The sequence below is a fragment of the Lemur catta genome, chromosome 20 (assembly GCF_020740605.2).
Source record: "Lemur catta isolate mLemCat1 chromosome 20, mLemCat1.pri, whole genome shotgun sequence".
In the NCBI taxonomy this organism is placed as follows: Eukaryota; Metazoa; Chordata; class Mammalia; order Primates; family Lemuridae; genus Lemur; species Lemur catta.
The window spans coordinates 18,861,380-19,429,268 of record NC_059147.1 but is presented as its reverse complement, the minus strand read 5'-3'; the positions used below and the strand labels follow the sequence as shown (position 1 = coordinate 19,429,268).

Below are 567,889 nucleotides of genomic sequence, written 5' to 3'. Positions count from 1 at the left end.
GATGTGAGAAGGTGCAGAATAGAGGCTGAGGATGAAGCCAATATTGCAAAAGGTGGGGCAGAGAGACTGTAAGAAATCAGGTCATGGGGCACATTGTCGGAACCGCTGGATCAAGCTGAGCCTGAAATATCTTTACACTTTTCAGTTATACTAGTCAATATATACCCGTTAATGTTTAAGCTCATTTATGGAAGGTTTTGTTTCATTTGCAACCAAAAAAGGCCTAACTGATGATCCACAAAGAGGACAGTTGTCCTTGTGGGAGCTCGACCTGAGCAACCTTCAGAAGCCAAAGCTTCTCTCTCCCTCTTCCTCTTAGAGCACCGGGGTCACGCCTTCACAGATTCTGTCTCCACGTGCACGGCTCCTCCGTTTTCTTCCCTCCCACCCAGCAAGCATCCTTACAACCTTGCCTTTCACTGTCACCAGCCCCAGCTTGTCCTCAACACTCTCACCTTTCCATTTGCCCTAATGGCCGTGGCCTCCCTGTTTCCCTGTCCCAAATCCCCAAGGAAAGAATCTGATTGGTCTGGCTCATCTTTTTCAGCCACACTATTCAAATCATAGCCGTGCGAGGCCACCTAGGGTCGGGCACCCTTCCCTTGGTCCAGTCAGCTGTGGCTGGAGGGCAGGGGGGGTGAGCTGTGCTGAGAGAGGCCCGTTTCCCTTAGGAGCAGCTATGGGCACGGTGGCATTAATTGACACCTCTAGTATTGGGTGCTCAACACGGAAAACTCAAACAGGCAGTGGGACATGTCGGCTGTAAACTTGACCAATGGATCCAGATATAAAAGGGAGAGCCTGGTGTTGGGGTCATCTAAAACGTGGGTGGGCAAACTGTTTTTTGTAAAGGGCCGGATAGTCCATGATTTTGGCCTCGTAGGCTATAGGTTCTCTGTCCCAGCTATTCGCCTCTACTGTTTAGCACAAAAGCAGCCACAGATGATACTTCAACCAAGCAACATGACTCAGTTTCAGTAACGCCTCTTTTAAAAAAACATTTGGTGGGCTGGCTTTGACCTGTGCGGTATAGTTTACCAATCCTTGATCTAGTACATGAATTCTAGGTGCTGTCTAAATTCTTCAAGCTTTAGTTTCTTCTTCTGTCAGATGAGGACCCTCATAAGCACCTATGTAGAAGGATTGTTAGGATTCAATACAATGGTGATGGAAATGACTTAGCACAGTGGCTGGCACAGAGGAGATAGATGTTGGCCGCTTTTGTTCTCCTCATTATTGGGTGGGGTCTCAGAATGACTGGGTTCTAGATCCACCAATCTGCTTTGCAAATCTAGATCGGTCCCTTAGTCTCCTCTGAGCTGAGCTGGAAGCTGGTAATTTCTCTCTGTGAGCTGAGACGGGATCTCTAGAGAAAGGAGATGGAAGGAAAGAGAAAGACAAGACTCGGGCAAGGAGGACAAAAGGAATCATAGCGGCAAATGATTCCAAATCTACAGGGCGTCCGTATGAGGCGGGCTTGGCTCTGCTTGGGGACCTGGCAGGGAGCCCTGCCTGGGCTTGATTTGCAAACAATTTGCTCTATTTCCTGCCAGAACAGGACTTCCAGGTGGCCTGGAATTTGAATCCTTGTACCAAGGATGGGAAAAGTGTCCCTAGAGGGGCAGTGTCCCACTTCCAGGACTTCCCAGAATGTAGCGGGGATGTTGTAATGAGATGCTAAGAGACAAGGGCTGCATTTCATTTGCTCATGAATTCATTTAAGATTTTATTCATTCATGCTGTCCAAAAAAATACTGATTCACCATCTACTTTGTGCCAGGCACTGTACTAGGCCCTAGGGATTCAATGGTTAGCAAGAAAGAAATAGTTCCACCCTTCAGGAGTTTAAACTCCAGTGGAGGAGGCAGACATTGACCAAACCCCACACTTGAATGTGTAAGTGAAAACAGAGTGTACCCAGGGTCTGACCTTATCTGAGCGTGAATGAACTGGGAGAAGGGAGGAAGGGAGCATTCCTGGGATTTAAATGCCGTGTCACAAGGCCCCATGGTAGAGGAGCTGTAATTAAGCCAAGGGACCAGAGCACAGTGGGGGGCTGGGGGCGCGTGGTGGTGGGGACCCTGGAGAGGTAGGCAGGGTCAGACACTACAGCACTGGGCCCTGTCAAAGGGCTTTCTGTTGGGAACAAACATGACCAGGATTGCCTTTTTACAGTGTCCCCTGGGCTCCTGGGGTCGTGGTGGGTGACTAGAGGAGAGCCTTTGGGACACAGGGAGACCCAGCCACTCCCGCGGCTGTCCAGGACAGACGGGCACACCTGGGACTCCAGAAGGGGTGGTGGATGTGGAGAGAAGTGGCCAGGAATCATGTGTTAAGAGCAGCGTAGAGGATTTGGCGGTGAGTTGCATGTGGACAGCGAGGGAGAGGGAGATTCCCTCCTTGGTGTGGCCCCCGGGGGAAGAGTAGACGTTTACTGGACGGGGGATGCTCGTGGAGGGCAGATCTGGGAGGGATGCCCCCATGTGTGGTGGATGTGTTGAGTTGGAGTTATCGCTGAATCTATCTGCTATGGACTAAATATTTGTGTCCCTTCAAAATTCACGTGTTGCAGCGTAACCCCCAATGCAATGGCTTGTGGAGGTGGGGCCTTTGGGAGGTGATTAGGTCGTGAGGGTGGTGTCCTCAGGCGTAGGGCAATACCCTTGCCAAAAGGAGGAGACACAGGCGCTCTCTCCCCCTCCCTCTGCCGTGTGAGCACCACAAGAAGACGGCAATCTGCAAACCAAGACGTGGGTCCTCACCGGACACCAGATCTGCTGGCCCCTTAATCTTGGACTTGAATCGGGGGATAAATTTCTGTCGTATAAGCCACCCAGTCCACTGTATATGTTATAGAAGTCTGGCTGACTAACACACGGTCTAAGGGAAGGCGTGGACCAGGCAGGTGAATTTGTGGACCCAGAGCTTGGAAGAGAAGTCTGGGCTGGAGAGGTGAGTTTGGGAATCGCTGGGTGTCGAGACTGCACAGGGCTGGGCCTCCCACACTGGGCTGCTCTTTGCCGCTGGGACCCTCTGGGGCCATCTCCAAGCCCACCTCCCACTGCTTTCGTGCCCAGTGGCCACTCAGGACAGAGGTGGTGGCTCCAAGACTGAAGGCCTTGCGCTTCAAGTCCTGCATCGCTGGGCTCACCAAAAGCGAAAGTAGCTCCTCCTAAGATGGACATAATAGCAAGAGCCATAAATTGGCAAGTTTAAAGGGTTCCTCACCTCCAGCGCCCCTTCCCAGCAGGGTGGGGCACTGGAGGAAGATCAGATCAGTTACAGGAAAGCAGAAGAACTGCATTTTCCTTGCACACCTGAGTGACCCTGCTGTGCCCAGGTCTAGTTTATCTCCCCCCCACTAGAATGGAGGTGGGGACCGTGTCTATTTTGCTCATCGCTTTCCCTGCTCACAGTGCAGTCCGGCCTGTGTGCACTCTGAGAATGACTGTTGAATGAATCAAGGAATGAATGGAAGGCAGAAGAGTGGAAGAGGATGTGAATGTTTCTGCTTATGGAGTCAGGACCCCTCTGGAGGCTCTAGAAATGACCCCATGCACAGACCTGGCCGCTCAGCTCCTGGCAGTCAAGCGCTGGGCAACAAGCCCAGGTGGGCCGCCCTCCGGAGGCAGCTGCTGGCCCTGCTGGTGGCCGCGGCACCGTCTGGTGCGCAGGGGCTGCCTGGCTCCTAGCTGCTCCCCGCTCTGTCTTCCCGAGCGCGTCAGTGGGATTCCCCTCGCCGGCAGCCTCGGGAGGGGGGTCGGGCCGGCAGGCGGAGGCCGGAAGAGGCCAAACGGGACCCTTCCTGGAGTCTTCAGACCCATCTGTGATTGCTGGTGGTCTGACACAGAAGCCAGAAGCCTGGGCCTAGCGCATCCCAGCCCCACCAGGGCTGGAGGGTAACAGACGAGAAGGTGGGGGAGGGAAGGGAGTGTGACTTTGCAGGAGTTGCAGAGACAGGTAGTGATGTCCGGGCCTCCTGGGTCTCCTGCTCATGGCAGATGCCGATGCTGCTCTGTGCTGAGGTCCCCTCTAACAGCAGTGCGCCATTCCCCAGTGGCTCTGCGTGCTGGGTGCTAAGGCTCAAGGCTGCACCCTTCTCTGCAGAATTGTCACCTTGCCCAGAGACGCTCCCCCACCCCTATTCCATGGGACAACCAATGACTGACAGGTGGGGGTATAAAGGCCCAGCCCCGTGCCTCAGGTGAGAACATTCTGTAGTTCCATCTGTGCTCCAGAGCTCCTTGGGGGATTAGGCTGGGGCCAGACGTCAGCGGAACCCGCACCTTCGCTTGGCTTCCTCCCCTCCCCAGCCTTGTCCCCTGGCTCCTGGCAGGGCCTCTCGGGAGCCCTCCCGCACTAACCCGCCTGCACGAGACGCCCCTCCTCTGGCTCTGCTTTTAGATCTGACCTGAGACACACTCTCAGGCTAAAATTTGCCTCTCACCATTTGTTGGAGACCCAAACCTTCAGTGTGGGACCCCAGTTTCGGAAGCTTCTAGAAACGTGTGTGTTTTCGCATGAGGGCTGGGTGGCATCAGCATCTCTGCGTGTCAGTGGCGTGCCGGCGACGCGTGCTCCCACCACCCGCTAGCAGCTGTGAGTACTTGGACCAAGACTTCAGTCCTCAGGGTTTCTATTTCTGCATCCGAGGAAGGGGGACCCTAAAATAGTCTTACAGAGTGGCTGTGAGCTGGGGGCCCAGCGACAAAGAACCTAGCATTAGAGTGACACAGAGCTGCCCCGCTCTGTGACCTTGGGTGTAGGTATCTTCTCCAGCCTCTGCTTTCTCATCCAGAAAATGAAGGTAATAATATTAATAGTGCACATCAGCCGCAGGGAGTTTATATGGTGCCTGGCACAGGCTAAGTACGCAGTGAGAAGTCAGTATTGTTACTTTTATTGTTGGAAATGATCTGTCTAAAGACAGATGGTGATGAGAACAATAAATACCCTTGGTAACTCGGGAGAGGTGCCTAAGAGTGTCCCAGAAGTGTGGAGATGAACCCCACGGTGCCCGACACATCAGACGTGGGCCGGGAAGGGTGGGCAGATGGAACCCACCTGGGCTCGCTGCTCAGTCACCTGGCATGCACCCCAAGGCCACTGGTCTGCAGCACCCGCTGCAGGCGGCTTACCTGCACGTCTGCCCATTTGTCACCCTGTCATCGCCTCCACACTTGAAGGCAGGTCCCCAGGGATCGCTGACAGAGCACACAGAACAAGGAGGTGCACAGCAGAGAAAGACTAAGGGCTGGTCCTGGTGGAGCGCGTGTTCGGACAGGAAGGGAAGGGATCCGGGGTCAGCAAACTACAGCTCCCAGGCCCGTCCGGCCATGCCTGTGTTTGTGTGGTCTGCAAGCGAAGAACGGCTTTTATGTTTGTAAATGCTTGGAAACAATTAAAAGAGGAATGCTATTTTTGTGACAATTGTAAGACATTTAAATTTTCAGCGTCCACAAATGAAGTTTTATTGGAACACAGCCACAACACTCGTCTCTCTACTTACTGTCTGTGGCTGCTTTTGCGCCACGGTGGCAGAGCTGAGTGCTGGCGACAGAAGACTCGATGGCCCGCAAGGCTGAAAATATTTACTGTCTGCTCATTTTCACAGGAAGTTTGCTGACCTCCGACTAAGAGCACCAGGCTGACCAAGACTGGGTAGAAGGAAAGTTGCTTCCCTGTTGTTTACAGCCACTCCCCTTCCGAAATGCCAGCCCTCTCTGTAAGCTTTCCCTCCATGCTCCGTACTTTAACGCCTGCCTAATGCACAGGAAAGAATGTGATTAATGGGGTCACACAAAGGTGTTGGTGACATAATGTATTGCACCCTCCTTCTCCCGGGAGTTGGACTAAAGGAGCGAATCTGAGTGGTAGAATTTGAGGACCCGGGGAACGTGCCTGTGTGTGTCCATGTGTGCAGGGGTGTGGGGGTGGGGGAGAGAGAGGGAGGGAGAGATAATTGTAATTACAAACGGGAGCTGCAGCTGCAGGGCGCAGGACCAAAGGAAATAGATAAATAGATTCTTCAGGGGATGAACCACCTGGGAATGTGTAGCATGAGCTTCCTTAGTGGCTCCCAGAACCTTCCTGATGTGAACTCTGAACCTTGATGGTGTGAGGCTCCCTTGATAGCGCCAGGAGCACGGGGACTCTGTGACCAGGTCAGGACAGTGGGGACACTGCTCCCCCAAGGCAGTGCCCAGGAGGCCAGCCCCCTTGGCTCGGCCCAGAGGGCAGGTGACAGCTGGATTTGTGCCTCTGCTGCCCTCGATGCCGGCCCTGCAGGCCTCCAGTGCTCTGAGTACCCGCTGCTCGCCTTCAGCTAGCAGTGTGCCTTTGTCGTCCCCTTCTCTCTGCCACCTGGATCTGAAGGTCAGTCGCAGCGGAGAGCAGGGCCAGGTCAGCCGGGCTACCGCCGTTCAGCATCCCATAGACTGTGGCCTCAGTCGTCCTTATTTCACACCTTAATTGGCTGGACAGCTGCATGCAGGAGGCTTTCTACCCGGTGTGCTCTCTGTTCTCCAAGTTGCGCTCCCAACCAAAACCAGGAGAGCTTTCTGAAATGCCAGCCCACCCGCAGAGCTCCCGAGTAGCGTCCTCACCGGCTGTCCATCATCTGGGATCTGTTCCCTGTGCAGCCCTCCTTCCCTCTGGCCCCGTCTCCCCCTACCACTGCTCTTCCTGCACCCAACCTACACCAGACTCCTGGAGGTTGCCAGAATGTGACCTGTCGTCCCCATTGCCTTGCCTTTGTGCACACCATGTCCTGTGTTGGACAATCCCTTCCCCAACCCGGCCACTCCCATTCCTTCTTCCAGACTCTGCAGAGCCTCCTGCTCTGACCCCCCTGATAGGGACGCCAGTGAGGGCTCTGTTAGAAGTTCCCACAGTTACGTGCTGCATTCCCCAGTGATCCCTGTGTCCCCCAAACTCAGCACACGACCAATTTCAAGATGCATGTCCCTTCCTCTTAGTGTTTTTTACGAGGTCGGTGCTGGGCTGAGCACCTCACCTGCACGATCATGTAACTCTCAGCTGCAAGGTGGGCATCCTGCACTTCCCACCTCTCGACTGTGCCAAGGAGTAAACTTTGCACAGCATGCAGATGCTTAGCGCAGTGACTCCTGCTGTAAAAGCCTGAAAAATGGGACCAATTACTACCAGCCGAGGGAAACCCGCTCAGAGCTCTGCCCAGGCGTCCTCGACTCCCTGTTGCAGGTCGTGGCCACCCCTCTCAGCTTTTGTGGGCTTTGCCTCTCACAGCGTGCACCTGCTGCCTTGTTCAGGGCCCACCTGAGCCCCTTCACCTGCAAGGGACCGGAAGTTCTCCCACAGGAGCAGGCTGGGCTGGGACCTTGCCTGCCATCACACCCTCGCTTGGTCCCCTTTCCTCCGCTGTCCTGCCTCCCTCGCTCCCTTCCTGGTCTCTCCTGGCGGCATCTCCTTGCTAAGTGGCTTGCACCCAAATCCTCATCTCAAGTTCTGCTTCTGGGAGTCTCACCTTTTGCAAAGGGCCAGATACTAAATATTCCAGGCTTTGCAGGCCATGCAGTCTCCGTCACAACTACCCGCCTGCCTTTTTTGTAGCACAAAAGCAGCCACAGGCAGGATGTAAATGAAGGTGCGTGGCTGTGTTCCAATAAAAGTTTATTTGCAGAAACAGGAAGTGGGCTGGGTTTAGTCTGAGGGCGGAAGTTGGCTGACCTTTGGCAGCTGCCCAGGAAGGTTGGTGCTCCACTGTCTCCTGCACCAGGGGCTTAGTGGACTCGCTCAGGTGGGTGAGAGGCGCCAGGTGTCTCCCAGGGCAAAAGAAACAGTGGAGCAGGTGAGAAGGTTCTGGTTGTTTTAACTCCCCCGTCATCGCCAGAAGGAAGGGTGGCAACTGTATGGGGGGTGGGGAGGGGGAATGCATCGTCCCCTCAAGTCCTAGGACAAGTGATTTCCACTAAATTACTAATTGGTTCCTTTGCCTTCCTAAAGCACTGGGTGAAGGACTCCTGGAATCCTTTGTGAAACCGATGTGTTGGAAAGATTTTAAAAATAGCACCAGGCCCTTTGACAAGTCGACTGCTAATTACCCTGATGCTCCGGCACTCCTGCTGATGTGTCGCTGCAGTGCCCCCTCCAGTGCTGTGTCGTGAAGTCTGTTGAGAAGGGAGGTGAGGCTGCCAGTGTGCCCCGAATTTTCCAGTTCTGGCCAGGGAGCTGCCTCATTTTAGGGGTCTCCAACCTGACTCTAATGGTGACGTGCAGAGCCATGTTTTCTGCGCATGTCGGAGAGTACGGTGGTGGCCAGAGGAGCCCAGGTCCCGCATGCCCAGTGGCCAGCCAACCTGGGAACCTTTCTGGCCGGCTTTGTGTGCGTGTGTGTGCATACGTGCACATGCGCGTACAAACTTTTTCTTTTTTTTTTTTTTTTTGCAAAAATCATGTCTATTCATTGTATTAAGTGCGGCTAAGCAGAAAGAAAAAAAACAACCATCCACAACCCCAGACGTTGTGTTAGCCATTAACAATGTTTTGGTTTATTTCCTTCCAGTCTTTTGCTTCTGCATATATTTACACATTATTCGTTTATTACAAAATGAGGTCCTACTGTGCATATTGCTTAGTTTCAGTTACATATGTTGACCATCCTTCCATGTCATTGTGCACTCTCTTACAGTGTCTTTTTAAATAACCATGTGTGATCCATCCTTTGTGTTAAGTATTATAACCTCTGTATTTGCCAATTCCCTATTACTGGGGAGAAGGTATTGTTCCCCGTTATCTTGCTATTGTAAACAAAGGAGCTACATCCTCTTACAATTTTCAATGTGGAATTACTGGGGCTGGGGATGAACTTTGGGAAGGTTGGGATTTTATTAATCTATTCTAAGTTACCTGTAGCTCCTTGACAAGCAGACATTGTAAGGGAGCAATGAGAGGCATGTGTTTGAAGATTGAGTGGCTGGGTTTGAATCTCAGCTCTGCCTAGAAAAGGTTTGGGCATATTCCTCAACCTCAGTTTCTTCATCTGTATTGTGGAACAATAGTACCCCACTTTGCCATGTTCCTATGGCAACAATCTCAGTCCCTTCCACCTCTCTGAACTGGTCCCCTCCTGCTTGCACCCTTGCACCTGCCTCACAGCCTCACTGACAGAACACACAGTGGCATGTCAACCACAGGGCCTTTGCACTTGCCTTTCCCTCAGCACAACACATTCTTCTTCCAGATTTCCATGTGGTTCATTTCACTTCCCTCAGGTCTCAGCCCACATGACCTCCTTTCTAACCATCCCTTCTCTGCCATTCTCTGTCCCTTTACGGGGTTTTATATTTCTTAGCCTACTTATGACCTCCTGACATATTACATGTCTACTTGCTTTTGTCTATCTCCCCCCACCCTAAGAATTTACATTCCTTGAGAACAAAGAGTTTGTTATTTTTGTATCTCAATTATATTGCCCGTTGGGTAGAAGGGGCTCAAACATGATTTTTGAAATGAATGAATTTTGCACGTGAAGTACTGAGCACAGCGCCAAGCCCAGTTTGTTGTGCAAAAAATTGTGATTCACCCACCAGAAGCGCTGAATGAGGAGTTGCAATGGCATGTTCCAGTGGGTCTAAGCAGCAGTGACGCTCTGAGGACACAGGAAGTGGGAGGTGGCAGGGATGTCTCTTCGATGGCCCCTCTAGCTCATGGTGGAACAGACAATGGGGGGCTGTGGCCATGGGGGTCTCTCCTCTCCCCTTTCAGCTCTTCTCTTTGGGGACACTGCCCCACTTTCCTCCCTCTTAGCTAGGTCTCAACTCGTCTCTTCCTGGGCTCTTCTACTTTCAATTGAAGCCAGGCAGCAGAAGCCTGCAGAGAACCAAGGGTCTTTCCTCTACCTGTGCCCTTCTTCTAGAGCCACATTTCTCCTCACCTTCGCCCTCGTTCTCCATGAACCTGGCACTGAGCTGCTGAGGGGCCCAGGATGCTCTTCTCTGCTCTGGGCTTTTGCATGTGCCGTGCCCTTGCCTGGAGCACCTTCCTCTTCCTCTGCACTCCCTGCCCCGTCCCAGCTAATGCCTGCTCATCTTTCAAGACTCAGCTCGGGTTTCGCCTGGAAAATGCCATGACTTCCTGTCCAGTCCGGTGCTTCCCCAGCCCCCACGCTTCCACTCTTAGGGTTTTTATCACACTGCATTGTTTTCTTATTGGCTTCCCCAACCACGCTGCCTTGGTGACCACAGGAACTCAGCATTGCTCACCATTGATCTTCCGTGCCTTGCTCGGCAGAGAAGGTGCTGGATGTTCTCGAGAGTGAATTGATGATGAAATGGGCCATAAGAGCAGGCAGGGAACGTCTTCTGGGTGGGACACCAGCTGACGGTCACGTGGTGAACTGGTGTCAGGGCCTGGGTCCACCTCTCAGGCCAGGCGCTCCCCGTGGTTTCTGGATAAATCAGCCTTTGTGTCTGGGGCAGCGATATCCTCCACCCGGTGACCAGATCCCATCAGATTCAAATGTTTTCAGCCAGTTTCTATAAATGGGAACGTTTCAATTGGGCAGCAGCTGCCATGGTAACTGGCTGATTTTTAGAACTTGGGGACTGGGGATGGACCAGAGACCAGGTATCTTTTAAGAGGCTCTTTTTGAATTGTGCTGGTGTTTGGAAGTGGCCAGGGGACAGCAAGAATCAAATCTCCCTCTAGCCCCACCTCTGGGGGCTCCTGGGGACTTAGATGCATTTTGGGGAAGCGAGGTTGGGGGTCCTCGTTTTGGGCAAGATTTAGTGTCTGTTCTCGGTGCTACGAGAGATTAGAATAGAGATTAAGTTGTATTAAAGAAAAATAAGGTCATGTTCCTTATAGTCCTGAGCTTTGGTTACAAGATTTGTTCCCACAGCAACGAATTACTTTGAGATTCTCAGACAGAAGCCTGACTGGGTGTGACTGGCTTGTGCTAGTGGTTTATCCACCGGGCTGCCACTCGGGGTCACCTGGGGAGCTTTGCAAAGACACACTTGCTTGGGCCCCGCTTCAGACTTAGAGTCTCAGAATATCTCGGGGCGAGTTCCAACGCGTTGGCTAGATCAGTGCACACAAAGTAGTCGGTGGGAAATATCTCTGAATGTGCTATGAACTCTTGGAAAATTTCCTTCCTCTTTTCCTATTGCTTTATCCATGAAATGAGTAAATCACCTCTCTTTTTGTAAATGACCCTGAAAACTCAGAAATTATTGGAGGAAAGGTCTTAAAAGAAACATGTAGCAATGCTAGTCACTTAAAAGCATTTTGTGATTATTGTTTAAAAGGTGGAGTCTGTTTGCCATTTAGAAATGCATTGTTTTTATTTATATTCATTATATTTATATTTATTGATAGATAACATATATTTTTAAAAACTAGTTATCTGTAGGGGAGGGAAGGAATATGTAGAGGGCACAGGGACAGAGGCTAGACTTCTTGGAAGGTAACTTTTCTGGAGATTTGACTTCTGAGCAGTGTAAATGTCTTGCATGTTACAAAACATAATTAATTCAAAAATGAAAATAATCCCAGAACCCAGAGAGAAATGTGAAACAAGGAAACCTAATTGTGCATCAGGTTGGAAGCAGGCAAAGAGAAATTATTTCAAATGACTTTTAAAACACAGTAATTTAACTGGTCATCTAGAGTGGAATATATCCCGGGGACAAAGGGACTCCAATCAACTGTTGACAGTAAAAAGTCATTAAAAATAATATGAGTATTATTATTCCAAAACCATTTCACACACACACACACACACAGTAAAATAAAGCAAGGAAGTAACGATGTTATTAGGAACCAGGATTTTCAGCCTAACAGAAAAGAGATGCAAATATAAAATTAAAGAGTTCAAGAAAAAATTCTGTAATTTAAATTTTGAGTCAGAAATACCCATCTAAACTTACCATATATCTTCTGTGTTAAACACACACACACACACACACACACACACACACACACACACTGTGTTCCCCACATGTGCAAACCCCAAAAGGCCTAGAAGCAGTGACCAACTCCATAGTAACGAGAGACCCAGAATCCAGTGACATTTCAAAAAAATGCAACGTGTGATCCTCGTTTCAATCCTGATTTTAACAGAATAATGGGGAAAAATTGAAGACCAATTCAATAGTTGATGCAATTAAGGAATTATGATCATTTTGCTTTGGCTATGGTTTTAAAAAGATAGCCTACATTTTTAAGATACGTACTGAGGCATACACAGGTGACAAATGTTAGATTTGCTTCAAAATAATCCAGTAAGAATAAGGAAAAACTGGGTGAGGGTATGGAAGAGAAAAGATGGGGCATGTGTTGATTGTTGCTGAGGCTGGATGTTGGTTCCATGAGGGTTCAGTATACCATTCTCTCTACTTCAGTATATGTTTGAAAATTTCTATCCAAAAATTATTTTAAGTAGAAAGAAAAGAAGAAGAGGAGGACGAGGAGGAAAAGATGGAAGAGAAGAAGAAAGTGGGGGGTGCATTTCATCAATCTCCCAAGTGGAAGGACTCTTGGGTTGTCCAAAAGAAAGAAGGCCAGGCAGCTCCAGGGAGCACAGCCACTGTCCTCTGCCCCAGAGGTGGCATTGCCCACCCGGCAGTGAAACCTACGATTGGTGACCTAGGCAGTGATTTGGAAAACCTGGCAGTGAATTGGATAATCCAGTTAGAGGCAGCTGGCTGGGCTGGCCTGGTAGAAGGGCACGACACTGATAGGGCAGAGAGAACAGGGGAGGGGACCAGCCGTGGGCCCTCACCCCTTTTTTTTTCTGGCCATGGCTTTTAAAGGGAACAAATCCTAGTTTTTAAGGTAGTTCGGTCCTACTTTGAAGGTATCAACTGGGACGATGACAGGCTGAGGAAGCCCTTGTGTGGTTCTGGGTTTAAAATATTTTGCAACTAATGATCTTTTTTCAGATTATGAAAATAACATATTCTTTAAAGCATAACATTCCATGAAAGGAGCCAGACCCAACAGAATGCAGACTATATTATTCCATTTATATGAAATTCAAAAAGAGCAGGATCAAACGATGTCATTTGGAGATACATGATCAGGCGGTAATTTTAAAGACAGACAAGGGTGTGACAAGTTGACAGTGAGGAGGAGGGTTATCTTTACGTGGGAAGGACGGGGTGCTGACATGGGTGCTGGTTACATAGGTTTATTCGCCAGTATAACTAAGCCACAAATTTATGCTTTATGCCTGTCTTTCTAAATGTGCTCTATTTCACAACATAAATATAAAGATAATATACTTGTAGAAGATTAGGAAAAAGCATAAAGTTGTACAAAGTACAAAAAAAAAGTACAAACTAGAAAATAGTTCCACCTATAAGTAACCACTGTTGACATGTTGGTGTGAATCGTTTTGGAAGGAGTTGGTGAATAAGGTGGACTTTGGAATTAAACAGACCCGAGCAACGTTCAAATCCTGGCATTGCCTCTCACTAAATGTGAGAACGTGGGCAAGGGACTGCAGTTCTTGTCTGCGAAATAAGGATAATAGCAATACTTGTCTTAAAGGGTTGTCATGGGGATGAGATGAAATAATGCATGAATGCCCAGAATGCAATAAGTCTGCAATCAGTGTTGGCCAGTTTACCTCATTCTAGTCTTTTTAAAAAGCTTATGTGTACACATATATAATCTTCATATTATATATGTGTGCATATATTAAATATCTGTATATTATGCATAATCTGTATTTTTTTTATGAAATTGGGACTGCAGTTCTTAGCAGTTCTGACCTGAGACAATTTTAAACAAGGAATGATCCCTTACTGACCTTCTCAGAGGCACAATTCTATATAATAAAGCCTGAATAATCCAGTACAACATTCCAAGACTATATGTAACCTACTCTGCTCTATCATTCTTTGAAGATTAATTATCTACTCATGCTTCTGCTTGGCCTGGTGTCCCTTCCCCTTTTTGCTGGATGAAATTCTTTTTTTTTTTTTTTTAAAAAAAAAAAAAAACAACCCTTACTGAGATATAACTGACATGCAAAAAGTTGTACATATTTAATGTATACAACTTGACGAGTTTGGGGATAAGTACACACCCATGAAACCATCACTACATCAAGGCCATAAACCTATCCATCACCTCCAAAAGTTTCCTCTCACCCTACTTATTAATTATTACTATAATAACACTTCCTATAAGATCTACCCTCTTAGCAAATTTTTAAGTACAAAGTACAGTATTGTTAACTGTAGCCACTATACAGTAAGTCTCTAGGACCTACTCATCTTGCATAACTATCAGGTTATTAAGTATGGAATATCCAGTTTCCTTAAGTACTCAGTTTGACAGTTGATATCTCTGACATTTCACTTTGACACTTTCTTTTTTATTGTGAAGATACAGTCTCATTCTTTCAGATGCAAGTTTTGATTTGTGATTATCTTTCAAAAAAATTCTGATGGGCAGGGCAAAGGCAATATATGTAACCTAAACATTTTATTCTGAAATAAAAAAATATATATTAAAAAAATTCTTTAGAGCAATTTTTGTAAAACCATGGATAAGTCAAAAATTCATGTTATTTTCGAACATGAGTTCCATCGTGGAACCAGTGCAGTGCAGACAGCTCGAAATATCAATAAAGTGTTGGGGAAGGATGTGGCTGATAAATGCACAGTATGCCGATGGCTTGAGAAGTTCCATTCTGATGATTTTAATCTTGAAAATGAGCCATATGGGTGACCTGGGAACAAGGGGGATAAGAATGAGCTGAAAGCTACAGTGATGCTCAAATTTGCGTTGGTTATTTGGGGTCTTTTGTGGTTTCATATAAATTTTAGGATTTTTTTTTATTTCTATAAAAATGTCATTGGGATTTTGCTAGGGATTGCGTTGAATCTGTAAGCCTCTTTGGGTAGTGTGAACATTTTAACAATATTAATTCTTCCAATCCAGGAACACAGAAAGTCTTTCCATTTATTTGTGTCATCTTTTCTTTCTTTCATCAGTGTTTCATAGATTTTAGGGTACAAGTCTTTTACCTCCTTGGTTAAGTTTATTCCTAAGTATTTTATTCTTTTCGATGCTATTATAAATGGTTTTCTTAATTTCCTTTTTAGATAATTCGTTGTTAATATTTAGAAACACAACTGATTTTGTACATTATTTTGTATCCTGCCACTTTGTTAAATTTAATTCTAATAATTTTTTTGTGGAGTCTTTAGGGTTTTCAACATATAAGATCATGTAATCTGCAAACAGAAATAATTTACTTCTTTTTGATTTGGATGAATTTTATTTCTTTTCTTGCCTGATTGCTCTAACTAGGAAATCCAGGACTATGTGGAATAGAAGTGGTGATAGTGGACATCCCTGCCTTGTTCCAGATCTTAGAGGAAAAGCTTTCAGTCTTTTACCATTGAGTATGATGTTAGCGATGGGATTTTTATACATGGCCTTTATTGTGTTGGAGTAAGTTCCTTTTATACCTAACTTGTTGAGCATTTTTGCAGTGGGTGTTGAATTCTGTCAAAAGCTTTTTCTGTGTCTGTTGAGATGATCATGTGATTTTTTACCCTTCATGAGTTCATGTTGTGTATCACATTGATTTATTTGTGTATGTTGAGCCATCCTTGTATCTCAGGTATAAATCCAACTTAGTCACAGTGTATGATCCTTTTACAATGCTGTTGAATTTGGTTTGCTAATATTTTGTTGAAAATTTTTGCATCTGTGTTCATCAGGGATATTGGTCTGTAGTTTTCTTTTCCCATGGTGTCTTTGTCTGGCTTTGGTAGCAGCCAACACTGGCCTCATAAAAAGTTTGGAAGTGTGCTCTTGTTGACTGAAATTCTACTCTTTGTTTGGGACATAGCCCCCAGAATAAAACTCTCCCTGAAACCCTCCTTGCTTCTTCCAGTTGGAGCAGGAGAGAGAGAGGTAGAGACTCCTCTACCTGGGGATTTCTGTGTGATGGAAGCCTTAGTGGAGAAGCCAACAGCATCTCCTATCTCCAAGGCACAGGTAGAACCTTAGTCAACATTTACTAATAAGTATGATGATCAAGTCCCAAACTAGCTTCCTGCTGATGTGAAACCACTGATAATGAGCCTACTAGGCACTAGGCCCCTCAACAGAATTTTAAACAGTTGAAGTTAGTAGGACTTCTTCCCATCATCTAAAACTGGGGGAAAATGCAGACTTAAACATATAAGGGTTTATTCTCTCATGGAGAAAAAGTCCAGAGGTGGTTGGTCTGGGCCCGGTAATGGAGGCTCCACGGTGTCACCAGGGATGGCGCCCTCCCATCTCTGCATTGCTACCTCCAAGACACAACCATCCTTAAGTCACCTCGTAGTCCAAAATGGCTGCTGGTGTGCCAGACACCAGATATCCATGCCAGGTCACAGAGGGTGAACAAAAGGGAGGCATGCTTTCCTTTTGAAAGTCTTTTCAAGAGTCCCATACGACACTTCTATTTACATCTTTTTGGCCAGAACATAGTCATCTAGCCATAATTAGATTCGAAGGAGTCTGGGAACTGGTGCTGCCCCAGTGCAGCTGGCATCCTGTTCTAAAGGAGGAAGGTGGGGATGGCTGCTGGCATGAGCAACAAGCAGTCCTTGCCGTAGCCGGAAGGCTCTGCCAGTAGGTAGTGTTATGTGAACGGCTCGCACCTGTAAGGGCAGCTGGGCTGGTGTAGAACAAGCATTTCTGGGGGCGATAGTGGGGTAGGTGGGGAGCATCAATGTCACAGTCACATAGAAACCCCCCTGGAGCCCTGGAAAGTGGCCTGTCGTGCCCTGCAGGGGTCTCCTCGGGCCTCGTACATCTCGCTATGGAGTTCCCTTCTTTGGACCCTGCCTTGATGGAGACCTTCCCTAACTCCCCCTCCAAAATGCAGTAGACTGATTTCCAGAAACCTTCTGAGTTTTTTAGTCTTTTGTATTTTTCAAAGCGTTGGACACGCACTGTTCTGTTTTCTTCTTACCAAAGCCCCATTTCATAGTAATAGGTGGAGGGTGTTGATCTTGCTAGAAGCGTGTAAGGGCTGAGCACTTTTAGGTGCATCCTCTTGCTTTGTTCTCACAATGACCTTGAGCGGCCAGAACTGCTGGAAGTCCATTTTTCAGATGAAGAAAAGGAGGCTCAGAGAGGTCAAGTGCCTCGCCTGAGGTCACACAGGACATGGTTGGAATGTGAACCCACTTCTGTTTGATTCTGAAGCCCTGGTTCCTTAACCATAAGGCTAGAGAGGCTCTTATTTTCATTTCATAATCGAGAAAAAGAGACCCTCATAGAGTTTAAGAGACTTGTAAAGGGTTAAAATCAAGTGGGTGGTGACACTCACATTGGGACCCAGGCTCCCAGCCCTCTCACCACTGAGCCTCCTCGCCCAGGTGCTCTGATGCAGCCCAGATTCCCTTAAAGCCCTGCCCCTCCACACCGGCTCCAAGCCAGAGGCATCCAGGCTGATGGAGACCAAAAGAGGATTTGCGAGGTGTCTGGGGGAGGCTGCACACTTAGCAGGGGGGAGGGAGAAGCATCTTTTGATTTGTGAGCTGAACCCCTTTGATCTGAAAATCAATAGGAGTAAATTGGTTAGACCCAGGGAGGCCTCTCCCTGCCCTGCCCTGCCTGCTGCAGGAGTTCTTGAACTTGCCGCCTTCCAGCACTGCGACTCCCCCCAGGACGGCCCCTGCAGTGGCTCCTGTGGAAAAGCAGGCATGCGACGAAGTTATCATTCTGCTGGTGCCAGACAGGTGGTTTTTTTTTTTTTTTTTTTTGTCTGGGCGGGTTCCAGTCCATGGTGTGACTTCGATATCGCTTCTTTTTTGTCGGGCAGGAGCAGCTGTGCTGGAGTCCCAGCTGCAGGGAAAAGGTCTGGATTTAATAAGTGTTTGTAGAAAATGCCAACTGGACCTATCAAAGCTGCCTGCAGACCCCACAGGGAACACCACAGGGCTCTGTCAAGACTTCTCAGCCCCATCCAAGGGCTGAGCCCGGTGACTCGCCAGGCATTTGGGATGCACAAGCTGTCAGGCTGAGATGAAGCCCTGGAGCTTGTTGTCTTTCCTGCCAATCACTCTGAGCAGAGATTGCCAGGGGGGCACCAGGGGAAGCCTCCATTGGCCACCTGAGCAGTTTCAGGAGCACCCAGAATCACCAGACCCAAAGCTGGAAGGGGATGTTCCAAGGATCTTGTGCACTCCTACATCTCCTGGCAAAACCATGGCAAACCAGACCTACTGAGAATGTTTTCCAGTTGTCAATAATTCCAGGGTAGAGGGCCTTGTACCCTGCCTCTGTGCCTGGCAGACCCTAGGGACTCCATGAATATTCACTGATTGAATGAATACATGAATAAATTGCCTGTGTAACTAATGACTTTAGAGTCAGAAAGTTCTGCAGGGAACGCTGAGAACTCACATTCAATCATCAGCTGTACAGGAGTGGAGAAAAGTGTGAGCTAAAGAAACTAGCACCCAGGTGTTCCTAGCACTCTCCTTCCTGAGCACTGACCTCTTACTCAGCACAGGTGGGCTTCCTGGACTCTGGTGGCTGTAGCGTGATGGTTGAGACCACGAGCTTTAGGATCTGACAGATCTGGGTGCAAATCCAAGCTCTGCTACTTGTTAGCTGTTTGGCCTCAGACATACAGCTTCATCTTTTGCAGATTCACTTTTTCTCATCAGTGGAATAAGGCAACTGTTTTATCTAACTCTTGAGCTATTTACAGCATTGCCTGAGACAATGTATGTGAAGAGTGCCTGGCACCTCCTTAGGGAGTCAACAAGTAATGGTTACTGTGACATCACCATGACAGTAGTTCTCTGGGTCACTCTTTCCTGCCCACCCCCTAAATCCAGCCAGGAACTCCTGGCTTCAATATAGACCTCACCCTTTCCCATTTTTCCAAGGCCAGCATTTTTCTCGTGGAACTTCACTATGAAAAGAAGGGTTGATAAACTCTTTTAGTGACCCCTTAAAAAAATTAAGGAAAATAAATGTTTGCCTGCCATAAATTGGTTGGGCTGGCTTAGCTTACCTGATGTACAGTCCTAGAACACTTCTCTTTCATCATACTTGTGTGAGGATCCTTAATAATAATGATTTATTTTTCATGGATTGATTTATGATTTACTTGTTGTATGCCTTTGATGATCCAGGCTCAGGGGATGCAGTGCTGGATTGGACGGACAATAAACAGTTAAATGTTTGGAATGTCAGATGGTTGTCAATGCCCTATGGCCGAAGATCACCAGAAGTGCGCCTGTAATTGAGCAAAGCTGGGTTTATTGGCTATTGGCAATGAGAGAGAACGTACACTGGGGAGCCACAGGACTTCTCAGTAAGATGTTAGAAATAACTAATTGTAGGTTTTGGGGTTGTGTTCAGTGATTTGGGGGAGGATTCAAGAGAGTGGGCTTTGCTCCAGATTGGATGCCGCCGGGAAGTAGGAGTCATTCTGTACCTGCCAAGTGAGGAAGCGTTTTCAAGAAAGAGAGAGAGATCATCTGTGCCGATGGTCAAGTGCAATGAGAATTGAGAATTGATCAGTGGGTTTAGCTGTGGGGAGGTCCTTGGTGATCCTAACCAGGGCTCTTTTAGGGAAGTGGTGCAGGCAAAAGCCTGACAGCTTCAAACAAGAATAGGAAGAGAAGATCTGGTGACACCGAGTTTGGATAACTTTTTTTGGTGAATTTTTGCGCTAAAAGAAAGAAAAGAAATGAGGTGATAGCAGGAGAGGGCTGTGGATCAAGGAAGGATTTCTAATTTATCTTTTTTTTTTTTAAATGGGAGCTATTTCAGTGCATTTTATGCTTATGAGAATAATCCAGTGGAGAAGAAAAAAATGATAATTCAGTAAAAAGAGGAGACAAGAGCTACATTGTTTATTAAGATGTTACCATTTGCCCCCTCTCAGCTAAGTGCTTATACGAACCACCTCATTCAACGCCCACACAGCTCTACAAGGTTAGCATCATCCTCATTTTAAATATTAGGAAACTGAGGCCCAGAAAAGTAAAGGAGTTTAGCCAAGTTGAAACGATGAGTGAGTGGCAGATCCAAGATTCCAATCTATATTCTTCTGACATCCGAGTCTGTGGTCTTAGTGCTGTTTTTTAAAAAATATTTTGGGAATTCCCTCTTCTCTTTCTTTCATTTCCTTCTTTCTTCTTCAGGAGAAAGAATCTTTAGACAATGGATGTAGTGTGGGATGATAACCCTTTTGTTGGTTGGGCTTTGAAGCCCTTGTACTTCTCCAGAGCCATGAGAGGCTAAGTTCTTTTTATCTATCTCCGCCTCCTTCCCTCTCGCCCTCTGTCTCTCCCCCCATTCCAGAAATACATTGAGCACCTGATATGTGTTAGATGCTGGGGATACAATGGAAATAAAGTAGACACAGTGCATGCCTGCCCTCATGAAACTTACAGTCTCTTTCTTGAGTACCTTTGGATAGAGGTGGCCAATTCCATGACGGGAAGTGACAGTGACCTTTCTGGTCTTAGGCGGGTTATACACAGAAGGCAGAGGGATTGGGTATAGTATAATAGGGATGAGTGGGCAGTGTGGTTAACTGAAAGTGCATGACCCACCTAAAGGTGACAGTTACTTCTCAAATCAAGCTGAATGTGGTCTGAGCCCCAGTGTCATCAGATATTTGCATTTTGTCAAAAGAAGATGGAAATTAACACTTCTATATGAGAGCTCCTAATGTTAAGATCTGGGCAGTTTATTGTAATAAATCCTCCTCTGTCTGCCTTCCTACCTTCCCTTATCCCCCATCTATGACTCTGTTCTATGAGATGTTGATTTGCCATTTTTCTTTATAGCAATCCAGTTGATTAGGTGAGTGTGGCAATTCCCATTTAATATCTTTGTGCTCTTTGGTCTTTTAAAAAATTCAAGATTAGAACTTTAGTCCTGCAAGTATCATCCCTTAAAATTTATTTCTCTAAAGCTTGCCTTTTGGTTAGTAAGATTACCAAAGTGTCCCTCAAGAATGTATGCATAAACATACATTGAGCTATGTGGATGTTACTTTAATTTTTAAAGCCACCTTGTATAAGAAGAAAGCCAGAGAGAAATGTTTTACAGGGAGCTCTTCAGTCTTTTGGGGTTTCTATGAATATTAAGAGCAGAGGGACAAAGGACACAACTCAGAAACCTGGAACTGGGACACAGACATTCTTTCCTGTCTAGGTCACTGAATTGAATCCAGCCCAAGGCAAAACTGTCTAAAACGTGTAATCATCAACAGCTGCTTGGTGGACCATGTGCAAGTGACTCGGGACCTCAGTTTGCTATCATAGTTGAGTTTTCTATGCTACTGTGTGGCTGTGCTTAGGTGCCGCCCTTCATAAAAATTATGTGAATACTGCCAGCACTGACATTCCCTGTTTAGTGGATGTAGAGACAGAGGTGGAGGGCAGAAAGGATGCTATGTTTAGAGAGTCCAAAAGGAAGCCAAGATTCAAAGAATCTAAACTCAAGACAAAGATTTGAATCTTGGCTTCCTGAATTAATGGTAGTGAGATAAATTTTCCTTATGGAAGAAATGATTTAAGTGAAAATGTGGATCAGTTTTTTTAAATTATGGAAACGAGTACAGAGGGTACAAAGATGTGGCATGAGTCATTATGGAAGCACAGGAACACCTGACATTTAGGAACCACTGTAATACAAATGTCAGGTGTTCCTATGCTACCATTAATTCAAAACCAGTATTACTTGCCATAAACAGAAGGTAACAAAAAGATGTGATAATGTTATGTAACTATTACAGTTTTATCGATGTTTATCCATGTATTAATTGTGCTATCTTGCCTGCCATTCATGGAATATAGTAGACCTAATCCTTCTCCAAGGAAAGAAGAGGGTGGCTCGCTCTGGATTATCTGTAGATGGCAGGTCAGATTCACCGTTCTCCTGTATCTTTTTCTGGGATGCTGTTCATTCATTCATTGGCTTGACATTGATTAAATCTCTGTTCTGAGCCTCGTGAAGGTTCCTATCCCCATGAATCCTCATGAGTGAGGTTATTTCTGTTGGTCATGAATGCTGGGGTGTTTTGGCCTGGGTTTTTGTCGTGCTTCTTTGGCCACAAACTGGGCTGATCTTCAGCCAGGACACACCAGAACAGTCATACCAGATCTGTGGTTGACACCTGTTCTGATTGTTCAATGCATCTGGTTCAGATGGAATGGTCTTTACGTATTTTGAATAGCACCCTCAGTGGCAGGCAGCGGAAACCAATTCCAATTCATTTAAGCAAAAGGGAATTCAATAGAAGGAACTGAGAGCTCACAGACTTTTTTTTGAAGGCTGAAGAACCAGACTGGGAATGGGGCAGAACCAAGGCCAATCTAGAGTGTAACAGTGCAGGGGTCACCAGTGTGGTGAGGACCCAGATGCTGGTTAGGAACAAACCCTGCCAGGTTCAGTCTCTTTGGCTCTGTGCTCATGAATAAAATTCTAAGGAGGGAATGTCTGAATGCTGAAGGCTTTGATCACATGGACACACCTTGAGTGGCAAAGGGCAAGTCCTAAATTCTTGTATCCCAAAGAGAAGAGTTAAGTTTGCAAAAGAAAACAGGGGTGATTTTAGCAGAGGGAAGTGGGTGATAGGCAGTCAGGAGGCAACACATATCCAAACACATTGCTTTTACAGGTCTGGGGGAGAAAAACTTAGGTTCCTTGCTAATTAGTAGAATAATTGTGGGATGGAAGATGAGTTTTACCATGAATGGTCATTGGAAAATGCCAGCAATATTTATGCTCTAACCATTTATGATAAAGAACTGTCTTTTTCTCTCTCTCAGTGATTGCATGTCTCCATATTCTATGACTGTAAGCTTGTGTATTTAATGGGAAGGATCATTCTACCTGGAATGAACGATTCTTATTTTGCCTCTGTGTTCAATTCTGAGCTTAGCATAGGTGCAACATGCACACACACGCATGCAGATGTGAGATTTAATGAATAGGGCACTTGTCTTTGAGTCCCAGTTCCTTCACTGAGTAACTTGTGGGGTTTTTGGTGAGATGCATCTAAGGACCCTTTTCTGTGGTCTGAGGCCAAGACAAACTTTCCAGTGTCCCTCTCAGGTTGAGAGGGTGGTTACCCAGACTGATATTCTCATGCATAAGGCGATCCTGTAGAGGCCTCCTCAATTCATAATCAGTCCTCTTGATGCCCCAAAGGGAGCCACCTTTTAGATGAATCTTCTCAATTTATAAGTCTTATGGAGGAAAATATTTCAGTTGATTATTTAGCATCAAGCAGATCAAATTCCAGCTGTCTGACTGAATTTTTGACTCAGGTTTTTTGATATTTGGGTGCTTACCAGGAGAAATGGCATGTGCAACTGAAATCAGAGGGAGATGCCAATAGTCAGGCAAGCCAGAAATAGCCTGAGAATGGGTTTTTCTAGAGAAAAGTGATCCTAATGGACCAGTGGTTTTCCAACTTTTGGCCTGACTAGATACATGCATGCACACACACACACACACACACACACACACACAAATAACAAAAACCCAGACCAGAACAAAAGGTTCATAAAACAATACTTACCCTGATTATATGCAAATACACTATGCATTTTTATCCAATTGTTTTCTTCTTTATTTTATTTTATTTTTAAAAAGCTGGTCACAACCCTCTAGTATTGATTTTGTATAGACTCACAGTTTTAAAAACACTGATACAGGTGATCCAAGTTCAAAGCCAGCACCTTCTGCCCTTTTTGCTGTTTGGTGGAGCTGTCCACAGTGCTGATTTCTGCCCGCTCAATTGACTTGGTATATGAGAAAAAGCATCCTAAGGCTTCTTGAGTTAGCCACCAGAAGATGCACTTTCATGCTCATTTTTTTCCTCTTTCCCATCCTAAAATATACTCCCTGTCTATAGTGCCAGATGTACCAGTGCAGAATTGTGTGCAAGCAAAGCAGCCCTTGCTAGCAGTCAGCCACTGTCCTGAGCACTTTGCATATATTATCTCTTTTAACTTGCTCAAGACTGCACAGTTACACAGAGTGGAGTTGAGATTTAAATCCAGACCTCTTCTGGCTTCAACCATGTGTAGGTATGTGGCATGAATAAATTAGATCAATTCCCAGAGCATAGTATCTGCTTTTCACAGAAAGTCTTAGTTTTCTGTCTAAATAACAGTACTCACCCCAGGGCCCGGAGCTGCTGGTGGACTGTCAGAGTGCACAACTACACGTGATGCTCATTGTGGGTGACTGGCCAACACTGACGACTAAACCTTGCTCATGGCCAAAAACACATTCCTCTGAACTCCAATCACCCTGCCATCTGGAGAAATGCTTCCCTTATGTTTTGGGAGATTGCTAAACACAGCAGATCCTCCATAGCAGCAACCATACCTTCCACATGCCTATAGTTGGCTTAGAACAAATGTAGCCGAAGAGAACACAGCCAACTCAAGATAGCAGGGAGAGAGCACACATGTTCAAAGAGCACCTACATTTGCAATCTCCATAAATACACACTGTAGCTTAAACCAGAGTTTAATATGTTTACATAAATGGTCAATATTATAAGAGTACAAGTTTTCCCAAGGTCATTTGGGCATTGCAATAGTTTACAATACAGACAACTGACATGAACCAAATGGTCCCCTTCTTCTTTTATAATAATGTGTTTACTTCTTCTCATCCCCCACCTGACCTTTATGGAGTACCTCGTCAGATGAGCAAAGAAAAATAAGACAAGGTTCATCTGCCATTGAAGCTGATGCAATCTCCTCCCTTCCAGAATTATCTGTTATGGGGCTTTGTGAATTGCCTGAGGCTCTAGCTTTCTCTTTCTGTTCTTTTCTTCTCTTTCTGCAAACTCTTCCTTGCTCTCCCCAGGGATAAACACAAATTAATATGTGTATTGGAGACCAGCACGTGGTGATATCAGGATTTTAAGAAAGCCAGTGTTCCCTGTGTAGAAATGACAGGCTCAGTTCCACGTGGTTCCTCGTCTTCTAACCAAACATGCTAATTAGAACCCCATAAACAAGCCACGGCTCAGAAGAGGGTGGTTTCCAACAGGGTAAGTGCAGAAAGCTATTCTGAACTCTACTTATGTTGTGGGTTAATATTTCTTACCCTTGGTTTCTCTCATCAGCAAGTACTGTTCTGCTCTCTCAACCTGCATTTTCTTACCTACTATACAGGCTAATAATGTATAATTTTTTCCCCTGAGAATATTTTGCCATCATATTTGCCATAGTTGACAAACACATAATTTTGGTGTTTAATCAATTGCTCCTCCATAAGAATGGGTATTGATATTTCTTTTGTTTACTCTTTGACTATTCATGGTAGGTGCTGAATATATGTTTGTTGAATTAATCAATTAAAAACGATGTGGGCAACTATCCAAGTGATAGTCTTAGTGTCAAGATATTAAGTAAAACCCAGGTTCATCTAGAACACTTCAGTGTTCCTGGGGGGTATACCATGGAACATTCTCAAGAGAAAATACTATAAGAACTCTGAGAGTTGACAAAAATCTCTGGATTAGGGGCAAAGTTCACATCAACAAGTTGTCCACCATCATCTTTTCTGATAGTGCCTTCCTCCTTGTCATGGGATGTTATCATGGGGATGCAGAAGAGGTGAGAAAGCTAGACCTAAGAGAGAGTTGGGAAATGTTACAGTGAGAGAAGTTTTGGGGACATTTGGACAAAATGTATCCTTTTTTAGTTACAGGGAAGATGACTGCAGCATTGTTCCCATGACCTGGTAAATATTAATTATCAATAGCATGTTCTAGAATTTCACCTTTCAGTCATTTCTGTATTGGCTCAGGACCCCGAGATGCTTCAATCTTAGAATTTTAGAACTAGAAAGAAATTTTGACATTGCTGATCCCAAATTACTTTGTTTCATAAATGAGTCTTGGGCTAATTGAAGCTAATTGAATTCCTTCATTTACTCACTAATTCAACATTTATGTATTGAAGATCCACTACATGCCAGGCACTGAGCTCATGGTACCACAGTACCACGACTAAAAGTCCTCCTAACTACACCCTTTGGTCTTGTGTAGTTTGTATTCTGGTGGAAGGACACCGAAGAGAATCCAACCAGTCAATAAATAAATAAGATAGTTTCAGATAGTGGTGAATACTCTGAAGAAGATAAAACAGGGCGACGTGACAGTGACTGGGTGAGAGGGTGGACATGAGCATAAGGAAACACCTCCATGGGAATGATGTTTGAGTGGAGCTTGGAATGGCAAGAAAGAGCCAGCCTTGCAAAGTTCAAGGTGAAGAGTTTTCTGGCTCCTTCTTTGGAAAATATCACAAGATAGGGATAAGTTGTTAAATTCAAAAACAGAAAGAAGGCCAGTGTGACTGGATCACAGTGAGGGAGGAGAGCAACGCCCAGTGGGGGACATGGGCAGTGGCCATGTCACGTACAGCTTTGTAAGTCACAGCAAGGGTTTTGAATTTCATTCTCTGTGCAGTGGGAAACCACTGGACAGCTTTAAGTGGGGAAGTAAAGTGATATATTTATTTTTAAAGGACTTCTCTTGCTATTTAAGGAAAGTAGTCCATTGGGGGGTGGCAAGGGAGAAGCAGGGAGCACAGATAAGAGGATATACTATGATCCAAATAAGAGAAAATCCTCAATCACATGGTGAGTTAATGCCAGATCCAGCAGCAAAAATTCAGATTTTTTTCCAACAACAAGTGGTTTCAGGCCAGTTGAAAAAATATAAACATAAAAGAGTAGTTATCATTTATTAAGTGCTTAGGGTTTGCCAGGCCTTCTATAAGGGTCATTTTATTTAATTGATTGCTTTATAGGTATCATTTTATTTCATATCTGTCATAATTATCTGAGGTAGATTCTATTATTCTTCTTCCTGTTTTACAGATGAGGAAACTAAAGCTTCAGGAATTTAAGTCTGTTGTCCACTTTCACACAGATAGCAAGTGGCAGAGTGGCAGTGTGGGGAGTCAAACTTGAACTAGTCCAATGTACAGAGTTTAGAACGGTGCTTAGCACATAGTAAACATTGTGCAAATATTGTCACTATTATTTAGCCATGCCAGGTGACCGTGAGCCACATTGGACAGTATAATACAGAGAGGGCAGGCTCCTCTCTTAATAATCTTCTGTGTAGCTTCAGCCCAGAGCAGGGGCTCAAGAGAGGTTTGCTGGAAGTTATAGTTTACTTGAAGCCAGATGAACGTCTTAGTCATTCTGATTCCGAACGAGCTGGGAGGAAGTACCCAAGTGATCTGTCTCTGCACAGTTCCCAAGCCATAGGTCTGTCCTCTTTGGAAGTTCTGCTTTAGCCAGAGAGCAGCTGAGCATCTGCCACAGTTTTGTCCTCGGAGCATGTGCTGGGGCAAGGAGCCATGAGGGAGAAAGTGAGTCCTGTAAAATGGACTAAAAGTCAGGCCGTGGTCAGGGGAGTAGATTGGAAAGGTCCTTCCCCAGGAATAAAAGCAGAGGGAAAAATATTAAGGGGCTTTCACTTTCAGGTAACATTTCAGGGAAAGCCAGACACGGTAGACTAAGATCTAAGACTAAGATCCAATGACTTGACGAGACTCCAGAACTTTTGTAACGTGGTTGCAATTTTTGCTGTGTTACCTGCTCCTCCCCACTCCCCATTTCCCCGTCGTGATTAGTAATAAAATTCTGGAAAGAATCTTTGGGCTTTATCTTTGCAAAGAATGGGAAAGCTGGGAACCTGGGTCCCGTGTGACAGCCACAGGTGGTAGAATGCACATGGCAGCCGTGCCTGCCGGAAAGGAATAGCTCTGCGTCCCTGGGAAAACAGAAAAAGCGAAGGGGGCGGGGTTGGCCGAGCCAGGGCTAAGCAGTGGGCCTTGGGCCCAGTTAGGCGGAAACTCCGCGTAGGTTCCTGGTACAGGTGCGGCTTCGGAGAGCACCAGCCTCCTAACCCCGTCGCCGCCCCTGCTCGCCCCTGACACCCAAGTTCTTCCCTTCCCGGCTGTCGGCGTCTGTGCCCTTACACACCGCGGTCAGCAGGGGGCAGTGCAGCCACTGTGTTCCTGGGGAGTGAGGGGCCGTCTGCTTTTCGCTCGAGGGTCTGGGGAAGAGTTGACGCACCCTGGAACTGTAGAATCCTCCATCCTTCCCTTCCTCCCCTCCAGGATCCCGTTCTTCCCTCTCTCCTCGTGTCTCTTCTTCTATTCTGCCCCCTTGTTCCCTCCGCTCCGCCACGAACCCCGTGTCACCTTGTATCTTTGCACAGCATGCCCGCCCACTGCCGCCCTGGGTCCTCTTCTATGAGAGAGTCGGGTCAGGTTAAACATCTATCATTCTGCAGAAGAAGAAACAGAGGTCCAGAGAGGCTCCCGGTCCCTAGCACCTGTTCTTTCCTCCGATAAACTTACGGGACACGAAAGGTGACGGCCAGGGCTTGTGTTGTTGTTGCAGAGAAGGCTGTTCTACCACCAGGGCACCGCACGCCGTTGGAATTAGAGCCAGAGCTGCCAAAGCAATGAATTGAGAAGGGGCTTGTTCAGAGGCGCCGTCTCTGGGGTACTATCAGGCTCTCTGCTGAAAGGACGAGGTGTCAAAGGACTCAGCCCTTTGACTACATACTAGGGACCAGGTGGGAATAGATCTTTCCTTGTGCTTTTTAAGTAAAGAAGCCACCAGTGCTCCTGGCTCCGGGCCTAGGTGGCTGGACTGAGCCAGCGAACACTAAGACTATATCCCTTCTAGCATCCTCTCTAGATGCTCAGAACTTGGGACTGGAGCAAGTTTCTTCATCTCTTTGAACCTGGGTCCTCTCATATAAGCTGTGACTGTTGCAGTGTCTCTCTCGTAAAGGCGTGGAGTCCCCCACACACTCTGCATTGAAACAGTATTGCTACTGGAATCAAAATAGGAGACGTACCGTTTTCGTAGCTACTTGTGGTGAAAGATTGAGCACACTGGTGGCCCCAGCTGATGGCTCCTTGTAGCCACACCCTTTGCTATGAGAAGCCCTGTTCACTGCCCGCTCTGACTCTGGGCTGGCCTTGGGTCTTGCTTTGGCTGACAGAATGCCAGAGTGACTTTGGCCAGAATGATGCAGTGTTAGTTTCAAGCTGGGCCTCCAGTGGGCTTGAACTCTTATGCTCTTTCTCATTTGATCTTGAAACGCTACCATCACTACGTGGAAGAGCCCAGGCTTGCCTATTGGATAATGAGAATTATACGGTGCAGAGACCAGTTTCCTGAATGAGACCATCAGGCTAGGCTGAGCTAGTGATTCCCAGTCGTGTGGGAGAGCCCAGCTGAGCTGCCATCAGCAGAGCTGCCTACCTGACCCAGAGCTGACCCACAGACTCGGGAACAATCATAAACACTTATTGCTTAAAGTCTCTTTGTTTTGGGAGAGTCTGTTATTCAGCAATGGCTAACTGCTACATACTTTTTAGAGATGGCTAGAGTGCAGTGGCATGAGCATAGCTCACTGCAGCCTTGAACTCCTGGGCTCAAGCGATCCTCCCACCCTCAGCCTCCCAAGTAGCTGGGACTGCAAGCCTGTACCACCACATCAGGCTACCTTTTCTTATTTTTTGTAGAGACAGGGTCTTGATATGTTTGCCAGGCTTGTTTCAAACTCCTGGACTCAAGGGATCCTCCTGCTTCAGCCTCCCAAAGTGCTGGGATTACAGGCATGAGCCACCATACCTGGCCAAGGCAGTAGTGATATTTTTAAAATCTCAAGCTTAACAGTGAGTACATGGTGGTTCAGAGTAAACACCGGAATAAAGCAGACCTCTTTCCAAATCCCTGCTCCACCGTTGGCTAAATTTCCAAACCTCTCTATGCCTCAATTTCCTTTTCTGCAAAATGGGTATGATAATAGTTGATGGCAGGATTGCTGTGAGAATAAAATGGGAGAATCCACGCAGAGTGTTTAGTACATTGCCTGGCACATAGTGAGCACTCAATAAATATTAAGCATTTCTATTAATAATGTGAATTAAATCACCAAAGGACATCTCTATACACCAGCATGTGGCTGTTGCAGGTGCAGTTGGGAATCCAGGGCAAGATTTTGCAATTAATTCATCTAAAGCTTTGAAAAAAGAAGAATTACAATCACATATACATGTTCCTTTCTTTAATTAAAAAAGGAGCATATACTATATACCTTAATCTAAAATCTCTCCTAGAGCAAAATTGCTGATTTAAAAAAATTTGAATTGTGAGTTATGACTTCTAATTATGAATATCGAACTCTACTTCAGTGCGTTGAGATCAACCTTATCTTCTTAGGAAAGAAATGTGCACATTACGCTCTACGGTTAGATGGGGCATAAATCTCTTTTTGTTGTGAGTTATAATAATTTACTTCATATTTTGTTGAACAAGGAAGCAGAGCAATTATTCACAGTATCTAAGGTGAGAAAAAAATCATCTGACTTTGTAGCTTTCATGCAAAAGTTTAACTCATCAGTTGATCGCAAAAGGAAAGTAGATTTAGGTTTAATTCAAGTTCAAGGTGACACTTCAGGGGTCGATTCCTCAGCAGCTTTCAGATGCACCTGTTGGTGTTTATTCCCGGGGAGGAAATGAGGAGTCAGTGGAAAATCCCTCCCAGTTTAGAGAGGAAGGTTGTGTCAACTGCTTGTTCCTGAGGAGAATTATGCTGTAAGAGCATTTGTTGATTCTCAGTTGATTTAATTTAAAAAATAATAAAAGTAAACTTGACCCTTTCCCCAAACACTGGCTCTTGGGCCTTTTTGTTTTATCTTGGTCAAATCATTGGAGTATCAGGTGTCAGCTGCATACTCGTGAAGTGCCCATAAAACTCTGCATATATTGTCACGGGATCTATAGTCCCTGAAGCCCACCAAGGAGCTCCACGGACCCAGTTACAGGCTCTGTAAGTTTCCCAAATCCCGTTACCCAGATGTGGCTCTTTCTAGCTCCTTCTCACACGGGTCAGAGGGAGGCTGTTCATCCCAGTCTAGGGCATTGTGTGTTTTCTTCCAGGGATCACAGTGAATGAGCCGGAAAAGCACTGGACATTGTCACAAAAACCTCATCGGTGAGTTGTCTGCCAGAGATGCTGACACCCAGTGGGTTACAGAGGAAATCTGCAATCACACTGAGGTTTCCGTGTGAGGTGCCGCTGGGACAGCCACCCTGCTGATCTGAGGGTCTTAGGCCTGACCTTCCCCCAGCTTACCGCCCTAGGGCAGCATGTGGTCCAGGCCAGACTGCGGTGCACTTTGGGGTGGCAAACAGCTGGTGGGCACCCAGCGCCCCACGGTGGGGCCGCACCAGGTGTTTATGGTGCATTCCCTCTGGATTGGTTGGTGTTTGGGCCTTACTGGTTGTTAAATGTTAAGAATGTCACCCCTGGTTGCAAGTGACAGAAATCTCATTTTTATTGTTTCTCTCGAAACCCAGGGGAGGAACTATAGCCAATTTCTTTCTCTCTCTCTCTCTCTCTGTCTTGCTCCTATCTAGCCATCTCTATCTTTGAGCACAGCAGAAGATGGCTGCCCCGAAGCTCCTGATTACTATTATTTCATTTCAAGCCTCTAGCAGAAACCAACCAGGGTCTCTGAATTGCAATTCAGAATTCCTGGGGGAAAGAATCTAATTGGCCTACTTGGATCAGGTGTCCCTCCTTGGTCCAGTCAGCTATGGCTAGAGGGTCACAGTGACATAGCACAAGCCTGGCCCTGTGTGTGAGAGGTGTGAGTTATCTGAGAAGGGCACTGTGGCAGGTGCCTCTGCAATGGCTCCCAGTGATCCTACCTCCTGGTAGACACACCTCTATGCGGTCCCCTCCCCTTGAGTAAGGGCTGGACCTAATGACCCACTTCTACTCAATAGACTACGCGCAAAGTGATGAGATGTCACTTCCAAAATTAGGTCACAAAAGACCGTGACTTCCATCTTGCTCAAACTCTTTCTCTCTGGTTCTCCTTGTTTACTTGCTCTGAGAAAGCAAGCTGCTATGTGTGTCTTGTGGAGAGGTCTATGTGGCAAGGGCCAAGTGCCACCATGGGGCTAAAATCCCACCAATAACCACAGGAGAGAGCTTGGAAGTGGACCCTTCCCACTTGAACCTTGAGATGACTGCAGTGCAGGCTGTCACCTTACAGTAGCCTTGTGAGGGACCTTGAGGCACAGATTCCTGACCCACAGAAAACTGTGAGATAACAGATGTTAAGCCACTAAGTTTTACCCCATCATTCCAGAAGTCCTGGGGGTAATCTGTTATACAGCCATAGAGAACTAATGCAGGCATTTCATGACTGGAGAGGCTCTGAGGTCAGAGGTCTGTGTTTTGTCCTTGCCTTCCCGTGTACAGGCTGTGTGATTTTGTGCAAGTTATGGGCCTCCTCAAGCCATGTTCTCTTTTATAAAATTGGGATAATAATAATATAGTTGTTTTAAGGACTAAATGAGATAAGGTAAGCCCAGTGCCTGCTCTTAGTTTAGTTATATTAATATTAACTAATTAACAAATATTAATTAATATTAACAATATCAATAAAGCTTAGCTATTGTTACTGAGCTTTCACAACTCCGCTAACTCTATATGCTTGGGTCACTGGTGCCTCAGTTCTATCTTCAGAGAAGTCTGGGGAATTTTATGATCCTTACAGAAATGATATAGAAAGCATAAAATATCCCAAAATCTTGAAGCAAATGGCTATTGAACTACTAAATATAGAAAAAACTATTTTCATTTTGCTCATACAGAGAAGAGCAATTTCATATCATGGAGAAGTTGCAAACAAAACTAGTGCTCTTGGATTCAAAATATTAAAAAAAAATTGAGTTGATGGAACAGAATTTGTTCTTGCAGCTTCCTTCCACGGAAAAGCATCCAGTAACCTTCTGCAGCCAATTATTTTGTGCTCGGAAATGCCAGGGCACTCTGCAGGTGACAGTCCATCACAGAGACGGAGACTGAGGAGGAAGCGCACCAGGATTATCATTGGCTCTTAAAATGTTTCTGCCTTCTGAGGCCCAAGCCCACGATGTCAAGGAGTTGGGATTTGCTTATTAATTCCAAGCACAAACGCTGAGTTACTGTGCTTTCATTCCCCCTCGGGATGTTGTTTTTCTTCCACTGGGAGATGTGGACCTTGCGTGCTGGTGGGAGATGTTAGATCTTTCCACCTCTCCATCCCAAGGCCACTGCAGGATCCCGGATTTCCTGCCTGTCCTCACTGTGCCTTTGTTCCAGACACCAGGGGCTCAGCCCCTCTTCTCCATCCACTCACACTGCTGAGCTTCTTCCATCCTGAGCCTGGCTGCTGCAAGGGGTGGAGGTTGTGGGGGAACTTCCTGAGCTCCCCTACTATTGCTGCCCTGAAGTAAAGCAAAAACAGAAGCCCTTTCTGTGCGAAAAATGCCACTCCTCCTTGCTGAGAAAACAAAGGCAGCAGAAAGGGCAATGAGAAGTATGGAGGCCAAATGTGCTTCACAAAAAATACCAAGCTCCCTGAGTAGGGCTGCCACTGCTGTGGGGTCTGCTGGGGTCACCACATTTCATGTCCCCCACTCCATTTCTGTCTCCAAGAATGCCAGGAGGAAATTGCCAGTGTCCTTGTAATTAAAAAAAGAAAAAATATATATGTATATATATATTTGTTTTTGTTCCCAGAATTACCCTCCTCCAATCCTCAAGGAAATAAACGAAATTTTAAAAAATTACCAGTAACAACCAAACAAGGAAAGAGGCTGTCCTCATTCTATAAACTGAAAAGTATCCAAGAAGAAGAAAAACAGAAAATTTTAGTATGACTTCATGCAACTCCTACATCACTTCTTCCTCTAAAAGTGATACAAGGGAAGGAAGTGAGTCACAAAACCTTGAGAATTCTCACCGATACCTCCTGATCTGGATAGAAGCAACCCAAATTGGGAGTAGGGAACTTAGAAAAAAGTCAAGGAAATCTTTCCAAGAGCAGAGGTTCCTACCTATGATTTCAATATCATAATTGAGCCAGAAAAAGCCTGGAGCCAGAAAAAGCAAGGATTCTGTGCTGCATCCAGGCACTGATTGGGAGTCTTGAATACTACCCCCTCCAAGAGAAGAGAGGGTATTCCAAGGTCTTAGAAGAGAAGGTCAGGCCAGCTCTATACCAAAGGCTGCAGGAAGTTTGCTGAGCTAGTCTCAAGTTCCTGTCCTCAAGCTTAAGGGAAGTGGGTGGGATGTAACCCCCAGACATTAAATAGTATCTGAAAGGGGGAAAAAAAGTCCCAGATAAACTTGGGAAGGTGTCAATGAGAATTCATCTTCTTTCTGTCAGAGCAAAAAGAACTGGGCAGAGCTGTCCTCTTAAAACATGAGCAAGATGAAAAGAAGCAACACGGTAACTAAGCGAGCATTCTGCAGGGGAATAAAATGAAAGGGAAGACTTCAATGAATGTGGCAAGCATAAAACAGAGGAAAGTGGAAGGAAAAATACTCCAAGGAACCTAGGAAAACTTCCCTGCAATTACTTCAAGCTACAGAGGAAATTACTAAGAACATGAATTCAATAAAATAAGAACCAAAACCAACACACACACACACAAACCCCAAATACTTTAGAGATTAAAATTCAACAAACCAAAAGATGAAGAGGTCAAGGAAAGAAGAACTAATGCAACACTCATTCCCATGTGATCATGGAAAAACTACAGATTAATGAGGGAAGGAAAGTATAAATGTCCTTTGAGGATAAAGGCAACAGGAGACGTTTTTAAGCTTGCTGAAACCCAGCACCTATGAGCCCTCTTGAAAAAAAATAGTCTTTACACCATGGTTAAAAAGGCAGAAATGGAGCAGCTATAGTAAAAAGGACTCAAAATGAATCAACTTATATATGGTGGTGACAAGGTTTGGGCCTATACCACTGGGAAAGTGAATTACCACCTCCTTGGACATGTGGGAAGCTGTGGGTGGAAGAGGTGTTTACAACTGGAATTGAATTATCAGTTTGATTTGAGATGCTTGTGTGGTATCCTAGTGTAGATGTTGAGTAGGTAGTTACATGTAAAAGACTAGAGGTTGGAAGACAGCTCTGGGATGAAGACATACATTTGGAGGTCATAGGTGTATAGAAGATATTTAAGGCTTGAGATTGGATAGGGTCACTCGGGGAGTGAGTGTAGAGAAGACAGCCAAGGAATGAGCCTTGATTCACTCCAATGTTAGGAGGAATGAGTAAGGAGGACTGTGACGGAAAGTCCGTGGGGAAGGAGGAAAACCCGAAGAGGGTGGTATCTGGAAAGCCAAGTGGAGGGCAGGCATCAAGGGGAAGCAGGTGATCAGCTGTGTCAAAAGTGGCTCAAAGATCAAAGTGAGATGAGACCTGAGAATTGTCCACTGCCTTTAACGACATGGGAGCCATGGGCGACCTTGACGAGCTGTCTCAGTGGAGCTGTACAGTTGAAAGCCTGATTGGAGGGGCTTTGAGAGAGACAGTTGGAGGGGAAATGGAATGGCAAATGTGGGAGACTTTTTTCCAAGAAGTTTTGATGCACATGGGGCAAAGAAACAGGTGGTAGCTGGCTGGGTTGGTGGGGTCCAGATACTATTTTAAAGGATGGGACTGACTGGATGTGGTGAATGAAGGATAAGAGGGGTGATTTCTAATTCTATTAGGCAATTGGCCAGCTGGCTCCAGCCTCAAAAGTGAGCTCTGGGTGGAAGCAATAAATCTGAAGATCATCAGTGTATTAAAGATTGCTTAGAGATTAGATGAGATAGCCTAGGGAGCATGTAGACTCAGAGTACAGGGCCTAACAGAGAACTCCGAGGATGCAAATATTTAACAAATAGGTAGAGGTATCAAAGCCTACAAAGAAGCCTAAGGGAGAATGGCCATAGGAGGAAAATCAGGAGATCTGTTGTCACCAAAGTCTTGGGAAAATAATGCTTCAAGGAGGAAGTTCACAGGGGTGAATGGTGCCAGGGATTCAGTAAAGCAAAGAGTAAAGAATTCTAGGTTGGAGGTAGCACCAAAGGAGGTTATTTGGGGTCTTCAGTGAGAGAATTTCAGGGATATAACATAGAAGAAACAGATTTGTCATTGGTTGAGAAATTATTGGAAGATGATGAAGTGGAGACGGAGCACACAACTCTTTCAAGAACTTTGGCTGTGAAGGAGGTGGGGGCAGAGAGAGGGCAACAATCAGAGGAAGACGTGGGTCTGAGAGACTCACTTTCAAGATGGTAGAGACATGCATGTCTAACTGTTGATAGAAAGGTTCCAGGAGAGAGGAAAGAGAGGAGGAAAGAGAGTGAAGTAGTGGCCAAAGAGAGTGGCCAAATCCAGCCCAATACCTGTTTTTGTAATAAAGTTTTTTGTTGTAATACAGCCACACACCCACTTGTTTACATATTGTCTGTGGCTGCTTTCCAGCCACATCGAAGTTGACAAGTTGAGACAGAAATCTCTAGCCTGTAAAGCTGAAAATATTTATTAATACTACTGGCTTTTTACAGAAAATGTTTGACAATCCCTGTTTTACAGGAAAGATGGGAAAGTTTCAGAGGAAGGGTAACCTTGAGAAAATTCCAACTTCTGAGTCTGTTTCCTTTTCTGCAAAATAAGGACACCATTCATTAAACCAGTCTTTCATTTGACAAACATTTATCGATTGCTTACTGTGTGCCAGAAGCTGGGAGTGAAGAGATCAATAAGATCTAGCCTTGTCCTTTCAAAGCACGGAGTCTAGTAGCAGAGATAGATGGGGAAACAAATAATTGGGATACTTAGAGGAAAATGGCACATGCCACGTGGATGAAGGGGAGGTGTCACACCTGGCCTGGATGGGGCTGGGGAGGCATCATCAGCACGTGAGGTTGCTGTGGTTGAGAATTAAATCAGTCAGTGATCGTTGTGGAATGAGTAAAGATCAGAGAGCAGAAGGGAGAGAGGATTCTGGAAAGCACTAAGATAGAAGGGATAAGTGAGGGGAGATAGGGAAGAAGCTGTGAGAGAGGTAGAAGGGGACTCAGGAAAGTGTCAGGAATATCAATGGGACACTTAGGCTACCACTCCATCACCCTGCCCTCGACACCCCTCTCTAGCTGATCATTGCCCTTCCTGCTGGGACCAGAGGTGGCTTCACAGACTGTCTCAACAGAGCTTTCTGGGCAGCCGCCATCGATCAGTTGGAGTTCACCCCTGAGATATAACCTACTGGTTATCCTCTACCTTCATGTGCACACAAGCAATTTGTGAACCACAAAGCACTCCAAACATGTAATATGGTATCATTAATAAAAAAAAATAAAAGCCTCATAATGATATGATAATATGTGTAATTCAACCCAGATGTTTCAGAATGTGAAATACATTTTGGTAATATAAACATAACACGAATACAGAACATACTTTGATAGATTCATTATATTCTTTTCAAATGCAATGTGAGACACATACTCATTCCTGAAACATCATTTGCATATGTGACTTAACTGAGAAATAAGGAATTTCTAAAATATATGAGAGTTTGAATGGATTTAGGAATGGGGCAGATAGTCCTCTTTTTTTTTTTAACATTTTTAGGAGATATTTCAAATATTCAGTAAAGAGAAAAATATAACACACACACATGTATTCACTACCTCGATTTTAAAAGAACAGTCATCTCTCGGTGTCCTTGGGGGATTGGCTTCAGGACCCCCAGGGATACCAAAATCCGTGGATGCTCAAGTCCCTTATATAAAATGGGGTAGCATTTGCATATAACTGGTGCCCATACTCCTGTACACTTTAAATCGTATCTAGGTTACTTGTAGTACCTAATACAATGTAAATGCTGCTTAAATTGTTGCTATCCTGTATTGTTTAGGGAATAATAGCAGGAAATAAAAGTCTGTACATGTTCAGTACAGATACAACCATCCCTTTTTTTCCCCTGAGTATTTTTATCCATGGTTAGTTGAATCCACAGGTGCAGAAGCCACAGATATGGAGGGCTGACTGCACTAACATTTTGCCATTGCTTCAGAGCTTAAGAAAAAGAATAAAATCATTACAGATGCAGTTGATGTTCCTTCTGCGCTGCCTTCTCTTCCCTAACTCCCTCCGCCTTCCCAGAGGTTACTAGACTGCAGAGGTTGGTGTGTGTCTTCCTCTTCCATGTTTGGATGTTTTTACTGTGTTGTTATCCATAAATACTAAGCAGAATTGTTTCATGTGTTTTTAAACCTTACATAAAGGGCAAGGCGATGTAAAACTGTTCTGCAACCTGCCCTTATCATTCCACACTATGCTTTTGAAATGCACCCATGTTGATTCATGTGTTCATTCATTTTACAGCCTGTCTTCTTTCTACTCTTTGAAACCTGCCCAAATTGTTGCAGACGGAAAGCAGATACATCTGACAGCTTCTCAGTGGCAGATACGAAATCATTTGGCCTCAATTGTCTTTTTCCTCTTTCTTCTCCTTACTCTCCCTACCTCCTTTGCTCTCCTGCTCTATTAAAGATTTTGAATATAAAAAGAAACAGCAGAAGAGAGAAAACTCTGCATGGAGGGTCTGACGTTAGCGCCCTATCTTCCAAAAAAGAACAGACATTTTTTCAGGAGCAGCTAACATTTATCAGATACCCCAGGCATTTGGATGCCAGAGCTCGTATGCTTCATCCTTCAAAAACAGCAGCCGTATGGAAGCCAGATTTCCACAGTGTCAGGTGAACTATTGACAGGTGCCCCCAAGGTAGTGCTTGAACAACTTTGGGTATTGATTTCACTTCTAAATTAAGTATCATAATGATTGCTGATAATAAATAATAATGTGATCGAAACCACAAAGGAGTTTCAGCGTCGATCTAGTTACTCGCCACACAGAGATCCAATTATTGAGACACTGAGAATTGCCAGAGAAGAAAGGAATTTTGATGCGAAAGCAGTTGGGGAACGGGAGAAATAGTCTCAAATCCGTCTCTCTGACCAACAGAGATCAGGGGCTTTTTAAGGAGGGGCCACGTGCACTGGGGGAGGTCATGGGGTGTTGTGATCCTTGGCATCAGGAATCTCGCTGTGAGATCCTCAGAATCTCAACTCCTCTGTCTTGTAAAAATTCCGCCATTTCTAGGGAAGAACTCAGAAAGTTCAAGTAGTTAGTTAAGGGAAAAGATCATTAAAAAAACATATAGGGGTCGTTGAAATTTGTTCAGAGAGCCAGTTATAACTATAATAAAGCAGGTACTTGAAAATTCACAGGACTGATTGTTATTAATACTTCAGTTGAATTTTCTCACCTGAACTTTAGCTGCCCATTGCTTTCCAACTACCTCCCCGATATTTCCATTTTACTATTCCAGTATTGTCCCCAACTCTGTAAGAACTACACATAGTTATTTCTTTCCCTCTTGACCATTTCCTACTGCGGCAGACCTAGTGCCTCGGTCTTGGTCCTCAATACTCCCCCCTACCTGCTAAGGATGGAATTGTTCCCCCAACTCCTGTGTTAAAGCCCTAGTGCCCAATGTGATGGTGTTTGGAGATGGAGCCTTTGGGAGATCATTAGGTTTAGATTGAAGGAGCTCAGGGAATTTAACCCCAAAATATGACTTCTTAGTATAAAAAGTATTTTGAATTTAAGGCCCTTAGAGATCTACGGGTGTTGGAATAGGCTTTCTTTCTATTTGCATAAAACCAGATGGACCCATCAAAAAGAACAATTGCCTTTCCTTCCCCTCCTTGTTATTAACATCTCAATATATTACAGGAAAGAAGATCAAGCATACAATCAACCAGACCCGGTCCAACCCATTTTAAAGATAATACCCTTGTCTCAGGCTAATTTAATTTCCAAAGAGAATCATTTGCAAGTCTATCTGTACCCCCCCATCCATCCATTCTCCCAAATACCTATTCATCCTCCCTAGTAACCATTTATTACCCCTAAACAGAATTACACATGTTCCTCATCTTCCCCTCCCCTCTACAATGAGGATATACAAACTTCTAGATCCCATTGGGATATTGGGTAATCACTCTGTGATTCTCCCCATGCGCACAGTAAATAAATTTGTAATATCTTTCTCTTATGAATCTGCCTTATTGTGAACTTATCGTTCAGCGAAACTTCCAGGGGTGAAGGGGAAATTTTCCTTCTTCCCCACCAGATGAAATTAGGAGGGTGGGGTCTTCACAGTGGGATTAGTGGCCTCATAAGTAGAGACCAGGGAACTTGCTTTCTCTCTCTGCCTTGTGAAGACACAGCAAGAAGACAGCCCTAATGCCAGATTTCTCAGCCTCCTGAACTTGAGAAAATAAATTTCTGTTGTTTAAGCTACACTCTCCAGTATTTTGCTATAGCAGCCCAAGCTAAGACACTATCTATGTAGCATTTTAATCTTATTAGCTTTCCATCCCTTTTCTGCAATCTACATCACCTTTCCTCTTGCCTGTTTTTTCACCTGTGTTATTTTCCTGAGCTAGCCTCATGTGCCCCCCACCAAGTAACAGCTACCTTTTAAGACAAAAGTTAGTCTCTTTTTCCCTAGTCTTTTCCCTTACTTTCTACTAATTTCACCTTCTTTAGACTCCTAAAACATGTAATCTGTACCACACAATATAGCACTTACTTGTATAACATTATTTATTTTTAAATGTCTTGTGTCTGTCTGCAATGAAATGACAAATTCTTCAAGGGTGGGCCGCATCCTGTATTCTTCCACATGTCAATGTTTCCCAACATTTTTAAACTCCTGAGCCCATCTCATAGTAATACACATTCTCTATTAAACCCTGGTGATTTTTTTGAAAAGTCATTTTGGTCATTTTACATGGAAGAAAATAAAGAAGTGTACATTAGTCTGCTTGGGCTGTCATAACAAAATACCACAGACTGGGCAACTTAAACAACACAAATTTATTTTTTCACATTTCTAGAGGCTAGAAGTCCAAGATCAAGGTGCCAGCAGGGCTGGTTTCTAATGAGGCTTCTCTTCCTGCCTTGCAGACAGCTGTCTTCATGCTGTGTTCTCATGTGGCCTTTCCTCTGTGTGTGGGGAGAAAGAGAGAGATTTCTGGTGTCTCTTTCTCTTTTTATAAGGATACCAGTCCTATCACATTAGGGCTCCACTTTTATGACTTCCTTTGACCTTGATAACCTCCTTAAAGGCCCTGTCTCCAAATCCAGCCACACTGGGAATTAGAACTTCAACGTATGTATTGGGGGGGGGATACAGTTCAGTACATAACAAAGTTATGTTAAGTAAAAACCTATTTTAGGTCAGCATATTATTAATGACTATTATAAATCTTATTTTAAGGTTAATTTTAAACAACTTTTAATGATATTCATAACATATAAAACATACTTTGACTTTTCCCCACTTAGTGACTCACATTGTTTAGTTAACTTTAAATTAACTATGTAAGAAAAAACATGAGTTACTGAGAAATAAATTTTAAGGAAGATTGAGTTTTAGTCCTGAATATATATTAAAGTACAGAGTGAAGTTTAGGTATTAGAGCATCAAAAGTAGACAAAAACTTTTCATGAACTGATGCTTAGAATCCTTGCATTTATGCTTAAAAATTAATTGATTTGTTTTCATAATTTTTGCTTCTAAACAGTGAGAAAAAAGATTCAGGGTGTTCTTTGCAAGCACCTTCCCATAAATACCATGATGTTGATGTTCTACCCAGTACTATAGTAGCCAAACTGGTTTATATTTTTTTACTATATTTTCTCTTTTTAACATTGTGTTTTGACATTATAAGGTGCTGTGTGAAAATTTTGATCAGAATGGTATTTAAAGATCTAGTGAAGTGCTTGAGGGAAATTGGAATAATTACTAGGTTTAAATCCTTATCAAATTCTAGAATTTCAACATCCCTTAGGGACACTGTCTTTGCTGCCTTTAAACAATAGTCCATTCCATACAGTAAGAAGAGAGTAAGTGGAACAGTATGTGACAAAGAACAGGAACAATTTAAGACTGTATAATGGTCAAAACCCACACTATGTGGCGTGGCATTGAGTCAGACAAATAGATCAAATGAATGGACCTAGGAACATTCCCCTTGTCTCCACCAAGTCCAGCGCCGTTCACTCAAATCTCACTCAGAGCCTCTGTTTCCTGCATTAATGGAAAATATTAGATACATACAACAACATGGATAAATATTTTTAAAATTACACTAAATTGAAAGGGGCTGGAAACAAAAAGGTATGAACTGTAATGACTGAATGTATTTGACATTCTAGAATAGGTAGAACTAAACTATGATGGTAGGAAACAGATCAGTGGTTGCTTCTTGAGGGTAGGAGACTGGGAAGGAGCTTGTGGGAATGTTCTGGAATATTTAATAAGCTTTTGTTAAAAGTGGTTGAATAGGACACTTAAGATCTGAGCACTTTACTGCACAGATGTAAACCTTAAAAAATGAAATTAAAAAAGAAAGAAAAAACAAAAAGCAACCAACCAGTGAGTTTGGAAGATCATCATCTTCTGAACAGCTTTCCATTGGTTGCTCCTCATTCTCTACAACACTTATACTTTCAGTCTTTTTCATCTTAGCCAATCTGGTGGGTGTGTAATGGTGTCTTATTGTGGTTTTAGTTTGCATTCCCTGAAAGGCTAATGAAGTTGTATGCCTTTTCATATGTTTATTGTTCTTTTGGATATCATCTTTTTGAAGTATCTGTCCATTTTTCTATTGAGGTATCTTTTCCTTATTTATTTGTAGGAGTTACACATATTCAGAAATATATTTTATATATTTAATATCTTCTCCCACTCTGTAGGTTGACTTTTTATTCTCAATGATGTCTTTTGATGAATAGACATTCTTAATTTTAATGTAATTTAATTTATATATTTTTCCTTTATGATTGGTGTTTTTTGTGTCCTGTTATAAACCTTTTGCCTACTTCAAGGTTGTGAAGATGTTCTCTTATGTTTTCTTATTGTTTGACTTTTAAAAGTATAGGTTGGTAATACCAATGAAATGTATTTTTATGGTGTGATGAGAGAGTCCAAATAAAGCTTTTTTCCATATGGATAGCCAAATGACCTAGCATCATTTTTTTAATATAATTTTGTCTCCATTTTTCATGTCCTGGGAGACTTGTAAAAAATGTATTTTATATTTACAATATATCTATGTCTATATTTATATATTTATTTACATAAATGGTTCAAACTCTACAAGTTCTATATTCTCCCATTTTCATGCAGTACTATTGACATATGGTTGCATGTAGTGCATGCATAAATAATTTAATTAATTCCCTTAGACAATGTTAACATATTTGTTATTGTTGTTAAGATGCAGCAATGAACATTTTGTCCAAAGTGAGTGCCAGTTGTTTATTTCCTAAGGATAAATTGCTAGGAGTGGGAATTGCTGGGTTAAAGTGTGAGCCTATTTTAAGTTTGCCTTCTGTAAGGGTTATACTAATTTTTACTCCCGCCCACAGACATAAACCTGTTTCCCCATATTCTCACCAAGTGGCCACTATCAATCTTTTAAATCTTTGCTAAACCGGGTAAAAAGAAAACTTATTGTTTTCATCTTCAATTCTTTTTTATAATAGGTTAAATAACATTGTATATTCTCATTGGCTATTTGTTTCACGGGTTTTTTTTTTTGACTGCCTGTTGGAATCCTCGTCCATTTTCCTTCCTAGGTTGTCTTTTTCTTATTGGTTTATAAATATAAATATATGTATAAAATAACAATATTATCTCGCGGTTTCCCCCGTTTACCTTTTAACCTCATATTGTTTCTGAGCTCCATTTTTAACCCAGCGCTAACACATCTGCTCAACAGTGCCAGAAAGCTTTTGGGGCCAGAGGCCAGGTGGGCGGAGCCAGCATGTCCTGACAGGTATGCCCAGCCCCTCCCCACCCCCTCAGGGGCGGGGCTAAAGGACTTGAGGCCTGCGCGCGCAGCTTCCGTTGCCATAGCGTCTGGGGTGCGGGAGGCAGGTGTTTTCTCGCTCCGGTACCCCGCGGAGAAACGACGAAACCTTGGGAGGTGAAGCCTTGGCGCTGCGAGACCAGCCGGCGTGCGTAACGTTGACGCATGCGTCGCCAGTCCGGCCTACAGGGCGCGTGCGCAGTGTGACTGTCAGGGTTCCCGGGCTGCTGTCGGCCGGCGTTCGGCGGCGGCGGGACCCGGAGTTGGGCACCGGCTCCTGGTACTGCGAGGGCGGGTCCCGGCAAACTTCCCGGCCACCCGGCGCGCCACCTCCCGCCTCTGCGGCTGGGGGCGCCGCGGACCCAAAGGAGCGACCACCCCGGGAAGCAGCCCCGGGAGCGGAAGTGGAGAATGGCCCTCTGGAGTGGGGAGAGCGAGTGAAGCTCAGTCTCTCCCGGCAGTGGGGCCCCAGGTGGGCGTGAGCGAAGGTAATCCAGGCCTGGTTCCCAGCCCGGGTCCTCCTCGGCCTTTCCAGCGGGTGAGACAAGGGCTGGGCCTGAGTGTGCGCCAGGTCAGGGACCGGGTCACTCGAATGGGGCTTGGGGTCGCTTCCACTAGATGAAATGAGGTCTTGGGTGTCCCCGGCCCAAAGTAAGCCCTGGATACACACTAGCTGTTAGTGTCACAGTTGCTGGGCGAGGGAGCTGGCGGAAGCACTTAGAACTGCTTTGTAAGTGTTAATTGGAGAGGTGACAACTGTTGATGAGATCTTATGGTTTTTGTGTTAGGCTCACCAATTTTCCAAGTATTGCCTTTGTGGCTTTGGGCGGAGCCGCAAGACTTCTACTCGAGTCTGCAATATAAGAATGGTAATACCCACCTAGCAGAATTATGATCCCACAAAGCTCTATGGAGTGCTTAATGAAAGGGACACAGAGGATCATATACTGGAAAATTTTCCCACACACTCTCTAAACCACATGCTTTTTTTTATTATTTTTTGGTCGTGCATTGAAGTGTTGTAGTGAAGTTAAGATACATTATTATGACTCATGTTCAGAACGTGAACAGAAGTGCCTTTTGTGCTAAGTATGATATCCACTCATTTATTCAATAAAATATGTGGTGTTTACTGTGTACCAAGCATTGTTCTCACCTCTTGGGATGATATATGAATAAACAAAACAAAGATCCCTGCCCTATGGAGCTTACATTCTAGTTTGGGGAAGACAAACAGTAAACAGTAAACATAAATAAGTAAATTATAGGTTAGAAGGAAATGAGTGCGGGGGGGGGGGGGGGGGGGGGTGATGGGGAATACAGCAAGATAAGGGGCATTGGGAATGCAAGTTGCAGTTTTTTGGTTTTTTTTTTTTGAGACAGAGTCTTGCTGTGTTGCCCAGGCTAGAGTGAGTGCCGTGGCGTCAGCCTAGCTCACAGCAACCGCAAACTCCTGGGCTTAAGTGATCCTACTGCCTCAGCCTCCCCAGTAGCTGGGACTACAGGCATGCGCCACCATGCCCGGCTAATTTTTTCTATATATATATTTTAGTTGGCCAGATAATTTATTTCTATTTTTTTTAGTAGAGACGAGGTCTTGCTCTTGCTAAGGCTGGTCTCGAACTCCTGACCTCGAGCAATCCACCCGCCTCGGCCTCCCAGAGTGCTAGGATTACAGGCCTGAGCCACCGCGCCCGGCCAAGATGCTGTTTTAAATGAACATGTTAGGGAAGGCTTCACTGAGAAAATTACATTTGAGCAAATACTAGAAGGAGGTGAGAGAATTAGCTATGCTGATGTCTGGGGGAAGAGTATTCTGGGCTGAGGGACCTGCCGTTGCAAAGGCTTTCAGCTTGGAATGTGCATGGTGTCTTCAGTGAGGAAGGCCTGTGTGGCTGGAGCAGAATGAGTATGGGAGTAGTTAATAAAAATTAGGTGGCACCATAGCCTAAGTATAGTCAGGAAGAACAGTGGAGTGTTCAAGTCACTTCAGTTGTCTGCATGTGGAGGTAAATTACCTATTAGCTTAGGTAAGATTTCACAGCTCAATTACAGCTATTAATTAGCATGTGAAGTTAATAACCAAAATTAGACTTTATCCAAAATAGAATATAGTTGAGATCTAAACATGGTTGTAGTTTCCAGCATGCACAGTGTAAATAAAGACAGAGGAGCTTGTTGTAATAAACTTTTATTTGCCCTCGTTTAGGATTTTAGTGAATGTGGAAATGCCTCCATTTTGCCTTCCTCCAGAAATTTGTCTAAATAAAGCTTCCACCAGTAGAAAAAAATGATCTAAGGTAAGAAAAAGATGTTGATGGGTAACTGTGACTGTTAATCTCTATTAACATGTAACTTGTAAAGACACTGTGGCAAACAAATGACTTAGAAGATACCTGACCTTGACTGGTAGAATTGTGAGTAATTTAAGCATAAAATTAAAAAGGAAGAAAAAAGTATGCTAAAACAAGAATACAAAGTAAATGCTAAAAGTATGAAGTCATCTGGATATTCTTGTATTTATTATGGCAGTAGCTCCCTTTATTTCCCATTTTATCTTCAAATAACATTTGCTTTTCTGGGGTGGTGATTTAGTTGTCAATTATTTCACATTTAACAAATTTAGACTTTCTTTCTTTTTTTTTTTTTTTAGAGACAGGGTCTCCCCAACGCTGGAGTGTAGTGGTGGGCTCATAGCTTACTGCTGCCTCAAACTCCTGGGCTCGAGCAATCCTCCTGCTTCAGCTTCCCTAGTACCTGGGACCACAGGTGCGTGCCACCATGCCCATCTCAGCTATGTTGCTCAGGCTGGTTTCAAACTCCTGGTCTCAAGTGATCCTCCCATCTTGGCTGCCCAAAGATTATAGGCATAAGCCACTGAAACCAGCCTAGATTGTTTTTTTGAAAACCATTTGTAGAATGCATTATATGTGCTGAATAAGTGCAGAATTCTTGAACTCAAGCTCCTATCTATTAACATTGTACTAACAGGTACCGTATAATACTCATTGCTGCTATCTCCTGGGATTTATAACTTTTCCAACATTGTATTATTAAGCCGTGCTTCTTTCTCATGTGTTTCGTTTCTTTGTCAGTGTTAGTACAAAGAATGTAGATAGACTATTTGTAATTTGTATATTCAATATATCAAAGTGTGTTAAGAACTTTAGTGGCAGGAAGAAATAGTGATATTTTATAGTGTTAAGTGTGGAGCTGTCTGACCAAGTATATAAAAGGCAGGAATCTAGTTTAGAGGCATGCCAGCGTGAACTATTGTTTAGTTTTAGCATCAAGCAAAAGGAAGCTAACCACTTAAGTTTACAAGTTGTATGATGATGAACATTAGTTGGTGACCTACGTAGGTGATTGGTACCACCACAGTGCATGTCTTAGAGAATGAAATCTGGACAGAGGATGTATTCAATAATACTAATAGGGGGGTAAGTGGCTGGTGGCAGGACCAGTACTGGGTTCAGGTGCATGATCTTCTCCAGGAAGGAGGTGAGGTAGGGAGGGAACAAAAAAGCTAAAAGTCATTTGTTAGAGCTTGAACAAAGGTCATGTCCAGGGATGAATGTCTAAAGGTGTGTGTGTGTTGGAGGCCATGTGGGTGTTGTCAGAGCTGTGGGTAGAGGAGAACTTTGGGGAGGAGCTAGATGGGTTCCTAAGATATTAAGAGCTGTCATTCACTGATGGTTATTCTTTGATATAGGCTTTTTAGATGCTAGTATGTTTTATCCTCTTCTAAAAATAAAGATAAGCCAGTTTTTTTAAATAGGGAGAAACCAAATCCCAGAGCCATCAAGTAATTTGTCTAGGGCCATTTATGAAGCTGTATGTAGCTGAGTTGGAATTTGAACCCAGGTCTGTTGGATATCAAAGCCTTTACCCTTTCATTATTCCAGATTACCTTGTGATGTAACACAGTGCGCTGACATTAGCCTTCTCGTTTTATGGAGTTTGTCACATGTGTGATCAGATTTGCTGCTGATGGCAATTTCACTCACTAATAAATTTGATTCATTTAATTATGTGTTTTCTCTTTCTAGATTTTAATTTGATTTGAACATGAGTAAGTGCAGAAAGCCACCAGTTCAGCAGCTAGCAAGTCTTGAGACATTCAGCCCAGATGTTCTTGCTGACATTTTTGAACTCTTTGCCAAGAATTTTTCTTATGGCAAGCCACTTGATGATGAGTGGCAGTTACCAGATCCCAGTGAGATTTTCGCCTGTGACCACACAGAATTTAATGCCTTTCTTGATTTGAAGCACTCCCTAAATGAAGTAAAAAACCTACTGAGTGATAAGAAATTGGATGAGTGGCATGAGCACACTGCTTTCACTAATAAAGCAGGAAAAATCATTTCCCATGTTAGAAAATCTATGAATGCTGAACTTTGTACTCAAGCATGGTGTAAGTTCCATGAGATTTTGTGTAGCTTTCCACTGATTCCACAGGAAGCTTTTCAGAATGGAAAACTGAATTCGCTACACCTTTGTGAAGCTCCTGGAGCTTTTATAGCTAGTCTCAATCACTACTTAAAATCCCATAGGTTCCCTTGTGATTGGAGTTGGGTAGCTAATACTCTGAATCCCTACCATGAAGCCAATGACAATCTGACCATGATTATGGATGACCGGCTTATTGCAAATACCTTGCATTGCTGGTACTTTGGTCCAGATAACACCGGTGATATCATGACCCAGAAATACCTGAGTGGACTTCAGAATTTCGTAAGCAGCATAGCTACCATTCACTTGATCACTGCAGATGGGAGTTTTGATTGCCAAGGAAACCCAGGTGAACAAGAAGCTTTAGTCTCTTCTCTGCATTACTGTGAAGTTGTCACTGCTCTGACCACTCTTGGAAATGGTGGCTCTTTTGTTCTGAAGATGTTTACTTTGTTTGAACATTGTTCCATAAACCTGATGTACCTGCTAAACTGTTCCTTTGACCAAGTCCATGTTTTCAAACCTGCTACGAGCAAGGCGGGAAACTCAGAAGTCTATGTGATATGTCTTCACTATAAGGGAAGAGAGGCCATCCGGCCTCTGTTATCTAAGATGGTGCTGAATTTTGGGACTGAAATGACCAGGAAAGCCCTCTTTCCCCATCATGTGATTCCTGAATCTTTTCTTAAAAGACACGAAGAATGTTGTGCGTTCTTTCATAAATACCAGCTAGAGACTATTTCTGAGAACATTCGTTTGTTTCAGTGCATGGGGAAAGGGGAACAAACAAAGCTGAATAATTTGAGGGATTGTGCTGTACAATATTTCATGCAAAAATTTCAACTGAAGCCTCTTGCCAGAAATAATTGGCTAGTAAAAAAGTCAAATATTGGTTGTAGTACAAATACAAAATGGTTTGGGCAGAGGAACAGATATTTTAAAACCTATAATGAAAGGAAGATGCTGGAAACCCTTTCATGGAAAGATAAAGTAGCCAAAGGATACTTTAATGTTTGGGCTGAAGAGCATGGTGTATATCATCCTGGGCAAAGTTCTCTTTTAGAAGGGACAGCTTCCAATCTTGAGTGTCACTTATGGCATGTTTTAGAGGGAAAGAAACTGCCAAAGGTAAAGTGTTCTCCCTTCTGCGATGGTGAAATTTTAAAGACTCTTAATGAAGTCATTGAAAAGTCATTAGGAGGAGCTTTGAATTTGGATTCTAAGTATAGGCCAAAACAATATTATTGTTCTTGTCATGTTTTTTCTGAAGAACTGATATTTTCTGAGTTGTTTAGCCTTACCAAGTGCCTTCAGGATGAGCAGGGTGTAGAACCCGGCAACCCAATAAAGTGCCTCCTTGTGGGTTTGCCGACTCTCCATGATACCAAAATGCATGTACCATTGGAAGTTCAACTCCTGGAATCAGCTGAACTCCTGACTTTTAGCTGTTCATTGCTTCATGATGGAGACCCAACTTACCAGCATTTATTTTTAGACTGCCTTCTACGTTCATTGCAACAGCTTCATACAGGAGATGTTATGATTTTGCCTGTACTTTCTTGTTTCACAAGATTTATGGCTGGTTTGATCTTTGTTCTCCACAGTTGTTTTAGATTCATCACATTTTCTTGTCCCACATCCTCTGAGCCCCTGAGGACCTGTGCAGTCCTGATATGTGTGGGTTACAAGGACCTTCCAAATCCAGTTTTCCAGTATCTGCAGAATGTGAATGAACTTTTGAGCGCTTTGCTTAACTCTGACACACCCCAGCAGGTTTTGCAGTTTGTGCCGATGGAGGTGCTCCTTAATGGGGCACTACTGGACTTTTTGTGGGATTTGAATGCTGCCATTGCTAAAAGGCATTTGCATTTGATTATTCAGGGAGAGAGAGAAGAAATTGTCAGCAGCCTTCAGTTACGAAATTGAACATGTCCTTTCTGAGATTCAGCTTTATGACTTATCATTTATCCAGTATTATTGCATCCCATTGGCTCTATTAACTTAAAACCTTTTATTTTAGGGAAACGTCAGTGTTTGCATCATTCAAAGTCTCATTAATTCTGGAAAACCAGCAATTCTGATCTCTGTGATGTATACATCCATAAGCATAGAATTTGGCCATGTGGTGGAATCTATGCAGTGATGGTATTCAACCTCTGAATATGAGATGCGTGTATATGCTTGGGGTCAGTACGCCCATGCTGACATATGCAGCTTAGTTGGTCTTGTTTATCTGCTTGAGATTTGGACCTGTGTGCCTTCATTCAGCTGAGATAGTTTTTTCCAAGCTCATTTCCTCTCAGTGGCTAATGGTGTTCATTGATGAAAGGAGGTGAGCCATTTCTCAACACTGATTTCCTTTATTTACTTAGTTTTTTTTTTCTTTTGCAAGTGCATATCTTGGCAACACTGATTTCCTTTAACATCTAACATGTCAGTTATGGATTTCAGGGAATTCATATTGCCAGATTCTTGATATGTGTCATTCATTGCTCTTAGGCCATTGACCCAATTTTCTTTTATGGGTCAAATAAAATGAATGTGCTATTATATGAATATTTTACTAACCACAATCATCCAACTAAAAGACGACAGCCTTAAACCAAAGATCATGTTTAAAACAATGAAAAATTGTGTCTAATACTCTCATCATGGAAAGTTTCATTTAGCAGTGGTGTAGTTTTTAACTTCCAGGAAATCTGTGAATGAAAAGTTTTTTTAAAGTTTTAAGCTGGTGTTTGTAGTCTCATATTGGAGACATGAATGTGATGAACATAGTGAATATGAACAAAAAAATCTTAATATTTTTGAAGTGATAGCTCAGCACTTAAAAATTTTAATCTTTACTAATTTCTTTTTTCAGTATGAAAATGACACTTTACCAAAAGATTAGCCATGAGGTGGTTATTTTACCAGTTACATATGATTTCTTTTGTATGTATTTGATAGTGTAATGTATTTTTCTGGCAAACTATCAGGCAATTCTTCATTATCTTGAAGTTCCACCAAGTGGAGAATATTTGTATTCTCACATGTGAATTTTAGGCATTTTTGTTAGTTATATAAATAATAGATGTATTCTCTGATGTATTTGGTTGATAAATATTAATCTGAAAAATTTTCATGTTCTTTGCTATTTTGAGTTCCATTATAGACTCATGAATAAAGTCATTAGTAGAGAGATTTTGTGTTCATCTTTTTAAAAGAGAATCATGGGGGAAGTTAAAAATACAACTTGGAAACAGACCTTTTTTTAAAGGAAGGTTGGAATGGGAGTTAATGTCCTTTCATTTCCTCTGATTTGCATTCATTAAAATTTAGTCCTTAATATTGTAATATTTATGGAAGATCTACTTCAGGAAAGAAATTAAGTACTTAATGGGGGGGAGGGGAGCCTGGGGAGGCCTGGAGGTAGATTTTTGAAAGAAATCTTATTTCCTACTGGTGACTTCATGGAAGCTGTTCCAGTTGTATGATGATGGAAGTCTGATAGAAAACTGGTTACTGAGAGAGAGAGAAACCAGTCTTGAAAAACCATTTGCACTTAGTATTAATAGTCTTTATGCCTTTCCAGGTGTGGTTCAATATAATAGTGCAGTTTATTTTTACTTACATTAACCGTCTGATAAGAATGAAAGCCTGGGTCCAGATTCTAATATTAAAACTTTCTTTTAAGCCCTTCAAATAAGTATTGAATGCTTAGTTTTTTTTAACACAAATCTGTATTGGAATATATAACACTAGAGTATACTAGAATATATTTTGCTTTTTAACATGGCTTTTAGACTCAGTTGCTGCTCATCTGATTTATTGGATTCACATTGCTCTAGAGGTAAAATGAGACTTGAGTGGGATAAAGATGATTTATAGGAATCCAACAAATTCCTATAAATACCAATGATTTATAGGAATTTCTTTTTCAGAGAAAGGAGAGGAAACATGCTATCCAAAAAGATGAAAAAGTAGAGGACAGTAAGAGATGAGAGACGGTTTGTATCTTTCATCAAGGTAGTTACTGTTCTTTAAAAATACTTTTTTCCATGGGTTTTGAGATTTTTAATTTAATTGCCATGCTTTTTTGAAAAGTTTTTAACAGCTAGTAAAGTTAAACTTCACAAATGTGTTTCCCAAAAGCTTAGGTGAGAAAGAGGTCTTACAAATTTAATTTCTTCAATATTAATTTTTGTTCTCCCAAAGAAAAAAGTCCTTTTGTATTTTAGTGGGGGCTTTTGTTGTAATGTTTAAATATTTAAGTGCATTGAAAATATCTTTTTTGAAAGAAGTTTAAAATCCAAGTTTATGGACTTTACTTCCTTTTTAAAAATTATGTTTTTGTTTAAAGAGATTTATGTTAATTATTTTTTCTACTCCAAAAATCTTGGAATAGAATGGAAGAAGCAGGGTTAAAATATTAGAAGAGATGAAAGAAACATGTTTACCCATGCTTTTGTTATTTTACTTTGGTGAGAATACCAGGTCTTCAAAAATATTTAAACCTCTTTTTTTTTTTTTTTTTTTTTTTTTTAGACAGTGTCTTGCTCTATTGCCTGGGCTAGAGTGCAGTGGCAATCATAACTGCTCACTGCAACCTCCATCTCCTGGGCTCAAGGGATCCTCCTTCCTGAGCCTTCCAAGTAGCTGGAATTATAGCATATACCATCCGACCACACCTGGCTAATTTTTCTAATTTTTGTAGAGACAGGGTCTCGCTCTTGCTCAGGCTGGTCTCGAACTCCTGATCTCAAGCTATCCTCCCACCTTGGCCTTCCACAGTGCTAGGATTACAGGCGTGAGTCACCACACCCTGCCAAATCTCATCTTTTATTTCCAGATGAGATCATTAGTTTAATATTTTGAATTAGCTATAGTGCTATGGGTATAGGCACATGAAGTCAGTTAATCCCTCCCATTTCTGACAATGAAAATGTTGATTGTAAATCCAAACAAAATCTTATTTTCCATATTTAAATACTCTCCTTGTTGATTTAAAATAAGGATAACACTGTTGATGTATTTGCTTTCTAAGATGAAAGTAAGAAGTAGGACATTTTTAGTTTTATTTCAGTTTTTTAATTGTTTTAAACAATGGTTATCATTTTTGTAAAAATACATGCTTTTAAAGATTTTAAGCAAAGCATAAAAGGTTTTATGTTCACTTTTATGTTCTATTAATAAAAAATAAAGACATTAAGTATGCTGATATAATTAGGCCTTATTTAAATTTCCTTCATTTAATAATTAATATAATTTGAACAAAATGTAGACAATAATATCTATTGTGTACAATAATATCTATTAAAAGGATGACAAATTGTTATATCTAGATGGTACAGATACGTAAGACCTGGCTGAAAATTTGATTACTACTTTTTAAAAAACTGAATAAAACATTTCAGTCTTATCTTAGAAGCAAAACTAACTATAAAGCTAAATTTCAATATTGAAATGAAAGATGAATATTTCATACTTCAAATTCAATATTGAAATTAAAACGAATTTCTATTTGGATATTAAACATGTTTTAGTGTTGGCCTAATGGGCCAAGTAGCAAGTAAATGCAAAGCTTGATGCTACATATAGTACCTCATAGTATGTAGGTACGTTTTAGGACACGTAATTAAAATAATCCTCAATAAATGTAAAATGAGATGTTGCTTATTATTTTGAGCCTCTAGTTAATGCATTCTTTTGTTTATATAAAATTGTCCTTTTTGAATAAGGAGTTCCCCCCCATTCTCTTCTTATTAAAACTCTTCAATATTTGCTTTTTCTTTTTGTTGGCCAATACAGAAAATGAAGATAACTTATCTCTGGATAAGTAAAAGTTTAACTGGAATGATTTGGGAAGAGGTGAAACTTTATGACCACAGATATAGGAAAGTGTCTGCTGTTCTAATTACTGAAAAGATTTACAGATTATCTGTCACTAAGCGTAGGTTAGGATTTAGTTTCACTCAACTGAAAATTTTATTTAAAAGTCCTGTCTGCTTGTGTTCGAATATAGGTTTCATACGCATTGGCAAATTGTACCCATGATAACGTTTCTATAATTTTCTTGAGCTCTTGATCTTTGTGTCTTTTCAGAGTGTCTTAATCAACTAGGTATAATCATTCTATGTTCATTTAAACCAAGTACAGCAGAACAATTTAGCTTGTTATTGGACATTTAATATTAATATTGCTGCCATATTTTTTTACTAATGGCTTAAATTTTGGTGTGATTTAAGGAAAACAATTGTAGAGATTGTTCTTTTTCTCTGAACTATTTGTGTTCATTATATTGCAAGAATATTTTTATTAAAAAGGATTCCACAGATCTTTGTGAATAAACCTGTATTTTATGTGTTTCTGCATCTTTTTACTATTTAAGATTGTTTGTACTTAAATACCAAATTATTTTACTGGGTGAGACAGATGTGCTTTTACTGTCTATACTGTTGAGAGTTTCTGTTCTGTTTCCAGAGAATTCCAGGACTGAAAAGTCAGACTAGTTCAGAATATTCAAAACAAGCATAAATATTTTCCAGTGGATATCTTTTTTTATTAGGGTAAACATCATTCCTGCAACTATCTGGTAACTCCAGTAATGTTAATCTCTTTCTGGAGCTATTGCACTTGCTGCTTGCATTGTTCAATTTGAACATTATTTTAAGTGATTTTACATTGTTCTTTCTTTTTCTTTTTTTTTCATTCTTTCATTTTCTTGCCAGGATTATAAACTCTTCACATGACATATACTTATTTTGCATGCCATATCATCAATACAGCTGTCTACAGAATGCTATTTGATTGGTTCTTACTATAGAAAACTTTCAGATATGCACAAAATTGAAATGATACAACAACCCCTATATACCCTCACCCAGGTTCCATAACTGGTTATCAGCATTTTGCTGAACTTGTTTTACCCTCCTACACTTTTTTTTTGTTGGAGTATTTAAAATTCATGAAATACATACCTACATATCTCTAACAGATGAACACTTTTATAAGACCTAACAAAATTATTATCAACCAATACCCAGTCCGTGTTCAAATTTTTCTTTTCTCAGAAGTGCCTCTATAGTTGGTTTCTTCAAATAAGGATCCCAATAAGCTTTACACAGTCCATTTACTTAATGTGTCTGTTAAATCTCTCTTAATTGAGTCCCTCTCCCTACCCGGTAGCCCTGACAATTTCTTTTCTATGCCATTTTAACTGCTGAAGAACTGGTTATTTGTTTTGTAGCCTTTTTCACATTCTGAATTCAGCTGATTATTTACTTGTGATTACTTTTTAATTGAATCTCTATGCCACAGATTTCCTGTAAATTGGTAGGTAAGCCTAGAGGATTGATGACTCTTGGCAAGAATACTTCATAAGTGGTGTTGTGTACTTCCTTTTCATCACTCCAGGAAGCACAGAATGGCTAGTTGCCCCTCAGTGACATTAAGGTTAATCGATTTAGATGTTGTCAGTCTGATCCAATTATTGTTTTCTATCAATTTTTCACTTAATAGGTTTATCAGCCATTGAATATTGATACTTGCTCTATTAGGGGCTGCCAAGTAGTATTTAACCATATTTCTTCTGTATTATGATGTACTCAAAGTCATCAACTATTTGTTTTTTCCTGAAATAGTTCAGGAAAAGCTGTACAAATGCTTATTTTTTAAAACCCTTTATCAATTTTCATAAAAATAAGTTAGGTATCTTAGCAACCTCAAAGGTGACAATGAGATATTTTTGTTTGGTTGTTTTTAAACTATATTTAGGAACTCATGGGTGGTAACATATTTGATGTATTTTAATTAATTGCAACTATTCTCACTTGATGTTCAAATTATTCAATTTTGGCTTGGGTAGGTAGGAGAAGGGCTCCTTCATATTGATGCCCATGTCTTTTTTTTTTTTTTATGTAATTCAGCAGTCATTGATAGCTTCCATACATTCTGGTACAGTATGTGCCAGTTTCATCATGTATATTTTCTGCCCGGAGTTGACATCATCCTGACTTTAATGCCAATGTCTATAGTGCAGTGGATCTCAAACTTTTTGGTCTCAAAATTTACTCTCTCAAAAATTATTGAGGAACCCGAAGATGTATTGTTTAAGGGAGTTATATCTATTGATATTATTCATATTAGGAATTAATTGAGAAAAATTTTAAATTTTTACTGATTTAAAAATAATAAGACCATTACATGTTATAAATAACATGTTTTTATTAAAAATTTTCAAAACAAAATTTAGTGAGAAATGTGGCATGGTTTACGTTTTGCAAATCATTTTTTATATCTTTTATAATAGGGGACAGCTGGATTCTCATCTGATTCTACATTCAATCTGTTGCAATACATTGTTTTGGTTAAACTATTATACTTAAGAAAATCTGGCCTCATATAGATATCTAATTGGAAAAGGGAGGAGTATTTTAATAATCTGTTTAGGTAATTATCGATATTTTTTGGTGCTACAGGTGATAGTTTCTTAAAAGTTGGTTGCAATGAAGGATCTTAAGCCATATTAATGACTTTTTTGTGTTCTGTACACTAAGATTCATTGGTCTGTTTTGTACTTTGAATGGATCATTTGCCCAAATGTGATTTTTTTTAACACCATGAATTTGTCATTTGGAAAATATTGGTTCACTGAGTCATGCAGATCTTGCAAATGTTGACACAATTGATTATACAGTATCCAAAAAATCATGTTTTAAAACATCACCACTGATCTCATCAAGAAATCTAAGTATTGGGAAGCTGTCAAGCTCAGAGTGGTGAATACAAGTTTTCTAAAATTCTAATTTTCACTTGAATGCTCAAATTTTATCATGGCAACAAATACTGACAGTTATTTTCCTTGAAGTGGCAGCTCACTTTATTCATTTTTGGGAAAATGTCTGCCAGATACTCAAGTCTCAATAACTATAGTTTGTCTGCCAGTTTTTCTTTCAAGTGAAATTGGTGTTCCATGAAAAGTGCGCAATTTGAGTTTGCAACTCAATTGCACAAACAGTTTTTCTGGAGACAGCCATTCTACTTTGGTGTGCAGAAAGCTTTATGTGTACAGTACTTTCCATTTCTGCACCAAGAATATTAAAGACGTGTACTCTAAGGTCAAGACTTAATGAAATTAATAATTTTTACTACTTCATCAAGCACATTCATAAGTAAAAATGGCCACTATGAGTATATGTGATAAGACTACAATGTCAGGGCTGGTTGCGGTGGCTCACACTTGTAGTCATAGCACTTTAGAAAGCTGAGGCTAGAGGATTGCTTGAGGCCAGGAGTTTGAGATCACCCTGGGCAATAGGAAAAACTAGCCAGGTGTGGTGGTATGTACTTGTAGTCCAAGCTACTCAGGAGGCTGAGGCAGGAGGATCTCTTAAGCCCAGGAGTTTAGTTTGAGGTTGCAGTGAGCTATGAGGACGCCACTGCACTCCAGCCTGGGCAAAAGAGAGAGACCCCGTCTCAAAACAAAACATAACAAAACAAACAAACAAAAGAATACAGTGCCTACTGGTATAGTGTGGTGGCACTGCCCTGATTTGTGCTAAGGCACTAGCAGTTTTGCCCACCACTGCTTTTGCACCAGCAATGGGTCTATTAACTTTGTGAAAAGGGGAAATAATAATGATGTCTTAGTTTTACCATGAAAATAGTTTCGATCTCAGATCCTTGAAAGGGTCCATGGTCCATACTTTGAGAACTGCTGCTTTGGTGTTTTCTCCATTATATTAGTTACTGATTTTTTTGTTTACTATTTTTATTAAAGAGATATTAATTCCCATTTTTTGAAATTTTTAAAAACCAAATGGGTGTTTAAATTTTTTCACTTTTTAAATCTGTGGAGATGAACCTATTTTTCCCTTTAGTTCTATTAATATGATTAATTATTTTAATTACCTAATATTAAATCACTCATGGTTCTGGAGTAAGTACTACTTGACCATGGTGGATTGTTGGATTCTGTTTGCTAACATTGTATTTATAATCTTTGCATCAATATTTACATTAACAAATGAGATTTGTCTATAGTGTGTGTGTATACACAATCTTTGGTTTTGGAATCAATGTTAAATTTGCTTTATAAAAGTGATTTGGACTATTTTTTCTGTGCTTTGAAATAGTTTAAGTAGTATTTGCATCATCTGACCTTTAAAGGCCTGGTAGAATTTTTTTTTGGAAAACAGTGCGTGGTGTCTTTTGGGCAGGGAAACTCTTTTATGACTTCCTATTTTTTTTTTTTTCCAAAATTCATCTGTGTAGAGCTTTTGTCTTTTTTAGTGTCACTATTGGTATATTTTATATTATCCCACCCCACTTTATTCCCTACCATTTGATTGGGCCAAGTTGAGTCAGCTATCTGGGCTTTAGTGTGTGTAAAAAAAAGATGACTGAGTTGATCAGAGTCTTTAGCAATGGGAGAATTTAAAGAGAAGCAGTGAGGAGTGAGCCCCGAAGCTGTAAGTTTAGGAGCTGGAAACAGATTGAAAAATCCTGGATAGAGCATAACATACAAATTCATGAAGCATATATTTTATTTCTTTTCATGGTTGGCTCTGATCACCTAATCCCTAGCTCCATTCACCTACCCTCGCCATCACCATTCTGTAACACAGAATCCTGTTTTGCTTTTGTTCACAGTTTGAATTGTTTATTTGTGCACTTACTTACTGTCTCCTTCCAACTTAGTGAAGGGAGGGGTCTTTGTTCTTATTCACCAAATGTCCCCAGGGTCAATTAGAACCTGGTATGTAGCTGATGCTCTGTAAATATTTTCTTAATGAGATTCATAAGCAAGCCAAAGTATTGGGAGCAGCAATGATCTCTCAAGCTGGAAAATAAAAAAAAAAAGAAAAAACCAGAATGAAGAAAAACAGATTATTCATAGAGTGTATTAGACATTCCATGAAAAAGACATACAAGTTCTGTGAGAGGAACAAGCTGCCTTGCTTTCAGTTCCCACAAGACCTGACTCTAATGTGATTTCCAAAAATCAAAAGAACATAAGAAATTGCCAGTAAAACTTCACAGTAAAATGGAAAATGCAATGACAGTACATTTTTACATAGGAATATTTTATATGAGAAAAATAAAATAAAAATTAACTCTTAAAATATGGTTTTGTACAGAATTATCATCTCCTGATAAATAAGAGTCACTTGTTACATTGTTTGCTGTCTGAAGCACATAGGAACCAATACAGCATTGGTTGTTGAGAAAAGAAAAAGCTTTATTGCAAGGTTGATCATCAAGAAGACAGGAGGCAATAATCAAGTCTGTCTCCCTGAGCTGGGGGCTGGGGGGCAGTTTTTGTAGGAAGAAAGTGTCTATGAAGGAGGTAGGAAAATGCTAGTAGGCATAATTTGATTGGGTTATGTAGATGGGTGGCGCTGGGTCCCTGGCTCTTAATTTTGTGTTGCAACAAAATAGGGCTCTTCTTGCTTCTTAATTGGGTCTGCATTCTGTAGTCCAGGTACTTAGACCGTTGAGATTTTTGATTCAGATTATGTTGAATCTATAGACAGATTGGGGAGAAGTGACATCTTAATTATACTGAATCTTCCAAACTATCAGGTTCTGTAAGTGCGTGACTTTTTCATTCCCGCCAGCTCCTGAGCTGCTAAGCAGGCATGCTTGGTTCATCTTTGCATGCTTGTGACTTGCAGCCTGAGTGTCCCTTGTGGCTGAAAAACAAGACAACATTCTATTGTTGACAAAGTCGAACCAGCTTGAACTGGTTCTGTGGTTACAAAACCACAATGGGCCAAACCTATCATTTATTTTGTGTCTGATTAAGGTGCTAAAGAAATGGGGGACTGATTGTCCTTGGAGCCAATCCCTGAATTTGAAGCTATTCCAGAAGTTCCTAATTTTCCTTAGTCAATCAAACCAAAAATATCTGAGTAATTTCCAATGCCTAAGAGTTTTCCATTCCCTTGTTTATTCTTCATGTACCTTATTTTTGATTTAAATAAGATTTATAAGGCTCTCATGGAATCTGAAAATGAGAAGCAACATTTATATCACATTCTAAAAATGTCACAACAATAGGAATGGAGAACGTATTAGTGATTGCCAAGGGTTGAAGGTGGGTGGAAGGATTGGAACATGTGATTGGCAAATATTTTCCATCAGTCTGTGGCAGGCTAATTTGATTCTTTTCACAGTGGCTTTGCAGAGCAAATGTTTTTAATTTTGATGAAGTCCAATGTATCAATTTTTTCTTATCTGGTACACGTTATATCTAAGAACTTTGTCAACCTAAGGTAATAAACATTTTATGTTCTGTTTTCCTAGACATTTTAGAGTTTTATATTTTAGATTTAGGTGTATGACCCATTTTGAGATAATTTTGGCATAAAGTGTGAGATGATGGTCAAGGTTCATTTATTTTTTGCATATGGAAATTGCTATGTATAAAAAACACCATTTGTTGAAAGACTACTCTTTCTCCACTGAATTGCCTTGACAACTTTTAAATAGTTGGCTATATTTGTATGAGTCTATTTCGGGACCCTCTTTTGTGTTGCTCCACATCTATCATTTGTTCAGTAACCACCCTATCATCATTACTGTGGCTTTATAGCCAGTCTTGAAATCAGTTAGTGTTAAGTCCTGCAACTATTTTTCTGAAATTATTTTGGCTATTCTGAATCCTTTGTTTTTCCATATAAATTCTAGAAACAGCCTGTGAATATCTACAAAAAAGTCCTGTTGAGATTTGAATTGGGGTTATGTTGAATCTATAGATCAGACTGGGGAGAATTGACACCTTAATCATATTGAATCTTCCAAACCATGAACACAGTGTATCTCCCCATTTATTTAGGTTAGGTTGTCTTTGGTTTCTTTCACTGACATTTTGTGGTTTGGGGTATACATATTTTGCACAGATTATATTTAAATGTATATAGTTCATCGTTAGTGTATCGAAACACTATTAGTTTTTCTGTATTGACCTTGTGTCCTCTGACTTTGGTAAGATCTTTTTTAGTTTTAGGAGCTGTTTTGTGAATTCGTTGGGACTATCCATAGGGTCAATCAGGTTGTATTGAAATACAGAGAGTTTTATTTCTTCCATTCCAGTCTCTGCTTTTTATTGCTTTTTCTTACCTTTTTGCTCAGGCTAGGCCTTTGACTAAGATGTTGGGTAGGAGTGGTAAGAAAGTGCTTTCTTGCCTCCTTCCTGATTTTAGGGAGAAATGGTGTTTCATCATTAATTCTGGTGTTAGATGTAGGGTTGTTTTTTTTTTTTTTTTAATGTAAAAGTCCTTCATCTTGTTAAGGAAGTTTCCTTCTATTCCTAGTTTTTGAGATTTTTTTTTTTTTAAACCATGAATGGATGTTGAATTTTATCAAATGCCTTTTCTATATCAGTTGAGGCAAACATATGGTTTTTCTTCTTTAGACTGTTAATATGATGAATTACGTTGGCTGATTTTTGAATGTTGAAATCTGCCTTGTATTCTTGGGATAAACTCCACATGTTATCCCTTTGATATATTTATGGATTTGATTTGATAAATTTCTTTGAGAATTTTGATCTCTATGTTCATAAGAAATATTGGTTTGCAGTTTTCTTGTAATGTCTGATTTTGGCATCAGGGAAATGCTGGCCTCATAAAGTGAGTTAGGAAATGTTCTCTTTTCTTCTATTTTCTGGAAGAGATTCTTAGAATTGATATTTCTTTCTTAAATGTTTGTTATAATTCTCTAGTGAAACCATCTGGGACTGGAGTTTCTGTTTATTGGAAGGTTTTTAACTACAAATTCTATTTCTTTAGTAGTTACATAACTATCCTGGTGGTTTTGTTGAGTGAGTTTTGGTAGTTCATTGTTTCAAGGAGTTAGTCCATATCATCTAAATTTTAAAGTTTATAGGTATTGAGTCTTTCACAGTATTCTCTTATTGTCTTATTAATATCTGAGGCATCTGTAGTGACGTACTGCTAGTTTTTTTTTAATCAACTTTATTGATCTCTTCAAAAAACCAGCTTTTGTAGGAGCTTAGATTAGTGATTTGAGATAAGCATTTTATGCAATGAATTTCCTTTTATACATTGTTTTAGCTACATCTCACAGATTTTGGTATGTTGTATTTTCATTTTCAAAATATTTAGAGTGGGTTTCTTGTAGACAGCATATAGCTGCATTTTTATCCACCCTGAGAATCTCTTGCCTTTTAATTGGTAAGTTTCAACTGCTTTCATTTAATGTGATTATTGATATTGGATTAGAATCTATCTTGCTACCTGTTTTCTGTGAGTTACTTTTCAACTTTTTTCTGCCTTCTTTTGGGTTAATTAAGCATTTTTTATTATTATATTTATTTATATTATTGACTTACTATTTATACCTCTTAAAATTTTTTTTAATAGTTACACTATAACTCTTTAATCAGAGTCTACACTCAAGTAGTAGTATACTCCTGCATGTACTGCAAGGACCTTGCAATCATGTTTCCAATCTGTTCCTCTCATCCTTTGGGCTATTTTTGTTTCATATGTTACTTCTACATATGCTATAATGTATAATGTATTGCTGCCTTTTTTCCCCTTTATACTGTTACCATTCAGAGCAATTAAAAGCAATAAAACCCAAATTGTTGTCTTTTCTTTATTCCATTTCTAGCATTCTTTATTTCTTCATCTAAATCTATGTTTCTGTCTGATATCCAGTTTCTCTGTTCTGAAGAACATCCTTTAAAATTTTTATGGTATGGTCCTGAGGGCAATTAATTTTCTTAGTTTTTGTTTTTCTGAGAAAGTCTTTTTTATCCTTTATTTTTGAAAGATATTTTTACCATGTAGAGAATTCTGTGTCGACACCATTTTTTTTTTCTTTTTTTCCTTTAAAAATGTTACTCTATTGTCTTCTGGCTTACTTGTTTTCTAACAAGATGATTGTTATAATTCTTGTGTTTATTTCTCTTTGGTAATATGTCTTCCCCCATCCCACTCTGGTCTCCTTCAAGATTTTGTTTTGTGTTTTCATAAGTTGAATATGATATGTCTATGTCTAGCTTGGGTATTTATTTTGGTTGGTAGTTTGGATCTGTAGTTTGATATATGCCACTAATTTTGGATATTCTCAGCCATTATCCCTTTTAATATTTATTCTACCCCATTTCTCTTTCTCTTTTGTTTCTTCTTCTGGAATTCTAGCTATACATCTGTCAGGTTGTTATTATAGAACTATTGTTCTACAGTTCCTGGATGCTTATGTTCTGTTTTTGTTTTTTACTCTTTTTTCTCTTTCAAAAGGTTTGGATGATTTCAAGTCCACCAATTCTTTCCTTAGCTCTGTCAAGTCTACTGATGAGCCTGTCAATGACAATCTTGATCGCCATTACTGTGTTTTTCATGTCACTTGATTTTTTTCTTACAGTTCTCATCTCTCTGCTGAAATTACCCATCTGTCAATGAATATTGGCCAATTCTTTCATTGGAGACTTCAACATATTTTGCATAGCTATTTAAAATTCCCCATCTGATAGTTCCGACATCTGTGTCTCATATGAGCCTGGGCCGGATGCAGTGGCTCACACCTGTAATCTTAGCACTTTGGGAGGCTAAGGTGGGAGGATTGTTAGAGACCAGGAGTTTGAGACCAGCCTGAGCAACATAGCAAGAACCCATCTCTACAAAAGAGTAAAAAAAAAAAAAAAATTAGCCAGGCATGGTGGTGCATCTGTAGTTCCAGCAACTTGGAAAGTTAAAGCAGGAGGACTGCTGGAGCCCAGGAGTTTGAGATTGCAGTGAGCTATGATGATGCCACTGCACCCTAGCCCGGGCAACAGAGTGAGACCCTGTCTCTAAATAAGTAATAAAAATAAAATGAGTCTGGTTCTGTTGATTGCTTTGTCTCTTGGCATTGTGCTTTTTTGTTCTTTTTAGTTTTGGGTTTTTTTTTTGTTTGTTTTTTGTTTTGTACATCAGATACTTTTTTGTTGAAAGCTGGACATCTTGTTTAAGACAGCATAGATTTATGCCTACAAATGGCACATGTTTTGTTTTTCTAGACTTACAGTATGGGATGTGAATCAACCTGGACAGGAGTTGAGGTGGGTTTGGGGTTTGCTATTCCCAGGGCTCTCCCCAGTGTGCTAGAGGCTTCTAATTCCTCTAGCAAAATGCTGTGTTTAGGATGAGGGCAGGTTTACCCATGGAGAGGGCTTTTCTCAGTGCCCGACCTACCCTAAGCTTTACTCCTCCCCCTTATGCAATGACTCCTAGGGGAGTTTCTCTCCCTGCCCTTGCTTCTCACCGGGCCCTCTCAGCAGTAATCCACTGCTGTTATGTGACGCTTCACATGATGGTGACAGGTGAAGGAAGTGTTCTCTGTTGTTCTGACTAAGCCTCAGTGTTCAGAAGGCACTGTGTTCCTGGGTCTCAGGGGTGTGACTTTCTCGTGCTCCTGTCCTACTCGGTGACAGTTCTGGGCTCAGCATATATTCCTGCTCCTCCCTGAGATGTGAAGGGTTTTTCCTATTTCCTTCTCTAAGCTGCAGCGGGTGTTCAGCAGTACCCTACAGGTGACAGTGATTGTTGCCCTACCTCCCCACCCCAGGTGAGGTCTTTTTTTAAATACGGGATACAGGGAAGAAGGATCTGGGTGGGGCTCCATGCCCTGGCAGCAGCAGCTGCTCTTCCCTCCCCCAGGGATATTTTCTCAGGACTGGTGCCATCATCGTTTGTGGGTGCCCACTGGGAGTGCGGAGAGAAGCCCGTGAGTGTGTGAACTCCCCTTGTCTCGTGGCACCTGCCGGTACTCAGCCTCCACAATTTGTTAACAGTTCTAGGTGAGTCCTTGCGGGCGTTCAACTGCCCCAAGTAAACAACTGCTTGCATTTGTGTCTTCCTGCAGGTACTTCTCTCTCTCCAGATTTCAGGCTAGTTGGCGTGTTTTTTTGACTAGTTGTTTCTTCACCTTCAACTCTTTAATGGATCCAAGAGAAGTTGTTAACTTGCAGTTTGTTCAACTTTTTTTTTTTTTTTAACTGTAAGGGTGGGAGGAGCATTCTTTCTAGCTCTTTCCCAGCTCTCCAACTCACAAGTGGAAACACCTGATCCTCATTTTTACCCTAATAGCTTCTGCTGGTAGGGTGACTACTTGTGCTGGTTTACAGCAGTATAATTACGAACAGGACCCCCTCTGGCTCAGTTTCTCCATTTGAATGATAACTTGTATGATCACTGTCTCCATTGATAGTTTGTCCTTGAAAATATTACATAATGAGGTTTCACCAGTAGCATACCTTAGGTTTGGAGATATTCCTTATCCTGGATAAAAATCAAATATTGAAGATCATTTTGGTCATATTCAAAAGGACATGGAGAGAAAAGTCACAAGTAAAAGATACATCAGCCAAATCTAATGTCTAGACTTTGTTTAGATACTGTTTCAATCTAAAAGGATATATATACATGTATATATATTTTTAGAGAATCAGTATCATCACTTTTCTCTCTCCCTTTATCTCTTTGTTTTTGAATATTTTAAAACAAATATCTGCTATCATGCTATTTCACCCCAAAACTCATCAGAATGTATCTCTAGCCTATATCTTTAAAAAAAAATAAGGTTATTATCCAAACATTTAAACTGGTTAGGTGACTTTTTCTCCTGGCAGATAGAGGCCAGGCAGCCATGCTTCCAAAGTTCATTTGAATACTTCTTGCTTCAGCAGTTATTCAGCAAACCAGATTGATCTGTGATAAGATAGGTACAAAGAGAGAAAAAGAGAAGAGGTGAAATGCCATAGTTTTGGTGCAATTCAGTCTTGCACACTCAAACCGGAGCAGGATCGGGGAATGAGCCTTGTAGTTGTCTTATCAAACGTGACTCAGCTTAGTTTCTGTTTTGTGCAAACTTACCTTAGGAGGGAGACGTTGTGCTTTTCTTCCCTTTTATCCAGTTCTCACTGTCTCTTTATTCTCCCCTGCTCATAATATGGAGAGACAAATGCTTTGGGAAGGGAAATAACAAGGCTGTAACCTCATGGAAGCAGGGTCTGTTCATTGTTTTGAACAGTGAATGGTATACCTAGTACCATTACTGGCGCATAAAGACATTAAGTAAATATTGTATTGAAGGAAGGAATGAATACATTCACATTTGCTGCTTGCCACACAGAAGAAACCTAATAAATACTGTCTTTATTGAATTGCATTGTGACAAAATAGAAAAAACAGTTTTAGAGTTTATGTCCATTTAATGTTGGACCTCTTCAAAGTCTTTGGAAGACTTGAACAAAGTCTTGTTCCAAATGAACAAAATCAGCCAATGTGATGTTTGACTGAGCAAGGGAAGCCAAAATGAAGCGCAGCTTTATTTAAAACTGATAGAACAATATACAGTTACATGTACCTTTCTTTCGAATGTATCCATAGAAGTGATTAGTCCTCTAAAAGTCCTCACTGTACAGTTCTGCAAAGAAATCAGGAGACTTTGTATTATCTTGTCTACAGAAAGTTGGAATGACAAGCACACTTAAATAAACAGGAGTAATTAATCATGGTGCTGGTTGTTTTGATGAGCATGCAAGAGTGACAAGTTAATAATAAATCAACAGATCATACAGGGAAGGTGGCTAAGGAGGTGCTGTGGTTTAATTTACATCTTTGGAAAACAACAAAGATTTAATAATCTCCCTGCCTCATACATCAAACTAATATCCCTGAGGCAGAAAAGCAAAACATTTTTAACGGTTAATCTGAAAAGCAATAAAATCCTGTCTCAGGTTACAAATACATTGAGCTCCTGGTGGTCTCGATGGACTCCTAGTATGTGTGATTTATTCAGATTCCAAAGCCATTCAGGACCACGTGGGGCCTTGGCTGCAAAACTGGGCGAGCCAGGAACACTGGGAATTGCCAATCTAATCAGAAGTTCTAGAGCAGGGGCAGTGACTGATCTTAGCTTGAATCTATCCAATAATTTACTTTCCAGGTCAACTACAAATAATGACTACCAACATATGAATTTAAGGTTTAGTTCTGTTTTTAGTTGCAGTTGTAACCATCTTTCTGTGTATGTATAATAGTACTTGCTCTTAAAAGATCAGAAGCAAATTTGAAATTTCTCCAGAAAAAGTTTACAGGATTTTAAGTGGCTAGAGAAACTAGGATACAGACAGGGGAACTAACCCCCCATAGCACAATGAGCCATTTGTGAAACCTAAACAATTTGCAGATTTCCAGCTCTTCATTTCTTAAGCAGCAAAGCTTTGGGGTGTATTGACTTTATTGATTTGGAAAAGTTTCCCTTTATTAATATTGATGTAGAAAATATCATCTTCCTTGTTTCAAGAACAAGCCACGATGGTCTCAGAGAAGGGGGCAGGTCAAGTTGTGTGCGATTGCAGAGTGTATACGTATACTGCTCCAATTCATCGTGAAATACTTTTATGAAGGAATTCAATTGTAAAATATGATCTTCACTCATCTTTTTACTAATGCTGCTTATAATTTTAACTGGATCATTTCAGATTCTTAATGCACTGCTGCAGGGAATGGAAGAGAGATCCTAAGTTGTTGATATAAAAATAGCCACTTTCCCTCCTCCTCCTACCTCCCTCCACCCCCATGGCTCTCAATCACAGCTGTAAATTAGAGTCATATTTTGTCATGTCTTCCAGGGAGCGCCGACTGGCACAGAATAAGCTTCAGACTATAATTAGTTCATCCATTCAACTTAGCAGTAAGGAAACCCCATCCCCACGCCCCCCCCAAATATGCCTGGTCTGCTCCTGCCTGTGTCTCTTGAGGGAGGCTAGATTCCTTCGGTCAGGGGTTCAGATTGGGACAGGCAAGAGAGCCTTAGAGGCAAATCTCCTCCTTCAGCAATTCACTTAGCAAACATCCCCTGAGTGCTCTGTGTGCCAGGCACTGCCATAGGTCCTGGGGTATATGGACCATAGAAGGATAGTGGCTTGAAACAACACAAATTTATCATCTTACTGTTCTGAAGTCCAGAAATCAGTATCAAGGTGTTGGCAGGGCTGTCCCTGTTCCTCTCCGGAGGCCGTGGGGGAGAATCTGTTCCCTTGTCTTTTCCAGCCTCTAGAGGCCATCTCCATTCCTTGGCTCGGGGACCTGTCATCAGCTCACTGCCACTCTTGCTTCTTTTGTCACATCTCCTCCTACTCAGTTTGACCTCCTGCCTCCCTCTTAGAAGGACCTGTGTGATCACATCGAGCCTGCCAGTATAATCCAGGATAATCTCCCCATCTCAAATATCCTTAATTTAATCACACCCACAAAGTTCCATTTTCCCTGTGAGGTTCCAGGAAGGAGGCTGTGGATGCCTCTGGGGGCCCTTATTCACGGAGGTGGGCATTGGACTGCTCTGCCCTCTCCAAATCAACGTGACTCTTATGTAAATTTCTTAACCTTTCTACAAAATGGAATAAATAATGCTCATCTCATAGGGTTGTGTGCAGATTAAATGCCTGAAAGCAATTAGCACTGTCTCATGTATGACAAGTTCAACGAATGGGAAGTACATGAATTATCGTCCTTATAATTCAGCAATAAAAGGGTACAGTCTCGCCTCTCTGAGGACTTCCAAGTCGAGTGGAGAAGACGGACAAGTAAACAAATAACTCTAAGTCAGTGGGAGGCAGTGTGATAAGGGACATATTCATCTCTGGCTACAAGGGTCCCCCTTGCCTGACTTCAGTCCTTTGTAGATGATCACCTAACACTTGAGTTTTGAGGTGAAGGAATGTGAAACATAAAAGGTTGTCTAAAGCAATGGGTGATATAAATGCCAGGTCCCAGAAGCTTGTGTATTTTAATTTTGATGAGGTCATATTTTCTCTAAGAAAAAACTATTTCCTGGTCTTGAGATACTACATGAACTCACCTGGGCTTAGGGCAGATGCCATTTAAAAAGTTAGGGCCTTGGAGGGCTCAGGCTCTATTGGATGGTAAAAGGAAAGATGAGATTGTCAGTGTAGAAGAGAAAGTTTCAAGTTCACCCTGTTCCTCTTTCCTCTTCAGCCACCTACAGGACATCTCCACTTGGATGTTTGGTAGATTATCTCCAACCTACTTTGCCCAAAACCGAGCTCTCGAGCAACTTCCTCAAAACCTGCTTCTCTCATATTCTTCACTATGTCAGTTGATGGAACCTCCATGCTTTAAGTTGCTGAGGCCAAAACTCTAAGGATTACCTTTGACTTCTCTCTCCCTCTCTCTCTCTCTCTCTCTTTCTCTCTCTCTCACATCTATATCTAGTCCTTCAGCAAATCCTGTTGGCTCTACTTTTAAAAGATGTTGATAATGTGACAACTTGTCATCTCCCTCGCTGTTATCACCTGTCTGAGCAGCCGTCATCTCCCGTGGACCATGACAACAGCTTCCTAACTGGTCTCTGCGTCTGTCTTCCTCCCCTCCATTCTGTAATCCTCCTCTAGCCAGAGCAATCTGGTTAAAATATAAGTTGGGTAAATTCATTTCTCTGTCTAAAAACCAGAGGAGATTTTCCATGGCATTCAGAGTCAGAGCCCACGCCCTTAAAATGGCCTACAAGGCTCTAGGTGCACTATCCCCCCAACCCTTGCCTTTTGTCTTTGACCTTCTCTCTTCACCTTGCTCATTCCACCCAGCCACAGTTAGCCTCCTTATGACTTCACAAATATTCAAAGCATGTTCGCACCTCAAGATCTTCACCCAAGCTGTTTCCTCTGCCCGGAAATCTCTCCCACCAGAAAACCACAGGACTTACTCACCTCCTCCAAGTGTTTGTTCACATGTCACCTTTTCAGTGGGGCCTATCCTGAAACCCTTTATTTAAGACTGTATGTCCTAAATTCCCCTTTCCTACTCTGTTTTTCTCGTGCTTTATAATTTACTGATTGATCTTGCTATGGTCTGTTTCTTCCCTTTAGAAAGTACATTCCACAAAGATAGGAGTTTCTTCCTGGTTGCTGTGAACTGCTGTGTCCTCAGTACCAACAACAGTATTTGGCCCAAAGTGGGTTCTCAATTCCATGAGTGCATGAATGGTTGCATGAATTCTCCCTAGCACTGGCGAGTGGTTTTTGGATTAGCCTTCCTTGCGTCAAAGGGATTAAGATCAAACTTGAACATGGGGAGGCTGGATTGAATAATACAAGATTGGCCAGCTCTAGTTTTAGGATAAGCGGCTTCTGAAAATTGATCTGCTTATTACTTGTAAATATCTTTACTAGAGAAATAAAACAAAGAAGTAAACTCACAGATCTCTCAATGCCTAGAATGAGAAAAGTAACACAATTAAACCATCGTCTATCTTATTTATTTATTTATTTATTTATTTATTTATTTATTTATTTATTTATTTGGAGACTGGGTCTCACTATATTGCTCAGGTTGTTCTTGAACTCCTGGGCTCAAGCGATCCTCCCACCTCAGCCTCCCGAGCAGCTGGGACTACATGCATGTGCCACCATACCTGGCTATTTTTTTTTAAAGGAATTAAGTTAGTTTGGAAGGGATGGGCTTCTCCTCTGAGTTTTTCAAGGTTTAAAAATTGATTGCATGATTGGGTCAGAAAATATAAATGATGAACTTGGAAACTCTTATTATATACAGGAAGAAGGGAAACTTGCCTATCAAGAGTTGTGGCAAATGGACACAGGAACAATTGTGAGAACCAGAAAGAATAATCACTCCAAATAATTGAAGCATAGCAACTATAAAACTGAGTTCAGACTAATACTTTAAAGAATTGCCATCATTGGAAATTTCTATGGCACCAACTCATTACTCTGAAAACCAATAAGGGTTCAGAATCAAGAAGTTATTCTGTTTTTCTGGGGAAAATAGCTGATGAGGAGAGTTATTTCCATTGCATTTTCTTTCCTTATTTTGAAATAATCTCAAACTTACAGAAAATGTCAGAGTGCAAGAAACTATTTCTTTTTCCCCCTGAGCCATTTAGCAACTTGATGCCTCATCATTCCTGAATACTTTAGTGTATATTTCCTACAAATAAGGACTGTTTCTTAGATAACCACAGTACAGTCCACAAATTTAGGAAATTTAACATTGATAAGCCAATTGTCCTAATAACATTTTTTTAATAGCAAAAGAATCCTGTTTGGAATCACATGTTGCATTTAGTTGTTGAGTTGATTTAGTCCTTTTCATTCCACGGGACTTCTTCAATCTCTGACTTTCGTGACCTTGACACTTTTGATGATTACAGGTCAGTTATTTTGTAAAGTGTCCTTCAATCTGGATTTGTTTGATGTTTCCTTATGATTAGATTCAGGTCATGCATTTTTAGAAGGGATATCACAGGATTGAGGCTGTGTTCTTCCTTCCACATCTTACTGTCAAGTGGGATATCATGTTGATATGTCCCATTGTCAATGATGTTCTCTTTGAGCACTTGATTAAGGAGGTGTCTGTCAGCCTTCTTCACTATGCACTTACTCTTTTTTCCTTGTGATTAACAAGTATTTCATGAGGAGGTACTTTGAAAATACTGAAATATCTGTCCTCATCAAACATTCATTTTATTTATTTATTTATACCAGTCAAACTCAAGAATTCTCATTCAGTGAGTTATATATAATTTGTTACTCTCATTATTTATTTTGATGCTCAGATTTCTCTGATTAGAAATGTGGGTACCTCATCAATCTGGTTTCAGTGTCCGTTTGGCATATACCATCTGTCTTTGGGCATATCCTTGCTTTCTTGCTCAATATGCTCCAAGTACATCTGGTACTTTCCTTGCCCCAACCCTTGAATCAGCCATTTCTCCAAGGCCCTTGGTCCCTCTTGGTGAAGAATAGTATTTCGAAACCAAGATCAGGTGTTATTGCCATGGGCGTGTCACTTCTCCCAGCCCCCTTACCCTCCCAGTGGATAGAGCTAGGAAAAATATGTATGTATGTGTGTAATGCAATGTGTAGACCTTATTTGTATTCTGGTCCGAATGAACCAATTATAAAAAGATGTTTTCAGACAATTGGGGAAATTTTATATGAACTGAGAATTAGATGATATCAAGGAATTGTTCATTTTGTTACATGTGATAAAGATATTATAGTTATGTTTTAAAAAATCCTTATCCAAGAGAGGCAACTGACATACTTACAAGTGAACTCTACCTTCAAGGAGGGTTAAGTGAGATATAGGTGGAATATAGGTGGAAAGGACTATGTAATTTACTATTCCATATGTAGACACATACACACATACATTTTTTCTCATATAAACACATTTATATATATGATTTGCAATTAAGCTTGAGCTTAGTATATAAATAGCCGCAATCTCACCTCTCTAAATGCAATATTTAGAGCTCATTTAACCCCAGAGCTCCCTGTTAAAATAAACTGGTATCACAAGTCCAATTTTATAAGATCCAGAAAGGTTTTGACCCTGTCTGGAGTAGAAGACTTTTCTTCTGACCTTTTGTTTGGTGCATGGTATCCCAAAGATAGAACAGATGATTTGGGATGTCATAATGTATTCTTGTCCTTGGCTCAGTTTATGTGACATTAAAAGGTTACTTAGGACCAAATGCAAAACCTGTCCTTTGTAACCTTGGCTGTGAACTGTTGCGATATGAGCAGACAGGTCGAACTAGACATAGGACTTGTGTCCCTCACCGGGCAGGGGAGCTGGCCTCCAGCCTCTACAGCTGTTCCCTGCTGGGGCAGCCCGAGTTCAGTGCCGCTCATTAACATCATAAGCAGCTGTGCCGGCAGGCAATTTAGGGCAAAATAACCATCAATTAATCTCTTTGCTGTTGTACCTTTCAGATGTTGGTTTGTGCCTTGGTTAAGGCTGTAAAAGGGTTGGGAAGTGGTGGGACTCTAGATGGGTCCAGGCCTCTCTTTGCTTTGTGGTTGACCTGCCCACCCTACCAGTGCCCCGCGGGAAGCCCCAGAGCCCAGAGAAGAATGACTTGTCAGGAGGCGGCAAGACAAATAGTCTGCGGGTTATACACAACTCCCTCAGCCCTGACGGTGACTTCTTCTCCCACCCCAGGAAGTCTATCAGAATGTCAGCGAGGAGAGGGCGAACCTCGGCTTCACTTTAGTCATAAAAAAAAAAAAGTAAATTATTTGAAAACTTCAATAGATGGAAAAATTCTAACTAGTGTCAGGATATCATGGTTCAGAGCTGCTGTTCTAAGGGCATACTTTTAATGAAGAAAAGAAATGAAAAACAACGTCTACACACTTCCGCAGAATCCTCCAGAGGCCTGACTCTTGCCAAAGCTGAAAAATCCCTTGGAAATCTTCAGCTTCGCACTTAATTACCACCTCCTCTGGCTGTCTGTCTTTTACTCATTTTCTCTCCTCCCCTGTGGTTCCCTTCTTGTTGCTAAACACACTCTCTCTTGCAGACACCATCTGCTTTCAGAATACGTTCCCGTTTGCTTTTTCCTTTCCAAAGTAGCCCTACTCTGGGGCCTGTGATTTCCGCTTTCTGGACTGCTGCTTCTGTGTTACCACGTGGGTTAGTGGGAAGCACAGCTGTGGCTTCCAGAATTGAAATATAGCTGCGGACACAACAGAGACTTTTTTTCTGCACCGGAAGGAGGCATTATGTTCTTGGTGCACCTACCCGCTTAAGAACCTCGGGGCTCAGGGTTTGGTTTGTCATATGTCTTCAAAATATCTTTTGTTTGTTATGAAACCTCAAGGAATCCCAAAGTATAAAAGGAGAAAGTGAAAGGCATTTTCCTCAATGACAGTCCTGTCCCTCAGAGGTAAACGAACTCCTCAGCGACACACGAGCCTCCTGACTACCCTCAACAGCGTCATGCATGGCCTCAGGTCTTTTTGGTATGCACATATCAAAACGTATAATGTGAACATACAAGAATTTGAAACAGAAATTGGACCATATTATACACACTGTCTGCAACTTGCTTATTATTACTTTAAATAAACAACCTGGGCATCTGTTTATGTCAGTATACATAAATTTTATCATTATATTTAACAACTGGTATTCCACAGTTTCAATACATCATGGCTTACTTACCCAATCCTTTTCTGATATATATTGTTTCCAGTTTCTTGTTATTATGGCCAATGGCTAGCACATTTATCTTTATAAGTGTGCAACTGTATCTGTAGGAGAGTTAGAATTGCTGCATCAAAGAGCATGGTGCATGCATTTTAAATGTATCTAATCACTAATATAGAATTTTCTCACTGAAATTATCGGGGATTATAATGGGATACATGATAATGATGTGTCAAGTGTAAAGTATTTTACAAAGCATTTTTCATCAACTTATTGAGTACACACTCACAGATATTCTGTAAGAAAGTGTTATGGCCTGAATGTTTGTGTCCCACCCAAGTTCATATGTTGAGGTAGGTCCTCAGCCCTAATATGATGGTATTAGGAGGTAGGACTTTTGGGAGGTGACTGGGTCATGAGGGTAGAACATTCATGAATGGGATTAATGCCCTTATAAAAGACTCCAGAAAGCTCCCTCGTCCCTTTGGCCATATGAGGACACAGCAAGAAGATGGATATCTATGAACCAGGAAGTGGGCGTCCACCATACTCGTCTAGGACTTCCCAGCCTCTAGACTATGAGAAATACGTGTTTGTTGTTTAAACTACCCAGACCATTTTATTTTGTTGTAACAGCCCAAATGAGTAACCAAAGATAGGGAGGTAATGTTGTCTCCAATTTATAGGTAAAGAAATTGAAGCTCACTGAGATTAAGTGATTTGCCCACAGTAACATAGTTACTTTGTTACTAACTGTGGCAAATCCAAGCCTCAGTCCATCTTCTATCTCCAAACCTGAAATTGTTTGTCCTGCAGCTACTGCCTCCTCACAAAGGAGCACAAAGCCTTCTGCTGCGGTAGACCGATTGAACATAGGTGGGGAGAGGGGAGTAGGAGGGAGTATTGGCCAGACAACTTCATCCTAGGGTTGTGCACCCATGATGGCACAGACATTTCTCTCTCTGCTGTCACTTCCTTGGTGATCTCATCTTGTCACAGCTTTAAATGGTATCTATATGTCAGTGACTCCCAAATTTATACTTCCAGCCTAGAACTCTCACTTTAGCATATCCTATCCTGAACTCTCTTGATCTTTCTCCCTAAATCTGCTGTACCTACGACCTTAGCCGTCTCGGTTGGTCTCTACCTCATCTTTTTAGTTCTTCAGGCCCCCATGCTCAATTCTCCTCTCTCATTCCGCTCATTCACAGGGAACGTGCCCAAGGCCACATGCTAGTTCCTGCCCAGGGAGGAATTAAAATCCAGGCACGTCTTGCTGTAAAACACACCTAAATTATACTGCCTTATTCTAAGCCCCTTAGCCTGAAAATATAATTCTGACCTGACCCCTGGAATGTGTCTTCCAATGTAGGAGTCCATGGACTGAGTGTATGTTTAGAGATGAGATCACATTGTTAATAAATTTATTTCACCCAGTTTCTAAGACTATAAAAATTAAAAGTCTAGATTCAAATTATTGAAGACATAATATAATTTTAGCTGAAATCAGTGGCTCCAGACTCTTGGAAACATACAAGTCTTCCCTGCTTCAGTTCTTCCAAGCTTTGTGCAAATTGAGGGGGTTGGAAAGCAATGGAGGGTGTCTGGGGGGAATCCTCTTGCTCTCTGCTACTTACTCTTTCCCTGTCAAAAGACCAGCATCAGAGCGCATGTCTTCCTGCAGAAAGGCCGCTGAGTTCAGGGGCTTCGACAGGAGCTGGCAAAGCGGCGGCTCTTCCCCAGTGCACAAAACTCTCAAGTAAACTGTGGTGGAAACTGAAATTCTCAATCAGGGGGAGGATTTCACTCGTCAGGATGCACTTAGCATTTTGGCATATACTTTCAGTATTTGCATGTCTGTATATATGTTGATGTGTAGGAAGTTGTCACATTCAGAATCCAAAAGTTAAACATTATATGTGCTACTTTAATTACAGTTCAGTTGTCAACTGGGCCTCCCTGGTCCTAGGAAATTTAGGTAAGCAAAACCCAAACCCTCAATTGTACAGCCCAGCTAGGGTTTGCCTGGGACAGAGGGGCTTCCTGAGATGCTAGACATTCAAGGCTAACATTGAAAAAGTGCTGGACAAGCTGTGACAAGTTGGGTCACTCTGAGCTTTTCTGAGTCTGGGGCCCTGACCATAATTTTTGCTAATTCCAAACAACTTAAGTTTTTTTCCTGTCGCCTCCTTTGTAGCTTCTGTGTTCTGGCTTTCTTAATTCCACCCCTGGAGAACCTACATGCAAAGCTTAGTTCCTTCAAGGATTTCTGCAAAGGATTCACTCTCACGATGCATTTAATGTTGTAAGTAGCTTTCCAGCACCCCTCTTTTTTTTTTCTCCTCCCTTCAATCTCTGTTGCAATCAGCAGATTTGTTCTATTGTCCTATCCAGCATGTTTCTGCCCCTCAAGGTCACTGGTGGCAGAGGTCTCACATTTTATTATATTTCACGTGGGTACACCAAGAAACTTTCCCATCAAAGGTGGGGCTCGTCTAAAAGGAATTCTTAACCTAGTGACTTAGGGATAAAATTATGTCTATTACATTACATAATGAGGACTATTTTACATAAACATGGAAAAAAAACTTCTGATTTGGACTAGGAATTATTAAGCTGCCTTCCTTTCCTCTCTTTCCCAAGGCTCTGTAAGTCGTAGTTCCACCCCTAATTATACAATTCCGATTTTTTTCCTTTTTTCCTGGAGCTCACATTTTTTTTTGTTTTTTTTCACTTTAGGGGCTTAACGGAGGGAAGCGCTTAAGTGTCTTCTTGTTTTGGGGACATCATGGAATTTTCCTCAGAGCTCTGTGGCCTGATGCATTAACAAACCCCTCAGGATACTGGCTGTGCAAGGGAAATTGTGTGTGCATCTTAAAAATCAAGTGATGCATCTTTCCTAACAGAAGGCATTAAAGATTCAAGTCAGACTTGGACCAGAGGCCGTAATAATGAGAAAGTTGTCAAAGCCATTCATCAGGAAGAAGCTAGAAGGAGTGGGGTCAGATAGATGAGATTCCGGGGGATCTAGAGCCTCCAGGAAAGGATCCTTTCTGTTTCTCTTAGAAGTGACGCATCTGAGCAGAGGTGGGACCCTGTGTGGGGTAGAAGTCAGAAGTCTCACCTGCCTTTCAGTTCCAATAATGCAGCATGTCTGGACTCCAGCAGGGGTGAGGAGCGTTAGTTACAGGGAAGTTAGCCAGGAGAAGAGGGGGACATGGGAAAGGCATACGTGGATGATAAAAGGTAGGCCAAGAGAGTTTAACACTTTAAAAGCTTCCAGAAGTCTCTGCCCATGTCCCCACCTGAAAAAGATGTGTTTCAGTGACCACAGAACAATAATAATAATGATAATGGCTAGCATTTATTGCATGCTTACTACATACCAGACACTGTGTTTAGTACACACTTCAAAAGGTTTTCAACTCCATTAGTCACCAGGGAAATGCAAATTGGTACTCCAAGTAATAGTGCTACCAACCCACGAGAATGGCTAAAATGAAAATACCAAGTGTTGGAGCAGCTGAATTCTCATACACTGCTAATAGGGATTTAAATGGGAACAACCACTTTGGAAAACTTTTTGGCAGCATCTACCAAAGCTGGTACTTCTGGCCCAGAAATTCCATCTGACCTCCAAATTGTAAGCATATACTCACCAAAAAATAAGTATAAGAGTTCTCATAGCAGTACTATTTGTAATAGCCCCAAACTGGAAACAACCCAAATCTCCATCACCAGAATGGATAAATAAATCACAGTATATTCACAACATGGACTATTATGTAGCAATGGGAGTGAATGAACTCTAACTACTTGTGACACTGTGGATGAACCTCATTTACTTCTTATAGTAACCCTATGAGTTAGTTCCTGGTGTCACTCCCATTTTACAGATGAGGAAACTGAGCACAAAGAGGATAAATTACTTGCGTAAGACCACAAAACCAGGAAGTGCAGTAGCTGGGATTCGAACCTGGCAGTTGAGTTCCAACCCTTAACCACGTATGCCAAAGTTCCCCACCCCAGCCTTTAGTCATATAAGCCCCAAGCATTTGGGCTGTGGGCTGCTTTGGTGTTAACACACCCAGAGGTGCAAGATGGAGCTGGTTCTGGCCTGCACTGCAAAAGGCATCTACTGGCTGACTTTGATTAGCACGTGCTAGGCGCTGTAGCTTAGCGTTACCTAGAGTGTGATGTTTAACCCTCACAGCAGCCCTTTGCCATGGGTCTATCATTATGCCCATTTTCATAAATGGAGAAACAGATGCAGAGAGGTAAAGTAAGTTGCCCAACGTACAACTACTAGTATATGATGGAGCCAGGATTCAAAGCCAAGTCTCTGTGCGCTGGAGTCTGTGTCCTTCACCATCCCACCACATGCCTCTTCTCAGCACCCACCAGGGCAGACAACAGGGCAGCAAAGCCATGGGGCCTAAGTGCTATTATAACAGGAACCATTGCTCCTGGTCACAGAGCTTGAGTTCCTTGCACTATATCCATTAACAACAATAATGAGAATTTGAGACCAAACTCCTGGGGTTTCATGTGGCCAACTGGCTTTTGGGAAAAGTCTCTGCTATAGATTGTCTTCACCGTTTTTAAGGGAAGAGGAAGCCTGCGTGCACATGGCCTTGTCCACGTCTACCTGGAAACAAAAAAACGTTGCTAATCAGTAATCTCTGCAGCTTCTCAGCCTCAGCGTTGGAAGCTGTGCAAAGTGCTCCCATGCAGGCTCGGAGCGTGGCCCCCTTCAAACAGCCAGAGCTGAGAGGATTGTGCTGGGGAGAAAGAGAGAGCTACCTAGCAGATGGTGCATGTGCTCGGAAACAGGCATGAGACCGGACCGCAGGGCTCTCGAATGGGAGGAAACCTGGGCACTGCCAACCTCTGGCTTCTGTTGCTCAAGAAGCAGATGCTAGACCTTCCTGCATTGCCAAAAGCAGAGGCCCTGGGGGACTCAAGTTTCTTTGGCTCGAATGTTTTGCTGGAGGAATGAAAGGGCAGGAGAGTCAGGGCATATTTTTATATTCCCGCATGATTGTAGAGTTCCATCATCTCCAGCTGCATCATTATAATAACCTCCTACCTGGTCTTTCTAACTCCAGCCTTTCTCCTCCCTAATCTACCTTTCTCCCAGCTCCCAGGTTGTTGCTCTCTCTCACTGCCTTACTAGGTAGAATTCATCATTCCCTCCTTGGTGCTCCTAAAACCCTTTTTTTCTTTTTAACACATAACAGCCTGGCTCTAACCATGCACTGTAATGAGTTGCCCTCCTGTCTCTTGAGTGACTGTGAGCTCCTTACGGGCAGGGGCTGTGCCATGTTCATCCTCACGTCCCTCATGTCTAACAGTCCCCACCTGGTCAAGGTGGGGAGTAAATGTTTGTTGGATGACATCCAAAAGCACAGAGTTTTGAGAGATGAGCTCATAGTGCCTTTGTACCCCCAACCCAGCCATTGAAAAAAACCCCTGTTCTTCTGAGGCTGGCCGTCCCCTCTGTTGCCACATGACTCTCTCACCCATATATGCCCCTTCTGGCCATGTCAGTGTCAGTACTAGAAGCTCTAGGCAATGAGTCATTTTCCTCCATCTCAGCTTTCTCTTTCCAGTAGGTGATGGAAAGGTGGTAGAATCATCAGTGACGTGGTCCCATATGGAATGCGGTTGTTGTGGGTGAGGAATGAGAGCTTTATTTGTTCTCTCTGTCCCCCAGCTCCCATGACAGGTTAGCAGATATCAAAAGCTTTAACAAACAAACTTTTAAAAAGTAGTGTTTATGTTTTAGAGCAGTTTTGGGTTGATAGAACAATTGAGCAGGTGGTATAGAGGGTTCCCCTGGGTTCTCCCACCCCTACCTTCTACAGTTTGTCCTGTTACTAACATCTTCCATTACTGTGGTATATTTGTTACAATTAATGAACCAATACTGATGCATTATTATTCAAAAAAGTTTATGATTGATTCAGATTTTCTCAGTTTTTACCTAACATTTGACCTTTTCTGTTCTAGGAGCCCACGGTACATTTAGTCATCATGTCTCCCTGGGCTTCTCTCTGCTGTGACAGTTTCCCAGACTTTGTTGACTTTGACAGTTTTGAGAAGTGTTGGTCAAGTATATCATAGGATGCCCCTCTGCTGGAATTTGTCTGATGTTTTTCTCATGATTAGACTGGAGTTATGGGTTTTGGGCGGGGAAGATCGCAGAGGTGAAGTGCCATTTTCACCACATCATATCAAGGGAATAAGCAAACTTTTAAAATGTGAGAATATAATCATTGTTCTTCCTTCCTGGAATCTGTGTTCCCTCCTGTATTTCCTGTCTCCATTAATGGCATCATCACACACTGTCATGAAGGCTGGAAATTGCATCTGCTCTTTCTTGTCCATGCCCCACCCAAATAGTCTTCAATTTCTAAGATGCTATTTAGCTTTTGCATTTCCTCCTCTTCTCATCCGCACGGTCGCTGGTTAACCCTATGGTATTGTTTCCATAAACTAGTACCATAGTCCCCCACTGGTCTCCCTAATTTCACTCTCTTACCTCTCCATTTTATTCTTAATATTCTCAGTTGACTGTTGGTTTAACATCAACTCTGTCTTCAGGAATCTTAGAATGGTTCACTGGCACATAGAGAATAATGCTCAAATTTCTTAGTGTGGAATTCAAGGATCTTCTGGTGCTAGCTCCAAATGACACCATTCACCATGGTAAATATCAGTTCCCTTATTTAATCTTTCATGGTTTATGGGCATTTATTTACCTTGAAAAGAAATTGGCTTTTTCTTAAAGATTTTTTTTCTCCAGAAGAGTTAATGGAACTATGTGTCTATGTGCGGCAGGGGAGGTGGATCATACATGCACATGCATGTGTGTGGCATGCAGACTTCATTGGGGATATACAGGTCTCTCCAGGTCATGGCTTGAGTGGGAAAAAGAGCTCCCCATGGCCTAAAGTATGGTGAACAGACCCTGTGCGTTGGCTTCATGGCTTGTATCAAGTTAGAATAGATGAGAGTATGAAGGCCAGGAGAAAATGTCCTTGCCCAGAAGTGTGTGTGGATGTTCAACAAGACCTCCTGTCATTTCTCTTTTTAGTGGCTTAAAACAAGAGCACCTTTCATCCCACTGTTCCTGTGGGCCAGGATTCCTGGCACTGCTTAGGTGGCTCCTCTAGCTGCTGGCTGCTCACAAATCTTCCCATCAAGGTGTGGCTTCTCCATTCATTCTTGCACTTTGATCACAAATGCTTTTGCAGATTCACCAGCTAAACCTCAACTTCTTCAAACTGGAATAACGTGGGCAGTCTCTGTCACACTCTGGGACTGACATTTCAGTGCAAATTGAATTCCTCCTTTCATGGGCCAGCCAGTTGTCTGTGTCACAGGATGGAAAAAAGTCCACTGTGCTCGATTGTATAATATGGCTGTCCTAAATTTTAATGAACAAAATTAATTGCCTTTCAAATTCCATCTGCCACTTGTTCATGTAAGTCCTCAAGCCTCATTATGAAAGTTTAAAAGTGCCTGAGGAATCCGTGAAATTCTCATAGGCAGCCTGCTGAGGAAGGCAGGACCCCTTTTTGTTATAGGCTGTTCAACGCCAGTCACCAGTCGGAGAGAAGGGCTGACCGAGGAGGGGAGAGCAGAAACTGTGGGTCTACGAGGGCTCACAGGTGACAGTTTAGATAAGTCACTGGATTAATTAACCAGGAAGATTAATGCTATCTTTGCATATTTATGAACATTGAGCTGTTAGCAGCTCAATGAAGCTGTGTGATGGGAAAAGGCAGAGACTGTGCAGAAATAGTCACCACTGATTTGGAAACTGTTTCATTTCCTGAGCTGCTAAATAACAAAACTATTTTCCGAGAGAGCAACAGGAACTGTTGTTCAGGGATGGGAAACATCTACAGATCATCTGATAAGAGCAGCAGCTATAAGCAAATCACTGATGTTGTCACACTCTTTGGAAGTCCCATTTATCCACCATATAGAATGTTTCAATCTTACATGGCTCTTGGTACCTCTGGCAGTTAGAGGAGCCTGCAGCTTAAGTAAAGACAGTTTATGAAGGGTTTAGTGGCCAGGTGCAGACGTTGATAGACCAAGACAGTTGGTCAGAAACAGGAAGAACAGAGACGAAACACATCATGCAATTCTACTTTACCCGCGTGGATTTAGGTTTATGTCCTCATTTTCATCCTGGCTGTCAAGAAACATGCATACATGTGGCCACATGTGCACACCACCCCCCACACGCGCGCGCACACACACACTGCAGTATCCACCCATCTATGTGGCAGTGACTATGTTCCTCCACCTAGGCTTCCAATTTTGCCCTGATTAATGGAGCAGCTAAGAATATTTTGAAACATTCCTTTTGCATATATTATATATGTCAGGACTACCTTTACGAGTGCAGGTAGGCTCTATTTGACTTAATGAACAGTCTGCAGTGTTGCTCTTCCTCTATTTTAATTTTTATTTCTCCTTTTTGTTCTGTTCCTATAAATGGGAGTTATTTTTCCTTAAATCCGTACATACTTTTAGATTTTACTTGTCGTTCATTCCCCACCAAAAGTCAGTCCTTCGGTTTTCAAAGTCATAATCATCTCTAGAGGGTCAGCACCTAGCACCAAATCGGATCAGGGTCATTGTGGGCTGCCATTAACCCCTCTGATGTGTCCATCTGCTTTTCTAATGAGGTCAGGGGCCTGAGGGCTCTGCAAAGCCTCGGGGTTGGTCTAACGGGAAGGTGAAGGTAATGGGGTGGTTTGAGTTTGACTTTGTTTCCTCCTAATATCCAGCCCCGCCAGCTTATGAGGCTCCGTGTCTGCCTCAGTTTCTGGCCCCTTCCTCTTATAGACTTGGCTCCTGCTACACAGTTGTCCCCACATCCAGAAAATGAATCTGTGGACAGCCGTGCACCGCTCAGAGTTGGCACAGGGCCGGATTCCAGGTGAGAACTTTGCAGTTTACAAAGTACTTTTGTGCCCATGACCTCCCTTGAACTCACAAAAATTTTGGAATAGGAAAGGCAGATATTATTAGACTATGTTATAGACATCAGAACGGATGCTCAGAGGGGGCAAGTGACTTGCCCAGAATGACTTGGTAGCAAGTAGCAGAGCAGGGCTTGAAGGTCTAGGACTCTTTCCATTACATTGTGGCTCTTGGGGCAGGGCGTGTCTCTCATCACCTTTTGTATTCTCAGCGCCTCTTCTGGCACCTGGCACTCAGAAATATTCAAATAACGTTGGTTGGAAGAATGAATGAGTGAATGAATGAACGAGATGTCTGACAGCCCAGGGCTTCCCCATTATGGTGCCTAGGAAAACCTTAAACCTATCAAAATGTAATTTTGTAAACCATAAAGCACCACAGAAAGGGAATTATGTATTATGAGTCTTCCTCCTTTTCCTCCGGGCTGGAGGGAGGCCAGGACCCAGGGAGCCTCTGCTTGTGCAGGAGGCGCCCTCCCCATGCAGGGTCATCTTTGCCCCATCAGGCAGGTTTGGTCCCTTTAACTCAGTTGTGGGGAGTGGCTCAGAAAACGAATCTTCCTCTAGAGTGCTCTGTTTCTCTTTTCGTCTCAGTCCTTGATGACTCTCTCCCTAGTGACTTTTCTTGACTATGTTATTCATTTTTTTCTGTTAATGAGGGAAGGCCACAATTCTTGGGACTTCCATTAAGTTCCACTTAAAAGACAGACCTGGTGCTCGGCAGCAGCTGGGTCAGGGCCGTGTTCTGTAAGTCCAAAGCAGCTACGTTATTCATCAGGCTGCAAGAGTCCTTGTGGCCTCGAGGACTTCCTGGACATGAAGTGTCATTTAAAGATATGAAAACATGGAGGAGGCTGGACCCGTGGTCTGTAATTTCCACTCTGAGTGCCCTTGCTAACTAATGCCGAGGTTTGGCCAAGTCCTTGACCTTCACCTTCTCCACCTTTAAACTGGAACTCCGCTCGCTTGTTCTGCCTTACTTCTCAAGGGAGTAACAAGGATGACTTAATTTGTCATGAAAGCTACACATAGGATGGAAATAGGATGAATTATTCGAGAACAGTGGCCATGTCGCCGTTACAGAGACTGGACCTCTTTGCATTTAGTCTAGCTGGAAAATACACAACGGAGGATTTTCCTCTCTGTCCCTGCGCAGGTATGTGGCATAGACGCTACAGACTGCAATGCCCAGTGTCTGATAGACATGAAGGAACGGATGTGCTCTTACGTATTCTTCTCCATTTCTGCAATAGGATATTGTAATTATCAGAGCAAATTTTTATATGGACTCAAATTGAACCTTTCCTTCTTCTCTTCTAGGTCATTTGGTCTGGGCGTTTCATGAATCCGTCCTCATTTTTCCAGAAAGAGAAAAGAGAATCTGAGATTTGTCACACCCCCTTCCCTCTAAGCTCAAAGGTGTAGCCCATAGTCATTTCCTCTTTTATGCAGTTCTCCGTTTTGTTGCTCTCTGGTCTTTTATTCCCAAGTCTCTAAGATTAAATTTTATCTCAGAGATTGTCATCTTCACCTGTGTAAACCCTGATGAGATACTTACCGAGATGTTGCATCTGCCCCCTGCCCTCAATCTGGGGGAGGGGACCTGCATTTTCCTCTGCTCTCGGGAGCTCTAGCTTGTTCACAGTGGTACCCCCAGTGCTTGGCAAGGAGCAAGCACTACTAAATAGCTGTTGAGTATGTTAAATAAAGAAATGAAGGGGCCAAGGGCTTTCAGTGGCCTCACAGTTGTTGGCATGATCTGTTCTAGGGTAAGGATTGAATACAATATTTGATGAATCAGTCAGAAAACATATTAGTAAGTGAATCAAAATTTTGATGCTCCTTCAATGGCCACTTCAAGTTCAACCTCTCTTGAAACCTTCCTGGCAATTCTAGCCAATCAGCTCCTTTCCTTCTTAACCAACCTTGTGTTTATTGAATGTTTTTTATAGGTTATCAGAGAACACGGAATTTATGCTTCAATGTATTTTCTATTAATATTTGCATGTCTGTGTGCCTCACCTCCCCCTGATGTAAGCTCCATCCAGGGGCTAATTCAGATTTTGTAGGGTTCAAAGCTCGTACAGTTCTGGGGAAAGAAAGGCTAGTGCATCTATAATTGTATATACTACGTTATCAAGTATTTTCCTAACAGGAGACAACGTTGCATTTGCCTGGATGTTGACAAGAACCAAATCCTCTTGCTACAATTATCCACACCTGATGGTTGATTGGAAGAATTTTTCAAAGACTAGCCTCTGGCTCCACCCCCTTTGAACTTGAGGTCTTCTCAGCCACATGCTTCTAGTCCCAGAGCTGCATGACACTTTCACAGCACTAATCAATCCCTGCGCCTGGGTGTTCGTGTCTACTGCCCTTTAAATTTTGTCTCATGGCTATCAGACACCGCAAGTGTCTGGTGTCTCCTTTTGACAAGCATTTCTCTGTGGCTCTTCTCTTGACAGTTAATCACTGGCAGTATAGTCTTATTGGCAGTCCCTGGATTTGCATTTTTAGGAAGTTCAAAACAGAATGAAATCTGCTTTTAAATTTTCTTCCCAACCCAGACATAATCCATATTGGCTAATCCTTGGGACATAAAAGAAGATATATATTCCCCCTGCAGGCAAGACAGTGAGTAATTAAACATGATCCCCACAGCTTTTGTTCCTAGCTCTTGTAAGAACTTTATAATTAGTCTTTTCATAGTTGACTTGAGTCTGATGTTCTAGCAGAAGTCCAGTTCTATAAACTGAATGACTATAAACCATTGGTAGCAGAGGGCAGGTGTAAAAGATGAAGTACTGAAAGGAACTCGATGGTATTGGGGAAAGCTGGAGGTTGTGTCATCTTGGTTAAGGTCTTAAATGCAAGTCAGAGCTGAGTCCTGACACATACCACTTGGATGATTTGGGGCAAGTCACTTTTGCTTTCTGAGCCTCAGTTTCTCATTTGTGAAGCGAAGAGAGCAACCTCAAGTGGTTGTGAGGTTTTATGTGTGTAAAGCTCTTAATAGATAGCAGAACTGAGTCTCCAACCTCGGTTTCCTGAGTCTCGTGGTTTTTATTCTAAGTTTTCTAAGTATTACTAAGTATTCTAAGTGGTTTTGATTTGCTTTGGTTCTGTTTAACTTTCCAGTTCCTGGTACTAGTCTCCCAGGAAGCCCACTTGCCTTTAGGTTCCACCGTTTACTGGAATCCTTTAGTAAATTCCTCCATTTGCTAGTTTGAATGGGATTCTATAACTTACAACACTTTAACTAAGACAAGCTAGAACAGCTGATAGAGTAGGGAAGTTAAATTCAATTTTGGCAAATCTTCATTCTTCTTGAGACTGTGATTTATGCTGCACAGGTATCAACAGAAAATTCTGATGGTGGCTATTCAGAAAATGAGGCTGATTAGAAAAAACTCTTTTTTAAAAAACATAAAACAGGAGGAAGTTGTTTATTTCCCCAACACTCTCAGAACATGAAGAATTAACACTTTTCTTTCTGACAATAATCCCACCCTAAACAGTACTTGGAGCACTTGAAAGAACAGTATTTTGTTGTGAGCAACGATGAAGAAGGACATTGGCCAGCTGCAGTTTGTGCAGTGAATCATGTCTGGGATATAAAGTAACTAAAAATCATATCACATAAGAAACTGCTGAAGATACTCAGGATGTTTAATCTGAAAAATGAAGGACTTGGAGGGCCATGATGGATGGTTTTTGAACTTGAAGGATTGCTTTGTAAAAAGGGGAATTCAACGTCTTATTGGAAATCACATTGGGGCTAATTTAGGAAGAAGTTCCCAAAAATTTTAGCTGTTCAAAAATGGAGCAGCCTAATGCCTGGTCTGAGGTTTGGGAAAGTGTGAGAAGTAAGCATCCTAAAGAAATACTACGAGTCCCTTGAGGGCAGGGACTGTGAGTTGTTTATCTTGGTATTCACCATGCCTAACATGGGGTCTGGTGCTTAGCAAGCAGGTTCTCAGTTAAAGCTCAAGAAATGGAAGAATGAACAGCAAAGACTTAAACAGAGGCTGGGTGACTATTTGGGGTGATGTTGAAGAGCCAGAAGACTGAACAGAAGGAAGAGGTGATATAAATATTAATAATAGCTTTCATTTATTAAGCCCTTGGTTTATGTTATCATCTTATTTAATCTTCAACAATGCTATGTGGCAGTTGTCTGTATTTTACAGAAGTGGGCACTGCAGCACAGAGAGGTTTGTAACAAACTACACAGGTATGAAGTGGGAGAACTTAAGTCATCTCCTAGTAGGGAAAAAAAAATCATCACTTGTGCATTGAGCAACTACTATGTAATAAGAGTTTTATACACATTGATCTCTAAGGTGGTTTACACTGACAGGTCCGTGATTTCTGGGTCTCTGCTTCCCAGCTTCTTGCGCAGGGCCCTTCCTTGCTTGGGTAGGTTTGCCTGGGGTGTTCAGGGTAACTGGCCTCCTTAACCTCTCTGAAGTCTGAAGAAGCTCAGCCTTCACTGCTCATGACTGCATCGTCTGCGCATACATTAGAAAGGATGAAACCTTGGCCTCTTCTCTCCGACCTAACCAAAGTATGAGTTTCCTTAGGAGTCAGGCAACTCTGATTAAGAATGAAGTCTTCATCCTTTCAGTTAGCCTCTTTACATTTAGGGGAAATATCAAAAATAATTCCCAAATTTGATCTACTTTTTAATAATATAATCAGCCATCAGTGGGATATCCATTTGCAGCTGAGTGGCTTTTTTTTTGTTTTTGTGTTGTTTGCTCTGGAAAGGCAGCTTGCCTGCCTGCCTGCCTATCTGGCACGAAGAACTTTCCAGCCTTCCATCATTGTGTAGCAGCTGCAGATGGCCTCAGAGGAGCAGCCCATATGCCACTGGCTACAGCTCCCAGCAGCCCCAGCAAGTCCTCTGGGGATGGGGGATTAGATGCTAGTTTTAGGTCTGAGACTGATATATTATGTGACTTTAGATAAGCCATTTTTCTCCGTGTAACAATATGCACGTATCTTTACACATCTTCTTCTGTTCTGTACACTTTGAGATAAACACACATTTCTGCCGATGTTTATAGCCTATTTCACATTTCTTAGGCAACTGTTAAGTCAAAGAAGCACGACTTATGAACTACAGTCAAAAGCAATGCAATTTTTTGTTATCTAGTCAGTCTCTCTTTGACTTTTCTCTGTGGGGCCAATTATTTCCCTGCCCATGGGTAAACTCAGTCAGATGCCAAGACTTTTATGGACCCTCTTAGGTGTCAAAATAGTCTTTTCTTTTTTTTTTTTTTTGAGACAGACTCTCACTTTGTTGCCCGGGCTAGAGTGAGTGCTGTGGCGTCAGCCTAGCTCACAGCAACCTCAAACTCCTGGGCTCAAGTGATCCTCCTGCCTCAGCCTCCCGAGTAGCTGGGACTACAGGCATGCGCCACCATGCCCAGCTAATTTTTTATATATATATATTTTTAGTTGGCCAGATAATTTCTTTCTATTTTTAGGAGAGACGGTGTTTCTTTCTATTTTTAGTAGAGACGGGGTCTCACTCAGGCTGGTCTCGAACTCCTGACCTCAAGGGATCCACCCGCCTCGGCCTCCCAGGGGGCTAGGATTGCAGGCGTGAGCCACCGCGCCCGGCCTAAGGAACCAGGACAGGTGCCAGGTGAAGGGTGGCTTGGGGAGAGGTGGTCCTAAGAACCCCTGGAAACCAAATTCTCTCCCACCACGCAGCGCGGCCGGGCGGTTGCTATGGACGCTTGCCTTCTCCAATCATCGCGCGGCTTGCTAGGCCGTGCGGCGCTCCGTGGTTGCTGTGGCAACGGACTGCAACAGCTCCGGGATCCCGGCGGCGCAGGAGGAGAGCCGGCGTCTGGAAGCCGGGTAGGGAGCCCCTTGGCGGCGGCGTCTGTGGGTGGGACGCGGGGTCTCGGCCAGGAGCCGGATGTGGAGTTGATGTGGGACCCGGGGACACCGGGCTCGGAGGTCCTGGCAGACACCGTGGGGTCAGAGTGCGGGGGGCACGGGGACTGGCCAGGGCGGCCCCTCTTCTCATTCTTCCCTGCGTCTCAGGGGCTCCCCAGACTTTCCAGACCCCTCCCCTCCTCATCCTCCTTTGGGGCCTTCTCACCCCATTAAAATTACGGGACCTCACATTCGGCCAGACAGGTGGCAAGGGGCGGGTGTCGGCCTGAAGGACAGAAGCCTGGGTGTTATCTTGCTTCCAACCTGGAATTGGCCGTGAGGCCTTGGACGAGTCATTTCCCGTCCTTCCTCACCAGGAGAATGGGGTGCCACGCCCCTCCTCTTCCTTCAGCTCCCTCCCGGCTCCCTTCCCGGGAAGACTGTGAGGATCAGATGCATGACCAAATACATGTGCTTTGCCTGTATGGTCTCACGGCATGGCCGAAGGGTCCTGTGAAGTGGCTGAAATGATTAACCCGCTTTTACTGTTGAGCAATTTGGGCTCAGAAAGTGCCCGTTGGTGAGACTAGTGAGTGGCCATTTTTGTGACTCTTAGCCTGTGCTGGCTGCAGTGTCCTGTCCTCTGTGTACTTACCTGTTTATATTGGGTTTCTTGCTCCCCGCCTCTACTGGGTCTTTTCAGAATACTCTACCAGGAAGTTTTTAAGATAATTCTTTCCCATTCTCCTTAACTTTACTGCTTAAAGTAATTGAGGTCCTACTTCATGGCTAGTACTAACCTTAGGTATTTTTCAGGGAAAAAATATTGTAAATCAGGATCTGTGCTTTCGATGAGCTTATACAATGGGGTATGGGTTTTACTCTCTCTGTTAGGTTTAGGAGTCAGTGTTTAATTAAGGTCAGAGTTGAACACAATCAACAAATAATTCTCAGAATCCCTTAAGTCATCCAGGAGCAACCCAATTCAGACACTGAGCCATTGAAAGCTTTAGTTCTGGGATGAAGTAAATTTCATAACTTCTAATTTATAGACTTTCCCCATTTATCACCATAAATTAATAGAAGGATAAATCGATCAGTTCCAGTATGTCTTTGTTCTTCTAAATTTTGCCATGGTCTTCATTTCGTACTTCATTTTCTTCCTTGAAAATGTTGAGGGGGATGTCACCATTTCTGTGGCTACCTGGACGTTACTCTTTTCTGGCTGGGTGGGTAAGTCCTTAGAATCATTGGCACATACCTCCCACGGTTTCCCCATCTGCACGGACTGATTGTTTCAGCCCTGATGAAATTCACCTGGGCATTCGGAACCACCTAACCTCATTCGGTAGCACAGGCCGGTGACTAGAATGCCAGAGACAATCACTCGACTATTTAAAAGCTAATTTTTTTTCCCCGCTAAGTATGAACATAGTTGAAATTTCATCATCCCCATTGCTGCAGCTCTTTTGGGGTCTTATTGTAGAGACTGCACTTGCCTTGCGTCCCCATCAACACTTGATATTATCAGTCTTAAAATTTTGATCTTTCTGATGGGAAAATAATGGTTATCACTTTGTTATAATTTACATTTCCTTGGTAGCTAGTGAGGTTGACCAGTTTAAGATTATTAACTATTGATAATTGCTCTTCTGTGAATTGCCTGTCTTTGCCTGATTTTAAATTTGGCTGGCCTTTTTGTATTGATTTATAGAAGTATTGTCCATACCCCAGATATTAATATTTTATATGTTATGTGGAGACATAATTAAAATTAATATTTTTTCGAGTACGTTCTTAGCTATTTTTTAAAGTCAGGTTTATTGAGGTGTAATTTACATACAGTAAAATTCACCCCTTTTAGGCATATGGTTTTGTGAGTTTTGAAAATATAAAGTCATATAACCACCATAATAAGTATATAGAATGGTCCCTTTAGCTCAAAAAGTTCTCTTGTACCTCATTGTAGTCAATCCCCTTGCCCCACCTCCAGCCCATGGCAACCAATGACCTATGTTTTCTGAGTTTTTGTTTTCCAGGATGTCATATAAATGGAATCATAAAATATGTAGCACTTTTTGTCTGGCTTGTTTTATTTGGCATATTGCTTTTGAGATTTAACCATGTTGTTGAATGTAACAGAGGTTGATTTCTATTTTATTGCTGAGTACTATTTCATTGAATGGATGTACCACCAGGTGATAGACATTGGGTTGCTTCCAGTATTTGGTAATTATGGATAAATAAAACTGTTATTCATGTGCAGGTCTTTTTATGGACATATTAATTGTTTTGATAAATACCTAGAAGTAGTATTGCCAGGTTATATGGTAAGTGTTTGTTTAATTTTACAAGGAACTGCCAAACTGTCTTCCAAAGTAATCATACCATTTTGCATTTCTACTAGCATAGCATGAGAGTTTCACTTCCTTCAGAATTTTGCTAGCAGGTGATAATTTTGTTAATTTTAGCTATTCTTATAGGTGTTAGTGATACCTCATTCTGCTTTTAATTTGCATTTTCCTAATGACTAATGGTATTGAACAATATGTGCTTATTTGTTAATGTATCTTTGGTGAAGAAGTTTGGTAAACTTCTTTGGCAAAGTTTCTGTTAATAATTTTGCCCATGTCTTACTGAGTTGGAAGAAGATAATTTTATACATATAGATAGAATTTTTTGCCCCACCCCTGGTTCTTTTAGGGCTTTTCTTTGGTCTTCAGTGTCTCACTATGATGTGTCTATATGTGTATTTCTCTTTATATATTATGCTTGGCATCTATTACTTTTTCTTGAATCTGTGCATTGTTGCCCTACATCAGATCTGGAAAATATAATGCTATTATCTCTTTAGTATAAGCATTTTAATGCTGTATCTTTTCCTCTAAGCACTGCTTTAGCTGCACCCCACAAATTTTAATAAATTGTGCTTTTATATTCCATCAGTTCAATGTATTTTCTAATTTTCCCTATAACATCCTCTTTTACTAATGAGTTATTTAGAAGTGTGTTTTTAAATTTCCAAATATTTTTTTTTTTTTTTTATTTCAGCTCATCATGGGGGTACATAAGTTCAGGTCATATACATTGTCCATGTCCTGCCCATCCCCCCGAGTCAGAGTCCCAAGCGCGTCCGTTCTCATTCTCCAGACAGTGCGCCTGGCACTCATCATGTAGACATACCTCCATCCCCTCCCCCCCCACCTCCCCTCTTTGATAACTAGTTTAATTCCATTATGGTCAGCAAAGATACCTTGTATGATTTTAGTTCTCTTAAACTTAAGGTTTGTTTTACAGTTTAAGATATGGTCAGCAATTTTTTTAAACCTAAAGAACTCCCTTTAGGTTCTTAGTATTTCTTGTTGTGTGGGTCTGCTGGTAACAAATTCTTTCAGCTTGTGTTTGTTTGAGAAACTCTTAACGTTGCTTTCATTTTTGAAGGGTATTTTCACTAGTTATAGAAACCTAAGCTGCCTTTCACCCCGTTTCTGAATTTTGAAGATTTTGTAGTTTATGTTGAAAGTCAGTTATCAGTCTTAGGGAAAGAAATGTGTTTTTTTCTCTGGCTGATTTTAGGATTTTATTTTATTTTTTGATTTTCAGCAGTTTTACTAGATGTAACTACGTATACCCTGTTTAGAATTCTTGGAGCTTCTTGAATCTCGTATTTATGCTGTTTTGTCCCCTTTATTAAATTTATTTACATCTAAGTTATGTAATTCTTTTAGCAGTTATTCTGACCTTGCATTTGATGTCTCATTATTTTTGGAAAACTCTTAGCCATTAATTTTCAAATACTGCTTCTGTCTTATTCTATCATTCTTTTCTTTCCGGAATGCCAATTACATGTATGTTAGACCATTGTGCTGTATCTCACATCTCTCTTAAGCATCATTCTTTTATTTCCATTCTTTTTTTCCCTCTGTGCCTTAGGTTTAACATTTTCTATTGACTTGTCTTTGAGTTTACTAATTCTGTCTTCCGTGTTTTGTCTATAGTTAACCCATCCAATGTGTCCTTAGTTTCAAGTAGTGTATTTTTCAGCTCTAGAATGTTTTGGTTTTTCATAGATTTCATATTTCTTTTGAAATTCTTCATGTTTTCATTTTGTTCATCTTTTTCTGTTATCATATTTAAAATAGTAATTTTAATGGCCTGCCTCCAGCAGCGGCATCATCTGTCTGTCCCCTTTTCCTTATCAGTCACATTTTCTTCCTTTGTTCATCTCATAAGTTTGACTTTATGCCAGACATTCTGTTTAAAAGAACCAAGTAGACGGATGGGTAGCTGGGCCTACAGCCTTGCACCACCACATCTGACTAATTTTCTTTTTTATTTCAAAATATTAAGGGGGTACAAATGTTTTAGGTTACATAGATCACTTTTGTAATGCTTGGGTCTTGGCTAAAGGTGTGCTCATCACCCAAATAGTATTCTTAATACCAGTTAGATAGATTTTTGCCCCTCCCCTCCTCCTCTTACACCCTGGTTAATTTCCATTGAGTTTTATTTCCCTCTATGCACATGTATACTCATTGGTTAGTTCCAGTTTAATAGTATATGTGGTGTTTGTTTTCCCTTTTTTTTTTTTTTTTTTGAGACAGGGTCTCACTCTGTTGCCTGGGCTAGAGTGCAGTGGCGTGATCATAGCTCACTGCAACCTCACAGTCCCAGGCTCAAGCCATCCTCCTGCCTCAGCCTTCCAAGTAGCTGGGACTCTAGGTGCACACCACTTAGCCTGGCTGATTTTTCTATTTTTTGTAGAGACGGGGTCTCACTCCTTGCTCAGGCTGGTCTCGAACTCCTGACCTCAAGTGATCCTCCCCACTCAGCTTCCCAGAGTGCCTGTATACAGATATGAACCACTGTGCTTGCCCTGTTTTTCCATTTTTGAGACATGTTACTTAGGAGAATGGTCTCCAGTTCCATCCAGATACTTTCTTGTAGAGACAAGGTCTCTCTATGTTACCCCTGCTGATCTAGAACTCCTGGCCTCAAATGATCCTCCCACCTTGGCCTTTCAAAGCACTGGGATTACTGGTGTGAGCCACTCTGCCTGGCCCTTCTTGGGCTTTTGACTACAAGCTTTGTAAGTCTTTGTCTCCCCAGGCCTTAAACATTGCTGGAAATTTGGTTCTTTCTTCAGAGTTTTGAGCTTATTTCTTTAGCTTCCTCCCCATGCTGCTAGAGACTTGGCCCCTTTCTCTAGCAGGACTTTGTTTCCTAAGCATGCAAAATTAATAGCCATTTCACCTGCTTCCAGACCAGCTCCTTCCTTTGGTATAGCTCTGCAAGGCCTTTGATTGAGAGTTTTATGTGCCTCTGTCTCCTCAGGCTTGAAAGTTCTGCCCTTTGACGTCTTAAGGTTATGTGTTTGGCTTCACACCCACTCAATGTTGAACTCTTTCAAATGTCTTGAGTGGGGAGAACTGTGTTATGTTTGTTGCAAAACCCTTCTTCTATCTGGACCTTGGGTTCTAAGCACCAAGAGATTATAGCAGATTTCACTTTGTGTTTCATCTGCCAAACCTGAGGCTGGATTCACCCCAAAAGCAACAGCAGGGGATTTCCCACGCGGCAGTGCCCCAAACCGTCCCAACATAGGGCCAGTTGGGATTCCCAAAAAAGGAAATAAGCACCAGACACTAGAGGGATCAGTTGAAAACATTTATTAGAGGAACTGACTTACAGAGTGCTGCAGCAGTCCTACAGATGGAGAGCAAAAGAAAAGGGGTGTTCTACCTAGGTATGACGGCAGTGAGTGGGTCAGCGTATGGAGTTTGTATGAGGGCTTAAGGAATTTGGCTCAGAGCTGGGACTAGTTTCTTTCAGTATTTTGGGTAAGAATCCAGATACCTTTATCAGTGCCTGGGAATGTTCAAGGCCCCAGTCTGGATTCAAGCCTGTTGGGAAAAACCTGCAGCTGGCTGGTCACAGAGTGGTCAAGGCTCTGTGATTTTTGGTCAGGACACAGAAAGAAAGTAGGGTGAACTGGAGAATCCTCCACTCTCTTTTTTTCATTCAATTCCAGAGCTCTGATTCTGCCCTGCCTCTCAGCAAATCACCCACACAGCAACCTGGCTGTGAGTTTCTAGATACCTATCAGTCTTGCCACATTATACAACCACCAACTATTCTGTTGATTTCTCTCTTATCTTAAGAATTCCTCTGCCTATGCCAAGATAGATCCTCTGTCTGTGTCTAGAATTAGTAAATATCCTCAGAGAAAAAAGTGACAAGTGATCGTGACTCACTGAGGATGGGCTATTTCCCTTCTGGAATTTCAGTTCTTCTAGTCCATGTTTCTTCTATAGCTCTCTAATGTCTTTAAAAATATGACTTTTATAATTTTTTTTTATAGTTGTTGTTGAAGTAGTTGTGAGAGCCCACAGCTATCACATACATTGTTCTTAGGATGAGCAGTTGTATTCATTGAGTTTTACTTTTAATTATTTTAATTTTCATTTCTTGAATTACTTTTCCTACAGTATGTTTTTGCTGGTTCTTGTTCAGGGTGCTTTGTTCACTCTCTTAGTGTGCTTGGTGTTTATGTTGACTGTGAGCTGCTTATCTTCCTTGGAAAATGATTTGTGGGAAGTTCTTTGATGACTAAGATGAAGGAGGACCCCGCCAGAGAGGATTTGCGTTTGCCTCTCTCAGGTACCTTGGGGAACTACCTGTCCAGGCTCACTTTAAAGTACAATCACACCTCGAGGCTTTTGGGGCTCAGAGGTGATATAAATTTAGGCTGCACGTCTATAAGAAAGTTGGCCTGTGATTCCAACCTCTCAGGTATTTTTTGTTTTTTATCTCCCTTCTCTGTTTAGTGTCAAGGAAACTTTCCTTGAATTTAACTGGGGATGGTGGCACAGGAAGGGTTTATTTTAGGTCCAATTTTACCTTGAAGGTATAGGCCTTTGGAGTGGAGTTTCATATCAGTTTTCCTACCTTGGGTGGACCCTGGACATAGACACATTTCCTCCAAGCCTTGCAAGGCAGCCACAAGCAGAGCTCAACGTGTGCTTGTCTAGAGTGTGAGCTCATAGCAAAATCCTTTTCAGTGCTTCACTTACCTGTCTTGGTTTCTGTTTTCAGGCTGGCTAATTCCTTATGATCTTGTTAGCTCTCTGATACTTTTGAGAAGATTAAAAAATATTTTTAAGCAGTATTTTGAGTTGTTTTCAGCAGGAGGGGTGGTTCAAATAAGCCAGTATACCCTATATTAGAAAACCATGTATTACTTTTTAATCTTAATTTTTAGCACAATAGCTTACATACTCCTTGTAAAAATTTAAAATCCTTAGAAATGTGAACTTGAAAGTCTCCTCATTACTCCCCTCTCTTTCCCAATTCCAGTCCACAGAGATAATCACTCTTAATAATTTGTTTATTGCATTATTTATGGAGAGCATCAGAGTAAATCTTATATGTAATTTGGGTGTATTGATTGTATACATGTGTGACAAAGATGGAAAAATTCAAGTTTAGCAAGTACCAACTGAAGAATGTATACATTCAGACTAGGGAGTTAAATATTTTCTTTTTATATGAAATGGGTATAATAGTTTTATTCTACATTACATTTAGAGATGTGAAAATAAATGCATGTCTGAAAAGCTCTTCAGAAAATAATACTTGTAAGGTGCCGTTTTATTTCATGTCTTGTATATGAGGCATAGTTAGAATTATTTGCGGGAAGGCATAACAATACCTCTGGCTTGTGAGTGAAAACAATTCATGCCAGCACAAAGTAGAAGGGAGTTATTATCCCTTATTAGTAATATATTTCATAGGCTTCAGGAATAGTTTTGAGAATGTTTCTCCACACTAGTGGCAAAAACATTTAGAACATGAAAACTGTCATCGAGTTGAAAAGAAACCCACACAGCCTGTTAGTGCTGAAACCATGTTTTAATTGGTACACATTTGGGATCTGTGTAATAGAGACCCTTGACCCTGTGTGGGTGGGCCTTCAGATTTTATGTTTATGTTCTTCTGGGGGATAGTGTTCGTAGCCTTCATCAGTGTCCCAGTGGGACTTGGACCACGAAGGTTAAAGATCACTGATTTAGGATGAGCACATTTTCAGAACTCAGTGGACCAGAATAAGCTCGACCACAGTTACCATCATTAAAAGTGAAGAAGCAGCCCTTTCCTGAGGGCAAACTTTTCTTCTCAAATGGTTTCTTCCAAGATCTGTTTCCTCATTAACACTGCAGAAGCACTTAGCCACTTAGCATTTGGCTCATCTTCATATAAAATGTCTTTTGAGGGTGATGAGAATTTGAAATAGGCAAAAATAATTGTAAGATGGTGGTCGAAAGGATTTCAGGGTGGGCAGAGAAGGAAAAGTGAGGAATTGACGTATTGCAAAATGCCTCCAATGCAATTTAATTTGAAAACCTGTGCAGTCAGTGTTTTCAATTCTTTGAGGATGGATTTAAAGTGTTTTTGTTCTCTGATTTTTTTTAAAAGAGTCTTATTTATCCCTTGAGGGTGGTGGGAAGGAAAAGTGGACTTTTAAAAAATGTTCTGTGCTTGATTGAAAAGCTTATTAGAAAGTGTATGATATTCTTAAAGTGATGATCTTCATCTTAAAATGAATACTAAAAGCTCAACTTCATTGACTTTAAAGAAGAATTAGTGGGAAATGACTAAAAAAGAAATCTCTTGTAATTTTACTGGCAGTTCATGCATCTCCATATTTTACTATAAATGGCATCTTCTTGCTTTAATAAGCTATTTAAAATGTCCTGAATATCAGGTTTCCCTAATAACATTATGATCTGACTGCATCTGGGTCTGTTTTTATTTCTTTAAACTGCTACTGTGAGCCCAACTTAAGCAACTGTGCTTAATTCTATGTTCTGCACAACTATGTTGTTGATGCTTGTTTTTATTATAAACAATCCACCCAACTTTGTAGCAGAGGATTTGAAAATCCCTAATTAAAATAAATTTCAAGGTTAAGCTATTTTTATTGATGCCTGAAAACAATTACCAATAGTCATGGCTTTTAAAATAATAACAGTGTGGTAAGCATATTTCAGAACCAGGAAGGCAGAATTTTGTGTTTATGAAAGACAAAAATTAATCTTGTAATACTTTGGAATGTGGCTGGTAATTAATTATAGGTGATGTGTATCTTATGAAATCCCAAAGATTTTGTTGGGAGGTGGAAAAAAAGGGGCCTGTGTATTTCATTTCTTATATAATCCCTTTCATTCTCAGAGAGAATTAAGGTTTAATAAAAAGGAATAACAGGGGGGATGTAATCTAAGAATACTAATTAATAACTGTAGATCTACCAGAATGAGATTCTGTAAAAAATGGTAGGTTGTCAGTTGCTAAATCATGAAATATTGCAGAGAGCGAAAAGGCAACATACTCTTTCACAATATGGCTTGTTATATTAGCACTGTTAGCGGTAGGGAATTTTGTACTTGTTAATCATTTGTGTTTTTACATCGCTGTTTGTAATTACAATTAAACAGATGGTTCTGAAAAAGATAGTGTGTTCTTAGCAATTAAAACCATGGCAAGCAGATTTTCCTCCTCCCCGATATACAATTAAACTGAATAGAATCACATAACCCAGTGGGTTCTTCAGAAGAAGGTTCTGTGTGGATTCGAGTAGATTAGTATTCTGTTCCCTGGCCTTGTCGTCTCGACCCCTTGCCCAGCTGAGAGCTCTGCAGCTGGCGGAGGACTTCCAAACATGAGTGTAATGGAGTAGTTACCCCTTTTCTGCTTTCTCCCCATATCCTATTCTTGCCATGCAGGAATTAATAGAATATGTTTTACAATGGATCTTTGGAACAGTCTTTAACCAGCACTGGGTGTGTTGTACCTAATACAGCTTGCTAAATTCTGGGAGCTCAGGGCGTGAAATTCCTCAAGGGTACAGAAAAATAAATCTTTTTTTTTTTTTCCTTACTCAGAAAACTAATGTTGACATATTTGCTTGAGAAAAAATTTCTTTTATTTCAGGGTTCTTATCAAAAGAATATAGAATTTACTTTGGATTCAAGGGAAACCAAAGTCTCACTTTATTTACTGGTTATATTACAACAAGTTAACTTTAGGAGATTTTTCAACAAGGATTCAGCACCCCAAGAAATATTTCATCATTTGAAATGTGGCTTTGTGGCCAGTCGTCCCTCCCTTGAACCAGACCTCTGCAGCATAAATGACTCTCCCCCAACGCTGTGGGGTTGGAGCTGGCTGTGGTCTGTTCACAGATGAAATCTTGGAAATGTGTTTTGTTTGCATGAGCATAAATAGGCCCCAGTATACTTTCAATGATTTTAGGTACAGGCTTTTGTGCCCACAAGTAAGCAGTTATTTGCTGGTGCAATTAACCATCTGCACCTTATTGTGAGGGTGCAGCTGGCTAATTATGCTCGCCACCATAGGGCAGGTTCAACTTCTCATCTGCATAGGAACTGTATTTGCAGCAAAGGACAGTGACCTTTAAAAATGAGTCCTTAAATTTAACCAGTTCATTTTGAGGTCAATACTCATGGATTTTTATTTTGTTTTGTTTGGAAGTGAAATTCTTATATAGGTGCTGGTATTTCTACTTGGGTCAGGTAATTAATACAGAACTGTAGGACAGACATGATTATGAGTCAGGGACAAATAAGATCTCTGCTTAATTTGAATTATTTTGGCTAATTAATTTTTGGTGAGTGGTACATCAATATGGATGTACACGTATTTATGAACTTGTGTGAATGACAACTTGGAACATCATTGAGACTTAAATGGGAGTAAATTTGTGTATCAAACCAGTTCAAAATAATTTTCAGCAATAGTTGTACATTATTTTTGTGATTTAGTGGATGGCTTGTTTGAGAGAAAAATGGCAGAAAACTGGAGAGGAGAATCTTATTAATAAATTTTAGTGTAGGTCAAATTAATAGTCAATGCTAGTTTACTAGGTATTAAGCATCATTTAATTGGAGATTTACTAGAACCTGTCCAGTAGGTACCTACTGCTATCATTTCATGCGTGAGGTCCTCGAGCCTGCTGACTGTAACTCCTTCTAGGACAAGAGTTGAGACAAAAGGCAAGGGATGTCCTGTCCTTACTGACCTATTCAAGAAGACACAAAAAATCCCAAACTTGATAAACGCGGGGAAAAATCCATACGCAGACTCAGAGAGAGTGAATAAAACGAAAAATAAAGAGAAAAATCATTTAAGGGGATGGGCGGGACATGGGCAATATATATAACCTGAGCTTTTGTACCCCCATAATAAGCTGAAATAAAAAAAAAATAAAAAGCGAGTAAAAAAGACAGATTATCTCCAAATGAGCCACGGTTAGATTGAGAGCTAACTTCTCAATATAAATAATGGAAGCCAGAAGATGGTAGAATGATACATTGAAATGTACTAAAAGAGAAAATACTGTCATCTTTAAATTATATAACCAGAAAAAATATCTTTCATGAGTAAGAGCAAATTAAAGACAAACAAACCTGAGAAGGCTGACCTGAGCAAACTCTCACTAAAGAAAAATCTAAATGACACAATTTTAAGCAGAAGGAAAGTGATCCCAAGTGGAAAAAAATCCAAGATGCAATAAGAAATGGGGGGCGGGGGAAGTGTTCAATATGTGAAGCAATTCTGAATGAACATGGTGCTGTCATAAAAAAATGCCCTAGCTGAGTTGCAACTCCATGGGAGGTTAAGACATTTGTCCTGGGAGTAGTCTGTGGTAGACTAAGAACCAGCCCACTGCTTCCCAACCTCCCGCCCAAGGCTCTCTCCACTAGATATATTGGTCTTTTTTAATATTTCAAAATATATTTACCCATACACAGGATATCTAAATTCAGTTACTTTATCTTTCATTGTTAGATGTTCTATTTGGATCTTTTTCAATTCTGCTATACAACTTACCCCTACATACTTTGTGCTCTTTAATTAGAATCACTAGTTGTTTACATTCTACCACATTGCCTTGATCCTCTCTCTCTCTCCGTCTCTCTTTCTTTTTTCTTGAACCATTTGAAAGTAAGTTCAGGACTTATGTAAGGAAAACATCATTACACTTCTCTTTCACATACATTAGAGGCATTCTCTTATATAACCACAATACCATTATCGTAGTCCATAAACTTAAAATGGATACAGTATTATCTAATGTACAGTCCATATTTATAGTTTCCCAAATTTTCAATAATATCTTCTATAGTGTTTTTAAAGAAATATCAAGGATCCAGTCAAGGATCATGTGTTGCATTGAGTTGTTAAGCTTTTAAAGTCTCCTCTAGTGTAAAACAGTTCCCCTTCCACTTTTTGCAGGTGGTTGTTGGTTTTTGTTTTTGAGGACATTTACATTTTTGAAGAGTCCAGTTTCAGAATTGCTGTATCATTTTTTTCATAGATTCCTGTGCCTGCAGATACCTTCAAGTTTGTATCTTAGTACTTCAAACATAGTAAACAGTTGTTTTATAGTCTACATCTAATAAGTTGCCTATATAAAGCCTTGATGGTATTTCTGCTATCTTAAGTTTCTGCTAATTTTTGCTCTTGGTATCTTTCTTCTTATGTTTGCTTATTTCTGATTGGGTGTTCCTCATTGACCTTGAAATATTATTTGTACATATTTTTTGAGATCTGAGATGATGATGCCTTCCTCCAGAAGGGATTTCTATTTGCTTCCATCAGACATCTTAGGATCTTTCAGTCTGGGACTACCCTAAACCTAGTTCATGGCTTGAAATTTTCTGGACAAGTTAAGTAGTATAGACCTGGAGTGCAAATTTGAGTCAGAAGGAACCTCAACTTTCTGGACATTTTTCCCTTCTTTTCCTTTTTATTCTGTTTTGTTGCTCAGCACCATGACAGGTTTTATTATGCCTTGCTGGAGATGACGATGGAGTGGACAGCTTTGATTTTGTGTCCCAGACTAAGATGATGGTCTCATTATACTTCCAATCTTGAGCACGCTCTAATCATTGACTTCTGTTTCACTGCCCAGCAAGGCCACCAAAACCAAAGCCCACATTTTTCTGAATCAGCAAAAGTGGCTATGGTATTCTAGTGCTTTGCTTACTTCTCTGGTGCTTGATTTCCTTTAGGGTTTGGTCTGGTAATTGCTTACTATCTTGACAGCTCTTTAATGCTTTAAAGGAGATTAAAATATTTTTTTTACATAGAGCTTTTAGTTGTGTTAAAATGGATGGTTGGTTTCAACTATTATTTGCCATTACTGGAAATGGAAGTCCTCTTTAATTTCAGAAGAGTGTCTTATAGTTGGTCCTTATTAGAGATGTAGGCTGGATACAGATATTTTTCATGCTTTTAATAGGAATCGATCTGGCCAAACCTTGTGAAAGCAACACACTAAGAATTTCCTAAACAATATTTACCAATGTGATAACTGAAAGAAGAAAAATAGCCCTGTTATGTGCCAGACAGCTCAAGTACAGTGTAACTATGTAACTAATCTCTGTTGCTGGTTTCATTACTAAATTCTGTTATGATAGCCATTCAATATGAATTAAAAGAATTACATTTGACATTTTAATGAAAGTAGACATGCAGCATTTAACAAGTAGCTGCTAGTGAGGATGTGCAAGCCAGTGATCAATGTTGAAAGCACTCATTTGAGAAGGGTAAAACTAGCTTGCTGTTCACTTGCTTCCAGAAATTTCCACATCCCTAATGGCTGGTGGAGATTGATGGAAGCACTGGTCTCTTTCTTCACTGATGTCAGCTGGAGTCTTGGAAGGGTCAAAAAGTAAATCCAAGTTTGCTCTTATGTGTATAGCTGGCTTTATTAAAGGTATTCTCGGCATATTCTATGAAAGGAAATCTGACACCCAGGTGTTACTTTTTGTCAGAAGGATTTGGTTAACAAATAAGATCAATTTTAATAATGTTTGCAAATAACTCCAAGTTTTTAGTATTTGGAAAAAATGCAAGTAAAAATGTATCAGTTTTCTGATCTTTAGAATCTGATAATGAAATATTTCCTGTTTTCTGTTCTGGACTCATACATTCTGAGTGACCAGAAATCACTGGATACATGTGAGCTTCTGCAAAGACACTGGTATGTGCTTGTCATATTTAAAGTGGGATTTGTAAGAGCAGGATGTTTTGTGTATGGAATTACCTGTCCTGGGTTTCCTCATCTAGTTATCTGGTGATTTTTTTCATAATTTCCAGATTTCCAGGCATTCTAAAACATACTTGTCATTCTTGATACAGATTGATCTATATGTTATATATAGATACAAAAGATAAGCTTATTCTCTCCTATTATAACAGAAATAAGGCATCTTCAGCTTGCTTGGAAATAGCAACTCACACCATTGTATGGAGGTTATTTGCAGATATTCCTAATAAACTCCAGGAATAAATTTCAGGTAAATGTATCATGCCTACAAATAAAACAGTTATCATAGAGATTGTTAGATTTCAAATGACAGAAGCTTACTTTTAATACAGCTTAATCAAAACAAGGAATTTACTAGTCCATTTAGTTAGAACACTAGAATCACTCAGGGGATCAAAAGATGAGCCACAGACACGAGGGTATTGGAGTGTACAACAGCTCTTGATGTGTACTGTGATTCACTCATATTCTTCCCTCCTTCAATCCATCCATGCATCCGTCTATCCTGCTCATGTTTCTGCTTTTATCTGCTTGGCTTTGTTCAATAGAAGGACTTCTCCACATGGAGGAGAAGATGGTTTCCAATAGTTTTAAATTCATATTCAGCCTAGCATGTCCAAAGAAAGAAATTCTCTTTCCCAGTGTACAGCTATATCATTCAAGGGAAGGATTCTGATTGGCTTTGTTAGGGTCACATGCTTACCCCCAAGACCAATTAGGGCAGACCACAATGGGATACTCTGATTGGGCACATCTACCTACCCCTCTGGACAGGGCAGGGGGTTTGTACCAGAAGAAGGAGACTGGGGGAGGGGAGGAAATTACATTGGATAGCCAAAAGACATACTTTAGAAGAGTAGATTGTTAAAATGAGATATAAAAGCTGTTAAAAAGTGTTTCTAATTGAAACCACAGCCTTGAATCCAAGCAGGATAAATAAGTTTGAGAGAATGATCTACTAAACTCATTATAGGCATATGAGAAGATATTTTCTCATGTTAGCAAATTCCATAGATTGGAAGAATTGATACAACTACTGGATGAAAGGACAATTGAATTACAGATTGTTGCAAGTGTTAGGAAAAGAAATTAATATGCCTAAGACTTCCTTTGCTTAGATTTATTTCACAAAGAAATGGTAGACTGCAGCTTATTTATTGTTAAACCACCCAAAGGGGGGCCATTACATCTACTGTTTCCATTAAAATATGAATAAGCCTTCATTGATTTGATGATCGAATCCAAAGTAAGGAATTTTAGTTATCAATAAATGGTAATTTCAATAGGTCTTCTTCATTGCAACAATTTGGTAAAATGAGAATGATATGTATTGCCTCACATTTGTAAGAAGCTTATAAAATAGATTACCTTGAGTGGTGTGTGTGTGTGTGTGTGTGTGTGTGTGTACGTACACGCATGCATGTGCATTCATGCATGTGTCTGTGTAAATTGAAACAAATTCTCCAAATGAGCATTCATCACATGTAATTGCTGTAGAAGCCAAAAGCATTCTCACTTTGTGTTTCTGAAAGCCTACTAGTGTTTAAGACTGTGCTGGTGACAGAATCAATGGCATATAAAATAGAATTTATATTAGTAAGGCAAACATGGCTTTAAAATAGCTTGTCTGCCATGTTTAAATTAATATATTTGACAAATTGAACAAGACCATCAAAAACTGCTTTTGCAAGTTATTATCTGGATGACTATACAAGTTATTCATGCTGTGGTAATGCATTAAAAATAATAGATGGGCTGCAATTATTTATAAGGAATTCACTTTGTCAAGAGACAATGATCACAGCATACAGTTCAGATGATTCTTGTGTCAAGAATATTGATTGGGACAGATGACTCAAAAATTCCTGTCTGGATCTAAGGATTGAAATGATGCCTAAGAACTCAGTCTCTTGGTACTGCTTTCATTTGTGTGGCTTCATTCTTAGCCAGCATCTCCCCTCCTAGGGGCAAGTTGGCTCTAGTAGCTTCAGGATTGTATCCCACTTTTAGCACCTCCGTGGAAAGAAAGCATGCCTCTTTTGCAGCAGTTCCAATAAAATCAGAATTAAGCCTTATTGGCTTTGATTGGCTTGACTTGTGTCATGTGTTTTTCCCTGAACCAATCACTGTAGCCAGGGAGGTGTAATACTGGGATAGGCTATTTCTGAATCAGAGTAAGGAGTGGGGTGTTTCCTTAAGGGAAATCACAGTATTTTTCCCAGAAAAGCGGTGTGGGGGGGAAATGGATGCAAGGTAGTATTAATAAAAACCAATAAATATATGCCAAATGATTATTTTTGTTAATGAAGATATCTTTAATTACAATGAATGGTTCAGTGATTCAGCTACCAATCCAATCATTCAACAAATATTTATTGACTCCATGCCAATCACTATGCTAGGTATGTATACCAGCGAGGAACAAAATGGTCGAGGTCTCTGACCTCATGGAGCTTGCTCTCTGGTGGGGAACCATAAAAATCTGGTTATATATTCATTAAACATGTGAAAAGGCACTGCTGTGAGAACATATAATAAGGGGACTTCAGGGAGGTCAGGGAAGGCTTTCTAGATTAAGTGATGTTTCAGCTAAGTTCTGTGGGATGAGTCTGAGTTAGCATGAAACAGAGGGTAGGATGGAAGAAGAAAGTTCCAGGCATTTTACCCCTAAATAACCTTGTACTTTGATCAAGACTTTCTTAAAGATTGGTAGCCCAGGCTTAACCTAGATGAAGTTCAGAGAACATCAATTTTAGTATACATTTTTTAAAAACTTAGTTGTTCTTTTAGCTTCTTCAAGTCAGAAGGGACTGGAAAATATGCCCTTCCTTGCTTGGTAGAAAGTGTTTACTTTTGGCCATTGTAATCCTGTAAGTAGCTATTCAGTGTTAATATACTAAGTGTCCATCTCAGGTAACTAATTGTATCTCAACCTGCTACCGAAAATGGAGCAATCAAGATATCAAGACATCACCTCTACAAGTCTTGGATTAGGTGGCATGAATGTATTATCCAGGTTAATTTCAGACACCTGAACAGTGCTCGCAGTAGACTTCTACTAGTCCTGAGCATTATTTGTATTATTCTTAATTTTTGCCATTGTTCTCTTTAAATTAAAAAAAAATCCTTTTCTGCATTGGAAAGTTCTTTAGGCATGGATTAGAATTTCTCTCTTTATACTATCTTCACTTTATTTTATAAATAGGGGATTTCTGCTTCTGATAATGGTAGACTAGGTAATTCAGGCCCACCTTCTTGCTGAGGGGCAACTAGAAAGGCTGGATAGATTATAAATAAAAGCTTGCTTCAAGGCATTCAAAGGCAGAAGATGGTGAAGAATTACCAGGCCAAGTCTAGGGGAGGGCAGAGCCCCAAGGAGGTGAACTCCAGACTTTGAGCTCCTTCTGTCTCCGAGAGAACATGCAAATTTCAAGGAAGAGCTGAGAGACTAAGGGAATGGCAGCCTTTGTGGGCTAGGGCAGCAGGGATTGGTGAACAGGGCCTGCTGAGGATAGAAGGAGCTTGGGGAACCTCGACTCTTTGGGTTTGGATTTCAAAGGGCTGCCTCATAGGAGTACAGATAAACTGGAAATACACCCACGAAGCCACTGGAAATGCAAAAACAAGCCATAGAGTAGACAAAGATATTTCTAAAAACATACAATTGACAAAGGGCTTCTATCCAGAATATTTAAAGGACTTCCACAAACTAGTAAGAAAAACGCAACCCAATAGAAAAACGTCAAAGAGTTGAACACTTCACAAGGCATTTCACAAAAGGAAGCATCCAAATGGACAAGAAACATGAAAAGATACTCAGTGTCATTAGTAACTGGAGAAATGGCTTATTATTATAAAGCCATAATAAGCTATCGTGACACATCCACCCGATAGGTAAAGTTAAGATTGCCAATAGCAAATGTTTGCAGTTTACTAGGCAGCCAGATCTCTCATACACTGCTGGTGGGAGTTTAAATATGTACAGTCACTTAGGAAAACTGTTTAGCATTATCTACGATCGTTTAAGATACGGATATTGTGAAGCAGTTTCACTGTGTACTGGTTGCCAACCTGTTTGAGTCTGGTGAGACAAAATACTCACAAGTTACATGAAGTAGGTTTATTATTTACAGATAGGCAGCAAGGGACAACAGAAACCTAGGATTCATTGTAAGACAGTCCCCCAAGGCTCTTGAAAGCTGCCCAGAGCATATGGAGTCTCATCTTGTACTGCAGCTGAGGAACCGCAGAAAGCAGCACTCTGGATTTTATACCTCCAGGGTCACATGAATCACTGGGCTAAAGCACTGAAGGACATTCTGTTCTAAGGGGGTACTGGAACAGAGCCCAGGCTGTTCCAGCCAATCCCTTTATGTCTCAGGATGTTGCATTCCCAGCACATTCTGCAATTATTCTTGAGAACTATAAGCAAGAAAGGGGAGAGGACTGAGTCACTCCAAGGCCACCTGGAGAATTGCCCTGCACATACCCTATGTTCTAGCAGTTCGTTCCCTGGATACATACTCTGTTTGCCTTTATACATGCAGAGACAGTTGCAAAAATGTTCATAGCATCATTATTCACAATAGCTGCAAGTTGGAAACAACCGAAATGATAATCAATGGTAGAATGGATAAATAAATTACAGTAAATTCAAGCAGTAGACTATTATAAATGAATTAGAAAAGACTACAGCTGTATGCAACAAAATAGAGTAAAAGAAGCTAAACACAAAAGACTACATACTATGTGATTCCCTTCATCTAAATATTAAAAACCAGGCAAAACTATAATGATAAGGGATCCATGCTTAGGTTATAAAAGAGGATCAAGGAAGTGATTTCTACAAGAAGTGAGGTTAATGGTTACCTCTAGTGTGGAGAGAGGGCCTAGTGTTGACCGGAGTCATGAGAAGCCTTTTGGACCATTGGCAGTGTTCTGTTTCTTAACCCAGGCAATCACTCCATGGATGTTCACGTTGTGATATTCATTGAGCTATACATTTGCGAGGCACTTTTCTGTATGCCTGTTGTATTTCACAATAAAATCTTATAAAAGCTGGTGGTACACTTTGAAGGCCTAAAAACTAGAGAGCCAGTGGTGTGGATTCCTGTTTGCTTCTGAAGGCCTGAGAATCATGAGCACTGAAGGCAGGAGAAGATTGAGTCTCACTCAGCTCAAGCAGTCAGACCGAGAGAGGGTGAATCCTCCCTTTGTCCACCTTTTTGTTCTATTCAGCACCTCCGTGGGTTGAATGCTGCTCACCCACACGGGGGAAGGCAGTGTGCTTTATACAGTCCACTGATTCGAATGCTACTCTCTTCCAGAAACACCCTCACAGACCTGCCCAGAAATAACGTTTAACCAGATATCCGGGCATCCTACAATCCAGTCAAGTTGACACATAAAATTAACTCTCACATCTACTATTTATTAAATAAAAAGATAATTGAATTTTCATGTGAGAAAAACAATCTATTTTGGAACTATATTACTTGTAGATTCTTGGTGTAAGTCATGAAAATGATGCGAATTGTGGCTCACCAGTAATACGCACTTTTTGCAACTATAGCTCTCTCTATTTCTGTTGTTACCTTCTTCCCATATGGCCTTAGGTTGGCTGTTTGACTTTTTCTCTGCCTGTGTTTGGCCTGGAAGCTTTTACATTTTGAACAAGTTTCTAGCACCTGATATTTTCCTACAGAGAAGCAATTCTTTTTTGTAATTTGAGGCCTTGGAAAAATTACTTTTCACTGTACATCTGCGTTTTCCTTTTCTTCAACATGAGTCAAATAAGAGGAGTCTTTCTGGAATTTCTCTCTCTTTTATCTCCCTCAGATAGAAGAAGTCACATATCCTGCAGAGACAAATTATTTTCAAGAAGTATTTCAAGGGAAAGAGAGCAGAGGCCAATGTGAAACCTATAAAATCTGAAATAATCCAATTTAAGAGAGATCAAACAAATAAAAAGCTGAGGAGCATAACAGTTTTAGAGACAGTAGAAACTAGAAGATGAAGCAGGAATAAAAAATGAAAATTAATCCTTTTACTCAGTGAATGCCTGGAGAACTCCCCACTGCCAACAAAAGTCATGTTGCATTTTCATGAGTATTTTCCTTATTTTTAGTTTGATATTTACCTGCTAAAATGGTGGTTTGGGGTAAAGAAATATTTATCAACATCTCAGAGTAAAATAGCCCCAGCCTTCATTGTAGCAGAAGTTAAAGACGTGTGAACAGTTTCATACACTCACTCTTACTTCCAGCAAGCAAGGTTAATTGAATAGAATTTCCTTCTCTCTAGTTTTTTTTTTTTTTTTAACTGAACTTTCTGCTAATAATATACCAGGTACTGTGCAAAGCGAACTATTTTAGAAACATTATCTCATTTAATCTTCATGAGAAACATACGAGATGGATGTGGTAGACGGCTTCTAAAAAGGCTGCCAGTTATCCTCACTTTCTGGTATTTACATCCTTGTGGCCTACCTCATATTGAATAGGGCTGATCTGTGTGACCAATAGGTGTTGCATAAATGACAGTGTGTGACTTCTGGGTCAAAAATGACCCTGTAGCTTCTCCCATGGTCTCTTGGGTTGCTTGCTGTGGAGGCAGCCAGTCACCACACTTTGAAGACAACTCAGGCAGCCCTGTAGATGGGCTCATGAGGGCAAGTACTGGGGCTTCCCACCAACAGCCGGGACCAACTTGCTGGTCATGTGAGGAAGCCATCTTGGAAGTGGATTTTCCAACCTTAGTCAAACCTTCAGATGACTGCAGGCATGGCTGTCATCTTTGACTACAACCTGGTAGGAGACTCCAAGCTGGTATCACCTCGCCAGGCTTCTTCCAAATTCTTGAATCACCAAAACTGATAAATAAGTAACATTTATTGTTGTTTTTAGCCACTAAATTTTGGGACAATTTGTTACATGGCAATAGATAATTGTTACTATAGGCTCACTATTGTTATTGTATCTCCAGTATTCAGATGAGGAAACTGAGGTTTGGTAGGATTAAAACCTAGCTCTGATGACTCTAAAACCTTTGGTCTTAATGGAAATAAAATACTTTCACAGAGTTTTGGTTTGTTACTGCTGACAGTTCTTTCTGAGAGGAAAAGAATTTTTTTTAAACTGGGGGAAAATCTTTTTATCAATTAATGCTTATATTTATTTAAACATGTTAAAGGATGTGGGCTACCAAAATGCATAGGTAAATAGGAATACAGTGTTTAAAGATCTTTGAGATTTGTTTACATCTTACATGTTGCTTACTGGATAGAAAGGATTTTAACTTGTTCTGAGATTTAACTGGGAGCAAATATGTCAATTTTTTGCTTGGCTTTTCTGCAAAGAAGGAGGGGCTTGGGAATGGAAGAGGGCAGAAAAAATACTAGGAAATAAGTTTTTTGAGACAGTTAGGATAAAGGGAAAACAAAGAGAGACGGACAGCAGTGAGGGATGGGGGTATGATTATGGTGGTCATGATAGTTATTAATGTGGCATATACACATCCCTGCAGCATCTGGAGGCATTCACTAATTTAATAATATACATCATGAAATTCTGCTTCACCAGGCTTCGATCCACTCTAGATTTGAACTCTTTTAGACTCAGCTCCCTTATGAGTTCGTAGAGGTGAACAGATCTCAATTCCCCACAGAAAGTGAATTTTGTGCTTGAGTACCTACTCTAAAACCTTTTTTTGAAGAATCCAGTGGTGCAAATCTATAAAGGCAGAGCTTTAATGGCAAACCCCATTCTACCTGGTTCCCCTTCCTGAGAGTCGAGAGCTGAGAGTACATTTTCCTGTCTTGTCAATATTCTCTAAAAGAAGACATTATGTCACAGATACTAAACATTTACTTAACCTGGATTCTGTTAAGTAAAAACACTGGAAGAAGCCAAAGGTTGGCATTTAAATTAAGAAAAACAAAACAAAAGAGGGAAATAGTTCCTCTCAGAAATGTTTTGACCTAGTGAAAATTTTGTGTGAATAAGTGCAATTTAGTATTCATTCAATTCACCAATTATTTACAGAGACCCTTTTATGTCCCAATTGCACATGATCCCTACAGCCAAAAAGCTTATATTCTGCAGATGGGGACAGGCTTGTAAGAAAATAATTGCAATACAGTATATTCAGTGCATTCAGTAATAGAGACATTGGCACTCCTTGAGTGCGTTAGAGAAAGCCTTGCTTCTGCAAACTCTTGAGATGGGTTTTGTAGGATGAACAGAAGTTTGCTGGGCAGATGGGGAGAGGGATATGAGAAGAAAGAACGATCCTGTACAAAGACATAGAGGTATGAAATAGCGTGGCACATTTGGGGACCATGAAAAGTCATTTTTATGGATTGAATAATAATTAAACACACTTATTAAATAAGCATGTATGAGGCCCTGTACTGGGCGCTTGGCAGTACAGTGATGCAAAAGACAAAGTCCCTGTCCTCTAGGAACTCACAGTCCAGTGGGAAAGGGAGATGGATCAGTACCCATGGTGGGAGTGAGCACGAAGATCTGTGAGACCATAAAGAAGTGGCAGCCTTGGGGAGTCAGGGAAGGCTTTCTGAAGGAGGTCACAGCTGAGTCCAGAAAGATAAATGGGAATTAGCTGTGGCAGGGTGGGGACAAGAAAGGCATTCCTAGTGTTATGTGTGGGTCTGATGGTGTGTGAGCATGGGGTACATTCTGAACTGCAAGTTGAGCGCAAAGGTGCCAGGCTGAATAGCACACTGAGGAGTGGAGAGTATTCTGGACCAAAGGATTTTAGGCAGGGCGCTGGTGTGACCAGATGGGCCCTTGGAACTGGCGTGACCAGATGGGCCCTTTAGAGAGGTCACTGTGGCTGCAGTGTAGAGAGAATGGCTGGGGGATGGGGATGGATGGGAGTTGGGGCACAATTCTGGAGTTGAGAGGTCAGTTAAGAAGTTGTTGTGGTCATCCAGGCAAGATACAGTGATGTTAACAAAGGAGGTGCGGCAAAGATGGAAAAGAGTTGATGGATTTGTGAGCTATCAAGGAGGTAGAGTCACAAGATAAAGGCAGAATAATGTCATGATCAAGAAAATGTGGAGCCAGAATGACCAGTTCCACTCCTGGCTGTACACTTTGCTAGTGTGTGAACTAGGGCAGGTTCCTTACCTCCTCAATGCCTCAGTTTCCCTATCTGTGATTTGGGGAGAGTGATAGTACCTTCATTTAGGGTTGTTGTGGAGGTTAAATTAATATATATTATAATATATAATACTTGGAACACTGGCACATGGTATTTATATTTATTATAAATATATTTAGTATTTAGTAAGCATTTACCTATTATACGATTAGTTGGAGGAGAGAACTGGAGCAGCTGAATTGTCCTAGTGTTAGGGTTTCATTAGCTATGATGGCAAGACTTGGAATGAGGACATTGACAGTAATGCTGAGACTGGGTGACACAATTAACTGTGAGATCTAGGCTGGAGAGGGAAGACAGTGAAGACATGAGAGGGTTGAGCAAGCCAAAGAGGGGCCCGGAGAGGAGAGGACATGAGGAGCCTGAAGCCAGATACAGTGGAAGTATCAGAGAGACAGAAAGTTCTGGAAGGGGCCAGCTCAGTTTGGGATCAGCTGGAGAGAGAGGGGTAGCCTCTCCACTTCTCTCACCATAGTGTTTAATGATTATTCTTAAATTTTAAAAGTAGCACATGCTTTTTGTAAAGCTTTGAACGCTTTAGAAAACTCAAATCCACTTAGGAAGTGAAAGTCCCTTACATTAATAATTCTAACTTCTATTATTTTACATATATAGTTAATAGTTTGGCATATATTCTTTCATATTTTTCTACACATTAGTTCTTAGTATTATTTCAGAAATGGAATCATACCATAAATGCTGTTCTGAAACTTGCTTTTCTTCTCCTAATATATCTTGTATGTAATACTTTCTTCCTGCCTATAAATCTTGGAGAGTGGGCTATTTAAGCCACAGCTTTGATTAAGGTGGAGAGCAGCATCTGGTGGTGATGAGGTCTCGAGGGCATCTCTGGGGAGGCAGAGAGCAGTATAATGGAGGTGAACGTGTTCTGAATGGGTTTTCAGCTGTGTGCATGCTGCGGCCCCCCAGGACCATGGCAGGAGTTGAGGGAGGGAGACAGCACTGTGACCCAGGCGGCAGAGTCATCACTGAGCGGGTGTGAGAACGTGAGCAGCCAGAAGAGACGAAGGCAGCGAAGGAGCAGGCATACAGGTGGATGGTGGGGCCCCGACCGACAGCACGGCTGAGGCTGCCAAGGAGACAGGAACCAGACAGGGAAGGGCCTTCTGCGTCCTGTTGAGAAGCATGGTCTTTATCCCACAGGGAGGGGAACAGGGGGGGTGAAATAGGACATTTATACATTTTAAAGATTTTTGCGGGGTAAGAATGTGAAAACCTAGAAGCACGCAGCCCAATTGGGAGACTATTGTACTGGTCTTGGAAAAAATAAGAGGGCTTGAGGTAGGGGGTAAAAGAGATGTTCAAGAGGCCAGCTGGCCGGCACCTAGTCACTGATGGGTGAGGGCGAGGGAGCAGGAGGGGTTGAGGATGATTCTTGGATTACTGGCTTGAGAAAAGACAGACTGGGATGACAAATAGAGGAAGAGGCAGAACAAGGAGTGCGTGTGTGTCTGTGTGTGCGTGTGTGTGCGCACACACAGGGGGAAAAGAGGTGGGAAGGAATATAATGGTGTTTAATGAACATGTAATTCTAGGAGTTTGTGAAGTTAACTTTAAAAATTAAAAATTTATCCTAGACAGAAGCTGAAGTTCTGGAGATATGTCTCACTGGTACAGTAAATGCCCTCTGCAAAGTAGGTATTTTAAGTTTATTGACATATTTAACAAAGAACAGCAACAATACCACCAGTAATCTTTTGAATTCCTTGGTTTAAAAAATATGATTACTAATATTATGACCAACAGCAAAACTACTGAATAAATGGATATAGTTTGACAGCAGTCCGAAATAAATTTACAAATAAAAATATTGAATCTGATGAACAATAGTTATTTTATATCATCTGTTATTCACTTTTTTGAGTCATAATCCAAACAAGGTCCACCCTGGCATTTGGTTGATATAAGACCTCTTAATTCATAACCATTCTCTCTCTCCCTCCCTGACCATGAATAAACTAGGTCATTTTCTACATTTCCCACACTCTGGATTTGGCTTAATTGTATCCTTACAGAATATTCGTGTTCCTCCATTTTCTCTGTCTCCGGCAACCTGGCTGGTAGGTCTAGAGATTTAGTTAGATTTAGGTTTAGATTGTTGTTAAGAGAACTATGTAAGTGGTGCTGTGTACTATGTCACATCAGGAGGCACATAGTGCCAGTTTCTTACTCTTTTGGTGTTAAGATTGATTTAGAGGGCTCAGGTGTTGTCAGCCTGATTGAGCCATTAGAAAGTTTTCCAGCAACATCTTGCCTAATTGTTTAGGCATTGATGATCCCTCATTTCATTAGGAGCTGCAAAATGGTGATTATTTTTCTGTCATTTTTCTGCATTTTATTGGTTGGAATTCTTCCATGAAGAATAATTTTCTTTCATCAACTATTTGGTTCACCTACAATGCAATTTATACAAAATAGTACAGAATAAATTGTTGGTCCTTTCCTTTCATTTCCAAAATAATTAGTTTGGTGTTTAAGCAAATTCCAAAGATGACCAATGATATTTTTTTAATATCATTTGAGCTCAGATTTTTAAAAACTAATTCATTGCAGACTTTTTTTTTTTTTCATGCTCAAATTTGTCCCGTCTTTGGTAAATGGGAACTCTTTTGAGTTGCTCTGAGTTCTTGACACAACCCTAGTAGCCTTTGGAAACTTTCTTATTTTGTGGTATGATAGAATGTTCCAAATTCATCTTATACATTTTGTGCTCTTGTCCTTGAATTACCTGTTTCTCCAGGGAGCTGTGATTCCTTTTAGTGGTAAATGGTATTTGGAGACTACAATCTAAGTCTCTGCATTATCATTGCTACTGGACTTCCTGCTTCTGAACTTTTTCAGTGGGCAGGTTATTTAGAAAGAGAAAATCATCATGAGCTTGTACTCATATCTTCAATTTAAATTTAAGATTATAAGGTTTCTTAATATAAGAACTTTGTTTTATACTTTGTTAAGTGCTGAAATGCTTGGTTCCTAAGAATGTTGATGTAATTATTTATTTTAAAAATAATATTACTAATATTATGACCAACAGCAAGACTGCTGAATACATGGTAAGATTTCTCTGCTGTTCTCTGTGTTTTTACAGCATATCCCATTGTCAAAATACTATGTTTTAAGGTCAGTTAGAATAATTGTTTTCTTTTTGTGGTTATGACACCAACTTGATTTACAGCAAGTTTCATTTGCCTCAGTTTGTTTTCAGTTTTTTAAGAATTGATTTTTTCCCTTTTGTTTCTTCTTGGTTTTTGATATGTAAAATACTTACATGGTTCAAAAATCAACACCACATAGTGAGGTACATTCACAGAAATCTTTCTTGCATTCCTGTTCCTTTTACTCTGTTCCTTCACTCCTCCTGTAAGTAACCACTTTATTGGTTTATGCATCATTTCATATTTTAGCCAGTGTATCATTTGGATAGATTCCTGGAAGAGGGATTGTTGGGTCAAATGTACATGCATATATAATTTTGCCAGACATTTTATACCACAATATTTTGAGTTCTTTGTAACTATAATCAGATAAGCAAAGATGATAATGTAGTTTCTTCCTTTTGTGGATTTTTAGCTCATGTTCTTTAATATTAATATAAGGATTTAAAATTTCCAAGTGAACAGGCCTTGCTTTTTTTGTTATTTTTTAATTTCTAGTTTTATTTAGTGTGATCAGAGTATTATTTGTAATGTTTCTAGGTTATAGTACCTACTACTGTTTTCTTTGTTCCTTATATGATCAAAATTTTTTAACTGTTCCATTTGCTCTTGAGGAAGTATATTTTCTATTACTAGAATATAGTGTTTGGTACATATATATCCCTAAACCTATTTAATGCATTGTTTAAGTCTTTTATGATCTTACTTATTTTTTGTCTGCTTGACCTGTCTTGTACTGAGAGTGGTATATTAAAATCTATTAGTTGTATATTTATTTCTCATTTCATCTCCTAGAATTTCTGCTTTATCTGGAGGGGTTTTGTGCTATTTTATGCATAGGTATTCATAATTGTTGCATCTTCATTTTGAATTATGACTTTCAGCCCTATAAAATCCTCTTCTTTGTATAGTTTAATGATTTTTTAAAATTCTGTTTTAAAATCAGAATCACAAACTCTGATTTTAGATTAATTTTGTTGTTGTCACCACTCAGAATGGGCTCCTTGACCAAAATTAGATTTGAATGTCAAGACTGATTATGCCATTCATGCACCTAGAAGATATGAAAAGGTTATTACATAGTGGGGCTTTCTTGAAGAGCAGGGCAGACTCCCAAGCAGGTTGAAAAATAGCTTGAGAGAGTAGGGAAAGGAAACTGGTTTGGCGTTTATCATGTTTAGGGGTGGGGTTGTACCAAGGATCCCTGTGCAGTCTGGGCATTGTATTGTTTGAACTTCCCACAGGCACCAAAGCAGGAAACACCTGAACTTTCTTACCAGCTTGCCCAGACGTAGGGCAATGTTTGTTCCATCCCGGTACTTTCTTTTCTTCTTGATGGGCTCTAGTTATAGCACGTTGGACCTTCTTTGACTGTCTTCCATTTCATTGGCTGTCATCTTAGAGGCTTTCTACCCTAATGACCCTTTTATCTTTTTGAAAAAAAACTTCATATTCATTTTCATGGGTGTTTTACTGCTTTATTTTGGTGCACCTTATTATATTTTCCTTCAAATCTATTTTCCTTTATATGCTTCTTTCTCCTATGTTTTGGTCTGATAATACCTTACTGTCTAATGAGCTTTTTAATGGTTTTAGGTTTTTTTAATTTGATATTTTATCAAAAATTTTTAGTGTTCTTTAATAGCACAAGGGTGGAATACTCCAGCCTGCTATTAATAAAAATAGAAATCCCTACCTGATTATAGATGGGTTCCTGAAGTTGCAAGTGTCCTGCCAGAAGTCTGAGGAAGAATATGCAAAAGGGAGATGTCTTATTTCTTTGATTTGGAGACATTGGGTGGCTATTTAATGCCTTATTTATGATTATAAATTTCAGAATTTTTCCAATAATTTCCTCTTTTCTATCTCATCTCATGTTGCCTCATTTGAGACTCTGCCCAGCTGTGAAGGCCTGAAGCCTTATGTTTATTCAATTGAAAAGTTGATTGTCATGAGAGAGAACTTTCAAATATGCAGATAAATTAACAACCTATTTAGTATATTTATTGGGCAGTGTTTGTTTAACTCATTGGGAAGATGAAAGTTGCCAAATGTCGGAACAGTGTATGCTTCCATGTCTTTCTGAGCTTAGTCTAGAATCCCTTAGTCTGCTTAACATGTAGTCTAGTCTTTGGGGGAAGGAGAAATCTAGACTAGTCACATGAAATAGAATTCTTTGTTAAGGGATTTGTTGCAAGCATTTGATGTGTTTTTGAAGATCAATATTTTCTAAACCTTCCTGTATTTGAAAAAGCTTAAAAATAACAAAAAGAAATTGTGACCTGTAGTCAGGAATTAACTGTATTTGTTCTAAAACTTTTTTTTTCACTCTTAGGTGAGCAAAGAAAATAACTAAAAATGACAAGTAGAAGACTTAAGGAGTCCATGGGGGCTGTTCAGATGGGGTTGCTCAAAATGCTCAAAGGATTCCCAAGCAAGGTTTTGCCACCCATGAGTCCAAAGGTGGTTACAGAAGAAGAAGTAAACCAAATGGTAATATATCAGGGAATTTCTATATAAAACACTTAATATAGTCTCCTCAGGAGAATGACCGTTGCTACTTGGTATTCTCAGAACACCAAACAGAGTTACTAACTGATTAACATCAATTTAGTTAGACTGATAGCTTGCTGCAGAGGATAGGCACCTTTTAAAGCCTGAGAAGTTTTGAAATTGCATACATACTTCAAAGTAGAAGCTTGAATTGCTTAAATTAATTGGTTGAAGTAAGACTATACAAACAAACTATTAAGGTTTTCTAAACTATTAAGCTAGAACCATGTGAAACTGTGATTTGTTATTTCAAAAACAGTCAAATGTCAGAATTTCATAGGATTCAACTTAATAATTTATTACCTATTTATTGGCAAGAGTGATTTTTTTGTATATTTGTAGAACATAGAACATTAACATAATGAGTAAATGTTATCTAGGAAAAATACATAATTTTTTCTGTTCCTTAAAATAAAACATATTTGTAACTTTAATGATTTATAATGATTTTGTGAGAATTGAATTATGAACCACATGCTATAGAAAATGTTAATAAAAATTTGCTGGGGATAGTATTCCCTACATTTTTAAAACTAATCTCAAGTCACATTCCAATTAGAAAAATAAAATCAATCATCACTCTTTTTTGTCATGGTGGTGGTTGGAATATATGTATTTAAAGAAATTTTGGCCTTTTTGCTTTTAAGACTTCATTATTTTAATTTAAATCATAATATAACTGATACCTCTTAATACTTTATTATTCTCATCCAAGTTTCAATCAAAAAGAACTGAAAAACCAAGTTGAAAGTTACATTAGAAATATACCTTCATTAAGATGAATTCCATGACAGAAATCAAATTTGTGGGAAAATAAGCATTCTTGAATTGCACTGACTTTAACCCAAGGTAAAATAAATCAGCTAAATTATATATCCCTGAATGTTCTAAAAAGTCTTGGTATATACTTAATTATTATGTAGCTGCCAATGATCATAATCTCCTTGCATAAAAAGTAGACTCTGGAACAATGTGAACATTCTAGAACAGCAGTAACTAAATAATAGTGATTGGTTCTGGCTAACTAATCCTCGTTGCATTAGTTTTATTTAAATAGTAGGTTACTTTTTTTCTCATAACATTGGAAAGTGTTAAATCATTTTGTGTTTTTATTTGGATGTGTGAATATGACTGGCTCCTGGATCTGATGATTAGCTTTAGGGCTCTATCAAAACAAGGTCTAAATGTGCTTTGGAATTTCTAAAATGTTCAAACTCATTCCTAAGTAGTGCAATCACACTTCCAAGATCCTTTACATTTTATAAGATTTTTCTTTAATGTAATAAACACCCCAAAGCTTTGTTTGCAGGTTGTAACTTAGTTGAGAAGCAGAAATATTTCAAACTCCTTATCTTTGAAGCCCTTAAATGACTTTACAAACTGCGAGTTTTATGCTCAGATGCCTCTTTGGAGCATAAATGTTAAGCTCTTTGGACATGTTCCTATGCAATTTCTTGACTTTTTCCTCTCAGGTTCATTTGTGTGATTCCTTCAAAATCGTAAGGAAACAGCAACCACATGTCATTTTACATTACTGTGCAAAGACCTCAAAAGTGCATGGGTACTTTTCTTGTATAATTTAGTTATTTTAAATATTTTATAAGGGAACTTAGTGGCATTCTAGAATTATCCTGAAAGTTACAAACACAAATTATTCATTACTAGCACTTGTGAAAACATTTTTTTCAGTATAACCTCTTATGAATTTTTGGCTCTTACTATTTTAAATTCTAGCTTACACCTTCAGAGTTCCTGAAGGAAATGTCCCTCACCACAGAGCAGAGACTAGCAAATACACATGTCACGTGCCGACCACAGATCATCGAACTCTTAGATATGGGGGAGACCACGCATCAAAAGGTATCTGCTTTCCGTCATACTTGCATATAAAGTAGGCCCTGGAAAAATATGAAATTTCTAGGACAACAACTAAGTAAAAGTTAGTGCTTCTGGACTAACTAGTCCCTTATTGGGTTTGTTTTCTATACTCCCTTTCTACCTCTGTTTACCTTAATATCTGTGATTTGGTATGGTGAAAATTAAAATTAGTAAGCACAAACCTCATTTAAAATAACTTCCGACTAGTCACACTTCTTTCTTAGCTACTTCTGGATACTAATTGACGTAATTTTTTATAGGTTAGGAGTAATTCTAAGAATTATATTAGCCAAGCCCAGTTAAGTTATCTTCTTAGCATAACAAGTAATCTCTCCTTATCTGAGCTGTCCACTAGAAATATAGAAGGTGGAATTGTTTATTAAAGTAGACATTTGCTGTCCATTCAGGCTCATTTCCAATAACAGATGTATCCTTTAGTCTCTGAAGAACAGCTATTTTAACATGTTCCTGTATTCTAATGTAAGCCATACATTCTTGGATTTAGGAGCATATGATTATAAACTTCTTGTTTTCTACTTTTTAATTAATTTCTTGAATTATGTGCTTAAGGCACGAACCTCTATCAGTTGGCCTGCTGGAGATCAGCCTTCTCTCACAGGGTTCCCTGGCCATTTCAGAGTTATATTCTACATGAGAAATGAGTCCCTGAGGCTTTTTTGCTCTTGCTGCCACATCGTTGCCTCTTCTGTCTAGGATCTGCATAAAATGTGCTGTTCTGAGCATTGCTAGCTTTAGTTATTAATTGTTTCTTCTCTTCCCCACAACGACTCTCCAAACTTGAGAGGAGGGAACATGACCTTTCCAAAGTTAATTCATCCTAATTAAGGGCAGTTTCCTCTTTCCTGAAAGCGTAACTAATATCAGACTATGAGTATTTTTTAGTGTGTACTACTGGTGTGTGGATTTTAATGTATTTTGACTTCTGCTATGAAGGATGAGAAAATAAAATAATTTATTGCATATCCCTCTTCTTTCCTCTCTCAATTCAGTTGGTTATTTTTTTATATTCTGAAATTTAATCATCTACTTCTTAGTTGGGTGACAGTCATCCTCTACTAATTTCTTCAAGAAGAGCTTATAGAAACTGCATTTCCTTAGTTTTATGTATTTGATAAAATTTGCATTTTGCCTTTATGCAATTCTTGGGCCATAAATTTTCATAACAGCTTCATAGGCATTTTACCCACTACCTTCTAGCTTTAAAGGATAGTGTGTAGAAGTCTGAAGCCAGCTTGATTTCTCTCGCCCAAAGATTTATTTATTCTCCTTTAATGTCCAGTAATTTTATTAGGATATGACTAAATTTCTCCTGAGGCACTGTGTGTCTTTATTTTACTTCTAGAAAGTTTTTCTTGAATTATCAAGTATTTTTCTTACCATTTGGTTCTCTCTTTAGGAACATCAATTATGAATATGCTGGACTGTCTTTGCGCTTCGACATCTTGCATTCCCGCTCTAACCCATTTTTAACTTCTGTTCATTTCCACTTCATTGTAATTACATTAATCAGGCTATTTTCTGGTCCCTCACTTGAGTTATGTACATGTTTTTTTTGAGCTCCATTGTTGAGCTTGACCAGCTCAGCATACCTGAGTTGTCTCACAGCATTTGACACAGTTAGTGTCTCTTTTTTGCACCTTTTTATTATGTGCATCTGAGATAACCCACTCCTTTAGTTTTCTTCCTGCTTCACTGGTTGCTTTTTTGCTTATTTTATTTGTTGAATTTTTCTCTCCATCTTGATCAGTAAATATTGGAGTTCCCAGTACTTGGTACTTGGATTTCTTCTTTCTCTTCTAAGTTTACTCCTTAGGTGATCTCTTCTAGGAAAACAGCTTTAAATTCTGTGGGGTTTTTTGTTGTCGTTGATTACTTTCATATTTATATCTCCTGCCACAGTCTGTCCCCTGAACTCTGGATAATATATTCAGCTCAGCTCAATGTACGGTTGGCAGCTCAAACTTAATAAATTTAAGATCTAATTGTTGCTTTACAACACAAGGCTATCTTCTTTTGTTTCCTCTCCTTTCTCCCGTATATATAGATTTCCACTTATCTATCTTCTCAGAAAAAAACACTTTGGAGTTATCCTTGATGTCTCTTTTTTTCCTCACATCTTATAATCCAATAGTGAGTGGTATAAATTCTGCCTTCACAAATACATGTTTAATCAAACCACTTCTCACCACCTCCTCCATCGGCATTCCAGTTAAAGCTACCATCATATAGAATACTGAAACAGCCTCCTTATTTCCATCTCATCTTCCCTTCTTACCCATTATCACAAAGTAGTAAAGGTGATTTTTAAAAATATAGTTTGGAATATATTACTTCCATGTTTAAAACCGTCCAGTGGCTTCCTACTACTCTCATATTAAATCTAAACTCAATACCGTAGCATCTAAGTCCTGTACCATCTAGTCCTCCTCCCTCTTTACTCTCCACTCTTCTCCATCTCATTCTCTTCCAGCTGCACTTGCTTATTGCTGCCCTTCAAACACTTGGAGACGATTCCCACCCCAAGGACTTTGCACTTGCTATTCCTTCTCACTGGAGTGCTGTTCTCTCAGATGTTTGCATGACTTGCTTCAGATCTCTGCTTAGAAGTCTTCTCCTCAGGGAGGCCTTCCCTTAACTACCTATCTAAAGGAGCAGCCACCCACCATTCCTTGTCCTGATTTAGTTTACTGCATAGTCTTTTCACCACCTGATCTCATATATTTCTGTATTTTTTGTCTATTTTCTTAAGAATGTGAGCTTCATGAGGATAGGGGCTTTGTTGGCTTTGTTCACTGCTATATATTCAACATATAAAAAGAACCTGGCACATATTGGAAACTCAATATTTATTCAATGAAACATGAAATTTTTTAAATCTCTTCTAATTGCTTAAATCTTCCCTGCATTCTTGAGTACTTGCTTTGTGCTCTTTGATTTTTTTCCTGTGATGTTTTTTGAGCTCATGATGAAATGGTGCAGTTAAAATTTTGATTGCTTCATAGAAATAATTTTCTGGTAAATATTCTTTATTTGCTATTTTCTTTAAGTGTCCAAATATGCAAGGATCTGTTTCTGGGCTATTTCATACCATTAATCAATTTGTTTATCCTTTTCAAAAACATAGTGTCTTAATTACTATTAATATATATTTTAAGTCTTGATATCTAAATAAAGCAAGTTACTTTGTTCTTCAGTAAAGGTATTTTCCCTGTTACTTTTCAGAAGTATCTTGACCATTTAGGTTCTTGGCATTCCCATATAGATTTAGAATCAATTTATTGAGTAGAGAGATTTTAATTGAGATCGCATTAAATTCATAAAGTAATTTGGGGAAAATTTATATCCTTACAATATTGATTCTTCTAAACCATGGACATACTGTATCTGTCCATTTCTTGAAGTCTTTGTAATTTATCCCAGTGAAATCTATCGTTTTCCCTACAGAGGTCTTTTGCATATCTGTTTTTCTATTTATTCCTTAGATATTTATAGTTTATTATAGATTTATTTGGATTGTCTATGCAAAATATCTTATCTGGGAATAATGACATGTTTATTTTTTTCTTTCCAATCTTTATTTTTTAATTAATATTGTTAAGGTAAGTTTTAGGCTTACAGAAAAATATATTGGGAAGTAGAAAGCTTTTGCATATGCCCTATCCCCCACCAACCCCGTTTCCCACGCTAGTACATGAAGGAAAAACATAGCCCCATTTTCTGTCTTGACTCTATTCACCACCCCAGTTATCTGTTTTCTCCTGGATTCTAGCCAATAATTCTTCACTATCTTGTTAGTTCTCCAGTGCTTCTAAGCAGATACTTATTGATACAGCTTTTCTGGTTATTTTCATAGGAAAGTTGGTTCAAATCACCTCATTCACAATTACTAGAAATGGAAGTCTACTGTTAATGTTCTTATTAGCATATTTTTTAAAAAACTGAAGACCAAAATTTCTATTTTCTTTTATATTAAAGAAGTTGGTGACAATAATATCACTAATTGTAACTAGTAATTTTTGTAATGGTTATTCCTTTTTGAGTGTTTTTTATGTTCTTAGTTTTAATATCCGTAGGTCTATGTAGTATTTTCTCATCTTCCCCAGTCATTTTTGCCACTGTGTGTCTATATGAATAATTTACTCTTTCAACTGCAGTTTTCATCAATTGACCTGGATCAGGCATTATTCCAGCCCTTTCCATCAGAAATTATATTTCAGAACTACACTCCCTGTGAAGTCTATGAAGTTCCACTGGTTTTGAGAAACACTGACAAAGTAAGTATGGTCCCTGAGGTAGGTGAACTTTTCCAGGATATGTGAGAAGGGGTTAAGTAAAATGGGATCTTGTAGGATCTTAGATAAGTTCTTTAATTTGATAGACTTAGGAAAATAGTATGAAAACATGCCCTTTGATTGACAGTTTAATGAAGATAAGGCTATGCCTGTCTGTTGCTCTATGTTCAGTCCTAGTACAGTGCCCAACAAAGAGTGAATTCCCAACATGTGCACTAAATTTTTGTTGAATAAAGGGTTGTCTAGATGAATGGCATGTAGTTCTCGTGTATGACAAGTTGGGCTAGGTTTTCATTTAAGAGAGGGCATTTACTACTAATGTTTATGTACTCTTCAATAGAGACACCATTTCCCCAATCTAAGATACAAAGTCTACTCATATGAATTGCAGTGTTGAGCATTTATATTTATAGTATGTAGTGCATTTATATTCTGCAAATTGTACCTTTAAAAAAACCTACTTTTCTAAAAAATGTAGATCCCTTTCACCTTTTTCTGTCTTCACCTTTCTATATCAGATAGCCTTCAGATTTTTTCTGCAGCTAGTTTGGGAAGGCCTCTCTTGCTGTCTATATTTTGTCTCTTTGTGGCTCCAACTGAGAATTTCTTTAGCCTTATGCCTTTTTCTTCAGAGATAAATTAGAGGTTTATTTCAAGAAAAGGTATTAAATGCCTGAGGATTTCCTTGATATCTAACAATAACGAAAGAAAGAATAATGCAGAAGGTCAGCATGCAGCACACTTAAGTGTGAAAAGTAATCAGTTGGGGAGGAAGGTGTCTGAGAGATGCCAAACTTTAGGTGTAAAGACAAGAAGGAATACCTACAGGAGTCTGAAAGTGTGGAGACAGAGAATTCTAGCTATAAGAAAAAAGAATAACTGAAGACTATGCAAGAATCCAAAGCAAATGGGAAGACTTGCAGTTATATTTGATATAGTAGCTCATTAAAGGAATCAGTGATGCCTTTCAGAGATCAATGGGGTGATTTAGTGACAGCGAAGTCAGACTCTGGAGAAAATGGTCTGTTTAGTTCTTTGTTGCAGTAGTATTAGCAAGAGAAGCTCATGGAACAGAAGCTAAAGGGGTAGGAAAAGAAGAAAAAGACCCAAGGTACATAGGATTGTGTTCTTAGAGCTCAAGAAGAGGTACATTACATAGACATTAGGACTGTCTTTTCATGTAGGGCTGCCAACCCGTTCAGTTCTCCCTTCCAATTCCCTTTTCCTTTTCTGTATTATTTTGACTCTTTCTCAGGTGTTTTTTGGCTATTAAAGGCAGAGATGAGCTAGTCTAGAAATGGCCCTTTGGCCACGCCTCCCTGACCCCAAACAAGAAATTATTATCAGTGGGTATATATGAGCAACTCAAGGGTAAAGGGCAAGTATATGTTTTGTCTGCCATAGATAGCCCAAACCTCTCAGTAAGTTGCAGCCAGAGTTCTGGACCTTTGGAAAGAAGGTCCCCATCTAGGGAATGTCCAGCTTCCATTAAGCAGACACCCTTCTCCAGGCCAGGCAGGCTTGTCCTCGGTTGAGTTACTCTAGGATCTTCATGTGAGGTGGTTAATGTAAACCTGCTTCTCTGCTTCCTTAGTTCATGGTCTCATAAGGAACCACCAGGAGAGATTTGGGGCACGGAGGAATGATTTCTGTGCCATTCTCCTTTTAATTGCTTCCTCACTGACATGGAGTGCAAAAGACAGGGCATGTTTGGTCATTATTTTTTTGTTTCTCTCACATTCACACAGTGAGAGTAAGCCATGGACACTCTATAAGCCACAACATGATTCTACTTGGGATACAATTACAAGAACCCAGACTGCAGAGTCAGACTAGGTTCAGATCTGGGTTCAGATTCCAGTGGAGGAATAAGCCTTTAACAGAATGGAATCACTGGGAGCTGCTGAGGCTGGGCTGGGGGATATCCCACTGCACTTTTTGTTCTTGCTCCACAGTGTTTTTACTCATTACAAATCCCATGGAGAGGCAGCATGGAGTCAGGCTGGGACTTGACTCCTAGCACCACTGCCTAGTGGAGCTAGACCACTTTGGGTTGGGAGCTATAATGAAGCTCAAAGGTTACCATGAGGATGAAGTGTCACATCAGATGAAGGACATGGCCCATGGAAGGAGTGCAGTCAGTATATCTTCTCCCAGAGCAGTTCTCAGATGTTGGGAAATCCAGCTTACCTCTACTATGCGGGTAGGGTTTTAGCTGATCAAGCAGTTAGCCTTTGAAGATAGTCACATTTAAATAATAAAGTGAACAAAGACTTGCAATGATAATAAAAATGAGTAACAATAATAATGCTAATAAAAATTAAAGTTAAAATGTATTGAGCACTTACTTTGTATGGGATAAAGGTAGGTACAATTACCTCCCTTTATAGTTGAGGAAACTGAAGTTCAGACTTGACCAAGGCCACATGTCTAGTAAGTAGATGATGGAGATATTGGTCTATGTTTAACTCCAAGGCCTGTGGTTTTTCTTCTGCTTTTTCACATGCACAGTATCCATCATTGTGTATTTTTCCTGCAGATTCCAAGGATGGTGAAAGTTGTTGAGGAAAGTTCACCGTACTTTAAAGTAATCAGCCCCAAAGATATTGGCCACAAAGTGGCTCCAGGAGTGCCATCCACATTTAGAATCCTCTTCATGCCAGAGGAGAACAAGGTAACAGCAGCACTGGCAAAAAACTGGTTAAACACTTGTCACTAACACTTGTCTAATACAAATACCACAACAATTTGCAATGCAATTTTGAACATTCACAGAAGTGTTGAAGTTGTTGGTGGTATTGCTGGTGTTATTGATGTTGTTGGCATTGGTGGGTGGTGGTGGTAGTATTGTTGTCATTGATGGTAGTGGTGGGTGGGTGTTATTATGGTGGTATAGAATTGTTGGTCCCGTTTTCTTCTCTTTGGGCCTAAGTGGGGACTTGTCAGAAGGAGGAAAAGAGTTTTACCAGCATGATTGAAGCAGCGAGGATGGAAAACAAGACTTAAATAGGCATAACAAAATGTAGGCTATATGTAATGTTAATAGCACGTGTGCTTATCTGTGTTGCACCATTATGGCTGGAATCGGGAGTCAGCCACACTAGCTCTGGGTCCCTGCTTCTCCACCACTAATACTTACTAGCTGCTGTTAAGGTCATTCCTAGTATTCCTGCTACCATTGCTATCATTGCTACTTTTCTGGAGAGCAGGGATGGAGAATTTAATGTGATCTGTTAAGCATGTACTCATAGAGAGTGGCCAAAAATTCCATTATGATAATACTGCTGTTACTATTTTGCCACTTTGTAGTATTACTGTTTATATCTTGGGTTGTGTTTATGGACTTGTAATTTTGTTGGAGGTACTACTGAAATAAAAAGATAAATAACTCCAGATGCAGGGATTTTTGTTATATATTATTGAATTCCTCATTTTTTTTTTTCTTTTTTCTGGAGGCTCTGTGTCCGACTACTATTTGTGAAGAGAATGGTACCTGGATTTAGTTTTGGTGGTGGATTCCTACACTGTCATTTCAAAAGCTGATTATAAGCCTTTGTGTGGCTTGAAATACAAAGCCTGCTGGATTCAGGGGGTTAGATTTCCTAACTTTTTTTTTCTGTGCTGGCCAAAATATGTCTTCTGTTGGATAAGTATTGTTCTACCTGCAGGTAGTCTGGCTAAGAAAGGGAGACATGAGAATTTTTGAGGAGATGGAATGTTCTATATTGTGACAGGCATGTGGATTACATGAATGAATTTGTCAAAATTATACATGTAATATTTGTTCTTGTACACACACAGACACGCACGCACAAATTTTACCTAAAAAACCTGTATGACAATAGAAGGGGGAAGAGGGTGGAGGTGTAGATGAAACCAGAATAACAGAATGTTCATAACTGTTGAATCTGGATGATGGGTATACTAAATCACATTTTAGGGTTTGTTATACTATTCTGTTTTAAACTTTACATAATCAAAAGCTAAAAGAAAAGAAAGAAAGAAAGAGAGAGATATTTTATTACTGCTTGTCTATACAGTGAATAAATAGTTGAAATGTATTTTAGCTATATTGGTATTTACTTGTAAATATGAAATGCTACATTTCCATTGAGGATTGCTGCTTGGCTACTAGCTCTTTTATTCCCTCTTGCCATTCCATTTATCCAGCAAGGCATATCTATTGGGAAACTCCTAATTTAAAAACTTAACTAAGTTAAATGTTGTTATATTGATCCTTCGGCTAAATATATGAAAGTTATCTACACACATGCATGTATAGAGACATAGTGGGAATCATGGTTACTGATGAGAAATTTAGTGATGCAGTTTTGGTTGCATTAAGATTTTGTGTTGGACTCAGACTCTTAAGTTCTGTATAATTTATAAAATTCATCTTTCTAAAGACAAGAATTGTTTTCTCCTTTTGCTGGCTAAGACTGGTAATGCATATTCGGTATCTGCATTTGCCCTCACTGTTGGAAAGTCGACAGGGCCATGCAAGCATGACCAGCTAGGGTTAGGGATGCTGTCTTCCAGACTGCTCCAGAATACAGCCAAGGAGTAACTAGAGCCAGATTTATTTTGGGAAAAAATAAAAGTCAGTCATTTCACTGTGTCATTGTTTCTTCACTTGGGCAAATTGATAGCCAAAGTACATACATTTTTTTCCCCCTTCTTATCCCCTGCTGATCTAAGCAGACTCCATTCTCATTTACCCTTCTCACATCTGGAGGTGAGATATATAAATTGTAGCATGCCACAGTTAATAAGCCAGGCCTCTTGCAATTGGATTTTCAGCACCCATGTATATTAGCACATCGAAGATGATAATGCAGTTTACATTTTTCCCTGTCATCTATTAATCTGGCTTTCTGGGCATGGAACTTGTTAAGAATGCCAAATACCCAGATAACAGGTGCAGCAAATTCACTTTGGCTTTCCTTATCTTTCTTCACACAGACTTTTAAAAAACTGATTGGATATGTCATTAATCTAATAATCCTAGTGTACATATCATGCACTGTAGAAATATAATAGTCAATATTATCATTAAATAACACCATAAAATTCTGAAGCCTGACATTTTTCTTGACCTCTTAAATTTGTATCTTTACTATTAAAATGAGAATGAAAAATATTAGGCTTTTGTATGAAAGCAAAACAGAGTACTTCCTTGGACTGAAGACAGCCCCTGTTTGCAACAGTATTGTCATATGGAAATGGCAGCAATGCTTTGAAGAAAGTATGAAGTGATGAAATTAGATTACCCCCTTATGTTTTAAGACAATTTCTAATTTGTTGTCAAAATGGTCTTCGTGATTGGTTACTGTGAAATTTAAAAATCATAGCCTGAGTAGAATAGAAAATGTGAATATGTTTTATATTAGCTAGTTGTACAATAATAATAAACTATAGTGCCAGCATTTTGAATTAAAATGGAGGTATCATAAAATTTTCTGCAATCAATACTTTTTGTTGGCAAAAATAATGACCAGGATTTTGTTTTCCTATTGCCTAGAATTAGCCCTCCCCAGTTTTTGTCTGGGTCACCCCTGGAACCCTGGTGCTTAGTACAGTGCCTGACACGTAGGAAGTGTGTGGTAAATATTTGTCAAGTGAGATGAGTAAGGAAAAGTTCATCTCAAGAAAATATAGAGAAGTTTCTTCAACTTGAAGATGGCCGACAGATGACAAAAGCATATAAAAAGGGCTAAAAATATCTTTTTGTGTCATGAACATATTAGATGTTAACTTTCTTTTTGACAAAAAATTGTTCGAAAATTTCATCTGGAGAGCATTGTCATACAGGATAGCATTTAAGGATATAAAGTAATTCATGGCTAAATCTCTCCTAGTAGAGGGGAAAGAGCTCAGAAGAAATATTTTGGCTTTCAGTTTCCTGATTGCCCTGGATCTTAGCACAGTGAAAGGGGCACATCAACTGAAGTGGTTGCTTGGCTTGTGTGCTGACAGTCTCCCAAGTAATAGCATCTGAATTGGTTTTAAACCAGTAGAGCAGTATATAATGGTATATTACATAACCTAATATAATCATATTAAATGGCTAGCTTCAGAGATGGGAATACATTTTAAAGGAATTGTTTAAAGAACTTTATTTATACGCTTTTATGGGTATGTGACTTGATTATGAAAAACTATGTAATTCTGATCAGACTTGAAACCTTCCTTATTTCAGACCTTGAAAAGGTTTGAAAACATCCCTCTCAATATTTCAATTAGTCTCCTATTTTCAGCTGTCTTAAATTTTTAATAGAACAAGGCAGAGGCTATGTGAATTTAGAATAAAAGAAGACAAAACACTTCAGGATCTCCTCTCATCCTGGATTCAGCAGCAGCTTTTGTTCTTTCTTTCAAAGTCTCAATTAATATTGTTTTCACACGTGCCAGGTGCTTTCCAGTTTATAATTCCCCCCAAAACCTGTACCTGGCTGGTTTCGATCTCCTAAGAAAAAGTGAAAACAGTGCTTATCTCTTTAGGATTCTGTTGTAATCAGATTAGACTTTTGCATTGTTGAAGTCTGTGGGGTTTTCTAAAATCAAATATGCTTAGTGCAATTTGTACTTCTTTGTGTCTGTATAACATAATTTTGGAGCCTGGCATTACCGTCTAGAAACCAGAATCTATTGCACAGCTAAGAGTCTAACAACTCAATTGTAATAAATTTCATGAATACTGTCCATTAATTTTTATTACTCGCTTGGCCTTAGGACTTTTATGTTTGCAATTCTCCTTGCCAGGAACACTCTGTTCCTAGATCTCATCTGGCTGGCTCTGTTTGCCGTTCAGGTCTCCAACCAAAGGTCACCTCCTCAGTGAGGCCTCTTTGGTTATTCCAATCTAAAGCAGCCCTGCCCCATATTATCACTTTACCACGTTTTATTTTCTTCAAAGCTCTTGTCACTTTCTGAAATTATCTTGTTTATTATTGTTATCTGTATTATTGTCAAATTTTTCCTATATGCCATACACAAATTACTGTTTTCAATGGAAAAGTTTAATAATGGCAGCTAACGTTTATTGAGCACTTGCTTCTCACCAAACACTGGGCTAAGCACTTGACCCCACCTGTCCAGGTCCGTGTCATCTCTTGCCTGGGCTATTGCAGTGGCTTCCTAACTGGCCTGCCTTTGCCCACGGCAATCTCCTTACAGTCTTTTGCCACATAGAAGCCAGTGTGTTCTCTAAAACGTGACCCAGGTTCCATCATGGTCAGCTGTCAGCATCGCAGACACTTTCAGCCATGCGTAGGTCCTAACAGTGACCTATAAGATCCAGTGGGATCTGGCCCCCACACCCTCTTGCCCTGTGTCTAAACACTCTCCTTTTGCTCTGCCCTGGCACCTGGCTTCAAATCATGCTTCCGCCGGAGAGCCGTCCACCCACATGGTTTCATCTCTCACCCACTCATGTCTGTCTGCTGAAGTGTCACCTCCTCATAGAGGCCTTTGCTGACCCCTACGTAAAAGAGCTCTCCAGTCACTCTCTGTCCCTGTATTGTGGTTAGTTTCTCTTCGCTCATCACTAACCACCATTTTATTGCTCAGTTTCCTTCATTCAGCAAATATTTGTTAAATGTTTGCTAAGTACTAGGCCTTGTTCTAGGCACTGGATATACTGAAGCAAGAAGATAAAGAGGGCATAAAGAGGCCATTAATTAGAATCACTATTCTCATACATGACTTGAAGGATAAATAGGGTTTGGAAGGACGGTATGAGGGAACTGATGTAAACCTCCTTTGATCTAAAGAAAAATGTGCCTTGCCTGTCACTGTCCCCCGCCCTATCTCCCTAGTACCTGGGAAACACATGAAACATGAGCTTCTCAAGTGGCTGGTAGGTTTTAACACTTGAACAGTTCTCTCTCTCTCTCAGAAAAGAGAATCTCATTAAAAGTACATCTGTAATTGTCTTGAGAAGTTTTCACAGAAATATACTAAGTTGTTTCGCAAAATGCCTGGCGCACAGCCAGTTTTCTTGCACAGTTATCTTGATCGTGCTCGTTTCCCACAAATAATGATCGTACCCTTCCCTTGCAGGATTACGCCCATATCTTGACCTGTGTTACTGAAAGAGAAAAGTTTATCGTACCCATCAAAGCTAGAGGTGCGCGAGCCATCCTAGATTTTCCTGACAAGCTGAATTTTTCCACCTGCCCTGTCAAATACAGCACCCAGAAGATTCTGCTAGTACGAAACATTGGCAAGAAAGATGCAGTGTTTCACATCAAAACTCATAGGTATGTGTTCCTTTGGCTCTTGTTTTTGATTGATTATAGCTAAATCTAGTCAGCACTAGTAGTTTTCTCAGATAGCTTTGGGGGTGGAACTGCTTGTTACGATCTTCAGTTGCAAAGCTGGAAGTTCTCACTGATGTAGGGTAGACTTCCTCATCCTCAGAGGAAACTAAACTTCAAGGTTTAATATCTTATATACATTTTTTACTAAATCTTCTACCTGTTTGGTTTTTTGAAATTTTTTCTTTTACTATCAAGAATGGCCCATGGGAATTTATAAATAAACAAATTAGTTTTGACCAAGAATTTTTATAAGTGGCTTGATTAGTTTTCAGTTGCTGTTCAAACACATTGCCACAAACTTAGTGGCTTAAAACAACACATATTTATTATCTTACACGTTTCCATAGGTAAGAAGTTTCACTGGGCTAAAATCAAAGTGAGAGTGGGGCTATGTTCCTTTTTGGAAGCTTGAGGGGAGAATACAGTTCTTTGCCTGCTCTGGATCCTAGGGGCCGTCCACATTCCTTGGCTCAGTGTCCTCAGTTTTCTCATCTGAAAAATGGGGGAAAGTATACCAGCCACTTCACAGGGTGGTTGTGAGGATAATAAACATAAACTCCCGGTACATAGCAAGTGCCATGTAATCAGTGTTTGCTCTTTTATTTTTTCTTCAAATGAGCTAATGCCAGTGTGGTAGGCACAAAGATGGCTCTCCAGGTATGTCCATGTCCTCATCCCCAGAACCTGTGACTGTAGTATTATTATTACATGGCAAAGGGGGATTAAGGTTGCAGATGTAATTAAGGTAGCTAATCGGCTGATGTTAAAATCAAGAGATTATCCCTATTCTCTGGATGGGCCTAATGTAATCACAAAGGTTTTTTTAAAAATAGAAGAGGGAAGCAGAAGAGTTCAGAGTGATGCGATGTGAGAAGGACTCAGCCTGCTATGGCTGGCTATGACGGTGAGAAAACTGAGGGAGATAGAGGTTACATCACTTTCTCAAGGGCACGGAGCTAGTAAGTGATGGAGTTGGATTTTAATCTGAATGTTTATGGAGTAGCCACGTTGTAGACACCATGGGACAAGATAAAGGATGATGAGACAATCCCTGCTCTCAAAGAGTTCTCTTATGACATGAGAAAGAACACTTTGTTATGGGACATGAGAACAGTGGCTGACCAGTGGGGCCTTAACAAGAATGACTGGTTTGCATAGACAGGAAGCAGGGAGACAAGTTTTTTTTCTATGACTTTCTAAAAATTAGTGTGTATATTGATCTAGATTTAAGCTACTTTTTGGAAGGGCTTTTTCTGTGGAATCCTTTCCTGGTTTAAGGACACATCTCTACAGAAAGGATTAGCATTTGCTTCTGCCTGGTTCCCAAAGATTAGGCTACTATGGAATACTCTTTTGGTAATTTCTTGGCATAGGCACTACCACTCCTGGACTGTTAGTGTATGTGCAAACCCTAAAACTGCATGAGACCGAAGTCCAGAGTTATGAATTTCCTAGAGAAACTTCATTTCCTTTACTCAAACCCAAGACAGACATTTTCTTTTCCTGATGGGAGTACGTTTTGGTAGCCCTTCAAATTTCTCAGGTTTATATGGGGATTTGGTGTCAGTCTCCTGGCTTGACTGTCCCAAGGCCTTGTCTCCTGCTCCAGCAGGGCTGTTGAAAAGCCAGGCTTCTAGGTTGTTGGGAACCCAGGCCAGAGCTAGCGTTAGCTCAGTGGCTTCCTGCTCTGGTTCTCAGTGTCCTCTTTGTTTGGGAATCCTGTGAGTTTTCCTTATTTTTGTACATGCTCAACTACACATTTATGTAAGTTACATTTTTTCCAGTCTTTCTGGGTATTTTCTGGTGGAAGAGTTCTCAAGTTACCTAGTGTGCCATATTGTAGGGCAGCAGGGCTGCCATAATTGCGGTTGAGGGCACATCCCTTGAGAGAGAATTTGTGTTTACTCTTCCAAGTATCCCAGGAGAATCATTATCTCTGAACCATTTCATGTAGATCCACATTCTTGTCTAGTATTATCTCCTGGCTGAAAAACTACCTTTAATATTTCTTGTAGCATAAGTCTATTGTAAATTCCCTCAGTTTTTGTCTATTTGGAAAAAGTCTTTATTTTTTTCCTTCATTTTTGAAAGATAGTTTTTCCACAGTGTAGAATTTGGAGTCAACAATTACATATACACTATTTTTTTTAGTACTTTAAGGATGTCACTCCATTCTCCTTTGGCTACATTTTGTTAATGAGAAGTCTGTTATAATTCTTATCTTTGCTCATATATAGGTAGTTATCTCCTTTTCTTGGGCTGTTTTCATGATTTTGTCTTTATATTTGGCTTTTAGCTCTTTGAATATAATGTGTCTACGTGTGGGTTTTGTTTTTGTTTTTAAGGATTTTGTTTTGTTTTTGTTTGATTTTGGTTTTAATCCTGCTTAATGTTCTCTGAACTTCCAGATCTTTCATTATTTTTTTGAAAATCTCAGCCATTATCTCTTTAAATACTTCTGCTCCATCCTTTTCCACTTTTTCTTCTGCTTGTAGGGAAGTTCTTCCTCCCACAGGTGAAAGCCACAGGTGAGACAGCGTGCACATGTGCCATCTCCCTTGGGGGCTAGGGGTTGTCCATCTTTAGATTTCAGACTGTTTGCCCTGCAACCTCAGCAGCCTGACAGGCTCCAGAAATGTTGTGATTTCATTATCTATCTGACTTTTCTATATTGTTAGGATGAGAGAAACACTGTTTCCAGCTTTCTGCATTCTAGGTGAAAGCAAGACTCTGAACCACTTTAAATAAATCAACCATCAAAGGCAAAGGAAAAGTTGTTTTGGAAACCAGCATCTCCTGACATTGTTCCTAAGTGCTAGTACAGCCTTTGTCTGTCATCTCATGGTGAGCCTCATGTAGTTTGAATGAGGGAGAAAGAAGCAGGTTGTTCAACTGGCTCACCATGACTTAGAAAGAGCCCATCTTTTTGAATTAAAACCCCATCCATAATACACAAACCCTATCCATAATACATACTAAAAACTTCCTGTTACATTAGCATTTTTTTCTGTGAAATAAAGAACCCACCTGAGGTGGAAAGACAAGTGTTGGCAGCATATCTTCATGGACTGTTCGGCTGAATCCTAAAAACTGCACATAAATGGCGATGTCTTACATATTAGATGCATGTAAATGTGAATCAAAAGTTACTTGACAGATTTAATACTGTGAAGTTGCAGAAAAAGATCTAAAACTCTTCTATCCATATAACTATGGATGTGAATCATCATCTTTTTTTTTCTCATATAGAAAAATTTCTAAGGTAAAATGGGGAGCCAACTCAAGGACTAGCGGGGAATCATAAACATAAATGTTAGAGCCTCTGGCCCAACACTCCATTATACAGATGAAGGAAGGAAGGTCTGAGAAGGGAAATGACTTGCCCAAGTTTCCCCGGTAAGTTACTATGTAAACCTGGATTAGAACAAAGATGGGCCAGCTCTGGGCTTGTTTGCCCTCAGATCCATTTCTCGCCATTCCTCTGCTCTTCTCAATGTCACTGTGGGGCTGTGGTAGCCGTCCCAGCCTGCTGGCTCAGCTGGATTCCAGCTGGGGATGACCAGTCAGGGCACTAGAAGGAGACTGAAGGGTAGGAAGAAGGAAGAAGCTGGGGTATTTTTTCTCCTCCTTCCTCATCATCAGCAGAGTCCCCAGCAGTGGTTGCATCTCCTCTATGGTTCTAGCTGCAGTCAGACTAGATTGCCATGGTTCCAGCTTCTGCCAGGTGACCCTGTTTGGCCCCCAAGACCTGATAACACTTTGTCCTCTCCTTTTGTCTCCAGCCCAAGGGCAGGAATGGCTAACTGTTATTACTAATCCCTGAGCTATCTAACCATCTTAAGTTGGGTTTCTCATCTCTTCCATCTTCTGTGTAACCAAGTCTCTCAGTTAAATTCCCAGCTTGCAAATGTGTTTGTTTTCCTGTTTAGACTTTTCCTGAAATAGTAGTTTTATGATCTTTCCACAAAAATGCATGTGTTTAAACCATGTCGTTGATTCTGTGAGTTGCCTCAAATCCTTCCAATCAACCCCTTTTCTGTTTAAATTAGCCATAGTTGGCTTCGTTGTTTGCAACTGAGAACATTGATGGCTATAATGGGAAAGAGTGTGGTTAATTTGTGGTCATATCATGTTGAATTAGAATCTCTGGGAAGATCCTCTGACAAGTATCCATTCTAAAACCTACAGAGATGATTCTGTTGCCCTGACAGAGTTCTTCAGTTAATATGACTGTCAATGGACCTGGTAGAACAGTGGATGTAGTTTGAGAATTTGGAATCACAATCGCAGGGTCTACTTTTGGTCCTGCCACTTTTAGTGTCAATATGAAGCTACAAACGGGACATCTCACAGGAAATTATTTAAAAACCAGATCGTCTTTTTTCTCATTGAGGTAATGATTTGATTAATGGTCAGTTTTTAAAATGGTTAGGTTCATGTCAATTATAAAAAACAGAACTTTCTTTATGTGACTATTGCCGCTATTAGAATGTGAGCTTCTCAAATGCAAGGATTGTATCTAACTCTTTTCATTTGTATGTCCTCAGTGTCTAGCAAAGTGTCTAGAATAAATAAGCACTCAATAAATGTTTATAGGATGCGTAACTAACAATATATCACAAAGGCAAAACTACAACTATAAACCTCTACAATAAAATTTTTTTAAAAATATGCTCCAAGTACTATAAAATAAGCATAATATTTTTTGCACTAATAAAAGGAGCTGCAATGTGCTATAAAATATAGAGAAAACATAAACTATTACTGTTCGACTTTAGCACAAATTTGACCTAAAACTCTAGTAGGTATCAGAATAACTTTGACTATTAAAGTAGGATTAATATTGGACTGTGAAATAAAGAGGATTAGGAAGCAATTTCAAAATCTAAAATCTCAAGGTAGGAATTAAATAAGAAAGACTATCTGAAGAAAAAATACTAATATCATATTCAATATTTAATATAATAGGACCAATATTTAGTCTTGTCCTAAAATATTGACTCATTTGGATGGAATAGGTTTAGTTCTTAAGGACAGTTCATAACTGATGGAAAAACCTTCAAATCTTTCTCATGGATCATGATTTTTCACAAAGCCAGGTTCCCTCTATAATTAAGTATTCAGTATTAATGAGGATGTGATATCAAAACCAAGTATTTTGATAGACTGCACCGGTCTTATACCCTTGAGGAGCAATACCTTTTACTTCTTTGTAAGAGCATTTTCTGATACTTGATATTTGATAGCCTGTTCTGCCTGTCTGCATTTAGTAAAATGAAATACAAAATCAAATTATAGACGATGTGTAAGCTCCAGAGCTTAACACACTCTACCCAATTAACATCTGATTTATCGAGAAAGCTTAGGCAGCTCTAAGAGGCAATGGCAATCCCAGGTGACGGTCTAACTACTGAAGAAGAAAATGAGAGCACAGTGCAGGAAGAAAAATACTAGGAAGTAGGGAAGCAAAGATAGAAGAAAATTTTACAATGTTGTTTTGTGGTCCCAAAGCCAGGAAACAGGGCTCAGTTCTCAATTCTTCAGATTCTTACTGAGGCCACAGGAAGAAAAGAACTTTGAGACTGGGAGACTCACCTGCATCTTCCACGAAGCAGACATTCTTGAACTACTGAAGGTCTGCTCCTTTTCTCTTTCGCCAAGATGTCACAGAAGTTAATAACCAAAAACAGAGATTTTTATTTCCCTATAAAAGTTTATTGTAATTTAATTCAACAATCTCTTCTGAGAGGCCCCTATGAGCACATAACTGTGGATAGGGTGTTGAGAGATGTTGAAAGATGAAGCTAATCGCATGGCTGCCATGTTCAGGGTAGTTTGGAATGGGCAGAAAGAACATGGACTTGAAGGCAGGCTTTCCTCCCTGCTCCACTAATACCTAGTTGGGTATCTTTGGGCAAGTTGCCTGTCCTATTGGAGCACCTGTTTTTTCATGTCCAAAATGCAAATAATAATACCTACTTTCTCAGGATTTGTTCGAGGATTAAAAGAACTGGTGTATGTAAAGCTCCCAGTAGCATAGAATATGTGCTCATGAAATTTTGTTTTCCCTTTCTACTCTTATCAACCTTCTAGCTATTGGGAGAGGCAAGCATGAAAAATAATTCTATTACAAAATAAACCACAGTAAGAAGTAAAAAGAAAGTTATAGCCTCTGAAGGTAGGAGATATTTTTATTTATAAAAAGAAGAATCAGGGAGGATTCTAGTTAAGAAGTGACTTTGCGTCTGCGCTGTGATGGGTGTCTTCAGAAGGAGTATGGCACATGGGAAGTGGTGACTATTCTGAGGGGTCCTAGCAGTTCTGGATTGTCTGTGTGCTGGGCACAATCTGGTGGAAAGAGAGAGCAGGTGCAGTGTTGGGGGAAATTATAGGTGAAGAGACTAGAGCCTTCCTACCCCATCCTGCTCCAGCACTGACTTGGGATGTTACAGGCACATAGGCTGTTTGGACAGATGTCTGTGCATAAAGAGGATGCAAAAACCAGAACAGATTGTGTGGGACCTCCAATGCCTAGGAGTTTGAGCCTGATCGCATAGATAATGAGGACCACCAAAGGTGTCTGAATGAGAGATTGATGTGTCATGACCTCTGTGTGGTTTTTACACTCTCTCTAGATCAGCATGAAGGGTTGAAAGGAGAGTGCTAAAAGCTTGGACTCATCTAAACCACTCAAACTGTCTGGGGGATGGGCATGCTTGTAGCTCTGATTCGGGCAAGGCAAAAGCAATATGTGTAACCTAAACATTTGTATCCCCATAATATTCTGAAATTAAAAAAAAAACCCACTCAAACTCATCCTCAAGTTCATCTTCCAGCATCTAGGGGGTGCCACTGAGGGAGATAAAAACAAAAATAATAGTAAATACTCATATGGCACTTCCAAGGCTCCAGGTATTATTCTAAGCACTTTACCTATATCAACCCTGTTAGCCCTCATTATAACCCTGTGAAATAGGTGCTGTTGTTACCCTCCTTTGAGGAAACTGAAGGTTGACTTGCCCAAGGTCATGGCGGAGCTGGGTTTTGAACTCATTCAGTTGGCTTCAGGGGCCAGACTAATAACCACTGCCCTAGGATGCCACTACAGCAGTGCCTGGGGTTCATTGGAGGATTGGTGCCATAGGTTCTCAGATGGGGCAGAGAAAGGAAGTGGGAAAATCAAGAAGTGAAAGGAAAAGAGATCAAGTAGAAAAAGCAGAGAAAATAAACAATAGTCTGAGATAGGAAGCACCTGAGGTCCTGCAGGAATACTCTCAGGTACCACCCAGTGCTACCCTTGCTCTAAACTCTCTACCCTCATAGCAGAAAGCTTAGTTTTTCTGAAATTGGTTTTTCTGAAATTTTCATCATCTGACAGAAGATTTAAGGAATGATGACTCTAAAAACTGTTGTGATAGAAGTAAATAATCAGAAACAGCTTGGTCTGCCAGACACATTGCATAACACATTACTTTGAAAAAAATGGCAATTTAAAGAAGTGAAATGGACCATGAAAATAATTAAATGGGCTAGGCTTCCTATTTAGAAAGAACTCTATAAGTTATTTAAGATATTTCACGATCAGATCCAACTTCTCTCTTACTATTCCCTTCCAAGACAATTAAATGAAATGATTTCCTGTTCCCAAATCAACCCTCACTCCCCACAATGTCTGCATCCCCAAATTCTATTTTCAAGACATAGAACTTGTCCCCAGTTTGCCTTTCCAGATGCACTCTCTGCCTAGCCCTGGAGGAGACTGACTTCTGGCTTCTGGTTGGGTTCATCCAATGAGAGTCCCGCAGACAATCAGACAGGAGATGTGAGGTCAGGGTATTTTTTCCCCTGCTGTCTTCTGCCCAGTGAGCCCACTGGGTTGCCTGTGTCCCTTGGCTAAAGCTCCTTGCTCCTCATAAGGGAGCCTTCTCTTTTGGCCTCTCCTTCCCAGTTTCAAAACCACTCCTTCCCCATAGCTCATTGGGCTTAGAAGTGGTAGCAGCTCTACTGGTTAACACCTGGGGCATTGTGTCATGTCATCTCTTGTAGTTCCCCCCTACCTTCTTCTCACCCCTTATTTAAATAGACCCTTTGTTAAACTGACCTGGAATTATCCTAATGTGAGTGAGTGTGCCGTCACTTTCCTCTTGAGACTCTGATATATTTTTCTACTATGATGCCTTCTCTCCTCTGACCTCTCACAAAACTTGATTTTTATCTCTTTGAAGGCACTATGCCTTTGCAATTGCGGATATTTGCATACATGCTTTAAATCTGTCCCTTACTGCAATCTCAGTGTTTAAGGACAAGGGCAGAGTTTTAGTCATTTGCAGTCACCGTAACCTGAGTGTCTGAGCCCAGCAGGGACACTTCAATGAACGTCAAAAGAAGGGCTGAACAAACAAGAATATTACTGCATTGTTTAAGTTTTCCTCACACTTGCTGATCTATTACTGTTATTTGAACATTAAAATAAAAGTTCTTTCACATTAAGGAGGAAAGTGTACTTCGCTTCCACACCACAAAATTGCAGTTTGGGATTTGAGCTGTCTGCAGAACTAGAACTCGCCTCCTCACGCTAGTCAGAAATGTGCTCTGATGGTGTGTCTCCATGTGTGTCGCAGGCCTTTCTCTGTAGAGCCACCTGTTGGAACTCTCAACGTGGGAGAGTCCATGCAACTGGAAGTGGAATTTGAGCCACAGAGTGTGGGCAGTCACAGTGCAAGACTTATCGTGTGTTATGACACAGGTATGCATTATTTTTGTTAAACATTTTACATGTTAAGAAATATCCAATGGGAAATATGATAAATCTAAACAGGAAATGGTTATTTTTGGCTACCTTAGAGTAAGCTAAGGTCCACGATATAATGAATCAAACAGTGAAGGCCTCCAAAAGAAATGATGTTGAGTCAGACAGATATAAATCCCACCTAACTTGTGTTCCCAATGCTTGAAAACCTGAGAAATACGGGGCTCAGGGAGGAACCCAGAGCCAAAAGTCATACTGACAGATTAAGGGTATTTGCATGTAAACAGAAACTTGAAGGTAATTTAATACAATGGGTTTTCCATTTGATTTGTTGATACATTTGTCTGACATTTAAAAAATGTAAACCCCAGTTCAGAATGTTCTTGTATGTGCCCACTGTTCTATGTAAGATCCAGTTACTTTAATACTTAGGACATGCAGATATCTTACTTAACATCTTACATGAATGTAGGATTGTGTCTATTGCCACTAGCATTTTCTTGAGGGCTGTGTCCTGTGTAATCATTGTTTTTGCAAATATTTAATTTATGGTCATGTGGACTGCATGTACATTATATACTCTCTAAAGCTGGTTTTCAAATTAATATTTTACCAGTACCATTTATTATTTCATGATTTTTCTCATTTCCCCCTCACTTCCTTTTTACCCATTCGTGCTGATTAACCCAGATTATCTGCAGAAGGACATTGTGGGGAGAAGTACACAGCCAGGGAAAGTGACGAATGCCATCGAGGTCACAGTTCTGAGTTGCTGGCTTTGTGGAAGCATATCTGAACAGGAAAATTATTCAAGCCGTTGCCTTAGGAACCATGGTTAAGTGGTCCTGGCTCCACATTGCCCAGCATAACAACACATAAGCAGGGGTGCAGAGTGTTGTTTTATCTGTCAGTATTAGCTGTAGTTCACTGGCCACTAGCAAGTGAAACTAGCTTAAGTGAAAGAAGGAACTTTTGACTCATGTAACCAATGGGGGAAGGTTAAAAGTGCAGCTCATGATACATCAAGGACATCAATTTTCCAAGGTAGTTGTGCTATTTTACACTCAAACCAGCAACGTAAGAGTTCCAGTTGCTTCACATCCTTGCCTACATGTAGTATTGTTTTGTTAATTTTAGACACACTAGTGGTGTAAAGTGATGTCTGACAGTGGTTTTAATTAATGATTAATGATGTTGGGGACCTTTTCATGTGCTTACGGGCCATTCATATATCTTTTTTTAAGTGTCTGTTAAAGTCTTTTGCTTGTTTTTTCTTTTATTATTAATTTGTAAGTATCCTTTATAACTCAGTATTCTAAATACTAGTCATTTGTCAGATATATGTATTATTAATATTTTCTCTCAGTCTATAGTTTGCTTCTTTATTTCCTTAATAATATTTCTTACTGAGTAGCAATTTTTAATTTTGATGAAATCCGTATTATATTTCTGTTTTAAGATTGTTTTTTGCCTCCATGCTGAGAAATCTTTGCCTTCTCCAAGATCATGAATATATTCTCTCCTTTGTTTACTTCTAGAAAGGTTATAGTTTTAGTTTATTTTTGTGTATGTGTGAGGTAGGGACCATGTGTAATTTTTTTCTCCCCATATATATTATCGGTTCTTCTCCATTCCTGTTGTCTCATTCTGGAACCCTGATTAGAGTTACTTCATTGTTCTTGTACTTAATCTGTTATTGTTTTATTATTCATGCTTTTTAACTTCTAATTTATGTTTCCCATTTCTTTGTAGACTGATCTGGGTACTTTCTTCTTATCCATTATTCTATTCAGTAATTCCCTCTTTAGTGAACTCGCATCTGCTATTTTAATTTTTTAATTATTATAATTATTTTCATTTCTGGAAATTTTATTTGGTCCTTGTCAAATCTGATTGTTCTCCACTCTTTTATTTTTCAAGATTCCCCCTTATTTCTTAAATACACTAAACATGGTTACTTATATTCTGTATCTGATAATTCAAATATATTAAATCTATTTATTTAATTTGTTGTTTATTGTTTCTGCTGGTTTTCAACCATAATATCTTATGTCTTTTTGTGTTTTGAAATTTTAGATTTAGAATCCCAACTTTGGGCAGGTGCTGGACTTTATCTCCTGTCCTAGCCACGCAATACAATCTTCAAAATCTTATTGACTTGAATATATTTGACTTGAATATACTCTTATTCTTCTAACATGGTGATTGATTTTGAAATGCTAAATCCCTGCTACATTGTAAGATAAATGCAAGTTTTAAATATCATCATTTTAATATATCACTGAATTAGATTTGCCAATACTTTGTTTGAGAGTTTGGTTTGACATCCAAGTTCATGAGAAAGATTGTGTGCAATTTTCTTTTCATGTAATGCCCTTGTCAGGTTTTGGTCTAACAAAACAAATTGGGTCTCATAAAATAAGTTGGGAATTATTTTTTTATTCTCTAGAAAACGTTTTAAAAATATTCTTGTTATTTCTTCCTTAAATAATTGAAAATTTTATTCTTCAAGCCATCTGTCTAACCCAGCTTTTTAAAGGGAGGGGGGCAAGTTTTACATTATTGAGTCTGTTTCTTAAATTGTTTTTCAAGGAATTTTTCCTTTACTCTAAAATCTTGAATTTGTTGGCATAAAATTGTTCCAAACCATTCCTAATCTTTGTAATGTCTTTAGGATCCTTAATGATATCTCCTCTTTCATTATTGAGATTGGTCATTTGGGTCTTTCCTCCTTTTTTTTTCTCTTGATCTGTATTGTTAGGGCTTTAACAGTTTCATTAGTTTATTCAAAGAGTCTCAATATTTAGTTGGTTATTTTTATTGTTAACTTCTTCTCAATTTCATTGATATTTATGCTCTTTATTATTTTATTCCTTCTACTTTCTTCAGGTTTGATTTGTTGTACTGTTGCTGTTAGCACGTATACTTAGATCATTGGTTTTCAACCTTTCTTCTTTTATATGAATAATATATGCATTGAAGACAATAAATTTTTCTCTAAAGTTGACTTTATCTTCAGCCTATATGTTTTTACATGTTTCATTTTCCTTAATGCTTAATTGGAAACATCTCAGAATTTCCGTTTTTATTTCTTCTTTGACCCATGGGCTATTTAGCAATGTGTTGATTAATATTCAAATACTAGGGAACTTTCTAGTTATGTTTCTGTTATTGATTTCTAGTTTAATTCCACCAGTGACAGAAAAAAAATCCTATATAATTTCAGGCTTTTCAGGCTTTGAAATTAGTTGAGACTTACATTATGGCCTAGAGTATGTTCTATTTTGGTAAATATTCCCTGTGTACTTGAAAAGGGTACAAGTTCCATAAATGTCAGTTAGGTCGAGTTTGTTAATAACCACGTTATTCAATCTCCATTTCTACTAATTTTTTGTCTCTTTGTTTTATCAGTTACTGGAAGATGTTATTAAAATCCAAACTATCATTATGGTGTTGATGTTTCTGTTTTTTGGTGCTATCAGTTTTCTTTTTTTTTTTTAATTTCAATTTTCATTTTTTATATTTTGAGGCTATAATACTTGGTGTATACACATTTAGGATTATTATAGCTTCCTGTTATAATTAACCATTTTATAATTATAAAATGTCTCTGCATCTTTAGTAAGATTTCTGACATTAAAATCTACTCGATCTGATACATATATACTATAGAAGCTTTCTTTTTATTAGTGTGGACATAGTACATTCTGCTCATCCTTTTACTTTCAACTTTTCTGTCTCTTCATATTTAAAGTGTGACATTTGGAAGCATCACTAGGAGGCTGTTTTTTAAGTCTAGTCTGAAAATCTTTGTCTTTTGATTGTATTATTGAGTCCTTTTATGTTGAATGCAATTACTGATATATTTGAGTTTGAATCTTCTGTTTGACTATTAAGTAATTGTTACCATTATGGGAAAGTTATTAGCTGAATTTCAACAAAAACCTTTGTGTTATTAATGTTGATAGTGGATGAAATTGGAAAAAAAACGGGTGTTAATAAACTCCATCAGTAGTAACATTTCTTCTGTCTGGATCTCCATATCTTTGTTGAGGTAACATTTTTGTTTATGTCGGTCCCTAAAACTAAGTATTGGAAAAACTATGGCTTTACAATTACCTGTAGATCACTGTATCATGAGGTTTTTAAACAAGGAGTTTGAAAAATAATTAAGTTAATCCTTTTACTTTCACTAAATTAATTGTTGGTTAATATATTAAATAAATTACCTTTAAAATATTGTTTATTTCATCTTTATCTCATTCTTTTTAGTATTTTGAGTGTATTTTTAATACATATGACATGTGGACACTATAGTATATGAGTATAATTTATAAAGAAACAAGTCTACATATGTTGGGATATAATTTGAAAAAATTTTATTTGGTTGAGTTTTGAGTCCAGCTGATTTAGAGTGCTCATAGATCCATAGAATCAAAACTGGAGAGAAGACTTCGGTGATAATCTAATCCAGACCTTAGATTTTAGCAATGAACAACTGAAGCCCTAAGAAATTAAGTGGCTTGCCCAGGGTCATGTAATGAGTCAGAAGCCCAACTAGAATCCCAGTTAAAACCCAGACTCAGACGCTTCACTCCTGGGCAGTGCTCTTTTCCCCACAGTGGACGGTCTAATCTCCCAGGTGACTACACGTGCATGTTTGCTCTCTTGATCTGCTGCCTTTGAAATGCAGCTGCATTCTCCAAGTGGCCCTGGATCTTGAGTTAACTTACATATAAACATTTGGAACGACACCCATACTTACATTTATGCTTCTATGCTAAAGGAAAGGTAGGATGAACCACAGTGAATATTTGTGTATTAAAATTTGATCATTCATGGAAAAGTTGGTTTCTACCCCCTGAGATTGTGTTGTCAACTTTGGTGAATAAATAAAGTTATTTTCTGAAGATTTCAGAGAGGCAAACTGTCTTGTAGCATTTTTCCTTCCATGACATAAACTGCTGCTAAGAATATGCTTTCAGTCTTTATTGTGGGTTATCAATAACCAGAACCCATAACCTTCCATTAGTGAAAAATGGTAATGACTGCCTGAACACAATTAATCAGGAAGCTTTTCCAAGCAGCCGTGATCACTGGCTTCTCATTTCACTAAATAAGCATCTGATTGAACTTTCTGCAGCTGTTTGAAATATGAATTGATTTAAGGAGGGAAATTTAATATGAGCTGTTGATGAAAGTCTTTTCTTTGTACTTCCTCAAACAATGTTCCAGAAGGAGCAGCACTGACGTTCCTCAGCAGGAAGTACTCACTCTCATTTCCAGCAGTTGTGTTTGTTCCTTCAGTTTCTGCCCCATCCACTGGATATATTCTTGATTAAATGCAGCTGGAGGATTTCTTTACTTTTTTTTTTTTTTTTTCCTCTGACAATCAGAGTTTGAACCAGTGCTCTGGCAATTAGGGAGGTTGAGTATAAAGCTTCACCAATATCTAATATTTTACTCCTTAATGTTTTCCTGAACCAGAATTCTTCCCTCCTTTCTCCCTGTGGGTGCTTGTGTGTAGTAAAATCAAGTTTGTTTAGACAATCGATTTGACCCCAGAAATGATTTAGTTACCTTTTTATTATAGTCTAAAATTGAGAAAGAACTGAAGTAATGTGATACCTTTTAACAAACTCATCTCTCCAGAAGAAAGAATAGAGTTACTCAAGGCTTCGTTGATAACAACAAAACAGAACAACTAGTAGACTCGTTCTATAATTTCAGTAAAACTGAGAAGTGAAAATACATTTGATTCTTAAGAGACAAATGGTTGTTAACTGCTTAAGTTTTGCACTTTTCAACTGAGAATTGAGAAACTATATGTAATATAAGGGCTCAAAGAAATATTAATATTAGAACAGGCTTTTTAAAAAGACATCCTTATTGAACCTTTGGTGACTAGAATGAGTACTAGCAGTAGGAGTACAGTAGTGCTGTTTCTTCAATGCCTGGGGAGGTTGCTCTCATCTTAGAGGTGACATTAACGATTGGCATAATCAGGAAACAGAGCTGACATACTTATTCAGGATTTTTTAAAGTATTGTGTCTCTTACTGAGGAGGCTACTCTTCAATTCAGGGGTCAGAAATTGGCAAGTAGGCTTTTTCCCCCAAAGGTATGATAATATTATTAAACGTACATGCAATCATAATATTAGTGCTTCACAGGGCAGCTTTATGATCATTTATATACTTACTCTAGTAAGCCTTCTAAAACCGTGAAGAATTTCTTGTTTTCTTTGTACAGGCTAATAAAGGAATACCAAAATATACCATATTAAGTAATCGAGTATGATATGATACTTTTCGGTTGAAATTACTAAATAATATCTGAGTATATCTATGCAAACTTACCTGCATGAACTTTGTTTTAATTGTGTGATTATTATAATTAATTATAAATATGTGCCATTATAATTAAAAAATCAGCAAAAACGTAGTTATCATAAAAGAAGCCAATGCTTTAGCCTGGCTTTAGAGGCAATGGAAACATTACTTGGCCTACTTTTCTTCGTTTCCTATTCCATAGCTTAGGATAGAGAGTAGCAGAAGTGAGGACACCTTGATTGTCAGGGGACTGTTTAGGGCGATGAAATGAGGTTTTTACAAATTGATAACAAGCGGAGATTCTCAAATCACCAGATGTTAGTATTTAAAGGGACGTTAGAGGACATTTCTTTAACTGCCTTCATTTTAGAGATAAGTAAACCAGAGCCCACATATGTTAAATGACTTTACATCTAAGTAAAGCTGAGACTTGAATGTCTTTGGGAGCCTCTGAGGCCAGCAAACTTACTGCAGTCCCACACTGACTTCTGTGCAGATTAAGAACACTGGTTTGGGCATTATCAGTGACAGGTTGGGTGAGCTCAGTCAAGTTGCTTAATTTAAGTTTCCTGAACAAAGAAAACACTTCCAAGGAAGTTTGGCTCAGCTGTTAACTACAGTAGTGAACCTGACCCTGCTGCGACCAAGTGATGAGAAACATTCTTTTCATCAACTTATTTCCCTGGAAAATCTATGGCTCCACTCGTATATCTTATTTAGTGTCCTCTATTGTCTGAAAGTACTGAAACCACAGCATGAAATGTATTGTGTATATAGCTAGCTACACATTTATTTTTGTAAAGTTAGTTTTGTTCATACTTGTTTTTGCTTGATTGATAGTAGCAAAACTGGCAAGAGGCAGTGAGACCTTCCATAAAATATATCTTTACTGAGACATAATAAATGACTGTGTCTAACCCCATCAACAATGACTGTGGCATTCAACCTCAGAAACCAAAAAAGGAACCAGGGTGGGAACAGGTGCTCCAAGGGCACAAAAATGCTAATGTTGAGACAGCCTCATTCATTCCCAGAAGCATGACACCACTTCCATCCTATCAGTCTTCTAAGTAGTTAAGGGCTGGGGACACTTTTTAAGGTGTCTTTATTCGGATATAAAAACCAAGTACTTCAACATCTTTGGGTATACGAGAAGAGTTATTGCTTCCTTCACTTTGTGGATCTGATGATTTTTGGAAGGTAGTGGTGAAAAAAATCAATATTAGATGGTTCTTGAAAAAAATTAATAGCTTTCGCTGTATTTCTGAGCAGGAACACTTTTGCAGTGAGCAACTGAAATTGATGACATTAGTCTCTCTGACCCCTAGATTTGTGTGAAACAAGCCCTTGGATTTTTTTTTTTGCTTGATTAATTTTTTAAACAATGCAATATTTCAGATAACCACAAAAGCACAGAGAATAATATAATAGATACCTGTTATATTTGACACGTCTCAACATTTTCCATAGACATTTCTTTTTAGAGGTTTTATCTTTTGGATAATTAAACTGATTATAGACTTGAAGCCACCTTGTTACCTTTTCCGGATCTAATTCCCACATCTTACTCCTCAGAGGAGCTGCATTTTATGCTATTCTTACATATTTACTTATCCATCAACTATATATAGTCTTGAGTAGTTTTAAACTTTATATAAATGGTATCATATAGTACATAGCTTTCTCCACCTTGCTTTTTTCATTCAACATTGTTTTAAAGATTTAAACATGTAGATACATATTATTCTGATTAATTTGAACAATCTACCACATTCCAGTATGTGAAAATTGAATATCTAGGCTGTTCCTAGCTTTTTGCTATTACAAATAATGCTACATTGACCATCTTCGTACAATGTCTTCTTGTGCTGCTGTGTGAGATTTTCCTTTAGGATAAATACCTGCAAGTGCAATTGCTGGGTTACAGGGCAAATTTATACTGAGCTTGGTTTGTCAAGTGGTTTCTACCCATTTATACTTCCATCAACAGTGTATGAAAATACTTGTTTTCCACATCCTTGCCAATATATCGCCACAGCAACATTGTCAAATATGTTTGATTTTTGTTTGTTAGTCTGATGGTCATGAAATGAGAGTATCTTCTTTTATTTTATATTTTATTACTAGTGCTATCTGGCAGCTTTACATGTAATTGGAGGCACATATTCTTCTTTACATTTAAGGTTTTAGATAGGTAATGTATTTGTATGTTCAAAAATTAAAGCAACATTTTAGCAGCATATTAGAAGGTCTTGCTTCCACCCTGCCCCATTTTCCCTGTCTCAGTTCCATTTTATCAGTCTCTCATATATCCTTCAGTGATTTTCTGCTAATAAATGCAAACATGAATGCATATTCCTGTTTTCCCTTCTTACACACAGTAACATACTATATAAATAACTCTACACCCTGTTTCCTGGAGATCTTTCCTTATCACTGTGTACTTTTTTACACATACACAGTATTGCTCTTGTAGATGTAGCACTGATCATTTTACCACCCTTCTCTTGATAGATACTTTAGCTTTTTTCTATTGTTATTAAGAATAATGCTGTCATAAATACCCTTCATCGTATTCTGGCTCATCTATAGGATAGATTCTTAGAAGTGGGCAAGAGGGTAAATAGTTTTATAAATTTGGTAGATATTTTGATTTATGTTGCCTGATTCACTCCATGGGGTAGGCAAGAGTGGTGCTATTTTACATTCACACAGCAACATAGGAAAACACCTTTTACTCTGCAGTCTTGACAACAGATTATGTTCTCAAACTTTATTATTTTATCAATCTGATGTTGGGGAGGTGATATATAAGTATATCTTTATTTTCATTTATTATGAGTAAAGTTGAACATCTTTTTATGCATATAGGAGTCCTTATATTTCTTCTTTTGCAACTCTATCCAATTCTTCTATTGGATTGTCATTGATTTCTAATAGCTATTTATTTATAGTTGACCCTTGAACAACATGGGCTTGAATTCCATGGTTCCTTATATGTAGACTTTTTTCAATAAAAGTTACAGCAAGTGTGCCTGTCTCTCCCACCTCTTCTTCCACCTCCCCTACCTCTTCTGCCCCTGCCACCCCTGAACCAGCAAGGCGAACTCCTCTTCTTCCTATTCCACCTACTCAACATGAAGATGATGAGAATAGTGATCTTTATTATGATCCACTTTCAATTAATGAATAATAAATATATTTTCTCTTCCTTATTATCTTTTATTTTCTCTAGATTATTGTAAGAATACAGTATATAATACATTTAGTATACAAAATATGTATTAATCAACTATTTATGTTATCAGTAGGGCTATCAGTGGTTAAGTTTTGGGGGAGTCACAACTTATACATGGATTTTCAACTGAGTAGGGAGTCAGGACTATTAACCCCCATGTTGTTTAAGGGTCAACTATATATTTAATTCCTTTGTCTCAGATATGAGTTACAAATATGTTCCACAGTCTTTTCTTTTGTCTTTGCTCATGGAGTTTTGTGCCATGAAGAATTTCTTTTTCATTTTTAAGTAATCAGGCTTCTTAATTTTTTAGAGGAATCTGAATTTTGAATCACAGTAGACTTTCCCCTCTCTAAAGTTATGAAGAAATTCTCTTCTGTATTGTTCTACATATGGCTTCTTATTAAACATTTCAATGTTTGATTCCCTTGACATTTATTCTGGTGTAAGGTATACTTTTCCATATGGCTATGAAATTGTACCAGCAACATCTTTTTTTGTTGTTGTTACAAAATTAACCTTTATACCACTGATTTGAGATGCCTTTATAATGACTAAATTCTAATGTATATTTGAGTCTGTTTTGACTTTTTATTCTATTCCATTAACCTGTCTCTTTATGCACTGATACCATGCTCTTTTAATTATTGACACTTTATACTGTTTTAATTCTATCAGTTCCCATTTTGTAGACTTTTTAAAAAATGTGTTTTGAATTTTTTGAGGTTCTTTTTCCAGCATTAATGGAGATCATATCATTTTTCTCCTTAGATCTATTGCTACATTAATAGATTTTCTAATAGCAAGCCATTATTGCATTCCTGAAATAAATTCTCCTTGGTTATGAAGTATCATTCTTTTAATGTGCTGATGGATTATGATTGCTAATTTTTTATTCAGGATTTTGACATTGATATTCAGAAGTGCAATTGGCCTATAGATTGGCCTATTTGTTTTATCTTTGTCAGATTTTAATAACAATGTTTTACTGAAAAATACAATGTTGGAAATTAAGAACTAATTGTATAAGTTTAGCAGCAGAAAGTATATAGCAGAAGACCGAATTAATGAACCTGAAAAAAATATTAATATTTAAATTGAAGCACAGAAAGAAACAAAAATAAAATGGAAAAAGAACAGAAAATAAAAGCCACATGGAACACAGTTAAAAGGTGTAACTGGAGTCTCAGAAGTAGAGGAGAGAAAGAATGGGGTAAAAATATTTGGCTGAGAATTTTTCAGAAATTATGTATGACATTAATCGATAGGTTCACAAAATTCAGCAAGCCTGTGGTGGTACAAATACAAGAAAGTCAAACGTAAACACCTTATATTAATAGTAAAACTGCTGCAATCTAAAGCAAAGAGAACATAATAAAAGTACCCAGCAAAAAAGGACACATTATTACTGTATTGGAATACTGATAATACTGATGGAAAACTTTTCAGCTGAAATTATGGAAGCCAGAAGACAGTAATATGGCATTTTTAAAGTGCTGGGTAACTGTATACTAAGGCTAAACTATTCTTCACTATTGAAAGTATCCTTAAAAAGTGGAGACAAAAGAGACATATTTGCAGATTTGAAGAAAAGCTTAAAAACTTCTGTAGAATTCTTGGTTGGGATTGATTTTACCTTCTTCATACTGATGATGCTGTTCCATGTTTTTAAGTTTCCATTATTTCAATTGAAAAGTCAGGTGTAATTCTAACTGTGGGTCCTTTGAAAATAATCTTTTTTCTCCGACTGCACTTAGGATTTTCTCTTTGTCTTTGGTTTTCTTTAATTTCACTGCAATATATTTAGGTAGGAATTTCTTTCAATTTATCCCATTCAGCTTTCACTGGGCTTTTTGAATTGTCAACTGATGTCTTTAATTAATTCTAAAAAATTCTTAGTTATCATCTCTTGAAATAATTTGTTTCATTATCTGTATCCTCTCCTTCTGATTTTCCAATTAAATATTATTAAACCTTCTCGTTTTATCTACCTTGTCTCTTACCCATTCATTGTGTGTTTTCCATATATTTTTGTTTCTTCATATTGCAGTTTTTATTTTCTGAACTATCTTCCATTTCACTATTTTTTATAAAAAATAAAATTCTTTTATTAAGTATGTTGTTTGAGATTTTTAAAAATTTAGGCTATTTTATTTTATTTCTATAAGTCCTAGAGTATGGCTCTTTTCAAGTTTTTAAAAATTTTTTTGATTTCCTATTTTCTGGACTTAGCTTCAATCTCATCCATTTGTTTCTTTAAACATACTAAGTGTAATTGGTTCCTAGTCTATGTCTGATGATTCCTAGTATGTGGTTTTTTTTTTTGTGTGTGGGTCTATTTCTATTGTTTTTGTATCTATTGTTTTTGTATTGTTTTGGTTCTAACACATTGAGTTTTATTTCTCTGCTTGCCTCATTATATTTGGCTATGTGCTTTTTAAAAAATATTACAAATTTTGAAATTTTGAATGCAGGTACTTCCTCCAGAGAGAAATGAACTCTTCATTCCAGATATCTCATGGCATAACCTGTCAATGACCACCAAATTCAAGGTTGAAATTCTCTGCAAGACGTAGGCAATTCCAGCCTGATATTTAACTCTGTACTAAGGCTAATCTACTTCTAGTTCACCCTCATCTTTGAGTATCAGCTTATTGTGGGGATGGTTTTCTTTTTGGCTTAAGCCAATTAATATATGGAAAGGTGCTTAACATAATCCATAATTTAAAATAGGTGAATTAGAGCAATAATGAGTTTTCACTCATCAGAGTGTTAAATTACACTCATCAAAAAGTTTAAAAGTTGATAAGAATGCATACCTTTGTTTTGGGAAGTATGAAAATATTGACAGTTTTTACCTCTAGAAAATGAGCCTGGGATTAAGTGAAGGGGAGAAAGACATTTTAGTTTCAACATATATGCTTTTATTGTACTTGAAATTTTGACACTATGAATAAATTTTTTAATAAAAAATTTTAATTTTTAGTGTCAAATGCCTAGATCCTTACTTTTTCTTTAAAATTTGGAGAAGGTTTTTCTGTATTAAAAGTAATAGAGCCTAAAGAACATTTAAAATGTATAAAGGGTTATCAGTTTACTGAGTGGCAGTTTGGTTCATACAATAGTGAATGTAGAGAAATGTTTGCTAAAAATAAGGTACAAGTAATTATGCTTTCTGGGCTCTGATGAAAACTTCTGTAGCGTAGATCAACAAAATATTCACAGTATTTAAGTATTTTGTTTTTCCATTTTGATGTCAGAATAATACACCTGCTGTGACATTGCAAAAATCAAAAAGAATATATTTTGTAGGTTTGTGTCTTCTTGAAAGCCCAGGGCCTCACACCTAGAATTAAGGTAATTGGTGCATCTTGAATAAAGTCAAGGGCTTAAATTGCTATACTGAATAAAAGTGGTCCTAATATTTTAAAAATTTAAATTTTAAATATAATTTTTGTCTGTTTTTGTTTTCCTTTTATGTAACCACTACCCAGATATGGCAGATGCATGTGTATTTATGTGTGCATGTGTTGCATTTTGTTTTTGTTTTAATTGCTGTTGTTTAAAGATATGATTCCTTTTAAATAGTCAATTTTCTATTTTTGACATTATTGGATTTTCCTTCCTGATCCCTGTACTTGATTGGACCTAAATTCTCTTACACTGAGAAGCTCTTCTGAGGTATACATTTTAAGAATCACAATTCCAACTCATGCATGAACTAAAGATGATGCATATGGTTGTAATTCTAGAAATCAGTTGCCCTTCCAGTCAGGCTATAAGGATTGAAGACTGTGAAGAAAAAAAAGTCTTAGAGCACTCACCACAACAATTCATATTTTATGTATTTCTTACAATGACCAAGCAAGATAGTTTGATTTTCTATAATGGTACCAAGCATAATATCTAAGTTTTCGGATCATGTCTGATCTCTGGATTGATGGGGCTGAGGGGGAAAGAATGAAATACCTAATACTTATGCTACATTGCCTAACTTTGACTTGGGGAAAAAAATAGCCTAAGAGTATCATTCTAAAAATAGCCTAAGAGTATCTATCAAACATCTTGAAGTATGTTTGCACTTTGTTAATTCCTAGGTGAAAAAGTGTTTGTATCCCTCTATGGAGCTGCTATAGACATGAATATAAGGCTGGATAAAAATTCCTTGATCATCGAGAAAACCTACATAACTCTGGCCAATCAGCGAACTGTAACCATTCACAACCGCAGTAACATCATTGCCCATTTCCAGTGGAAGATATTTGCTACCCAGGAAGAAGAGGACAGAGAAAAGCATAGGTTTGTAACGAAAATCACATATGCAATAATTAAAGAGGGGGTGTAAAACTCAGTTATTATGAAAAAATCAGTGAATTTTGTAGTAAGTTTTTAACCAACTTAAACAATGTCAAATTTTTCTAACTTGGTGTAGTGTGTGATGCTCGTTTGGAGCTGCTCATTTAAAGAATCTGAGCTGAGCTATGTGGAACAGAATGTTGTTCATCCTCAGTTAATCGTAACCTGGTTTTAATTTAACAGTGATGGAACTCTTAGATTTTAAAAAACAAATAGATCATTCTTCACTATTTTTTCAAAATGAATCTACATGTCTGTATTTCTTTTAATAACCCTAACCAGGTTGGTCAGCTTTCATAAAGAATTTCTAAAAATAGTCTCTTTTGGGTTGGCATCAATGTGGAATTTTTTTCAGTGAAAAGATATTTCCAGAAAATATGAATGAAGAAAAAGAAGGGCTTAGATATAATGGCTTTTATATTCTTGATTTTAGGAGCATTGCTTGATCCCTACAAGCCAGATAATTTAATAATGATTTCTTATTGCTATCTTTAATATTCTGCTTTTTAAAATGGTGCTTCTGGCAGTAGAGAAAATTAATAAAATGTAAAACCAAACTGTTTTAGCTTAACTAATCTCATCACTGTTAAATTTTGAATATTTCTTTTTACTGAATCCACCCTTGCCTCTTTTAAGCTCCATTTTCATTTTTATCTCGTCCCAACCTCCCTGAATTAACACTTTTGCTGCTTTCATTGGAATTTATTTTAGCCTTTTTTATTTGCCTCTCCATTTTCATTAAAGATTAGCCCTGGGAAGCTTCAAAGCTTTGTTTAAAACTAAGTTCGTATGTGATAAAAATAAAAGTCTTAGGTCCTTGGAAACCAGGCAGAAAGCCCCCTAGTGTGCTGTCCCTAATTGAATCAGAAGGAGCCATGACAACGACAGGACACAGTGGGCCAGAAGCTTTGTCATTCAGACAATGAGCTTTAATCACTGGATCGCCAATGTGCCATCTTTAAAAAGTGAGAAAAGAAAAACCTTTCCTGCCTAAAAACTTCATTTGGTCTCATGGCATAGGAATACCCGTGGTTTAAAAGGGCAAGGGGAAATGGCTCGTGCATTGCTTCCTTTGTCCCAGTTCCCCAGCTCACATGTGCTTACCAGCGGTCAGACTGGCCCAAACATGTTTACAGGTAAAGTGGGAGAGGAGGTACAAATACGGAAAGTGAAACAGCAGTACAAGTAGCGTTTCACTGTCACACTTGTCCCATGGACTCGACCTCTTGGGGAGAACAAGTACACGTTATAAGAGGGAAAGCCAGCTTTCATTTCAACCATGTCTGCGTTTGACTATATGGATAATGTGTGATTGATGCAGTGCCAATGTCCAAAAAGTATGTAAGAAAGTTAATTCCAGCAGATCAACTCTAGAAAAATTAAAACCAATTGTTATCAGAGATGCTATTGAGAATATAATTTCAGCCACAGTGGATGGGCATTTATTTATTTTTTCCATATCACTCATACCCCTGTCTCTTTAACACTGTCTTTTAAGACTCTTACTCTTCCTATTCTCTTGCATTGTCTTTCTTTTGCTATCTCCCTTGATCTTTCTATTATTTTTTCTGGCAATATTTTTGTAACAAGGGCACAACATAGGATAGCATTTTCATAACCATGATTGGCAGCCTAATATTATCATGTAGGATCACAGCCCTCTTTTAAACAATGAACTTGAAAAGTGGCTTCAGATAAATAAAAATACTTTCGTTTTCACTTTGGATGACATACAGCCATATAACTCCTGTTTTTCCAAGCCGGATTGTTTTATCTCAGTAAAGAGTCTGTTGAATGTGTGCCCTGCCTTACCTCTCTCCTCTCTCCTGAGTGCCAGGAACCCAGGGCAAGGGGGGAAATGGAGTCCAGCTATGCCTGGTCTCTTACTGGACCAGGGTAGCACTTCTCACCCATCCCTCTCTTGTTCCTTGATGGATTCCCAAGCCTGCCACAAATTCCGTGTTGTTAGCCATGGATCCTTGTCCTTGAAGTAACTGCCATGAAGTGCTCATCTTTTTGAAAAGCATGGCAAGCACAGAGACGTTTGCAGTTGGCTGAACATTTAGTTCCTGTCCTTGAATAGCTGCCCCTCTGCAGGAGATGGTGCTCTTGCTACAGGTATAGGCCCCTCCTGCTCCACCTCACAAATTCTCAGGTTGTGTCCAGGCCACACATCAGTGGCAGATAAAGCAGAATTGTCCTTGACAGCTTGCTGTGGGCAGAGGTTTGCCCATCCCTGAAAAGCAACAGTGAGATCTTTAGCTAATGGGCGACTTCTCTCTTGAGCTCCCAGCAAGGCTTGAGCAGGTGTCCCTGGCATTATTCTTTCTGTGTTTGACTCTCATGCTCATGATGGGGACCAACCTTTTCCTTTTCTCCCATTCCCTCTTCAGCCTCTGTAGTTAAAAAAAAAAAAAAAAGTAGAAAGAATGGTTGACTTTTTTCCTAAGCATGGAGCAGGGAGAACCTATCCTAAATGGGCTGATATGTATTTCTAGAGACCAAAATTTCCCTTATCAGCTCCCCAAGGACCTAAGATTTAACTTCAGTGTAAATTTTAGGTGAGACTCAAGAGTGTGCCTGCAGCTCTCCTGGCAGTTAAACATGACTTACAGCTTGTCCTGATGGATTCATCTCCAGGGACTGAAAGTTGCTCAAAGGGCAGGTTGAGAATGGATATTCTGAAGTCCTGTCCTAGCCATCATGGTGTCTTGTCCTCTAGAGTCTAGCTGAGCAAAGACTTGGACATCTCTTCTTCTAGTGGAGGAATTTAAGCCCTAGGGATCCCTCTTCCTTTCTGGCAGCTTGTCATTTCCATTTTAGGAAGGATGGCCTTTCTCTCCACTGACCTCAAACCTTAGGACACATGTCCAGGTTTGGGGACATAGGGCCCTTCCCATGCTCCAGACTTTAGCAATGAAGATGTCTCTACCTCCAGGAAAAGTTCTGGGCTTAAAATTTTTTTCATTTTGCTTTAACTTTGGAGTCAGATATAGGGACCTTTAAAAAATTACCTTTTCATTCTTTTTCTTTCTTGATGTTTTTCTGGGGCTTGGAGTGAAATTAATCTCTTCAGAAATGGAGGCCACATTCATCCCTGCCTGCTTCCTCAGCCTTGTCCTGAGGGATTTTAAAACAGTCTGCAAGATTCTTTCATACTCATTCTCATCACTTACCACATTTACTGTATTCAGAGACTCAGCATGGGCTTTAAGGATTTCTGTTCCTGTGTTTCTCCAGCAAGGTCACGGCCATTGTCTTAATAGCAGCTGGCTCTAATTCTAGATTTTCTCTGTACAAGAACTAGAATTATCACTGGAGCCCCCCCAAAGTGGTCAGCATAGATTTACTACACAGCATTTAGGTGCAGGAAATGACATATTTCCCTAGATAAATCACTTGTAACTGGGCTTTGAGCTTGCCACCTGGGTCATAATAAATTTAATCTCAGTTATATTTGGAGTCCTCTTCCCTTCCCTAGGGTCATATAAGAATCTGAAGACATAAGTGGTAACTGGTAGAGAGGCAGAGGACCTCTAGTCTTCAGTTTATAACAGTCATCACAGAGTTGCTCTGAGTTCAGGATCACGTGGTCCTTCTGAAGGTGGAGGTCTCCATTCATTCCATGCCGAAGTGTGCACGTGGGGATATTCCTCTCAGCTCTGAAGGCCATGGCTCTGAGTTTTTCATCTCCTCAGCATCCACCTCTCGTGGATGCTTCAAGGGATCAGGGTGCAGGTCTTGAGCACCTCAAGATGAGGGATTGTTACTGGTACCACCCTACTGCACCTGAGACATAATGTTCCCCCTGACTATAGTCCATAGGCTGGCCTGTGCTGGGTGCCTGGAGGTGGCATCAGATGGTGTTGGTGGCTACCAGACCATTTATAAAATGGGTTAAAGTCCATGATTTTTTCAAAGAGAAGACTGGTCTATTGTTATGCGCTCTGTTGAGAGATCTCCTCATCTGTAAAATAGAACCACCTCTTAGTGCAAGAAACCAACACTAGCGTCTGGACAGGATAACAAAACAATAGACTGAGATATATGGAAGCTCTTGTTGGAGTCAAGCCAGCTGAAGGTGTTGTTTTTTGTATACATCTCCTCCTTACGCTCTCACCCATGGCTCCCGTTCTCCATCAGAGGACAAAGAGAAAGACATCTGATGCCCTTTCCTCCCCTTTTCCTTACGCTGTCTGTTACTAACTCAAAGTCTCAACAGCAAGGGAAAAGAGGAGCACAAGGGAATCTTTGTTCTCTTCTGTTTTCCTGTGCAAGGGTTGAGTGAATGCTTCACTTTATCGTCCTTGGTCCACACAAGGCATTTTACTTATTCCTTACAACCCCACACTTTAATTCCTCCAAAGACACCGTTCTAATACGTTAATGCGAGTCTTGTTTTGTGTATCTGTTCTTGTAAAATGTATATTTCTTTGTTGGGGGAGAGAGGGTACATGAGAGAGTGATCATATTTTGTGTGCAGTTTTCTCCTTTTTTCGCTAAGCTCTATGTTTAAGATCCATTCGTGTTGCCACGTATGTATAATCCATTGCTTCTCCCTGCGGGAGACCGTGCCACGTTGCACACCCCGCGTATTTCACGTGTGCACTTTCCCGGCAAGGGCATCGGTGGGCTCGTGCCAGTGGCTGCATGTTGGGCAACCATAGAAAGACCTGTGGTGCTTTAGTCTGAGAATTGATTAACATTTAATTTTAAAAATGACTTGTCCTCTATTTTCAAAAGAAATCCATTGTGAACTAATAAAAATTTAGAGAATAAAGACAAACACAAAAATGAACCTAAAAATCCATTCTAATCCTTCCAACTTGGAGAAAACCACTATTAATATTTTGATATCTCTAAATCTCTTCTTTTTCCCCAATAAGTATGTTTTTTCTTTTCTTTTACTTTTTTTTTGTTACAAAATTGGGATTACTCTATACATTACATTTTGTAACCTTCTTTTTGACTTTAAAATATTTCAGACATTTGAAAATACTTTTAAATATTTTTACATACAATTTTAATAATGGCTTGCTATTCCCTTGATATAGATGCAGCCTAGGAAGCAGTGTAGCATAGTGGCTAGCACTAGAGGATTCAAACTACAAAAGACCCTGTGTGAAGTCCAGGCTCCATCTTTCAGCTGTGTGATCTAGGGCAAGTTACTTAACCTTTCTGAGCCTCAGTTTTATCATCTATAAAATGGGGATGATGATAGTAATAATAATGACCTCATGGTAGTTATAAGTATTAAATTACACGATGCATGTGAAGAGTTTGGCAAGTACCCAATAAATATAATGTTGATGATTCCCAGTTTTGTTTAACCAAGGCTTCATTATCTTACATCAAATTTACCCACTTTATCTAGTAATCATTTCAGCATTTAATGAACATTTTTGCAGCTGTGTCTTTGTTTACATCCATGATTGTTTTTTAGGATTTATTCCTACAAGGGGGATTTTTTGCTTCTAAGGATATATAATTTATGAGTTTTTCACATGGGCATCAAATAACAAAATACCAAATAAAAAAAGAAATGGATTCCTCTCTCTCTGTGGGCCGTCTTTAACTTGCCCTGCTCTGCCCGGCAGTACGGGAGGACTGCTGCCAGTTACCTTGTGTGCTGCTTCCTACTTGGCAGTAAAAAGCAAGCACAGAATGCTTTCTTCCTTGGAACCAGCACATCCCGAGCCCATTTCTTTGACTTCTTTATGCTGTGTGACCAAAGGACCCTGAGCACACAAGTTATTAAAAAAGAATTATTTGACAATACTGAGTTTATGGTTTGCAGGACGTCATTTAGAAAATAGTTGGAGCTGGGACAAGGCATGCGGTGATCCTAGGCTGCCACTCAGCACTCACATTGCTAAATAATTTGTCTCTCACCACTAGTGGTGCCAGTATAATGTTGGGAATGTGGTCGTATGTCCTGGAAGGAGATAAAATTCAGTCTGCAAAGTTCATGAGAAATGTGAACCCAGCCTGGTGAGAGCATTGGGGAAGGCTGCTTTTCTCACTTATCAGAATGGATATTAAGAAGTAGAAAGAGAGAGAAAAGAAGGCATCTTTAAGTGCAGCTTCAGCATTTTATAAGCTTGACAGTTTGGTGATTGCCTCCAGTTGACTGAGAGAGAAAACTGGTATTTATGAAGCACCAGCTTTGTCCCAGGAACTGCACCAGGGCACTGATCACATTTAACCTTCAATGCATCTTTCTGATGGAGGAGCTCCTATTATTTCTAATAGGAGAAGGCACTGAGGCTTAGAGGAATTGGATAACTCTCAAATTCACAGAGCTAGTAAACAGATTGTAGCATCAGTATATAAACCTAGTCCTTGCTGGCTCCAGGTTCTGTTCTCTGGGTAACTAACAGCTAAAAAGGAATTAAAGCTAAGCAAGTTAAAAAGGAAAAAAAATTGTCCTTGCTGTGGGAAAGGCAGGCTAGATGTTAAATATTTAAAAAGCAGCCTGGAAAATATTTTTCCAGATATACACAGGGACTCAGGAGTGAACGAGTGGTCATCGAATGGGAAAGGTATCCAGGGAGGACTCCTTAAAGGAGGTGACTAAAGTTGAGCAAAACTGAAGCTCTGATAGTCTGAGGACTGAGTACAAGGTCCCCCAGTTAGTGTGTTATAGACTCAGGGCAAGCAGGGACCACCCAGCGTGATGGGCGAGGACGTTTCCACGTGGATGGACTGGAGGGGCGCACTTTACAAAGTTCCTCATGGGAATACCAAGGTGAATCTTGCGTTTCCTATGTTTGTTTTCTTTAGAGTCTGTGATGATCTGATCAAAGAAGAAAAGGATGAGATGGATGAGTTTCTCGAAGACTGCATTATTGATCCTGTCCTCCGAGACCGTCTTTCCATTCTCTCTCGCACCTTTGAGAATCAGAGGAGGATGGTTCAGGGAGACAGATTGCTCTTCTTGAATAACATTTTCACTATCGAGCCTGTGGTGAGTACCTTAATAAAATCTGACCATACAGTCACCATAAGCGGGAGTGCAGGGCCTTTTTTGACGCGAGTACCCACTCTGGAATGAAGGTGGTGCATTCGAGAGAGTAAAGGGTCCATCTCAAGAGCCTCATCATTATTTTGAGACATTAGATAAAGGTCAATGGTAAGAATGCTCATGGGTCACGTTTATAGGTCACGATTTCTGTGCACCAGTCACTGCATTAAACGCTTCATATGTATTATCCAGTTTATCTCATTTGCATATGTATAATCTTACAACAACCCTAAAGATAAAATTAGAACCCCATTCTACAGAAGAGGAAATTAAGAAAAATTCTGTAACATGCTCAAGGCCAAACAGCTAGTGTTAGTAGTTAGAAATCCATCCCTGATTAGACTAAAGAGCATGACTTCTCAACCCCAGCACTGTTGGCATTTGAGGCCAGATAGTTCCTTGTCCTGTACGTTGTAGGATGTTTAATAGCATCCTTACTTTTACCCACCAGATGCTGGTGTGACAGCCAAAACCGTCTCCATAAACTGCCAGATATCTCCTGGTGGGCAGAATCACCTCAGTTGAAAACTGCTTTGTCCTTACTTCACTTTATGAATGCTGATTGAGTGCATGGTCTGTACCAGACACTGTGTGTACCAGGCATTGAGGAACAAAACGGACATGGTCCTTGAGCTCACAGTCTCTCTAGCGAGGGATTAGAATGCACCAGAATTAGAATGGGGTCTGTCTGACAGTAGCCGCTCTGCCCTACTGCCTCAAAAGGAAAGTAGCCAGCAGCTTTTGTATCTGCCATCTGCCAGGCACTGAGCTACGTCCTTTCTGTGCACTCCCTTACACTTAGCATAGAGTAATTGGAGGAGAAAAACAGCAATAGGCGTTGAGAAAGCCCACAGCTAGTTAGAGCTGCCAAGCTGTGGCCATGTAAACCAGCTGGAGAAAGGGCATGGGCACAGGGCACATTAGGATACAAGATCACTTGTGGGAAATGCCACTGACTTATGCAGACTGTTTTCCAAATGGTTACTCAAAGATATAATGTGGAAAAGAGGTTCCATGGCTAAGTAAGTTTGAGAAACACTAGGTTCAATATTGTTTGGAAGGTTTCTTTGCTATAAGACTTCGGAAAGTCTTTAACATGCTAATGTGTGTTGTAAATCTCCAAGAAGGAGCTCTCTCCCCTTGGAGACATCCTCTGGGACTGTTTAGTGAGAGCTGCTGTGTGGATCACTGGAGAAGACAGTAAGTTGACTAGTTCAGAGGCTGGGGTGATTTTCACAGACTACAGAGTTAGAGAAGGCTTCTCAAGAGGAGAATCTTGGGCTATGTCTTGCAGGACAGGACTTTTGGAGAATGAAACTGTGGATGTGCGTGGCATGATTCGTCCAAGGCTCCATGAATAGACCAGTTTGTTCGAAGTAAAGGCTCATGTAGGAAAATAAGGCTGGACTTGTAGGTTGAGGCTGAATCCTCTGTCATGGCAGAAGACTATCCAGGGCTTAAGTGAGCAAAGGGATCTCCAGATACAATGGGCTTAGACCAGCAAGAGGTTAAATCAAGATGAGGACCAAAAGTGAGATGAGGTCAAGCCCAGAGATACTGAAGAGGTGGAAGGACTTACTGGTGCAAGTGAGCAAGTGGCTGAGCTGGGTGGAGGCAGGGAGGAGCGGTCAGTCGTGGTCGTCTTAGACACACTGCTGCTGTCCACACAGTCCAGGACCCTTCCCAGCTGGTACTGGAGATCCAGGCTGTTGATGGCTCCTCCTTGGAGGGGGGGAGGTGCTGGGTCACCAGATCACAGACATGGTGGCCAGGAGGAGACGGGTGGGAGACCCACAGGTGAGCCCTGCTTATTTCTAATTTAGAAAGAGAAAGATTAGAATTACCTCAGATTTTCTTCTCATGCTTCCTTCCATAACCCAAAGCTTCTTGACAGAGATATATGTGTGTTAAAATATGGCCTTTAATGTGATTGTTTTTGAATTCCAGACAGAAACTGAATTGGGCATTCTTGTCACATAGCGTCTTTTCACCATTAGGAAGAAAAACATTTTAGTAATGCATAGAAATGGTACAGAAATGGTACTTTTTAAGTAAATGAGACTAATTTTTCTTTATATTATGTAGAAAAAAATGCCAGAAATAGGAAAGGAGTAATAATCACTTATAAAATAAATGGGCTTTATGAAATCTGTCATGATCTTGCCTTTTCCATACACTATTCAGTTTTTCTTCTCATAATATTGTTCATTAGCTAGTTCTTGACAATTTTTGCAAGATGAAAATGAAGGCATGAAACTTTCTAAAGTTATTCTAGTCAAAACAGCAGAACTCAGATTCAGTTATAGTGAATTATTTAGTGATGTTAAATCTCCTTTTTTCTACTTAAAACTATACTTTCTGATAGTTTCATATAAATACAGTTCTTGTTTGTGAGTGTAATATAATCTTACCTTATAAATTACTTTTGTATATAATGAGAAAATTCTGCCATTTCATTAGCTTCTCGACACAAATATGAACCATGGGTATTTTTCACTATTGAGACTTTGGTTTTCTGACACAGGTAAATAAATGCTGCAGTAGTCTCAGATGAGAGAGTTGGAAAAAGATTTATAGGAGAGATGAGATCTGAATTGAATATCCAAAGGAAGGTTAAGATTTAATTAAGTGGAAAAGGAGAAAGAGAATGTTTCCAACTGGGGAAATTACAAAAACAAAGAAAAAGGAAGCTATTAGGTTCATGGCACGTTGAATGATGATGAATAGACTGTTTCTGGTTGGGAAGGAGAGTAGAGGAAACCTGGGCTACTGACCAAACTGCTGTGCTGTAGCCTGCAGGCTACTGTCACCCACCATGCTTTTCCAGAAACACTGGATCTGAGAGGGGGTAATGTGTGTCCCTGGCAAAAAGGGAGTTTGGGGAAATACTGGTTCAGGAGAAGGTGAGTCTCCAAATGCTAGAATGCAAGCAGCACTTCCCTGTGACCACAGAGCCCTCTCCACAGAGCAGCCCCCGGAGTCAGTGTTCTGTGGATCCCAGTTTGGCAAATAAATGGTGCTGTGAGTGTCTGAGATTCACTTCAGGGTTTGCAGCAGGAGTGTGATGTGTTCAGGGGGCTTAGACAGACTGCCCTGGGAGCCATGTGTTGGTTGAGCTGGAGGAGGGTGGACAGAGGGTGAGATGGGTGGGCATGTCTAGCAGGGGAGATGATGCATCTCTGCAGGCAAGACAAGGGTGTTCATGAGAGTGACGCTGACCTGGAACCACCCAGTGATGGTTGGAAAGGAAAGGAAATGGCAGGCGTGAGAGGTATTTGAAAGGAAGACACTGAAGTGCTTTTTGACTGACTGGCCATTGATGGAGAGACACTGTGAGGAATCAAGTGTCTCCTCAAAGCTGAACTGGAGAGATGGGGAAAATTATTAATATGACATTTGTGATGGAAACCAGCAAGTCAGGAGTCCTGAAGTCCTAGCTTTGCCAATAGCAGATGTGACCTTCAGCCATTTGATCTCCCTTGGCTTCAGTTGCCTTGTACACAAACTAAGGGTATTGCAGGTAGATCACTTTGATACTATTCAGCTCATACATTCAAGACTCTCCAATTTCAGATCGGGCTCTGAACTCCTTAAGGTCAAGGAGTGCCATAAGTACCTTGCCCAGTGCCAATAAGTGGATAAATAAGTGAATGAAAGTAAATCGACTAATGACAGGGAGTTCAGCTCTGAACACGTTGAATTTGAGACGACTATAGATGTTCAAAAGTTTTGGAAATGCAGGATAAAATGTGGGTGGGGATTCAGGACTGGAGGCAAGATTAGTGAGTGCCCTGTAGAGGTCTTCACTGAAGCCAGGAAAAGCAGATGGAAACTCTAAGAGCAGATCAAAAAGGGAAAATTGAAGAGGGCTCAGGAGGTCCTCTAGGTAGTCACCTTTAGAGGTGCTTTGGATGGAGTAGAGGCCACGACTTCACAGAGAAGGTACCAAGAGGAGAGCCCACCAGCTGGGAGCCCGTCAGGGCTTGCATACCTACCATGCCTGGTTCGGCACCATTGTCTACTGAAGGTCTTTTCTGAGCGTTGCTCACTATCGGGTCACTGATGCTAAATGGCCACTGCTTACCTTTTGACAGTTTAGCTGTGCATCAGTGATTAGTTTTTTCTTAGGGTGTGACTCCTTTTAATTAGCTTCTTGGTATGACTTGAGTTCACAGTAGAAGCAGAGAAGATTAGAACCAAGCAGTGTCATCTCCTGATTTAATAATCAATCTCTAATTGAAACCCTGCTCAAAGAATAAAAACAAAATAAAAGGGTGGTGAAGAGGCTTGGAGACCACCTTGCTTTCTGATGGATTCTTTAGCCTCTGTCTGCGGAGGAAGGACATTGCTTTCAAATGAGGTAAACTTAAAAAGAAAAACAAAACAAAACAAAAAAACAAAATTTGTTTCCTTAAATTCTGAAAAGAAATAAGAAATCTATGCCTATTTCCTCAGACCTGTGTCTGTGTATCTTGCTTCTTCAAATGCACCAGGCAAAACAGAGGATTAGTTTAGCTCTGATTGTGTTCTCTGCATATTAAGTATTTCATAGGAACATCATTCCTGCTACAGAGGCTCTTTCAATTTAAAACAAGGAGGTTCAAGATCAAAAGATCAATCGCTGTCCCTAAGTTGCCCAGAGGTGGTGATGGGTTTGAATTTAAATCAAATTTTGTTAATATTATCACGTGAGGAGCGGTTTGACTCAATGTTATAAGAATGACAGACCCAAACTCTGGAACTGCTAATTCCTACCCTGTCCTACCACCTGCCAACCACGTGGCCGCAGGTTACTTGCCTTAGCTCACCAGCTTCTCATCATGCTCGTCGCATAACAGGCTGTGGGTCTGCTGCTCAAACCTTGAGGAGGTTAGGCTTGGGCATCTCGGGGACTGATGTGGCCGCAGAGTGTCAGGCCTGCTTGTTTCCCTTTCTTTCCTGTGATCCAAACAGAGGGAGGCTGGTAGTTGCTCCAGGGCACAGAGGTGGGAGTTTGTCTTTAGAGAGAGCCCGGGAGTGTTCATGGGTGGGGAAAGGGAGTAGACAAGGACCCACAGTGACCATGGGGAGAAGGCAGTCCAGGACAGAGGGCTGGAAGGAATGCTTTTTTAGCTTTACTTGATAATTTATTGATATTCTAAAAGTGACCAGAATTGTTGTTCTAGTCGTTAATGCATGTGTTGTGTTATTACTATTTATATCAAGTTTCTCATTAGCCTAAATTTTCCCATTTATTCCTTACCGAGGGAAGATACTGGGTTCTGTAGCATACTGATCATTTCTCCAGCCACCTGCTTCCATGTGGGGTTTTTTACCCTTTGGAAAAGAACTGCAAAATTGAGTCTATTATGCATGTTTTGTGCCTTCCAGAAAAGCAAGTGGAATTGGCTACTTTCAGAAATATAATATTCTATTGTGCGAGATGGACTCTGGCTTTACAGAATTTTGATGGTTTCATTCTCTTATTTCCTCTGCTTAGATCTCTTGGGTACTCTGAGGGAGAGAGATTTAAAGACAAAAAACACAGTTCTGAGAATTAAGAGGCAAGAGAATATCACAGGGCAAAAAGAGAGAATTAAGCTTTTGCTTTCTACGGGCATCAAGGCATCCTCTGAGAAATCACAGCACAGATGTGCTGGCCTTGTTTCTGAACTCTGGGGCTGCTGGCTCAGGTCACACTTTGAAGATGCAGCAATTTTCTGAATGTCAAACACTTAATATTTTCTCAAAAAGCAAGGTCTGAGAATTTAAAAGGTATTTATCCAAACCGGCCCTAGCTGATTGGCTGCCATTAGAGAGCAGGGAAACATTTCTGCTTCTGTTAGCAAGTGTCTCCTCGATCAAAGAAAACATCATCCAGTATCCCTAGGGAAGCTTAAGCTTAATTTAACTAAGCCTTAAAAAAAAGAGAGAAACTTGATAATTTCCTTGGTACCACGTAAGTAATAGTAAACCGTGCTTTGTCGTCATCTAAGCCTGCAGAAAACATGCCTTTCCAGCAATTCAGACTTTGAGAGCACAGCTCAAATTTAGTTTACTTTATTTTTCCCAAATGGGCCTAGCATGTGAGCTCAGCAGAACCAGGTTGGGTGGAAGCCCAGATGGCTACCAAAGAAGAAGGAGCCAGCTTTTTCCTGCATACCCTTTTCACTTCTCATCCCATTAGCCTCGAGTCACATTGCAAACATGTGGGAGCTGACTCTCTGGAAATGGACACCAGAAAGGAGAACGAAGGACAGGGACCTGCTGAGAGCAAACTGTCCTTGACAAGTCACAGCTTCTCTGTCGGTGTGGTTTTCCCCATTCTTCAGCCTCTGTTTAATAGGATCATCCTTTCAGATCCTCGTGCTCAGCTGCACTGTTTCCAGTTGTGCTGGAACATTCACTGTTGGTATTGAAGAACCAGCATCGGGGGAGGCCTAGGGAAGTCTTAGAAACAGTGTGGTTCTTCATGGCTCATTAAATAAGTTAACACCCCTCCTTGCTGGACGAGACAGAATTCTTTTCTCTCCAGAGAAAGGCATGAACATCACACACAACTACCTCCGCTCTATAAAACCCGGTAGAATTTTCACTGTATTTGGGTTGGAGGTGAGATCAAGGTAGAATACACCTTTGTGAAGCTTCCTCTGACAGAAGGCCAAATCTTAGAGACCTCTTTTAGAAACTTTTATGGTCATTATTTTGAGAATCAGAACTGTATTTGATTCACAGTTTCTTGTCCCGGGAGAAATAATGGAGTAGAAAAGTCTTACATGTCATGTCCCAGTTGGATGTTTTCTCTCAATGATAATTAGCATAGTTGACTTTCAATTTTTTAGCTTCCATTTATTTTTCCATTTCTCTTTGAGAAAACTGCTATTTTCCCTGGGTGATATTAAAGAGAGCTATGATTTCTCTTATTGATCTGGAAGGATCTAGAAGAGCAATTATGGGTAGTGGAAAAGACTATAGATTCTAATCAGTGGTTCTTTTTTTTGTTGTTGTTATTCATTGATAGAAATTTGACTTTAAGAGCATGTTTTCATTTCCTAAGAGAAATTCTTTATATTGATACTTTTCTAATATTTTAAGAAAATTACAAGATAGCTGAAAATATTTGTTTATAGAGTCAAGAACATTTCCATTTGGGTGAAACATAATGAAACTCATCACATACTATAGTTATTGTTGAAGTCATTATTCATCCACCCTGTTCTGAGCTGACTGGACCCTGACATTTGTCCAAAAAGGAGAGCTTGATAAAGACCTAGCAATGCATTTGTCAAGAGCTGCAATATACTAATGTTGACTGTGTCATCCAAAAGAACCTCCTATGGTCATCTTTCAGAGGTTACTGGAAGGATATGAATACTCAGGATGTTGCACTATGTTTACCAGACAGCAACACCAGGTTTACCAAGCCTGTTTACCAGTTGCAGTGTTTTAAAATTTCTTCTAGCCTTTATAATGACATTGTGAGAAAGGTGAGGCCTGACCTTTTGTTATAATTGCATGGGGTTAGGGAAGTTAGGGAAAAAATTATTATAGAATCTTAGTTCTGCCACTTACTATTGGTCTGGCCCTGGTTGGGATACTTAACTTCTTTTGCCTTGATTTTCTCATCTTTAAAATGAAGATAATGCTATTTCACAAAGACATAAAGATTAAACTAGTTAATGTATATAAGTGCTTAACACAGTAGTGGGAACATAAGCTTTCAATTACAAGTGTTATGATTTGGAGCTAGACCCACTTGTCTCTCGTCAGATTAGAGAGTATGATTAGAAAATATAGCACTTGAGTGGGCAAACATTTGGGTCATTCTTTAAATGTAAGCTGGGAATTATAATGCAACCATTTTATTTAATAAATGTAAAAGTTGAGTCATATTATAAACTATTTTCCAGATAAACCAAGTAAATTAAATATATATATAGAACTCCCTGTTCTTGCACTTTGGGTTTTGATTTGGCAAGATTTGCATGAAATGATCTTTCAAGGAAAGAAAGAGCGAGGGACAGAGGAAGGAGGGAGGGAGGGAGGGGAGGAAGGAATAAAAGAAAGGAAATGGGTAGTAGAGAGAGGGAAAGGAAGGTGATTTTTTAAAACATTTTCTTTTTTATTTAAGGATTTGCAAGGCAGATTTTTTAAAAGAGCCCCTTTAATCATTGCCAATATAATTTTTTAAAGGAGATTGCTTTTAAAGGATACCTTTCTCTTGATTGTATTTGTCACTCATCATGAACCAATGACATCTATGTTCGTAGACAGCTTTCAGAAAGTCTCAGAACTGTGGCCATCAAGTCACTTGGTGGTTTATTCTTGTTACAGAAGGAAGGAAACATGAAGTTCCACATCCAGAGATATTTAATATTTGGACCAAAACCACAATATGTGAATTAGCTTTTAGTCCGGAAAATTCAAAGTTGATTCCTTCTAGCAGGTCACTTAATTAATAAGTAAAATGCAATTACTTTACTCATTACAGAGCTGAAGGAAAAATAACGCATTAAGACCAAGAAGGAAGATAATTGCACTATAACTGAAGGCCATTTTGACAATTATTTTCAACAAACAAGGTCATAGTCACTTACAAATTCAATCCTGTATACTCAGCGTCTCATTTGGAGCAGGACAATGAGCAGTGGAGGGGGTGGGGTCACACAGAAAAGGGCATCAGAACAGGAGGGGCTCTGCGTGATGACACAGGACTGGGAAGAAGGGATGTTGATGTCAGAGCAAGGAGGGAAATTTCTGAATGCTTTGATTTTCAGAAACTTTAGAACTGAGAGATAAATAAAAAAAAATTATTCAGAGACATAAGTGACATGGAAGTTAATTTCAGAAATGTTGGAGAAGTAATAAGAAATGTTTCAAAGACATATAACTAAAATGGGGTCTAAGTTTTAGGCTTATTGCCTGTTTCTTAGGTTTGCTCTCTTGTTTGCTAGAAAATGCTATTGAGGTTTTGTTGTAAAGAAATAGAAATTCTTTAACTTTTGTTTGAATCCCAACTGAAAAATAGAAGTGTCCTTCTACCTGTTCCTAACTCCTTCAAATGACCTAATACTGAAAGCTTCCCTCTGTGAGAGGAGAGTGAACGACCACACTTTGTTTTTACAGATACACACAGCCCTCTTAAAACACGGTATCCACTCCAAGCCCAGAAGAGGATTTTAGAATACACAGAGTTTGTCCTTGCATTGTCTCCTGGGTTCAGCAAAGGCTGCAAGTTACTAGTCGCAGGCACAATAAAACAGCTGCAGTCCACGATAAGAAAGCCCTGAGCCCACAGCCCCATTTGCTCAGCCCAAACCCTGCAGACTCGGAGTCCGCTGTGCTGGTCTTCCCTCCCCTCGCAGAAGGGCTTCCAGGAAACTTCCATAGCAGATGATACTCTCACCGATCACATGCGAACGTCCACACTCGCTCCTTTGAGGAGATTGTGGTCTCCTCTCTGGAGTGTGTCGATCACCACCCACTTCCCAACCCTCCAGTCCTGGTGATCAGACTTCTTTGATGATAGCCACCCAGGAGTGCTTCTGGGATAGAACTTAAGTGTGTCGCCTTCTTCTGCATATAGACCCTGGATTCTCTTGCTGGGATAATGCTTTTGAAAGCATTCTGGCCCCCCTCAAGCCATAAGATCCATGACTTTCTCACATGTACTGAGTTTATCTGATTTTCTGGTGTATCCTTTTGGGGGCCACTTCTTTTCATTCTAGTGAAACTTTTCTAGCATGGATTCTCTCAGGATCCAAGATGGCCCCAGGCACTTTGGTTAGTCCATTCTATATACCTAAACAGTACGGTCTAAACCCACCAAGGGAATATATTTGTCTCAAAGGTTAGTAGTAAGCCCAGGACTTCAGTAGTTCTGAGATGAAATACCCACTAACACACCACTGGTTGGCTGAACATGGATGGGTGAGCCACTTCATTTGCCCAACCTCTTTGCCTAGTCTAGACATGAGGGCTTCTAACACTCCATATCACTAAAGGGGCCAGTTCAAAGGGGCCAGGTATTTGTCATTTATCAGAAGAGAATAAATACTTCTTTCAAGGTTTGCCAAAACATCACAGTGAAATTCCTAAAGAAATAAGGTTCTCAGGACTTCTCTGTTCCTTGCATGATCTCCCAGGTCTCTTTTGCCTCTAAAACTGTATGACTTTGGGGGTTCCAGAGGAAGAGAAAGTGGCAGAAGCAGGTTGCAAAGATGAATAGGTGTCTGCTAATAACTACACAGTGTACAAACTGTGAGTAGATATGGCTGATTTAACAAATATTTATTGAGCATCTACTAAGAGCAATCTCTGGTCTAGGTGTGGAGACAGAACATTGCCTACCCACATGCAGCCTTCATTCTTGCAGGCTGATCTCAGGGTGTGAGAGCCCCTAGAATTCACATGACATTCACAGCTCTCCCTGTTACTTCTTGGAGCCTCTGAGCCATCCCTCATTCTGGAGTCAGGAGGGCTGCTGCCTGAGAAGCACGCTGATCAGACTGTGTTCATAAAGAAGCCCAAATTGGCTCTAATATTTTATTTTCTTCCTCTTGTTTTATGTCTGCATTTTAAGTCATTTTCTTCTCTTCTCAATTCTTATTCCAGAAGTATGTTCATTTCTAGCCAGACTGCAAATAGAGTATTCACTGGGAACTGTCTGAAACTGGAGCCTAATTATTTATAAAGTTGTCTTTCCTTAGTTTTCTATTTAGCTGGTAGGACTGTTTATAGATTTCTGGATATGTTTATCAAATATGCTCATTTAGCCCTATTTACAAAAAACATAGAAAAAACTCACACGTTTCCCCATTTTTTCAATACTTTCATCTTAGAACTTGTAAGTGGCCTAAAAATAACATTGATCGTAGTAAACAGTTACTTCCTGAGCCCTTGCTGAGTTCATTAGCGAGCATGGGGCAGAGCATTTAACCTGCATGACTTCATCAGACCTTAGGAAACCCTTTGAGGCCAGTGCTATCAGCATCTTCTTTGGTAGCCCTGAGAAGTTAATGAAGAGGCCTGGGTTACGCGGTTAGTACAAAAATTTTTTTAATCAAAGTATACCTAACAAGGGGCTTCTGATACGTGGCATGTGGCATTACAGTGGCAAAACTTGGTTTCCTGATTATGACTTCGGGGTGGTTTGAGTTAAAGGGAGAGATACCACACTGGAGCAGAAACAGAGGGAATGCAGCCACTGTTCCTCCTCAGACTGTTGCTATGTTTTTCTAGAATAAGAGTGTTTCCTTGTGCTGTTTAGCAATGTGGTACCTCCACCAAGGAAGTCAGGTACTTCTTCCTCTTGAGCCCTCTGGACTTTATTTACATAGACACAGCACTTATCACATATAGTATAAAATATCTGTATAAATGTTTATCATCCCAGTAAGGTGTGAGCTCCCTGCAGTCTGGGCCTACACTTTTCTGCTTCTCTGAAGCCCAGATGCTGGGCACCCACTGGACAGACAGTGACTGTTCACTGAACATGCATTTTTAAAATGTTCTATATATCCTAGTTTCCTTTAGTAACTCCTTATATATTCATAAACTCACTGAAATTATCTCTGAAGCTTGTTTCCAACTTGTTTCACCTCAGAAGTGAGCAAGCAGTTTACTACCTGCTGGGTAAAGTGATGCCTTCTTACATTTGTTGTCAAAATGTTTCCTTTAAATTTCCTAGAATTGAACCTTTGTGCACTGTTGGTGGGAATGTAGATTGGTGTAAACATTATGGAAAACAGCATAGAAGTTCCTCAAAAAATTAAATATAGAACTGCCATATCATCCAGCCATCTTTCTCCTGGGTATATACCCCAAGGGAAAGAAATCAGTATCTCAAAGAGATATCTGCACTCCGATGTTCACTGTAGCATTATTCACAAGTAAGCAGCCTTTATCTATTCATCAGCAGATGAATAGATAAAGAAATACATACACACAGTGGAATATTATTCATCCTTAAGAAAGAAGGAGATCTTACCATTTGTAACAACGTAGATGAAACTGGAAGTCACTGTGCTAAGTGAAGCCAAACAAAGAAAGACAAATACCACATGATCTCATTTGTATGTGGAATCTAGAAAAAAGTCAAACTCATAGAAACAGAGAATAGATTGGTGGTTACCAGGGGTCAGGGGGTGGGGGAAATGAGGAGATGCTGGTCAAAGGGTACAAACTTACAGTTTTAAGATGAGTAAGTTCTGGAGACCTCATGTACAGCATGGTGACTGTAGTTGATAACAATGTATACTGGAAATTTGCTGAGAGGGTAGACTTCAGGTGCTCTCAACACACACACACACACACAATAGGTAACTATGTGAGGAAAGGGATTTGTTAATTTACTTGACTGCAGTAATCATTTCACTTTGTATATATGTACATCAAACATCATTTTGTATACCTTAAATATATACAATTTTTATGAAAACAAAATTTGTGGAATTATAACATAATAACAACATTTAAAAGCAGTGCCTTCCTTTCATCATATTGTTTTTTTTCTTTTAACGATTCTTTTGTTTTCTAGGAAGGTGAGGTCTGGCCCAATTCATCAGCTGAAATCACTGTGTACTTTAACCCTCTAGAAGCCAAGCTCTACCAACAGACCGTTTACTGCGACATTTCAGGTAGAGACCTCCTCCTTGTGCTAAACTCAGGTTACCAAGTGCCCAGAGCGTGAAGTGGGGCATCTGCATGTATGTGTGGCTCAGCCCACGGGCAGTGCACCATAGCAGCACGGGAATAGTGGAGCCAAGCAATGGCCTTGTCACTTCTTTCTAGAACAGATCAAACTTTAAAGTGCTTACACTTGTGGTGAGTAGGGGACATGGGAACCATGGGTCTCATAGCAGTAAGGTCATTACTCGTGACGGATTCCCACCGTGTTACTTTTTGTGCCTTTTGTAGTATTTGGCTATTAATTTTTTTCTTTTTAAGTTTTACTCAAAATAATGCATGCCAACTGGGATGGGAAGGCAGCCTGGCAGAGGCCAGAGCAACAAGGAGGGTGTACAAATAGGGTAGCAGCCCGATGACATCAGGAGATTCAATAATACAGAGGGATTAAACAAAAAAGTAAATACATTGAGTATGATGGGAGCCAGTATTTTTCACTCCTGGAGGAGGAGATACAAAGAAGGTGGCTAAGATAAACCATTTGGAATTGGCGTTGTCAGTATGAACTTATTGTTGTTCGTATGTATAGATAGATACAGAAATAAATATATGTGTAAATGTGCGTATATGCAGATGTCCGTAAATGTGTATATTTCCTGACTGCGTCTATTGGGAGGTCCTGGAAGCTTTGAGACCCTGCTAGCAATGAGCACACAGAGCACCCAAAGCTTGGTTTCTAAATGCCACTCTCTAGTGAAAGGACCTGGCTGATTCCAGGAGTGAGGCAGGGAAAGAACAAGATGAGCCTGGAACATTCCCTTTGCTGGAAAGTAAGGAAGGGCTCAAAGAATGATGGGGACATGTCAAAATGACCCAGAAGTCTGCAAAGAAACTCCCACTGACCACATTTGGAACAAGCCGAGAATCAAAATAAATAATGATATTAATAGATTATAATCCATTGATTAAATGGAATCTATGAATCCACTTAATAAAAACGTACCATTTGGCAGTCATCACAGTAATAACCAATTCAGGTAAGAAGCGTCAGTGAATCTTAAAGTAGTAGTGGGTGAAAGTGGGGCATGGAGGAGGATTTTATGTTGTCTCAAAATGTCTTCCCTGAAAATACTTACCAATTATAAAGGGGAGAAAACTAAGTGAAGAAGCCTGGTAGATGCTATCTTAGTTAATCCCAGCAGTAATGGAGCAGATCAACCTCTGGAACAATAGCTGGTGTTATTTACTTCTGCGGTTTTGTGTGTGGGTTTCCCAGGAAAGTGTGCTGCTGTGGTTATTTTAAACTGAGGCAAGCGTAGTAAGCGTACACAGTCATTGAAGTCCTTTCAAATGCAAATATTCCACTACTCAGTCCATACCCGTGTAGTTACTCTTCTCTGTGTAAAAAAGGGCAGTCTTAGAACACACAGAAGGATGGGCTGCGTGACCTGTGCTGCCCCCCACCTCCCTGAGGTTTGTGTCCCTTCCTGATGATGTTCCCGTCACCTTCCCTGGATAGGACCATCACCTTGACTTTTATGGTAGTCATTCTCTTGCTTTTATATATAATTTTACCACCTAAAAATTCATCCCTGAGCAAAATAGTGTAGTTTTGCCTGTTTGGGGAATTTATATCTTGGAATCATACAGTTTATCTTCTCCTGCTAGCACCAAGAAAATAAAGCTACTCAATAAATGTCGACTAAATGAATGAGCAAATAACTGAAAAAATGAATGAATGATTGATAGAATCCTGGTTTGATCTGATCTCTCCCTCGGACATGTGTGGGATTCTTAAGATGTCCCTAGAATGAATGTGGAATGGTCTAGGAGTTTCTGGATTGACATTAGTCTGTTTCCACACTTCAGACCAGCATCACCTACACCAGCCTTCCTAACGGGTCTGGAGGAAATGTTGGTCCAGCGGTGTCGGACATGGGCTGGAAATGCTCCAGTGCCTCCCGTGCCACAGGTGGTGGGACCCGCCTCCCATCTGCAGCTCCCCGTGGACGTCGTGCTTGGCCTTTATTCCAGGGGCTTGGCTGCTCTCCGGGAGGTTCCCGAACATTACACAACTAGTCGTATTTATCTATTGTTTGGTTTGTAATTCCGAATTCTACCACAGAATTCACATCCTGGGTAAACTGAATAGTATAATTTTCCATCTGCATGACATTCTTCTTTATTTTGTTAGTGGTTTATTAAAAGATACACTTGCTAGGGAAGGACTTTGTTTACATGGTAATTCCATATTATCTTCCCTGTAAATTCTATGCAATTCGATCTGTCTTTTCAAGAGCTAGTGATGATTCCTTACTATTATCTTCAACGAGCTGGCAAAACCTCCTGGTCTTAGGTCACTAAGAAATACATCTTAGGCAGACAGAAAAGCTCCTTCACTTGTTTTGTTTTGCTTTGCTTTACTCTGAGATATATATGGTATGTAGAAGCAAATATACATAGGTATGTTTCGTTTCCCTCTCATGCCTTTTTATACAAATGATAGTATACTCTATACAGTGGTTGTAACATTGCTTTTTAAATATTTCTTAGAGATTATTCCATAACACTAAATAAAAGGTGTCATTCTTTTTTGTGGTTGTATAGGAATCCTTTGTATTTATGTACCAAAATTTAATTTTTAACCTTGTGTCATTGTAAAGTAGAAGATAGATTCAAAAATGCATGTAATACACGCAGTGGTAGGCGCAGTAGTAGCCTCCCAAAGATGCCCACGCCCTAATCCCCCCAGTCTGTAAGTATGTTCCTGTGGATATATTATATTACATGGCAAAGAGGAATTAAGGCAGCACATGAAATTAAGGTTACTAATGAGCTGACCTTAAGTTGGGGAGATTACCCTGGATCATGGGGGTGGCTCATTGTAATCACAAGGGTCCCTAAATGCCAAAAATGTAGGCAGAAGTATTGGTCTCAGTGTCAGAATAATGCAATATGAGAAAATCTTGACCAGCCATTTCTGGCTTCAAAGATGGATGGGGCAATGAATTCAGGCAGAGCCTCTAGAAACTGGAAAAGGTGAAAAAAAAAAATTTTCTCCCAGAGCTTCCAGAAAGGAGCACAGCCCTACCATACCTTGATTTTAACCTGGTGAGACCTACTTTGGAATTCTGACATCTAGAACTTTAAGATAATGTATTTGTACAGTAAGCCACTACATTTGTGATAATTTGTTGTAGGGGCAGTAGGGAACTAATGCACATACATATACATTATAACAAATAATTATAAGGCAAACACTATGTAATTGCCACCGAGATCAAGAATAGAATATTCCCGGCCCCCTTGAGGCCTCCTGTAAGTCCCTTCCCAATCACACTTTTCTCACTTCAACCAACCGAGATAATCACCATCTGTCCCTTACAACCATCAATTCCTGGCTTTCATTTGTGGTTTTTACTCCATGTCTATATCCCTAAACAATACAGTTCAGTAATGCCTGTTTTGAAATGTAACTGAAATCAGTCTGCATGTTTCATCCCTGCCGTTGCTTTTGCTCTAGTTGTATTTCATTTTCATTGTTGTACAATGTTCCAATCTGTGAACATATGTTCAGAGACAGGAAGTAGCAGGGAAAGCCACTGGTCTTGTGGGAGTTTTCTCAAGATGCATGAGATTTAACTCACATCTCCAGCTGCAACCTTCTTTTCTTTTGAAAGCTATTTACTTATTTTATGTGAGACAGAGTCTCACTCTGTCACTCCGACTGGAGTGCCGTGGCATGATGATAGCTCACTGTAATCTTGAATTTCTGGGCTCAAATGATCCTCCTGCCTCAGCCTCCTGAATAGCTAGAACTACAGGTGCATGTCAACATGCCGGGTTAATTGTTTTCTTTATTTTTTGAAGAGATGAGAGTCTCACTATACTGCCCAGGCTGGTCTTAAGCTCCTGGCCTCAAGCAATCCTCCTGCCTCAGCCTGGAGGCTGAGGATTATAGGCATAAGCCACCTGCCCAGCCTGAAAGCTTTTTATATCTAGACATCCTGAGTACAAAAGCATAGCCCCACCCTCAGAAAGTATAGAATTGAATGGAGGAAACTGACACATAGGCCGACAGTTTATATTGCAACACTGTGCAGTGAATGAATGGTAATAGAAAAGGATACAGGGCACACAGCTCAGTCTTGGGTGTCAAGACAGGCTGCTGAGAGAAAGTAACTCTTCATGTATTTGTTAATCAAGTAAAAACAAAAACATAAAAAGGTTGGGCTTGTCAGACAGGAAAATACTTTGTGAAAATACATAGCAAGAGTATGAAATAAGAAAGGATTACAAATTCTTAGGGTGTGGCTGCCATGGAGATTGAGAGAGACCATCAGACATACTGACCACCTGACAGACTGACTGACGGACTGGCTGGGGAGGGGAGAGGCAGTGCCAGAAATGAGGCTGGAATAGTGGGCAGGGTCCAGTTCATAAAGGTTGAATGCCAGACTGAGAACACGGGACTTTATGCGGAGTGAAGTCGGCGATCACTGAAGGGCTCTAAGCAGGGTAGCGATCTGCTCAGATCTGAATATGGCAAATAGAACATCATTTCAGTTAATCTGAAACTCAACAAGTTTTCCACATTTGAAATCCTCAGATTTTCTTAGAAGTAGTTAAATCTGTATGTTAGATATTTATAAAGACTTGCTGATGGTTTGATCTGGGTCTTGAAACTGATCTTTCATCTATTTTGACTTTCCAGTGGAATTGTGGACATTCCTAACTTAATCATGAAGATTACCTTTTTAAACAAATGTAAAGAGCAACTCCACAAATGTGGTTTGGATCAGCATATGGGAACTTCAAAAGGAAGTAACGCTTTCTAATTTTAACTGAAATGTATTGCTAGATAACATTGTTCACGGTGCTTTAGAGTCAAATGCAGAAAAGCTGCACTGTGGAGATGATTCCAGATGCACCCACTTCCTTCGATTCCCAATTAAGATGAAACCTCATTGTCCATTTTCATTCTGTACATCATAAAAGGGAAAAATCTGAATTTTTAGGATAATTTCGGACTTTTGATTTTTATGTTAATTGAACTGAAGAGTGGAGGTTGAAGTATATTTAGGAAAGAGAAAATCACCCCAATCGTTAAAAACTTTTTTGGGTTTTCAGAATAATAGGTGAATAGTAGTCTCTCTATTGGTAGGTTTCTTTCTCAAAACTCATCAGACTGCAACCTCATATTAAGTTTTTTTCGTCCCAAAGAAATTTCTTGATCACCTATTCTGTTTAAATTATATTCTCAATTACCAACTATTTCAAACATAGAGAAAATATAGAGAATAATATACAAATATCCATGTATACATAATCTAGACTTAAAAAGTCTTGAACAAAAACAAATGACAAGGTATGCCTATGTTTCTGGTTAGGAAGATCAACATCATAAATAGGTCAATTCTCCCTGTAAATATAATGTGATCCCAGTAATAATATCAGTAAGTTTTTTTAAATTAGTCAAGCCGATTCCAAAGTTCTTATGGAGGAAATAGATCAGCTAGGATTGCCTAGAAAATTCACACACACACACACACACACACACACACACACACACACACACACAAACAAGAATGTGCGAGGGCCAGCCTCACCATGTGTTAAGACTTACTAACAACTGTAGTAGGGGCCAGGCACAGTGGCTCCCACCAGTAATCGTTGTGCTTTGGGGAGGCCAAGGTGGGAGAATTGCTTGAGGCTAGGAGTTCAAGACCAGCGTGGGCAACATAGTGAGACTTCATCTTTATAAAAAATAGAAAAATTAGCCAGGCATGATGGTGTGCACCTGTAGTCCCAGCAACTCGCAAGAACTCACTGGGTTAAAGTCAAGGTGTCAGCAGGGCTGGTTTCTTTTGGAGGTTCCTCAGAAAAATTCATTCTTTGTCTATTCCAGCTTTTAAAACTGTCAACATTCCTTGGCTGGTGGCTGCATCACTCCCGTCTGCTTAGATCACATTGTCTTTTCAGCTTCTGTATCACATTTCCCTCTGCCTCCCTCTTAAGGACATCTGTGATTACATTTAGAGCCTACCAAGATAATGCAGGATAATCTCCCCATCTCAAAATTCTTAACTGCTTCTTTCAACACATAAGGTATTTTGCCATATAAAATAATATTTACAGGAATGAGGATGTGAATATCTTTGGGGGCCATTGTACAGTCTTGGGCTGCTATAACAAAATACCAGAGACTAGGTAATTTATAAACAACAGAAATTTATTCCTCACAGTTCTGGAGGCTGGACAGTCCAAGATCAAGGCAGCAGCAGCAGATCTGGTGTCTGGAGGGGCCCATTCTTCACAGGTGGTGCCTTGTTGTGTCTTCACATGATGGAAGGGGCAGACAAGCTCCCTCGCGCCTCTTTCATAAGAGCACTAACTAACCCCATTTATGAAGGCTCCGCCCAGAGGCCCCACTTCTTAATATCATCACCTTGGGAATTAGGATTTGGGAATATGAATTTGAGGGGGAGGAAACAAAGATTCAGACCATAGCAGATGGCAAGATTTTGAAAGCCCATTGTTTGTATTTTCTGGCATGCAATGAATGCAATGAAGTCTGTTGCATTCAGGAATTTCAAGGTCATTAAAGGGGTTCTGTAGCACATCTCTCTTTCTCTGCTTCTCATATATGAAACCAGAAGGCTGTAATCATAGATAAGAAACTGCTTTATTTCAAAAAACATTTTAATATTTTTCTCTTCCAGTAGGAATCTGTCCTTCGAGCTTACTAAGATCCTTCATGCTTGTCTCTCTTGCTGCCTTTTGCCAAGATAAGAAAAATATCTACTTAGAAAATCTTATGGAAAAGTAGTGTTTATAATATGACTCTAAAATTTAGACTAACTCTTAGAAATGCAACACTAGATATTACTTGCACTCCTGTTCTATCCTGAGTGAGGGAAATGGCCAGTTACAAATAAGACAGATAGATTCCTTTGAAGTAATTAATAATTACCAAAGAAACATTGCCTCCCTACTTTATTATAACACATCTCCATTTTTTTTTAAGGAAGGCAGTCAAGGTAACAGATGGAGAAAGTTTTAGGCCTGACAGTTATAAATAGTCCTGCAGTTTATTCCATGATATATTTGTAGTTCTCTTTCTTTGCCATTCCAAAAGTTGGATCTCAATCAAAATACTTTTCTCTTGACCAAAGAGTACACATTATTGCCAATAGATTAGAACTCTAAATAGAGCAGGATGATGAGGTTTGGGCCCTTGGAAGTTTTACTTATGTTATAGAATACTTGTCATCAGTGACACCTAATCTTTAAAGAAACTTCTTTTCTAGGGAATAGAGGAACTCTTTGGGTAAATTAGCTGTCCGAATGATTGCTCTTTATAATCAAAGTAATATTTGCCTAACTAATGACTGCCATGTTGCCAAGAACTAGAGGGAATAAAGGGACAAGTATTCCTGTCTTTAAAAGGACATTCATGGGGAGAAAGCATTAAAGATACAAGAGCTTAAATAGCAACAGAAGACAATGAAACATAAAATGTCACAAGGCATTATAATGATAATAAAGTAGAAATATCACTTGGTTGTTCCAAGTGTATTTGCTGTAATTCTGAAAATTCCATCTAACAGAGCATCAGAAGTATTTTGAACATTCAAAATGTTACATACAGAGCAAATATATCCTTTTTCCTTAAAGAACTTGAAATTCAAATGGTGGAAATTTAAGGAAAACCATCAAACTAGCAAATGTTTTCAAAAGTAGTGATATCCCCACTGCTGGGGAGGATGTGGAGAGACAGGAACCCTTAAATACTGTTGATGTTTGTGGGCAATTAGTACAACCATCCTGGAGGGCAATATCCCTATAGCTATCAAAATCCCAAATGTACATCCTTTTGTTTCAGAAATCTACTTCTAGTAATGGTAGGCTGGGTAATTTTGATTAAATCTCTCACTGAGAACAACTAGAAAAACAAAGCAAAATAGTTTTAAAAATCTGTTTTGAAGGCAAAAGAGAGCTACTAGGACAGTGAAGAATTATGGTGAGCCAAGATCCAGGAGAAGGAAACCAAGACTATCAGACTTTGGGGGCCATTTTTCCTTAAAGATGCTGCCTTTTTGGTAGAAACTGCAGAGAGGCTGAAAAATTAAGTAGGGTTAGGGAAGAAAATACAGAAGTTCCTGGGATGTACAGGGAGGAGGGATCCCAGTAATCTCCAAGACTTGGATGGGAGCAGGGACTAAAAATGGACCAGCTCTCACAAAGACTGAAGCTCAGCTTTGAATCATTTTGCAGATAATGATTTGATTAAGACAGTTCTCCCCTGAGGTTCCAGAAGATAATTCCTAATGTTCTAAGGCACCTGTTGTTTATGAGGAATTAACTTCTTTCTTCTATATCTGGGATGGTACTCGCTCCATACCCTTCTTGAGAGATTGAGAAACTAATCACTCAAATGATTTGTTACAGGGCTTAATTCTTTCACAAAATCTTAGTTGAGAACAGTTATATTGGATTATCTGGGATTATATATGCTAATCAGCACTCAGTCAAAAAATAACCAGGCATGTGAGGAGATAAGACGATCTGATAGAAAACCAAGATAAACAATAGAAGAAAATTCATAGCGAACCAGAAAATAGAATTATCAGACATAGATTTTTTAAAATGTTTTTATCAGACGAAGTTAAGCAGAGGCCTAGAAACTATAAAAATTCTAATGGAAAATCTAGAACTGAAAAGTTATATTAACAAATTAAGAACTCAGTGGATGAATTTAACAGCTTGTTAGTTATAGCCAGAGGTAGATTGTGTGAACTGAGAATCAGATAAATCAAAAGAAATATCTAAAAATACTGAAGCGTGTATAGATAAAATACAGAAAAGAACAAAAGAATCTAATGGAATGTGGCAAAAAGGATATATACACACAAATATATGTACACTCACACATACACATATATGAGTGTGTGTGTGTGTGTGTGTGTGTGTGTGTGTGTATGTTTTTCTTAAAGAGAGAGAAGTGGGCTGGGCGCGGTGGCTCACGCCTGTAATCCTAGCACTCTGGGAGGCCGAGGTGGGTGGATCACTCGAGGTCAGGAGTTCGAGACCAGCCTGAGCAAGAGTGAGACCCCATCTCTACTAAAAAATAGAAATTATCTAGCCAACTAAAAATATATATAGAAAAAAATTAGCCGGGCATGGTGGCGCATGCCTGTAGTCCCAGCTACTCGGGAGGCTGAGGCAGGAGGATCGCTTAAGCCCAGGAGTTTGGGGTTGCTGTGAGCTAGGCTGACGCCACGGCACTCACTCTAGCCCAGGCAACAGAGTGAGACTCTGTCTCAAAAACAAAAAAGAGAGAAGTGAAAGGTAGACCAGAAACAGTATTTGAAAAAATGACTGAAAATTTTTCAAAAATTGATGAAAGGTATTTGTTCACATATTCAAGAAGTGCTACAAACCCCAAAAAGGATAAATTTCCAACCACAGCTGGGAGCATCATAATAAAACTGCTGAAAACCAAAGGCAAAAATCAATCAATATGTATTCATAAAAAAATTCAGAAGACAAGACATACTATCTCAAAGGAGCAATGACGCTCTGAGCTGTCTTCTCAACAGAAACAGTGGAATGATATATCTTCAAAGTGCTTGAATACAATATAGGAAAATTATTCACAGATACATATCTGAGGATAACAATTACACTGTAAATTGTTGTAGTGAAAAGTTGGAAACCACTTAAATGTCCAGTAAGAGGTTTAAAAATATTTACCTCCCTACAGTTGACCATGCAACCATTAAGAAGGAGACAATAGATCTGTAGGTAATGAAATGTTAAAATGTTCCAAGTGTATTGTTAAGTGAAAAAAAGCAGTTTACAAAGGGATGTAGTATATGCTGTCATGTACATTAACAGTATGTTGATATAATTAAATATGGAGGGACAGGCACCAAAATGTTAACAGTGGTTATCTTTGGGTGATGGAATTATGAGAGAATTTTTCACCTTCTCTTTAATTTTTATAATGATCATATATTTTCAAACACAGATATTTTATTTTAAAAAGGGGAACAAAATTAGTCAGTACTTCAAAAGTTATATGCTCTGTCTTGCCCCTGGGTCCATTGTGGTTGTGTTATAATGGGTATTGTTAAATGCATTTCATTACCTCCATATGGAAAAAACTCTACAAAGTGAGGGTCAGGTAAGACCCCTAGACTCAGATCCCTAATACTCTGGATCTTCCTAAATTTAGGGAATATCAATATGAATAATGTCCCTTCGAGCCCCATAGTGGCTCTCATTTTGTGAGAAGCATCAATCAGTGGTCACCCTTCTCTGACTTAGAGAAATTACTTTTCTTTATAAGAAACTTCAGAAGAATAAGAATTGAGTTAAAATTTTGAATTTTTTTTCTGCTAAAATGTAAGTCTAAATTCCAATGTATTCTGTTCCCTAAAGGTAAAAAAACAAGCAGTATTCCTATTTCCTAAAGATAAAATGTGTTTGGATTATAATTCCAAAAGACACAATCCTGAATGCCATAATCCCAAATGTTGAGATCCTGAAAGATCAAAATCTCTGAAGTCTAAATCCCTAAAGTCTAAAATTCTAAAAATCACAATCCCAAAAGATTAAAATCCTGAATGTTGAAATCTTGAAAGCTGAATTCTGGGGAAGGGATTAATGTGTTTTCAGTTGCACATAGGATAGTTGCATCATGTTAGGCAGAATTATTACCTTGTTATTTGTCTTTATTTGGAAATTTAGTATCATTTAAGGAGATGCATAAGGGTGCCAGGTTGACAAGGGGCAGGCTTGTGGACTTAAATTTAGGTATCAACTTGACTGGATTAAGGGATATCTAGAACCCTGGTGAGGCATTATTTCGGGTGTGTCTGTGAGGGTGTTGCCAGAGGAGACCAGTGTGTGAGTCTGAGTGGACTAAGTGGGGGAAGGAAGATCTGCCCTTAATGTCGTGGGCACCATCCAACTGGCCAGGAGCCTAGGGAGAGCAAACACAGAACACAGAATGTGCTCTCGCACTCTCTGTCTCTGCCAGAGCTAGGACAGACTTTGCTTCTGTTCCCTGGACATCAGAAATTTGACTCCACAAAAGCGCATTATCACAATGTTGACTTTGTATACAGGCATAGGGCATGTACATAAAAATGTTGAAACTTCCTCAATAAATGAACAGATGTCCTTTTTGCACATTTGCATTTGTGAAAGATAAAATTTCTCAAGATCTCAGCTCTTTGGGTTACTGCATATGTGGTGGTGACCCGTCATAGTTTTTGATCGATTGTGTCAAAAGACTTCGGCTGCTCGTCACAGTATTTCAGATGACTGCAGTTACAAAGCTGGATGTCTGCAGTTACCAACCATAGTGGTGTGCATTCATTCCCTTTTGACCTATTTCTTTGTGAATATGGTTTGTCTGCTCATATCTGTTACACCCAAGTGACTGTCATTCGCATACCTGAGTGTTTATGCTTGCCAAAATACATATTATTGCCTATTTTATCATGGAAAGTAGCCAAAGAAATGTTCTGTTGTGTTTTCATGTTTCTCAAATAAATCCCGTTTTACAAAGGTAAATAAATATCTTTTAAAGATTTTTTAAATTATTTTTTCCAGAATTGTATTTTTGGGATTTTCGTCTTTTGGGATTTCAGCATTCAGGATTGTGTCTTTCAGGATTGTGATCAGCTCCCACGTAGGATACATCTTGAGCATTGATGAAATTGCCAGTCCCTCAGTGCAGTTCAGGGAGTTGTTTAATAATCTTGATTGTTTACAGTGCTAACAAGTTGTGGGTAATTTGGGGCAATAAAGCACCATTTAGGGTCATAAAATCTGAATTGTTTTTATAGGCCGAGAGATCCGTCTGCCCCTCCGAATCAAAGGGGAAGGAATGGGACCTAAGATTTACTTCAACTTTGAATTGCTCGATATTGGGAAAGTTTTTATTGGATCTGTACATTGTTATGAGGTAAGCGCTAGAATTGTCCATTGAGACTGCAAACAGTACTTGGCTTTTTTTTGTTTGTTTTACTTTATGTTTTTATTTGTACAATCACATCCATTAGCTACTACTCATCCTTATTTAGACTCTGAAATGTTCTGACTCTTTCTACTCCCTCCTGGCAGGTTGAGGGGAGCAACTTTTTCCATCTTTGTCAGCCCTCTCTAACTTTACTAAAAAGCCAAAAAGCATCAACATTATAGTTTAATTTGTTTTATCCTCATCATGTTGTAGATTGCAAAGGGGAAAACCATAAATACATCTCCCCATCTGTTTAGTGCTTGTTCTCCAACAACAAAAAATCCTACAGAGCAGAGGATAGAGAACCTTTTACATTTTCTAGACTGTCCTAATGAGGATGGCTGTTTTCACACTTAGAATTTTCTCAGAATGCACTAGTTTGCAATCCATGTTTAAAAACCCAGTCATCATGGTTTCTGGTAAAGACCTTCTTGCTTTGTCTTTCCAGTTAAACAGAAAATGAAATTTTACGCGTTGTATTCATGGGTTTTTCTAGATCAATGTTACGTCAATGTCACCTCATCACTAAATTGTATCTGGGGTTTATTTTAACGCTATTTCAAAGCTATGACCATTGAAACTTTGTTTTAGAAAGCTTCCTAAATTGTCTATGGTTGTATATTTATAGAGGTAAGAAAAGCAATTATTTAATGAGTGACAAATACGTGTCAGGTTCCATGCTTTATTGTGTGTGCCTGTCTATGTATTTGTGTGTGTGTAATTTCTGATCCTTAGAAAACTGTGCAAGGTAGGTTTTATTATACCTATTTTACAAATGAGAAGTATGAGTCATGCAGTGGTTAGTACCATCAGCAGCATTGTCCTTAATGTGCTTTGAGCACAGTGCTAGTGCTTTGCCATCCATCAGTTCATTTGTTCCTCACAAAACCCTGCAGAGTCGGTACAATTACTCTTCCTACTTTGTAGCTGAGTAAGTGGAGGCTTAGACAAGCTTTACCAGTTAAGGTAACACTAGATACTATAATAAACAAATATAAAAACATATATATCAAATACTATAGACATTTTTTTGTTGTTATTGATCATATAAAGTCCAAAACAAAGATAAAATGAGCTCAGGGAACAGCAAACCTGACCACCAGAGCAGTTGAGGAACTTGGCAAGGTGATACAACTTGTAACATTCGTGAGAACTGGGTTGCCAGCGCCCTTTCTCCCGCTCTGGGAAGAGAAGGCCTTTGCTGGCCTCTCAGCCTTTCAGGCCCTCAGCGTCGCACATTTTCACCATGGGCAAATCCAGCCTCCAGCCAACCCAGCTCTTAGCCCAGCCTAACCTGGCATGGGGACAGTGTCCTCCATTCCCACGTTCACTAGGGTAACTGTGGCCTAAATGAGATGATGTGAAAGGTAAAGAGAGATGTTAATGTTATGATGAGATGGAATATACACAGGAATACAATATAAATGGAGAAATCAGTCTCATGACTGTCATCAAAGGACAAGTGGGACAGCTACATTCTGCATTGCCCTGGATTGCATTTGAGAGGAAGAGTGCTAAGGGAGAGGGAAAAAAGTACAGTAGTTCTTATTAAATTGATATTATGTCTGTAATTGATGCAGTGTGAACTTCTCTTATATCTTACAGACTTATAGCTGCCACATCAGAAAAAGGACCTTTAGATCTGATGAAAAATGGATAGGATTTCCCTGAGTGTAAATTTAACAGAAGTGTACTTTGAGCCACCACTTCCCACTCTCCCTGATTTTAATAGTAAAGCAAACCACAGCCAGCTAAGTAAGTGTTCAATGAGGTGATGTATCAGATTGGACACCTTTGAGAGCTGTGCAGTGGCAGAGAAGGACGTGTAAGGTGCTTCTTATGGGAAGATTTTGCACTCTCTGCGTATTTAATGCTGATGCTTCATTGCATCCTTCAATTTATTTTACATTACCTCCATGAGACAAATTTGAATAACTAGCTATTGCCCTTAGTCATTGCTGAGCTTAGCAGATACATAAAGAATGAACTATAACCCCAAGAGTATACACTATTCCCCAGTGTAATTAAGAAGGAAAACAAATAAGAGGTGAAGTTGTATTATGAATTTTCTCCTCTCCAAAGTGCTGGACCGCAAGGGTAAGAGTATTACCAGGAATCAAAAGACCTCAGAATTATGTCCCAAATTATTGGCTGGATTCCGTATTCATAAGTAGGTGCTTCTTTGTCAGGGGGAGAAGAATGACTTGCATATTCTTAAAAATGGAAGAACTGTCATGATACACAAAATCTGCATAAAACATTCCTGTTAACCAAAAAAGTAAAAGGCAATTCATGCACCTTTTCAAAGAGAAGAACCAGGGTCCTTCAAGTTACCACTTAATGCCTCCAATTGGCTTTTGACTTACCACTGGTATATGTTAGTTGCTTCTTAAGCACAGGTAAATTTTAAACCCATTCTGCTCAGGCTGGAGATGGAAATAGCAGTCACTATCATTTGCCAGCCACTACTCTAAAAGTTACATACATTAATAGATTTAATCTTACCTCAATATGAGAGGCTAGTAGTACTGATATTTTATAGATGGAGAAACTCGGGCTCAGAGAAGCTAGGTAGTCCAAGTTTACACAGCTAGTAAGTCAATGGCAAAGCTGGGATTTGAACCCAGACAGCTTGGCTGCAGAGTCAATAGCCATAATCACTTTTCTACGCGGTGCCATTAAAAGGAATGAAGGGAGAAGCATGATTCTTACTACCAGTGAGCTTAGAATGAGGGAGATGGGAAAGAAACATAAAAGATGAATAAAATAGCGAGCAGCAATGACTTATATACCCATTTTGGTGCACTGGCCATCTTCTCTCGGTGGGAGTGGCTGTCTTCTTCTGCAGAGGCTGCTGACTCTCTCCTGCGCATGCTATTGGTGTCTTCCCTGCTTTTCAAGAAGCAACCTGAGCCCATGAACTCATCCTCCTGTACATCCACCCAGACCTCATTCCCTTGGTTACTGAACCCTATTCTCTTACAACAGGCCTCAGTTCGTTGAGTGCTTCCTCTAGGCCAGGCACTGAGTATGCATTATCTCATTTAATACAGATATAGTCAGTTTCCTCTAAAATACCTTCCCACAGTTTAGCCACTCCCTTCTCACTTTTTACCATGAATCTTCTCAAAACAGAAATCTAAACTAGCCACCACTGTTTCCTCTGCACCCACTCACACCCTAAACATTTGTCCTCTGGATTCTGTAATCCTACCCCGTTGGAATAACTCTCTGCTTCAAGGTCAGGGATGACTTCTAATTCAAAATTAAAAATTGGTAACCTTTTCTCAGAGCTTATTTTCCTGACCTCTGTCCACATATGATCTCTTCTGGGAATCCTCCTCCCTCAGCTTCCAGGTTCCTGATATGCCTCATGTTTTCCTGCCAACTTTCTGAAAGTTTCCTCGTGCTCTCCCATGCTCTTTGTCCTCCAGAACCTTAAGTGTGGATTGAGGGAAGTTTCTGTAAAAATCAAGAGAACTTGCTCTTCACCATGCTAGGTGTAAGGACAGCACTGGCAAGGAATTGAGGTGGTGTCTTTGGATGCCAGGAATAGAACAGTGTGGCTGAAGTGCAGGTTCCCGTACAGGAATTGTGAGAGAGGGCAGAAGCACTAGACTGAGGCCTGCTGTGGAGGTCTCAGAATGTCAGGCACAAGCTCTTCACAGACACACACAGAACCTCGTGTGCAACCAAATATGGGCAATAACATGGTTCCAGAACACTAACATAGGAATACAACTTTTCTGTAGTAAAACAATTGCTTCCACAAGAATTTCAAAACAATCATCCATCTATTGGAATTTGAGTTGAAAATACCCCAGTAGGATAAAATCTAATAGCACAACAAAAAGGACTGTTGTCAACTGGAATTCACAATGGTGTCTCATTTACATCCTTTAAACTACATTATAAGCATAAGATTAGGCAGTTCTTGCTACTCTATTCTGACTTGCTTTTTATTTTTCAGCATGCTGCTTTAACCTCAGCCTTGTCCTACGTATAAGAGAAATACCTTCCTTTCCCTTAGTTACTTTACAGAGAGTACCAAAAAAAGGTATTTGAAAGTAGATCTGATTATGATTAGTCGTGATAGCATAAGTATAACACATATGACTAAGTTCATTTTAAAGAGGAGACTAAAAACGTAAAAGTACTCTCTGGCTTAGAAGTCCTATCTTCAAACATTCAGAACATCAGACTGTTCATTTGTCCCTGAGAGTTTTTCTTTGATTCCAATTCCAGCAGCTTTCTCTAGTGTCATGCTAAATAGTATAGCCACATGCTTATATGAAAATAGGTCAGAGGTCCACTGACCTTTTCATTCTTGCCTTTATTGATACAGGCAGTACTGTACAACAAAGGCAGCATCGACGCCATTTTCAGTGTGATACCTCCAGTGTCACCTTTGGGGGCCTGCTTTGTTTTCAGTCCCAAGGAAGGTATCATCGAACCAAGTGGAGTCCAGGCTGTCCAGATCTCCTTCAGTTCTGCCATCCTGGGGCACTTTGAAGAAGAGTTCCAGGTCAATGTCAGTGGGGCACCTGAGCCTGTGAAATTGACCATTAGGTAAGGCATGTGTATAACTCACATAGAATCCAACTGAAGTTTTTACCTACTGCTTTCTTGAACTTCGTAACTAGCTCGTATCTTGGATGTCCATAACTGTGTGTTGATAGGACCACATCCGCATAAAGGGGTGCGTTAAATCTCTACCAGTGTTTCCCTAGTAAACATGTGTAACTTACTGTAATATGCCATTCGAGGATCTAAATCCAAATGTGTAAGTTTCTGTGTAAGTTATAACCTTATTAAAGAAGGATTTAAACATTAAACTCATTTCTAGTTACTCTCTATTTTAGAATATTTAGAGAAACTAAGTTATTACAGTAACACTTGAATAAAGTCATCTTCTTGGCTAAGCTTTGGCTGTTATCACAGTTTCTCTAAACCTTCATCTTTTGTTTTTATCTTAAGGAAATTCTTTACATGACCTCACCTACACTGCCTCCAAGCATTGTAAACACACTGCTCTATTTAGATTCCTACAGCAACAGGTTGTTCATTGCTATGGCAGTCTCTCCTATTATGGTGACTACTAGCAAAACCTCCCTCCGTTTACAAGCTGAAGCCTCCCTTGTGGGCTGGGGATAACAGAGAAAAGAGACAGACACACATGACCTGAAGGATCCTAGGAAAATTTATTGATCTCATGATATCTATGGGAAATTCAGAACTATTGATCTGTACACTTTAAATGGGCGAATTGTCTGGTATATGAATCACGTCTCAATGAAGCTGTCATTTTAAAAATTTTCTAGCATCTGATAATATTGAATAATAGTTCTGCCATTTCCTGGGTGAATTTTTAAAATCTTTAATCTCTTATCCTAAAGATCCCAAAGGATTAGTGCATGTCACTAACAATGTCTGAATAGGTTAAGGAGTACTTGGGTTTTCCACTGTTAATAACAGGATTTAGGAATCTCCCAGGAACCTGCTCACAAGTGAACTTGGACTAGTTAGTACTCTTGTTGCTCTGTGGAGGTTAAGTCTTTCATTCTATCTTCTGGACATTACCATTTGCCTGAATTCTTATGCCACTTTCTTATTTTGGATGTTCATCCCTGATTCCTTTGAAAGGGAAGGAAAACCTGACTATGGAAAGAATGTTTGTGGGGCTCTATCCTCTAACTAATCACCAGTTGCTAGGAGAAATGGATCTATCTAAATTCCCTTCCCAACTTCACTTCCTTTAATGCTCAGTGTTTCGTGTATCCAAAAATGTCCTAGCACTCCAAACCACTAACAGTAATTTTGAAAACCTGGTAAAAATCTTATCTCACAAATAAATGTCTAGTCATAAAGGGTGAAAATGCATGTAGAACATATCATCTATTCCCAGATCCACAAATTAACACTGACTCCACTTATTAATTTGTCAGAAATACTTTCTTGGGCCTTGGGCCCAAGAAATGTCTATAAAGTTAATGTGGGTACTGGAATTTTGTTTCTTACTCTTTTATTGCCAGGTACTCTTTTCTCAATACCACGTGATTTTTGCTAGTATGCCTTGAAAGATCAGCATATTATACTTTACTGTTTCTATTTACTCCTTTAATTACATGACACAATATTTTAAGTGGTTGGATAAACAGCACTGTAAAATTAATGTGATTTTTTAAATTGCCCATGAGAAGTTTTATTCTCTTCTGTTTTTGCATATGTAATTTTATAAAGTTTGAACCATAGCATAGATATATTTTGTATTCAACTTGTTTCACTTAACATATAATAATTCAATCATTCTCTCTCGTAGTCTTTAAAATTATAATTTTAACAGACCATTGCACTGGTGTATGGTACAACCTTGGCATAGGCTGTCTTAATATTCAGAATCCCTATTAGAATTAATGTGACCATATCTAAGTCCAGATGTTATTATTCAGCCACAGTTCCCTCTATGTACCTTTGAACAAATGTGGTTCAACTTCTACACTGATTAAATGACTGCTTTCTGCAATTTTGTGAGCTTCTTTCCTATTTTCTTTAGGTAGGAAATAACGTAATAAGTTAACCACAGCACTGTTTGCTAAAACCGACAGTTTGAGTCTTAAAAAAGAATTTTAAGAACCGTGTGATAGGCCATCATCTCATAGGTTCTTTAAATCCTAGATGCTATAATTGATTTACTATCAAGTTATAGGTTTTAGTACCCAGCCTCACCCTCACCCCAGTTCCTGATTGTTTCCCTGAATTCACTGGAACCTCTCCCGACTCCCCCACCTTGTATTCTTCTTCCAGAGGCTGTGTCATTGGACCTACCTTCCATTTTAATGTTCCTGCTCTGCACTTTGGTGATGTTGCCTTTGGTGAGTAATTTTCCGTTTTAAATTCGAAATTGGATAGAATTCATTTTCTCTCTATGTAGGAGGAGGGAGGTTTTAAAAGAACCTCGCTTACCACTTTTTGTGGATAATAGCCAAGAGGATCTAGAAATGTCCTTTCCTTGCTCTGTGGCAGTAGCGCAGCAGTGTCGTGGTGCCATTTCTTGGTTTATATGTGAAAGCATAGCTGTGTCCTGGGCACCAGCAGCTGTCAGGCCATGGCTGTCTGCCCTTTTCCAACAGTAAGACAACAGAGAGCCTTAGGCTTCATCCACTGTCTGAACATTGTGAACACTGTGTTTCAACGCAGCCTCTAATTTGCCAGTCTGGCTACACAGCAGCCTCTTCACGGAGATGCTGTCACGTTTAAAGTGAACTCGGTGGTGGTTTGATTCAGGTGTTCCATGCCTTCATGTTGAAGGCTCTTCTGTATTTTTGTGTTGTCTTCTCACTTAATTACTTACCTAAGCCATTTCTTCCTGTCTAAGCTTCCCCAGTAATAAAAGTGATAACAACAGTAGCAGCAGAATCTCCATTTATTGGTTACTTCTTGTGTTTCAGTCACTGCTAAGAGGATTACATGCAGTACTACGTTGAAATCTTTTAGCAGTCCTGTAGGGAGGTGCTGCTTAATACCTCCATTTTAGAGATGGAAGCACTGAGTCTTGGAACAGTTAAATAATTTCCTAAGGTCACAGAGGAGTGGCAAAATTAGCATTTCAAGTGAGATCTCTCTGAATTTCTGTACTGTCACAGGGGTGATGACCCCAAAGGGGCAAAAACTGGTCTTTGAGTGGTTAAAAAAACTTAAATGTACCAATGGTTTGTGGTTCTCCAAAGTTCAGTGCTACCCAACATAATCTTACTCCTTAATATTTAATTTCTCTTATTAGGAGAATTTAAATCTAATATAAGTCATATTTAATTAATTTTCTTTTTTTGGAGGTGATGATAAAAAAGGTTGAGAAATCTAGTCTAAAGACATATTCTATAATCTTTTCCATTTTCCCTCCTTGCCTCCCAATTTGACTTTTGCTTCATTTCCAGTAGGCCTGTCTACTTTGAGGGAAAACAGTTCTTTGGAAAACAATTATTGTGGACATAGAAGCCATTACAAAATAGGATGACCCATCTGGGATTTGAGGGCAGAGTTGTTGAGCTGAACATAAGCATTAAAAGATGCATTATACTTGTCTATTCCATGACCCTGCTATGAACTGGCAGTATTTAACTCAAGGGGAAATATCGAAATTGACTTGAGGAGGGTGTAAAGTAGGAAATCGGGGCAAAGCTTAATTGTAATAATCACAGATCTTAGAAAGGTTGGTAGAAGAGATCATAGTAGGTGTAAGCAAGGGCTGCCCAAGCAAGTTGTCATTAACAGTCAGGGAGACATGACAGGGTCTATCAGAATTGTATAACCTTTAGATAGGAAATGTAATAACACGGCAAAATGATGAAGAACGAAAGCTTGCAAAGGAGAGTATGAGAATCAGTAATGTCAGACATCTAGCGAAATCTCATCCCATCAGTCTTGGCCAGGAGCTGTTTACTTCATGTAACGTCTGCTTGTTCTGGGGATCTCGAAATAGCATTCTATTTCTGAAGGTCATCTGCTTCTGGAAGTTTTTTAGAAAACCTCCATTTAAGATCTCCAGTGAGAGTATCTTTCAACATGTCTTCAGCCAATAATTCAGCTTTTGTGGGACATCTTTTCCCTCAAAGGTCCACCTCATAGTTCCACTGCAGGGCCAGTTGCTAGAAGGCCCTGAAGACCACTTTCATGAATATGCCTTTCGGAGTACTCATTCTGCAGGTTGAAAGCCTCCTAAGTGAAATATCTCAAGATTGGAAAAACAAACACCACATGCACTCATTATTAAATTGGAACTAACCAATGAGCACACATGCGCACAGAGGGAAATACAACTCAGTGGAAACCAAGCAGATGGGAGAGGGCAGAGGAGGGGAGGGGAGGGGCAAAAACCTACTATTTGAACACTGTCTGGGTGATGTGCACACTTACACTCAAGCATTACAAAAGTGATCCCTGTAACCAAAAACATTTATACCCCCTCAATATTTTGAAATAAAAAAAAGGAAAGAAGGGAGAGCTTCTGAAGGTGGGTTTTCGGGAAGGTTTCTTAAACTTATAGATGAGTTGGTTCTTGACAATACTTATTAATGGTTGTCCTCATGAAGCAAGGTTGACTCAGATTAATGAAAGACTTGTATTCACATGGATCTTCCAGCTATTACTTCAGAAGGTGAATAGTCTATGAGTTCCAGAGGGAGCTAACCTGATCTGATAGCTATCAGAACTAAGGGTAAAATTCTTCATCAAGGAATTCTAAGGGCCTCAGAGAGTCGGCTAATTCATGATCAATAATACTATTTTTATACTGTACATTTCCCAAAGTTTGTGGATAATGAATTTTTGATCAAAGGGTGAACACATTGTAAGATTCTTTATAACTCTTCCAGTGTAAGGTGATATTCCCCAGGTAGGAAAGTTATCGTCTACAATTTCTAATTTCTTAGTTAATGTCTTTCTGTATAGGAAGGCTCAAACCCATCTAAAGAGTTTGCAGACAGTTATAAGCAGTATTCTGAACTTGGTGATCTGGGCACAGTCCCTCTGTATTCTGGAGACCCACATCCCACTTGCACAGTTTTCCTGGAGTATGATAGCAGTACGTGAGACAGGAGCCAGCCATGTCCCAGCTACAGAGGAGAAATTTTCCCATTGGTTCTTATTCAGAGATTTTCTTATCTCTTCTATGGGGGACCTATGGTAAAGCATTTCTGTTAAAGACCTTCTCAGATTTGAGATCATAGTTGGTGTGCCAGAGACTGCTGGAGTGGACAGAGGATCCCAATTCTAGGCCACATTTATTTTCTAAATCTGAGGCTGAATTTTATATGTCCAAAATGGATTGTATATATGTGCTAATTGATCTCCCATATTCTGAATTATTTCTATGAATAATAACAAAAAAAATCATTTAATTTGCATAATGATCTGCCAACACATTTATCTTTGTTTTGTGGGGATTTTTATTTTTCTGGAAAAATTAGGAATCCATTTTCTAAAATATCCCATGGATCTCAAAAAGTCTCTTAATTATGATTTAAGTTTTGGGCATATGTGTTGCTGAATCAGTTTAACACCCTCTTTAGACAGGGTCAGTCCTTTAGTTAGAGAGGTTATATTCCAAATAATATACCATATTTTTAAAGATTTGTGATTTTCCCTTTGCAGACTTAGGATCTTCAGCTGCTAGTTTCATCAGCAGTCTTCTTTGGGGCTTTCTAGGTCAGATGAAAAACATGAATATTAAAGGAGAATTGAACCTCTTGAGAATGTTGTCTTTTAAAACTATTTAAGTACTAGAAGAAGTATGGGTTGACTCTGGGAATCCTTGAGACATTCTGTCCTATCGTGTTAATTATTTGAGGAAGACGAAAATAAATATTGTCTTTTAATCTACTAGATGCTAAGAGAAGAGAGTATGAAACTGACTTTCTAGCAGTTCCTCTGGAATTTCCAAGAATAGCCTTTCATGTGCACTTAATCTGACCATTCTTTTTCCATAAAAGATCTCTTCCCAGTATGTTGGCAGATGCGGTATCACAAAGGAGACATGAGTGTGTTTCCTCCAATGGCCCTAATGTGTAGACAAATGCTGAGATATAAGTAGATTGGTTGAAAATACCCGCTACAGTAATAGTCATTACTCTAAGAGACTGATTTTGTTTTATTTTAGTAGGGTTCAAGGTAGAAGAGTAGCGTTTGCATCTAATAGAAGTATGCATTTTTGTTCTCCTATGGTTATGGATGATTCTTCTTGTTCTGAAAGTGGTAGCAGATCCAGTGGCCACCTAGGGGATCCAATATCAGAGCTCAGTTTACTGCCTGCCAGCCGAGGAAGTTCCACATCTCTTAAGAAAGGAGCATGACTCCCACCGAACTGAACATAGGAGGGCTGGGTATGACAGGACAAAGCAGCTTTGGCTCAGTGAGGTAAAGGCAGTTGTTAAGTCTCTGGCTGGCTTGAAAGTAGGTTGCCAAGTCTCTCTTGGGAGAGGCTATTATTCAGTATTGTGTCATCAACCCTGAGAGCAGAATCCTCAGACGACCCTAGGACGAGTTCTATCATGTCTTGGCAGGCTCTAGGTCACACAGTGGGCAAAGCCATGCAGGCTTCCCCTTCCACACATTGGCAAATAAGAAGAGCAAGCATGGTTCCATGTAAAAAAAAAAAAATATGTGTTTTTATGCACAAAATAAATGCAAAATATACTTCTGTAAGACTATTCAGCAAACTAATAATAGAGACGGCCTCTTAGGAAGGGCCTGGATGGTGATCAAGAGGTTTGTTTTGTATCTACTGTTTAACATGCTACATAGTAAATGGACAACAGATATTCATTGGATGAATGCATAAATGGATGAATGAATGAATGAAAATGCCTTTATCGACTGTGTGATTAAAAACAATATTTAGGGCAAGTTGGAGTTAACTAACGATGAATTGTGCAGACAATTTATTTAAGAAGTCTGGCCTTTCTAGGAGAGGTTGAAACTCAAGAGAGGCCATTGGGGGGCTTTTATTTCTCACCCCATATTTTGTTTTCTAGGGTTTCCTCAGACTTTGATATGTTCCCTCAATAATACTTCTTTGGTCCCCATGACCTTCAAACTGCGTGTCCCTGGGGATGGCCTTGGCCGTAAAAGTATTTCAAGTTGTGAGCATTATTCAGGCGACAAAAGACTACCTTGGACCAAGGAAGAAATACCTGCGATAAAACCAAAAGAGTTCACCATCACTCCTGACCATGGCACCATTCGCTCCCAGGGATTTGCTGCTATCAGGGTAAGGTGCACAGCCCCTGGCGCACACAGCCACGCAGCTGAACCTTCAGCTGGCCATGGGGCCCTCCTCTAGAGTTTGCTCTATCATGTCCAATGTCAGCGGGAGGGAGTGCCTGTCAGTTCACATAGAAAAGTGAGCCTATAAGGAAATAAACTGCTGCAGCAAAAGAAACCAGACACAAATACATTGGTCAAAGAAACTGGAACTGCTCCAGTGGCTTTACATTAATCTAGATGCCTTGCCTTCAACAGAAGCATCAACTCTAGGTACTTTTAATGAAACCACCGCTCTGTACAGATAGTACACCCATTGGTGCTAATATAAACAGATTAAAGAACTCACTGATACTTACGTTCTTCTTTCCTTCAGACTCCGATCCTTTATACCAATAAATAATGACATTTTTGCCAGAGATGATATCCAGTTTATTCAGATTTTTATATGAATCTGGGCTCCATGGCAAATTGTGGATGTGATGTTACTAACGGTGCTTTATATTGAGGTCCACAGGGCGTAGTGAGAAGGCTACTTTTTCACACTTCTGTGTTTTGTCTGAAATCGGGGCAGTGCACTGCCTTGGTTGTGGCCTTATGGTGCCACCAGCACAATTATTTCACAGTTAGCTGAGAAAGGTTCTAGCTGTCTTCCCTCATTTTTGCTTCTCCAAACAGTTAGGTCTAGCAGTCTTGACGGTCACTAAATTAAAAGGATCTCTTACTTTCTGGGAAAGAAAAAAGACTTCTTAGCTAAGGTGGGTAATTTTCTCGTTAGTCATTTTATCATTGAATATTTAATCTGGCTATCATTTTGTCCCCCAAATTTGTTGTAAATGCCTCGTATCTCACCTCAAATCCACTCATCCTAAATCATGTATAGGAGCTTTTGGCTCCTCCGTGGGTTTCTCCACGGGTCCAATGAGGTTTGCTAACTGGAACCTTCTTTGGGAGCAGTACTGCTGCGATGGATTTATTTCTTTTTTCCTTAGCAGTGCTCAGCCTCCATGTTACCTGTCTTTCCTTTGTTTTTGTTTTTGTTTTTTTTTTGTCCCTCCCAGGTAGCATGGGAAGACTTTAAAAGACAGAGCATCTCTCTAGCAGCCTTCTGCCAAGACTATTTGTGCTTCTTTCTTCTAAACACTCCCAGATACATCCACTACAGGCACACAAGGATTCTATGTGCAAGGATTCTCTGTTTCCGTCCAAATCTGAAGTTTTCTTTCCAAATCAGTAACTTCATTTTCACTTTATATTTGAATAAGTTTTCTCCAAGCTCAATTTTCTCTCCTGATCTGTACTTCAACCAAGTCTGTGTGGACTCAAATTTGCATTCACTGATTCCCTCTGCAACCCCCAAAATTTTAATTAGTACCTGATACATAATTTATAGAGAGAAAAGCCCTAACCCATGCCAGAAGCTGTTTTCTAGGCTTATAAGTATCTTTTCCAGTACACATCATTTCAAAGCAATTAAAAATTATAACAAAGATTTCAAAAGCCTAAATGTAAAATTTCATAGCAGCAAATAAAAACCAGGTAAAATGTTCTGACCAGATATTATCCTCAAATAGACCTTTCTTTGGCGCTTCCTATTTTCTGCTCTAATAAAGAATGAGGGAGGGGACAAGATTTTGGTAAAGCAGACTAATTGATTTCTTATGCCATTTTCTGGAACTGACACGGTTCTTTTCATTTATTTTGCCATAAGAGAAATTTCACTGTAGTGTTTTATTAGTATGTTGAATTTTCATAATTCATATAGGCCAAAAGGTGCTGGGAACAATTTAAATTGCAATAATTAAAATTGGTTTGATATTGTTCCTCCTTCATGGTCCTTTTTCCCCCTCATGCAGGTATGTAGCTTCTTTGATAAAACCTCCTCACAAATGAGGAAACCCATTGTACTAAAAGCCATTTGCTTTCTGCTCTGGCCTTTGAAAACACCCAGCATGCCCTGACCCCACAATGTAACTTGTTCAACTAAAAATGGAGAACGCCATACATACATCTGTAAAGCACTTAGAAACCACGCTGAGCAGGTCCTCCTCCGGCTGCTCTCTCCCCTGTGCAGAGAGAGCGCTAGCCTTTTAGAAGAGCAACTTGTCACCTTTTTCTTTCCAGGTGACCCTATGCTCCAACACTGTGCAGAAATACGAGCTGGCACTGGTGGTGGACGTGGAGGGCGTCGGAGAAGAGGTGCTGGCGCTCCTAATTACAGCAAGGTAGCACTCGCCTCTCCCTTTCCCGAGCTGCCCAGAGCAGCCCAGAGCAGCCGTAAGGGGCCGGCCCCCAGAGGCAGCTCACCCGCCAGCCAGGGCACATTGCATTCCTTCTGCCTTCCTGGGAAGAGAAGTTGAGTCTGATATTCAAATGACAAAGCTTTGAAACAGCAAATGTTCCTAAAGCACCTTTGGTAGTGACGAGGATCGTTGCATGTGTTTCGCAGAGAACAGGGCAGAGATCCCTGAGAATAGGAGTCTTCTCTCTAGTGGGTCTCACTTTCAAAGTCTGTAGCCGAAAGGTCTTAGCAGGAAGAGGTAAAGAGGTACTGGCTTGTATTTTTGTTTTTAACTTTTAACATAGTACTCCAGAGTTACGCAGCAGGAAAGTGCTGCTGTCAGTCCCGTAGTGGAAGAACCGTTTAGCCAAGAGGTCCCTGCTCCAGGACACTGTTGCTATGACTTGAGCTGCAGGCTGTGAGTGGGCCGCCCGAATGAGACTCGTCTCCAACAACACAAACTCCTCAGAACCAACACCACCTCTCTTTTAGAGAGGCAGCCATGGGCTCTGGAGTCAGGTTAAAATCCTGGCTCAGCCATTTGTTGACTGTGTCTCCTTGCCCAAGCTACGGTCATCCCACAGGTGGTGATGAGGGATGATCCTAAATAAAATCATGGGGCCACGTTCTTCCTAAGGCAAACAGTGTCCACCTCTGGGGCTTTAAAGTGTTTGTATGAAAATATTATGTAGAGGAAATAGAGAAAATGACTTAGTAAAACAGATAATACTAGTATGTCAATCTCTGCAATTCTGGTCCCTCATGAATCTTAGGAAGATTTATCTTAAAGAAGGGGCAGACGTGCTGGTTGGTTGGGAGATAGTAACTGGCACCATTTCATGTGTCTTGGGCTTGGATAAAGACAAGTAACAGCACTAAAAGAACTTTCACTAGGGCTTCCTCTACCCACGGGGAATGCATTGGTTGCCCTGACCTACTTAGTATTCCTTCAAGACCTAATGTTTTTGTTTCTTTGTTTAAAAACAGCAAAATCTCTTTCAGCTGGTCCTTTCTTTACCCGAGTTTGCTTTGTAGTCTAGTCTTGCATTTCTTTTCTGTGCAGGCTCATTCTGATACTTTCTAGCCTCGTTACCCTGCAGCTATCAATAGGAAATCCGGAATTTAAAAAAAAAAAATCTAAAGAGGCTCTGAGTTTCCTACTATGTATACTCTGTAACCCAAGTCACATGTTATAAACCCTCTCAGTCACAGTATTATTTCAGGCAGTAAAAGATGAGCTTTAAGAAAGTCATTGGGTCAACTGACAACTTCATTCTAGCTAAAAATGGCCATTCATGTCATGCTATATCACAAACTCTGGGTTTAAAGAAAGGCTCTTTCATGCCGTGATCTTCGGTGTAAAGTGTAGGAACTGCTCGCTGACTCTCAACAGAAGAGTTGCTTTTAGAACTGCACCCTCAAGGAAGTCTCTCCAGAGAGCCAGCAGTGACAGCTTGCTGGGCCTCCACCATGGGTTCACTACCTCTTGCTGAGCACTTACCTGGTACTGGGCTATGCCCTTCATTCAGATGATCTCCTGGATTTCCCACAATGCCCTAAGAAGGGTTCATAATGCCAGTGTCAATCCCTAGAATTACCTTCATTTTACCTGAGAGACAAAAGGAACTCTGAGACAGAGAGCAAACTGCCCGAGGTAACACAGGTTGTACTTAGTAAGGTCAGTATTTGAACCTGGCTCTGCTAATTCAAAAGCCAGCAGTCTTCACCATTGCACCACATTGCCACAATGACATAGGGCATGTTAGACACTGAGGGTTACAGACACCAAATGAAACCCAGGTTACCTAATAATAAGCCAGCTGCAAACAGAGGTCTTCAACTCCTCTGTTCCCTGCGCACAACTTTCCTCCCTCTCCCCCCTGCTTCACCCCCTGCACATCTCTATACTGAGAACCACGGTCACAGTGCCAGTTCTGGGCCGAGCAGCTGCCTGAGCCTGCTAATCCAAGACAGCTGTTCCACATAGGAATTAGAATTATTACCGTTATTTAGATGATGTGAGCTGTTGCTAGTCCTTGGGGATTTTTCTGACTGGTCCAAAGTGTCACAGCTAGTTAGGACCCCATGCTGGTGGCATTGGCCATGTTTGACATGGAAATGGATCGCTAACCACTACCCTAAGGAATTTGCACCACGAGGATTCTTTGCCAAAGGAAGGCCAACTGTGCAAAAACAATGGAAATATGAGTCATTACCCACCAAAGACAGCAATTTAAAGAGTTCTGCTTCTAGTCCTTTTTTGATTAAAAAGTGGTGACTAGGGACTAAGAGACAGGGATGACAGAAGAAAAGATTTGAACATGACTAATGTAGTTATTAGAGAAAAACTACTATGTGACAGTGACAAATGTATTTAACTTGGGACTCCGTGTTCTCTGTATGTAAACAAGCTCTCTGTTTTGAATTGTTTAATGGGCTCCTTCGAGCAGGTGTGTTGTACCTACCCTACGCTTGGTTAATACAGAGGTGGACTTTGGGCACTGCTTCCTAAAGTATCCCTATGAGAAAACGATCCAGCTTGTCAATCAAGATAACCTCCCAGGATGCTATGAGGTCCTGCCTCAGGTGAGTTACTTTACCTTTCTTTAGTATTAATTCTTCTCCCGTTGCATTTTCGTGATGAGAAAGAGAAATCCTTCAGAATAGCCATATTCCTGAACACATGACCTTATGTAATTCTGATTTTTAACCCTCGGATAGTCTGGGGATGGGATTATAAAGTCACAGCTGGATTGCCATCTGCATGAGTGAGCAGCTGCAGGTATAAACAGTTGTTAATTTCCCAGGGAAATTGTCCTCGATAAAGAAGGGAAAGTGTCAATTAAGCCAACATGCAGAATCGCACCTGCAAATAATTGCCTGTGAATTAACCATGCATGGAAAATGAGCTAGGAGTTTTCATTATGTCCACGGCTGTGACTTGAATGGCATCAGTAAAATATAATAAGGCAGTATTTATAAGTGAGTTTGTTGGACCAGAAGGCTAGAGATTATACAGGAATAAGAAAGGAGGAATTGCTTCTTAATGTTTTATGAAATGTATTTGTTCACATGCTGCTATACCCAGCTAGGTAGGAGACAAAGCAGTTAAATACATATGGATAAACAATTCAGAAAGATCTGTGTAGACTAGAGCAATGGAAGGTTACTAATGAGATGCAGTTTACCAAGAGTGCATTTGAGTTTAAAACTCAAGTTATATAACTACAGTACTATAATAAAAATTCATGCAAAAAAATCAAATGGGGGGTCTATTTAGCTACAAGTTCAGTATTAGTTAAAAACAGCAATATGGGGGCCACAGATGCAATGCAGGTGTAGGCTGTATCAGAGAAATACAGGGTTCAGGTAAAGGAAGGAGATAGCCACCAGTCAGAACACTGCCAGAATTTCGTCTTCAGACATTGTCATTGTATTTTTCTAAATGGAAACTTGAAAAGAAAATGCATCGTGTTCAGAATAACCAAAATGGCAATCCATGGCACCTACAAATCCAAGTCATATGAGGAACCAATTCAAGTGTTTAATCTGGAGCAGAGTAGATGTAGCTAGGATAATTGAGCTTTCACTAGTCATAGGGTTGTCATGTAAAAGAAAGAATTTGAATTATTCTGTGGGCTTCTCTGAGACAGAACCAGGAGCCGAGGGTGGGGTTGACAGGGGACAAAGTCTAGCGCCCCGATGCTCAACAGCAGGAGAGACTGATGCTGCACAGCACACGATCTTCTCACAGACTCAGAGCAGACTATGTCTGGGGTCAGAGGAAGAAATTTCCACACAATGGGGCTGGGAAGAGGGTGAAGCACTTGACTTAGGCACAAAATTTAAGGGGAAGCCAAACAGTAGTCAAGATATTTAATATTTTCCTGCCATATTCTAAAAAGTCAAAATTAATTCCAAAAATGGCCCATAATGAACAAAATATCAAAACTTCGATAAAGGTAGGATCGGCATGACTAACTTCTCCTTTTGCTTCAGACTCCAGCAGGGTTTGACAAAACACTGCTGCACAGGGAGGCTGAGTTAGACTGGGCCACGTTAGGCCGGACCAGATGCAGAAAGACTGTGGGGTCAAACCTGCATGCTCCATCTTTCTCCTGAGGGACTGAGGCTCTGAAAAGTGTTTCCCAGAATTTCTCAGTGGGATTTTTAAATTTTTATGTGTTGTTGTTGCATTAAAGCTGGTCATGTGCTTCAGAACAGCGTTCTGAGAAACACACATTGGTAAACACTGGTCAACATTCATTCATTCATTCATTCCCTCATTTCACAAAACACATACTGAGTGTGCCAGAAAGTGGGCATGTCAAGAGGAGATGCCCGGGCGTGGCCCTAAGAAGTTTACAGCCATGGCGAAGAGGGACAGGTAGATGCTTACGGTGCTGTCCAGTGCCTGCCACGGAAAAGGACTTCACAGGATGCTCCCTGGGGCCAGAGGAAAAGCACCCACCCTAGAGCAGTAGGGGTACTGGAGTGGGGGAATTCAGGAAGAGTGTGCCAGGTAGGCTGACGGGAAGAGGCACCACAGTGCAAAGGGTGGGAGGCAGGAAGCAGCATCGTGTGTACAGGAGGTATCAGTGGCCTCTGTTGATGGAGCACAAAGGGACGAGGTGCTGGGGAGTGATGCTTGCAGGTGTGGAGGGCCAGGTTAAGGAACTTGGCAGTGGAAAGCTGTTGTCCTGAACTAATTCATGTTGTGGATAATTTCTGTTGGGCACTTAGGATTTTTGGCCTTATGCACACTCTACTCAACCAAACTTCCTTTTGGCTGAATTGGGGTGCTCATCCCCAGCTACTTGCTTGGGCAATAAGACATTTCTAAAGGACCTCCGTGGTCTCAGGACAACACTTATGTCAAAATAAATTACTATGATATCCGTTCCACACGGTGCCGTGGGCACGCTCATCCCTCTGGCTTGTCTCTCCCTCCAGGTGTCTGAGGGTGCGCCTGCTGTGCTGCTCTCTAGCCCCATCTCCTTCGGGGTCATCCCCCCCAATGGCACCGTGAACATTCCGCTTGCCCTGGAGACCCTGGTCACTGGGGAACACAGGACCATCATCTACATCCCGACCTTTGGGAGCCAGGACCCCCCTCTGGTGAGAGCCAATTTTCAGAGCTGCACTTCAAATTGCTGTAGCTCTTGTCAAACATGTCGAGTTTCGTCACATAAGTCCCACTCCATATTCACATATGTTCCAGTTGTTTGGAGTTCTAGAGTTTCACGTTTTTACTGTGCGGTGGTAAGATACCACTGCTATGTTACTTTAGGGAATCTATTTGCAGATACATCTAAAAGAAGTGGTATTTCATAGCAATTGTTCTTAAACCTAACTGAGTATCAGAAGTTTCTCCTGCTCTCTCTTGCTTGCTCTCTCACTCTGTCTCGCATTCTCTCTCTCTCTCTCTCTCTCTCACACACACACACACACACACATAACATACATGCCTGATCCCTCTCCAGACCTTTTAAATCAGAATCTCTGAGAGAAAGGGGCCAGCACATCTGTGTGTTGAACAAGCTCCTCAGTTGTTCCTGCTGCAAAGCTGGGTTTGGGTATCACTAGTTTGTCGCGTGTGGGCTGTGAGATCGGTTTCCTTCACTGCTCACGTGGTCTTTTCCTGTAGCTTAACTCAGCTCATAGGCCAAATTAAACTCTTCAAGTTGTTAAGAGAAATAGTCTCTCTCCAAGCATGGCAGAGGGAGACATGGAAAACTCACCACTGCTTGGGCTGGATTGAAAGATAAATCTTGAATCTTAAAGGAGGTTGCCCAACAGGCTATGTATGCCTAGACATTAGGTTTACTTGGGAGCTTGGTGATGTCAGCTGACATTTGTTTGAAGTGATTCTGATTGCTTAGAAAATATAGAAAACTAGGATTTTTCTTTTATCTCTTCCATATCAGATGCCATAGGTAAGCCACCCAACTTATAAAGCAGCATCACGAAAGCAGGCCAATCCCCAAGGTGCCACCAGTCCAGGTCACCTACTAGGGTGCCCCCTGCACAGAGGCAGCCCGTGAGAGCGTGGCTTGCTGAGCAGACAGCACTTCATGAAAGCAAAGGACCCACCTTCCCCAGGCGGACACACCCAGGGCTTGGCCAAGGGCACCGGGAGAGGGGAGCAGAGCAGAGTGGATTTCAGTCCCCATCCTGCACAACTGTGTGCGGTGGCCCTGCCCTGCCTGCCCTGCCTCTTGTAAAGCGACAGAACTAGGACTGAAATCCATACACATCTGACTCTGAGTGCTGGCGCTTAACCCCATACTCCGTGTTCTTGAGGCTGAAGTGCTGCGTGGGATGTGGGGGACCAAGATTCTGGTTTCCCTTCAATGCACGGTGCTGGGCGGACCAGGGAAGCAGACCATCCACCTTGGGGAGGATTTCCAGCCTAGAGTCACAGCCCTGAGCCAGCCCGGCCATCTGTTCCCCTGTGACCACAGTACTGGCGGGAAGGGATATCTTCTCATAAGCACCTTTTGATGCCCCTACTCTTTATTAAAGGGATGGCTAGAAGCTTCTGTTTTAACTGATTTTAAAGACGAGCCATTTCCATCTGTTCCTGTGTTCTTTCTCTCATGTGGAACTCAGATATGTCACTTAAAGAGCATTGGAGAAGGCCCAGTTATCTACGTACATCCCCTTCAAGTTGATTTTGGCACTATCTATGTCCTGAAAGACTCTTCCAGGATCCTCAGCCTATCTAACCAGTCCTTCATTCCCGCAGTATTTCGGGCACGCATGGTAAGTCATGGGACATCATGTGATGAAGACACAGCTTTGGCTTATAGGAAGTGGCACTGTTTTTGTAACATGTCTTTGAAAATGATCACCGAAAGTAGAGATTTGCAAGGTTAAACCATGTTAAACCATGTCATTCCCATCCCCAATTCCTCTTTGTTGTAATACTTTCATTAAGTAAGAAACATAATGTGCCTATCTTTTTGTAAATAAGCAAATACATTTAATAGAATCCCAGATCAAGAAGACGCTTCAGAGGTTGACGAGTTCTCCTACAGAACTGTACCTAGGGCTGGCCCAGCTCTCAAAAAAAAACCACTTTCTACATGTCTCTGTAACTAGAAGTGTTTCCTTTAATTTGAATCCTTTTGGCTACAAATGTGTTAGTGTGTTTATTCTATTTTTATTCTCTCTTCCTTCTAGGAGTATTTTAAGGTAGTTTGTAAGAATGTATGAAATACAAGATAGCATTCACTAAAAGTAACAAGGAAAACAGCAAAGCAAAGATAGATATAAAAATGGTTTTAGAAATGAGTCTGTCACATATCTGTGTACAATTGACCCTTAAACAACAGGGGGATTGGGGTACAGACCTCCCTATAGTAAAAAATGCACATATAAATTTTGACTTCCCCAAAACTTAACTACTAACAGCCTACTGCTGACAAAGCCCTACCAATAACATAAACAGTTGATTAACACGTATTTTGTCTGTTACGTGTATTGTACACTTCTTACAATAGAGTAAACTAGAGAAAAGAAAATGTTATTAAGAAAATCATAAGGAAGAGAAAACATATTTACTGTTCATTAAGTGGAAGTGAATCATCCTAAAGGTCTTCATCGTTGTCACCTTCACACAGAGTAGGCTGAGGAGGAGGAGGAAGAGGAGGGGCTGGTCTTGCTGTCTCAGGGGTGGCCGAGGCAGAAGATCTGCATATAAGGGGACTTGTGCTGTTCAAGAGTCAACTGCAGTTCATAATGACATTTAGATCTACTAGTCTTCTGTAAACTACTTTTTTATTTTTTCACTAGAACAGGGATAATATAGCGAGTAGTTTATTATGCAGAATTTAGGAATTTCTAATCTAATAATTGAAAGTATTCTTGATCCGAGAAATCATTTTCTAATTTTAAACATAAAATTTTAAATGCTATAGCCCTCGGCCTATCCCCAAATTTTTGGCATTTGAATGAGAACCAACATTTAGTTTCAGCATTTGTCAGGTATTTCTGAAGAATCAAATATTATTTATTTTATAAAAGTCACTAGCAGAAGGAATAGGATTGTAGTTTTCTGCTAACTTGTGCCAGCTCACCAGCGACATTGGTCCCAATTAGCAGGCATTTGTCATTATCAGTATTCATTTTTATTGTCATTTATCCTTACTCCTTAGGAAGACGGCCACTTTCCCATAGTCACTGTTCTTTTTAACATGAGGTTCTGATACAACCCCAGTCTTGCTATGGCACCTTGTGAATCTTGTGTAAAGAATATTGTTTAATAATGTTTAAAGAAAAATCCTACAGAAAAGACATTTTCACTGGCCTTTATCCAATTGGTAAATGGATGTGTTTGGTGAAAAAAGCACAGGGTATTGCCTGGGAGTGTTGCTCCCTGGTCCAGAGCAGAGTTGATGAGGGAGAGGAGGAGTCAGAACAATGAGGGGAGGGCCCAGAAGGTTCTGAGGGGACACAGAGGAAGGAGACAGGCAGGACCACAAGAAAGCTAGAGTACAAATCCAGGCGCTTTGCCTTGCTCGCCACCTCTCCTTTCATTTTCAAATATCTCCAAATTGTACTCGTTTTATGGCAACTTTTGGTATATTTTTAAAAGAAAAAAGCACATCAAGGATCTATTGGAGTTTTTTTACTAAATACAGTGTATATCTTGAATGACATACTCGGTTTGTTAAAATGGGACTTTTTCTTTTCCACAAAGATGTCATGATTCCATCTTTTGGTTCATTAATGTCATCTTTAATTAGCAAGCTCCAGTTTCAAGTAGCCAAATGTGTAATATCTACTGTAGAATGTGTTTTTCTCTCACTCTGGTCTTTGAAAACTGGTGTTTATTGAGTTGTAACATAAAAGTAGTTTCAGCTGTAGTTTTCATAAGAGAAAACCAAACTCCTTTCATATTTCAGCTGGAATTTTTGTTCAGTTTCCTAGTAAATATGATACATATTGAGATTCTAGAAATTGAATTGTTAACTTAGAAATTAACTAGAGTGGGAAGAAATTGAAATGCCATTTATTAAATTTCAACTTGATGCACAGTGCTGAACCTTCAAAGTCATTTTTGCAGAAATCACTAAGCATTAGGAAAGAGTTTCAATTGGTAGTTGTTTGTTCCCTAACTAAGCCTACTACAAATTCAGGTGCTGGAAGTTCTTCTCTTTTCTTTCTGGATGTCCCGACAGAAGGGGTCATTCTGTCTCCTCCTTTGGCTGTTGGTGAATGTCAGCCCTCCCAGACGCACTCACTGTCAGCTGTCCATCTGTCACACTCAGCCTCGTGTGTGGCCGCACATCACAGCAACCACTGTGATTAGATTCACACTTAGCAAGAAACATCTGGCTGTTACCAGCCAGAGGGGTCAGATGGGAAGCTAGAAGCCCGCCTTCACCGTGATGTTGGAAGATAAATAACACAGCAGTTTTGAATTTCCCAGAAATAAATGCTATACAAAGAACATGACTTTTAAAAATACTGAGACCTTTTCGCATGGTATGGAGTGAAAAAACAGTGAAGACTGTATTTTTTCTGTTACATTAGAGCTTAATTTATCCTGAGTTTAAAAAAAAGATTGATTCATACAAGGAAGAGTGTTGTGTGACCCGAAGCAGTAGGTTCTCCTTTGCTTTGGAATGCCTGGAACATCAGCCTCCCCTAAAGGTTCCCAGCAAGCTGACTTATTTGAAACAATCGAATAAATATCTCTGGTTTGGAGGGGAAAAAGAATATCAGAATGTGAGAACAGAGCTTGGAAAGGCTCTTCTGGCAGGAGAGTGTGGGCTCTGCTTGTGCACAGAAAGCTCTGTCGGGAAGAGAGACTTCCCCCCTTTGGGTGAGCAGCAGAGATGAGAACACGGATGTGGCAGTATCCCTGGGGCCTTGGGGACCTCAGCACTGGGCTGGGAGATAGATGCCTTCTTTTCATGGGTGCTCCCTGCGAGGCAGAGCAAGTGCATTGCTCGGCACTTGTTTGGAAGCATCTGGAATCCCTTTCCTTTTACTCTTGGCTCTAATTCGGCTACAGGGAGTTCAGAGCCTTGTGTACAGATGCCAGCGACGCCTGGGGACTCAGCTGGCACTAAGACATCTTCTCAGTGGCCTTATGCCTCCATGATCTGCAGGGAGAGGCCATTCATTGTAGTTAGATGTTTGGAATTCCTGGATCCAGGAGACAGGAATTGTGATACCTCATTTAAGTACAGTTTTTAAAAAACATTAACTTTTCTTGGTCACCTGCCATCATCATACACAGTGCTATGGCAACAGGGCATCTATTGGGCTTTCACATCTCCTTCTGACCGTCAGCCACTGGCTTATTTCCTCATTTCAGTGGGGACCCCCTTTCGGTATTTATTTGTTTATATGTCTGTCTCCTTTAAATGGCAACAGTCTCTGAACTGAATTTCCAGCACCCAGCAGCAGGCCTGGCAATTATAATGATCACAGTATGATGGCTTTCAATTGATTATGACTAACATTTATTTAGTTCTAACTATTTGCCACTTTAAGTATTTCATTTACTGCAACTCTGTGCGAAAATACAGTTATAATCCTCATCTTAACAAGGTAGAAACAGAGGGAGAGACACATTGAGTAAACCTTTAACGAGTAGATAGGTCTGCCCTCAGTTTGAACCATTACATCTATGGAAGGAAATTGTTCAAGGAGAAAGGAAAGAAACTGTTAGGTCTGTGGAAGGAAATGATGGAGGAAAAGGTATAAGGAAAAAGGAAAGAAATGGACATGAATCAGAAACCAACTACAGTTGTTATGCCTCTTTATTTTTTTTTTATTTCAGAATTTTACAGGGGTGCATAACATTTTGGTTACATCATTTGTTTTGGTACAGTTTGAGTCAAAGTTATAAGTCTGTCCTTCACCCAGTTAGTGTGCATCGTACCCGTTAGGTGTGAATTTATCCATCCCCTCCTCGCCCTCCCCCCTACTCGATTTCTCTTGAATTGTACTTCCATGTGTCCACATGACTGCTGATCGAAAGTGGATTTTATCTAATTAACTACTATCCAAGTATACAGTTAGTACCTATCGTCACAGGAGGAAATTAAGATAAAACTTCCTTTTTATGGATCAAATACAGTTTTTTTTCTTTGCATTCTACCTTCCCTCCTGCATAGAAATAGAGAACTTCTTCCCCATTACCAGCATTACCATCAGCCCACTTTTAAAAGATGGCTATCATTGTCATTATTTACTCTGCCTGTTTTGTGCACTGACAGTAGGCAGCCATATTCAATATTAAGCCAGGAAAAAATGAAATAAACACTTTTATATAATGAACAAAAATGAGAAGTACATCCAGTAGCATGGTATAGAGATTTATTAACGGTATGAAATCCCCAACACACATTCATCAATATTACATGCTGTTTGTCAGGGAGAAAATAATACTCTTCCTCAGTTCCATTTCCTCTTCCCTGTCGCAAGCAAAAGGACAGAAACTGCAGAGGCACATATGACATGGTATAACTCTCCATAGGTTGGCACTTGGAGTATGTCTTCTTTTAATGTCAGTTGCAGTGAAATTGTCTACAACATTAAGTTTCATGCTTTGGAAGAAAAAAATCTCCTTCTGGGATGTTAGGACATTAAATTGGGATGCATTTGGGAGGGAAGGTCAACGTTATCTGAGAGCAGACCTGGTTATGTGCCATGCACGGTTGTCTTACGTCTGGTAATCATTCAACAAAGAGTTGTTGAGTATATGGATGCTGGTATACTATATAGCCACTATCAAAAACAGTATGGAGTTGTATCAAAAGTAAGGATGTTGTGTTCAGACTGATCTGAAATCATGTCCTAGTTCTGTATTTACTAACTCTGGGCAAGTTATTTATTATTTCCGAGCCTTTGGGTCCTTCCCTTTAAATGGAACTAATAATGGCATCTAGAAGATTAAACATGAAAATATATGTAGAAAGTGCCTATTGAAAAAAATAACCATTCAATAAACAGTAGCTTTAGTTATTAATGTTGACAGACAAAAAGAGCCAAGTGACATGACTTGTAGAAAGACATGAATTTTTGTGGCACTATAACTGAAAGTCTTTTCTTTCTTAGATAAGAAATAAAAAGAAATAAGGGACATTCAGAGAGGCCCTAAGGTTTTGAATGAACTGATTCATGTGGTACAGAGCTCTGAAATGGGAGCTGTAATGCTGCCTTTTCCTCACTCTTCGCTTGTTTCTCTAAATTTTTGACAGCCGTTATACAAAACATCTGTATTGATGAATGCATATGTGTCCTTCCATATCAAAGATAATGGGTTTATTAACAAATAATTTACTATTTAGAAATTTTAGATTCCCTAGCTCTCTGATTTTCCATCTTCTTGGGACTTACTTATTTGTACTGATGCCTGCTAGTGCTGTGTAAATCATGCCTATGTGCCCAGGAGCTCTGTTTCCTTTTATTTAACCATATTTTGTGCCTTGTGTTTGATCTGAAACCTGTAAGGCTTTTTGGATTGTCCGGTGCCAGAGAAAGAAAGACGAGCAGAGTTGAAAGGGATAAGTAAAAAGGCTTTATTGGGGTGCTCCTGGGTGAGGGTAATGGGTCCCAAGAGAGGGGCCTGGGCGAGATTCTTGGGTCCTGGGGTGGGGGGGAGAGAGAGAAAGAGAGAGAGAGAGAGAGAGAGAGACCTGAGAAGTCGCATCACCCAGAAGTTTTGAGTAGGTTTATATATGTTTTTAGGGCTGGGGGTAGGGGTTTCTTTGGCAGGAAGATTTATGGTGGGGAGAGCAAGGAATTTTCCCTTGCAGTTTTAGGGTGGGTACTGAGAAATAGGAGGGGCCGGTGGTATGTGTGGACTCTAGCAACCGAGACTCTTATCAGGGTAACCATCCAGGTGTGGTCATCCTTTAACTTAGCTGGGCCTTGCAGGCATTGTCCTTGGCAGGTCTCGTGGGCTTCTTCTTTTTCCATTAGGGAGGGGAGGGGTGCCCGCCACCAGCCTTACAAAACCTTTCACTGAGTCTTGAGAAGGCATTGACTTTCGGAAAAAAACATGATGATCTTTTTTCAAAAATGCTAAGCTAATAACCTAAAAAGATTATTAGTACATATTACTTGAAAACAACATGAATTACATATACCTGCCTCCCTGATATAATCAAAGTCCGTTGTCCTTATATTTTTTACAGGCTATTTTTTTTCCCCAAATAGGGAAATCAAGAGATAGAACAATTGCTTGACCAACAGGGACTCTCAGCACATCATTGACCAAACCCTTTCTATTCAATCTATCATTCCAAACTATTTTCCTCTAAAACCAAGGAGAAAATCTGGACAAAATAAGAAAATCATGAGTTTGAGAGGATTAGAGAGCAACCAAGCCAGTGACAACCCAAAAGAAAAAGAAAACCAGCATTTGGGACTACTTTCCCTATATGGTTCCAGAAGAGGTTGAAGAGTTCAAAGTAGCTTTCACAAAATTTACAAGTCTAGGGAGATAAAAATTGGAGTCAGGTCAGGCTAAGGAAATAAAAATTAGAGGAGGATGGGTTCTGGTAAAGTCCCAGCCTTATGGTTGGGACTCTGAAAAGCTACATACTAGGAACAAGGATAAACTAGAATAGACCCTCAATTAAAATCATCTCAATCTCTGTGTGAATGAAGAAAAACAAGAAAAAGAGCTAGAAATTAGGAGAAATATTAGAAAATTAGACAATTGGTTCAGGAGTTATCAGGTCCAATAAGTGTTCCAGAAAGAGCAAATTTTAAAATGAAGATGAAGAAATTAAGAAATAACTGAAGGAATGTATTCAGTCCTGAGGAGAGGAATTTATGGAAAAGACTCATCCAATGTGATGCATAATGGTTGCAAATGGGCCCATGTCAAGGCATAATTAAGTTCCAGAATACCGGACACAAAGAGAAGGCTGTAGGAACTTCCAGAAAGAAAAAAATTAATGATCAAAACCAAAAACATTATGAACCAGAGTGGCATCCGATTTCTAGACAGAAGAAACACTAGGCCAAAAACCCTGACTTTCTAGAGGAAAATAAATCCTAATCTTGAATTCATCATCCAGCCAAAAGACTAACTGAAGCGTGTGGGTAAAATGAAGACATTTCAGACGTGCAAGATCTCAAAAAATTTACGTTGCACATACTCTTCCCCAGGAAGCTACTGAAGAATATTCCACCACAGGTAAGAGGGCAGCAGGGGTTCAAACACAGGAGAGAGTCTGGGGACCGCACAGGGAGCAGCCTCAGGGCATTCCTGGCATACGAGCCATCCTGCAGGCCCAGAGAGCCACCTGCCCAGACAGGAGTTGGAGAGCAGATGGCTCCAGGAGAGATTTGTCTACAAAAAGATGGAACTTACAGAAAATCAGATGTTTCCAAAAGTATTGAGAGGCAATTTGCCCCTATGGTTGAGTGTTTGGAGATCAGTCCATGATGGATGAAAAACCAAGCAAAGACAAGGCAATTAATTCCTGGAAACATGAAAATTGTACAAGAAAGGAAATGTAATCATAGAACACTTTTCATAGCTCAGCTGTGTTTAGTATTTGCATACTCATAATAGCATAAATGAAAATATTTATCTCACCAAAAAGTAAGTTTTATCTATACTGGGAGGGTGGGGAGAAGAAAATGAAATAGAGAAAGAAAGTCATGGAGAGAGAGTGAGAAAAGACCTATGTTAGGGAGCTGTGTTAGGGAGAGATAAATGGATAATGTGCAAACTGAAAAATGAAGGAATAGTGGTGGATCACTTAGAGACATAGGGACAAATACCAAAAGAGAAGGCTAAAAGAATTAATGGTGGTTGACTGTGTTCATGGGCAAGGATTGGAGTAATGGGGAAGATGGGAGAGTGGGTTCAAAGGACTACTGTTTTTCATAATATGCCTTTTCTAGAACCATTTGACTTTTTAAATTGTGTGTATATATACATTTGAGAAAAATGAAACAAAAAAATGTAAATCACAGTGCAGAACAGTCTGTATAGTATGCTGTCATTTATGTAAGAAAAAGTATATATGCACATACTAAAAAAAATATATCTGGAAGGATACACAGGAAACTGGACCAACAGCTGCCTCTGGGGGTGGTAACTAGTGACCAGGCACAGACAGGAGAGAGAGACTCTACCCTTTGAATCTATTTGAATTTTACTCTGTGTGCATGTATTATTTATTTTTTTAAAAAAGCTTCTAAGAAAGAAACTAGGAGTGAAAACTGAAGCAAGAGAGCAAACAGTTAAAATTAAATGAGCTCTAAAAGAGTGACCATATCCTTTTAGGATGAGTTAGTTATTCAGTAAATGTGTGTCTTCTTGTTGAACACGTAACAGTATCCTTATAGAACAAACAAGTTACAGATAAGAGAAAAATCACTCATAGCCCCAGCATGCAGATAACCACTATTAAATTTTTGTGTGCATCTTCCAAATTTTTTATTGTGTGAGTGGTCTGTGTATTCTTGCTTCCTCCTCTGGAAAATACTATTCTGTTACCAGCTGTTTTCACTTGATATGGTCACTTCTAATATGAATTTTTAATAACGAATTTTTAAAGCATATTTCTCTACAGATCATTTTTACTGACTGATTTTACTGCATCATTTGGCTCCACCACAGTTGATTTTTTTTTTTTTTTTTTTGAGACAGAGTCTCGCTCTGTTGCCTGGGCTAGAGTGAGTGCCGTGGCGTCAGCCTAGCTCACAGCAACCTCAAACTCCTGGGCTTAAGCGATCCTACTGCCTCAGCCTCCCGAGTAGCTGGGACTACAGGCATGCGCCACCATGCCTGGCTAATTTTTTCTGTATATATTTTTAGTTGGCCAGATCATCTCTTTCTATTTTTTTTTTTAGTAGAGACGAGGTCTCACTCTTGCTCAGGCTGGTCTCCAACTCCTGACCCCAATCGATCCACCCGCCTCGGCCTCCCAGAGGGCTAGGATTACAGGCGTGAGCAACCGCACCGGCCCACCACAGTTGATTTAACTAATCCCCTACTGATAGATTGTTCCCAGTTTTTCACTACTGTAAATAATGCTTGTGTCTTAATTGTGGCTCACATTCTTAACTGTTTCGTTTGATGAAATTCCTAGAAATGCAATTTCTGGTCACATGGCACGAACATAACTAAAAGTCTTGATACATCTTATGAATTACCACCCAGAAAATTTGTACTAATTCACACCCTGCCTCGCAGCAGTGGTGAAGAGCGTCACTCTCTCTAAGACTCTTGCCAACCTTTTTGGTTTTGTTTTTGCCAAATCTGGCAGATGAAAAAACTCTTTTATTGTTATTTAAGTTTGTGTTTCTTTGACTTACTGGCAAGACAGAACATTTTTCATATATTCATTTGCCAACAAATTTATTTTTGAGCCTTTTCCACCTGCCTGAAACTGTGCTGACTGAGGTGAGAGACCAAGGTAATTAGAATGGTTTCTTTCTTCAAAGAGTTTATAATCTCACAAAGGAAATAAATACACAAACAAATCAGCTAGGTTGCAATATGTAAGCACACAGGAGGAAATGATTCATTCTTCCATCAAATTAAAGTGTTTCATGGGTCAGAACATTTGAGTGGAGGCTTGAAGGCTAAGGAGAAGGAGGACAGAGACATGGCAGGGACATTTCCTCAGAGCAGCATGTTTAATGCAGTGGTGATGCTTGGGACACTTTGGAAAGGTCAATGACCTGGTGCCCTGGGAAGTAAGCCTGGAAAATGCAACGGGGCCCTCTGCATTTGGAAATAGCTCCTCCAGACCAGAGGCTCATATCTGCTAGACCAGTCTTGACTGCAGGCCGCCATGTTTGCAGAGAGCCTGGGTGACTTCTCAACGGCAGTGAGATTCTGTCGTCTACCAAAATTCACACAAAATGATGGAATCACAAACATAAAAAGTGAGTTCACATGTGGATCTAATAGAAAAAAGTGACAAATATTCATCTGGAACCAATGAACTCTGGAACTTGTACATAAAGTTTGGGGAGATATATAGGCGTTTTTCTGTGAATGGGTTCAATGGCTTTCTCAAAGGAGATAAAAGATTCAGTACCACTGATCCAGACCTCGGAGCCATCTACAATCCATAGGAGGACAGTAGCAGGGTCAGATCTGTGGGAGATAATCCCGTGAGCAATGTAGACTGGGGAGGGTGCCAGATGGCAGGAGAACTGGATAGAAAGTTTTGGAAGTAACATTAGTAATAACCACCATTGATTATTTACCCTGTACTAGGGAAGGTGCTAGATGCCTGGCCCCCATTTTAGTTCATCTCCAAGTTAACATTTAACAGAGGAGAGAACCAAGACTGAGATTTTAAAATTAGCCTCAGGTCACCTGGCTATGAATGGCAGAGTCCATAGTTGATCACTAGGTCATGTGACCCTAAAGGCCACACTTTTAATCATGACCCTAAACTGCCTCCCTTGGAAAGCTCTAGCACAGTTTCTTCTGCACCTCACCTCCTAATTTTCAGTTAATTATTTTAAGCAACAAAGTGACTCACTTCAGGGAAGAGAACTACATGGCTAGAGAGATACTATTTAGAAGACAAAAAGGGGAAAGGCCTTGGTGACTCTTCATTGTTCTTGTTCCACGAAGAATCGATCGTCTGCTGAGATAATAGTATAAATCCAAAGAAAGCCCTCACTCTGCACGTTGGCTCCTGTCATTTGCCTCCTCCCATTTCATGGAAGGAAATTCTTGTAGATTTCAATTGGCAAACGAGCTATTTTGAAGAAAAGTACATGGTGCTATTTTCTTCAAGTTCATAGTCATTAGCACTACAGAATAGCAGGTCTGTCCAAGCATATTCACACTCTCAGTGACTGTTGAGGTGACATGTGCAAACAATGACATTCACATCTGCCTTTTGTGGCCAATATTAAATACACAATAAGGAAACTTATAAAAAAAAAGCTCTGGCTGAAACCTTGGGAGCTGAGTGCTGCATAAGTGTGCCGATGCCCTATTGTCAAATAAAAAGCAAATGTTATCTTTAGATATGTGAAACCTCAGCGAGGAGGGCTTAACACTAATCACCAGTGGGTATGGAATTCTGAATTCCAAAAGATCACAAATTTTCTGTCTTCCACACAGTCATATTCCCTGCATGCACGCACATACCTCCTGTACGTGTTGTTTATGGGCTGCTGAAATGACTCTGAATTTCTAGCTTTAATTTGCAGAAAAAGCAAAAGCAGCTATTGCTGAAGTTTTAATGGGAGGCCTAGGAGGTCTCATTTTTATCATCCTTGAAACAAATGTATGGAATCCTGCATTAGGTTTCTATTGCTGAATAACAAATTACCACAAATGGAATGATTTAAAACAAAAGTAATGTATTATCTCAGTTTCCATGGGTCAGGAGTCTAGGCATGGTCTGCCTTGATTCTCTCCTTAGGGTCTCAAAAAAGCTAAAATCAGGGTGTTAGCTGAGCTGCATTCCTTTCCGGAAAAATCCACTACGAGGTCCCCCTCCCCCCATGTTGTTGGCAGAATGTCTTTCCATGCACCTGAATGACTGAGGCCCCGTTTTCTTAGTGGCTGGCAGCCAGGGACTGCTCTCGGCTGCTATGGAGCCACCAGAGTTCCCCGCCACGTGGCCCCCTCCCGAGGCCCTCTCATGCTTGGAATCTTCACTAGGAAGAGCCCAGTCTGATGAAGTCAGGCCCACCGAAGATAATCTCCCTATCTTAAAGTCAGCTGATGTGGGACCTTAACTTCATCTGCAAAATCCCTTCACTGCAGCATCAGGATTAGTGTTTGACTAAATAACTGGGAGATCTTGTACTCTGGGAGTTGGAGATCTTGGGGACCATCTTAGAATTCTGCCTACCACAGACCTCCACAGGCTTCTTCTCTTCTGGCAAGAGTCTTGTACATTACATGCGTTCTTAGCATTTATCTTTGTTTTCTCCGTTTCATAATCTTTTTGTTTAGCAAATACTACTGAGCCCATAATACTGTGTCATGTGGGGCATTTCAGATTTTGGTAAAATGATGACAGTAGCTGAGGTTCATGAGGACTTGTTATGTGCCAGAGACTGTGCTAAGTTTTGGCATGCATCATCTCATTTATCCATCACGACAACTCTGTACGGAAGGTACAGTCCCTATCCTGAGCTACAGATGAGGACACTGAGACCAGGCGTGGTTAAGAGACATGACAGGGACCCAAACCCACGTTCCTTTTCCCTCAGAACCCTCCCTCCTAGCCTATTTTCATCAGCTGTTATCTTGCTGTATTGTGGTTTTGAAAAGGTTGCAAAATGTCCTCCACAGCTATGACGATTATCTACTCATCCATTCCTTCTTTAGCCAAATTTCCCATCTAATGACACAAAATGTCACACAGACCAAGTCCTCCCTAAAAGCAGAGGACACTCCTAAAAGTCAAATACCAAAGAGACACAAGGGTTTTAGAGCAGTTTAGAGCCTGACTTTTGGTAAGGATGATAGTCCAGTACCTTAGCATCTGGCTTTTAATGTGCTATGATATATTTTGCTGTCTGCTTTTATGCCAAGCATTGATTAATAAGCTTCATCAAAAAGAAAACTCAACAGTTCAGCCCTGGATAGAAACTTCAGATCTTCTTTCAAGATCGGCCAACCTGTGTCAGCAAGAAACAGAATAGAAATGGTATGCATCTGTTGAAAACTAATGTCCCCTGACTTGAAATAGCACCTTATGCTGGTGACATCCTCACTTCATTGTGAACAGAGGATTGGCCTGTGCTACCAGCTACAGGAGGAAGACAAATGGTTGGAATGGGAAAGATGACATTGACAGTACCCTCTCTGAAAGGCATTTTGCTTTTTGATAAGAGGACAAAAAATGACATTGATTTATGTTTTAATTGTAAGCTGAGTCTGATAAATGAGCAAAACCATATAGGATGCTCTCTGGCCACAAATTTGGGAAGAAGGGTCAACAGAGTGAGATCTTCTTGCCTAGAACTTTCTTATTATCTCTCTAGCTACCCCTCTATTTGTCCTAACAGCAGATGGATCTGAATTCTGGGCCTGCAATTCCCATAGGATTTGAAATACCAAGTTACTGCCCCATTTCTGTGTTCTGATGGAGTTAGCTCTTCACCTTTCAAAATGTAAGATCTGGGAGAGTTGGGGAAAGGCCTGAGGATGTAGCAGTAGAGTGAACCAACAAGGTAGCTTGGACGGAGAACAACTGGCAGCTCACCATACTCATCTTCCTTTCCTCCAGACTGAGAAGCAGACTGCATTTCCCAGCTTCCGTGGGGTTAGGTGTGGCTGCATGGCGGATCTGGCAAGTGGAAGTGGGCAGAAGTAACATGCCACTTCTGGGCCTGGTGCACAAAATCCTGGCGTGTGACCCTCCGTTCTTTTCCTTCTCTTATTGGCCAACTGGATGTCAAACTCCAGAGTGTCCCTAGAAGCCATGAGTTAAATATGTCAGACTCTGTCTAGCTGGGGTCCTTGAATAACTAAATGGAACAGAAGCCCATCCTCACCCCTGTCACCAGTTGGAATTCATGTGAGCCAGAAATAAGCTGCTACTGTAGTAAGCCGTTGAGTGTCAGGGTCTTTCTGTCACAGCAGCTATCATTACCTTATCTAAAATAATAGCCTAGAATCTAAAAACCGCAAGTAAGAAAACTAGTTCTAAGAAAGGAGAAGGGCTGGTTACTGAAGCGTGAGAAATCTATATCCATTATTGCTTTGACAGTGTAGGGCAGACTGAAAGTGATATAAGGCAAAGACTCCTATCTACTATATTATAAACTCTAGGTGAAATGAAGCTACCTTAATCCATTTTTAAATACCCATAGAAAATTTAATTTGCATGTATAGCTCTTTTAGAACTCATTTTTATTTCATTTTTTTGTGATTGTGTTGGAGGATTTTAGGGTTTTCACTTTGGGACAGTTAAAAAAATTTTGGATAAATTAAAAGATGCATTAGAAATTATTTCTTTCAACCTAAATATGAGCAGAGTATTGTGACACTCAATCCTTATAGTTTCTCTTGCCAATAAAAATTGACCTACAGTCCTTGAAAATTAAATTTATGAATTTATTGTCTTTTGCTAATATTTTAATACAGAATTATAGACAAATACAGATTAATGCTCTAGAAAAACAGAGACTTAGCTTACTATTTTCTTAATATTTTAGTACTCTGCTTAGAAATAAGTTACTATGAGTAAGAAAGCTACAGAGAAAATTGTGAAAAACAGATTGTGTCATGCAAGATTCAGCATTTTTTCCCACAAGTGTCCTTTGAATTGAGGCAATTATACAAATATTTCCATCCACGCCCTAGTTTGTCTAGTGTGGCATTTAATGTTTGATTGTTTTGTTCTATCTGTGTCTCTAGAGATTTTCCATATTCGAAGATCATAAGTAATAATAGGACTCTTGACTTAGAGTTAAATCTATAATTTCCATTAATACTAAAATGAAAATAAAATTTCCTCATTATCATTTATCTACGTCCTCACTATATACAACTTATAATCTTGAAAATGTTCTTCTTTGCTTTAATTTATTTAAATTTTAAAATGAAATTTACTTATTTCCTATGTAGACTTTCAAAGCAGGAGGAAATGTTTTCCGGTCTGTGTAACAGGATTTGTCCTCCACTGTAAATTGAGAAATTGACATTTTGCTGTAAATATTAGATTCTCCTTATTTAAGTACATATGAGCCTGTTCCTAAGAGTGTAACCACCAGGACCCACTGACCAAATCTAGTTTTGAATCTGCAGTGGAGCCAGACCTGGATTTTGGTGACTTTCCAAGGCACTGCCATCCTGTGAGATTCTGTCTGGCAGAAATCTTTACCTCTTGCCTGTAATCTGCAATGTACATTTTTCTCATTTATAAAGATCATCAGTACAACTATATGCCAAACCTAACCTAAGCTTGTCAGGAAGTTTCTGATTCATCCTGAATGTACCTGAGCTCCCGAAGAGCTACACAAGTTTTTACATTTCCCCTTTTTCCTTTTTCCTAGGAGAAGTATACCATAGAAATTAAATGAAACAAAGACAATTATAGACTGGAATGTTCTCTACAGTCCTCCTCAAAGAGTAAATTTTGCATTTGTTTTTAAATATATTTTTTCTTCTACGTGCTTCACTTCAGAGGGCTTCTTCTGAAGAGCCAAGGAAAATTAATGAGAGAGTTATCCAACTTTTCACCAATGAACTGAAGTTTGGCTTTTCCTCTCGGTTATTATCCTGGAGGTTTCTAAATGATCTCCACATCTTTTCCTTTTAAACCTTTTCTCAATGCACATTGATAATCACTAAATATTTTCTATGAAGATTAATACACAGAAGTATTTCTGAGCCATGTCTTCTACAAAATAAACCACAACTGTCAGAATTGCTTTAAATTATAAAGCAATCAAAATAGGGAAAGGATTTTTTTTATTACATACTTTTTATTAACTTTGAGATCATTGTTTAGACATGCAGTTGGAGTAAATTATAATTTTGTTAATCGATATCATAATATAATTAGGAATCACATCACCTGATAATTAAGCCCAATTTCACATTTGGAGCAAAAAGGAAATGTGTGTGATACATTTGTCAGTCATTCAAAGGGTTTCAACATCTTCTGCTATGGAAAATCATCTTGTTCTTTACATTTCCGTGAGGTACTTTGTCTCTGGCCTTCTTCTGAATTTCACTTTTTGTTATTTACATATTAATCTCCCTAAATGTGATTACTGTCGGCTCCTTGGGGAAGGGAATGTGCTTTGAGTGTTTATGTATTTCCCACAACACCTGAACCTCAGAGCCGTTAAGTATTTGCTACATTACTTAAAAAATCCTGAAAATAATTTGCTTATCGAATTTGCCAGTGAATAGGAGAGACAAGGATGAGTAATCCCTAATTACTATTAGTAGTAGCTAATAAATTGAATGTCATAGTCAGACTTGTAAAAAGCTCTCAAAGGGCTGAAAACCTTATAAAAAAGAAATATAAAATACCAAGACCTGAATTCAAAATACAAAAACCATAATTGAGAATATACTATATGTCTTTAAAAACATATTAAACACAGCTGAAGAGAGAACTTGCAAACTGGAAGAGAGCTAAGAAGAAAGCTCCAAATTGAAGCACAGAGAGCAAATGAATAGAAAATGCAGATAAGAGACTATAAGACAGAGGGGGTACATCACCTAATCATACGCACATAGAATTGGTGTCCTAAAAGGATAGGGGAGAGAAAATGAGGCAGAAACAATATTTAAAATAGACAATGGATGAGCATTTTTCGGAAATAAAAAGTAGCAAACCACAGATTCTAGAAGGATAGCAAATTCCAAGTAGGATATGAAAAGAAATCCATACCTGGATACAAGGTAGTGAACCTGCACTATAAACATTCAAAGACAAAGAGAAAATCTTAAAAGCCATCTGAGGAAGTAGATTATCATGAAAGAAGCAAAAATTATATTTTAAAATTAAATAAAATATTTATAGTGAGTCATTTTTTATGATTTGATCCTTAACCACATTTGCAACTTACCTTGGAGACTGATTGCTCCATATGAGGTTTTCTACTGAAGCTGGGATTTGAAGGGCTGTTAAGCAAAAGTAGATTCAATTTATTCTGTATAGCTCCAAGGGAGTGGAGCAAATACCAACATGTAGAAGGTCCAAAAAGGCATATCTCTTTAAGGAAGCGATATCTAATAATTTGAGTTGTTAAAACCTGGGATAAGTTACCTTACATAAGAAGTGAGTTCTCTACCGTCAAAGGATTTGATTAAAGGGCAGATACATTCATTTATTTATCAAATGTTTATTAAATCACCTACTATATACCAACCATAGTTATAGATGCTGGGAATATATCAGTGACAAAGAAAGATAAAAATTCCTTTCTATGTAGATTTTATATCCTAGTGCAAGGAGACAGACAATAAGCATGATAAATAAGTAAATTATGCACTATGTTAGAAGATGATAAGTGCTAACGGGAAAAAATAGAGCAAGGTAAATGTGATCACAAGTGATAAGGGAGGGTTTCCAATTTAAAATGTGATGGTCAGAGTAGGTGTCATTGACAGGTGTTATTTTGCCAAATACCCTAAGGAGGAAAAGGAGTTAAGCTATGAGGATCTAAGCAGTTAAAAGGAAAAGATTGGTGGGAGTGACTTCTGACTCTATAATTTAGTCCTATCGTATGCAGTCATGTACAGCATAATGTTTCAGTCAGATGGGCCGCATATACGATGGTGGTCCTATAGATTATAATACCACATTTTTACTGTACCTTTTCTGTGCTTGAATGCATTTAGATACACAAATACTTACCACTGTGCTACAGTTGTCTACAGTATTCAGTACAGTAACATGCTGTGTGGGTTTGTAGCCTTGGAGCAGTGGGCTATACCATACAGCCTAGGCATGTAATAGGCTACACAATGTACATTTGGGTAAGTACATTCTATGATGTTTGTGCGTTGGCGAAATTACCTAACAACACTTTTCTCAGAACATTTCCCCATCGTTAAGCGACACATGATTATATTTCAAGATAGGTTTGGAATTTTAGCTAATGAAATTTTATTATTATGAAATAGCAGAAATCAGCGTGACTTCCTTAATTATGTTTATTAATGAAAACTGCTCGTCCTCACTATAACACTAGAAATTTTGCATTTGAAAAACATTTCTTTGAAAATTTTCAAACTCCATAAAGAATCTTGTACCTTCTGTTAGTATCTCAGAATTTGGAGATTAGAGCAGATAATTAGTATAAGCTTCTTGGAGAACTGGGTTGTCATCTTGGGAAAGAGATGCAAAGAATCTTCACAGAGCATTCAAAAGTAAAATCATAGGTTTGCTCTTCAGAATCAGATTGCTTTTTTGAAAAAAGAAAAGCCAACAAGCATCCAGCTGCTTTGACTCAAAAAAATAATGTTTGCCTCTTATGTTGAATTCCACGGTGCCAACCATTTGAAGTATAGTGGGCTTTGACATGTGCAGAATGAAAAGCCAAGAATATCTTCCCTGTTAACTTGTAGTCTTGTATTGCAGGCACACAAAAAATCCCTTTGGACGATTGAACCCAATGAAGGCATGGTTCCCCCGGAAACTGAGGTTCAATTGGCACTGACCGCCAACCTGAATGACATACTGACATTCAAGGATACAGTTATTTTGGACATTGAAAATAGCAACACCTATCAGATTCCTGTCCAAGCTTCTGGAATTGGTTCTACCATCGTTTCAGATAAGCCCTTTGCTCCAGAACTCAATTTGGGGGCACTTTTTAGGTACAGAAATATCATGGACCAGTTTTGATAGATACAATGTATGTTGCATAAGCTGAACATCACTTCTACTTTGGAAAATTATTTTTGAGTAAATAGAACTAACCTCCTGGGTCCCTCTCCTTTCCCATTCTTACTTCCCACTCCCGATGGGTATACCAGCCAGAAGGAGGCATTTTCTAGTCATAGTTTTGTTACATTCTCCAATCTGTGTTCCTCTGCATAAGCAAAAGAGATGGTTTGTAGGAAGTGCATTCTTCTCCCAAACTTAGAGTGGTTTATCCGTGATGAATTTAGAATGTCAACCATGATTCTCCTCTTTGATTCCAATACGCTGCTCATCCCTCTCCATGAATGTAGAAAATACAGATACATCTTAGTGGTAACCTAAGTAGGATATACCTAGGAAGGTATTAATAAAAATTATTGCAAATGTATTTTATCAGGTGTTACAAAGCCAGTGGCTTTTTTGGGTATCATGTCCTCTGCTTGCCTTCCCACTATAGCACCAACAACTGAGATGGTTGCAGTTTGCTTTCCCTGATCACCCAGGAAAGGCTAGAAGATCTAAATTTTTCAGTAAAAGGTGGTGACTAGAGATACCTCTGAGCAGAACAATCTAAATGTGGAGATAGAGGGTAGAGGATATGTGTAGGGATTTACTCCTAGGTCCTCAGGACAGTCATACAGCTATTACTAGTTGACTCTTAGGGGCCAGTTGAATTTGTACCTGTCGCAGTATTGTGAACAGATCTCCGAGAGTGCTCCTCCTGCCTTCTAGTCTAACGGGTCCTGAAACCAAGTCAGATGCGCTGTGCTTTGAGAAGGTGCAGCTGACAATAATCAGTCAGGAGCCCTCCCTGCAATCCACCCATGCCTCCTTTCCTTTGTTCCATCTACAAAACATGGGAATTAATTGACAATACTATGAACCAATGGAGGCTTAAGTAACAGGCAAGTCAGGTAGTTGAACTGCATGCTTTTAGACAAGTATCCAATTATATTTTTTGAGTCAACCAGATATAAAAATCCTCCTCTCTGCCTGTCTACTGGCTGTAAGCTAGGGTATTTTGTCATTGCATTTCAGTGCTTCTATTTTCAAATTTCTTTAAATGCACTCAAATATAATTATAGAAAACAATACACTGCAAACCAGACTTAATCACATGTTCTTCTTAATCTGCAAATAGTGTCAAATAACCTCCAAAGGATAGTCTGACAGTTACCTGAAATTGGAGGGTTAGCTAACAGTCATCTATAAATATAAAAGTAAACTGTAACTTTAACTTCTGCCTAAACCCTATAGTTACTGTTTTTGACATAAAATCATGATGCCAGCAATCTTCAGAAGGATTGTCAAAAGCAGGGCTGGGTAAACTACAGCCCGCTGCCTGTTTCTGTAAATAAAGTTTTATTGGAACACAGCCATGTCCATTCCTTTACATATTGTTATGGCTGCCTTCACACTGCAAGGGAAGTCGAGTAGTTGCGGCAGAGACCATGTGGCTCTAGAAGCCTAAAATATTTTTTACTCAAACCTTTAACGAAAAATTTGCCAGTCCTGGTTTAAAGAAATACCTATGTGCCACTCCTTCTGATTGCATATTTTGGGACAACTCCCTTAGATTTTCAGAGCTTCTATTTTTTTCAAAAAAATTTATTTTTATATATTTAGGAGGTACAAGTACAGTTTTGTTACATGGATATAGTACATAGTACATGATTGTGGTGTCTCAGCTTATAGTGTAACCATCACCCGAATGGTGTACATTGTACCCATTAAGTGATTTTTTTCATTCCTGCCTCCCACTTACCCTCCCACCCTCTCACCCTTCAGAGTCTCCAATGTCAGTTATCCCACTGTCTATGTCTATGTGTACACATTCTTTAGCTCCCTCTTATAAATGAGAACATGCAGTATTTGACTTTCTGTTTCTGAATTAATTCACTTAAGATAATGGCCTCTAGTTCCATCCATGTTGCTGCAAAAGACATGATTTGATTCTTTTTTATGGCTGAGTAGTATTCCATGGTTTATATACACATTTTCTTTATATAATCATCTGTTGGTGGCCATTTAGTTTGATTCCATGCCTTTGCCACTGTGAATAGTGTCAGAGCTTCTATTTCTTTATCTATAAAATGGTAGTAAATATACTTATAACTAGGTTGCTGTGATGATTGAATAAGTAACGGAGGCCCTGCCTAGTTCATAAACAGTATAGCCATAAAGTCAAACTGCCAAGTAAAGATGCCCCAGTGAGCATGCCCTGTGGACACATATTTAGATAGAAATGGTTATACCTGACAACTGGCAGATATTCCTTCTGAGTATTTATTTGATGCTTCAACTTATTTATTATACATGATGTTATTTCCTAAGGAGGAACAGATGGGATGAAATCTCAAAGCCTAGTAAAATTGAAAACACGCAGTGCCTGAGGTTCTTTCACCAAAAAAAAAAAAAAAAAAAATACTTTAAAATAAGCCTGTAAATTAGTAAAACGAAAACATCCCAAACAAACAAAAACACATTGGAACCACCTCTAAGAGCTTAGAAATCTGAGTTTTAGCAAAGATCCAGTCAATCAGGAGGTCCTTAATAAATATTTATAGAATGGATGAATTAATGAACAAATTAATAAGTGAAATTAGCAACATCTTTAAAGCACATTTGTCTAAGAAAAGTGACCAGTCTAGACGGTGTCTGGCCCCTTGCAGTCTCCCTGACCTTTGGGCTTAGAGGATATGTGCTGTTTCTCTTCCACACTCCCCTCAAATTGAGCCCATTGTCGCAAGACATTTCACTCAGTCAGTAGAAATTTACTCAACACAATTTGAAATGTGCTTCTCACCCAGTAGGCTATTTTGCTTTCCTTTCACTTCTCAGCAGCATTTCTCTTCTGGTTTTCGCGTGAACTGTGTCTGGGTGTCCTGTGTTGTGCTTGACCTGCCCAGGAAGACTGAGGATGAGTGAGCTTTCCCCAGCCCCTCACCTGGTGGTGGCAACTGTGGGACAAAACCCAGGTGTATTGTACACTATCTGGGTGATGGACACACAACTTTGACTCAAACTGTATAAAAGCAATTCATGTAACCAAAACCTTAGTACCCCCATAATATTCTGAAATTAGAAAAAGAAAAAAACTAGTTTCACAAATTCAACCCTGCTAGCCCCTTGAGTAGATACTATTTTGGCCCATTACTGTGTTAGTTCCTAGTAGCGTCATAACAGCCTTCCCACATTTTAAATAAAAAAGAATATCTTATTTTGTTGTTTATTGTCTTAAACACTTACAGAGGAATAAATCCCAAGGGTGTAGAGCTGAACAGAACATCCATAAGTTGAATCCTCTCAACACCTGCCTCTTGTTTTCCAGCCTGGATACCCATTATTACCGATTTAAGTTGACCAACAAGGGACGTCGGGTCCAAGAGTTGTTCTGGATGAACGAAAGTTTCCGTCCTCAGGGCAAGCTGAGCAAGAAGGGCCCGGTTAAGAAGGGAGGTGCTAATGGCCAGCTCCAGCCCGATGGCTCCCAGGAGCCCAGGGGTCCACAGACCCCAGTGTTTCAGCTCCACCCCGTCAGGATGGAGCTGTACCCAGGCCAGACGATTGATGTGATACTGGAAAGCTATTCTGCGACTCCCAGGGTAAGAGGACAACACATTTAGAAGCTATTTTTTTTTCCTAAATAAATCTTTGCTATATGTGTTTCTCAGGAGAGTCCGTTGACATTTATCTGAGAAAGGATGTGGTTTCTCAAGGATTGTATACAGCACTGAGTTGCCATGGCAGCATCCGTGGCTTTCAAGGTTCAGGTCTGCTCAGTTTTCTGTTTGTTTCTATAGCTACCATGAACCCAACCTTAAAGGACCCTTTAAAGCAGGTTCTCGTTCCCAGGGTTGACAGTGACCAACTAGCAAGTCTCTGGTAAAGAAACATCCAGTTTTCAGCCAAAGCAAATTCTCCTATTAACATTTAGCAGTATTAATTTAATATTTATTCAAAAAGAGTGTTTTTATAGATACTCTGGACTGCCTCTCTTTTCCAGATATTGGGACATCCCTGGTTTCTTTTCTCCCAGTCTGACTACTACAACAGTGTCACATTTTAAAGCATCATCTTTTTATGTGTCAATGAAAGAGCAACTTTTATCTTCAGCAGCCCTGGTTTTCTTCTCTTATTTACCTTACTACCATACATTCTGCTTAAAACATTTTAGTAGATCCAAACCACGTGTCTCTTTATTTCTATACCTTCATGGAGTTTGGAAACCATCAAAAACCTAAAGGAAAGACTTTTGAAGTCACTTAAGCATCTCTCCCACCCCACAAATGCAGAGTTTTTAATGAGAAATGATGCTTGTTTAAGCTCCTGTTGTGTCACTAAGTTAGGAGATGGTATTGACTTGTCCCCTCATGAAATAGGAAGCAATAAGGAGTTTATCTCCCAGCAGACATGATGGGAAAGCTAGTCCATTGCTTTGCTTCTCTAAGGTCACAGATTTCACTTTATTTCATTTCATTATTTCTTCACGGAGCATTTTCAGGTAAAACACATCCTCAGTGCCCCAAAAAAGGGTATCCCTCATTATGGAGTATATAATGTGCTCCTTCTGTCTGTTATTCAGGTCATCAGCCAACTTTTATTGTATATATAGCATGTGACAGGTACCGTGCTAGGCACTGCGGATGCAAAGATGAATAGAACACAGCCCCTTATCTCACCACACTGACAGCCTGTTGGAGGAGCATATTTACAATGTGGTTACCCAAGAGTTGACCATGTTTTTAAAGGTACTAAATCTGAGCTTCTTGAGCACTAAATTCAGTTTAAGCTTTCCTAAAAGCCTCCCTGAATGTTCTTCCAGATCATGCTACATAGTTGAGAAAAGACTGGGATTAACATCCCAAACCTGAGCACTCTTCAATATAAGCTATTTATGATATAAATTCACTTTGGGAACTTCTACTTTATAAAAATCTGGGCTTTTTGGGTCCAAGGGAATCTTAGTTTCTAATGCATGTTTTTTTAAATATTTAAGTATGAAAGGTGAAAATTTTTCAGCTGCAGTCTCCAGCTAGTTTGATAAGAAATCATATAACTACCATTTAACTATAAGCCCTGTGAAGGGTTTTATCTGCCTTGTTTATCAGTTTTGTACTGTCAGCCCCTGACACAGCCTGGAGGCATAATAGATCCTACACCACACACACACACACACACACACACACACACACACACACACACACACACACACACACACATGTATTTTGTACTGAATGTAAATTGTTTGTGTCCTCAGAGGCAGTCAGAAATAAACACAGAATCCATTAAAGCCATATTTAACCAACCAGAATGTAATGTGTGACAGAAAGCAATCCCTGAAATGCACTATTCAGAAAGTGTTCTCTTCCCCTCGTGTCCCCAGGAAGGTAGTTGGGAATCAGTTTGCTCTTGGTAGGTCATTAAGTTGTCTGAGTTATGGTTGTTCCCCAGATGTTGGCATATCTCGTTGGCAGGTAGTTAAAGAGAAGCTGGTGTGCCATGCCGTCGTTGGGGCGAAGAAGGGGAAGAGCTTGGTGATGATCGTGAACGTCACCTGCGAGTTCATCACGCCTCTCATCCAGCTGTCCACCAAGCAGCTCATCTACCGACTGGAGAAGGTCAGTGGGGCCACACCAGGGAGGGCTGGATGCTCCAACTGGGGGTCAGCGTGTTCACATTTTCATTTTGGAAGATAAATCAATAGGAATCCTGTTATACCCATTACACAGCTCGTATTTCCTAAGCTTCAGAGGCCAGTACACATTCAACTAAAAATTCTGAATCTACACCTACAATCCTTTGAAATGTAAATTGCTATGGAAATTCTACTTTCATCATTCCTAATGTATAAGACTAAAGTGAAGGAGTATTCCAGTGTACTGAAAATGCATTTTATTTGATCATTTTACTCTAACTGGGTAAAATAAACATCACATTAGAGAAAGGGTTGGAGTAGAATGATTGATCATTACAGTCAGTCAGAATAGCTACCACTTACTGATTAGCACGTGTTGGGCACTGAGCTATGTTCATTGCGTACATTTTCCCACTTGTCACTCATGCAGTGGGTTCTGTTATCACTCCCATGATACACTTGAGGAAACTGAGATACAAGTTAAGCTGGAGAATAATCAACTTGAACTATTTGGTTCACACTCTTTAACTTAAATGGCTATATATGTCCTTGATTTTATATGGCCATTAAGGGCAGGCACTAAGTGGCTGCCTCTCAGGGCAGGGGGTCAGGATGGTGAGGAGGTGGAGGAGATATCACAGTAGGATTTGACCTACTCCTAGGCAGGTGTCCATCCTAGAATTATTTACCATTCAAAAAAGACACATATGGAATATATCTCTTCTAAGTCGGGGACTGTGCTGGTGCTGAAAATCTGATGAACCAGACAGCTATAACCAAATCTAAGATGCTGGTTGAAGTTATAGACTTTTAAAAAGTTATTGAAATTTAATAGTTTAGGTTACCATCATAAACAATGCTATGAAGAAGATGTGTAAGGTGCTATGAGGGCATATATCGGGAGACTTGGCTTTATCTGTCCGTGTGGTCAGAGATGGCTTCCTTGAGCAAGTGCTTCAAGTTGAGACTTGAAGTAAAAATAGACATTAGTTTGGTGACAAGCGAGGGGAAAATATTATAGGCAGAGGGAGCGGTGCACATGAAGGCCTGAGTTAGGAAACGGACAGCTTAGTGGGCTTGAAGAACTGAAAGGCTGCCTTGGACGGAGAATGTGCCAAGCATGGCAAGAGCTCTGTCTGGGGACATGTAGCGTGCCTGGGAGGCATGCTCGGGATGTTGGGGTTTGTTCTGGGTGGTCACTGGAGAGTTTCAGGAAGGGAAGTGATGTCATCAGATTTAGTCATTGAAACAGTCATGCTGGCTGCTGAGTGAAGTATTTATTAAGGCCTGTCATGTGCCAGGCATTGTGCCAGGTGCTAGGGATACAGCAGTGAGAACAGTTCTCCCTGCTGAATTTCCCAGCCTACTTGGAAGACCAAGCATTAAGTAAGCCATTGTCCCATAGCATGATCTGTGCTGTCACATAAAAGTGCCGGGTGTGGCAGTGCCCAAGCAGTCATGGGTAATCAACTGGGGTTCCTTCCATTACTTGGAGGTTTACAGGAGAATGTTCGAGACCATTAATTCTGGTAGTGGATTCCATTATATTTTGTTCATTAAAACAAATGAACATCTACTGAGCACCATCATGGGCAAGGTATTCTGCTAGGAGGTAAGTAAGGGAGCTTATAACCTAGTAGGAGAGGCAAGGTGTACAAGTTCAATTCAAATCCACGAATAATTTTTGAGCACCTAACAGAGTATTAGACACCTACAATGTATAAGGCAGAAAAGACACATCAAAGACCCTGTTTAACTGATGAGTGGGGAAGGTGGACATTGAAGAAATAGAATAAGGGTTTCAGCAACAGGAAGCTCAACTAACAAGCAAAACATGGAGCCAACAACCTCCATAAGATGTGTAAAAAGAAAATACTATAAGAGTTCCTGCTACAGTTATTAAGCTTTAGTGCTCTGTTTTAAATTCTTCCTTTTTATTTAATAACTAATCAGTAAAGATATTTATTGGCAACAGCTGCACTGGATTTGGTAGCATCATATTTTCTCTGAATGCAGCTATTCAGAGAAAGTTCAATGACTATTTATTGAATAGCTATTCCGTGCATGACACTGTATTAATGTTAAATATACAGCTTAGTTTCTTATTAGATTTTTCTAAGCCTATAAACACTCATAAAAATGTGTGGGTAGTACTCCTGCTCCTTTTCTTCCTTTCATATCCTTATGCCTTTGTTGGGGGGGGGGAAGGGCAAGTATATTTTTGTTTAAATCTCTATTGTTTGAGTTTATCACTAGATTAAAATACACAAATATTTTGAATATGGCATTAACTTCTTACTGAATCAAAAAGTGAATTGAACTACAATTCCCTGCTTGTGCCCACCCTTCTCTCTTTTCCCCCAAATATGGGAAGTTTGAAATCTGTCCTAATACTGTATTGTTCATTTTCATTTCCTGCTCACATTTAATCCATATCAGGGACAATTAAGAAATGCAACTTCACTGCCCAGCATACATAAGAGACCTGCTAGGCCTCGGCATTCAGATTTAATTGTATGACACCCAATTACCTGCTCCGTCTCCTTGTTTTCGTCTCCAGGCAGTACATCCGGTTTGATGCATTAGAACATAATGATACCAACCCTATCTATGGAAAGAATTTTTCTATAACTGTTTCCTCGGTTTTGATCTACTTTATAACTATCATACCATTCATAAGCCACAGAGGTGAAATCCCGCTGAAACATCTCTGTGGGATTGAAAAGGTCAATTGAAACTAGCAGCCAGCTTGCTTCATGAAGTTCCAGCGGCAAATTCTGTCTGCTGGTATTTGGGGAGACAAAAACCCAAAGAGAAGGGGTCATTTTAAAATAGAATGGCTTCTCAGTGCTTCCACTTCTCATCACTAACCTCTGAATGGCCTCTTGCCAAAACCAACCAAGTGTGGCTTCTTCACTTCAAAGCCATCTGCAGTGACACAGCAGCCTTCGGGGAAGGTCACTGGGTGGACAGTTCTTCATGCAGCCTGTTGCTTAGTAAGCCCAAAAGTGCTGCTTCATCCCTCCCTAAACTGTAGCATGCAACCTGCAGGTACACGGTGAGTCTGGTGTCTGTGTTACCATGTTAGAGGGAGGGAAACAAAGGCTGCCATCTCAGGGCAAATGTCATACCAGACCCCTAAAATAACCTTGAGAGCATACGCAGGGGTAGTGGGGTACAACCGAGGCAGGAAGCTCGAGCCAATGGGTGCTGGTCACCCAAGCTCACCCAGGGCCAGGGGACCTGGGAACCACAGTGGGAGGAAGACTGTGCTGGAAAGAGAACTGGAAGACAGAGTCAGATCAAAATCTGAAATAGAAGGATTTAACTGAAATTGGAACAAAGAGAAAAGGCAAATCAAAACAAGGAGGCCTGGAAAAACAGGCTAGAGTTGTTAGAAGAGCCAGGGAATGACTGGAGGGAGGTTCTCTTTGGAGGCTGTATATTAAGGCTTCTGGTCACCTACTGCTAATATTAAAGGACACCCTTTCCAGGGCACACGAGATATAATGTGGGCACCAGCATCAGAATGAGAAAATTTCAGTCTGGCCAGAACTTCTGGCTCCGGGTTCATTTCTGATACCTTTTCTAGTTGAAGATTAAATCTGTTATGTCTAACAGAGTAAAAATATGCTTCTAAATCAGCTTTTCTGGTGTTATCAGAAAAAGATTCTAGGAAATAGGTATGAGCATTTGTCAATATAACAAATTAAGTATATTTGCAAATTGGTTATTTTAAGCATGGAAAAATACAAGGGCAAAATGCTTTATTCATTATAATAATACCTAGATTTATCCACAAGATATCACTAATTTATTAGACTTTGTTTCATGACACTGTGGAAACTTCTATAGTAATAGTTTTATCCAGAAGCATGAGCCATATAGGTTTTTTCAACTAAACAAGAGAGGAAAGTCTGATCTATGTTCTCTGGGTTATATAGATCCACTTTTTAGTAGTCAACCAGACATCATTCCACATGATTTATCTAAACTTCTGTAAGGGAGAAAAGAATACACACACATACACACACATACATACATATACACACATACACAGAGGGAGAGAGAGAGAGAGCATTGAATTTGTTGTTCTTTGTTTTTGTTTTTTTGGGTTTTTTTTTTTTTGGTTTTTTTTTTTTTTGAGGCAGAGTCCCACTCTGTCACCCTGGCTAGAGTGCCGTGACGTCAGCCTAGCTCACAGCAACCTAAAATTCCTGGGCTCAAGCAATCCTCCTGCCTCAGCCTCCCCAGTAGCTGGGACTACAGGCACACGCCACCATGCCCGGCTAATTTTTTCTATATATTTTTAGTTGTCCAGATAACTTCTTTCTATTTTTAGTACAGACAGGGTCTTGCTCTTACTCAGGCTGGTTTTGAACTCCTGAGCTCAAACGATCCACCCACCTCGGCCTCCCAGAGTGCTAGGATTACAGGTGTGAGCCACTGCGCCCGGCCGAATGTGTTGTTAATAATGAATATGAGACTTTCATTGCTACAGGCTCACTATGTTTACTATGACATGGTTTATTTCCTGTTTTTCTGTTTTTGCAGACACCTGATGCTGTGCTGGAACCTGATTACCAGCCCTTGGTCATAAAGAACATTTCCACCTTGCCCGTGAACATGTTGCTGTCAATCTCTGGACCCTTCTTTGTGTGTGAGACTGATAAATCCCCACTGCCCGCCGTTCCTGAGGTATTTCAACAGGGGTGTCCTAACAAGCTCTGGGGGGGGGTGCTGTGTGTGTGGAAAAGGAAGAGGATAATAACAATACACCACCTAATCGAGTTCAGAAAAATAAAAAGGATCCAAAGGAAACAACCAGAAAAGACCACAAAAAATTTAAAATTAGTGATCAGTTCCAATATCATTCAGTAGAAACACTATCACTAATGGTGTGAGAACTTCCAGCTCATTGTGATAATGCTTTCACTCTGGCCCACTGTAATGAAGACAATCTATAGAAAGCAGTGACTTTCTACTAACAATAGTAAAGATTTTTTTCTCCCCACTCAAATCCAGTCAAAACTCCATATGCAAGGAAATGAAGAAATAGCCAAGCCCAGTCTCCAAAGCAGCAAGCCCTTCTCCAAATACCGAGGAATCTGAACCAAGCTGAGGGAGGCAGCTAGGAGTTCACCCCGGCCACCAGTCTGGGACAGGATGTAGCGTTCTCTAAACAGCCCTGCAAGATTGTCCCCATGATCCTTTGCTAGGTGTAAAGACACCAGTGGAAATGGCTGGGCCACGGGCCAGTGACACTGCAGAGCTGTAGGAGAGGAGGAGTGAAGGAGAAACCACACCGGTTTTTTTTTTTGCTCAGCCTCCCGCTCTAGGGAGTCAGCTAGTGGGGAAGTGCCGTGAAAAGGAAGAGGGGCAGGCAGCAATCGTGACATCTCACAGGAGGGAGCCTGTGACTTAAGGATATTTGCTGGGAGCCACACTCAGGGAGATGGATCTTTAGGTGAGAGTGGGGAGAGGGCACTTGGTGAGAGGGTTGTCTGGACAGTACCCGAGGGGAGGCTGCAAACTATACTGTCACCATCACCTGCCCCTCCCCACAGATTCTTTGAATGAGTGGGTCTCATCCAAACACAAGCTGGGGAAAAAAACTGTTAAGGTCTTTGAACAGAGAAAGAAAAGGAGGAAATGGTCATAAGCAAGAGGCAGATGAAAACATACTGCAAGGGGATGCACCCAAGGAAGAAGACCAAAGGTACAAACAGGTAGTTCTCTATCGTCTCAAAGGAGTTAGATAATATGACCTGTCTTTAGAAGGGGCTTAAGGAGGAGATGCAAATGTTCAAAGAGATGAAAACTGAACTCACAGAGCATAGGAAAACAAATGGGAAAATGATTCAGACATGAGCACCTTTCTCAGCCTGGATGGTAGACTAGGCCCATTCTTGTCCCTCCTGAGATCTTAATAGGATAAAAGTAGAAATTTTCCAAAACGAAGGAACCCAGAGCATTAAAATAAAGGGGAAGGAGATGGACTTGACAAAATAATGAGAAATTTAAGCTAACTTCTAGAAGATAGAATGAGAGAATGAGGATTGGAGTAGCCTTTAAAAAAGGCACATAAATATGCATTCCAGAAAATGTTCCAATGAAATTGTAAAAGATGAGGGAGTTGTTCTGTCCAGGGCTCTAGAGTAGCTCTTGGCTCAGAGGCAACAACGCTGAGGAAAGGGTAAAAATAGAGGCATTCTGTGTGTGCCAGACCCCACCCAGAAAGTGTGGACAGTTGGCTTTTATCCCAAGACAAAAATAATACTCTTCTCCAGAGACAGATCAAAATGTGTGGGGAAATCTAGTGCTTCTAGTGTTGTCAGTGTTTGTACCCTGGAATAAGCCCTCCTCATTCTTCATTCTGGTATTTGGGGTGTGTCCACAGGTTGATTGTACCCTCTCTGCCCGAGCAAATGGTTCAGTAGACCAGCCCTACTACTGGAATTGAGAAATGGTGGGCTCTGGAGTTGTTGGGGTGGCAGGCTGGATCAGGAACTACTGTTTCTTAATAATTCTCATAGCACAGTTTCACCTTTTTATATTTTATATTATCTGTCATATAATTTTATAATTATTTGTTGTATTATTTATGTTATATTATAATTTTAAGAAAACCACACATATAATTTAGAAAATAAAGAACTTGTACAAATCAACAGGGAAAATGCCAACAACCAACTAGCAAAATAGGCAAAAGAAATGAACAGAGAGTTCACAGAAGAGAAAATAAGATGACTTCTAAATGTCATATTAGAGAATGTACAAATTACAATTACTATGAAATACATTTTCTTAACCTATCAGATTGGCAAAGAGAAAAAAGTGGATAGTGCTGTGTGTCAGGGAGGGAATGTGGAATCAGGCAATTTCCTACAGTGCTGGGAAGTGGGCATTGAAAGGTAATATGGCAACAGTTACAAGATTTTAAATGCCCGTACCCTTTGACCTAGTATAATAATTCCATTCCTAGAACTTTATCCTGCAGACGTAGACACAGTATACAAGATGACATATGTACAAGATATTCATTGCACTGTTAATTATAAGAGCAAAAGATTGGGAACCAATGTCCATCAATAGGAGATTGGCTAAATAAATGATGGCAGAATCACATGATGGAATGAAATGCAGCTTTTGGAAAGAATGAAGCAGCTCCACATGCAATGATATTGAGTGATCTCCCACTGAGAAAAGTGAAATGAAGAACAGTGTGCTATCATATGTGCAAGAAATTAAACAATACATATACAAGTATGATTTTATATCTATAGAATAAATCTATAAGGATACACAAGACATTTTTAACCTTGGTTCCCTCAGGTGAGGGAAACTAGTTGGCTTGGGTAAGAGTTGAGGAGAAGGGCACAAGGATGACTTGCTTTTTTATTGTTCTATCTATTCAAAATATAAATGAAATGTTTTTAAAAGATTTTTTGAAATAAAGCCACACTTGTCCGGGACAAAATAATATAGAATATTCAACAATGAAACACATCTTAGTAAAGTTACAGGACTTACTGATAACCAAGGGAAAAGACCTATCAAGGGAAGATGTTAGAGTTTAAACTAACCTCATACTTCTCCACAATAACACTTAATGCCATATGACAGCAGAGAAATGACTACAGAGTATTGAGGGAAAGAACGGGTGACCCAAGAATTTTATAACCAGCCAAAGTACCCTTTGAGTATAACGGTAACAGACAGGCCCTCTCAGGACGCAAGGAAACATTGAGTACAATGTTCACGCACCCTTGAAAAACTAATTTGCCAGTGAAATCCAGCCATCTACAAGAATCAAATAAGGTGCTTGGGAATGAAAAAACTGTGAGGAAAAGACTGACAGGAGGACTCAGTCCATTTAATTATACAACTGAGACTACACAGCTTTGGCAGTTAGGACCTCAGAACAGAATGTTTTAAACCTCGGCTTTTTAAACTTCGCTATAGCCAACAAAAATTGGGAGGTGGGGGGAGCATAAGTGTGCTGGTGTCACCCCCCTTTACAGCCAGGTGTCAATAAGGGATTTCCAAAGTTGAAACTGCTTTATATTTAACCATCTTTTTCCTTGATTGTAAAGGGAACATAGTGATAACTAACATGTATATACCACACACTACATGTAGGGCACTGCCCTGAAACACCTCACATATAATTACTCATGACAACCTTTTAAAAAGAGGTAGTTACTATTATTAGCCCTATTTTACAGATGTAGAAACTGAGGTCCTGTGTTTTGCCCAAGGTCACACAGCTAGTAACTGGCAGAACCAGGATATGGACCCAAGCAGTCTGGCTCCGGAGTCCTTAATCTTAGAAATTAATATCCCTTGTGTAAGAAAAACTTCTTCAGGATTTTTTTTTGAGAAAAAAATTCAAATATGATATTTTTTACAAAATAGTGTAGTCTAATTCCATTTTTGTAAAATTCTATTATCCCTCTATCATGTCTGGACTAACATTTACCAAATGTTAACTCTGAGGAATAATATGTGGTAAAATTTTGGATGAATTTCTAATTTCTTCTTTGTGCTTTTACATATAATGTAATTTTTTGTAGCATTTCTACAAAACAAGTCATTCCTCTGGGGAAAAAGTTGAAGTCAATCTTTAAAACATTGAAACACCAAGCATTGTGATATCAAGTGCTAGAGATACCATGGTCTACAAGGATGGATTCTCAATTGTGCCCGGCCACCTGTGCCAGCGGTAAAGTCAAAGGACAGGTGGCTGGGCTGGCTTTCAGATGGGATTAGGCCAACTGAAGAGTCATGACGTTGTCTGATTGTTGAGTCAGGCTATTGGCTTTATCAACTGAAATCACCTAATCATGTCACTGAAGTGCACAGTTAAATATCTGAACTGTTTAAGTCCAGTGGAAAGAGGAGGTGTGCTGTAGACAGATTCATTCCTGTGTGCAGCCATCCCGCCTGCCTCAGGGCACTTGCTGCAAAACCACGAGGTGGCTTTCGTGCCCATTAAATGAATTGAGCATTGCCTAAAAAAAGCTCACTCATAGCCAGCCTTTCCAGGGGAAGGTGTTACTGCAGACACCGGCCTCAAGGACCACATGGGGATTTGAATCAAAGAGGGAAAAGAACAAATAAAATCTACTGAACAAACCCTGTACAGCTGTGGACTGTCATTTTAAGTTGAATAGAAAACAGCAGAAAGTGGATAGCAAAGTAGATAGCACTGTGCTTAAAAGTTCGGATTGCAAACATTGGAAAAGAAATTAAATCACCTAATCTGTCCCTTTCTGGGTCACTCTCTACAGAGCCTCCCAGTGCTTTAGAAAGCCTTTTTAAAAATTTTCTTAAAGAACTTTTCCCACTTGTCTGGGAAGATCATTTCACAATCTAATTTATTTTCAGTTAAGAATTCTTATAACCCCACACGACTCTTATCAAAATCTCTTCCTTCAAATAATTCCTCTCCAGATTCTCCTTGCCTTCATCTTCAACTAATAAAATGTGTATGCATATATATAAATATCTGTACTTGTATGTACTAGCTGTTTAATTATGTATGTGTGTTTATATACAGATTTTATACTAACATGTATGTGTGTGTGTATCTGTGTGGACATAAATCTATATAAATAAGCTTGGTTGTCCTGTTTCATGTATCAGGTTGGAAATGCATAGTACAAAAGTTGGTAATTCCCCATTTTCTTGTTTGTAGCCTATTAAACTGGACATTGATGAAGAAAAAAACCTGCTGATCAAGTTTGACCCTTTCTACAGAACTGATTTGAACAATTGGGTGGCAGAAGAAATTCTAGAAATTAAGTATGTGGAACACCCTCAAGTAGAAAGCCTGAACCTGCATGGAGAGGTGCATTACCCCAACCTCAGTTTTGAGATGATGGAGCTGGACTTCGGCTGTATCCTGAACGATATGGAGGTCATTCGCTACATTACAATCACCAACTACAGCCCCTTGGTTGTGAAGTTCCGCTGGTTCTTCTTGGTGAATGATGAGGAAAATCAAATAAGGTACCACCAGCATAGAAATCCCGCAGCACTCTGCTGTTCATTCCGTTCCTCTTTCAGCCTTTGCACTGGGTTTCTTCCTGTATTCTGCGTCCTGGTCATTCATGAATATTTTCAGTTCTGACAACTAATTACTGACAGAAGTAACAAAGAATTTAAAATCATGATCCTCCCTAGATTTCCAAACTAGAAAAGTATATAAAACATCTTTGAGAGCCCCAGTGAGTACTAAGTTAACAGAGCAATATCTATAAGCCTGCCTTAATTTCGAATCTAGTGTAAGATCATTAGACATTTATCACTAAAAAAAAGTCTTTGTAGTATTTTTTAAAATTATTATTTTATTGTGGTAAGAACACTTAACATGAGATCTACTCTTTTAAATGCTGCAGTGAAGATGGGAGTGCTAATATTTCTTTGAGATCTTGATTTCAGTGTTTTTGGATAAATACCCAAGAGTGGGATTGCAGCATCATATGGTAGTTTTATTTTTAATTTTTAAGGGAACCACCATGCTGTTTTCCATAGTGGCTGCACCATTCTGTATTCCCAGCAACAGTATACACGGTTCCAGCTTTTCCACATCCTCAGCAACACTTGTTGTCTTTTGGTTTTTTGATAATAGCTATCCTAACGGGTGTGAGCTGATATCTCATTGTGGTTTTAATTTGCATTTCCCTGATAATTAGTGATGTCGAGCATTTTTTATGTACTCGTTATCATTTGTAGATCTTCATTGAAGAAATGTCTGTTCAAGTCCTTCACCCATTTTTAATTAGGTTATTAGGGTTTTTATTTTATATTGGGTGAGTTATACAAGCTCTTACATATTTGGAAGATTAACTCCTTATCAGATACATGGTTTGCAAATATTTTCTCCCATTCCACAGGTTATATTTTCACTCTGTTGATTGTTTCCTTTGCTATGCAGAAGCTTTTTAGATTGACATAGTCCCACTTTTTTATTTTTGGTTTTGTTGCCTGTAGAGTTTACTTAGTAAGCATTTCAAACTCCAAGCATGGATTGAGAGGACTGTACATTGAGTGTGTGCCACGCCAAGCTCCATGTTGCCTATTCTGAATATTTCAGTGGGTTTCTGTTCTGGTCCATATGTGTGTACGTATAGACATATACACAGTTAAAACATAAGGGGAGGTGGTGACTGCTGCATTTTCTTCTTGATTGGCAACGAGGACTAAGGGCTTTTGTATGTTTCCTTATTGGATGTTTAACATTCAGTTTTTAGCATGTGAATGTCGTGTGGACATTCTTAACTGAGGAAACCGCATGTTGTTTCCATAGAGGCTTGTGAGTGCTTTCTGTACATAATCCTCATCTTACATCTGACAGCCACCCTATTCTTTCCTGTGCTCGTTACCACGGTAACAGCGACTTGCTCTGGATGTCTTCCGGAGACATCTAATGATGACCCAGCATAGCACCAAAGCCAGCAGCCGGTCCTGGGCCAGAGCATTGGAACCTGCTCATTAAGTGCTGTGGACTGTTTGGGTTTGGCATGAAATTCTGTAGAGGGTGAATGTTTAAAATAATTATGGAAAAATCAGCCAACCTGACCTAATGCGCTTTGAATACCAGATTTTGTGGAGTTATTCTGATGTAACACAGCTAAATGAGTTTATTCCATCTGGGAGCAAGGACATGCTTTATTTATTTTATATTTTTGAGAGGCCATTTTCATAATTAAAATAATGACATTTTGAAAATGTACTTGTCCAGCACTGAAGATAATACACTTAAGTTTTCATTGGTTATTTAACCATTTTTCTCTTCAGTATCTTCCCATCTCTTTATGTTCAGCCTCTGTTTATAATTCATTTGTTCATTCATTCATTCATTCAGAGAGTCATTCAGAAAACATTTGATAAATTATTCTTGTGGACCAGATATTGAGGCATCGGGGTTATAAAAGTGAACAAGACACAATGCCCATGCTGGGGCCAGTGGGGAAGGCAGATGTGTAAAGCCCAGTGAACATGTGATAACGCCGGGCTCTAGGGGTGGGAGGGAGACATGGAGTTCCCCGAGGAGTTGGAAAAGGCTGCACCAAGGAGTCCAACAGTTAAATGTTCCAGATGGAGAAGCGGGGAAGCCTTCTAAGTAACAGGAATAGCATGTATATGCCAGTTAGGATTCATGGGTTCATTCTGCTGCAAGTCATAGAAAACCTGACCCTAAGCAAAAAGTAAAAGGAAAGTAAACTCATTGGTTTACACAACTTAAAAGTTCAGATTTATTCTGGCTGATAGCCTGACTCACAGCGAGAATTCGAACAGGTTCTCTGTCTCTCGGCTCTGCTCAGCTTCATGTGTTGACCCCATTCTCAGATCAGCTTTCCTCGTGGTTACCAAATGGCTGCCCACACTCCTAGATCCATGTCCTTCAGGACTCTTGAGCTTTTTCTCCCAGAACTTCCAGAAGATTCACTCTGGTCAGACTGACTTAATCACATTTCCTGCCCCCCCCCCATCCCTAATCAGTTGCTGCCAGGGGAGGGCTATGCACTTGTCATCATGGGCCTGGCTACATGCCTCGCCCCAAAAGCTGCAGATGGTGATCCCATAACTGTAGGCTGCAGGTGGGAATGCAGTAGCTCTCCAAACAGGAACTGACTCCGGAGAGAATGGGTGCTGGACAGCAGTGACACACACCCACTACGGTGTCGGCAGAGGCTGCGCCAGTGTGGCCAGAGCCCAGACTTCACTGGGGTGGGAGAAGTTACGGGAGGCAAGTCTGGAGAGGTGTATTGATAGCAGTGAGTGGGAGGCCTGGCGTTCCATAAGAAATTTAGACTCTTTCTTGGGGCAGTGGTGAGATCTGTAATCAAGAGGGTGACAGAGTCGGTTTTTATTTTTTCAGAAAGATAACTTTTAGCCACATTCAGCACAGCTGCCCAACCCCTTCTTCCTGAAACATTCCTTTCTTGGCTTGCAGAACACCATCTTCTCCTGCTTTTCCTCTCATCCCCTCGACAACTCCTTCTCAATCCTCTGCCAGCAACCCCGCTGTGGGAGCAGGATGCAGGGCCCTGCCCTGGGCCCTCTGCTCCTCCTAGAGATTGACTCATGCCCAGAGCATCTGTCAGCCTCTCTTGCTGAGGCTTCCAAGTGTGTAGCTCCACCTAGACCTGCTGCTGAGTTCCAAGTCCATTGCCTTCTTGACATCTCCTCTTGGATATCTCCCAGGTGATTCTGCCTGTCCCAGCCTCCAATGCAGCCTGTCCCAGCAAATGACATCAGTGTCCTCCTGGGAGGCACTAGGATTCCTTCCTCTCCTTAACCCCACCCACCCCATCCAGTCCACCACCAAGTTCTACCTCTTCTGCCTTCTAAACTCCTCATTCCTGTTTCCATTGCTATTACCCTGGCTCAAGCCACCTCCAACTGTTGCCAAGACTGTAGCCACAGCCCAGGGCTCTCTGCCTCCACACACACCCACAGTCCACTCTGCACTCAGTAGCCAGGTTATGAGCATGTCACCACCCTGGCTTTAAGCCCTTAATGACTACCCACACTTCTTGGAATCAAGCACAGAACACTCCCTGCATTCTACAGGGCTCGCATATGCTGGTCCTATGTTCCCCTGAGTTTTGCTCCCCCCTCACCACACTGACCTCTCTATTTACCTGGCATGCTGATCTCTGTCCCACCCAATGCTGTTCCTGTCCAACTGTCCCCTCTGCTGGATGCTTGTCCCCACCCCCACCCAGCTGCCTCCTGCCCCCTCTTCAGGTCTCAGCCTTAGCGCCCTTCCCCGGGGAGGCCTTCTCCAGGGTTCTTCCCTAGGCCAGAGACCTGTCATGGGCGTTGGTAGTCGCATCTCCTTGGTGACTCACATCACTTACATACTCTGGCTCAATGTCCACCTTCGCAGCTGGCTCTTAACCTCTGTGAAAGCACATCTGCCCTGCCACCTCTGGAGCCCCAGAGTCTAGCACAGTCCTTAGCACAGAGTAGAACCTAAAAGGATACTTTTTAGTTGATCAACTTCTCCCACCTGGGTATTTGTAGAGAGAGGGAGATAGTTTCATAACTAGTTTAAGATTCCTTCCTGTCAGCTTCCTGGCACCTGTCAAATGGAAAGGTTCAAGGCATAAATGTCACCTAGAATAGACCAGAAAAATGCCACCTGCCCTCCAGACAGACTCTTTCTGTCTGGCATCAGAAAAACATAAACCTCTCGTTGGCTAAAGGTCACTTTTATCAGATATAACAACACTAACCTTTCTTTTCCAATTAGAATTCTTCTAAGCCTTGCAGTTGGTAAAAGAAACAAAAACTTAAGATAGGGTTTTTTCTTTTGTTTGGCAGGTATGAGGATGCTTAGACACTCTTAATATTCCTGTCACAACACATGCATCTTCTGTGCATGTATGTGCATGTATGTGTGCATGTGTGCACATGTGTGTGTGTAGGGCCCCCAAGAGAGCACGTTGGCAGCAGAGCCTGCTTCCTGCTCCTCTTTGCTCACTGGCCCTCTTTTTTGAGGCTGCAGCACCATCACAGGAGGGCAAGCATTCCCCAGTTGTGGCTGTAGACTGGTTAAATTTGTCACTGTGGGGCTGTCACCTTGCCGGGGGTCCTGCCCACAGTTTCATCACCAGCTTCTAACTGATCATCCTTGAAAGGGAGGAGGATGGGAGCTGTAGGACAACCCATCCTGCATCCGTTCAGAAGGGCATGAAATCACGGACACCATCCTTCTGTCGACAGGTTTGGAAATTCAAGTTCAGCCCCGTGTCATGGGAGCTGACTTGTTTTTCCTTCTGGGCCTCATTCCTACAGCTTGGTTCACTGCCTTTGAGGAAGTAGCAATACCTGACTGCAAGGACGGGCAATACAGAATATCTAAGATCTAAGGGGTTATTTTATGTCTTGAGAAGGAGTGTCATTACTGAAGTAGACTTGAAATACATAGCGAATATAATTAAATACAATACGTGTTACATATGATATATTACATAAATTATTAAGGTTTGCTTATGTAGAAAATGTTTCTTAAATATAACTTACACACATATATTATTTAATTTAGTGGTGTTCAGACGCTTTACAGCAGAACTTTTTTTAATGTAAATCACCTGTGAGCAGAGATGCTGGGTAGAGGAGAGAGTAGAGGGGTCCTTCTTCCTCCCTCCCACCCCACCCGTCAGTTCCTGGGCTTCCTCCAGGGAACCTTTGGTGCTGGGGCTTAGTTAACTAATCCCTAATTACATTTAAGTGTCACATTAAGTCAAGTCACAAAGTAATGTTGAAAAAATCCCTACACTTAAGTACATCATTGCATTACCTTGCTCTGGCTGCCATAGCGAACTACCATAGGCAGATCAGCTTAAACAGCAGACATTTTTTTCTCGGCTCTGGAGGCTGGATGTCTGAGATCACAGGGCCAGCATGGTCAGATTCTGGTGAGGGCTGTCTTGCTAGCTTGTAGACGGCCACCTTTGCACACTAGGCTCACATGGCAGAGGGAGAAAGAGAATATTCTGGTGTCTCTTCTTATACAGGCACTAATTCTATCAGGAAGGCCCCGCCCTCCTGACCTCATCTAAACTTAATTCTCTCCCAAGTGCCAGTTGGCCACATGTGGCTATGGCTATGGCATTGGACAGCACAGATAGGGAACATTTCTGTCACTGCAGAAAGTTCTAACAGACAACACTACTATAGACAATTTGAACACAATTAACAGGCTTAATATAATTGATATATGTAGAACACTGCACTAAAAAATCTTCCAGTTATGAAAAATTACCATATACTAGGTCTTAAAGCAAATATCAATAAATCCTATATGCCAGAAATCCATAGCAAATATATAGCTAGAAACAAACAAGTACATAAAAACACGGGCTTAGACATTTTTAAAACATACATCAAAACAACCTATGGGTGAAATAAATTACAAGAAAATCAGAAAGTGCTTAGAATTGAATGATGATGAAAATAAGCTAACAGAGATGAAGCTAAACTGTACATAAATAAAAATGTGTAGCCTTAAATCAGTGATTCACAACTGAAGGCGATTTTGCCCCCCAAGGGACACTTGGCAATGTCTGGAGACTTTTTTATTATCATAACTCAGGGAGCTACTGGCATCTGGTCAGAAAAGGCCAGGGATGTGGCTAAATATCTGATAATAAACACACAGGACAGCCCCCAACAACAAAGAATTATCTGGTCTAAAATGTGCTGCTGTTGAAAAACCCTGCCTTAAAAGTTTATGTTAGAAAAGAAGGAAGGATGAAAATTGAGTTAAGCATTCACAACTTAAAAAGTTAGAAAAATAAATAAATAAATCCAAGGAGTACACAAATGGAAATACTGAATATATGACCAGAAATTAATGAAGGAGAAAATTAAGATGAAATACAAAGAATCAGCATAACCAGGAGTTGATTATTTGAAAAGACTAACAAAATTGATAAATTCAGGCAAGACTGATCAAGGAAAAAAAAAAAACCACAAACATTATGAAAAATAAACAAGTGATATAACTACAGTTTGCAGCAGATATTAAAAAGATAATGAGACAGTCATGAGTAACTTTACAGTGACAAATTTGAAAACTTGACTAAAATGCACAAATTCCTAGGAAATACAACTTGCCAAAACTGACTCTAAAAAAATAAAAACTAGAAATCTGAATGGCCTTACAATCATTGAGGAAATTGAATAGTTTCAATCAACCCTTCCCTTTAAAGAAAAAAACCACAAATCCCTGATAGATACAGGAAGGTTCCTCCAAGAATTTAAGGAACAAATAATTCCAAATTCTTCTCAGAGAAAAATTAAAAAGACAATATTACCCAATTCATTTTATAAAACTAACTTAATCTTCATACCAAAACCCACTAAGCCACGTCAGAAGCATAAACATTTCAAGCCATTCTCACCCATTAATTCAAAAATAAAAATGCAAAACATTCACCAAAATATTAGCAAACTGAATCCAGCAAAGTATAAAAAGATATGGTGATGAGATTGGGTTTATTCCAGGTTACAGTTATATGATCATCTCAATAGATTAAGGAAAAATATTCAATAAAACTTAGCAACTATTCATGTGAAAATTCCTTAACCTGATCTAGGATAACTTCTAAAAATGATGAAATGTTGAAAGCATTTCCTTTAAAATCAGAAACAAGAGTTCCATTTCTTCCTTTTTTTTTTTTTTTTTTTTTGAAACAGGGTCTTGCTTGCTCTTCACTCTGTCACCCAGGGAGTGCAGTGGCAGGATCATAGTTCACTGCAGCTCCTAACAGTTGAGCTCAAGTGATCCTCCCGCTTCAACCTCCCAAGCAGCTGGGACTATTGTGCCACCATGCCTGGCTAATTTTTTTCTATATATATTTTTAGCTGTCCAAATCACTTCTTTCTATTTTTAGTAGAGATGGGGTCTTGCTCTTGCTCAGGCTGGTCTCCAACTCCTGACCTCGAGCGATCATCCTGCCTCGGCCTCCCAGAGTGCTAGGATTACAGGCACAAGCCACCACACCCGGCCAAAAGTCAAAATTTTTAAACTTCAAGAAAATGCAGGATAATATCTTGATCTCTGAATAAAGAATAGTTTCTTAAACAAGATATAAAAAACACAAAATCATAATGAAACTATTAATAATTTCTACATTGAATTTGAGAACTTTTATTCGTCAAAAAATATCATAAAAAGTGTACAAAGACAAGTCACAAACGGAGAGAAGTTTTTGGCATACATAGTACCTTCAGATGATTCTTGTACATAATGTATGAAGAATGCCCTTGAAGGAAAAGATAGAATTCAATTAAAAAATGGGAGAAAGGGATGAGCCGTTATTTCATAGAAGAGGAAATACGAATGGCCAATAAAGAATAAAAGGATGTTCCACATCATTAGTGATATTGAAAATAGAAATTAAAACATTTCCAGCTAGACACCATTACAGACCTACCAGATTAGATAAAATTAAATATGATCCTACCAAGTGTTGTTGGGGGCATGGAGGAATAGAAGCCCAGACATGGCTGATGGAAGTGTAAATTGATAAAATCACTTTGGAAAGCAATTTATTATTTGCTAGTAAATGGATCATGAACATTCCCAAGGCCATGCCCAGCTCCTAGCCTGTCTGGTTTTGTGTCATTTTTCCTTGGTTCTTCCTCTCCCCTAATACCCAGTTGGTCAGTACATTCTGTCGATTTTTCCTCGGCAGTGATGGCTCTTCCTTCTGCCGTCTTGCCCACAAATCCTCCCTCTAGGATCCCTTCCACCCTCTGCAGGTGGCTTTCTTGCCTCTGGTCCTCGCTGGCTGCAGCCCACACCAGAGATTTCTTTTCTTCAGGCTGCTGCCTTCATCACCCCTTTTCCTTCTCCCTACTCAAGAGGAAGATGAGCCCTTCACTTTTGTTTAAATCCATGTTTTCAAATATAGTCATCTGTGTCCCTCGGGTATCCACAGGAGATTAGTTCTAGGACCCCTGCAGATGCCCAAATCTGCGGATGCTCGAGTCCCATATAAAATGGTATAGTAGTTGCATATAACCTTTGAATATTCTCCCCGAGACTTTAAATCATCTCTAGATTATTTACAATTCCTAATACAATATAAATGCTCTATAAACAGATGCTATATTGGCTGGATGTGGTGGCTAACGCCTGTAATCCCAGCCACGGAAGACTGAGATGGGAGCATTCTTTGAGCCCAGGAGTTGGAGACCAGCCTGGGCAACATAGCAAGATCCCAACTCAGAAAAAAAAATAAATGAAATTGTTGCTATACTGTACTGGTTTTCTATTTGTATTATTTTTTATTTTATTGTTAATTTTTGTTGTTTTCCTTTTCTCAAATTTTTTCGATCCATGGTTGGTTGAATCCCCCAATGTGGAACCTGCAGATGCAGAGTGCGACTGTACTGAAACAGCATCTGTTGCTTTTCCAGGCCGAGCTTTCTGTCTATGCTCCTCTCTGTCAATAATCTCTCGCTCTCAGTATCTTTAAGCCCCTGTTCCCTTGCCCTCAGGACAAGTGCTCCCCATCTTAGAAAGCCCTTCATCCTCTTGTTGTATTCATCACCAACGTTACACCAGGCAAAGTAAGAAAACAGAATACACCAGTTGCCTCTGTTCACTCCCCAACCCAATTTCAGCTGGCTTTTGACCCCCTCACTTAGCTGAAACTGCCTCTGCGGAAGGTCAGTAATGGCTTCATTAGCCAGCAGAGGCCTTTCTTACTCCATACGTTCCCTGATGTCCACTCTCTTTGGATTGTGAGAGTGAATGATATATACAAAAGTGTATATAACACTTACACACACTTTAAGAATAATAATGAAATGTCCATGTCTCATCACCCCCACTACAAATAGGACATTATTAATAAATGTGAAGTCCCCCGTGAAAGAGAACAGTAGGCTACCTTATAACTCCATCCCTGATGTCCCCAGAACCTTCCCAGGGCCTTCATCATACAGGCCTCCTGTAGCCCATTCATCTAGAATCTTCTCTTCCACTGTGATGGGTCAGCTAATTTATCTGACCAGGGGATCCGATTAGCCTCTGAGGCTAATGAGAGGGCTGTAAGCCATCTATCAAATCTGAGCTTCCAGAAACAATTTTCCTGCCTTTGTAGTCAACCTGCAAATGACTCAAGGCCAAGCAGAGGGAGAACTGTGGACGGGGGTAGGCCTTTAGCTCTCTTTATGTTTAACTTGAAAGTTAGCCGCACGTTAGGACCCACAGTCTGCTTCTATTTGCAATGCAGTTTAGTCCAATTTCCTGAGACACCATATCTATTACCCCATAGATAAATGAATCGGGCTGTTTTTCATTTTAAGTGTTATGAAACTTTTTGTCCTGCTTTTGTGTTATTATAGACGAACTCTAGTCACCTTATTATAGATTCATTCTTTTTAAGGCATTTTCCCAATGTCTCCAATATCCGCGGAGGGCATCAGCGTTTTAGAGATTCAGCCTGAGCTAAGCTGACTTCTAAAGAAATCAGTGGAAAATAACAGTGCACATCTGAACCTGCATTAGCATTGCATCTGCTTGCTTCGCTTAGTGATCTGATTCATGAAAAGGGGTCCATTTGATTTATCTATGTGTTCATATTAATTAAAATCCCCCCGAAGCTAGCTACATCTACTGAAGGCCAGACATTCAAAGACATTGGCTTAAAAGTATCCTGTTTTGAAAGTATTTCTAAAGAGCTTTGAAGCTGATTATAAAGGAGATTTCACAGCCTACCTGTTTGGCAGCCTTTCTAAGAGCATGAAGCAGTGGGGACACCTTCTGGAGCTTTGTAGAAGTGGCCGTTTCACACAGAAATCCCTCTAGCGAGCTTCCAGGTAGATTCTGGGCACAATCCTCCACTATTTACCTCACAGCAAAACTCTCCGGGAAGTCACTTCAAGGGCTAGGGCAACGGTGTCTTGCTTTTTCTCATGCATATTACAATCAGGACAGGTCCCTCTTTTTCTAAAACAAGGTTCTAGACAACACATCGTGTGTACCTTGTGTTGTGGCACATGCCATTTTTGAAATGAAAAGGTCTGTCTGCTTTGTGAGTCGCCGCCAGGGCCGTGGCATGGCATGAAGTGACCCAGGAGACACCTTGACCTGTTTATCGGGTAGATTCTCCAGCAGAGTCATTAAGAGCAGGAGCTTTGGTGTCGGCCTAACCTCGCTCAGCCACTTACCTGCTCTCTGAGCCTCAGTTTTGTCATCTGAAGACTGAGGAAAATCACAGTACCTACCTCATGGAGCTGTTGTGAAGATTAAATTAGGCAGTGCTTATTAAGTGCTTAATAGTACCTGGTAGAGAGTAAGAGACGAGTCAGGGCAGCTGCAGTCACTGAACTAGGGCTCTCACTGATGCCCTTGTGATACCACCATTTTCTCTGCGACCTTCCCACCACCGTATTCTGGGTCAGTGGCCCTTAGCCGTGAGTGCACATTAGAATCAGACGTCAGTCTTTCTTAAGGGTCCACAGATGGTCCCGATAGCCAGCCAACAGTGAGAACCACTATTCTAGAAGCTCCAAATGCAGCTCCTTTTGAGAACATTTAAAAAGATGATTTTCATCCGCTAAGGTCTGAGTAACTTGAGTTTCGGCTACTCAGTTATCTCTCATCAATTTCCACCTTAGCACAGGTGGCCAGTGAGAAGCATTCTGGAACATAAGAGTGTCAGAGGGTGAGGGCAGGCTGTTTTCCATCATGGGCACGTGTCTGAAGTTGTCTTCCCCTTCTCACGTGGCAGAGCTAGAATGTGCTGGTAGGGAAGGCACCGGGCCAGCCCATCTGTTTCTATCTGTCATTCGCTTTCCAATGTGGGAAGATCAGTAAGTGTAAGACCACAAATCCAGGCAAAAAAAAATACAGAAACATGGCAGGGACTTTGTGTTTGCACCCAGAGGGGCTAAGGAATTTGACCACTTTTAATATGACTTAAAGCGATGATTATAATCTACTCCCTTTAGAAACAGCAGTCAGCGGCCTACCTAATCTGGAGCAGGTTTGTGATGTGTAGAGTCAGAGCAAAGAAGGAAGGATGGGAGGGAGGGGGTGTTTACCAAATGAGAGAAGCAAAAGTTAGATCGCTGAGAGCAGGAATGGAAATGTAAAAAACCACCTGATAGATCTAACAAGTAAAGATGAGTGGTTTGCTCACCATAGCACCGGATTATAAATTAAGAGCAACAGAAATAAGATATATAACTGGAGGAGAAAATGATCTCAACAATGAAATCAGTTGCACTGTGGCAAACAGCACACACTCAGAGCCTCGTGTTGTTGCAAACACTAATGACAAGGACCTCTGAACCATGCCAGGCACCAGTGGCTACTGTGAATCCTGCTAGCCACATTTTGATATCAATAATTTATAAGGATGATGACCAACTTACACTACAAAGAATATTGACATTTTCTTTCCATACTTGAAATGTTTTTATTCACTTGTTCATTCTATAGTTATTGATTGAGTACATTTGTGCAGGGCCCTGTGCTAGGAAGAAACGAAACCAATATGTACATGTTAGCTCTCGCCACACACAAAGTGCCCAAAACACAATTGCTTAAACAACAAATATTTGTAAGTTCTCATGGATCTGTGAATTGGCTGGGTGGTCTTCAAGCTGCTTCTTGCATCACGTTTTTGAATGCCTCATTGGCCAGAGAAGTCAAGCCAAGCCCAGGTGCAAGGCCTGAAGAAAATAGACTCCAGCTCTTGGTGGGAGGACAGGCAAAGTCTCATTGCAAAGGGGCCATTTTTACTAATAATAGACCACACCCCTTGTTGTAACATTTGGACAAAACAAGACCTTTATAACCCTTTTTAGTACAGGAAGTTAACTACAGGACTATTGACTAGAATTATTCATTCAATGGTTATTGGGCATGACTCTAAGCTGGGTACAGTCAGTGCCAAGAGCTGGGGGCTGTGTTGGGGGAGACAGACATGGCTCCTGCCCCAGCTGCTTTGGGGGCATTGCCCTGGACTTGGGAGTCAGGGACAAGGTCCCAGTGAAAGTAACATCTAAGCTAAGGCTTAAAGGTTAAGTATACCTTAACTGGGAAAAGAGGATAGAGAGTATTTTAGATAGAGGAACAGGCATATTCCAAGGCCTATGGATGAGAAAGAGCTTTCTAGGGACTCGGAGAAGTTTAGCCTAGAATGGGGCAGTGAGAAGCAAGAGTTGAGGATGGAGAGGAATGGGAAGTTCCAAAGCACATGAGCAGGTGGCATGGCGGGACCATGGCCCAGGTGAGGAGCCACCTGGTGCTCCACGGCCCAAGACTCTCTTCCCACTACCATGCCCCTGGCCAGCCCCTGAGCGAGGCTGAGTGGATTGTTAGAAAAAAGGGATGGAAATAGGAGAAGAGAGGAGAGGAGGAGACAGTGGAGGCCATCACGCTCGGAAGTCCTTGCTCACGCTGTGCCCCCATATTTGCTGTGTGTGCTCGGCAGCCTCCTCTGCCCAATGCCAAGGGGAGAGGCACGTGAGAGGCAGCAAAATGAAGTGATAGCCAGAGCGTCTGTGTCTCACCTGTCATCATGGCCACTGTCCCCCCTTTCTGTCATGCCTGACCCCAGTGCTGGCCATCACTGACCCCTACATCATTGCTTCTATATTCTTCACCATCATCATCATCATGTGCTTCCATCTGGCACCTACACACACCCTGTTCCCACAGCAAGCTCTCTCTTGTCCCTGGAGAATCCAAGTTCTCTCCAACCTTTTTCCTTTAGAGAAACATTTCCCTCTGCCCATACGTCCTTTCCACTCTTTACCTGAAAAGTCTCATTCTTTCTTCCAAATCCAGCCAGACCACATCCTCCTTCATGAAGACGTCCCTGTGCATCCAGGAAGAGTCAGTCTCTCCCTCATTTGAGTTCCCCACTCACCCCAGAACAAGAGCAGTCCACATTCACTGGACATTTGCCACGACCCAGGCACCATGGAGTTCTTTATGTGAAATGAGCCTCACAGCCAGATGAGGGAGTTTCTGTCCCTAACACAGGACCCTGGTCACATAGCGCGTGAGTGGGGAAGCCAGAATTCAAACCCAGGCTCCGTGACCTATGGTCTTGCTCTGAGCACCGCGCACCCTGTATGTCTCCCTGCTAGAGCACTTCTACGCTGAAGTGTGCCCGTCCCTCTGACTCTGACCCACTGGCCTCAGCTCCTGGAAGCAAGGATTGGGCTTCTCATCTCTGGAATCACACAGTGCTATAGCGGGTTCCCTAGAAGCAGAGACGAAGCTGGTGGTTCTCGAGGTGGTTTATTGAGAGAGGGCCTTCAGGAGAAACTGTAAGAGAGTCAGGGAAGCAAGATAGGGCAGGGAGGAAGCTAGGGAAGAGAGTGATTTCAGAAGAATTCTAACCTTTGCCTGATGGCATGCGGAGCACACTTTGTCCCACCCAGTCCAAGAGACTGGGCTCTCATAACTGTCACCTCCATCAATGAGTCCTTTGCCTACAGGTCACACCCTAACAGGAGGGAGGGCATAACCTCCCAGGCAGCTCATGGTGGGTGAGGCACCTCCCATCCGGCCCGGTCAATCCACCAGAGAGGAAGGTACAGCCAACATCATCCTAATAAAGTGCACCAACAGCATCTGCTGCAGTCGTCAGTTTGAAAAAATATCAAACGGCATGTGCAGGCCCTTTCTATCCAGCCAGTGGCTGATTCCACCCTCCGTGGTGGACACTCCCAGAATCCACATCTACTGAATCAGTAAATCAGAAGTCACTGTGTGTACAGCAAGGCTGCCCCCTCCTGCCACCTTCCTTTCCCCGCAAGACCTCGGCTGCACAGACTTTGGTGGCGGTTCAACATCCACCATGCCATCCGCAAATCCCATGGGAACTACAGTGCAGAATATTAACTGAAACACAAGCTTGTTCCTGGGGTTTGATTTTGGCATGACACTGCTTCCAGTGAAGCAAGAACAGGAAATAAGTATGATGGGTTTTTTTAACTCGCAGCATAAAAGATTGTGTTACTCCTCACCCAAGAGTTGAAAATAAAACATGAAGAGAGAGGCGGCTGAGCCCCAGCCAGTGCTTCAGATCAGTGTGTGTCTGACACACACACATGACTCTGTCACAGTTAAGAGGGTGTTTCTTCCCCGCCTCCTCCAGTGACTCTGATGTTGGTAGCTCTGGAATTGGAGCAATATTGATTTTCCTTGTTTGCTATGTACGCTCTTTTAAAAATAACTGAATCTAATCCAGTTTGGGTCAGCATAACAGGAAAGTAATCATCTGTTCTTGAGGGTAAAATAAATCTGATCCAAAAAAACTCTACCAACATTCTATTGCAATTTTTTTGGAGCAAGTTTTCCAATTTTAACGATAACTGAAAGCCTTCATTATGGTAAAGGTTTCAGTCTCCTGAGGCTCAGGCTGTTAGCAGCAAGGCCTCCATCTGCCCTCTCCTCAGTTTGTTTCCAAAGAGATCTCTCATTCCCAGTTGTCCAGGTAGCATTGTCAACTGAGGTGTTGTTTTTCCTCAGCTCTCCAGACCTTCTACAGCTTTGTACTTTTCCTTTACAGATATTCCCGTATACACTTTCTTAATTCAGCACAACATCCTAGGGGGGGTGCAATGTTGGATGGCAGAATGCTATTATGTGGGGCAGCAATCTGGCAAACTCTCCCTGGGCATCTCTACTGACCTGGGGTGATTTAATAAGTATCCAGCATTGTCCTGAGCTGATTTTTACTGTTTCTAGCTGGGGAGGCCACAGCGATAACCCCGTATTAATTATCAGCTCCATCCTTAGTGTCATGGTGCCATTCCTGCCCACGGTGGCTCCTAAATCTCGCTGTCTATTAGAATCACCTGGGAAGACTGTTAAAAATCTAACTCCCACATGCTACCTGAAACCTGCTGAATCAGAATCTACCCAAGGATGAGGTTCATGAATCTTTATTTTAACAAGCGTCCCAGGAGACTTTTCAGCACCCAGCCCAACATGTGTGCCCTGCCCGGAATGGCATAGTTTCTGCCCAAGGTAAAGTCAACTAGGGAAAACTGATCTGGAACAAGCCAAATGGAAGCTCATGAAAGATGGTGAAAAGAGCTTTTGCACACTTTGTGGCTTCTGCATGCCTTCCCACCTCCACTCTTCATCCCAGTTGAGGTGGGTATACAGAATAGTCAAATTACCCTCCATGCTGTTTGTTCTCATTCAGCCATCCACCCATCCATCCATTCATCCATCCATTCATTTAGTCAAACACCTGCTGAGCTCGGGCTCTATGTAGAAGACCCTGAACTCTGGAGGCTGTAAAGAGGGCACAGCCTGGATCCCACCCTCCAAGAGCTCACAGTTCTATAGAGTAAAAAGCCCAGCCACAGATGGTGCTAGTGGTTTCCCATGGAGAAAGTGAACGGATCTTCCTTCTTAAAAAGAGCAAGCAGAGCCAGCTCAGAGCCTTCACCAGGCAAGAAAGTAACAACATTGATTTTTGTTTCCATTTTGTTGAATTTTCTAAATATGATAGGTAATACAGGTTTTCATTTATAGTAATGATATGAAATTTTCCTTTAAAATAAGCCTATTAGAAAAATTAGCCAGGCATGATGGCATATGCCTGTAGTCCCAGCTACTTGGGTGGCCAAGGCAGGAAGATTGCTTGAGCTCAGGAATTTGAGATTGCAGTGAGCTGTGATGATGCCACTGCACTCCAGCCTATGCAACAGAGTGAGACCCTGTCTCAATAAAAAAATAATAATAATAAGGCTATTCATGAACACCACAATGTGATGTTGCTATATCCTCATTTGAATGGCTAAAATTAAAGACTGAATACCAAGTATAGATGAGAATGTGGACCAACCAGAACCCTCATACAGTGTGGGTGGTAGTGTAAAATGGTACAACCACTAGGAAAACTGTTCAGCAGTTTCCTATAATGCTAAACATACATATACCCACAACCCCACAGTTCCCTTCCTAGGGACTTACCCAAGAGGAATGAAAACAAATGTCCACACAAAGACTTGTACACAAATGTTCAGAGCAACTTTATTCATGGTATCCAAAAGCTGGAAACAGTCATGGTGTCCATCAACCAGAAGATAGATAAACACCCATATTGTAGAATATTGCTCAATAAAAAAAAATAGAATAGACTGTCACTCCACACAACAGCATGGATGGGTCTCAGCAACATGCTGAACAAAATAAATCAGATACAAAAGAGTACATGTTTCCAATTCCATTTCTATGAAACATAGGCAAATCCAATCTCTAGTGATAGAAAGCAGATGAGTGTTGGCACAAGGGAACTTGTTAGGATGATGGAAACATTATGTTAATGTGGTAGTAGTCACACAGGTAGGAAACTTTACCCAGGTAAAAAACTCATCAGACTGTATGCTTACAGCCGTATGCATTTCCTGTGGAAATTATTCCCCAATAAAATTGCTTTATGGGGTGATAGAGAAGATGGCAGAAATCACCAAGGTGGTAATGGGACGCCTGAGGTTTGGGAAATGGTACTCCAGCATACGATAAAGAGTGACTGTGTCCTAAAAGAAGTGCAGATGAAATGCTGTGAAACTTCCAACAGAGAGAGAATTTCTTCCAAGGGGAAGATGGGACGGTAGTGGGAGCTTTATCTAGTAGATGACGTTTCTGCTGAGCCTCTGAGTGCATATGGGGCCAAAATGAATGTATAAGTGAAATGAGCTGAAATTAATATCCAAGGGCTTGAGATGGGTAGAGGTGGGCTGGGGAGGAGTCCAGAAAAAGCTACGTACTCTGAGGGGAACAGGAAGAATGGGGGCGACCCCACCACCTTGGCCTTTGTCACACCCAAAGGCCTTTCTAAATCAGCGAAGCCTGGACATACGGGCTTCAGTGCCAGCCAGTGCAGTGCCATTTTCTACTGGGGTCCCCTTCTCAGAGAACTTTAGAGGTAGCAAAGCTCACCGGTGGGACCAGAATGAGGGTGTGGCAAGAAAGGCACGGTCACACCAAAAGGCCTAGCCTGCACTTCCAGGACCCTGCCAGGGAGTGCCTCACACGCCTCACCCTAGCCCTGGCCCTGCGTTCTGGCTAGCTGGGAGCAGGGTTCCTGGTAACTCATTCCTTCGTGACCATGTCTGACTGCTCACACCAGGCCAGACACTGTCTCAGACACCATATTAGGTACAAGTCCTGGGTGAGTTCACAATCTGGCAGGGCTGGAGACAGTAAGTGTGAGAGGGGAGCCCAGGGGGCTGTGGCTGCTCAGAGGAGATATACGGCGCCCAGACCAGTAGAGGGTGGTCAGAAAATTTTTTTCAAAGGAAACCTTAGCTAAGATTTGAAGAAGGCAAGTCCAAGGGAGGGTGGAGGGAGGTCCCTTCTAGACCTGCCTGGTCTCGAATTTGGAGCTTAGCCTTAGAAACTGAGAGCCCACTGGGCACTGATTTGCAAAAGCTGGTGTCTCCTGTATCCCCCACCTCTCATGCCTTTGTAGGTTTGTGACATTGCCTAAGAAGCACTACAATGCCCCCCGGTCCCAGATGGAGTCCGTCCTAGCAACCCCAGCCACTGCCTGCTCCCTAGCAGTCCCAGCTACAAGACAGTCCCTCGAGTTGGACTTAGGTGATTTTGTTAAGTAAGTGCAAATGCAAAGTCAGCATGGATTTTTTTTAAATGGTGTTCTTTTCTCTACATTGACTTCCATTCTCAATTCTCATCCCTCATTTGTTCATTCAACCACTCACCAGTTAACAGTTGAATGAATATCTTCTAAGGTGGGCTCTGGACTAGGTAACGTGGGATAGGGAGCTGGACGTCATCGCTGCTCTCAGGAGGGCGCAGCATCCCGAGCCCTGGGGGACGGAGCCCTTCCTATCGGTCCTCTCCATGTGTCCAAGGTCTGCAGCCTGGATTAGGTCCAGAGCAGCAAGCAGGAAAGGACATGAGACTTCACCAAACAGTGTATCTTCACAATAAAATCCTCCAGTAAAGGATGAAACCTACCGCTGAGCACTTAGGACACATCCAAATGTCTGAAGAATTGCTAGAGATTCCTAGAGCTTTTTGTAAGTCAGACATGGGCTCAAGGGGCCAGGAAAGAAGTGTCAGATCCTATGGAAAAACCAGGTCAGTGGCCAACCTACACTGCAATTTGGGGACAGAAGGCCACAGAGCCCTGAGCAGCTGACCTCTTCAGGAAGGTGTCCCCTGAGTGAGAACTTCCTTTTGCTGTTTGGGGTGTGGTAGAAGAGAAAGAGGGAGCCAGGGCTGTTATGCAACTGAGACTGCATGGTGACAGCTGCCCGGTGAGTGATTCTGTTTCATTGAACTCCCAGGACCATCCTCCTGAACGAAGAGGCCCCGCCTGAAGAAAGAGAACTCGGAAAAGACAAAGCACCCACCGTGATCTCAGAGGTACGGTTTCCTTGCCCTGGGGAGCAGGGGTTGGCAAGTCGAGGGTCCTCCCTGCAAAACAAAGGCAGCCCAGGAGCAGAGTGGCAAGTGCAACACTGAGATTTAGCTGGGATGTGGCCACGTAACTTTATCCACGTCACTTCCCAACCAAATACCCCCAGCGCCAACACCTCAGTGAGAGTCCAGGACACCTCAGTACACAGGTCTCCTCTGCAAGGGAAAAGCTAATTATCTCTCAGCGTCGGTAATCTTGTGTTCTCCCCACTCCCTAAGTAGAGGCTACTAAAGGACAGATATCTTCCACAATAACTCCATAGCTGAAACAAAGGGAAGACCAAGAGAGTTTAAAAACTAATACCCTTAAATTCTTCTTCGAGAACGATGCCCTAAGGAAACCATTGGAGATACAAAGATTTGCATTCAAAGATGTTTATTACAATACTTTAGTGATAAAAAATTGAAAAAATAATGAAAGCTACATTACTGTATGTCCATGAGGTATACAATCTTTTAGAATAGCGTTTGTGTCAGTAGTGGCAAAGAGTGGGGATGACTAGGTAGGAACATGAACTGGCCTAACCTCTACGACATACAACTGGGCAAGTATATCAAAATTTAAAATACATAGTTCCCCTTCTAGAAAATTATTCTCCAGATACCTCTCGGCATTTACATGAAGACATGTGACTATCCTTGTACACTGTAGCTTTGTTTGTAAAAGTAAGAAAAATTGGAAACAATTCCACCAATAGGAGACTGGTTGAATAAACTAAATTATATCTGCACAAGGCAATACTAAGAAATCCTTTTTAAACAATGAGAAAGTTTGTGTGCTAATTTGGCACAATCTCTGATATAGTAAGTAAAAAATACTAAATGCAAAATAGGTAGCATAGGGTGGTACCATTTGCGTGAAGAAAAAAAGTTTATAAGAACAACTAACATTTACTGAGCATTTCCTATGGCCTTTGTACTGTTTTGAGCATTTTTTTTCACATTAACTCGTTTACTTCTCCCAACAACCCTGTGAAGTGAGTACTATTATCTCTCCCCATTTACCAGTGAGGGGACACATCTGTCAGGCAATGGAGCTGGAAGACAGGGCAGTCTGGCCTGCTCCTGACCACTATATTATCTCTCAAGTAGTTAAGTAGATATTAATATATTTGCTCATGCATGGAATATCTCTGGAATATCAGCTTCATTAGGGCAGAGGTTTTTTCTATTTTGTTCACTATTCTATCCCCAGGACCTAGAACTGATTCATAGTAAGTCCTCAATAAATGTTAGTGGACTAAAAAGAATAACTAAATGGAGGGGAGGGGGAACTGGAGGACTGGGGAAAAGGGATGGAAATCTTTTTTTTTTTTTTTACCATATACCCTTTTGAATATTTTAATTTGTATCTTGTATGATCATCTATTTTTAAAAAATATTTGAAATGATGCTTGTGAAGAATATTCAGTCACTTGGGCAGGCAGCACTCATAATGTCAACTGGAAAATCAGAATACAAATATATCTACTCAGCGTATAAACACGTGTACACGTGTATATAGACACATTTATCTATAGCATAACCTAAAGATTTATTTTTATTCTTTCTTTGGAGTTTTCCATATTTTTCAGTTTTCTTAGAATGAGTATGTGTGAGTACATAAAACAGTTGTCTTTTAAATGTTAGTATGTTAATTATTTTTTCTGTTTTCAAAGATGTTTGTCACAGTAAACTCAAGAATACAGAAAAATTAAAGCAAACATCCTCACAATCCCACCACAGAAAAATGTTACTGAAATTTTTAACAAACAACCTCCTAGGTATCTGTTTGCTTATGCAAATCTCTGAATGAGTTTATACATACTCACACCTTCAGAAACATGAGGTATATGTGATTTTACATGAATGACTGCTTTCTTGCTCAATAATACGTTTGCTCATCATTCCCAGTCCATAAATACACATTGCATCATCCTCCATGGATAGAGTTCCCACACACACATGTCCCCCCATTGATGGGCATTTAGTTTGCTTCCAAAATTTTGCTATCATAAATAGCACTGCAGTAAACATCCTTATACATACATTTTGGTCACTCGCCCAGTTATCTGCCTAGGGAGAAAGGTACTATTTTTATAACCATATACAACATGCTTCATTTTGGGAGGGGAGAAGCACACTGATTATCCAATATGAATGCTTGCTAGCTTTTCCTCACGTCTTTAATTTCTAGGGATTAAAAATTAACCCTGCTGAACCAGAAAGAATACACTTAAGCCACAGCGAAGTGGAGTTTCAGGAATCCCTGTGGATCTTTTCACAGGATGATATCCTTTCCATCGGGATAGAAGAAGTAAGTAACACACCATGGGTCCTGATGTCATGTGATACAAACTTTTCTCACTGAGCACTTGCCCGGAGTCAGAAACATAAATCTCGCCAAAGCACTGTTACCGCCATTACCGTCCTAAGTTTTGGGTGCTGGGCTAGTCACCTCCTATGGAGTCAAACAAGTTCAAGTCAGGAATTAATCTGTAAATTGCATAACTTTAACTTACCCTTTGCAGGCCCTTCATCCTAATAGCTGCTCTCATACAGAATGACTTTCTCTGCAGGTATTCGATATTTTGCCCCTCTATGGAACATTGCAGCCCCACACTAGCCAGCAGATATCGTTCACCTTCTATGGGCACAGTAACATCATTGCACAGGCTAAAGCCCTGTGCGAAGTGGAAGGAGGGCCCACCTATGAAATAATACTCAAGGGAGAGGCATCCCTGATCGACTATTTCTTTGACACCAAGGATATTAACTATGGATTACAGGTATTGCAAACCATCAGGTGGAGATTTTCTGGTTTTGACTTAAACATCTTAAATGAATCTCTCCTGTGTCCCCCATCATCACAGTCTCACCATCACCCCTGTCCTGGATCCCTAATCTGCGTCCCTCGCCCTGATCATCCTCCTGCTGCCAACTGTTTGCCAGATACCTTATCTTGCTTTTCTCACCAACTCCTGAAACTCAGCATGTTAGACACTCAGGTTTGCATCTTCCTTTTCAATCCAGAAGCCCTTCCCAACCTCTCCAATTCTTTCAGTAGCACTGCCGTTTTCTCGCACCCCCTGGTTTAAGATCTCCAAGGCTTTTCTGCTGCACTGTCTCCTTCACCTCCCCAGGGCCTTACAGGACACAGGATTTGCTAAGTAATTGGCCAGGATCGCTCTCTGAGTCAGTTTTCCCTCCCTGTCATCACTGTTATCACACTACAGGGTCTCATCAAGCCACGCCTACATTACTACTGCAGTTCCTCCTACATTGTAGTATGCATACAGATCGCCTAGGAATCTTGTCCAAGTGCAGATTTTGATTCAGGTGGTCCAGGGTGGGGCCCGAGAATTTGCATTTCTAATAAGCTCCCAGGTGACATCAGTGCTGCCCGTCCATGCACCCACTGCAAACAAGGGGTTGCAGTGCACTCGTAGCTTCTACCACTAACCCATCTAGACGTCACTGCCAGAGAAATTTTCCCCAACTTGTACTTTCAGTTACAATTGAAACTGACCAATTAACCCCAGCAGCATTTGGAAAAGCAATGCAGTGTTTGTTGAGAAAAAGAGCATGTTTTTGTCGTCTGGTTTTACTTCCTACTGACTGTGTGACCTTGGGCACATCACCTAACCTCTCCAAGCCTCAGTCTCCCTCATCGATAAGGGTGGAATGGGGGGGCCAATGCCTGTCTCCCCAGGATGTTGTAGTTGCATAAGCGTCTGGTCAATGCTGTGCCATGGTCAGAGTCGGCCTTCAATCATCCTGAGTTCTTTTTCTGTCCCCCAGTGGGTCAGAGCCTGTTCCTCCGCCTGGGTGAGACTATCCCAAGCTTCTCTATTAACTGGTGCTCTTTACACAGTAAACTTCGTTTCCCATAATTCCCCCATTATAGCCCATTTATTTAATTGTGGGAAAGCTGGTTTACCCACTGGCCCACTGCACCCAGCCCTTCCTGCCCCCACACTTTCTCTTATGTTATCCCCTCATCGCCCACTCTGCCACCCCCAAACCTCTGCATCCTGAAGACCCAGCTTAGCTCCACCCACAGTTATCTTTCTCTTACTTGACATTCCCTTGGCACTTAGTTATCCTCTTTGCCATAATATAACCTGCTTTGTCGTTTCTGTTTTAGAATAATCATCGGTTAATTCTGTCTGTACACCCTCTCTTTCCAATTAGATTTTGTGTTCTGTACTCAGAGACTACATCTCCTACCAAATTTCAATGAGGATTGGATCTCCATTATATAATTACCGAGTAGTGCATGTACATGTGTGTTTATAGATTAAAGATCATGCCTAAAATCAGATTCACCCAACACCTCCACTGTGTGGAGACCTTCTCCAAATAGAATTCTCTTCCCTTCCTTATCCCCAGGGTCCTGTGGACAGCTGGTTTTGGCTCCTTTCTGAGTATAGTCTTTGACGCAGCTAGTCCTTGTCATAGCTTGTGCTAAGGACCCCTGAAGTTGCCTCAGTTTGTGGTTATTGGACCTTCTAAACCAGCTGGTGAATTCTGTTAGCAAAATCCCAGAAAAAATAGAACATGAATTGCCTATTACACCTATGGCTCTCCATTTAAATAGGAAAAATTCATTCTAGAACATTCTAAATTCAAATTTTATATTTTTCTTACAGGATAGAACCCAGAAGGCAAATTTTGTTAGTTAGAAAGCTCTCTTAAGATTTTCTAATATAAGTTCCTGGGGTGAAGAAACTGAGACCAGAGCGGTTAGATGCTCCCAGCACAGCCATACCTGGCCTGAATCAGCTGGGAGAATGAAGACAGGAGCCAGGTCTCCAGACCCCAGTGGTCCTCCTGCCCCTCTGGCACCTTTTTGTGATGCTGAAATGTGGCTTGACCAGTGTCCGTATCAGGAACAATCAAACCGGTGTCTGTGAGGCATGTTTGTTTATTCACCGTTGTCAGGATGACAACAGCATCCAAAGGTGGTAGACAGAGGAGTCACTCTTGTCCTTCTTCTCCCCTCAAGCTGTTTGACCGTGTCACAGAGAGGGAAATCACGCTGAGGAACACTGGGAAAGTTGGCTTTGACTTCAGGGTTCTGACTGACCACGAGTCTTCCCCGGACAACCTCCTCCCCGGAGTGCCGCTGGTCCTGCCTCTCTGTGTAAGTAAATGGCGGAGGGGCCCAATTCCAATCATCAGCCACGCCCCAGGCATTGGTGAGCCCTCACTGCTAGGATTACCTGTGTGACTTTTCCTTTTAATTAAAACTGAAGAACTCTCAGAAGCAAGAAAAATAAATAAATCCAGGCGACTTCTGTCATTCGTTAAACAAATATTTATTGAGTCCTGCATTAGTCTGTTTCCAGGCACCAGGGATGGAGCAACGACTAAGACAGACACAACCCGTGGGGTTTTTTTCATGATAATAAAACTAATTTATTTCCACTGATGTCTTCGCACATCCCTTGTAATTCCTGAGGGCATCCTTTCCACTGACTACACCAAATCAAAGCAACGTTTTATCAGCAGGTATGAAAATACCAGTAGACTGCAGTGAGCCAAATTGGCTTTAGGAGCAAATGGAGGAGGTGGTTATGTTGATCTACCAGTTTTAAGGAATTTATGTTGAATTTTTCTCATTATGAAAATAACGTATAATTGTTGTAGAAAAATTGGAAAACATAAAAAGGACAAAGAATAAAGTTATAATTATTCTTAATCTTACAATCAAAAGATAACGAATGCCATAATGATAGAGTCTGTTCTTCCCCTAAATCATCACACATATCTGGGTTTATTGTTAGTCTCTCTTCATTGGTCTGTCTGTGTCCACATTAATGCTATACTATTGTAATTGCTGTAGCTTTAAATACATCTTAATATCTGACAGGTCAACTCTCTTTTGTTCTTCTTTCTCCAATTTGTCTTAGCTATTATTTTGAATTTACTTTTAAGTCTTATTTCTCAAACATCTGAAGTTGAATGCCCACTTTTATTTTTTTCTTGGTTAATAATGAAAAAAATGTAAGACTATTCATTTGCCTGAGTATACCTTTAGCCTCATCCCATGAATTTTAGAAAATTACAGATTAAAAAAGTGGAAGTCAATTGTGTATATTTTATACATGTTAATGTTTAATATGACTATTATAATTTTCTTGATTTTCTAAGTTGTCTAGAATTGTAGTTTTATTTACAAGTTTAATTTAAAAATATATTTTTCTTTTTTAAATTTCCAAACGACTAAGATTTTTGTTTTTGTTATTTAAACTCTTCTTAGTGTTAATATTGAGGGTTTTTTGTATCATGGTCAGATAATATGCCCTCTAAATTCCTACTTAGTGAATTTATTAACATATTTTAGTGACCTAAATTGATTTTTAATACAAATAAATGTTTGAAAATATGTTACCTGGGCTATAGAATGCACATTATAATGTGTCTCTATTAAATTAACCTGAATAATTATAGTATTCAAATCTTCTATAACTTTTTCTATACAATTTTTCTAAGACTAAGAATGGCATATAAAAAGCTTTGTTCATTTCTCTATTGTTTTCTATGCATATATGAATACACATATTGTTTTAGACCTTTTCATTTCTGTGTTTACATATAGGATTTCATAACTATAAGTGTTCTTCATGGACTATGTATTTTACCTATTTTAAATTGTCTTCCTGTTCCCTTCTAATGCTTTTTGCTTTGAATTCCAGTTTGGTCTTAACATTGTGATTCCTGCTTTCTTTTTCTCTTACCTCATTTGTCCATAGACTATTTCATTTTGTTTTAGGTTTATCACTCATAAAACATATATAGTTGGATTTTATTTTTTTAATCTTCTCTGAAAGTCTTAGGTTCCAGTAGGGAGATTAACACTCTTATCATTAGGATAGTTGAAATGTTTGGTATAATTTCCTTCATTGTATTTTATCTATTTTTAAAGTTTCCTTAATGTTTGCTTTGTATCTTGATATCACAATTGCTGTTTATTTTGCCTTTTTCTAGGTTTTTTTTTTTTAAGCATTTGAGTTTACATTGCTGTTTTTAGTGGAAATTGATACAATTCTAAAGGGAATAATTTGGCAATATCTGTCAAAATTACCTTTGACCCAGAAATTTCATTTTTAAGAATTTATCCTATATACATGTTCCCATATTTGCAAAATGACATGTATATAAGAATATTTTCTACATCATTTGTAATGGTAATAGCAAATGACCAGAAACTGTCAGTAGGAAACTAGTTTTTTAAAATATATTAAAATTATGTAATGATATAATATGCAGCAGTTAAAAAGGATGAGGCAGCTCTAAATGTGGTAATATTAATTCTAAGATACATTGTTAGGTAAAAAGAAAAGAAAAGAAAAGAAAGCTGAAAAACACTATGCATGCTACCATCTGCATTTTAAAATATCTGTATATTGCTGGATTCAGTTAGCTAATATTTTATTTACTATTTTTTGCATCTCTGTTAGTAAGTGATAACTGTTTCATAAATTTCCTTGTTCATGCTATTGTTGACTAATTCAGATATCATAAGAAGAAATGTGTATTTCTCTCTTTTTTATTCTCTGGAATGGTTTGTAAACTAAAATTATCTGTTTTTTGAAAGATTGTTATAACTTGCTTCTAATGCCATATATTCCTTTTTCAGGCTAATTTTCTTGACTTATTCACCTTCTGTATAAGATACAGATCATTTAGGGGGTTTAATGCTTCCTGTGAGTGAATGCCTGTGAAACTTGGTGACAAGGCTCCGTTCTGTGCAGTAAAACAGGCAGCATGTAAGGCAGCCAGAGAGAGGGGACAGAGAAGCAAGGGGGAAAGAAATGGCTCTCTTAGGAACTGTGGCAGTGACGTTTAGGGCTACTGAACACCCAGCATGTGTGTGTGTTTGTGTATTTGGATGAAATCTGGATAGGTACACACCAGTATATTATCATTATGTATGTGACACAAATGCTAGTGATCTTTATTAAGTTTTTTCTTATCTCATTCTCTAATTTTTCTTCAAAGAGTAGGCGTTACTTATGACATCAAAAAAAATAATAAAATATGTTCAAAAAGTATAAGGAGCCCATTCAAAACTGACTTTTGAAACACTTCTAAATAATTTGAACTTATACTGGTATTTATTTCCCCAGTTCAGATTCCAGTCTGATTTGCCTTTTGTACCAATTTATAACCATGCAATTCTCCCAGCTCTTATTTTCTGATTTACTTATCTAGAGGTTACATTTTGAATGTATAATTTTTTAAGAGTTTTATTGTATGGTATTTTACATATACAAAAGAAATCTCTGTAACATGTGTTTGATTTAGAAAGCACAATTATAAAATGAACACCATGAACCTACCATTCATGTTTAAATCCAGAATATGACTAATATAGTTACACCCACTCATGCGTTTCTGTGCACACACTCTAATATACTGAAACCCACCTGGGCGCCTTCCCCATCTCGTGCCCCTGCTTGCTGGTGGTTACCTCCCAACCATTAACCACCAGTCTGAATTTTGTGTTTATCATTTCCTTTTTAAGATAATTTTCTTACATATGTATGACTCCATTACTTTAGTTTATTGAGTTATCAAAACGTTTAAACACCTACTATTTTTTCTAGTATTTCTAGTATTTTTTTCTAGTACTAAGGATAGGGTGGTAAACAAAACAGACAAATACACTTGCTCTAGTGCAGGTTTTGTTCTACAAGGTTTCGTTTTATCTTGACCTTTCTAAAAACAGCATCATTAAATGTAATCTTGTATGATTAGCTTTTTTCACCCAATATTGTGTTTCCAAGAGTCATCCAGATTGTTGTATGTACTGTGGTTCATTTATTTTCACTACTGAATAAGAATCCTCTTCCAACTACTGTAAATTGCAAGTAAATTTCCATTTTCCTGGTCAAAGCACATTTGCGTTTTTCCCCAACAGTTTGCTATTGGCAACAATCCTGCCATGACTAGTCTGGTACACGTCTCCTGGTCCACAGGTGGGAGAGTTTTCCTAGGGAGCTTTCCCAGGGGCGGAATCGGGGGTCACAGGCCATGTGTGTTCAACCTTATAAGACGGTGCGAAAGCATTTTTCTCAGTGCTTATTCCCATTGCCGTCCCCACCAGATGTATATGAGTTCCCTTTGATGCACATTCTCACTAAAACTTGGTAAATTTTACCAATCTTGTGGTTTTTTGAAAAAAATTATTATGATCTTAGTTTCCATTTCCCTGATGACTTAGGAAGGGTGAGCATTTCTTACTGTTTTTATCTGCTATTTCTTTTTCCTCTTTTGTGAAATGTCTGCTTGTATGCATTGCCTCTTTTTGGGTCGTTTTCTTGTCCTTTTCTTATTGTTTCACAGGAATGGATCCTGGGGAAGGTGTGTGAGTGGAGACTCACCAGCACAATCAGCCTTTGGGATTATCTAGTCCACCCAACTCCCAAAAATAGAAGTCCGTTTGTAAATTTTAAAGTTCTCTCTGCTCTTTCTCCTGCATAGGGTTTTATCGGTTCACAGAACGAGCAGGTGTTGAAGGTTTACTACTTACCTGGAGTACCTGAGTTCTTTCAGAGAAGTTTGCAGATACAGATTGCCCACCTGGACCCAGAAAAGATCACTCTAAGTGGAGAGGGAATCTTTCCCCGAATCTGCCTGGATCTCCCCAGGAACCTGAGAGGTACTAATACCCGTTATAGTATTTCCCCCCTGGAAGACAAAAGATACATTTTAGCGTTGCTTATTTGAAGGTCAGTGGCTACGTCCTTTATTTGCTTGGCAATCCCCTCTTGTTCCCTTCAGTGTTAATCCTCAAGTGCAAAAAAAAAAAAAAGCAAAAGTTGATTTTGACTCGGTGACCTGAGCTTAGTGTGAGACAAGATGTAGCCTATGGCAGCCCTACATTAAGAAGCCTGACCAAACTTGCCCTTATTGAATTACTTACAGAGGGACGGGGAAACTCCACCTCCAAAGGCTTTTCCATCCAGTGCATATTCCTTCCAGCCACAGTCTCTCCCTGAGTTGCCTTTCCCAGTAACACACTCACAGATGGCCACTGAGAAGGCAAAGGCTGATGTACTTCCGGGAGTGGAATTCTCCAAACATAAACTGCGCAGAAAGGCAACTTCAGATTCAGACCCCTTATTTTTGGCATTACCCAGCTTGAGGACTAAATTAGGCTTTAATAGCCATCTGCCCAGGTGCCTGGCCCAGGCTTTTCTGGTCGTATCTGGCCCCCTGGACCATCCTTCTGGACCAGAGTGATGTTTCTGTCTTGGCAGATCCCAAAGAACAGCTCTTTTCACCGTAGACTCTCTCTGGCTCTTTCTTCCCAACACCAGGTAAAGGACAAAGGGTCAGGAAAACCTCTTCGAGCTCCTTGAAATCCACTTTCCCTAAAAAGCTTCAGACTAAGCCCTCCCACCCCACCTTTCCTCCTACCCATTCCCTAATCACTAACTCACCTGTTGGTGATGATCCATTGAATTCTATTAATAATCTTCTGCTCCCTGGAAACCTGAACGGAAACATTAGTAAAGCTTAGACCACATTACAGTCTAGTATCCAGAGTTCTAGCCAGATGAGGGTCACTCTACCTCTGTGTGTGGTTGTCAGGGAGGAAGGCCTTTGCCACATGGCTGAAAACTGGGCACCCTGCCGGCCTCATCAGGGCAATAGACATGGTTTGGCCCATAAGGGCTTTAAGATAATTTAAATTTGAATAGCATTACTTTGGTCTTCTGTACTCCAATTCACTGCAGTTGTAGCATGTCCTATTGTTTTATAGTGGACATTTTAATGACTTTGCCCACCTTGCTCCTTTAAAGCATTTCAATTTGCACTGGCTTCATGGTGGATTTGGTGGTCCAGTATCTCTCCACCAGTTGCCTGCCCTCTCTGATTCAGGATATTGTGGCTTATTTAGTTTTAGTTAAAGCAACTTGACCCAAATATATCATTTTTGTTAATTGCGATTTCATAAACATGAAAACTGACTTAAAGGGGACCAGCTGTCCTGGTTTGTCCAGCACTGAGGGAGCTCCAGGGGTTGGGGGTATAAGTACTGGAATGAAGAAAGTCCCAAGCGAGCCGGGATCAAGTGGGTCACCCCACGAGTGACTTGGAATATTAGTGCCTTCAAGTTCTTGAGAACCAGCTAGGAGCTCGCTGAAGCATAATCTCATTAAACTCTGATACCAGTTCAACTCACTCACAGATTGGCTCATCCTCTGAAGCAGAGAAACATGGCAGGTGAGGGGTCAACAAGTTCACTTCCCGATGGAACTGGAGGCCATCATCCTGAGTGAAGTAATTCAGGCACAGAAAATAAATGCCACATGTTCCCACTTGTAATGGGACCTAAACTATGGCTACACAAGGGCACACGGAGTGGCATAATGGACCCTGGAGACTCAAGATGGGGATGGGAGGGAGGGGGTGAGGGATGAAAAATTTCCTATAGGATACAATAGCTACTACTCAGGTGATGGGGACACCAAAGCTGTTACATACGTGTAACGGAATTCAAATTCTACCCCTAAATTTATTAAAATTTTTTTAAAAATTAATAAAACAAAACAAAAGAAAGAAACTTCCAAACTGTTAAAGTAATTCACTTCCTTTCCCACTTTACCCTGAGTTGAGAGCCTGTGTTTTGAACATAACTCATATTTTTCTGACCTACCTGACTCCTCTTTTCTTCCAATCCCCCACAGGAAATGAAAAGTATGAAACCTTACTGAATCAGGCCAGAGAAAACATGGAGAAAGAGTATGACAGATACGAAACTCTAGACCAGTTTGAGATAATGACTCAGGAGATACCTCAGGATGAATCTACTGAGGTAAGACTACCTCCACCCTGCACAGAATGCGTGTGCAGAAGGACAGTATATGCAAAGGCCCGGGGGCAGGAAGGGCATGGTCTCACTGAGGAACAGAAAGGAGAAAGATACAGCTAAGGCAAAGAAGTGGGGAGGTAGGACAAGCAAGATGGGCCCACAGAGGTGGGCAGCCACCTGGTGAACCTATTAAGGGTGTTTGTTGGTCTTTAGTCTAAGGGCAATGGGAAGCCACTGAAGTGTTTCAACCATAGGTATGGTATAACTGGCTTTGCATCTTTATAAGATTCCTCTTTTAAAGAGCTTTAAGGGGATAGGGACCCGGATGATTGAGAGTAGGTGTGGAGAGATCAGTTTTTAAAAAGCTGATGGAGTGTTCTAGGTGAGAGGTGGTGGTGGTGTAAACAGTGGTGATGACAGTGGGGGCAGGGAGAATTGGGCCGGTTCAACAAATAGTCCAACAAAAAACAATGGTGATCTAGCACCCCTTGTATTATCCTGGATAGAGCTGAGAACCATTCTACTCAGTGAAGTATCCCGAGAATGGAAAAACAAGCACCGCATGTACTCACCATCAAATTGGTTTTAACTGATCAACACTTAAGGGCACATATAGTAGTAACATTCATCGGGTGTTGGGCAGACGGGAGCGGGGTGGAGGGGATGGGCATATACACACCTAATGGGTGTGGTGTGCACCGTCTGGGGGATGGACACACTTGAGGCTCTGACTTGGGTGGGGCAAGGGCAATATACGTAACCTAAACATTTATACCCCTGTAATATGCTGAAATAAAAAAGAAACAAGAAAAAGAAATATTCCAGAGCTGGAATGGTCAGGGATTAGGGATTGATTGGATATGGGGCTGAGGCAGAGGTGACCTCTAGGTGTCTTGCTTGATGACAAGGTAAAGAGGGGGCACTGAGGTTGGAAACCTGCGAGGGGAAGCAAGTTTGGGTGGGAGGGGAAGGAAAGGAAAGGAGTTAAGATAGACGAGAGGGTTACTGAGCGTGAGATTTCTGTGCATCTTCCAAGAGGAGCATCCAATAGGCTGTGGTCCCATGCCCTGGGCTGTGGACTGGTACCGGTCCGTGGCCTGTTAAGAACCAGGCCACACAGTAGGAGGTGAGTGGTTGGCAGGCCAGTGAGTGAAGAAGCTTCATCTGTATTTACAGTGGCTCGCATCAGTGCATAAGCTCCGCCTCCTGTCAGATCAGCAGTGGCATTAGATTCTCATAGGAGCAGGAACCCTACTGTAAACTGCACATGCAAGGGATCTAGGTTGCACGCTCCTTATGAGAATCTAATGCCTGATGATCTGAGATGATGCTAGCACTGGGGAGCAGCTGCAAATACATATTATCATTAGCAGGGAGGTTTGACTGTACAATAAATGTAATGCACTTGAATCGCCCCCCTACCCCCATCCTTGGAAAAATTTTCTTCCGTGAAACTGGTCCCTGGTGCCACAATTGTTGGGGACCACTGCAGTAGGGAATTGGAGCCTTGGCTGGGGGCTGGGGAGAGAGAGTTTGGAGAAAGTGATTTGAGAGTCATCGGATGATCACTGTAACACAGGAAATGGTGAAATTCCCTAGAAAGTGTATCCAGGGAGCAGTGAAGAGGGTAGATTCAGAATGGAGCCCTCAAGTACCCCAACATCTGAGTGCAGGAGGGGCAGCCAGAAGGTTCTGGAAGTCAGGAGTGTATGGTCTCACAGAGGTGGCCACCAAGCCAAGATGTGGTCTCTAGAGGGAGGGGGTGGCCCAGCTTGTAAATTAAGGCTGGAATAGGAAGGCAAAACCCCAAAATGTCCTCCCTCACCATCCCCTGAAATTCCTCTCTTAGCAGTCTTTTCCTGACCATGAAGCCTGCTTCCTCCCTGTGCTCTTCTTTTAAATTACAAGTGTGCATGAGAATATTGTCCTAAGGAAGTCACAGTTCCCACCCTCATTCCCTTTTGTCTCACTGCGGCTGTGGCACACATTCACGTTCCTGCTGTACCCTGGGCTTAAGGTTCGGCCCTTCTCAAACAGTATTTATCAGATTGTTTCACTGTCACCTTCCCAAATATCATTTTTTAGACATTTTTTTCCCTAATAACCCCCATGAAATATTTTTATTATATATTAAATGGAATGTCTTTGAATAATTTGATATTTAATTTTTTAAACTTTTTATTTTGAAATAATTATAGATTCACAGGGGATTGCAAAAAAAATTGTTTTTTTCCCAGTAGTAACATCTTATATAACTATTAATATAATACAATATCAAAACCAGGAAGCTGACATTGATACAAGCCACAGAGCTTATTCTGGTTTCACCGGTTTTACTTGTACGTGGGGGAGGGGCGGTCTATGCAATTTTATCACATTTGTAGATTTATGTCACCACTACCACAATTAAGATTCGGAACTGACCTTTTCCATCACCACAAGGATTCCTTGTGCTTCTTGGATAAATAAAATTAAAAACAAAATCTTTCAACCCAGAAAATCTCTCCACAAAGATAGAAGAGAAGAAAAACTATTATTGAATAAGCATTAAAGCAGAATGTGACATGTATCACAGGCCATCTTCTGAGAGATTGCAAAGACAGAAAAAAGTCTGACCCTTTTATATAAACAACCAGATCCAACCCATCCCGTGCATGTTCTCAAAGTCAATGATAGCTAGCCCTCCAGTGAGAAGACTTGACATCATTTGTCACACAGTTTATCCTAAATTTACAGGGTGATTGGGGTGACCTTCTGGGTTAGCTAATTGGCTTTATCCAAAGGGAAAACAAACTGCTCTTGTCTGTGTGACAGGGCCCCGTTGGAGTTGGGCTCTTATCCTCCCACAAAAACTGGGAGATAGGGGCACATCTTCTTGTTGATTACATTTCAAAGAGATGGTTTCCGGGTCCTTGAGAAAGACTTTCCTCAATGGATGGATCTTAAAGCTGGCAAGAGACTCATTTTGATTTTAAAGAGATTTATACATGTTTCAAAGAGATAATATTTCAAAGTACTTAAAATTACAATTTTTCTAAAGTAAGTGCTCTAAGAAAAGGAAGCGAGAGGTCTCGTCCCTTATTTTCAACGGGGAGAATTAAGCCTCTTTTTTAATTTGTGTTTGCCTTTGCCTGTGCACCTTTAAAGCCACACCCATCTCCCTCTTTCCCTCTGCCCCTTACCCCGTTTGTTATTTCAAGAATGTTATGTAAATGGACTCATACAGCACATAGCCTTTGGAGATTATTAGCTCTTTTCATTCAGCACAATGCCCTTCTGAGCCATTCAAGTTGTGCACTTCAACAGTTCATTCCTTTTCACTGCTGAGCAGTATTCCATGGGGTGGAGGTATTATCAATAGTTTGTTTTCCTTCCCCCACCCCCTTCCCATGAACATTTTAATACCACAAATATACTGTATATCTGTTTATGAGCTGTGGTCCTTTTGGAGGGCCACCAACCATTGTAACATCCAAGATATTTTCCACCTCCCCCCACAAGAACCAGTTTTCACCCCTTTAGTAGTGATATTGTCCCCATTGAGAATGCGTGGTCTAGAAGAATTTGCTGACTTGCTCATCTCTCTTGTTCCAGTTAAGTGCTTATCTCCAGATGGAAGTAGAGCGACTTATAGTCCAAGACTACGCCCTAGAACATCAGAAATCAGTTATCCCTGATCCCACCAATAGCACCTGCTTCAGCCATGGCAGTCACTGCAAAATGACCAAGTGAGTCCCCTTCTGTGTTGCATTTGTTTCTGAGTGTAGCATAGCAAGCCCTGCTGCCTTGCGCTGAGTACTCCCTGAAACACTGGTTGATCATCTGGGAATGAAATCCACTCTCCTCATGTGATCTGCCCTCCCCCAGCATCAAGCCAACCAGGCAGATTTCTGCCTCTTACGGTCAGTAAACTCCAGCTCTGTCGAATGGACAAGCCCCATTTCAGGTCCATGAGGGCCCAGGTTGAACATGTTCTTAGATGATGGCTGAATCAGTGTGAACTTCCAAGGAAGTTATGTTGTTTCTAGTCTCCATTCTGGTGACCATTAATTGTTCTCCGCTCCGGAGAATAAAATTGTGCACAGGAGATAGAAAAGAACTTGACACTCTTGTCACTTTGGGAAAAGTAGCCTTCCAGGTTTGAAAGTGACTGGTAAGGAGAACCTGTGTCCGTTTCAGAATCCAGCTGCCAGAGTATACCCTGGACTTTGGCTACGTCGTCCTTGGTGAAACCCGAACCCATATCGTCAAGATCACCAACACCAGTCACTTTCCAGTGTCCTTCCATGCAGAAAAGCGTGTCCTTCGTGACACAGGTAACCAGGCTGGGGAGACACTTTCCTATAGTACTTTGTCACGCCTAACCAGGACCCCATCTGTACTGTCCTTCTGGAACAGCATTTGTGTTTGTTCAGGGATTGCCTGAAAGAGTTGTTGGTACTCTGAGTGGTCATCCTGCTCCAGAGGGGGCTCTGCCTAGAGCAGCTTTTATTTGCTATTTCTCTTTCCCACGAAGACATTTTATCTGTCTTGCTCTAGGATTCAGTACTGAGCTAGATCGTGTAAAGAATCTGCCTTACTGTGAAACAGAAACATTTGAAGTGAGATTTGACCCACAAGGGGCCAATCTTCCTGCTGGAGACAAAGAAGTCATCCTGCCCATCAAGGCATGTTGCACCACTGGGCCCGCCTGATGCTCCAGGTTCCCAGCTCTGCTTGCTAATGGCCCCGGGGTGATCCAATTATTATGTCAGAGCTGTGAGTCTTCCCCCTCCCTGCCCCTCATGCCACATGGTAACAGCAATTTTATGCCTGCTCTAGGTGGTTGGAGGGCCAACAGTTCCCGTCTGTCTCCAAGCCAAGGTGACCATTCCAGCTATGACTCTGTCTTGTGAAAAAGTGGAGTTTGCTGCAATTCAGTGTGGACAGTGCCTGGTGGAAACTGTTCAGCTTTTCAATCATCTCCAAGTCCCTTGTGAATGGTTTGTCCATAGCCTAAAGCCTGTTAACAAGGTAAATGAGTTGTGGCCCCTTGGTCCCCTTGGTCCCCTTGGTCGCCTTTGCCCCATCGCCATTTCAGCCATATTTGTAAACCTAGGCCTTCATTCTCATCATTTCGATCTCCTGCTCAAAGACTCTTCAGTGGCAACCATTGCCTCCTGAGTGAAATCTGGCCCCTTAGCCCAGCACCCGAGGCCCTCTCAGGCCATACTGTCAGATCAGATGTCTTATTCATCTTTGTACCTCTAGTATCCACGCATTCCTTGGTACCTGAGAAATACTTGGGAAATGTAGGTTGTGTGAGTAGAAGATGAAATGAGTCCATTTTCCACAGAAGATGGTCTAATTATCTGATATTTATAAATCAGCTGGAGAAACACATGCCAAAGTACTTAAGACAGAAACTACGTGCTGAATTAACACCAAAGATACGGATCTTTGACGTCCAACCCACTTCTGGAGTCTTGGATCCTGGGGAGAGGTCCAACGTGCAAGTGAAATTCATGCCAAAAGAAGAGGTGAGCTTTAAAGAAATGTGGCCTCATTTAGATTCTCTTTACTCAAAGTTCATGCTTGTTTGGGTCTCAGGGGAAACTCTGAGTGACTCGTGCCTCGCTAATCTGAATATGGCATCTCAAGTGCTTTCTGGTTCACGTAGAAGCTGTGTGGCCTGGCGATCTGGAATCAGCAGACTATCTAACACGTTGATTTTTATCAGCAGACCTGGGTTAGAAGGCTTCTGCCTCTCACTCAAAGGCTGTGTCCCTGAACAAATCCCATAGCCTCACTAAGCCTCAGTTTTCTCATAGATAAAATTAAAAAGAATAAGATTGCTTATCAAAAATCCCTTTTGCAACTCTGGAATCCAGTAAGCTCCAAAAATTGGGGGTGGGAGGATTTCATAAGTTTCACACTACTCAGTTTTCAGAGTGAAACATTGCAACTGCAGAAACACTAATGTGTTTGATTATTGGAGACCTGCCCCAACCCTGGTGAGGGTATTAGGTAACACAGGGTAAATGCACTATTTTTACCTTTATAAAAATGTGGATTTGAAAGTATCTGGCCCCTGGGTTTCAGTTATTCCAGTTACCTGCAATAACAACCCCCTCGGGTCATTTTGAAGATTAAATGCACAGCATTCAATAAAATATACACAGGATACCACTCTATGTAGAGTAAGTGTCTCAATAACTGTTAACTGTCATCGTCAGTAGTCGTGGTAAGTACTCCCCGGTGGACAGCCTCCCTGAGCCTCACAAACATTTCTTTTGTGACCACCACCAGCACAAAGCTCCTCCTGGCCAAGAACACAGTAAAATTAATAAAATACTAGAACCAGAGAGGATCTCAAGAGATTGCACTGTAAAGACTTGTTCAAAGCCTATGGTGTTTGGGATATGTTTTCCTCTATTCTGTTATTTTGAAAGAAAAATCGATGTAAGTTTTATAGAACACCTGTGGTTAACTCCCATCTTCCTGGTTATGGCTTTGAGGAAATGCTTAAGAATCTGCAGTGAGAAAGAGGAAAAGTGAATGACTTCATATCTCACTCTAAAATAAAGCTCATGTTTCTGTCATTATCAAAATCTCTCCAACCCTTTTAAAAGAAAATTAATAATATATTTGTCATTCTTAAAGAGTCTTCAGACTATCAAAGGTTTACTTAAGACTTTGGATTTCTTTCCATTACTGAATAAGGGAAATACCAGTAAGTATAGTTTTAAAAAATAGATTTGTTCAGACAGTTCCATAAATGTTGAGTTCACATTGATCAAAGTTAAAACAAATGTTTCCACCAATTGGAAGAGGAACTTTTTGGCTGTATGCAAGAAATTGGTTGGCTCTGCAACCCATACAATCCATACCTGCGTCTCTATCAATACCAGCAGCACAGAAAAATCACCAACCATTCTTAGACATTATAACATGTTCAAAATACTATGTTAGAAAACAAAGAAATGAATGAAATGTTTTAGAAAGCAATTAAAATATAGAAGTTTAGGTCATAAAGTGCTAAGCCCATAACTGTATAAAAAACCCTCTGAGCCAATAATTTATTCTCTTACTGTGTCCAACAATAGTTATTTCTCTGTGTGTGTATGTTTGCCTGCATACATTCCATCCATCGGATATTTTTCCCCTTTGAGCTAAGACAGGAGCTCTTCAAATTGTGATGCCACTCATGGCTCCCAAACCCAAGCCATGAGTCTAACTGGATGAGAATGACCTGGTTAAAAAGACAGAATCCCCAGCCTTACTCTGCCCCTGCTGAGTCAGGATCTCTAGGGATGGGACCTGTGGCTCTACATGTTTAATAGGTTCCCCAGTGAAATCACAATAGGAACCACTGAATGGAAAGTAGATTTTTGTACCATTTTGAGAAAACATGTAAGTAGTTATGGTATCATTATCAACTGGTATCTGATTATAATTGCATCCAGTGAACTGAATGCCCTAGCTCTGGCTTTCTGCTAAACTCAGAGGAAATACAAAGTACACACTCCAGAATCATCCCTCCCCAGGAGCAAGGGAGCTGGGGTATTTATACAGTAACTCCCAAGAGTCATTGCTTGAGGACTGCTCCCAGAAGGTGTTACTTCCTTGGCTCTTCTGCCCTGCCCTCCCCCTGCCCATGGGCAGCAGGGCCCATGATATGAGAGCCTTCAGGCCCAGAGGTGCAGATAGTGGCAGCTGGAAATCTGAGCACACTGGAAGGTCTCAGGGATATGGGGGTGACCCCCAGAGAGCCTGCTATAAGTGATGAAGCACTTAGTACAGTGCCTGGCATGCTAGATACTGTATATAGGAGTAATATAAATTATTCCTATGCAACTTTATAAGATAATTTCTCACTTAATCTAAATAGATAAGTTTTTCCCGTCAGTGATGTACAGTTTTATATGGCATGTGATAGAAAAAAAATCAGATTCTTATTTTGTTTTTATGTTTTCCAGAGATTCTACAGCCAAAACCTGGTGTTTCAGGTTGCCCAGAGTGCTCAAAAGCTTACACTGATGGCATATGGGCAAGGTCTGGAGCCACGCCTGGAATTTAGTCCTTCAGTTTTGGAGCTGGGGCCTCTACTGCCTTTTGCACCTGGAGATGAGGCTGAGGTGGTAGTAAAGAATCCCTGCAACTTTCCCATTGAGTTTTACTCCTTAGAATTTGACCAGGAATATCTCCTAGAAGAAAAGGTGAGCAGAGACCAAAGACAAACCCCATTTTCCTACACATGCTGGGCCCTGCTGTGTACTACTCATGCTCTTCTCTCTGCATGTCATAACTTCTTCCTGGCCTTTCCCTTTACTTTCCCCTGGAACCCTTCCTTGTCAATTGAATGATCACTTCTCTGTAGGCTTTGCTGACCTACCTTTCTTGACGTGAGCAGAATTCATCTCCTCCTTGTGATTCCATTATACATTTTAAGGAACTAATTGAAAAACTAATGCATGTTCAAGGTTAAAATTCAAACAGTAAAGAACTGTTTGCAGCAACCTGCCTGTATTATTATATTTGAAGTTGAGTTTCTTGTAGACAGCATGTAATTGGGTTGTTTTTTGAACTATACTCTGCCAAGCTCTGTCTTTAGTTGGTGTATTTAGACCATTTACATTTAATGTAATTATTGATATGTTAGGGCTTGAGTCTGCCATTGTATTGTATTACTGTTTTTTGTTCTGTTTACTTTTTCCTGCCTTCCTGTCAATTGCTTCAACATGATTTAGAATTCCATTTTGATTTATCTAAAGTGGTTCTTGAGTGTATCTCTTTGTATAGTTTCTTTAGTTATTGCTGTAGGTATTACATTATATATACATAACATTATAAACAACTGGTATTGACATTTTACCAGTTCTAGTGTAATTTAGAAACCTTTCCTCCCTTTATCTCCCTTTACCCTTCCTACTTTTTAATATAACTGTCTTAAATATTTTTGTATTACAATTGTCATTTTAACTGTCAAACATAAGTTAGAAAACTCCAGAGGAGAAGGAAAATGTATCATATTTATCTGTCTTTTTACTCTTTCTTTTCTTTCTTCCTTTCTGATATTACAAGGTTTCTTCTTTTATTATTTCCTTTCTGTTTAGAGAGTTACCTTTAGCTATTCTTTTAATGTAGTTCTGCTGATGAAAATTTTTTAGTTTTTCTTCATCTGAGAATGTCTTAATTTCCCCTTTAATCTTGAAAAACATTCTATATCCACTTTTTTCACTGAATATAGAATTCTGGCCTGACAGTTCTTTCAGCCCTGGCCTCCATAATCTGATGAGAAATGCAGTGTTATTTGAATTGTTTTTTCTCTATAGGTAAGATTTCATTTCTCTCTCATTGCTTTTAAGAATCTTTCTGTGCCTTCGTTTGTAGAAGTTTGACTATAATGTGTCTTGGCATAGATTTCTTTTGGTTTATTTGGTTTGGGACTTGCTCAGTTTCTTGAATCTGTAGCCCAGATATGTCCCAAATATCACAGGGACATATTTATACTAAAAAAGATATTTGTTGTTTACCTGAAATTCAAATTTAAATAGGCATCCTGAATTTTATCTTGTAGCTCTAATATATATTCACACACATGTATACACACACACACACGCACACACACACACACTTAATACTATTTTACATGTTTTTCCCTGGATCCTCTATTTATGCGACAACAACCTTGCTTACTGTAATATTACTAACCACAATATTTTTTAAGAATGTGTCATTCAAAGTGGATAATGGAGTTCTGTACTTTTGTCATGGGGAAAAATGAAAAAGAAAAACCGTATATGTTATTTTTTAAATAAGAAGAAAATTATCTTCCACATGTGAAATGCCCAGGCTGAAAAAGAGCAAAATAAAGAGCCTATATCCCTACAAGTTCAGAACTCAGCCCTACTTCTTAGACCTATCTAAAGGGTTCCACCCTTTGAAATCCAGAAAGTATTTCTACAAGTCTCAGCCTCAGGTAGGAGTTTTACAAGATCAATGAGCAAACCCACCTAGAGCTATAGGGAGGAAACTTCTAGTGAGACCAACAGCAGTTTCTGTTTTCCCCTTGAGCAGATCTTGCGAAAGCTGAAGGGCTACGATGCCTACAACAGCCTACTACTACCTCCTCGCAACCCAGGGGAGAAGCTGCCCCCAGAGGTGTATGAGTACTTCAGGGAGATGAAGAAGTCAAAGGAGGAACAGATGAAGACAAAATATCTAGACAATCTGGTGCAGGAGAATGGTGAGAACTCAATGTGGAGAACCCCTGGTGCTAGCACTGTCCTGGCCCCTTTAAATTCCCCCTGCTGTGTACCTGCCAGATGCCCAGCCGAGCTAGGTGCCTTACATATTCTATTTCTAATCCTCAAAAAATAGGATCCCTACAAAATAAGTCTTGTTATCCCCATTTCGAGGGTGCAGAGGCTGGAACACATTCTGCTCTCAGTAGAATCCAGTAGGGTATTAAGTCTTAAAAACAGCTAATACAGATGGAAGAACGCTTGCTGGATACTGTGCTGAGGGCTTTGCACATACAGATAAGAAACGGAAGTGCAAAGAGGCTTGGTCCATAGTTTTAAGTGGCAGAATCAGGATTCCAGCCCAGGGCTCTCTGACTCCAGAGTCCATGCAGGTAACCACTGTAATCCACTGCCTCCTATAGGTGTGCCAGGGTAATGTAAAGTAATGCATCATGCAAGGTAGAAATTGGTGCCCTAAAAGAGATAGGGAGTGGGAGTTCACACAAGAAAAAGGCCAGCCCCTCCATGGGCCTCAAGGCCAAAGTCCAATCACAGAGCTACACTGAGCTCTCATAATCATACCCTTTCTGGCCCAGCAGCCCCAAGTTATCCCATCATCTGCCCAGGGGCTCTCCTGTATGCTTGAGCATGAAGGCTCCTGACTGACTAGTGGGACTGTGTGGCTTTTCTTGCTTTCCTGTGCCCTCTTCCTGGACATGTACCTCCCCTGTTCTTACTTGTTCTCTTCTGTGGAACAGTCATCACATGGCTAATTATTTTCTTTATACCTGCCTCCCCCACTAGCCAACAACCGCCCCAATAAAGGCAGTGATCACATATTTCCCACTTGTAAACCCAGGGCTTGGAACAGCAACTGATACATGACAGAGCCCAGTAATTGGGTGCTAGAGAAGTAAGTGCATTAATGATTGAATGGGGTCCTTTTCTCCTGCCCTTGGGAGTCTCATTGGCTCTCAATGGCCTAAAAGGAAAAGAGAAAAGAAGAAGGCTGTCTCCCACCCATTCTCCTATAGTGTTCCTTCAGCAGTGTATTAGTTTGTTAGGGCTGCCATAACAAATATCGCAGACTGGGTGGCTTAACCAACAGAAATTTCTTTTCTTACAATTCTGGAGGCCAGAAGTCCAAGATCAAGGTGTCAGCAGAGTTTCTTTCTTCTGAAATTCTTCCTCTTGTAGATGGCTGTCTTCTCCCTATGTATTCACATGGTCTTCCCTCTGTGTGTGCCTGTGTCCTAATCTCTTATAAAAACACCAGTCCCATTGGATTAGGACTCACCCATATGACCTCATTTCACCTTAATTACTTTTTTAAGTCTCTAGCTCCAAATACAGTCACATTCAGAGATACTGGACAGTTAGAACTTCAACTTGTGAATTTTGGGGGTAGGGGGTGCAGTGAAGTCCATAACAAGTATCCACTGTGTTGCAAGCACTGAGCTAAAATGCTGGGGGGAAGTCAATGACACAAGGCCTTTGATTCAGGAAGGAGGTGAAGGGAGAGACACTTAAACTCTGAGGGACTGCCCAGTGGCTTGAGGCAGGGGGCTGCGAGGGGCTTCAATGTACAAAGGACCTCGTGAGGCCAGAGAAGGGCCTTGTTGTTCTCATGGTCCTTACACACCATGGTTGTGGGTTCACTTTTCCTTTTGTCCCAGTGGAAGATGGTCTAGAGCCAGGACCAGTCAGTCCAGAGGGGACCCAGGAAGGCTCACACTCTGCTTCTCACCAGCACTTCCCTGAATCTACTCACTCTGCTCTCACGCTGTAGACAATCCTTCTCTGCTCCCTTGCCCACAGCCCCAAGCACATTGTCACCGTTCACAAGAGAGCTGCAGTGTCTTAGGCTCAAATCCAAATTCTCCACAAAGAGGACATCTTGCCCTGCAGTACAGGGGAGTCACCTTGTACAGTCACAGCCCACTGCATCCCCTGAGATACTGTGGACTAGGGGACAATGAGGAGGTGCTGGACCAACAAACTGTTAGATGTGCCTAACAAAGACGTGGGGAATGCTCATGAGAAATTAAGGGGGAAAGCAGGCTACAATTCAATGTGTCCAAATGACCTCAAGCGTAGCTGTGAAAAATTAAAAATAAATCGGAGAGGTTGCAGCTCTCTTGTACTGGTATAAAATTCAGTGCAATTCCTCTGTTACCATTCCTTTGTCTAGCTCTATCTTTTTTTACAGCTCAATTTTATCATTTTTTTGGCTCTTTTGAATTTTCCAAATTTTCTGAGCAAATGCATAAATTTGGTATTTAAACAAATGTTAAAATGAGGAGAAACACTATGCACAGAGGAACTTATGTAACAGCCAACTGACTGCAGTTCTTGTTCATTTGGGTTGAGTAGTGCGGGGCGACAAGGGCGGTATAGTGATTCTCCTCCTTGTCCTCTTTTCCTTTTCTGCCCCCATCTCCCTTGTGCCCCCCAACTCCTCCCTTCTCCCTGTGTTCCCATCCTTGGCTCCCAGCAGAAGAGGAAGATATAAGCACGTCAGATCAGGGAACCTCCACTGGCACAAAGAGGACGTCGCTTAGCCGAGGGATCTCTGTCACATCCAACCTGGAAGAGCGGCATGGCCTTTTCGTCGAGTCTAAAACCTCAGATGATGACGACGATGAGGAAAGCCTGGAAAAAATAATGTTTCAAAGTAACCAAACATTTTAATATTTTGGTACCAGTTCTCTCTAAGCAGAAGTGGGAAATCTCTTCAGTACGCTGTCGCCTTTCCCCATGAAGTGCCTCCTCTGAGCCCCATCCCCACCCCCTCCGGCCCTGCCCCCACACTGTCCCCTGGAGGAGTGTTGGTCTCCCCATTCACACTAGGATACAAGCATGGGAGCCTGCTGATGAGCTCAGCATGTGACATATCCTTGCCACCACTCTCAGCATTTTGGCTAGACTAAGTATGGATCTGAAGGCCTAAATCTTTAATGCTAAAATCCCAGCAGGCTGGAGGTATTTAGGGAAGCATTTCAGCGGGTGGGAGAGGCATTCTTCCCCGTGTGCCTCCACCTGGACCATTAGGGAAAACCTCCCCTAAACCTCCCGGCACTGTGGGCCCATTTTCTAGCGTTTATTTTCCCCAAGTCATACAAGATGTTGAAACTATATTTAGAAGATTAGATTCAGCAAAACTGGGTTCACAGGGGCCATTTGTGTACCCGTCAGTAAACCATAATAAAGCATAAGTGAACTTGTGACATGCTCATCTCAGGAAATAGGAATCGCGGGCAAGACCAATGAGATCTTTAAAGAGTTTGGTTAAGTCGCTATTCTTAGCTTTCATCAGCCAGGTGAGCAAATTAAGGCAGGAGAACGCGATGGCAAAACTGGGATTAAAGACAGAAATTCCTGGCTCCATGCCTTGTGTTTAATCCACCCTGTCCCTGCTGACCCAAGTGGCTCTTAGTGTCTCATGGCTGCCTTCCCCACCCCACACAGCCTGGCTCTGCTCCCCATGCCTGGGCTCTCCCAGAGCCAAACCACAGACGTCCTACAGAGAAGGAAGCACCCCGCAGTGCTGAGGATGGGAAAACCTGGAAACCGTCTCAATCCCCACCAGCAGGGGACTAGTTAAATTATGATAAATCCACACAGTAGGAGGCACTTAGCAGCAATTTCAAAAGAATGAGCTACATCTATATTTCGGTAAATAGAAAGATATCCAAGATACATTATATGAAAAAAGCAAGTTACAGAACAAAATTTAGAGTATGAGCCTAGTTTTGTTATCAAAACACTGAAAGTTTGGGATCACTGTGTGTACTGGGCTGCATACTTACTCTGTATTCTATACGTATTATTCTGCAGATTGCTTTTTTCTATTATAAATATTTCTCCAGGATAATACTTTGGATCTAAATCAAGGTATGACAAACTTTTCCCATAAAAGACCAGACAGTACATATTTTGGACTTTGCAGGCCATACAGCCTCTGCTGCAGCTGCTCAACTCAGCCTTTGTAGCATGGAAGCAGCCAAAGACATTATGTAATCAAAGGGGCATTGCTGTGTTCCAATAAAACTTTATTTACAAAAAGACATAGCAGTTCAGATATAGCCTGTGGGCTGTAGTTTCCCAGCCTGTGCTATCTAAGTCATTATTAAAGTAACTACTATGTATTAATTCTATAATAGGAATATGCCATCATGTATTCAGCCATTTCCCTTAATGTTGTAAATTCAGCTAGTTTCTAATATTTTGCCATTATAAACAGTCTTTTCCCATCAAATGCCCTTTCTTTTTTTTCAGCAGGAGAGATTCCCAAAAATAGAATTAGAGTCAAGAAGTATTTGTGTTTTTAAATTTTAATAGCTACGGACAAATTATTAGCCAAAAAGGGCATTCTCATACACTACAGGCAAGGACTGCTGCAATGTTTGCCATTTTAAACTAACAACATTTAAAAAGAGAAATTCAGTCCCATTTCCACGAGTACCCATGTAAACTCTGGCTGTATACACATGCACTGACATGTGCACACACATGTTTTTAATTTGCAGCCGACAAGATTCAGAGCATCGATAGCTACTCCACAGACGAAGTTGGAGAGGTAGAAAACAACCCAGTGAGCAGAGCAATCGCTCGCCACCTGGGCATTGACATTTCTACAGAAGGCCGCTTGGCGCAGAACCCGAAAGGCATCGCCATCATCATCCATGGGACGCCCTTGTCAGGTACGCGACTGTTCTGAGGGGAGGTTAAGCCAGGGGTGCCACATGTCCTCCGTAAACTCCGTGGCTTCCATGATGGCAACATCAGCCGTGTGGTCATGGCAGATACTAACGATTTTATCTGGGGAACAGCATAGCAGAGTGATTACAAGCATGAACCCCAGAGCCAACAGCCCTGTGTTAGATCCTAACCTGTAATGCCATTTAGAGATGAGTGTATTTGGGAAGGTTGCTTAAGTTCTCTGTGCTCCATGTCTTTGTCTTTAAAATGGTATTAACAGCATCTATTTTATAGTGTAGTCATGAGAATCCAATGCGAGCTTTCGTATAAAATGCTTATCCCCGTACTTGGCACCTAATAAATACTCAAACAAAAATCTTTTGATATTATCATGATTATTACTACAATGATGGTTAATATTCACAATTACACTTCCAGAGTTTGAATCCCCATTGGAAAAAAACTCCAATCACATGCTATATATTCTCAAGGAATATCTTGCTTATTATAACCCAGTCAAGGAGTGAGCCATCCTTTAACAAAAATCCTTTATTGTCTCCAAAATTACACGTGCTAGCTTTGCCATAAACCTAAAGGAGCAAAATCACCTACACTGAACAAGATCTTCAATTTGTGTAGTGATGAGTAGTTTATAGAGCTCCTGCCCATCCATTTCTCTCTTTAAAGTTCACAACCACCCAGAGGAGAGAGTTTGATTGCCCCCATCTCACAGGAAGTTCAGGTTCACAGAAATTCAAGAACATCTGCCCAAGGTCACCCAGGTAGTGACAGAGCAGAGGGACTTTGGGAGGATGCCCTGCAATCTCTCTTAGCTTCAGCTTACTTGAAGAAGGGCAATGAAACCTTTTTCTGATGCAATTACTGTCGTTCATACAGACAACATTTATGGGGCGTTTTGGATGTTCTAATCACTTGAGAGGCTCCAGGAATCTAAAAATGTCACAATCCATTACCCCTTCCTTTGAAGAACCTTTCCTTGAGAAGTCATAAACCAGAACCTAAAAGGTAGAAGGCCAGATCTGGGAGCAATAGGTAAAAATCAAACAAGGTAAATAAGAACATAATTGAAAATGTTTTGAAGACCCTACCGCGTGCAGCAGCTCCTGCCATTTTTGAGTTGCACTGAAAGGAGTGCCAGAGAGATGGTGGACAGGCCAGGAGAGATTGAAGACAGCCAGAGATTAGCCCTGAGAACACACTGACCTGGAAGGAGCTGCTAGCCCCATTCTAGGGGAGGGTTCAATCGCATTTTCACCTGGAGACAAAAGGGGTATCAAAGTGTGGATGACAGCAGTAACAACCCTGGCACTTTCATGGAGACTTAGAGTTTTCTAGGAATATTCATGAAGAACAGTTTAATAGTGTGTGTCAAAGACTGGTCAATGTAAGTTATTTTCCCCTTTTTGTTTATGGTGAAGTTAGCACATATAATTTTTGAAGACAATAAAAGACCTTTTTGTGTATAATTTATATACCAAAAGATTATCCCCAAACTGTTAAATTGTTAGTCTGACAGATATGGAGTTAAGGAGAGGGAAGATGCTTTATTTTGAATTTATACATCTGAGTTGTTCGAGCTTGTATTCTTTTCATAATTTAAAACATTAAAATGTTTAGAGAAAAATCCAAGACATTAAATTATTCTAAAAGAGAGGGAAAAATATGTGCAAACTCTTTGACCTGGCGATATTCTAAAAATTTCTTAGGAAAATAATTAATGATGTGGACAAATACCATAATTTAAAAATTAAGAGCAATTGAAACATTCAGTATGGGGGACTAGTTAATTAAGCTGTGGTACCTTTATGTAGTGAACTTTTTTAATTTTTAATTGATACATAATATTTATACATTTTATGGGCTGGGAAGGGTGGGGAAGATAAAGATCAGTTAATGGGGACAGACATGCAGTTAGATAGGAGGAATGAGTTCTCATGTTCAATAACAGAGTAAGGTGACGGTCGTTAATAACAGTGTACCATATTTTTCAAAGCAGCTAGAAGAGAGGACTTGGGATGTTCCCAACGTGTAGAAATGCTAAATACAGGGTATTTGGTGATGGATACCCCAAATACCCTGACTTGATCACTACACGTTCTATTCCTGTAGTATTAAAACAGTGTCTTGTACATCCACGTTCATAGCAGCGTTATTCACAATAGCCAAAATACGGAAGCATCCCAAATGGCCATCGGTGGATGACTAGATAAACAAAATATGGCAAAATGGGATATTTATTCAGCCTTTAAAAGGAAGAAACTCTGACACACGCTACAACATGGATGAGCATCGAAGACACCGTGCTAAGTGAAATAAGACAGTCACAGAGGACAAATATTGTATGATTCCACTTATGTGAGGTGCTAGAGTAGTCAAACTCATAGAGACAGGAAGAAAGGAAGACAGAACGGTGGTTGCCATGGAGTGGAGGGAGAGGGACCTGGGAAGTCAGTGTTTAATGGTAGAGTGTCAGTTTGACATGATGAAGAGAGTTCTGGAGGTGGACGGTGCTGATGGAGACACAACAATACGAACATACTTAGCACCACTGAACTGTACACTTACAAATGGTTAAAATGGCAACGGATGTGTATTTTACCACAGTTAAAAACAACAGTATCATACAAGTGTATTGAATGCATAAAAAGATGCTCATGATATATCATTTTACATGAGGAAAAAATGCCCTACCTGTGATTTGTATTAATAACTTATATTAGTTTCCAGTTTCTGTTGTAACAAATGACCGCAGACTTAGTGGCTTCCAACAACACAAATTTCCACTGTTACAAGGCTCAGAAGTCTACAGTGGGTGAGCAGAACTGCATTCCTTCTGGAGTTTCTAGGGGCAAGTCCATTTCCTTGTCTTTTTCAGCTTCTAAAATGTCATCTGCACCCCTTGACTCATGGCTTCTTCCTCCGTCTTTAGAGCCAGCAGTGTGGCATCTCCTGGTCTCTCTTTCTACGTCTGCTGTCACATCCTCTGCTCTGACTCTGACGCGCCTGCTTTCCTCTTGTAGGGACACTTGCGATTAGATTGTGCCCACCTGGATCATCCAGGATGGTCTCCCATATCAAGATCCATAAATTAATCACATCTGCAAAGTCTCTTTTACCATATAAGGTAACAGATTTGCAGGTTCGGACATGGACATCTTCAGGGGGCCATTATTCAGCCTACCACGTAACCCGTTTCTTTTTTATAGGAAATATAACTACCATAGTTACAGATGCACACTTCACAACCATACGCTAAATATAGTATCTCCAGGTGAGAGGACTGTGGATCTTCTTTCCTTTTCTCTTGCTTGTTATTTCTGAATTTGCTGCTTTCTTTTTAATGACAGTACTTCGAAAGGAGAAAAAAAAAATTAACACAAGTTATTCTTTAAACCAAAAAACTCTTCCCATTAGAATCAGAGACAGTAGGAGCGACAAGGTATTTTAAAGACCATCTGATAGAATCTGTTATTTAAACTGAGGAGAAAACCCAGTGAGGATGCGGTTGCCACCGCATGTGTGCATCAGTGGCGGGGCTGGGACCAGACCCACAGCCCTGACTCCTGGCTGGGGTTTCCCTTCTGCTTGCTGCTGCCGTCACCTCTGGCTACACAAGGGACCTGGGAGCAGAGCACTCGGAGAGATCCCTGTACAGGGACCTGTGTTCTAGAGACGTCTTCTGTCTAGGACACTGAGCAAATGAGAACCATGAAATTCAACCCCCCGGCCTTTTTTATAGGAAAGTCGGCCACCGCCGTCAGCATGGCCAAGTACTACAACGCGGCCTGCTTGAACATCGACTCCATCGTGCTGGAAGCCGTGTCCAACAGCAACAGCATCCCAGGCATCCGCGCCCGTGAGCTCTGCATCAGGGCCGCCATAGAGCAGTCCATGAAGGAGGGAGAGGAGTCCGGTAAGAGCCCATTTTTCCCCAGCTTTCTGCGGTCAGGTCCCCGGCAGCCCCACTGGCAAGGCCCACCTTCCCTGTGCCCCCGCTGAGCTTGCCGCCCTCAGCCGGGCTGGAGGCTGCCAACTTAGTAGCCAGAAAAGAATCCTCCTCACCAAGCATGTCTGGGTCTCCTGCCCTGCCCAGTGCAGGGGTGCTTCGGCACCGCAGGGAGCAGGACAGTGGACAGGACACAGCCCGCACCTATGGGGGCTGACACACCAGGAGAGGAAGCAAACAGGGGCTCATGCAGAGCAGAGGAAAATAACGTTGCGACAGAAGTACTTGATTCTGTGAAACAGCAGGATTGGGATGAGTGGGTTTCTACAAGGGCGATTTGGGGATGTTTTCGTGGAAATGGGCTTTGAAGGAGCAGGAGGATGTTAATGGGCAAAAAATGGGGCCAAGGACAGTCCAGACCAAGACAGCAGGGAAGCGGACGGTAAATTAGGGGTAGGAAGGCAGGTTGAGTCTCGAATGCCAAGATTAGGAATTTGGGTTTTATTTTGAAGGGAAAGAGGAGTTGGGGCAGTTTCACATCATGGGTCAGAAAGTCACACGAGGGAAGTAACGTTTGTAATATCTTGTCAAGGAAGCCACAGTGAAGCTGCAGGTGAGTGGGCCTGGGCCAGCTGACCCCGCGTTCACCTGCATAGCGGAGAATGGCTGGAACATAGTCGACACATAATGAAGATTTATAAAAATGTATCGAATCAATAAATATGCAGAATCTGAGACTGCTGAAAGCTCAAATAGAATGAGCCCCGAGTAGAGCACCGCTGTGTTTCTCAGTCTGGAGGTCCCTGGTACTTTTGGAGGGAGGCCTGTCAGTGCAGGGGTCAGGCCCTGACCTCCGCCGGCTGTGTGCTGTGGAGTCTACAGGCTGTAGTGATGCGGAGGCGGTAAATCCGGATCTACCTGTGCCCTACAGCAGCCTCCAGACACGGGGCTGCCGAGCACCGGAACTGGGTCTAGTCCAAAGAGATGTGCCGTAAGTGCAATCTGGAAGATGCAATATGAATATCAGACTAAAATAACCCAGTTACAATTTTTACACAAAGTTTACATGTTGAAATGATCACATTTTGGATACACTGTATTGAATAAAATATGTTATCAAAATTAATTTTTCCTTTTTAATGTGGCTACTAGAAATTTTTAAATTATATATTAATACATATGTGGCTCACATTATATGTCTATTGGTCAGAGCTGGTCTAGACCACTGTGTCAAGAAATTGGGCAGTGAAGGAAAAAGAAGAGGCAAAATGGTGGTATCTTGAAAGAAATGAAGGGTTGAATGGAAACTTTCACTGGTATTGTATCTGGAGGAGCTGGATCTTTGGATAAGGAGGAATGATGCCATGGACAGGGAACGGGCAGGGCACATGGAGACCAAGAGATTCCACAGCACAGGGTGAAGAGCGGGGATGACAGGGCAGAGCAGGACTCGCAGTGCAGTGGGCGGGAACAGAATTCTGGGGGCTGATTTGCTGAAATGGTTGATAGACAGGGAGTAATGAGTCTTATTGAGTCTCGCTGAGAGCCAGAGAAACGTGGGAGCTACTTAGCACCCAGTCCCATCACCCCATCTCAGGGTGCCATGAGCATCTGCTGCACCCCTGTTCTCCTCCAGGGCCACATGGTCCATTCTTGAAGAGTCGGAGCCCCGGGGACAGCATGAGACACAGGACGTGCTGTGGGGTGGGACGTGAGTGTTGGAGGACTAGGAGGCTGGGACATGGACAGAATTTATCATAAAAGCCCAGGGCATTCTAGTAAGGGTCTTTCTGAACAGTTGTCATAGAAACCCTTTTAAATAATTATATCAACCATGATTTTGGAAAGGAACTTGTCAGTGGGAGTTCTTGGGATGAGGAACCGATTGAAAAAGAGGTTGGGGTGATAAGAAGAAATCAACCTTGAAGCCATGTTTGCTGACAGGTGCACTGTTACCACTTGGCTGATTTGTTCATTTGGGTGGCTCTGCTTAGAGGGCAGAGAAGGCCCTACCCAAGCTACTCATTGGCCTCACCAATGCCCAAAACCACAAAAGGTCAGGTGACAGGTTTCCAAGGCAGGGCTGTAGTATACCCTCAGCTTCAACAAGTGTTACCCTGTGGGCTAGAAGAGGGAGTGGGCACAGACTAGCCTGGGATCCCCTGGCAAGATGAGCATTGAAGAGCCTAGGACTGCAGGCCACGCCGTCCACTGACCCTTCTTCACCCAGTCCTGTGGGGCAGAGCCTCTTCCCCAACCCCACTCAGTCAGCTGCAGAGGGAGATGGCTTTGTGTCCCTGAAGAGAATCCCACGGGGCAGCAGTGTGCCATCCCCACTGTCATTTCTTTATTATCCTTGGATGACTTTTGGTAAAAACTCACCCTCTCCTTGTAGCCCAGGAGCCTTCTGGGGGCCAAAGTGTCATAGGACCAGTACGACTGAGCACTGAGACCTTGGGCAAGTTAACCTCAGAAATGACGCTGGTGGCCCCGGACGGTAAACCCGGAAAGAGCATTCGTGGGAGCGTGTTGATCACCAAAGGCAAAGCGGACAGCCACACCTCTGGGTCACAGAAGCAGCATCACCAGCACCAGTCTGAAACGTCACAGGTACAAATCAGGGCTCTCCAGCAGGAGGGTTGGGATCCTTCCTCCTTCTCAGCATCCTGCAGCCAGGTCAGTGCCCTTCATTCCTACAGGTGTCCTTGCCGCTGTCCCTGCACCACTGCTGACAGGAGTGTTTCCTCAGCAGGTGCTCAGCAAGCACCTTTCCTGTTATAGGCACTGGGTTGGGTGCTTTCAAAGTGAAGATAAAGCAAAATTCCTGCACTCAAGGTGCACTAAGTCTGATGAAGGAGATAACCACACTTACAAATATTTGCAGTAAAATGAAATTAGTGACAAAAGAGGTGTGTAAAAGGAATTAGATTGAGCCATAGAAAATTGCCAAAATTCAACCATTTTAGAACTCCATAGCAGCAATTTCCTATATAGCTCAACCTAATACTAAAGGAATGTGAAGGATGGAATCACTGATATAAGTTGTGGGAGGGCTGCCCGGGGAGTCCGGGAAAGTTGGAAGTCACAGAGTTTGAGCAGCATGCGAAGGGATTTAGAAATCCCAGCAGACTAGCAGGTGCTGAAACCAGAGACAGTGGGGTAAGGTGAGTAATGACTTGTAGGTGGGAAAGTGGAGTCAAGTCAGCGCAGGCTTTTAAGATGTTTGAAGGAGAAGGGAAAAAAAGAGTAGTAGTGAGAGGGGAAATCCCAGCATCAAGAGTCCATTCTTAGAAAGTAGGTAGGGGCACAAGCAGGTCTATAAAGAATGGAGCTCCTGGAGGGGTATAAGGTGATGAGCCACCCAACAGTGAATGAGATTCTGGGAGGGGATAGGTAGGGCAGGATCAAGCACAATCAAAGGAGAAGGGAGCCAGCTGCCTTTGGTCAAGGTAAAAACAGATACAGCTAAGGGTGAGAGAAGCAGGGTGGAGAATGGAGGTTGAAGAAGGCCTTGTTCCCTGGCTCTATGATACGTGCAAGAGGCGTGGTCTTTTGTGGGAAGCAATAAGGAGGTGGGGGTTGCAGAGCATGCTTGAGGAGAGTGGCAAAGCACTGATGTCTCCACTGTGATGAATAGAACCAGAAATTGGTGACGGACAAAGCAAAAATAGTTGAGAATGGTGATGGCCCAACTAAGACTGGAAAACTGAAAACTAAGATTTCTCAAAGTGGTCCCTGGCAACTCTCATTCAGAGGTGAAGAGAGAAGTTGTTGTCACTGAAGGGGAGGGGATGTGCCCAGAACTAGGGGCAAGGGAGTTCAGGGTGGCATCAGTATGGGAAGACCACCCTACGTAGAGAAGGAATTAAACGGAGAATATAGAATGGGAGAAACAGGGAGAGTGCTGTAGGGGCAGTGGCAGAGGTGGATGGAGCAGAGGTGAAGGTCTTTGAAGGAGAGGAGGCCCATGCATTGGATGGGGCAGATGGGTAGAATGGAGCCATTGGTCTTCACAGGAAAGGAGACCTGTGAATTGGATGGGGCAGGTAGGTGGAATATTTAGACCATTGTGGGAGAGGAAGCCCACGTGTTAGATGGGGCAAGTGGATGGTGCAGAGGAGAAGGTCTTCACAGGAGAAGAGAACTGCAGGTTAGATGGAGCGTCTACCAGGGCTGAATTCATGCCATGTGGTGTCTCTGATCTTCACTTCAGTCTTAAATTCTTCTAACAGCTTGAAAACAGAAACCGTTGACTTGTTTTCTTTTGGAGTACCAACCTTTTAACCCTTTTTTCCAGGACCTAATACACTACTCTTTACATAGATGTTTATGGATGGACTAAAGCTCATATACTTATTACCAAATAGGGTATTATGGGAAGTCATTTCCTTTGGTTTTGTTCTGTCCATTTAGACAGTGAAGTAAGGCTTTTTAGAATTCTTCAAACGCAGCAGAATATCCCAATTCTGACTCCAAACTCCTTTTAATAAACAGGAATCTACTTAAAGATCCCAGTAGAAATCAGAGCTCACAGACCGCCATGTGTGGCTATCTGCCCCAGTGGGACGGGACTCAAGTGGTCTGGCCAACACAGTCCCCCTGTCACAGTGGTACCCGGACAGATGTTTGGTCTTCTTGAAGCTCTCATAATGTATGAATTCTCCAACGGCTGAAAATTTAGTTAAGTTGCAAATGGGAAGAAACATGTGATAGTTATATAATGAAGATATGGCCTATAATATAAGGTCATCTACTTATAAATCACCTTTTTCCAAGAAAGCACCAGTCAGAAATCCTGATCTTTTGAATAATATTTAATTCAACACTTTTGTTTCTCAATCCATGGCCTCCGTAACTACTCACTACTATGACCATGTCCTAGACATTGTTCATCATTGCTCATGAATTCCACAATCTCTCTATCACACATCCTACTTTCTGAGAAGCATCTTCTAACTTTCCAGATGACTTACTCGGGTAAGCGATCGGCCTCATCAAAACTTACGATCCACATCCTCACTGCCGCCCACCCCCTCAGTCCCTTCCCGCACCTTCCCCTTCTTCCTACTGTCCAGGCAGAGCTTCCGCCCTGGTAAACCCAATTCCCCACCTACTCCATACGGAGCAGCTGGACATAGCTGGGGAAGATACTCATCTCTCCTGAATGGTCTTAATTTAAATTTAAGACGACAAATCTCAAGCAGACCCTTTGGTCGGCCCCAGTAAGTTTGCCCTCCATCTAGGCAAGACAACAGTTTAATTGCGCTCGTCACTCTCCTGACCTCTAAGACACTTTTCTCTTCCTCATTCTCTCTCTTCTGATTTCATGGAGAACGCAGCAGCATCAGGAGGCAACCACCTCACCCTCCCACCACCAGATCTCCCAGCCCGCGCTGAGTGCTGCCCCTGCCCTCACCCAGGGCTGAGCCCACCCGACATGGGCCCTGGGCCCCACCCTTTTTCTTACTCAAAGGGGTAAATTCCTGCAATTGTCCCATCTCCCATTTTCCCCCGTCAGCCGTATCCTTCCCGTGGGCATCTGTACATGCTATAGTATGTTAAAAACACTTTCCCGTGACCCACCGTCCCCTCCAGCTATTAGCTCCTCTCTCAGCTCTCCTTCACTGCTGTTCCCCCAAAGAATTGCTGTGGTGACTGCCTCGTCGTCCTTAACCCTCCCCGTCCTCTCTCCCACCAACTGCATGAGGCCTTTGTCCTCACCTCTAAGCTGGCTGCTATTCTCAAGGTCATCGGCCACTGTCATCTTGCCAAACCCAGTGATGAGTTTTCTGTCCTCATCGCACCACAACCTTCTCACAGCTTATCACGCCCTCCTCCTGGAAAGGCTTTCTTCATGTGGCTTTCAGTCGCCACACCCTTCTGCTTTCCCTTCCACCTCATTAGCAACTCCTTCCTCTGCCTTTCCAGGTTCTCCGCCTCCTCCAAATTCCTGGTGGTTGGAGTACCCCAGGACAGAGTCTTATACTACTGTCTTCTTTTTATTATCTACATTTCCTTCCTAGGTGATCTCACCCAGTTGCATCGCTTAAATACTTTCAACACACTTACGACCCTCGCATTTCTATCTCCAGCCCTAGCTCTTCCCAAGCACAGATTCATATATCCAAATTCATTCTCAATATCTTTTTTGAATGGCTTGGAGGCATCTCAAAATTTATATATCCAAAAGGTGATTTTTGCTTTCCCCCTTAAGAAAAAGCGTTCTTCCCTCAGTCTTTCCTTTCTTAGTCAATAATTACTGCATTTTCCAAGTTGTTCAGGGTCAAAACTCAAGGAGTCACTTTTGGTGCCTCTTTCTGTAGATTCCCTCCCAAGTCCTACTGGCTCTACTTCCGAAATATATCTGGCATCAGCCACTGTGTCCCACCACCACCCTCGTCCCTGCGGCCATCCTCTCTTGCCTTGACCACAGAGATATCCTTCTACCTAGTCTTCCTGCTCCCACTCTTGTCACCTCATATAGCAGGTACAGTGGTCTTTTAAAAATAAAAATCATATCATTTGTGTGCCTGAAACACACCAGTAACTTCCCATAATATTTGGAATAAAATACAAATTCCTTACCATGCCCTACATGGCCCTGCATTTTCTGGCCCTGACTGTGTCTTAGACTTTCAGCCTGACTGCCTGCCCATCCATTGCTCGCTCAGTTCCAGCCACACTGGGTCCCTGTGCGCTCTCCAAATACCCTAGGCACACTCGTACTGTCCTCTCTGAGAAGCTCTTCTCCCAAGGTCTCGTCTCATTCTTTCACATCACCCAGAAAACGTGATCATCCTCTGCAGAGCCACTCCCCAGCCCAGTCACTGTTCTTCATTCCCTTACCTAGTTATTTCCTCCCTGGCGGTCATCACTATCAAAATTATGCTACTGATTTGTACGGGAAAGCGTGCCTTTTAGAAGGTAAGGGCCTGAGGGGCTGCGCTGTTGTCAGCCTTGTTTGTTGGTGTATCCCTAGTAGCTGAGGGGTGCCTGGTGCACGCAGGTGCTCAATGACTGTTTGCTGAATGAATGAAAAGCTGTGTGCAGTTCAGTACATACACAAAGGACCTTCCTTCCTCCATTTTACGGCGCAATCCCCACTTACCCGATGAGGAAAGGAGGTCCCGGGGAGATTGTATGGTTGTCCCAGGTCACGTGGCCGGTAGGTGTAGGAGCTGTTGAGACACAGCTGGATTCTGAGCCCTGATCCTTCTCCCCCTCAGCAGATTTCCTCCAGCCCCCTCCCCGTGGGGCCCACCCAGCGCCGGCTCAGCGTCAGTGCCAGTATCGGAGGCGAGACCGGGCTCGTGAGCTGCGTGCTGCCTGATGAGCTTCTCGTGCAGATCCTGGCAGAGCGGATACAGGTGCGTCCAGCCCACCTGCACGTGGTCGCAGGGCGGCCCTCACACACTGTCCCCATTCTGTGAGAGGTTCTGGGCCATCGGCCACCACAGCAGCTCAGAACCCAGGGTCCTGAAGAGGAGAGATGGGTTTCTTCACCCCCAGCAGTCATTTGCTTGTCTTTTTGTCCGCTCTCGTCAGTCCCTGATCCTGGCCTAGCGTATAGCCTGAAGCCACTGACCTCCTTAAAGGACCAGAAGGCTACACAAAAATTTTTAAAAACAAAACAGAGTGGCATGTTAAAAATTATAATGTGGAGACATTAAAGTTAGAATTTAGAGCTGTGTTAATTGCTTTAAAAATATGTTTTCAGGCCAGGCACGGTGGCTCACACCTGTAATCCCAGCACTTTGGGAGGCCAAGGCAAGAGGATCACTTAAGGCCAGGAGTTCTAGATCAGCCTGGGCAACATGGCAAGATCCTGTCTCTAAAACAAATTTAAAAATTAGTCAGGGGCGGTGGCATGTGCCTGTAACCCTGGCTACTCAAGAGACTGAGGCAGGAGGATCATCTGAGCCCGGCGTTGGAGGCTGCAGCAGCACTCCAGCCTCTGTGATGGGCAAGGCCTGTCTCTGAAAAAAAAAATTTTCAATATGTTATTAAGTAAAAAATAGTAGATTAGGAGATAGTAGGTAAAATACAAATAACATTTCTATATATATTTATAAATGTATATCATATACATAATAAAAACTCTTAAAGTACATGTTAAATATGGTTATCTTTGGGTAGCAGGTTTACAGATTTTTAGTCTTCCTTATGCATTTCTAAATTATTTTTCAATGACATACTGATTTTAAAGTCAGAAAAATAATAATGCTGTTTCCTTTCCTCCCCGCCCCACCCCCCAAATGTTCTACAGTTAAAGAAAAGAGAGATCATCAGAATTTGAGAGGGTATCACTTAAGCCTGTTTGCTGCTCGTGGGTTACAGACAGAGCTAAATTGCTCACCAGGTCCTGGAGTTGTGTGTTTGCCTTGGTTTTTCAAACCAGGCCACAATATTAATTGCACATTTAAATATAAAAAAAATTATCGCTTCTCGGCCTTTTGGCTAAGATCAAGTGTAGTATTTGTTCTTATCAGTTTAAATATAACAAAATTAGGTTATGTTTTGAGGTTTCCCAAACTAGAGGAATATTATCACAGCACCGTGAATTTAGCAAGCAGAAGGACAGTGTATTCGTGTTTTCGTCGGGCCCAGTAGGTCTGCAGAACCCACTGCAGCCCCAGTAAAAGCGCCAACTGAACAAACAGCTTTCTCCATAGAGAGCGAATGCTCTCGTGGCCATGGTAACTGTCTTTGCTCTCTCTGCTTTCAGCTGAGTGACTGCTACCGAGGAGTGGTGTTCGATGGCCTCGACACACTCTTTGCTCAGAGCACAACTGCCGCCCTCCTCTGCCTGCTGAAGGCCTTTGGCAGCCGGGAGCACATATATGTCATCAACATGGCCCAAGATTATACCGCCATGAAGGCCCAGGAGAAAGCCAAAAAGGAGCAAGAAGGCAAGGCCCCATTCCTTCCTGGGCTGTCCCTCCCAAGCCACACCAGGGCTTTTCTTTAAACAGGGCATTAGGCTTTTCATGGGGCTTAAATGAAACTTTGACATTTGCTGTTTCATTGGCGCCTCACCTGTGCAGTGGCCAGGAGTTCGGATTTCTACTTTACCGGGAGGGAACTGGGCCACAGGTGGCCTGTTGAGAGGTTGTCTGATGGAGCCTGCACCCAGCCCTGCTGACAGCGGGTGCATTCTTCCTTCCTTCATATCACATTGCACCCCTTCCTCCTCTCTGTAAGCACAGCTGTCACAGGTCCCATTCTGACTCAGGTGACTGGTTTGCTTGTTGGTTTTGTTTAAGCCCACTGTGCATTTCCTGTAAAACTAGAGGTGCTGATACATTTTCCAAAACAGCTTCTACATCTTAGTCTGCTGTGCTGCAGGCACTATAGCAGACATTGTGTACACCTTGGGTCACTCAGTCCTCACCATAACCCTGTAAAGATTGTCCCCATTTTACAGATGAGGAAAATGCAGTTCAGACATAGCAATAGTCTTGTGTAAGATCATGTTGCAAATTAGTAGTAGAACTAGCTCTGAGTAACTCTGAAAGCTGTGTTGCTTCTGTCATTACAACAATGGCCTGGAGAAAAATTTCAATAATTGAAAGATGTGATTGCAAAATAGGTACACACACACATACACACACGAGTAATATCAGCTGAAGGTCCCAGTGTAGTCAGAAGCAGCCCCAGCAAATCTAACCCCGGGGGAGAGGGGTTGAGGGACAGCTGCCAGTTACACTGTCTCTGGGAGGCACACCCCTGCTTAGCTCCGGCCACACTCCTGCCCGTCCTCGCTTGGGCTTGCCTCTCTTCTAGCACAATCTATACAAATCACAATGTTTTCCCAATTAAGGAAATAGTTATAGACACTGGGTTCTCTCGGTTCTTGAACAGAACTCAAAATCTGCTTCCTTGTACTCTCATCCAGAGAAAACCCAGGAACGATGACCAGGCCCCCTAGGCAGTGTTTGAACCTCCAGCTTCCTAGTTTTCTAGAAAGCTCATTTCTCCGTAATGATCAACTTGAAAGAAATTACCACTTTTCATTTTCACATGTATCTTTGGATTGAAGTTTCTCATGGTCAAATTGTGGGCTCCTCTCTCCTAAAATCATCTACATCTGGGAAAGTCTTAAAACGGCATGATGAATTATTATTCTTTTCTGTTATTATCTCTATGTTTTTATTTCAGCATATTATGGGGGTACAAATGTTTATGTTACGTATATTGCCCCTGCTCCCCTGCCCCAGCCGAGTCAGAGCTTCAAGCGTGTTCATCCCCTTTCGGTGGACATTGCACTCGTTATATATGTATATACCCATCCCCTCCTCCAAAAAAGTCCCAAAACAATAAATGTTGGCATGGATACAGAGAGACAGGCACACTCATACGCTGCTGGTAGGACTGCAAACTAGTGCAACCTCTGTGGAAAGCAATATGGAGATGCCTTAAAGAGATACAAGTAGATCTACCATTTGATCCAGCAATCCCATTGCTGGGCATCTACCCAAAAGAACAAAAGACATTCTATAAAAAAGACATCCACACTCGAATGTTATTATCTCTTAATGAGTGGCAGGAAAAAACCTCAAGTGCAGGTGTCTGAGTCCACAGTTCAAACCTGCAGGGAAGTATGGTGAGATGCTGTACCAGGGAGGTGTGATGAGGAAGCCACATGCCTTTGTCCTGAGTGTGAGCCCCATGCCTGGGCCTGGAATCCTAGGGTGTGGAGGGGGATTCCCCTTGGTTTGCAAAAGGCTCTGTCGCCATGAGCAATGTAGTGGCATTTGCTTATCATGGCTAAAGTCAGTGGGTGGTATATTAGTTTCCTATCACTGCTGTGACAATTACCGCTATCTCAGTCCATTCGGGCTGCTATAACAAAATACCATAGACTAGGTAGCTCATAAACAACAGAAATTTACTTCTCACAGTTCTGGAGGCTAGGAAGTCCAAGATCAAGGTGCTGAGAGATTCCGTGTCTGCTGAGGGCCATCTTCTGGCCATAGAAAGTGTCCCCTCACTGAGTCCTCTCCTGGAGGACAGGGCAAACAAGCTTCCTCAGGCCTCTTTTATAAGGACACTAATCCCATTCATGAGGGCTCTGCCCTAATGACCTAATCACCTCCTGAAGACCCCGCCTCTTAATACGACCACACTGAGGATTCACTTTCAACATATGAATGGGGGAGGCGGGACACAAACATTCAGACCATGGCAACCACCAACTTGGTGACTTAAAACAACATAGATGTATTGTCTTACAGTTCTGGGGTCAGAAGTCCCAAAATCAAGGTGTTAGCAGGGCTGTGTTCCTTGGGGGATGTAGGGGAGGGTCCTTTTTCTTGCCTTTTCCAGCACACAGAGGCCACCCGCATGCCTTGGCTCCTGGCCTCTGCTGCCACTGTCACATTGCCTTCGCCGACTCTGACTGTCCTGCTTCGCTCCTAAGGACGCTTGTGATTACATTGGGCCCACCCGGTTAATCCAAATAATCTCCCCCGTCAAGATCCTTCATTCAATCACATCTGCAAAATCTCTCTGCTGTAGAAGGCACCATAGTCACAGGTCCCACGGATTAGGGCAAGGGCACCTTCAGGGGCCACTCTGCAGGAGACCTCAGATGGAGCCCAAGCGTGGCGCGTGTAAATGAAGGAGACCCCCCAGGATTAGGCAAGCCAGCCACCCCCAGCCGCCTCTCACAGCAGACCCTCCTCAGCCCGTTTAGCCAAGAGCTAAGCAGCCGAAGGACTTTTCCTCACCTGCCTGTCTCTGCTCCCCCACAGAACTCAAACACAAGGAAGCTCTGCAGAAAGAGAAGGAACGTCTCCAAAATATGGATGAGGAAGAATATGACGCCTTGACAGAGGAGGAGAAAATCACATTCGACCGAGAGGTTCAGCAGGCTCTGCGGGAAAGGAAGAAGAGGTTGGGGCCAAGGGCTGGCCAGAGCAGAAGCCATTTCCCAGGGAGGAACCCAGTAGGGAAACCAGGATTGGCATGGGGGGGCCGGGTCATCTTCCAGGAGGGCAGCAGTAGCCGCAGAAGGCCCTGGAAGATGACCTGCCGAGAGCAGGAAGACACATCTTGCCCGTCCAGGGCACTGGGTGCTGCACCTTTCACGGTTTCTACCACTCTCCTTCCTTCTCCCCGGGGGGCATTTGGGACCAGGGGAAGCTTCTGTAAAGTCATGGCTGGCCCTGGGAGAGGGGCTTCTGGCTCCTGTGCTGTCCTGGGGCCCCTGCAGACTCCCCTGACAAGTGCACCCAAGGTGTGGCTCCTGTGCCTCTCTGCTTGGGTGTCCACAGCGGATGACCTAGAGTCCACTCTTTTGACATGGGCATGGTGGTTGCCCCTTAGAACTCAGCCATTTCTCTTCCTTCCTGGGTCCCCATCTTGGTCTTTTTGGTGCTGCCCATCCTCTGAGGTCTGGCTGCATCTCCCATGGCATCCTTGGCCCAGCATGCTCACAAGCCACCAATCTCGGCCACTTTCTGTGCCCCTTGCTGGGAACCACACGGAAACACCTAGATCCCGCCACACCATAGAGCCCAGGAGACTAGGGCTGCCATCTCAGGCGATCGCAGGGGTACAGGTGGGCAGTGGGACAAATGTCCTTTCTGCCCTCAGACCTTCAGACATTGTGGGGGCAAAGGGACAGTGGTTCTGTTGCCCACCCCATCCCTAGGATTTCAGACACTGGAGGGGCAGAGCCAAGGAAGTCACCTACAATTTAACCCCCTTCTCTCCCTCTCCGTCTGCCCCCAGACTCCTCCCACTGGCCCCAAAAGAGCTTTACTGTCCTCCCTGCCCCTACAGTGTGCCCTCATCCTTTCTCCCACTCAGTCCATTGTACAAACGTCCAGCCCCCGGAGTTAGGAAGAGCCTGGCTTTGGGATTCCAAAAGAAACTCTTCTTTCTCACCAAGGCTGTTGCTTTTCAGGCATTCATCTCATAGTGGACTTGGAAAATGCAAATTCGATCCTCAGAGAGCAGCAGTGCCTTGTCTGTGTCACGCATGCGCACACACACACACACACACACACACACTCTCTCTCTCTCTCTCTCTCTCTCTCTCTCTCTCTCTCTCTCTCCATGGAGTATGATGAGTTGGCCTCAGTGGGCAGAGAGCCACAGCAACCGGGAACAATTAGGGACCCTGGAGATGAGGGTAGATGGGTTAACTATTTTCAGAAGTGCTATTCCCTCGTTTATTTGTGTGTGGTGCCTGCCCCTCTAGCCCTCTCTGCTGTCAGCAGCAGGAACAGGCACAGCTGAATGACAGCAGAAAGGGAAAGAGGGAGGAGGAGAGGAGCACAGATTCAGACTCAGGCCATGGCTGCAGAGCCAGCCACAGTGGGACCACTGTTACAAACACCGCTTCTCATGGTCTGAAAATCAGACGTGGCAGTGTAGGAGGCTGGGTCTCATCTGCGCTAATACCAAAACAATCTTTGAAAGTTGTTTTTTTTAAATGCTAACATCAAGTCTATTTTCAGCCCTTTCTCACTCTCATATGAAAGGAGATTGGGATAGAAATACAGATCAACTGAGAATTCCTCCTAGCTGAGTTTCCATTTAACCAGAGTTTTGCTGAATGTCACTCGAAGATAGATGGAAGCCACTTTTCTCTCTTTCTTTTCTTCTTTCCATCCTACTTACCCAGCTTGCCTCTGTTCTTTTATACCCAAGAAAGCTCTGCCTAGTGTCCCTCCACCTGGCAATGCCAGGCAGAGGAAGGGCTCAGACACAAGGCCCTGACATCTCTCCTCTCTGCCTGCTTTGCTGAAGGGAGCTGGAGAGGCTGGCCAGGGAGATTCAGGAAAAGAAGCTACAGCAGGAGCTTGAGCGACAAAAGGAGGAAGATGAGCTGAGACGGAAGAATAAAAAGCCAAAGCAGGGACCCGTAAAGGAGGAACCCCCCATGAAGAAATCTCAAGTAGCAGGCAAGCAGGTAGCAACCCTCCCTTGCCCCTCACTGGGAGACGGGCGGAGGCAGCCGTCATAACCAGCCAGTCAGCCCAGCATGTCCCCCTTCCAGAAAGTCACCTGTTGGCATTTTGTGGTGGGGCAGAAGGGAGGAGGAAAGGGACCAGCGTTGGTTGAACGCAGACTGTATGCCAAGTGCTGTGCACGCGCTACACATAATCATGCCATTTTGGCATCCCCCACCCTGCGGGGTTCAGAGACAGTGTCGCAGTTCCAGTTATATGTGACCACAGCCCTTGCTGCTCCGACTGCACCTGCAGGCCCCAGGATGGTGCTGAACAGGCTCATGCCAGAGCTTTGCCTCCAGGAGGGCACTAAGTCGGTGAGCCCCTGTGTCCAGTCAAGAGCATACCCTTGACAACCATCAAGAAAGGTGTACCAGCATAAGCTCATCTTTGCAGACAAGTGCCAATAGTTTATCAGCCTGTCATGCTTAGCAGTCACCTCCCTGCCCACTGTGACATGGGAAGGGCAGAATGGCTAGAGGAGCCCCCATAATGGTGATTGTGGCCGAGGGGTGTGACTAATTGACGTGGACAGTCGCTGTTTCAGCACCACGAGTCCGGAGGGCGAAGCCAAAACCAGACTCCCAGAAAAGGTGCAGAGGGGTCCAAGGAGGTGAGTGAGAGAGTGACAGTGGCTGGGCCAACGTAAGGGCAGAAGAATCAGTGTACAGGGTCTCAGTCGGGAGAGCTCAGGGAGGATGCACTTACAGAGCTGGGCACAGGTTTGGGACGGTCGATGCTGCTTACCTGAAGGACGTGTATGACATTTCAGGCTGAGAACAAAAGGGAGTCCCCAGGAGAGAGCTACAAGGACTGACCCTATCTCTCCACCTCTCCTGGGTGATTTTGTTCATGAGGCCAGGAGGGAGAATTTCAGTAACTGTTTCAGCCATTCTTTTTTGCAATTAAAGAAGTCAAATTCTTATTTAGAACAAGTTCAGAATAATCTGCGCAGAAGTTATCTTCCCAAACTTGCTTTTAAAAGGCAACACTTTATTCAAGAAAGACTATTTGGAGCACAGTTGACCTCAAATTACGCCCACCGACTTCACCATTGGAGTCTCCAGCCTGAATCTATAGGAACTTTTAAACGGAGTTTGTGGATTTCCCCTATTTTACCCTCAGCTCAAGTTGCTGTGACTTGAGCACCACCGCCAAGTCCCCGTCCCCACTACCAGACACAGGGCAAGTACCTTTGTGTGTGCTTTGTTGACCTTGGGCAGGGTGTTAGGGGCAGTATCACATCGTCCATTTGGGGACGAGCTTGTGTATCATTTGAGCTTAGCACAAAACACAGTCAATCATGTTCCCTGCGGGGGGATTTCTTGAGACTCTTCTTGTTCTAATGCAGTTGCCTAGGCTGAAAGCTCTCTGGCTCAAGAACTGCTGAGACTAGATATGTTCTCAGGAAGTGAAAGAAAATTCCAGGGGGGTGCCAAGGTGAAAGGGAAGGACTGAAGGCTTTCCTGCTTCCTCATCAAAAGGGTTGCTCCACACCTCCTCTCTCTCTCTGCGCTGGCTGCGATCTTTCTCCTCCAAGCCTGACACTTTTAAGATGTTCTCAAGAATCACTGACCTTCAACCCTTGTGCCCCCTGACTAGCACCCTGCTCCTCTCCTCCCCTTCACACTCATCCCCACTCGCCGGCTCTGCCTGCTCACCTCCCCTTCTCCAGCCTCACCTCTGTCTCTACCACGCCCTCAAATCCCTTTCCAGGCCTGGCATGCGTGTTGTTTTGTTACTGCATTAGAAAGTCATCAATTCTTCAAAATTCTCACCTCTCAATTGTCTTTTCATTCCCTCAAATAGTGAGCATATCTTTTTAAAATCCTTGTCTGATAGCGCCAATACATGGCTCCCCCGCAGTCTGCTCTTGGTGTATGGTCACTTGGTCTTGTCTCCTTTGGTGCCAGGTTACTTTTTATCAAGGATCAGATACTGAACAGGAAAAACTACAGAAATAATTTGAGGCTCTAGATAATGTTCTCTCTCTCCTCAGAGAATCCCTGTTTGATTCTGGCAGACAGATAGGGTACGAGCACTAGAAACCTTAATTCAGTCAGGGTTGGGATGATTTAAGACTGAGCTTCCCTCCCTGGGAAGGTTAGGCTATTTCAGGTTGACCCTCACTCCTAACAGGGAGCTTTTCAGAGGCCGAACAAGGCTAGGAAATATACCAGGACGTCTTTTCCTGGGCAGGCCGGACGCCTGAGTTTTGCACCCCAGCCCCGTGAGTCTGTCAAAAGCTTTGCTCAGCTTCTCAGCCACACTTTCAGCTACAAGTGCCCTTGGGGGAAAGTAGCCCCAAATGCCCACCTCCCTGTATCTCACTCCTCTTCCAGATCCTAGCCTGCAACTCGCTGCTGCTTCTGTGGCTGTCCAGTGCTTTCAGACACAAGATTGTGACATCTTTTGTGCAGGTTTCCTACTTGTGGGTGTTGAATTATATCAGATGATTTTTCTGTATCCATTGACATGATTGTGTTTATTTTCCGTCTTCAGTCAGATCATGTAGTATGTTACGTATTATTAATATATTATTGAATCAATTTGTTTTAGGATTACAAGTTTATTTAGCCTTTCTTTTGCTTTCCATTTCAATGTGGTCATTCACATTTTCTTAAAAAGTATCCATTTTATCATATTTTCAGATTTATTGGCATAAGGAAATTCACGGCATTATCTCACCATTTTTTTAACCTCTTCTGTATCTATTGTTATGTGCATCTAATTAGTTTCTGTTCCTATCTTTTTATAATTTCCTTCTTTCTACTTTCTTTATGTTTTTCTTCTGTTCTTTTTCTAACTTCTTAAAGTGGATGCTAATCTTATTCATTGTCAATTGTTTTTCTTTTCCAATGTATTAAAATTTATAAAAGCATTTATAGATATATACATTTGTAAACATTAGATATATTCCCTGATTGCTGATATTCAATATTTTCATTGTTGTTCAATTCTAAACACTTTCTACTACCCTTTATGGCTGCTTCTTTAACCCATGAATTATTTCAAAGTGTATTTTCTAATTTCCAAATGAATGACTTCATTTTGGCTGTCTTTTTTTGAATTCTGATTTTAGAATACTATCTTCACAGGATATGTTCCATGTCCTTTTGATCCTTCACATCTTTCAAGCCTTGCTGTGTGGCCTTGTATGTGATTAGTTTCTGTAAATGTTCCACAAGTGTTTGAATAATATGTGTATTTTTTTCGGCATCTATTCACTCAAGGTCATTAATCATGTTGTTAAAATCTTCTATATTCTAGTAATTTATAGTCAGCCTGCAGCTGCTCCATGCTGGGCTCCCACCATCCACCAGGTACAAGTCCTTCCCTTGCTGGGCTCTCCCTTCCGTGCAAACCTGGGTATCCTGGCACTGGCTCTCCAGACCGAGAGCGAAGCAGTAGGAGCCGAGTCCCTTCCCGCCCCACACGAGCTGAAGTAAGGTGTTAGAACGCCTGCATGAGACAGTGGTGGCAGCCTCTTGTTCTGCTCCCTCTCCAGGCTGTGTTGGAGACGGTGAAGTGGAGTAACAGGAGGTGCAGTGAGATAGGAGAACAGCCAGTGCCTGGTCACTAATGCCTCCAAGCCTGAAGCAGGCCTGGACTTAGGAAGGTCACTGAGCTGAACTGCAGATAGCGATCAGATCGCTGCACCGAACTGGACTCTGTGTCATCAAAGAATGACCCAAAAAACTAGGATTTCATCCAGGGGAGGAGAAAATCAGAGCCCACAAAGCAAGTTTAAAAGTGCAGTAAGAAAAAGAACAAAGTTGGTGTCTCTGTGCCCAGTTTGTTAAATAAATACATATTTTTAGAAAGCCTGAGATGCAGACTGATTCTAAACTCCTGTTTGTTCCCAGCAATACCAGTCATATACAAACCTGTGTGGTTTTCATAACTTCACACGAATAGAACCCTTACTCCAAAGCAGGCACTGTTGGAAGCTTTTCACATGTATTCACACATTTAATCTTCAATAGTCCTCTGGGGTAATTTTATTAGTAATATTACTCTCCCCATTATACAGATGAGACAGAGAGAGGCCAAGTCCTCGCCCAGGGTCAACAGCTAGCAAGTGGTACAACCAGGATCAGACCCCTCCGCTCTGTGGCCTGTCCCAGGGCACCCGAACGCAGGAGCAGAAGGTTCATGTTTGCTGGTCTTTTCCCCTTGATCCTTCAGAAAACAGCAGCTCAACCAAGACTACACATCAAAATCTCTCCAGCACCTTTTTCAAAATGCACAATGCCAGGACCCAGCCAGCACCATGACAGGGAAGGGCCATGGAGTGGATATTTAGATCCAAGCCCCCAAGGTGATTCTCACTCACAAGCCTAGTGTGCATAAGAGCTGCCTAAATCCCAGCAGGCCTCCTCGTGAAACACTGTTCCCTTCTGTTCCTTATGCAGTCTGTTCCCCCTTAAATAAACCGTTTTAAGCATATTTTCTGTGTTTTGCCTCCTAGGGTCTCCTTTTCAGCAAAGTCGATGCCAAGACGGAAGCAATGGAAAGGAAAGTATCTGTCAAGGAACAGGCCATGTCTGAGAAGGAAGACGTCAACAAGAAAAAAAAGACCGTGGCCGACATCACCGTGTCCAGTATTCCTCTGGCCCAGGAACAAGAGGACAGTGAAGGGGACCTGCCAAAGGACGTGGACAAGCAACTGGCCCAGAGGTTTAAGGTCTACGAGTTGAGCCTGAAGGACATCCAGAGCGTGCTCATGTACTGGGACCGGAAGCAAGGAGTTCAGCTGCCCCACGGAGGGATGGAGGAGACGTCGCACGAGCCCGAGGACCAGCGGCAGGTCCCCTCGGGTGGGCGCAGGGGTCGCAGGGACCGGGAGAGGGAGCGCCTGGAGCGGGAGAAGGCGGAAAGGGAGCGCCTGGAGAAGCTGCGGGCCCTGGAGGAGCGGAGTGACGGCGAGGGGGAGGCGGAGGAGGACCACGAAGGGAAGAAGGAGCCGGGCGGCGTGCCCTTCCTCAGCATCCAAACGCCCGACGCGGAAGGCTCGAGCTGGAAGCAGGCCCTGGAGAGCGAGAGGCTCCCCAGGGCGGATCAGGTAGGGGCGCCCCGCCAGGGCGGAGCGGGACAAGCCAGGCAGCAGGTGCTGTGCTGCTTATCATCAGCATTTCTCTCCTCCCACAGCCTGTATCCCCTCAATTCCGTTCACCTCCGATGCCCTCTCAGAAATGAGACAATAATGGCTAAAGGGGCCTTTTCCTACTTGGTGAAAGAAAATCCATAGAAAGTTCCACAGATCTAAATCATCCCATCTAACCTCATAGAAAGCCACCTGCCCAGCTGATTTTTATTATAACATTGACAATAATATTGACACTCCGCTCATTTTGTGATTTCGCCCCAGGCCAGCCCTAGCTAAGGAACTATGATTTCTTTTTCAGACATATGTTTTTTGTAAAAGAGCTATAGCAAAACCATCTTCTTGCCTTGTTTTATACTCACTTCCTTCCAAGTCCTAGGTTAGACTGTTGCTTGAAGAACTCTCTGGCTCTGGTCATTCAATAATTGATACAGTCTTCACACCTTTCCTCCCAGAGTTAACTCCAGCCACATGTTAGTCGGGAAACGCCTTTAGCTCCCTGACCCACAGGACCAGAAACAGGATTACATGGAGGGAGGAAGTTACTTGCTAAACCCAACAGACTCTGTGGTCCATAGAGCAGGCACTCGGGTGGGCTTTGCCATTTACTGTTGTGATAACAGCTGTTAATCTCAGGATAATGTGTTTATTCTGAGCACCTTTACATACATGCTGGGAAGGAAGTTGCTACTAAATTTTCAACCCATTTTCTCCAGAAATTGCTCATGCTTTCGTGTATCAGAGCAGCACGGGAGAACGCTGCAGAATAAATTTTCTCTCTCTCAAGTTTCTTTTTGACTTCTCTCTCCATTCCCATTCTCTACTCCATTCCCAGAACCTTGGCTTTATTTTTCTTCTTTGCTGTATTTGACCTGCTCCCATCCTTTCTTTCACCTTTGGAAGAAAAGAACATTTAAAGCAAAAAGAAAAATTAACATGGACTCTGAAGATAGATGGAACACCTCTATACTGTGGATATCAGCACCTTAAGAGGTGGTCTTTTTAAATTAAACCACGATGTATTGGATGCTTACTGTGTGCTAGGCTGTGTGCTATATGCACTTGATTCTTGTCCTAGCAGAGTTTACAGTCCAGTTGCAAAGACAGACTATAAACAATCATGATAAAATGTGACAAAGGCTTTAGTAAGAGAGGCAGGGGGTTTTGCACAGGAAATTAACAATGGCCCTTTCCTTTAGATCCTAGACGTCTTGGGTATGGGTTCCTCTGGGCCACCCATCCCACCTCCCACCTTGTTCTCAATCATCACCTACCCTGCGAAGCGGCTGCCTGTGGACACCACAGACGTCCTGAAGCATTTTGTGTTTGTGATCCCATCATCTGAGGAGCTCTCCGTACTGGATGAAAAAGCAGAAGTGGAAATAGACTCAGACTATTTGGCCATCACAACCACTATGAAGGTAAAGTGTGAACAGCTTGTTCTTTCTTTTTTTTTTTTAGACAGAGTCTCACTCTGTTGCCCGGGCTAGAGTGCCGTGGCATCAACCAACCTCAAACTCCTGGGCTTAAGCAATCCTTCTGCCTCTGCCTCCCAAGTAGCTGGAACTACAGGCATGTGCCACCATGCCCGGCTAATTTTTTTCTATATATATTTCTAGCTGTCCAGATCATTTCTTTCTTTTTTTTTTTTTTTTCTATTTTTAGTAGAGACAGGGTCTCGCTTTTGCTCAGGCTGGTCTCGAACTGCTGACCTCGAGCGATCCACCCACCTCGGCCTCCCAGAGTGCTAGGATTACAGGCGTGAGGCACCGCGCCCGGCCTAACAGCTTGTTCTTGACCTTAGAAGAATTTCAGAGGGCGGGAAGAGAAGGTCACCTTCCATATGGCCACAAATTGAGTCTGGTGTGAGGTGTTGTGCTCGCTGGGGTGTGTTCTCCCTTGACTTGGTGGAGATTCTGCCTGAAGCCCTGCACCTTCCCTGGGCCTGACTCAGCCTACTTTTTGAGAGGAAACTTACATGATCAATTCTCACCTTCCAAACTTTCCAGTCCCTGTGGGAGGGTTTAGGGAACTTGTCAAATTACTCTGAAGCTACAAGAAAAAATAAGGAAAACTAGCTCTTTTAAAAAGATATTAAAATGTATTTTGAAACTAAGACAATTCAAACAGTATATAAGAATACAGAATCAGCAGACACAAGTTAAGGGAGTACATACCACAAGAGAAAGAATAGATTACTAAAGGAATTAGGATGGAAAGATTGGATATGTTGGGGAAAGTCATTATTTATCTCCTCACCTTACACAATACAGTAAAATAAATTCCAGCTGAATTAAAAATATAAATAATCAAAATAAAATCATGTAGACATAGGAGCAAATATATACAATTAATAGAATAAATCATAAAGGAGAATAAATTTGACCAATAATATGCAGAAAGTATATATATTAAAAATTATAGAGGGGCTTTTTATTCCCAGAGGAGACTGGTGGCCCACAATCTGAGTCTTTTAACACAGACCCTGCACATCAGCAAAGAGAGCTAATAAAATCACCTATTTACCTTGCCTACAGAGTAATTAGGTGACAGAGACTACCCCAAACTTCATTTTACGTGTAAACAGGGAGTCAACATCTGAGGTCAGCAGCATCTGGTGGGCGTACCTCACCAGAGCAGAGTCCATGGCGAAATTTCAAATAAAAAAGAGAAAAAAAAATGACACCGTCATCAGAGGTGACTGTTGCACCAACCCATTATTCTGAAAATTGGCCATGAAAAAGAAAGAATTAAGCATTCTTTAACCTATCATTTGAGGAGGAACTTTAATTCTTCCCCAGCTGACAAATGAAATCTCTTCATTCTAGAAGAATGGCAGCTTAAAGTTATAGAATGAATAGTAAATTTATAAAATCACTCTTTTGTCACCCTGAGTGAAACAATTGATTAAGGATCACCAGTGGATGCCAAAACACACTAGGTAAAAGGTTTTTGGGGAAGAAGCACCTCACCCCAGCCAGGACACCATCCGATAGGTGACGGATGAACTGCAGGGGAAGAGAGCACCTCACCTTGGGTGGGTTTGGCGGCACCACCCTGGCCACGTGAACGTGCTTTGCCTTTGCCACCCCGGCTCAACCTAACATTCCTTGTTCCCTGTGGTGATGGAGTGTGAAGCCGATGGCATCATCTGGGCATCTAATCAAGCTTTTAAGCCTAATTTTTGGTTTGTAGGAAATACAGGGAATAAAGGAATGTCAAATGACACACTGCGAGGATGGTCAGAAAAATTCAGGCTATGGGATATTCTGTTAGCAACTCAGATCTAGTCTCTCCAAAAAGTCACTGTGATTGGAAAGGGGTGGGAGGGTCTAGATTGAAAGATACTAAAGAAATATTACAACAAAACACAATATAGGAATCTTGATCAGACATTATCTGGGGGGAAATGGCTATGAAAGACATGCCTGGGATAAATAGGAAAATTTTAATACAGACTGTACGCTAGAATGATATTGTGGAATTATTGTTCATTTTCTTAGGTGATAATAGTATTGTGGGAGCGCAGGAAAGTGTCCCTGCCTTGAGGAGATGCAGGTATATAGAGGCAAAGAGTCATGTCTCTATGTACCATCAAATGGCTCTGAAGAAAAAGTAATACGTAGATATGGCTGGACGGTAACAACTGTTAGCACTAGTCCTTACCGTACTAGGCCTTCAGCTTTGAAAGTTTTTTCCAAAATAAAAAGTTGGAAATGACAAATAAGTTAAAAGGCACAAAAGGAAAAAAAAAATTCTAATCAGAAAACATGAAAATGGGAACTTCTTAGTAAACATGGCAGGTCAAACACATATATTTATCTCTACTCCTTCCCAAAACAGTAAGTCTTTTTAATGTATAAATCCTAAGAACAAAGAGAAAGGGAGAGAGACAATGATAAACAGAATACGCCAACAAAATTTTGGAAAAGTAGAGAACAAGTGGGCAGGGGTAACTAACTGGCCTAGCAATGCCAAAAAATGAGACGCCCCTGCTGGCGGAGGTAGGTACTGCCGGGAGCCCTGGCGGTTTCAAGCTTTCTCTGGGGTTTTGGCCTTCTTGTCGCTACAGGGGGAGGCTGGGCCCTGCTCTGTCCTCGGCACCTCTGTCTTCTGTTTGTGTGCACGTGAGATGAATATTTAAGACCTCGTGCTCATTTTTAATGAAGGCTCAAGAGGAGCAGACCACCTCAATTAAAGGAAACAAACAGAAAGTAAAAGAAAAAAATGAACAACCCCGCGAGAATCAAAAGGACAAGCGTCGCATGGCCGTCAACCGGAAGAGCCTTTTTGGGGAAACTGATGAAACCATTGCCCCACTGTCGGACGTAGACCAGAACAGCCTGGACGGGCAGCAGTACCAGGAGAAGTTCACTAGGTGGGCCTCTGAGCAACCCGGAGGGGGGAATGCTGGAGCCCCAAATTGAGGGTGCAGCCGTTGCACCAGGACCAGGACCAGGGCTGTCCTGCTGCGGGAACTGTGGACCACCACGCCTAACCCCAGCAGGACAGGCCTCTCCCCAGGCAGCCCTCCTGTCTTCTCTCGGCTGGAAGGAAGCACTCGTACTCTAAAAGCCCGGTGGTCATTTGCAGGCTGAGTCACTTCCGGTGGATTGTGCCAGCCAACGGTGAGGTGACGCTCCGAGTGTACTTCTCCTCTGATGATCTTGGGACCTTTGACCAAACATTCAGCTTTGAGATCCTTGGAACTCGCCGCCAGTACCAGGTTTATTGCCGAGGTGTCTGCACTTACCCATACATTTGCCAAGACCCAAAGTAAGTATGTTTTATTTTTAAAGAAAATGTTGGCAGGTACATTTTAGTTTCCCCCAAGTACTTTGAGGAGAGGCTCTTAATAATAACGTGGAAGCAAGACAGCATCCCTGACCCTCTTATCGTATCTGGCGTCAGTGTCTTCGTCATTGCCTAAGAGCCGTAGGGATGACGGCTCACGGGGCATTCGCAGACTGAGATGAAGAGAGTGATTGTGGGTGTGGAAGGAAGGGAAAATGTCTTCCTCCGGCTAGTTTGCTCACTCAACTATTAAGCACATTTAAATTGCTTAAATTTAAAGTAGATCTTGTAACATGAATATATGTGTGGCTCTCCATGGGAAGCCTTTTTCCTGAGCTACTGAATTCCAGATTGCAGCTGGCGCACCACACAGAGGCACCTGGCTGGGCAAGCCAGCAGGGTAGGTCGTCCTGCAGAGAGGGGCCTTTTATAGCTTGTGAAAAGCACCAACAGGAGCTTTTTTGTAATTCTCACCAGAGGGCCACATTGGACCAAGGAACTCAGAAGCTAATTAATATCTGCCAAAGCTAGTTTTTCATAGGGATTCTCAGGAATTTTTCTGGCCTCGTGCACTGAGACAGAACACCCGAGTCAATTCTGTCACCAGTTCACCAGTCCTTATTATGGAAGATACCATTAGGAATCTCTTTTCTCAAATTGAAACCATACTATCTTTTCTAGGGGGTGGGGGGCAGGGAGCCAGGTCAGTCTCAACAGAGGTCCTCAAATTAAAAGTCATTCCGTCTGCAGATACCGTGACCCTTTGCCCAACAGGGAGTATTGGGTTCATATACATACCACGTGGCAGCATTGAACTTCTATTTAGGCAGCCTCCCCTCATCTCTTCCTCCCCCGTGTTCAGAGTGGTATTTCCTAAGCGGAAGGTGAGCATGAAGCCAGATGAGATCATCTTTAAGAAGTATATTACAAGCATGGAGAGGTATTACTTCGGGCCACTGCTTTGTGGAAAATCAAGAGATAAGTAAGTGTTCCATTATTTGAAAGTAGATTTCATACTCCTGGGTTGGGCTCATGAACAGTACAAGTAGGGTTCCTATGTACATAGAGGTAGCCTCAGCCCCAAACTACAAATTAGGAGAACTGGATTCTTATGTCCCAAGTTTCTGCTAAACACCCAGATAAAGAGGGTTGCCATTTTCCCAAATGAGAAAGCCTGGGAGAGGACCAGCATTTGGAAGGGTAGCATCAAGAGTTCACTGCAGGAAGTATTAAGTTTGAGATGTTCAGAGATATCACTGTTAGCCACATAAAGCAGGGAATAGGCTATATGGTTTTGTTTCTCAAAGGAGATGTCTGTCTTCAAGACAACAAAAGCCATGGGCATGGACAAGATCTCCCAAGAGTACTGTGTACAGTAAGAAAGACCAAAGATGGAGCCCTGGAGAATTCCACCATGCACATGAGGAGGAGCCAGGAAAGGCGATGAGAAAGAGGGCCGGAGCTATTGGGGGAAACCAGGAAAGGGTGGGTCATGGAGCCATGAAAAGAGGGCATGGTTGCCACATTGAATGCTGCAGAGGGCAGAAAGATGGAGGCACAGACATCCACAGGGTTCAGTAACATGGAGGTTGCTAGGGGTCTTAGCAAGAATCCTTTGCCCAGGCAAAGTGAGTTGAGGACCCAGTGGGAGATGAGAGAAAGGAGACAGGGTGAGAAAATAACTCTTTAGAAAAGTTTAGCTGTGAAGAGAGATGGGAAGGAGACATGGAGTCCAGGGAAGGCTGTTTGTATGTGGTTGATCTTAGGATGTTCATGTGTCAAGGGCAAGTATAAGGAAGAGGTTGGAGTTTCCTGAGGAAGTAAGGGCCATCCCTGGTGGAGCTCCCTGAGACAGTACAACTAGATGCAGGTATGCTGACCTTTGCTAGGAGGAGGCGCCATCATCGCATACCAAGGGGGGAAAAAGCAAGATGGCACCAGGTGGAAGTGGGCTTACAGATTTGGTTGGAATAGTGAGGAGGTTCCTATGCAACTGTGTCTGTTTCATCCATGATAAATGATGAGTGAGCTTCCCCCAAGAGCGAGGGAAGTGGAGGAAGTTAAAAATGTTGGAGAAACAGAGAAGGTATGCAAAACACTTTGGGGAGAAAGTAGGAAAGGGATCATATTAGTGAGACAATTAAGATTATCAGGCAGAATTGGGATCCCAGGTGAGACTGATGGGCGTAAATTTTTAATGATACTAGTTTTTTCAGTGATACACAAAGTTCTTATTGTACAGGCTGGAAATGAGACCAAAACTGGCATCATAGTCTCTACCATGTCTTCATTCCATCTGGCATTTACTGTGATATGAAAAGAGAGTTTATTTCTGTGCTTCCTCGGTGGAGCTCATGGGTCATCTCTGTCCTCCATCCCCTTATTACCTCTAATTTACTTCCTGAGGCACTGGACTAGAGCAGGAATGTGAAGAGGGTGTGCTGATGAGAGTAAGCATCTTCAAGGCCTAGTAGAAGGGCCTAGGAGGAGAAGGAGTGAGGGTCAGGTTGAGGGACATGATGTACAAAGCAGTGTAGGGCAGGAGTCAGGGCAGGGGTGGCTGTTTAGAGAGATATGAGTGTGGGCAGCATTGGAACTAACCGAAAGGCAGGGCCAGACAACACTGATCTAGGAAGAAGATGACTACAGTGATCCAAAACAAGGCCCAGTGCATTTATTCTTTTAAATCTTGCTTAGACTCAGTGGCATCATCTGCAAAATGGGAAGATAACATCCACCTTGCAGATGTGTGAGTACTGAGCTGGGTAATGCACGTGAAACCTCTAGCACAGTGTTGGATGGTGGTGATATTGGTTAGATGACTGCCCCTTTGGCAGTCATGCACACAGAGAGTTCTCTGTCTCTCTGACTCTGATTTGGTCTCTGTCATTCTCTCTCCTTCTGTCCTCCATCATAGCCTGTCCAGAAAGCTTTTCAGACTGGTTCTGTTTTCCTGGCCTCTGGTGATGCACATCTTTACTCCTTGTGCCTTCTCTGTGGCTCCTTTTCTGTTCAGTTGCCATTGACGGGCATCTTCCAATGCCCACAGTGCTCTACCCTGTGGATCTCTCCCTAAGGTACTAGGGAACAGAAACAGCCTTGTAACAGCAAACAAGGCCAAATGAATCTATTTCAGAACAGTAACATCCTATGAGGGTGTGGAAGGTAGTAAATGAGGTCATCTCTAAGACAGATGTGAAATTATCAAATGATAGTCTCTCCTGGGGATATAAGCCCATGGAAGTCTAGACCTGCTTATTTCTCAGTTAGAATTCTTTGCAATAACACTACCTACCATTCTTTGGACATTTGCTATCTGCAGCTGTCCTAAGAGCTTCAGGTGCATGATCTCAATGCTCAGCAATCCTAAGAGGTACTATCATCCCATCTTAGAGATACGGAGACCAAGGCATAGGGGAGTCAGATCACAGTGTAACATTTATTCTCAGAGGCAAGTCTGCACAAACACAAACCTCATGTTCTTAGCTACCATGCCACCACCTCAGTGCAGCCACACTGTCCTTTGAATCACATTGCACATCACAGCCTCTTTTTCCACCTGTATTCTCATTCAGTCCTCACAACCACAGCCCCATTCTTGTTCATCCCCAGGTACAAGTCATCCTTGTTCCCAGGCAACATGGAGACGCTGACGATCTTGAACAATTCCCCAATGATGGTAGAGGTGTTCTTCTGTTTTCAGAATGATGTCAAAGCGAACACCTACTTCCTGGAGCCCGCCAACATGATCCTGAAACCCAATGAGAAGCAGGTACAGTCACATGGAAACAAGTCACCAGGGCAATGCTTTCTTGGGAAATTTGAAGCCTTGGCATCCTCAGTGTAAAATATACTTTCTTTTGGTTCTTCCATCAGTTGCTAAACATATGGGCCTACCCTACTGCAGTTGGTGTCTTTGAAGACAGCATTGTCTGCTGCATCAAAGAGAACCCAGAGCCAGCAGTCTTCAAATTAAGCTGCCAAGGAGTCCGCCCAGAACTAGAGCTGGAACCCAGGCAATTACATTTTGACCGGCTCTTGCTACACAGGTCAGCATTCTAGATGATGCCAGGGCTGGAATGGAATTTAAAGAACGTTTAGTTCTAGGGTGACCAGCTTATCCTGATTAACTCTGGACTTTCTTGATTTAGTACTGAAAGTTTTACATCCTGAGAAACTCCTTGGTCCTATGCAAATCAGGATGGTTAGTAGTCATAATTATTAATAGCTAATGGATTGTTAACTTGGGTTCAATGGATGGACTTCAACAGGGTCGAGGATCCCCTGAAATCAGCTGCCACAGTGTGTGCATATGTGCATTTTTCTAAGAAGGACTAGCTTTCTTCAGCTTCTCAAAGTAGTCCATTATCCTAAAACATTAAGAGTCTTTGCTCTAGAAGTTAGAGTCCAAACAGAAAACATTAGACCAAAACTAGACCTTACATGTTCATTGGAATTGTATTTTTCTAACTAGAGGATGTGTATCTCTGGGGCTGCTGGGACAGAATATTGTTATGCTGTGTATCCTGCATTCCTTGATCATTACCAGGAAGCCCCATTTCCTGATAAATACTGGTTAGTGAACTACGTAATAATTGAGGTAACCAGAAGTGCTTTTTCTGACCTCCATAAAGAGGTCCATATTAGAGGTAACAATGGCTGTCAAGCAGGTGGTCTGAGTTATAGCCCAAGTCTTGCCACTAAATCTGTGACACTGGGGCAGATACTGAAATGTTTAAAGGTAAGGACGCACAATATCTCCAAGTTAATTTCAAATGGATCTGAAAAAAATAATGTGGATGTGTGTGTGGGCGGGGGGTGTACATGTGAGAAAGAGAGAGAGAGAGAGAAGAATGTGAAAGCAAAGTCAAGAGGGTAAAATGTAAACAATTGGTGAATCTGGATAAAGTGTATATTGGAATCCTTACAACTTTTCTGTAAGTTTAAAATTATGACATTTAATTTGGGCCAACTTGTATATGAAAAAATTAAGAAGCATAAAAATTAGCCTGGCCCTGTAAGCTGAGAGACCTAAATAAAAGAAGCAGAAAAGAAGAGTTAAGAAATTTTCAAGCCTATAATCCTAGCACTTTGGAAGGCCAAGGTGGGAGGATCACTTGAGGCCCAGGAGTTTGAGACCATCCTGAGCAAGAGTGAGACCCCTGTCTCTACAAAAAATAGAAAACTTTAGCTGGGTGTGGTGGGACACACCAGTAGTCCCTGCTACTCAGGAGGCTGAGGCAGGAGGATTGGTTGAGTCTGAGGTTGCAGTGAGTTGTGATGAACTCACTGCACTCTAGCCCTCGAGACAGGGCAAGACCCTGTCTCAAAACAAAATTTTGGTTTTTAAACATCCATACGCAAAAGGGAAATTGTGATTTTAAAAACTCATTTGAAACTACAAAATTTGAAAAGAAATTTCAGATTTTCTTCTGTCTTCACAGAAAGGAATCCAAGATAGTTCTTCTCCGCAATGTCACACTCCTGCCCGTGGCCTGGCGGATCTCCAGCCTGGAGCACCTGGGCGATGACTTCACCGTGTCCATGATGCAGGGCGTCATCCCCTCCAAGGCTGAGTATGGCCTGCACGTGCACTTCCAGCCCACCAAGCCTGTCAACATCAGGAAAGCTATTCGGTTGGAGGTGAGGCTTCGCACGTCTATAGACTTGGTTAGCACATTGGGTTCACACACACAGCCAGGTCTCCCTGTTACATGCTCCCATCTGATCCTCGTTTGATATTCCAACCCATAATATCTTGCTGTGCACACAACTACAAGCTCCATACAGGCAGTATTGCTCGAGGCTGATTTCCCGGGGCCATGAACAGAGCACCCAATCAATGTGGAATGGATGAAGGAAATCAATGACGTTACTATACCTAGGTAAGCATTAGACACCGATCAGATTCCTATCTCAGTAAATGTCATCCTTCACCGTTACCCCCAGCCCACTGGTCTCTGCACAGGCACAGGTCTCTGCGCAAGGGACTGAGGCCCATGGCTGGTGCAGGGGCTTGGAGTCCCCTCACTGTACCAGCTTCATCCTGCAGTTGCTGGATCACAGGGCATGCACGGCTCAGGAGGCAGGCAGCAAGGGGACACTTGGAGAGATCTCTGTGACGGCTGTTTGCCAACTGCTACAGAAAGATTTCCACATTTTAACAACTATTGCAACCATCTCTGTGTGTCCCAGCCAAACAGCAGCCTGACTAGGGCTCTGCACAAAGCAGAGTGGGTCTCCCTCAAGCCCCTCATGTCATATTCCTTCGATGTCCACAGGAGGAAATGCCTTACTTTCCAGTCCCTTTGGAAAGCATTCCACTGAACTGGTTTTATTTATTTGTATACCTCTTAAATTGTCCCTCCTATTTTCCTCAGTTATAAAATTTGATCTCCCCCTCCCCCCAGTGGGGAAGCAAAGGAGATAGAATGCTCTGGGCACTTGGCATCCGTCAGGGGAAGGGTACTGTGTAAATCCACTGAGCCCGTCTTGCCGTCTCCGTCACAGGCTGAGCAGCCAGAGAGGGAAGGTAAACCCAAGCCGGTCCAGTGTGCTCTTTGAGACACTGCCAAAGTCAGATGAAAGACAAGATGGAAATTCTGAATTAAAATTTGACTTTGGTGACAGCCACAGATTTCCCTTTTGCACCCAAAGCACAAGTAATGGGGAGTTGGTGATGTAGGTTTTCGACTGGGGGCCTCAGCAGACAGGCAGGTGGGCTCTGTGCAGACCCAGGAGGGCTGAGCCCCTGCCTGCCAGCACTTGCCCTTGACAAAAGGACCCTCCAGCACCTCCTGGTTGGTCCCAAGAGCCAACAGTTGGGTTGGGCTGACAGCTGCTCCAGTTCAGAGGTACTTCAGGACAGCAGGAGAGGGACCACCACTGGGCATGGCCAGAGGAGTCAGTGCACAACTGGAGCCAGGGGTCTTAACAGTAATGATCGATGTTATAAATAAAACATTTGACTTTTCCAAACTGTAAGCACTTATTTTATATGAAAAATCTAGCACTTTTTCCACAGGTTGAGTCACAAAGAACAGAACAATCAGATTTACAGAATGAGTAGAGCAAGGATGACTTTGAGCATACACTTTTCCATTTCAACTGTCAGAACAACGCTCTTCAGATTTATTTGATTTAAAAGTTCAAAAACAAAAACCACTTTTGTACAATGTCTACCCACAGCCCAAACTTCAGTTAGTGTAGCAACAATCTTGCAAATAATGTAAACCCAGTAGAAGCACACAACGAAAAACACGGTCTCTTACCCCCATTCCGGTACGTCTACACCAAGAGTGTTATGGGAAGCACTAATCCTGCCAAACGCTTGGTGAAAATAAAAGACCTACGGCTCAATACATTTCAAAAACACCCCCTACCATGTCCCCTTCATTAAACCACTGCATGTTACATATCTCAGGCTCCAAGCACCTCATGGATCTTGCTTTTACTGAAGAATTTCTCTTACCCTGACAGGTCTTAGATGCAGAAAATATTGTTGGCATTGTTCAGATTGAAAATATCCCAGTCTTTGCAGAGTCGTACGACATTGCCTTGGACATCACCTTCCCCAAAGGTCTGTTGAGCCCTTCAAGGAAAGGGTGTTTAGAAGTTGTGTCTTTTGTATTGTTGTGTGGTGTATTTCTGTGTAGAAAGGCTAGTGTGTTGTTAGGATTGTGGTGGTTCGGGAGGGAGGAGACAATTTCAGGACAACAGTGATGTGAGCCCCAGAGCAATGCTAGCAACATTACTACACACCATACTTTATCCAGCTGAAGATAGCAAGGAAGGGCCATAAATAAAAAATTTGCAGAAATCTTTCCTGAGCAGTCGCTTGATAGTAAACACCCCCCTTCCTGTCTGTGTTAGTTTTCTGTCACTGCCATAACCAATTGCCACAAACTTTCTAGCTCAAAACAACACAAATTTATTCTCTTCCAGTTCTGTAGGGCTCACGGGGCTAAAATCAAGGTGTCAGCAGGGCTGTATTCCTTTCTGGAAGCTCTGGGGGAGAATCCATTACCCTTCCCAGCTTCTAGAGGCTGCCTAGGCCTTCCTGGGTCACAATCCCCTTCCTCTGTCTTCAGAGCCAGCCAGGCCCGGCCAAGTCCTCCTCATGCTGCGGTCTCTGGGTCTCCGCTTTCTGCCTCCCTCTTCCACTCCTGAGGACCCTTGTGATTAGATTGGGCCCACCCAGATAATCTTAATTAATCTCTGTATTTTAAGGTCAGTTGGGTAATTCCATCTGCTACTTTAATTCCCCCCCTGCCATGCAAGGTAGCATATGCATGTGTTCTGGGGAGTAGGATGGCTGGAGTGGGGGTGCACAGCTGTTGTTCTGTCCATCGCACTTGCCCTGACACCCGAGGAGTTGCAGCTCTCCCTCTAGCTCGCGGCTCTCCACCACCCATCTGTCCCCCGATGGTCCCCTTCTCAGCGAGATTCATAGGATGTGAGAGCTACATCTTCGTGCAGATACCGGTAGCCATACGTACAAAGATCCTTTATGGCAGCATTGTTTATAACAATGAAAAGTTGGAAATAACCTAAAGGTCTACCAATAAGGGAATAATAGTATTATGGGACCAATATTATAAATTATAGAACTGCCATATCATAGAATATTATGCAGCCACTAGTATCACATTTATGAGGAGTTTTTAATGATTTGGGGAGATGTTTATGATGTAATGCTATGTAAAACAATACAAATGTATGTGGAATAGCCCTACTGTGTAAATTATACACTTTAAACAAATATTTTTAAAATACTCGAATGTTTAGTTGATGGTAGACATGAAGAGACAAGGATCCTAGGGTGGAATCCAGAGGAGGCCGCCTTGTTGAACTGGGCCCAAGAGCAGTGTCTGTCGTTTGTTTGCCAAAACTCAATGGCATGAGGCTTTTCTAGCCACAGTGTCTGCAGAAAGCAAATCCTCCGTGCTTGGCACCTTGGGTTTTCCACGTGAGCTTCAGTGGGACCCTCCCTGCTTCTCCATCCCTGCCCGCTCCCCGCTCCCCACCCGGCCCGGCCCCTGCAGGAGCTGAAGGAGGCCTGGACTTCGGGATCACGAAGGTCATGGAAGAGGTGAAACAGCCCCTGCAGCTGAAGAACCGCGGCAGATACGAGATCATGTTCAGGTGACCCAAATCCCACCCACTCAGGCGGAGAACCGGGAAATGTCTGGGAGATTTTTTAAAGGAAATCATAAGAACCATCTCTGCTTTTGGCCTCCCTTGGCTTCAGATGAATGGAATTCCAGCTGCTAAGAGCTCCCAACTCTGCAGCTTACCAGAGACCATTCAGGGCCCTCTGGATACACCTGGAGCCACAGGGGTCAGGGGTGGAGGAAGAGACCAAGGGGAATTGGGGGGATCCTGAGGGCGAGAGGAGGCCCAGGGCATGGGAGGAGAGACTAGAGAGGGGGGACCTGGCCTCAAGCTGTCTGTCCTGCCACCTGCCAGCTCTTACCTGCTTTACAAGGTGCTCCTCTGCACAAGATTTCATGTGAAGAAAGAGTTTTCCTTTTTTTTTTTTTTAATTTTAAGAACCACTATATTATAGAATCCAAGTAGTGTCTTGGCAGAATTCAGCTCCAGCTGGGGCTCATCCCTTGCGATTAAAAATGAAGCATGGAATCAGGGAGGCCCCTCAGAGGGGAAAGTGTGGGGAGGTCCCTCAGGCAAGGCCACCTGGCCCCCTGTGGCCTCACCAGCCCTCAGGCCTAGTCCATTTCTATGAAAGGTGATGCCCCCCCCAGAAGAATTCACGGTTGACGACAGGACTTCCCCCCTGCAGACTTGGAAGAAATTCAGTGTATTCATGATAACATGATAATGCACACCTTTAATGCCTGCTACTTGGGAGGCTGAGGTGGGAGGATCGCTTGAGGCCAGGAGTTCAAGTTGAGCCTGAACAACATAGCAAGACCTCATCTCTTAAAGAAAAAAAAAAAAGAAAGAAAGAAAGAAAGAAAAGAATGCTAAAATTAAAGAGGTCCCACCTCCATGCTACCATTGAAACTATAAATTGAAATAAATGAATATAAATAAAGGCAAAAAAAAAACAGAAAAAAGACCACTGTTACTTTGGAATTAGCACTAAGTAGAATCTTGCCTGTTTGTGAATTTTGTTTTAGATTATGACAGGGGCATTAACTCTGCTCTTTTAAGTTGCATGGAATGGAGTCACCTTAGGCTGAAACAGGTGATCAGGGTTCATGGAAAGAATGTGCAGAGGAATGAGGAAGCACAGGCATGCAAGCAGTTGAGCCACCAGGTCTCCTGGAGCATGGGGGTGACATTCAAACCCCCACAGAAATTCCAGGTGTCCCACCTCTGCTTAAAGTCCTTGTGCCTACTGTGGTCCCTCTGCCAGTCTTGTGAGGCAGCTTCTCTCTGTGTTCTTGCTTCACCCCTGTCGGGCCATGACTCCCCTTCCTAGTGCGTCTGTAGCATGGTTTCTGCCCCACCCTCCCCTTTCTCTCCTTAGACCCCTGGTTTCTGTGTCACTTTTCCCTCTGTGTGTACCGCTTTCAGTCTCAGACAGAGAGAGTCAGAGAGAGAGTTTTTAGGTGGTCCTTTTTCAGTATCAGGTGTCCCTGTTGGACACAGATCTCCTTTGAGGGCCCCTCTTGACCATGGGATAGAGGACGGCTATCTTCACCTCAAGCACCAATCCCTGGTCCAGTCACTCCTGCTAAGGAGGGGAGGTCACAGAGTAAAAAGCACAGTGGACACTTCCGGGCATGGTGGTTAACCAGGGCAGGAGACGTGGCAGACGCTCAACAGCCCTCCTGTGTCGTGTCTTGGGTTCCCTGGATAATGACTCAAACCGACTTCTTTATTCTTGTGTTTCAGCTTTTCTGTGGACTCCATAGGGATTTTGACAACCAATGTAAATTCCATGATCTCAGTGCAACCCAAAAAGGGGTCACTGACCACAGCAGAAAAACCTACAAATGTCCAAGTACACTTTCGTGCAACAAAGGAAGTGAAGATCGAGCACCAGCCCATTCTGCGCTGTCAGGTAAGAGAGCTCACAGGGAGAGGGTGGCCTGATGGCAGGATTGTGGGCCTCCTGTTGAAAAGGATACTTAATCTAATCCATGCTCCAGGGGGGAAAGGGAGGGCTGGGCTGAGTGGCATAAGATAGGATACACCGGGGTTTGGTCCCAACTAGCAAGCATTGGTGGGCCAGGTGGGAGGTGTGCAAAGTCATCAGAAATAGAGACAGAGAGGAAATGTGTCCCGAAGTCTTTGGGGAGCATCAGAGAAACAAAGAAGCTGAGTTCAGTCATCAATGCTAGAGATGAGTAGGGAAATGAAAACAGGAGGAAAAGTTGGTCCATGGTGACCCTTGGCTGGTACATAGTGAGCTCTGTGATAGTGTTTGCTGGTATTGTTATTGATGCAGTAATACAAAGACAGTGAAATCAAGAACTTGGCTTCATGGCAGTGATGAAAATAGGGAATGAAGTAGACAATCACAGGAATTCTGTAGCTATACTGGTGGCTGACATCTTCCTAATTCTTTTTCCCTTTCTAGATTATTGAGCCCCGTATGGGAGGAGATGAGATCATTGCTAGCATCCCAATTAAGATTTCTGTGAATGCGATGTACTCCAAGTACAACATCAGCCCCTCCTCCATCATCAACTTTGGGGCTTTGATCTGTGGCACTCGTAAAAGCATCTGCTTCACCATAGAAAACCAAGGTGTCACTGACTTCAAGTATGCCCTTTTTAGGATGACAGGGGAGAACACTATTTATCAAAAGAAAGGGTAAGATGAGTATGTACTTAACTCATTCTATTCCCTGGTTAATTCATGCTTTATATTTTACAAAGAGCTTTCCTATGTCTTATTTAAATTCACCCAATCCTCTTTTGTGGGTGAGGTCACTAAGACTTTAGAAACGGCTGGTCCAAGATTATGCAGGAAATCACCAGTAGAGCTTGGTTCTGAACCCACATCTTCTGACTCCAGATTTTAGACTTTTTCTGTCAAATACATGATAAATTTTAGTTGAACACACGCAAAAAGTCTTCTGCTTAGGATTTCGTCTGCTGTCCTAGTGCTTCTGGTGTGCTGAAGGACTGACAAGATCGTTGTCCTATCCGTCATTCTGTAGGATGTCAAGGGACAGCAAGAAATTGTTGCTGTGCTTCATGATGGGGGATGGCAAAGGCTACCCAGGGCACATGGAGGAGATCAAGTGGGACGATGCCTCAGCCTACCAGGGAGTGTTATTGTCTTCTTCCTATGAAGACACTTTGACAACAGCTACCTTAATAGTTAGAGTGCTTTTGGCTCCTACTGGGCTGTCCTATTCTTTTGGGGAAAATTAGGACTGGTTTTACCAATTCCCAAGACACTTCTAACTTAATTTGGACTTTCTAGTTAATTGCTTTAAGCCAGACATACAGCTTTACATTGTTTGTAATCTTTTCTATTTTCGTGGCTATCCTTTTCTGTATTGGCAAAGTTTGAACATATTAAGAAATACGGAGTTAAATTGTCTAAAGTCTCTTTTTTCCAAATTTAATTTCAACCTAATTTCTTACGTTTATTTTATAATAATTTAGTAATGTTTGCGATGATTGTAACGTAATTGTGTTTTGCTTTAAATCGTTTTTCGTTTTAATTTATTTTTATCTTAGCATGCACAGCTTCATGTAAAACACGCAAAAGGGGGTTGAACTTCAGGTGTTCTGATCATTAAGGAAGTGAATGGTTGAACATTTTAAAAGTTTAAGACTCACCTCAAATACATTTGAATATTTTAGGTGAATTGATCTCTAACTAATTATTGGGTAAACTAGCTTCAAGGGAAGTGAACAGTTACCAAAACTTATATTTGAACTATTGCTTATACTGAGCCTTAAAGACATCATGACCCTAAATGTGAAGAAAGAGAACAGAGTTTAATCTATTTTCCATTTCATTTTTTTAAAATGAGATTAGGTAGAAGATTTGACGTCCACAAATAATTTGCCATACACTGCTTTCCAATGAACGCAATAAAGTAGGCATTTAAAAATTATTTTCTTGTAGTAATTTTCAATGTCTTTATAAATCATGGCTATTACAGTAAGTATAATGACTGTATGGTTTCTTTCCAATTATTAAACGAGTCTGGTCAGTGATTAGCAAGCGAACTGTGCCACTCTGATTCCCTCCTGGGCAAAGACAGGCCCCGCCCCCCATTCGTGGAAGGGACCTTGCAAGCAGAAAGACAGGTGGCATCTAATGTCACCACCAACCCGAGGGTGTGCTCTTGCTTCTTTAATCAGTGCCAGCCACATCAGACATGCGAGATCCCGGGAAAGCGACACCTTCTACAGGGGCGGCTTTTCCAAAGGAGCCAAATTCTCTGACACGATGCAGAAAGACATAACCACCACAAACCAGGTGAGTGCCCTTTTCCTTGTCACGGGAACCCAGGGAGGCCACCTTTCCCTTAGTCCTCACCTCCCAATACCTCCCTGGGATAACAGGATCGGAATCTAGTGAGGCAAGAATGTTAAGAAATTATTTTGAAATGTCATGTTCATTGTAAGCTAAGGTGTCATGACTTTTTCATTTGGGTATCCTCTTTTGCTTTAAAACTGTCGTTGGCTCCCCATTACCTTAAAATTGTTTCAACTCTTCATACATATTTTAATCAGAAAACCTTTTGTTTATAAGAAACAGCCTATCCAAACAGGCCTAAATAAAAGGAGATTTGAAGACTTCTGCTGCTGGTAAGATCAAACAGACATACTTGAGTACCACTAAAAACCCTGGACATTGTGTATAAAACAAACTTCAGACTCTGAAAAGTAGAGAGAAGAATCCAGGCCAGCTGGGGTCTTTGCAGCCCAAGGGAATAATAGCAAGGTGTCTGGCTCTTCAGCTGTCTTTTTCTTCGTGTGTCCTTCAGACTGGGTGTAACCCTGAAATATCAACAGACACAGACAAAAAGCCCCAACACAAGCCTATTCCCACTAGTCCAAGGAGCAGGAAAGGGGTGGCCTAGAAAGACAGAAAACTTTTAGGCAATAACTGTTCTACTCCAGCCAAACGTCAAAGAAAAAGCTCTAGCACCACCCCAGCCCCGCTTGCAAAGGCCAGTTAGGGAGTCTAGATTCCACCCTCTCCAGGCTGTCATGAGGTACCCAGCCCCCTGGCCAGGGTGGTGTCAGAGAAGGGCGAGTAGGACACCAAGACTTTCATTCCCACTAGCCAGGGACAAGAGCCCCTCCCCCCAGCCACTGTGTTTACGGGGACGCTCCATGGAAAGCCTTGGCTTCCACCCAACCCAGTGGTGGTGAGAGGTCCCTCCCCTTCCCCTGCTGGAGTGGTGTCACAGGGCCTCTCCATCCCGCATGGCATCAGTGGAACAGTAGCAAGGCACTCTCACCCCTCCCCACCAGGGAGGTATTCGTTGAGGACTGGTGGGGAACTGGAACACCCACCCCTGCCAAGCAGTCACAAGTCCAAGTGAGGAGTCTGGGCTGCCACCTTAGTGCCCTCCTTCCCTGCCACAAAAGTGTCAGAAAGGCAGCTCAGACAGAAGGCTTAACTAAGACCCAGAGTCTCATAACATAGTACCCAAAATGTCCAGGTTTCAATCGCAAATCAGTCTTCCTACCAAGAACCAGGAAGATGTCAAACAGAAGGGAAACAGACAAATACTAGATGCCAACATTGAGCTGACAGAGGTGTTAGAATTATCTGAAAAAGAAACCAACATAAAAATGCTTCGATGGGCGATTATAAGCATGCTTGGAAAAAAAATTTTAAAATAGTCTCAGCAAAGAAAGAGAAGATAGAAGAACCAAATGGAAATTGGAAAACGAATAACCAAAATTTAAAATTCAATGGCTGGGTTCAACAACAGAATGGAGGGGACAGAGGAAAGAAGCAGTGACTTTGAAGACAGATGACAGGAATTGCTGCGTTTGTTTCTTGTTGCTCCCTTAACAAATTACCACCAATTTAGTGTCTTAAAAAAATACAAATTTTTTATCTTGCAATTTTGTAGGGTCAGAAATGCTAAAATCAAGGTGTTGGCAGGGCTGTGTTCTTTTCTGGAGACTTCAGGGAAGAATTCCTTTCCTTGCCCCTTCCAGTTTTTGAGGCTGCCCATATTCCTTGGCTCATGGTCCCTTTCCACCATCTCCAAAGCCAGCAGTAGTGGGTCAAGTCCTTCTCATATCACATTACTCCAGGCTCCTCATAGTCACATCTCCCTCTAATATTCTTCCATTTTTAAGGACGCTTGTGATTACATTGGGCCCGTGATAATCCAAAATAATCTCCCCATCGCAAGGTTCTTAATTTAATCAAGTCAACAGTCCCTTTGCCGATACCTTGCACTTGTATCGCCCCCGGGGTGGGGAGGCAACGCTAACCACCTTGCTGATTTCTGCTAAGGTTTCTAGATCTAGCAGGAGGCCCTGCACAAATCCCAGCTGCCAGAGGTTTTGCACAAACCCAGCTGCCAGAGTATGAATCCAGTGAGACAGAACACTGGCACGAGTCATGCAAAGCCAACTTATCGCTCACAGATAGGCAGCAAGAACATACAGAAGCCTAGGATTCGTGGTGAGATGGTCCCTTTAGGCTCAAGAAAGCTGCCCGGGGCAGATGGAGTCTTTTCTGTGCATGCCCCACTTTGCACTGCAGCTGGGGCACCCCAAAAGCATTCTGGCCTGGGTTTTATACCGCAGAGACGCTTGGCTCTCTGAGCTAATTGCAGGGCATCCTGTTCTAGGAGGGATGAGGACAAAGCCAGGGCTATTCCGGAGAGTTCCTCATTGTCTTAGGGCACTGCATTCTCAGCACAGTTATCCTGAAGACTACAAGTGGGAGGGGGAAGAGCCAGTCAGCTAAGGACACCAACATCCTTTGTCAGATGCTGTGCTACTTGCTTCACACCTATTCTTGAAGCCCCCAGGAGCTTTAGCCCCATTTTATAGATAAATAAACTGAGACTCAGAGAAGTAAATTGTCCAAGATAAACCATTAATATATAACAGGACTGGGGCTGCAAATCCAGGAGTATCTGACCCGAATGCCCATAATCGTAACCACTATTCCATTCCGCACCCCTCTGCTCACGATCCCCACCTGGATGGAAAAGTGTTGTGTGATGTGGGGACTATCTGTCCCCTCAAACCCTCAGATGACACGTGACTGATCGGAAGGAATGTGCCTGGAAGGAGGCACTCCAGGAAGAGAAGTGTGGGGGCCAGAGAGTGCCCATGGGGAAGGCCCCCTTTCTCTTCTCCACCCCGTCTCACAGCCCCGGCAGAAGGTCTCAGACTCCGTCACCCATGCTGCCTCCATCCCTCTTCCTTCCCGCCCTTGTCCTGCAGGCCCGCTTCTCCCACGGCATGTTCACCGTATACCCCGGGTTTGGCTTCGTCTCTTCTGGCGGACAGCAGGTCATCACCGTTGACTGTGTGGCTGACCCCGTGGGAAGGTGTGAGGAGCTCATAGCCATTGATATCTCCGACCGGGACCCGAGAGACCAGCCTTCTGGCATTCCCTACACTCTGTTGGCTGAGGCCTGTGTCCCAGGTACTGGCCACTCACTTTGAACAGTGCCACTCACCAGACTTTCATTTGTAACACCCCTACCCCTTCAGACAAGTTTCTCCAAAGATGTCTAGTAGATGTGGCTGGGCTGCTTCCTTGGGACCCTAGAACTTCCGCTAGTGTCTTCAGCCATGTTTTTCCAAGGCATGCATACCTAGGAGAGGATGTGCAGCCTCCAACTCCTGGCCTTCTCGAGTCTGGGCCTGGATTCTCAGATGAATAGCGTTATCTGAGAACCATGGTGACATGGCTGTGGCACAGAACACAAAGTGGGCCAGATGCTTCCTTCCCTCCAAAGCCCACCCTAGATTTCAGATCTTATCATTGGGAGCAAAAGGCCGATTGGGATATGGCAACCAGCAAGAACAGTACAAAAGAGGAAGACACGATAGAATTTGTCCCATCACTCACACTTCCTTGTGTGAATTCCCTTACCTCTCTGCCATTCTCCCTTGTGAAAATCCAAAGCTCCAAATTAGGAATTACAGAGTCAGGACTCTGCTATGGGGCAGCGTCTCACGGTCTTCCCTTCACTCCCCAGCCTTTGTGACTGACGACAATGCCTCGATATTTGAGGAGCACCAGATGTGTACCAGCCCCAACCTACACCACATCCTGCAGACCGTAGAGAGTGGGGGGCTGTTCGTGGAGGATGAGAATAAGTTCATCTTCTGCAATGTCCTGGTGGGCCATCAGGCCAAGGCTCGATTCAAGATCAGCAATGCGGGCAAGATCGCCTGTGATGTCAACATTGTGGTTAAGCCTGTCTCCACCAAGGTAAGGAGCCCCAAGTGGCCCCGCCCAGCACGGCTGGCATAAAGCCAGGGCGAGCGCTCCAGGAAGCCACTGCTCTGAGGCCTCGAGACGTGAGTGGGAACGATCTGGCTCTTGGGCCCTGCTAGAAGTTATGTGCGGTAACTGGGCAGTGTCCCCCAGGCCAAGGGCCATACATCTGTCCCAGTGGGTGTCTCCTCCGGGTGCCCCTGAGATACACTGGTCGGTGCCAGTGAACAACTCGCTTACCCGTTAAACGCCCCTGTGTGCCCAGACAGAGCCTGGGGGAGAGCCGGAGATGGGCACCAGCTTACACCTCCAGCTGTATGTTCTCCTGCTAAGGGAGACAAGGGCACGGTGGGATGGGGAACATTTGTTGAGCCCCCCTGTGTGACAGGCACTGTGCTAAGTGACTGATTGATAGGATACATTTATTGTCTCATGTCATTTCACCCTCATGACAACTCCTCAGACTTTGTATTATCATCCCCATTTTACAGTTAGGGAAACCGAGGCTCCAGAAGGCTAAATTCTTCCCCTAGGTCCCAGAGCCAAGCTTCATCCACGTACAAGGTAAATAGTAAGTGCCCCTCTCAGGGTCTGCCAGACTCGAAACTGCCTTCTCCCTCTGAGTCAGATCATACTGGGACTCTTTTTCCTCACAGTGGAACAGAAAATTCAGAATATCAAGAGGGGTATTTTTTTTTTTTTTTTTTTTTTTTTTTTGAGACAGAGTCTCACTCTGTTGCCTGGGCTAGAGTGCCGTGGCGTCAGCCCAGCTCACAGCAACCTCAAACTCCTGGGCTCAAGCAACCCTGCCTCAGCCTCCCGTGTCATTAGGACTGCAGGCATGCACCGCCATGCCCGGCTAATTTTTTCTATATATTTTTCGTTGTCCAGCTAATTTCTTTCTATTTTTTAAGTAGAGATGGGGTCTTGGTCTTGCTCAGGCTGGTCTCAAACTCGTGAGCTCAAACGATCCTCCCGCCTCGGCCTCCCAGAGTGCTAGGATTACAGGCGTCAGCCACTGCGCCCAGCCAAGAGGGGGCTTAATCAATGTGTTTCTGTCACCCTAATTTTCCAGTCGAATGTGCAGCAAATACTATGCAGTCTTATATCAGCTGCTTCAGTTCTCTGCTCAAAGGTGCAATCTGGACTCAGGAAGTCCTTGTGACCTGGGGTTGGTGGTGGGGAGGTCACAAGGGGGTTGGTGTCAGCCTAGGGCTACACAGAGTGTGTGCATTCCCAGGGGACTATGTCATCCCTTTTGTGACTTGCCTCAGGCCCTGGTGACATCCAGTCATTATTCTCTGACCTTATTTGGGACACCAAGGAGCAGCTCTCTCCCTATTCTGTACTAAAAACACAGACAGTGAGCAAGCCCGATGTCTAAAGACAGACTTCAGAACAGGGGATTGCAGACACGGTCTCCTCCCCAGTTTGCAGACCTGAAGGGGATCCATCAGAGAGCAAAGAAACCTCAGTGCCCTCAGCTTAAGAACGAGAGGGAATCCCACCTGCTTCCCCTAGGAATGAAACACCCTTTCGAGGCCTTGCCAGGGACCGTCCCTACAGTCCCAAAACACCACCACAAGATGGGAACAAATAAAATGCAGGGGAGGGGACTGTTCTGGCCAAGGCTCTTGGAGTTACAAGGAGCAGAAACCTGCTCAGGTTAGCCCGACCAAAGTCAGGTTTATGGCAATGACCTGAGACACATCACATAGCCAGGACATTTTAGGACTGAAACTGTTGCCTGAAATCCGGCCTTCAGGAGACCGGCAGATGCTCTGTCCGTGTGCAGGGGCCACGTGTCTTTGTCTCCGAGGGTGTTTGCGTTGCTCCATTCTCTAATCCGTCTTCCCGACCTCGCATGCGGCTCAGCCAGCTCCCAGCTCAGCTCACTGGGCATCTTCATTCAGTTGCAGGGGTTGTGCTTGGGTGGCCGGGAGAATAGCTGACTGACGGCCTTTGTTCAGCTATGTGAGTCAAAAGTCGCTGGTCTAGAAAAAACTCCAGTGAGATACTGCACAGGGGCGGGCCCCAGGGTCTCCAGGCTGCTCCTTCCCGGCCCGTGACTCTGCAGGCAACAGAGCACGTCCGCCACAGAGCTTGGAGGAGGGCGAGCCCCCGGCAGACGGCAGCGCGGAACGGCAGCCGGGTGTAAATGCAAAGGAGCTCACGCACTCTGGCCTCTGCTCTCCCTCCACAGCCCTTCGCCCGCATCGTCGACATATTTGAAGTGGAACCCAACAAGATGTGCATCGCCAGCCGCTCACACGCCTTTGCCACAGTGTCCTTCATGCCGCAGACCATGCAGACCTACCAGTGTATCTTTGAGGCTACCTTGGACGGCCTGCCCAGGTACCTGTTCCCCGTCCCCTGCCGTGCAGCAGGGCCCCGGGCCACACTCTCTCTGGAATGTCATTCCTGCCATGCCAGGCTGACAGGCCTCAATCTTCCCGTTCCCTGCAGCAACGTGGCCAAGAACAGAGGACTCGTGTTTGATATCACCGGTGACGGGAACCTCCCGCGGGTGACCATCGTGCGGCCCGTTCTCCACAACCAGCACGGAAACCCCTTGCTCCTCTTTAAGAGGCTCCTGCTGGACCACTCAGAGAAGCTGCCCCTCATTCTGAAGAACAACGGCACCATCCCTGCCCAGGTACCGCCTGAGCGTGAAGCCTAGGGCAGAGAGGGGGAAGAATCCTCCAGAAGTTAGACTTCTGACGCTGGATTCTCTGCCATCCTAATGGGGACTTCTTTGAGCATCCCCATACATTAACCTGTGTGTCAGGGACACGCAGAGGGGCATGTGGCATGGTCTCTGTCCTCAGGGAATGCAGGAATCCAGGTTACACGACACACTAATAACCACTGTGCAAGGCACGTGCAGTGAGTGGGCAGGATTACGTGTATTCTTAGTACCTTCTTTAATTTTTTTCTATAATGCTGCATTTTTTAAAATTTTTTATTTGTAAAAATGTATAGGGTGCATGCAAAATTTTGTTAGAGGTATATAATGCATAGTAATTAAGTCAGGATATTTAGGGTGTCCGTCTCCCAAGTAGAATACATTTTTGTTTAGTCACCCTCCTCTGCCATCAAACACTGAATTTATTCCTTGTGTCTTAGTGTATGTTTGTACCCTTTAACCCACTTCTCTTCATCCTCCCTCCCACCCCCACTCCCCCTTCCCAGTCTCTGTTTTCTGTCTTTCCACTCTCTACCTCGCTGGGATCAGATTGTTTAGCTCCCACATATAAGTGAGAACATGTGATCTTTGTCTTTCTGTGCCTAGTTTACTTCACTTAAGATGATGACCTCCAGTTGCATCCATGTTGTTGCAAGTGACATGATATCTTTCTTTTTAATGGCCTAATAATATTCCATTGTGTATCACAATGCATTTGTAATGAGGAAAATACAATAAAAAAACCTCCATTAGGGGTGATAAATAAAACATCTTAAAGGGACTTTTGATTCAATGATTAAATTATGGTTTTAATTTTACAAAAGAAAAGTGGTAAATTATGGAAGTGTTATACAAAGGACTGTAGGACTCTTGAAAATGATCTGGTTTCATCTAGGGCATAAAGGACAAATTCACTGCAAATGCCATTTGAGCAGGGCACTGGGTTTCAGCAAGTGGGGATGAAGTTCATGCATCCTAGGAACAGAGAGAAAACTGCAAAGGCCCAGAAGCAAAACGAGTGTGCAGTCCTGGCAGGAACCAGTAAGCACCGAGCTTCTGGAGAGCATGAGGTGCAGGGAGACAGACAAAAGCACAGAGTCATGGGGCGACTGTGGAGGGCTTTGGATTCTATATATATATTATTACTATTGTTATTGCTGTTATTGCTCTTATTTTTTACACATTAAGGCTCATTTAGATTTATCCATATGTTTATCATTTTTGTTGCTCTTCATTCCTGCATATCCAGTTTCCCATCTGAAATCCTTTTCCTACCAACTGAAGAACACTCTGTAGTATTTCCTTAATGTGGGGCTGTTGATGGTGAATTCTCTCCATGTTTGTTTGAAAATCTCTATTTAGCCTTCATTTTTAATGCAATTTTTACTGGCTGTAGAATTCTGGTTTGGCAGTTGTTGTCTTTCAGCAAATGAGAGATATTATTCCAGTGTGTTGTGGGTTCCATTGTTACCACTGAGATCTCAGCTTTAAGTCCACGATGTTCTTTTAAAGCATTCTTTTCCTTGATGACTGTCATTAACATTTTCACTTTGTATTTGTTCTTTGCAGTTTTACTATTTATATGTCTAGATATGGATTTCTCTAAATTTATCCTTCTTAGAATTCACCAGACTTCTTGATTCTGTGGATTGATGTCAAATCAATTTTGGAAAATTCCTAGACATATCTTCAAATATTGCATCTATTCCATTCTCTTTCATCTCTCCTTCTGGGATGCCAATTAAATGCGTGGAAGACCTTCTCACTATATCTTCTGTGTCTCTCAACATCACTGTATTTTCCATTCATTTTTCTCTGGACTTCATTCTGCATAATTTCTTCTGACCTGTCTTCAATTTATTAACTCTCCCTTTAGCCATATTGAATCTGATGTTAAACCTTTCCATTGAGTCCTTAGGTTGTTATTTTTTTCAGTTCTAAAATTACTATTAGGTTATTTTTCAGATTTGAATAATTTATTTTTATCGTCTCTAGATTCATGTTGAAATTGTCAGACATGGCTTTTATTTCTTGAACACGGTAATCGTAGCCATTTTTACCATCTATACCTGATAATTCCAAAATCCAAAGTCCCTGATATCTGCTGTTTCTGCTCATTCCTCCCCATGTTATCCTGTCTCCTCATGGGCCTGGATATCTTTTGATCGTGTGTTGAGTATTATATTTGAAAAGTTATTTAGAAAATATTTTGTCTTCAGAGACAATTTTCATTTGCTTCTGCCTAACATTTTGGGACACTAGAAATTCAGGATCACCTTAAGCCAGATTTAGGGTTTGATATTTTCTGGCTTACCAAGATGATTCAGAGCAGGAATGCTATACTTTGGAAGGCTGGTTTATATCCAGTTCCCCTTTCATATTTTGGTGCATACTTTGGAGTCCCAGCCCGGAGCAAAGAAAGCACTCTTGCCTTCACAGCCTTGGACTTCTGCCCTCTTAGCACCAAAAGACCATCAAAAGCACAGACAAGCCTCCCATCTACCTCTTACCGATTGGCAAGTGCTTGAGGACAAAAACATCCTAAAAAGTCAGACTGGCCTTTCTGGATTTCTAGGCTCTCACAGACCTTGGTCTAGTTATTCTTCATCATCTTTTTGGCTCTGTGATGCTTTTAAATTGTTTTTGTATGTTTAGTCTAGTATTTTTTGTTGTCTTGAATTCAGTTTACCTAGTTTACCCTTACTCTGCATTGTTTCCATTAGCGTGGCTTTATAAAATGTTGTAGCATCTAGTTCAGTAAATTCCTACCCATCCACTCCCTGTTTTTGTCATTTCTCTGAATAGTTTTGCCTCTTAGTCTCTCAGATCAACTTTAGAATATTTTATAATGTTCCTGAAAAAAATCCCATTGAGAAGCCTATGAACTATTTGGGGAGAATTTCTACTTTTAGAGTATTCAGACTCTCTACCGAGAGGAACATTTAGAATTTCCACCCATATATTTAGATCTTCTATTATGTCAATATTTCCTACATATAATTCCTCCGTATAGTTTCTTATTAAAATTATTTCTAAATATATATATTTTTTGCTTCCCATGTGATGTCACTATTTTTTCCTTCTTCATGCCTCATACTTTATATTATTTAACTTTGTTCATGATGGTGCCAGAATTCCTGTCTTCTGAGAAGGTCTGCTTATTTTTCAGACCTAAAATCGGATGTGTCACTTTAGTCTTATTTTCCTTCCATTGAGCCGGGAACCACCCCTTTCTCCAAGCAGGTCAAATGCCTGCCTTGTTTTTTCTCTTATCTTAGGAGGATGCTCAACATGACACTATCAGGCTACTAATGCACAGTACCCAGGAGATACTGGTTTTTTAGGAATTCACATTCATGCAAGCCCTCGTGGAATTACGAGTATTCATGTCCATTTTATTGATTTAGCATATGTCTTACAACTTTGTCTGTTAATAAAAGGGGCATTGTAAACCCCATTTTGACACTACCTGGCTGCGTGATCAGGAAAAATTACCTACACTCCTTGAACCTCCAGTTCCTCACTTAAATAACAAGGGCTGATCAGACAGAATTTTCTTTTGTCCCCTTCAGGTCTAATATTTATTATTTCCCTCCCTTAATAAAAAACTCAAAAGAGTGAATACTAGGCACAGTGACTTTTGGGGATCCTGCCCCAAAGGCAGCACAGTGTCTCAGCCCAGACTCAAAGCCCACGAGCAGCCTTGTAAGCCCAGTGCTCAGTCCCGCTTTCCTTCTGCCAGCTGCACGTGGACCTGCGCGACCCGCTGGGAGTCTTCTCACTGAAAGGGAGGCCCACGACCTCCTACATCTACATCACAGAGGACAACAAACCAAATGAAAAAGGTGAGTGGGGGGAGGGTGCTTCTAGAGGGCAGCGGTTCTTGGTGGCTGATTGGTTAGGGGACCATTCAGGGCCCAGTCTCATCACCACTGGCCTCTAGCTGGGGTTCATGCTCGTGCTAGGGCTGCTTTCCCTTCTACCAGGGTCTTTATGGGTACAAATTTCTTTAAAGTGGTTGTAAATCATATCTTCTCTTTTCTCTTTGCAGCAAAGAAAGCTCACACAGCCTGCCTGGTTATTTCTCCTGGAAATACAGCAGAAATTGACGTGTTTTTCCACCCCAAGAAGGTTGGGAGGGTGCAAGGCACCATCCGTCTGTCAGTGGTCAACAACCAGTACGAGGAGACCATCATCTACACGGTGGGAGAGGGCTATGAGGATGACATCACCTTGGACAACATCCACGGGCTGGTGACTCCCACCAGCCAGGAGGCCACAAGTGTCTCTGAGCTTGTAGAGATGGCAGAGGACAACACTGTGGTCGACGTGGTGGCAGGTGGGAGAAACAGCAGTGAGCTGTTGACAAGTATTGGCTCTCGGGTCACTTTAAATGAGAGTGAAATGTAAATAACAGGTTGGCTAGCTTCCTGGGAATTTCAGAGTGAATCTCCTCTTCATGCCTGTGTGCTCTGTCCTGCCTGCCTCAGTCACTGCTTCCATCCTGCCATTAATTCTCATGCTCACTCAGCGAATGTGTGTGAGCACCCGTGTGCGTGTGCCAGGTACCATGCTCAGCCCCAGAGTTGCAAAGATTAATAAGAAAGTCTCTGCTCTTAGGGAGCAGTTTTCCCTGTCTGTATCCTTTAGCTGGCTTGGATTGGCATTGCCTGTCTTGTTTAATTAGAGAGGGTGTGGGTTTGGTCCACCTCTAGAACTTCATTCTCCACGGCGTCACTACTCAATGATCCGTCTGAAGCTACAGCACCAGCATCACCTGGGAGCTTGTTAGAAATGGGAACCTACTGGATCCAAATCCACATTTTAACGAGATCTCTAGGTGATTAGCATATGTATTAAAGCTTAAAGTGCTGTTCTACAGTCTATCAAGCACTCATTTACTTGATCATATTCTTTGGGGTAGGAAACATATACTTCATTGTTATCATCAAATAGCAATTGTTAAGCAGCCTAATTATGTGGCTCATTGCTGTACAGCGAGTCATAAACACAGTCCCACAGTTTTTCTAGGAGCTTAATTACAGTGCTGGAGTGTACCAGTTAGGTGGTCTATACAGCATGTGTTGCAATCAACACTCCTCACATATCTGGGGTTTCACCCCTGTTTGCGGCTACGGGGTGAACTCTCTCTTGTCAGGGCTCAAGCAGGAGCCAGCAGTGAACCTAAGTTCAGAAATCAGATTTCATACCTATAATTGCAGATTTAGCAAATCAGAATACGAGAGTCTTCAGTAAATTTGAACTTCAGATAAACGATGAATAAGGGTGAAGCACAGTGTCTGTCAAGTACTGCGGGAGGAGGCCCTCCAGGGAGGCTGGGGAGGACTCACCAGCCTTTTGCTTCTAACCCCCAGCTTCTCTGGTGGACCACATCCAGTTTGGGGACTGCCGCATCGGAAACAGCTATAATGTGAGCTTCACAATCACTAATCACAGCCACGTGAACGTGATACGGTTTGAATGGCCCGTTTTAGCTACAGTGACTTTCTCCCCACAGGTAAGTGAAAACCATTCACTGTCTTCTGGACTCCCTTAGGCCTAAGCCAACCCCCCATCTGATTATCAGCCCTTTGCCATAGATGCAGGCAATGGGATGCAGGCACCTCAGGCTGGGAGGCAGCCCAGGGACCATCCTCACTCACACCTGGTGCTGAGCGCACTATTCATGTCCCCCCTGAGTAAGAGGGGAAGATGGAGAATGAAGTCTACCAAGACTGTTGCTAGGCTAATGTTGAGGAATTCCATGAAGGCCTGTGTAGATGAACACGGGTCCCAGTCTTCCTGTCCCACAGTGTGGACCTGCGTCTCTAGGTATGTGTTCTTTCAAGCATTACTCCTTCCAAAGTGCTTCACCAAAAGCTAAAATGGGGGTGGTAGGTTCTGTGGACAACTGAGTTTTAGAAAATGGTGCAAGTTACATCTTTCCCTTAAAGATTTCCAGTGTGCTTCAGTAGATTAAAACCTAGTCGGCCGGGCGCAGTGGCTCACACCTGTAATCCTAGCCCTCTGGGAGGCCAAGGCGGGAGGATCGCTCAAGGTCAGGAGTTCGAGACCAGCCTGAGCAAGACCCCATCTCTACTAAAAATAGAAAGAAATTATCTGGACAACTAAAAATATATAGAAAAAAATTAGCCGGGAATGGTGGCACATGCCTATAGTCCCAGCTACTAGGGAGGCTGAGGCAGGAGGATCGCTTGAGCCCAGGAGTTTGAGGTTGCTGTGAGCTAGGCTGACGCCACGGCACTCCAGCCTGGGCAACAGAGTGAGACTCTGTCTCAAAAAAAAACCTGGTTAACTTTGTTTGACATGGAATTTTCTAACCTCTTATTTTAGTATCTCACAGAGCACATTTTAGGAATTGCTGACCAAAGCTTGCCATTGAACAAGGCCTACAACTTCGTAGCAGATCACTGCCTCTGACCGGCGGTTGGTTTTTGTAGACAGCTCACACCTGAGTTCCCAAGACACTGGGACACCCACAGGCCTTCACTGCCCCCTGCTATGTTTACACACAGCCACTGAGGCTGCTTAAGCTTGGCACTCTAGGGGGATGGTGCAAGGAGGCTGGGGACTCTGCTTTATCACTTTGAAATCTTTGAGTGCTATTAGGAGTAAGTTTTGCTTCCTGGAGGGATGTAACGTTCATTTGAATCCTCCTGACAGATTCCAACCCCAACGTGGCCCAAATCCTACCCTAAATATTGGCTAGTGTAAACTGAGTGCTTACTATATGCTAGACACAGTTCTAAGACTTGGTTAATTCGTTTAATCCTTACAACAACCCTATGAGGTAAATACTAGTATTATCTGCATTTTACCTGCCAGGAAACAAATACGGTATAATCTAATAGGGTAATCTGATTTTGAGCATTGTTTTTGAAGGCAGAGATAAGCTTCTTATAGTCCATTTACATACACAAACACATATATGTACACACACATGTATGCCTTGGGAAGTACTAAGCTCTCTTCTCCCCTCATTTTCCAGAGGAAGGAGAGTGTTTTATCTGTCAGAAACATGATAGGACTATCATATATATGGTAGATAAGTAGGCATATGTGTGTATGTGTTTTTACTAAATCATAAATGATTTTATTCTACAGACCAAATTGGATGTCTCATATATCTGGTTATACTTCAGCAATTCCCAAGCTTTTTGGTCTCAGGACTCCTTTATACTCTTAAACATTATTGAGAACCCCAAAGAGCTTTTGTTTGTATGTATTATATATATCAATATTTACCAGATTAGAATTTGAGAATATCTAAAAGCATGTACATATTCGTTTTAAAATATAATAGTAAACCCATTACATGTTAATATAAATACCACATTTTCATGAAAATGGCTATATTTTCAAAAAATTGAGCAAGAAGAGTTGCATTATTTTACATTTTTATAAATTTCTTTAATATCTGGCTTAATAGAAGACAGCTGGATTCTCATATCTGCTTTTTCATTCAGTATGATGCAAAATCATATGGCATGTAACCTCTAGAAAGCTCCATTGTATGCTCCTGAGAAAATGAGACTGAAAGAGTCAAATAATATCTTTGTATTATGATGAAAATAGTTTTGACCTCATGGACCCCTGAAAAGGTCTTGGGGATCCCAAGGGTCCCCAGTATTTGATGAAGAAGTGGAAGGTGGTGGAGTGTGGCATTTGGAGCCAGACTGCCTGGGTGTGAATCCAGCTTTTCTGATATTAATGGCCTTGAGCAAGTAACAAGTTTCACGTCCATAAAGCAGGAGTAAGAACTCTACCTCTCAGAGGGTTGTTGTGGGGATTAGTGGAATCGTGTAAAGGTTTAGAATGGTGCCTGGAGCAAGTTAACAGTTTGGTAAATATTAGTTGCTCCTATTGTTATGATTACATTTCTATATAAGGACCTCTTATACATGTTTAAGTCAATCTACATAGACAGGCTTGACGGATGCATTTTTTGCCAAGACTTTTGGCTCCATCCCTTCTCTAGAGTGTCACCAGCAGGTATCAAGAGTCCTCAAGATTGAATTCTCACAAATACTAATACCAGGCTTTTCCCCAGGTGGGCCACCTCCACCCTGGGTGTGCCAAGGATGTAGTGGTGACCGTGAAGTCCGATGTGCCCATCAGCCTGAAGAAGATGCGGGTCAAGTGCAGGCTCTCCAGGATCACGTTTCAGCTCCCCACAGACCAGGTCCCTGACTGGGATGACCGAATGCGCACAGTCAAGTGGGTGGACATGCCCAAAAACACTTCTGGGACTTTTACTACAAAACAAAAAGTAAGTGGGGACATCAAGTGCGAAGCTGACCAGGCTTGGATGTCTCCTGCTCTCAAGTTTGGTGTCTCATCCTTTCCTTCTTTCACGGAAAAAACAAAAGGTTCCCATTCTACTTGACCTTGATTTCAAAAGTGACAAACCAAAATTCCATGCATGCTGCCTGCCATTCATACTACACGTCCCACACATCGTAACTGGTGACCGTTTGGCTTAAGTCTTGATGACCAGTTGAGGGAGTCCTCCCACCTTCTTCTTCAAAAAATGTCACGGCTAGTCTTTGTTTCCTTTTCCTCTCAGGGGTCCGGAATTAGATTGACTATAGTCTTTGGTTTATGACAGGATCTCATCTTGAGCTCGTGCATGCCCCTCTTTTATTCATTCCTTAGCTTCCTTTTAATAATATAATAAGCAGAGACTAACCCATACCCAACATGGGGCATAAAACATTGACTACCTATGTGGTTCTCAGTCACTCCATCCCTCTGCCTCCCTCCTAGAGGTAATCGCTGTCTTGACTCTTGTCTTGTTTGTTCCCTTGGTTTTTTCTTTCTTTTTTAACCTATGCATTCTAAATGGTATATTGTTTAGTTGTAGTTTTTAACTTTATTTTTTAAAAAGATTATTGCATGTGATCGTCCATATTGTTGCATGTGGCTCTAGTATATCCATTTCATTGCCATATGAAATTCCAATATTATTTATCCCTCGTTCTTCTTCGGAAAATTATTTGTGGTTTTGCTATTATGGACAGTATTTCTATGAGTGTTACTGTTCACATGGTGTTCAGTTGCAAGAGTTTATATTCCTAGAAGTGGAATTGATGAGTCATTGGATACGTGACCATTCAACTTTCCAAGATAATCCCCAAGTGTTTCCCAGAGTGTCTGTGCCAATGTATGCTCCTGCAGCAAAGAGATCTGATGGATCCACACCCTCACGTGGCATTGTCAGACTTCTTGATTCATTTGAATGAGTGGGAAATGGTCTCACAATGGGCCTAATTTGCATGTTCCTGGTCGCTAATAAGGTTGAATTTTTCTTCATATGATTATTGGCCATGCAAGTTAACACTGATATGCATGCCTTTGCATGCTTTTTGCCCATTTTTCAATTATAATATTTGTTCTTTGTTATTTTATTTTTGATAAACTCCTCTGTTCGTATTATTTGTCTACAATTATCCTTACCAAATGCATAGGTTGTCTTTCACTTTCTTTAATTTTTTGATTAAATAAAAATGTTCTTAATTTTAATATAGCCAAATTTATTAATCTCTTCTTTTATATTTATTACTTTTTGTGTTTATTTTTAAAACACTTCCCTTCCAGAAAGATATTCACCTCTATTTTTCTTAAGTTTAAGAGCTTTGCTTTTGATATTTAAGCCCTTGGCCCACCTGGATTTTATGTTATTATGTGAGGCAAGGATCCAATTTCATATTTTTCATCTAGATATCTAATCTTTCTAAATCTCTTTTTGGTTTATCCTCTGTTCCTAGTGATCTGCCAGGACTCTGTTGTCATATCCTTTACCTGAATTTTATATATACCTAGGATGTCTCTGGTCTCTCTATTCCATTCTGTTGTCAATGCACCTGTCCCTGTGCTCTGCATTGCTGAAGACACTGCTGCCTTTGTTCCAGGTGATAGAGACAGATCCTGAGCCCGCCCACTCAGTGCTAGAAGAATGCTACCGAGAACTGCAGCTTCAAATCAGTGCCGTCGTGGACTTCGCTTCCTACCAGTGCCAAAGGGGCGATGTGCACTTTAAGGAAACCCTGGTTTACCAGACCCGAGTGTTTGAGTGAGTCGTCAAAAGCTGCATGACACTAGTCAGAGAAGCTTTTTCATTCCATCATTCCCTTGCTCATTCATCAAACATTCATTTAGTGTCTATGACAGTGTATACCGGGTATCATATCTGTGTAGCATGCACCAGAGTGTCATCTTAGGTCCAATGAAACCTTCAGACCCACCAAGCTATTGAAGTTCACACTAGAAATCAAGATACAGGCCCGGAAACACAGTCTACCAGGAGGGTGGCATCGGGCCACCCTGTTCCACTTTTGTGGGAATAGTCCTTGCAGCAGCCTACACAGCCACCTAGGATCTGTTCTTATTGCCCGCCACCCAGGTGACAGCCCAGACAATATCCGCACTAGCGGGTACGGGGTCCATGGCTTAGAAGCCCACGCCGAACAGAAGCCAGCGTTTCTCATAACCACTCTAGATACAGCTTCCCGGTTCCCTGCAGAGAATATGCCCAGTTAGAAAAGTCACTATAGTCAGAGAACCACAAAGCTATGGCTTCCCTCCTAGTGATCATGGTTCCTTCCAGTTCACGTATGTTTTACTAATTAGGGGTCATTTTCACTATAAACAATGTCGCCTAATAATACAGCTGAGTTTTCTCCTTTAACAAATTTCCAGGGGAACAGAGCTAAAAAGTTAATTCAGAGTCAAATTTGTCTTTGAGAAGGAGAAAAGGTTATGTTAAACCTTCACCCACACTCAGACTCAGGGATCCAATGATGCCCTGGGCCCTGCCTTCCAGGAGCTCATTGTCTGGGGGTGGCCACGGGGGAATGGATAAAAATAGGAGAATTACCATTTACAGCGTAGTGTCTTGTGCATGGAGCGAAAGAGAACCTAAAGCAGATCCAAATATGGGGAGAGACAGTGTCAAGGAAGGCTTCCCAGACAAGGTGGTGGATTTTGGAGGACACATAGGAGGTAGCCAGGTGAGGAAGTGAGAATGAAGGGCCTTGTTGGCAGAGAGAGCAACATACACAGACAAACATGTCAATCACTGACATTTCTACTTTATAAAAATTAGTAATTAACTTGTTCACCTCATTTTGCATTTTTTGAACTTTAAATGTCCTCTTTTTTTTTTTTTTTTTCAGCTCTTCATGGGGCTACAAAAGCTCAGGTTATATACATTGTCCATGTCCCGCCCATCCCCCTGAGTCAGAGCCTCAAGCGTGTCCATTCTCCAGACAGTGGGCCTGGCACTCACCATGTAGTCATACCTCCATCCCCTCCCCCCACCCCAAGATATAAGAATGGCTAACAAACATATGAAAAAATGCTCAACATCCCTAATCACCAGGGAAATGCAAATCAAAACTACAATGAGATTCCACTTAACTCCAGTGAGAATGGCCTTTATCAAAAAATCCCAAAACAACACATGTTGGCGTGGATGCGGAGAGACAGGAACACTCATACGCTGCTGGTGGGACTGCAAACTAGTGCAACACCTGTGGAAAGCAATATGGAGATACCTTAAACAGATTCAAGTAGACCTACCATTCGATCCAGCAATCCCATTATTGGGCATCTACCCAGAAGAACAAAAGTCATTCTATAAATGTCCTCTTAAATTGCTATAGAACCAGAAGAGCTGCGAGGAAGTAGGATCTCCTGCTGATAGCCGTTTCACTCAAAGCAAGGGTCAGCACGTTATGGTCCACAGCCTGTTTTTGTAAATAAAGCTTTGCTGGCACATAACCACGCCCCTTCATTTACGTATTGCCTGTGGCTGCTCTTGCACTCCAAGAACAGAGTCATGTAGTTACACAGACCATAGGGTACACAAAACCCCAAAATAACTTACTGTCTGACCCTTTGCAAAACAGTTTGCCCTGACCTAAACCAAGTACTGTTTTTATGAAAAGTACTCTGTGCCACTGAGATTTCTCCACTTTATAAAAATTATCTTTAGGATAAATACCAGTGTTCATAAATTCACACAATAAACACAAGCCCCTGTGGTCAAGGCAGTTGATGTCAGGCACACGTGCACAGTCTGCTGGACTGGATCGTGGAAATCTAATCTCTACACCCCACTCCAGACCTACCCCCTCCCAAACTCCTGACTCTGACTACTCCCCTAAAACTGGAAAGGCATTTGTATTCAGCTCTCTGACAGTGTCATTTTCTAGTATCAGGCTTCATCTTCCTGCTGTTACTGTGATCAAGTTCGAAAGGGATTTCAGAAAAAGCTTCTGTCTCCCTGCCCTTGTCTTAAAACAGGAAAACTTGAGGCAGGAAAAGCCTCTGCTGATTGAGAGTTTGAGTTCAAAGCAACTAAAATCCAAGTCTGTGTCTCAGCCAGGGTAGATGTTGCAGGCAGGGGTCAAATGGCTTTTGATCACAGCGACATTGTTGCTGGTGGCAGGTGATGCAAAAACAGAAGGCCTAAAGAATTTCCTGAGGGAGGTGCTATCATGTAAAATACATTTTGTTTCCTCTCTCCTGGGAATTTTTCAGGATCACTGTGATGCATGCTGAGAGCTCATTGCATAGGGTGTTGGTAGTACACAAAATGCTAAACTTTTGGATATTTTTACTTTTAATCACTATGTATATATTTTATGTGTTTTAGAAGGAAATATAAGTGGTACATCAAATGCATGATTTTAGATGCAATTGTTTAAAACTTACTCTTTAAAAATGATTTAAGAAACGAAATGACTTGACAAAGAAAAGAGTTACCAGATGCAGTGGCTCCTGCTTTCAATCCCTGGTATGTGGGAGGCTGAGGTGGGAGGATCACTTGAGGACAAGAGTTCAAGATCAGCCTGGGTGACATAGCGAGACCCTCGTCTCTAAAAAATTAATAAAAATAAAATGAGAAATAATATTTTGAAAAAAGAAAACAATTCAGTAACAGTATAGGTAACATGCAGGCAGGACAAAAATCACCTGCAGTGCATTTCTCAAGTCTGTTCCCTGATTGATTTGCAGGTTTGACCTGATTAATTCAGGACGTGTGCACCTGGAATTCAGCTGGATCTCAGAAGATAACTCAAGGGCAGTCAGCTTTGCAATGCCAGAAAAACAAGGTAAATGCAATGACAGGTAAAACCCAGGACCTGACCCGAGTCACCAGTTGGAGCAGAGCCTTGTTCATGGAGAGGCTAGTACTGCTGAGATGGCCTCCTAAGTAGCTAAGGAAAAGCAGAGCAGAGGCCTCGTGCAGTCTGCAGAGCTAAATGGGCCTAAGCGACTCCAGAGCTGACCTCTTCCCTGCAGGAGCCCAGCCCCTAGGCACCCCACTAGGCCAATGCCCCATCTCACCGATGTCTAGGAATCTAGTATATAAGATTTTAACCTTCTGGGAGATTACAGACCCCTTGGAGAAACTGATGAAAACTGTGAACCACTTTCCCGGGAAAACACATGCCCATGCCCAAGTTTGCATTTTATACATGTGAAGCACCGGAAAAAGGCCCAACACTTGGTGGGCAAATAATCTTTATTATTATTTCAGTTTTAGAGATTCACAGACCTTTCAAATGGGCCCATGGATAGGGGGCCAGATTGTAAACCCCTACTTCAGAACAGTGATTTTTCCAAAAATTATGTTCACAGCCCATTATTCTAGGGCAGAAGATCCACAGACACCTTCTCAATCCACCCCCTTGAGCCAAAAGGAAACAGGTTTGAAAGCTATGGAATTAATAGAAATATTTTTCATGTCTTGTGAGATACGTGAGCCAATTCCTTACCTCTAGTGCCCAAGATTAAGTTCACCTGCTACGAAAGAGAGCTCACAGACCCCACAGAGAGTCCCTAAGGACCTGCGAGTGGGCTGCCTTCCCCGTGCCTCTCACTGCAAATTCAGACTGTCACCAGGTTCTGTCTGCCCCCAGGTTTAGCTCAGAGAGATCAGCTTAGTCAGGGCACGCTGCACACAGGCAGCACCCTGGACAGCACCATGGACCACTGCGCCGAGGGCTCCCCACCAACCTTCTCCGTGGAGCCCTCCTCAGGCATCGTACCTGTGGGGAAGACGCAGAAGTTCAAAGTGAAGTTCTCCCCGTTGGATGTTGGAGACTTTGAGAGCAACCTTTTCTGCCAGTAAGGAAACCTGCTCTCTGAAACCCCATCTTTGCAGGCACAAAACTGCAGCTCCGATCCTCATTCTGTCCAACCACTGCCCCTATTCTGTCCAACCCTAGACCCCCCCCCCCCACAGATTGTCACTCTTCCCTTTGGAAAGGTGGACAGGGACCAGGCTTTGAAGAACAAGGAGAATTCGTTCTTTGTCCTGTTCATCAATCCTTTCCAGATGCTTCCCCCTGCCTACTTCCCCCTTAGCCACAGACAGGAGGCCACTTACCAACAGAGGGTGACAGCCAGATGGGTTCCAATCCTTGGGCAAGCATGAACTTGGGAAATCTTTCTTGTACCTTCACTGAGACTCCGTTTCCTCATATGTAAAATGCAAATAACAATACCCACCTTGCAGAATTGTTGGGAAGATTAAATGAGTTCATTCACATAAAGAGCTTAGGACAGTGCCTGGCACACAGTTAATACCAGGTGGTGGTGGAGGTGGTGGATCTGGCATGTAGCAGTGAGAGAAAAACTAATCCAATAACATCTGACAGTGAAAGTCCCAGTGTGGCACCCACACCCAGGAAAGCTCGAAGGAGAACACATGCCTCACAGAGGAATCCTGTGAACCATGGCCTAGAGTGGCAAAGACCTATGTGAGCTGTCAGAGCCTCCTTGAACCCCGCAGTCACACCACAGAGACCCCTCCCACACCTAGGCCACCTCAGCTTGGCCCTGGGGCTAAGATTCTGTGCATATCCAGTTCACCTTCCCAAGGAGCTCACTCAGGATACTTTTCTTAGGATTTCCAGGCCACTTTTCATATCCCACTAAATGCCTATGGGCCCAGAGGGTAAGACTGAGCTTATGTCACAGCAGGGAGATTTTCTCACCACTGAGGGAAGAAGTAACTTGCGACCATCCTAAGGATGTTAGGTACACAGAAGGAGCCAAATTCAGGCTCCTTGTGCTCAGCCCATCCATGCAGTCAAGGCACTGAGGTAATGTCATTGACCAAGACAGACCCAGCCTCTGCTCCCATGGAGCTCACGTGCTGGTGGATGTAATATTCATTTCCAACCAAGAGAACAACAACTGATTACAAAATAAAATAGAAATAAAAGTAACCTTATCCTTTCAGGATTCCAAACCTGCCACCTGGAGAGCAAGGTCCGGTCCTAGTAGCAAAAGGACGAAGCTCCTTGCCCATCTGCCATTTTGACCTGAAGGACTTCGACTACATCAGCGGTCTTCGGCACAACCCCGAGCTCCGAGGGTCTGGTAGTGGCGCTTTGGATCCAAACACCCGGGTGATCGAGTTCACCACTGTGGGCGTAGGAGGGAAGAATCTCCAGTGAGTTCCTTACATTTGCATTGGTTCGATCCGTATCAGTTAATCCTTCTAAAGAACTCAGAAGACTTTAGAGAAATGAGCTAAACTGACTCCTAAAAGCAGGCTTGATATCCTGGGGTTTGACCTGAGTTTTAGAGATTTGACTTTAGAGAGCTGTTAGAGTAAGGAAGCTGAATTCTGTCTCCTTAGTTTTGACACTGGGGAAAATTTGAAAGACCTCCACCTTGACTGCAGAGGATCCTTAGGACAGATGTGGCCTCAACGGCACTGTTACTCCAAAGTCCAGAACCCTCCCCATGCTTCGGATCCCTGGATGAGATGAAGTTTTCATTTCTATAGTAACAAAGTGCTCAGAACAGTTCTGGTTCCCAGATGGGGGGGCTGCATTAGACCCAGGTTCTAAGAAAGTTCTCTTAATCCTCAGTCTCTGCTCTCACTCTCTGCTGTCAATTCTTCCCCCTTGGCCAGGACCTTTACAATCCTGAACCCGACCAATAGCACCTACTCCTTCTCCTGGATCTCTGAAGAAACCGAAAGTCTCCAGAACCCTCCAGCCTTCACGTGCCTTACAGAGAAGGGCTTCATCCACCCTGACAAGAAAGCTGAGGTGTGTGCAAATGAGGACCACGCAACCCAAGGCTTAGGTCATTCTCACCATCTCTGCACAGCAAGTGTGCCATAGACAGTAGGTGGAATTAGAAAGAACACTCTGCCTAAGGGTGTGTCAATCAACAAGTATTTATTGAGTGGTTACCATATGCGTTGGGCAATCCTGATAAACAAGTCAGACCTGAGCTCTCCTGGCTGAGCGTAGAGAAGCAGACAGCTCTAGTATTTACAGTTTTTAAAATTGAGGTTATCCAAGCAGCAAAGGTTAATGAGACATCAATGCCTGGGTACTCTAGGACTTACACAGTAGCATGACATAAAGGGTTATCTTTGTCCAAGGGGCCGATGATAGTGAACGGACACTGATATGTTTTCACTTGGGCAGGCCAAGGAGCAAAACAGAAAAGTGGAGTCGTGGCCCATGGCTTAGTCCTAAATGTTTACACAGTGGTATGCAGCAGGGGGTCAGACTTAAAGAAACAGGAACTTGCTACCCAAAACAGATTGGTGGGCTCCACGTCTAGTAAGTTCCACAGAGAATCTTGAAGGTGGAAATAAATCCATGAAATAAAAATTATGACCTCAAATGCCTTCAGGAAGGTCACACAAATGAATAAAGCAGGCCAAGGGGACAATGACAGGGAATGCCGGGCACCAGGGCCCACCAGCCACAGCACTTCTCTGGCAAATGACCACCGTACAGACAAGGGGCCCAGGGAGGCCAACTCTCCCAAACTTTTCAGGAGAAGCCAAAATTCCAAATTTCTATGTGAATCGCCCTATTTGACATATTGGTAGCTAGTTCAATATTTTTTTAGCACTTCCCAAACCAAACTAAACATATCTGTAGACCCCACCTGATTTTGACCTCTGTGTGTTATCAGTGCCCGGCCATCTAGTTAAACGTGGCTGGATCCAGGAGCTGGGTCCACCACAGGCAGAGTCCCGCTTGGATGTGGCCCCATTACAGCCCAGAAATGTGTCAAAGATGAGCCCAATTTCTAGAGAGGCAAGTTTCAGAATCCATCATCCAGAATCATGCTGGTCTTTGGGTGACAGTAGTGTCATTGAGGTGACATATCTCCAGAACACCTCCCCTGTACCAACCTGGCATTGGCATGGACCATTCATGTTAACCCGTCTAGTTCTCTTCTGGCCAAATGCCACTGTTCTTCCACTGAGTCCTAACTAATTGAATGCAGAGACTCACTCAGGTTAGCTAAAAAGAAAAAGAAAAGAAAGGACCAGGGGCACCTTTTGAGATTGGACCTTCCTTCCAGGACTCTGCTTGTTTCTACCCATTCTCTCTTCACCATTTATTTATTTATTTTCCAGTTGCTTGTAACTTCCCTGAGCAAATGGGTACCGGCCTGCCATGGCCAACGCACCCTCGTGGTTTCCCTCACCGTCGGCTCCACTGCCACCTGGCCCAGCCACTCACTTTCTTTTTTTTTTTTTTTTTTTTGAGACAGAGTCTCACTTTGTTGCCCGGGCTAGAGTGAGTGCCGTGGCATCAGCCTAGCTCACAGCAACCTCAGACTCCTGGGCTTAAGCGATCCTACTGCCTCAGCCTCCCGAGTAGCTGGGACTACAGGCATGAGCCACCATGCCCGGCTAATTTTTTTTGTATATATATTTTTAGTTGGCCAGATAATTTCTTTCTATTTTTAGTAGAGACGGGGTCTCACTCTTGCTCAGGCTGGTCTCGAACTCCTGACCTCGAGCGATCCACCCGCCTCGGCCTCCCAGAGCTAGGATTACAGGCGTGAGCCACCGCGCCCGGCCCCAGCCACTCACTTTCTAATTCCAAACCTGCGGGAGAGAAACCTGGTTGGCCCTGCTAGTCATGTTGTGTTGGACTGTGTACCAGGCTGTGGACAAGCAAGTGGATTGTCTTTCTTTGGGACAGGTGCCGATTCTTTGGTCTAATCAGCTATGGTACAACCATGCCATCCAAAGACATGGCACAAAATATGACAACTTAACCAGCAGAGGCTGTGGGTAGGGTAGGCTCCTACTAAGGACGTGTGGCCAGGGCAGATAGACATTGATGCTGCTGGTACAGCTGCACCTACCTGCTCTTACAGGGACTGTAGAAAGGTGGCAATAACCTGGTAATGTCAACTGCCATGACCCTGGTGCTGACAAGTCTCCAAGGGCACATGGAGTAAGCAAACACAAGCACCCGTCACCAGTCTGTTCCACATTGTCTTCTTAGATTGTGTTCCAGTTCACGCCTTCCCACCTGGACATCACGGAAGCATTATGGACTTTCCTAGTCCCTGAACACAACATCATGGTCCCTTTCCTGCTGATAGGTAAAGCCACCGACCCGCTCATCTCCCTGGACAAGTCACACCTCAACTTCAGTTCCCTGCTCATTGGTAAGGCTGCCCTGTCCGTTTATATTTAGACTTGGCAGGATCTGGGCCAGTCATTAGAAGCAGCCTGGGGTGGGGCACTTCCCTGGTGCCTTCCAGGAGCAGCATGTCAGAGGGCCTCGATCACTTTTCAGAAAGCCACAAAGCATTTACCTCTCAATCTCATTTTGATCAAGTGGAGTGCATCTTTTAAACCTGCACACTAATAGCTCAAGGAAACGTGGGAGCCTTGTTAAAGATCCTCCTTGGCAGATGCCCTTAGGGCCTGGACTGACTCTTCATTTCCAGAGTCTTCCCCATCCTGCCTGCATGGGCCCCAGATTATGGGCTGTGTTTGTCTGCTTCCTGGTCTGTGCCGCAGTGGCCAGATTGCTCTCGCATCTGTTCACACATTGGTTTGGTTCAACTGTCCTTTATAACCCTGAGAACCTCTCCCATGGCTGTGATATCTGTGTGTGTGTGTAGAATACAACTAAAGCCAGATGATTCTTTTAATAATTCATTAGATTTTTATTTATAAAATAATATTCTTCGTAGTATTTTAAGTCAATCAATGTGGTACCGTATAAGAAAAAATTAAATCTCTCCCCATCCATCCTAACTCAGCCTTCCCTTTCCATCAAAGGAAACCAATGTTAACAGCTTGGTGTGTATTTTACTGATACTCATAAGTAGGTGGGAGGGGAGATTATGGCATTTACTAAGGGTTTGAACAAATAAATGAGCAATATAGCATAAGAATAATAACAGCAAGAGAAAGTTTAATCCAGGCATGCAAGGGTGGCACACTTCAATATAACCATTGTGTCAGTAGATTAAAGAAGAAAAACCATGTAATCATATTAATATATACTGAAAAGGCATTCCCCATAAAAATCCTAATAGCAAAATAGACATTGATGGAAAAACTGAAAGAAGAGTAACCAAAATCAAGAGGCAAATATTATCCTATAATAAACCACTAAAACTGCTTCAATTAAAATGAGGACTTAGGCGAGCATATTCCTCATCACCCTCGGTACCTGCTGGGCCACTGCAGTGAGCAGGCGGTGGGTCACTGAGGGCTGCTGCTTCCTCCTCAGGCAGAGAGGCCAGGGAGCGCGTGCAGCTCGTCAACAAGGAGGAGCAGGGGTTCAGTTTTGCCTTCCAGGACAACTCCCGATACTCGGAAGGTTTCGGCAACAGCCTGGTTGTATGTCCCATGGAAGGCTGGATCCCGCCACTGTCCAGGTAAAGAGAAATGAAGGCCTCACCCTCCCAATAGGTCCCTGGCCTGCCAGCCAGGGGAACCCCTTTCCCTTAGAGTGCCCCATTTCTAAAGTCTCTTTCAACTCTAAGATTTGCATATTAACAATTCCATCTCTTTCCTACTTACTCTCCAGCGTTTATTTTCCTGGGAAATTATGGAGCATTGAGAATTCTACACCCACGTTCTCAGTATTTTCTCTTGTATTTGTATTCTTTCCTCGCTGTCTGCTGTGTGTGTGAATCCACAGAGCATTGCTCAGCTTTGCCTGGCGAATCTTAAAAACTCATCATAATTTGGAGTTATGGTTCCTTTTCCTCGTAGAGAACCCACTAATCCAGTGAGCTCGTATTTTCTAGCAGGGTTTAATAAAACCTAGTCAGCTAATCTGCTGTCTTGTTCCCCAACCAGGTTCCCAATTGATATTTTCTTCACACCAAAGCACGAAGGAGATGTGAACTTTAATTTGATCTGCAATGTGAAAAAGAAAGTCCAGCCTCTGACGTTAAACGTCAAGGCAGAGGGCTACAGTATGAACACAGAGATCAAGTGCAAGGACAGGACAGGCTCCATCACTCTCTTGACTCCCGACCAGACCAACATCATCAACTTCTATGAGGTGAAGTTGTGAGAGGGCCTTGCACACACTCTCTCCCTCCCTCCCTCTCTCTCTCTCTCTCTCTCTCTCTCTCTCTCTCTCTCTCTCTCTCTCTCTCTCTCTCTCTCCACATTGACTGGGGAAGGTGGTACCAGTGAATATGAGCTTAGTCTTTCTGTTTCAAATGCCAGAGAGACCAGGAGAACAAAAACATGCCAGGAGGAGCTCCATCCTCAGAATGTACATAGTTATGATGTGGATGCTTTTCTTATTTCATTTTTCATGGGGTAGAGAGATGGTGGGGAGGGGCAAGAATGCCTGTATTAAACATACAGGAAGGATATTTGACTACCAAGGGAGGTCTAGGAATTAAATTGCCATCCTGCTGTTGAGATATTAGGGGACCCCAATACTTGGTAGCTCTTGCTGGAATGTCTGACTACATTAAGCTAATTATACTCAATTCACCAACATCATCTGCCATCTTTATTTCCCAAAGGACATTTTTTATCAACATGTTACATATCCCAACCCCAGAGAAGGGAACTATGGTTTGCATTCACTACTCTGGTCTCTGTCTTCCAGGTGGGGTTAAATGAATGCGTCCAGTGTGAATTCAACTTTATTAACACTGGAAAGTTCAACTTCAGCTTCCAGGCAGAGCTATCTGGCTCCAAAACCCTGCTGCAGTATTTGGAATTTTCACCCACTGACAGTACTGTGGATGTGGGGCAGAGTGTCCAAGCTACCTTATCTTTTCAGCCACTTAAGAGGTGTGTCTTGAAGGACCTGGAACTCAGAATCAAGGTGAGACCATTTAACATTGTCCAAATACTGAAAGCACTCACAGCGTGCTACCTTGACAGGCTAATCCTCCTGTGTATTCCTTGTCTTCTCTACCATCCTGAAGCTCCTGGAAGGTGGCTGTATTGGAGACAGCCCCACAATCTCAAGTCCAAAGGCCTCATCCATGGTTGGGGTGCCTGGTGAGTAAGTGTTGATTGAAAAGCATTTGATCATCTGCGCATTGGGAGACCATTCAGACATTAAAACAAATAAGGGAGATAGATGGGCACTGAGAGAATATGTACAACATTTCCCAAGATAAGTTATCAAATGAAAGACCAAGGAATGGTAGCGTCAGCAGGAATGGCAAAGGACATCCAAAAAGCTGCTCTTCAATAGCAATGAGAACACTGGCAAAAACTGTCATAATAAACTTTTTCAGAACTCTGGAAATTAATCACAAGCTTGCAACAATCCTAGGAGTATTTATTCAAGAAAAATGGCAGAATATCCATAAGGACAGTGAGCTTTGTAGTGTTTTAACTTGCTCTATTCCTACCCTCCTTCCCCAGCTCTGCAGCAGCCTTGAAAACCAACAATTCTGCAATTAAAGTGATTTTAACCAGCAATTGATCAGCCACTAGAGGGGGCAGAACAGGTTTGGAACTCCCCAAAAGCCCCAACTAAGAGAATTGTCATTATTTGCCATGTCTAAAATTTCAGTGGAAACCCCCACTCACAGGCTTGCTTTTATTTGACCTGACTCAGAGCTTGGTCAATGTAAACAGCCTTTTCCCATTGGGCATTTGTCAAAAAACAATCAGTGGCAATTGTTCAACACTGCAGCAGTGTGAGGTAGCAATGACCATTGAGGCAAACAAGCTGACCCAAAAACTTAAAAGGAAAAGCTAGGGAAGGAGATGTCCATAGGAGTCTTTGAAAATCTCCAGCATATTCCCTGGAATCTAGACAGCCATGCATGTATAGGATATGTATATCTCAGGGCTGTGCTCAGTAAAGACCGCTTGGGAGAAGGCCCTAAGTTCTCACTTCTGGCTAAACTTTTGGGAAAGCAAAAAGTGAACAATAAAGCAGAGTTGGCAACTGCCTGCCTAAGTGTCAGAGGCGTGCCCCGTCACACATACAGAGTTCCTCGGCAAAAGCTGGAAGACTCATTGGTGCCAGGCATTTAAAGAAATCTCTGTCCACACATTAGCTGACCACTAAACTAATTAAGCAGAGACTTCATTAGCTATGCATAAATAAGAATATAGACTTTATGGAAAAAGTCACTACACTAATAAAACAACTACATAAAGCAAATACGCAGGAGGCTGAGGCAGGAGGATTGCTTGAGCCCAGGAGTTTGAGGTTGCTGTGAGCTATGATGACACTACTGCACTCTAGCACAGGCAACAGAGCAAGACAGACGCCATCCCCGCCCCCCAAAAAAGGGGAAGAGTAACAACAGCAACAAACCCAGCATGGATGGATCTGGTTTTCAGAGTTGCTACATCATATTATTTTAAATCTCTAGTTTCCAACAAAAAAATTATGAGACATGAAAAGAATCAAGAAAGTATGACCCATACATAGGGAAAAAAAGCATCCAATCTAAACTGTTCCCAAGGAAGCCCAGATGTTGGACTCACTAGACAAATACTTGAAATCAGCTATTTAAAATATATTCATAGAACTATAGGAATCCATGTCTAAATAACTAAAGGAAAGTATGAGAAAAATGTTTGAAAAAATATAAAATGTCAATACAGAGATAGAAATTATAAAATATAGATTCTGGAGTTGCAAACTATAATAGCTCAAATGAAAAATTCAAAACGGGGGCTTGGTAGCAGATTTGATAGTCAAAAGAAAAAAAATCAGCAAACTTGAAGATGAGGCAACTGAGATTATCCAGTCTGAAAAACAGAAATAAAAACTAATGTAGAAAAATGAACAAAGCCTCAGAGACCCATAGGATACTGTCAAAGATACCAATATACACATAATGGAAGTCCCAGGAGGAAAGAAGAAAGAAAATGATAGAAAAAAAATTTCAAGCAATAGTGCCCCAAAACTTCCCAAATTTGATGAAAAAAATTAAATATCCAGAAATCTCAATGAATTTCAAGTAGGATAAACTCAAGGAAATCCACACCTATACACCTCATAATCAAACTATTGAAAGACAAAGGGAACCTGGAAAGCAGCAGGATTAACAGCTGGTTTCTCATGAGAAACCTTGGAGCCCCAAAGACAGTGGAATGACATCTTCAAAGTGCTGGAAAAACAACCATCAACAAAGAATGTTGTATCTAGCAAAACTCTCCTTTAAAAATGAAGGAAGAACCAGGACATTCTCAAATAAAAACTGAAAGAATTCATCACTAGCAGACTAGCCTACGAGAAATAACAAAGAGAATCCTTCAGGCTGAAATGAAAGGACACTAGAAAGTAACTCAGATCCACAAGAAGAAATAAAGAGCACCAGAAAAGGTAACTGCGTAGGTTACATAAAGTCAGTATAAATGTATTTTTATTTGTAACTTTTTTCTATCCTATTTTAAAAACAACTGCATAAAGCAATAACTGTAAATCTGTATTGATGGGCATTATATAAAGATTCAATTTGTATGATAATAATAGCACAAAGGGAAGGGGAAGAAACAAAGAAAGGTATATAAGACCAAATTTTTGTATACTATTGAAATTAAGTTATTATTAATTCAAACTAGGTTGCTATAAATTTAGATATTAATTGTAATCTCCAGGGTAACTACTAATAAAGCAACTCAAAAGAATGTAATTAAAAAATGACAAGGGAATTAAAATGGTACACTAGAAAATATCTATTATATTTAACACAAAAGAAGGCAGTAATGGAAGAATTGAGGAATATAAAAAGGCATAATTGACTAGCCTTTTTTAAAAAGACATAGGAAATATAGAAAGCAAATAGCAAAATAGGCATAAATCCTACTGTATCTGTAGTTACATTAAATGTAAATGAATTAAACACTCCAGTAAAAAGAAATTGGCAGAATGATGGGGAAAAAATGTGATCCACCTATGTGCTGTCTACAAGAGACACACTTTGGATTCAAAGACACAAACAGGCTGAAAGTAAAAGGATGGAAAAAGACATACCATTTAAACAGTAATCAAAAGAAGGAGGAGTGCCAATACTAGTATCAGACAAAATAGACTTTCAGACAAAAATTATTGCTAGAGATAAAGACATTTTGTAATAATAAAAGGGTCACTCCATCAAGAAGACATAACAATTATAAACATATGTGCTTGTAACAGCAGAGTCTCAAAATACATGAAACAAAACTGACAATTGAAGGGAAAAAGAGACAATTCAGCAATTGTACTTGGAGATTTTGGTCCCTAGCTTTTAATAATGGATAGAATAAATAGACAGAAAGTCAACAAGGAAATAAGAAGACTTGAACAACACTATAAAAGCACTATGCCTAACAGACATACATAGAACATTTCACCCAACAACAGCAGAATGCACATTCTTCTCAGGTGCACATGGAACGTTGTCCAGGATAGATTATATGTTCAGCTATAAAACAAACCTCAACAAATTTAAAAAGATTGAAAATCATACAAAGTACATTCTTCACCCGCAATGGAATAAAATTGGAAGTCAATAACAAAAGGAGATTTACGATGCCCGGCCTAAGGACATTATCTTTATCAAATCCTCAAGAAGGTGATTGACAGGAAGATGGGGGTAAAACAGCTGGAAAATATGTTAGTCTGTGTTGTGTTGCTATAACAGGATACCTGAGACTGAGTAATTTATAATGAACAGAAATTTATTGGTTCAGAGTTCTAGAGGCCGGAAAGTCCGATATCAAGGTGCCAGCATCTGGTGAGGGCCTTCTTGCTGCATCATAACATGGTAGATCATATCACATGGTGAAAGGGGAATGAGGGATGGAGGGAGGGACAGAAAGGGAGACAAAGAGCACATGCATGCAAAAGGGGGCGAACATAATCCCGTGATAATGATAACAAACTCACTTTCACAATAATGGCATCAGTCCATTCATGATGCCTAGCCCTCACGACCTAGACACCTCTCAAAAGTCCCACCTCCCAATACCATCACAGTGGCAATTAAATTTCAACGTGAGTTTTGGAGGGGACAAACATTCAAGCCATAGTAGAACCCAAGGTGAGTCACTGGACATGGGAGTTCAGGACTCTCCTGTTTTCCTGGCCTGGAACTCGGTGGCAAAGTTGCCACCATCCTCCCTGAGAAATGCGAGGCTTGCAGTTCAGAAGGGGCCCCTCCCCCTTGAGAACTGTCTCTTTCAGAACTTGCATTTCTTACAGCAGAAAGAAACCTAACATGTCATGAGATCTTCCTACTCTAATTAGCAAAAGAGTTAAAGGTGGTAAATTTAAATCCTTTTCAAAGAATCAGCCATAAAATGCATAAAAGTCTTAAGTAAGAAAATGGTTTTAAATGTACAAAGTTGTTTATGAAAACTTGTACCAAGGACTTGATTTATTCTAATGATGTTTAAAATGAATGCTCATGTTTATGTTTATTCTAATAATGTATATTCTAATATTTAGAATAAATATTAGATATTTTATTCAAATCAGTTTGTGAAATTTCATATTATGAAGAGTTTATAAAGAACAAATTAAGTTCATGTCCCAGTGGGTCAAGTATTACCTTGTGGTTAAGAGTCCAGATGGTGACCGTTCTATCTTTCCACTTTTTCATCCTTGGCATATTGGCCTTGTCCTCATTCTTGTCATCTCCTGGTCGTAAGGTGACCACCCTACCTGAAGCTCTATGTCTGCATTCCACAGTGAAAAGAAAGAGGAAGATCCTGAAGGCAAAGAACTGGCCCAAAGACAAGACTGTGCCTCTTTATTCAAGACAAAACACACCCTTGTCCCGTTCTGTTTACATCCAATGATCAGAACTATGTCTGACGGCCACCCCGAGCTGCAAGGCAGGGTGGGAAATCAAGTGTTTTCACCTAAGCACATTGGCGACCAGTCAGAGTCCTGCTAGTAAGGGAACCGTGGGGAGCAGAGGTTGGGTGGTAACTCGCGGTGTCTGGCATACCTTTGAGTCTTCAAGCCGAATCATTGCTGCAAGAACAAAGCAAGAGCCCATGTAGGGTCTGATTACATATTAGTTTTTCTTCGGTAAACAACCTTCTAACCTACTGAATCAGAATCTCTGGAGATGGAGCCCTGAGACCTATATTTGTTAAAACACAGTGCTTTTCTCCTTCACCTGAGCACTTACGTGTCCCCTCCTCCCACTTCTAATCACATCCACCTGCCATTCCCTTCCCATAGATCAACCAAGGCCCAACCTATATGTGCAGCATCTCAGGTTGTGCCATGAGCCCGGCCATCCATTTCTCCTTCACCAGCTACAACTTTGGGACCTGCTTCATCTACCAAGCTGGGATGCCCCCATACAAACAAACCCTGGTCATCACCAACAAGGAAGAAACGTCTATGAGGTAAGCAGGCCTCCAAAGGATTCTGCAGCTTTCTGGGGATCCTATAGGTGAAGTCCTGCCAAGACGAAAAAAAAAGAAAGAAGGAAAGAGTCAAACACAGTGGGCATGAATCCTGGGTCCCTGTCCCCACCACTAATACTGATGCTTGGATAGCTATAAGCTACTCTGAGAAACGTCCACTTGTTAAAGTGCAGAGGGCAGTGCCTAATGGCCTGATGAGAGCTTTTGTGGCTTCCATTTATTTTCCTCATGAACTCTATATGGACATTGAGGTTTGGAAAGTTACAAAGTGAATTTTTCAGGCCTATGACCTTGCAGGAAATAGATCTGTACTGAGCCTAAGCCTTCTGGTTCCAGTCCGGCCTCTCTGCTCTACTCCTGCGTGGGATGTTCTAGTGCAGGTTTCTGGACCCCGTTCTATACCTAGGAGACAGAATCTCCAGAGACTGGCCCAAAGACTATGTCCACTCAGAGCTCGCCACATCAGTACTGTGAGCGCTTTCTGCAGTGATGAAGTTGTTTATCTGCACTGTCCAATATGGGGGCCACAGCCGGGTGCAGCTCTGGAGCACCTGACATATGGCTAATGCAGCTAAGGAACTATTGTATATAATTTTAATTAATTTTAATTTAAGTAGACACATGAGTCTAGTGGCTACCATATTAGATAGCACAGATTTAAGTTCCAATTTCAACTCTTCCCTAGCAGTGTGACCCTGCACATGCTTTTTAAGCTCTCTGTGCCTCTGTCTCCTTGCCCAAAATGAGCAATCACAGTAATGCCTTCTACATAGGAACTATTAGGAAGATTAAATTAGTTCATCTAGAAACAGTACTCACAACACTTCCTGGAACATAGGAAATGCTCAATTATTGTTAGCGGCTGCTGTTGTTGTTATTACTGATTATCCTGAATATTAAATTACATGAGTGTCATGTACACTCATTAGAAAGCTTAACTTCCTATACTCTTTCTTACTAGATTTAATGTAATCTCAGTCTTACTTTGCTTAAGGCATCGAGCTCTTCACGTTGGCCTAGCTGGACTCCTTCTCTGCACACCTGTAACGCAGATAAGCGAAGTTGGAATAGAGAGGTCCAAGTGCTTTCCTGCCCGCGATGCAGGGTGGACGTGATAATTTAAGGTCCGCTCTAGTGGAGCAATTAGTAATAATTCTATAAAGTTCACCTTTATAGAATATTTCCTCCGACCTGTTTAGTGACTGCTTAAGTTGCTTTATCTCATTTAATCCTCGCAACAACCCTATGAAATCGCTATCATTAGCCCCATTTTATAGATAAGGAAACAGAGACCCAGATGGGCTAAGTAATTTTTCCAAGATCATGTAGCTAGTTAGTGATGGAGCCTGGCTCCAGCTCCTCCTGTCTGTGTGGCTCCCGCACACATACTCCTCTCCACTGTGCTTTAGCACCCTGTCACTTCTGGAAGCACTTCTTTGTTATGAGAGGGTACAAAACCATAAGATGCATCATCAGGAAGTTGAGGACGAGAGTAAAGAGCACTGGGAAAAGTGTCATGAGCCTTTGAACTGGAGGCCCAGTTCTGCCAGGATCTCAGGATGGGATTTGGGGTATATAACTTGGCTGTGCCTAGGAGAGCGTGGGCTGGGACACTGCCAAGGTCCCTTCCAGCTCTAAAATAACTTCTATGACTCCAGGACAGCAGGGCGGGAAGTCCATCATGCCCAGCCCAGAGAGGCAAGGGGACAGCCTCCAGCCCTCTGGGTCAACCTTCTCAGACTCAGAGCTTACACAGCCTGTCTGGATTTTCTCCAGCATAGATTGCCTGTACACCAGCACCACTCACCTCGAGGTTAACTTCCGTCTTGAGGTGATAAAGCCAGGAAAGACACTGGAGATTCCAATCATCTTTTATCCTCGAGAAAGCATCAACTATCGAGAACTCATCCCCTTTGAGATCAATGGGCTCTCACAACAAACAGTCGAAATCAAAGGGAAGGGCACGGAAATGAAGGTAAGAGACAGGGAGACCCTCGGGCTTGGCACCCTCCTTCCCACCCTTCCCACCCTTCCCAGCCTCCTGTGCCCACCTGGGCCCCACACCCTTCCTCTCCCTCCACATCTCTGCCCCAAGCTGCTCTGTCCGAGGGCAGATGATGCACCTAATAACACAAAGGGGTGCATTGTCACATCAGACCCATTGATTCCTAGGTCCTATTCCATACCAAACTTTACCATATGGAATGATACAGGCAATCACAGGCACTGGAGAAACATTCTTTTCCTTGGAGAAATTGAGCATGTCAGACGCAGCACCCCAAGTGCGTCCTTTCCGTTGGGACTTGTTTTTAGGTTTAATAGACGACACTTTCAAGCAATGTACACAGACATGCATTTCAGTTATGGAACATCCTCCCTTGACACCCCACTGATTAACCTTCTCCAGCCAGCCCCAGACCCCAGGATTATATTTGGTTAAGGGCACTCCTTCTACCCAGGCGCTCCGGATAGAAAGGGAATGGTCATGCCCTGCTCCTCATCCCTTTCTTCCCAGTGTCTGACAAACATTTAAGGGCTTGTTGGGAGTTTTTCTATTTTAATAGACAGAGACTCTCAAAATGCATGGGGTATTTCAGCAACCCAGGGAAAATGGATGGCTGTATTCGTGGCAGCCCTCTCCTCAAGCCATGGGAGCAACAGGACATTGCCAGCTGGGGTGTCTACACCCAAACCAGAGACGGTCTCTTCTGATCCCATGTATTCGTTCATTTGCTTATTTGTTCACTGAGCACCCCTTGTGTGCTGGGCACTTTGGGTAGATCCAGAGGTGACTTAAACATGTTCTCAGACCTCCAGGACCTCATGGTTGTAAGGGAGACACTCTCTTGCCTTTTTAGACAAAATGGAAGCATGTGGGCTGGATTTAAAGCTAGTTGTAGGGAGGGGTGCAGCTTAGTGACTGATCGAACAACAGTGACCAGTGGGTGTTGCTCACTGTGGCTCAGCCCGGCCTTGGCTGACGCAGACCCCCATTTTCGTCAGTGCCTTAGCTGAGGCTTCAGAGTGTCTCTACTTCTCTCCACCACTACGGCTGCCATTCTAGCCTAGACCATCATCGCCTCGCCCTCCTCGTGCTTGCTCTCTCGCCCTTTCAGTCCGTTCTCCGTGAAGGAGCGAGCCAGCGCACTCTCACAAGCACACGTGTGACCAGTTCACCCCATGCTTCACTGACTTTCCATTTCTCCCAGAGTAAAGCCCAGTCTCCTCCTTCCCACCCAGCAGTGGCCTACAAGGCCTTACAAGACCTGCCCACCTCCAAACGCATCTTCTCGGGTCCCAGCTCCCAGCCATAGGCCTTGCCAGGGCCACTCCCTCCAGCTCAGGGCCTTGCTGCTGGCTGTCTCCTCTCCTTAGAGTGTCCCCAACCCCACGGCCAGCCGGACTCAAGCTGCCTGGATCCTGCCTTTCCTGAGCTCTCGGTGTGAACACGCCATCCTCAGACAGGCCTCCCCGAGCCCGCGTCTAGTTTCAGCCCCTATGCTGTGCTCTGCAGGTGCCCTGAGCTTTTCCTTCCTATCTTTTAACCCAGTTGTAATTATGTAACTGTGGGTGAGTAGCTTAGTGGGCATTTGATTCACGTAGTGTTTGTCAAGTAGGTGAATGCCCATCCAGTATGAAGAAGTTAGGTCACTAAAGGAAAGGGAACCACTCTTGCCTCCCCGGGGAAGGTGATTCATAACACTTATTTTTCTCAGTAACTCATGAACCCTTCCTCCTCCTTTCCTCCTCGTCCCACAGATTTCAGTCCTAGATCCAGCCAACAGGGTTGTGAAGTTGGGAGCCATCCTGCCAGGACAAGTTGTGAAAAAAACGGTCTCCATCATAAACAACAGCCTCGCCCAGCTCACATTCAACCATTCAGTTATGTTCTCGATTCCAGAGCTCCAGGAACCCAAGGTTGGTGCCCAGGGGGACCTAGGGGCCTCTTCATGCCTCCTGATGCTAAGGATGGCCACGCTGGCAGCACGAGCAGCTCACATTTCCTGCCCACCTATGACGTGCCAGACCATCCTGTGAGCTTTCCACGTGCTCTGTCTCTCTTCATTTTCACAAAAACAGTGTTGTTTTCATTTTATGTTCTCATTTCATTTTCCATGTCATTCAATATCACCTGGTCATTTACACCTCCATTATGTACATGGACCAGTCCTCTGTTTCTGCTCATTTGAGGTGTTTCTAACTTTGCTGTTACAAGCAACACTGTTTCATCCAGGTAACTCAGCCTTTGCGCGCATCCATGAGTCCGTATGATGTACACGCCTAGTTAGAAGTGGGCATCTTGGGTCAAAAGGGGCGGTGTGTTTCGATACGCATTGCCAGTCTGCCCCCGGAAGGTCGCGCCACTTTGTGCTCCCGTCGGCAGTGGGAGAAAAGCCTGCTGGTTGCTGAGGCCACTCCTGCAGGTTCCCTGCACACGGTCCTGGCTGCCACTGCCCAGCTTATGGCCAGCAGTATCTGCGGGGCCCTTTGCAAGTGGACCAGTGTGTTTGATTCCGAGAGTGGACTGTAGCCATTCCTTCGTGCGGTTCCTTCTTACGTTTACTCAGTAAATACTGCGAGGTGCCGGGAATAAGAAGGTGACTATGACACAGACCTTGGTCTGGTGGAGTTCCCAGTCTCGGGGGGTCCCAGGACGGCAGAGGAACTGCCGCGGCAGGGTGTGCACTGGGAGCAGGTCTGCTCCGAGGAGGCCCCAGGGGCTGGGGAAGACCTGAGGGCGGAGGGAGGCCTGTGCTGCGTCTTACAGGGTGAAGAGCTGTCTCCCCGCGGGCAGGTTGGGAAGGGGCGTTCCTGGTGAGCAAAGGTGTATGTGCTCAAAGGGGTCAGTGCTTTTGGAAAACTAGATGGGATTCAGTGTGGAAGGAGCAGTGGGGACCATCTGGAGATGGCAGGGTACAGAGAAATCGGCTGTGAGAGGCCAGCCAAGGCCAGACACCCAGTGAGCATCTCGTCCCAGGACCCCACACTGCCCACGTCACCATCCAGACGAGGAGGGAAGACTTGTTGCTTCCCTTCCCTCGTTAATCCACATTAAAGCCCTCAGCTCCCCTAAAGGTTTGGCCGTACCAAATCTGCCTCCCTAGGCGGTCGGACTAAAGCTGCCACAGGGACCCGTGCTGGCACCAGCACCCTGAGGCATCCCTAAGATCACTTCCCTGTTGTAGCTCCTCGCCCATCATCCCACTCCCTGCGGCCACAGCCCGCTTGCTGGTGACTGCTCAGGGCTGCAAGGGGAGTTGGCTTCCCCAGCGCTGATGCAGATTGATTCCGGCCAGGACTAAGGGAAAGAGGAAGCCAAATAAATCTGTGCAGTGATGCTCAAACTTCGGAACACATGAGTCACCTGTGGAACTTTTGAACATGCAGGTTCCAGTTTCTCCCCAGGAGATTCTGGTTCAGTGGGCCCGAGGCAGGGCCCAGGAATCTGCACCTTAATGATCACACAGGGAAATCCGATGCAGGGCGTGTTCCTTGACAAACACTGGCGCTCTGAGTGTTTCCTGTTTCTAGGTACTGTTTCCTCTGCAGGGAGGAACCAGGAAGGATGCAATGCCCAAAAGGAGTTAGGAAAGGGGCAGGAGAGGGAGTTGCCATTTACTGAATGCCTGTTATGTGCCCTATATCTTATACAGACGATCTTAATCTTCACCATAGAGTAAGTCAGAAAGTTTAAATAACTCACCAAAGCTCACACAGCTGGGACGAGAGCAGAAGCGAGATCTGGCCCCTCTTCCAGCCCCAGCAGCAAGACCCCAGGGAATAGAGGCCTTACCCCCACTCCCCACCCTCAGCTGCTGTGTCTGGGTGTCGTTCCCTCCAGGTCATCACCTTGGTGCCCTTCCACAACATCACCCTGAAGCCCAAAGAAGTTTGTAAAGTGGAAGTCATATTTGCCCCGAAGAAGCGCGTGCCGCTCTTCTCTGAGGAAGTGTTCATGGAATGCATGGGGCTCCTGCGCCCCCTCTTCCTTCTCAGCGGCTGCTGCCAAGCCCTGGAGATCTCCCTGGACCAGGACCATCTTCCCTTTGGACCAGTCGTGTATCAGACGCAGGCGACACGTCGCATCCTCATGCTGAACACAGGCGACATAGGTGCAAGGTAGAGGGGCGGTGCCTCCTTCCCCAAGGCCGTAGCTGAGATGTCTGTCCCTGGGTCTGCCGTGGACTAGACACTTGTTTTGCAAGTACAGCCACTTTTTATTTCTGTCCTCTCCCTTCTATATCCCCCCAACCCCTACTTCCCTCAAGATGTGACAGCAGTGGCCTCACCAGGGTGGTTACTAAAATTAATATGATGGGGAACATTTGCTCAGTGCCTGTTGTGTGCCCTTTACGTAGCTCACCTCATTTAATCCCAACAACTCTCTGCGACCCATACTACTACTACCAATGTATCTTACAGACCAGCAGACTAAGGTACAAAGAGATTAAGTAACTTTTCCAAAATCATGCATGTAGAAAGAACTTTCTATGTGCAGGTGCCATGCTGAGCATTCTGGCATATAATGTCCCACTTAATAATCTCAGGACTCGCTAAGGTAGCTACTGTATCGTGCCTATGATACAGATGGAGTTGAGGCCCAAAGAGGGTAGATGACTTGCCCAAGATCACATAACCAGAAAGTGACAAAGATGGGACTGGAACCCAGGTATTTCTGTGGCAGCCTTGGGCATGCTGACACGGCGGTGCAGGCTGCTCACTGCACACTCCCAGGGGGCACCCTTCACATAGACCCCAGTGTAAGTAGCACCCCAAGGCATGCATCCAGCCTCTGTCTCCTGCCTGAACCAAGTGCCCAGCCACAGAGGGATGACCGCACAGGGCTATCGGATCCCAGCTGCCACCAGGAACCCAGCACAACTCTCACATGAAGGGATGGTTGCTACCCTCCTGGCTCTGAACTGAGGAGCAGTACAGGAAATGGTTAAACCACAGTTTCAGAAGGGTTCCAGTCCTCACCCAGCCACTTCCTAACTGTGCGACCCTGGGTACACGTGTGTATACATGTTCGTGCACGTTCCTTCTGCCGCGGGTAATCACTCTGGGGTAATCGGGTGCAGCCACTTCCCAGCCCACCAGTGGGCGGTCTTGGCCACATCCACCAGCGCTCCTGCTGTCTGGCACACCTTTGTCCTCTGGGTCCTCGGGAGGACGCAGGTGAACCATGCAGCTAAAGCTCTGGCAAAGTCTCTTGTTCTCAGTAGCATCAAGGACATCCTTAGAATATCAGTAAACTCTCTTTCTTGCTTTTTTGTTTTTTCTTGGAAAAGGTTTAAATGGGATGTCAAAAAATTTGAGCCTCATTTCTCCATCAGCCCAGAGGAAGGCTACATCACTGCGGGCATGGAGGTTTCTTTCAAAGTGACCTACCGTCCCACCGAGGTGGGAAAGGAGAGTTTCTATAAAAACATGCAGTGCTTCATCCAGGGGGGCAGTCCTCTGACCCTGACCCTGTCTGGAGTCTGCGTGGGACTACCTGTGGCAAAAGATGTGAGTAGGTACTGCCCAGGGTGGGCCAGCGGCAGGGGTTAGCCCAGCAGGTGAGCTCAGCTGGGCCTCGTTGGAACAAGTGGCTCTGTCCAAACAGTCTTCAGCACCCGGATCAGACATTCAGACCTGCTCCCTCCCTCCATGAGGCCTGTAAATATACTATTCTCACTGTTGGAATATTCTTCATTTCGTTCATTTCTGCTCACTCTTTAGCTCTCACCTCAAGCATTACATTCCCAAGGAAGCCCGTTGTTATCCCTGCCTAGATCAAACTCTAAGATCTGTGAGTAAAAGGTCAACACCTTTCTCCTTCTCTATGGTTTAAGAAATAAAAACAGCCTGGGGTTAACCCTCTGCTAGCCCCGTTACTAGACACCTAACTCTACTGTCGGCTGTGTTAACTGGCTACATTGTTCATGGTAGAATTGGTGGCCAGTCTGTCTCTATATAATTATGTTATTTCAGGAATGTTATTTGAATGGAGTCACACAGTATGCTGTGAACTTTTATGTACAAGTCTCAGCCAGAACATATGCTTTCATTTCTCTTGGGTCAATACTTAGTTGTGGAATGACTGGGTCATGTGGTAGGTATATGTTTACCTTTTTAAGAACTGTCAAACTATTTTCCAAAGCGATTGTGTCCCTTTACACAATTGTCCCTTTACACACTCACTTTGTCTGACATCTCCACTTGCTCCACATCCTTGTCAACTCTTAATATGGTCAGTTTTTTAAATTTTAGCCATTCTAATAGGTATGTAGAGGTTTCTCACTGAGGTTTTTAACTTGTATTTCCCTAATGACTAATAACATTGAGCACCTTTTTAGGTACTATTTGCCAAACAACCAGCTATGTATCTTTTTTGTTGAAGAGTCTGCTCAAATCTTCTATTTTTAATTTTATTAAAGTTTTGAGACCTCTCTATGTATGCTGGACACAAGTTTTACATTTATGTCTTCAATCTATTTGGAGTTAATTTTTGTATATAGTGCAAAATATGGATCAAAATTCATGTTGTTAAGCCCAATGGCCATTTCTCAGCCTTCACCTTACTTGACCATGAACCAGCCATCCTCCTTCAAACACTTCCTTCACCAGGCTCCAGGACACCACCCTCTCCCAGTTTCCTCCTATCTCACTGGTGGCTCCTTCTCGTCTTCTCTTCTGAGTCTTCTTAAGATTGGAGTGTGCCAGTCAGGACTTAGTACTTAGATTCCTTCTTTTTTATAAATACACTCACTTCTTGTTGACCTCATCCAGTTTCTTGCTCTTACAAAAAACATTGCTATACTGACAGCTCCCAGATCTCTACCTCCCAGACCTTTCTCTTGAACTCCTGGTTTGTAAATTCCATTTCCTGCTTGACTAATAAGCATCTCAAGCTTAACATGTACAAAACTGAGTTCCCGATCTCTCCCCCAAACCTGCTCCTCCCGCAGTCAGCCCCACCTCAGGAAGTGGCATCTCCTTCTTTCTAGTTGCTCAGGCTAAAACCTTGGGTGTCATTATTTAATCTTCTTCCACTTACACCCGAGATTCCATACAGCAGTAAATCGCATTTGCTCTTCAAAGCACAACTGGAATATTTCCTTTTCCCACCATCCCCAGTGCTACCAGTGCCAGCCAAGCCCCTGTCATCTCCCACCTGGTCTATTGCAAGTGTCTTCTAATTGGTCTCTCTTCCTCTGTCTCCTCTAAGCATCTGGAGCAACTCTGTTAGGTCACTCCTCTCCTCAGAACTCTTCTAAGTCCTCCTGTTTCATTAGAAGGAAGAGAAAAGTCCCTACCATGACTCCAAGGCCCTACATGCCATTTCCTGTTCCCTGTCACTTTATCTCCCTTCGTTCACTTCACATTTGCCACACTGACCTCATTTGCCATTTGTCAAAATCCAGGAACTTGGCAACCGATGTTTCCTCTGCTTGGGAGGCCCTTGTTCAGGTCTTCCTTGACATCATCCTTCTTGGTCTTTAATCAAATACACATGCTCAGTGAGGCCTGTCCTGATCACCCTATTTAATATTTCAAACCCACTCCCCAGCCTGTCGTGCCTGCACCCCTGCTCTGCTCTGTGTTTCCCCTGAGCACATATTCATGTCCTACTTTGTTATTTTGTTCATCGCTGCATCTCCACCACCAAGAACAGTACCTGGCACATAGAAAGTAACCAATAAATATATGTTGAATGAGTGAGGGAAAAAGAAAATGATCCGTTGAAACTCATGACGGGAAGCACTGTTAAAGTTAGTCTTCCCTGGCACATTCTGCATCCCTGGCCCCTGAAGACAGGCCAGGGGGAGATGCCATGGAAAACAAGGCACCTACTTTCTACCAGGTGGTGAATTTCACCTGCCAGGTGCGTTCCAAGCACACACAGACCATCATGCTGTCAAACCGCACCAACCAGACCTGGAACCTGCACCCCATCTTTGAGGGCGAGCACTGGGAGGGACCTGAGTTCATCACGCTGGAGGCCCATCAGCAAAACAAGCCCTACGAGATCACCTACAGGCCCCGCACCATGAATGTGGAGAACCGCAAGCACCAGGTAGGCTGAGGCCTCCCCGCTGGCTTCCTAGAATACCTGAAGGGAAGAGCTGTGTGGCTAGAGATGGTTTTGGGGCTCAGAGCTCAGAATGTTAGAACAAGGGGGGAATACAGAGATCATGTTGGAACAATGGGGAATTGTGCAGATTACCAAGCCCCGGCTTCCTTTTTCGTTTGTATGTTTCACGTACAGGGGATTCTAGAGCTGGGGGCTCAGTTCTGCAATGAACTACTAGACCAAGCATCGAGCAATTAATATTTAGCTTAACTGCATAAATAACATCATGGTGACTGCAATAATAAAAATAAAAAAAAAAGTGGCCATAATCTCCCACCCTATAAAAAAAATGAACTTTTTTCTTCTATCTTCACTACCAATTCTTATTGAGATACACCCATAACTGTCAGCATAGCATACCCAATTTTGCATTCTATTTGTTTTCACTTTGCATTATATCACTAGCATTTTTCTATTATATTTAACTATTTAGTCTTTGTGATAACCATTTTTAATGGCTGCCTAATATTTCATTGAATGAGAGTCCCATAATTTGTTTAACAATTCCCTTGTTGAATGTTTATCTCCAAATTTTCATCAATATTATAAGTGGTTCTAATACATATATGTAACTTTTTCCTCTGGAGGAATTTTTCTTCAGCAAGTTCCCTGCAGGGATAGTCCTGATTCAAATAGATATGAACATTTTTATGACTCTTGAAACATACTACCAAGCTGATTTCCATAAATGTTACATTTATTTGCAGAGCATTCATTAATCCTATGTCTTCACCGTGCCTGGTATTTACCTAATAAAGGGCCGTCTGTGTCATTCTGATCACAGTTCTTCCCATAGGGCACCCTCTTCTTCCCCCTCCCGGATGGGACTGGCTGGCTATATGTTCTGCATGGGACTTCCGAGCTCCCCAAAGCTGTAGCCAACATCTACCGTGAAGTGCCATGTAAGACACCCTACACTGAGCTCCTGCCAATCACCAACTGGCTGAACAAGCCCCAAAGGTGAGGGAGTGGGGTAAGGGGCCTGGGTGGGGAGGTGGAAGGAGGACGTCCACCATCTGGCTTTGTCCTTCCTCTGCCCAGGGCCTCTGGAGGCTGTTAAGGGTTTCAGAGAGTCAGAGAGAAAGTTCTCTGATATGGCCGGGCATTTCCTAAACCCTAGGCCTCTGGAGAGATTTTCCTGTTTGGTGCTGTTAGTTGTAAATCTCCTAGAATGATACCTGGCACAAAATAAGTGTTCAATAAATGTTAGCTGTTACTATTGTCATAATGGTAGCCATCATTGTTATTATTGAATATCGTCTGTCTTAGCACCTAAGCCACCAGCCAGAGAAGGAAGTCCCTTGGGTCTTGTACTCACAATAGGAGTAGAGTGGAATGCAAGTATGCAAAGAGCTCAAGGCCAACCAGCCGGGTCCCCTTCTTTTATAGAGAAGGAACCAAAGACTGGGAGACAAAGCACGACATACTTGAAGGCCACATGCTTACCATAGCAGATAAAGACCCAGACCTAAGTTTGAATCCTGGTTCTGGCAATAACTAGTCATGTTACCTGGGCATGTTATCTTCCTTCTCTTGGCTTCTATTTCTATTTGGTGAAATGAAGAAAATAGTGACGTGTACCTCCTGCAGATATTTCAAGGATTAAATGCCTGTACCATATGTAGTGCACTCATTCAATACCTGGCACATAACAGGTGGTCAATAAGTGGCAGTTACTGTTTAGCGACGGAGTGAAGACTAGAACCCTGGACGCATGTGCTTTCCATCAAATCAAGAGTATACAGAGCACTTTCCCTTCTTCTGTCCTTTGGGTAAATGGTCTCATTTTCTCTCTCCTCTCTTCATGTGCTCCTGTGCTCCCCCAGATTCCGAGTCATTGTGGAAATGCTGAAACCAGAGCGGCCAGACCTAAGCATCACTATGAAGGGCCTTGATTACATTGATGTACTGTCTGGCTCCAAGAAAGACTACAAGCTGAATTTCTTCGCCTACAAGGAGGGAGTGTACACCGCAAAGGTAGCTACATGTCAAAGGCGTTGCCCTGGAACTCTGGAGGTTTGACCCTGAGGTTGAATCTGGTGTTAGGAGTAAAGATGACTGTCATTGCTCCAATACACTACAGGGTCTTTCCCACATAAGCTATTTTGCCTAATTCATTCATTGGTTCAACAAGTATCTATTGAGCATATATGCCATGTACTATACTAAGTGCTGATAACCGTAATGGCCAAAAATAGACACAGTCCTGTTCTCATGGAACACACAGTCTAGTGGAGAGAGGTGGACATTACTTAAATAATTGCACTGTGAATGTATAATTACAAAATGAGATGAGTCATTTGAAGAAAAGGTGTATGTATAGATCTGTAGTTCATGGGAGAGGTCAGGGCTGAAGATATTATCTGGAAGTTATTCATTTGGAGATGTAATTTGAAGCTATGATGGGGGATGGAATCACCAACAGAAAGGTTTTAAAGTGAAAAAAAAAGTATCTTATAACACACACAAACACACACACACACACACACACACACACCAAACAGATACTGGAAGACTCCCCCGGCAGCATGTGATCTCTTCCCCTGCAGTAACTGAGATAGGCTGCTCTAATCAGATCTACTCAGATCAGCACTCACAGACAGATAAGAATCTCTTAGAATCGAGGAATCCCAAAACAATCTAGGGGTAAAAGTCACCATAAAATAGAAACACCAGCCCAATGAATGAGAACACCTGAGAGGAAAGTTATTAAAGCCAGCAGAAGATGACTTTAATTGAATACTATTAATATCCTCAAAGGAATAAAATCATGCCCATGAGATAAGAATAAGCTCATTGTGGAAAAGAATCAGAAATGAAAAATAGAGTATCTGGAATAGAAAACCATCTAAGGAAGGCTGAGGAGTGTAACGGACTTTGAGGAAGAGATTACTAGTTAAATCAGAAGACAGAACTGAGTAATATCACAAGACCTTAGCACGTGAGGACAAAGAAATGGAAAGAATGAAAAGAAATGATAAGTGTTGGCGAGAATGTGGAGAAATTGGAACCGTCATACACTGCTGGTGGGGATATAAAATGGTGCAGCTGCTCTGGAAAGCAGTCTGGCAGTTCCTCAAATGGTTACACATACAATTACTGTATAATTGTCAGGATTCATTCCTAGGTATATACCCTAGAGAAATGAAAACATACATCCACACAAAATCCCGTGCACACATATGCATAGCCACAGTATTCATTAGAGCCAAAAAATGGAGACAACCTCATTTCCATTGATTGGTAAATGGATAAATACAATGGAATATTATTTGGCAATAAATAGAAATAGAAACTAAGTGTTGATATATGCTACAAAACATTGTGCCAAGTGAAGGAAGCCATTCACATATTTTACAATTCCATGTATATGAAATTTCAGAAGTAAGCAAATCTATAGGGGTAGGAAATAGGTTAGTGGTATGGGCTGGAGGGGATGGGGTGGGGAAAATGGGGAGTGGCTATTAGTGGGTTCAGGGTTTTGGGAGTGATGAAAATGTTCTAAAATTTATTGTGCTGATGGTTGCTCTGTTTTGTGAATAGACAAAAAAAACACTAAATTTTATACTTTACATGGTGGATTTGTGGTATGTGAATTAAATCTCAATAAAGCTGTTTGAAAAAAGAATGAAAGGAAATATGAGACAAAATATAAACCAAGAGGTTCTAATATCCACCTAATAGAAGGTCCTGAAACACAAACAAGACAATAGAAGGAAAAAAATACTTTGAAAAAAATAATCAAAGAAATATTTCCAGGACTATTGAAAAAGATTGAGTCTTCTAACTGAAGGGACCCACCCAGTTGTCAAACAGGATGAGTGAAAAAAAAGACCCCCACCTAAATGCATTAGAACAAAGTTTCATAAAACTGGGATGAAAGAGAAAGTCCTAAATGAGTCTAGAGAAAATAAAAAGAAACTATAATCACAGTAATTGCATTACAGAAGTCTGTCTGAAAGAAAAAATATATACATAATCACAGTAACATCAGACTTGTGGTGGAAACACTAAATACAGGAAAATAATGGAGTAAGCCATTCGCATTTCTCGGTGAGAATGATTTTCAATCTAGAACTCTTTTTCCAGGCAAAACTTACACATGCAAGAACTCAGAGCAACCCACCCATATACATAAACCCTGCCTAAAAAAATGCTACAAAATTGAAAATTTTTAAATCAATAAAACTTACAAAATAAGTGTATATAAGAGGAAACTATAAGGATAAAATGAACAAAGAATCAAAATTAAATTAGTAGACAATTGACAATAATTGTTGAAAAACAATCTACCATGAATATTTTATGTAATCTCAACATGGGAAAGAGCAAGGGGAGGAATAAATGAGGCAGTGAGAAACATTTCCTCATACAGGAAGAAGCGCATGGGGGAAATAAGAGACGTTTTCTCATTCAGAGAGAAGGCTAGGGAGAGAATAGAGATATTCATAAACTATAGAGGTGAACAAAAATATACATGAAGATGTGTATTAAAATGTAAGTGTATGACTTTGTCTACTTTGTCAAAGATTAGATGGCTATATGAGGAAGGTTTTAGATATCTGGAGTTCTCCTCAGCCACAAAAAACAATGGTGATCTAGCACCTCTTGTATTATCCTGGATAGAGCTGAAACCCATTCTACTAAGTGAAGTATCCCAAGAATGGAAAAACAAGCACCACATGTACTCACCATCAAATTGGTTTTAACTGATCAACACTTAAGTGCATGTCTAGTAATAACATTCATCGGGTGTCGGGCAGGTGGGAGGGGGGAAGAGGGGATAGGTATATACACACCTAATGGGTGTGGTGTGCACCGTCTGGGGGATGGACACGCTTGAAGCTCTGACTCGGGTGGGGCAAAGGCAATATATATAACCTAAACATTTGTGCCCCCATAATATGCTGAAATAAAAAAAATTTAAAAATAAATAAATAAAATGTAAGTGTAAAGACTTGGGTAAAAACAGAGTGAGCCCAGATCATGAATGTCCTTGCAGTAATGCATATTGAAATTAACAATAACAACAAACATTTTTTAAAGAATCAAAAGCGCTTCTGCTTCTGGTTATAATAAAGTAACTAGTCCTGCCACCATAAACCACTAACTATAAAACTGAACAGAATATCCGAGGCAACTCCAGCACCGGACAACAGGCAGTAGCACAATACTGTAATCCACCAAAGGGAAGGAAAACGCATGAGATGAGTCTTCATGATCATCCCGGCTCTCTGGGACAATTTCCTGACTACAGTGCGGTGAGCTACAGTCCAAGCAAAGCACAGCAGCCCCAAAGAGCTGAGGAGGCAGAACTGAGTCTGGGGCAGTCGAAACAGCTGGTTTCTACAATGTCGGACACCAGAGAGGAGGGAGCAGAGCATGGGCGAGGGGAAAGAGTCTGTGTCCCCTTACAGTTCTTGCCCAAGGTTGCCCTACACATGCACAGGGCAAGACAACGTGAGATTTACCAGAGTGATAAATTAAGGATTCACATTGTTAGCTCGAGAGCAGCCACTAAAAATTATTTTTAAATATAGCTAAGAAGCCAGTGGAGGAAAGAAAATATATTTCAAAAGATTATATATTAATCCAAAAGAAGGCAGGAAAATAGCAACAGAAAAATGAAAAATAAAATGGACAAATGCAAAATAACTAGCAAGAAGGCAGACTTCAACCCAAACATTGAAATGATTACTTTAAAAAAAACTAAACACTACAGTTAAAAGGCAGAGAGTGTCAGAAGCACTTTAAATTTAATAACACAAAGAGGTTGAAATTATAATAAAAAGCCAGACTATAGAAAGAACTAATACCACCCAATAGTAATAAGATAAACAACCCAATGTACTCAAAAGGGCATAGACTGTTTCACAAAAGTAGCCGTGTGAATGACCAATAAGCACACAAGACAGTGCTCACCATCATCAGTTACCAGGGAAAAGGACTTAAACAGTGAGCTGCGCATCTGCAAGTCAGTTGCAGGGGTGAGTGGCAGTGTAGCGTGGTAAGTGCGAACTCTGGAGTCAATCCTACCTGGATTCAAATCCTAGTTCTGCCGTTTCTGTGCATGGGACCTTGGGCAAGATACTGGACTTTGCTAAGCCTCATCTCTTAAAAAAAAAAAAAAAAAAAAGGTGAGGTGGCATAATAACAGTGCCTACAAATTATGTGGATTCAATAAGTACTTCTTCTAATGCCTGGCACACAGTAATCGTTCATGAAGTGCTAGATGCTATCGTCGCCGTCGTCATTGTTAACTAACTATTCCAGCAACGACAGTAATAGGAGTAAAGACCACTACAACTGGAACCTCTAGAGGCCTTGCTTGTCCTCCAGGGCCACCCACTGTCCGCATAGCAGACAACGCCGCTCTAGTCTCCTCTGCAGCAAGCCGAGCCTGTTTCCTACTCTCTCGCCTAGGAGGAACCAGACTGGATACCTAAGGAGAAGGGCCGGCTGACAGGGATCCAGATAGGCTGGGAGGGCTAAGCCAGCCCGGCACCTGTGCTTCAGGTCCCCAGGCAGCGCTAACAAAGAGAAGGAGCTCCTGGAAATGTGCAGAGGACCCTCGGCTAACCCCTGCTCTGCCCTCCTTCCTCCCTCTCTCGCTGTGAATGCAGGTGATCTTCCGAAATGAGGTGACCAATGAGTTCTTGTACTACACGGTGAGTTTCAGGGTCATCCCTTCAGGCATCATCAAAACCATCGAGATGGTGACCCCAGTCCGGCAGAGTGCATCGGCTTCCATCAAGGTGGAGAACCCCCTGCCCTACTCGGTGACCTTCTCCGTGGAGTGCAGGCTGCCGGACATGAGCCTGCCCTCCCAGTTTGCGGTGCCTGCCAACTCCGAGGTACGGCCCTGGGTTCCCCTGACAGCCGTGATAGAGGCTTCTGCCCATGCGGCCTCTGACGCGCGTTCCCAGGGTGGGCCAGCCCTGGCAGGAGGTGGTCAGGAAGGCAGGTGACAATCACCCTCGTGTTCCTTTCCTCATTGCTGAAGTCCTCACATGAACTAGGGGCATGTAGCTTTGGTTTGGACAGGTAAAATGGGCTTCTTTATTATGAACCTAGTCTCTACCATTTGTTTGTGTGCTTTCTTCAAACTAAAGATATTTGTCTTTTTCTTTGCTAATTATAAAAGTAGCATAGAATATAATATGTGTGGTGAAAAGGAAAGCCTAGTATATAATAGCATATCAAGTGTACCTCCTCTCTCTCTCTCTCTCTCTCTCTCTCTCTCTCTCTCTCTCTCTCTCTCCCCCTCTCCCCGCCCCCCTCAGCAGCAGAGGCTGTGATCCCTCCTTACTGTGGTCCCCAAGGATCAGCAGAAGCCTGGATCCTCCTCTAATCCTCCATGGGGAGGGCTGTGTGGCCCCAGTTCTCGTGGGTCCCCTGGCCCCAACCTCCACCCCAACTCTTGAGGTGGCCCTGGGCACCCAGTGCCACTCTGCTCTCCCTTCAAACCCCAGGGGGGGACCAAGGGCAGCTGCCCCCTGCTCCCCTGGAGTTGGGGTCAACAGTGCCACCTCAAACCCAAGGGGCACCCAATGTGCCCCAAGGGGACGCCCTGCTCTTGGCTCCCTGCGGTTTGGGGGTATAGCCAGCAACTTTTACATCTCCGCTAACGGTCACACAGACCACCCTTGGTACGATGTGGGCGAGGACTGCAGGAGGCTGTGAATACCCGGAAGTGGGGAATATTGGGCTGTCTTGAGCCTGTGCATCATAGGGAGAATTCAAATCTTCACAATATTGAGATTTCCAATCTGTGAGCAAACCTTTACTAATTTAAGTCTTATTAAATTTCTCTCAATAACGTTTTGTGGTTTTCTATGCAGAAACTTTCGTCATATTTTGTTAGATTTATTTCTAGGTTTTACGTATTTTGATGCTAATGTCAGTGGTATCTTTTTAAAATTTCATTTTCTGTTTGTTGCAAGCATCTAAAAATATAGCTGACTTTTGTATATTGACTTTATATGCAACTGTCTTCTAAAATTTACTTATTAAGAAGTTTAACTACAGATTCTTGAATTTTCTACATTTGCAGTCATATCATGGGTAAATCATCACAATTTTGTTTCTTCCTTTTTAAACATTTTCCTTTAATTTCCTTTCATGCCTTATAGCACTATCTAGCACCTCAAGAACAATGTCAAATATAATAGAACAGTGCTAGAGAGTATCTTTCTCTCATTCTTGATCTTGAAAGAAAAGCATTGAGAGTTTCACCGTTTGTTATGTTATTTGTTTTAAAGTTCTTATAGATACACTTTATCAGTTAAGGATGTCTGTTTCCTTCTATTCCTAGTTTGCTAAGAGCTTTTTTAAAAATACCGTAAATAGATGAGTTTTATCAAATACTTCTTCCACATCTATTGAGATGCTAATATGATTATTCTCCTTTCAGTCTGCCTCAGTGTAGCAATTGGTTGCTTTTTCTCTAATGTTAAACCAACTTCACAATCATGGAATAAACTCAACTTAGTCATGTAATATTCTCTTGTTTATATATTGCTGGATTCAGGTGGATAATGTTTTTATTAGATATTTTGTACCTGTGTTCAGGAGGGAGACTGCATCCAATTTTTCTTTCCTCTATTATTCTTGTTGGATTTTGTTATCAAATCTATGCTGGCTAGGGTAGGTTCCCTCTTTTCCTTTCCTCTGGAAGCATTTGTGGAATACTAGGATTCTTTCATCCTTGATTGCCTGATATAACCCACAAGTAAAGTTTATGATTCTGGAATTTCTTTAAGGGAAATTTTCTGACTATCGCTTAAATTTGTTTAATGTCTATAGGACTATGTAGGTTTGCTATATCTTCTTGGGTCTGTTTTTATAAGTTATATTTGTTTAAATATTTGTCCATTTCATCTAAGTTTTTTAATGGTGGTAAAATCATCCAAATTTTTATACTATATTCTTTTCTGTTAAACATCTATAACTTCAGTGACATCCTCTTTTTATTCTGATATTCCTCAATAAGAAGAACTAGTTATTTTGTAAAAACCTACTCATATTAAAACAAAATTTTAACTATATAAAAGTATATGAAACAGAAAATCAAAGTCCCCACAAATCCCATTTTCCCCACGCTAACATAACTGCTGATAACAATTTGGTATATATTCTTACAATCTCTTTTCTATACATGCATAGACTAACTCTTCTCCACAAAAATGAGCTCATACTTTAATATACATTTCTGGAACCTTCTTTCTTCTACTTACAGTATCATCAACACCTTTCATTTCAATGCTTATTGCCTCATCCTTTTAATGTCTACATAATATTCCACTGAAGTGAGAAAATTATAATTTATTTGACCAATCTTCCACTGTTAATGCACTTGAACTATTTCCCTTGCTTTGCTATTGTAAGCGATGCTGTTTCCTGCTTTGTTTTGCTATGGGTAGCAACAGAAGGAGGAGAAAGCCTCCCCCAAGAGATGGCAGAACCCGGGAAGCTATGGTGAGATGGGCTGTGAGCAAAGAAGGGGCCACTTGACCTTCAGTCCTCCTGCTGACACCACCACCTCATCTCCAGAAGCGTGCTTCTCAGGAGAGGACCCAGGAGCTATTTTTAGACTCACAGAGATCCCAGATATAGAAATATCTAGACTAGAGAAAGCTAGAAGAGATACAGGGGAAGGAAAGTGGGCTGGTTTGGACAGAGGATGCCCAGGCTTGAGATCAGTGTGGGCATTTGCTTGTGAAGCAGGTGATGGGCCGGACCTTCAGCATGACAGTGGCCTCTGTCTCCTCTTTCAGGGCACATTTGCATTTGAATTCCAGCCCCTGAAAGCTGGAGAAACCTTTGGGAAACTAACTTTGCACAACAGTGATCTGGGTTACTACCAATATGAGCTCAGCTTGAAGGCCCTGCCGGCACCTCCTGAAAAGCCTGTCTACTTCCAGACTGTTCTGGGCAGCAACCAAAGCGTCTATGCAAAGTTCACCAATTATACGCGGCAGAAGACAGAATACTTCTGCAGGGTGAGTACCCTGCTCCTCCCTCTGCCCATCCCTCGCCAGAAGTCTGGGTTCAAAAATAACAGGAGGAGGACACAGAAGGTGCAGAAATGCGCGACTCAGAGAGAGTCAGTGCGTCATTGTCATGGTGACCCCTGCCTAGAAGGCCTGAATCCAGCCTGGAAACTCCCAGCTAGAAACAAATAGTAGCAGGCCTGGGTTCCTCCTTTACAGACTTTCTATCTTAACAAGCTGGGGGCGGGGCAGGGGGAGCTTTGCTTCCAGCAGCACACTCAGTGGTCCACAGAGTGAGACGGCATAGGTTAGTGGCCGTGAGGACAGGCTGTGGAATCACACACACACGGGGGTCTGAACCCTGGCTTCCCCACGTACTCTTGTATGAATCGTTTATTCAAGTTCTCTAAGCTTATCTATAAGTGAAGATAATACCTCCGACCTTACAGCATTGCTGTAAGAATTTTTAAATATGAATACAAAGCCATTTTCTTAGAGCCTGGCTCCCAATACATTAGCTACCCTATCGGTTGGAATGGAGGTTTAACTACTAAAACAGAAACCCAAAATCATAGCAAAATAGTTTATTCATCTGACACATGCCAGCCTGGGCATAGGCAGCGTGAGCTGGAATGGCGGCTCCACAACATCCGGCACCCAGACGCCTTCCATCCCGATGCTCTGCTCTCTGCAGGGAGTCGCTGTGGTCCACATGGGCCACGATGGCAAACGGTGACATCCACACCCCAGCCAGCTGCACAGGGCATTGTATACACCACTCCCACTAATATTCCACTGAACAAAACTTCACAGGGCCACACCTATCAACAAGGGGAGCTGGGGCATGTAGCCTTTATACTGGGTGGCCACGTGCCCCGCTACAATCGGGGTCTCAGGATATGGTCAAGAGGCAGAAGCTGTCAATCAATCGTATCAGTCAGGAGAGGCTAAAGTTATGCTGTAGGAACTTCCTGATACCCCAGTGGCTTAAAACAAACAAAGGCTCATTTCTCATCTGTGCCATAAGAATAGCGAGGGTCCACAGGGCACTCTGCTCATCTTGGTCCCTCGGGGTCCAGGCTCAAGAGCAAGCACCACCTCAAACGTCCCCAGTCCCAGAAGCAGAGAGGAGAAACTACGTACTCTAGTGTGGAAGTGACACCTTTCACTTCCGCTCAGCCCAGTTGTCCAGCACCAGCCCCGCCCATCCACAGGGAGCCAGAACATGCAGCCTTCCATGTGCACGGAGGGAGAGAAGAACCAGAGCGGGGGAGCGGCCGGAGTGGCTGCCTTATCAACGCAATCCAGCTGTGTCTTTGGGCACGTTATTAACATCTTTGCCTCCATTTCTTTGCAGTAAAATAGGGATAATAATTAGTAACACCTTCCCTGCAAGGGAGCTATGACCTGCCCGGCTCACTCAGACATGGTGGCTTGACGTCCAGGATGGGGGCCGGTGGGGACTGGAGCTCTGGGATCCTGCGTGAGCCGAGTTCATTTGTTCCCCTTTCAGACCGACTGTGCGGACTTCCACACGGAGAGGGTCATTAGCGCAGCCCCGGGAGCCCAGGGGGGCACCGAGGTCAGCATGGAAGTCTTCTTTGAGCCCAGCCACCTGGGCGAGACCAAGGGCACCCTGAGCCTGTCGTCGATTATAGGCGGGGAGTATGTCATCCCCCTCTTCGGAGTGGCTCTGCCCCCCAAGCCCCAGGGTCCCTTCCTGATCCGAGCCGGGTACAACATAATCATCCCCTTCAAGAACGTCTTCCACCAAGTGGTGACCTTCTCCGTCATCGTGGAGAACCCGGCCTTCACCGTCCGCTCCACAGACACCGTGCGCGCCAAGAAGATCAACAACATCACCGTCTACTTTGACGGGAACCCTTCCGGCAACAAAACCCCCATCACCACCAGGCTGACCGTGAGCTGCCGCCCTGGGGAGGGCAGTGAGGCCACAATCAAATGGGTTTATTACCTGAAGGGGATCACCCCTTGGCGGTAACAGGGTCACCTGCGTCAGCCAAAAGCCATCTCCTCAGCCCTAAGACCTATGCATCGTCTTAGCCCGACAAAGAACAGAAAAAAATAATAAGAAGAAGAAGAATTCTAAAGGAACTGTTTTATCCTCCTCATTCAATTATTTCCATGTCGTGTGGTTTCCAAATATAGCTATGAAATATAAATCCCATATTAGCCATTACAGCTACACACTACAGATCTATATTTTAGAGAACTGAATCCTTGTGAGTCCCTAAATTTAATTTCTTGACATATCTGCAAAGCTCGAGTGGTTTTTAATAATCTGCATTTGTACCAAGCAGACCTAGATATCACCCCATGACCTTCCACCAGACAGCTCTTGGCCGTGCGCGGCGCTGGGCACTGCAGCTGCTTTTTAAAGTCCATAATGGTTTAACAAGCCCTTAGACGTGGCCCTATTTTGATGTGGCATTTTATCTGGCTTTCACTCAAAAGCCAAGTAAGTACCTATTTTCAAAGCAATGAACAGATAACATTAATGCCACCCAGGGACGACGCTCCCATCACTTTTTCTCTCAGCTTTTATTCCATCAGTCCCCGAATCCTTGGAGAAAGGCTAACAGAGACCACAGCTGCCCCTGCCCTCCCCAGCCCTGGGCACAGCAGGCAGAGGGGGGGACAGTGATTCTCGACCTATCTGCCCAGAACCCACCCCCTCCCCAAATTCTGATTTAATTGGTCTGGAGAGGGGCATGGTCATCTTTATATATATAACTTGTACAGCGGGGCTGAGAGCAAGTGCTAGAGATGAAAAACCACCCAGCTACTCGTGCTGCAACTGAGTCAGGAATCCCTTTTAGGAGAAGGACCACGTCCCAGTTTGATATCTTGAAACTGCACCTGTTCTGTGTGTCCCTAAAGCCTATCTAAGCCAGTGCCTTTCTCAAGCTTCCCCTCCAGGGGGCAGTGGGGCACCTCCGCAGAAGCCTCTTCCCCAGCCTTGCAGTGTGTTTTCATAGGACCGCTTCCCTGTCAGTGCCTCCTGTTGAAATAAAGATGGTTAAAGACTGGCCCTGGAGTGAATTTCTTTCTGTAGATGTACAGCTATGGCTGAGGGTCCCTGCCTCCACCCCCGATCCCCTACGGCCCACCTGCAAGAGAGGGAGGAGGCATGAAAGCAGATGGCCATTGGGGAAGGAATGCTGTAAGGAAGTGGGCCTCAAAAATGGTCCCTGGACCGGCAGCACCTGGTGATTTATTAAAATCCAAATTCTCAGTCCCCGCCCCAGACCTACTGAGTCAGAAACTCTGTGGGTGTGGCCCCGCAGTGTGTCTGTTAGTAAGCCCTTAAACCTGTTAGAGGTGTTTTTATGGATGGAGACTCTTTCTATATTGTTTGTACCTCTCACAGCCCTCAGCCCAGTACACCTGACACACAGCAAGTGCCAAATGGAGCTTTTTCTAGAATGTTTGTAAACTCAGACCTATACAGTAATCCACTGTCATCCTCAGGGGTTGTGTTCCAGGACCCCCAGTAGTAGATCCCTGACACCACAGATAGGATCGAGCCCTATATGTACTATGTTTTTCCCTATACATACATACCCTATCATAAAGTTTAATTTATAACAGAAAGAGGTTAACAATAATAATTTATAATAAAATAGAACAATTATATGCCAGCATCACTACTCTTGTGCTTTAGGACCATTATTAAGTAAAATAAGGTTCCTTGAACACATGCATGCGGTCCCATGACAGTTGTTTGGTGACCAAGATGGCTACTCAGTGATCTCCAGGCGGGTAATGTATACAGCAGGGGTATACTGGACAATGGGTGATTCGTGTCCTGGACAGGATGGAGTGGGATGGTGTGAGATTTCTTGACGTTACTAAGAACGGTGTGCAATTTAACTTATGACTTATTTCTGGAATTTTTCATTTAATATGTTCATTCCATAGTCGAACAAGGGTAGCTGAAGCCATGGATACAAGGGAACTATTGTACTTAATAGGCAATTCATTTTTGAACCCTAAACTAAAGACAACAGTAATAGGTATAAAAACAAAGAACTAGGTGATAGATTTTCCCAGTGGCTGAGTGAGCAAAGACTGCTCTAACCAACAATCTGCGAGGATGCTAAGATTAAAGAGCAAGTGGAATGACTAGCAAACACACAGTCTGTATGAGTCAGCGGTTCGCACATTTTAGTATATAGCAGGGTCCCCTGGAGGGCTCGCTGAAACACTGATTGCTGCCCCACCCTCAGAGAGTCTGATTTAGAAGGTTTGGGTGGGGCTCAAGAATTTGCATTTCTAACCCGTTCCTGGCCATGCTATTGCTGCTGTTTGTAGGGTCATGCTGTGAGAACCACAGTGCTAAAGCTGCACCCGCAGCACGGCAGGACCTCAGGCCGCACCCCAGACCTGTTGAATCAGAGTCTGCATTTTAGCAGCCCTCCAGGTGGTGGAGTGCACCTTGCAATGGTTGGGCTACTTTGGGGTCACTGACAGAACTTTGCCTTTGCCAAATCCGCAGCCCTAACTCTCTCCATTAGAGCCCAAGAAAGGAGTCTTAAGGACTGTGCTGATGACCTAGTTGGTGAAATTAGCCCTTCCCAAAATGTCCCTCCTACCACCCGCTCACAGGGGCATAGCTGGGGTGGAGGGCAGCAATTGGCCCATCACCGCATTCTTCAAACGGGACACCTTTTCCACGGTTGCAAACCTGATGTGCTAAAATGGTTGCTGAGAATGAAGAAAGGGAAGGAAGCTGTGCAAAAGCTTGGCCGACACGCCAGCACCCAGAGCACAGTGAGACTCCAAGATTCCTCTGAAGCCTGCCTGTTGATACGCTCCTTCGAGGCTGGAGGGCACCCAACCGCCACCCCAAACAGTGGCTGCTGCAGAAACTAGCCATTTCCTGGTGTCACTGCTGGGAAAACGGCGCCATTTGTAGCCTGCCTTCGGGTGGCTAGGGGCCAGAGGCCAGAGTCCAAAGCCTCCTAGCCCCTGAGAGAGGAGGAAGTCTCTTCTCCCTGGGACCAAAGCCCAGCTCAGATCCTGTCCCAGCGTGAACCCCCTTCCAGGCTGACTTGAGATCGGGTGCATTTCTTCCCTTTTGGTAGTTCCCATGCTTCCTTGGCCTCAAAAAAAAAATAACAAAATAGTTTCATATTGGCAAATTTGGAATGGCAAAGTAGCTCACCAGGAGGCTGGGTAGAAGCTTGGTGAGAACAGGCCTTCCAACACACGCTTGTGGGAGTTACATCTGAAAGAGTCCATTCTCAGCAAAGCAGACCAGGAGACCTCTACTTGGGCATGTTCAGGGAGGCTGCATGGCAGAACTCCAGGGAGCACTGTGCACAGAATACCATGAGAATGGGCTCCCTGGCCTTGGTGAACGTGCCATGCCAAGTCTAACCCCCTCTTTGGGGGCCTCAAGTCAGAGAGAGTGAGGGCCTGCCAAATCTCAAGAAAATCCCAACTGTTGGACTCCCCAAGCCTCTTATACCTTCAACCATGTTGCCATGAAACTCCAGCTAAAATTACATTGCTGTTGGAGACACTTTATTTGCACAGTTCAAGATTTGGGTACCATTTCTTACAATGTCACCAGCATCCCCTTGCTATGAGTTATACAATAACTTTTACACAACTTGTAATAGCTATTATTAATAGTTGTTACAGAGCTATTCCAAGTTCTAGAATAACAACCAGGCACCACCCAGATGCAGATGAATTATAACATAACTGTGACATGTGTGCAGCCAGGCATGTCAGCTATCCCCTAGTCTAGAAGAGTCTGTGCAGGGCTGGCCACTAGGGTCAGAGAAGGGGTGGCTTTCGGGCTTTATTCTCAGCGCCACTGCCAGTTCAATCATGCATAAATAACCTTCATTAGTTGGCATTTTCCAAGATACTGAAGAAAAAGAAACCACTTTTTCCATAAACTGTTATCAGCCAGGTCCAGGTCGGTTCTGCCCTTGTACAGTAAATCAATCACTGGTTTTGTGAAAGAGAAAATATTTAACCACAAGGCCATCGGGCAAGGAGGCAGGAGAACAGCTCTCAAATTCAACTCCTCAAAGATAAGGCTTAGGCATCTTTATGGGTTAGGGAAGTGGAGTGGGCTAAAGTATAGGGAAAGGTGATTGGCAGGGGGCAAAAATGAAGTAACAGGTTTGTTCTACAGAATCTTAGGGTTCATGGCATTCCACAGGACACTTGTGCAGAAAATAGTGGCATTATTGTGATCCGAGGATAGAGTTTTTGGCTCTCTGATGTCAAAAGGCCATTTTTGGGCATTTACACGGGCCCAGCTGAAAGGTCAGTGGTCTCAACTGATTTGAACTGGACAGGAGCTGGTCCAAGTTTCTGAAAAACAACTGCAATGACCATGGTAACTATGAAAGTTAAGTTTCAGCATTTAGCAGTGCAGCCTTCAGCTATATGGAAAAAGGGAGGAAAAAAAAAAAAGCAAGCAAGCAAGAGTACGCAGGACAGGCAAACCTGATCAAATTAACCCCTGGCTTTCAGAACTTCTGACCTAAAGGTAGGACAAAGCATTGATTTGGGACTTGAATAAGAAACTGGTTTCCTAGCAACCTGATCCAGAATGTAATTTCAGGAGGAAAAAACTCCTTCTGGTAAAAAAAAAAAAAAAAAAAAAAAATCTTCTTACTGTTTCAACTATTAAAAACCATATCACATTATGACCCTTGGGAAATTCAGTTCACTTCTAAGAAAAAGCCAAATCAAAAAGCAAAAGAAACAGATGAAATACTATATTAGATATGGGTCCAGTGGAAATGAACACACATTGGAGAAATAGACCCAAATCATTTCCATTGATTTAAATTCTTTCATTGTTTTGCATCAACCATCATCAAAATCCCAAAGACAAACTTGGAAAGACATTTGAAAATGTCCTTGGCAGTACTGCTTGGTATCAAGGTAAGAGCCATGCATTTTCTCTGAAGATGGATCTATATTTGGGACAGTTTTCAGATTGTTGATGCACATACCTTCATCCATTGAATTGTGTTGGAAAAGGTTTTAACAACTGTGAAAACCCCACCAGGAAAGGAAAAAGAAAACATGGATTTTTCTAGACACAGTATCTCTGTGACTTACTGAGTTTTGGATTAGCCCATGTGTTAGTTTTCTATCGCTGTATGACAAATTACCACAAACCTAGGAACTTAAGACAACATAAATTTATTATCTCACAGTTTCCATGGGTTAGGAGTTGAGAATGGACTGAACCTTGAGTTCTCAGCTCAGGGTCCTACAAGGCTGACATCAGAGTGCCAGCCAGCTGCAACCTCATCGGGAGGCTCAGCTAGGGAAATGTCTGCTTCCAAGCCCCTCAGTGTGTTGGCAACATGCATTTCCTCATTTCCTTGAGACCACATAACTAAATTCCCCATTTTCTTGGCAACTGACAACAGGGGACTTCTCTCAGCAACCAGAGACCACTCTCAGGTCCTTACCATGTGGCCCATCATAGTTAGTTCACATGACTGTTTACTCTTAAAAGCCAGCAGGAGAATCTCTCTCCCACTTCAAAATTTTTTTTTTCTTTTAAGGAGTCACCTGGTTAGGTCAGGCCCACCCAAGATAATCTCCCTTTTTGTTAACTGAATGTTCACTGATTGGGGACCTTAATTACATCTGCAAAATCCCTTCTGCTGTATTACACAATATAATCACGTTAGTGATAGCCCATCATATTTACAAGTCTTGCTCACACTCAAGGGGAGGGGATTATACAGGGCAGGTGCCCAAATGGGTGGGAATCTTAGGGCCCATCCTGGAATTCTGCCTACCATTGTCCCTCATTGTGTCCCTGTTTGTGATCTATGAATTAAGGATAATACTCCATTCTTAAGATTGTCATAAGCTCTATATGTGTACTTTTCACTCAAAGTACCACCATGCATTCTAAAACTGTTCATATTTAATATGCATTGAGCTCCACTGAAATCTAGCCTAAGTCCCTGTTCATTCTGAAAGCTTAGAATAAGGAACCCTGAAGCCTCTCCCCATTGCTGCATCTTTAACCACATTCTGGCCACAAATTGCTTTTTAAAATTTTACCACAGAGCTGCAATTTCAGTTCCACCATTTAGTGTGACTTCAAAGCATCCGAAGGGGTTGTTTTCCAGTGGATTCACCTGGTGACCCACAGTCAGCAGATTTGGGGGTCCTCTGCCTGTAACCCAGCCCTCCCAGAGCAGGGTAAATACACGCCGTCTTCCACACGGTGGGGTGACAGCCACTTTAGGTAACTGAGATTTTAGGCGGTAGACAGGTAGGTAGCACTGTGTTTAATTGAGAATTTACTTTAATGTCTTAGAAAAAATATATAACTACCTGTTGAAATCCATGATTTTAGTGGATAAGGAAAGCTAAAAGTAGGAATTTAAGATTTTTTAAAGTGATAATTTGAGAAAAACATTAAACAAATACTAGGACAAGTGGCCAGGATATGGCGAAAATGATGATGGTGTTACCCCACTTTGGGAAACATCGTCATACACGACATTGACTGGTAAGTGACTTAAGTAGTGAATGAACTGGTGAATTCGGTGAGTACTGAATAAATTATGCTAAGTGAATCTGACTCCAAGAAGCCCTTCTGTGTCACAGCGTTACAGAAGCCCATGACATGCCGGCAGCTGAGTGTGTGACTCGACCCCGTAAAGCACGTCTCAACCCACACTCGGACCAGGGGGCGCAGGAGACAGTGAGGGTCGGGGGTGGAGCCTGGAGGGGGCGTGGCCAACCCACCTGCGGCCGGCGTGCGGGGGCGTGGCCGTAGGGGGGCGGGTCCTCGCGGCGGAAGGCGGAAGCTGCTGAGGAGTCATGTGTCCCGAGTAACATGGCCGCTGCCCCGTGAGTGCCGCCGGCATCTGGCGGGAGAGGGTCGCTTGAGCTGTTAGGTGGCCAGGGTCAGGAGTGCAGGCGCGGGGTCTGGGCCTGGGTTCCAAGGCGCGGCGACAGAGCGAGGCAGGGGGGCCTGGGGCGGCGTGGCCCATGAGCCGGCGCCGGGGGCAGCGCGGAGCCGTAGACTCCCCTGGCACCGGCGCGGCCCCGGCAGCCGCGGGCTAAGGAGTCGCGAGGCTTCTCGAGCTACCACCATGAACCCCGAGAAGGACTTCTCGCCCCTCACGCCAAACATCGTTCGCGCCCTCAATGACAAGCTGTACGAAAAGCGGAAGGTGGCCGCGCTGGAGATCGAGAAGTAAGAGCGGCCGGGACACCTCCCTGGTTGTGCAGCCCCTGGCTGCTCTGCTCCCCGGGGGGACGCTTCACACCTTCCCAGCCAGTGTTAACTTTCCCAGGGTTCAGGCCCTTAGCGCAGTGTTTAAGAGCAGGAGATTTGGAGTCATATCTGGGAATCCCTGCTTTGCCCCCGACTGGCTGTATGGTTTGGTCCAAGTTTTTTAATGTCCTGGTGCCTTAAAGGGCTGCAGTTAGAATGAAGTGACATAATGTATGTGTGGTGCTTTGCACAGTGCCTGGCACATGGTGGGTCTTCAGTGTGGTGGCGCCACCAAAACCAGCAAATGAGAGAGTTGGCCTCTGTGATGGGAGAGAAGTCAGAGTGGGAGAATTTGCTAGTGATGTTGACCCGCCTGGTTTCTTACCCAGCTTCTGAGAGTCGGAAGGTCCTGTTAGATGACCAAGTGGAGAAATCGGATCCGAAACCTCATGATCTCAAGGTTCAGAGGGGGGTTTTATCTGTTATTACACCCAGATCAGTTGACCTTTCTTGCTTGTGCTATCTTAACTAATACATTGTATGTGTAACAGTGATCTCATCTTTTACTTTCTCTCCCAATGTACAAAACAGGGAATGTTTAACTGGGAATGTTATATTATGATTTTCTTTTTAGCTATAGTATTATTTTACTTTTGTGTATTTTTTCCCAGTCAAATCTTAGTGATAAAATCAGGTGGGTGGGTGATTTCAGAAGAGTGAAAGGAAGCAGGCTGTGAAACTGGAAGAATGCCAATGCGAGAGTCAGAAAAGGTGGACTGTAGTTCTGCCCTGTCCAGTAAGGTAGCCGCTGGCCATGCGTGACTATCTAAATTTATTTTACTAAAGATTAAATACAATTTTAAAGTTTAATTTTTCAGTCTCATTACCCATACTTCAAGTGTTCAATAGCCACATGTGGCTATTGGCTACCATATTGGGCAGCACAGATTATAGAACCTTTCTGTCATTGCAGAAATGTTGGCCTGCTCTGATCTATTCCATGGTATAACATACATTCTTTGACCTGCATTCCTTAACTCGGGGTTTCTTAACTTCAGCCTATTGACATTTTGAGACAGATAATTCTTGGTTGTAGTGGCCTGTCCTGTGCCTTGCAGGGTTTTTAGCAGTATGTCTGGCCTTTACCCACTAGATGACAGTAGCAGTCTATCAGTTGTAACAACCGAAAATGTCTCTAGACATTGCCACATGACCCCTGAGGGTACAAAATTGTCCTTGTTGAGACCCACTGCCATAATGGCTTTGGCTTTGGATTTAAGTGTCCTTCTAAACTGAAGGGTTTGAACTTTGATAAGAGGACCATCCCATGCAGTATGTCCACAACCATGTTGCTGCGTCTCTGATCAGGTACCACTTTCTTGACTGCTCGCTAATGCTAGCAAGTCTTAATGAGTATTGCCATACTGACTAGGGGGAACCTAGTGGTTTCATGTCCAGGGATTTTGTTGGCTTCGAAGTTGCCTTGACACCCAGTTTTGTTCCTCACCCACTCAGCTTCTCAGAAATATCTGGTTTTATCATAGCTTGAGTCATCTGTTGAGTCCTTGAGCATAAGTATTCATCTCAACATTATTGTGGCTTCCAGCACAACCTATATAAGTGCTGTCATTCTGCCGACAGTTCTGTATGGGTTTTTGTCTTTAATGGGGTTCATTTTTTATTGAACATTGCCCTTGATTTGTGGGATTCGGAGAAATTCAGTAGGGCCTTGACTGTGAACTCCTCGAGAGCAGAAACCCTGTGTTATTTCTTCTCAGCACTTAGCACAGTGCCTGGCGACATTTGACAAGTGGTGTCTGAATAGATGAAGGACCCTACGTGTTCTGTGGGGGAAGTAACATTGCAGTCTGAGGACCTTGCTGCCCCGAAGTGTGGCGTACACACAGCAGCATCGATATCACCTGGGAGCTTGTTAGAAAGAGACTTTCGAGCTTCACTCCAGACCTGTGAAGTCAGAATCTGTGTTTTAACAAGATCCCTGGGTGATTTGTGCACACATTAAAGTTTGAGAAGCACTGGTCTCAAAGAGCCTCTGGTGCATTTCCAGCCTTTTGCAGTCATGTTTGGAATTAGCAATGGCCGGCCAGTTTGATATGTTCCTTAGAACGTGTGTTTCACTTGTTGCTCAGAGACAGATAGGGATTTATTTATCAATACCTCACCAGCATTTTGCACATCTGAGCACTTTCTATGTGTCAGGTACGTATGGAATATTGTATATTTGAATACATTCTTCATTGGGCTTGGTCAAAGTGACCCTCAACCAAACACTATTAATTAAGCTCTCATATAGGCTGCAGGCGCCTGGTAAAAGAAGGGTCACAGTACTAGCAGTTACCTGTGTGGTGTAGGTGAGTCAGCTCACGTACCTCAGAAATGAAAGTGCTCAGTCCTGTTCTTAGGTAAGTGATCCCTCTAAGACACCCTATTTCTTGAGAGGCTGCATGGCATAGTGGTTAAGAGTAGGCTCTGGGGCCAGACAGCTGGGGTTCAAGCTCCAGTTTACTAGCTGGGTGACCATGGGCAAGCTAATTATCCCCTCTGCCTCTGTTTCCTCATCTGTAAAATGAGAACAATAATTGCATTCATAGGCGTGTTTGAGCTAATGTTGTAAAGTGCTTAGTGCAGTACTTGGCATGTTATAATTGTTATATAATATGCTATATATATAGAATTATTTCATAACTGTTCTGATTATTTATAACATATATATTACATAATTGTTATCTATCGGTAACGCTCTTATCACTATTTGATAGGCAGAATAATGATCTCCCAAAGACGTCCTACTCCCTAGAGCCTGCGAATACGTTACATTACATGGTAAGGGGGAATTACGGTTGCTCATCAGCTGACCTTCAAAGGGGAAGATTGTCCTGGATTATCCTGCTGGGCCCATTGTAACCGCAAGAGTCCTTAAATGGGAAGAGGGGAGCAAAAAGAGTCAGTGTCGGGTGATGTGATGTGAGAAAACCTAACCTGTCATTGCTGGCATCGCCGGGAGAGAGCCACCATCCCAGGACCACAGACAGCCTCTAGAAGCTGGCAAGGAAGTGGATTCTCCCCTAGGGCCTCCAGAAAGTAACTCAGCCCTGACAGCACTTGATTTCAGCTCAGTGAGACCCAGAATAATAAATTTGTGTTGTTCTAAGCCACTAAGTTTGTGGTAATGTATTACAGTAGCACATAGAAAATGGGTACAACTCTGCTGTCGCTGTTTCTAAATCTGCTACCCCTCCTAGACTGTGAGCCCCCTGAAGGCAGGGTCCACACCTTCGTGTTGCCTTCATACTTTAGTCCTTGGCAGCACGTGGCATGTGTTAGCAGAAGGCTGCAGCACTAACTGCCCATCAGGTTTGCCCCAGGCTCTCCCAGACCAGGTAGCCTACTGCCCACAGCTGCTCTGCCAGCCTGAGCCCCACAGGCACGGGAAGGTTTGATTAGGGATCCCTTTAAAGAAAAGCTCCAGCAATGGGATTTATTCATCTGCCTGAACTTACGTAACAAAGTACCACGGATTGCATGGCGTAAACAACAGAAATTTCTAATCAGAGTTCTGGAGACTGGGAAGTCCAAGATCAAAGTGCCAGTAGGGTAGATTTTTGTCCTTTTTATGGAAACAGAAAGAAAAAGAAAAAAAAAAGGTAGGTTTCCTTCCGAAAACTCTTCTCTTGGCTTCTAGGTGGCTGCCACCTCCCATGTGTGCTTGCATGACCTCGTGTTTCGGATGGGAGTTGGCACTTCTGGTGGCTCTTCTTATAAGGACACTAATCCTGTGGGATCGGGGCCCCACCCTTATGACCTCTTTTAGCCTTAATTACTTCCTTACAGGCCCTTTCTCACGTTGGAGGTCAGAGCTTCAACATGTGAGTTTGGTGGGGAGGGGACAGTTCAGTGCATAACAGTGGTCATAGTGAAACCTGGGAGTGCACGTGTAATAAAATGTTGTCTGCCCCATTTGGGGCCAGGCTCGGGGAATAGAGAAGCTTCCCTTTGGCCATTGTACATCCCTCGTCTCATTTATTTTACATGGCTGCCCTATGAGCTGGGTGGTGTTACCCCATTTCACAGATGAGGAAGCAGAGGCCCCTTGAGGTTAAGTTATCTTCCCATTGTTTCACAGCTAGAACCTGGCCAGAAAACCCGGGTTCATCAGCATCTCAAAAGGCTTCCCCACTACGTGAATGTTTTCTCTCTACGAAAAATGGGGCATTCATGTGATAAAAGAAATTTTCAAACTTGGACATCTCCATGGTGGTTTTAGCTGCCACTCTCAGTTCTCCAGAGCCTGTCTGCTTAGGTGACAGAGCCAGTACTGCATATGGCGTTCCAATGAGGGCTTAAAACCACTAATAAGAGGGGGTTTTATCACAACGACAGGCATCTCAGACAGTAAAAATGCAGAGAGATGGATGCTGGCTTCAACTGAGGGACCCCCGGATCCCGACTGTCAAGACCTCTAGCATGGTGTTAAGTGACCAGCATCTGTTGGCTAAATGTTGTGAGCCTGTTGTGCACAAGGCCTGGAGAGCTTTTCCCCCCACAACCTCATTCCAACACAACCACACAATTTCCTAAAGGATAAGACACTCAGGTTAAGATTTTTAGAATGACTGTTTCGGATTTTGTGGGTTCTCGATTTTAGGGGACATAGTCATTGATCAGTCCTAATGAAAAGGTTGGTAGACCCCAGGCTGTGCTCTAGGAAAGGCTAACGTGGAGGAGAAATGCTGGCAGGCGTCTGATAAACGTGCTGGGTGCTCGCTGTGCCAGGCATTGCGAGGGCAGGGCCCGTGCGTCTCACTGCTGGCTGGGAGAGACGGCGCCCTTGGTGGTCAAGTCTCTAGCGTTCCCGAACTTGGAGTTCAAAAGCCCTGCAGGAAGGCCCAGAGAGGGCTGGTGGAAGCCCATCCTCAATCAGGCCTTGCGGCCTGCTGGGGGTGGGGACAAGGGGTCCCCGGAGCTCTGTGATCAGGTAAAGGTTGAACTGTACAGTGTGACCTGGATCGTTTTTTAGCCAACCGCCTCTGTGGGGAAGACACAATAGTCATGCGTCACTTAAGGGGGATATATTCTGAGAAATGTGTCATCAGGCGATTTTGTCCTTGTGCAAACATTACAGAGTGCGCTTACACAAACCTAGAGGGTACGGCCTGCTGCACACCTAGGCTATATGGTGTCGCCTGTATGGCGTGTTACTGTACTAAGTGCTGGAAGCAACTGTAACACAATGGTAAGGATTTGTGTTATCTCAACATATGTAAATATAGAAAAGATTCAGTACAAATACCACACTACAATCTTATGCAACCACTGCAGTATGTGCAGTCTGTTGTTGACCAAATCGGCCTATTGGCACAAGACTATATTTATTCCCAAGTGACTTGAGGCAGTTTAGGGAATGCCAGTCAGAATGCCACCCACCCCGGCTGCTTATCAGAGTGGGACCCTTGGCAGATTGCTTCATCCAGGCATCACAGGGGCTGTGTCCTGCCCACAGACCTGTTTGGTTTGGCCTGGGTCACAGAGTATTTTAGATTGAGAAATTTCACAGTGAAATTCGGATCTCTGCCTTCCCTGAAAGAGTTGGGAGATGCGGCTCTGTGGGGCCCACGTTCCCACGTAGCCGATCAGCGGGACCTTTGCTACCTGCGTTGGCGAGTTCCCCAGCGCCCGTCTCACCTCCCTGGGCCGCCTCCTTGGTATCTCCTGCCTGGCCGCTGTGAGCACCTGACTTAGTGGCCTCTGGTTTAACCTCCCTGTGCCTCGGTTTCCTTATCTTAAAAAAATGCACCTTGAAACATGCTAAGTAAAGAAGGCAGTCACAAAAGGCCACATACTGTATGATGCCATTTATGTGAAATGTCCAGAATAGGCACATCTGTAGACACAAAAAAGTAGGTTAGTGCTTGCCAGGGGCTCCGGAGGTTGGGGGGAAATGGGGAGTGACCGCTGTTGGGCACAAGGTTTCTTTTGGAGATGGTAAAAGTGTTCTAACCTTGATTATGGTGATAGTTGTACAACTTTGTGAATACACTAAAAGCCACTGACTTTTAAAAGAGTGAATTTATGGTATGTGAATTGTTTCTCAATTTTTAAAATAATGTCAGTGGTATTTTGCTGCTGTGTGAGGGAAGCGTTCGTTAAGTGGTCACAATTATTGTCACCTGAGATCAAAACAGGCCTCCTGCTCTGCCTCTGACGCTTGTTTCTCCTTTGTTGTTTTCCTACGGGTTGTATCCGGTGGATGCCCAGTGTATGTTCCATCAGTTCATTCCGAGGCCTTTTCAGAAGGTCTTTGTCCCTTGCTCAGCAGCAGATGTGCTGGTTTTCCCATCCCGTTATTGGAGACTGGTGAGCAAATGGAAACCAAATTACGTAAATACTCAGCAGAGCAGATGGAGATGTTTACCCGGATTCTCTGAGGGACGCTGCTGCCCGGGTGTGCCGTCGGAATGTGGTATGTCGCACGGGGAACTGGAAGGGATAGTTGGACTTGCCAGGGGGAGAGAAGGCAGGAGCCCCAAGTCCATGCTGAAAGTTTCACGTTGCAGGAATAACTGTTAGCTCTGGGTTTATCTTTCTATCTGTCTTGGAGCCAGCAGCAGAGCAGGTGCTCGGCCAACATGTATTGAATGAACACGATCTCGCACGGTGGATGTAAGATCCAGCCTCCCTGCATCTGACTTTGCACTAGGACTGTCGCTGAGCATGTGCAGTGCAGAGCACATTATGTGCCTTATCTAGTTTAATACTCTAAAAACAGTATAAAGTCGTTGTAATTATTAACCCACCGTGCAGCTGAGGTGTCTCCACTGAACATATGAGAACCCAAGTGCAGTAGCTAAAACCTCTGCCACCTGGGACAGAGGTTGGGACATTTGGACATCTCCAAATGAAATGGGATTGAAGTTAAATGAAATAATAAATGTAAAGTGCCTGGCACTCAGTGGGCAGCCAATAGGTAGTAGCTGTGATATTTGGGGAGGGGGATGGTGTAACATAATGGTAACAGTTCAAGCGTTGGGATCAGAAAAGGCTAGGTTTGCTTTTTAGACTAGTCATCCACAAGTTGCATGACTTTGTGTATGTTTCTTAACTTCTCTCAGCCTCAGTTTCCCTTAGCTGTAAAATGGGTATAATAGTACCTAACTCAATGACTTGTTTTAAGGTTTAAATTAGATCATGCATGTAAAGTATCCAGCACGTGGCCCGCCACATAGTAAATGCTCAATAAATGGTTACTTAGCTCCTGCCTTCACAGTAGAAGACCAGCTCTAGAGCTTCATTTCAAAAGATCTCAAATGCACACCTCATTTGTACTCCCTGTGTGTGGGGAGGAGGCTTTGGGGATATCTGAACACTGAACAGTGTGGGAAAATGTATGGAGAACACTACATGCTACTTAGGGTCCTCTGTTCCACACAAGGGAGTTGCCATCTGTGATGGGGTGTGTTCTGATTGCAGCTGAAGTGGCTTAAGAAGACAGGAGAGAGGAACTGAGAGACAGTTGAAAGGGACTTGATTTCTCTGAGGCCGTTTCACATCTGGAAGATGGGGTAATGATAGCTACGGGAAGAGGTTGTCCTGGGGAATAACTGAGCCCTGAAATGCTCAGCATAGAGTGAGTGCTTAGGAAGTGGTCGATTCACCAGTCCCCACGCGGCCTGTGACTGTCACCGCACTGTGTTATAGATGCCAAGAGGTCCAGTGTGTTGCTGAGGCTGTGGCCCCAGGTTCTCCCTTGGCCAATAAGGGCCCAAATGCGTCCTACCCTGTCTGTGGCTTCTCCTCCCCTCGGGGAGGGGTAGTCAGTGTGACTCGTCTTCACCACGTGGAGGGGGTGTCAAGAGCTTGGCATTGGCTCACTTTGGCATTTGTCTCTTCTGGGCAGTGGGTGTCTCTGCCATCCGGTGACACCGCTGACCAGTTGAGAATGGAGGCTCTGAGCAACCTCTAGGGGACACCTCTCCAGCAGGGATTTTCAGTTCTTTTTGGAGGAAACCAGGCAGAAGCGGATTCCCTTCTCCAGTAATGCCTGTGACCTTTGCATCAGTCAAGGTCTCCAGGGGGTTGTGATCATGAGAGTTTCTGGGCCAAATGTTAACTTCAAAATGAGTTCAGTGTCAGATACCCCGGCTCCCAGGCTGTGCATGAAAGGAGAGGCAGTGTGGTCTTTTGAAGAGAGACCAGGGATGCCCAGATTTTAAACTTCACTTGCTCTGCTTCCCCTTGTAGCTGCTTTTTTTCCCTCTCTGCACTTGCCCTGTGATGTAGAGAGACCACATCACAGGCTGGCTGACGGGGGCGATTCTGGAGTTCCTAGTGCGGAGTTAGAGCACTGCGGCCAGCCCCGGTACTCTCCAGGTGATGCTTTTGGTGAGAACATGTTCTCACAGCTTTCCCTCCAGCCTGGAGATGAAGAATATTCTACCATTAAGTGCAAACGTACAGAGAGTAGAAACTAGGGGTTCCCGGAGCTGCAGGACTTGAAGAGTGGGCCATCGTCTCTGTAGTGGCCTGGGTACCCGGAATTGAGTCCTAGTAGGATTCGGTGGGAGAAGCCTTCCAGCTGGTGTCGAGCAAGGAGAAAGGCACTGCTGCGCTTGCACGAGGGGGTGCGGAGCACACGTGTCCCCCTTTCCCATCTTCTCCCTTCAGGAGGCCCCGTGACTCTTGCAGGCTGTCACCTGACTTTAGAGCCGCATTCCCTATACCTTTCGCTGTTGTTCAGGCTCCCTCTGAGCCAGCACATCCACACCGCCCAGCGCTGCAGACGGCCCTTCCTAAAGCTCACTCACTCGCCCGTTCACAGCCTCCCCGCCCCTCGCAGCCTCCAGGACTAAATGCCAGTTCCTGTCCCGAGCATTCAGGGTCCCGAGCCGCATGGCAGGGCGCAGCTTCTCCAGCCTGTCGTCCACTTCTCCTCCTGTGGCCTTGGCTTCTGCCAGACCAGATGCCTGCCTGCTCTTCCTTCCTCTGAGCCGCTGTCCAGCCTCATCCTGAGCAGCTCCAGAACACTGTTCTAGAAGCCTTCAGAGCCCCTCTCAGTGCCGCCCCTCAGGGAGCCGCGCCACATGGCCTCCCACCAGACACGGGCGTTCTCTTTCTTACCTGTCCCTGGTCACCCACTCTTCTTACCAGGTTTATTCTGTTTGCACCATAGTCCTTGAGTTCTCTCTTATTTCCTCCCACCCGGGTGAGGGCGCGGAATGCACCCCACACGCTGGGAGGGGCCCTTTCTGGTTGCTCAGTGAACGTTTGGGACCTGAAACAAGGAGACAGGAGAGGTGGTCCCAGGGCTGTCTGTGTTGCCGCACACATATTGCGTCTTTGGATCCCTTGCTGACACGTCAGAGATGTCCACATGCAGCTCCTGGTGCCAGTCTGACTTATAGCACGCAGAGACGTGTCCTGGCTTCCCGGCAGGCTGTCTGCAGGCGTGGGGAGGCACAGCTGTCTTCGGTGGGCTTCGGTGCATCCCAATAGCCTGGACTCTTCAAGAGCAAGGAGACCAGGTTCTGGATCTTCATGGAATTCAGGAAACTTGAATGGTTTTTGAAGAAGGCATTTAAAATCCAAGCTAGAAACAAGTCATTCTTAATTTTCAGGGTGTATTCACAAATTCTTTAGGCAGTTTGAAGTCTCCAATTTAATCTTTTAGGTTTAAAAAAGTTTACTGCTGCATTGGCCGGGAATCGAACCCGGGCCTCCCGCGTGGCAGGCGAGAATTCTACCACTGAACCACCAATGCTCCAGCTGTTAGCAGCTGTGTGGACACCTCCCTTTAACCCTGTTGCTGGGCCTCTGTGTGTGTATATGCTAGCTCACAGAACATAAAGCCAGTCCCTGATGCTGCCGCATCAGCACAGCTGCAAGGACAGAAAGCTTAGGCTGCAGAGCAAGAGGGTGAGCGTGTGCAGTTGATTTGCCTTCAGACCTCGGGACAGAAACAAGAGCTTAAAGTCTTTGTCAGAAAGAAAAGCGTGTTGGGACTTTGGGAGACTGTCTCCTCTCTGATGTTTGAATCCTCCCTTTCCATCTGCTTGGGCTTGTGTTGGGCTGTTTCACTGTTCTCAGGTTTCACTCCAGCTTCCTGCTGGAGACTAGCCAAGGCCAAGGGCAGCACAGCAGGAGTCCCCTAGGGTGAAAGCATCAAGGCCATGGTTCCAGTGCCAGTAGTGAGTGCTGCTCTGGAGAACCCAGCCATTCCTCCCGTGCTCACTCAGCAGGAAGTGTGGTGTCAGATTCGTGGGCACCTGGGCTGTGCAGGCCTGCTGTGCTTGAGGAAATGGGCTCCTCCAGTGGAATCTCTGGGAGGAAACTGGCCAGGAAAAGGCAATAAAAGCAACATTGCATTGCATTGGCCGGGAATCGAACCCGGGCCTCCCGCGTGGCAGGCGAGAATTCTACCACTGAACCACCAATGCTCCAGCTGTTCTCTGTGGCACCTGCAGGGCTTTTCCCAAGGGGCTGTCTCTGTCTATAAATACTCAGAGACAGGCTCTCTGGCAGGTCACCGGGCCTCACCTGGCTGGTTTGCCCAGTTTGGGAGACCAGACAGGTTTATGTAGAACCATCCCTGCCAGGCCTTGTTACTCTCCTTTGGGAGTTGGAGCCTATGAACTGGCATTCGTCTTCCATCCATAGCCCTCAGCCCCATAAAGATCAGAGCAAGAGGCACCTGATAGGCCCTTTGTACAGCCCCTTCCTGAAATACCCATCTCTGCTCCAACTTCCACCAGCCAGGAGCCAGGCCTGTTTTGTCACCTCTGTGTGAACAGTGCCTGGCACACGGTAGGTGCTCCATATGATTTGCTGTGTTAAGTCTTTATCAAACCATTGCCCACCCCTCTTTGAACAGCCTTTTTGTAGGTGTGGTCAGTGTCTCATAGGACAGCACATGTGGTTTTGAACAGCTCTAATTACTAGAAGTTCCTCACACTGAGCTGGAACCACACAGACTAATTAATACCTTTTGAACATGACCATTCTTAAAATTCTTCAGGCCAACTTGAGATCCCATTTATGCAACAGGCGAGCAATGTACCCACCATGATTGGACGCAAGGCGAGGTGAGAGTGAGTCTCCGTAGTTGCTTCTGAAAGTCCGCGGTCTCTAGACCTCCTACTTCCCACCTTCAGTGGCTGCACCCCACACATGGCTCCAGGCTCCTCAAGACACGCTCTCACGTGCTCAGAATAACCATGAAAGGCTCCTGTTGCATGATATGAATATTCTCCTAGCTGGAGATGCCCCAGTTACCAGAGCCTGCCCGTCCTCGAGGTTTCCCACTGCTGTTCTGGCCCCTGGGGTCCTGGGCAAGGTTGGCCAGTTCCCCCTCCTTGCCTTTGCTCACACAGTTCCTTTTGCTTGGAAGGTCTGTTGCCTTCTCTCTCCCGCCTCCTGCAGGACCCGGCTCCCATCCCCCGCCTAGGAAGCCTTCCCTGACTGCCCCAGCCGCAGCTCCCCCCGCAGTGATCTGGGCCACTCATGCTGCCATCGTCCCACGTGGGGCCTCTCACCGCAGGGATGCTGTGAGCTTCTGGAGGGCAAAGGCTTGGCCTCCGTGCCTATGGGGCTCTGACAACAGACTGGTCTGTACAGACCCAGGCCTCCCTCCGCTCTTCTCTGCTCAGGGCAGGGCCTGTCTGGGGAAGCGTCCCCCCGCACCCCTGGGGTGAGCCCAGGCACTCCCTCCCACAAAGACAGCCTCCCCCTGACCTGCCCCTCTCTGTGTTAGCGTCACTGCCCAGGGAGACACTTTGGAGGCGCCATCTGCCCACCTACCCCTGTGTTAACATGGCTACTGATGCTTTTCTATTGCATCCTAGAAACAATCCCTCCTGCTCTTTCCGGCCACCTCAGCCACATTTCAGGTCCTCCTTACCCAGTAGCTGCAGGGTTCTGCTGGAAGGTTTGTCCTTGGCGTCAGTTCTTTCTGTCAGACCCACCCCCGCCCCTGCCCCAGCTCTGCTTCTCCAAGTGGCCACCAGAGGTATCTGGTAAAGCTGGGGTCTGGGCGTGTCGTCACCCCTTGCTGGAGAACTTGCACTGGTTCATCTTTTCCTTAACTGTCTCTAGCTGTTCCTTCCACACACTCGACACCTGGTCCTGCCCTCAGCATGCCACGTCTTCTCGGCACTCTTTGCCTGTGACCAGGCTCTTCCCTGTGCCCAAGACACCCTGCCTTCCTTTCCTTACCTAGAAAATGCCTCAAATGTTCTTAAGATCTGACTCAACTGGCATCTCTCTGCCACCTCTACTGGACGGCCCTGGAGACCTGGCCTGTTGTGTTTTCTTGCTTCTGTGATAACACGTGTGCCACTTTGCTGCAGTTTGCTGTTTGTGTGTGGATCTAGCCCATTGGACTGGGGCCTGGTCCAGCTGTGTGTCCCCAGCACCATCCCTGGAAATAATGGCCCAGATGCGGAGAACTTCTCGGATGCATGAATGGAAAGTTGAGCGAGTGTTGCATAAAGATGGTTGAGCAACTGACAATGCACTGTATTTTTTGGTCTCCAATGGGACGTTTATTTGCATTCTCTCAGATTCCCGGAAGTGAGATAGTACCACTGTTCCAGACACAACTGTTCGTTTGTTGTACACAAAGGGAAACTGAGAGCCAGAGTAGGGAAGCACCCATGGCCCAGCCAATTGCAGAACTGGGAAGACCTGCCTGAGATGCCTGACTCCCGGTTCCTCTTTCTAAACAGGTCACCTCCCTCCTTCCTCCAGGAGCCAACAGCAGGGGTGGCCTGATCCCCACAGCCCCTCTCTCCTGTCTCTCCAGGCTGGTCCGGGAGTTCGTGGCCCAGAACAATACCGTGCAAATCAAGCATGTGATCCAGACCCTGTCTCAGGAGTTCGCCCTGTCTCAGCACCCCCACAGCCGGAAAGGGGGCCTCATCGGCCTGGCCGCCTGCTCCATCGCACTGGGCAAGGTGGGCCTCTCTCCCCAGGGACAGACACGCCAGCCATGGCCTTGACTCTGAGTCATCCAGACACCTTCCCTCCCAAGTCCCAGCAGGGTGTTGCAGACCTGGGTTTTTTTATCGCCACTCCTTCCACGCCTAAGACCAGCAGGTCTGGCTTTGCGGCCCCGTCTCCAGGCGTGGTCCCCCTCCAGGGAGGCAGGCTTGGGAAGGGCTCACCCAGGCCTGAGCATCTCCGAGGGAGCCGGGATGTCAGCCGATCCCTTCTGAGCTGTCTTCTTCCCCTCGTGCCCCATCGCAGGACTCAGGGCTCTACCTGAAGGAGCTGATCGAGCCGGTGCTGACCTGCTTCAATGACGCGGACAGCAGGCTGCGCTACTACGCCTGCGAGGCGCTCTACAACATTGTCAAGGTGGCCCGAGGCGCCGTGCTGCCCCACTTCAACGTGCTCTTTGATGGGCTGAGCAAGGTGACTGCTCCTTCCAGCTGGGCTGAGCTCAGTCCATGCACCTCTCTTGACCTCCTGGGACCTGGGGTGCTTGGGTCCCTTTCCCCAGATGGAGGCAGAGCAGATAAACATGTGGCTGCAAGGGACACTTATTGCTTGTTGAATCTAATGATTTCTTTAAATGGGCTTATATTTACATTTTTTTCATTTCTCTCTTAATTCATTTTTATTGCATTTTACAGAAGTATCAGTCTACCACACAGTGGAGGGAAAAAACTGATCGTTTGAGGAGCACTAACCTCCCTGTTGGAGGTGATGAAAGTGAATCTGTCATGCAGACTGTTTCCCATGTGTGAAGGGCGATGGTTTCTAGCTCACACATGCTCTAGAAAAAGCTCTTCTTAGAAGGGCTTTGGAGCCTCTAATTCTCTCTTCCACACCTCTCTCAGCCTCGTGGCGTTCCCCTCCCAGGCACAGAGCCACCCTGCAGCGCTTTTGCCCCCATGGAATGCCATAGTCCTTTCTAGAGTATCGTCTTGGAGCTGTCCCGTCCCCTCTCCAGGAGAGGAGAGAGGACTGAGCATGTTAAGATCAGAACCCCCTGAGGAAGGGCGATGGAAGCGACCCCGTGACCCAGTCGCAGCAGGGAGCAGCCACCCGGCAGGTCACGGGAGACGTCCCTGAGCAGAAGGGGATCTGCCACGTGGGGCTCCTTAGCCGCTCCGGCTTGCCCATCCCCCCACCCTGACCTTCCTCAATCTCCTCGCTGGGCCGGGTGCCGTTAGGTGTTCCAGGCTGCACCAAGGCCTGGGCCCTGGGTTCTCAGGAGATCCGTGTCTTCTGTTCAGCTGTGAACACAACTCCCGTGTCTCTCCCCTCTGTCCCCATTACAGCTGGCTGCTGACCCAGACCCCAACGTGAAAAGCGGATCGGAGCTCCTAGACCGCCTTTTAAAGGTATTTGTACTTTGTTGCCACTTCTGTTTCTAGAATCTGTTTCTCCCATCTGTCTGTACAGTTTAGAAGTTCTGTCATTGGGGATGCGCTTCCAAATTTTTTTTTTTTTTTAGTATTTTAATTTATATACAATAAAATTTACTCTTCCGGGTGCAGTTCTTTGACATGTGTACAGAGCTGTGTCACCACCATAATAGAAACACAGAACTGTGCCGTCACCCTAAACATCCCTTTGTGTTGTTCCCACCCGAGAACAGGGGGCTGGGCAATCCCTCCAGACCACAGAGAAGAGGGTTTTGCCATTGGATTAGTTCTCTTCACCTGGAGTCCTGCTTTCCGCCCACCAGTTTTGCTTATCCTCTAGCCTATGCTGGGATGGATACTCTAGGGGCCTCTCCTGCCTGGCTGGGGCTCTGCCATTTTCCTCTGGGGTCACCTGACCCCTGGGCCAGCCCTGGTCTCCGGCTCTTGGCAGCTCACGCGCCTTTGGTCCACAGGACATCGTGACTGAGAGCAGCAAGTTTGACCTGGTGGGTTTCATCCCCCTGTTGCGGGAGAGGATTTACTCCAACAACCAGTATGCCCGGCAGTTCATCATCTCCTGGGTAAGGTCTGGCCCCGACACCATCTCTCCAGCCTCTAGTTGAATGAGCCTCTACTTTAGTAAAATCTGCTTTCTGGAACACCCTTAGCAGTCCCTTCAGTCACAGGATGCCTCCTTGTTATCCCTGGAATAGCCATTGACACCTGATGATCTAAAGACACTTCATTTAGCTTTGCCCCCAGAGCCCATCATGGTGGCCCTGAAGGGGATCCAGTTCATTCCTTGTCCCAGGAAACCCCGATTTCTCTTTGAAGCCAGTAGTGCTACTTCCAGCAGTCACACCTGTCCTAGCCTTCCCCATCCACTCCCTTCCCCTCCAGCATCTGGATTTCCTTAGAGTCAAATTACCATTCCCTTTCATGTTCAACAAAACGGGATAGCTGCTCACATCCCCTCCCCTGGGGGACACCTGCAGGCAGGCAAGTGCTGCTTCCGCGGAGTCCGCTTCCCACTGCCCAGTCCCAGAGGATCAGGGAGGAGACAAGTTGCTCGCGCTGGTGTGACCCCCCTTCTGTGTTCCTCCCCTCGCGCAGATCCTGGTTCTGGAGTCCGTGCCAGACATCAACCTGCTGGACTACCTGCCAGAGATCCTGGACGGCCTGTTCCAGATCCTTGGCGACAACGGCAAAGAGATTCGGAAAATGTGAGGGCCACCTGCTGGGCCCCCGCGCTATGCACGAGTACCCCACAGCACAGATGGGCGCAGCCGAGGGGCAGGAAATGAGCCCCGCTCTTCTTCCCGGCGGGTGTGCTTTCTGCTCCAGGAGCTGAGCTCGGCAGCCAGCAGCCTCTGCACACACTCATCTGCCACGTGTCCAAGTGTGGTCGCCCCTGGGTGGCTGCCCCCAGGCGGAAATGGGTGCCAGTTGGGGCTCCTCAACCCTAGCTGACATGTGCTGTTTCCACTCTCCTTTCTCATCGGTAGGTGTGAGGTTGTTCTTGGAGAATTCTTGAAAGAAATCAAGAAGAACCCCTCCAGTGTTAAGTTTGCCGAGATGGCCAACATCCTGGTGATCCACTGCCAGACCACAGGTGAGTGTGGTGAGGCCCCACGGCCACCGCCACCTCGGCTTCAGTGAGCAGCAGGAGAGAGTTCTGGGAGGAGTGGTGGCCCGTGGGACACTGGGCCCTGGGAGCAGGGTCTCTGTGAGCAGGAGGTCTAGGTTCTCTGTTGACACGAGGTCCTTTCACCAGGTGTAGCCTGGAGTGAAGTAAGATCCAGGGGCCTCCTTGCTGGTGAACTTGGCCTTAGCACTGAGAGTTGAAATGCTTGGAGGTTGGAATTACGTATCTATAAGCTTCTGGGGGGTGTCACACCACCACAGAACATAATTGCATAAAACAGCAGACACTTATTACTAGTCATGAGTCTACCGGTCACCTAGGTGGTTCTGCCCACCTGGGCCAGGCTTGGCTGGGCTCAATTGTGCACATACAGTGAACTGGAGGGTTGGCTGGGCTGAGTGGTCCCGGGTGGCCTCGTTCATGTCTGGCAGTCATCCAGCTGTCAGCTGGGGCAGCAGGGACAGTTGGGCCTGGGTAGGGAGATAAACCCCACTTCCTGATGAGAGGAGATAGGGAGTTGCATTGCGGAGGGGCAGGGGTGCAGGGAGGGCTCCTTTCACAGTTTAGCCGGGGATCATCACTCCATGCCAGCCTGTGCCTGATGTTCCTTTGGAGAGCAAAGCAGGCAGGTGACGGAGCAAGCCAGCCCTGGGCTTGGGGATGGTCGGTGGCAGGGAGCGCTCCGGCTGCTTACGCCAGTTCCCCTGGAACCACCGATTCCCCTTCCAGATGACCTCATCCAGCTGACGGCCATGTGCTGGATGCGGGAGTTCATCCAGCTGGCCGGCCGGGTGATGCTGCCCTATTCTTCTGGGATCCTGACTGCCGTCCTGCCCTGCCTGGCCTACGATGACCGCAAGAAAAGTATCCTTTGCTCTGAGACAGAAGAAACCAGAGCAGCCCCTAAGGGACTGTGAAGTTGAAGGACTCTGGAATGGGAGGGCCACCTGGAAAGGGACCCTTAGGAGAAGAGGAGCATCTCACAGGGGCACCAGGAGAGCACGGAAGGCAGGGGCAGGGTTCAGACTAGGCCCTGCATAGGCCCTGGGGAGGACTGAGCCCCTGACCAGGGAGAAGACCCCCCTGGGTAGGGCCACTCCTTACATCAGTAACTCAGGCATCAAGGAGGTGGCCAATGTGTGCAACCAGAGCCTGATGAAGCTGGTCACCCCTGAGGACGATGAGCCGGACGAGCCGAAGCCAGTGCTCCAGAGGCAGGCAGAACCCCACCCCGACGACGCCCTGGCAAAGCAGGAAGGGGCAGGCAGTGGTGAGTAGACTCTGCCCCGGCCCCTCGCCTCCCATGGGGAGCCCCAGCCGGGAGTCACAGGACTTGCCTTGGGGCTGCTTCATACATGTTAACTCAGGTAGTATTGGCAACAGCCCAGTGAGGTGGGACCTGCAGATGGGCGCAGGGGAGCTGAGCGGCTTGACGCGTCCGGCGACAGGTGAGAGGTAGAGTTGAGACTTGAACCTATTCAGGTGGCCCCCACAGGCCACGATCTTAACCCCTTACTGCCACAAAGGCCACTGAGCCTTTGCTTAATCCTTGTCCTGGGTTCAGCTACAGGAAATAGCTGTTTTCAGGGTAGGGTCTGGAACGTGGAGGGGTACCAGGATTCAGGACGCACTCGGTTGTTGGCCGCGGACATCCAGCCGCCTGCAGGCCCAGCTGCCTTGACTGTGCGTGTGGTTCTCAGGGAGGGAGGCTTAAGAAAGCTCTAGCTTCAGTTTACTCAATACTTGGGAATTTCAGTGCCCAATTCAGTTCCTTTTAAAAATGAAGTTCTATTCTCTCAAACTCATTTAACATTTCCTTGTGTATCTGTAACATAAAGAAAACTACTTTTATGCTGATTGATGTCTGGAGTTTGACTCTCGATGTTACCCGATGTTTTCATATGTCTTGGGCTGCTTTGCTCACCGAGAGGTCACAGATCAGCACTAGGGTGCTGTCCACCTTTGCAGAGTCAGCCAGAGAGGAAATTGATGCACACCCTACTCAAATCTGTAAGGATAACAGTCAGGTCTGGAACCTGCACCCAGGAGCCGAAAGAATTTCTAAAGCATGTTCGTTCTCCCGTTGCCATGCACGGTTTTCTCTTGTGAACATCTGAGCAGCATGTCAAGCTTGTGTGTCCCACGGACCTCAGTTGGCTGCTAGAATTGAGCAGCATTCCATGCTGGACCTGTCTCAGGCGTCAGGTTACAGCTGTGCTGTCACCACTGCAAGGCAGAGCAGCAAAACAGCTGGAGGCAAAGTAGTACTCAGCTGGAGCATTGGTGGTTCAGTGGTAGAATTCTCGCCTGCCACGCGGGAGGCCCGGGTTCGATTCCCGGCCAATGCAGCAGCTGAAAACCTTTTGGCAGCTCCTGGGGCAGGTGGGGGGGGAACCTTGAGGAGGTAAGTTAATACAGGCCTTCAAAGAGAGGAGCTTTCTTCCCAGGGGAAACTAGAAGACCAAAAAAAACTAGAAGGAATAGACATATTTATGAACTCTCACTGATATATGAGTATTTTCTTTTGGTGGGTTTTTTTGATTCTCATTTTAGAAAGTTTGGAAATTAGAGAAAAATACAAAGAAGGAAGACTGTGCCCACGAAGAGGCAGTCACTATTAAAATTTAGCATATTTTTTCCAGTTTTTTATCTACACATGTATAGTTAAGGTACAACTTACACAACTTCACATTCTGCTTTTATTTTCTTTGATAGCGGGTTTTTTAATTTTGTTTTTGTTTACTTTGGTTTGTTTGTAGCTTGACAAGTACAACATGTAGAAGTTTTGACTGTTTTATGCTGACTTAAAAGTTTACAGTGCCTCTTAATCCATAGAGTCAGAAAGTAGAATAACGGTTGCCTGGCGTGGAGGAAAGGAAAGATTAGGACCAACTGCTGACAAATGCATGGTTTCTTTGGGGGATGATAGAAATGTTCTAGGATTAAATAGAGGTGATGGGTGCACAACTTTGTGAATATACTAACAACCACCCAGCTGTATGCTTTTGTGTTATGTGAAATTGTGTTATATGAATTGTTTCTCCATTTTAAAAAAAAGTTACTGCCTATTGTGGAACCCAGTGGCCCCTGCCCTGCCTTTCTGCTTATGTGGCAGTAAGTCAAGGCCTCTGGGGAGGAGCTGCTTCATTCTGTGGTTCGTGGCAGCAGCTAAAAACTTCATTCCTAGCTGGAGCATTGGTGGTTCAGTGGTAGAATTCTCGCCTGCCACGCGGGAGGCCCGGGTTCGATTCCCGGCCAATGCAGTTCATTTATCTTTTTAGATAGTTTTCCTAAGCATCTTCAAACAGCTGCTCGCTCAGGAGACCGTTACCCGAAACCAGGATACATTCGGGCAGCTTGGCTCTGGATTTTACTGCCCCTAAACAGCTCTTCGGCAGATGAAAAGCTCACTTTATGGCAGTTCCCAGAGATAACAGCAACTACTTGAGACCTTTACATCCACTCTCAGGCCCGCTCAGCTTGTATCTAACTAACCACCAGTCTTTTCCCAAGGTGCCCAGGAGAAGGTCCCAGCAAGCCAGGGGACAGGTGATTGGCTGGGCAGTGGACACGTCCACCCCAGCCTCTCCTGCCCACGCTACCCACTCTGTTCCCGCTGTTGTGACCCTGGTCCAGGCTGAAGACAGGACCCTCCTGCCTGGTCTTGGTGTAGTTGTGCTGACTCACCCACAGCACCACGTTCTTCACAGCACACTGCAGGCGAGACAGACAGACAGACACACACACACACACACACGCACACACTTACACCCTCCAGAGCTTCTCCCTCCTCCACTGACCACGGACCTCCGGTCAGGGCAGCCCTCATCACTTGCTCCGGCCCCCACCTTGGCCTGCCCCTTGGGGGAACCCACAACACGTGTCCTGTCTCCGGTTCTGAGTTCTTACGCCACTTAACACATCCAGCCTGGTCCCCTCCGTGACGTTCCCTGGTTGTCTCAGGTGTCACAGCAAAGATTCTGGGTCCCAGCCACCTGTGAGTCCTGACTCTGCAAATTTCAGGTCTGTTGCCCATGGACAGCCGTTCACCCTTTCTAAAGCCACAGATTCCTTCCTTGTCAAACAGTGAGAGTAATAATGTCTAACCTGGGGTATGGTTGTGAGTCTCAAAAAAGGTTTTGCATGTAAAGTACTTACTTAGCACATGGCACATGGCAAACATTCTCAATAGTGAGTGCTTTGGTGTTGTTTTAATACATGTTTATGATATAAACATGGACTTAGTAAGGCACTCGGGCAGACTTCTGATAAGAAGTGTAATATGGGACAGCAGGGTTTGTTTCTTCGGGAGCCTCTCTGAGAGGATCCATTTCCCTGCCCTTTCCAGTTTCTAAAGGCTGCCTGCACTCCTTGGCTTGTGGGTCCATCACCATTAAAACCTCAATGTGAGAGGCCAAATAGTGTAGTTTGAGTGTAGAATCTGGGGATCTGGGCTGGGCGTGGTGGTTCCCGCCTGTAATCCTAGCACTCTGGAAGGCTGAGACGGGAGGATCGCTTGAGGGTCAGGGGTTCAAGACCAGCCTCAGCAAGAGCAAGACCCTGTCTCTACTAAAAATAGAAAGAAATCAGCTGGGCCCGGTGGCGCATGCCTATAGTCCCAGCAACTCCAGAAGCTGAGGCAGGAGGATCGCTTGAGCCCAGGAGTTGGAGGTTGCTGTGAGCTAGGCTGATGCCATGGCACTCTAGCCCAGGCAACAGAGCGAGACTCTGTCTCAAACAAAAAGAAAAAGAAAAAACAGGAATGGGAAAACTCGTGACGTTAAAATTAGGTTTATCATTTAGTTAATGGTATTATATGGATGTTAACTTCCTGGGTTTGATAATTATGCTATGGCCACGTACTATATTAGCGTTCGGGGCAGCTAACACTGGGTGAAGGGTATACGGACAATTCTTTACTCTTCTGCAACTTTTCTGGACATCTAAAATTAATTTCAAGATGAAACCATTTTTTTAATTTAGGAAAATATGTAAAATATGGATCAGGCTGTGTAAATGGTGTCAGTCTCATTGTACAGATAAGAAAACTGAGGGCAAAAAGGGTAACATGGCATGCTGTGGATCGCGGAGTCTGGGTTGTTTCCAGAAACTACTGCCAGATCCCTTCCCTCCCTCCGTGCCACAGGGGTGTAGCGAGCAGACCAGAGCTCAAGTTGGAATAGGGTCCTGCTGGCAGCCATCCAGATCCAGAACATCTTGGCTCTTTAGGAAACTTAATTAGATGCCAAAAGAAAAAAGTTGGAATTTTATGATTATTCCTTAAGTGAGAAAAATAAATCGCTGATGCCATTTCTATCCTGGGTCATGCAGCAGGAAGTTAAATACAAATGACAGGAACTGGGTTGGCCACATGGAGGAAGACTGGGGCCGAGGGCGGGGTCACAGTCCTTTCCCTAAAGTCATTTTTTAAGCCCTGTATTGAGATACAATTCACATACCATACAATGCACCCAACTCAAAGTGTACAATTCAGTGACTTTTGTGTGTTCACAGAGTTGTGTAACCATCACCAAGATCAAGTTCAGAGCATGTTCGGTTCCCTAAAGAGAATCCTTTGGCCATCATCCCCCTTCCCCCATCTCCTCCAGCCCTTGGCAGTCTCTAATCTACTTTCTGTCTCCGTAAATTTGCCCATGTTGGATAGTGCCTGTAAATGGAATTATATAACAAGTTTATCCATGTTGTATCATGTATCAGAACTTCACTCCTGTTTATCGCCACGTACTAGTCCATTGTATTGCTGCAGCACGTGTTATTTATTCCTTCCGTCAGCTGGTGGACATTTGAGTTATTTCCACTTTTTGGCTATTGTAGATAATGCTGCTGTGAACACGACGTCCAAGTTTTGTGTGGACATAGGTTTTGATTTCTCTTGGCTATGTACCTACAAATGGAATTGCTGGGTCATACAGCCACTCTGTGTCTAGCCTTTTGAGGAACTGCTGAACTGCCTTCCAGAGTGACCGCACCTTTCCTGCCAGCAGTGTGTGAGGGTTCCAGTTTCTCCACATCCTCACCAACACTCGTTATTATCGGTCTCTTTTATTTTAGCCATCCTAGTGGGTGTGAAGTAGTATCTCACTGTGGTTTGGATTTGCATTTTCCTGCTAGCTAAGGATGATGAGTATCCCAGTCATTGTGAACATCCATTGCCCGCAGGCCAGTAACTCCTGAGATTTCCCAGGAGTGTTCAGCACTGGTGTCCCCTCCTTGCGAGATCACTGCGCCTAGGAACTTGTAGGCGTGGGTACTGTCCCAGGGCTTTGGAGTGGGAGTCAGCGTTGGGTCCTCCGGGCTCCAGAGCTGTGTTCGTTTTCAAGAGCCTGAATCAGGCTGTGGGGCACTGGAGGGTCTCACATGTGCTTGTGACAGGGATCTTGTTTATTCTAAAGACCCAACAGCCTTTCCTGACACCATGTTCCTTTTCCTCTGCCAGGAGGTCCAGATGGTTCTTGTGACTCCAGCTTCAGTAGTGGCATCAGCGTCTTCACTCAGGCCAGGTAAGTGGTTTGTTCTAGCCAGAAGTGTTTGTGGAAAGTACACAGCCGAGATCTTTCCCGGGTGGAGGAGGCTGTATCAAAGACCCAAGGCAGACTGCGCTTGGGGCTGCTACCTTGGGCGCGCCCTCGTATACAAGGGACTTGCTTGTTGAGGGATCTGAAGGGCACCGGGCAAGCCCACCCCGCCCACCCTAATGGGCAGGTCGCCTTTGGGGAGGGATTAGAAACTGCAGGAGGGCAGTAAATGCAAGTTATAAACGAACAGCTTGTGTGGTGACTACAGTGAGACACTTGCAGATGCCTGGGCCCAGCACCTTCTGCTTGTGCAGGAGAAAGTGAGGCCAACCAGACTGCCAGGAGGACATCCCAGAACACACACAGTCATTAACTGATAGATTAACGGCTGGAGCACGGGCCCTGGAGTGCCCAGGTCAGCTGTAATAACGAAGCCCTCCACGCGAGGGCAGTGCAGGTCAAGCATCGAGACAGGCCCCTCCTCACCGACTCCCTGCAGGGACGTGGGATTCCCCTGGCGAGGGAACTGCCACGGTTCTGTCCTGGTCTGAGTCCCCTGGGCTGACCCCATACCAGTTTTTCTCTGGGTAGCATGGGTGCCTGTGGGGCTGGATTGGATGGCGGTTCTGCTACAGGGGGTTTCTTCCGTCTGAACTTGATGGTGACCTGGGCCCTGGGGGACCAGTCACTCATGAAGAGAAGACGTGCACTCAACCCCAAGAGGCTCTTCTCCCAGACCCTAGGACCTTTCCTCCTTTTATATCACTTGTGAATTAATTCTTATCTCTAAGGCCGCTGAGCGTGTTTTCCAAGTGTGTAAGTACAGACTATAAATATGTACCCCAGGACCTCTGCCACGTCGGTCGAGATGAGTAAATGTGATCGTTCGCTCGTTTTCGGTCAGCTATCTTGCGTTTCCAGAGCACCCGCCTGGTTCAGGTTCTGAGATAAAGAGCCAGCCCCGAATGTAGCGCTTTCGTGGGGAGGCAGAGGAGTAGCCAGGAAGTTACCAGAAAAGGGAGTGGTTGCTATGAGGGGAGAAGTTACTAGAAATGGGGGTGATTGCTCCACAGAGAGTGTTGGGGGAGCAAGCCGTGGTGCCCACACTGGGCCTTGAGGATGGTGGGTGACGGGGGTGACGCTCAGCCAGTGCTGCCGGGGCCTGGTGCTGTGCTAAATCCTTTGTGCCAGACCATTTCAATTTTGTTTATGTTTGAGTCCCCTGGCGTCAGGAGTATCATCTTCATCTTAGGGATGAGGAGGAAGGGCGAACAGGGGGCTGCTGTGTAGAGAATGGACCTAGGGGCTCCAGTGGGTACAGACCAGCCAGGGAGCCCCCACAGCATCCCGGCAAGAAGGGACGGAGGCTCCAGTTGGGGGGTCCACAGATGGAGAAAGCTGGGTGGGTTTGAGGTCTGCCTTGAAGGTGGAACAACGGGATTTGCTGATGAATGGGGTGGGGTACACAGGAGAGAGGTGAGGGGAAGAATAACTTCTAGATGTTCAGCGTGAGTCAAACTCTGGATATCTGGGTATCGTTTCCAAGCCGGGCTGGAAGGAAGAGCAGGTGTGAGTGGAGCGGTCAGGGCGCTATTCCTGGTGGCCCTGAGCATCCCAGGGGAAGGGAAGGAGGCAGCCTGGACACTGGATCCCAGAACTCGGGGGGAGGTCTGGACGGAGTTGCAGGAGACCAGGGTGTCCTGCCGAGGGTTCTGCTGTTGTCCCCGAAGCTATGGGAGCCAGCACTGGGAGTGGGAATGGCAGGATCAGATCTGGGATTTAGAAGCCTCCGTCTGACAGCTGAAAAGCCTGTTGTAGACTTGTCACTATAATCTGGGCCACAGGGGTTGTAACCCTCCAAGGGAGTGGCAGTGGGAGGTCAGGGAGGTCCAGAAAGAGGCACAGGGAGGGCCTGACTGATGGGTGTGGAGGGGCCCCCACTCCCGGCTCCCTCGCTGGGGAGACGGCACCGCTGTTGGCGGGGGTGGGCCTACGGGAGGGCGCAGTTCCGTGCGAAGGGCAGGAACCAGCAGACTGGAACCAGGGTGTTGGTGCGTACCTGTCATTCAGTAGCCAGTGGTGACTCCTACTGTTTTAAAATAAAAAACCAAACAAGAACAGATCATCTGGTGCTTCCTGACTCCTGGCGGGTGCGTGAAGGTTTCCTGGTGGCAGCTACAGACTGATCGCTGGCCGTACTAGGGAGGGGGCAGCCTGCAGAGCTGTAACGCCAGAGCCGGGGTGCCTGGGCCCCACCTCCTCCTTCCCGCAGTCGGTGCTGCCGAAGGGAGACTGAGCTGAGCTTGGACAGTATGGCCTCGTGCAGGGTCACCAAGAAACAAAACCCGCCCTGCCATTTGCCAGGTGCATCGCCAATTTCACCCAGTTCAGGCCTGCCAGGGGCAGTGGCCAGACCAGGAACCCCTCCCATGGCAGCAAGGCAGTCGTCCCCACCTGGGAGCAAACTGCCAGTGGTGGTGGCAGTCACTGACCCTTGGAGAGCCTGAGAAAAGCTGTGGACCCTGTTCCCAGAAGAATGCACGTCCACACGCAACTCTGGATTCCCGTTCGTGGGTTCAGGGATTACCTCCAATACTTGCACCCTAGATTTTTTAAAAAAGATTCTTCAGTTGGATCAAAAGGCAGGGAGAATTAACTGACTCAAGAGCATAAGCCTCTTCTCACCCTTCCACTCCCCTCTTTCCTGGGACAAGCCCTGGGTGGCCACGGGCTTAGCCACAGGGGAGAGCCACTAGAAAACCAGGTTCCTCCACCCTCCACAGCACAGGAAATACACAGAAAGTTGAAAAATGGCCTCAGGAGGGGTGAAGGGTGAAGAAATGGGGTGTCAGGAGCACGCTCACAGCCGAGGACCGAGTAAGAGGGAATAGTCTTCACCACCTTGTGTCTGTCCTCCAGGCATGTTCCTGATGTCTCACGAGTGCTCCGAGTGGTGGCGCCAGCTGCCTGGGTTCACATCCTGACTCCAGTGTGCCTGGCGGTGGCCTTTGGGCAAGTGGCTTGACCTCTGCCTGCCTCCGTTTCCTCATCTGTAAACTGCGTGTAGTGATAGCTGTGGGGATAAATGAGTGACAGTATGTAAAGAGCGTAGGATGGTGCGGCACACAGAAAGCACTTTACACATTTTAGCTGCAATTATTATTAAAAGAACCTCATTATCCTCATTGACAAATAAGGAAACAGACCCAGAGGAGTTAATTTCTTGCCCAGAGTCACTCAGCTAATAATTACTGACCAAGTTGGAATTTAACCCCGGTCTGTGTGATTCCAGAGCCCATGTGTTGTGTTTAACTTCATGAGTCGCCACTGGAGTTCCAGAAGTTTTGCAGCTGGCCTTCCCTCCCTGGCTCATCTGCTGCTGGAGTTCTCACACATCTCAAAGGGGTGTCGCTGGATGAAGGGTCTTCCACTCTGACGCCAGGGCCTTGCCAACGGTGATGGTGTCTTCAGGGGCATTCAGTACAGTGCCCTGATTATAGCTGGCTGCCTGTACATAGCAACCTGTTCAAGCAGGCAGAAAGATCTAGAAATCAGTGCCTCCCAACTTCTAGCATCTGATGATTGAAAAAATGTGCAATGATCTTATATTTTTAAAAAGCAATTTCAAGTTCAGAAGCAACTCTATTTTTAGATTTGCCTTTCTTCTAATTTGATTAGAGATGTAACATGAGTAGATCTGAAGAGTTAGACGTTACAGAAATAAAGTGCTGTCTCCCAGAGAACAACTGGAACTTCTTATTATTTATGGGTAGTATCAGGAACATCATTCAGTAAATCTATATTTTAATAGCCACAGCAGTGCCACGCATTTGGAAATTGTAGCACATGTATGTGTAAGACATTCGTTATAAGATGCTTTATGAGAAAAAATGCTCGGTGAAAATGGGGCTTTGCAGATACCTTGAAATAACTCAGAAGCCCCCAGGAGTGACTCGTCTAGACATTTTGGAACCAACGCAGAAATATATTTCACACAGGGAGTGAGCTCCTTCTGTTCTTGATGGGTAAGGGAAGCCAGGGCGGAGGGCACCACATCTCAGGCTCCAGACCACAGCTGGGAAGCTGAGCACCTCATGCAGCATGGCCCCTCCAGGAGGGACCCAGGGTCCCGGAGCCCCAGCTCCCCGGCCGAGTGTGCACAGACTCAGCCACAGCCGCGGCCAGCTCCACCCATCAGAGCCACTGAGAGCTGCCTGCTCAGGGTGGGTAGCTTGGTGACCCTCCGTTTCCCAGGCACTAAGATCCATCTCCCCAGTGCCCTGGGGTACACCTGCCTCCCATGACTTCATCTCCAGACAGCCAAGGGAACAGAGACCCCGGGAGAGCGTCTCCAGCCTAGGGAATGAGTTCTCGATGCAAAGCCTCGTGGCCTTGGATGGGTCCTGTCCTGTCTCCGGCCTGGGTCTGCTCATCCGTGCATTGAAGGATGGGGTTACATGAACCGCAAGGTCCCCTTCAGTCACTGAGTTCTTGGTAGCTTGAGTCTGGGCCTGCCTCACCAGCAGTCTGAAGACACCCATGCCCTCAGGTTTGCGCCGACTGGCATTTGTCGTGAAGAAAGTTGGAGAATGTTAGCACACAAAACGCTGCCAGTTCGTACACCAGCTCCGTGAAATCCTTCTGGTATTTGGCCCCGAGACAGCGCTGCCTGAAGGAGGTGCCACTGCGGGCTGGCCAGCCGCATCTCCGGACCACTGTGAGTGACAGAGCTGGGCCTGCGGAGGGACCTGCGCCCTGTTTGGCTGTGGAGTGTGCCCCGCACAGGCGGGAAGTGTCAGGCTTCCCCAGGTGTCCCCACATGGAGACTGTCTCCCCTTCTGACGAGAAAATACACTGCAAGTGTGTGTGTGGTAACCTCCTCCCTCTACCTGGGGCTGCCAGGTCTGCCCTGGCCAGAGAGGGGCCTGTCCACACGGGGCCACCCCTGCCAGGAGACATTCGGTATGCCACCGTGGACTCCCCTGAGCCTGCTGCCCGAGTAGAAGGCAGCACTCTGTGGTGGCTGAGACCGTTCTGGAGTCAGGCTGCTCAGACTGCTCAGATTCAGACTGGCGGCCCCACCACTTCCTGTTTGTGCAACCTCGGACACGTCACTTCGTGTCTCTGTGCTTCAATTCTCTCATCTCCAAAATGGAAGTAACACCACTTGGGCTTTTAAGGGAGTCACACGTGGCTGTGCAGGTAAAGCTGTCAGCAGAGTCCTCCTTACAGTCGTCTTCAGCACAGTCGTCACCATTGTTGTCAGAGCCATTATTTCTCCAGGAGGTTTGCGAACACCCCTGGGCCGCCCTGGGGGTGGAGCGGAGACCTGGCCTCGCCACTGCCTCCCTCCCCCAGCAGTTCCGGGCAGGCCGTTGCCAGGCCCGGGCAACCCTGAGCCTCTGGGGTAAATGCGTACAAACAAGGTCTTCCGCCCAGGGGGCCATGCAGCTAAGAATGTGGCAGTGATTTGCCAGGCAGGGACACTCATGCCACCCCGGGCCCCGTGTGGCAGCCTGAATTCCTTGCAGCTTCTGGTGTAAAGGGGCTCACTGTGGACTTTGGGGCTCACAGGGTTAGGAAAGACCAGGCTGGGGGCAGGGGAGGAGGCTTTCATTCCTTCACCGTTCACCGCCCGCTTTGTGTAAGGCCTTGGCTGTAGGTAGACGTCTCTTCCTCCACTAAAACGCCAGCTCCTCTAGCCACGGGAGTCTGCTGGCCTGAGAAGGCCCACAGAATCACCAGGGAGGGAGCTCTACGAGAGGCCACCAGGGGTGGGGGGAAGAGGGACTTGGAGATAAGAGCGTAAATGCTGCCTTCAGGCAGAGGGCCAGGGAGTATCTAGGAAATCGTCAGATGGTAAGAAATGCTTCGGAAGCCCTGGCACGGATCACTTTGTCACATGGCTGCTGAGCACCTGGAACATGGCAGGTCTGAACTGAGACGCGCCGTAAGCGTGAAACATGTGCTGGGTTTCCAAGGCTTAGGACACAAAAAAGAATATAAGGTATCTTGTTAGTAATATTTATATTAACTGTTGTGTCAATTACATGTTGAAATGCTCATTCGGGATATGTTGGGTTAATTAAGATGTCATTAAAATTAATTCCGCCAGTTTCTTTTTCCTTTTTAATTTAAAACTAGAAAATGTAAAATCGTGTCTGTGGCTTGCATTGTATTTCTGTTGGACAGCAAGCTCGAGAGAGACCGATTAAGAGATTGGCTGAGAGCCTGAGTTTACCACCCTGGACTCCCCTCTCTGTTCTGGAGTTTCCCCATCTGTCTTAGGCTACCAAAGAATTTGGAAGTTTTGATATCCTCAGACGACACCGGGAACTTCCAGCCACATGACTCCTGGGAAATCACAGTAGCCGCCCACCCAGAGGCTCAGTTCTGGGCTCTGTCAGTTCTGGATCTGTGTCGCATGCCCAGATCTTCCGGCCATCAGAGGATAGCTGTGCCCACTCTCGCCCCTGAAACGGGCACTGCGGGATCATCAAACCATATTAAATAGCAATTCCGCTTCGCAATTACAGAGCTCACAATTGCGCCCTTTGGGAATTCACATCAAATGAGCTTCAGAGAGGCTGCAGGCGGATGGGGAAAGCACAGCCGTCAGTTCCTGATGGGAATGAATAATTGAGCAGCCTGGAAATGCCACGAAGGACCGTGTCGTACAGGCGGGCGACTGGACTGCCTGGCCCAGGTCCTCGGGGAAGGTAGCCTGCAGCCTGCACCTGCCAGGGCACCTTTTGACAAATAGTGTGACGCAGTGGAAGGCGCCTCTCCCTGACATCTGAGGTTTTCTACCCATGCAGTCCCTGTCCCTGAAAGCCACAGCCTCTGCCGGGGAGCAGTGCTTTGGGCAGAGGCTAACTCACAGTCCTCCAGTGGCACCCACCCTCCCCCAGGCTGCCTAGCGGGACTTTTCTGTGACTGGAGACCAGCAAGGCTTCTGTCCTTGGAAGCCAGTGGCCTTCCCGTGCCCACCGGAGCAAAAGTGTGTGCAGAACATCATCAGTGTCTCGCAGGCAGAGGCTCTGTTGCCTGTTCCCCAGCTCAAAAGAGCGTGCCTCGTGGAGGCAGCTGTCAAGGCTTCTGTGCTAAGTGCTCTGGGACAGGGCGAGATGACAAGCCCCCATCCCTGTCCCCATTCTTTGGTTGCTCTGCAAAGGGCCTGTCAGATGTCAAGGGCTGTTACCGGGGCCCTCCCTGTACTGTCTGGACCTGCTGGTTTCGCTTTGTTGACAAGCGTTCGCCTGAACGTAACGCCCTGAGTCCGGAGGGGCCGGCTCAGTGACACTGGAGGGGTTTTCTCCACCTGCTCAAAGCCAGGATCGTGCTGGAGAAAGAAAAGGGGAGTGAATGGGAGCCCAGAAGACTGGTTGTCCTCCCCCAAGTGTGGTTACCATAGCTCCAGCCAAGCAGCAAGCTCCAAACTCCTCCGGAAAAGGGGAGAGAAGCCCTTCTTCCAACCCCTGGGCTGGGCCACGCGGGGCTGGTGGGAGGCGGGTGAGGGTGTGAGCCCGACCACCAGCCCACAGGACAGGGGGTGGCTATGTGTGATTCAGAGTGCTCGGCCTTGGGTGGTGCCGTGTTTTGGTGGGCTTGGCTCTGGTGGGCTTCAACCCAGCTCTCCCCCTTCGTCTTGCCCACAGCACCGAAAGAGCCCCAGTGACCCTGCACCTCGATGGGATTGTGCAGGTCCTGAACTGCCACCTCAGTGACATGGCCATCGGCATGATGACCAGGATTGCCGTTCTGAAGTGGCTCTACCACCTCTACATCAAGACTCCTCGGAAGGTGAGCCCCAGGCCCATCACCCAGTAGGCCCCTCCAGGCCAGGGGCCTCTTCCGGGTCCACCTTGGTTCAAGGCCCTGCTTGTGCTTGGTAGGGCTTTGGCCATTGCAGTTCTAGAGAAACCCTGGCCAGCAGAGGAGTGACAGGTGCTGTCTCAGGGTACAGATGGTCCTTTCAGACCAGTGGGGCGCTGCATCGAGTACAGCCCCGGGAGAGCTCACAGGTGCCCCCGCTTCTCTGCCCTCTAGATGTTCCGGCACACGGACAGCCTCTTCCCCATCCTACTGCAGACGTTATCGGATGAGTCCGACGAGGTAGGTCACCAACAACACCCTTCCTTACAGAACATGGGCTGCCCTGCCTCCCCTTTTGAATGAGTTGGGGGTCTTAGAACTGAGATGTGCTTATTTTGTTGTTGTGCTCTTAAATCAACACCAAAAAGAAATCACCGTATTCTTCATACCTGGTAAGGTGCATCCTCCCTAGAGGTACAGCTGTGCTCTTAGCTTTGGGAGCAAGGACTCTGCCTATGCCCTGGTGCAGGGCGTCAGTAAGGACATGAGACTGCGGGAGTTTGGGTGTCTTCCCTGCAAGTCTGTGGAGGCTGGGGGGAACTTGGCTTTCAGGGTCAGGCCAGCCTCGCTGCTCAGTCTTGAGCAAGACACTTCGCATCTCTGCGTCCGTTTTCTTCTCTGTTCGGTGGGGCACAACAGTACCTGGGGATGTGAGAACACCATGCTCCCTGTGACATGCTAAGTGCTGTGCGGGGCACAAGCTGAGCCCTCAGTCAGCATTGCTTGTTACTCATCTCAGCTGCATCCGTTTTGACCTCTAGTTTGCAATTAGACCCTTAAGCTTTGCTTTGCTGGGGCCACCAAGAGCCACTGGCGCGAAGGGAGAGTCTGCCCCAGATCCCAGGCAGCAGGAGCAGCCTGTCTGAGAGGACCAGAGTGCAGAGGCTGGCCTGGGGGCACGGGCGCCCTGGGTCCTTCTGTCAGCAGGGGGAGGGTCTCCTCCAGCCACGCACCTTTCCCCACACCGTGCTCAGCAGCGTCCATACCATGGAGTCAGGGTAGGGTAGTTCTTTTCCAGGGCTCCCCTGCCTCCCAGCCAAGGGGCAGCATTTGCAACGAGGCATGCCCGCTTGCAAGGGCGGCACCTGTCCCCCATCCTTGCCAGCTCTGCAGGCTGTGTGCTGGATGCTGACAGTCTGAGGCTGTGGGCTGCAGGCAGAGCGTGTCTCTGTGAGGCAGTGGGCTCTCAAATCCACAGCCCTGCCTACACCTTCCCGTGGCAGTGTGAGTGGACAAGGGCTGGGGGGCGGGGGGAATGGGAGAGGGACGTTGCTCACAGCTCCCTATGGAGTGAGGCACCTTGATCTCCTCTGGGCCGGGGTCAGGTTCGTGTGGGAACCCAGGCAGCTGTCCTGCAGCCTGAATTTGCTTTCCCAAACCTGGGCTACAGAGAGACGCAGCCAGGCAGGTATCAGCCTCTAGGTCCCCTGAGGTTTTCTGCATTTCCAGAAAAATCCAAAACAGATGGTCTGTGAGTGTGCCTTTGGCCTCTCCTGCCTCCCCTCGCAACACACACACACACACCCCCTCCCCTCTCCCCCTGCACCACCCCTGCCGCGCGAGGCCCAGGTGGACATGGCCCAGTTCTGCCTGTGTGTTGGGAGTGACTCACTGCACAGTCACGGCCCTCATTTCAATACAAAAAGGAAGAGCAGAACTTTGCTGATTGGTTCCTTTCCTAGGACTTCACTGGAAGCAGCTGAGTTTTCAGTCCTTTAAATTGAGTTGTTTAATCCCATCCAGCTTTCTTTGCCTGAAATTGGTTTTTGTGTGCGTGTGCATTTACGGGGAGCGGGAGGAGATGCAGTCCATTAAACAGCTCTGTTCAGGCTGCGCCTGTGGAAACTTGATTTGCTGAAGTGCCAAATGTTGTCAGGGCTTTGGGGCACATCTTGTGGGCCTCCGGTGGGTAGGAGATTAAAGCTGCTCTTGGGGACAGTTGGGGGGGGTTGCTGTAACAGGAGTGAAGAGCTTCTGCTTCCCCATCTCTCTAGAGCAGGGATTCGGGGACCCTGACAATCAGTGGTGAGTCCTGATTCTGCCACATCCTGCTGCTTCACCAGAATCACATTCCCAAGTGTCCCCTGCTCCATCTCTTTGGTGACCCTCAGGACGTGCTGTGCACTTGGCAATAGAAACATAGCCATGAACAAGACAAAGCCCGTTTTCTCCTGGAACTTCCTTTACAGGATATCTAGAAAAATGCTCTCCGTTGGGATTGTTCAAATATTTTCAAACACAGCCCTGATCTCAAATTGGAGCTCCTGGGGTTCAAGACCAGGAAAGCCTATTCAGTCAAATAGGACCTCGCCCAGCCTGGCGGGTCCCTTCCCTGGGAAGCTGGCAGTGGTGGAATTTAACCTCAGCACTGCCTGCGATGGCTCGTACATACAGCTTGGGGGCTCGAGGCATAGGTTATCCCAGATGACTCTCAGTTGTAGAAGTCACCACCATGTGAGGAGCTGTGCGAGACCCTTCTTTTGTGGCACCTGTGGATGCCCCACCACAGTTCTCTGGGGGAGGTTCTATTATTTCCATTTTGCACTTCAGAAAACTAAGGCCCAGGGAGGTTAAGTAGCTTCGCTCCGCTAGGAGGTGGTGGGGCCCAGGCCCAAAGCCAGATCTGTTTGACTCCAAAGCCCTTAATCGTTAGGCACCAGGCCCGTGTCTCACCCAGTGCAGGCCCAGCCACCCACCTCAGAACCAGCTGGGAGGTGGGGAGCTTGTGTTTGGTTGTGTCATTGTCCCCATTCCCTCATGATTTCACCAGGTTAAGTTTTTCGGGCCTTTTTCTCTTGTTCCACAAGTTCTTGAGAGGAGTTCTCAGTGTGGTATGGAGAGGTGTGTGTATTTTGGAAACACTGCTCGCTCACCCCCTAGATCCGTTGTGCACTTTTTTTATTGATTTGTAGAAGCTCTTTGTATATTTGGGACATTCAGGGTGTCATCTGTGTTGCAAATGTCTCTCTTTCCCTGGACAATTGGGCTAAACCCACAAACCGGTCCCTCATGCAAGGAGCCACTGGCCTCGGGAGACGGAGTGTACTGAGGTGTTGACCATGCGAGACCTGGCACAGGGCAGGGCAGAGCCTCGGGGAACTAACTCTGCCACCCAGGACCACGTGGTGTAGCCCATGGGCGCGTGGCCTCACTGGGGCATCTGCTCTGCCGTCATTCCTCAGTTCCACCCTAGTGACACCCGAGATTGTGTCTGCGTTTCTGTCATCCAGGATGAGCAGCTGTGTGCTCATTACCACCTGCTCCGTGCAGACATTATCTGAAAATCCCTTTTGTCAGAAAGAATTTGCAGGTGTCAAATTAATATTCTTGGCACTGGAGTAGAAATCCTCCCATTAGCTAGAGAGCCAATGACTCATTTTTTTAAGTGAAAATGTGACCCTGATTTCCATAGCATGGAATGCCGGGTGCACGCTCAGAGCATCCCACCGGGTCCCTGTTCGGGATGGGACGGTTGCCATGCTGCCTGAGTGAGCTCTGCCTGAGGAAGACCGTGCCCCCAGCTCTGAGCACCCCCGGGACAGGGGTCCTGTCCATGTCCCTGAGGGGCTGCCCCGGGAGGGGCCTCGGGTGAGCCCCCACTCCTAGGCACAGCTGCTTCCCAGCCTGCGTTTAAAGTTCTCAGGCTGGTCTCAAGGACATCGGTTCCCCTGTGACATCCCAGACAGTCGGCCACCAAGCCCAGGCACTCCTTGGGCCTGTGAAATGCGGCTAATGATGGCTACACCTGCCTCTTAGACTTGTTTAAAGAGAAAGTGCAAAGCACCCACCCAGATCTCGGCCCATGTAACGAGTTTGTTTACGGGGAAATTGGCCTTTTCACTGTGTTGAACCTCCCTCTCGGAGCAGGGCATCGCGTCATCTTGATGTCCTGAAGCAAAGCTTTTGGGTCTTCTTTGTAGGTCTTACTCGCTCATTATGAAGTTTACCTTCAGTGTTTTGTATTTCTGTGGTGCTTTTGAGTGGCATCCCTTTGTGGTAATGTTCTCTCCCCAGGAGGCAGCGGGGCCCGGCGTTAAGAGCACAGACCGTGGGGTCCAGCCCTGGCTCTGCCACTTCATGGTTGATTGACTTGAAGCAAGTGATCTAGGCTCTCTGAGCCTCGGTTTCCTTATCTGTAAATGGAGGGTGATAATGGAACCTCACGTCTGGGTTTGCTGTGAGGTTTAAGTGAGATCACACATGTCAGGTGCTCAGCACAGAGCTGGCCACATAAACCCACGATAGTGGTAGCTCTTCCGATGCTGGAAATGGTTTCTGTAAAGAGCCCGGAGACACACACTGAGATCAGGGCCGTCGGTTCCTTGTCTGCCCAAAAGCCAGAACAGAAGCTGCTCTCTGTCCTCTCTGTCTTCCTGCCTCTCTTTAGAGGCCCGAGGACCATAGGGGTTGAGGGACTCAGGTTCCATCTCAGGGTCATAGAAAGCCAAGCGAGGACACAGTGGGCCGCAGGATGGGTGTCCCCTTCCCATCCCCCCACCCCCAGCGTCCCCAGCACCCTGAGTTGGAGCAGCCCAGAGCCGGAGCGAGGCCCATTCAGCATGTGCCTGGCTCATCAGAGCCCCATTGTCGGTGCGTTCGCAGCTGGCTGAGTCCAGGGAGAAGGGGAGAAATGGCGGCGTGGGCAGGGGACAGCCTGCATCAGAGCCTCTGTAGCAAAACCTCTGCAACCCAGAAGGCACGCCCTGCTGGGCCCGTCCTCAGCATGGCCTGCAGGGACGGCCTCCCCGGGGCCTGGCGGTGTCTTCGAGCTGGAGTGTCCTTAACACTTTAGAGAGGAGAGTCTCAGCCCAAGAGCAGCCCCTTCTTCCCCTCCCTTAACTTCAAGGAGGGGAAGCTTTCTCCCGTAACTAGAGGAGAAATCGCTGCTGGGAGTTTACGGCTTATGTGACTGGTGTGGATGCAGAAAAAAGAATGCGAATGGGCTTTCTAGAAAATGTGGAAGGTAGGATTCTGAGGGCTTTATTCATGGCAGTGGTGGTTTCCAGCTCAGAAGCCCACTAATTGCATGAAGAACGTGGGCAGCCTCAGGTGACATGGCCTTGACTTAGGAGGGAAGGGACAGTGGGGGTGGGGCTGAGGAGTGATTTAGGGGCATCTGAAAGGGCTTTTTAAAAAGTTGCTTCAAGTACGCCATGTGGTCCAATGATGCACCCAGTCCAAGGGGCCGGGTGCCTTCCCTGCCCACCACCCGGCCATGGGTCTCGGCAGGTGGGCCCCCAGGGGCTGCTGCAGCCTCCGCGGGGTTCTGCGGGAAGAGGAACTGGGTGTCCTGGGGGCCCATCCAGCCCATCTGTTTCTGAGGAACAGACACCACTACACCCTGGACCACATCTGAGGGGTATGTGCTTTGGGGGACAGGGGAGAAGATTTCATTTATTTTCATGGCCCAGGTCCCAGGAGCAATGCACGGAAAAACTGAAGAGGTTCTCAGATCTCACAGGAGAGGGCTCGCTGGGGCCCGGCCGGGGCGCCAGGAAGAGAAGCAGGTCGAGTCTGGTTTAAGAGCCCAGAGGAGCAGCTGGGGTCGGGCTGTGGCAGCACCACTGCGCCACCACTGCTTCCTGGCAGATCCAGGCTCAGGCTGCCCCGGGCTCCCTCCGTCCTTCCCTGCGCCAGCCCTCATGCCACCCAGGCCACATAAGTGCTCCCTCGGCTTGTCCTTTCCAAGGCATCCTTGTCACCAGGTCTCGTGGGTTGGCCAGCTGGGCCTGGAGGCTCATCGGCCTGCTTCAGAGGATTTAGTTCGTGATGACAGGGACTTTGGCTTGGGGTCCCACCCAGGGGAAGTCCCAGACCCGAGAGCTGTGCTGTGAGGCATGGTGGGGGAAGGTCTGAGCCCTCCTGGGTTCCCAGGTGACTGGGCTGCTGTCTCCTGTGTCCGGCGGGAGGGCCTGCCATTAGAAATTGGCCATCCCTCAGTGTCTGCCCCCAAAATGGGGACTTGCACTTAATTAGAGGCCCCTTTATTTAAGGGCAGCTTAGAGAGCCAGTGACGGCCCAGCGGCACCCCTGCTGCGGCTTTCTTCAGGCACTGTGGTGGGTGCCGCGTGTCGACAACAGAGCGAGACTTGCCGCCCGGGCAAGAGTGCAGTAATGTCGTCATAGCTCACAGCAGCCTCAAAGTCCTGGCTCGAGTGATCCTCTTGCCTCAGGCTCCCGGGTAGTTCGGACCATAGGCATGTGTCATCGTACTTAGACACTCACGTGTCTGCGGAAGGAGCCTGGGAGGGAGAGAGGGCACAGCCTAAAGCCTGTGGGGTCTGTGCCCTGTTCGGAGCACGTGGCATTTACTGTCTTCACGAACGTGCATGGCAGTCCAGGACTGGTTTCAGTTATCCCCAGTTTGACACACGAGGAAATGCGGGTGTGAGGAGGATGCCTTGCCCGAGGTCACAGTGCCAGCAGTCAGAATTGGAAGTCAAGTCTGTCTGATTCCAAAGCATCTAAAACCCCACACAAGGCTTCCCCTCACTGCAAAGCAGGGCCCCCGCCCAGAAGGGGGACGCTGCTTCATCCAGTCCCTGGCCCTTCATTGCACTGACGGTGCTGTGTCCTTGGCAGACCTTCCGTTCTGGATGCACCTTCTCCCTCTGAGCCTTTGACTTTGACCTTGTTCCCCTGCCCCTTCCCAGGCCCCCGAGGGCTACCCTGGGCTACTCACTGACATGGGGGCCCCCAGCTCCCCTCCCGGCTCAGTCCAGAAGCCCTCTCCCCCCTCCACCTGTCTGGTCTTTTCCCAGAAGGGCTGAGGCCAGTGCTGGGACTGCTGAGGGGTACGGAAGTGGCCCAGGTGGGGAACAGGAGGGAGCAGGAGGGCAGGCCTCTGGTCCCATGCCGCCCAGCTCCCCGTGGGGCCAGGCAAGTCGCACGACATCTCCTCACCTCAGTCTTCTCCCCCGAATGCTGGGGTTGGGCTGGATTGTCCGAGGTCCCTTCCAGCTCTGAATTTGTGTGGTCCCGACTCCTCTCCCTGGAATACTAATGCTGCCCGCTCAAAAGTGGACAGTCTTCCGGAAGAATGGGACTTGTTTTTCCGTTTCATATCCTTGCCTCAGTTTTTATTCCACTCCATTTTTCATTCCACCCATTCTCCAAAACAAACAAAAACAACCCCTCCACCCTGCCTCAATTCCGCAGATTTCTTTTAAACCAGATCATGCGATAAGGTAAAAATCTCAGCCCAGAGGACTGAGGGGTAACGTATCCGTGGCCAAGAGCTTGATTGATTCCTCTTGCCAAGGACAGACCCACATGGGAAGATGAGCTGGGCCCAGCATGGACGGCCCGAGGACCCTTTTCCTGTCGCAGCCCTCCGGGGGTCCTGCCAAGGGCACGGGACATTTGCCTTCTCTCCGCTCTCCCCGCAGCTGACCCTGCACTCCCTCCAGGGGCTTGTGAGAGGAGGGGCCAGTGGGCAGGGAGAAGAGCCCCCACGGGCCTGCCCTCTTGATCAGGGACAGCAGAGGGACTGCAGCCACCACTAGGGGTCCAGGCAGGCCTGTGGTCTTGTGATATGGGCGTTTGGCAGCAAATCGTTGCCAGGGAGGGGAGAGGAGTGGCAAGGCGACATTTCCAGAACTGCGCCTGCCGACAGGGCCGCTGCTCACTCTGGTTCTTCCATATTTCCCACCTGTGCTTTCAGTGCCCACATCACCACCCGTGATAGCCGCAGGGCACGCGGGAAGACGGGTCTGTGGCCAGGAGGGATTTTAGTATTTATCTGTCTAAATTCCGTCCCTGGGGGGAATGGGCAAGTGAGGACCCAAAGCTGGGGGAGTGGGCTGGGGGCTGGGAGGGCACTGCCCGGCTGCTGGTGGAGGCGGGGGACACAGGAGGAGTTCCCCAAAGGGGAGCCAGCGGGGCACCTCTTCCTAGGGCAGGGATGAGGCCAAACTGCCTGCAGGGCTGAGCACACTGCCTGGCCCTGGGCCTGACCGCCCACCCCATGGCCCGTTTCTACTTGAACTCGGGAAGTGATCTTACCTAGAGAGGCCCAACCAAGTCCAACAGCCTGGCTCAGAAGCCACACAGCGGAGCCGTCCAAACCAGGGCAGCCATCGGAATCCTCTAGAGCTTTTAAAATCCAGCTGCTTGGGCCTCATCCCAGCCCCCCTCAGTTACACCCTCAGGTAGGGCCTGGCTGCCCGGGAATTTGACCCCAGGAGTTTGAGGTTGCAGGGAGCTGTGACTATGATCGTGTTGCAATAGGGAGCCGCCCAGTACTGCTTTGGGCACTGTGTTGGGCATTGCGGCAGCATTGCCTTAACTGAGTCAGGAAGTCTCAAAACAAAGTTTCAAATTGCCCTGATCAAAACCGGATGGAGACAGGACAAGTTCCAACACGTTAGAACCCACATGGTGAAACACCACCCCTGCCATGAATATTCCTCCCTTGTTGAGCCTATAATTAAGCCGTAGCTTATGTGTTTTTCCCAAGCTCCCAGGTGATTCTGATGCCCATCTCCGGTTGGGAGTCACATATAGGGGCCAGTGTGAGATCCTACTTAGAGACTAGGGGCTGTGCCCCAGCTCTCGGCCCTGGTGACCTCTCCACACAGCCCTAGGCCTGGCACCTGGGCCGGGCTCCCTGTTTCCACCCCACACCGCAATCAGCAAACATGACGTCGTCAGAAGTCAAAATTTCTCCCAAGTCATGTGTTGGTTTTTCCACCTCTGGAGATGGCCAGAGCTGAGTCGGCTGAATTTCCCAGGCAGCTCCCTGTTGGCCGTTCGCAGAGGCCTTCGGGCTGGGCAGGGAGTTCGGGCGAGCCCGGTGGCGGTTGTGGGCCAGGCCGTCCCCCCTGGTAACAAGAAGAGCTGCTATTTCACACTCACTCCGTTCCAGGCCCTGTGCTCAGCCCTGTGTGTGTGTGAGCTTAGTTTGTTTTCAGGAGAGCCGCTTGAGGGTAGGTTCAGTTGTGTTCCCCATGTCACCTAGGAGGAAACTAAGACCCAGAGATATTAAGTAACTTGGTCAAGATCTCAGCCTAGATGCTCCACAAAGCCGTGTGTTCGTATGTGAGTGTGTGTGTGTGTGTGTGTGTACGCATGCCTATGTCTATATCACACACACACACACACACACACACAAACACAACCCCCTCCCCCTGCGCATCAAGGCTGGACCAGGTCCCCTCGGCGTCTTTACGTCCCCCTGTTGGGGGGACCTTCTCGTAGCCCTTCTCACCCTCTGCGAGGGCCCCTCAGCTCTGAGCTCTGCGGACAGACTCTGTCCAGCCCATAGTTGGTGGGCAGCATCAGTAGATGCTCAGAAACGTTTTAGGAGAAAATGAATGAACAGGAGGTTGGCTGGACGATGGGCTGATCCCACTAGGGCCTGTCCGCGCCCCGGGCCCTGCCAGAGCAGACGGGAGGCTAGGCCTATAGGGAAGAGCCAGGATCCTCAGGATGGGGTTGTACATAGCTTGCGGGTAAACTGGAAGGAAGCGGAGCCCCGGCACTGGGTAGGAGCCCTCTCTCCCACTGCCATGGCTCCTGGCTCGTCACCTTATCTCCTGGTAACCAGGCCGCAGCGGGTACGAGTGGGCATCGCGCTCAAGCTGTCCCGGGTACAGCAGGCCCTCCCCATTCCCTGCTGAGCTCATGGGGAGAAGGTATAACCCTGGGAGTTTGCCCTCCTGGTCTGAGGCCCCGGGCGATGCAGATGAGCAGTGGCTGGATTCAGCAGGAAGGAGACCTGGCGGGGACAGAGGGGATCAGGGGTCTGGTCTCCACATTGTCTTGCCCCAGGCTGGCCTGTCTTGTCCCCTGTTCCCTAAGAGGGATGGACAGCTGCCAGGGCATTTGAAGCTGTGCTGTCACTGTGAATCAGTGGAACCCAACAAGTGTTAAGTGCTGGCCTTTTGCATAGAGGACACAGTGCTAGGCACTGAAGGAACGATTTCAAAAGTCTGTTTACAAAGAAAGCAACCCTGATCCCCACAGGCTTGTGTTCAGAGTTACGCAGCACTAACCACGGTGTATCCTCTTTTCTTAAAAGCTGTTTTTGCTTTACCAAGACAAAAGGTTTTTAATCAGGGTGGTTTTCTCAACGGGAAGTAAAGTAGATCTAAGCATAAGCAACCCTCCTCTCCCACCCCCAAGTCTAAACGGTCTGTTAGGCAGTGCTGTCCCTCCCTCCTGCAGCAGGCAGGGGTGCTGTGACCCACAGTAGACCAAAGAGCAAAGCCTTTCTGGGAACACCATCCCTTTCCCAGGCCGGGCTGGGGCCTGATTGCCACCTCCTGCAGCTCATGTTTACTGTGTCCAGGGCGGAGGCCTCTGGCCCTGGTGCAGCTGGTGCTGGTGGCTTCTTCCACTGCTCTCAGCCTGCGGGAGCCCCTTCTCTCACCCGCCCCCGCCCCCCCCCCCCAGAACAGCAGCCTGGCTTCCTGGCGTGAGTTCTCTGGCTGATACCCCAGGCCCCAGGACAACAGGAGCCATTCCACATGTGGCCAGGGCCATGCCTCTCATGAAGGGAGGAGCCAGGCTGCTGTGTGGATGGATGCAGAGGCCCCAAGGTTTTCCGGGAATGCCCGTCCTCGGGGCCTCTGTGCTTCATATCAGCTCCACTTCACAAGAATAAGGAGCAGCCCGAACTGACCCAGATCTCAGGCAAGGCCCTGCCAGCCGACTGCTCTGGGCAAAAGCATCAGAGAGCCCTTGACAATGGCCTGCACCAGCCAGACCTCAGCTTCCAGGGCCTTCAGCCTGAATTCACCTCTCCCACCAGCACCAAGTGTGTCCCTTGGAAACATTCTTGCAGCTTGCTCCTGGCTGGACCCGAGAGGGCCCAGCTTGGGGATGTCCTGTCAGTATAAGAAGGGCTCCCTCTTCAAGAGCTAGGAGGCTGCGCCAGTTGACACCCAGGGCCCCGTCAGCCAACCAGTGGTTTCTTAGGGATAAGTGGGTGCAGGCAAGTGGGTGCCCCTCCGTGCACCCCTTGGCAGAAGCTGTTCAGAGCTGTCCATCTCGCATTTCCTGCCCTGCACTGCAGGGCGGCTGGTATTAATGTTTACTCACCATCTGCTGAGTGCCTCGCCCTGGGACTCCGTGTTCAGGAGCCTTGGGAGGAGGCAAGGACAGGCCTCCCAGTCTGGGACTCGGCCTTGCAAAGCTGGCGCCCAGCCTCCAGCGGTTCCCAGGGTGGCAGAGGAGCAGCCAGCAGCCCCTCGGGGAGGGTGAGAGAGCAGAGCCTCCCGCTCCCCGTGGCTTTCCAGCGCTGCTCTGTGGGTGAGGTGTTGGGACAGTGAGTGCCTGGGTGGACCAGTCAGAAGAGGGAGAAACAGCCACCATCCCAGAGAGTTTGTCCTTGGCCTGCAGGAATGCAAAGTGGGGTGACAACTTGCAGCAGCCCCCACCCCGGACATTGACTCCCCTCCCACACAGAAATATGCCCTTTGCCTGCATAAAGTTACCTCCAAGAAGTGGGGCGGGGCTTTCTCAGGAATCCTCCGGCTTCCTGGTCTTTGCTGCCCATACCATGGAGGATGAGGATGAGAACCCCCTTCCCCTCTCCCCGAGGCCTCCCCTGAGTTGCTTTGCAGATGCCCCCAAACCCAGTCGCCACCCACCTTGATCGACCCTTTCACTCCACCGAGGGTCAGCTTGTTCCTCTCCAAAAAAAAAAAAAAAAATGAGGGACCAGCTGATGGGCCTTCCCTACCCCCAGCCTGTTGCCATGGTAACAGCAGGCGCTCCTACTCCTGCAGAATATTGCTTTCTTGTAACCTCCCTCCCTCCCTCTCTTTTCCCCCTTCTTTCTCTCACACAAAAAGAAAGCACAAGTGTTTTATATTCATTTTGCAAAAAGCTGTGTAGTGCATACTAATGGACGTGGTTTCCTCCTGCTTTCTTTGAGCCCTTCCCCATCCTCAGAGCCGGGCCCGAGGGCCGGCCACAGGCACAGGCCCAGCCTGCCTGCTCTGGAGGCCGAAGCAGGAGTGGCCAAGCTGCGGGGCCTTTCTTTCCTCCCGGCCTTCAGCCAGGTGGCCAGTGAGCAAGGCCACTGAGATCACCTGGTCCCAGTCCCAGAGGTTCTTGCCTACCCACCAAGGGCTGTGGGGTCTCCGGGTGGGTGGAGCACCGAGACCCTGGCACAGAGCCTCAAAGCCGGTCCAACAGGAAGGGTGGCTCTCCGCAGCCCCTGTTCCCGGTCCCAGGCCACCGTCGAGGTTGCCTCCCAAGGCCTTCCTCTGTCCAGGCCCGGGTCGGGCCCTGGGCTGAGTCGGGTTTGCAGCTCAGCTGGGGAGAACCAGCCGCCGGACTTGATGGGCACAGGAGCCTGGGTGGTCGGAGCTCCCCGCAAACCCCACTCCCCACTTCAAGCCGTCCCTTGCCCTCCAGTTTGACGCCCCCTTCTCCTCCTCCCCTCTAAGAGGCTGGAGGAGATGGTGATGCTGTTGTTGACTCCCGCTTTATGTAAGGCACAGGACGGGGCTGTGTGTGTGTCTGTGCACACAAGTACACATGCCATTGCCCCCAGCAGGGGTTGTCGCTTTTTGCCAGCCCCTGGGGACCAGAGACAAATCCTTCGGTATGTAAGCACTAGAGGCGTGGCTGGGATTACTGAAGGAACCTGTACACAACGTTTCCGGCTTTAATTGTGCAATTGAAGTGTAATTTGCATTCATTTGCCATTTGGTGTTAAACTCTCTAAAATAAGAGAATTCAAAATGTGAATGTGCAGCTTTGCTGGCTGCTGGCTGTGCTCTCCAGGGGTGGGAGGCAGCGGTCCAGAGGTGGGTGATGCGCATTCTCTTTGGGGGAAGAAGTGGGGTTGGAAGCCCTTAGCATGGGCACCACCGTCGCCGCCCAGAGTGGTGAGCCAGCCTTTCTCGTGTGCTCACTTTTTGTGCTTTGCACACAAAGTGTCTCCTATAATCTTCACGACAGCCTTGCTAGGTTAAGTCTCCATTTGCACGTATGGGGAAACCGAGGCCCCCCATCATCTGCAAAACACAGTTCAGACTTCTTTATCTGAAGCTCTACTGCTTCGGCCTGATTTCTGGCCATGTCCCCTGATCCCCCAGCCCCATTCCCCTCTCAGGAGCTAGAGCAAAAGTCTAGTTTCCCGGAATGTGCTGAGTCGTTCGGCCTCCAGGAATGGCTCATGCTAGGTAAGAGGAAGCTCTGAATGCCTCTTTCTCGCCTCAGGTCCCTTGGCTAGCTCATGCTTGAGTACTTCCAAAGCCTCCGGGCCCTCCTCTCGCGGAATTGCTGGCTCCCTGGCACCTGTGCTGTGTTGTCAGTAAATGTTTACGGCCTGTGTCCTCCAGGATTCTGTGACCTCATCAGAGGCAGAACCTGTCCTGCCCTGCCTTGCATGTCCTGCAGCCAACACAGGACCGGCCGGCGGAGGCTGCTCAGTGGATGTCTGGGGGCAGAGGTTCTGTGCATGAAGGTAACTGTCCCAGGGTCAGCAGCTGAGTGGCAGGGCCAGGACTGGACGTCAGGACTGTCTGGCCACAAAGCCCTGTGGAGCATTATTAACAAGCTCAGGTTTGGGGACCAGAGCTGGGTTTGAGGTGGATTTCCTGTTACCTTGAGCCAGTGTCCAGGCCTCAGATTCCTCATGTGTAGTGTGTAAGGTGGGCCCGATGACAAGTGCGGGCATTAATCGTGGCCAGGAGTGAGGACAGCCTGCTACGCCGGCCTCCCCGTCCCTCGCAGCCTGGCCCTGGGGCCACTCAGAGGGCGGAGACGGTGCTGCACAGGCCAGAACCCTCCGGTGCTGGTGGTTTTTCCCGAGCACCTTTCCCAACAGGGAAATTAGCACCCACCGGACACTTAGCACGGGTCCATGTGTCACCGTGTCCACCATGTGGCCTTGTGCCAGCCGCCTTGCTGACTCACGCTGTTCTCCTTTGCTGCATGTGACTGCGCGTTTGCTGCCAGAGGCATGTGCCTCCGTCCCCCTGCACAGACAGACCTGAGTGGAGCAGGCAGCATGGGGGAGGGAGTCACAGATGCAAAGCCTTGTGAAGAGTCACAGGTTGCCTCCCTGAGACCCTCGCCTCCCTGAGACCCTTGCCTCCCCAGGTCTAAGTCAGATGTGAGATCCTGGGGGGCCGGAGACCCCACGGCCTGGGGCTGTGAGCAGAGCAAGAGCACAGTGTTCACGAGGACCACTAGACTCCAGGAGTTTTAGGGGGCTGACTTGGGGTTTGGGCTCTTTTTTTAAATACAAGTCACATACCATAAAATTCATCCTTTTAAAGCATACGATATAGTAGTTTTTGGTATTTTCACAAGGTTGTGCAACCATCACTACTTTCTAATTCCAGAACATTTCCTTTTTTTTTTTGAGACTGAGTCTGGCTTTGTTGCCAGGGCCAGAGTGTCATGGGGTCATCATAGCTTACTGCAACCTCAAACTCCTGGGCTCAAGGGATCCTCCTGCCTTGGCCTCCCGAGTAACTGGGACTACAGCGCATGCCACCACACCCGGCTAATTTTTCTATTTTTGATAGAGACAGGGTCTTGCTGGTCTTGCTTGACTCAGACTGGTCTCAAACTCCTGACCTCCAGCAATCCTCCCACCTCGGCCTCCCAGAGTGCTAGGATTACAGGCATGAGCCACCGTGCCCAGCCCAGAACATTTTCATTGCCCCAAAAAGAAGCCCTGTTCCCATTTGCAGTCACTCCCTACCCTCTTTCTGTCCAGCTGACAACCACTAATCCATGTCCGTCTCCGTGGATTTGCCTATTCCGGACATTTCATACAAATGGAATCATCATATGCTGCGTGGTCTTTCGTGGCTGGCTTCTTTCACTGGGCAAAGGTTGTCAGGGTTCGCCTGTGTTGTGACATGGATCAGTGCCTCCTGTCTTTCTATTACCAAGTGACAGTCCTTGGTGTGGATACGCCACATTCTGTTTATCCGTCTCTCAGTGGATAGACCTGTGGGTTGTTTCCACTTTCTGGCTATTAGGGATGACGCTGCGTGGACGTTTATAAATAAGTTTTTATATATGCACATATGTTTGCAGTTCTCTTGGTAACTACCTAAGAGTGGGAGTATACCTATGGCAACTCTGTTTGACTTTTTGAGGAACTGTTGGCTTGATTCTTGCCTCACTGTTTAATTTTGGGTGAGTCATTCTCCCACCCTCCCCCCACCCCATTCCCTGGTCTCATTTCCTGTCCCTGACCTTTGGAAAGTGACGTGCTGGGACAGTTGAGCACCGAGGGGCGTAGCCTCTGCGCTGTTGCAAAGGCAGGTGCTCAGGGGCTGGTGCCACTTGCAGCGACTCTGCTGTGCTCTCCGCGTCCCATCCCATCCTTCTCTCTGTCTGTGTTCCATCGCTGAAGCAAAGAGCCCATGGAGGCTCCTACCTCAGTGGGAGCAGAGGCCTGGGCCCTCCCTGCTGGGCCTAGACCTCCCCAGGGGCCCCTGCCTCTTGGCCTGGCCGCAGGGGCAGCCCTCGCTCTTGCTGTCTGACCAGGCTCCTTAGCAGCTACGTTTTTCAGCCAGTGTGGATCCATTTCCCACAGGACCAGCGAGTTAAAATGCTCTGAGAGGCCGGGCGCATGGCTCGTGCCTATAACCCCAGCACTTTGGAGGCCGAGGCAGGAGGCTCACTTAAGACCAGAAGTTCTAGGTTGCAGTGACGAGCCATGCTCGTAGCACTGCACTCCAGCCTGGGCGACAGAGTGAGACCTAGTCTCTAAAAAAAAAAGATAAAAAGAAAGTCTGGGGAGATGCTGAATCGAGTATACTATTGCAGGCAAGGGCAGGCCAGGGTTCGGCTCCTCACAATGGCCGCGGATGCTGGTGATCCATTCACCACTCTGCTGCCCGCTGGGCCGTGGGCAGGGGTGGCTGCCACTCACCTCTGCAGCCCCTGGCACAGACCGGGGCTCAGGTGTCAAGAGAACATCCCAGTGCCTGGGAGTGGGAGGGACAGAGGGAAGGATGCGATCAGACAGTGGGAGGTGGCGTGTGTGTGTGTGTGTGTGTGTGTGTGAGAGAGAGAGAGAGAGTACCTGGGTGAGGCCAGGCCATGGCTGGTGAGGAGCTTGTGTGCCAAACGTGACGCTTCTCGGAGAAACCCAAGGGGCCAGACTGGGCTAGCAAGCGAAGGGGCCCTCAGCCGGCCGGGCCTGGATGAGCCAAGAGGATACCAGGAGGGGCAACGACAGGGCAGTGCCAGGGGGAGGCGCTGGCACACGTCGTCTACCTTGGCAGGAACCGCTTTCAAGCTTTAGAGAAGATAGGCCTTGGCTTTTTCTTCTTTTTTTTTTTTTTGAGATAAAATTTGCCCTTTTAAAGTACATAATTCACAGGTGTTTAGTATATTTATAAGGTCTTTCAGTCATCCCACATGACCCCACCGTAGCCTTGACCTGACCTGGCATCCGTGTCCCACGCAGCCGGCCCCCCGTCCACCAGGCGCTGCTTCACTTCCACTGGGCCAGGGCTGAGGCCCCGCCTGCCAGGGTTATCCTTGGCCTGGGCTCAGGGTAGCCCAGAAGGAGGCGCGGTCATCCACCCACTGGGTATCTCCTGGGGCAGGGCCAGCCCTGGGGATACACTGTGGCTAGAACAGGCACAGTCTCTCTTCAGAGCAAGAGAGGAGTGGGGAGCAGGAAGCGGGGGGCAGACACCCCAGTGTGGAGCACAGTGAGCAGAAAGTGGCTGGGAAGTCTCGCCAGCTCCTGGGGCAGATGACCCCCACGTGTACATTCAGCGAGTCCCCTCCCAGCAGGGCACGTCCCTGGCCCCATTCCCACCACAGCAGAGCAGTGGGCTCTCGGTGCCAGGCCAGGATAGGTGCGGTACAAGGGGAGGCCACTTCTGAGGGTGTGGGGGTTCTCTGGATTGTAGGGGCAGCCCTGGGGCCCTTGTAACAGCACTGACCTGCCGTCCACTCTGCGCTGTCCCCACACTCTGCCTCTTCCTTGGACGATCCCAGCAAGCAGGTGATCAGTCTGGGGAGGCCTCGTCCTCCCCAAACCTGCATAGGAACACCTTGGAGACAGTGAAGACTGAACCATGTGTCTGGGCCTTAGAAAGTGCTCGATCCTGGAGCCCAGCGTGCACCCTGAATGTGGAGGGTGCTTTGGGGTCTGCAGTGGCGTGACGTCACCTCTGCAGAAGAATCTGTTCTGTGGACCAATGAGGGGCGGGGCCGTGGCTGCTGCATGCTGCAGAGTGTGGTCTGGAGGGCACCGTGGGATTCTCTCATGGCCACAGGCTCTGCGACTCACGGGGACCAGAGAGGGGGGTCCTGGGACAGCTGACTTGCCAGGCCTCAGATTCCAGCTCCCTTCCTGGGTCCCCTGTCCAGAACATCTGTGTTCTCTTGGACTCGTGTCTTCTGTTACTGTTCTGAGCACGCCTGCAGCCGCGGTCTCGGTGGCTTTCTGCAGCCTGCTGTCCTCTGCAGCCTGCTGACCTCACCTCTCGCCAGGTCACCCCAGCTCACAGCCGGGGCTCATCCTCATGCTCTACTTGTCTCCCCAGGTTGTCCTGAAGGATCTAGAGGTGTTGGCAGAAATTGCTTCTTCCCCCGCAGGCCAGACGGATGACCCAGGCCCCCTCGATGGCCCTGACCTCCGGATCAGCCACTCAGAGCTCCAGGTGCCCACGCCTGGCAGAGCCGGTCTGCCCACCACTCCCGGTAAGTACCCCCTGGGGGTTCCAGCCCCAGCGACCCTGGAAATGCTCGTGCTGGGTCTTATGCTGGGCCCCGGTGCTCCTTTGGGCTGTTGTCGTGAGCGGCAGAGCTCTCCGGCGTGAGGGGTCCATGGGTTTCCTACCAGTGACCTGCCACCCGAGGCCCCAGCAGCCCTTTCTCCCCGTCTTCCTGCACCTCGGATGCTTGCGAGCCGTTGGCCAAACACAAAACCATGTGAGTCAGCTGGGCAGCGTCTCCCCAGTCAGGAGCCAAGGGCCCTGGTCTTAAGCCTCACAGGTGGAAGACAAGGCAGCCATTTCCTTCCTCACCGAGAAGCTAAAAATAGCCCTCAAGACGGCAGGCAGCCCCGGCAGGAGACGGGATAATTCAAACAGGCTGTTTCCAGCAGTCCTTGGAAGCGAAGGTGGCCGTGGTGTTCCAGTGCTCGGCCCTCGGTTCCTTCCTGACAGCAGGCCTGCTCTCCTCCCTGGGCCCAGGCCGGTGCCCCTTCCCTCCGGCAACACGATCCTGGAAAACGCCCAGAGACACAAGTGGTAGGAAAAGTGCCCAGCAAATCCTGGGCGTCTCCTTGGCCCAAAGACCACCCAGCGCCTGAGAAGTACAGGGGGTCATTGGAGCCCTGCAGGCCTGACCATGCCCTGGGGCGTGCCAGCTCAAGTCACGGAGACCCCTGTATTAAAGACACCTGCCCGATGACAGTGAAAGTCAAGGGCTTCCCAGCCCTTGCAGCAGGTGTCATATAGGCGCCTGGGCCTCAGGCCACCTCTTTGCACATGCCCTGTGGAAGCCTAGAAGGAGTGAGGGGCGCCCCGGCCCCCCAGCTTCCTCTGTCTTGTTTTGCCAGGATGCCACCGCTTCCCTGCCGATGAGCCCCGTTCTAGGCAGCCACCAGCTGTGGTCAGGAAAGCAGCTCCCACACCCTGACCCCAGGACCGGTGCTGGGGCTTCCACCTGTCCCCTGGCACAGGAGTTCCTTCTCCATCCTGCATCCCCAAGTCAGCACACGGGGGACTATGACAAGATGGGGAGAGGAGCAGAGGCTTTTCCTTAGGAAGGGGGCTTGGGTTCAGGGAGCCGTGAGAACTGGGCAGAAGAGGGGCCCCAGCCGCGAGGAGGCATCCTGCAGGGGGTGGCCTGACGGAGGAGCCCTGGTCCTTGCCCTGGGAGGCAGATGCCACAGCACCCTCTGTCGTCCTCAGAGGGGCAGCCCAGAAAGCTGTTTGGGGTAGCACAGCCTCAGGGCAGGGCCAGGACACCTGGATCTCCCTGACCCTCTTTGATCTGTCCTTCATCTGTAGGAGTTTTTCCCTTCTGCTCTGACACAGAGACGTTCACAACTATGATGTAGGTTCCCACTTGTGCAGGGATGGGCCAGGAAACTGCTATGGGCAGCCTGGACTGGAGAAAGTCCGGTATGTGCCCTGGGAGGGCAGGGCCTGGCCCGGGGGTCCCTGGAAGGCCGGTAGCGTCACGCCCGTTCTCCTGCTTGGGAGCAAGGGCCAGGGGAACCAAACAGCAGAGCACTCTGCATCCCAGCTCCTGGCCCCGCCGAGATGGGCCGCGAAGGAGGCTAAGGCAGTGGCGACTCTTGCCCCAGGTCACTGAGACTGTCACACTGCCTCAAGTCAGCCAGGAACTCACTGGGAATTCATAGAAAAACAACAAGTTATGCCAGATGGGAAGAAACTCCATCCTGGAAAAAACACCAAGGAAGTGCCTGCAGCCAATAACACTTCTTGCTTCAAGAATCCACAGCATCGTAGCCAAGGCGCCATGTGGGGAGAAAAATAAGAAGCAGCAGCCACAACTCTGGGCCACGAGCTCTTAACCTGAGACCACGTGTGGGCTTCAAGGAGTGTGGAAACCTCCAGGCAGAGCCACATGTGCTCATATGTGCGTGTCCACAGCTGGCATCAGAGTTTACAGACGGGTCCGTGGTTTTAAAAGGTCAGCTCAAACCAGTAACGGGAGATCGGCAGAGGCCGGAGCGTGCCTTGTCCCTCTCCCGCCTCTGCTGCCTAGACGGCACCGAGCAGGCACCAGGGACGTGTGTGGTAGTGTCGAGGGCAGAAGGCCCGCAGGAAGTGTGCACTCGTTCCTCTGCTAGCTGCTGTTTCCCACGTTGCTTCTTGGGCCTGCAGGGCGGTCGTTCTGTCGGTTCCCATCTGGCCGCGCACAAGGCCACGCGATCCCCCTGTTCGGGTTCTGCCCTGCTGCAGCTCTCTGGGGCACAGCTCTGAGAACCCGCAGGCTGCAGCGCTGTTTGCCTTTGGAGCAGAGCGCCCCAGAGGTGTGAGGGGACTTTCTGGAAGGCAGAGCAGGCAGGAGCCCAGGAAGGACGAGGTTGGTGGCATCTGTTGAGAGCCAGTGGTGCCGCCTGCGCGTTGGGTGTGTGAAGTGCAGTGGTGCAGATGGCACGGAACGCTGGGGAGGCCACACCCATCACACGCCTGGGCGGCTGCTGTGTCGGTCTAAATGCGCCTACTGTGGTCGTCCCCAGGGCCCCTCGAGGCACAGCCGCCCACGCGGGGTTTGCTTCTCGTCTGTCCCAGCGTAAACATCTCCCTCCTGCGCTCCTCCCGCCCCGCCTCCCTCGCAGAGCCCCGGGATTGGGGAGGGGGTCACCTCGGGGACAGTCAGGAGAGAGCTGCCGGGACAGGTGGCTATAAGAGAAGCTGACGGAGCGACATCACATTTTCCTGTGTCCCACCCCTTGTTCTCCTGTGGCTCAGCTCCTTTTGTACCTTCTCTGCCTGGTCTCCACTCGGGGGAGTCTGCAGGGCCTGCTGGACTCTGGGGACGAGGGGTGGCGAGCAGGCCTGCAGGCCAGCTGAGCCTGGGCCTGTGTAGAGAGCAGGACCGGGGAGGCCTCAGGGATCAGTCCCTTGTCAGAGACGTGCCTGTGTTCCCGGGGCCAGGGCATCTCTGCTGCCAGAGAGTGGGTGGCCAGGCCCGGGGAGACCCAGCCAGCCCGCAGGGTCCACGGCCAAGCACAGTGGCAGTGTGGCAGCCTGCGGCTGAGGGTGGGCCCCTGAAACCCAGTCTTCCCTGGCTCTCCCTGCCCACCCCGGGGCCCATCCTTGGTGTGATGAAAGCTGCTCATGTCGGTATACCCTGCAGGGCGCACCAGCCCAAGGTGTTTTTATGCCTACCTCCAAAAACAGGCAAAAATGAAACATTCTGATTCAGTTTCGTTCTCTATAGCCCAGGCCAGTGTGGCCAAACGTCAGCAGCATCTTAATGTTGCCACACGGAAACAAGTTCTAGAAGAACCCCAGAAAGCCATCTCTAGGGCACTTTGCCCAGTAACCGCAATAATGATAATGGCTGCGGCACTGGCTGAGGTCTTGTTAGGACCAGGTATTGTCCTGAGCGCTCACGCAGGCTGGCTCCTACAGGTTGGCCCCTGGCTGCTTTGCAGCAGCTCTGATAGATGAGCACTATTCCCACCTCAGTTCGGCCAGACGCACGGCCTGAGAGCCTGCACTCCTCACCCCCACGCGGGGGTCCCGCCCCTGCCCTGCCCTGGAAGCTGCCACCACCTGGGGGAGAAGCGGTGGGTGCCAGGCCACGGCCCCAGCCTGGCAGTTCTTGGCAGCGGGTCTGACCCCACCCCCCGCACCACCGCCCAGGAAGGCGCCCGTGGTGCCCTCACTGCCAGGCCCCACCTTGTCGCCAGATGGAAAGCCAGCCCCGGCCACCCAGGCCTCCCTGCTGGTGGGTCCCTTCCTCCCCACCCTCTCTGTGCTGCCCTTGGCCCCAGCCCTCGCCCTGCAGCAGCAGCAGCAGCAGCTCTTTCTGGTGGCAGACTGCTGTGTGGCCACCGTCCCCTGCCACGTCAGCTGGAAGTCCCTGCAGGCCCTGCTGTGGCCCGTCAGCTTATCTCTGACTCCGAGCTGAGCAGCTGGAAAGCCTGGCTGTGGGCGCTGGCCCCAGGCGCTCCTGTCCTGCCAGCCTCAGCTGGTCCGGCCCACAGATAACTGATGGCCTTTTGGATCGGGTCCCAGGATGATGCCATTACTGCAGCATCTTTTGTCCACGAAGCCGTGAGGTTTGCACCCCCTCCCATTCCATGGACTCCACACCACCCCCACCGAGACCCTGCCTGGCCTCCTATTCTCCAGCCCCTTGTGGGAGGCTGTCCTTCCCCAACCCTATGCCCTTCGGTTCCATACCAGCCTCCCCATTATGCCGTCCCTCTGTGGAGCACTTCCTGTGCTGGGCCGAGTGTGATGCTCTTTAGCCTTGCTGCGGCTCACGGGAGAGGGACCGGCCTCGGAGAAGCCGTCCTGCCTCCACTGCCCTGCTAGTCAGTGACAGGGCCTGGATCCAGGGGGTCCCTTGGACTCCCCAGGTGCTCTGCATGGCCTGTGGCCTTCCCCTCCGCATCCTCAGGGCAGCGGATCCTGATGCCCCTAGATGGGGGCTGTCCAGGCACACGAGCCCCGACCCAGTGGGACAGGAAGGCAGGGCCTGGCGCGGGGACCGCGCAGAGCCTGCGCTGGGTGGCTAAGGTTTTCGCATCTGGTTCTGCTGAACTGTAACTCGCATAGCGTATTGAGGCCAGAGCTATTTTTATCCTGACATGTGAGGTTCCTTCACGTCATGGCCACAAAATTCAATCCAAAACATCCCCGGGAAGGTTGTTTGTGAGATGTTCTGCAGATTCTCATGTCGCCACATCAGGTTTCACTTAGGAACATCTGCAGGGCTGGCTCCCCCGCCGCCCGCCCCGCCGGCCTGGTTCTGCACGCAGGGCGCTCCGGCATCTGTCTGGCCTGGCCGGTCACGTGAACTTGCCGCCAGCGCCGGCGGGCTGCTCGCTCGCCCTGGGACGGCGCGGCAGCACGGCCCTCGCTGAGGGGCAGCCTTCTCCCTCAGCCTCTGCGGGATTAGAGGATGGAAATCCCGCTCCCCTCGGCCCCCCAGGGGGAGCCCCTCTCCTGGGACCCGTGGCCAGGCTGTTCCAGCCCGAGCAGCTGGCCCGTCTCGCGCGGCCCGGGCGCTGTGTGCTGCCAGCAACGCCACCCGAGTAAAGCCTCTCGCAGACCCCCAGAGCACAGTGTTGGAGGGCGTGCCCTGAACCCGCCGCTGAGTCCCTGTCCCAGCTCTGCCCCTTCCTGGTGCACGTGCAGCCCTGGGCCCAGGCCCAGCTTTTATGACCGTGGAGATGAGCTGGGAGCGGGGGCGGGTGGAGGCGCTGTGAGTGCTCCCCGGGAAGGAGCAGCAGCAGTGAGGTGGAAATCAGTGCTGTTGCGAGGCCTGTTGTGCCTGTAGTCACACTCCTGGGGCAAGTTTGTCCTCTCCACCCCATCTCCTCCTCCCGAGCCTGCAGCCCTGCCTGAGAACATCTTTTCTCAGGTTCCAGCTCAAGCCAGCCAGGCCCGAAGGGCTACTTAGGTCAGAAGAGCGGCTGGTGGGCGAAGAGGGAAGCTGAGGTTGGGAAAGATGTGGGAGACCTTCGCTGTCCCCAGTGAGTGATGAGACAGTGCCCCATCCCGGTCCAGCCCACACCCCTGCCCCAGGAAGTGTTGCCCCTCTCCCTGCCTCCCCTGCTGGGGTAGAACTGCCTGCCCAGACCTGGGGGCTCCACTCAGCACTTCCCAAGCTCCCAGCCCCGTCCTGGGGAGGCACCTGCTCTTGGGCAGTGGTCTGTCTGGCAGGTGGGCTCCCAGAGGGCAAAAGGGCCCACCCCTGACAGCCGCAGGCCCAAGCGGGCCCTGGGAGGCTCCCCTGAAGCTCCCACACACCCTGGCCTCCTGTCACCCGAGCCTCAGGAAAGGCACCAGCCTACAGTTGGGGAACACCCAGCTTTTTGCTGTTTTAGTCTTTAAACAGGGGGAGCAATGCGAGGACAGGGTGACTCACCTGCCGTGGCTTCTCTCAGGTGTGACTCTGCCCTCCTCCTCGCTAAGGGTCTCAGCTCCAGGGACCGCTATGCAGCCTGGATATTGAGTCTATTTGGGGGCCAGAGTGGGGGCTGTGGCTAAAGAGACCAGACACATGTCCAGAGCACCCCAGGCCTTCTCTTCTGCTGTCTTTGGCCAGTCTGCCAGCTGCAAGGTGAAATGATCTTCCTCCCTGGATGTTGGGGCGGGAGTCACAGGTGACACCCTTCCCTCCTCTCAGCATCCCGACTGAGCACTTTGAATCTGTCCCAGATCCAGAGTCTCCCGATCGGAAGAATGAGAGCAGTCTGCCCCGTGCAGTGCTCGGAGATATGGGACATTGCTAATGAAAGGAGTCCCCGTTTATTGAGCACAGACTGTGGCAGGCCCCAGGCCTAGTACATTATGTATTTTGTCATTTAATAGGGGCTCCCACTGCCCCTGTGAGGCTGGAACAGCGGCACCGACCTCTTCCCGGTGCCTGCCTAAGGCACCAGCCCTGAAGAACGGGGACTCTGGCCCCAGATGGGGAGAGTGTCTTTGTGGTTACTTCCTATGTTGGTCCCTTTGTCCTCTGGAATACTTGGGAGCCTAACTGGAAACGGGGTGGGCTGGGAGTACACATAGAGGCAAGATGGTGACAGGGACACCAGGAGCCTTTACCAAGAGGCCTGTGGTTAACTGGGCACCTCCAGTGTGGGGGGCCTGTGCCTCCAGCCAGACCACCGGGGACCCCGGAATTCATCCCCCGAGGGTGGGGCGGTGAGGCGGGGCTGCTTCAGCAGCTGTATCTGCAGCCGCCTCTGCTGAGACCAGCCCCAGCTGGCCCCGGGTAACTCGATCTGTAAGAATGTGACACTTGATTCTGCAAACAGCCCCTCTGGGCCAGGGAGCAGAGACTGTTTGCCATCCAAGAGTCACTGAGGACCTCCCAAGCCTGGCTGTCCAGGCAGGGACACGGAGGACCTCCCAAGCCTGGCTGTCCAGGCAGGGACCGGGACGACGCAGTCCAAACAGCAAGAAGTTCAAGGGCTTCTCACTCAGGCTCGCCCCTCGCAAGGTTCGTGAGAGCTGTCTCGGAGGTTCTCAGGATTGAGGCCAGGACAGTTTGGAGGTGTGGCTGCTGGTGAGGAATCTTCCTAGAGTAATTCACAGCTGGGAAAAACAAAACAGAAAAGCACCTTTTCTAGTGCCCAGCAGCTTCCCCGCAGGGACCACAGAGGATGCGAGGGAAGTCTGAGTTCAGCAAGAAACAGCTCCTCCCAGGAGGGTTTTACTCTGCTTTCTGACCATGGGCATCTCAGAAAGTCGGTCCATAGATGCTTCTCTGTGAGACTTGCTTGTGATACTCTGGAAGGTTCCACATATTCTTGTTTTGTGCTCTGGGCTGATGCTTCTGCCAGTATGACCTCCCCTGGCCGAGTTGGATTCTCAGAAATCGTGCATCCTGCCTAGCTTTGCTGGTGCCTGCTGTCTCCTCCCTGGTCCAGGGAAAAAGTCATGACTCCTACTGGGCTCCTAGACCAGAGAGGGGCCGGCCTCAAAAGTAAGGGCCCCAGATCCCTCTCTTGGCCCCTCTGCTAACCCCCATGTCCTCCTGGGTTTCCAGAGAGCTGTGGCCAGGTGCTTGCTCCACAGCTCTTGGTGGCGTTATTTTCTGTCCTCACTCTTGGCTTGGCAGAACCATGGCTTTGGTCTTTATGCCATCTTCTGCCCTCCTGCCTAGCAAGGCTCTACCTCCTAACCTGGGAGCCTCAAACCTGCCCAAACATCAGTGCCCAGGGGTTGATGAGAACACAGGCTCTGAAGACCAGCTGCCTGGGGTCAGCAACTACCACTCCCCAGCTCTGTGGCATTGGATCATCTGCAGCCTGACTCAGGGTTTCCCTGTGTATATGATGGAATAGTAATGGTGCATCTTTTCAAAGGCTATTTTGAGAATTAAATCGGGTACTATGTGTGAGGGCTTTATGTATGCTTAGCACATAGTAAGTGTTTTGCTCGATAGATAATAGCTGTTAATTGGCTGTTAAGATGTCACGTTGTACTGGGACAACTGGATGTCTACCCACATGCAAAAGAATTTAGACCCCTTCCTCACATCATCTATAAAAATTAACTGAAAATGGATCAGAAGCCAGACTGCCTTGTAGTCCCAGCCACTTTGGGAGGCTGAGGCAGGAGGATCGCTTGAGCCCAGGAGTTGGAGGTTGCAGTGAGCTGTGATGACACCACTGCACTCCCTCCCAGGCAACAACAGAGCAATACCCTGTCTCAAAAAAAAAAAAAGGTCAGAAACCTGAAGCATGTCAGTAAATCTTTATGACCTTGGGTTAGGTAATAATTTCTTAGCTATAACACTGAAAGTGCAAGCAACCAAAGAAAAAATGTATATATTTAATCAAAATTAAAGATTTTGTGCTTCAAAAGACACCCTCAAGAAAGTGAAAAGAGACAACCCACAGAAGATATTTGCAAATCGCATGTCTGATAACAGACTTGTATCCATTATATAAAAGCTCCTACAAGTCAACAGTAAAAAGACAAATAGCCCAATATTTAAATTGGCAAAGGATTTGAATAGACATTTCTCCAGAGAAGATATGTAAATGGCCAGTAAGCACATCAACATCATTGGTCATTTTGGAAATGACAAACCAAAACCACAATGAGATACCACCTTCTATCACTAGGATGGCTGTAATCAAAAAGGCAGATAATAACAAGTGTTGGCGATGATATGGGAAAATTGGAGCCCTCATACATTGTTGGTGGGAATGTAAAATGGTGCAACCACTATGGAAACCAGTTTACCAGTTCGTCAAACGTTAGAATTACCATATGACCCGTCAATTCTACTCCTACATATATGCCAAAGAGAATCAGAAACAGGCTCGAACAGATACTTGTAAATGAATGTTCATAGCAGTATTATTCATAATAACAAAAAGTAGAAGCACTCAAATATCTACCAGGTGATGAATGGATAAAATAGGGTATATTCCTACAATGGAATATTATTAAGCCATAAAAATGAATTAAAAACTGATATATACTATGACATGGATGAACCTTGAAAATATGCTCAGTGAAAGCAGCCACATACTGCATGGTTCCATCTATATGAAACGTCCAGAATGGGCAGATATTAATCCAGAGACAGAAAGTGGATTAGTGGCTGCCAGAGACTTGTGGAGAGAACAGTGGGGAGGGACTGCTGATGGGCGTAGGGGTTCTTTTTTGGGGTGATGAGAATGTTCTGAAATTAATGATGATTGCTGTACAACTTTGTGAATATTCTGAAAACCACTGAATTTTACACTTTAAAAGAATGAACTTTATGGTATATGAAGTGTGTCACAAAGCTTTTGGGTTTTTTGTTTTAAATGCACTGTTAGTGCTCTGGACAGAGTGGGTGAGGGTTCCTGCCATGCCTGTCACCTCTGAGCCACGGAGGCCAGTGTATGTTAGAAGGGGCGGGGAGAATCCCAAGGGATGCATGAATACGCCAGCTCAGGGCCAAGCATTCCAGCAGCTTCCCCTTGTCCCCTCGGTGCTGGGGCCTTACAGAGGGGTACATGTGCAGGGTGGGCCGGAAGGGGCCATGGTATCTGTCCCTCAGTGTGTTTCCAGCTGGGACGTGTGTCAGAGACATTTGTGTTTCTGGTTATAAAGCCACCTTGGGGCCTTAAAAAGATGACTAAGAGCATCTTTGCCTGATGGTGAGGAAGAAACAATGTTTGATTCCAAAACGTTAAAGATTCACACCCTTTGTAACATTTTGTCAGTGTTTGCTGCTTTTAATCTAGCTGGGTATGTGCATAATTTATTTTTCTCAAGTAACATTAAGAGAGGAGCTTGGCTTTTGCCTGTCGTGGATCTGCTGGCTGTGTTGACCATCGAGATCGTGTGCCCGCCCTGCACACAGCCTCAGTCTCTCTGACTTCTTGTTTGTCCTTAACTGGCCCAAGTAGACCCCAAGTACGTTTCGTTTATCAGGATAATGAGTAGAAGTTTGGTTTTAAAAAAAAAAAAACAAAAAATGCACAGTGCCTCGCAGGGTGTTACACGTAAGGAATGTTCACTGAGTGGTTTGGGCTTGGATGGAGGGTGGACAGCGTGATACGCAAACCCACACACGGCTTTTTGGCGTTTCCAATGGTCTGTATTCTGTAGGGATCGCATCATCCCGTGCGCATGTAATCAGAGTAAATCCTGGCTCTGTCCCTTTCTCTGCAGGTACCAAAGGCTTAGAATGTTCTCCTTCCACTCCCACCATGAACTCCTACTTTTATAAGTTCATGATCAACCTTCTCAAGAGGTTCAGCAGTGAACGGAAGCTCCTGGAGGTCAGAGGCCCCTTCATCATCAGGTCAGCCTCCGCGCGCCCTCTCCGCTGCCTCCCGTGGCCACGGCTCCCCGCGTTCGCACCACACGGGTGTCACAACAGCCACCTTCTCGTTCCCTTCTCTCTCCTCCTCTTCCTGACCTTTGGTCTGTTCTTAAATGAAGAGGGTTCCCCCTTCATACCGGGTGGCTAGTGCCACCAACGTAAGGCAGGTTGGCGTTGACATTTTTCAAAAAAACTGAATTTGCTTGTTGCTTGTCAAGGTACCTTTGCATTGAGGTGGAACATCCTCTCATTAAATGCCATTGTCAGCCTTTTAGAGAGGAAAAGGGGTGAGCCACATGGCATGTGACACAGGGCTACGCTGTGGAGTCTGGCCTCCAGCACAGGATTTGCCCAGGCTTGGTGGAGCCAGGTTCCTGCGTCGTGTGAGCCTAACCTGGATAGTCCCAGGGCACAGTCCTAGTGGCTCAAGGACCACAGAACTGCCATCACCAGCAGCATGGCTGGGACTGGCCCATTGCCTCCCACTCAGCTCCAAGGGGCAGGCCCTAGAAGAGCAGCCCAGTTTCACCTGCAGCCTAGCAGAAGCTGAAACAGGGGCACAGGTTCCTCCAGGCTCCCCACCAAATGAAGCCCAAGCCCCCCAACCAGTGAAATCAGACCCTCTGAGGTGCTGGGTTATTAAACTGGTCCGTGTGCTTGGGAAGCAGACTAGAGTGACGCAGTCCTGGGGCCGAGGGGTTGCAGAGGGCCTGGCCTGTACAATGGTTCAAGGTAAAAAAAGTGGCTGGAGCTCATTTTGCTGTAAACCAGGCTCAGTCTGTGGGCCACGCTCAGGATCGGCAGCCTTCCCCAGGGCTTGGCAGGGAGCCACTGAAAGGGCTTGATGGGGGAGCGATGTGACCAGATTTCTGATTTGAAGTGACCGTGTCGCTGGGAGAATGGGTTGGAGGGTCAAGGTGGAGACCAGGTGGGAGGCCATCGTCCAAGTGAGACCATGGCAGCTCGTGAGGGGACGGGGGAAGCGCCCGATTTGGGCATGAGTAGGACGTCGAGCTGATTGGTGCCCAACTGCATGAACAAGTGTGGGGAGAGGGAGTCGGGTAGCAGCCAGGCCTCTGGTTTGGGCAACTGAGTAGTGGGTGGCACCAGTCCCCGAGGTGGGAGTCTTGGAAGAGTGGCAAAGAGTGGTGGCAGCCACGTGTTTGACTTTGATTGCTTTGGGGATGTCAGAAGGAAGATGTTGATGGAGTAGTTTGCTGTACCTTGCTCTCAAAAGGAGGATCTAGGCCCAAGATACAAATCTGGAAATTGATGACATAGTCATTCATTCATTCATTCATCAGATATTTACTGAACACCGACTCCGTGCAAGATGCCGTTCTAGGTGGTTCTGCTCTTGTAGAGCTTTCATTCTTGGGGAGTTAGAGGGGCAGAGTGAGGAGGGAAGGGGTCTAAAGCCAAATGCTGAGAGCTCCAGTCTAACGGTAGGGAAAAGGAGGAGAAGCTGGAAGAAGAGGCTGTGACGAGGGACCAGAGAGGTAGGAGGAAGTGGTGGGAAGAGGGAGATGGCAGGAGACAAGGCCAGGAGAGAGTCTAGGTACAGACAAGTGACCAGGAAGCTTGCCTGCCAGGCGAGGAGGCTGCTGGCCAGCTCAGGGCTGAGTCTGGAGTTGAGGACAGAGCCGGAGGATTGAGTCGTGGGAGAGGGCAGGCCTGCCTGAGCAGAAAGATAAACAGCAGGAGGAAGGGGCTCCTGATGGTCCGGACCCCCAAGAGGATGCCCCTGTGGTGATGGGGAGGCTGCCACTGTCCTGTTGCTTCTCTGGGCTCTTCTAGAGCAGTTTCTCAAACTCAGCACTATTGACATTTGGAGCTGGATAATCCTTGGTGACGGGGCTGTCCTGAGCGGTGCAACATCCCAGGCCTCCACCCACTGGGTGCCAGTAGCACCACCCTCACCCCGCTGCGACAATCACAGATGTCTCTAAACGTTGCCAAAGGTCCCCTGAGGAGCAAAATCACCCCAATTGGGAACCGCTGTCACAGAAGCAGAAAGGGATTCTTAATTTCATTGGGCAGAAGAGACAAATGTCTGTGGTTTGTCTTCCCCTGGAGTTGGACAGTTTTGGGTAAGGGCTTGAAGTAGAGATTAGGTGTGGTGCAAGGGACCCCGCCCCAGGGAAACTGGAGTGTTCCACAAGAGTGACAGTTACTTGCTGCGGTTTTCCAGACTGCAGAGGTGTCAGTACACTTGATGGGCTGTCCCTACCGCCAAGAATGTCAGGGACCCAGTAGGAGAGAGAGGCCTTTGGAAAGCGACCTCGTAGCTTCCCCCTGGAGGAGCAGCCGTAATGGGCTTTTCCACCCTGTCTCAGCCTCACACGCCCAACCCGAGGCTGGGGAGAAGGAGCCAGTGGGTGACCAGCCTCCCCAGACAGCAGGGAGCAGAAGCGCGGGCAGCAGCGGGGGCGTGCAGTGCGGCCTCCCCACCCGCCCGGGGCTGCGGCCATCTTCCCATCTGCAGACTCCAGGGCAGTGAGGCTTGGTGTGCTTTGCAGCGTCTCCTGGGCCGCTGGGATCCTCATTCCGCAGAACGAAAAAGAGAGGAAGCAGCATGCGCACTGGGCTTGGTTGGAACTGGGCTGCAAACCCCTGTACCCTGCTAATTCTGCAGCCACCACTCTGTCCCTTCTGTGGGAGAGTGCTGAGCCTGGTGCCATGAGGGGCCCTGAACAGCCGGCGTCCAGGACCACCTGGGACCCAGCTCCTCGGAGGGCACAGGATCCGGGCCCAAGAGTCCTCCCCCCTCGTCCTTCTGGTAGCTCGGTATATCCAGCGTTGCGATCGAGCGCCCTTCGCGGGCTCAGACCTCTCGTGGGCCACACTAGGTTCTCGGTGGACAGCCAGCCTTTCCTGCAGGCCAAGCCTTGCTCCCACTGGTACAGTCACAGAGGGTCTCTGAGCCCTTGGCACCAGCACAAGAGCCCAGTGGGCTGGGACACAGGGGACCTGTGTGGTTGGGCTCCTCACACAGAACTAATCTCTCCCAGCCTTTTGCCATGTTGGTCCAGCCTGCCGTCCCCAGAAGCAGCACTCCTACCTGTCAGTACGTGTTACTTCCTCAGGGCCAAGCCAGCTCTGGGGGCCAGCCTGCCAGGCCACTGCTGACCAGCCCCTGTCACAGTCCCAGCCACCCAGTCTGGGTGCACAGCACAGCATCTGGCTGGAGGAGGCCTTGCCAACATGTCGCTTCTGCCATCCTCCTGTGGATGGTCACACAGGGCGGAGGCCCGTCGGCAGACGCTTGCTGGGAAGAGCCCTGGGGCTGTCCGCCCGCCCTCCTGCCAGTGCACTGCATTTTCCTCTTTCCTGCTGTGGCTGGAGAGAGGGGCACAGCAGACTGCGGGGACAAGCCACAGGCCTGGCAAGGAAGGCACCAAGTGATTTCCTAACCCGCTCCTTCAGCTGCGAAGCAGACTACACATGGCTCCTCTCAGCCTCCAAAACTGAGCATGAGAAAGGAAAGATTCTGCTGGCCGAGAAGTAGAAAGCCGTCGCTTCTGCAGGGGTGTGTCAGCGCTGGGCCCGGGAGCGGCTGCTGCCTGTAGAAGGACAAAGGCGTCCGGAGTTCTTCAAGGGAAACATCTGCTGGGGGTTCTTGGCCCTGAGGAAGACGCATGATTTCCTTCCCCCTCGCTGCTTCCCCAGCCGCCCCTCCACGTGGGAGTTGGGGGAGTGGGAATGATGTACCCGAACTCCAGCCAGGCCTGGGTGGGTTGGGCGTCCTCTCGGTGTCCGCGTGGCCTGCGGACCTGGTGGACGTGACCGTTTAGGTATACATGGAGGTTGGGAGCCCACAGCTCCAGCACCCGTCTCTCAGCCAGCCTCGCCGCAACCTGCACCGTCCTGGGCCCTTCTCTCGGCTGCAGAGGGTTGGGGCCAAGCACACAGATTGGGGGACTTGTGGGAAGGGGTGCCGTGAGCTTCTGGCGCTGTAGCCCCGTCCTCTCCCCAACCCCTCCCCAGGACTGCACAGCCGTGGGGCAGACGTGCCTCCCACAGGCACCCCGAGGAAGAGCAGCTTCTGGAGTCAGGCTTGGGTTCACACCCTGGTTCCTCCCGTTCTCCTGACCTGTTTCCCAGCCCTCTCTGTTTTGGCCAGGAAACAGAGATGACAGTAGTGCCTGCCTTGTCGGATCACAGGGCGGTTACACTAGATCGTGCGTGTCCCAGCCCCGGTGCTGGCTGTGTTTGGTAAAGGGGGGCTGTTGTCCAGCCTCCTGACCTGGCCTCCGCCTCCCACGGTGGCCTGTGGGGAAGGAAGCGAGACCCGCACCAGAGGGTGAAATAACTGACTCTTCTGGGCGGAGAGCTGGCCCCGGTGCACCCACTGACACAACTGTGCCCCACGTAGGTGTTGGTGTGCATTGCCCTCCTCCAGCCGCCTCCCGCCCCGCGCGCTGGTGCAGGCAGAACAAGCCCGGGCCTTGTCTCCCCGTGAACCGGTCCACTCATTCTCAGTAGAAAAGGAGGGCCGGGGAAGCCCAGCCTCTTTGATAAACTGTGATATGAACTCCAGCGTGACCCAGCAGCTGTGATCTGTACAAGGCCTGCTTCTGTGTGGGAAGTGAGCAAATCCGAAGACACTTCACTCTGCCCGCCAACACGGCCCTCCGGCCAGCCCGGCTTTGGCTGCAGCCACTATGCACTCCCCTCCTCTTCCTCCCTGCTGCCTCGCAAAGAGGACTGGCCAGAGAATGCTTTCATTTGTCACACGCACCCGTGCGTGCGCTGTGAATGGGAGCCGGCCTGGCTCGTGGTAGATGAGGTGCAGGCACCCTCCCAGGGGGAAAGGGACACCCTAAGATGAGGCGGGTGTTTGGGTGGATGGGCTGGGGGCCCAAATGGGAAAGGAGGAAGTGGTCGTGGGACTTCTTTCATGAGACCCCGAGCCAGAGAAGCCCAGCGATAAGGCTTCTGGCTCCTGTTCCGTGCAGACAGGCACGGCAGCCTCCCCAGCCGAGCAAATGCTCCGAGTCCCTAACATGTGCCCTGCTAATCCTGCCTCTCCACAGCGTCCTGGGTTCGCACAAGGGCCGTTGTGCTGGGCAGGGGGATGGGGCAGTGGGGAGTTGATTGGCCACCGAGGTGGGTGGTGGGGCAGGGCAGCCACTAGAAACTGGACTTGTTTTCAATTGCGGGGACCAGGAGGGAGGGCCTCAGAGAAGAAGCTCTCTTTCATGCCGTAATTGGGAAATTCCACTTAGCTGACCCTGTGCGTGCTGGCCTGGGAGACAGATCCCCGCAGTGTGGGGGGCCACCCGTGACCCTCCCAAGCCTACCGTCTCCTCCCGGGCAGCCCAGTCTCTGGAGGCCCTTTGGGGTCAGGTGCCCCCCGCCCCCGCCGTGAGTCTCTGTTCAGAGCACCTTACCTGCCAGGGGCACCGGCCAGGCCCCCAGAAGCGCACTGCGCTGATGCAGTGGAAGCTGAATTGGAGTGAAGTGGCAAGACCTGTATCCGGTCCTCTCCTCCTGTTTCCAGCTCAGGAGAGAGAGCTTCAGAGCGACCCCGCTCAGTTCTCTTCCTCTCACCCCTGTGACGGATTGCACCCATTTGCTCAGAATAAAAATAAATTGCTGTGGAAAGGCACATAAACCAGAGTCTGGAAGAGGCCCTGATCCACCTACCCGGAATAGATGGGTCTTAATCTTTGATTAGTTTGTAGCCATATTGATTGGGTCCCCAGCCGAGGGGAGGGGACAGGACATGGAACGGTGAGAGGCGTTCTTCCTCCCCTCTCAAAAGAAGCTTCTCTTTGCTGGCTTTAATTAAGGTCTGCCCAGCTGCTGTGTGACTCTTCTGGAGCCTTCCACAGCGGCCAAGGCCGGGTGCTGTTTTTTCGTTGCAGGGGATGCAGAGGGGGGCTTGTGTGCAGCAGAAGCCATTTTGCACAACCAGCTCTTGTCTTCTGATTTGGTAACTGGGGACAACACTGGGGGAATGTGAACGCCAGGGAGGCCCGAGGGGCCAGTCTGACACACAGAAAACATTGCCTGGCGGAAAAAGAGTCTTGCCCTCCAAGGTAAAAAGGTGTCCTTGTGAGGGGCAAAATTCAGGGAACCTAGAGAGCCCAAGCCAGCCTGCATTTGCATTGTCCTCTAGTCCCTGGCAAAGCAATCCACATCCCAGTGCCTCACAGAACCATCTGAGATGGGGCCCTGTGTTCCTCGTTGACCCAGGGTGGCAGGGAGGGCTGCAGGACCTGGGGGCAGGCCACTGGCCTTGCTCCACCGCCTCTGAGCAGTCCCCACACTGTCACACACTGGCACTCCCTGTAAGAGGGGATGTCCTTGCTTCTGGAAAATGGAAACCACGTGTGGTGGGCCTTGCCGGGCCGGGCTGGGATTCATTAGGGCTGACGGGGGTATGAGGGCAGGAAAGGAAGTGCCGGCCATGCGCCGGCAGCTTCAAAGGGCAGCCTCCTGGTGTTTGAAGGGCCCCATTCACTTGGAGCAGGGCTGGTGGGAGGTTACAGGTCACAGGTGAACTTAGCGGGGGAGGCCACGTGTCCTTCAGGGTGACCCTTGTCCCCACAGCCCAAGCAGCCACCCTCCCCCTGAGCTAGCTGTCGCCCCTGGGACAGAGGGCAGGACCCGGCAGCAGGCTGGGGGAAAGCACCGCACCCCGGCACCTACCACATGCACGTGTCGTCAGACTCCTCCCCAGTGGGTGCCGGCAGCTGCCTCTCCCTGAAAGCACTTTCCTTGTAGTGTCCACTCCTGAGAAGCGTCACCTCCCCCGGCCGTAGCTCAGGCAGCCAGCAGGGCTGGGGTGGGAGGGTGTCACACACTGTGTTCAGGGACCGAGGACTTGATGAATTTCTTTCTGAAGCTTGAGGGGTTGTTCCAGGTGGAACCTGCAGTACTCTGATCTGACTATTTGTACTTTACTGAAGGACGCCAGGAAACTTGGAAGGTTTTGACATTGGTAACTCAGACAGCTTGGTTAATTAGCAAGTAGCTAATGTGTACCATATGTAGCATCTTTTTTAAAAAATGGCAGGCCAGGCATGGTGGCTCATGCCTATAATCCCAGCACTTTGGGAGGCCGAGGTGGGAAGATTGCTTGAGCCCAGGAGTTCAAGACCAGCCTGGGCAATATAGCGAGACCCCATCTCTACCGTAACAAAGAAAAGAAAATGGCAGCAGGTTTAGAATTGGTTCCCAGAAGCCATTTTCCATCCTCCTGCCTCCTCGGGATGGGCCTGCATCTGAGCCAGGATGCTTTTAAACTCCTTGCAGGACAGCAGCTGCAGGGTATATCTTGTCCATTCTTTCAAGAGTCTATTTCTCAGGAAGCTCTTTTATCCTGGGTTTACTTGGGCTGCCCTTGGAGTCCCCTGTGTGGTCCTCCCTTCTCTCTTCTCAAGTCATTTCTCTCAGCAGACAGTCACAAAGATCACAGAACCCCCACACCCCAACCTCTGTCCTCAGAAGGGTTTCCACCATGTGCAGTTTGTGAAAGGCCCCCTGACCTGGTGCCCCTTCCTCGTGAAAGGAGAATTCACATCTCGGCACGGATCATGATGGCGCATCCTAGGACCTGGGGGAACTGTGGCACAGACATTGCCTCCGATGGCACTCGCAGCCCACTGAAGTAGCACCCAGTCCGCAGGGAAGGGTGCCAGACAGGCCAGTGCCTCTTCATAACCCCGGCTAGATGGTCCACCAAAGAGGCTCTTAGGATCTGGACTGGATAATAGAACTTTCTGTAAAAGTTTGCTGCTCCACATAGGGTGAGTGAATCCCAGGAGAGTGTGAGTTTTGGGTCTGTTGCTGTTGTTGTCATGGTCATTGTATTGTAAATGCCCCTGTGGCACCTGAGCCTTTCCCTCCACCTTCCTCACCCCAAGTCTTGGGTTATAAACTGTGGCATCGGGTTCTGTGCAGGGTGCTGTGTAGCCATCCAAGGACCTCAGAGCTGAGGGTTCCCCTGCCAGGCCTGGGGGCGGGGGTCTTATGTTGTGGGAAGGGGAAAAAGATGGCCAGGACGGTGAGACAAGTGTGGCAGGAAGTGCCTGCTGTGAGCACGTCACATGGGCCCAGAAGGCATGTGCTGGTCCCACACTGGCAGCCCGGGATCCACTTAACCCTGTCTGCAGAGCAGTCCCAGGTTCACCAGCCCCGAATCCGTGGCTGGGAGGGCCCAGAGAGGTGCCGTGGCCGTCCCACACACTAGGCAGAGCTGAGACACGAGCCTCCGTCTCCCGATTGCCGGACACCAGAGCAGGACCCCAGATCTGGCATCCGGGACCGCGGGAGGGTCTCAGCCTCGTTAGGAAGACACTGTGCTCTCTCACGGCTGCCCTGCCGCCCAGCGTTGTTAACCCATAGAGAAATCCCCCCAGGGACCCTCCTGGCGAGCCCTCCTCCTCCTGTCTCAGTGGCTCCCACGGGCTGCCTGCCACCTGCTCGGGCAGAAAGGAAATGCCAAGTAAATCCATGCATCCCTGTCTTCCTTCCAGGCCCCCAGCGCCTCCGCCCTCCGGCCCACCCATTGTCCCAGCCCACTTCCGGTTTCCAGGCAGCATAATCTGCTTGGAACTCCTGGCACTTTGGCAGCGAGTGTCTCTTGATCTAAAGCTCCCTTTTGACTCTTGCTCAAGAGGATGTGTCTCGCCCCCTCCCTCCTCCGGGGGGATTTGTTTTGCCTCCTGCCTTATCGCCGTCCCTGGCATCGTCCGCACGGGCCTTTTTGAAGCCCAGCTGAGGTGGATTCGAGTGCACTCCGGAGTCAGCTCATTCTGTTCTAGTCCTGCACCGAGTGCCCTGTGCAGTCTGCTTTGAGCCTGGTCTCTCTTTACTGTCGCATCCCTGCCCGGCCCAGTCTGTGCCCCGGCTCCAGACCCACTTAGAGCCACCCAGGCCTCCTAGTTGCTCCCCAAGAGAGCTTCGCCTTTAGCCTGGTAATGGCACTTGTGTCTCCATTTCACCGTCTGCCTTGTGATCAGTACACTTGTGGCCTTGATTGGGCCCTTCTGACCCCAGACTTGCTGTTTGCATGTCCAGTGAAGGAAGGACAGTCGTCCAAACTGGAGGGCTCCCAGCCCTTCTGCTGCTTCAGAGAAGAAGGGGTCTTGGAAGTACCGCTGTGCCTGGGAAGTTCTGACTTGTTTGCGGCTTGGTTTGGCATCTCTCTAGTAAAGCCTTCTCCCCGTATTAACCACGCAACACCTGTGTTTCAGTGCCCCAGATATGTCTTCTTCCCTTCTCCCAATCAGGGCAGTGTGGCAGCCTCCCCGCCCTCCGTGCTGTGATGCCCACGATGCCTCTGTGGAGTACAGATTTAAAGAACAACATACTACTAAAAAGTGCACAAAGTGTACTAGTGCTGTACGTGCAGCACGAGTGTGCTACTGCCCAGTGAATTTTCACTAATTGTTGCACTCCCCTAACGAGAACTCAGATCCAGAAAAAACATTTCCATCACCAAGAGTGTCCTTCCCCTCCTTCGTTTTACCTGGTTTTGAACTTTATATAAACGGAATCATACAGTTTGTGCTTTTTTTTTTTTTTTTAAGAGACAGGGTCTCATTCTGTTACCCGGGCTTGAGTGCGGTGGCCTGATCGTAGCTCACTGCAGCCTTGAACTCCTGGGCTCAAGCAATCCTGCCTCAGCCTCCAGAGTAGCTGAAACTACAGGCGTGCGCCACCACGCCTGGCTAATTTTTTTTTTTTTTTTTTTTTTTTTTTTTTGTAGAGACAGGGTCTTGAGATGTTGCCCAGGCTGGTCTCAAACTCCTGGCCTCAAACAACCCTCCTACCTCAGCCTCCCAAAGTGCTAGGGTTACAAGCATGAGCCTCCATGCCCAGCCCAGTCTGTGCTGTTCTATAAAGCCTGGCTTCTATTGATCCACATTATGTTTGTGAGATTCCTCTGCGTTGCATGTAGCAGGAGTTCATATTTCCATAGAGTGTTCCACCATGTGAACATACCGTGATTTATTTATCTATTCTAGAATTGATAGGCATGTGGGTTATTTTCATTTTGGTACTATTATGTATAATGCTGCTATGAACATTCTCTTACATGTCTTTTGGTAAACATATGTACACATTCCTGCTAGGTATATAAGCTAGGAATTGCTGGGTCGGCAAGCAGACACACAATCAGCTTTGGGAGCTCCCGTCCAAAGTACTCGCACCAGCTTCCACTCCCATCACAAGAATGGGAGCGTTCAGTTGCTCCACGTCCTAACCAACACTTGGTATCATCAGTCTTTGATTTTAGCCATTCTGGTAGGTGTGTGGTGCTATCACTTTGTGGTTTTACTTTGCATTTCACTGAAGGCTAATGGAGTTTAACAACTTTTCATAGCATGTTGACCTTTCGGATATCCTCTTTTGTGATGAACCTGTTCAAGTCATTTTTGCGATGAGATTTCAATGTTTTTCTTATTGACTGTGGAAGTTCTTTGTACAGTCTGGATTCGAGTCTTTCTCAGCTGTGTATACTGTAATTATCTCTCCTGCTGTGTGGCATGCCTTATTGCTCCCTTAAAGTGTCCTTTTATGAACAGATGTTGTTTATTTTTAATGTAGTCCAGGTAGTCAGTTTTTCTTTGTGGTTAGCATTTTCTAAGTTTTGTGGTGTGTTTTCAGGGGATTAGGAGCTCATGGGAACATACCCACGATGCTGCCTGCTCCGAATGATGCTTCTCAGGCATCCCTGGGGAGGGGATACTGAGCACCAGCTGCCTGAGACCCGGAGGCCTTAGTTCGTAGCTCTGGACAGGTTCTTAGAGACCACCCAGTCCAGCCTGCTTGTGCTTTGTGAAAACACAGATTCCTGATGGAATCTGGAGGGGCTTCTGGTGTAGCCAGGCCAGCAGCGGTCTGCAGCCTGGAGCTGGGAGCCACTGCTCTGTGTTGGGCAGCACCCTGGGGTGGCACGTGGTAGGAACCCAGGTCAGAGGCACCACAGTGAGCGAGCGGACCTGCTTGGCCTGGGCATCGAAGGCAGAGGTCAGGAAGACCCAGGAACTCTGGCGGCATCTCCCTGTGGCGCCATTGCTCTCTCTCTGTAGCCCTTGTCTGAGGTCAGCTGTGTTGCTTTGGTCTCTTCCAAGTGGCAGAGACATGGCCACCACGTTGCCTGCCTGTCACATCCCTGTAGATCATGATCCCAGAGGAAGCTGTTGTGATTGGCTCAGACAGGGTCAGCGGCAGAGAGGTAGCATTGAGCGGACTGGGAGTGGCAGCCCTAATGCACCCCACATGGAGTGGGGAGCCAGGGGCTGCTCTCACCACGCAGTGTTGAACAGGCAGAAGCACAGGGCCACCACGCGGCTGCCTTCCTGAGCACGGTTTTCTTATATGAAAACGAAGATGGGTTATCTCTGTCTCCTTCTCATCCTTGTGAGGATTAGATGACTCAGCATGTGGAAAGTGCTGGCATGTAGGAACCGTACTGTAAGTATCCGCGCCAACTGCAAGGGTGGTGGCGGGAAGGAGCATCAGTCCTCTCTGTGCTTGTGCCCAGCTGGGCCTGGCATCCGGAGAGCGGGTGTTCTGGGGTGGCTCACTTTCTCCTGTCTCTAGAGAAGGTTGAGAGAGAAAAAGCCTCAAGTGTCCATCACTCAGATGAGGACATGAACCCCGGCATCCTCTCTCCCTCTGTCCCCTCCCCACCTCGCAGCACACCCTCGTTCAGTGCCCTCGTTCAAGGATTGGCTCATCCCAAGAAGTTCAAGGCTAGAGCCTCTTCCTGTCCTCAGGACTCGGTCTCCCTGTCCCCCACCACAGCTGTCCCTTCTTCCTCCTCTGCCAGCCCCATCTGTAGATAGGCCACCTGCTCTGTGGCACAATGGCAGCAATGGTCCTGGGCTTGTGTCTCATTGGACCCATCAGTGTGGCCAGTGAGCACCAGTGCCCTGACCGTCCAGGACAGGGACATCATGTGCCCACCCTCGGGTGCAGGAGGCGCAGGTGTTCATGGACCATCCTGGCTCTGGAACCAAATCCAAGGCAGTGGCCATCGGGAGGCAGACCCAGCTTAAGTGCTGGGTTTCAGTGCCAACTGGGGCGGGTGTGAAGTGGCCCCACCCAGGGCTCCCATGGCGGTGGCGGAGGAGTGGCTCTCCTTCACTTCGCAGCAGCCACATCCTCCCTCCAGGAGGGCAAGGAGGGCGAAGCTGTATGTGTGACTGACCTGTGACATTCCCGGAGACCACAGTGGGAACAGGCAGTGGGGAGGTGGCCGGCTCCGAGGAATTCCATGGGCCTGCCAGCTAATCCCTCCTTCACGGCTTCCTTCCGTGAGCAGCACCGTGCCTTGCCAGAGACAAGAAGTGTTGGTGCTGGCAGAGTGGACGGGTCCTCTGCCCTTTGTCATGTGTAGAGCTGGGGGTGGGGGCAGGTCTAGCACCTCCCGGCAGGGCCCCCTCAGGGCCCTCTCTGAACACATGTGCCACAGGGTGGCAGCCACAAGGCCACAATCGAGAAACCAGGAGAGTGTCATCAGAGTGGCCCGAGCGACCTTAAGGATCAGGTGGCTTCTTTCACACAGAAAGAAACTGAGGCTCTGACTTTTCCAGTAAATATTCCCCGCATGCTGCCTGTGTGCAGAGGCCTGGGCTGGACCGACACAGGCCCGGCTTCCGCATCCTTAGGGGAGGCATATCGGTGTGATGGGAGCAGGGGCCGGCAGCACAGGGAGTTTATAACGAGAGAGCTGGCCTGGCGGGGGGCAGGGGTCAAAGATTCACTGCACACAGCAGGCCGTTCCTGCACGTCCTGGGCCGAGGGTCCTGCCTTCGCCAGGGTTGCAGTCTAGGGGGACGGGCCCGCAGGCACCAAGTCACAGAAATGTGTGACCCCATGTTGTGACTTGTGCTCGGAAGGAAATGCTGGGGTTGGGGAGGGGTCCTCAGCTTCCGGCCTTTGGGAAGGGGTGCCGTGCAGCCTCAGTGGAGCCCGGACGCTGTGACCTGGATGCAGGGTTTTCTCAAAGCTTAGAAATGCCCTAGTTTTCCCTCCTCAGGCTCCGCTGAAGCCGTGCCAAGAATTGGCTTTTAAAGACCGCCTGAAATGTGGTTTGGAGCCAAAAATTTATAGAGCCAGTGCATTTGTGACCTTGTTGAAAATGCTTACTGAGGAAAACCAAGGGGTGGGATTTGGGATTTTTTTTTTTCCTTTCTAAAATTAAAAAAAAGAAATAAAAACCATCCATTTGGTCCATCCCCACCGCATGCCTTTCCCACCTGCCGGCCCCTCACCCCCACGGCCGCGTCTTCCACTCGTCCACGCCTCCCCCAGCCCCAGCCCCTCACCCGCTCCCGTCCGTCAGTGACGAAAAATACCAAGTGGGTAAAAATAAGGAGCCTGGTTAGGGCCCTGGAAATTAGGCCACAGCTGTCAGGCCGGGCGAGAGCCCTCGCGTCTCTGAGAATGGAGCCGCCAGGGCAGATAAGGGAGGGCGCTGCTGCTGTGCCGGGCAGGGGGGCCAGGAAGCGCCATTTGTCACCAAGCAGACCTGTCCGGGTGTCCGTCAGTGCCAGGCCCAGTGCCTGCCAGTGGGGGCACCGCCGTGGCAGAGCCAGTCCCTGCCCGCTGGGGTTAGTCTCACTCACAAGCGGTAGCATCACAGCGTGACGATGCTCTGGGGAGCAGATGGGGTAGGAGGTGCCCAGCCCTTTGGAGGGGTCCAGGAAAGCTTCTGGAAAGATGCTGTCTAAGCTGAGCCAGGAGAGATGAGCAGGAGCTAGCGGGGGTGGGGAGGAGAAGGTGTTTCCGACACAGCAAGCCGTCCGCACACAAGCCCAGGGGCCGCCGCCCAAGCCCTGGGCGACCTGGAGCGTGGCTAGGAGGCCAGGCCCCTGCGGTTCAGAAAACTCTCTCCACCTGGGTGGGGGTGCCCAAGTCCCTGAGAGGAGAAGCCACTGATGTGCCGCCACCCTGGAGCCCTGAGGATGGGTCACAGGAGTGTCGGGGGGGTCGTGCCGAGTGGCTGCCAGAGCTCAGCACCCTGCTGGCTCCCAGAACTTCCAGGGGAGCAGGAGGGAAGTGGGGCCCGGGGGGCCCGCGGGCGTCATGGGGGTGTGACACCCTCACTCATTCTCTGTGACAGCTGTGGCCTTACACTCCTCCCCTGCCATTAGCCTCATAAAACACCAGAGGCTGGTTAAAGAGCTGGCTCAGGAAGGTTGCTTGACAAGGGATCTTGCCGCCATATCATTCTAGAAGGTTCAGTGCTGCTGGGACAGGCAGTTTAAGCAGATAACTTCAGCTGAGTTTAAAACCTTGACACCCCAGACATACCTGCCCTGGACTTGTCTTTTAAGGGGACACTGTCCTCAGTCAGTTAAGGTGCCTGTGAATGCGGCCACCGTTCCCCATCTGCTCATTTTTCCTGAGAAGAGTCAGCTTTTCCCTTTCTCCCGCGTGAGCTGAGCCCCTCCTGCCCTGACGGGCGAAGGCCTGCCTCCTTGGAGCCCCTTTCCTGAAGGAGACCCCCGCCCACCTCTGCCGGAAGCCCCTGGCCCTAACAGTTGGCAGGTTCCTGGAGTTCCCTCCCTTCCTTCCTGCGCTTGAAGCCTGAGCGGCTGTCGGCTGTCCCGGTCCAGTTCCTTCTGCCTCTCCCGGGCCCCCAGCCGCGTGGTAATTGGTTTCTCAGCTCCTCAGCTGTGGGCCCGTCTGCGAGCACTTCCCTCGGCAGGAAGACCTATCTGTGCTCCTGCCCTGTGGGAGCCCCGCAGGGAGAGGTGGCGGGGAACTGACTGAACCTTCCAGACCTTCTCTCATTCCTGCCAGTGATGCCTAAAATAGACAGCAAAAGTACCGCCGCTCTGCCCCAGCCCCGCAGCCCACGGTCGGTCGCACCCACCCAGGTTGGGCTCCGGGCCGGTGGGGCTGGCCTAGGGACAGGGCGCCGTGAGGCTGCCAAGCGCAATCTGTCCCCAGCGGCTGCAGAGATGAGTGTCTGCAATTACAGCTCCTGGAAGGTCACAGCCTTCATTTCATTTCTGTGGCACTTGGAGTTCAGTCTCTCTTCACATGTGCACAGCCCCAGGTTCAGCCGCTAATGGCTTTCTGGGAGAGGAAAGGCAGCGATCAAAGATGTGCCCACAGGCAAGCGCGATGGCCACGGAGAGCAGAGAGCTCAGACGGGCAGCCGTGGCCGAGGGGGTGAGGGACGGCAGGGGGGTCACAGTGGTGTGGCCTCTGAGGAGGACCTGAGATTTCATCATCCGTGTCTTTGTCCTGTGATCGTCCCTGTCCACCACCTCTCAAGCCTGTCCCCTGGGCCCATCCTTGACCTGGCTCTGCCCTGCCCCTCAGAAAGGACATCTGCAAAGGCAGCCCCAGACCCTTTGTATTTAAAATTGGAAGAAGATGGTTGCGTGACATAGAGGTAATATTTAAACAGCACCCAGACAGGCTGCATCAGGGCAGCCTGTGGTCCACTCAGACTCTCAGATCCCACTCTGCTGGTGCTGATTTGCACCCATGACAGCCTAGTCAGTGTGAAGTAGCTCTCCTGCACTCAGCCCCATTGATAAGACTTCCCTCATCTGGCGATTCTATTTCAGGAGAAAGCCTCCCCCTGTAGTAGGCACTCCTGCCTCAAAGTGGAGCCAGGCCTTTTTTTCCTGCTCGTATTATGCTAATCACTCCTTGCAAACAGGCAGACTTTGTAGGAGGTTTGCCTGGTTTTAAATGAAACATACGCCTTTGAAGCACAGAGCCGCAGTCGCTAAAAATATCATTTCCCGGCAGTTGATCCTCTCATTTGTAAAATGCATGTTTCCATTGTTAAATCTGCAGCAGCCCCCTCTGGAGAGGAGCTCCGCCATCACTGGGCTGAGCGACACCCGCCAGGGAGGCGCCACCTTCCCCAGCCCCACTCCTGCCTCTGCCGCCCAAGCATCCCCGCCGGGGAGTCCGGGACAATCGCAGTCGTGTGGGATTTTGAATATTTTCTTATGTGTTGTTTAGAAATATTGAAATTAGCAAATATTGAAATAATGGAGGCTGAAGTGGGAGGATCGCTTGAGCAAGGCTGCAGCGGGCTATGATCGCACCACTGCACCCTAGCCTGGGTGACAGAGCAAGACCTATCTCCACAAAAAAAAAAAATTTCCTTGAAATAATGCAGAATATATAGCGTAAAATATGAAAGACCCTTTAGCACCATTTCCTCCCCTAGAAGTAGCCTCTGTTGTCAGTTTCTTGTATTTCCTTCCAGAACTTTTTCTGTGCATTTGTAAACACAGGGCCTGGGCCAGGCGCAGTGGCTCACGCCTGTAATCCTAGCACTCTGGGAGGCCAAGGCGAGAGGATCACTTGAGCTCAGGAGTTCGAGACCAGAGTCTCGAGACCAGAGCAAGAGTGAGACCCCGTCTCTACTAAAAATAGAAAGAAATTAGCCAAACAACTAAAAATAGAAAAAAATTAGCCGGGCATGGTGGCACATGCCTGTAGTCCCAGCTACCCGGAAGGCAGAGGCAGGAGGATCGCTTGAGCCCAGGAGTTTGAGGTTGCTGTGAGCTAGGCTGACACCACGGCACTCTAGCCCAGGCAACAGAGTGAGGCTCTGTCGCAAAAAAAAAAAAAAAAAAAAACATAGGGCCTGGCTTGGTGCTGTTTTTCCAGCAGTGGGTTCTAGACTCAGGACCTCTCTGCAGCTCGCCTTGGTTTCACCCCATCTGCAGTCTTTGGGCAGAGCACGTCTCCCTCAGGACCCTGAGCCCAGTCCGACACTGCCCTCTGCTCTCTGGGCCAGAGCACAGTGGCTCAGGGGCACTCTCCCCGCTCACAGAGGTGGCCACATCTCAGTGTTAAAATCTGTGCCCAACCTTTCTCTGTGTGTGGTTCCCTGGCATCTTTGTTCTGAGGGGTAGTGGCGTGATCCTGGGGGGAGCTTTGCTGAGGGGGGCCCTGGTCTGTAACTGAGACCTGGGACTAAGACACGTCCCACCCCCCTGCCCCCCCCCCCCGTGACTTCCAAGGACGCCTCACATCTGGGGCCTCTCTCGTTCTCAGGCATTTAATCTGGTGAAGATTTCCCGGGCTGGCAGGGAACATGTGGACAAAAAGCCTATTTCATGCATCTTAAAATTCCCTGAAAGTGTCTGATGACAAAAGGAATTTTTTCAGCCTCCTGGCAGGGGGTAGGAGAGGGTACAATGAGAAGAATCGCCCCCTTCCATGTGGCCACAAATACCTGAAGGCGTCCCCTCCACGCTGCCTTTGTCCCACCACTTCTGCTGTGGCTCCTCCATCCTCCCAGCCCTTTCAGTCTCTGATCTTTCACCAGAGACTGCAGCACGGCTGCTCTCATATCTGCTCTTTGTCACCCACAGTGGGGATTAGTGTTTAACTTCCCGTCCTGTTTTCTGACACTAATCTCAGTGCCCTTTAAGTGGGTACTTGCAAAAGCTACAGAAAACCATCTCAGTTCATAAAGTTTCACAAAACACCCGGACTAAAGATGTGAAGACCAGAAAGGCACTAATGGGTCTAACTCCTAATCGGGAAGTCACTGGGGAAGTCCCACCGAGCCAGAAAGGCAGGAGTGACTGCGCCTGCTCCCCAGGGGTGCCGCAGCTGTGGGGGTGAGCCCAGCCTCTGGCTGCCAGAGGAGGTGAAGCTGGAGGCCGGGGAGAGTCCTGGGGAAGCCCGGGTCTTGCCCAAGAGCTGCTCGCTCTTCCCTTCTGTTTGGACAGAGGAGGTCAGAGCTGCGCACAGTGGGCTTGGGACCATCAAGATAGGGACCAGCAGGGAAACAGTGACATGCCAGGCAGAAACTCAAGAAGAAACAGAACCCAAGCTCCATGCGGGTGTGGGTAGGGCCAAGAGAAGGCAAGCTCCAAGGCCAAGCCCCGGCTCTGCGGCCCCCATCCCCTGAGACTGCCATCCTCTGAGACGGCCGCTGAAATCTCCCCAGGCCCCGAGAGTGTGTTGCCGCGCCTAGAGCAGTCAGCCCTGCTGAGGCGGTTGGGTCAGCGGGTCTCAGGCCAGCCAGGAAGCTCGTTAAGAATGCAGATCACCGGCCTCCTGCAGGAGGGGGCTGTGCACAGTTTTGGCGTCTCAAACATCTTCCCGTGACTCAGGTTCAGGGGTCCCTCAGTTAGGAGATGTTCCTGGCTTGGGGGACCCTCCTGGTTCTGGAGAGTAAATGTGCAGCCTTCTTGACGGGCAAGGACACTGGTGGGACGGGGGTGGTGGCTCTCTGCTGAGAGGTGTGGAGCTGAAGTCATGCGCATGGCGCCCAAGGACAGAGCACTCAAGGAGCCACCAGAAATCAGAATGGCAGCCCAGGTTGGAACTCCCTCCAAGCGCGTAAAGTGCTTTGGAGGAAAGTCGCCATGGGAACGTGAAATACCAGTGAGTCACTGTGATCACCCGGGGACAACCACGTGGGTAAATCACTTGGGAAGGGAAGCATTCTCACCGCAGGTCCTGGCCACGTGAACACCTGTGGCTTCAAGGCTGGAGGGGCCAAAGGTGGGCCCTGCAGAGGCCTCGGCGCCTGGGCCCAGGGCCGACAGAGGTGGGAGGATGCTCGCTGTCTGTGAACGCTTGTGGGTGTATAAACATCAGCAGGGAGTGCTCCCGCGGCCTGGAACAAAGGGACTAGTCTGGGAGAAACAGAATGAAATAAAGGAAAATGTGAACGGAACAGCCTGGGAACGGGAAGACTGCCGGGGCAGGGGTGTCCCCTGCCATTCGTGGGTGCCATGGGGTAACCCTGGCCAGCTCCCCCAGCTCCTGGCACCGCCTCGTTTCTCACAAGGCAGCCCCAGTAGTTTGAAAGGGGAAGTGGCAGGGGTACAGGGTGCCTTTCCCTTACCTGTTCCGAGACAGACCCTCTACCTCAGAGGACCCGGCCTGTGGTCACATGCCAGAGGGTGAAGGGGCATCTCTGCCCTGGGCATTCGAGCTGCAGGGACTTGGAGCCCTCAGATGGGTGGGAAGAGGGGCTGGGCCAGGGAGGGGAGGTCTTTGTCCTTCAGCGGATGTCACACAGTGTGAGGCTGTCTGCCAGAGTGGGAACGTGACCTCCAGGTCAGGGACCCAAGTTCTGTCCCTGCTGTGGCCTTGGCTTTGTGGCCTGGTGCCAGTCCTTGGCTTCGGTTTCTTCCTGTGGCCCTCAAGGCGGTTGGAGCGCATGGGCCCGACTGGAAGGTGGCAGGGGCGTGGAGGGGCAGGCAGGTCCGGGGCCAGGCAGCAGCATGCCAGGCAGGGCGCCCCCCTGGGCACTGTAGCACATCTCAAAAGTCCTACTAAGCGGGCAGAGCTCAGGGGGCTTCAACGGAGACAAAGGTTACTCCGTGGTTCTCTTATAGCCGACCAAGGACACTGTGGGGCAGCTGGGGCTTAGGGACGCCATTTCCCTGGCATCAGTAGCCCTGGATTCCGAGCACCAGTTTTGGCCACGTCTCCCTGGGCACCAGGAGTCATTATATTAAACACCCTCCCCCAACCCTGGACCTCAGACGGCAGCTGGCTGCTGCTCCTAACAGAGGTTCCTGAGAATCTGCTGTTGGAGTCACCCCCGTAGCCCCTTCTCCCCCAAGATCTGAGCGTGGGTCCAGGCTGCAGAGCTATGGGTGCGGTTTCCAGGTCCTGCTTCCTTCTGGTCCCCTTGGAGACAAGCCATCGCCCAGCAGGACGGCACCGTCCTGGCCAGGTTTGGTCAGTGCCTGCCACGCAGAGGCGGCCCTGGGTGGAGAGTGGGGGTGAAGGAGCCAGTTGCAGGTGTGCTGCCCTGGACGGAGCCACAGCTTCTGGGCAAACTCCACTCCATTCGTCCTCCAGAAGTCCCCAGTGATATCTGCAGCTCAGGTGGCCTGACTGTCATCACAAAAGCACATCTGAGCTGTGTGCCGTCTGGGCCTCGGGCCCTGCTTGATTGGTGCGTGGCAAGGGGCAGTGACAGCTCAGGGGCTGGGGCTGGGGCTGGCTGTCCCACCAGGGCCCATGGCGAGGCCTGTGCTGCCCCTGCATCCTCTGTTAAAAAGGCCCCGGGGCTGAAATAACACCTGTCCCATGTTGAGACGTTTAACACTCATGACGTGCCTAATGTCGCTCCACAACCATCTGTCACTTGTGGCCACTGTTAGGAAGGAAGTGGTGATTCTGGCTTGCAGGAAATCCCTGTGGCAGTAGAAGGCAGGAGCCCGGCTGGACCCACGGGTTCAAACGCATCTCAGCGCTTCTTGGAGTTGATCATCAGGGAGATGGCAGGATTTCCGTTAGTGACCTGTTCCTTTGTTTTCATTCACTCAGAAGCCACGTGCTTCTGTCCACAGGTTTGTGGCCTGGGGTGATGGCCTCCAGGCAGGGGCCAGACTGTCCCCCACTGCCGTGCCCTGGCAGCTGTCTCCTCACCCGGTCTTGTGCTCCGTTTTTCTCCAGCACCAAGACAGTCTCAGCCAAGTCCCGGAGAGTCTTGGCTGCTGTCTCAGCTTCAAAGCCTCCAGTAGGGGGTCACAGCCCTGTCCCCAGGGCCCCCCACCCTGAGCTGCGTCGAGCCTCGTTCTGGAGTGTCTCCATGTGGACAGGAGGCGCAGCCTCTTTGCTGGAACACAAACCCAGACCTCATTGTGAGTCAGCTGCCTGCCGAGTCCCCTCCGAGGGCCTCCTTGCAAATTCTCAAAGTGCTTTAACCAGAGCCAGACACCCCACAACCCTGATAACACGGTTCAACATGCACCTGACTCCTTCGGCCACTTAGCGTCCAGTGCCATGTACATGCTGAATTCCACGACCACGGTGACCCAGGCCACCTCGTCCTTCCTGGCTGTTAGTGTTCTGTTCCACAAGCATCGTCCCCGCATCGTCCGCAGGGGCCCAGCCCTGGGCCTTGGGAAGCTCGTGGTCTGGGTGGAGAAGGAGCCAGAGCCCGTGGAGGGCCGAGGGGCCACGCATGGGTCCAGGACAGAGCTGGGGGGAACTAGCAACGGGCGAGGCAGGAGGAGCCGGGGCCAGAGGGGGGTTTGAGAAGGACCCGTGAGAGGACAGTGGGGGACCCGCTTGGCCAGGTTGATAAGAGCACATGGAAAATAAGACCAGGCGGTCCACGGGGCCAGGGCAGGAGGTGGCTTCTGTCCTGGGAGAAGGCAGAGCCCCTGACTGCACCCTGGGTGGCGGAGAAGGCCAGAGTCACCTCTCCTGGGTCTGTCCTGCTCTCCGCTTGGTCCCCAGAGCAAACCCCAAACCTGGAATGAGGGACCAGCTTGTCACAGAGGGCTGAGGGCTGGCTGCCTCAATGAGACATTCACTGCAGATCTCTAGGGGAGCCCAGCCCAGCCATCCGTGAACCCCCAGAGCTGGATGGTGGCTCTTCTTGAGCAGAGGGACAGACAGCTGAGGGGACTGCAGGCCTCGCCTCCCCTGTGCCCCTCCCTCCGTCCCTCCCTCCGTCCCCTTCCCATGAGCTTCCAGCGAGCCCCAGAAAAACAAGTCCTTGCACCTCCTCCCCCTCCTCCCACCTCCCCTCAAGAAACTTTTAAGTGTACCAGACGCATCGACTGCATTAAACACGATGCATTTTTAAGGCATGAGTTGGCAGGGTTACCATGGCTGCCTCTGCCCTGAGGGGCACACTGCCGAGGATTGATTGAAATAAATAAAACAGATTTACAGTTTTCATACTTGGGAAGCAGAGAGTTGGAAGGGAAGATGGGGAGGGGAGGGGCCGGATGCAGCGAAGCTCTGGAGCTTTCTGGACTTCAGCTGGGAGGCCCCTCCCTCCCCTCCCATCCTGAGGTTGTGCTGACCCGAAAGCTGCTTTGTCTTTAAATTCCTAAAGCATCCCAGCTGCGGGGCAGGGAGGGGCGGGGGCTTTCCCTGTGGGAACAGCTCTGGGCCATCTCTGTATTTTCTGGCCTTGCTGTTAGCTGGCACTTGAGATTTACTGGCCATGAGACTCCAGGTGTCTCCCGGGAAAGTGCCCATGTCCCATTGGCCTTGGACGGGGACATGGACGACAGCCAGTAGCCAATGTCGAGAGGAGATGGGGGCCCGTCCCTGTGTGTGTGGAACTGGCCTGGTCAGGGCACCGCAGGCAGCTGGAGGTGGAGAGGACGGAAGGAGGCCCAGGCTGGGGGGAGAAGGACAGGGGACTGAGCAGGGACCCGGGATCCAGCCCTGCCCTTGAGAACAGGCACCTGAAGCCTGCTGCCCTCCTGCCATTTGCACAGCCCTGAAGGTGCTTGCGGAGGGCAATGGAGTCCCCCCCGCCCTGTGCTCTCAAAATCAGCAGCCAGCCCAGCCACTGGGCTTCCGTGAGCTGGGACTATGAACCACATCACCCTTAGGAGCCCCCTACGCCACCCAGAGCTGCCCGCGGCCTGCAAGGGAGCATAGTGACCCCTGACCCCATCCCCCATCACACCACCCACCAAGGAGCTGGGCTTGCGGGTGGGGTCCCAGCTGGGCCCGTGGGGCTGCGGGATTGGACCCACAGGGGTGGGGGACGGGAGCTGCCCTCTGGTCCTGGGGCCAGCCCTCGGAGAAGCAGAGACAGGAAGAACCAGCATCATTGAGGTTTGGTTCTGCTGAGTGTTTGGGGCACATAGACCTTCTTGTACCCGTTCATGCGGCCCAGCCTGGCAGGAGACACTGAGTGAAGTCATCCAAACCCCTGCGTCTCGGGTGGCACCAACCAGGCACCACTGGGAAGGACTTGCCCCACTGATTGAACTCGGGGCGGCAGGGTGGGCACGGGGGAAGTTTGAGTCCTTTGTTCATCCCGGGACCCGCGAGGGCTGGGGTAGAGAAGGACTGTGTCAGTGACAGCTGTGGATTGCCACGTGACAAGTGGGCACTCCAGTTTCCATGCCCGTCTCTCAACGTTGGCATCTCTTTCCACTCAAGACGTTTGGAGCCCAGAGCGTCCCCATGGTTCTGCACGCTGCTGGTGGCCCCCTTGTTGGTGTGCTGAGCTTATTGTTTGGGACAGTCGAGAACGCCAGAGGTCCTGGGAGGGGATGATGGCTTCAGCCTCCGCCATTTCCCCTTAAACTTCTGGAGTCCACCTGGTGCTGTCCACATCCCTCTCCAAGAGCCGTGGGTCAGCTGGCCAGAGGAACAGGCTGTGCCCACCAAAGGCCCTGAAGGCCGGTTCTCTTCCGCCCAGGCTGAGCACTCACCCCAAACCTCCCTGCTGTGGGTCAGACGCATCAGCTGCTGCTGCCCTTGGTCAGTCTCCTAAGGAGGCTGGGCCTGAGGAAGGAGGGGTGGGAGTGGGGGTGGCAGCTGCGCCGCCCAGCAAGGAGGTTGGCCCAGTCCCCCACCCTCGGGTGGCTCCGTGCTACAGCCACCATGGGGCCGGCGGGGGCGGTGGGAGCATGGCATGCCCTTACTTGGTGACGAGAGCCAGAGGAAAGTCCCGAGAGGGAGCGGCATAAGTGTCCAGAGCAAACAGCCAGGGGACCTGGGAAGGATCGGCTGACAGTGTGGTTGGGGGAGGCTGTTTCTGCCCTGGTGATGTTGCTGGTCCTGTTTTCGGAGGGTGCAGGGAAATGGGGTCGTGGGAAGAAGTCTTACGTCTTCCCTGAAGCCGCGGGCAGAGTCCCCATCCCCAGGATGAAGCACGGCGCGGCGCCAGCATGCGTCCTCCCAAGGAGGACACCCTCGCCAGCCCTCAGCCCCCCAGGGCCACACCCACAGGGAATGTGCACACAGTGGCTGTGCTATGTCTGCACACAGCCCGGGCTGGGGAGCAGGTCAGAGCCCCCTTGTCCTCCAAACCAAGGCTCGGCTTCGCCTGCGGTGGTGGCCTGTCCAGTCCCTGGAGGAGAAGCGGTGTGTGGCCTTCCTCAAAAACAAGACAGCACAGAGAAGAGGGTGGAGGCTCCTGTTGGCGTCCACACGGGCCTTTTTCCTGCCTCTGCTTCTACCATGGGGTGGGCCTCCTCCTGCCAGCCCAGGCCACATGGCCTCAGGGCACGACTGGCCAGTCTAGAGCCACCGAGGCCCAGGGCTGCTTCAAGGCCAGTTGACGCCTCCCTCCTCCCGCCCACCCTGGCCCAGTTTCACCTGCAGCAGGGGCTGTGGTGGGTCCCAGGCGGGGACTTGGAAGAGCACATGCTACTGTGGGTCATCCTGAGGCCTGTGGCCGTCCAGGGCCGGATCCTGGGACATGGTGGCGCTTGGCCAGTTGTGGGTGGTCGAAGGGACAGTGACACGAAGGCTCACCCCAGCTTGGCAAGTGTGGTTCAGCGTGCCTTCCCGGCCCACGCCAGGACAGGGGCAGGAGGGAAGCCAGAGCCTTGTCCTTCCTTCCCTGGCCCTGGTGTGGGCCTTGGCCTTGGCCTTTTGAGGCTGCCCCAGGGAAGAGAGTCTTTATGGGCAAGGCTGTGTCATCTCAGTTCTTAAGGGAGAGTGACAGCCCCCCTCTTGGGCCCTGGGGGGGTCAGAGCATGCCAAGGTCGGGTTGCTCCCTTAAGAGCTCCTGGTGTGTAGCAGAGGAACCAAAGAGAAGCTGGTCCTGTCCCCAGCATGAAACCAGACCCAGAAGGAGGGGACAGCTGTCCAGGCAACAGCAGGAGGCCTGAGAGGGAGGAGCAGAGAGCCACGTCCGTGGGGACTGTGGGGTGCGTGTGCGGAACCGGTGGCCGCAGAGCCCCAGCTGGGGCCAACAGCTTCACTGCCACCAAGCGAGAAGCCGTCCCCAAGTGGTCGTGTGGCCCTCCCTGCCGGCCTCTCACCAACCCGGCACATGCGTGTATGGACCTGCCTCCGCCAGCCCCAGGCACAGTGCGGGGGTTCCCTGTGGCCTCCCAGACTCAGGGTTCCTCCCGGCCCACACACTTTCCGGGCCACGGTCTCGGGATGAACAGCGCTTCCACGTGGGCATTAGAGAGTAAGGGCGAATGTGCGGTGCCGCAAGCTGTGTCCCGTTGTTGGCGCTGCTTGAGAGCCAGGCAGGCAGTTCAAGCCGGGCTGGGGCTCAACAGAGAAGTGATGACGCAGCAGCCCTGCAAGGCAGCCATCTGCCAGCCCTCCACCGGGCAGGGACAGTCCCCGGTGCCCGCTCACAACAGGCACCGAGGAGGCAGAGTGGTGAGGAGGAACTCAGGTTCTGGAAGTCGACTCTTCTAGGTCTGAATCTTCCATTCTCCTCCCCTGGTCAGTTATGTGATTGGCAGCATGGGGCCTCCCTGAACGTCAGAGTCCTCTTCTCTGCATGGGGGTGATAATCATTCACCCTGCCCAGGTTGTGTGAGGACTCCGCAAGAAGCCGCAGAAGGAGCTCAGAGCCCAGTGCCAGGCACGTGGCAACTCTGAGGCCACCTGTGCAGACCCTGTCATGGACTCGGGATTGAAGTGAAAGTGGGCCTTCTTCTCCCACCCCCTTGAGTCTGGAGGAGGTATCGGCATCCTGCTGAGGTTCCAGAGCTCTCTGTGGGGTGGCCCAGCTGACCTACTCCCACTCTCTGTCCCCCCGGCTGCCTGGGACCGTGCCTTGCACCTGAGAGTCCTCTGAGAGGAAGCTGCTGTGGTTACCCACCACCCCGGCCGGATCCAGGCAGGCGGGTGTGACACCTTGAGCCCGGTGCCTGGCATCCAGTGACAGGCCCTGGCAGTAACTGATACGCTAGTCCTGTCTTCTTGAGGTGTCGTGACCCAGCAGTCTGGGAGGTGCTTTCCTTCTCTGCAAACCTAGGGTGACTTTGGGGTGAGGCAGGACGCAGCCCCCACCTCGCCCGTTTCCTTGGTGGAGCCCCCATGAGCCGCTGAGCCCAGAGCAGCCCCTCCAGGCTCCGCCCAGCGGCCTCCTGGGCAGGTCTAGCAGAAGCGTCCAGAGCGTGGAGGGCCCCAGCCGCTGCTCTCGGTGGGTGCCTGCTCCTAGCTTCTCCCCTCCCCTCCCGCGGTGTTTTAATTAGCAGCGCTCAGGGGAGACTCCTCATGAGGAAGCCCGGTGTGATGTGTTGTTGCCGAGCCTTCGGGCTGTCCTGCAGGCACAGGCTCCGGAGTCCCCTGAGATGAGCTGGCCTCCCGCGGCAGGGGGGTCTGGGCAGGGCAGCCAGGCCTGCTCTCGGCCTGGTGGTGAGATGGGTAAAAATGCAACATCAGGGCGGCTGCTTTCTGCAGGCCAGACTATGCGCGGCGTGCACGGACCTGCCGGGGATGGGCAGAGTGGGGTTCGGCACGTCTGCGGGCTTGTCCGGGAGACCTTCGATCCTTCCTAGCAATGCCCAGCAGCGAGAACTGAGCAGCTGCGGAGTGCCAGCCCTCGCCTTGGCTTGGGGGGTGGGTAACAGGAATCACAGCCAAGGCCCTGCCCTGTGCAGCTCTCATTCTGGCGGAAGAGACAGACAGACCAGAAGCCGGTAAACAAGCACATCACAGGATGGTGTCAGGTAGGGGCAGTGCCTGCACAGAAGTGAGACTTGCTCTGAGCAGGGAGTGCACATCAGACCCCGGCCTCGCCAGAACCTGAGGCTGGAGCTGAGGCCTCGATGCCAGGGAGGCAGTTGCCCAGTGAGGCAGAGCTGGCCGGGCCAGGGCAGAGCAGGCTAAGCCCCTGGGACCGCGCAGGCTGGGCCACGTCAGGAACAGAAAGAAAACACGAGAGGCAAGAATGTCATGAGTGAAGAGGGGTCAGTAAGAGTGGAGGCTGCTGGCCGGGCGCAGTGGCTCACGCCTGTAATCCTACCACTCTGGGGGGCTGAGGTGGGAGGATCGCATGAGGTCAGGAGTTCGAGACCAGCCTGAGCAAGAGCGAGACCCTGTCTCTACTAAAAATAGAAAAAAATTATATAGACAGCTATATATATATATATATATATAGACAGAGAGAGAGAGAGAGAGAAATTAGCCAGGCATGGTGGTGCATGCCTGTAGTCCCAGCTACCCGGGAGGCTGAGGCAGTAGGATTGCTTAAGCCCAGGAGTTTGAGGTTGCTGTGAGCTAGGCTGACGTCACTGCACTCTAGCCAGGGCAAGAGAGTGAGACTCTGTCTCAAAAAAAAAAAAAAAACAGAAAAGAAAAGCTGAGGCTGGAGGTGAACCGACCAGGGGGTGTACGATCTTGCAGGCCGTGGTGAGGGGCTGAACTTTATTTTAGGTCCAGCAGGAAGCCATCAGCAAGTCCCAAGCAGGAGAGGGATGTGCTCCAGTGGAACTTTCTAAGATTGCCCGGTGCATACAGGAGGGTGAACCGTAGGGGTGAGAAGCAGCAGGGGACAGAGCAGGAGACGTCTTGAGACTGGTGAGGCGGAGGTGCAGACGTGCTCCTAGGCGGTGGGGCTGTGACAGGGCAGGGCGTCCGAGTGAGGACGTGCTCTGAAGGTGCAGCCCCGGCCTGCCAGCACTGAGACGGGGCTGGGCGTCAGGGATGGCTCTTTGGTTTGGGCTTGAGCAGCTGGGTGGGCAGAGATGCCATTTACTGAGATTGGAGAGGGGCGGGTGGCAGGTCTACGGGGACACCTAGAGTTGGGTGTCAGTAGGCATTGCCCCCAAACTTTGGTTTGAAAAGCAGCTGTCCCATCCAGAGCCCAGGGGAGCCTCAGAGCAGAAGAGCACATGTGGGAGTCACTGATTCAGGGACAGCTTTGAACACATCCGTGGGGCCAGAGACCACCGAGGGACACAGACTAGAGAGAGAAGAGCAGAAGGGCCACCCCAGAGTTGGGGCAGGAGGCACAGCGGCGAGGTGGGAGGAAACCCAGGAGAGGATCTTGTTCCTGGTGGCAGAAGAAAAGAGTGATTCAGAAAACTCCGCGGTCTCTGACCTTCCATGGCACCATCTGTGTTCCCAGGTTCTCTGGGACACCAGGAGGCCTTGGCACGCGCCCCTCCTCATCGCCAGCCCCGTGCCTGTGCCTGTCCCTCCGCAGCCTCCCCGGCTATCCTCACGTGAGCACCACCCCCACCCTCCGGCTGCCGCAGGTCCCCACGGGGCTGGCCCGGCCTGTGATCCCTGGAGAGCGCTGCCTGGCAGCGGCTCAGCTGTTGGCCTCTGTCATGGAGACGGCAGCAGCTGCAGGCGACGGGCACTTGTGACCATTTGTCAGAACGCTCCCCTTCCTCCCTCGCCTGCCCTTCTGGAACATTTCTGTCCCACGGCCCTGGAGACAGGGCTCATCCCGGGGTGGGAGGGCCAGGAGGGGACCGGAAGCCTTGTCTGAGTTCAGCAGGGCCAGCACCTCCTGGCCTTTGGCTTGAGGCAGCCTGGCCAGGCTTCCCTCCCGTGGGCCGGGTGGTCCGTGCACCGGACACTGGGCCCCTCACATGCGTCGTCTCTAGTCTTCGCGGCTGGCCTTGGGGGGACTTCCCGCCATCTTACCGGAGGGATTGCCCCCAGTTAGGAAGTGAAGAAATTGTCGTGCAGAGACCTTGAGATCACACAGCTGGTGGTTGGGGACCCCAGGCCCCGAGGCATTTGCCCACCACCCGACAGCAGGGGAGCCGCCAGGCACTGGCAGAGAGGAAGTGACCCCATGTCTGTGCGTCCACCACCGCCCACCCCGCTCACTGCCCCCCGCCCCGCCTCGGCCCTGTTTCGATTTCTCCCATGGTTTCTCGCCCAAGCCTGCTGGTTCCAGCCGGGGCTGGGCTGGAGACGGCCTGCCCACTGTTTGTGCTTCGTGGTTTGGCCTCTGCATTACCAAATGCTCTGGGATTTTTCCAGGGCCAGGGGTGGGGAGGAATCTTCTCGAGCCTGGCCCGAAAGCCGTGGCTGGTATTCAGAGGCAGGCAGGAAGCGAGGCCCTGATAACGCCGGGTTTAGCACAGGGTCGGTGCCTGGTAGGAAGCGGACGTGGTTCATGCCTGTTGCCTCAAAACGTGGCTCGTGTCGCTCAGCACAGGGGACCTCGAGGCCTCATACCCCTTGTCTGGTGTGTGGCGATGCTTCCCTGCAGCAGCGGCGAGGAGTCGGGGGGAACATCGGCCTCAGACGGGAGGCCGTAAAGGCAGGGCTGCCCTGCTGGCACCAGCCACCACCAGTCAGGAAGCACTGTGCACACACCACCCTCTCACCGGCCACTTGTCCACTCCTGTCCGGCCCCTACCTGCTTCCTTCTCAGTTTGCAGGAAGCTTCCAGATCCCTGAGACTCCTGACAGGAAGTCTCGCCCCACCCCAGCAGGGAAGCCACTACCCAGGTGGCCTTTGGGCGCCCGTCCCCTGAAGGCCAAGCCCCTGAGGGCACATGGCGAAGTGGGGCGGTCAGAGGCTTCCTCAGAGCCTGTCCTCGAGACCCACTTGTCACTGCTGACACCACCTTGCCCCAGGGACCCTGGAAAACCCGCTTTTCCTCATGCTGTGGGTCCCGTTTCCCTTTTTTATAACATGGAGACTGTCAGGTGGGTTTTCACAAAGTCAGATCTTTGCATCTCTAAGACTTGCTAGAGGAGAGACGGTGGGAGAAGTCATGGCCCAGGGGGCAGTGGAGCCAGGCTCTGGCCCAGGTAACCCTGCGACCTTGGTCACGTCCCTTCTCCTCCGTGCCCCCAAGTGTCACCATCTATACAGTGAAGGGAAAACCCAGGGTCCTCTTGGGGGCCATCCTACAGGTACCCCCTGGGCCCCTGCTACCTGCGGGCATGCCCAGGCGCGGGCTGCCCCAGACCCCGACCTCACGAGCTTTCCTGAGGAGGTGGGGGGACGGTCAACAGGTGAGCAATGGTGGAGAAGTGGTCGCTACAGCCCAGCAGGGGGTGGGAGTGCCATGGCCTGGGGGGACATCGCTGACACAGGTGGGAGCTCAGGACGGTGACCTGGGGCCCTGTCCATCATTGGTAGCCAGGGGCTGGCTATTTCTGATGGTGGAGGCTGGGGGTAACTCTAGCCTGGGGGGTCCGGGGTTGCCGGGCCAGGTGGGCAGTGTTGAGAGGTGTGGACCCAGGCCCAGCACCACCCCCACAGGCCTCAGAGTCGGGGTTCCACATTGGCCCCCCGGAAAGAGCAGGTTTCCCCGGAATGCTGAAAAACCCGGAGGAGGCTTCCCAAGCTGGGGCACTGAGGTTTCCAGAGTGCCCTGAGCCTGACCCCACTCTGCCCGCTTTCCAGGCAGCTCTGCCTCCTGCTCAACGCAGAGAACATCTTCCACTCGATGGCCGACATCCTGCTGCGGGAGGAGGACCTCAAGTTCGCGTCAACCATGGTCCACGCCCTCAACACCATCCTGCTCACCTCCACCGAGCTCTTCCAGCTGCGAAACCAGCTCAAGGACCTGAAGACTCTGGTACGCTGTGTGGGGCTCTGCCCCCGTCGAGGTCTCTGCCCACGGAAGGCTCTGTACTCTCTCCAGGGCCACGTGCCCTCCCTGACCTGCCAACGGCCCTGCCTTCGCCACCCCTCGACACCCACCCCCACCCCCCTCACAAACAAGGCTCTGCTGGCTCTGGGCCCACCCCACTGGGGGACGCCCCCCTCTCGGGGTCAGGCCTCTGGATTGTAACCTGGCCTGGGACTCGGGGGTTAGTTACTCTCCTTGCCCTTGTCCGCCATAGCTGGACACATCTGTCTTGTAAGGCACCTGTTGTAAGCCAGGGTGTCCTGTTGCTGCCCGTCCCAGGCTTTGAGTGACGACACATCGGGGGCTGGTCAGAGAGAGCAGGGAGACACTCACTACCCTGCACGACTTAAGAAACCCAGGACGCAGGCCTGGCCTGGGCGGGCAGGGGCTGTGGGCCACCACAGGCCTCCCGGGAGAGGCACCGTCCTGAGTGCAGGGGCTCCAGGGCTTCCTCCCCCACCGCCCCTGCCCAGCAGACCCCGCAGACCCTGCTTCACGCCCTCCCCGGGAGTCCCGAGGACGTCCAAGCCCCTGTCTGAGAGTGATCCAGGCCACAGCCCTGCCTTCCTCCTGTGGTTCCTTCCAGACATTCGCAGAGGCCTTAAGAATTTTCCTCAGGGGCAGGGGCTCCCCAAGTGTGGGCTCAGCTCCTGGGCTGGCCTGCAGCGGGGCGGAGGTGGCGTTCGAGGACAGAGAGGGGGACACCGGCCAGGAGGGCCTGGCCCCTGAGGAAGCTTCCTCCCGCCCGCACCCCCTCGCCCTCCCAGCCCCGGCTCTGCCGCAGGGTTCCGGGGCGCACAATTACTGCTATCTTGCCGAGGGCAGTCTTGCCAGCACAAAGGACAGGCTCACTCCCAACCGGGCCCTCGCCACCGTGCAGCTCTGTGGGACCGGGAGGTAATGACAGGGTCTGAGGAGGAACTGTCAGCGTTTCCTTTGTGACAGCTCGTTCCCAGCTGGGCTGCCAAACACGGCTGGGGGTGCTGAGCTGGCTCCTGGCCCCTGTGGCCCTTCCCTCTGCGGGTCCCCGCAAGGACCCGGCAGGGACAGAGCAGGGCTCGCCTAAGTGCCCGCACCTCTCCCCCTCAGGAGAGCCAGAACCTGTTCTGCTGCCTATACCGCTCCTGGTGCCACAACCCAGTCACCACAGTGTCCCTCTGCTTCCTCACCCAGAACTACCAGCACGCCTACGACCTCATCCAGAAGTTGTATCCTTCCCTCACTATTGTTTGGGTCGGCCGGGTGACCCCTCTGCACCCAGCCGGGGGGCCTGGCAGCCATCCTCCTGCCCCACCTCTCTGCTCGGCCCCCAGGACTATGACATCAGGGCCGCCTGGCCAGGGTGCAGTAGGGGATGTATTCGGGAGAGCACCATTGGCAGCACACGGGCCGCTGGGGGCTTCCTGGAGGGGGACTGACCCTGGAGAAACCTCGTGTTTTGGGGTCAGGGCTGAGCAGGCTCAGCCTGGAGGGTGCTGGCGGGCGGTGCCAGGCCACCCGGTGAGGGTGAGCCCAGCTCCTGCCCCCGGGAAGAGATGGGTGCTCTCTGCTCACTGCAGCTCCTGCCTCCACCTTTGCGCCAGGCCCAGCGTGGGGCAGGGCAGGGGAGAGGGCCCTGGGTGGGTGCGGGCGAGGCTGCAGGATCGAGCTCAGGACTGAGCCTCCAGGGACCGCAGAGCCAGAGCCCAGCCTGGCAAAGGACGCGGTGGGGAGAAGCAGGCTGGATAGGGGGTCTCGGGAGGGGAAGGGCCAACGCACACCTCAGCTCTCGCCCCCTCGAAGGGCACCAAGGAGCAGACCGCCTCCTCCGTGAGTGCCTGACATGTGACCTTGGATCGGAGCGCTATTTAGAAGGCCGTGAGGGGCCTCCGTGGAGGGCTGGGCGTGGCCTTGCCTGGCCCCCCTCAGGGTGCCTGCTCTCCTTCCACGACCCAGATCTGCTGCTCTGGGCCACTTGAGTGACCCACAGACTGGCAGGTCACCGCCCAGCACACTTGCTGCAGCCCTGACATGGCCCTGCTGGGAGCAGGAGCCTTTCCTGCCCAGCCCTCCCAACAGGCTGCGGGGCTGAGCCGAGGAGGGTGTAGACGAGACAGCTGCAGGGTGGGAACCTGAGCGCCCCTGCGGGGGGGTTCCAGGTAGAGGGGGAGCAAGGCAGGGAGGAGGACGGACTCATGTCCTCCGTGTACCAAATCCCGCTCTTCGAGACTCAGCCCTGTGCAGAGGAGACCAGGGACCGGTGTGGAGGCCGCATGGTGCTCTGGGCCAAGCCCGGGGCTCCAGCCTCTGCCACCTGCTCCAAGGTGTGGCCGGCCTGGCCCCAGCTCTGCAGCTGTGGCTGTGCTGGCCCAGGGGTCAGACTTTCCTTGACTGCCCACCCAGCGGGGACCTGGAGGTCACTGTGGACTTCCTCACAGAAGTGGACAAGCTGGTGCAGCTGATCGAGTGCCCCATCTTCACATGTAAGGATCCCGCGTGTGGCCTCGGGCCAGCCTGGAGTGAGGCAGAGCTAGAGCCAAGCTCATCGGCTCTTGGCAGAGGCTTGGGGGCAGGGAGGGAGGGCAGTCACCCCAGGGATGCTTCTGGAATGTCAAGAATGTAAAACTGGGATGTTAGTCGGCTGAGAAACCAGCTGGAGCAGGGCTGGGGCATGTGGCAACAGAACATGGGTCCTGCCTGTGTCCCTCAAGGTGGGTCTCACGGACACAGGCCAGTGCTGACAGCAAAACCCACCTGAAGGCTAATGTCAGTCCTGCCCAGGGCTGTCCCCAGCCCCTCCTCCAAGCCTGCTGCCCCGTGCCCTGGCTCTGTGAAGTTGTGGGGTCTCCCTGCAGGCTCCCATTTGCCCAGGAGCCATGCCCGCACCCCTTGGAAAGAGGCATTGGTATGTGCTGGGAGCCGGTGGGCAGCAGCTGCCTGACTAGTAACACCCCGGCTGAATGCACAGGCGGCAGCTGGCTGGGCGAGCACCACCCTTGGCGCCTCAACACACACGACGCCTGCTCCCCAAAGCAGGCACGCTCCAAGCGACACCCGTGTGTTTATAGTGTGCAGAGTGCTGGGAGGCAGCCCTGCCGGGGCTCCCTTCCCTGCCAAGCCGGCCGCCCAGGCCTCCCAGTCTCTGGCAGCAGCTCCGACCCGCCTAGCCTGAGCCCTGGAGCCCAGAGTAAATGCAGGGGCTGAGGGACCCTCCTTCCCTCCCCTCACTCCCACTCAGAGGGCCAGCTTCTCCCAGCAGCAGGTACCACGGTGACTGATGGCCCAGAGACAGAAGAGCAGAGGGTGACCCTGTTCTCAGCAGAGAGCACCAAAGCCTGCCCCAGACGTGCCTAATGCCTCGCCTCCCCGAGAGCCTCCCGGGGCAGACAGGTGCCCACTCGCCCCGCTGAGGTCATGTCCAACCTGACCCTGGAGCAACCCGGAGCACCTTGTCCTTCAGGCCCAGGGCTTTGTTGGGGGAGGGTGACTCTAGGAGAACGCACCCCTGGCCTCTGCCCAGCACCTGCTCCAACCCTGAGTTGCCTGGAGCCTGGTGGTGGCTGGCTTGGCCACAGGGAGTCCCAGGTTCCCCAAGGCCCAAAGGGAAGAAAGGACTCTAGACAGGCCCACACTTCTGCTGGAGTGGCCAGACCTGGGGACAACAGTGTGGGGCTCCTCCACAGGTGGCTCCTGCCTCTTGGAGAACAAGCCCCAGTCCCAGTTTCCTGGCCCCAAGGCCTGGCTGCTTCTGGGCAGACATGGCCACTCTACAGGGGTAGCTCGCCTTCCACAAAGGATGCCTGACGGGGCCTGGGGACACGGACAGTAGAAGCTGGGGGTTCTCCTGAAGAGACTCAGGAGAGCAGTGACAGCCCGTTTTGAGTCCTGACTCCCCATGGGCCTTGGGGAAGCTGGACCTGCCTTGCGTGGGAGCAGCCACCAGCGGGGTCCGTGCAACTTGGGCTGGACAGGGTGCTGGGCCAAGACCCGGGTGCTGGGCTGAGACCCCCAGGGTGGTGCAGGGCTGGGGTCTGAGCCGGAGATCCAAAAGCATCTCCTAGACACGCAGGGGCTTTGGTGTGTGTCACACTACACACAAAAGCGTTTTTCCATCCTGCCCTCGCTAAAAGCTGTCCTAATCCTCCGTCTTTCTCTCCAGCACACCCTATTTATAGCTCTCTTGTGCTGGCACGTGCAGAGCCAACTGGGGAATCTGTTACGCTACGAACCCCGAGCCCTCGTTACCGGGGAGCCAGCTGGGCCTGGGGGGAAGGGGAGTGGGCCAGGCCCAGCAGCAGATCTGGGGGTCACCGGGCTGGGGTGACTGTTGGAAAGATCAGACAGATGGGCAGGTGTGTAGAAAGGAGGAAAGATGAGATCATGGAAACAGGCAAGACACTCCTGGAGGAGGAGGGGGCAGGCTGGGCTGGCCGGGAAGGAGCCCCTGCCTCGCTCCAAGCCACGGCCACCTGGCTGGCCCCACACAGCTGGGTCCTCGGGCGCTGGGTGCCACTGTGCTGGTGGCGCCAGCCAGGCTGAGGCAGGGGGTCGGGGCTGGGTGTGTTCCAGCGCAGTGCCAGGCCCCTGACCCTTGACCCTTGCCCTCCGCCCTCCACAGATCTGCGCCTGCAGCTGCTGGACGTGAAGAACAACCCCTACCTGATCAAGGCCCTCTACGGCCTGCTCATGCTGCTGCCGCAGAGCAGCGCCTTCCAGCTGCTTTCGCACCGGCTCCAGTGCGTGCCCAACCCCGAGCTGCTGCAGACCGAGTGAGTGCCCCCCCCCCGCCCCCCAGGGGGGCTCCTGCCACCGAGCAGGGCCCTGGCCGAGGAGCCTGGGGAGGAGGGGGCATCTGAGGATCTGCCAAGGTCCCCTTGCCTCAGCCCCAACTCCTTTTGTCACTGCAGCTACAGTCAAGCCCACAGCCACTTGCCCTTTGGCCTCTTGTGTCCACGTCAGGGCACCCGGCAGGGGGCTTATGTGCGAGGCAGGGGGTGTAGCTGTACCTGCTCTAAGCAATCAGCGTTGAGCTTAGTGAGGAGAGGACGAAATCTCCTAAGTCAGAGGGCATCCCAGAGTTACCCAAACAGAGTTCCTGCCCCAGCTTAGAGGTGGGGCCCTGGTGGCTGTTGAGCAGGAGAGTAAGAGAGGGCCTGGTCCAGGCATCTCCCAGGCCTCACACAGCCCTCCCCACCCTGCCTGTGGCAGACTCAACTTGGGGGTGCTGGGAGACCCCAGCACTGCTGGGACCTTCCCAAGCCTCTGCTGGTGGGTGGCAGGCAGGGTGTACCCGGGGCTCCCCTGCCCTGGTCCTGCCCGCAGGAAGAACAGGGCCCAGGCACACCTCCACCGAGAGGCCCAGCTCAGCAGCCTCTGGACAGGGGCCCAGGCCCCCACCCTGCACCCAGTGCAGCCCCTGCCCCAGAGCCTGTTGGGCTGTGTCTATATTTGGTAACCCTTGGAGGCTTTGCCTCATCCACAGGCATTTGGCATCCGAGATGGAAAATTTCACTTGTCAGGTCGCCATGGAAACGAGCAGAGCCACTGAGAAGATTTACGCTGAATGGAGCGCGCCCAGCTTGCATCAGATGCCCTGTGTGTCTAGAATTCCCTCCCAGGCTGCTAGAGCCACTCAGCAGGCCTGGCGCCTCGCTCCAGCGAAGGGCCTCGGGCATTTGCCCTGAGGGTGGACGCAGACAGCCCTGAGCTGGGCCTGCCCGGCACTCAAGGCCCCCAAAGGGAGCCCCTGTGCCCTCCGCGCCAGTGGGCTTCGCTCTCGCCACCCTGCCCACCAGGCCTGGCCCCCAGAGGCACCTGTTGGTTGTCGGCCCCAGGCCGACTCAAGAGGCTGAACCCTCAGCAAGTGTGTCCCCCACCAAGGCCCAGCTCCTGCCTTCCCTGCCCCTTTCTCCGGACGGCAGTGCTCCGGGTGGCAGGACTGGGCCTTGTGCCACTGCTGTCCCAGCTGCTCAGGGTGCCACCTCAGGAGACGGCATTTAGTACACTGAGTGGCCCAGGGGAGCAGGGAGGCAGCCATTCCGATCCTCTCGGGCAGAGAGAAGCCCTGAAGCCTCGCTGTGTGTCACTAGCCTGGCCTCTGGGTTGGCCTTTGCAGTACCACGTGGGTGTTAGGGTCGCCCTGGCAGGCACTTAGGGGCGGAAGGTACAGCTCGAAGCTGGTTGGAGAAGTAGGGAGGGCTGCTTACCTGTGACCTGCGGTTTCCTCATGGGAACCCACCCTCCTAGGGGAGGTCTCTTGGCCAGGCGGCAGGTCCGCTGCGCTAAGGGTCAGTGCCACTGTCGGGGATCTGCATGCTGCATCTCTGCATCTTGGGGCTGGGGGTGGGGGCTCAGAGTTGGACCCCCGCCTACACTCTGCAAGCCAGGGTAGCACAAGTTTGCAGAGGGAAGCTGGGAGAATGAGGATCTCCTCGGCATCTCCCACAGTCAGAGTCAGGGAAGTCCTGAGCAAGGGGCTAAGGCCTCTGGGTGGAAGATTCTCTGGGGCAGTGGATGGTCTGCAGGCCTGGAGTCAGATCTGGTCCGAGCTCTGTGGTGGATTTGCTGTGTGACTTCAGGCAAGCCCCATGCCCTCTCTAGGTTCTTGGTTTCTTCATCAGTAAATGCACATTTGGACTAAAGGGGTATGTGAGGCACTTCCCAGCCTTCAAGGCCTTAGGTTCCCAGCCTTTCTTTGCAAAGACCTAGGAGGAGATACCACAGATACGGGCAGTGGGCAAGGAAGGGCTTCAGGCACAGCTGGGGGAGGGGTCAGATTGCAGGGTTGGGCACAGACGACAGCCCCAGTCCTGGGAGGGGCAGGCAGCTGGCAGCCAGCGTCCAGTTGCCTGACAGGCCTGCGAGCCGGGAACAGCTGGGGCAGCTGCTGTGCTCCTCGCCCGTCACACGTTGTGTGTGCTCAAGGCGCCGGCAGGGCTCGGGGACCATCCCCCGCCCAGGCTTTTGGGCCACTCCCCAGGGACCATCTCCTCAGTGAGGCAGGAGGGAACCTCTGAAGGAGAAGCTGGTGACAGGTGTGTGGGTGGGGTGGCAGCAGAGAGGACTGGCCCAGGGTTCTGGAATCCCGGCTCTGCGCGTGGCTGGACGTCTTCTGCAAACGTAGAGCCTGTGAAGGGTCTGGGCCGCGGCCATGCCCGTTAGCACAGATGGGGAGAGGAGCCCTGGCCCCCATGCTCAGAGACCCAGGCAGTGCCTCCTAGCCCTGCGGGGACACATCCTTCCCTGCTCCCAAGACCTCAGGCCAGGAAGGTCTGCCCGGCACGTAGAGCAGGACGTAGCCCACTCCTCCCCGTCCCCACCCTGGCACGTGTGCACATCACCCCGGGTTTGCATTCCGGTGCTAGCATCTCCCCAAAACCCCTAATCTCCCCTGAACCCAATGCCTTGGGAGTGCCGTGGGGAGCAGGGCACAGCCGTGGGCACCCAGGGTCAGAAGACACACACCAGTGTCGCCCCTTTGGCCCCGGCCTCAGTAGGTTAGGGGAGCATCTGGCCACAGCCTGGACTCCGAAGCCCAGCTTGCTCTCCTGGCCACAGGCTTACTCTGCCGGGGGGGGGTCTCGCCCCATTCCCAGGAGCGTTGAAAGCAGCAGCGAGCCCAGAACGCTGCCCACAGCCAGGCCCCCGTGCAGGCCCCACCCAGCTGCTTTTGATCTTGTGGAGTTGACGCTGACTGAGCCGCACTCAGGAGGCAGGGGCTCGAGGCCCAGTGCAGAATCGGCCGCAGACACAGCATCACCCGAAGTGTTTTCCGGTGGTGCGTCTTCAGCAGGGAGGCGGAAGGGAGCAGGTGTGGGCAGGCAGAGGCTGAGCAGGGCTGGGTTCCGGAAGGTGTCTCAGCTGTGGGAAGCGTTCCCCCTGCCCCTGGTCCTGCCCTGGCAGCCTCTTGGCCTCCAGAGGTGCCTGGCAGGCTCTGGCCTTCGGTTTTCCGTGCTGGGCAGAGTTCGTTGTTGACGGTTCCACTGGGGGCAGCTCCACTGTGTTTCCCTCGAAATGGCAACCCACGTGCACTAGGCCGCGAGCTGCTGGGCCCTGGCTGGCCTCGTCTCAGAGGGGCAGGGTTGTAGCCACAGCAGCCGCCTCTAGGGTACCTAGGCTGGGCCTGGGCACCAGGCAGAGCTCTTAGACGCCATGTCTGGAGGAATCCTTACAACCACCCCAGTGGGTGACTCCTGTGCCAGCACCCCCCTTTACAGATGAGGAAACTGAGTCACGTGCCCACAGTCAGGTGGCGAGGAAGTGGTCATGTTATGGCTGGGTCCGGGTCGCCCGCTCCTGTGCTCAGCTGCTGCCTGGATGCCCCATATTGGGGTCTTTTCGTGAACACAGAGGTCCCAAGGATTCCCTGCTTCCGGGCCCACACAGATCTGCTTCCCGAGGCCAGGGTGAGGGAGGAGTCCATGAGGCTCCGCCGGAGGGTGGTAAGGAATGGGGCAGCAGCCCGAGGGGATCTGGTGCGCAGAGCAAGCTAAGCACTGGGCTTGAAGTTGTCCCCGCACAGCTATGGGAGCATCGTGCACGCTGTAGCTGTGCATCGCACAACTGTGTCCAAAGCACCCGGGGAGGGGAGGGTGGTAGCAACAGGAGCGTAGGAGCTGTCAGCGTGTCCAGTGAAGAGACCAGCTCCCCTTCCCCCAAGGACAGGGAGTGACTGCAGGCCCCAGGACCCCAACACTCAAAAACAAGTGTCCTACCAAGTTGAGGGCCCAGCTGAGACTCTCAAGTGTTGCCTGTTGTCACCAGCCCTAGCCCTGCCCCACAGAAAGAGCCAGGCTGCCCCCTCCCCCTTGTCCCCAGACTCTGTTCCAGGCCCCAGCTGGCTTCCTGGCTGGCTGCTGGCCCTGGCTTTCACCCCAAAGGGAGCCACTCGTAAACAGGAAATGCTTCCCAATGCGATGCCTGCTCTGGGCGCCGTCGCCAGCCCGCAGGCTGAGGGCGATATCCAAGCAGCAGTGCTGGCTGTTCCCACCAGTGGTGGGGGGTGCTTATGGGGTGCCCCAGCTGTCCAGGGCTGGCTGCTGGGCAGGGCTGCCCGAGCATAAGGCAGACTCCCAGAGGCTGAGCCCCACTGACCCCTGCCCTCCCCCTGCAGCCCCCACCTGAGCTGATCCCTCACACCAAGCCCTTCTGCTCCCTCCTCCAGAGCCAGTCTGAAGGCAGCCCCCAAGTCTCAGAAGGCCGACTCCCCCAGCATCGACTACGCGGAGCTACTGCAGCACTTTGAGAAGGTCCAGAACAAGCACCTGGAAGTGAGGCACCAGCGGAGTGGGCGTGGGGACCCCCTGGACCGGAGGGTCGTCCTCTGACAGTCCTTGCGTGGAGAAGGGCCCAATGAGTGGTCCCATGAAGCACTCAGGGTCTTCAGGGCCCCCCAACCCAAGGAGTCTGAAGACCTGCCTCTCAGGGCCAGGGCTGGGCCTGACCACCAGCCCAGGGCGGGGGTGGTGGGTGGCTGGAGGCTGTTCTGTCCCCCCAAGCTCGTCTCAGGGCCCAGGCCCCCAGTGCCGTCAGCTGCACCCTGGCACTCAAAGCTGGCTGCCCACCCAGTGGGGTGGGAGAGGCACAGCCTCAGATGCCACCCATTCCCTGGAATCAGTCTTTTTCTAATACCCTCATGGAAAAAGATCTTGAACTCTCCAGCCCAGCAGAGCTCTGGCCTTGTGTGTATATGTGTATACGTACGTGAACATGTGTATGAACATATGTGTGTACATACTTGTATGCACATAGGGACCAGCACAAAGATCTCCACTGAATGATGCACCCCACCCCACCCCAATAAAGAAATAACAGAAAACCCTCAACCCGAACCTGCCTGCTCCTTCTGTGCTGGAGACCTGTTCTCATGGTGGCCCCAAGGAGTGCTAGCTGCACCCCAAGGGCTTGGGGCCCAGCTCTCCACCTCTAAGACCCTTCTTCGTAGAGAGCACCAGGCATTGGCCTACCCTGGACCCTGAACCCTGTCTTCCCCCAGCCCCTAATGTGACTTGAGTCCTTGGGCAGTAGGACGTCCCCCCAGTGGGAGCTGAGCCTCAGGAGTTCCTGGGTGAAAGGGGATTGCACACTGCAGAACACCCTGCAGATCACTGGGCAACGGAAGGGAAGGCCCGGAGAGCAGTCCAGGGAAAGACAGGTGCCCCAACTCTTGGTTTGGCTGAAAGAGCTCTGCCTCACCCACACCTGCAGGGCAGGGTCACCTGTGCCCAGGCGGGGCTTATTATCCTCCTTAACAGCTCCCAAGCAGCCCCTGGAGTGGGAGGGAAGGAGCTTGTTCCTGCTTTGCCCCGGAGCCCCAATATGGGGCTGCCCCTCCAAGGGTGGGTTTCCCTGCCCAGAGCCCACGTGCACGTGAGTGTGTCCCCACACAGGTGTACCCAGGCATCAGGCACTAGGGACGATCCACCCCTGCTCTGCTGGTCTGACGCAGACCCCCACCCACTAGGAAGGAAGTTTTTCAAGGGCCAGGAGACCACCCTCCCACCCCAAAAGCCTGGCCTCGGTCACCCCAACGGCACCGCTTGGAAAAGGAGCCAAAGAACTTGAGGGTCAGTGTCTCGGGTGAAACGTCCCTAGTAAGGCGGCCCTCGTGACACCCTGCCCCCTGCGCTATGCTGTGTATCCATGGGGGGGGGGATGCACCGGCGGGATGTGCTGCCCACCGCCCGAGACCAGAGGCCGGGAGGTGGAGTCGAGCCCCCTGTCGGGGCGCCGGGACCCAAGCAGCCATCCCGCTCCCGCGTGGGCAGGGCGGGCCCCGCCCCAGCGCCGCCCCGGACGCGCGGTGGCGCCCGCGCCCCCGGCCCCGCTCGCCCGACCAGTCTGGCAGCGCCCGGGCTCGGATTTCAAAGCCCGAGTCCGGGCCGCGAACGGGCCTGCGCCCGCCGGCCTTTCCCACCGCCCCCCCCCGCGGGCCCGCCCCCTCCCCGCGGCGCGGCCCTCCCCCCGCGCCCACGTGACGCACGCCTCGGCGGCTCGGATTGCCGCCGCCGCGCCAGTGCCCGCGCCCGGCCGCGCCGCCAGCTGCCCGCGCCGCGCCCCCCGCGCCGCCCGCCAGCCCCGCCGCGACATGGCCCGCGCCGCCCGCCGCAGGCCCGCGACCCCCGAGCGCGGCGCGGCCGGCCGCTGAGCGCGGCCCGGAGGCGGGAGGCCGGCGCGGCCTCGGAGCGAGCGCCCGCCGCGGCCCGGCCCCCTCCCCCGCGCGGCCCCGCGCCCCGGAGCGCCCCGCCGCCGCCGCCGCCCGGCCCGAGCATGGAGACGGCGGAGAAGGAGTGCGGCGCCCTGGGCGGGCTCTTCCAGGCCATTGTCAACGATATGAAGGTAACGGGGCGCGGCGGGGCTGGGCGCGCGGGTGCGGGTGCGGGTCCCCTCGGGGGCGCGTGGCGGCGGGCGGCCGTGCCCCACTGTGGCCGTGCGCCGTGGCGTCTGCGTGTCCTTGTCTGAGCGTGTCCTGCCCGCGTCTCCTGTGCGCCCGTGTCTCCGGGTGCCCGTGTGTCGGGGTGTCCGTGCGGTGCCCGGGGTCGCCCGTGGGGTTCCGACCCGAGCCTGCGCACACGCGCGCTCCTCGTGCCCTAGACTCGCAGACCGTGAATGGGGTTTGGCTCCAGCCCTTTAAGGGGTCCGGGGTCTCGCCAGCCTCCAACCCCTTCCACCACCATGCCCCCCCACACCCCTGTCCCTGTCGCCCAGAGCCCAGACAATGCTGTCACCGCCAAAGCTGGAAAAAATAATAAAGGGGAGAACCGTTAACTCCTTCCCCGCCAGGTTGGCGTCTGCGCCCGCCGGACCCTGAGACTGCCGCCCGCAGCCCCTCCCCCGCCCCCAACAAGCCCCAGGAAGCTCGGACGCCAGGGTCTCCAGGCTGAACGTCCCTGCTTCCCAAGGCTAAAGCCTTTACCGTCACCTTGGGAGGAGGCAGGGAGAAGGTTGGGGTTGGAGGAACATCCCCAGGGGAGAGCGTTTCTCACTCCATTCCCGGCCCAAGCTCAGCTCCACCACCCCTGTGGTTGCCCAAGGTCAGGCTGAAGCAGGCCACTGAGTCCTGGCTCACCTCACCAGGTGGGGAAACTGAGGCCTGGGAATGGTTCAAGGTCATGAAGGAGACTGTTACTGCACCCTGCCCGTGACCGCAGCCCTCATTGTTCATGCTGGGGGTTAGGGGGACCCTGTCTCCCAGAGAGGCCAGGCTTTGGCAGGGCTGCCCAAGGCAGAGAGGGCCCAGCTCCAGGACCCGGCGTTCCTGCCTGTCTCCTCTGCCCCTTGCTTAGTCTAGGATGAAGAGGCAGGATTGAGGGGCCAGGAGGAACAAGGGACAGAACTGGGACTGTGCTCCCCACGGGAACTCCTGAGGGCACCCGCCCTCCCGGCCCAGCACACACGCACCGAGTATATAACACAGAATCCCACTGGGGGACGAGGGGGACACTGCAGTGCTGGGACAGGCCCTGTGAGGTCGGGGCTGCCAGGGGAACAGCCACAGGGCAGATGCCAGATCCTGCCCCCCAGGAAGGGGCCTGAAGCCAGCCTGCCCCGGGACTACCCAGTTAGCAGCATGGAGGTGCCCCCTCCTTATGGCGCTTCCCCAGGGACTCCATCTGCAGGTGCTAAAGCTGGCCCTCAGCAGCCCCACCTGCCCTGTGGACATCACAGCCCCGACCCCTGGACCCCATTTTGGGACTGGGCAGCCCAGACCACCCTCCCTCCCCCAGCACTCCCAGGGCTGTCTGAGCGTGGCGCCTTCCCCCACCCCGCAGCCTCTCAGCAGCCACTGCAGGGAGCAGCAGCTTTTGCTTGGAGAACAGGACCAGGACCGCTGCCCGCCCTCTCCTGCCAATTTGCAAGGAAGTTTGGGATGAGGCAGAAGGAAATTGGGCCCAGATTGTAGCAAGAGGTTCGGGCTAGGCAGCGGGCGGGATTTTCTGGCATTCGGAAGCAAAACGGTTTCACCTGGGGTCATGCCAAGTATAGGTATGTTCCTACTTATGACATATGCATGTGCTCAGGAGCCCTGGATAAGGACAGAGAAAGGGACTGGGCCACCTGGGGGCTGACCACCTGGATTTGGGGGCCAGCTTCTCCGTGGCCTGAGCCGCAGAGGTAGCAGGGCCTTCAGAGAGGGAGAGGGCGGTTAGCCAGCTGGCCCCATGGGGCTGCCCCCCGGCACGTGCACAGGCCCTACGACAGCCCTCCCTGGGGCCTCTAGGAGACCCTGACCCTGAGCTGAGAGGCACAGAGGGGACAAGGGGCTCCCCAGGCCACACCTGGAGCCTAGATGGCCTGGAGGAGGCACCAGCTAGGGAGCGGGGAGCCTCCGAAGCATTCGCTGCCCTCTGCGCCTCGTACAACGCGGGCCAGATGCCCGCCGGTGTCAGGCTGCCCACTGAAGCCCAGGGAGGGGCAGGGACCTGCCCATGGGGATAGGGCACAGCCCCTTCAGCAGGGGGAATGGCACTGCCACTCAGCACTGCCCCATCCAGAAAGTGGGGTCGTCATCTTTGCCTGTGCCCCCAAGAGCAGGGAGTGTCACCCAGACACATGGGCACTGGCCAGGCCCCTGCTGGGGGCTCCTGGCCAAGGCGCAGGGCCCGTGTCCTCTCCTGCAGCCGGCACTGACCGGGCTTTACCGTGCACGGGCCCTGTGCCGGGTGCTGTCCACGCAGCGCCTCCTTGAGTCTCCACACTGACCCCGTGAGGCCGGTCCAGTCCTGTGAAGACTCTGAGGCCGCAGGAGCCCTGGCCCAGGGCCACCTGGAAAGCCCTCTCTCTGGGGTCAGAGCCTGTGTTGCTCACCCGTACCCCGCATCTGAACCACAGCCACTGCCAGACTGAGGTGGACCCCCCATCAGTCTCATCTCCGTCCACTTGGGCTTAGTGACAAGCTCCCACCTCCCCCTCCAGAGCAGCCCCTGCTTGGGGGAGGGCTGGCTGCCCCAGTCCCTGCAGTCCCTGCCACCTCCCCAGCCTTGAGGCTCAGGTGCTCATCTCCCTGCTCCTCAGGGGGTCCCTCTACCTGACCTTAGTGACCAGACAAGGGATCAGATCCTCACCCTGCCACCATGTGGCCTTGGGCAAGTCAGCTAACCTCCGTGGGCCTTAGTTTCCCCATCTGTAACACAGGGGCAACAATAGCATTCCTCTCCTGGGCCCAGGTGAAGGCTGAGGACACTCCTCCTAGGGCACTGGCCACTCTGGCCCCTCAACACCCTGCCTCTGGGACCCCATGTGGATTACCTGGGGAAGGGGGTAGAACCCCAGGTCCTCAGAGGCTGAGGTACCCAGTTCCAGCTGCCCAGAGGACGCTGGGCCTGGCTCCCCTGGACCCTGTCTTGTCCCCTCCCCACTGGAGAGCCCTTAATCTCTGAGACTGCCCAGGGGCTGCTGAGGGGGCTACGGAGGTTTCCTGGGGACTAGAACAGCTGGCTCTGGACCTCCCCACACCCCGCACCCCTAGCATCTTCTCTGCTCCCTGGAGGGAGGTCTTAGCAGGGCTCCAAGGCTGGGTGGGGGAGGGGGTCCACGTGGTGGGAGGATGCCCCCTTGCAGAAGACCTTGGAGTGCCCCAAGCGGGGTCAACTCCTCAGGACTGCTAGGGATGGCCTCCCAGGCCCCCCCTACCCTGAGCTGTGCCCACGTGGGGACAGCCCACCCACGGGCTCCCGGTCTTGCTCCAGCCTCTGTGGGCTTCCCAAATATTTGCTTTCCCCGGACACTGGCTTGGCTGGGCTGGAAGGGGAGAGAGGTTCTGAGGCTCGCTACAGCTGCCCTGTCCCCTGGCCACCCCTGTGAGCTGTCCTCGCCCGGAGAAGCCAGCCAGAGCCCACCCCTGGATCCCAGCTGGGCAGAGCTGCCTCTGAGGCCTTGGGAGCCAGGGTCTCTGCCATCCCCCCCCACAGTGCCCCATCCTACATGGAGGGGAGGGTCAGAAGCCCCTTCAGGTGGGCACTTTGTTGGCCCAGGGCTCCCCTTCAAGGACCAAAGCCTCCACAGGGCCCTTGGGCCAGGGCTGAGCTTTCTCCAGGCCCCCGCAGCCATGGGGCGAGTGCATTAGCCAGAAAAGCCCTTTAATCAGACTGGACAACTTGGTCGCCAGGAGCCCGACCTCCCTACTGGGAAACCCCCTCCCAACTTGGAGCCTTGGGCCAGGCTGGGATAAAGGCCACACTGTTTCCCCAGGAGGGGAGGGGAGCAGGGGGTGGAGAAAGGTGGCTCTGTTGGCTGCACAAGGCCCCATTCAGCCGGGGCCTGGTTGTCCCCGGCAGGCTGGCCCGGCCCTGCAGCAGCCACAGCCTCCCGGGCCTGGGAGCCAGTGCTGCTGGCCTGGGACGGCCAGCCTGCCGGTTGCATCCAGGGTACAGGGCACAGGGCAGTGCCCCGGGAGGCCCCAGTTTAGACCTGGCATGCCTCACACCCTGCCAGCCTTCACACTGTGCCTCCACCCCCCCCCAGGTGGGCAGGTGGGCCCCCACCATCCCAGGTGTGTGTCTGGGAAACATGGTGCCCTCATGGGACTCTGCCCAGATCCCCTGCCAGGCCCCTGGGAAACCCTGAGGAGACAGAACCTGCCATTGGCTGCTTCCATCTCCCCGAGGAAGGATGTGGGCCAAAACAGTCACCCGCTGTAGATGGTAGGACAGACTTCCTGACTGTCAGCAAAGCCACTCATTCCCAAAGACGGGCCCTCCTCATGCCTAGTAGCTCTGTTCTCGGTCCTCTCTCCTCCAGAGGGCCCGGAGTCCCTTTCTGCAGGGACAGGGTCACTCTCCCAGAAACTGGCAGAGTCTGGACGAGGCATGTGGGAACCCAGCCCAGGGGGGCTCTGCAGCCCCCAGGGCCCACCTCCTCTCTGTTTCCCTGCAGAGCTCCTACCCCATCTGGGAGGACTTCAACTCCAAGGCCACGAAGCTGCATTCCCAGCTGAGGTGAGGCTGTCACGGTGCCCCAGCTGGGGAGGGGCAGGTGGAGGAAGAGAGAACGCCCACCAACTGGTGATCCATGCCACTGTCCCTCTCCCCAGGACCACTGTGCTGGCTGCCGTGGCCTTCTTGGATGCCTTCCAGAAAGTGGCTGACATGGCTACCAACACCCGAGGTGGGCAGGGGTGTGGCTGGGGCTTGGGGACACCCCCAGGTGGGCTTGGAGCCTGAGAAGTCTGAGTAGGGTATGGGCCAGGGAGAGGACCAGGCCCTGAGGCTGCTCCCTAGTAGAATGGGCTGCTTGTGGAGAGAGTGAGCCCCTCGTCACAGGAGGCATGCAAGCAGGAGTGGGTGAGTGGTGGCAGAGCTGTGACATGCAGATTCCCTTCTTGCCATGGGCAGTTCACTTGACCCCTCAGTCGCAGTTCACGCTTGTGTGCAGTGAGTCTGACTCCGGCTTGTTGGCACCCGTCTCCCTGTGCCCTTCTGAGAGCACGGGACGGGACGGGGGGGGGGGGGCAGGTGAGCGCTCCATCCTCCACAGGGCGCCTTCTGGTCATAATAGCAGAGACCTGGGGCTCCTGCTCCTCGGGACTTGGGCGTGGGCTCGCGCTCTCACCTGGGCACACCTGGAACAGGTTCCCGAGGGGCTGGAGGGGAATTTTGGTAGCGCGCCTCGGGCAGTCGTTGGCGCCGGCCTCTCCCAGCTGGGAGAGCGGGGAGCCTCCTGGCCTGCCCCGCAGGAGACCGCGTGGCCCGGATGGCCAGGGCCCTGGCACGGAGGAGGAGCTCGGGAACGATGGAGGATCAAGTCCCCGCCGGGCGCAGCGGGATCGCGGCTCGGCCTCGCGGGCCGGGCGCCCCCTCGTGGCCCGAGGCGGGACTGCGGAGCCCCGGCGGGCCCCTTCCCACGCCGCGCGCTTCCTCGCCAGGGGCCACGCGGGACATCGGCTCGGCGCTCACGCGCATGTGCATGCGCCACCGCAGCATCGAGACCAAGCTGCGGCAGTTCACCAAGTGAGTGGGCCCGCGGGCGAGTGGGGGGCTCTCGCGGGGGACCCCCGGGCGCCCCGCCTGAGCTGAGCCGCGCCCCCCACCCGCAGCGCGCTGCTGGAGAGCCTCATCAATCCGCTGCAGGAGCGCATCGAGGACTGGAAGAAGTCGGCCAACCAGCTCGACAAGGACCACGCGAAAGGTGGGCGGGGCTTCACCAGCCCTCCCGCCCCCTCCCCCCCCCCCCCCCCGTTGCGCAGGGAACCCCCCAGCATAGCGCTCCCCTCTCCCTCTCTGCCTAGAGTACAAGCGGGCCCGGCACGAGATCAAGAAGAAGTCCTCGGACACGCTGAAGCTGCAGAAGAAGGCGCGCAAAGGTAGGGCCCGCGCCTGCCCTGTCACAGCCCCCCAGGTCCCTCCACCGCCCCCGCAGCCCCCTGGGGCTCCCCAGGCATCTTCCTGGCCGCAGGGACTCTACCCCCGACAGAAGCCCCTCCAGCCTGTTGGGTGGGACAGAGGGGGCCGCCCTGCACCCAGGCCTGGCCCAGTTCCTCCCTCGGGAGGCGACAGAGGCCCCAGAGGCGCAGGCATGCCCCCCAGGAGCGGCTCTGTCCATCCGCTGTCCTTCACACATTCTCTTTCTCTGTCTCTCCTCTCCTCCCACATCCTTCCTGTAGAGCTACTTGGTAAGTCAAATGTCCGTCCCTCCAGCTGCTCCTCCCGTCCTTGTCGCATTTGTCTGTCTCCCCCAGTTCAGGGCCATTGGAAGGAACCTCTCCCAGCCAAGGAGGAGGAGCAAGGAAGGCGGTCGGTCCACCGAGGGAGGGGCCTGGGGCACCGTCCTCCTGGGGCCCCTGGGGTCCCTGGCCAGGGATGAGTCCGGGGCCACTGCTGGGTCAGTCTGTCAGGCCAGGAGGGGTGGCTGGGGCAGGGTGGGGGACACAGGCCCTGGCCACCCTGCCCCTACCAGGCCAGCCCCATGACCTTGTCTGTCACCTCCCTATTTGCTGTCTGATCATCTCTACGCCATCCTCTCGCCTCTCTCTTTCTTGCTGCTTCTTTGTGTCGCTGTTGCTGTCATTGTGCGTGGCTTATAAGCTGAGTGGGGACCCACGCTGAGACGCCCCCCTTCCCTGTCCCCAAGTCCCAGCCCCTAGCTCTCCTGCCCCGCTCTCCAGTGGCCTGGCCTGTAGCTGAGCCCACAATCTGCTCTGTCCTGCTTCCTCCCCGCTCCCCAGGCCGTGAGGTGAGGGGCTCCCTGCTACAGGCAGCAAGGGCACCCCTGTGGTCGGCAGTGTTCCTGGGGTCCAAGTGCCACCGTGGGGCTACCCAGGCCTCAGCCCACCCTAGGTCCTGGGTGGCTTTGCAGCTTTAGTGTCTTTCCTGTGCGTGGTGTCTGTCCTCTCTACGTGCTCTGGTGGGACCAGCCCCTCCACGAGCCCCAGAGTCCCGACTGCCCTCCTCGGTCTCCTGACCCCACGGCAGCACCCAGCCCCGTGGTCAGGGACAGCTCCAAGGGGGCCTGTGAGCCATGGCTGCAGTGAGCAGGGCCAGCGTCCCCAGCGCGGCCTCTCCTCCCAACCCCTCCAGGGAAAGGAGACCTGCAGCCCCAGCTGGACAGCGCCCTGCAGGACGTCAACGACATGTACCTGCTGCTGGAGGAGACGGAGAAGCAGGCGGTGCGCCGGGCGCTGATCGAAGAGCGGGGCCGCTTCTGCACCTTCATCACCTTCCTGCAGCCCGTGGTGGTGGGTCTCCTGGGGACTTGCAGGCCCCCATGTTGGGCTGGGTCTAGGGTTGATCACTTCTCTGTGATCCCTGGCTGGGGTGTCAAGGCCACATGCTCCCGGCCCAGAGGCAGGTCTCGTAGCTCATTGTGTGCTGATGGATCTGGGCAGACAGTCGTGTCAGCCACCCTGGCTGTGCTGGGTGGGACCCACCTCCACTAGCCCGGAGCAGCCTTGGTTAGCCGGGGAAGGGTGAGGGAGGAGGAGCCTGTCTCTGCAGGGCTGACGGGTGTCACTGGCTGCATCCGCAGAACGGAGAGCTGACCATGCTGGGAGAGATCACCCACCTGCAGGGTATCATCGACGACCTGGTTGTGCTGACCGCGGAGCCCCACAAGCTGCCACCTGCCAGCGAGCAGGTGCGGCCAGCCGGGGGCCGAGGGTGGGGAGAAGATGGGCTGCCTTTGGTTGGTGACAGTAGAGGAGAGAAGGGGACAGCATTTGTGGGAGGCAGCTGGGGGCAGCAGACCAGACACCTTCCAATACCTGCTGTGGGGTGCCCAGGGGCACCTGTCCAGGTGAGGGGCGGTGTGCCCAGGCCCAACGGGGGTCTCAGACTGAGAGCAGATGGGCCAAGTCCTGGATCTGGGGGGGTGCCCTGAGTCCGACCCCCAGCAGGCTCCCCCTGGGCAAGCCCCCTTCCACACCTGGTGATGGCTGCCCGCCACTCACCCCCGGAAACCCTGTCACCTTTCTGAGACCCAGGCACACCTGCCCCGTCACCCCCCTACCGGGCTCCACTGCACTCGGACCAGTCCTGCCTGACAGCCCACATGGCATTGCACTGCTTAGGCACTTACTGCATGTACAGCTCTCTGCTGAGCACTTTCCACAGGTGATCTCATTGAATCCTCCCAACAGTGCTCCAAGACAGGGACAGTTGGTCCCAGTTCACAGGAGAACACTAGAACTGAGAGAAGCCCAAGAACAGCTTGAACCCCATGGTGTCACGGTCACTCTCACCTGGGTCAGGCTGGGCTCAGAGCCCATACTCAGTGTGTGTGAGCTGAAGGGGCTCAGAGAAGGCTGAATGTCGCCAGCTTTCTCCCTGCGCCCCACGTTAGGAGAAGGCTGGGGGAGGGGCCTTCAGACTCCCAGGTCTTCTCCTGGGGTGTGGTTCACAGTTGGGAAGAGAGTGGGGGGCCTCTGGCTCTCCTAGCTCTCCGGCTGCCTCCAGTGACCCCCACCTATGTCCCTGTCCAGGTGATCAAAGACCTGAAGGGCTCAGACTACAGCTGGTCCTACCAGACCCCACCCTCATCACCCAGCAGCTCCAACTCCCGGAAGTCCAGCATGTGCAGGTCAGTGGGGGTGGAGGACAGTGTCCCGAGGGGGACAGGGGAAGTTCCTAGCAAAGTTGCACGGACAAACACTTCAGGGCCCCAGGACCACATGACTTTTACATCAGCCAAGGAATTTGCAAATGTAGACGAAAAATATGCGCCATCTTCCCCAGCCCACTGCTGGCTCAGGCATTTGTTGGCAGGAAGGTAGAGGGAGGCGGTCGCAGCTTCATTTATAGAGCGTTAACTGTGCTTTATGCGTGTTGTCATTGGAGCCTCCCACCACCATATCAGGTATGGTGTCGTCGCCACTTCATAGAAGGGGGAACTGAGGCACAGAGTCCCAGCATTTAACCACTGAACTCTGCCAGGCCCAGCACAGTGTGGGGTAACAGTGAGACTCTAAGATCGGGGAGGGGTAGGGAGGCTTCTGGGAACATGTGCTGAGGCCACAAGGTAGAGGACACTTCAGCCTGGCCCAGGTTGGCCCCAGGGTGTCACAGAGCTGGGGAGAAGCCAGGGGTCTCGCTCAGTCACCTGGCGAGCTCAGGATCAGGGGCCCTTCCTTGGGCTGGCACCAGGGGCGGATTTGGAGGGGATATTTATGAATCAAGGTTCCTTGGATGAGGACGGCAGTGAACACAGGGCTCAAGTTCGTGGTGTTGGGGATCCTCTGTGCCAGGTGTCCCTCTCCCCAGTATCACCTGTCGCTGGCACCCAGGGCTGGGGAGAAGCCGGGCACAGCGATCCTTCAGGGAGAGGAGGGCCCAGGGCCTCAGGAGGCCGTCAGACCCTGGGCAAGTGGCAGCCACCGGAGGGGAGGTTCATTGCAGGGAGACCCAGGAGCAGGGGCAGAGGCCGGGGGGCTTCACGCTTACTCAGGAGGAAGGCGACCTTCACTGCCAAGGTCACTGCCCAAGGGTGAAGTGGCTGTGCTGAGGGTGTGCGCCACGGAGGGGTAGACACCCTCGAGGGGGCAGAGCAGATGAAGGTGATGGTGGGTCCAGGACCTGCCTGGCGAGTGACCTCCCTGCCCAAGGAGACCGTCACCGTGTTAGACACCCAGTAAGGATTGGATGGCAAATACCAGACTTGGAGAAGGCAGTTTAGAAATGATCTGACTTGTGTCTGGCTCTAATGGTTTGACATGTGGTGACTCAGTTTCCCCACGGTTAACCTAAGGACTACTGTTCTTAATGGCAGAGTAAGAGACAGATTGACTCACCCTGGGCATGCCCTGACCATGGCCCCATTGGCACTGGGGCATTCTAGGGACATGGGCTGGGTGTCCCCTACTCCAGCCCTGCCCTGCCTCTCAGAACACAGCTCCGCTGTAGTGCTGGGTCTCAGGACCTCCTAGTCTGACGTTGTCTTTTCCTTCCTTTGCCCCTCACCTCTTTCCCCCACCCTCGTCTGTCACCCTCCCCCAAACACACTCCTGTGTCTCTCCCTGTCTGGCTGCTCTGCCCTCCTCCCCCACCCCCAGCGCCCCCAGCAGCAGTAGCAGTGCCAAGGGTGGCGGAGCCCCGTGGCCAGGGGGCGCCCAAACATACTCACCCAGTTCCACTTGTCGCTACCGCAGCCTGGCACAGCCAGCCACCACCACCACCCGCCTCTCCAGCGTCTCCTCCCATGACTCTGGCTTCGTTTCCCAGGACACCACCTACTCCAAGCCCCCCTCGCCCATGCCTTCAGACATCACCAGCCAGGTGAGAGGGGGCATCAGGGGGACAGCTGGGGTGGGCTGCAGGAGTCTCGCGCCGGCCTCGGGCTACCCACATGTGGGGCCACTACAGCCATTGAGACTGGTCTGGAGGTCCTCAGGGCCTTTATTCTGTGTCACTGTGTTATCATACGTTATTATTCCCCATCTTTTTTCATTTAAGCTCACTCATTTCTTTATGTTTTAGATGCGTCTCTTACAAACAGCCTATGCCTAGATTTTTTTCATTCAATCTGATAATCTCTGTCATGTATTTGGCATTTTAGTCCATTTATATTTGTTGTGATTTCTAACATATTTGGACTTACACCTTTTCTCTTTGTGTCCTGTGCCACATTTGTCTCTTCCCTCGCCTTTTGTTTCTCCTTTTCTCCTATTTCCCCTCTACTAGATTGCAAGTTATACTCTATTTCTGTTCTTTTACAGGTTACCTTGAAATTCTACCATGCATTCTTGGCAAACTCACAACCCCACCTCATGAATAATTCAAGGCCCTTAATATATTTTAACTTCAGTCGCCCACTCTCTCTCAACTTAAAAGCTGCTATATGTTATTCTCTCCTTTTTTTATAGTATCCACAAATGACATTTTTCTTCTTAATTTATTATCTCATACATACAGTATTTGTTTAGATATACCCACATGTTTACACATTTCTTTGTTCATCATTTTTACTTGCATCTCAAATCTTCCCTCTAAGGTGATCTTCCTTCCTTCTGAAGTAAAGAACATCTTTCAGAAGTTGTTTTAGAATAGGTCTGTAATAGTAAACTCCCAGTTTTTGTTAACGTATAAGCATGCTTTTATTTTATCCTCTTTCTTGGAAGTTTTGCCAGGGTCACAGATCTGGGGTGGCAGTTATCTTCTCTCCACACTTTGAACGTATCTTTCCACGGTTCTGGCTTTCATCGTTGGTTGAAATGTCTGTCGTGAGTCACGTCGTTGCCCTTTGCAAGTGATCTGCCATCTCTCTCTGGCCACTTTTAAGCCTTTCCTTTAGTCTTGCTATAGTGTATCTGCGACGTGGGTTTGCTTTTATTTTAACCTCCCCTGGAGCAAACCAAAATTCATGTCTTCCATTTGCTCTGGGACTTTTCAGCCGTTCTCTTCATTCCATCTTTCATTCTTTTGTTCTCCCGCCGGGATTCCAGCTCAGCCTGCGTCAGACCCTCTCATCGTCTTTCTGCTTCTCTTAACTCTGTTTCTCTGTCCTTGTTTTTTCATGTACTTCCTGGATGACTTCTTCAGGTCGGTCTTCCAATCTGCTTCCCTCTTTTGCTATTTGTCCTACCCACTGAGGGTTTTTTTTTAACTTTGTATTTTGAAATCATATTAGACTTGTAGAAAAGTGGCAGAAGGAATGAGGGTTCCCATATACCCATCCCACAGTCTCCCTAATGCCACTGTCTCGTGTACCTCCAAACAATTCTCAAAACCAGGAGATGAACACTCATACGATACTGCGAACTCATCTGTGGATTTTTTTTTAATTTTGCCAATTTTCTCTCCTTTCTCCTTTTCCTGGTTCAGGATCCAACACAGGGTCCTCCATTGTGTTTAATTTTTGTGTCACCTAGGTTTCTCCAACCTATGAGTGTTCCCCAGTCCCTTCCCTCTTTGTCTTTCATGACTTTGACACTCCTGCAGAAATGGTGCAGATACTGTGTAGGATGTCTCCCAACTGGGGTCTATCTGACGTCTTCCCAGGCGTTGTGCCCTTCTTGGTGCAGCGTGTCAACTTCATGATGTCATGTGCCCAGCGACCGGTGACATTCTTGGTTAAGGTGGCGTTTGTCAAGTTTCCCCACTGCAATGTCATTACTTTCCCCTTTGTGATGAATAAAGTATTTTGTGGTGGGGACACTTTGGAGACCCTGCAGCTATCTTGCTTCTCATCGTACTTTCACTCGCTGAGGTGATTCTGCCTGTGACAACAGTGATTTTTCTGTTCCTATCATTCCTCCTAGATTTATTCATTGGAATTCTGCCATGAAAAAATCTTTCTCTTCTCCCCCATTTATTTACATATTTAATTATTTATTTATATCAACAGGGACTTGTAAATATTTCTTTTATTCTCTGGTTGGCAACCTATTACCATCAAGTCTTTTAAGAGCTTATCTATCGAAGTGTTCTTTAGGTGTAGAGAAATAAATGCATCGTAAGCGTGCAGCTCCATAAATCTGCACAGACGGAGCACACCCACGTAACCGGCCCCAGGAACGAGAAACAGCACGGCCATCACCCCAGAAGTCCCCGGGGGTAACCACTGTCTTGCCTAGATTCGTTTTGCCTTTGTCATCCTTGAGAACCATGAAGTGTGCATCCTTTCTGCCTGGGCTCTTTGGCTCAGGCTAGTGTTTATTGGACTTGTGTTTTATGTGGAGGTGTGTGTCATTCCTCTTGCTGTATCACATTCTCCTGCGTGTGAATATGCAGTGTGGTTGACCTTTTTCTTGGACATGTGGGTAGTTTCCACGTTTTTGGCTGCGGTGCTACTGGCAGTGCTACCGTAAATGTCCCGGCGTGCACCTCGGTGCAGGGCTATACCCAGGAGTGGAATCTCTGGGTCTCAGGATACGCACGTGTTGAGGTGCGATAGGTCCTGCCAGTTCTCCAAAGCAATCATACCCATTTCCTCTCCTGTTAGCAGGATTACGACAGTGTATTGCTCAAGTGATTTTCCTAATGGTAACGAGATTGGACACTTTTTTGTATTTTTTTTTTAAGAGACAGAGTATTGCTCTGCTGCCCAGTCAGGCCTTGAATTCCTGGGCTCAAGTGATCCTCCCACCTCAGCCTCCCCAAGTGGCTGGGACTACAGGTGTGTGTCACTGCACCCGGCTACCTTTTTGTACTTTTAAAGGCCATTTTTGTGAAGGACCTGTTCAAATCTTTTCCCCGTTTTTTTACCAGGTTGTCTTTTTCTTACTGATTTATATCATTCTTTATATAGGGTAGATGCAAGTCCTTCATCAGTTACCTTTTCTCATTCTGTGGGTACCTTTTTCTTCTCCTGATGGGGTCTTCGAATGACTTAGTTTTAATATAGTCCAGCTTACCCAGTGTTTAAATTGTTAGTGCTTTTTATGTTCTGCTTATTTTTGCACATTCCAAGGTCGCAAAGATGTTTTCCTCTACAAGCCTTCTTGTTTTACCATTTTCATTTAGATCCACAGCTCATGTGGAATTGGCTGTATTCATATGTGGGGTGTGGGTGTGGTGTGAGGATTTCCAATTGACCCAGGACGATTTATTGAAAAGGCCGTCCGTCTTAGCCTGTTCAGGCTGCTGTGATAATACTGGCTAGCTCTTCAGCCCCAGAAACGTATTTCTCATTGTCCTGGAGGCTGGGACATCCAGGATCAAGGTGCCAGCAGATCTGGTGTCTGGTGAGGGTCTGCTTTCTGGTTCTCAGGTGGCACCTGCTTGCTGTGTCTTCTTCCCTCACAGGACAGGGCAAACTCGCTCCCTCGGGCCTCCTCTATAAGGTCACTAAACCCGTTCATGAGGGCTCCAATCTCATGACCTAATCACCTCCCAAAGCTCCCACCTCCTAATACCCCACCTCGTGGGGTGAGGATTTCAACATGGGAATTTGGGGGCACAGACATTCTGACTGTAGCATTGTCTTTTCCCCACCCCAGTGTCACCTGTGTCCTAAATCAAGCATCTGCATGTGTGTGGCTGTTCCTGACTCATGTTCTGTTCCACTGGTGGATTTGTCTGGCCTTGTCCCAGTACCACACATCTTAATGATAATAGCTTGATAGGAAATCTTCATATCCCGTGACGAAAGTGCTTTGCATTCCCATATAAATTTTCAGATCAGCTTCTCCGTTCCCACCAAAAACAAAAACAAAAACATTCCTGGGATTTGAACTGGAATTGCCTAAATCTCCCCACCTTCCCTCAGTAATGTTTTGTAGCTTTCATGTAAACATCTTGTACAATCTGTTGTGGGATTTTTCCCCCTACTATTTGATGTTCATTGACGCTATTGTAAATTACACGGGTTTTTTTTTAGGGTTTAGTTTTTTCCTGTTAGCTCCTGGTATTTAGAAATACAGTTAATTTTTTTTTTCTGACCTTGTATCAAATAATCTTGCTAAAATCACTTACTAATTCTGATAGTTTGTGGGTTCTTTTGCAGATTCTACATATGCTATTATGTCATTTGCAAATAGGGATCACTTTGTTTCTTCCTTTCCAATCCTTTTGGTGTTTAGTCCTTTTTGTTGCTTTATTGCACTGGCTGAGACTTCCAGTGCCCAACAGACATGATGACAGTAGGCGTCCTTGTCTGTTTTCCAACCTCAGGGAACAGCATCAGTAATTTTACAGGTACTCTTCATCAGATTAAGGAAGTTCCTCTCTATTCCTAATTTAAGTGTCTTTGTTTCTTTTATTTTTTTTTCCCATGAATGGGTATTGAACTTTTCCACTGAGTTTTTTAATTGAACAATCCTATTGCTAAAAGTCTGAATTTGTTATTTATTCTGAATCTTTAATCTCTGGTGTTTTGTTTCGTTTTATTTGGTGATCTTGGTGCTTTACAATCTATAGGAAACCCAGGGATCTAAATCATTCTTGATTTAGAGAGTTCGATGGGAACTGGGGGCTGGGCACGGATCCGTTTGCAGCCGCCGAGCTCGGCTCATGGGCTGAGCACCGCGCTGTGCCCCCTCCCGCCGTGCCCCGGTCAGCGTCTGCCCTGGGGACCCCCACCTGTCACACGTGCTCAGGAGCTCACAGTCCTGTGCCCACGCTTATTTTTCTTCATTCCTTGTAGTTGTTTTGGAGTCCACCTGCCTGCGAGCCAGGCCTCCCATTCTCATTTCTGGCCACTCATACAGGGGCTCCCCCATCCCATTGTGCTGCAACCACCCCCCTCAGGTCTCCATGGACCCTCTTGTGCCCTCAGTGATGGGCCCTGCGGCAGCAGCACAGCTGCCCTGACCCCCCCGTGCAGGCTTTTGTCCCGACTCCTGTGGCATCACCTGCGCGTGGCTCTCTCACTCCTCCGGTGGCTCCTTGTCATGCTCCTTTGCTTGACTCTGCTCTTCGTCACAGCTGCTTGAGTGTCAGTGCTCCTGTGGGCCCCGGGACCTTGTCTCTAACCACACTTGGTGCCCAGGTGGCCTCATCCTACCCCCAGCCTGCTGCATTGGTGGCTCCAACCCCGACGTCTCCCCGAACTCCAGGCGTGAGCACGTTGCCCATGTCTCATGTAGAGTCCTAAGGGCCAGCTCCGCTCAGCAGGTGCTGGGTGGCACCCTGCACTCCCTGCGTCCCCCCAATGTCCCCTTTCTGAGAAAACTGTGACCCATCACCCCAGCTGCTCAGAGGCCCAGCTGCCACCCTTAGTGTCTCTTTGCTGTGCCCACCACATCCAGGACATTGAGCAAGTCCTGGGGTCAGCCCTCAGGATGTGTGTGGTTCTCGGGCTGGGCCACCGTGCGCTCAGTGCCCACACGTGCACTCTTGGCGGCCACGGCCCTGGTGGGGGTGGGGTGAGGTGCTGAGTCAAGCCACCCCCTGCACGCCGGTGCTGTGACCGGGACTGTTCTCTTCCTTCCGCCCCGCCGGCCCCGTCTGTCTGTGCAACCTGCCCCCTCTGCTCGGCAGAAGTCCTCCAGCTCTGCGTCCTCGGAGGCCTCGGAAACCTGCCAGTCTGTTAGCGAGTGCAGCTCCCCGACCTCGGTCAGTGCCCCCGGCCCGGCCCCAGGACCGTCACCGCAGGGAGGGCCCAGGGTGAGCCAGAGGGGTGTGTCCCCAAGAGACCAGCTGCCTGGGCACCACCTGCGGTCACTCCCCACACCGCCACATCTGTCCCTGGGCCGGGTGGGGCTGAGGAGTCACAGCTGCGCTCCATGCTCTGGCCATGGTTGTGAGCCAGAGACCCTTCACCGTCCTGGACACTCTGAGTCTCGGCCACAGGGAGGGGCCCGCAGGCCATGGGTGGCAAGGCCAGGAGTGCCCTGACCTGGCTGCGTGACCCTGCAGGACTGGTCCAAGGCTGGCCCCCACGAGCAGCCCTCGGCCGCCACCCTGCAGCGGAGGAAGGATCGGGTGGAACTCCTCCGAGACGCAGAGCCAGGCCCCACCAGTGGGGGCACCGTGGGCCCCAGTGGGGAGGAGGTGCCACGACCCCGGATGTCCCCTGCCACCATCGCAGCCAAGGTAAGCGGGCAGCTCTCCAGGTAGGCCGGCCGGCACCCAGGTCAATGGCAGGAGGCCCAGCATGGGGTCTTCAGGGCTGGCTCCAGCCGCCTGGTGGGGCTTCTGGTGTCTGGGGGGCGGGGGGGGTGGGGGACAAGGCCTCAGCCTGTACTTTGCCACCCCCCCAGCACGGTGAGGAGGTGTCCCCTGCAGCCAGTGACCTGGCCATGGTGCTGACCCGCGGCCTGAGCCTCGAGCACCAGAAGAGCAGCCGGGACTCGCTGCAGTACTCGAGCGGCTACAGCACGCAGACCACCACACCCTCGTGCTCCGAGGACACCATCCCATCCCAGGGTAGGCCCGGGGGCTGCAGTGGGTTACTGGGTCTTCACACCCCGCCGGGGACAGCTGGGACTCAGCCGCACAAGAGGACCGTCTCCGTGTCCAGCCTGGGGGGTGAGGGGGCCCCTGGGCCCCTGGGCTCACCGCGTGCTTTGCCGCAGGCTCCGACTACGACTGCTACTCCGTGAACGGGGACGCGGACGGCGAGGGCCCGGCCGAGTTCGACAAGTCGTCCACCATCCCGCGCAACAGCAACATCGCCCAGAACTACCGCCGCCTCATCCAGACCAAGCGCCCCGCTTCCACCGCCGGGCTGCCCACCGCGGGGCTGCCCGCCACCGGCGGCCTGCCCTCGGGCGCGCCCCCCGGCGTGGCCACCATCCGCCGCACGCCCTCCACCAAGCCCACCGTGCGCCGCGCCCTGTCCAGCGCCGGCCCCATCCCCATCCGGCCGCCCATCGTCCCCGTGAAGACGCCCACGGTGCCCGACTCGCCCGGCTACGTGGGGCCCGCCCGGGCGGGCAGCGAGGAGTGCGTCTTCTACACCGACGAGGCCGCCTCGCCCCTGGCAGGAGACCTCGCCAAGGCCTCGCCGAAGAGGCTCAGCCTGCCCAACACGGCCTGGGGCAGCCCGTCCCCAGAGGCAGCCGGCTACCCCGGGGCGGGGGCCGGGCTGGCCACCGAGGACGAGGAGCAGCAGCAGCTGGCCGCCAACCGGCACAGCCTGGTGGAGAAGCTTGGCGAGCTGGTGGCGGGCGCCCATGCCCTGGGCGAGGGCCAGTTCCCCTTCCCCACCACCCTGTCGGCCACCCCCGCGGAGGAGACGCCCACCCCGCCTCCTGCTGCCACCAGCGACCCGCCTGCCGAAGACATGCTGGTGGCCATCCGGCGTGGGGTCCGGCTCCGCAGGACCGTCACCAACGACAGGTCAGCACCCCGCATCTTATGATGGCACGGCCTTCCCCACCCTCTCTGGCCCTGGTGCAAGCAGGTGGCCTGGGAGCGGTAGCTGCTGAGAGCAAAGGCACAGCCCGGAGAGTGCGGGGCCGGGCAAGAGGCAGAGCCACTTTTTGGAAAGAGACACCCGGCTTGGATTCCAGCGTTTAAGTGGGAGGCGACTTTAACAGACCTTGCCAGGACACAGCCTCCGGGCCTTGAACTGGGATGGAGCCCGTTTTGTACGTTTCTGTCCCCTTCCTCCGTGCAGGCCCTGTCTCTTCCACACCCCAGGTGAGCACAGAGCCATGGCCCCTGCCCAGGGGAGAGGGGCCATCCTGGCCCCACCTGGCCTGGGACCCGAGGCCTGTCCCTGGCTCCTGCTGGAATGCCAGCTCTCCCCCCACCCCAGCACCCTCCTTCCTCTTGCCTTCCCTCTGCCTGTCCCAGGCCACTGTGCGTCTGGGAGACAGGGCGGCTGTGGAGCGGCTGGGCCTGGGGTGCAGGGGGAGGTTCGGCTGCCAGGCCTGCCGTCGGGGGGGTGGAGCCCAGGTCGCGTCTCAGGGAGGACATGCAGGGGGCTTGCTGGGAGGTGCTGGGGGCCCTAAGGTGGCTCCCACCCTGGCCTCCCCTCCCCATGAGTTTGGCTGCAGGGGGTGGTAGGCAGGGAAGGCCCCTCGGCAAGTGGGGCAGCAGGGTAGGGCCCTGAGGCCGGGTCATCTGGTCAGCCTTGCAGGGGTTGGCTTCCGATGCCTGGTTCTCATCTGGGCCCATCGATACTTAGTGGCACTTTGGAGTCACAGTTTTAGCCACTTTGGGGGATGGGGGCTGGAGCCGTAGAGAGGGTGGGGGGTTATTTTATGACTATAGTAAAATGGAGCTGTCTCTAAGGACTGTGTGTGGGCAAGGTGGCGATACAGGGTGTGTGTCCGGGAAGGCCTGCAGGACGGGGCCCCCACAGTGGCCTGGCAGGTCCACGGCAGCAGCAGGGTGGAATCGGCTCCCCCAAAGCCAGGGGGAAGCTGCAGTTCTTTGCAGTGGCTTGAGCGTAGCCAGAGTGAGGCTGGAGGGGGCCCCGCCTGTCGGCTGGGGTGGCCGCGTGTCCGGGAAGCGTGGCTTTGACTCTGTTGCCAGAGGAGATGCCTTCCCGGGACGCCTCGGCCCGTGCTGGCCGTGGGGGTGAGGAGGGGGTGCCCCCAACCCCACACACCAAGTCTCAGCAGGTAAAAGCATGTGACCTAGGGCGAGTGGAAGGGGTCCTGGTGGTCCCGCGGGGCAGGAAAGTGGCTGTCCTGGGTCCTGACGGAGTGGGGCCAGGGCTGATGCTCCCCGGCTGGAGCTCCTGGGTGTTCCTGTGCCAGGAACTGGGGTCGCTGTGGGGTCACAGGTGCATCTGGGGCACCAGGGAGGCCCGGTGTGCACAGAGCCATCCGGCAGTGCAGATGGAGGACGGGCCCTGCACGGCGCTAGTCCGAGCTCAGGCTGATGGCAGAGCCCCAGGTTTGGGGGCCACAGAGCAGGTGACCAGGTAGGGGAGCCCTGGGGTGGCATTTCCGCTGCAGGTTCTCCCAGGGGCTGCGCCGGTGGGGGCTGGGCAGATGGAGCAGGACGTGTGGAGAGAGCAGTGAGGTGCAGCACGTACAGGGTGGCTGCGTCCCCGAGGCCGGGGGAGAAGAGCTCTCCTACCTGGGGGGTGGCTCCACGGCGGTGGGGGGGGAGCAGCTGGGCTTGAGATTCTGATGGGAGAGGGGCAGGGGTGACAGTCCCACCGCCCCTGCCCCTGGGGCTGTACATACTCCCCCCTCTCCAAGCCCCGCTGGCCCCATGACACCCCCACCCCAGGTAGCTTCAGTGACCACCTCCCAGGCCTGGCCCCCTTGGGATCTGAGCCACCCATCCTGCATCACAAACTTTGGTTTGGGGAACATCGTTGCGTTCGCTTTATTTTTCATTTTGTACAGAGGAATATTCTTTTCAAAAGCGTCTTTTGACTGAAGTAACTTTTCTGGTGCTGTTGTTAACTTGTTCCTTTTTTTAATTTATTTCCCTGGCGCCCTCCGGCTTCCTACTCACCTTCTCTCCTCGCCCCCGCCCCCTCCGTCCCATCTGCACCATGTTGTTTCTTTTCTTTCTGTCGGTTTTTGGATAAATTCTCTTCTCCTCCCCACCCCCCTCTACTCCATCCTCCCCTTGATTTAAATAGTCACTGCTACAAGTAACAAATGCACTGTGAAGATTCCAGTATTAATAAAGTGGTACTGTAATTAACAGCTGCCTCTGCCTGGCTTCCCAGGGCCGCTGCCCCCAGCCCCAGGGAGCCAGGCTGGGGGCTCCCAGGTCTGTGTGGCAGGGGCAGTGGGGCCAGGATTTATGCCCAAGCCTGCGGCTGGGAAAGGCCTCCGCTCTGTCCCTGCTGGGGGCAGCCAGAGCGAGGGACTGTGGCCTGACCCCCAGCCTGTGGAGGCTCCCAGGCGAGGCAGAGCTGGAGGTGGGCTCTGTCCACACCAGCCCCTCCCACCCTGGGCCGGCTCCCAGCCCCATCCCGATGCACAGCAAACCAAACCGAACCAAAATAAAGCGGGATGTTTAATAGAAAAAATAAAAGGAGCTGGTAGAGCATCCCCGGTGGCAAGATGTGGCACTTGTCTCCACCTTCCACGGGTGCCCCCACCCCTACCCACCGCCCAGGCGTACCCTGAGGACACTGCCACTTGCAGGACCCCTCGGCCTCCGGCCATTCCAGCTGTGACCGTGACAGGTAGGGAAGGCGGGAGGCACAGCCGGGCGCTGGCACAGGCTCCCCCTCCCAGGAAAAAATGCCTTTCCTGGGGTCCTCGCCCCAGGGGGCTCCGCCTCCGCAGCTGGACCATGGGGGCTCACCTGGCAGCCCCAGCAGGGTCCCCGCCCAGGCTGCTCAGGGCAGGAGGCCTTTGCCCAGGGAGGTGGGGGGCTGCTGGGGCAGAGGGTACAGCCGGGCAGCCTCACACTGCAGCGAGGACAGGGGGCTGGGGGGCTGAGGACTCCGCACCTCACAGTCCTGCCAGGTTAGGACCGAGCTTTGTTTACCTGCAAGGGACAAGGAGAAAAGGCTGTAAGAGTGGTCAGAGCCACCCTCCCCACCCCACTAAGCCCCATGTTCCCGTCCCATCTACGCTTCCAGATGTGGCCTCGGGCCCTGGGGAGCAGAGGGCACACCCAGGAGGGCACTGGATCTGCCCACCGACCTGGGCCCTGTCCCTCAGCCTCCTCCCACACGCCCCTGCCCCTCCCCCTGGCCGCTCCTTACAGCAGGAGCAGTACAGCAGCTCCATGACCCGGAAGCAGTTGTCCAGCAGGGCTTTGGGCCGCACCAGCTTCAGGCTCAGCCCCGGGGTGTTCAGGAGGGACAACACCGCTTCCACCTGGGGGCTGCCCTCCACGTCCTGCAAGGGAGGAAATCATCAGGACCAGGCCTGAGATAACACCACACCACAGGGGGCTTTGGGCCGGGGCTGCCCCACATCACAGGAGGACAGACTGCCTGGGAGCTACTTCTCCACTTCTCTGCAGGCACAGGGCGGGTCCCCGACGCCACCCCGCACCCAGGCACAACACGGAAACGGCCCAGTGGTGATGGTACACAGCACTGTGAATGTGATTAACGCCATGGAATTTTATGCTTAAAAATGGTCAAAATGGCCAATTTTATTTTATAAAATGCATTCCGTGCCACCATAGCCACCACTGTCTTCATCTGGGTCCTTGGTTTTCATTTTTGTGTTTTTTAAGAAACTTACTGCAAGCAAGGGGGAAAACTCGGTCTGAGAATAACGTGTGGCCAAGCACAGTGGCTCACACCTACAATCCCAGCACTCTGGGAGGCCAAGGCAGGAGTCACCAGACACCAGGAGTTTGAGACCAGCCTGGGCAACATAGCAAAACCCCATCTCTACAAAAATTTTTTTAAAAAAAGGAACAACGCAGAATCCAGGCACTGTCTCACAAAAGTAGGTGAGGAGGTAGAAGGAAGTCATAGAATGAGTTGTTTTTTAAGAGACAGGATCTGGCTCTGTCGCACAGAGCCAGTGGCATCCATTGTAGCTCACTGCAGCCTTGAACTGGGCTCCAGGCCTCCTCCTGCCTCAGCCTCCCGAGTAACGGGGACTAAAGATGTGCGCCACCCCGCACACCCAGCTAATGTTTCTGTTTTTACTAGAGACGGGGTCTCGCCTTTGCTCAGGCTGGTCTTGAATACCTGACCTCAAGCGATCCTCCCACCTTGGCCTCCCAGAGTGCTAGGATTACAGGCATGAGCCACCGTTCCCAGCCCTCTTTTCAATTAAAGCGCATAGTTTACATTAAGGTTCGAGCTCCGTTTTGCACAGTGCTACAGGTTTTAAGGAGCGCATGGCATGTATCCGTTACCATTATACAAAATAGTTTCACTACCCTGAGAGTCCCCTGTGCTCCACCCATCCTCCCTTTGCGCCTGCCCCCCGCAAAGGGACCTTGTGAGGCAGAAACAAAGTCAGAGGTTCAAGGACTTGCCCAGGATCCGGAGCAAGAGAGGCAGGGCTTAGAACAGGGGCTCGGGGGCACCCCCTGTGCCGGCAGCCCAGCCCAGCCCACGCGGTCTGCCCGGCCACCTCTTCTTTCCAGGGGCTCCTGTTCCTGCGCCCCTCCCATTTCCCCCCCCCCGAATGGCCCCAAACTTTCTACACATTCACTGATTCCCTCGGTGCCCTGGGCCACGCCCTCAGGCTCACACACACACACACACACACACACACACACACGTGTGCACAGCCGCCGCCGCACAGCTCACCCTGAGGCCCTTGCGGACGTCCAGCAGCAGCGTCTGCACCTCCTGCAGGTACTTCCAGGATGGGTGGCCCTCGAGCAGCACGTCCTGCACCGACTCGGCGGCGCTGAGACTCACCAAGACCCAGAGACACCGCAGCTCTCGCTCGCTCACCCGGGCCCTCCGCTGCGGACAGGAGAGAGCACTGGGACCCCAGAAACGAGCCCCTCAGCTCTGAATCCCCCACCCCGGGGACTTGCCCCTGCGTAGGGAGCAGACGACAGGGTGGCTGCCGTGGACACCTCGGGCCTGGCCAAGGGTGGGCTTGCTTGGGGGGTGGGGAATGGCCCCTGGCCAGCAGCACAGCCTGGCGAGACCAACACGCCCTGGGGGTGGGGCCCACAGGGGCCATGGGAAGCAGGGGTCTCCCCAGCCCAGGATGATGGGGTTCTCACCAGCCTGGTGACATTGGCGATTCGGAACACCCCCTCGTAAGGCACGCTGATCATGTAGTTGATGGGGAAGTAGTGTTTCTGGGGAGGGACAAAACAAACCGTGAAGTTGGCGGCAGAAATGACTTAGCCTCCCCCAGCCTCCCAGACGAGTTCTGACGGAGGAGAGGACCCCAGGCCCAGCCCTGTGGTGGCAGAGCTGGCCCTCTCCAGAGAGGGTATCCCTGGCTCGCACCTGGCACAAAGAGCTCACGTCCCTCTGGGACCCAGGGAGGGTGAAACACAACATAGTTCCTGTTAAGGCAGAAGTTTCAAACCCAGGGGTTTTGAAATACTTTTGAAGTTTGAAATACTTCAAAAAAAGATGTGTTTATTCTGGAGGAAAAGATGTTCTAAAACTTGTTATGGCTGCACAACTCTGAACATACTAAAAACCATTCAGTTGTACACTTTGAATTCTATGGTATGGGGATTATCTCTCAATAAATCTGTTAAAAAAAAAAAAAAAAGATAGCCAGGCATGGTGGTGCACCCTTGTAGTCCCAGCTACACAGGAGGCTGAGGCAGGAGGATCGCTCAAGCCCAGGAGTTTAAGACCAGCCAGGGCAACAAAACAAGACTTCATCACTTAAGAAAAAAAAAATTTCTAAAGACATATAGAGCCACATGGGTATCTCCACTCTACAAAAAGAGTTGTTACCTCCCCTGCTGGTAAGTGCCTGGGGTTGCCCAAAGAGCTCCTAGAGCCCATTCCTGAGTCACAGGGCCAGTGCCACATGGAGGTGGGGTCAAAGGTGAGATCAAGGATGGGCGGAGGCCCCGGCAGATGGCTGGAGAGGGCTAAGCACAGACCCAGCCCATGGTTGGGTGTTGGACAAAGGCACGAAAACAGGCCACAGTAAGCTCGGGGCCGACACAGGTCCTAGAAGGGGCCCTGAATGTCCACAGCCCTGAGCCAGGTGAGCCAGGGGCTGGGGGACAGGGACACAGCTGGTGGCCATGTGGTTACCATGTACTGAAGCCGGTTCCTGTACTGCAGCTTGTCCCGTAGAAAGCCGGTGACGGCGCACTCCTCCCTCTCGGTCAGGGACCACACCTCCAAACCCTCCAGGGCCATGCCGAGGAGGATGCCGAGATCTGTGGACCACACCCAACAGGAGCACATGAGCCCCGCCCGTGCTGCATCTGCACGGCCGGGAATGCAAAGCTGAATGTGACTGTCATCCCTGTGCCCAGGTTACAGGGACATACGGGAGAGGCAAAGCCAGGCGCAGAACGGCAGGGACAGGCAGTCCACATGGACCGTGTTCCCCCCACCCCTAACCAGCAGCGTCACTGGGGGAACACCCTAGGGTCTCCCTGTTCTCGCCCCACAGGGCAGGGGCCACCTCCCATCCAGGACAATCTCAGCTCCTCATCCAAGGGTGACACATTTTCAAAGCCTTTTGCTAGATTTTCCATCCAGCGATTTAGGAGATGTGGATTCTGGTTTGAACTCTACAAATGACTCTTTGGTCACCTAAGCCACTTCCTTCCCTGCTCTGTGTGACCTTCACATCCCTCTCTGTTAAACACGCCAGCAGGCCTGCAGCGCTTTCCCGGATGGTCATTCTGGGACACCAAGCAGACCTCACTCTGGTGGTTTCTCCTGCGACAAACCAGCCGCTGCCTTCCGAAACATTCCCCGCTGTCACCACTGGGGGTCACTGTGATTTCAAAAACAGCGTTGGTGACTTCTGCAAGGCTGAACAGACTTTTAACAAATCTGAGAATTTGCAACAAATCTTAAGAGTTAAGTCCGTCAGAGCAGAAAGAACAGAACATAATGGACCAGGGACGTATCCAAAAAATCAACCTCACTAATAAGATTAAGACATTCACATCACAACAGATGCCATTTTTCATCTATCCAAAAGGAAAGGGTGTGTGTGTGTGTGTGTGTGTGTGTGTGTGTGTGTGTGTGTGTGTGTGTGTGTGTGTGTGTGTGTGTGTGTGTGTGTGTGTGTGTGAGCATGCATGTGTTTTACAGAGATGAGGTCCTGCTATGTTGCCCAACTCCTGAGCTCAAGCGGTCCCCACTCTTTGGCCTCCCCGGGCGTGTGCCACTACACCCAGCTAATTCTGTTTCAATGACACTGGCCAAGTGGTGAAGCAGAAGCTCTCGTCCTAGAAAGCAATTTGGCAATTTTTGTTATTAATGGACTTAGTGATGTCCACACCCTTCAAATCACTAAGCCTTAAAAATGCCCACACACTTTGACCCACTAAACTCACTTCTAGGAATAAATGAGAAGGAAAAAAAGAGAGAGAGAGACAGAGATAACCAACAGGATGTGTAGGCAAAGGTTGACTCTGCAGGCCAGGCGCGGTGGCTCACGCCTGTAATCCTAGCACTCTGTGAGGCCAGGGCGGGCGGATCGTTTGAACTCCGGAGTTCGAGACCAGCCTGAGCAAGAGAGAGACCCCGTCTCTACTAAAAACACAAAAAAATTAGCTGGACAACTAAAAATATATAGAAAAAATTAACTGGGCATGGTGGCGCATGCCTGTAGTCCCAGCTACTTGGGAGACTGAGACAGAAGGATTGCTTGAGCCCATGAGTTTGAGGTTGCTGTGAGCTAGGCTGATGCCACGGCACTCTAGCCCAGGTGACCAGGGTGACAGAGCAGGACTCTGCCTCAAGAAAAAAAAAAAGATTAACTCTGCAGTATTATTTTGTAATAGTGAAAATCTGTAAATGGCCTAGACAGTCCATAATAATAAATGTAGCCAATAAAAATCACTTGTCAAAGATGTGTTTATGTGATGAGAAAAATAGGATGTGCTTTAGCGAAGTTTAAAAGCATGATTCAGCACTATCTGAACATAGCATGATTTTAGTTTTGATTATACACGTGTGCTTGGAAAACATGGTGGAAAGATGTACTAAATCCCTATGGGAGAGTTTTAAAACTGTTTTTCTTTACATTTCTAGGACATTTTTTATGTTCTATAATCCATATTTATTGCTATAGTCAAAAGCAGTAATTATCCATTTATTTGGTTTTTTTTATTTGGGTTTTTGTTTTTTTTTTTTTTTTTGCAAAATAGCCAAGCAGGCTGAGTCACCTCCCGGATCCACCCTGGTTGGCAGGAATTACGGATCGGACTTCCCCCACTCACTTCTTGGCACCTAGAAGACTTCTGTACTTACAGCCCCACTGGCCAGGGCCACACCACCTGTTCCCCACCTCCTTCTCCAGCCCTGCCCTGCCCTGTCCCGTCCTGGGGCTCAGCCCTGCTCCGCGGGACCCCTCTCTCGACTCAGACCCTCGGGTCTAATCGGGTCCTCAGTCCTGTGTGGGCAGCAGCCCTTCTGCCCCGTAGAACTCTGACAACCACATTTTTCGCAAAGTTGTAAGTTTTTGATCATCTTGTACTTCCTCCCCCCGCTGTCTTCCCACTTGCCTGACATGGTATTGGGCCAAACGAAGAGATAAACACAAACTGAACTGGTGTTTGCTTCCCTCCTTCAAGATCGGCTCACTTTCTGCCTGGTGTCTGAGTCGTAAACCCTCCCAGCTTGGCCCCCGCCCTGCAGGTCAGGATCATTCCTGCCTCCAGGGTCCCGATTCTTACCCTGCCCCCACCCGGTGCCCTCTCCCAGGGCAGACCTCTTTCAAAGTCCCACCAGGACTCTGCACCCCTTGCCCCAGGGTCTCCCCCGCCTATGCCCCCACCGATCTGTCTCCAGCACCACCTGCCTCGTTCACTACCTTGACCTTGGCGTGTGACTCCACAACACGGTTACCCCACATCATGGTCCGGCTCCCCCGACACTTCACTTGTGCGTTTGGGGATTTGCCTCAAGCAGCACAAGTGGGACCAGACATCAGAATCCCCAGGGCGGGTAAGCACAGGTCATCTGGGGCGTGGCCAGAGAACCTGCCTTTCTAGCAAGTTCCCAGGTGAGAAGCTCTTGCTGCTGGCCAGGAACCACACTTGGAGAACCATGGATTCTAGAGCAACAGTTGTGAGCTGATGTCCCAAGCAAGGGCCACCTCTAGGGCACAAGGATTTCACATCAAAATCCAATTTCATATTTTCTTTAAACATCAGCATCTCTGTCCACGCCGGGTCTTCTGTCTCATGTGGCCGTTGCCACCGGCTGCCCACTCCTCACCCCAGTCCTACACCAGCCGCCCTTCTGTGTCCTCTTCTGGGGCCCTCAGGGCAGGGATTATGTCCTGCAGTGACACCGAGCCTCTCAGCCTGACACGGGGGGACACACGGCTGCCTCCCAAACCCTGCCATAGACATCTGCCTTTCTCCAAACCGGGCAGCCCTCCTCTAAGTCTGCAGCCGACCACTGTCTCCAATTTTAAGTCCTTCTCTGCTGCCTCTACCCAGAGAAACAGGGGACCGGGCAGGGACAGCAGAGCCTTGAGCTAATCTCAAGGCCACTCTCCCTGGCAGTCTCTGCATCCCAGGAGCCCCACAGCCAATGCAACCCCTGACCCTGGTCAGGAGGCCGCCCTGTCCCCTCCCCTCCAGGGGTAAGGACCCGGAAGCCGGAAGAGGAAGCTGAAGAGAGGTCAGTGTGAGCCCCCTGTGTGGCTCCCTGGCCTGGAGCCGGCGGCGGGGGGATCAGCCGCCTCCCTGAGACGACCCTTTGTACGGTGAGCAACGAGGCTGGACACCCCCACCCCTAGGGACCAACTGTGAGCCTGTGTGCTGGGTGGAATAGCATTCCCTGCCCCCAAATCCACATTCGCCCGGAACCTGGGAACATGACCTTGTTTGGAAACACGGTCCTTGCATACAAAATTAAGCCATCTCCAGGTCATCCCGGATTTAGGGCAGGCCCCCGGTCCAGTGACTTGTGTCCTTGTAAGAAGAGGAGACGGCACAGAGACAGAGTGAAAGGCATGTGAAGGCAGAGGCAGGTCCGAGCGATGCTGCCACAAGCCAAGGAATGCCCGCAGCCCCCAAGGGCCGGGAGAGACCAGGAAGGCTCCTCCTCTAGAGCCTTTCGGAGGGAGCCTGGCCCTGCCAACGCTCAGGGTTCAAACTTGGTCTCCAGAACCGTGGGAGACGTTCCCCAGGTGCCTCCTCCACCCCAGCCCGGACACCCCGCCAGTCCCGCCGGGTCCTCAGTTCTGCCTCCTGGAGTTTCCTGTCCCCACCTCCCCCTTTCGCTCTCCCGCCACCTCCGGAACTGCCCAGACAGTGGCAACAGCAAGTCCTACAGGCACCGCCAGATTGATCTTCAAACGCAGAGCAACCCCAAGCACCAGGCCCACCCCGCTCTGCAATCCTCCAGGGCGCCCTGTTGCGAGGAGGCCACACTCCCTGCCTGGCTTCCAGGGCCTCAGCCACCTGGGCCCCAAACCAGCTCCCCAGCCCCCCCGCTCACGGTCCCAGGCTGAGCCTTTGCCCACCACACTCCCTCTACCTGGATCGCCGTCCACACCACTCCAGTGTCCCTGTGTGGTGGACACTGCCCTGCCAGCGAGGCCATTTCCAGCAGCACCCCACCCACGTGCCGCCCCTGCTCATGACCTGGATGCTTCTGGAACTCTGGGTCCGGCTGGGCCTCCCGCCCGTCCCGAATGTCCTGACGCTGTGCCACGAGGGCCAGGGTAGACCCCACTCTTCTCTGAGTCCCTTGTAGGCTCAAAGCCCGACCTCCAGCAGCCCCGGAGTGCTCAGCTCCGTGCCAGGCAGTGGAGACAGAGGCACGAGACAGACAAGGTCCCTGTTGTCATGGCAGTGACTCTCCAGCAGGCACGTGGGCGGCAGCAGAAAAATGTGCTGAATTGGAGTCAATTAAATCGAATCTTGGCGACTAGAGAGATCGTGGTCTGGCCTCCCACCCAGCCGCCACCAGAGGCTTCCTGATCCCTTTTTTTTCTGTCCTCAGTTCAACTTATTTTTCTTTTTACTGACAACATTGTTATCTTTCTGTTTTTAAATTTTGTTCTGTTATGTATGGAGGGGCAGAGGGGAGCAGCCTGCCTCTTCCCCAGGCACCCGGCACACTTCTCCCGCGGGTCTTCGGTCCCTGGCACCCTCACGTGTCCCTGGCCCCACCCCCACTGGCCACACCCAGGGAGGCTGGAAATGCTCTCGGCCACCGCTGCCTCCACCCAAGAAAGGTGACGATGCCACCTGCCCCGTGCCTGCCCCATCCTACAGCCACCCCACAGACTGTGCCCACCAGCCCAAGCCTCACACCCTGCCTGCCTGGGGTCCGCTGCAAACAGGGCAGAGGGCGGCTGTGGGGGTCCCCAGGGACACCCGCTGTCAAGCTGGGAAGCATCTCAACTTCTCACCAGCAAGATGCCCTGGTTGCTATGGTTACGGCAGAGCCCAGCTCTGGGCCAAGGACTCCAGGGCAGGTCCCCAGGGACCCCCTGGTACTCACAGCGTAGCCAGGCGAAGCCCCGGGGCATGGTGGTGCGCTGAGGTCCCCCGAGAGCAGAGGCGCTGTCCCCGGTGGTGCGTCCACAGAGGCCCGAGCGGGACCTACATGGCCTCAGGTCGGCAAAGGTGGCCACCAAGTCGGGGAAGAGCTGGCCCTGGAGGATCAGCCAGGCAGTGGAGAGGGCAGGTGTTCCCGGGGCAGTGGCCGCCCTTATCTGCCTGGCAGCACGGAGGACAGCCGGGCGGCGGCGGCCAAGAGCCCCATGGCAGCCCAGGAGCAGGTCTGAGACGCAGCCTCGGGGTCTCCCTTCCCAAGGAGGAGACGGTCCCCGGCAGGCCCCTTGGAATCTGGGGCCGGGTGGCGCTTTCTCTGATTTCTCCGACTGCAGCTGCTCAGTGTGAAATCTGGCTCTGGAAAGAGAAAGGAGGAGAGAGCGATTATGTAAGAGCAGCGCTGCCACTCAGCCACCAGCCTCGGGCACGGAGGCTCCACCGCACTCACCGCACCCACGGCCTGGGGACCACCCTGCCCCGGTGGCTGCCCCTCAGGGACACGCTCACACGCAAGTAATGACTCCAGAACAGCCAGCAGCTGCCCCAGCCCAGGAGTGAGTTACGGTGACACCAGCTGGCAGCCCTGGGCCTGAACAAAAGCAGGACCGGGGACTGCACAGGCGGGTGGTGGGGGCTCCCACGTCACCGGGCTTCCTCCAGGAGGCGAGATTCCAGGTCAAGTCCATGAATGACTCTGGCCGCAGGGGAGGTTAAAAAAGCAGATCATTCACCCTCCGCTCACCTGCACACTTAGTCCTGTCCTCCCATTATCCCCAATCCACTTCCCCTGGTAGCAGGGTTGCCAGGTAAGATACTGAGCATTTGGGTAAATCTGAATTTCAGATCAACAACCAATATTCCTTTTAGTGTAATACTGTCATGATTTTTAGTATAAGTATATCCCAAATACTGCATGGGACATACTTATGGCAAAAAAGCATTACTTATTCATCTGCAATTCCAAACTAATGGGGAATCCAATTTTCTTTTTCTAGATTTGGCAACCCTATGATAATGGGGTACCTCCTTCCTGAGAGCTCACTATGTGCTATGCCCAGGGCTCATTGAATCCTCACAACATAAAACCTCAGCTTATCAATGAGGGACCATAAAATCTCAGCTTATCAATGAGGAAATTGAGGCCCAGAAAGGTTAAGACAGTTGTCCAAGGTCACACAGCCTTCTAAGAAGTGGGTGAGGAATTCAAACCCTGCCTGCTGGCAGCCACCCCTGCAAGTCGACACCCACATGAGGCTCGGCGCTCTCACAAGGTCATCTCATCTATCCCTCACTGAACTCTGCGAGGCGAGGACTATTGTCCCCATTGTCAGATGAGGCTGAGTTAGAGAGCAACAGAGCCAGCTCTGAAATTCAGTCTCCGACCGGATTCTATTCCATCCCTGCCTCCCCTCTGATCAGGGGAAATGGCCGCAGGCCGGTGGCATAAGAGGACGGCAGGTATGAGTTCAGGGGCTTCTCCTCTGCAGCATCCCTGGTGTCCCCATAGAATGTACCAGAAGTACTGGCCCTTACCCTCCGAGGTTCCCAGCAGACAGAGAGGGCCTCATACGGAGAATGTAAGTTGTTCAAACTCGCCCCGTGTGTGGGGTCACCCTGAATCTCAGCCCCAGCCTGCTTCCTCCCCCTCCTCCTCTTCCTCCTCCTCATCTTCCTCCTCCTCCCTGACCCCCATCTCACCCTAGCATCACTACAAACACTAACCTAACTGTAACTGTGTTATTTGTCATTAGTTTGGAAGGCTTTTTTCAGGGATGGAGGGATAATTTACATGCAGTAAAATTCACCTTTTGCAGTGTACGATTCTAAGAGTTTTGGCAAATTCACTGAGTTGTGTAACCACTACAGTAATCAAGACACTAAACACTTCCACCCGCCCAAACAATTCCCTCCCTGCAGCTTTGCCATCTCCTCCTCCCACCTCCGGCCCCAGGCAGCAACTCATTTGTTTTCTGTCTGGCACTTTCGCCTTTTCCAGAACGTCGGACAAACCGATCATGGTGTGTAGCCGCGTGTCTGGCTCCTCCGCTTCGCACGCTGCGTCTGGGACTCAGCCATGCCGTGCACGTGTTAGTACAGACTCTCCTCGGCTCAGGATAAACCCACCGTAAGTCGGAAATGCCTTTTTAGCTTAAAGTTGAAAGGGCATCACTACTACGTACCCATAATCATTATTAAAAAAAGAAAGAAAATGCACCGAATACATCTAACCCGCCAAATGTCGCGGCTTGGCCGACCCTACAGTTGGGCAAAATTACCTAACAGAAAGCCTATTTTATAATAGCGTGTTGAGTATTTCTGTCATTTATTGAATATGTAAATTGCATTGACATTCACACCATCATAAAGTCAAAAATCATACTCGGAATCACTGTAAGTTGGGGACTGTAGTTGGTTCCTCGTCCTTGCCGAGCAGTGTTCCGTCACACAGACTGGTCACTGTTTGTGCCAGGTGAAGGACATCGGGGTTGTTTCTGGGTTTTTTTTTTTTTTTTTTTTTTTTTTGAGACAGAGTCTCACTCTGTTGCCAGGCTAGAGTGCCGTGGCATCAGCCTAGCTCACAGCAACCTCAAACTCCTGGGCTCAAGCCATCCAACTGCCTCAGCCTCCCTGGTAGCTGGGACTACAGGCACACACCACTGTGCCTGGCTAATTTTTTCTATTTTTAGTTGTTTGGCTAATTTCTTTCTATTTCTTTTTTTTAATAGAGACGAGGTCTCGCTCTTGCTCAGGCTGGTCTCCAACTCCTGAGCTAAACGATCCACCCGCCTCGGCCTCCCAGAGTGCTGGGATTACAGGCGTGAGCCACCGCACCCAGCCCGTTTCCGGGCTTTGATGATTATGAATGAAGCCACCACAAGCCTCCGCACACGGGGTTTGGTGCAGATGGAGGTTCGTGTCTCGCAGGGGCCTCTCTGCAACTCGCTCGTGCCCTGCGGCCCTTCTGACCCTCAGGGCTCTGTGTGCCGGGCACCGGGGCCTAGCTAGGAGGTCCTCATCGTCACACGTCCCTCGGCTCTCTGCCACGCACGGGGCTGTGGCTCCCGTGGCACGGACCTCCCCGCAGGGACCCGCCAGCTCCGGCTCTCCCGGCAGCCTCCTCACTCAGAAAGCCCCAAGGAAGGCGCCGGCACTGAACTCACCGCACATCCGGGACCTCCAGAGCCTGCCGGAGAAGCCAAGGAACGAAAACAGGGTCACAGTCACCTTCACGCCACCCTGTACCATCCTCAACCCGGGCACCATCTGTGGTCCCACCCCTGGGCCCCTCTTTAACGGGCAACGTCAGACAGCCCGAGAAGGACACAAAGTGACTGTCACCTGGTGATGGAGGAGCCAGAGCTCACAGAGGTCCCTGACACAGATGCGGCCCCAAAGCCACAGGAGCCCTTACCCCCACCCTCCGGCACGTCAGGCCTAACCAGTGGGCTGTGAGCCATCTGTCCCCAGTCGAGTGGCCTTCCCCAATCCTGGGAGGGCCTGGGCCTGCCTCTGTCTCTTTACCTTTATCTCTGTCTCTGTCTCTCTATCTCCACCTATCTCTGTCTCTCTGCTTATCTCTCTGTCTCTATATCTCTGTTTCTGTCTCTCCATCTCTGTCTCTCTCAGGGGTGGGTGAAGAGTTGAGAACATGCCTCTCCCACCCCACCCCACCCCACGCTCCCCCTGGGGCTCACAGCAGTCACGGAGAAGCTCATTGCAGGGGAAAGTTGTGCAAGAAAGTCGAAGTTGGCGTCGTTTTTGACACAGTTCAGCGGTGAACAGCATTTTCCAAGTCATAACGGCACGTAAAAAGTGAATGTTAGTTTCACCAAATCATGACTTAAGGACACTGGGATACAGGGTCCGGGAGAAGGCAGGGGCGTGGGGAGGGGAGGAGGAGGAGGAGCTAAGCCCGCCAGGGCGGGAAGTCAGCAGCAAGGTGCACATGCTATTCGGAGGGATTACTATGTGTATATACTGTTTTGTTTTTTTTTAAGGTGAAAGTCCTGTGTCTGGGAAGCAGGAACTGCGGAGAAGGGAACAGGCAGAGGCCTACCAGTGTTTATAACATCACGTCAAACTATTTAACTCTTCAGTTCAGGTACAGATATAACCTTGCCTCAAAAAAATAAAAACTGAATTAAAAAAGGAATTTCTGTGCTAGCCCTGTGTTGTGATATTCACCCAGCTCATGTGCAGGGACCGGCTCACACTGGGCACTTCACTGTCCCCTCCTTTCCAAAGCCACCTCCTTTGCTTCCTCTGTCCCCTGAGAACCAAGACCACCTCCCCAGGGACAGAGCAATGGATCCGAACTGGATCCCGGCAGTTCACTCTAGAGCCTGTGCCCAGCCCTGGGGTGGTGACGCAGTTTCACGTTCAGGACACACACAAGAGAGACCCCAAGCACCTACTGTATCAGCAGTGTAAGAAATCACCCCAAAATACAGTGGCTGAAAACAACACTCATTTATTATTTTTCACGAACTATAGGATGGCTGGGGCTTGGCTGATCCGGGCTGGGCTCTGTGACCGATGCTGGGCTGGGCTGACCGGGCTGGCCTCGCTCATGCTGGGGGGCTGGCAGGGTGTGGCTGCTCTAGGTCGGCCACACCTGGGATGACTCACGCTCCAGCAGGCTAGCCTGGCCTTGCCCTCACAGCAGAAGCAGGTTCCAAGAAATGAAGCAACTGAGTCAAGGCCTCTTAAGGCCTAGGCTCAGAATCATCACACCATCACTTCCATCACATTCTGTTGGCCAGAGCAGATTCAAGCGGGGTGGAGGGAAGACAGATGCCACTTCTTGATGGAAAGAGTTGCAAAATATCACTGCACAGGGCATGGATGGATGTGTGTGTGGGTGTGCAGAATTGGCACCACTTTTGCAACCAATCTATTACACCCACCCAGAACATTCTCCCCCCCAAAGAGGCCAGGCATGACCTAAGCATCCCAGGAGACAGACTCTCAGGGGACACCTGCCCAGGCTGACCACTTTCCTGTAAGCAGGACAGGGCCAAAAGGGCCTCAGAGCCATCCCTCACAAACTTATATCCCAGAGACCAGGGGGCAAAGGGAGCTTGCCCAAGGCCACACCGTCACCAGGCCATCCAACCTATCATCCTCCGCCTGTGAGGCCGGCCACTCTGCCCCTGGAGAACATTGTTGAGGGGTGGGGCACAACAAGCAGCAGTTACAAGAATGATTCACAGACATTCTGTACGAGAAGGAGGTGGAAGAAAAACAGGGCTGAGTTTAGGCCACAGAAAAAGGGAGACAGACAAAAGCAGAAACAAGAACTTTCTATTCTGGTTAATGCCAATAGCCCAGGATCTACACTTCTGAGTAATCTCACACCCACTACCCCTGCTCTACCAGTGGAAATAGGATTCCAGACCTGGGGCACATGCATTACACAAGACCACGCCTGCCCACACCTAAGGTGTCAGTCTCATTTAGAGGGGTGGCCTGGGCCAGACCGGCTGCACCCCTGGCTCCCATTCAGAACAAGTCCAGTCTGCAAAGGCGTCTCTGTCCCTCCACCCCTGACTGTGTGGGCCTGGCCACGCGACTTGCTCTGACCCATCGGTCACACTTGTGCATCAGGATTTTTCCTCTCTTGCTGCAGGGAGGCTTCAGATCAGGTAAATAGTCCAGGTAGCCTCCCAGGGGAGGTGATGCGGAGGCCACAGACATTTGAGAGGCCATCCAAGACCCGCTGGCCCCAGCCAAGGCAGCCCAGAGTCCCCATCCATCTACAGAATGAGAAATAATAAATACTTATTTTAAGCCACAAAGTTTTGGAGTGGTTTGTTCGGCAGCAAAATCTAATTGATGCAGCATGAAGGTGCCTCATCTCTGCAAAATGCTCTGTAAAAAGCTGGATCAAACCCAACCCAAAGCATCTTCTGGGAGTGGTTCAGATGGCTCCTCTCCTCGGACTGCTGCTCAGTCCCAGGTCAGAAAGCCTTTGGGGACAAAGGTGTGCTGTCATCGCTCTAGGGCTCAGCTCAGGATGTTCAGTAGGAAAATAAACTTTCTAGAATTCAGGACTTTTGTTCCCCCTCTGCCATATGTGATTTATTTTTTTGCAACTTTTTATTACAGAAATTGTTAAACCCAAACAAGATAGAATAGTATAATGGACCTCCATGTAGCCATTACTCAGTTTCAAAAAATCATGAATATTATACTAGGCACAGTGGCTCGTGCCTGTAATCCCAACACTATGGGAGGCTGAGGTGGGAAGATCACTGGACGCCAGAATTTTAAGACCAGCCAGGACAACATAGCAAGATCCCATCTCTACAAAAATAAGGAAAATGAGCCAGCATGGTGGCGCTCGCCTAAAGTCCTAGCTACCCAGGAGGCTGAGCCAGGAGGATCCCCTGAGCCCAGGAATTCGAGGCCACAGTGAGCTGTGATGGCACCAGCCCAGACAACAGAACAAGACCCTGTCTCAAAAAAAAAAAAAAAAACATTATCACTATTGTGTCATTCCAGTTTCACCCATCTCCCAATTTTCTTCCTGGAGTATTTTAAAGCAAATCCTGGACAGGCCACTTTGACACATCCCCTAAATTAATAACTCTTCAATATAATCCAATATGGAATCCATGTTTGACTTTCCCTGGTTATTTTTAAAATGTCTTTAAGTTGCTGTGTTTGAATAAAGAGCCAACAATGTGACCCATTTGGTGCACTTGACTGATGTGTCTCTTAAGCCTTTTTTCTTTTTTTTTAATTAAGATATAATTCATATGCCATAAAATATACCATTTTTAAGTGTACAATTCAGTGGGGTTTTTAGTACACACATAAAGTTGTGCAACGATCACCACTATCCAATTCCAGCACATTTTCATCATCCCAACAATAAACCCTGTATCCATCAGCAGTCACTCCCATTTCCTCTCCCCACCACGCCTGGCAACCAGTAATATTCTCCCCATCTGTATGGATTTGCTATTCTGGTCACTTCAGATAAATGGAATCACGGAATATGTGATCCCTTATGACTGGCTTCTTTTACTTAGCATGTCTCCAAGGGCTCATTCATCTTGTAACACGTTAAGTGAATGTTTATATCCCTCTAAAATTCATATGTTGAAGCTCTAACCCCCAATGTGGTGGTATTTGCAACAGAGACCTCTGGGAGGTAATTAGGGTTAGATGAGGTCACAAGGGTAGGGTCCTCATAGTGGGATTAGTGCACTTATGAGACCTCATTCTCAAAGGCTTAAATAAGTACAAAAAGAATTAAAAAATTAGAAAACTAAAGAGCAATCATATAAATAAAATAAAAAAAGAAGGCCGGGCACAGTGGCTCACGCCTGTAATCCTAACACTCTGGGAGGCCAAGGCGGGAGGATTGCTTGAGGTCAGGAGTTCAAGACCAGCCTGAGCAAGAGTGAGACCCCGTTTCTACTAAAAATAGAAAGAAATTATATGGACAATTTAAAATATACATAGAAAAAATTAACTGGGCATGGTGGTGCATGCCTGTAGTCCCAGCTACCTGGGAGGCTGAGGCAGGAGGATCACTTGAGCCCAGGAGTCTGAGGTCGCTGTGAGCTAGGCTGACACCACAGCATTCTAGCCTGGACAACGGAGTGAGACTCTGTTTCAAAAAAAAAAAAAATGAAGAGACATCAGAAAGTTCCCCCTGTCTCCTGTGCTCACACAAAGAAGAGGCCACGTGAGCACACAGTGAGAAGGTGGCCATCTGCAACCCATGGGGACAGCCCTCACCAGAAACCAATGATACTGGCACCCTGATCTCCTACTTCCAGAACTGTGAGAAAACAAATTTCTGTTGTTTAAGCCACCCAATCTGTGGTGTTTTATCATGGCAACCCAAGCAAACAAAAACATTGCATGCATCACACAGTACGTATCCATACTTCTTGTTATTGTCAAATAATACTCCATATTGCATGAATGTACCACGTTTTCTTAGCATTTTATCAGTTCATGAACATTTCAGTGGTTTTCACTTTTTGGCTATTATGAGTAATACTGTTATGAACATTCGTGCATAAGTTTTTGTGTGCATATACATTTTATTGTATGTATTTATTTTTGAGACAGGGTCTGGCATAATCATAGCTCTCTGTAAACTTGAACTCCTGGGCTCAAGCAATCTTCCTGCCTCAGCCTCTCAAAGCGCTAGGATTACAGGTGTGAGCCACTGTGCTCAGCCTGGACATATGTTTTCAACTCTCTTGGGCACATATAGGACTGGAATTGCTGAGTCTTATGATAATTGTATGTTTAACTTTTTGAGGAACCGCTGTCCAAAGCAGCTGTGCCATTTTGCATTCTCACCAGCAGAGCACGAGAGTTCCAATTTCTCCACTTCCTCCTCAACACTTGCTATTATCTGTCTTTTTGATTATGGCCATCCTAGTTGGTATGGAGTGCTATCCCACTGTGGTTTTGATTTGCATTTCCATGACAACTAATGGTGGTTGACCATCATGTGCTTATTGGCCATTTGTATTTTTTTTTTTCTTTTTTGAGCCAGGGTCTTGCTCTGTCACCTGGGCTAGAGTGCAGTGGCATCATCCTAGCTCACTGCAACCTCCAATCCCTGGGCTCAAGCGATCTTCCCACCTCAGCCTCCTAAATGCTAGGATTACAGGCATGAGCCACCACACCAGCCATCAAGTTATTTTTAAAATCAGGCTTATTGAAGTATAATTGATGTAAATATCACTCTTTAACTGTACAGGCAGAAGGATCACTTGAGGCTAGGAGTTCAAGACCAGACTGGGCAACATAGCAAGACCCCGTCTCTATAAAACATTAAAAAATAAATTTTTTAAAAATTGGGATGCCATTAGGCTGCTGTGGCTCTAGTGCTTCGAGTTCCTACAGAAGCAAACTGAAGCCCACTGTAAACAGTATAATGAAACTAGAGACTTTACCAATCAAAACCACCAACTAATCTCTAACTAGAGACTCTACCAATCAGAAATCGCCCACTAACCTCTAACTAGGGTCTTTTGACTCTAACCAATCAAACATACTTCCTCTGTCTTCCTTCCCCTTCAGCCTGTGCAAGTTTGCGGTCCACACAGCTGCACAGAAGTTCTGTTACCTCTTCTGGTACCGAGTGCTGCCCGATTCAATCACTCCTTGTTCAAGAACACTTTTCTAACTCATCTTGCTTTCTGATAAAGTCTTTTTTGAGGGGGCAGGAGGGACAGAATCTCACTCTGTTGCCCCAGCTGGAGTACCGTGGCGTCAACCTCCAACTCCCGGGCTCAAGCGATCCTCCTCCCTCACCTCCCAAGTAGCTGGGACTACAAGCACACGCTGCCACACCCAGCTAATTATTTCCTACTTTTTAGGAGAGGCGGGGTCTTGTTCTTGCCCAGGCTGGTCTTGAACTCCCGAGCTCGAGCAATCCTCCCAAAGTGCTAGGATTACAGGTGTGACCTACCTTGCCCAGCCCTGATCAAGTCTTTGCCCAAGAGGCAAGCAGAGGCAGTAGCCTATCAACAGCTTTGCCGAGATGTCTGATACGGAAGAAATACTGTTCCTCCTACACATGGCCTGTCTGTGAAATCCGATCATCTCCAGGCCTGTGAGATTTGCTCTCAAATGCCTGCTTCTCACACAGGATTGGCTGGGTCCTGGATGCGCTGCCTTCGCCCGGAGGGCCCAAAGGCATCTGAGTGATGCTTATCAAGTACACTCCTGGATCCAAACACCTGAAGCCGGATGTACACTTCTGTGGGTGCCACCTATCTGTGATCAGTGTCAGCACATTTGGGAAGCCTGGTGCGATGCCACATCCCCGGGGCATCTCCCAAGCTCCAGCGTTATCTCAGGTGAAACAAAACGCTAAAATCCACCGCAGGGCTACAGGTGACAGAATCACCAAAACAAGAAGGTGTCTTACTCAGCATTTCCTAACTTAGAGTCAGGTGCTGACCGCAACACTGCTGGCTTGTACCTGTACTGAGATGGACTGCTCTGTATTCATTCACTTTACTTAAATTTTATTTGTAAAGAAAACTTTCTAACACTTCCATAGAAACAGTTTTCACTTGTCCAGATAAGAAGGTAATTTCAAGGAAAACAAAACAGTGTTATCAAATCCTGGTGAGACAGCTTTGCCTGCTAAAGGCTCTGAGCCGGGGCCTGCTCTCTCTTTTTGGAAAAAAGAGATTGGCAAGGGTTAAAGAGGTGTTTAAAATGTAACAGCAACAGGCTGAGTCTGTCTCCTAGCTCAGTCATTCTCAACACCGGGTGATTTGGGCCCCGCGGGGACATTTGGCAATGTTTGGAGATATTTTTGGTTGCCACAACTGGGGGTGGGGGTGTTTCTGGCATCTAGAGGGTAGAGGCCAGGGGTGCTGCTGAACACCCTACAGTGCACAGGACATCTCCCCGCCCCCACCACAAAGAATTTTCTGGCCCCAAATGTCAACAGTTCCAAGGTTGAGAAACACTGTCCTAGAGAAATAAGAAAGGTTGAGAAAGAACTGGAAAGCAATTTCCTCACTTTGGGATTCAACATCATTGACTGCAGGATCCGGGTACCATATAACACCACCCCACATCAGCCATGGTCCAGGAGCCACACTTAGAGAAAACTGTCTCAATGACAAGATGACATGGAACCCAAGGGTGACCCCAGCCACGGTGCTAAACAAATGCTGTTATCTGAAAGCTCTATCTCTAAGAAGTCCATAGGCCCAGCAGCAGTACTAATGAAGCTGCATTGGACACTGAACTTAGTCAGTATTTATTAAGCACCTACTGTGTGCAGGCACCGTGCTGGGAACTCGTAAGTCATGATTCCAGTCAGAGGGACACAGGCCAATGGGGGAGGCTAAAAGGTAAATAAATGAGTAGAAAACAGCATCATGGGAAAGGATGTGCAGTGTAGGGAGGATGGGAACCCTCTGATCGGGGGCCAGGGGTCACAGGGGGTCAGGGGACAGGAAAGTGTCCCCAGGGAAGGCAATGACTACAGTTCTTAAACCTCCCAGGGAGCTCTCTGGTTGGAAGCAGAGCTAATTTAAAAGCAACCCATGGCTTCTGGCAGAGTTTCTGCACAGATTCAAACCCTTTTAACACTAATTTGTAATATGGAGAAAGATCCAGAAATACACCCTAAAATAATTTTAAGAAAAAAAAGCTGTATCCCTAGAATATCCACTGCATTGCTGTTTATACTTGAAGGAAAAAAAAAAACTGGAAACAACCTAAATGCCAAACCACAAAAAAGCAGTTAGCAAAATCTGAGAACTAACTGGTATTTACTGAGTGCTGACCACTCGCCAATTGCTTTACAAACAGTGTAGCAAAATGATTATACCTTTTTCTCCTTGTGGCAACTGTGAGAATCAATCCTCTCAGTCCCTGAGAAAAGTCAGACTTGGGAAAGACGGGGGAACAAGGCTTCCCAATCAATACCGTGGAAACTACTGGATGTGTGTGTGTGTGCACGTGTGCGTGTGCCTATGAATTTTTTTCACAGATATGTATTTAGTGAAAAAAATATATATAAAAAATTTGATGTAACCCTTACCCCACACCACATACAAAAATTAACTTGACATGGATCATTGACTTTACTGTAAAACCTAAACTGCAAAACTTTTAGAAGAAAACCTAGAAGAGGCTGGACATAGTGGCTCAGACCTATAATCCTAGCACTTTGGGGGGCTGAGGCAGGAGGATCGCTTGAGACCAGGAGTTCAAAACCAGCCTGGACAACATAGCAAGACCCCATCTCTACAGAAAAAAGCAGCTGTAGTCCCAGCTACTCGGGAGGCTGAGGTGGGAGGATCACTGAAGCCCAGCAGTATGAGACTGCAGTGAGCTGTGATGACATCACTGCACTCTAGCCTGGGCAAGAAAGTGAGGCCCTGTCTCAAAAAACCTTTGTGACTTTGAGTTGGGCAAAATTTTCTTAGATACGACACCAAAAGAACAAACCATTTTAAAAATTCGGGCAGGAGCAACAGGTGCTATTTAGGATACTGTTAGGTCGTTACCAGAATATTCATTTTTATGGTTAGCATCTATATAGGGAAAGTAGGATGGATCTTCCATATATGGTAGTGATGTAAAGTTTCCTTTTCATTTTTTAATTTTTTTCCCCTAAAACACTAAGATGATGGCAATCTGTTTTAAATAAATGTGGTTACATTTCTATAATGTGAATGACCCTAAGGGAAAACATGTGGAGTCTAAGATACAGTCTCTGAGGCTAGGCTGCCTAGGTTCAAACTCTCGCTCCACCTGGCCTTGGACAAGGTGAGGACCTTCTTCCTGCTTCAGGCTCCTCATCTGTAAAATGGGCTCAATACAGGATTGTAACCTCAAGGGGCTTTGGAAGGATGTACTGGGCTTCTACATACAGAAAGCTCACAACGTGAGCTGGCACATGGGACACACTACTTGGGTATTACTCACTATTATTGGTAATGGTAAAATGGGTTTTGGAAAACTTGAGCTTCTTCTTCTAATTTTGAATTACTGCTTTTATTGCTATTGCTTTTGTACCATTAAGAGAGATCAATGAGGAAAATACTTGATTGTGAAAAAGGAAAGAAGGAAGGAAAGAAAGAGGGAAGGAAGGAAAGAAGAAACCAACCCACCCAGTGTGGGACTGGTTATCGGGACCCTTGAACACTCTAAACAGCTCCTGCTTCAAGGAAGCTGCTGTCGTCTTTCTAAACCGCTCCAACTTCTGAACTCCAACATCCGACCTGCGACTAGCAGGGAGACTAGAGAGAAGAAGAATGGAGTGGGAGAGTCATCAGGGTGCTGTTCTCTGACAAAGGGGACGGCAGACAAAGGGACTCCAGCAGGCCTTTGTGTCAAAAGCTTCCCAAGAGCAGCAGGATAAAAAGGAAACCAAAACAAAGCAAAAAGGAGCCCAGTGGAAGTCAGTAGGTGGAGGGTGTTTAGCTTGCGAGCTCTGTGGACGGAAACCTCTGCAGAGGGCTCATCCTCTCCACGGATCAAAGGAAATAACTATCCCCAAGAAAATAGCCATCTGAGTTCATAAGGATGTGAAGCAACTGGAACCCTCCACACTGCCCTTGGGAGCATAACTTGGTACAATCATGTTGGGAAAGACTGGCAATTCTAAAGCAGCTAAACGTACACCCGCCTTAGGACCCAGCAATCCCACTCCTAGTATCTAGCCTAGAAAAATCAAACCATATGTCCACAGATACAAGGACCAGCAGTGTGCACAGCTGCTATACTCGTTTCATGAATAACATGCAACTCCAGCACACACGGTGTAATTCCATCCATTCGAATGCCAGGACTCATCTACGAGACAGGAATCAGGACTGTGGTTGTCTAGGGTGGGTGGTGGTGAAACGTTCTGTCTCTTGACCGGAGTGGTGGTCACGTGGGTATACACAAGTGTCAGAAAACACCTGTCCTGGGTTGAATAGTACCCCCGCCCCAATTACATCTACCTGGAGTCTCAGAATATGACCTTATTTGGAAAAAGAGTCTTTGCAGATATAGTTAGTTAAATAAGAGTGAGGTCATACCAGATTAGGGGAGACCTTAATCCAATGACTGGCATCCTTACAAGAAGGGAAAACAGAGACGCACAGGGGGAGACCATCTGATGACTGAGACAGAGATGGGACTGGTATGTCCACAAGCCAAGGAGCACCCATGACAGAACGCAAGCACGCGAAGCTAGAAGCAGCATGGAAAGATGCTCCCCTAGAGCCTTCAAAGAGCTCATGGCCTTGTCGACACCTTGACTTTGAATTTCTAGGCTCCGGATCTGAGAGAGAACACACTTCTGTTGTTTTAAGCCAAGTTTCCAGTACTTTGTTACGGAAGCCCTAGGAAACTAATAGACCAACAAACTGAACATGTAGGATCTGTGTATTTTAAGTTATACTCCAATTTTAACAACAGAAAAATGGTCATTGGAAACAACAAGTTGGTGTGAAGGCTCCAACCCGGCTCAGGTGACAGAACCCCTAGAGGAACCAGCCCAAGGCTGCTCAGAATGCACAGGGAGGGGAGGCACCAGGGCACTGCCCAGCCAGCCCCATCCCGGTGGTTCTTCACCCACCATGCACAACTGTCCCTTCTGCCCACAGCAAAAATGCCCCCTTCACCTTCTCAAACATAAACACCTTGTGGTCTAAGGGCAGCACTGCCCAAGAGACCCACTCTGCAAATGCACCATTCAAAAGCAAACTGGCCCACTGCTGAGTGAGCTGCAACCCTCAGAATCAAAGGCCGCAGAACAGCAGCCAACAGGCACCAAGACCATCAGCCCCCCTCTTCTCCCATGAACCCACAGTGCATTATCTGAAATGCCAACCCAGAGGGATTTTCAGTTCCATTCCTTTGCTTTCTGTAGCCCAGACACTTGGAGATTTTTTAAAAAACTTTTTCATTATTTTCCTTCATGATAGAAGCCCCCACCCTGGAGAACTGACCCATCATTGGTCCAAGCACCCCCTACAGATATCTGCAGGAGGATTAGGGTCATTGAAGGTCAGGAATGAACCCCAAATACAGAGACTACCTGGCCCAATCCTTAATGGATGTCCTAATCCCCATGAAGGCTCCCCCACATTTATTTGATGCCAACTATGTACCAAGGAACTTTCCATATATTAACTCATTGAATTCTTACAAGGCCGGCAGCTGGGAACTGTTATTATCTCCTACTGATGAGGAATCTGAGGACCAGACCAGAGCGGGGAGGTAACTTATCCGAGGTCACATAGCAGTAACTGCAGAGTAGGGAGTTCAGCCCCATCTGGCCCAGAGACCACTGTCCTAACCACAGGGCTGCCCTGCCACATGGACACCTGCTTCTCTGGACTGGGCACTATACCCTCTGGTGACCAAGAACCCAAGAGTTTTTCTTTGTTAATGACCCAGGCCCTTTTAACCTTTTTTTTTTTTTTTACCCTTCTTGCGAAACATTAGGGCAGTGAGTCCCAATTTAAGTTTTATAATAGCCCAGAGACTCTAAAAGGCCACAGGGACATCTGCCAAAACATTACACAAACAAACTGAATGTAACAGGATAAAGATTCTTTGGTTTTATGTTTTCAGGTTTTAATATGTTTTGTTTTAAGTTAACAAAAACAATGACAGAGCTAAACTGGAAAAGGCTTAGATCAGAAGCATGCAGTTTATTCTTAACTCGGTGGGAAACCCCACTTCCCATTGCCCAATCACACCACAAAGGAGTTTGAGCTGGGTTTCCTGGAAGAGAATCAAACCAATGTTTCCTTACGTCAGGAAAGGAGAATGAAGCCTGTAGGTACTGGCTCTGCCCATGTCCCCAGACCACGCATACTTCCCAAGACTGCAAGGATAGTTCAATATCAGAAAACTACTTTATATAACACTACACAGTCAGCCCTCTGTATCCTCGGATTCCGCATCTGCAGATCCAATCAACCACAGACCGAAACTGTAGCTGGGCCTGTGATCGAGTCTGTACTGAACACATACAGACTTTTTTTCTTGTTATGCTGCAAATGATACAGTGTAACAACTATTTACACAGCATCTACATTACACTGTATCAGGTATTAGTAATTTAGAGATGATTTAAAGTACACAGGAGGATGTGCGTAGGTTATATGCAAATGCTACATCATTTTATAATATATAAGGGACTTGAGCGTCCTCGGATTTTGATATCCATGGGGGGTCCTGGAACCAATGCCTTGAGGATACCAAGGGGTGACTGTAATAGATCCTAGGAGATCTATAAATTCTGAATAAAGCATTTGACAAAATTCAACACTCCTTTCTGATAAAAATCCATTGAAGTGGGAAGTGATGGACAATTCCTTCACATGATAAAATATATCAATCTCACATAAAGACCAGCATTTTGCTAAACTTGGAATCACCAGAAGCATTCCCAGTAAAGACAAGAACAATACGAGTGTGCTCACTGTCTTTGTACAGGAGGTCCTATCTGATGCAATGACACAAGCAAAAGAAATTGGAGATAAAAGAATTGAATAGGAGGAAGTAAAATTATTTCCACTTACAGATGATATGATATAACCCTACAACATCCAACATAACAACAAACTACTATAAACAATAGCCAGTTAGAAAAGACTCCACTTACAATTGCCACAAAAAAGATAAAATACCTAGAAGTAAATGTATCAAGAAATATGCAAGATATATACTAAAACACTAATCAATACTAAAGGATACAGAAGATTTAAACAAATGGAAAGATATATTATGTTCTTGGATAGGAAGATTTATCATAATGAATATGTCCATTCTCCTAAGTTAACATAAATTTAAAGCAATCCCAATGCATTAAACAAAAAATGATATTTAAAAGGTTGACAAACATGTAAGGAAGGTATATAACCTCATTAGCCGTTAAAGAAGTGAAAATCAAAACCACATTACCACTACGCACACACCGGGATGACTAAAATTAAAAAGACCAACAAATCCAAATGTTGCAAGGACATAAACAGAATTGTCAGACATTTCTAGAAGGAGAGTACATTGTTACACGTCTATTTGGAAGACTGATGGGCAGTATTTTCTGAAGTTCAATATACACACATCCCATGGCCCAGCAATTTCTCTCCTAAGTATCAAACAGAAATGTACATGGGCATACATTTCTATACAAAAGAATGCATGTATACAAAGTTGGTTTTTTTAAAAACAAAGCATAGCAAAACTGATCTATGAATTAAGAAATGAAAGGAGGATAATTATCTTTCAGAAGGAGGATGGGATAGTGACTGTTTGGGGGTCTGAGAGGGGCTTCTACATGCTGGTAATGTTCTATTTCCAAATCTAGGTAACATTACAAGAGTGTGTTCACTTTGTGATAACTCACCAAGCTGTACGCTTACAATTTATTCATGTTTCTGTATGTGTATTACACTTTGGTTTTTATTAAAGCAATTCTAGTAAAAACACCAGCATGTGTGTTTGTGTAATCAGACATGAGGTTGTAAAGCTCAAATGAAAAAACACATAAGAATAGCTTGAAAGGGCTCAAAAAATAAGAGCAGCATCCCTTCTACATACTAAATTTATTTTTTAAATATTATAAATATTAATAAACACAACAGTGGGAACTTCAATGAACATGAATAAACAGAGGAACCAATAGAAAAGAGTCCTAATTTCTGAAACAGACCCAAATACATATGGGGAGAGAGCTTGTGACAAACAGCTTGTGATAAAATAGGTTCTCAATTTAGGAGGGAAAAGATAGTCATTTGGGAAAAAAATATGGTTGGAGCATGTATCAGGATAAATTCCAAACGGATCAAAATTTGAATGTAAAATAATGGAGGAAAACATAGAACACATCCTGTTACCTTAAAGTAGGAAGGTTTTTGCATCTATGATTCAATATTCAGAAGCCATAGAAGACTGATAAACTTGCATAAAATTAAAAACTTGTGCATACCACACAAAAAAAAATCAACAAAATAAAAGAGAAACACTAAACCAAATGCAACTTGTATGAAAGGCAAAAGACTAATCTCCCTAATATATAAACAGCTTGTAGAAAGAAAGAAAAAGCCAGCAATTTAACCTTTAAAATAAGCAAACAATATGAGTAAGACAGTCATAGAGAAATACAAACAGTCCTGAAACATATTATAAACTTTAAATTTTTCATAACAAATTTAAATTAAGACCACACTGGGTCACTGTTTTTCCCCTATCAGATTGGTAAATGTCCAATGATCTGACTTTTTTTTTTTGAGACAGAGTCTCACTCTGTTGCCCGGGCTAGAGTGAGTGCCGTGGCTTCAGCCTAGCTCACAGCAACCTCAAACTCCTGGGTTCAAGCGATCCTTCTGCCTCAGCCTCCTGAGTAGCTGGGACTACAGGCATGCACCACCATGCCCGGCTAATTTATATATATATATATATATATATATTTTTTTTTTTTTTAGCTGTCCAGATCATTTCTTTCTATTTTTGGTAGAGACAGGGTCTCGCTCTTGCTCAGGCTGGTCTCGAACTCCTGAGCTAAAACGATCCACTTGTCTCGGCCTCCCAGAGTGCTAGGATTACAAGCGTGAGCCACCGCGCCCGGCCTGGATCTGACAATTTAATGGGTTGGCAATGACATGGCAAAACAGTAATTTTTCATCCAAAGCTGATGGAAATACAAACTGGTACTAACCTTATGGAGAGCAATTGGCAGTCTCTCTCCAAACTACAAACGCAGATACCTAACAATCCAGCTTCTGGGAATTTATTCTGGGTATGTAACATGCCACCTGTACAAGGTTAGCCATCTCAGCAATAGCTGTGATAGCAGATTGAAAAAACCTGAGTACAGTGTGAAATCTTCAGTGAAACGAGCCCAGAACAGCATGCAGTCTATTTTGTAAACTGTGTTCAGCAGAGGTGACAATACATATATATATTTGCATAATGAGACTGTATTAATTTACCCTAAAATGTGAAAGATTGGCAACTCAGAAACCTGTCAGAGCATCTTTAAAAAAAGATGCTTGGCCAGTCACGGTGGCTCACGCCTATAATCCTAGCACTCGGGGAGGCCGAGGTGGGTGGATCACTCGAGATCAGGAGTTCGAGACCAGCCTGAGCAAGAGCAAGACCCCGTCTCTACTAAAAAAAAATAGAAATGATCTGGATAACTAAAAATATATATAGAAAAAATTAGCCGGGCATGGTGGCGCATGCCTATAGTCCCAGCTACTCGGGAGGCTGAGGTAGAAGGATCGCTTGAGCCCAGGAGTTTGAGGTTGCTGTGAGCTAGGCTGACGCCATGGCACTCTAGCCTGAGCAACAGAGTGAGACTCTGTCTCAAAAAAAAAAAAAAAAAATTACTGATCAGTAGAAGAGGAGTTGCAATCCACAAGCTCCTAAGCCTTGAACAAGAACAAGACCTACAAGATCTACCCCAGCTCCTGTTCCAACACAGCCTCTGTCATTTATAATCAGGTAATAAATCCTTATGAGAAATTTTATTGCTCATTATGTCAGCTGACACTTGCCAGAAACATTCTTATGTCAATATTGTTACTGCAATACACTGTGAGATAGAGAGTGAATATACAACTATTATGTACCCAGAATAATTAAACATTTAAAAAAGAAAAGAGACTGAGCAATTTGCTTAACCTCCCTTAAATCCCACTTTTGTCTTTGGCAGAGCAAAAATAAGAACAGAACGTCACAGAATCGCTGTGAAGTGCAGGTGTTTTTAGTGTTTCCAAAAGCGGCACAAAACAAGCCCTGCATACAACAGCCGCTTGACAGCTACACAGCAGCTGCGGTCGATGGAAGATCAGAGCTTCCACGTTTCTCAAACCTCAGCGTCTTGAACCACCACCTGGAGAGGCTGAGACATGGGCTGCAGCTAGGCATGGTGGCTCACACACCTGCAACCCCAGCGTGCTTTGGGAGGATCGCTTGAGCCAGATATTCAACACCAGCCTGGGCAACAAAGTGAGATGCCATCTCTACAAAAAAAATTTAAAAATTAGCCAGGCATGGTGGTGCACGCTTATAGCCCTAGCTACTTGGGAGGCTGAGCCAGGAGTATCCCTTGAGCCCAGGAGTTTGAGGATGCAGTGAGCTATGATAGCGAGACGGCACTCCAGCCCCGGCGACAGAGCAAGACCCTATCTCAGAAAAACAACAAAACCCCACAAGCTACCAGACCCCACCCTCAGAGATGCGATTCAGAGCCCGTAAACTTGCATTTCAAACACACTTGCTCTCTCGGGCGATATTGACGCCGCCGGGGGAAGGACCACATTTGAGTAGCCTGGTCCAGAGCAGGGCTCCTCAAACTGATGTGCGAACAAGTCACCTGGAATCTTGCTGAAATACAGATTCTGATTCAGAAGGTCTGGGGTGAGACCTGGGATTCTGCATTTCTAACGCGCTCCCAGGTGTTGCAGATGCTGCCGGTCTGCAGACCACACTGTGAGTAACAAGCTTCTGGAATATCCAACTCCAGCCGCTTCACAGATGAGGAAACTGTGCCTTGGAAAAGGTAAAAGACTCACCCAAGGCCACATGGGCAACAAGGGCAGAGACCAGGGAAGGCCCCGGCTAGGGTGGCAGCTGTCCCTCGGAAGTTCCTCCCCACCCCCAGCGTCCCCAGGCCACGAACCTGCCTGGCCGACAAGCAAAGCCAATCCTTTAGGAACTGACGTGGAGATTTTCTGAATCAGACCTCTGCTCTTCTGAGCAATAAACCACCTGCCAGGGAGCTTAGTTCAAACCATCAGTCTCTTCTCTTCACAATTGTACTTTTGGCAAAATGTCCTTAGTTGAGTCACCTGCTCTTCCAGTGACTCACACCTTGGACGGGCCCTGCGGAAGACACCCAGCATTTCCCAACACCTACGGCCAGACTACAGAGAGAAGCAAAAATGGGGGTGGGGGAGCCTTCAAATCGCCAGATTCGCACTGGGTGCATTTTTTCCAACTCACTTTCTCCCCCTGCCAAAAAGTCCATCCAGTTAGAGATTTATTTGGGTTAACAAGCATCCTCTTTTCAGGATGCATTGTCTCTGGGAGAGTTCTGTACTGACAATCTTTCACACTTTAGTGTGAATTATTCTACTACAGAGGGGGGAAAAGTGGAATTAAGGAAACTAAAGTCTCTGGAATAATTAAGGCAGAAGGGGCCTTACCTGAGAGATCCAGAGCTTGGTCGAGGAGCGCAGCTTTTGGGAAACCATAGCTGGGGCCTGGGCCTCTGCACCACAGTCACCAGCGCGCCCCCAACCCCTCACCCTCCAGGCGCTGCTGCCTTCAGGCTGCGAGTGGCTGGTGGGCCTGGCTCTGCCATTTACTTGCTATGTGACTTCAGTAAATCACACAGTTTTAGCGACTCTCAGAGCTGCAGGGAACAACCGTAAGGAATCACCTGGTTCTTTGACCTCAGAACTCCAATTTCTAGACCGTGGCAGGTGGCCCCGGAAGCAGACCCTGCCACGGGGGTTTGGCTTCACGTGATTAGTGAAAGGACGACCTCAGGGGAAACCAGTGAGGGGCGAGGAAAGCAGAATGTGGGAGGGCTCTGTTTAAATCAACTAAGTTGTCCCACCTTGAGGCAAAGAGGCCCAGCTGTGCCACCCTAATGCAATCAGTGATCCCTTGGGGGCGTGGAGTGGTTTGACCTCCCAAGTATCTCCACCAAGGGGCTCAGAGAAGGACACAGAGTCTGCTGTTTGCTGCAGCCCTTGCTACCTCACAGCAACTAGGAAGTGACTACAGCACTGGGGTCTCATTCTGCCTCCCAGGCTGGAGTGCAATGGCGTGATCATCGCTCACTGCAGCCTCCAACTCCTGGGCTCAAGCGACCCTCCTGCCTGAGCCTCCCAAGTAGCTGGGATTACAGACACCCACCGCCATGCCCAGCTAGTTTTTTTCATTTTTTGTAGAGATGGGAATATTGCTCTGTCGCCCAGGCTGGTCTCGAACTTCTGGCCTCAAGCGACCCTCCTGCCTCCCGAGCCACTGGGTTTATATGGCTGTGAGCCAGAGCACCGGGCTCCTCCTAGTTCTGAGAGATTCTCAAATGTGTTTCTAAGCAAAGGGGTCCCCAAAATCACAAAAGATAGAAGGGAAAGGAAGAATAAAGCATTTTTTCATTTCCAGAAGAATCTTGGAATCTGCACTTAGAATACACCCTCGCTGCCCCCACAGCTTCCCCGGCAGTCTGTGAATGGGCCCCTCCCAGCCCCACCCGCTGTCCCTGCACTGACTGCTCCTTGAGGACTTTGCCTTCCCTCTGCCTAGAATGTTCCACAGTAGATTTCTGCCCAGCTGGCTCCTTCTTGTCAACTCCAACCTCCCCTCCATAGAGATTCCCTCTCTGACCAGCCAGGCCGTTCCCTGTCACATCCCCCGGGGCACTTCCTGCGTGGCACCGGCCACTCCGATGTTGTGGTAACTGTGCCCACTTGTGCCGTGTGTCTCCCCACGGGAGCATCCACAGGGACAGAGCCTGGTTCTGGTCTCGCCACGGTGGCCCCAGCGCCTGGCCCTGGCTCGGCATGTAGGAAACTCTATGACATCTGAGTGAATGAACTGGACATTTGGGCCAGATGCCGAAATTCCAATAGAGGAGAACTAGGTCAGCTAAAGGCTTGGCACCCCCAGGAGCCGGAAGGAAACGGGGCACAGGCCAGGCTGGGGATGGAGGAAAGAAGCCACCAAGAAGTTCCTCAGCTGTTCGATTCCTCCCTCTTCTCCCGGCCCCTCTCTGAGCCCCAACGCCTCGACTGGGCATCAGGGTTGGCATCGCCTGGGAGAGAAACTCACATTATATTTGGAAGGTGCCGACCTCTCAAGTGTCCAGGGACCTGGGTTCCAATCCGGCTCTAGGTCTCAGCCTCCCCCTCTCTGCTGGCACCTGAGAGGGCGCAGCGATCACTCCAGCCTCACGGGGTGGCCGGGAGCGTCAGCCCCGGGGGCGGCACACTCAGACACACACCCCTGCGAACTGGGAGCGGGGCAGGGTCAGTCTCACCCCGTCCCCAGGAGCCTACCGTCCCCCAGCATCTCCCAGCACTTCCCAGGTGCCGTGCACTTGACATGCCCTTGCTCGCTGGATCTGTGCAGCGACACCCAATTATCATTGTGGCCACATCTCCAGGTATCATTATCTCCATTTACAAACCAGGAGATTAAGGCTGAGAGGTGAAGGCCCTGGCCAGAGGGCGTACAGCTACTGAGCTGCAGCATTCGGGTTCCAACCGGTGCCTGGCGCTTGCACCTCCCTATGTAGGTGGTTTGTCTCCAGGGGTCCATTTCACCCAGCAGCCCTGGGAGGAAGGCGTCATTGCCTCGGTTTTACAGAGAGAGGAAGCGCGATTCCAACCAGGTCTGCAGGTGCCCCTGGCCTCCTGGGCAGCCCCCAGCACTTGGGGTCCCCTCCTGGGGGTGCAGCTGACCCACGCCCCACCCTCCTCCTGCCCAAGCGCTCCGGCCAGACACCAGCTCCATTTCCCAGAGGCGGAGACTAAGGCTCCGGGAGGCGGGAGGGCTGGGCAGCGGCCACCTGTAGGCCGGAGGCTCACCTGGGTCAGTTCATTGGGACTACTCAGGGCCTGGCAGGCAGAAGTCCACACTGTCCCCACCCTTGACCTTTGCCTCCTCTCTCCAGCCGCCGGATGACTGGGTCCAAAGCCAGGTCTTATCTATTGGGCAACCAGACCCCGGCTGCACTGGAAACACCTGGCTCCCTACATCCTAATCTAATCCACATGCACTCCCAGGAATGAAGGCTTGGATTCACATTTGAAAATCAAACATTGTAATTCACCATGTTGACAAAGTTAAAAAAGAAAAACCATATGGTCATTTCAGCAGATGCACAAAAAGTCTTTGACAAAATCCAACATCTGGCCAGGCACAGTGGCTCATGCCTGTAATCCTAGCACTCTGGGAGGCCGAAGCGGGAAGATCGCTCAAGGTCAGGAGCTCGAGACCAGCCTGAGCAAGAGCGAGACCGCTCCCCCCCGCCCCCCGTCTCTACTAAAAATAGAAAGAAATTGTATGGACAGCTAAAAATATACATAGAAAAATTAGCCGGGCATGGTGGCGCATGCCTGTAGTCCCAGCTACTTGGGAGGCTGAGGCAGAAGGATTGCTTAAGCCCAGGAGTCTGAGGTTGCTGTGAGCTAGGTTGACGCCATGGTACTCTAGCCTGGGCAACAGAGTGAGACTCTGTCTCAAAAAAAAAAAAAAAAAAAAATCCAACGTCCACTTCTGATAAAAACTGTCAACCAATTATGAATAGAAGGGAACTCCCTCACCTTGCAAAACGGCATCTGTGAAAACATCGCAGCCAAATGGTGAAGGGCCAAATGTTTTCCCTGCAAGACAGGCACAGGTAGGATGTCTGCTCTGTGCAATCAGACAAGAAAAACAGAGGGAAAGGGAGTGCATGTTGAAAAGGAAAAAGTAAAACCGTCTTTATTCCCAGATGATAGGATCACCTATGCAGAAAATCCTAAAGACTCTCTAAGACTATAAAGCTAACAAATGACTTCAGCAAGGTTGCAGGACACCAGATCAACAGGCAAAAATCAATTCTATGTCTATGTACTCGCACCAAAGCTAGAAACTACCTAAATGTCCATCGGCAGGTGAATAGGTCAAAAAAAAATTATGGTATAGCCATACAACAAAACACTACTCTGCAATAAAAAAGGATCAGCTATTGACATACACAACACAGGTGAATCTCAAGCTAATTATGCTGAGTGAAAGAAACCAGACCCTCAAAAGAAAGAGTACATACTGTATAATTCCATTTATCTAAAACTCTAGAAAATTCAACTAATCTATAGTGACAGGAAGCAGATTAGTGGTTGGCTGAGGGTGGAGGGTGGGGAGGGAGGAATTATATAGAGGCATGAGGAAATTTGGCAGTAATTGACGTATTCATTATCTTGGTTTGGTATGCATATTTAACACATTAACTGCCATGTGAGTTGTATTTAACTCACGCTAGTTTTGAGCCCAGGGCCTCGTGAAGCGTGCGTAACTCACACATCTCTTTACCTTGGGAGCCGAGAGAACTATTTTTCAAGTTGCATATAACTCACGAACAGAAAACAATAAAAAATAACAAATTTTTTATTAAATTAGAAAGGATCATTTTGTTTTCAAAGTTTTTATTCTATTTTCATATTAAAACACTGTGGCCCCAAGGAAAAAAAAATTTTTTTCTAGTGTGGTAGTCAATGCGTTAAAATTTAGCAAACTGTGCACTTCCGTGCAGTTTATTGCATGTCAATTTTACCTCAATAAGCTGTTTGTTTTAATTGTATATGAGTTAAAGTGTCTATAATAGGCAAATTCATAAAGACAGAAAGTAGAATTGAGGTTACCAGGGGCTGGGGAGGGGGAGGAATGGGGAGTTATCATTCAATGGGTAAAGTTTCTGTTTGGAATGATGAAAATGTTCTGGAAATAGATAGTAGTGATGGTTACACAACACTGTGAATATACTAATGTGACTGAATTGTACACTTAAAAAATGGTTAAAATGGCAAATTTTATATGTATTTTACCACAATAAAAAATTTTTTAAAAACTCAAAGAAGGGCCCCAGGAGGAAGGCCATTCGACCAGGCTTCCTGCGCTGCCCCCAAGGCCCCGAGGCCCAGGGGCGGGCAGGGCTCTGGCCTGGATGCCCAGTCTGGGGACCAGGAACCCCAAGCGGCAGATCTGCGGCCAAAGTGCTGACTAACGGTTTTGAAACCTGTTTACTGAAGCCACGGCCCAAGGAAAGTTCCTGGCCTGGCCGGTTCTGTTTTGGTGGCCTCCTCCCTCCTCCACCGTCAGAGCTTTGCTGTGGCCTGGGGGGCCGTGGCGCGTCACAAGGTGACGTGTGGCAGGGCCCAGGTCCAGTGTGACAGCAAGTACTGGAAACGCAGGCACATGGTGTTCTGGGTCCAGGAGGGCCACCCCCCACCCTGCTCTCTCTTTCCTTCCCTCTCTGCCTCTTCCACCCCTCGTTCTTTCTCTCCTTCCTCCTCATCTTCCCCAGTTTCTGAAGCCTCTGTCAGGGCCACACCACAGGGTCCCCTCCAGGGCTCCTGGAAGTCCAGGGCTTGGGCATCTCCAGAGGGGCCCTGGGCCTGCTGGGAATTGGGCAGACAGTGGGCTGGGGGCCCCAGGCGACCATCTGCCTGTCCCCCGGCAGACCTAGAGCCCGTGTCCCCAGCCCAGTCCTGTGGGGCCGCACCCGCCAGCACTCCATGCCACACTTCCACCCACAGCTGCTCCGGGCTCTGGGGGCCAGGCCCCCCGGGGTGCAGGGTTCTTCCCTGCATTCTGAAGGCTTTTTATCTGAGACAGACTCAGAAAAAAAAATTGGCTTTTAAAAATCACTAATAAATGATTTGGTTAAGAAAAAACAATTCCCAAACAACAACAAAAAATAAATAAAATAAAATAAAACCTCAAAGAAAACCCCACATATAAATGGACACTTGAATTTGCAGAGAGAGAGAAGGGTCTTCCGCTCTGAACCTCCCAAGGGATCTCCTGTCCTCAGGGTGGCTCAGAGTAGCCTCCTTCCCACAGGAAAGACCGCGCGTCCCCCCCACGGGACGAGGCCCTCGCGATGCTTCGGTGGCGGCCAGCTCCTCACCCCTGCAGCCCCCACCCCCTCCGTGGTGACCGACCGGCCTCAGCCCCTTGGCACCTGCTGTATCCCATAAGCAGAACGCCTTCCCCCTTCCCCCCAGCCTAACTCTGGCTGTGTGAGTCCCCCCCTCGACCCCCAGCAGAATCCAACACACATATGTGCACGCACGTGCACACACATAAACACACATGTGCACACACAAGCAGACACGTACACACAGGCTCTCTCACTGTGGCCCTAGAGCCACAGAAGGTCGCCAGCCTCCTGTTTGCTCCAGCCGCAAGGAAGCCGCCTGCAGAGCCCCAGACCCCGGGTCCCCCTCTGCCTTTAACCTGCCCCCAGCGTCCTGTGCATGGACTGTTCGTCTCAGCGCCAGGCTGGGAGCTTCCGCACGGCTCAGACTTTGCCTGACACTTTTCTGTCCCCCAACTTTTTCAGCCCAATCTAGACCCAGCAGAGATGACCCGCTGCCAGGGACTTGGGCTGAACCAGTCCCTTTTTCACTGATTCAGGAATGTCCCCAGAGGAGAATAATGGTGAAAATGGAATTCTTGGGCAACAGAGCAGCTTTGTTTGAAGTTTTTGGCATGCAGAGGACAGACTGCAGGGACACACAGGATGCCGGGAAATGACCAAAACCAGGTTTCCCAGCACCCTGTGTGTCTGTGCCCTTAGGACTTGGGACTAGAGGGCAAATTATTTCCTTCTCTAGGCCTCACTTTACCCATCTGAAGGATGGAGCTTGAGAAACTCCTCCTCAAACTGGGTGGGGCCCGTGGTGTGGTCGAAATGGTTTTCATAAGTCTCCACTATGGGGACAGTCTTGGGTACACAAGGCCTGTTTTCCTGCAAAGGTTTGGCCTCACGCTTATTTATTTTGAGTTCAAGTCTTGCTCTTCTGAGGATGCAGGTGGGGACATCCCTGTCCCTCCCGGAGCCTGGCTGGCAGGCTGTCCTGTTCTGGCTCCCACGAGGGTGTGCTCTGCTACGCTTTCAAAAGCAACAGGGAACTGGGCTTCTAACCACCATCGTGACTGTGATGAAACAATCATTCATTCATTCGGAGTTCCCAGCTCTCTGCTCTGCTGGGACATCAGCCCCTCTGAATTCCAGGCACCTAGCTCAGAGCCTCATTGTGCTAACTCATGCAGTTAACGCAGGGAGGTCACAGCGGAGAGCGGACTGTCTTTCCTGCTAACAACTGTCAGCATTGCTGCCGAGGAGGGGATGACACGCAGCCCCCACCCCCATCCCCACGGCGCTTGGAAAGGGAAGGTCCACGTGGGGGTGGAGGGGCCTCCTCGCCGGGCCCCACCCTCCTTCCTCACACACTCACGGTCTGACTCAGGACGCGCCCTGGAGCCCCCACCCCTTCCCATGCTCACCCGGTATAAGCACGTGACACTTGTTAAACGGGTCACGAAGTCTCACCTCAGAGTCAGACCCTATTCCATGTGTGCTGTGGGGCGGAGCCTCTCTGGGGAGCCCGGGGTTTGTCACACAAGGATGGAAAGCTTCAAGCCCACCGTGACACCAGTGGGGAGACCAGGAAACAGTGAGCAAGTCCCCAAGGGCGAAGAGATGCCTCTGGGAGCCTGAGCTGGCCCGGAAAGGGGAGGAGATAGGGACGGGGCGGGGCCGAGCAGGCTTCCCGGGGACCTACAGGGGCCTTTGCCACCCTTCTAGCCAATGCTGAGAGAGGAGCTCTCACCTGTGTCCCTTGCAGGGTGAGAAGACAGAGGAATCCAAAACTCAGGGAAGCTCAACTCTTCCCAAGAGGTGGAGGAGGGTGAATTCCTTAAGATGGAACCCAGCCTGGGCAGGAGGGTTGTTCCAGAACTTCCAGAAGCATCTGTCACCAGCGTTGGTGGCCTGCAGCCCGGCAGTCGGGACCAGCTCTCCTCAACAGGAAGACAGGGGCGGAGGGCAGCCTGGTCCTACCAGCGCTCCAGCCTCCTTCCTCCTCACTCCGTAATATTAACACCTTTACATCGCTGTGCAACCGATCTCCAGAACGCTTTTCATCTTTTCAAACCCGAAACTCTGTACCCATTAAACAACTCCCCGCTTCCCCCTGCACCCCAGCCCCTGGCAAGCACCTTCCACTTTCTGTCTCTGTGAATGTGGCGATCAGGAATAGCTTTCACGTTCATTTCTTGCTTAGAGACTCTAGGATCACATAAGTCGTGTAAATTTGATTGCCGAATCCAAGAGGGCAGGCCTGTGGTTAAAATTCTTTAGAAAAGGCCTCTTGCAACCTAAACCCAGGCCAATTAAATAAGTTTCCTTGTCCTACCTTTACCAGTGGGTAAATTATTTTCTGGTCTCTTAGTGGGGTTTAAACCTTTGAGAGTCTCAGCTATATGTGTGTGTGGCGGGGGTGGATTTCAATTCTATCTCCCTTGCTTCATGTAGGCTCCAAACTTTGTCCCTTGTCCTTGTGGCCATTAAAACCCAAATCCCTGCTCATCCAGAGCAGCAAAAGACCCTCAGGGCAGGCACAGCAGGGCAGCCCCCTCCCCACTCTGGTCTCAGTTTCCTTCAAGCTTCCGGCCCTGAGGGTTTCTGTCATTTCCACACAGTGTAGCTATGCATAAAAAATGTACTTACTATGTTGTGACCTAAATGTCCACATGTTTTATAGTTTTTCTCCCCAAACTATCTAATCTTCCATCTGGCTGAAAAATGACCCTGACATTTCTTTTTCCTTGCATTGGTTTTTTGCCTTAACTTTTCACACAGTCTCGTCTTGTTTCTCCCATGGAACCACAGTGCTGAGGTTCACAGGGCACAGTCCCCCAGGGTGCACATAGGAGAGGCTCACTGGAAATGAGCAGAATGAGAGAAAAAACAGCTAGGGCTCCCAGTCAGAGCTGGGGCATGACCACGGAGAGGGTGCTGCCTGGTTTCGGGGACGTTTGGGGGCCATGGAACCTGGATTCATGCTGGCAATGGGCCTTGGGATGGAGCTGGCACTACCACAATTGGAATAAAAGAACTACAGGGACAAAGGTTAATAATAATAGCTAATTTTAGTCACTTTATGTCATTTAATTCCCTCTCCCCCCAACATCAATTCCAAAGCTAGGAATTCTCACCTTCATTTTAAAGAAGAGGAAACCAAAACTCAGAAAGTTCAGCAACTTGCCCAAAGTCACACAGTGAGCAAATGGAGGAGCAAGTATTGAATTTAAATGCACCTAACCACAAAGCTCTCGCCATGAACTCTACGGTAGAGGGACGATCTGAAGGCAAAGGAAAAGGCCACATTCCCCCAACCCAGCAATCTTGTGCAGCTAAAGAGCCTGATTGTGAAGCCAAAGGAGGACCTGGCCTGGGGGGTGGGGCCCATGAGGATCTGGCGCTGGAGACGGTGACCTGAGCACCCTGCAACTGCAGCATCTGAACACAGAGGCTGGAGCTGGTCAGGGCAGGCCACTGGGCTGGAGAGGAGCTAGTCCACGTCACAATGGTGGGTTTGCTTTCTTTACTTCCTCAGAGGTCAGAAAGCCTGTGGCCCTTGCCCTTTGGCCTCCCCGGGCCCTCCCTGTGTGGACTCAGACTGGGGCTGGGAGCTCAGTTTCCTCATTCCTCCGGCTGAGCAGCCGGTCGGTCAGAGGCATCCTTGGCTCTTCTCCACAGGTGAGGGAAGAACTCTGGGACACCCAGCAGGAGGCTGGCTTCTGATTAACAAGGAGCCAGCCTCTGAGGCAGCATAGGCACAGGAGAATGCAGAGGAGGAATGCAGATCCATCAGGGTGATTCAGGAAGCTTCTGGGCCCAGTAGGGCACCTCCCCACCTTTCCCAGCACCCCCCACTTCTCCCAGCGTTCCTCATCTCTCCCAGTGTCCCTTCATCTTTCCCAGCATCCCCTGCTTCTCCCAGCATTCCTCTTCCCTCCCAGTATCCCGCACTTCTCCCAGCATCCCCCACTTCTCCCAGCATCCTTATCTTCCAGCACCCCCCACTTCTCCCAGCATTCATCATCTCTCCCAGTGTCCCTTCATCTTTCCCAGCATCCCCTGCTTCTCCCAGGATTCCTCTTTCCTCCCAGCATCCCCCACTTCTCCCAGCATTCATCATCTCTCCCAGTGTCCCTTCATCTTTCCCAACATCCCCTCATTTCTCCCAAATGCTTTTTTCCGGGTCCGAACCAGAAACAGCTACCAACAGATTCTCACACCTCATTTCATCAAACCTAATACACCATTGATTGTAAAATGTGCTATTATTTTACGCACCACTGAGAAAGAGAGAGGGAAAAACTGCCAATTAAATTATGAGATGCCATTGATCCTGATTTCAGAGAAGATGTGAAAATGAAGGGCGGAGGGAGGAATGTTTCAGAATCAGCAGAATGTGGTAACTCCAAGAATGCTGTTGTGCATTTTGTGTCTCACCTGCGGGTTAGAGAATATTTCCACGTGCAGTGCCTTGCTCTGTCAGTGGCTAGCAAGCGGGCATCATGTGCCCAGCACCACCCTGCACTCAAGGATTCAGTCCTCTGCCCTTATGGAAATCACAAGTTAGTTGGTGATCTTGGAGGCCAAGCCAGAGAACATTCACAGAGCAGTTCAAGGCTAGTTTTTATGGCGTGTATGAGGAATGAATAGATGTTTGGAGCAGGGATAGACTGGAGTTGGCCAAGGTGGTCAAAGGAGGCTTAAGGGCAGGGAGAGGGAAGAGACTTGCAGTAGAGGAGGAAGGATGGAGAGTGGGGACAAGAGAAGATGCTGGGGAGGGAAGACACATATGTTTGATACGGACTCATTGATAAAATACTCCAATCTTTCTGTATTGGTCCTACTTGGACCAATTTGCAAAAAGAACTTAAAATACTGGCTGAACTCTGTGAGGGAGTAACTCCACTTTAGGACATAGGCACCTAGAAATAAACAGGTCAGTAATATCCCAAAGCAATGCCATTTGGGAAGGGGGGAGCCAGAGAATTTCCCCAGAGCCCAACAGAGGGGAAGGGGCTCAGCTCACCAGGAGAAATCAGCATCCGTCACCCAACCACCTGAGCCACTTGGGAGATCCACTTACAAACAGGTTGAGCTGGGAAGGACCCCTACTGTATGTGCCTGTACCCTAGGTGCTGGGACCCTGTAGAGGTAATCGAGTATTATGGGCACAAGCACAGGTCTGGCTTCAGAGCCTCAGTTTCCTCATCTGTAAAATGGGAGCGAACTTTGCAGTTATTAGCCTTGGGCCTGGTCAGTGGTAAGCTGTTACTGCTACATGCATGACATGCACGGACAATAGCAGCTCCGCCCTCATTGCAACTGGACACCTATTTTTGGCAGGGCTGGGAGATGGGAGGAGAGAGGCACATATGTGGTTGCAGAGCTCATTGGGAAATGGGGTGCCAGAGAGCTCAGTGAGGTGTCTAGAAGAGCCACCTCCAGGCCGGGAGGGAGACCTACGCAGGGGAATTGGATTTGGCACAGATCTGCCACTCAGACACCTGGTTTGCTCACTTCTCCCTGGATCTTCATCACAGCCTGTCATGACCCTGTTCCCCTATGTATCTCTGGGGACACCCTGGCCACTTCTTCTTGGCAGTCTAGCTCTCGGTATGGGTAAATTCTGCTGTAGTCTGAATGTTTGTGTCTGCCCAAAATTCCAAATGCGTTACCCCAGGGTGATGGTATTAAGACGTGGGGGGGGGGTGATTGGGAGGTGATTAGGTCATGAAGGTGGAGCCCTCATGAATGGAATTTGTCCGCTTATAAGGAGCGGCCAGAGAGATCCCTCGCTCCTTCCGCCATGTGAGGTTACAAGGAAGAGATGATTGTCCAGGACGAGGGCCCTCACCAGACACCGAGTCTGCCAGTGCCTTGATCTCGGTTCTCCCAGCCCCAGAGCAGTGAATGCTAAGCCCCTCAGTCTGCAGCACTCTGCTATGGCAGCCCAAACGGACTAAGACAGACCCCGCTGCTCCCCCAGTCAGCCAGAGAAGGTCAGACTCTTTCCCAGAAGAACGTTCCTAAGAAACTAAAGAGGAAACAAACTAAGAAATCAAAATGCAGCCACCTGGAAACAGGAGGGCTTCCAAGGCCTGGAGTCTTTATTCTGATAAGAACCTGCCCCTGTCTGGACTGGCAGCCTCCCAAGCCTCCTCCTGCCCTCCTCCTCCGCTCCACCCGTGGCCTTGGCGCAACAGAGCGAGACTCTATCTAAATAAATAGATAAATAGATAAATAAATAAACAAACAAATCAAATAATGAGCTACCCCTACACACCCATCTGAATGGCTAAAATTGAAAACAAACTGACAACACTAAGTGCTGGCAAGTATGAAGAGCAACAGGAACTCTCATTCATTGCTGGTGAGGATGCAAAATCAGACAGCCACTTTGGAAAAGTTTCACAGCTTCTTACAAAGCTAAACAATCGTCTTACCATAAAATCAAGTCATCTCACTCCTTACCCAGTTGAGCTGAAAATTTCTGTCCATACAAAAACCTACGCATGAATGGTTATAGCAGCTCTGTTCATAATCGCCCAAAACTGGAAGCAACCGAGATGTCCTTCAATACATGAATGGATAAACAAACTGTGACATGTCCATACGTGGGACATGATTCGGCGATAAAAAGAAATGAGTCAGCAAAAGCCATGCAAAGATACGGAGGAACTTCAAGCACGCATGGCTAGAGGAAGGAAACCAATCTGAAAAGGCTACTTACTGTGTGAATCCAACTATATGACATTCTGGAAAAGGCAAAACTGGACACAGTAAAAAGATCGGCGGTTGCCAGGGTGGGGACGGATGACCAGCTGAAGCACAGAGGGCCCTTAGGGCAGCGAAACTGTTCCGTATGATGCTGTGATTGTGGGTAGGTGTCATTGTACATTTGTCAAAACCCATAGAACTCTACAACACTAAGAGCGAACCCCAGTGTAAACTATGGACTTGAACTTGTTTAGTTAATTTTATTATCAATATCAGTTTGTCAGCTATAACAAATGTGCTTCAATAATGCAAGATGCTAGTAATGAGGGAAACCATGTGTCCAGGATGGGCAGCTAAATGTAACTATGTACTAGCTGCTCAACTTTTCTGCTGTAAATCTAAAACTGTGCTTAAAACATTTTCTATGGACTGTTTGTTTTTAAGAAAGCTTTAATTGAAAGTCACATACTATAAGAAAAGAAAGGAAAAAGAAAAAAAAAAAGAAAGCTTCAAAAACTATTTAAAAAATAAGACCAGGTGCAGTGGCTCACATCTGTAATCCCAGCACTTGGGAGGCAGAGGCAGGAGAATCGCTTGAGACCAGGAGTTCAAGACCAACCTGGGCAACAGAGCAAGACCCCGTCTCTACAAAAAATGGAAAAATTAGCCAGGTGTGGTGGCGGGCACCTGTAGTCCCAGCTACTCGAGAGGCTGAGGCAGGAGGATCCCTTGAGCTCAGGAGTTTGAGGTTGCAGTGAGCTAGGATGACCCCACTGCACTCTAGCCTGGGCAACAGAGTGAGATCCTGTCTAGGAAAAAAAAAAAAAATTATTCAGCAAGCGTTATGGGCTTTGCAGGCAGACAGCCCAGGGTTCAAGTCCTAGATCTGCCTCTGTAACACTTGAACCAGCCTTGGCTTCCTCCGCTGGGCTTAACAGCCATGCCTTATAGGGTGGGGCTGGGGGTTCCCGAACTCTGTCACTGCCCTGCGAGAGTGAAAACTTGAGTTGCCTACAGGATTTCCCTGCACAGAGAGAGGAGCGGCCTCCTACTACACCTCAGGAGGTGGTAGGGAGTAGTGGGGAGGAGGATGGAGCAGGACCGGGAGGCGCCCTCTCCAGAGATGTCATCTAGCAAAGGTTGCCTGTCTGTGGGAGGACCCTGGAAAGCACCTGGCTCTGGCCCCACCGCAGCCCTGCCCCAGCTGGGCCAGCCAGTCTGCTGGCCTGGGGCATCACAGGCTTTACTGGGGCCGGCACAGCCTCTCCAAAGAGACACTGCGGTGCAGTGGAGAGGGGACAGAACCTGGAGCAAGGAGGCTGGGAGGGCGCCCACCCTGCCCTGCTGTGCCCCTGGCCACTGTGGGGCCTGGGGGAAGCCCCTAAGCAGCATCTTCATTCATAAAATGGCACCACAGGGCGGTGGGGAGGACACAGGAAAGAGTGGAAGAGAAAGCTCAAATGCACTTTGCTCTCAAAGGCAGCAAGGAACGGGGAGTATCACTGCCGACAGACCCGGCCACCAGTGCAGAGCTGCAATGCCCTGAGCATGACCTAACCTCTCCAGGCCTCAGTCTCCTCATCTGAGATATGGGAACAACAGCAGCACGTCGCCTGCTGGGCTCTGTAGGAACCCGGTGAGATGGTGCCTGCACAGGGCTTAGCTGTGCCTGCCGGGGCTTCCTCTGCCACAACTGCAAACACGGCAGTAATCCTGTGTCAGATCTGAGGACCGAGGAGGCCACGGTATCACCACCATCGAGGGTGGCATTTATTGACTGGAGCTGGGCTGGAGCTGGACAAATTTCAATCACGTGGACAAGGTCTTGGCACCAGAGAGCTGGGTTGGAAAGCACACAGTTGCAAAAGGGAAAATGAGCTTAACAGTTACAGTTAAGACTCTGAGCCCTGGAACAGAGTTATCGAGGAGGGTCTCATTGCATGGAAGGAGGAGGAAGGTGTTGAGTGACATGGAGCCTGGAGGTGGTCTCTAGACAGCACTGAGAGTGCAGAGCTAGCCAGAGAGAGGGGGCGGAGCTGACTCACTGGTGGGGGCGCTGGGGTGGGGGTGGGGACAGGGCCCCAGGGACTGGCTGCCAGGGTCAATAGAGCAGGGAGAGGCAGGCTGGGGAGACAGATTTGGGAGATTTCCACCCAGCATAGAGGGCTCGAGCCAGACTGCCTGGTTCAAATCCCAGCCCCACCACCTACTGGCTAACCTAGGGCAGGTGACTTAACCCTGGGTCCTGGTTCCCAGATGTTGACAGAACCCACCGCACAGGGTTGTGGTAAGGGTTTGGGATCAAGCCTGCTCAGCATTGGACACCGTGCTTGGCCCAGTGTAAACAGTAGCAGCTGTTTTTACGGTTACCAAGGGGAGGGCTGGGCACAAGCTGCACTGCCCTGGGTCCCACCTTTGCATGGGCCTATTGTATTAATATGTAACTTTGCCTGGGGTGGATCACGTCAGAGCAGTGGCTCCATCCCCACCTCACATGGAAGTCTCCTCGGCAGCTCACCCAGCTCTCCTTACTTGCCTCCACTAACGGGGAGCTCACCACCCCACAAGGCAGCGTGTCTCCACATTCAGACAGCTCTGATCACAAGCTCTCTGGGCTGAGCTGAAATCTCCCTGCAAACTGCCCCTTAGTGGAAATGATTTCTCTGCCAGGGACTTTCCAATGCCTGGAATCCACCCATCCCACAAATGCTAGGAATCCCCTGACCAGGGCCTGGCCACTGCCCCAGGAAATGTCCCTCGAGTCCCAGCCCTCTCCTGCCCTGAGCACCTTCCGCAGAATAGAGTAACTCCTTCCACAGGGACAGGGACATCGCCCCCCGTGCCTGGGTCTGTTGCCATCTTTCCTGCAACTCTTAATTGGAGGCAGAAAGCGCTGGACGTCCACAGGCCTGATGCTAATAATAGCAGTTCACGTGCATTGCCTCACCCGGGCCTCACAGAATCCCCCTAAGGAACCCGCTCTTTTCCCCAGATTTTTTAAATAATGGTAAAAACATAACATAAAATTTACCATCTCGACCATTTTTCGGTGCACAGTAAGTGCATTCATACTGTTGCGCTCCCGTCACCACCACCCACCTCCAGAACTTTTTCCATCTTGTGAAACTGAAACTCTGTCCCCATCCTCCCTCGGCCAGCCCCTGGCAGTCGTCCTCCTACTGTCTGCTTCTGTGAGCTCGACTGCTCTAACTGCCTCGCCTAAGTGGGATCAGACAGTGTTTGTCTTCTTGTGCCCGGCTTATTTACTTCACTTAGCATGATGTCCTCAAGGTTTGTTCATGTTGGACCGTGTGATAGGATTTCTTCCCTTCTAGAGGCTGAATTAAATTCCATTGTATGGAAATGCCACCTTTTGTTTACCCATTCATCTGTGTCCATGACGAGTTGCTTTCCCCTCCTTGCTAGTGTGAACAATGCTGCCATGAACTCGAGTGTGCAAATCTCTCTCAGAAGCCCTGCTTTTGATTATTTTCGGAATATACCCAGAAGTGGAATTGCTGGATCATATGTTAATTTCATTTTTCAGTGTTTGAAGAATCGCTGAACTGTTTTCCGCAGCGGCTGCACCAGTTCACGTTCCCACCGACAGTGCACAGGCTTCAAGTTTCTCCACATCCTCAGCAACACTTGTTTTCCCTTTTTTTTTTTTTTGGTAGTAGCCATCCTGATGGGTGTGAGTGTAGGGAGATACCATGTTTATCCCCATTTTACGGCTGTGGAAAGTGGGCCTGGAGAGACAAGGTGACTTACTCAAGGTCCCACAGGTGGCAGGTGGCAGAGCTGGGATTCAAGCTCAGGGCTGTTGACACCCCTGTCCTCTTAAATCCTTGCTATCCAGCTGGTCAGTGACTGCCCTGGGGCCTCAGCATTGTCTGCCCTCCATCCAGGTCCTGGCCAGGGAGGAGGCAATGACCCTGACTGAGACCACCCAAGGAGCTGCAAGACTCACCCCAGCCCCTGGATTCCCCCAACCTAGGCAACTCCGAAACTAGCATTTCGGGGTGGGCCTCTCTCTTGGGTAGTGGGAATGGGGCCTTGGGGCTGGCTCGGCAGCCACCAGATGTCAATGAATTCTTAGATATGACACCAAAAACACAGGCAACAAAGGCAGAAATAGACAAATGGGGCTACATCAAAATTAAAGACTTTGTGCATCAAGGACACAATCAACAGAGTGAAATAACAACCTATATAGAAGGGAGAAAATATTTGCAAATAACACATCTAATTAAGAGTTCATACCCAAAATATATAAAGAACTCCTACAACTCAATAACAAAAAATTAAATACCCCAATTGAAAAATGAGCAAAGGACTTGAATAGACATTTATCCCAAGATGATACACAAATGGACAACAAGCACATGCAAAGAGCCTTAGTCACTAGGGAAATGTAAATCAAGACCACAATGAGATAGCACCTCACACCCATGAGGATGGCTATTATGAACAACAACAACAACCAGAAAATAACAAGCGTTGGCGAGAACGTGGAGAAACTGGAACCCTTGTGCACTGCTGGTGGGAATGTAAAATGGCACAGCCGCTGTGGAAAACAGTATGGCAGTTCCTCCAAAAATTAAAAGTAGAATTACTATATGATCCAGCAATTCCACTTCTGGACATATATCCAAAAGAATTGAAAGCAGGGACTTGAAGGGATATCTGTACACCTATTGTCGTAGAAGCAGCATTCATAATAGCTAAGAGGTGGAATCAACCCAAGTGTCTGTTGATGGGTGGATGGATAAACAAAATATGCTGTACATATGTATATGCATGATGGGGTATCATTCAGCCTAGAAAAGGGAGGAAATTCTGTCACATGCCACAACCAGCAAGAACCTTGAGGACATTATGGCTAAGAGAAATAAGACAGACACAAAAAGACTGCATGATTCCATTTACATGAGGTCTTTAGAGTAGTTGAACTCATAGAGACAGACAGCAGAAAGCGTTCCCAGGGACTGGGGGGAGGGAGGGGAAGTTGTCTAATGGGTACAGGGTTTCTGTTTTGCAAGATGAAAAAGTTCTGGAGATCTGCTGCACAGCACCGTGGATATACTTAATACTACTAAACTGCACACTGAAAAATAATTAAGATGGCTACAAAAATGCTTGCAGAGAGATTTTAGTGTCATGAGAAAGTAGGAAGACAAGGCAGCAGGGTGCTGGCTCTTGGGAAACTGGAAAGGGGTGGAGGGAGGAGACATTGAGAAGACATGGGGGGGACAAGGCCAGAAGGGAGACTGGGACTTAGTGGTAGATTCCAGCCCAGAGTGTGGGCTTTCTCATGCTGTGACAGGCAACAGGCACCCCAGAAAGCACTGGAGCAGGGCCCTGACCTTTCCAAACAGCTGCTGGGAGGAAGTCGTGTCTTTGGCCTTTCAAACTCATATCCTTGATCTGAACCTTCCTAACTGTAGCCAAGTCCCAACCCATTCACCTCTCCTGACCTGGAGAGGGTCCCATGGGGGAAGCCCGGCTGGTGGTCCAGGCATGCTGGGATGCACAGACGGAGCTCTCCAGGCAGCCCCTGGGAAGTTCGGGAAGTAGGTTCCCAGGCTGACTGCAGCCCAGTCCCCAGGGGACACCCCACCCACTTGTGGGACATGCCCCTCACATGCAAGCATGCACAACAGCCAGAGCGAGGAACTCCCCTGGGATTGTCCTAGGCCTGGAGGCCACAGTTCTCAGACTTCCAGACAGTACTGTCTCAGGGGTAGGGGACAGTAGGGAGGGCTGTGACCCCCAGAGACACTCTACAAACCCCAGAAGGAAAGAGCCGTAAGAAGCCCAATTGCCCTGAGTCCTAATGTGAAGCGGAAGAGATGAGTGGGGATAGGACCAGAACCCCAGGGCCCCAGAACCCAGGGCCCCAACTCCTAAATCCCACTCTCTGCAGCTATATATTTGGGGTAACATCAGAGTCCCTGAGACAGGGAGGAAGGCTGGAATCATAACAAGCCGCCAACACCGTCCCCCACCTCTCAAAGCTGCCAGAACAGGCATCTCGCAACCCGCTTAAGTCCTCACATTGCTGAGATCAAGTCGAAATTCTCACCTGACCTCCAAAGTTCTCCGCAATCCGGTTCCCTCAGCTCCTTCCAGCTCCTTCCATCGCACCTCCGCACCTCCGTCTCCCTTGCCCTGCACCCCACCCGCAGCCCCCTGCACTCACACTTCCTCAACTGGCTTCCAACTGGCCATGGCGGCTTCTTTCCAGTCTCTGCCTAATCGATTGCGGAGCGGAGCTGCTCCCTGCGTGCTCGAACCGACCTGCTCATTGCTCTCTCTGCTCCCACAGTGCGGGGTGCGGGCCTATTTCAAGAGCAGGGGGGCTGTCTTATGCATCTCTCGCCCTGGTTTCCAGCACCAGGGCCAGACAACCCCAAAAATGTTTGTTGACCGAGAAGACAAACCCGTGAGTTTTCTGCCTGTCTTTTACGGCTAATTCTGGTACCTTCCCAGAGGCTCTGGGCCATCACCTTAACCATTCGCAGTAAGGGGTCCCTGAGTGCCAGGTGCCTTACCTATGCTATCTCAGGTGTTTCGATGGCACAGGTGTTAACACTTCTATTTTACACATGAGGAAACAGACTTGGAGAAGTCCAGCGACTGCCCACAGGTGGGAAGCGGTGGGGCCAGGACTGGACCCAGCGGGACCAGCTCCAGGGCCTGAGCCCACATTCCATGTGGCCTCCCAGTAACCTATCACTGCGGCCGCAGGGTGGGAAATGCACCCACAGACTTCCCGGGAGTTCTCCACTCCGTCCCAGGATCCCTTAAACCTGCGCTTTGAGGCAGGTGGCTGAGATGGGAAGGGTGGCACCCAGAGGTGATGGCAGGGGGAGGCTGAGAGCCTGGGGGACCTCCAGAAGGAGGCCTGAGCCAGGTGCCCAGCCCTCCAGCCTCAGGATAGATGGGGCCTCATCAAAAAATCCTCTAACGGGCCGGGCGCGGTGGCTCACGTCTGTAATCCTAGCACTCTGGGAGGCCGAGGTGGGCGGATCATTTGAGCTCAGGAGTTCGAGACCAGCCTGAGCAAGAGCGAGACCCCATCTCTACAAAAAAAAAAAAAAAAAAATAGAAAGGAATTATCTGGACAGCTAAGAATATATATATAAAAAAGTTAGCCAGGCATGATGGCGCTAAGTCCCAGCTACTCAGGAGCCTGAGGCAGTAGGATCGCTTAAGCCCAGGAGTTTGAGGTTGCTGTGAGCTAGGCTGACGCCATGGCACTCACTCTAGGCTGGGCAACAAAGTGAGACTCTGTCTCAAAAAAAAAAAAAAATCCTCTAACAGATGATGAAAGCATGCATCCACTCTTGACCTTCTCAATTCTGCCCAGGGAAAGCCCCAGGCTGGGAAGAGCCCTCCAGGGGTGCTCAGTAAGCACCAGGCATTGTGCTAGTTCTCCATCTTCCAACATCCCTAACAAGTTTTGTAATCTCTATTTTACACATGAATTAACTGAGGCACAATGAAGTTATTAGGTGAGAGGTCAAGGTTAGGCAGTTACAGTATACAAACCCAGGCTAGTCTGCCTTCAGAGGCCAAGCTCCTAACCACGATGCTAGACTGCCTCCATCCCCCTTCTTGAAAAATCCCAGAGATCACAGGTCCCTTGCCCACCCTATGCTGACACCGTGGTCCTGGAAATCAGTAAATCAGTCCTCTAATTCTTGTAAGTGAGCTGAACCCATGTGTGGCAGGAGCTGAGCTACAAAAATGTTCTTGCCCTTTATCCCATGTATTTGTTCTGGATGGAGAATAAAATCCAAGGAGAGGGGAAAAAAAACATCTTAAAAGACCAAAAAATGTTGGACAAGTCTCAATCCAAGGAGAAAAAAAAAAAAGACCAAAAAACATTATTTCCACAGAGTTGTCCATAAAAGCAGAATTATTAATTGCAAAACACCTGGAAGAAATCCCACATCACAACCGAGGACAAAGGCTGCACATCCTGGGATGGGTTTGTTAACATGATGAATACCACGTGGACCTTACAATGACGTCTAGTCAGTTGGTTTCTGTGCATTTAAAATAAAGGCCAGGTACGGTGGCTCACACCTACTGTAATCTCAGTACTTTGGGAGGCCAAGGCAGAGGATTACTTGAGCCCAGGAGTTCAAGACAGACCAGCCTGGGCAACATCAGGAGACCCTGCCTCTACAAAAAATTTAAAAATTAGCTGAGTGTGGTGGTATACCTGTAGTCCCAGCTACTTGGGAGGCTGAGGCAGGAGAATCACTTGAGCCCAAGGAGTTTGAGGCTACACTGAGCTTTGATGACACTACTGCACTCTAGCCTGGGCAAGAGAGAGAGACTCTATCTCTAAAATAGATAAATGAATGAATAAATAAATAAATAAAAACAAAGTGTAAAAGCAGAACACTTCATTTTAATTTCAGAAATACTGTCTGAATGAGAAAAACTTACCTATGCCGTTGATTTTTTTCCCTTTCCTTTAAAGAATTTTAAATCAATTAATGTCTGATATGGTGATTCATGCAAGTAACAGCTCATGCACATGGCACATTAAGGTCTAAAGAACTCCAGCAGTACACATGGGTGCAATCCCCATGACGCATGACAACCGGTTGTCAATTGATGAAAGTCAGCAGGGCACACGAGAGAAGCGATTTGTTTTATGGTTATGTGGATCTGCTGTTTCCTGCAGGGCTGATGAAGGCAAAGGTTAAAAAACGAAAGCCAGACCAGACCATTCACACCATTTATCGGAGACATACTTCAGAGCTTCTTGGCTGGGACTGTCTATGTCAAGTCTAGCTCGAGTCCCTCTTGCTGTGATCAGTGAAGCAGCAGTGAAATCGGTGTGGGGAAGCCAGGCCATCAGAGGCAGAGGGAAGCAAGCCATGTAAGAGAAAATCCACGGCCTTCTTACCTGTTCACGTGCCAGGACACAGTCTTCTACAGTTTGCTGGTGACTTTAAGGGGCTCCAGGGTCCGGAGCGCGTGCCTAGGGGCTGCAGGCAGTGGGTGCCAGGTGGGAGAGGCTGCGGCTGTCCCCAGCCCACAATCCAGGCTTCCCCTCTGATGAGAAGGGCGGGGAAAGCAGGCCACTGTGGTTCCAAGTCAGGGACTGGAGCCAGCAAGGGCGGGACAGGGCCACGTGGCCCCAGCCTGCCTGGGAGTGGTGAGGAGTAGGAAGGAGCCTCAAAGGCAGGGGACCAGCCAGGGGACTGTTCCGACTGACTGATGGTGCAGGAATCCCCAGACTGGTTCCCAAGCAGCTCGCACTGTTTAAAGGGGCTACCCCAGCGCCTCTCCAGAACACACAGACCCCAACAAAAACCTCTTCTCACAAAAGTAAATAAAACTGGGTGACGCGGAGACAGGCCTGGTGGTACCTGCCTGTGGTCCCAGCGACTTGGGAGGCTGAGGAGGGAGGATCGCTTGAGTCCAGGAGTTCGAGGCTGCACTAAGCCATGATCATGCCACTGCACTCCAGCCTGGGCGACAGAATGAGACCTTGTCTCTTATAAGTGGATGCTGTGGTGGTGACTGAAGTGTGTGTGGGGGGGGGTGGGGGCCATTAGAGGGAGACAAGGCCTTTCTCTGATACACGTGGTTGCCGCTGAGGACCGATGAATTACCCAGCCTACCAGTCTGCAGGGGGAACATGCGCTCTGAGAGGTGAACGCTTCCCCAAGCTTCCCAAAGCTTCCCCAAGCTTCCCCAGCAGGTCTGACCCCAAAGCCTGGGCTTTTCCCACGTGACTCGGGCCTGTCCAGACACCACACTTGTGGGAGTTTCTAGAGACAGCAGAGGAGAGGCCCTGTCCCTCAGTCCTATCCCCACGGACACCCTCCCTGAACCTGTATCAGAGTGACTGAGCTGGGACTGGCACCACCCAGCAGAGCTCTGTTGGTACCTGCAGGGGCAGCTCCGTAATCTCTACCAGATGCCACTAGATTGTACTTGGAGTAGCTGGAGTGGGCCACCCCGCCCCGGGGAGGTCGGGGTGCAGGGGGAGGGAGGACTGAGTCCAAAGCCTTGAACTATCCAAGAGGACAGTTTGCAGTGCTTCCCTGAACGTGAGCACAGAATCCTTTATTAGGGGGCCCCTTATTAACATGGAGGACTCCACCACACCTAGTTTGGGAAATACTGTCCCAGACGTGCTGGCATGCCTTGTTCTGAATGCCAATGCCTAGCACAAGAAATGCTTTCTCCATCGGATGGACACAACTGGACTTGCAGCAGCACAATAGCACCCACGCTGGAATGTCCCGGCTCACTCCCCACCCCTGGTCTCCAAGGCAGTGGCTGCACTGGCCACACCGTCTCCAAGGCCCTGCTGTAGAGCCCCGCCAAGGCGTGATTCATACCAGTTGGGCAGCTCGTGGGAGGGCAGAGGGGGTGGAGGTGACGGGGACACAGCCACAGGATCTCACTGGGGCCTGACAGAAGCCTGAAGAAACCCCACTGTGCCCTGCTGGGGCCTTTGGCTTGGAATGATGCCCCCGTCTCTCAAAGCATCAATATTCAGGGCTTCTGGGCCCAGAGACCCAGTTCGGTGGGCACACCTCCTCAGCCCTCTGGACACCCAATGAACACAATTCCGTGTTACCGTGACCCCAGGTCGTCAGTCTTACTCTCCTGTTTTACAGATAGGAAACCGAGATTGTGCTCAGACCTTAATGAACCCAGGTCATCTGACTCCACATGCAGTGCTCTCTTCATGGACTTCACCCCCACCTGCCATTTGGCAGACAGAATCTTGTTTCTGGTTGCTTTGTGCAGCAAAGTTGCCTTTCCACAGTTACAGCATTGACTCCCTAAAAGCAAGAGATACCCCAGAATGTCTTCTAACAACATCAGGCCCTAATAACCCTCAGTAAACGTGAATACTTCTCTTCACTGTCACATGTCACTAGCTCATGCACATATAGTCATGGCCCCCAAATTAATAACTTGTGAAAACTCTCCCCAAATGAGCAAATCAAAAGCCCCTCTCCGTTCCTTCTGAGATCTTGTTTGCAGTAGGAGAAGTGGGCAAGTTCTGTTGGCTGGGCCTGTGAATTAAACTTGAAGACCAGGCTCTGGATGGCAGTGAGAGGTGGTGGGTGAGGTGGGCTTCCTCTGGGCACTGACAAAGCTGCTGGATGTGGGGGTGGGCTGGGTGCTGAACAAGGCCCTTCAGCTTCCAGGTGGGCGCTCCCAACCCCTTTTCCACAACTGTAATCCTGGAATTTCCAAACTTGGATTTGATTTTTTTTTTTTTTTTTAAAGAGACAGGGTCTCACTCTGTCGCCCAAGCTAGAATGCAGTGGCATGATTATAGCTCATTGCAGCCTCAAACCCCTGGGCCAAGCAATCCTTCTGTCTCAGCCTCCTGACTAGCTCTGGCTATGTTGTTCAGTCCAGTCTTTTTTTTTTTTTTTTTTTTTTTTTTTTTGAGACAGAGTGTCACTTTGTTGCCCTGGCTACAGTGAGTGCCATGGCGTCAGCCTTGCTCACAGCAACCTCAAACTCCTGGGCTTAAGCGATCCTACTGCCTCAACCTCCCCAGTAGCTGGGACTACAGGCATGCGCCACCATGCCCGGCTAATTTTTTCTATATATATTTTAGTTGGCCAGATAATTTCTTTCTATTTTTAGTAGAGACAGGGTCTCGCTCTTGCTCAGGCTGGTCTCGAACTCCTGACCTCGAGCGATCCACCTGCCTCGGCCTCCCAGAGTGCTAGGATTACAGGCGTGAGCCACCGCGCCCGGCCTCAGTCCAGTCTTGAACACCTGGCCTCAAGTAGTCCTCCCATCTTGGCCTCCCCAATTGCTGGGGTTACAGGCAAGAGCCATCATGCCTGGCCTTCTTTGATGACTCTGACAATTTTTTTTGGCTTCATTTTGAACAAGCAGCAACGTTCTCTCATTCCCTATCAGAGCTACTGATCATTAACACTAGATTGTGAAATGTAGATATCACCAGCAGAGAGTCTTTCATTCTAATTTGTTTATTGTTTTTAGAGACAGGGTCTGGCTCTGTCACCCAGGTTGGAGTGCAGCGGCACAATCATAGCTCACCGCAACTCAAGCTCCTGGGCTCAAACAATCCCCCGGCCTCAGCCTCCCCAGTAGCTGGAACTATAGGTGCACGCCACCACATCTGGCTAATTTATTTTTTGTAGAGATGAAGTCTTGCTATGTTGCCCAGGTTGGTCTTGAACTCCTGGTCTCAAGCAATCCTCCTGCCTCCACCTCCAAAAGTGCTGGGATTACAGGCATGAGCCACCTCGCCCAGCCACCAGCAGAGATTGATTTAATCTTAAGAGTTAATCAGGGGCACAAACCAGGAAGTCTGTTCTGACAGTGCAGAGGATTTTACCGTTTAGCTGCGGTTAATAATCACTACTACAGATCTTCTACTATTTGCTGACCTAAACCCCTTGGCAACCCACCCCTCACCTCATCTTTCAGACTTAGGGCCTTCTGATTTTTCCTAAAAGTCCCAAGGTTGTGCCTGTTGTATCTGAGGAAAGCAGGGATATGGGCTCTAGGCTCTTCTGAAACTTGCTGCCAGGCTCTCTGGCAGACTCACCTTGCCACCAACCTGAGAGGAACAGAGAGGAACAGAGACCACCAGGTTGTAAGAACTCTCCTCCAACCTCTGGGTGCAAAGCAGACCTGGAAAGAGGTGGCACATAGTAGGTATACAGCAAACACTTGTGCAATAAATGAATTTAGCAGCCTCTTCTAGTGGGTTGGCATGTCTCCTGAGGACAGCTTCCAAAACTTCTAGAGAAACAGCTCTTGGTTGTGCTGGTTCAGACTGGCGTACAGCCTATACATGCTGATTTCAGTTTGCCTCATCTTCACAGGCACGTGGCATGATGGGCCATCAGATCCCCAAATGTAAATCTACTATGACCAAGCAGGTGTTTTATTGAGTCCCTGCCACATACCCCAGAGCCATCTGTTTTCTCCCTTCCATTGTTATTTTCTTGGACAAAGTTTGATTTTAGCAGCAGGGATGTTTCTTCTGAGCTCTGGATATAGCCCTTAAAAATTAATTTTAAGCATGTAATAACATATTCATATGCAATATTCCATATGCAAATAAGCAAGTGGATGACTCAAATATGTCATTTCTATTTTGAACTGAAAACAGAATTTAGGCCGGGCGTGCCAGCCTGTGCTTATACTCAGGAGGCTGAGGTGGGAAGATGCCTGAGCCCAGGAGTTAAGAGGTTATAGTGAGCTATGATCACACCATTGCACTGGGTGACAGAGTGACATTCTGTCTCTAAACAACAAAAAAAGTGAAAGCCAGGCTGATCCCATCGGAAGAATGTCTCAACATTTCTGGCTTCCCTCTAGTGAGCTAAAGCAAAGCTGCAGTCCTGGGAGCAGCCTGAACCCTGGAGACCAGCACTCCCAAGACCAGTGAACCCCCAAGAGCCTTCCCCAGCCCAGGCAGCTGTCTTGCAATAGCTTACCCTAACCTAGAAAAGCAACATTCCATCTGCAGTCCAACTTGAACCCCCTCCTCCAAAGGAATGCTATTCTTGGCAAGGATCTTCCAAAGGAAATAACATCTGCAGAACCTCTGTCCATAAGGTCAAGGGAAAGCTGAGACAGCTGAAAACGTTTCAGTCCTTAGATCCAAGTCACGGGGACTTGACAAAGGAACAGGTTGAGAGCAAACCTAACAACCAGGGCAGATGCCTCAGTGTCTTCACATCCTCGCAAGTTCCGCAGCAGCCTCGCTGTGTTCTGCAAGGTTGGAGAGCTCCCTATTTACCTGGTTGCTCAAGCAAACCACAGAAGTCAATCGTAATTGAGCCACATCCAATCACTGAAAGTTCTTAAACACCTTTTGTAGCGCCTGAAGCAACATCTATGAACAAGACAAAATTCCTCCACTCAGCATATTCAAGCCTAATTCCCTGCTCTGGCGCTCCAACACTTGCCAGAGCCCTTCCTCTTACCGAGAACCAG

At 46.0% G+C, this 567,889-nt stretch overlaps 5 protein-coding genes, 1 long non-coding RNA gene, 4 other non-coding genes and 1 pseudogene across 22 annotated transcripts; 8 read left to right on the top strand and 3 right to left on the bottom strand.

Annotated features, from left to right (window-relative positions):
* Positions 1 to 43,900: 43,900 nt before the first annotated feature.
* LOC123625460 lies at positions 43,901 to 46,530 on the top strand. The gene is made up of 3 exons (XR_006730507.1): positions 43,901 to 44,332; positions 46,054 to 46,144; positions 46,498 to 46,530. It is a non-coding gene; the product is annotated as an uncharacterized LOC123625460 (long non-coding RNA).
* Positions 46,531 to 46,578: 48 nt separating this feature from the next.
* Positions 46,579 to 51,479, top strand: CMTR2 (cap methyltransferase 2). Its single transcript, XM_045534001.1, has 2 exons — positions 46,579 to 46,613; positions 47,894 to 51,479. Exon 2 carries the CDS (start codon positions 47,913 to 47,915, stop codon positions 50,220 to 50,222), a length of 2,310 nt encoding a protein of 769 aa, XP_045389957.1. The 5' UTR covers positions 46,579 to 46,613; positions 47,894 to 47,912; the 3' UTR covers positions 50,223 to 51,479.
* Positions 51,480 to 89,111: 37,632 nt separating this feature from the next.
* Positions 89,112 to 385,447, top strand: HYDIN (HYDIN axonemal central pair apparatus protein). Of its 3 annotated transcripts, XM_045534000.1 has the most exons (86): positions 89,112 to 89,148; positions 117,998 to 118,155; positions 119,950 to 120,075; positions 124,269 to 124,388; positions 126,946 to 127,080; positions 132,468 to 132,667; positions 141,349 to 141,473; positions 155,143 to 155,344; positions 162,185 to 162,368; positions 174,943 to 175,042; positions 186,893 to 187,011; positions 191,411 to 191,634; positions 193,870 to 193,937; positions 198,594 to 198,829; positions 200,947 to 201,047; positions 203,554 to 203,689; positions 206,057 to 206,221; positions 207,716 to 207,868; positions 226,129 to 226,367; positions 229,745 to 230,018; positions 231,891 to 232,034; positions 236,606 to 236,749; positions 241,752 to 242,065; positions 260,041 to 260,181; positions 260,882 to 260,960; positions 263,191 to 263,310; positions 263,573 to 263,782; positions 266,002 to 266,139; positions 270,486 to 270,663; positions 272,699 to 272,826; positions 276,418 to 276,551; positions 277,003 to 277,139; positions 277,363 to 277,490; positions 277,645 to 277,836; positions 278,193 to 278,342; positions 280,782 to 281,021; positions 282,883 to 283,051; positions 285,547 to 285,723; positions 287,579 to 287,752; positions 291,511 to 291,684; positions 294,113 to 294,327; positions 298,947 to 299,084; positions 300,443 to 300,626; positions 303,471 to 303,612; positions 305,476 to 305,638; positions 310,150 to 310,743; positions 311,985 to 312,206; positions 314,955 to 315,163; positions 315,379 to 315,561; positions 316,442 to 316,561; positions 319,192 to 319,351; positions 319,456 to 319,628; positions 321,024 to 321,222; positions 323,059 to 323,158; positions 324,624 to 324,723; positions 326,443 to 326,611; positions 327,131 to 327,366; positions 328,878 to 328,995; positions 331,947 to 332,151; positions 332,711 to 332,946; positions 335,156 to 335,307; positions 335,419 to 335,608; positions 339,381 to 339,483; positions 339,690 to 339,977; positions 341,014 to 341,156; positions 343,710 to 343,928; positions 345,571 to 345,731; positions 348,680 to 348,777; positions 349,588 to 349,795; positions 350,916 to 351,128; positions 351,597 to 351,735; positions 353,956 to 354,121; positions 355,201 to 355,348; positions 355,776 to 355,983; positions 356,548 to 356,769; positions 362,095 to 362,264; positions 364,062 to 364,260; positions 366,045 to 366,203; positions 368,128 to 368,405; positions 369,578 to 369,797; positions 372,136 to 372,348; positions 373,202 to 373,365; positions 374,232 to 374,382; positions 379,029 to 379,259; positions 382,182 to 382,406; positions 383,911 to 385,447. In XM_045534000.1, the coding sequence occupies exons 2-86, from the start codon at positions 118,021 to 118,023 to the stop codon at positions 384,397 to 384,399; spliced, it is 15,336 nt and encodes a 5,111-aa protein (XP_045389956.1). In that variant the 5' UTR covers positions 89,112 to 89,148; positions 117,998 to 118,020; the 3' UTR covers positions 384,400 to 385,447. The 3 variants fall into 3 exon arrangements, with proteins under 3 accessions (XP_045389956.1, XP_045389955.1, XP_045389954.1); XM_045533999.1 differs by lacking the exons at positions 260,041 to 260,181; positions 277,645 to 277,836; positions 278,193 to 278,342; ... (49 more) ...; positions 382,182 to 382,406; positions 383,911 to 385,447 and having other exon boundaries at positions 277,363 to 277,605; XM_045533998.1 differs by lacking the exons at positions 263,191 to 263,310; positions 277,645 to 277,836; positions 278,193 to 278,342; ... (49 more) ...; positions 382,182 to 382,406; positions 383,911 to 385,447 and having other exon boundaries at positions 277,363 to 277,605.
* Positions 300,155 to 300,358, top strand: LOC123625558 (annotated as a pseudogene).
* Positions 385,448 to 391,242: 5,795 nt separating the features above from the next.
* On the top strand, positions 391,243 to 490,053 carry VAC14 (VAC14 component of PIKFYVE complex). 2 transcript variants are annotated; one of them, XM_045533995.1, is made up of 19 exons: positions 391,243 to 391,626; positions 404,462 to 404,612; positions 404,905 to 405,072; positions 405,945 to 406,007; positions 406,505 to 406,612; positions 407,145 to 407,254; positions 407,537 to 407,643; positions 408,406 to 408,540; positions 408,794 to 408,946; positions 414,134 to 414,197; positions 421,871 to 422,015; positions 422,262 to 422,327; positions 439,577 to 439,733; positions 449,879 to 450,011; positions 480,022 to 480,196; positions 481,340 to 481,458; positions 482,633 to 482,712; positions 484,848 to 484,998; positions 489,393 to 490,053. In XM_045533995.1, exons 1-19 carry the CDS (start codon positions 391,523 to 391,525, stop codon positions 489,553 to 489,555), a joined length of 2,352 nt encoding a protein of 783 aa, XP_045389951.1. In that variant the 5' UTR covers positions 391,243 to 391,522; the 3' UTR covers positions 489,556 to 490,053. The 2 variants fall into 2 exon arrangements, with proteins under 2 accessions (XP_045389951.1, XP_045389952.1); XM_045533996.1 differs by having other exon boundaries at positions 391,251 to 391,626; positions 481,424 to 481,458.
* TRNAG-GCC lies at positions 401,352 to 401,422 on the bottom strand. The gene has a single exon. It is a non-coding gene; the product is annotated as a tRNA-Gly (tRNA).
* TRNAG-GCC lies at positions 402,028 to 402,098 on the bottom strand. Its single transcript has one exon. It is a non-coding gene; the product is annotated as a tRNA-Gly (tRNA).
* TRNAG-GCC lies at positions 409,954 to 410,024 on the top strand. Its single transcript has one exon. It is a non-coding gene; the product is annotated as a tRNA-Gly (tRNA).
* On the top strand, positions 410,869 to 410,939 carry TRNAG-GCC. Its single transcript has one exon. It is a non-coding gene; the product is annotated as a tRNA-Gly (tRNA).
* Positions 490,054 to 491,250: 1,197 nt separating the features above from the next.
* Positions 491,251 to 511,653, top strand: MTSS2 (MTSS I-BAR domain containing 2). 5 transcript variants are annotated; one of them, XM_045533983.1, is made up of 15 exons: positions 491,251 to 491,566; positions 496,103 to 496,164; positions 496,260 to 496,333; positions 497,091 to 497,175; positions 497,262 to 497,353; positions 497,454 to 497,528; positions 497,829 to 497,837; positions 498,742 to 498,899; positions 499,190 to 499,297; positions 500,142 to 500,239; positions 501,708 to 501,930; positions 507,574 to 507,699; positions 507,952 to 508,128; positions 508,296 to 508,461; positions 508,611 to 511,653. In XM_045533983.1, exons 1-15 carry the CDS (start codon positions 491,498 to 491,500, stop codon positions 509,396 to 509,398), a joined length of 2,310 nt encoding a protein of 769 aa, XP_045389939.1. In that variant the 5' UTR covers positions 491,251 to 491,497; the 3' UTR covers positions 509,399 to 511,653. The 5 variants fall into 5 exon arrangements, with proteins under 5 accessions (XP_045389939.1, XP_045389942.1, XP_045389941.1 ...); XM_045533986.1 differs by having other exon boundaries at positions 491,460 to 491,566; positions 501,804 to 501,930; XM_045533985.1 differs by having other exon boundaries at positions 491,460 to 491,566; positions 507,574 to 507,648.
* Positions 511,654 to 511,953: 300 nt separating this feature from the next.
* On the bottom strand, positions 511,954 to 563,067 carry IL34 (interleukin 34). Of its 6 annotated transcripts, none has more exons than XM_045533989.1 (7): positions 562,833 to 563,067; positions 521,024 to 521,433; positions 515,627 to 515,754; positions 514,621 to 514,698; positions 514,190 to 514,351; positions 512,672 to 512,807; positions 511,954 to 512,451 (listed from the first exon to the last, which is right to left on the bottom strand). In XM_045533989.1, the coding sequence occupies exons 2-7, from the start codon at positions 521,049 to 521,051 to the stop codon at positions 512,300 to 512,302; spliced, it is 684 nt and encodes a 227-aa protein (XP_045389945.1). In that variant the 5' UTR covers positions 521,052 to 521,433; positions 562,833 to 563,067; the 3' UTR covers positions 511,954 to 512,299. The 6 variants fall into 6 exon arrangements, with proteins under 6 accessions (XP_045389945.1, XP_045389949.1, XP_045389950.1 ...); XM_045533993.1 differs by lacking the exon at positions 562,833 to 563,067 and adding an exon at positions 548,654 to 548,768; XM_045533994.1 differs by lacking the exon at positions 562,833 to 563,067 and adding an exon at positions 541,746 to 541,762.
* Between the last annotated feature and the right edge of the window lie 4,822 nt (positions 563,068 to 567,889).

Excerpts from the sequence above, each read along its gene's own strand:
- MTSS2 (XM_045533983.1), top strand. The coding sequence starts at position 491,498 with ATGGAGACGGCGGAGAAGGAGTGCGGCGCCCTGGGCGGGCTCTTCCAG. Across the intron at positions 501,931-507,573 it reads CTTCAGACATCACCAGCCAG|AAGTCCTCCAGCTCTGCGTC; the intron begins GTGAGAGGGGGC and ends TCTGCTCGGCAG. Across the intron at positions 508,129-508,295 it reads CTGCCACCATCGCAGCCAAG|CACGGTGAGGAGGTGTCCCC; the intron begins GTAAGCGGGCAG and ends CCACCCCCCCAG.
- CMTR2 (XM_045534001.1), top strand. The coding sequence starts at position 47,913 with ATGAGTAAGTGCAGAAAGCCACCAGTTCAGCAGCTAGCAAGTCTTGAG.
- HYDIN (XM_045534000.1), top strand. The coding sequence starts at position 118,021 with ATGACAAGTAGAAGACTTAAGGAGTCCATGGGGGCTGTTCAGATGGGG. Across the intron at positions 230,019-231,890 it reads GCTATTCTGCGACTCCCAGG|GTAGTTAAAGAGAAGCTGGT; the intron begins GTAAGAGGACAA and ends TCTCGTTGGCAG. Across the intron at positions 348,778-349,587 it reads TGCAATGCCAGAAAAACAAG|GTTTAGCTCAGAGAGATCAG; the intron begins GTAAATGCAATG and ends GTCTGCCCCCAG.
- VAC14 (XM_045533995.1), top strand. The coding sequence starts at position 391,523 with ATGAACCCCGAGAAGGACTTCTCGCCCCTCACGCCAAACATCGTTCGC. Across the intron at positions 422,016-422,261 it reads ACATCAAGACTCCTCGGAAG|ATGTTCCGGCACACGGACAG; the intron begins GTGAGCCCCAGG and ends TCTGCCCTCTAG. Across the intron at positions 450,012-480,021 it reads AGAGGCCCCTTCATCATCAG|GCAGCTCTGCCTCCTGCTCA; the intron begins GTCAGCCTCCGC and ends CCCGCTTTCCAG.
- IL34 (XM_045533989.1), bottom strand. The coding sequence starts at position 521,051 with ATGCCCCGGGGCTTCGCCTGGCTACGCT. Across the intron at positions 515,755-521,023 it reads GGGCTTCGCCTGGCTACGCT|ATCTCGGCATCCTCCTCGGC; the intron begins GTGAGTACCAGG and ends TGTGGTCCACAG. Across the intron at positions 512,808-514,189 it reads ACGTCCGCAAGGGCCTCAGG|GACGTGGAGGGCAGCCCCCA; the intron begins GTGAGCTGTGCG and ends CCTCCCTTGCAG.